Below are 560,362 nucleotides of genomic sequence, written 5' to 3'. Positions count from 1 at the left end.
CAGACCTCAAAAGGGGTTTTTTGTTCAGCAATCCTCCTCACTAAAGTAGGCAAAATTGTTTGGGCATTCTTCCCTAATGTCTTCCAAAGCAGTCCTGGTGAGAGCATTGTTGATTTTGACCAGCTTGTGTGAAATGTTATCATCCTACATCTAGAAGCCACACTTCACTGCAGGAATTCTCCTAATTTCAGGACTGATAAATTTTCTGTGTGGAAGAAATCCTCCACTGACTCCTTTATGGGCTTTTCTCATGTAAAAACATTACTGTGTGTTGGCAGTGAGCTTACCACAGCAATTAGATGTTTATTCAGCAATTGGAGGGGCCGGGGCTAGCTTGGTCATTTGATATTTCCAAAGTAATGTATAATAATGGTTATTTCGTGCTCTGTATGCAGCTCTATACAGAGAAGACAGTCTAGAGGTGAATGTACAGAAAGACTTCCTGAAAGCAGATGTGACTGAGTTAGTATCTCAGTTGTGTGCCCTTCTAAGTGACCTCTGTCAAAGCCAAATATGTTTTAATGGTGCCAGTGTAGTGTACTGTTTCAAACTAACTTACACCTTTACTCATCTGAGTTTGCATGTGTGTTACCATTTTCATTCAGATAAAAACTTTGCCTGAACAGAGCAAGAGTTCCTCTTGGAACTCGGGCAGAAAAGAAATAGTATGATCTCTGAAAATGAGGTCTGGCTTTGCAGGAAGGGAGAAAGCACGTAAGGCCAAAGGTCGGCTGGAGTTGAAACTGGCCAGTGTTGGTTCAGATAACAAAAAATTAGGTTTTTTGTATGTTTAGTAAGTTTGTTTAGTATGTTAATTACATAGCTGCCAAGGCACAGGGCTCTGGAGTGGACATTCATGCTGGGGAACCCCTTCCTGAAAGAAGGAAAACTGTGGCCAGACCCACAAAGGCATCCAGCAAGAAAGAGTTACCCCAGCACCCTCCTGTCCAGTGCAGGTGAAACGTGAGTTCCTACTGAGCTTTCACACTGTGCTGACTCATTAAGGGCAGAGTGAGGGGTGATGGGGCCAATCCCCCTGCCCTAAAAGAGCCACCCTTTGGGAGCACAGGGGCCAGGAAAGGGCAAACAGGGACATGGTTTATCAGAAGGGTGCAGCGAGGCAGTTTGCAAGGCAGGGCGAGCAGGAAGGGCACAGTCTGTCTCTATGCTCAGGAGGTAAGTGCAGTCGGTGAGAGGGAGCCCAGCCGTGGTGTCCATCTGGTGGGAGGCTGCGTCCTCTGCACCTACCAGAAGGGATGCGTCAGCTCAAACTGAACTCCCAGGAAAACAAGCAACCATCCAGGTCTCTGGCTGCAGGAAGTGCCCCCAGCTTGCACTGGAAACAAGAGGGCTGTGGAGGCAACAGAGAGGTGTGATCAGGTGGACTATCTCCTTAGCCTGGTGGCAGAGCTGAGAGAGTAAGTAGACAGGTTAAGGAGCATCAGAGTCTGAGCAAGAGAGAGACTGGTGGAACCACATACTGAGCTCTCTGAAATAGGAACATAGACAACCACTGGAAAAAAGCCCTTGATTAAAGGAATTCCGTATCCTCCTCCCACTAGGATGTAGGGAGGGACTTTTAGAGAAGTAGCAAGTAGAAGCAAGTCTACAAACAAGGCAGCAAGTGAACCCACTCCTTTCTCATACTTCCTTAGGTGCCTCTGCACGATAGATACAAGGTTCTAGCTGTGGAGGGCCAGTCAGTGAACACTGTGGATGCTAATTCATCTACATCAGAGGAGCGATCAAGTCCAGAATGACACCCCCCACCCCCCGCCCATATTACTACAACTGCCACAAGGAAGAAAGACGAGTCATAGTTGTAGGAGACTCGCTGCTGAGGGCAACAGAGATTCCAAAATGTCATGGAGACCCTAGTCACAGGGAAGTCCGCTGCCTCCCAGGAGCCCAGGTTAGAGATATCTCTAGGAAACTCCCCAGTCTGGTAAAGCCCTCAGATTACTGCCTGTTACTGCTGTTCCACATGGGAGGTGATGGAGCTGCAGTATTGTAGCCCAAGGGTGATCAAAAGAGACTTCATGACCTTGGGACAGCTAGTGAGGGAATCTGGGCCGCAGGTTATTTTTTTTATTCCTCCTTCCAGTTGCAGGCAGCAACACTGGAAGGAACAGACTGGCCTAGTGGGTTAATACATGGTTCCATGGTGAGTCTCACCACAACAGCCTTGGGGTTTTGGCAGTGGGATGGCATACGTGGCACCAGGCTTACAGGTATCAGATGGGAGCCACCTTTGCTCAGGAGATTTCAGGCCTCTTTGACAGGGCTTTAATCTGGAAGGGTGATAACATCAGGCTTACCTATGACAAGCTATGGGAGGACACACTACGGTTGAAGGGATGGGGTGCTGGTATGGGCCCTCCACCTGTTGCCATGGGTTATGGTGGGCATCTGCAGTATAGCTGAAGTCTCATGGAGATCGGAGTTGTGGAGGTCCTCCTGGTGTAGTAAGAGCCAGCAAGGAAACTTCTGTGGAACACCTTAGTGGAAATAAGGGGTGTTCCACTAAGAAGGTGACACGGTCAACAGCCCAGCTGAAGTGCCTCTACACAAACTCAAGCAGCTTAGGCAACAAACATGGTGACCTCGTATCAACAGACAAGGGGAGGCTGAGGTACTCAACTTCTTTGCCTCAGTCTTCACTGGCAATTCCTCTCCTCACCCTTCATGGGTCAATGGGAGCTGGAAAGCCACCATGCTGCTAGAAAGCTATGATCAGATTGCTGTTACTGAAACTTGGTATGAATCCTGTGGGTGGAGTGTGGCTGTGGATGGCTACAGGTTGTTCACAAGGGACAGACCAGGAAGGGAGGGGTGGAGGGGCCCTCTGTGTCAGGAAATTGATAGGATGTGAAGAACTGTCTCTGAAGAGAAGAAGAACTGTTCGACCACAAACAGGTCAAACACTTGTGGGTAAGAATAAAAGACCGAGGCAACAAAAGGAATCTTATGGCTGGTGTCCGCTACAGGCCACCTGATCAAGGGGAGCATACTCATGAAGCCTCCTTCCTCCAGCTACAAGAGGCTTCACGCTTACAACCTCTCATCGATTTCAACCACCCTGACATATGCTAGAAAAGTAGCACAGCAGGCTGTAGGCAGTCCAGGAGACTCCTAGAGTGCATTGAAAATAATTTCTTAATTCAGGTAATAGATACCCCTACCAGAGGGGATACAATACTGGACCTGATGGTCACTAGTGCAGGTGAGCTCATCAGAGACAGCTTGGGCTGCAGTGATCACACATTGGTAGAATTCAAGGTCCAGAGGGTTATGGGGCAGGTGACAGCTATAGTCAGGACTCCAAATTTTAGGAAAGCAGACTTCCAGCTTTTAAAGGAGTTGGTCAGTAGGACCCTTTGGGATATGGTCTTCAGGAACATGGGAGCAGAACAGAGCTGGCAAATATTTAAGGATGCTTTCCATAAAGCGCAAGAACACTCAGTCCCCAAATGCAGGAAACTGGGGAGGGAAGGGAAGAGGCCAGCATGGCTGACTGGAGACCTGCTGGTCAGACTGAAGAGCAAGAGTGAACTGCACAGGTAGTACAAACAGAGACAGGGAACCTGGAATGTGTATTGAGACACTGCCCGGTTGTGGGGGGATGGGGTCAGGAATGCCAAGGCACAGCTGAAGCTGAACTTGTTGCAAGGGAAGAGCAGACTAACAAGAAGGGCTTCTATGGGTATGTCAAACGGGAAAGGAAGGTTAAAGAAAGCATATCCTGACTGATGGATGAAAATGGTGACCTCGTATCAACAGACAAGGGGAGGCTGAGGTACTCAACTTTTTTGCCTCAGTCTTCACTGGCATTTCCTCTCCTCACCCTTCATGGGTCAATGGGCAACAAGACAGGGACAAGGGGAATATAACTTCTCCCTCTGTAGGGAACTGGAACTAGATGATCTTCAGGGTCCTTTCCAAACAAAACCATTCTATGATTCTATTCTAAGAGAGAGAGGAGATCTGATGAAAATATTGTACCAATATCTGGTAAAAAATAGTCACCTGACTAATAAGTATGAAGACAATGCAGAGGTGTTTAAAGGGGTTTTTTGCCTCAGTCTTTAAAAATACCAATAGAGTTTGGGCTGCTTAGTCCTTTGAATTGGAGGATGTGTAGGAACAGTGGCTTCCAGTTTGTGGAAACTAAGATTGTAAATGACTGTTCCTGTCAGCTGAATATTTTTAAGTCCATGGAGCCCAAGTGGTTTTATTCCAGAGTACTGAAGGAGCTAGCAGATGTTAAGCACGGGCCCTCTTGATCATATATCAAAGGTCTTGGGAGTCTGGAGAGGTCCCTGCCAACTGGAAGCTAGCCAGCATTATTGCCAATTTACTAGGGAGGGCATGAGGGAAAACCCAAGGAATTACAGAACTGTTAGTCTAATCTCAGTTCTTAGGAAAAATGATGGGAAAGGTCATGCTTGGTGCTATCAAAAGGCATTTGAAGGGCAACGCAGTCATCAGGCAGAGTCAGCACGAGTTCATAAGGGAAAATGCTGTCTAACTCCTCTGATACTGTTCTAAGATCAGATCACCTTCCTAGTGGAGGAAGGGAAAGTGGTGGATGTAGTTTTTTGAGAGTTTAGTGGGGCTTTTGATACTGTCCCTCACAGCATCCTTCCAGACAAGTTGTCCAGCTGTGAGATGAGCAGGTCCACGCCACACTGGGTGAAGAACTGGCAGGGCTCAAAGTTCTGTAGCGAATGGGGCTGTATTTGTCTGGCAACCAGTCACTAGTGATGTTCCTCAGGGCTCAATTCTGCAGCCAGTCCTATTCAATATATTTATCAATGGATGCAGTGTTGGATGCACCATTAGTAAGTTTGCTGGTGATTCTCTTAAGAGACAAGAAGCCTCGCAGAAGAATCTAGGTAGATTGGAGCCTGGGATAATGATTAATGGGATGAGATTTAACAGGTCCAAATGCCAGATTCTGCACCTGGGATGGAATAACACTGACACAGGTCTAAATTAGGAGAGGAGTGTCTAGGTAGCAGCCCATCAGAAAGGGATCTGGAGATGCTGGTTGAGATTAAGCTCAACGTGAGTCAGCAGCACAACCTGGTAGCCAAGATGGTAACCTGCATCCTGGGGTGCATCAAACAGCATAACCAGTTGGTCATAAGAGGGGATTATCCCAATGAATTTAGCATTGTACGGCCTTGACTTGAGTACTGTGTGCAGCTCTGCTTTAATAAGACAGGTCCTTGAATGTGTCCAGAGGAGGGCATCAAAGCTGGTGGAAGGGCCAGGAGGCATATCCTGTGAGGAGCGTGGGTTTGTCTAGGCTGGAGAAGAGGAGGCTGAGGGGAGACTTCATTGCTCTCAACAGCTTCCTGAGGCAGGAAAGTGGAGAGGGAGATGCTGATCTCTTCTTCGTGGGATCCAGTGACAGGGTGGACGGGAATGGCTCAAAGCTGCATTAAGTGAGATTCAGACTGTGCATTAAGAAATATTTCTTTGAGGCAGGTCCCTTCCTACTGGAACTATTCTATTCTAAATATTCCAGTGTAATCTACAACTGTATGTGTTCAGCCTGCAGGACTTGAAATAGAGCTGGTTTGTAGTAAGACCCTCTGAAAAGTAAATAGGCAATTGGCTCCTTATTGTGAATCCTTTCATTCTATAGTTCCCTTCCCACTGGGCTGCTCTACCTGCAAGTATGTACATAGCTTATGATGAAAAGACTATTCCTCCTGTTGTACGATAGAGCTGAAGAAATGAATATGCTCTTTATTTCTAGGTGATCTCTTTCAAAATAATATGTTGCTTTGTACACAATGACTTTCAGGGACTGAGGTGAGCAAGTTAATACCACATTTTAGATATGTGGAACACAGCAAAGGCAGCTAGTGGTGTAGATATTGGTAGAACAAGTCCTTGTGACTCCAGTATAGCTGTTCTGTGGGCATACAGAAGGAATAAACTTCTTTTTTTCTGTCATTAGCACTGACATGTAATTTATTTTCCACACAATATGTGCTTCATATGCATATTTATTAATTCATCTCACAGTACAAAAGCTGTACTATAACTAATGTTTTTGAAATATCAGATAAATGTAGTAGTCAGATACCTGTATGTTCCTTAAAGAGATTGTTTAACGACTTTCAATTATACATCACTTCTGTAGAGATATTTCTTCATCCTTGTCTACACATTATGTTGTTGCCTGTGTATACATAGATATGTAAGAACAATGCTTGGTTTGGTTCCAGTATCAGATGATCTAAATGGAGACACAAATCATCTATGATCTCTAGACTGACAGAAGTTTTGAACAAAAATTTAAGTTGACAGAGGTGGAAAGACTCAAGCAACTTTTTTAAGCACTCATTCAACTGCTCCTCTCCAAATCCTCAACAGGACAGGGAGAAAATAGGATGACAAAGCTCATGGGTCAAGATAAAGACAGGGAAATCATTACCATCTCAAAAATAGACTCAACTTGAGGAAGAGTAATTTATTGCTGATTAAAAATACGGTAGTATGGTAAGAAACAAAGACAAAACTAAAAATACCTTTTACCCCCCAACCCATCCCTTCTTTTGAGGCTCAACTTCACTCCTTCATTCATGACGCTTCTATCTCCTCCCTCCTCAAGTGGTGCTAGGTGGGTGGAGAATGGGAATTGCAGAGATCATACACCTTCATCTCTGCTGCTTTTTCCTCTTCACATTGTTTCTCTGCTCCAGCGTGGGGATCCTCCCACTGGGATACAGGCCTTCATGAACTTCTCCAACATAATTCATTTCCAGCAGTTGCAGCTCTTCAAGAGCTGGTCTAGCATAGATTCTTTCCATGTGGTACAGTCCATCTGAAAAAAGGCTGCCATATTGTGGGACCCTCATGGGCCACAGTTCCTGCCAAGAACGTCATGGAATCATAGAACTGCTTGGTTGGAAAAGACCTTTGAGATCAAGGCCAACCATACTTGTTCACTACTAAACCATATCCCTGAGCATCTCATCTACTCATCTTTTAAGTACCTCATGGGGTACTGACTCAATCATCTCCCTGGGCAGGCTCTTCCAGTGCCCAGTAGCCCTTTCGGTGAAGAAGTTTTTCTTGATGTCTAATCTGAACCTCCCCTCGTGCAACCTAAGGCTGTTTCTTCTCGTCCTATAACCTGTCATTTGGGAGGAGACACCAACACCCACCTGGCTAGAACTTCCTTTCAGGTAGCTGTAGACACTGATAAGGTCTCCCCTCAGCCTCCTATTCTCTGGGCTGAAAAAAACCCAGTTCCCTCAGCTCCTCCTTACAAGACTTGTTCTCCAGCCCATTCACCAGCTTCATTGCCCTTCTCCGGACATGCTCAAGGACCTCAATGTCCTTCTTGTAGTGAGGGTCACAAAACTGAACACAGTAGTCAAGTTGCAGCCTCGTCAATGCCAAGCACAGGTGCACAATCACTTCCCTGGTCCTACTGGCCACACTGTTTCTGATACAAGCCAAGATGCCACTGGCTTTCTCAACCACCTGGGCACACTGCTGGCTCATGTTCAACCGGCTGTCAACCAACAATCCCAGGTCCTTCTCTGCCAGGCAGCTTTCCAGCCACTCTTTCCCAAGTCTGTAGCACTGCGTGGGGTTGTTGTGCCCCAAGTGCAGGACCCGGCATTTGGCCTTGTTAAACCTCATCCCATTGGCCTCAGCTCATGGATCCAGCCTGTTCAGGTCCTTCTGCAGAGCCTCCCTACCCTCCAGCAGATCAACGCTTCCTCCCAGCTTAGCGTCATTCACGAACTTACTACGGGTACATTCAATCCCCTCATCCAGGTTATTGATAAAGACATTGAACAGGACTGGACCCCGCACTGAGCCCTGGGGAACCCCACTTGTGACCAGCCTCCAACTGGAGTTAACTCCATGCACCACCACTCTTTGAGCCTGGCTATCCCGCCAGTTTTTAACCCAGCAGAGGGTGCGCCTGTCCTGGCCAGTGGAAGTCAGTTTCTCAAGTAGGACACTGTGAGAAATGGTGTCAAAGACTTTACTAAAGTCCAGGTACACTATATGTACAGCCTTTCCATCATCCATTAAGTGGGTCACCTTGTCATAGAAGGTGATCAGGTTAGTTTGGCAGGACCTGCCTTTTGTAAGCACATGCTGACAGGGCCTGATCACCTGGTTGTCTTCCATGTGCTGTGTGATAGAACACAAGATGATCTGGTCCACGATCTTCCCTGGCACCGAGGCCAGAATGACAGGCCTGTAGTTTCCTGGATCTTCCCTCTAGCCCTTCTTGTAATAGGACGTAACATCTGCCAACCTCCAGTCCAATGGAACTTCTCCAGTCAGCTAGGACTGCTGGTAGGTGATGGAAAAGGGTTTGGCAAGCACTTCTGTGAGTTCCCTTAATACCCTCAGGTGGATTCCATCTGACCCCATAGACTTGTGAATGTCTAGTTGGCTGAGCAACTCTAACCATTTCTTCATGGTTTATTGGAGTTTTCTTCTGCTCTCCCTCCCTGTCTTCTGGATCTGGAGGCTGAGTCTGGAGGCTGAGTACCCAGGGAACATCTGACTTTACTGTTAAAGACTGAGGCAAAGAAGGTATTAAGTACCTTGGCTTTATTCTCATCCTTTGTCATTATTGTTCCCCCTGCATCCAATAAAGGGTAGAGATTCTCTTTGGCCCTCCTTTTATTGCTGATATATTTGTAAAAAGATTTTTTTATTACCTTTCACAGAATTGGGTAATCTAATTTCTAGCTGGGCTTTAGCCCTTCTGATTTTCTCTCTACATGATCTCACTTCATCCCTGTAGTCCTCTGAAAATGCCTAGCTCGTCTTCCAAAGCTCATATACTTTCCTCTTTTTCCGGATTTCCACCCAGAACCTCTGCTTAACCTTTCCTGCTTTCTTCTGCAGTGGTTCATTTTCCTCCACACAGTGATGGCCTGCTCCTGCACCTCCAGGAATTCCTTCTTAAAGAGCATCCAGTCTTCTTGGGCTTCTTTGATCTTAAGGACTGTCTCCCATGGAACTTTACCGACCAGCTTCTGAACAGCCCAAAGTCTGCCCTCCAGAAATCCCAGGTGGCCGTTCTACTGACCCCCTTCCTTTCTTCTTCTAGAACTGAAAATTCTATCATCTCAAGATCACTGTGCCCCAGGTGTCCTCCAACCGTCACATCTCCAACAAGGCCTTCTCTGTTCACAAACAGCAGGTCCAGCTGGGCACCTTCCCCAGTTGTTTCACTCACCAGTTGTGTCAGAAAGTTGTCTTCCACACACTCCAGGAGCCAGCTAGGCTGTTTCCTCTCTGCTGTGTTGTATTTTTAGCAGACATATGGTAAGTGGAAGTCTCCCACAAGGACAAGGGCTTGCAATCATGAGACTTCTCCTAGCTGCTTGTAGAGTATCTCGTCACCCTCCTCATCCTGTGTGGGTGATCTGTAGCAGACTCCCACCACAATACCTGCCTTATTGGTTACTCCGCTGATTTTCACTTATAGGCAGTCAACCCTATCATCACCATCCGGGCAATCAAAACACTCTCTAAAGTAGAGGGCTGCCCCACTGCTGCTTCTTCCTCACCAATCCCACCTGAAGAGTTTATAGCCAACCATGGCAGCACTCCAGTTATGGAAGTCATCCCACCACATTTACCTGATGGCAATTATATTTTCTTGCCATAAAATGACTTATAATATTACTTGCTTCTGTGTGGGTTCTCCATGGGCTGCAGCTTCCTTCAGAGCACACCCACGTGCTGCAGCATGGGGTCCTCTACAGACTGCTGTGTTGATATCTTGTCTGGCCATGTCCTTCATGAGCTGTAGGGGGACAACGAGCTCAACCAGGGTGTTCTCCATGGGCCACAGGGGATTCTGCTGCAGTGCCTGGAGTGCTGCCTCCTCTCCTTCCACACTGCATTTGTTACCTGCAGAGCTCTTTCTCTCACTTTTTCTTATTCCACTTCCATAGCTGCTGCATAGCGGTTTTTTACCTTTTCTTAAAGATGTTTGCACTGTGATGCCATAAGCTTTGTTGTTTGTTTTAGCATTATCACACAATGGCTGTTTTTCTGAGCTGCCTGGACCCAGTTACGTCTGACACTGAGGACGCCCCTGGCTTCTTCTCACAGAGGCCATCCTTGCAGCTTCCCCACTGCCAAAGCCTTGTCATGTAGGCCCAATACAATATCATATGCCGTGTTTCATCCTTCAGGGTCTGTTAACTTCAGGAAGTTTGAGGACAAACACATTAGGTTGAATTTCCAAGGGGAAAAATGTACATGTTTCACATTTAGAATGTTATACAGTTGTTTGATTTGAAGTGTGCTCGTTCTGACTCTCTTCTTCAAAACTACCATCCTATTCAGCTGTTCCGTGTGTTTCTTCATGTTGTTTAAACTTCTGTTTCCCTAATAAGTTCCAAAGTTTTGCCATGCTTTCAAAGAAACTTTTTAAAAATCCAGAGTTGACTCTATATATTGCATGCATGACCTTGTTGCTTATGGTTTCCAAATATTTCAGTGGTCACAACAGTCTCCAGGATTTGTCTGCCACATATATTATATGAATAAAAGTGGCAGTAGGTGACTTCTCAAAATAAATGAGTACATTGAGGTCAGCTTCATTCTTTCCTTACACACGCTCTTAGGATGCATGGTTTAGACAATCATACAAGCAAAAGCCTCTTCATATTGTGACAGTGTTCATCTTCCCTTAAATATTACCTTTCCTCCACTATTATTTTTCCTTCCTCCCTCAGTTTTCAGTCAAGCTTAAAAAAAAACAGCCTCACTTTTCTCCCCTACCTGTCTGAATCCAAATCTATGTGATAATCAGTATGGATGAAAATCAGAAAAAGTCCCTTCCAGCCTCTGAAGCAGTTATTTGTCTGTTTTGCCTGAACAGTCTACTGGGTTGCTGTCCGTGTTCTTCATTCACGGCCTTTGAAGAGACTATATTCTACTTGCATAGTCCTACAGAAGTATAAGGAGAAACACACTTGTGTAAAATGGCTAGAATTTTGCACAGGGCTTTCAATAGTCATTCATTTCTCTTTAAAGAACATATTCATACTTCTTTTGCGTATGTATCTGATGTTCAGCATGGAAGAAAATCATTGTGAGGAAAGAGATTCTTAATATCTGCGAGACACATGATTCTTAGGTTTTATTTCTGACCCTTCAATATCCCCTTGAATATATAGTAGATGAGTACCTGCTCACTTGCCTTTATGGTTCAGCTGCATCTTATAGAATCTTGTTCAGAGAAGTGAAGGTTGGGCCAGAATGTGAGGTATCATTTGTGAATGACTGGATCTAATCAGCATGTGAATCTCATAGGCTGCAAAGTTTCCAGATTCTGCTCTTTGAAAGATTTCAATTATAGTCAATTTAGCATTTATGTATGAGACACATACATGATGGCCATTATATAAAATAATGTTATAGATCAAATTGTTGCATTGTCCTTATGGAATATCTGTTGCTAATGAGGCAAGAGTTAATTCCAAAATGAGGGTTGTTACTGTGATTGTGGTTCAGAATTCTCAAATACCTGGTAGAAAAAGTACATTCATTTTTAAAACTCCTGCCATTTGAAGTAAAAAATTTCAAAACTAGCTAGTTATTTTGAGCTGCTCTGTTTCTAAGGTGCATTGAGGAGGCTTGTCTTTTCTGAAAATTCTACACAGGCAGATAATGTACATTTCCAAACAAATTATCAGCTTAGCTTCTTTTCTTTTTGATGTTGCCTCTCCCTAGGTGTGCATTCCTTTCGGAGATGAGGGTGTGGGTGATACAGCACATTCCTAAATCAAAACAAAAAATATTGTAAGAACAAGACAGTAGAGTCCAAAGTGTCTTCAATTCCTTTAGAAGGAACAGTATAAGCCTTTATGTGGCGACCTTACATGTTCCTTCCATGAACTAAGGAACACCACAAAGATGAGAGTCTTCGTACTAGTGTTAAAGCCAATGACAGAATGAAGACTTGGCTGTATTGCGGCCAAATCCAGTTCAAATTTTTCAAAAGTATTTTATTGAGTAGAAGAGATCTATTTACATGCAGGGTTTGGAGTAGGGAATTTTTTTGCCCTTTAGGGAAAGCAAACGGTGGCAATCTTAATTTAAATATAACTTCTCATACCCACTACAGGGAGTGAGTGAGGAGGGTTTGCTCAGAAAGAGAGTATGATCAAATCAGAAATGTTTTGGGGTTTTTTTTAATAATTGAACTTTGGTAAGTAGCTGTAAACCTAGGGTCATTGAAGGATTTTTTATTTTTTTTTTCTTTGTATTTTTATACCTCACACAGAGTGTCTTTTCCAAATTCAATTATTTGCATTTGAAAGACATTGGAAATCAAACCAGCTGGTGATGAACTTCCCTGCAGTGATCTGCAGGAGATGTGGGAGAGAGAGTTAGGGTTTTTGAAAGGAATTATGGTCAATTGATTTTCTGTTGCCATGGGTGTCCCAGTTGTGATGAGACCAAGCTTTCTTGAAGATGAGATACTTACCTATAAAGAGCACTAGTAGGTACATTTTCAGAACATAAGGGAAGTGGATTGAGATGGCGAATGGAAATGGTAACTTGATGGAGTATGTGCCAAAGGATTCAAAATAAGGCAGGGATACACAAATTGCAAATGCTGTAAAATAACATGGTAAATCATTAGTCAAAAGGTGGTTAAAAGCCATCAAAAAGCTTCACCTAAAAGTGAGTTATCTTTAAAGCTATCAGATAGCTATATTACATGCTGAATTTCACAGAATCACAGAATCGTTTGGGTTGGAATGGACCTTAAAGATCATCCAGTTCCAATCCCTCTGCCATGGACAGGGACACATCCCACTTGATCAGGCTGCCCAGGGTCACATCCAACCTGGCCCTGAACACCTCCAGGGATGGGGCATGCACAGCTTCCCTGAGCAACCTATGCCAGTGCCTCACCATCCTCATCGTGAAGAATTTCCTCATTATGTCTATTCTAAATCTGCCCCTCTCCAATTTAAAGCCATTTCCCCTCGTCCTATCACTCCATGCCTTTATAGAAAGCCCCTCCCCAGCTTTCTTGTAGCCCTTCAGGTGCTGGAAGGTCGCTATAAGGTCTCCTCAGAGCCTCCTCCACGTTATTCATATGCATATGCACATTATTTTCTGCTCCAGCTCAGTTTTATCTGTCCAAGGTGCTAATTGCTCCTAGTACTAGCATTAACAGGTATTCAGTAACAAGTTCTGTCATTCCTGTAGTTGCACGGCTTTCAATATGATCTCAACACATTTCCTCACATTTCCTTGATAAGTATGATAAGCCACTAAGTATGGCCTAAGCCAGTAAGGTAAGCCTAAGTGGGGAGGAGGGGGAGCTTTTGGACTTCTTGTCTAATGTGATCAGTCTGGAATTGGGGAATCCATTTGTCTTTTACGGTAGTATTTTCCAGAAAAATGAACATATTCCCACACTGTCAACCCTCTCTTCCCCCCCCAAAAAAAACAACAAAAAAAACCCAGACACATAAGCCCCAGAGAACCCCTATTAAGAAAAAAAGTACAGAAAAGAGGGATACGTGACATACAGACACACAGGTTAATATGAGAGTTCATAAATGTTCATGATTACTGCGATAACACAGAAAGAAACATATTAAACACAAGTTACAATTGAACTGATCAAATTTCATTGAAGGAGATTAAAGAAGCAAATCATTGGTACTGTTCCTATATCCTTACCTTTAGCCAGAACTGAAAGAGGATAGAGCAGGATGCACAGTGAGAAGTTGAGCCATGTCAATGGTAGGTAGTATATTCCCATCCTTGCTAACATGTTGTAAGTATATCTGCAGTGAGAGGAACAGTGGATGAACTCAGAGGGAACGATCATGTATTTAAAATAAAGATATATTACTGAAAAATCCAAGGGAATTGCAGAAGAGCTTGGAGCTACCTATCTTGAAAAAATTTCAAAACTGCAGCAGTTTTGTTCAGCTCCAATTGATGTATGAAAGTAGTTGGTTCATTGTTTTGGATGGGTTGTGATGCTACCTAGAGCAGGCAGACAGCAATACAGCCCTCCAGCCAAAGGGTCTATCAGAAATGAGCATGATTTCATATTGGTCCATCAGAAAATGGGTTTCAGATAAGGGGTGTTACAACTGAAAGGGGCAGGCAGAATATGACTGTTGCTTGGGACTGAATAAGTGCTGATTTATGACCGCTGACCTAGTTCAATCACTGCTGGAGAAGGCTAAACAGCAAGGTTATTGCAGGTACTTAATCTCCTGGGTCTCAGAAGGGGTAGTAGGTATAAAAAAAAAGCAGTTGCACTCCAATATACTTCAGCGTTCTATTCTTCTTTCAAGTTTGCCTTCTGTAACCTCAGGATTATCTCAATTTACTATTATTATTGCTTTTAAGTCATAATTTCAACTCAGTACAAAAAGGAAACAGCTACTCCCTTCCTAGACATCTTCTTGGGCTGTTTGGAAAACCTTGCTGAGTTTGCTCTCAGTATATCACTAGCCATAATGCGCAGGATATTTATGTCTCCGAGAAAATATGTGGAAGAACTTGCAAGACTAGTTGACTAAGGGATGGGACAGATTCCTGTATACTTTTTAGATATGACTGCTTCTATGCAATGCTAGGATATGGGACAGATACTATAAAATAAATAAGGTAAGACTTCTAAATCTGTGTGATTTGTTCTATGTATTATTCTTTGAATTGGTCATTTGCGGCTATAGACCACATTATCTTGTCAATTAAACAGTCACTGTTAATGCTCTGATGCTGGACTGTATTCTTTAGCAATGATAGAAAATAATGCATTTTTAGGACTGTTGTGCACTGACAGGACTTTACATCCCATATTGTTTACCCTTTTGGTCTCCCTTCAAATGCACAGAACGTTTGGAGCAATAATCCAAACAATTAATACAAGTAGTAGTTTATTAACACATAGTACAAGTCCTCTGAAGCTGACTTAGAATTTTCCGTATGTCTTCCCTGCTGTAATTCCACAAACTGAGGTTCATAGAGGCTTGAGTTACATTTGAGCAATGTTGCTGACTTCAGGTATTGATGCAATTCAATATTGTGGATTTTTCACCATTACACTTTTACAACACCTTCCACCATACAAAATTTTTTGAGATAAAAATCTGGAATTGTATTCCTATCCATTGTGCCTCATGCATATTGTTCCTGCAGTGTGATATGTGCCCTAGCACAGCAGATATCTCAGACTCTGCAGCAGGAGATTTTGGCTTTTTGAAAGGCACAGTGCAATTAACCCAGAATAATCTTTCCATCTTAGTAAGAAGTTCTGCCTGTGCTGTCTTACTGTGCTGTCAAGCTTGGATCCAAGTGATAGCATTGTAAATCAGTTTTGGGAATTGCTGTTCCCTGGGAGGTAGCAGTGATTTCCTTCTAAATTTTTATTGAAAAGGTGAAAGCCTTTGAACTACGAACAGTAATGCAGTGATTTATTTCTGTAAGTCACTCTGCCTCTCAGCTATGTGGATTTTTGTAAATATCAGTAAGTAGCTGATAGGTCCAAGCTTTTATTTAATATTGATAACATGGTTTTCTACCAGTTTCAAAATAGTGCAATGAGCCTGCAATACAGTGGGAATGGGGTTCTGCATGCAAGAATCACTCAGCTTCCCCCTGTGGTTTTGCCATTAACTTCTTACCTCACCACATCTAATAAATTCCAAAGGAAAAATAAAACACACACAACATATTTCCCTTGGACTTCTTCCTGGCTGTTGATCACAACAAATAAAACAATTACTCTTTCCGTGATCTGAAAAGGAAAAAAGAATTGTCAATTCAAGTAGCACCTTCTATGGCTCTCATTTCTGTGCCATTTTGGCAAAGTAGGAGGCCACAAGTGAATCCAGTTTGCTTTACAGAAATGCTCCAGTGAACATTTTGCTTCTTGCCCTGCTTTTGTTCGAGACCCCATTGGCCTCTACCTAGGGGAACTGGAAAATGTTGGCTGCAGCATCTAGATTTGCTGTGGTGAGGGTGGCGGTTTGCTTGCCAGCAGGGATGACTTGGGTTTGTAGGCCAGAAATCCTGTGGATCAGCTAGCTGAGGTCACAGGGGCAAGGACTTGTCCCACTGCACCCTTGTGCCTGGAGCACTTCCTTGCTTGTAAGCTGCATGGGAGGCCGTGGATTTCAGAAAGCCCGTGTGTGAGTAGTATGCCAGACAGTGCTAATCTCACAATCCCAGCTCTGCTTTCCATAGCTTGGAGATCTGTCTCTGAAGGGATCTCTTTCTCATTATATTTGCAGAAACGAGGAAGAAAAGCAAATTCCTAATCCTTCTTTCCTTCGTATTCCTAGCTAGGAGAAGTGGGTTTAAGCTTGTTATTTATGTGAATTATCGCCAGAATGTTTATGTCAGAACATTTTTTCTAGTGGTTGAACTTTATCTGGCCCACAAGGTATGCCTTTAAAAATGAAGAGTGATATAAGTGGATTAAACGGGAAGTATCTCCAGCTTAAAAAAATATTTTGGCAATATTAAAGCTCAAGAGTTCAAAACAAATTGTGTCTTTTTGCAGCTTTCTTGGACAAGTTTCCTACCAATATCCATGCTCTGCCCTGTAGAATAAATAAACCTGTAGTATTCAGTACTGCCAACAGTTGCTTCTGAAACTCTCCCAAAACAATACCAGTTCACTCTGATTTACAATCTGTTTGAAAGCGTTAAAGGAGCAAACATGCATCTATTCAGTTGGTATGAATGAGTATAGTTTCACTGGCTTTTTTTATACCCACTGACATCTCTTCCTTAAGGTACCTTAGATTTCATGATTTTATGGGTTAAGATGTCAAGTCAGTGAGAAGTCATGAAATGAAAACTGATTAACAAGGTGTTTTTTATAAGCACAGTCATTCTTCTCTAGTTTCCCCTCTCCCCTTATTCCTGCTTTAAAAGAAATAAGAACTTGGTCAATTAGCAAGTTCGTGCAGTAGTTTTGCTACATGTTTACGAGTGCCTGCGTGGAACATTTTGCCTACAGACTTTTTTTGCAAACCACATATGTCTTATACAAAACACATATGTCATATAGTCTTGCCAGACTAACCTGATCGCCTTCTATGACAAAGTGACTCGGCTACTGGATGAGGGAAAGGCTGTGGATGTGGTCTTCCTGGACTTCAGCAAAGCCTTTGACACAGTTTCTCACAGCATTCTGCTTGGGAAACTGTCAGCCTGTGGCCTGGACAGGCGCACACTCTCCTGGGTGGAAAACTGGTTGGATGGCCGGGCCCAGAGAGTGGTGGGAAATGGTGTGAAATCCAGCTGGAGGCCAGTGACAAGTGGGGTTCCCCAGGGCTCAGTGCTGGGTCCAGCCCTGTTCAATGTCTTCATCAATGATCTGGATGAAGGCATCGAGTGCACCCTTAGCAAGTTTGCGGACGACACTAAGCTGGGTGGAAGTGTGGATCTGCTGGAGGGTCGGGAGGCTCTGCAAAGGGATCTGAACAGGCTGGACCGCTGGGCAGAGTCCAATGGCATGAGGTTTAACAAGGCCAAATGCCGGGTCCTGCACTTGGGGCACAACAACCCTGTGCAGTGCTACAGACTAGGAGAAGTCTGTCTAGAAAGCTGCGTGGAGGAGAGGGACCTGGGTGTGTTGGTTGACAGCCGACTGAATATGAGCCAGCAGTGTGCCCAGGTGGCCAAGAAGGCCAATGGCATCTTGGCTTGTATCAGAAACGGTGTGACCAGCAGGTCCAGGGAGGTTATCCTCCCTCTGTACTCGGCACTGGTGAGACCGCTCCTCGAATACTGTGTTCAGTTCTGGGCCCCTCACCACAAGAAGGATGCTGAGGCTCTGGAGCGAGTCCAGAGAAGAGCAACAAAGCTGGTGAAAGGGCTGGAGAACAGGCCTTATGAGGAGCGGCTGAGAGAGCTGGGGTTGTTTAGCCTGGAGAAGAGGAGGCTGAGGGGTGACCTCATTGCTCTCTACAACTACCTGAAAGGACGTTGTAGAGAGGAGGGTTCTGGCCTCTTCTCCCAAGTGACAGGGGACAGGACAAGAGGGAATGGCCTCAAGCTCCGCCAGGGGAGGTTTAGGCTAGACGTTAGGAAAAAATTCTTTACAGAAAGGGTCATTGGGCACTGGAACAGGCTGCCCAGGGAGGTGGTTGAGTCACCTTCCCTGGAGGTGTTTAAGGCACGGGTGGACGAGGTGCTGAGGGATATGGTTTAGTGTTTGGTAGGAACGGTTGGACTCGGTGATCCGGTGGGTCTCTTCCAACCTGGTTATTCTGTGATTCTGTGATATGTCAGATACAGCAGCCGTCGCTTCACTATTCAGCAAAATTACGCGAGAGCAATTTTTCATACAGAAAGAAAGATGTCCATCCCCTGGGGATCTGGTTCCTCATTTTGAAAAAGCATGGAGGGACCACAAGAGGTAAAAATGGTTTTGCTGCCTCTAACTTTGCCCTGGCTGTGATCTTATGCTGCTGATCCCATTGGTCCCTGACTGAGGAATTGATTTGTAAGAAGTTCAGATCTTGGCAGACTTCTTTATAGATGGGCCAGGGAACAGAGAGGGAGAGGTAGTAAGTCTTGTGTTTGTAGTCTGGTGCTGAGGAACCAGGCAAGAAAATGAGGGAACTGGAAGTATTAATGCAGAATCTTACACCACGTGCAACAGGGGCAGAACAAATGTGGTGGGACAGCCATCACAAGAAGAAAATCAAAACAAAGTTGAAAACCATGTGAGCATTAAAAAGGATTGTGTACTGGAGAGAATAAATAAAACATAACCTTGAGTTAAAATCAGTTTGGTGAAGGGTAGTAAAGGAGTGCAGCATTAGTGGCATTGGCATTTTGGTAGCAATCCTATAATCAGACTGGGATGTGGAGAGAGAATCTGCAATATTGTTAGTATGAGAGATATTTGCCACATGGCATTATCTCACCTAGAGACCAAAGCATTATCATGGTAATGAAAAGGTAAACGTATTTTTAGGTGTGAGAACTGCAGATTTTCCAAATGGTCACTTGCTTTTAAGAGGTGGCTGGGTGGACAAGCAGTAGACAACAGCATGGGTCAAATGATCAGAAGCTGATCCCATTTGAGTGATACAAGGGAATAAGCAGTAGACAGATGCCAACCATCCTTAGTTTCAAAAAGATGAGTGCTGGCTAGGAAGATCAAATGTCTGTAGACACCCATAGTTCATCCTCATGATCTGGGATTGAAAGAAGCTGTGGATTTTCAAGAGGCAGTGAGAATCAACTAGCTGACTCTCAGCAGATTTCTGCCATGAGAGGAGTCATGTGTAGGAAAGGGAGCAGTGGAAGCACTCAGCCTCACTAGTTGCAGATGGTGGAAGTCAGTAATTAGACTGTGTAAAGTAGGTTAAGCACCTGCAGGAGAAGAGAACTGGACCTGACACAAAGAACATCCCCTGCAGGTCTGTTACACTGCAGTCTCAGTCTGCAAACAATGGGATGCTCAAAGTAGCCATCAGAGACTGAAAGTGAAAACTGCCAGTGGCCTTGCTCTGGAGCACAACTGTGGTGCAGGACACAGGCCTGGCTGCTCAGGGCAATTGTGATGTCCTCATGATGATAGTCAGTGGCATCCTACCTCTTTTCTGTGTCAACTGGGAGGTTTCCTGCCTGCTTGCCTTTATTCCCCTTCAAGATGTTGTGTTCTTTCACAACACTTGCACGTTTTGGTAACACAAACAAATGAAAGGTATTATAAATGCAGAGGTTAGTCAGAGGCTTCAGACCATTTCAGCAAGTGACAAGGGAGGGTGCTGCTTGAAGAAAAGGAGATTCCAGTAAATGCTTATATTGTTCCCCCATCCACACTCATCTGTATACATATATACATGGAACAATGTACATATAAAAATATACACACAATCATGTATGCATATGTATACCTCTATGTGTGTATATCTATAGATATATACATATAGAATATGCTGCTGCTCAACCACAGCTGATTTCTTCTATGGATCACTATGGGTCATCTGTCCTTCCATCAATAAAAATACAGTATTTTCTGTTGTTATTCTCTTACTTTAAAAAAAAAAAAAATAGTAAAGCTAAAGTCCTGTGTTTTCATGTTCATGAAAAGGAAGTATATGCTGACACTTCACAAAGCATAAATACAATGGTTTCATTTTTCATTCCTTCTTGCTCTTTGTTTTAAAATCAAACTGGAATTTCCTTCCTCTTCCAGCACTGGTCTCTCGTAGGATACAGCAAATTTTGTAGAATGGCATAAATTACTGCAAGACAGCCTGGGCATTTGAAGCAAGTAAGTGAAACTTACTTGTTTTTCTTTAAAAAAAAAAAATTAAGAAAATTGCTTCTAAATACTTAGATTAAGTTAAAAAGTAATGTTTTTATGACAAAGCTGTGGTACATTGTTTTTGACCTGGTAAATGCAATCCTGTGTGCACAGGATGAAGAACTCGCCTTTTGTTCACAAAACCACCAATCTTCTCTAATATCTTTCCTGCTCTTTCCCTTGCTAAAGTACCAGTTCCATCAGCCTTTACTCCCTGGCTAGACTACAATATTACATTATCCTCTGTTTTGGCAGTTGCAACTGGTATGTGACAGTGTTCTCATGTACTTCTCTCTATCACTCAAGCTGCAAGTACCCTGAGAGACATCACTTTGTGTCAACTTTGTAAGTCTCCTTTGTTCTCCCTTCTCAGGGGCCTGGTAGCCTGAGGCATTGTGCCTCAATGAGGCCCTCCTGTATGGTTTTTTTTTTCCATAAAATACCTCTGAGTTTGCTTCTTCATTATCTGTACTCTGTATCTCAAAGTGTTCTTCGTAAATTCTACTAAACCAGCTATATGTGATATTAGGCAGAAATCCTTCATTCAAACTCTGCTTAAATCTTGTCTCTACTGTTACACCTAGCAAACAACCAACTGCCACAGGGGTGCTTTCACATTTATTTTATTCGAAATAGCATTACCTCTACCCCTGTGCTTCCCTGACATTCCCAGAGCCACCTTTTCTCTCATTCTTGACAGTTTCACTGCAGATATGCATGTGTGTGCATGGCCTGGGAAATGCATCTAGGGATGTGTTTTAAGCTTAGGGTATGAATAGGTGGTGGGAGTGCAGAACAGGGCAGCTACTATCGAATTCTTGCAGTACCTGGACTATGTGCAGTCCAGTAAGCTGCAGTAAGGTAAGCATCTCTAACTGCCTTTCCCTAGTTCATTGTGGAAAATCTCTCTTTTTTTCCTAAGAGGAAGGGAGGAAAGCAAGGCAAGGCACGTGGGAGTACACGGCTGGCACACAACTGCTTAACCTGCATTTTCACAGCAAAAGCAGGGCACATCAAAGAGCCTGTACATCTTGCTTGGATAGCATGAAACTACTGCTAACATTTAAGCAAGAGAGTTGGTTTTGTGTTGACAAAACACTAAGGGAAAGAAGGATCTGAAACTATCTTTGTTGTGAGGCAATTGTTTGGATCAGTGTTGTATCATTCCCTGACCCACGTTGTCCATACTGCCTTGGAGAGCACTGCAGTAATTGCACTGCCCAAGAAAAGTCGCAGTATTCTTGCTCAGAATATCCATTTCAATTGCAGTGTCTTTTGAGGCAACGTACAGCAGTGCTTGTGCAGTCTTGTGCAATCCCTGCTTCTGTAGCACTGGGTAGGAAAGGAACAGACTATGTCAGGGTCGGGGAATGTGTAAACTCTGCCAGGACAATCTTTGCTTTAAAGAACAGGCTGCTCTTCTCCAAGAGATGACATGAGATTTGTTACAGGATACATTAGATAGAATACTAGTTTTTCTTTCCTAAATTAATGTAAAAGCATGTAGATTTAGGCAGGGAAAAACAGTTAATTGCTTTTCAACACATTTGCTGTCATACTTTGTGAGCAGCAGAAAGAACAGAGATCTGTATTAGTCAATCAATTTCTGATGGAGATTTAAAAAGAGGAACGTCTTCACCCATGCATGCTATATGTCATTCAACAAAAATGGACTATCCAGAAAACTAAAAACATAACTAATTTTTCTTAGTCTTCTACCTTCTCACTGATGAGAGCAGTACCAGTTTCACCATTATTCAAATACTAAGGATTAGGAAGGTTTAAAGGTAAACTCAATTCAACATTTTTACTTTTTCTAAAACATTAAGAAAAATACCAAAACCTGAGATTAACTCCCAACAGAAAACAAGAGTGTGGTAAGAATACTGTCAGAGAATAATCTTATTTTCTGCTACAGCACATGATCTTTGGGCTGATTTTCTGCCTACAACCGAACGTACACCCTGTAAACTCCTTAACAGCATCAGAACCTATGGCTGTTGGCACAATTGCCCTATATCTGATTTTGAGAGGGCAGGGACCCTTATAGCAGTAATATGACAACTCCCCTTTCTTTCCTCTCCTAGTATTAATTGTTCTTCAGTCCCTTAATATCACTTTCTTAATCGATTCTTTTCCTTCTACACTCCATGACCACCATCAAACCCTCCTGTTTCGGGAGGCTTGATGTGCCGATGGCTCTTTCACTGCCATCTCTTTGCTACCTCACAAAATCCTATGCTTGTCTACAAAATAAATATGCACTTGTCAATAAGGAAATGGCATGGAGAAGAATTAGCTACTGAAACTTAGGCTCTGAAATATTGTCTTTTGGCTGTAAACGGGTTGGCTGGGGAGGTAGTATCCTCAGCCATGTATAGTGCCCCAGAAATGTCTGTTCTGGAGATCTTCCAGGTCCCTACAGTTGTGGGTTGGACGTGGGGCACTCAGGATTCAGTTTCAGTTCAAAAAGAAAAAAAGTTGTGAGAAGAACAGTTTTCCAGTCCAGTTCTGAGGGCTTAATTCCTGCAGTCAGCAAACTGTTAGTAAGTCAAGCTCCCTGAGGGAGTGTGCAGGTGGATGGTTCAGGGCAGTTCAGCCTGGGGTTGTTTTCAGGGACAGCTGAAGTGTGTAGGTTGTGGAGGGAGGGTCTTGAGAAATGGACTTACCTGCAAACACCTGGGAAAGAGACGGCTTTTATCAATGCCAATGAGGATGTGTAGGATCTCCAATATAGATAACAACTGGCAAAGTCGCATTACAAGTCCTATGGAGTAAAATGTGTCAGCTATCGAATCTACAAAGTGAAGAGTAAAATCAGAGGGTGGTTATAGACTGAAAGTCTTGTCCTATTATCGCTGGAGATAACAATAAAAAAAAACTTCACACAGTATCAAACTTTTGGGTAGCCGAAGTAGAGCTTCAGGGTGGGGTGGGGGCGGTACACTGTGTGCATGTGGCTCTGACACAGAGGCTGGAAGCTGAGAAAAGAATGTGATCCCCTACACTTGATGCACTGGTAAACACTGTGCAGGATGTGCTGGTTTAGAGATACAGCTTTAGGATATTTCTAAATATGGGGAAATGTATAAGGAATGTCTGAACATGAGGAGTTGTTGAGAACCTGCTTGTATCTGTGCTGACAGCACTTCCTAAAACAAGTAGACCAGAAATTAGGTATTTTATGTGCCTACAACTGTCCATCATTGTAAAGAATTTTAAATTTCCAGTCACTGGATTTCTAATTTTGTACCTTAACCTCAGGCAATGGAATGAGAAGCATGTTTTAATGTTTTTGGAGATAGAGTCATGTGCAATAACCACAAAGATATCCCTTCAAGTAGCTTCAATAAGTTTAATATTTACCATAATGACTGGACCTAGTCACATTTATGCCTATGTCCAAGTCAAATGTTACTAGTATGGTACTAGCAGCAAAACAAGAGCTTCATTCCTGATGTGATACAAACAGGATACAGGTACCAGCAATTTGTTCATACCTTTCAATGTAAGAAACAATGTTTAATTCTAATGGAAATTACAACCCCTGGTGTTGCACATACACCTATTCAGAATCCTAACTTTATATCTAATTGATGTTTCTTTGTGTCACTGCCTCTTAAAATGTTTAAGAAAAAATAGAAGGAATCCTACCTTTTCCAAATGACATGAACCTGATGATCATATTTGTAAATATCCAGGAATGTCCACAGAATTGCATTAAGTCATACATAAAGAGATAGGTGTTCATGGTAAAGCTGTGGAGGTGAAAACAATAAAGCAAACTGTATGACTTACTTCAACATTCAAGCTTTTTGACCTGTAGAAATTGCATCCTCTTTGGACATGTTAGTAAATGAAAGGAAAACGGCTGAAGTGTAAATTGATCGTGAAAACTGTCTGTGTCTGTCATAGAACAGTACTCTTCCAAATGGATCAGAAGCTCCCTTTGTTGGTTTACTTCAGTTATGCCCAGAAAAGTTTTCTGAGTTTCCGTAAGTGATTAGGGTGCCATGTGGCCATACAGTGAAATTTCTGCCTCCGGAGGAAAAAACAACTAAATGAAGACACTCCATTGAGTGCTGGATTCAAGACTGAGCCCCTTGGCTTGGCTGTGCCTTGACAGTATGACCAGGCACAAAGGACTGCTGGAGTTGAACCCACCAGAGCCCTGCCAAGGGTTCTGGATTTCTGCAGTTGGGTGAGGTTTACCCTGTTCTTCCCAGAAGACATGCCACTAGCACACACTCAAGACAACTTAAAGTTGTAGCTATTACAAACTCATTTTCATACATGATCTGACTTTTTTGCAAAACTTCATGGGCTCTGGAGACCCCTAATTTTCCTTTCCCCTGAATGTATTTTGTTTTTACGTATTGCAGAGAGAGAGAGACGCTTGTCTGTTCTTCAGCCATGAAAAGGACTGTCTACCTTTTTGGGAAATTAATTTCATAATTTTGTACTAGAATTTATCTGCTGTATTTGACTAATTAATTTCCTGTCCCAACACAGAGTAAGATTTCCTTAAGTTGCCCCTTGATCCAGTGTTTTTGTGTGGTATGTCTCTGCCATCAAACTTTATTTCCATCTAGATCTATACTTTAACAAACACAGTGAATTTCTGTGTTTAGAAATACCTAAATAGGATAAACACATATACTTCATTCTCGGCCCCAGACCAGGACCATAAATAACAACATACACTTCTGTAAATTGATCTAGATAAACTAATTTTCTAAATTTTTAATTCAAGTATATCCTGAGGAGGTCAAAGAAAATGTCTTCCTCTTTTCCTGTTACACAAAATTGCTGCTATTCAAATCATCACTTCTATAAGCACAGAAAGATTTGTTGGCATAATTCACATCCCAAGAGACATCAATGCCCCTTGATACTATGAAAATAAGACACATGAAGACCTAGACAAAGGAATGTGTTCCATAAACACTCCTTTTGGGAAAAGTATGAAACAACTTAATTTGAACTGAAGTCCAGTGAGCTCTATAAATATTGATCCTAAATCCCATATTCTTTATAACTGAATGACATTTTGTTCTCTCTTGTGGTAAGAAAAAAGATGAGACATTGTACATTGCAAAAAGGCAAAAAATAAAGAACATTGTTCTGATTTAAGGAACAACCTTATTGCTGGGTGCATAGGAATTACTGTAATAGGTATGAAAGTTACAGAACAAGTTATAAAAATCCTGAGGCTTTCCAGTCAGCACATCTACCATTCTCTTTGGTCTGATATCGCCACGTGGGCTTTGTGTGGAACGCAAGCAGAGCATATGGTTTCTCTCTTCTTCTGAAGTTTAGTTTGCTACATCTGCCTCTCATCCTTAGAACTTGTCTTTCAAGGATTTGGACTTGTTTTCTGAACTCTTCTGCCATTGGCTGGCTGGAAAATTGTTGTTTTTACAGTTCTTAGGCTGCTTAATCTTGGTTAAACAGGGTGTAACCAAGAGGACATTTGTAAATACAGCCTCACACTAGTGTTCTGGCAACATGGGGGCTGTTGCATGTTAGAATCATCATCTTTACTATCTACTGGTGACTACTGAAATGTATGCACACTGTTGGCATTTATGGACGGCCCCGTGTTACCAGTGAAGTGATGTGCTGATGGGCAGTGTGCCGGTGTTACCTGGAGGACCAATCTTGGCCCCAAGGCTGTGAGCAGCACCACTCCCTCACTTGGTGATGCTCTTCACTGTGTGAAGGAACTGCTTTGATCTCAAAATGAGGTTTCATCCTACTGTGCTAATCCCCACACAAAAGGTATATCTAGTACCAAACAGAAGTCTTTGACAGAAGTGAAGTAATCTGTAGAGAATAAAAAGTCATTTCAGTGTAATCAAATTAAATGGAAATGTAACTGTCCCCTAAGGGCTTTCTCATCCAAAGGCCACCTCTATACCTAGAGAACCAGAAGCAGACTGAGGATAACCTATTTCAGTGTCCTGAAAGTTCTGTGTCACAAGACAAAATTCAACCATCTTCTTCTATTTGAAAGGTCACTGGCAGAAGGGACACCCTTTAATTAGAACTCTTGGTCCCCTTGGTTAACAGCAGGCGTCATTCCCCATTCACCTCACACAGCCTGCTTCTGTAGCACCCTTGCAGACAAAACATGGACTGGCAATCCACCAAGTAACTGTTCAGTTCCTGGAGCTGGCCCAGACTGGGTGGCCTTACAAACCTCACTTAGCCTCCTTGGTGCCTGGTTTGTAAAATGGACTTGATGCTGCATTTATTTCTTGTTCTGGGATGTGCTTTAGCACTTTCAAATTGTTTTCATTTGAAGGTGTTGGGGCAGCGCTGTGCTTTTCAGTATTCCACCTGCATTGCTGACATGGGTCTTGCAGTAGACAGACCCAGAAGGCTGGGCTTGTTGTCTGTTTCCGTTGCCAGTTCAACAGTAATTGCTGTGGCTGGTTTTACACCAAATACATTGAAACATTAGAGATGCATTTATCAGATTTACAACCAACCTTGCTCGGTGGAAAACTTCATCTACTTTCTCTCTGGGCTCAAAATCTAGGAAACTAAATGAAATGTAATACCATCCAGAACTAGTGCATACAGCAATGTGATCCTAAACATCCTCTTTTCCCTTTCATTCACTAGCAGAGATTTTACCAGTTATGCAGCTTTAGCTTGCAAAGTCTGACATATCTCCACATGCAGAAAAATCATATAATTGTTGCATTTTATTATTTTGAAAATGAAGGTCTTCAGTGAGTTTCTGTGGTAGCTGTCATCCAGGTGAAGTACTGAGGTGTGTGCACTCAGTGAGTGGTCAGGACTTTGTTCCGCTTGAGCTAAGGTGACACTACAGCAGCAGCACCCAGCTCAGGGCAGCCCTTTCCCTGGCTAGATGTCCCGTGCAAGGTGCCAAGCTGAAGGCCACACTCAGGTCTCCCCCCCAGCATGTCCCGCTCAGGGCTGCCTGGACTTCCCTTCCTTCAGAGCTATTGCACTCTGCTGCCTTCCCGTGCACCCATACTGGCTGGCAGCACATGAGGAAGAAACTGTCACGCTGAAACCAGAGAGCTATGTTCCCTTTTTTTTCTTTCTTTTTTTTTTTTTTTTTTTTTTTTGGCTGCTGGAAAGGTCTGCTAGGAAATCCCCTCAAGCCAACATGTCTTCCTTTTAAGTCATATTGGTTTGGACTTCACTCCTTCCCCCTCCCACCCATGACAAGCTGCAAGCACTATAGCTCAGGAAGAAGAAAGGCGCTGAGAACCAGTATAAAAGATGTATTTTCTCCCACAGACACATCCCACCCCACTTTTTTCCCCCTTCCTTTTCGCATTCAAGCAGGGTAGGTCACGTGTGCTCAAGAGATATTACCTGTTGCAGTCATCGGACTGCTGCTGCTGCTTCTGATCTTTCTCCTTTATTCTCTCTGCAGCTGCAACAGCTGTTTGTTAGGCAATCACCCCTCCTCTTTCCTCTTCCCCCACCCCACGACGTCACTGTATGTAGCGCTAAGCAGGAACAACACTGCACTTCCCGAGTTAGAAGTTTCTAGCCCCAAATGTCTCCACTCCACTTGTCCTGCTCCCTACCCAGTCTAGCCTAGCCTAGCACAGCCTAACCAAACCAAAAGGAGCCTAACCAAACCAAAAGGAACCTAACCTAACTTAAACTGGTTTCTTGCTGTTGTACTGGTATGCTAGTCTGTAAATCCCACTAACTTTGTCTCTTAACCCAGAAGAATATTTTGAAGGATTACTGGAGAGAAGAAACACAAAATTAAAAATCTGTTTTTCATCTCTGTTTAAATCATCAGCACTACAACCATGCTAACAACACTATCAAATGATAAGGAAGGCTGGGAGCATAGCATAAAAGGGGCACTTTAAATTTCTTCAACTAGAGAAAAGAATTTTCCACTTCTTGTCAAGAAAGGTCTACTTATTCATGCCCCTCTGAAATATGGGCACTGCTGGCAGGGGAAATATATGTGTGCATCCTAGCCTACTTCTGCCCTTAAATATCTGGGATATCTCAGCATAAATCAGATGAAGAAGAATGCCATAATGGGTTTGTAAACTCCTTCCTGCAAATAAATAAGCTTTCCCACTGGCATTCATGTTGAATCCACATCCATCCTCCAATGAGATCTGAAATTTTATGTTATTACTGAATAAGTTACCAAAAACATAATGAGCATAGGATATCATGTGTGAGTACAAAAAAATCTGGGAATAAAATGTGCCTTACTGGGTCTCATTCCTACTGCAAGTGGTGCCGAGCTCCTGGCAAGAACATCTTCACTGCCGCCTGGAGAGGTGTCAAGTGCAAACTAAGTATGTGATTTCCTGGCAAACAGTATTTTTTGTGGTTATCCCTCCCTTCTGGGACCTTAGCAGTGGGGTCATATTATTAGGCCTGGCTTTCCTATATATGTGGCAGTTCACTTACACCACTCAAGAATCATCATCTTTTTCCAAGCTAAAGAATCTATTTCTCAGAATAATAAGAGTTAAATAAAGGGTTAAACAATTAAAAATGGCTGTTGAAAGGCTCAGCCCTTATCTCTTGCAAAACAGCTCCCACACTTGGTGCCTCTGGGAAGACAAGCGGTATGAATAATACTGCCAGGAGTTGAGCTCATGATTGTAACAAGACCTTGCAGTAGTAAGATTAGTTCTTTTCAAATGCCAGGCAAATACAGCAGAAGCTCGCCCAGCTTTGTGATGTGCAAAATCCCTCCTGTGGGCAGCTGCCAAGTTAAAGCACCCACAGATGACAAAGACACATACAAGAACTGGTGAGCTGGATACCAGTTCCATTAGGTGGTGCTGGCCCAGCCTGGCCAGGGGCAGCAGGCTTGGCTTTGGCAGCCTGCTGTGCAGGGTGTTGGCCCTGCACGAGGGACCCTGCACTAGACAGTGCTGGTGCTTCAGGCGTGGCTTTAGAGCTAAGCAAGTGGTGCTGAGGAGGGTTTTCTAAGGGCTTTCCTTTCACAGCAGCTTGGCCCCTTGGGCTGCGTGCTTGCTGGAAAAAAAACCAAACCCTGATGTGACAGCATGTGAAAGAAGTGATGTTGTGCTCCAAAAGGAATGATGTTGGTGTACTCCAAGCCTGTCTTGTCATGAGGGATGAGGCGTTGCAAGGGGCAATGACTAGAAAATTTGTTTCAAAGGTGTATTTCTGAGCTGAACTATAATGCTCTTATAAAAACACACACTTGAGTGGCAATGTGCTGCAGCAGTGGCGCCAAGGTACAGTGCTCAGAAATCCACTGACACCTGGATATTCAAATTCTTCCTTGGAGAATGTAGAATACAGCCAGCGGGTTGTAGAATATATGGCCAAACAGACCTGATGACCTAGCCCTTAAGACATTTTTTTTTCACAATAAAAATCCTTCTGTGAAATGCAAGTTTTTTTCTGTTTACAAGTTGCTGTTCAAAATGCACATAAGGTCTCTTTAAACTGAGCAATTTGCATTGGTGTTTTTGTAGTTCACTTGCCTAAGAGTGTAAGAAAGGAAGATCAGTAGCAAGAGGTAACAACTTTTATTACACTAGAGGGAATAGGAAATGCTTTCATGCCCATAGGTTTTGGTGAAAGGCTTTTACATTTGAAACATTCAACAATTTTGTAACCTGCAAAGCTATTCAGATGAAAGCAAATATTATATGTCACTATTGGAACACATGTTAGATGGATATGGGAAGACTAGAATAAGTCCTGGGAAAAAATCTATATTGTGTTCTTGGAAAATAAACTTTCTTCTCTGCTCTCTTTCAGATAAACTTCTGTCTAGAAACTACTTAACCAGCATAAAAAAATTACTTGCATATGAGTTCTGGCATCTCTTAAAACAAGTTTCATGACTACTCAGCACATGTTTAGCCTGAGTCTTCTAGAATTCTCAAAATCTAAACAGATTGTAACAGTGTTTGGTTTCCCTGTGTCATGAAGTGGGAAAAACATTCTTTCCAGGCATATTACTTGTGTCAGGAGCAATTGCAATGGCGTTCCTTATGTGTAAATTCAATGGCAGACCTGAAATAGTTCATGGGATATGGAAAGACTCTCATTCTCTTCAAATAAGAAATATTACCAGGATAAAACATCTGCTCCTTTTATGCATAGCTTTTGTTTCCAAATCCTTACTATAAAAGTAACATGCACAGGTATTTTAAGAAAAGAAACCACGTGTCTTAAAACTAATTATCAATGTTCCTAACCATTAACTTCATGTCTCCTTTCCTGCATGATTACATATGTTGCCTACCTGAATTCAAGCCTATGTTTTGGCCAGTGGATTACACCACTTTAAGCATTGGTAAATCACAGCTTTTAAACCTGTGCTTTATTAAAAACACATATTCCAATACTATTGACTTTGGTTAAAATCATGGTCTGTCTAGGGGCCAGTGTGGTGCTCTGCTGGACACACATTTCTCACTGGCAGGCAGAGTATTTGTGCAGTGCTCCTTAACATTTATGTCATGTGACCAAGACTGCCAGTGAGAAAAGGAGGGCTGTCATCTCCACACTGCAAGCAACAGGGAAAACCATTAATGCTTTTGTCTATATTATTAAACTAGGCAAAAGAGGAAGCAGCGACCATACCAGCTTCGTGCCTCTCACACTCTGGTGATTTTGTAAATTCCACAGACACCCTGGCTTGCAAACATGTTCTGCTTCACCAGAATGAACTTGCTGGCATCATCTAACAGAGTAAGTCATACCAGACAAACTTCCTGGCTGCTTTAGGATGTGTAAAGGTATGATGGTGAACACGTGTTGTGCCACAAGTGTACACTAAACTGATACAGAGCTGGCAGGAGTTTTATGTTTACAATTTCTTCAGGTGAAAAATGGATGAAGTTTGGAAATATTTTTTGAGGAAAAAGAATGCCAGTCAATCTTATTGCCTTTTACCATGACTGATCTTTTGCATTTACAGTCTTCTAGGACAGTTCAGTTCCAACATAGGAAGGGGTATTTCAGAAGGAGCAAACTGGCGGTGTTTCCTTGTCACTGCCCTGCAGCTGGATCAAAACAAGAGGAAGGATGAGGGAAGCCAGACAAGACCCTCCTGCCAGCTCCTGTCCAGACCTCCTAAACTGTTGCTTTTGGGGAAATGTGACAACCTTACACACCTTAATTATCTTCTCCTGGAAGTCTTTGAGAGAGCGGGTCATCCAGCCTCTAGACTGACCTTTGTACTTGCAACCAGCTCTACAACTCTGTAGGAATGTGTTGGCTTGGGGGATTCATTATTTTCAAGCATTTTCCTCCTGGCTGCAAGATATTACCCTGATTCCCAGATGAAGGTAATCAACAGAAAACTACTAACTGTGCTCTCAGCAGAGAATAAAAATGCAAACTATTACATTCCTGTAATATGCCATAATCATGTTTTTCACAAAATTATTTCTACAGATTAACAGCTTATTTTTGTGATGCAAAGGATGACTTCTTTTTAGGCTGATCATTATAACCTGATTCTACTGTTTTTAAAGAATCTGAATCTGCATATTTGGGGACAATCTAATGTGTTGGGTTTGGGGTTACAATTTTTTTGCCGTTTAATTTTCTTACAGGAAGTACTGTCAATAGCTTCACACATTTTACATTTAAAAAAAAATATCCTTTATCCTGTGGTAGGAGTTCCTGTTCTTCCTTCTCATTTTCAACCAGCCTCTTTTCAGCAGAGTAGGAAATTCAATAGTTTTGCCAAGGAGGCAGTGAAAGGATTAACTAAAGATCAAAGAAATGAGTCATGCTTCTATGATTTCTGTGCCTGCACTCAGTTTCATTGCTGGATGAGACACATGGGCACATCAAATGTGACTTTACAATAAATAGGAGGAATCACTGCTTTAGTGCTTAACTCATAATAGATGAGTGTGACTTCTACTCTACAGGTGATTATTTTTAACCACTAAAAAATAATAATCACAAGAAAGCTTCTGTTACAGCCAAAGTAAGATTTTCTTAAAAAATGGAAACCAGAACTACCTCAAACCCAAAGAGACTTGAAGAGAAAATATATTAATTCCTTGAAGACTGAACAACTTTTCACAAAATATCTGACATCACTCAGGCTTTATTTCTTCTGCCGAAGAATAGCTTTCTTCTTTAGATAAATATATGTGTCAAGATATTTTCTTTCTGGGAAATTAACTGTAATGCACAATGCTCCAGCTAATTCCAGAGGAAGCTGTGTTGCTACTGGCCTAGCAAGATAAGAAACCTGAGGAATACAGCTAATAAGAGTTACAGTGAACAGAGACAAGTGTTACCCTGTGTGCATGGGGCAGATACACATTTGAAATCTCAGTACTTAATTTCCTTCATGTGGATTTTGACTTTGTAAATGCATTACTGTGTTTTAACATTTATTTTGTAGAGGGAAGTATTAAGTGTGTTTAATTCCACACTTTCAAGAGCAGATTATATTATTGGCTTAGAAGATTGAATTCTTCATTGCTGAAAGTAACATGGTTTTAGGAAAACAATTGTAAACACTTGAGCTCGAGAAAGTCGATTTTAGAAAATGAATAAATGCTGCAACTTCTTATAGAGAGAACTGAGGCATTACATGAATTTCTCTGTGCTCATATAATCACTTACCATTGCTTCATCCTCAGCCCCCTGAAATCAAAACAGAGGGCTACCAGTTCACATGAGCTGGGATTTCAGTTTCAGTGTTGTACAGACAGAAAAGGAATTATTCCAGGACATAACTAATGAAAAGCCTAAACTGTGTTTAGAAGCAAGATGGACTTGGTAGTGCGTTGCTGCAAATGGGGAGGTCCCACAGCAGGCCTGCAGCTGCCCTCCAGTTTGCAGAACAGACTGTGGTACTGACATGTATGCAGGCTGAGAAGAATGATTATCCTCAATTTCCCTGTCAGAGTTTGTTCCTATAGGAACTCTTAGTACTCAAAAAGTCCTTTCACCTTACCAGTATTTCTTGATGTCAGTAGAAGTGTGGGAAGTACTGATCTAAATGACTCATCCTCAACTATATCTGGATTGGTATGAAGCCCTAGCTACCTTACTGGGAAGTACCAAATGCAATCTTGCTTGCTTTGTTCACCATTTTTTTTTTGCATTGCATTTCTAAATCAAAGTAATTTTATTCTGCCAGTCGAAACTGAGGGCTGACACTCTCTTAAAATTTCTGCCTCTTTGGCACCTTGTTCTCCTCTTTGGTCACTCACTGGAAAGACACAGTGTTCCTCCACATCTGGGAGGGTGAAAACAGTTGAGGGCTGCCCCGATAAGGGGCAGGCTGGGTTGGAAGGGGAGAGGACTAGCAGGATACAGCAGTCCATGGGTGCTGCCTCCCTGTGAGCAGTTCCTGATCTCCTCTCCCACCCACACTGCTCAGTTGGTCTGTCCCACCACAGTCACCACTGCAGCTTCCGTGTGGCTGCTCTGAAGGAGTTAACAACTTTCCTTCCTAGAAAAAAGGACTAATCCTCGATGATTCCTTGGAAAATTATGTCCACAGGCTTCTGTCCTGTTTCGCTATGGGTTTTTTACTGTGCTTTGCATTTGCTTCCTTCCCCCCTCACTATCCTTCCAGTTTAAAAATGAAGTCAAACCAGAGCTGACAGAAAGGCAAAACCCATGGAAGAATTACTTTGGGCAGCTGTAGTTGACTGTGACTTCTGAATAATTTTTCCAGAGTAAACTCTGGAATAAATGTTCTTCAATTCTGCTGTAGCATTTCTGAAGTTTCATGTGGGATACAAGTCAGTTGACCCCAATCCCATAAATTCTCTCCAGAAAACAGACTGCATAGATGAAACCCTATCTCTTCTAATGCAGTTTCCCCTAAAGTGTAGTGCAGTGCATGTAAACAAGGTGCTGTGAGATCAGCTATAAGAACTGCCACAACTGCAACTGGGACCTGTGCTGCATAGCACTGGTGCATGAGTTTTGTAAGAAGTTGCATTAAATATTTTGGCCTTCAAGCAGCCCATCTTGGAAAGATTTTTTTTTCACCTATATTAAACTTTTGGCTGGAACTTGAGAGCTTTACATTCACTGTTTTATTCATTTCCATTTGGAAATAATAACAGTTTATTGATAGGCAGCATGCATGTAAAGATCTGAAAGACTTTCTTGCCAAAACACACATGCATTCTCCTACAATACTGGCATTTGTCTATAATCTCACTTTGCCCTCTAGTGCCCATTCCTTTTCTTCTTTTTTCCACACTGCAAGGTACCCTGTTAACTGAAATATGTCAAAACACCTTTTTATTTAGTGATATCTTAAGGATAGTTATGAACTAAAAAGAAAGCTTAATGGTATGAGAGTTTCTGAACAATTAGTGATCAATATTCCCACTGGAGGAAAAGTGAGGCAAAAAACCCTTTATGAGAGAGCAGTTGAAAATATTTCATGCTACTTCCAAGTTTCAGTAAAAAGGAGACCATTTCAAGAAAAGTTTACTGCATTTCAGAACCATCTAGGATATCAGAACCAGAAAGGTGAAGTAGGCTGAATGTCCTTTCATTGTACAGGCTTGAAGTGCCAAAACCAAACAAGCAGAAGAAAGAAAGATTTTAAATGGTCTTGCAGTGTGGACATTTAAAGTGCTGTTAGTTACAAAGCCCAGGAAACACATGTTTTGCTGTAACATTTGTGGCAGGGTGTCACCAGGCAGAAAAATGGTTTCGATAGTTTGTTCCGTTTCTTTAGTCTTTTCTGTTCTGGATTATGGTGAAGTTGTTAGCTAGTTTTATTTCTGCTGTTTCAGCTTCAGACCCAATAGCCATGTCTCTCGTTACCTCTTTAGCTTGCGTCCATGGGTGGCAGAGAGAAGACTACATACACCCTGCAAAAGAGACGTAGATACGGTACCTGAGATCTGGTGTACCATTGCTTTAGCTCTTCTCTGTCATAATTTTGTTTAGATGGTTTAGATGTTATTATCACACCTTTGAATGATACTCTTCTGAATGGCTGAATATCAGGGGAAGCTTTAAAGTGGTTCCTCATCTGATGCTTAAACCAACCTTTAGCAATTTCAGCCCTCTGGAGCTAACATAGAATCATAGAATGGTTTGGATTGGAAAGGACTTTAGAGATAATCTATTTCCAAACCCCTTGCCATGAGCAGGGGCACCTCCCACTAGATCAGGTTGCTCATAGGCTTATCCAATCTGACCTTGAACACTTCCAGGGATGGAGCATCCAGGTCTTCTCTGGGCAACATGTTTCAGTACCTCACTGCCCTCACAGTTAAAAATTTCTTCCTAATGTCTAATTTGAATCTCCCCTCTTTCAGCCTAAACCCGTTACCACTCCTCCTATCACTGCACTCCCTGATAAAGACCCCTTCCCCAGCTCACTTGTAGGCCTCCCATAAGTACTGGAAGGCTGCTATAAGGTCTCCTCAGAGACTTCTTTCTCCAGACTGAACAACTCCAACTCTCTCAGACTGCCCTCAAAGGGAAGGCTGTGGAAGCCACAGCCTGCTGTCTCTCCACTGCTTCTTTATGCCAGACCCAGAAACCTGTGCTGAACGTACATCAGCCTTGGCCACAGGAAGTAGTTGGGTTGGTTTTTTTTTTAAGTCTTCGGGTTTTGTTACTAAACTGTTGCCAATATTTATCAGGTAAGACAGCCTGGATAAAAGTCTGCTTTCTTCCTTTCTAACACACAGCAAGTGACAAGAGAAAATACAACCATTTGAAAAGGGGTCACCCAGGGGCAATTTCCCCAAGGGCAAAATCTAGGCTTGACCTCACAGAAATTAGTGGATTAGTGCAAGTTTCTTGCAAGTTGTTTTAAAGAATGTGATTATATTGCAAGTATTATTCAACGCTGAGGTTTGGAGGAGAAATTCGTTGGAATATCAATATGTTTCTGTGGGTCAATTTGTGAGCAAAGGGAAAGAGTCAGAAGATTTCATGCAGCAATAAAATACAGCACTGAATGATGTTGTTCGAGATTGCAGTAGTCAAGATGTATACGCCTATGAGCAAGTAAGATGCGCCACAGACAGGTGTGGCTTTAGAGTACTCCACTAAATGCAGAGAATTTATTTCAAATGAGCTTATGAAAGAAGGTAAGGTGAACTAGAAATAGAGCAACAAGGAAAAAAAGCCTTTTCCCCCATGTAGCTAGAGGAGGTAAAAATACATCAGTTAAAAGTAATGACGTCCAACTGAGAAGCCATAGCTACTGCAAACAATATCCTATGTAGACAAACCCTTCTAGAATTACTTTATCTCTCTGAACAAAGTTAATGTTAGATGGACTTAAATATAAAAAAAACCCCAAAAGCAAAAATAAAAGTCTTGGGAAAGAGCATACAAACTTTGAAAGAATAATGAATAATCTTAACCTAAGTCAGGACTACTTAAATATTGTTCTACTTTATTTTTTATGTGGTCTCAATCTGTACAAATCTAGAAATTCCTGCAAGGTGAGGAATGATTCTCTACATGTAGGTAAAATGGAGATGGAAAGTAGCAGCATATTTTATTAGCAGAAAACACCATAAGATGACACTATTTGTGGTAAGACCACAGTCACTTCCTATGGAGTAACCCTCATTGAGAAGTCATATAGATTAATTTATAGCTAGTGTAGACACCTTGCTTACCAAGGTCATTACTTACATTGAATAATGCACTACATTTTCAAAAATAAGTTTTAGCAACATAATTATTTAAATACAATCACAGCTAAATACAAGCATTGCCACAAGATAGATCACAGAACAAATAAAGTAAATAAATATTTTTAAAGCTAAGTTATGTCAGATCAAAATCTTTGTACCTTAGTTGTTAAGTTTGCTTATGACTTTTTCTATCAATTGAAGACATCTCCTCATTTCTGCACGGCTGATCTCCCAGGAGCACATGTTGTGTTGTCTGTCTTTAAGAAAACAGTCTATTTTCTGAAAGTACTTCTTCAGTTTCAGTCTGTTGATTTCTTTACTCGAAAAGTAGTGGGTCTGCTTCTTGATCACACATGCCTCCAACTGCTCAATTTGATGATAAAGTCCATTTTGGAATTGTTCTAGAGCAGTCCCATCCCAAGCTGCTAGAGTCAGATTTTTGCTAAAGATGTAGAAGATGTGTTGGTAGATATCTTCAATGGCTGCCTTGACAGCCTCTTTCTGTCTGGGCTTTAGAACCTGTTTAGGAAATCTGAAGTACATTTTCTCTCTTAGGCACTGTGGAGGAAACTTTTTGCCCATTTTGTCCAAAAGTTGCAGGCTGTTCTTGATCATTTTTCTTTGCTGTAAAGGAAGGTGACTACACTGAAGACTGGAAATGGTGGCGGTGCACAACAGTATGAGGCCAATTTGTATCAAGCCAAAAGCATTCATAATAAAGAAAAGCTCTAATGTTCTTTCTTTCCTGTGTATAAATGCTGAGAGATAGGCTGGGATGTTCTGAAGGTCATTCATAGGCTCCTGTTTCTTCAAATTCGTGACATGTAATTATTCTGTAAGAGAAGTTTTCATTCATCATTTTTTGGTTTATAAGGTTTTCCCCATGTTGTATGCTTTTGACAGTTACCACTTTCATTTTCTGCCTCATGACTTCATTGTCTCTTTTTTCTTTTCCATTTTCTTCTTATTTCATCTGGATATTAGAATGTTATATATATAAGTATTAGATTACCTGTTCCCTCTCCCTGAAGAACTCTACAGGAAGAATAATGACAGTTTTAAAGAAAAAGTGACAGAAATATCCTTAGTTTCTTAATATTTTAGCAGTGGAGGAATATGTTGACCTGCTGAGTACTGCTGCCATCATCAGCATGATTTATACTCCCAAAATTCAGTTTAGCTTTCTCTATCTACTTTCATTCTGGGAAAATATTTTTCTTTCTCCTCACCTTTATGTCTCTTGACCATTTAAACTCAAATGACAGATGTCATATCAATAAAATATGTGTGGCTGTATATATAGATATGCATTTTAAAATGTGTATATACTTTAATATAACTACATATATTTTAATGCATACACTCTGCTAATTATAGAAGGCATAGATCTCACTTAGAGACTGTAAGTGTCAGGTAAATACAAATACTCACATGGGAACAGGTTAGATACTTGGATGAAATAGTCTTTTCCCCCACCCCCCGTGTATATGTAACTGAACAATAATTAGTATCTGTGCCCTCAGAGCACAGATCTGAATTCTGACATTAAATGGGTAGCAAAAGTATAGAGAAGACAAAAAAATACTCTAAAATTCAGCTGTTTGCTTTCCCTAGCCATGTAATAGAGGAAGTTAGAACTAACACAGTACATTGGGAAATATAGCTCCTATCCTCGATTTTATGTTGGTGAAAACCAGTCTTAAACTATAACTTTGCTGTCTCCCCCATCTCCTGTGTGAACTTATATCATTGCAAAGGCAACTCTCTGCAAGTGATTATGTCTGGATGAAAAGATCAGATAAACTTATTTTTAGTCTTGAGACCTGGCTCTGCATTTTTATTCTGTTGTAGCACCCATTGCTATGTGGTTGGCTTTATTACCACTCTGGTAGTCACTCTGAGCAGATTTATGATACTATTTCATGGCTTTGTGTTCAGCACATAGGTATTTGGGAGGCTTTAGAAAGTCATAAATAAGCTGAGCACAATTATTCACATGAGCACACTCCTTGGATGTTGCTTAAGCCACATTGGATTGGCTGTACTGCCAGTGTGAGAAAAAAATGAATCCCCTAGCATCTGTGACAGCATGAAATCAAAAAAAGGAAGAACAATCAGAGCAGAAGATAAATGTATAACATGGAACCAAATCTTTTCACTCAGAGGGAATTTTTATTACTTTGCAGATCAGCATGCATCAGGGCTGTCTTTTCATCCTCACTGAGTCTCTCACATCCGTCAGTATGTGAACTGTGAAAACCACCAGGCACGGACAGGTTCTTAGAATGATTTGCTGGAAGTGTATGATTTATCAAACTGAATGGGCATTTAGTCTGGAAGAGCACTCGCACATTAAAATCTCGAATACACATAATTCATTTTTTAGTAAGTGCATTCCCAAAGAATTAACAGACTATTCTGAGTAGCAGCTGCTTTCATAAAATGAAGGATCTCTCACATTCACTTCATAATGAGAAAAAACACAGATGCCCAAGCTAAAAGTGCTTTTCAAACCCTTCTATTTTTAGCAAAAAGCCAGACACTTTTTAATATAGGTTTGCATGTGAATAGTGATTTTTTAAGAAATCTATACAGTATAAAGGCAGCCTTGGAGAATACCATGACAAACATCATAAAAAATACTTGAGCATATAAAATAAAAAAGGGGGGAAAAAAAGCATATAAATATACCATTGAAAATAAATATAAAATATGAGACAAATTAGGAAATAGGCAAATAGGAGGAGGGTGCTGGCCTCTTCTCCCAAGTGACAGGGGACAGGACAAGAGGGAATGGCCTCCAGCTCCACCAGGGGAGGTTTAGGCTGAATATTAGGAAAAAAATTCTCATGGAAAGGGTCATTGGGCACTGGAACAGACTGCCCAGGGAGATGGTGGTTGAGTCACCTTCCCTGGAGGTGTTTCAGGGATGGGTGGACAAGGTGCTGAGGGGCATGGTTTAGTGTTTGATAGGAATGGTTGGACTTGATGATCCGGTGGGTCTTTTCTAACCTGATGATTCTATGAGTCTATGATTCTATGAAATATGTGAAGTATTTGTAGCCTGACAATTACAGAGACAAGCAGCAGGAGCCATCTCAGGCTGTTTTGGCAGGTCAGGACAGGCAGTAGTTGGTAGCATGCGTTCAAAGGCTGGGGTTGGTTTCTCTCCTCTCTGGCATCAGAAGGATAATTGACACAAGACGGTGTCCTCAGAGGAAAAAGGTCCCAGGCAGCCAAGCAGGGTGGTCTGCTTCTGGAGGTGGAGTCCTGGGCTAGAGGAATATGAAGAGGCCAGTGCAGAGACAGGCTGCTGAGCACAAACAGCTGGGATGGGAAAGGGAAGGAGCTGCAGCCTCACAGCCATTTATAACGGGGCCATGTTCAGGAGACAAGGATGTGAGCTCCCTTTGCTGCCCCACTGCTCCAAGCTGTGCTCTAGCTGGCCTTCAGCAACTGACATGGCCAGGCAGGTATTGATCAGGTGGGTGAAAAGCTTCAGGCTGTCCTTTTGACTTTGCTCTGCTGGAAGCAGAGATAGAATTGTATCACAAGGCAGAAGTGGTGCAGAAGGGTGGGGCTGGAGCAAGGGGCCATGCTGCTGCCTCCAGAATTTGCAGGGTTGGGACAGGAAGGGTCAGGGCACCAGGAGGGGACCAATGGCACTGAGGATGCTCCTTCTGCCTACTCCAACAGTTTGATATAGGAACATCATCCGCTTCTGGTCTCTTCATCTTTGATGCTTTTCAGCGTGTGTGCAGCTCTGTCAGCTGTGAGTAGAAGGGATGTGGTTTTGCAAACTGGCTCTGGCTTTTGCTAGTATCCTCCTTCCCTTGACATAATCATCATGGGAAAATTGTGAGAGAAGAGTAGGAGAAGGAGAGTTTTCTTTCTACTAGGAGGTAGCAGGAGATTGTGTGCTAGTAGCAATGGGCACAAATGAGTGATGAAGGGTGAAAAGGGAGTGTGATGGCTCCTCTTCCTTTCTTAGGGTAAGTAAGTCTCACCTTGCAGTGAATAAAAGAAATGTAGGAACAAAGGGCCTTGTTAAAGTCTTCATGCCATTCTCATGTGGGTGATCTGATGAGAAGCTTGCTGTGAACCAGAAAATCTCTGCAGGACTGAGCACCAACAACTTCAGTGTGCAGGGGATTTTGTCCTGGGGCCCTGAGGCAACCCTAACCCCACTGTGCTACGGCATGGTGCTATAGGGCCCTTGGGACTTCTACCCCAAGAATCCACCAACTCTGGCTGCTTGAGGCCTGGTGGCCTGCAGCTAGGCACACAGGACTATGTGCAGTGGTGAGTGTAGATGGCTATGGAAATTTCCACACAAATCTTGCATATTCCTCCCACAGCTATCATAGAATCGTAGAATCATAGAATAGTTAGGATTGGAAGGGAAGTTAAAGATGATCTAGTCCTACCCCCTCCCTGCCATGGGCAGGGACATCCCACTAGATCAGGTTACCCAGGGCCTCATCCAACCTGGCCTTGAACACCTCCAGGTATGGGGCATGCACAACTTCCCTTGGCAGCCTGTGCCAGTGTCTCACCACTCTCATGGTGAAGAAATTCTTCCTGATGTCTAGTCTAAATCTGACCTTCTCCAGTTTATACCCATTCCCCCTCGTCCTATCACCACAAGCCTTTATGAACAGTCATTCTCCAGCTTTCTTGTAGCCTCCTTTCAGATACTGCAAGGTCGCTATAAGATCTCTGAGCCTTCTCTTCTCCAAGCTGAACAAGGCCAACCAGCAGCCTGTCCTCAAAGGGAAGGTGCTCCAGCCCTCTGATCATCTTTGTAGACCTCCTCTGGATCTGTTCCAAAAGGTCCATATCCTTCTTATGTTGAGGATTCCAGAACTAGACACAATACTCCAGCTGAGGTCTCACAAGACGGGAATAGAGGGGCAGAATCACTTCCCTCGACCTGCTGGCCACGCTTCTGTTGATGCAGCCCAGGATATAGTTAGCCTTCTGGGCTGTGAGCGCACATTGCCGGCTCACGTTGAGATTCTCATTGACCAGAATCCCCAAGTCGTTCTCTGCAGGGCAGCTCTCAATCACATCATCCCCCATCGTGTACTGAAAACAGGGGTTGCCCCAAACCATGTACAGGACCTTGCGCTTGGCCTTGTTGAACCTCATGAGATTCTCACAGGCCCACTTCCCCAGCATTTTCAGGTCCCTCTGGATGACATCCCGTCCTTCCAGTGTGGCAACTACACCACTCAACTTGGTGTCATCTGCAAACTCGCTGAGGGTGCACTCAATCTCACTGTCAGTATAATTGATAAAGATATTAAACAGCACCGGTCCAAGTATAGACCCCTGAGGGACACCACTAGTCATGGATCTCCATCTGGACTTTGAGCTGTTGACCACTACTCTCCGAACATGACCCTCCAACTAGTTTCTTATCCACTGTACCGTCCACCTATCAAATCTTTATCTCTCCAGTTTAGGGAGAAGGATGTTGTCAGGGACCATGTCAAAGGGTTTACTGAAGTCCAGATAGATCATATCCATCAGTTCACCTGTGTCCACTGCTGTGATCACCCCATCATAGAAAGCCTCTAGGTTGATCATACAAGATCTGCCCCTGGTGAAGCCGTGCTGGCTGCCATTAATCACCTCCATGTCCTCCATGTGCTTTAGCTTAGCTTCTAGGAGGATCTGTTCCATGATCTTCCCAGGCACAGAGGTGAGGCTGACAGGTCAGTAGTTCTCAGGGTTGTCTTTTCTACCCTTTTTAAAAATGGGCACAACATTACCCTTCTTCCAGTCACCAGGGACTTCTCCTAATTGCCATGACTTTTCAAATATCATGGAGAGTGTCATTTCCCTCAGGACTCTGGGATGCATCTCATCTGGTTCCATAGACTTATAAATGTTCAGGTTCCTCAGGTGGTCACAAACCTGATCCTCCTCTGCTGGAGGAGGGAAGGGGGTTATCCCCCGGTCATCATCTTGCTGCCCCATGACCCAGGAGGGGTGAGGAGAGCAGTTATCGGTGAAGACTGAGGAAAAAATGTTGTTAAGTACCTCGGCCTTCAATGTCTCTCTATCCTCATCCCTCTCTACATCTTCTCTGCCCATGAAGGTAATATGGTTAGTCAGTATTTGGGGCCATGACACAGTTCTGTATGCAAAGGGCAGGCTGGTCCAGGAAGACGCTCTTCTGACCATCCCCCTGCAGGCTCAAACTCTGACACTGACACAAGAAAGGGGTTTCCTAGGTTTTTACTCACATCCTTCTGCAAGCACAGGACGAAACACAGTGAACCCAGGGTAGTCTAACAGACTCCAGATCTTCCTGTGAGCTTAGGGTAGAGCTTTTTGTGCTAGCAGGAGATCATCCCAGCTCCAAGTAACTCTTGATAGAATGAGCAGTGCACTTTCTCCTGCGGGCAACTAGCAGTAACTTTGCCTGCAAGATCAGGATAGAAGTCTTTGGGAGCAGAAGAGATCCATCAAGCTCAGAAAACACAATGCCTCTGCTATTTTGGGCCATTACCACTCAGCCTGTCAGAGACCAGAAGCTGTCTCTCCAGTCATCACTCTCAGACAACAGCATCTCATCAGGGGCTCAAAAGGGCCTCAATAAACTCAAGAAGCTTCCTGACCAAGAGGCAACAGCAGAACCAGGCCCCAAAGTAGGGTGATGTTTTTACCATGGATGGAGGAAGGGTCAACACAAACTCATAGTCCCTTGTTTTCCCTTGGGGGTGGGGTGGGAGGGGCACTGTCTCAGGTGCCCACAGTCCAGTGTCTCAGGATATCAGCAAGAGTACAAGACAGTCCCCATTTTTGCATGGCCTAAATCTCCAGTGGGCACTAAGCATGCTGAATTGTGCCCACAGCATTCTACAGTACAGCCGCAATCATCCACACTATTTGTCACAGTGTCAAGGTGTTCTCTCTGGCCTGTAAGATACCCTTGTTTTCATGCTCCAAAGCCAGTGTTCACAATGTAGTGAACAGAGGATTCTAGGATAATGTGGATCTTTGGGAAGGCTTAAACAAACTCCAGCTACTGAATGTGTTACATACTCCCTCATTGATTGCTTCACCCCTTTTTCTCAGAGAGCTTTAAGATAAAACTAGACACTGGTCAGAAATTAAATAGCAGCTCCTTAGCTCTAATTAGCCTCTTCAAACATATAAATTGCAATTAAAGGTTCCTGGGCATATGGGGCAAAAATCAACAGTGCACGAGGAGCAGACAGAAAGGAAGAAAGCAAGAAAGGTTTCTAAAAGTTATGTTCTACATAAACAGCAAAAGAAAGACTATGGGAAAACACCTGTTTTGTATATTCTTTTATTGTTATTATAGTTATATTTTCTCTTCCTTTACCACTCTGTTAAACTGATTTTACCCCAACCCATGAGTTGTACCTTTTCTTAGTATTCCCCTCCTCATCCTGTCGGGGTGAGGAGCCATGAATGAGCAAACACCATGGTTATTTTGTTGACAACTCATGCCTAAAACTGCGTGGCCAGGTGGTTCTTTGTTACTGCCTCAGGGCTAAACCATGACAGTCCTTTTCGGTGCCCGTAATGGGAGACGAAGGATTGGGTAAAGACAGATCTGACCAGCATATGGTGAAACAAATCTGTTACAAGAATAATATAAGTTTAATAGTTGCAGTTTCTTATGTTTCTGTGTTTTGTTCTCCTCACATGGTCATGTTATAGAATCATAGAATAACCAGGTTGGAAGAGACCCACCGGATCATCGAGTCCAACCATTCCTATCAAACACTAAACCATGCCCCTTAGCACCTCGTCCACCCGTGCCTTAAACACCTCCAGGGAAGGTGACTCAACCACCTTGCTGGGCAGCCTCTTCCAGTGCCCAAAATGTAAATCTTTACATGCTCTGTGTATTCCCTGCATCATCACTGGGTGAAAGATCAGGATTATAATTTTCCTGCGCTGTGTAATATTGGCTTATGGTACGATACTATACCTGGACATGAGGGTTCGGCTGGTATTCGCACACAGCATTGCCATCAGGTGGTACCTCGGGCGCCATCTCTTGGAATTTGTTAGTTATCACTCTCAATCAACAGAGAAGATGGCACAGCTGAAGAACATTGGGACAGTCTGGATTGGTCCTGCATCAGACAAAGGCAAGCCCGTCCGTGGGATTGCCTTTGCTCAACCAGGGTGTACTTGGTGGGTGGTGTGAAAGGATGAAGTCCGATGTGTGCCTCAAGATTTGATTTTGGGTGACAATAGCCAATAATTTGAACTGTATGATGTTAATTGCCATATAATGCTGTAGGTCATCACTTAGATTGATGTGTGTCATATCAAAAGTATTACAGTGAAGATCACCCAGATTAATGAAGAATGAACTTTGATGAAAACTGAGTGAAGTGGTGATGGAACAAGAACTGGCTTCAGCTAATGGCATCCAGCAACATCCTCAAGCTCAACATACTCAACCCATTGACCATGGCCACAGGCTGTGTCAGACACATCAGCTGCAAGCTCCAGATGCAGCATTTAAGAACCCAACACCACACACCATCTCTCCTGCCCTGAAAGATTCTTACAACAGATGGAGCCAAAAGTCATAGGCTAAATGAACTCAAAGGAAAACTTGGAGGGATGGCCCATGGACTAAGGGAGTAGTATCTCTGTGTGTGTGTGTGTATATATATATGACAATATAGGAAAAGTGCTAGCGATCAATGGGAAAGCGTAAGAACTAGACAGGACATATATGGTATAGAATAACAGGTGTATAATGTCCTGGTTCCAGATGGAAAAGTGGTAATTTCCTGAGTTTGGCAGGGGAAGTTTTAATTTTCACAAGAAGCTGGACAGGAACACAGCCAGGGCAGCTGACCCAGACTAGCCAATGGGATATATTCGGTACCATGAAGTCACGCTAAGCATATACAAAGGGTGTTGGTGGTGTTCCTGGCTTGTCCGTCTCTGTGTGGCTCATGGCTTATCTCATGGATTCCAGATCAAGATCAAGCAGTAAGTGACTTTTCAGTGGGTATCATCCATTTTGTATATCTTTTATTATTATTCTTGTATTTTCTCTTTGCTGCTCAGTTAAACTAATTTTATCCTAAGCCATTCATTGTACCTTTTCTCTTCCTATTCATCTACTTACCACACCAGAACCAGGGCGACAAGCGAGCAAGCAGCCACCATGCTGTGCGTGTCATCTGTCTCAATGTCTTTGAAAGCATTCTCCTAGAGAAGCTGGTAGCTCATAACTTGGATGGGTGTGCTTTTTGCTGGGTGAAAAACTGTCTGGATGGCCAAGCCCAGAGATTTGTGGTGAATGAAGTTAAATCCAGTTGACAGCCAGTCACAAGTGGTGTTCTGCAGGGCTCAGTGTTGGGGTCAGTCTTGCTTAATATCTTTCTTACTGGTCTGGATGAGGGGATTCTGATTGTACTTAGTAAGTTTGCAGACAACACCAAATTGGATAGGAGTGTTGATGCACTCAAGGGCAGGAAGACTCTGCAGGGGGATCTAGACCAGCTGGATTGATGAACCGAGGTCAACTGCATGAGGCCTAACAAGGCCAAGTGCCAAGTCCTGCACTGGGCCTGCAACCAGCCCCTGCAATACTATAGGCTCAGGAAAGCGTGGCTGGAAAGCTGCCTGGAGCAAAAAAGACCTGGGGGTGTTGGTCAACAGCTGGCTAACATGAGCCAGCAGTGTGCCCAGGTGACCGAGAAGGCCAACAGCATCATGGCTTGTATCAACAATGGTGTGGCCAGCAGGGGTAGGGAAGTGATCGTGGCCTTCTACCTGCCACTGCTGAGGTTGCACCTCAAATCCTGTGTTCAGTTTTGGGCCACTCAGTACAAGAAGGACACTGAGGTGCTGGAGTGTGTCCAGAGAAGGACAACGAAGCTGATGAAGGGTCTAGAGCACAAGTATTACGAGGAGGGGCTGAGAAAACTGCAGTTGTTTAGTCTGGAGAAGGAAGACGTTATTGCCCTCTGCAACACCCTGAAAGGAGGGTGTAATGAAGTGAGTGTTGGTCTCTTCTTCGAAGTAACAAGTGATAGCACAAGAAGAAATGGCCTCTAGTCATGCCAGGGGAGGTTTCAACTGCATATTCGGACATGTTTCTTCACTGAAAGGGTTGTCAAGCATTGGAAACCAGGCTGCCCAGGAAAGCAGTTAAATGAACATCCTTGGATGTATTTAAAAGACATGTGATGCTTATGACATGGCTTAGGGGTGAACTTGTTAGTATTATGTTAAAGGTTGGACTTGATGATCTTAAGGGTCTTTTCCAACCTAAATGATTCCGGAATTCTAAACACTACGGTGAACAGCACAAGTTTCCTCATCTGAGATGCACCTACTCCTTTACGTGAAGAAAATCCTACCTCTTTTAAGACAGCATTAGAAAACATGTTTTCTATCACGTGAGAAAAAATAAATTTCTCTATGCCCTTTCAAGAATTCCCATTCTATATAGCAGAATTAAAGACAAGAGTAGAATGGGGAGGCAGAAGTTAGTACTCCAAAAGATCTGTCTCTTGCAGAATGTCCATAGTTCTGTGTCAGTTTTCTTTTCAATTGCAATACATTTTAAAACAATGCTCAGAACACTGGGAAGCAACACCAACAGTGTCATTTCCCAGTTACTTGAGCATCAGATTAGACTCTTAACACTGTACCACCGTAAATATACTCTTGAGACATTAGAAGACTAATAGCGTTCAAAAGAAAAATAAGATACACAAGTTTTGTCTAGAATACTTCCTTTATTATTTGCAGTCTGTAAATTTTAATACATGATTGAATTTCTACATCATTTTCTCTGTTTAAGCACATCCTGGTCTTTTCCAACAACCCAGTCGACTGCACCTTTATTATGTACAGTCAGTACTTATGAAATATTGCATATGCATCTGTGAACTTAGAAAAATAACATGCAGGGGAAATTGTTACCATGTAACTGATAAAAAAAAGATAGGTAAAACAGTCAATCCCCTTTTAGAGTGTTATGGCTTTGCACCAAGTATCAGACAAATAAACAATTTAAGATGCTTCTTGTTAAAGGCACTTACTGTTCTTCAAATACACTTTCAAATTTAGTTCTATTGCATTAAGAAATGTATCTTAGATCATACTGTCATAACACAGCAGAACAGTCCAAAAAGGCAGCATTAATAAAAAGGAAAAAAGGGGTTTTATGTTAAAATATTAAAAAGCAAGAATTAAAACAAACTTTCAGGATTTGGTCCTTATAAAACAGGCAACAGCATTCAGGCAATAGTGATTTCTTTCTTAGTTGCTAACAAAATAATATCCCCAAAAAAGACCTCTTCCAGTTCCAGCCTACAGATATGTTTATGTTGAGTAGTGTATTCTCTAACACCATCCCCAATAAAAATATAGGTTTTTAAGACTAACTATGGCTCCACTTTGGCTGTGAAGAAAGAAACCTCAAGAGAGCATTATACATGCACAAACTATCAAGCCTACAATTCTGTGTCTCTGTATCTGGATGGCTGTCCATAATACCCCTTCTTAGAGTGGTCTGAGAGCTGCCGACGGTACTCCTCTTCCTCTTCCACATCACTGCCGTAACTGCCACGGTTCTCAAGGTAAGGTCTAATAGGAGGTTTCTGGGGTTCTGGAGGTCTGGAGCTAATGCAGTAAGACAGAAACAGAGGGAAAGATAATGTTTACTCCCATTCTGAAAAGCTGAAAAATAATTATACTTAGTATTGGCTTTATGGCCACATGCAATGTAGCAAGGCAAATGGAGTGAATGAAATCCCTTGTAGCCTGCCCATAAATGACTGCATAGTCACAGGAGGCCTCATCTGGAGAGACATCTTATTTGCATCAAGCTGGAGCCTGATGTTCAGTTTTGATCTACTCAACCTACCTGGATGAGTGCCAGATTTAAAGTTACAGAACACAAACACACACACATCAAGAGCTTATTAGCACTTTATTCCCTGACCAGAGAGGTTTTCGGTCATTGCTGCTACCCCAACTGACATTTTCCTTAATTATGTTTGTATTAGTTGTTTTTCTGTTCCTGCTTCTTCTTGCTTTTCCTATTCCTACATCTTCCTGCTTCTTGGACGCGTCTCAAGGTCTAAGGCTCCTTATGTGACATTTCTTAAACTGATGATAGCATTCTCTCCTTGCTCAAGACTCTCATGAGGGCTCTCAACAGTGCGCAGAAACAACCCACACATGTACTTTTTATACACTCTGGTGCTACCCATTTAATGTGATGCTAAGCACATATATGTAGAAGTAAGATCTGCCAATGAAGGGTATTTCCTCAGTTCCCAAAGCCATTTTGCAATCCCACATTGTACAAAACAAAGATGTTATTCTCCCTTGTGTATTACCCTAGTGCTTAAATACTCCCTTCTAGTCCAATCCCTGACACTCCTGTAAAAAAGGCAACAGCACTGACTCTGTACATAAGCAAACACTCTGCATATGTGGTTAAAGATTATTTTTCACTATTTCTAAAGAGCTACCAAAGCTATATAAAAAAGCTATGCTTTTCTGAACACACCACGAAAACCTGAAAATAATCACTTCATGTTTCGCATTTTTGTATTTTAGATCATTTACTATGACATCAAAGGATTTGATTCACTAGAGAAAAGAAGTGCCATTTCTATTGGTTATTATTAAGAGGCAAGAAAAACCTTAAAACCGTGCAGAGCAGAAACCAAAATCCATCATACAGTGTGTTAGGGTCTTGAACAGGTGACTGCTCAAGTCACAGAAGTATGCAATTCAGAAGGCAGAGATGACACAATGGTCAACCATTCCAGAACTCATTGACTTGTGATGTGAAAGACTCCTATTTTCATGAGACTTCATGGATGACCTCTGGCAAGTTTCATCCTCACTCTCCCTACCCATACAATACATCTGTAACTGAAAAAGCATTTAAGTAACTAAATTTTAATAAGTTATTAAACCAGCAATTAACTGTCAGGGTAGACTAACAGTCATCAAGCATCTAGCACAGGAAGGATGGACATCAAAGGACACAAATGCAGAAAAGCTTCTGAGTAAAACTGACTAGGGCAAAAAAATGGCTCTGTAAATATTTCAGCAAACAATTTAATATTTTTTCCTAGGTAACTCAAATACTATGGATGAACTGAAAGAAAAAAAACATCTTGAAAAAGAAAATGGTTCACTGAAATCTAGCCCTACCTGTACAGTAACCTTTGAGGGACAAAACAGCAATATACCAAGCAAGATTATTTGTATGAATAAAAACTGGCGAGATCAGTATCCCTCTCACTGGTGAAGTAAGCACTCAAGACAAAATGCTTTAAACTGGATACACCTTACCTTATAGGCTGGGGCCAGTTCTGTTCAGACTTCTGTGTTTTGACAGGGACAGCATAAATATCTGGGTGCTTCTGGGCTATTTCAAGCTTTAAAAGAAAGAAGGAGAAAATAACAGTTCTTTTTAAGTCTATCCATCAGGGATCCTAGATCTAGCAGGTCAAAGCTACATCTGAAACAATTAAAGCATAAATTGATAACTGATCCTATTCGTAGTTCTACAATTGTATAAACTTTTGCTAGAGCAGTAATTCCAAGTGCATGTGAAAACAACAGAATGCCAAAAGCAGCGGGAATATTAGAAGATAGCTTTCTACAGTTACAACAGGAAGCCTTAAAATACATTCTCTTATTAAATCCAAATACACACAACAGTATGCCTGCACATGTGGTTCCACAAACTTCTCTGTCCAGAAGCCACACAATGCAAAGGAATAATTTTCATTTTCAGGATGCAGTCTGGGAAGCACAGTCAGGGGAGAATGCATGACTTCATACCCTGGCATTCTGGGCCTCTTGTAGTTCTTGCATTCTTTGCAATCTCGCCTTATGATCCATCTCCTCAAAGATTTTTACTTTCCTCAATACAGATTTTGGAGTATTTTCTTGCTCGCCTCCTTCCTCTTCCAACTTTGCCTCCTCCTCCTCCTCTGCAGGTGGGACTGTTGGCTGAGAGTTTCTCAGAATGGGACGCCCAAAGGCAGGTTTCACAGAAACAGGTGGTGGTGCTGCTTTAGCTGATACAGTTGAAATCTCACTACTGGCAGCAATGTTACTTGATTTGGAGTCATAGTTCTTGGGGAAGTCATATAGGTCCTCTTTGTTTTGTAACTTTCCCTGTAAGTATGATAGATAGAAACAAAGTTTACATCATCAACTTCACAATTTTAATTTCAAATGAAGGCTTTAATCTGAAATTAATCATTTTGCTTATGTGTTTAACAGTGTCACGCTTCACCCAAAGTAACACTTGAAAGGTATTTGAACTGCTGCAACATTTTGTCCGTACACTCATATACTACACACCAACCTATAGCAGACCAGCACATCAATACTTTTTGTTCCATTTGTTCAGGATTATCAAAATTACAACACGTGTTAGGGAACAGCACAGAGAAAACTGACTTCCCAAATGATTTGTCAGTACTACCTAATGCAGAGTATCACTACCAGGAGTTCAGAGCACACAGGACTCAAGCCTGTTTTCTATTCCATCTTTCTGTTCCATGTTCTACTCCGCACAGTCTGCACTGTCACGGTATACTCGAATGTATTTAGAATACATGCAGTATATGAGGGCACCCACCCTCATAGAGAAAAGGGCTTTGGGCTTAGGGGAAATCAGAAATTTGGCATCCAAACTTTGTATTTTTTTTACCCCTGCATCACTCCTGAGCAAGGTTTGAATAGACAGTTAACATCAATTTCTGTTGATGGAGACCGACTTCAGAGGAGGTAGATTACAGTTTTGAGCTCCTCAATAAAGGGCATCAGATATGCTTTTCCTGATGATTAGCCTACATTTGTTCCTGCCAAGCTAAAAAGTGCCTTTCAGATTGCTGGCAGACACGAAAAGGAGTCTCCTTTCTTATTCCATATAGAGATCACATGTACATACGAAGGGAACAGTCATGCCTAAAGTTTTCTCTCTATTTTAACCTGCAACAATTTCACTCATCACTCCTCTCTACACTTATAATGTTTTCTAGGCTCTGATCATTCCTATTGCTCTTCCTAATGCGCTATCCTGGAGAGTTCTCCAGAGAGAGGAATTTTGTACTCAGATTTGGTTTTACAATTTTACCTTAGGTGGTTCAGGCTTGAATGCTGGAGGTGGACTCGGTTCTCGAAGGATCTCCCTGCTACCAGCTTTTCTCAAATGAGCTCTCGGTTCTGAACTAAATTTTTTTAAACTCTGTGAAAGAAAATATGAGATAAAATCACTGCAGTATTCAGTAATTCAATCATTTTTTTTACTTTCTCAAGTTTAGTATTTCAGGAACAGTAACTAGGTTTCAAAAGATTGTCAGCAACCTGACCACAATCACTGCAGATATGATTGCAGAGTCCAAGGTAATGAGATATCATCAGGAAACCTATGTAATTAGGCAGAAAAGCAGAGCTATTACTATTTTTGTCCTACACAACATAGCTCTAAAGCACTGTCAGAGGTAAAACAAAACTGCAGTTTAAAAAGCTCTCATTTTGAAGTCATACATACTGGGCTTTCAGAAAGACCAAAGTAAAGTCTTGTTGAAAATCCATTCATCTCACCTCCTCAGGATGCACAGGTTCAGAGGACCGGCTAACAGATGAAACCCTTGGTTCTTCCAAGGGCTCATCAAGTTCATTGTCAGTGTATGCACCTCCTTCTCCATCTGTATCCTCCAAGTCACTGATCAGCCGACTGTCACAACTCAAATAGTCAGCACCCATTGCAGTAAGGTAAGACATACGATCATCTGCATCATCTTCCATGCTATCCAGCTAGAGAAAAGTCAGTAAGAATTAAGGAACAACTATTAAATATTTAAGAATTAGAGTCTAGTTAGGTCTCAGTATCATACAGTTCCTTAAGAATGACTTTGCAGAACTGAAAGAAACTCTAACACAGAATCAAAAAGGAAAGTCCTGTAAGAGTTTATCCCTTCCCACCATCCTCCTCGAGCCACGGTATTAGTGATGAAAGCTCCAAAGTATAACAGAAAGAACTATAATAAATAATTTTTTGTTAACAAGCAGGACATCAGCTGACTACTTGCCTAGCCTATCCAGCACAGGCAAATAAAATTTTGAATGACATTTACTGATAAGTGTTACCTTGAGACATCTGTACAGCTTAGTACAGTACAGACTGACTGCTTACCTTTCCTTCCGATACCCATACTGCTTCTCCTTGCTGTTGCTGAATTGTATCTTTCAGACTACCGTACCAGCTATCGTTGGCTGAATTCAAATTGATGGTAGCTGTGAAAAAGGAAGAGAGAAGTTTATATACACAGCAAATGCAACGTAATCCTTTATCAGTTTTTGCATTTAACACTTTATTACAGTTATGTGAGAATGTTAAACAGGTATTTCATTTAGATCACTGACAGAGCATGGTACTTTTATTTTATTGTCTGTCCATTCCCCAAGGTTATTAACTCACTTAGCTTTTTATGACAGTTTCTTTTGTATTAGAATTTGGCAGAACAAGGAACTTTGAATAAAGCCAAGTAATGGATTGCTCATGACCTTCACACCCTTTTAGTTCCAGCCTGCAATGGTTAATATGCAAAGTAGCAAGCGGACGTCTCGAGACTCACACAGTCACATCCACTACTCTCTTGGTAAGCAGGTTAGACAGACCTTACCTGTGAAGAGGTGGGAACAAGTTTTCTTCAGTTTGTTTGCTTGCTCATAAAGTTTCCTTGAGCTCTTGTTAGATGTGGAACATAGCCTTTGTCTCATGGTTTTCACACCCTGCTTACTATCCGGGTTAAAGAAGACCACAATTGGAAACCACTGGGTATAATTTAGCAGGTCCACTGCTTTAGGAGTCACATCCAACAGAGCATGTTTATCCTGTTAACAAGAAAGCCTAGTCAGCATGCTGCTTGTGCAGAACAATAGGTGGTGGCTAGAACATGGTATCCTAGGAAAACCAGGACACTTTTTGTCCAAATAAGACCAAAATTTTTTGGATTTTTTCCACCCAGTTATACCACATTCAGAAGCCACAGTAGACAGCCACTGTCTTCCAGCTCTATTTTTCTGAACAGCCTTTGCCTGAATGTCCTTATTCTTATGTCAACTAACTCTCCTGTAAAGTGAAATGCATATATTCCATTTTTTTCCTTTTTTTTAAACAGGTAATTATAGTTAACTAGCTCTTCTTTCTACCTGCCCCTACCACAGCTTCCAATGTCACAACTAGTCTTGGTGCTATCTGTGAGCTTTTTTCTTCACTTATTAGCTGAGAAATCTCACTTTTTTCATTTAATATATTCTTTCTTAGCTACTTCTGGCACGAAGATGAATAGGATTTTTAAACATGTGCTTCAGTGGGGCCTGAGCTCTTAGCTGACTTCTGTGTGACATCTTAATTTTTCTGGCATGGATTTTATTGGATACTGGACAACAAGCTGTGGGGTACATTCTTTTTTACTATATTTTTAAGATTTTTTTACTATATACTCAATCTCTAAACAGTATTATAAAAGGAGTCAATGCAGTCTCAGTAGAAGTCACTTAGCTATCACAGTCACTTTCTGCTCAGTTCAATTATAGCAACTCTTAAGAAATTACACCAGGAGCACATATAGAGCACTGCATGACATTAAACCTTCGTGGCAAATTCAGAAAGCATTTAGTACATCACAGATGTCCCTCTATTCAAATTTAGAATGGACTAAGGAAAGATGATTTGATTTCTAACATCAGGTTCACCCTCTGACTTGGAGCATAGTTATCAAATTTATAAAAATTGTTGTTGAAAATTTCAAAACAGCTCTATCATTAACCCAAGTCTGTTTATTGCAGAAACAGATGCAGTGAATATTTCAGGATTCGGGACGTTCTAGGAGCAAACAAATCCAGTGCATGCCTTTCTGTAAGCAACCTTCACAGAAATACTCTACCTGCTCAATGATCTGCCTCACAGTGTTCAAGCGCACTACCCCAGTTGACTTCTCTGAACCTGCGTCTCGGGGTTCTGTCTCTGCAAAGACAACATTTGAGTTTATCTAAAGTGGCCAGGCAGCTGTGATTATTAAGTTATCCATTCTCACAATTAAGGATGATAAGGAAACTAGGAGGACAACTTACTTGCTGTCTGATATAGGTGAGGCAAATCATTCGACAACTTCTCCATAGCAATATCCGCAATAGGGCCAAATATCACCACAGGTCTTTTAAAACCAGCTGAAAGAAAGATATTTGGAGAAAAGACAAGTCTTATAAGACTGCTTTTATATATAAAAGAAATGGCACAGACAGGATTCTCAATTACTAAGCAAGGTTATAAGTAAGCTGATGATACTAAAAAGCATGTTTTAAAAACTTGATTTGTCAAAACTTTTTGCAGCAGCATTAAGTCATATAAAAAGGTATTTTTATCAGCTGAGAAAGCAAAACAAACTATATTAACAGATTTCTCATTCCTTTTAATGAAAATGTATTGAGAGGACTCTGTGTTCTGAAAACAGACTGCATATCTTCAATAATCTTTCTGCCCAGCAAAAAACCATGAGCCCTGACTTAGTGGGTTTTGTGTGAATAAAGATACAAATGCTAAACCAGCTGCAGGGCAGCCTGAAAAAGCAAAGAAATGCAAAACTCTGTTACACTTACATCAAAATAAGTGCAAACACAGTCCACATAAGTTAATGTGGGAATGGTGTTCTATTGCTCAGTCTTCATCTTGATATCCACGAGCTCCATTAAAATACCTTTAAATGTTTGTTTGTTTCTCAATACTGCCATGTGCAAATATCCAGGAAACTATCTTGACTTGCTCAACATCACTAGCAACATAGCTACTTCAGAGTCACAGAGACGGACCACATCAACCTCAATTACATTTGGACAATCTGTTGAAAACATCTGGGTTTTATTTGCTCTCACTGTAAAGTCGAAGTGATACTTATGAACAAGCTAGATTCTGACTGACCTCAGGCATATGTTTTGTACTTCCAGAGCTAGCAAAGGGGAAACTGAGCAAACAGGAAGTTTCCTTCTTCCTTTCTTGTTTTAAGTCTCAAAATTGGCACATGTAATTTGGAGGCAAAGAACAGCAGCAGTTGGAAAACATAAAAAGCCATTTTCTTAAAGTAGTTCATAGTACCCAGAAATTTGCATTCTGAGAAAAATTTCACCCCTTCCTGTTACTCAAATTTAACAAGGAATCTAAGTTATTTGAAATCACTTAGCTGAACAAACATTGTGGGTTGGTTTGGTGTCCAAATAAATGGGCAACTTGTTCACTTACCCTCACGCAACTGAACTCGCTCATAAGCGGGGAATTTTGTGCTCACAGATACAATAGCTGTCAGATCTTCACGACTCTTCCTCAGATTCTTCTTTGCTCCAGATCGCTGGCCACGTGTTCTCCAGAAGTCTGCCCTGTCGCTTGAGCCATCTCTCTGGGCATTTTGAACACTGGCCATCTGCTCAGCTCTTGACAAATAAACCACAGAGTTAATTCATACAGAACTAGTCAAAGAGGCGAATGGCACTTTAGTTAAGAATGACAGATTTTATGTTTACAACACGTAATTTGCCAGAAAGAATAGAAGAGTCCAGAGTTGTTTTGCCTTGGAGTAAGCATGGTGTCAGACTGGTGCTCAGACACACCACTGCTACAAGACTGCTAGACAGGAATGAGTTCTCAGGTCTTAAACTCATAATTCACACAAGCATAAATCACAGAATGCAACTACAAAATGGTGGTGACAGAGTGCAACTCAGAAATGAAGGCCTATGAAATTACTGTCACTGTTCTCTTGTCTATTAGGTCTTCTAAGTTAAGTCACTACAGCACAGAAACAAAGGCTGGTTTGCCCAGATCCATTAAGAGAGAGGACAGAATGCACTAACCAGGAAAAGGGCAAGGGAGTCACATAAACAGTACATTTCAGGAACTTCTGTACAATGCAATTATGAACTTTTTTCACAATCATGCTCAAGAACTTAAAAGCTACAGTATAAAATATCCTGACTTATTCACTGATGCATTTTAATACTGGTACTCATTGTGCCTATTTGAACACTTATTATTACCTCATATTAATGTTGACTAGGAAAGCATATCTAAGAAAAACATTGCTGTGGTTCACTCAGTATTTCACAAAAAATAAAGACTATGGCTGCTAAGAAATATTAGCCTTGGGAATATTTGTGAAACAGTGTCCATAATATATACAAAACAAATTCAAGCACTAAAGTTATTTTAAAAGATTAATCATCAGAGTATTCTTGCACACACAATCATGAGCTCCCTACATGTAGGGGTTTTGTTGGGCTGAGGGATTTTTCTGTGTGTATGTGGGGGGGGGGGAGTTGTGCTTTCTATTTTGTTTGATTTTATTTGGTTGTGGATGGGGCAGGGGGGAAGGGAGTGGTGTGGAAAGAACAGGGAAAAAGCGCAAAAGAAGGCAAAAATAGGACCTTCCATGCATGTTCTAGAATAGGAAACAAAGCAACTAGTGGCCAAAGCTTAGTTTATTGCTGAGACAGGCTCTACAAACACCTGATCTGGCATGTAGATAACACCACACTCTCTCCTCTTCTCCTCACATAATGGTATGCTTCTAAAACATACAGTTTTTCAGGCACAATTGTTGTGAGAGGAAAGACAAAACAATGTATTCATTCTTGCAAGGGTGAGCAAAACTCATTTGGAAAAAAAAAAATCTTACTTCTAACAATAGGTAGGAAAGGATGCCACCTTACCTGCTCTTATTTGGAATGAGGCCCTTTTCCAGTTCATTTCCAATCCTCACAGCCAGCCAGTTTCCCAGTTTGCCATCATACAGTGTATCAACTACTCTGAAGATCTCCCCTCTGGTGAATGCCAAGCTTTGTGGTGACTCTTTCTCACACTCAAAATGGGTCCTAATAAAGAATGAATCTCCTCTGCCACAGGCCATAATATCTCTGTAAACTAAAACAGGAACCTTCTATAGTTATATTTTTTTACGCTTGAAAGAAATATTAATCTGTCATTCTAGAAAACAGTTTAAAAACTCTTTCCCTCTATGGAAAAAGATGTAAAAAAAGCAGCCTTCACATCCATTGCCCTAAGCACACATTATCAAGAGTATTCTATGCTTGTACACACACAACCCTTGCAGATATGAGGGAAGGAGGTATTTGCACTTTCCCAAAGCAAAAGGCAGCTATGGTACATCAATACTGTAGCAGGCTGTGTGTTCAACAGCAAAGCAAGAGTCTCATTATTAAACTGCTCATCAATAAAACTGTCCATTTGCTGCTATCTAACTGAATCCCTTATGACTGCTATGGACAAAAACGTGGAAGGAACAAGCACTATACTGCTAGTTTTCAGGATTAAGAAGAGATGCTATTTGATAATTATGAAAGAGATGGAGAAATGAGCTGAAAAACACATCATGCATGCACATCTCTATGACCCTCGCAGTATGGAACACAGCTATCTCCTAAACTGCTGAAAAGGAGGGTAACCAAAATGCTATGAAGAATAAGTACAAGACTAATTATTTGTGGTTTCACTGACAAAACACAGCTTAAAAGCTTCATCGATGTATGCACATTTTGTTCAAAGCACCTACCTTCATATTTACTTTGAGCCAAAATGGTCACTGTTTCACCTTTGGGAATTTCTAAGAGATATAACACAGCATCTTCCCGAACAATGCCTCTGAAGTCTTGAGTGTTTACCTATGTATATAGATATAAAAAAAAAAGTAGTAAGTATCAACATTTAATTATCAGCACCTGAAAAATCAACAATAAAAGGAATAACAAAGATTCTTGTTTAATCTAAAAAAATCTTAAATATTCTCCTCCCTTACTATTCTTTTTTTTTAAAGTCAATATGGATGCCTGCTGCTGTAACTTATATTTCATTCCAGCCATTAGCAGTAATCTTTCTGAAATAACAAGGTCCTGGATGTGCACTACTGGATTGTTTTTTCTACGTCAACTCAGTCTCCAAAAGGCCCCGAAAGATCAAGGCCATCACAAGAGAAAACAGGCAGAAGAAAAAATTACATTAGCCTCCAATTCGAATTTTTAGAAAAACAGGAGAATGTAAGAGGACAAAGTGGCATAAACAACATAATTCAAAAACTGGAAAAATAAATCACCATTAGCCAAGGAAACTGGAGAAGGATGAAAGAAGAAAAATTATACTGGCCTCAATTTTCCCCTGCCCCAGGACTAGGAAGAAGGACTGTACAGGAAATTTAGTTCTCCTATCTTCAGGTAGTTTTCCTCTTTCATATTTCTCCTACGTACCCCTTTTACAGAATCATAAACAAACTAAAGCTTGATATACAATTCTCCCTCAAAAACTCATGTCAGTAGGATTCCTCCACACATACGAAGTAATAACTTTACTTCCTAAGATCATAATTTCTTCCAGATTTCCACTAAGAAGGAAGTCAAAAGTACAAAAACCGATTAGCATTTTAGGGACACATATACTTGTACCTTAAGAATCTGATCTCCTTCCTGCAGTCCCTCCTCATCAGCTGAGGTGCCTTCTTGAATTCCAGCAATAAATATCCCTACATCATTTCCACCAGCCAGCCGTAGACCCACGCTGTCCCCTTTCTTGAATCTCACCATTTTTGTATTAGGACTACAAGATTTAAAGGCAGAAAAAGGAAGTAAGGCCAAATGTAGGCATTTGACAATAACCAAGAAAAAACCTGCAACCCTTAAAACAAGATAATATTAACAATATTCTTAGTGCCGTTTTTTTCACTATATAGGCCATATATCATAGAATCACAGAATCACTGGGTTGGAAAAGACCCCTTGGATCATTGAGTCCAACCATTCCTATCAAACCCTAAACCATGCCCCTCAGCACCACATCCACCTGTCCTTTAAACACCTCCAGGGAAGGTGACTCAACCACCTCCCTGGGCAGCCCGTTCCAGTGCCCAATGGCCCTTTTCATGAAAATTTTTTTCCTAATGTAAAGTTGGCCTTCTGGGCTGTGAGCACATGTTGCCAGCTCACATCAAGATTCTTATCAAGGAGCAACCCCAAGTCCTCTGCAGGGTTGCTCTCAATCACATCATCCCCCATTCTGTATCGAAACCACAGATTGCCCCAACCCATGTTTAAGACCTTGCACTTTGCCATGTTGAACCTCATAAGATTCATAAAGGCCCACTTCTCCAGCTCGTCCAGGTCCCTCTGGATGACATTCCATCCTTCTGGTGTGACAACTCCACCACTCGACTTGGTGTCATCTGTAAACTTGCTGAGGGTGCACTCAATCTCACTGGCTGTATCATACAGATGAAGATATTAAACAGCACTGGGGTCCCAGTATGGACCCCTGAGGGACATCACTTGCCACGAATCTCCATATGGACATTGAGCTGCTGACCACTACTCTCTGAATACAACCATCTAACCAATTCCCTATCCGCCAAACAGCCCACTCATCAAAGCATATCTCTCCAATTTATAGAAAAGGATACTGTCGGGGACCATGTCAAAGGCTTTACAGAACTCCAGACAGATTGCATCCATTGCCTTTACCAAGTCCAGTGACATAGTTACCTCATCACAAAGAGCCATTAGGTTGGTCATACAAGACTTGCCTTTGGTGAAGCCACACTGTCTGTCTTTAATCATCTGCCTGTCCTTCATGTGCTTTAGCATAGCTTCTAGGAGAATCTGCTCTAGGATCTTGCCAAGGACAGAGGTGATGCTGACAGGTTGGTGGTTCCCAGGGTTGTCTTTTCTGCCCTTTTTAAAAATGGGCACAATGTTATCCTTCTTCCAGTCACCAGGGACTTCTGATGGCCATGACTTTTGAAATATCATTTAAAGTGGCTTGGCCACCACATCAGCCAATCCCCTCAGGACTCTGGGATGCATCTCATCAAGTCCCATAGACTTATATATGCAGTCATGAATCTGATCCGCCCCCACACTGGGGGGGGCTATACCCCCTGGTCCCCTTCTTCTTGTCCACTGACCCAGGAGGGGTGAGGACAGCAGTTGTCAGTAAACTCAGTAAACTGAGGCAAAAAAAAAAACTGCTGAGTACTTCAGCCTCTTCCTCGTCTCTTGATATGAGGTCACCATTTTTATTCATCAGTGGGTGTAAGCTCTCTTTAACATTCCTTTTCTGATTGATGTACTTGTAGAAGCCCTTCTTGTTAGTCTGCTCTTCCCTTGCAACAAGTTCAGCTCCAGCTGTGCCTTGGCATTCCTGACCCCATCCCCCCCACAACTGGGCAGTGTCTCAACCCACTTCCCAGGTTCCCTGTCCCTGCTTGTACTGCCTGTGCAGTTCCCTCTTGCTCATCAGTTTGACCAGCAGGTCTCCACTGAGCCACAATGGTCTCTTCCCTTCCCTGACTGATTTCCTACCTCTGAGGGTTGAGCGCTTTTGCACTTCATGGAAAGCATCCTTAAATATTTGCTAGCTCTACTCTGCTCCCTTGTCCCTGAAGACCATACCCCAAGGGGTCCTACTAACCAACTCCTTCAAAAGCTGAAAGTTTATTTTCCTAAAATTTAGGGTCATAACTATACTCTTCGCCTGTCCCATGTCCCTCAGGACTTTGAACTCCACCAACGAGTGACCACTGCAGCCCAGAATGTCTCTGATCTTGATGTCACTGATGAGCTCACTCGCACTGGTGACCATCAGGGACAATATTACATCCCCTCGGGTAGAGGTGTCTATTACCTGGGTTAAGAAATTATCTTCAATGCTCTGAGTCTCCTGCACTGCCTAAAGCTTGCCATGCTACTTTTCCAGCATAAGTCAGGGTGGTTGAAGTTCCCCAACCCCAATATGAGGAAAGCTTGCAAGTGTGAAGCCTCCTGTAGCTGGAGGAAGAAGGCTTCATGAGTACGCTCCCCTTGATCAGGTGACATATAGTAGACACCAACCACAAGGTTCCTTTTGTTGCCTTGGTCTCTTATTCTTACCCACAAGTGTTCGACCTGTTTGTTGCTATTCTTCAGAGACAGCTCTTCATATTCTATCAATTTCCTGACACAGAGGGCCCCTCCACCCCTCTCTTCCTGGTCTGTCCCTTCTGAACAACCTGTAGCCATTGATAGCCACACTCCACCCACAGGATTCATCCCACCAAGTTTCAGTAACAGTCATCAGATCATAGCTTTCTAGCAGCATGGTGGCCTTCCAGCTCCACATGTTTGTTGCCCAAGCTGCATGAGTTTGTCTAGAGGCACTTCAGCTGGGCTGCTGGCCATGTCACCTTCTTAGTGGAACACCCCTTATTTCCGCTAAGGTGTCCCACAGAAGTTTCCTTGCTGGCTCTTACTACATCAGGAGCCTCCCCACCCATCTCCACAAGACTTCAGCTGTGTTACAGATCCCCAGCATATCCCAGGGCAACAGGTGGAGGGCCCATACTAACGCTCCATCCCTCTAACCACTGTGTATCCTCCCACAGCCTATCATAGGCAAGCCTGATGTTAACCCCCTCCCTCTTCACCTTTTTTCTTTGCAGTTTAATGTGTTTGTTAGACAGAAGTCTTCAAGTTTTCTTGTAATGAGAAATATTTCCAAGTAGACTCTACAGCTACATTAGCAATCAGTGCTTTCATATTGCAGTGGGAGAGGTGACTAGACTCAGTTCAGCTTTTTTGCTGTCAGAAAAACTGCATGCCTGAGTGACCTTCCAACATAGAGGACAGTACTTATCTGTCAGCCTTTCTCAGTAATACCCTAAGCCTGTATTATAAATTCCCCTTCACTGAAATAATCACTTGATTAATTTGCACACCAATGACAACATGTGCAGGGTCCAATCCAGAAAAGATCTGAGAAACGAATCTATTTGAGAAAACACTCCAAGCTATACAGTACCTTCAAAACCTTATCTTAGGCTTCACTTTATGTATTTGAAAACTCTCAATAGAAAATTCTTAAGTTGATATTCTATTAATACAATTTACAACTTTTAGTACCTTAATTGTTGAAGAATTAAAGGCACCAGGTTCCATTGGGCCACTTACAAAAATCATCCAAAACCCCCACAAAAATTAACTTTGGAATCAGCATCTACTAGTTCATTTCTAAGCACAGACTAGAAGAGCAGTATGGACTGCACAGGCCCAGATTTGAAGAAAAGACACAAGATTCTGTACAGAAGTTTCCAGCTTTTACAGAAATGTATACATGGTTAGTCTTGTCTTGCAACAAGCATTTTTACAAATTAAATAACAGAACATTCTCTTTGTATCTTAATACATTGGGGAAGGGGAGGGTTGTCTTCTATGCACATGTATTATAAATAACAGAAGACGGGTAACATACATTTCCACAGAACTGCACAGGTTAGAATAGCCCTCTGATCAAAACCCATTGTTTAGGGCCTTGGCCAGTTATGTTTTTGAGTAACTCTGCTGGAGGAGATAACACAACCTAAAGGGAGAAACGTCTTAGTGGTTAACCACCCTCAGAGTAAAAAAAAAGTCTTTATATTAAGTTAAAACTTCCTATGTTCCCTTGCTCTTTGTCCTCCTATTGTACGCCTCTGAGAAGAGTTTGGCTCTGTTTTCTCTACACACATCAACCATTAGGTTGTTCTAGATACTAACAAGATGAACCTTCAACTCCTCTCTTCTCTAGGCTTAGCGACCTGGTTTTCTTGGTCTTTTCTCACATGTCATACGCTGCAGGCACTGTTCCCTTAGATTCACTCCAGTGTGTTAATACCTTTCTTGTCCTGGGGAGCCTCAAAATGGGCACCGTACTGCAAATATTATACTGTCTCAAAGTTCCAAACAGATCAAAATAAAATAAACCATTGTGTATATTCCCACGCAGGCCCAAGAGCAAAAAGCATTCTGTAGCCTCTAGGCAGAAGTCAAGGCTACACCTTCCAGGCAGATACTTCTAAAATTGAGTTTAGCTCAATTATGATCAGTCAGAAGCTATGCCATCTCTTCTTGGCATTGAACTACAAAGGAAGTTCCACTCCAAGTGGGCAAAAAAACTTAAAGCCCATGCAACCAGGAACCACGTAGAGGTCACTGGAAGAACGCGGAATGCAGAAGAACAAAGCAAGTGTTGCCTTACCCATATATTGCTTCATCTTCAGGGCTGGGTTTAAGAATTGTTCTTGAAACTGCTTTTGGTTGAGATGCTAAAAGTTAAAACACAAACGGAATTTACCCAGTTATTAAAAAAAGGTATAAATGGCAGCATTTTTTATCTGTCAATAGATAATACACAGCAATCAAACCCTCCATGCCGAAGATACATACATACTTAAATATCAAGTACCTCTGACTAGAATTGATTTACTTCCCTTTTTTTAAATCTTGAAAGAAGAAAAAGGTCAAGTGAGGGGTACAAAACTTTTTCAGGCAAGCCAGCTTAGGCTTCAGGAATAGCTTTAATTGGCTGCTTAGGGCAAGAAGCTACACAAATGTTCAAGGAGAGTACTTGCTTTTGTAGTAGGTGGGAATTCCAATAAGCAAATGCCTTTAAATTATCTTAGGTGTTTCTTCTTTCTCTGCACTAAAAAGCAATGAGAGAACTCTTCTCTGTGTGTCAGGGATGGGGTTTACATGAAAAGTATACTAGACAAGGCAAGAAGATTGGGAGGGTAGACATTCCATGACCAGCGAGAAAAAAGAACAAAAACCTTCAAACTCTGACCTGCTGGGTCATCTTGGTGCTTCAGTTCTTTGTTTGTGTCTACAACTGTAACAGCAGGAGTAACATCGTCACCAGTTGATTTGAATGGTGTAGGCATTGCTCCCATTCTGGACATCCGACCGGATGGATCATCTTTTGCACTAGGAGAAAGAAAAAGAAAAAAAAAAAAAAGAAGTGTAGTGAAATCAAGGTAAGAATGCCATATATTTTAAGAATTCCTATGATGAGCTTTAGAGAAATACACTAGCAAAGACCATTTCTTACTTCGGTTTCTCTTTCAGCTTTTCATTGGATGAATGTGAATCTAGATCAGAATGATGTAATCTCTCATTTGGAGGGGAGAATGATCTGTTTGACTCTATTTCAGAAATATCTGTAAAGAGAGTAGCAAATAAAAAATGCAGTATTTGTTTAAATTGTCTGCACATCTGATCACAATGTTTATTTACAAGGCTTGCACATATAAAATACGTTGAAACTTTAAGAGCACTCCCATTCCAAGTTGAATTCGACTAAGGTTCAAAAAGTGCTGTATGCCTTTTAGTGCTTCGACCCTTCATCCCCTTGAAAATGTTACAAGAAGGTTTACAGAAACACATTGGCATCACACAACTACTTTGAGCATATTGTAGACTTATTAACTAACGTTAGTAGCCCTTTATGAGGTCTTACAAACACTCCCAAAGATCACCTTCACATTAACAGTCCTCTCATCATTGCTTTTCAGTGACAAAAGAAACAAGAGTAGCCCTAACACTCAGTCTTCACAGTAAAACCTACAAAAAAGTTGCATCCAGTACTCTGATATCAGAGAAGCAAATTCCTTACACTAAAGAATGTAACATCCTGCTCCCTCCAAAGATCTGAACTCTTCCCAAAGCAAGATTGTGTTGGGAGATATGGCTCATACACTGTCAGAGATCATTTGTGCAGAACAGATACCGGAAATAGAAACCAGTTGTTCAGGGGCACTTAATTTCCTCATCCTGACATGTTTTTCACTTCCATTGAATGCTGTCATGAATGTTAATGCCCTCAGAAGGTGAAACCAGTCCAAATGTACTTGGTTTTAAAACTAAAGTCTCTAAAAGCAACTGACTTGCTTGTTCTGAGAAGTGGGATTGATTCTGACAGACCAACATTGCTTCTTCTACCTCAGCCTCTGACAAAAATATAATTAAAAAATTACTACAAAATTCTTTCACCTAAAGGAAGTAGGCTTAATGCTTGATTGGCTATTACTTAGGTTTGTTTGTGTTTGCTTTTTAATGAATCTAGTACTACTCAACCACAGTAAAACACTGTAGCTCCATAAGGTCCCTGCAGAGAGTCCAGAACCTTTTATCCACATTAAATCTCACCGTCCATTTCAGAGTCACTGTCGTTCAATGAAGGAATGTTCAGCAGTGTCTGCTTTCTGTCCCTGAGGACAACGAGCTGGAGCTTTCCCCGTGACTTCTCAATCAATTTTCGGGCATCAGCTAAAGACATATTCTCTGTCACTGTACCATTGATCTGGACATAAAAAGGCAATAACAACACTAAAAGTAAATAAACAAGTCCATATTGTGCACAAGTTTAATACTGAACTTTTATTATAACACGACTTACTCCAAAATAACCACTACAAAAGTGCCTGCTAAACTGATAGCTGTAGCAGTAAAATTAGAACAAACCTTGAGAATTATATCCCCTTCATGAAGGTTGCCATCTTTGGTTGCTAGGCCAGTGTGGGTCATTTCTTTTATGAAGATCTGACTTCCAAGCCGGAGACCATATTCTGGAATTAGGGAAATAATCCACTGTAGTTTAGAAGAGGAGTGAGCATAGATTTTTTTTTGAACTACACAGTTTACATGCAGCACATCACATAACAACATGAGGAAAAAAAATGTGGACCTAGTAAATCCACTTAACCCTCAGCTAACATCCTATTTCTGTGTTGTCACCATAGCAAGAACAAACAGCAGTCCAAAACCAAATCACAAATGGATCATTAGTCTGCTCCTTCAATAGCAAAACAATGCCTTCATTCTGGAGGTGCTCATTAACATGCTGGACAAGACCCTCTCTCTGTATTATATTTTGCAGTGTGTAGAAAGGGAAGAGGGTCAAAAACCACTAAAAGAAGAGTTAGGTTTTTCACTAGTTGCTCCATGCTGGCTTTGTCCTATCTGTATCTCACCAAGTGTCTTGGTTGTTTCAGCCAAAGGATTTTTTTTTTTTTTTACTCCTCATCCCGCTTTTTTTCCGTTTATTCCATGTTACTTGGATTGGTATATTTGCTAATTAAAAAGAAAGGCAATACTCTTAAAACATGCACATCCTAGAACAGAAGAGGAAAGAAACTATTACCTCCTTTAAAAGATCACCACCTTTGAGCAAGTCTGCGGAGCATCCATATGAACAGCAGAAACTATTACAGAATACTGGCTAGATATAAAACTTCTCAAATACACTTCAAAAATCTTCTTATTTGTATACCTATCTGCATTATCTTTATGAGTGGAAACATTGTATGCAGGGGAGGAGGAAGGAGCATTCAGAACCAAACAAACCTTGGAACTAATTTAATTATACTGAAGAGTAGAAGTAATTGCACTACTAAAGGTAGAGTCTACACTTCACCCTTTGTAGCCAACCCTTTTGTAAATGTGCCAAGTGTAATCTGAATCACTATCAGATCCATCTTTCCCACCAGAACCAGAAAAACAGGGCAGAGAAAATAGAAAATCAAAGTACATAGTGGCTTGAAAAGAATTAAATAATGTCGGCCGATGGTTCTTTGTTCAACGATGAAATTCAAGGAAAAAGCACCTCAAACCAGCCAACAAGAGTGAAAGAACAACATAAGCAATCCTTTAGGAAATGCAACATCTAACCTTTAAGAGCACAAAATATTTAAGCTCCTCTCTCTCCCCAACAAAAACAACACATATTAAAAGTCAATTCCCTTCCTCCCTTACTATACCTACCTTCATTATGCCTGCCTTTTGTTAAGAGAACACTAATCGGTCCATTCTCATCCTGTGGTCCTAGGTACTCATGTTGATAGCGTATTTCAGGCGAAGGACTTCGGGAACAAAGCCTGTCCCGACTTTGACTCCTCATTTCCCTCCCATATCTGGGATTAGGTTGAGCTCCACAACTATAATTGGGTGAGCTGTAGTCTCCTCTGTAGTCTTGTTCATAGCCATAGCCACCATCTCTGTCAATGCTTCTTCCCCTGCTCCGATCTCTTCTATAGTCTCGATCCAAGCTTCTGTCAATGCTCCTGCCACGACTGCGATCATGGCTGTAGCTGCATTCCCGACCATGGTCTCTGCTTCGGTTACGCCCTCTGTCATCTTCATCTCTATAGCTCTGATCCAGGCTGTTTCCCCAGCTTTGGCTGCGCCCTCCATTACCAGCATGCCAGCTTCTGTCACTATAGCCACTTCGAGCACTTTTGCCATCAAACTCTGCATGGTCATCCATGACATCTAAAGCCCTGTCCTCATAATCAAGGGAAGGGCTTCTCCTCAGCGCAGCAGCCTGCACTTTCCTTGGTCTTTTTACTACCTGTTTGATGCAATACAAACCAAATAAACAAACCAACACTCCAATAGTCAGAATATGAAATTCAACAGATGCACAGTCTTCACACTTCAAATAGTGGTTTGGGGGGGAAATAAAAGAGCAATGTTCTAATTATGGAACAAGCAGTGAATTAAAATATTTAGATGAGCAGAAGAAATATTAGTAATCAGAAGGACAATGAACAGTAGGAGACTAAAAAAAAACCAAACAACAGATCAACAATCACATTCTTTCACCTCTGCAAGAGTGCAAGTAATGAATGAATTCCTCCTTTTTCTAGATGACTTCTAAAAAATGTGTCAAGACCCTGAAAGAGAATTGTAGATGCCTCTCTAAACTAATGAAAGCCAACCTGGACAGCAATTTTTTGGACAAGGTCTGTGTATGCAGGATGTCATTTGCCTCATATAACTTCAGTTTTTTCTGACTATTGCTCATTTTTCGGTAAAGACCAAGGACATACATATTCCCAGTTTTATTTTATTCCCAGTTTTTCAACAGGATAACTTTGTGATACTGCTGTTAAATTTCCATTTGTTTCACCTGTAGAAACTATGACTATGCTTTGTTTTATTCACTTTGTACACTCTCTTACGGAAAAGCTTGCTTTTCTTTATACATTTACAACACATTTCACAGAAGAAAACCAAAATCTTGACTGGTCATATGGGTACATACTGCTGCAGAGTGAATACATTTGTAATTTACTTACAATGGTGGCCACTTTTCCACTTTTCCTAAGCTGTTGGACTGCAAAAGAATGTGGAACATTTTCCATTGGGGTCCCATTAACTATGACCACTCGGTCGTTTTCTCTGGAAGCCGGGGGGGAGGGAAGAAAAAAAAATCATATTTAAGAGAAGTCTTCATGAAAAAAAACAGAACAAAATTTCGTTTGTTATTGTCAGGGGAAACCTATGGATTTCATTGATTTTAATAGGGAGTTTTGCTTAAAACCTGTGTTTGTTATACAAACATAACACTTGAATACTAGAAGAAGCTTTCAGGATGTTTAGAAGTTAGATTTTGGGTAGCAGTGTATATTTTTGTACATCCACTATGTCCAACCTAAGTACCTTGCTATAATGTCAAAGAAGACTTTGTTTTTTCAGAGAATATGTGATGACCATTAAAGCTTCTCTCTTTTTTTTTTTTAGAACACCTAGTCTTTCACATCTAGTGCAAGATATTTTTCACACCAATGTAACAGTTTCAAGAGAGCTTCAAAGTGCTGCAGCTACAGCAGTATCCAAACAAATCTTGACAAGTACCCTCTAGTACACTGTTCTAGGAGAATGGCATTCAGAATCCACCTACTCTGAAGAAAGATGACTGGGGGTGGGAGGAACCTAACCAAACTATAATGCTCAAAAAGCCCTGCCTGCCCTAAAATACAAGCCAAAAGAAATTACTAATCTATTTATTCAGACCTCCTGCATGTCAAACAGGCCATTAAGACTTAACTCAGTCACCTCCAGGAGACAGGACCATAACACATGATTAATTAAAAGACATACCTTCCAGTAAGGCACTCCTTTCAACATAAAAAGTGTAGGATACTAAAAAACAAACAAACAAACAAAACCTACACTCCTCATATTAGTTTACTCTTGTGACTACTCAGTTGGTAACCCTACAGTCAGAGCATTATCTCAACCAATGACTGGTTACCTTTCCATTTTCTCTAGATAAAAGAAATTTTCAGCACCTATTACTTTCTTCTCACAGTAATCAAGTCACATTACAATCTTCTTTTAAATAAGAAGATTACATACCCTAAGCTTCTCTTTGTAAGGCACTTTCTCTATCTCCTCACTGATTTTTGTGCCTCTTTTCATACCATTCCAATGCCTTTTAATGAATGAGTATGCCAGAAAAACACACTCTATTCCAGTATCGGTTTCATCTGGGCTTTATGTGAGCAATAAAACAGCTCTCTTCACAACCCAGACTTTCAAAGATGGTATCAAACTAAACGTTGTAACACTACATCAAGAGCTCCCATACATTTATGCTCAGTTTACCCTGAAAAAGATTGCATGATTATAATTCCCACACACATTGAAGATTAGGCCTATCCTCCTTGGTTTGTTGGAGGAACAGCTTTGCGTTCAGTTTTCTTCAGAACATGTTTTACCTGAATACACTCAAATTGCTTGGTTTTGCCTTGTTATCATCAATTTACCTACAATTTACATAATTTGTAGACATTATTTTATCCCCAAATGACAGATGATTATGGAACAGGGATCACTGCTATAAAACAAAGGCTTTGTATGTTTATGTTGAGAATGGTCTGTTACTTGCTTCACAATAATGCTTTTATCCAGTCTTTCAATAATTACTCACATGCCAGCCTTTTCATTACCTCACAAACAACTAACGTTTGCTAAAACTGCCAATATCTATTCCTTTGAACTACTATTACTGCAGAACTTCGGCATTCTTCCAAATTGTCTAGTCCTCATCAGGTACTTCAGGTCAAACAATGGAAAACTGGTCAGCAGTGGGCTAGAACCTATTCATCTCAGCCTGCAGAATTACTTGTCCATGACAGATGTTGCCTCACAAAGGATGATGTTACCAGGAGGATTTCAGAAACACTTTATTTCCACATTTTTTCCTTTAAAATATAAAATAAATACTTAGCAAACACTTTTGTTTCTCTTCTTTCCCCTATTATTGTTCCTGACACCTTAGAAGCGAAGACCCTTTTCTGTGCTGACTTAAGCCACTCTCTTGAAAACTAATGATTGATCACTAAATGCATTTCCTAGATGAAGAACAGGGGAGAATGTTTTAAAATGTTGAGTTTTTCTACTATTTCTTTAAAAGAAATGCAATCTTAAGAGAAACATATTTAACTACAAAAAAATTTCAACAACACTGAAATTTGATTTCTTACAAAATAGCAAATAAAGATATCTCCACATAGATTTCGTTGTTTGTTCTTAATTTCATACAAACACCTAGTTTTTCAAGAGGGCATCAAATCTTGAGTGATTTCTATTATTAGGATTTCAATCAATCCTGTCTAAGGTTTTCCATATTCTGCACCCATGCCCCTCAGAGTATGCCAAACACAGAAACAAGAAATTGCTTACTGAAGTAATCCATCTGCTGGACCACCTGGAAGAACATCTGAAATGACTATTGATGTTTCACCATTTTCAAAATGAGGGTTATCTCTTCCACCAGAAACTGCAATCCCAAATCCTCGTTTTGAATCCTTTACAACAAAAACAAATACAACAAAACTCAATTTAATCCATAGGCATTTTGACAGGTAGAAAGAAGAGCAACATGAAAGTTCTTGTGATGGCACTGTACCTAGATAATATTTAAAATATGATAGCTGCAAGCAGAGAGTTGCAGAAATGGGTTTATAAATCCATGTAACAAGATGACACATTCTGGTGTTCCAAAATCTCAGTCTACAGCCCTGTGATGGTCAGTAATTAAGCAAAGGACTCACCCACTTAGGCTGCAATTTGCTCCACTATCGCACTGATTAGTCATACCAAATTTACTGTTGGATAAATCTATTTTGTTAATAATGTTTAGGAAACTGCAAGAGGATCTCACCTTCATTGTAACTGTGATCTATTTGTAATAACTACTTACAAAAAAATTACAAAAAAGCAGAGAACTTGTGAACTCTCTAAAACTATCCTCTCTCACTATCAGCTAAATGAAATATATAATTTATGTCAAAACTGCCGTCCTCAAAATACCAGACCCAGAAAAGCCCCAAGACAGCCTTCATAAAATCAGGAAAATATTTAACAGGTCGTGAAGGACATTTGTCTACAACACTAGGCCTGAGAACTGTTAGTGTAACTGAACCGCAGATAAGACAATCTGTACAAAACCATACATCTTCTTAAAGACACAGGTTTAATTTTATCAGCTGGTTCACAGACAGACCTCCTATCACTGCAAAATATATATTTTGTCACATTGAAACAAAATGTTTTAACATAGTCTGAAAGTAACTCAACAAATTGAAATGGTGCTTTTGCCCCAACTCAGTGTGTGTAGTTCATCACATGCCAGGTCCTGTTCCACTAATACCTATATTAAGTGGCTATTTGAGGCGGAAAAAAAGGGTTTTTTTTAAACAGCACTTCACTCGCTGTGTCTTACTTTTACAGGAAACTGTTGGACGCTTCAAGCCAAAACAATGCAGAATTCAAAAATAATGGTAAAATCCATTGGTAGTGGCTGATGCAGAAAGACCAATAGCCCTTTGCCACTTCAGGAATACAAGGCTGTCTCTGAGGCAAAGAAGTAATGCTCACACACAAGACCTTCCTGTGACTTCCAGCATTTCAGTAACGTCTGCTTATGCAATTTTTCTCCTGTCTACCTGTGCCACCTGAAAAACAATCCTTTCTTAACATTTTAGCACATAAAACAGGCTGTGTAGGAAACTGCCCTATTTTACTTTGGGTCACCAAGTCGATTTAATTGCAGAAAACGTGAAAGAAATTTGAGCAGTGTAGTACAGGCTGCTCACTGAACCCAGATCATCAGAACAGCTGGGAAGACCACGACCACTGGCTAAGCACCCATTCTGTCCCGTGGTGTGGCAGCCCAGCCACTGGAGAACTCAGAAACAAGACGTCTCCTTTCTTCAACTCAAAAGGACTCTACATAATGAGATGCAGTACTTTCTCTTTTCTAGGAACAATTGTTACAAGTGACATCTACAGTCTGTGTATTTTAGAAGTTTTGATCACAGTGATTTTCCATGGGACTCTACATTGGAAGATTAAAGTGTATGTATATAAAAAGACAAAAAGAGTGGAATCATGTTCAGTGATTATTATAACGCTTGGAAATAAACCACAACTGCTTGATAGGACGGAACTGCTATGTTTTAAAGGTTATTCAATAATAAATTTAGTTATGTGGCTGGCATGTGGAGTATTATACTGTCATTACAAAGATCAAGTAGTAGCAAATACAGCACTTAAACTGTTAATTCACTCTTAACATTGAAAGAATCACGTTATTGTACAAGTAACACTTTAAAATGATAAACATATCTGATTTGGACAACGAATTAATCCTATTCTACACTCAAATATGCTAACATTTACCATACAACATATTTAGACTAAATCAGTGCTTCAATATTTGAAAACTAAAAATATAACTGGCATTCACTCACCTTTTGTAAGGTCACAGTGTACTGTTCCCATATCAGCTCTTCCATGCCTGGGGCCTGCTGCAAACAGAAACCAATTAGTAAAACACAGAGCATACTACTATCTAAATGTGAATTACCCCCATTAAAACACAGGTATAAAAATAATACGTGTATTCTAGTGATTTGGGAGAGTTAGTATGAAAAGTGTGTATTTCAACTAATAATGATTTTTCTTTAAATAAAGGCAAACAATATTTATAAGTCCTGGGTGGTAGAATTCCTTCATATTTCACCAATTTAACAGCTCATTCTGATTTTCTGGGAAAGTCTTGTTCAGCAAAAGCATTTAACTCTGATCACACTAGCACTATATAGCCCTGATTCAAATGACACACAAAATACTTAAGGAATGCCTCTCCATTCGAGTATACAATAAGATTAGCAGTTGAAACTGCAGTTTTCAAAACAAACCAGCCTTCAGATTGTTTGCTTCTTGTTCATGTGATTAAGAAAAACGTTTCATCCACTATGAATTACATAACTTAGGTTCCCCTCAAGAAATTAAATTTTACCAGAAAACACAGTGTATCACTATATATCACTGCTATATCAATTTCTATGTCACTTCTCAGAAACATTTTTTTTCCACATTTCCAGTTAAACCTGATCCTGAACTGATCAGTTTATCTTACATGATATAAACTGAAATCTTTCCAACATCACAGCTTAAAATATAATACAGAATAATCACCCAGCTGTGATGCATCATAGCATACCTAGCATACCTAGCCAGCCCCTTCAGTGCCTGTCCTGTAAAATAAGCCTCAATATTCGATGCACTGCAAACATTTCAAAATGCACAGCATCCATTTTACAAGAAAAATCCAGGCATTGCACGAGTACATGAGTGAACATACTCAACTGTAGTCCTAGTCAATTTTACTACTAGAAGTGATCTTATTTCTTGGCAAGCTAAGAGTTTGCTCAGCAAAAGTTCAGACAGAAGCTCTGTTTTGACTTAATGGTATTTCTAAAGGTGTTAAAGTGACTACTGGCAGCTAAACTCCAAAACAATAGACACAGAGGTAACATAGTAAGGGCATGCCTGTACTTTAAAGCACCCCCTATATTTCCAGAGTAAAAATCTGGCAGTAAACAACTGTTTAGCAAGATATGATGCTGTTTCTCAAATGCAAAGAACCCCATGATGTATTCTTCCAGCGGATTTTGAGCACGTCAAAGAGGAATTAGGTTTACATTTTCCATTCCACACTTGCTGTACTGAAAAACAAACTCAAAAATTAAGTCCTGCTCAGAGTTCCTGAGGGAATGCACAAAACATTCAGCATTCTTACCAGAATTGAACAGTGTTAAATTTGCACTGTTCTCCCAGTAAATGAAAAATACCCTCCAGTTTCCAGAACTTTTTGTATCCAATTAAAAAAATAATTTAAAATACCTAGAGGAGAAGATGGGTTATATTAAAAATAATACAAATAAGTACTTCTAAATTTCTACTTGTCTAGATTAGACAAGAATGAGTGGCATTTGTAACTGTTAGTATTAAAACATACATGTTCCTGACCAGTGAATTACACTTCTGAAGCACATGGTGAAATTATTTTACCTGTTACTCCCATTTAACCAGCTGACATGTCCAACCTTTCAACCAGCACACACTGAACTGTCACATTACATATATTCCCTTGCACAGAGTACATCCCTTAAGTAAAAAATTACTCCTTAACTAAGCATTTCTTCTGAGCTACTGTGATTCAGAGGTAAATAGAAGCAAATAGGCTTGCTTATCTGACACCTATGAAAATGTGTTAACGCTTTACTTACTACTGACCCTTGGCTACACCACCTCTGTTGCTCTTCTATATATTTTAAGCTCACTAGAAAACCAATCTGTGCTAAGGACAGGACTTGGTGTCATTTAAATTCCAGCTGACTTCACTGAAGAAAGTTTTTAGAAAGGAAGACAGAGTCAAATCATGAGTAAAATTTGAACAAGCAAGTTGGTTCAAATTTTGTAGAAGCAGGGGAGATGGAAATTATTTTCCATCCTTCTCACTGTTTAAAAGCCTCAACAGCTTACAAGTGTAACAAGAGCATCATTCAAATTCAGTTTGCACTGTATGCAGTTCTTTCTTACCAACACTACCTCCCAGTACCCAGAATACTGAGTCCATCTCTATACAGGCAAAATAGCAAGGCAAGTAGGCTGCAATTAATGAGAGCATACTACCCATGGGGTCAAAGAGCAGCACAGTTGCCTTACTCTTCCAGAAACTGTAAATACCAAGTCTTTCAATACACTGCTTGCTGGAAGAAGGCCCCGAATATGAATACTTATTCAGTAAAACACCACAGGAAAAGGACTAAATAAAGCACAGTACAGATATTTGGAACACATTTATGGGTATGACACTTGCAAGCTTACAGGAATTTCCTTCCAGAAAACTAGGCCTCCCATGAGCACTGGCATGAGTAAAATCTCATGCACAATTGAAGGGAGGCTTTGTGTAGCAGTAAATAAAAGCACCATCAACAGGGTTAAGTTTATTTCACTCTGACAAATAAGCCTCATGGTATCTGGTGACAAAAAAAAGTAATAAGAATGGAAGAGAAACTACTGCCTACAGACACTATAATTAAGATCTTGATACTGTAAGCTCAACATCTTGCATCTCATCTGTGCCTAGAAAAAGTGCCTCAGAGTATCAATGACTGTCTCAGGTCCTTTCTGTTTAAATATGAGGGGCTTTTCTTTAGCTTCAAACAGTTACTGAACATTAAGCAAAAGTTAATTAAATAATTAACTTTTAAATTCATAAGTATGTGTTAAAGTAGTACATTTCTAGAACCTGCTTCCTGCAAAACTGTCTCCCATACAGTGGATATGCTGTATTGGCAAAGAGAAGTACACTATGTACTTGCAAAGCTGATTTTGTGCAGTGTAATTACCAAGACAACAGGACTAGTTCTGCTATACTGATAAAGCTATGCAGGCCCTGTAACACAGTTCAGAGAACTGAATGGTCACCTTGGAAGCCCATAAGGCACAAAACACATCTGTACTCCCTTAAATCTCTAAGCAATAATCTCTTTAACATTAGAAAATGTACTGCTGGTTGCCACTGCCACGATGCTAACCCATACTGACAGATTAACGGAGAAGATAAGATTGAGATGGAGAAAGAGAATACAAATGTTATAAATCATGAGCTGAGGACCTGAACAAAACTAATATTGATGTCTCCACTACAGGCACAATATTCCTGTATGCCCCATCTAGTAATACGCCTGGCCTCTGAATGCATCAAGTGATGGGTTACAAAAAGCCTCCATCACCTTGCCAATTTCTTCATACTGCATCTGTAACGCAACACAAACAGATCCTGAGCAGTCTGTGCATCCTTTATAGGACTGCCATTTCACTGCAAGGTTGCACATCAGAACACGGGAGAAAGAAAGGCAGGCAAAATGACTAAGAACCCCACCTTCAGTAATTAACAGTAACTGTTTTGCAAGTCCGCCCAGGTTTCACAGATAGCAGGCTACTTGCAGTAAACGCAAATTACTGTAATTAGCTAGTCTAAATTCATTAGTGACTAAAGTCAGTCCATTTCTAATAAGAACACTGTCCTCAGGATTTGCTTAAATCTGCCTAATGCTCATATACCAAAATGACAGGTGCTTTCCACATACCCAAAATAGACTGCTTAACAGAATCTTTGGCAGGAAACTAGTCAAAGTGCTAAAATCATCTCTGTGCTACAAACAGGCAGCTGTTGCAACTCTCACTGACAGTCATCAGAGATTTATGCAATTACTTGCTACCGAGAGGTGACCGAATACAACTTCCTTCACACTGAAAGAAGAAAAGAACCAGAAGACCTGCCACAACAGTTATCTGGCTACAAAAGTGAGTTGGAGAGGGGAGGAATACACAGGGGAGGGAAAAAGGCAAACAAAAGACTTGAAGCAAGATGCAACAAAAAGCAACTCACGTGCCCTTTCAAAATCCCCAACTTTTTGACTGCATGTGACCACATTCTCTGCAGAGCTTGAGCTGTCTTCATTGTTGCAGGATATAATCTGTGAGGGGATGCGGTACATCCCCGTCTTTTCATCTGTTTCCACCACTCAACACGGTTATGTAATTCTAATACAATAGTGGCCTACATACTCAAACAAATCCGGCCGTCAGTTTCACACAGAAGCACATCAAAACCACAGCAGGGAATTCTACCAGGAGTTTTAATAACTCTCACTTTAAGAGACCCCAGGAAAAAGCAGTACAGGAATCTGTCTTATGGTATGACTTTTTTTAAAAAAAAAAAAACGTGTCAAAACCGGATTGATTTGTAGCAGTTCTTCTTCTTCCAGGCACATATGGGTTCACCCTATCAGGAACATACTCAAAACTTCACAGAAAGAAGGCTTAAGAAGCACAGTGCAGATTATTCGAAAACTCATATTCTGACTATAACATAGTATATATACACTATAAAATTACCACTTGACTCAATTGTCTTGAGTATTGATGTGGTATAGCATTTCTATCAAGTCTTAAAAATTTAACTGCTGAATCCAGGAAGTTTTTATGCAGAAATAACTGTATACATGTGAATAATCCATTCAACCGCACATGTAAAATTACACATAAACACTTGCAGAACTGTGCACTTTTCTCCAGCAAGCAAAAAGGGAAAGAGAAACAAAATTATAACAGCTGCAATTAACAAACACTCCCTCAACCCTCAAACATTTAGTAAGATATTCACAAGAACGATAAGCTAATCATACAGCCAAATAGATGACTTTATTGGAAAACAGGTCACACTATCAGTTTGATCTATGGTCAGTTTTGATCTCATGAATGCTGTGAAATTTAAGCCTTAGGTGAACTTTTCCCCTAGATTTATGCAAGTAAGTTTCACAAGCAATGAACAGATAGGAGCACACACTAAGTTCAGTACACAATGCTAACCAACATGGGGAAAAATGACTGAAGAGGCAAGACCTTCACCAGACTTTTTCTCTGCAGTAAGGAAGGATGCTCAAGCCACTTTGAAGTAAAAAGGCTACAACTGAAGTGTTTTCATGAGGTATCTGCATATAGCATAGTAGATCATGATCAGAATCTTAGAGGATTAGAAGAAACTATTTATCCATGGATCTTTTACAATACAGCCAACATCTCAAAAAAAGTGGTATCTAGTTTTCTAACAATAAACGCTGTAATTCAGAGAAGCATTTCCTGCTTTTTGTGTAGGATCCTGGCTCCAATACAGCAACCTTCACAAAAACAACAGACTGTCCTGAAGAAACAGGTTCCCAGAATGAAGAATGACTCAGATTAAAGGAAGAGAAGTAAAAAAAAAATGGTCTGTAAAAGATATCCACTAGGAGTTATAAAAAAATGCTCTTCCACAAAGCAGAAGCCCTTTTATTTTATTTTATTTTTAATTCCACTCTTAGGTTTATAAAAGAGAAACACACATGAAGGACAACTCCATGTTAAAAGATCAAGATGGCTGTTAACATCAAGATAGTTATATTATCAGGATGCAGGATGTTTACAAAAAAAAAAAAAAAGATTCATATACTGTAGAAGTAAACGTACCTCTGCACTGGAACAACAGCTTTTGAAGAGGAAAAAAGCTCACATAGAAATAAGCTGGGCAGATGATCCTTTCTTTCCCTTCCCTCCAACAGAGAACTATTAGTTATGGTTGGATGGCTGGGCTCAGAGAGTGGTGGTAAATGGAGTTAACTCCAGCTGGAGGCTGATCACAAGCAGGGTTCCCCTGTTCAATGTCTTTATCAACGACCTGGATGAAGGCATTGAGTGCACCCTTAGCAAGTTTGCAGATGATACTAAGCTGGGTGGAAGCGTGGATCTGATGGAGGGTAGGGAGGCTCTGCAAAGGGATCTGAACAGGCTGGACTGCTGGGCTGAGACCAATGGCATGAGGTTTAACAAGGCCAAATGCCGGGTCCTGCACTTGAGGCACAACAACCCTGTGCAGTGCTACAGACTGGGAGAAGTCTTTCTAGAAAGCTGCCTGGAGGAGAGGGACCTGGGGGTGTTGGTTGACAGCCGACTGAACATGAGCCAGCAGTGTGCCCAGGTGGCCAAGAAGGCCAATGGCATCTTGGCTTGGATCAGAAATGGCGTCACCTGCAGGTCCAGGGAGGTTATTCTCCCTCTGTACTCGGCACTGGTGAGACCGCTGCTCGAATACTGTGTTCAGTTCTGGGCCCCTCACCACAAGAAGGATGTTGAGGCTCTGGAGCGAGTCCAGAGAAGAGCAACAAAGCTGGTGAAGGGGCTGGAGAACAGGCCTTATGAGGAACGGCTGAGAGAGCTGGGGTTGTTTAGCCTGGAGAAGAGGAGGCTGAGGGGAGACCTCATTGCTCTCTACAACTACCTAAAAGGAAGTTGTGGAGAGGAGGGTTCTGGCCTCTTCTTCCAAGTGACAGGGGACAGGACAACAGGGAATGGCCTCAACCTCAGGGGAGGTTTAGGCTGGACATTAGGAAAAACTTTTTCATGGAAAGGGTCATTGGGCACTGGAACAGGCTGCCCAGGGAGGTGGTTGAGTCACCTTCCCTGGAGGTGTTAAAGGGACGGGTGGACGAGGCGCTGAGGGGCATGGTTTAGTATTTGATAGGAATGGTTGGGCTTGATGATCCGGTGGGTCTCTTCCAACCTGGTGATTCTATGATTCTATATAGCCTTTGCTTTCTCCAAAACTACCTGACAAGAACGAATACCTTGCTAATACATCAGAGGTATTGTGCTCGTAACAAGCGCATTCATCAGGTGCTATCAGATTTTGTGTGAAAAACATTTTTTCCAAAAGCCATAATCTCAAGAATTGAGTCATTTAAAAAGACATATTTAAAGAAAATATAAACTTAGCATAACATTTCTAGTTATTTGTTCTTCACAGATTTTCTAAGTTGAATGCCATTACACAGAAACATAAGCAGAACTGGCTTTAATGCAAAGGAAGTGATGTCAAAAATTTTCTTAATCATTTTACTTAAAAGTTAAACAATTCACTTACTATAATTTGTAAAATCTATCTACAACAGCACTAGCAGATGCTACATAACATGTCTATTCCAGGCATTTGAAGACCAATCTTTACTTCTTAAGTTGCATGAAAACCTCAGAAACCATCAAATAGGATGTTTACGAGACAACAAGTAAGTTTACTTCTTTCCAGAATGCTTAGAATCCAGCACAATAACAATACTAACAGTCATTACTCGATTCTCTGCTAAGCACTATTTCACTAAAAATTCTGTTTGCAGTTAAAAAACTACCCTTAAAAAACACCCAACAACAAAACTGACAGTCGCAGAGCCAGGAGCATAATTTAGGCTTCTTGACTTCAAGTCAAATAGCCTATCCACTTAAATGTGTTGTGCAAGGAAGCTAACACACAGATTTCCTACATTTATGTCAAACAGAAGTCTCACATCAAAATGGCCCCTGTAACAGGAAAATAGGGGTCAATCTTCTCCCATTGTGAGAGTTTTTAGCCAGCTAACAAACCAGGAAAAACTGCAGGGTGGCAGCACTTATATTCATTTATAACTCTTGTTGCACTACCACACTCCAAATGCCTTCCAGGCAGCAAATTGAACCAGAATCTAGTCCTATGCACAACTGAGGAGATGAAGGGCAACAGGACTGTTTACCTGACTACTGAAAATACTAATTGACAAATACACTTAAGCCTCATTTGCATTTCAGCCCTGCTAAAAACATTCACAGTATAATGATTTTCTACTGCACAAGACTTGTTTAAAAAATAAGCCAAAGGATATGGAAAAGATTGCATATATACAGAAGAGCTCTGCTGATCTTGAGCTTTGACAAGTTATGTGCTTTTTAGTTCAAAATATATAACTTAATCCAGCTCACGACATGTCAATGACAAATGACACTTCAATGTAATGAAGGGCACCACATAATCTGCCCATAACAGCAGTTCCTGTACTAGCATTCTTCTAATTATTCACAGTGATGAAAAAGCATTCCCCATTCAAAGAATTTTTGCAGGATTTTGCCCAAGTGCACAAAAATCACATCAAAATACAGGCATGGGATTGGGGTTTTGCAAACATTTAATTATTCTGTAACTTCAAAATATAGAGGGAATTACAAGTTACCTGGACACTGAAAAGATGACAGTAAAGAACGTGGCATGAGACATCCTTTTGCTGGATTATCGAGTAAAGCACAATCTCTAAGTAGTTTTATTTGTTTCAACTCTGTATTAAAGAAACATCTCAACAAACTGGGGAGGGTATGCATATCTGTATGCATATCTGAGTAACGCATACACTAGTCACTGTTTGAGAAGGTGAGAGGGAGGAATAGAACTAGGAGCACAGCTGTTTTCCAAGGAAGTTTTCATTTGTCCATGCTAGGAAGATACTGCCTAGGAAAACTGTGTTTCCTACATATTTAATGCCAAACATTTACTGATTATATTGAGGACTTTCAGGAGGGAGGACCAGCACTTTGAAAAGAAAGAGGAGAATCAGGATCCCAAACACATATCTAACTCATAGGCTGGGTACGTTTTCACAAGATTTGAACTAAACAAGAAGTTCCTTTTTACCATAACACTTTCTAACCCTCTCCTGCTCATTTGCAGTCAGCCCGTCAACCCAGTCCATGAATTCTTCTGTTTAGCTCTTCACTTAAGATCAACTAAGATCAATTCAGTCACCAGATGAAAGTTAACCTTCAAGGATGCACCAGGAAAGGAAACCTAGATTTCAATAAGGGCACAGATTAAATATATGATCATAGGGTTTAGGCTGGAGAAGACACTTACGATCATCATGTCCAACGATTCGTTTATTCCACCACTAAAACATGTCCCCAGGCATCAAATCTACACATGTTTGAAATACCTCCAGGGATGATCATTCAATCACTTCCACAGGCAGCCTATTTGAATGCTTGACAACACTTTCAGTGAATAAGTTTTTCCTAACATGCAGTCGAAATCTCCCCTCGTGCAGCTTGAGGCAGCTTCCTCTTGTCCTATTGCTTGTTACTTGGGAGAAGAGACACCTCACTACAACCTCCTTTCAGGTAGTTGTAGAGAGCAATAAGGTCTCCCCTCAGCTTCCTCTTTTCCAGACTAAACAACCCTAGTTCACTCATCTGCTCCTGATAAGACTTCTGCTCCAGACCCTTCATCAGCTTCACTGTTCTCCTCCAGACATGCTCCAGCACCTCAATGTCCTTCTTGTAGTGAGAGGCCCAAAACTGAACACAGGATTCAAGGTGCGTTCTCACAAGTGCCAAGCAGAGGAGCATGGTCACTTCCCTACCCCTGCTGGCCACACCATTGCTGATACAAACCAGAATACTGTTCATAGAATCATAGAATAACCAGGTTGGAAGAGACCCACCAGATCATTGAGTGCAACCATTCCTATCAAATACTAAACCATGCCCCTAAGCACCTCGTCCACCCGTGCCTTAAACACCTCCCGGGAAGGGGACTCAATCACCTCCCTGGGCAGCCTGTTCCAGTGCCCAATGACCCTTTCCATGAAAAAGTTTTTCCTAATGTCCAGCCTAAACCTCCCCTGGCGGAGCTTGAGGCCATTCCCTCTTGTCCTGTCCCCTGTCACTTGGGAGATGAGGCCAGAACCCTCCTCTCTACAACCTCCTTTTAGGTAGTTATAGAGAGCAATGAGGTCTCCCCTCAGCCTCCTCTTCTCCAGGCTAAACAACCCCAGCTCTCTCAGCCGCTCCTCATAAGGCCTGTTCTCCAGCCCCTTCACCACCTTTGTTGCTCTTCTCTGGACTCGCTCCAGAGCCTCAACATCCTTCTTGTGGTGAGGGGCCCAGAACTGAACACAGTATTCGAGGAGCGGTCTCACCAGTGCCGAGTACAGAGGGAGAATAACCTCCCTGGACCTGCAGGTGACGCCATTTCTGATACAAGCCAAGATGCCATTGGCCTTCTTGGCCACCTGGGCACACTGCTGGCTCATGTTCAGTCAGCTGTCAACCAACACCCCCAGGTCCCTCTCCTCCAGGCAGCTTTCTAGACAGACTTCTAGTCTGTAGCACTGCTTAGGGTTGTTGTGCCCCAAGTGCAGGACCCGGCACTTGGCCTTGTTAAACCTCATGCCTGTTGGCATTCTTGGCCACCTGCATACACTGCTCGCTCATATTCAGCCAGCTGTTGACAAACACCTCCACGTCTTCTTGCTCTAGGCAGCTTTCTAGCCACTCTTTGCTAAGCCTACAGTGTTGCATGGAGTTGTTGTGGCCCCACAGCAGGACCTGGCACTTGGCCTTGTTGAACCTCATAGAACTGACCTTGGTCCATCGATCCATCCTGTCCAGACCTCTCTCTAGAGCTTCCCTACCCTTAAGCAGATCAACACTCCCATACAACTTGGTCTCATCTGGAAATTTACTGAAGGAGCACTGAACCCAGATCACTGATAAATACGTTAAACAAAACCAGCCCCAACACAAAGCCAACACTTGTGACTGGACGCAACCTGGGTTTAACTCCATTCACCACAACTCCCTTGATCCAACCATCCTGCCAAGAACAGGGAATTAAGTGCAACATAGGAAAAACTTTTAAAGGAAAGGATAGCAGAAGGAAAGTTCCTGAGTGGCTGTAGGGGCACATAAGACCATGTGAAAATACTTTTGCTCATGCTTTTTAATCAGACTTTGATAAAACAGCAGATTACTCCCCAATGCATCTACTTTACCCTAGCATTTCCTGATAGTCATTAGCAAGTTATCTCATCTGTTTGCTTATATACTAGAAGAAACATTTATGAAGGCCTCACAGATATTAATGCAATACTAGCATATAGTCTAACATATAAATACGTTAAGTTATAGTAATAAACCAACATTTTTAATATATATTTACACACACTAAATACATCTGTCCCTGTAGCACAGATACATAGGAAGAAAGCCTGTCTTTTTCCCCTCCTCATGCTGCATATTAAAAAGGCATATAAGCACCAGGAACTGCATTTCCTTCCCCCACTGAATTTGCAAGACACTTGGAAATCTAGAGCAGACCAACAAAACAAGTAGAAAACCTCATATACCAGAAGAAACCTACCAAATTTTTCAAAAATTATTTTTGCACAAGACAGACAACCCATGCAAGCCAGAAAAATCTCAGAGCTGATGTTCAAGGTGCACAACTTACAGCTAACCCAGAGAGACACTAGGTGGTGCAGTGATTCTGCAAGTGAGGCACACACGACTTCCTTGCCCTATAAAAAGATGTTAAACATGGCATTACTTTCGAGTTTTAGAAATACAACTTCTATCTATTGTTCTGAAGATCTAGAGTCAATATTGCACAATACATTTATTAACTATTCCCAAACAGGTTGGCATTTAAGTAATTTTTTTTCATAAATATAATCTGTATAAGTCAAAAAATTCTAAGAAAGGCCTAACACCTTGTTAGGCCAAAATCCTATTTTAAAACAAAGATGACAGGAAATGTGACATTAAAACAAGGTGCTAGGTGTTTTTTTGTTTTGTTTCTTTAATCGCAAGCATATATCCTATCATCAGTCAGACCGTTTGTTTGTTTCTAATTCCAGCTTTATTAAATTTAAGTGCTTTTCCACCACAATTATGTCAAGAACTAACAGCACTGTTTATACAAAGGATATAAATAAGTAGTTTTATGTTCTGAAAAGAGAGAAACATTTGGTTCTCTGAAGATAAACCATGCATAATACTCATCAGTCACATCAAGACACCATGGAAATGGGTAGCTGAAAAATTCTAAATGAGATTTTGCACCAGTACAACATGACAGTTGCACCTACAGTTAGAAATGCAACATTTCAGCACTAACAATAAAATAGACAATTACAGTTACACTTTTGGAGTGAAGTTTTTTCTTCCAGGCTATCTTCGACCTGAACACAAGGAGTTTACACTTGCAAGAAGTATAAGGTACTCAAAGTCCTGATCCTGCTGACATAAGGACACAATTTCTCATTACACCGGGAAAGTCAAGCAAAACACACACACTGGAATCCCCTAAAATTCACTGCCTTTTAAAAACTACACTGCTTTTGAATCACTATCTTTTTAACAGTGGTCTGTTCCTTCTCATTTACCACTACCAATGGGGGGGGGGGGGGGCATTGGGGGTGGAGAAGTGATGGCAAAAAACAGGATTTACCCAGTAGAGTGTAACGAATTTGGAACATGAAACTCAATATCAGTTTGCAACTTTTGCAAGCTATACAAATTAAAAATGTACATGCAAAACTTCTAAACTTCTCTTGGATGGGTGGAAGACAGTTTACACTTGTTACAACTGAATTCTGTTGAGTGTATATGCATACATATGCATCATGATAAACCACTACAATATCCCATTACCAACTAAACAAAAGGCTGTTCAAGATGGGGGAGAGAAAAAACCCAAACTGATTATATTGAAAATCCAACTGCAAGACAGAAAGGTCTTACCTACTGAAAACCTAAAACTTACAAAAATATAGCTTAGATCTATTTCAGCAGCAAATTCCTTCCACTACCTTTTGCCCAGCAATAGTTCTGTCATTAAAGTGTTGAAATTACACTGCAGTTACGCTTCCCCGTACATGACTCAACCAATTGTTGAAAATTTGTGAGGGAGCAGGTTCAACTGAAATACAAAATTGCCATTTTGGAGAAGAAAACAGATCACATTTCCCTCCAAAGGAAAGAAACAAAAAGGGGGGGGGGGGTACACAAAAATGTTTAAATGTTTAAAAATATTTCATTTTTTAGAAAACATTTTCTGCCTTCCAAGAAGTAACATTTTTTTACATCACGCGTCACTTCACGCAAGAAAGCCAGAGGCTGTTTTCCTCAGGTGTTCTGGGATGTGCAGCACCAGTCCAGCAGAGGAGTCTTGGAAATGCTAATTTACTCTCCCATAGATGTTGAAGAGGTTGTGAAGGAAATAATAAACCTCACCTCTTATTTTCTGCTCCTTAAGATGCCCATGCAAACAAAGTCTGAGAATCAAAATGCTTGACCATTTTGAGCATGAACTAAGTTCAAGAGGATTACTTTTTGCTTGGCATTGTTAAAAAAATAAATAAATAAAATTTTCTCAGATGTACTTGCAGTATCAGGATTTGATGGGAAGGTAAACTAAACTCACTAGGTGTGCGTAATCTATTTCATTATGCTAGATAAACTAGTAAGAAAAACTGTGAAAAATTCCTTAAGTGTCTCATTTCAGAATTAATTATTCCCTGCAGTGAAAGCACAACTTTTACTCTTGTAGCATTTTAAAATAAAAATTTGAAAGAAAAAAAAAACCAGGCACCTTATACATCTCACGTGGTCCAAAACACTGATGACCATTTTATTTCCAGTGACACACCTTCTACTCCTACTGCTTTTGAATGCTTTGGCTTCCTGCCTCCATATCCAAAAGCAGCTGCAGTAGAAACGGCCAGATCTAGCATCAAGAAACTACTGGTGAGAAACTGCATTTCTGCCATTCCATGGACCTTACTGACTCTGTGATTGCATAAAATTTTGTTATTCACTAACTACAACTCCCAGATCTGATAAAAACAAGCTGGGTACCTGCCTATCCCTTCATGTAACTGGTTTTTAAAAGGCCATTTCATTGCTGGGATACAGTCCAATCAGGTCAGCATTTATATTTAACCACGGAGTCATAATGCAAGATAATTCAAACAGTGGTGCAACTGTTTGTTTCTGAGCTTAGTCCCAAACTAAACTAGATTTTTCTTTCCCTGTTAAGGTTTCTAGTATGCTTTGTTCTAATTCTATTCATAGAAAAATGATACGCTGTATTCTTTGAAGCATTTTGCTTTTGCTCAGACATTCCTGTGGCAGTAAGATAATACATTGTCACATTAGCTTGCTTCTCTCAGTTGATGAAAATAAACCTCAATACAGTTCTGCATAATGCATAAATGGTACTCTGACCACACCTAAGACTAAAACCTCATAAAATTCATGTAATACAGTGCATTTCATACCATTATGAATGTCATATCACAAACCACACATCCATATGTGTGTCAGATGCCAGGTCACTGATACACAAGACAGATGAATAAATGCTTGAAAAGTATTAAATTAATGCCCATGTGAGTAAGAACCTAATTGAAATTTCTGTTTAAAAAAAATTTTTAAAAATTGGCAATTCAGAAGATACCAAATCTCTATGATACAGATACGCACCACAACAAATAGCTTGATTCATTAGTCAGCTCTTACAGAGACACTAATTTCACTAGTTAGCATACTGAAACTACTGACTGCTCTGCTGTCCTTGCTTGAAAGTAGCAGGCATCAAAATGGAGTTTTTTCAGCTCTCTTCTACTCACACTAGTCATAATTCTCTGCCTTCTTTTCCTTCTGCCACCACACTCTGGCCCTCTAAGTCTTAGGCAACTTGTCTCTTCCTCTCAAGGTGTCTCAAGAGCCTACTCGGTCATGCCAGAAAGCACTGCTGAAGTTCGCCCCTGAACTTTAACTTATCTTGCATAGATCTAAAATGAGACCAGAATTGCAAAAGGTGAGTTCAGTAATATTCCTGTCATCTATACAGTGAGATGTATGGATCCAAACGTGAATCTGGGGATTGCATTTGAAGGGTTTGTGCCCATAAGTTTTACGCTGCTATCCCTCCCAGTACATTTGGAAGAGGAAGAAACAAGCAAACAAACAAACAAATAAACATAAAGTTGTGCTCCACTGAAACTCAACATGTGCCTGATGACACTGATAAAACAATTTGAGGTAAGAAACCAAAAGAAGACTAGATGACAGCAGTAAAATTCAAGTATTTTCCATTTCCCCTCAGTTATTTTGCAAGGTTGGATGCAAAGCTTTAGTATACCATACAGTTATACACCAGTGCATAACTTCGCTAACATCCAATCTTGTTATACAGAACATTTCAAACACACCCCAACTTCTGTAGAAATTATTACTTTCCTTTAGTATAAGATAGTAACTTTCACTTGGCTAATTCATTTCCAAAGCACTAACCCCAGTTTATCTGCAGCTGCTCTTGCTTCACTTGAAAGGATGCCAGCAGAACAATTTGAAACTAGAACGCTTGACACAATCTTTCTACCAAGTCAACACTGCACATGCATACAGTGCCAATGTAACAAACTTTAGGCTTTACTCCAACCATTAAATTAAACCAAACTGGCACATCCCTATGAAATCGTGCCATTTCCACTGAACTGCAACTGAAGTACACAAAGGCCAAGCTGACCAGAACAAGATCAGCCAGCGACACAACTATGGTGTTCCTCCTGCTGCAACTGTTAGTCACTTTCATAAGCTATTAGGCTTTGAAAAAACGGTGAGACAAAACCAAGAGAATCCTTTTGCATATGTGGCTAAAAGGAAACTAAACATCTCAGCATCATTAAGGTTTAGAAACGCGTTCATTAAGTTACCACCCTGAGCACAGCTCATTTTGGTAGCAAATGAAAGTTCACTCTCAAATGAGATTCAGAACAGAAAGTTTTCTTCTTGTGGTTTGAGCCACATCAAAGAGCATTATACACTTCCAAGGAACTTCTGACACACAAAGCAGAATCAAACCCTGATGAAATGTTGTGCTTTTTTTCCCATCTGAGAGGAAAAAAAGTTAAGAACCTCCCTACAGAAAAACAAACCTTACAAAAAGGTAAGAAAAATCTAATTCCTTTTTAAATCATTGTGATCTGAGAGTTATAGTCCGTCCTTACTCCTGTCAAAGGTATCAGCAGCATATCCACTGGCTTCTATAAGGTAAAAGAGGAAAACAAAGCTTGAAAAATAATGGAAAATTAAGTCAAATTATTACAACAGGCAGAGACATAAATGCAGTAAATGTAATTAATGAAATTCTATAATTTAACATCATAGCAACATTATTATGATGCCTTCTTAATTTTAATCTGCCAAACAAAAAGCCTCACAGAAAATGACAAAACAGACTTAAGGCATTCCCATATGTCAGACTAAATTATAAGTATTCCACATACAGCAAAGACTGATGTGCCAACAGCACTCTGGCACCAGGCTTTTCACATTTTACCAACAGCTTGACAAGCATGTTAGACACACGACTGAAGATCTCTCCACCCTCTTCCCCCATCTTAATATGCTCTTAAACTTTTAAGTTCACCAGATGTTCCACATAAATAGCTAGGGAAGCATAATTGCAAAAGAAGAAATAAACGCACAGCAACTATTGGAAATGCCGGTAGGCATCCATTTGCTATCAAGACTATATCTTTAGAAGTCTGACCCCAGGGTTTTTGCAACCTGACCTACTGTAAAACATCATACCAAGGCAAAGCATATAAAAATACTTGTCAGCTCTGTTAGCAACTGAAAAGGAGCTCCTCCTAAAATACTGGGTCAGGAACAACATCCTTACTTTGATGATAAACTGCAAGACTTTCAGGGAACTTTAAGTGCTGGAAAGTAAAAATTTACAGCCAAACTGTAACCATTATCGAGTCCACAGACAAAACACTGCAAGTATAATTCTACACAGAAACAGCAGTCCTGATGGCATCATCTAAAGAGCACGCACACATATGCTATCAATCAGCTATTCTACTGTCACTTCAATTGCTTTAAAAATATATTGACTTGACTCTATGAAGAGAACAACCAAAACCACTGACTACTTTTTATTTCTGGAATAAAAACTACTTAAGAAAACAAAGTAACGAAAAAAGTAAATTGGTTTTCATCCTGTTCTGCCACTCTTCAAGAAACCTCTGAAATACTAAACATAAGAATCCTCAGCTCTGGCCACTAGAAGAAACCCGTATTATCCAGATTTTTGCAGTAGTGGAACACAGAAACAAGAGCAATCAGTGCCAAGCACTGACCGTGGCAGCAAGCTGCTCAGCTCAGTCAAATGCCGACAATTTGCCTCTCACAGCTTTGTTTGTGGAGACTGGAATGACAGTCTAGCTGGACATAGTGCACTCTCTCTGAAAATTCATACTGACTAAGAATCATATGAGTATTCAAAATGCTCTCCCACCACAGAATACGCACACACATTCAAGAGAAAGATGTGGCAGGTGCCGTACATGCATTATTAATGAATAAATAAATAAATAATGGATAGGTGTATTATTTCTCGATGCCATGCAAGGAAGTTGTTAGACTACATCTGGTATTTTTGTGCAAGATTTTTCCTTTTTGATATTGTGGTTTTTAAACAAGAATCATTTGTGTGAAATTCAGTGCAAACCACTAACACAGTATTGTTTATCAGATCTAGGGACTGCAGCAGCAGAGTATGTAAAAAGATAGTGCTCTGTGACTATTTAATAAGGCACAACACATGGCACAAACACCTGGGAAGCTTCTGACAATCACCTGCCTGCTTAGTTAACTGCTACCACTGTAGGCCTTGGAGGACCATTTTCATCTTTATTGTATTTTTAAGCTACTACATAGAGATAACTGGAGGGTTCAGAAAGGCATCTCTCCTGCTGTTCAGTAAGTTAGATGATTTCTTCTTACATAGCATCAAGAGTAGCTGAATGTTTATATTAGTTTCCACTGCACATTCCAGCTAAGACATGTTCACAAACATAATTCTGCCTTAAGGCTGGTATGTGTAGTACATGTCTGTCTTATCAGTATGGATCATACAAAATTTTTGGCAAGTTCTTTGTTTTGATGGTAAGAAATACATTCCAAACATGGTTTTAAAATAGAAAGTCATTTAAAATTCATTTGCAAGTTTAACACAGTTAGTAATTCCACCATACTATCTGGTCCATAAACCACAGACAATTCAGGCAATTAAAAAAAATAGATATTTCTGAAGCAATTAATGACACCAGCTTCCTAAGAAATTACTGCAACTGACCACTTTCTGTTACACAAAGGACTCAAAAAATATTTCCACTGTCAGTTGAATACTCATTTGGTTTTTATCTCTAATAATCACAAGCTGTGAAAAACAGCGCTCCTAATACTATAGTAATACATTTAATATTGTTTGCACAGCTTCATTAAGAAAAATAAAGAGGAAACTAGAAATCACAGCTGCAGTATCTCTCCAGATTATTTTTCTGTTGTCTTCTACAAAATAATGAACAAACTCTTGTCTTCATAAAAGAAACAAAACTGTCATCTCTGGTAACTGTTATAGAAGGAAAAAAACCACTGCAGGAGCCACACTGGCAAATTCTCCCTACTTAAGTTCAGTACATGTAAGAAACATAAGCTTTCTCACAGTCTCAAACAATAGGCAGGAGAAAAGAGCAGCCAAAGATCCCTTTTTGCTGACAGAGAAGCTGCCACTGAATTCACAGCCAACACAGCCTACTTTCATTTTGCACGTACCCACAGCCATGACATTAAAAGAAGTACATCCAAACTACTTAGAAAAGCAGAGCCTAGGACTGTATGAAGAAACCTCATACACTCAATAGAGACCTGACAATGCCTACCTTTTTTTTTTTTAAACATTCCTTTTCTCTACAGAAAAGTCATTGTCTGTGGTATGAAGAAGGAAGTACAATAAAGGGCAAAATCCTGAATCAAATAAAGTCAACAGAAGCGTCATCAGGAACTTCAAAAGGGCAAGGTTTCACAGATACTGATAAAAGCAGGTTCAAAAAATGTTGCTGACAAATGAGAGGAGACTGACTGCATCAGTAACACCATTTGCTGAAATATACTGCAAGGTCTCTTCAGGAATCATTCCATAATCAAAATGAAATATTTAAGCAGCAATGTGCAGTGTACATCTAAAGTGTACATTGGTAAATACAAGCTCTGTAACTACTGTAGCTCATATGCACAAAGTCAGACTTTCCATCCGTCTCCAGTCAACACATTTAAATCTCATCCTTGGTTTGCCTTGGTTGCAAGGCATCACCAACACACTGTCATTGACATTTACATTTCTCCCACCAGAACAATTAGCAAATTATTACACTTACTGCATGTATTGCAGCAACGTAAGTGTCAAATACAATGGGATCTGTGTCAAAGAGCTTACAAGACTGATTCAGAAGAGATGAAAGAGACAAGTACAGGAGATTATGAAGACAACAAGAAGGGTGGAGTAAGAGTGGAACAGTTATTCAGATAAACTGCACCATCTCTGAGATTTGTTTAAGAAACAAAAAAAAATAAAGAAAAGAAATCCCACCAACCCCAAACCAGACACTGTAAAAATAAACACGTACAAGAAATTATTGACTGGTAGTTCACTGATGGCAAATAAATATCCATAATATGTGCAACACAGGATATGGGCTAACAAGCACAGTCACCATACACAAAAAGGATACTTACAGTATTAAATTATTCTACAAGCCACAAAACAAACTATGAGGCATAACCAACTTCTGCTTATGGCTTTCATCCACGTTTTAGCGGGGGTGGGGGAGATGACTAGAGATATCGTAAGTCCAGCTTCCTGCATGCTGGTACGCACACCATGCTGCATTCTCCTGTCCTGACAGGTGCTACTTCCAGGTGCGTCAGAGTTATATTGATTACTGCTGTTCAGCAACAGGTACAGGAAAACACATTTTCCCATAAAAGCAGAACACTCTTTTAAATAAAAACATTAAAAAAACCCTCCAATAACATAGCAGGGGCCAGGGAGAGGAAGCATTTTCTTCTTTGAACTTGGGAGTTTGTTTCTCCATGGAAACAAGGGTCTTTTCAGTGAAAGCCCTGACCTGCACCCTGACCGCAACCAGTATTTAAAATCTAAAACTGAGCTTTGTCTCCTGGTGTTGAGGGCACGCAGAACTGGCCAGTGTCAGGAGAGGGAAGCCCATGCACTGCGCACCCAAGAGCCAAACATCCTTCACTTCTGCCCACCAACCTGAAGCTCTCCGCTCCAACTTAACTGACAAAAAAAACAGGGCATTTCCACCACCCCTTGGTTCCAGCAGTGCCACGAGACAACCTGAGGCAGTGGGGATGAACAGACCAAACCTGAAGCCCGCACCTTCCTCATAGGAGCCAGAAGGGTGTTTGCCCAGAGGCGCATCAAGCAGGAGCATGTGTTAACACCTGCAAGCAAGGTTAACATCTCATGCCGCGCATGGTGGGAGGAGGCTACCGACCTGCTCCGCACCCACTGTGGGCTCCCGCGGATCGCCCCCAGCCGAGCCCTGCGTCGCACCCATAGTAACATCGCCGGACAGCTTCTCTCCCGCCTCTGCTCCACTGCCCGTGAAGGACCGCAGGGGAACCGGCCGAGCTGCTGCAATGGGGACAAAGGCAGCACTGAGTGCCCAACACAGAGCGACTTTGTACTGGCGGGTCCTGGCCGCCTGCTGCCGCCAGCGAATCCTGCCCACAAACGCCCCGCAGAGGCAAAGAAACGTTTTCATTCTCCCTGGGAAGAAAAGAATTGTTATTCCCCATTTACAAAAATATTTCTTGTGCTCCTGCCCTGAGCAGCAACTGATGCCTGTCACTAAGTCAGCGGGAGAGACAGCCAAGCTGGGGCAGCATATCTCTTACGCGAGCCTTTCAGACAGTATTTACAGCCCTGTCTTGTCAAACAGAAACACATTTGGTCATCTCTGCCTTTTCTGATTGCATGTTCTTAGGATGTGGATTCAAAAGCCTCCACGTCTGATGGCTTTCCCAAGTCTGCAGCTTCATCCAAGTCCCCTTCCCACCACCTAACAGCTCTTCTGTATCAGCCTCAAAGTCAACACTGCTGCTAGTAATGCAAAGGCTGAATTGCTTGGTTCTGAGGCCACAATTATGTATTTTAATAAAAAGTTTGTCCTTGAGGTAACACTATTCTTGGGATATTACAGAAATGACTGGTCACTGAAAACTCCAAGGAGGAAAAAACTGGCGGAAGTTCAGCCATGCTTGTGTTCAGAAATATCTTCCTTTCCCCAGTGTCACTGTCTTCCTGGAGTTACATTATTTTGGGCAGATGAGTCAATACTTGAATCCGCTCTTAGAAGGGAGAAACTAAGAATAAGGACTGTAAGGGAAGAGCTTTCTTAAGCCAATGCTTTAAAAAAACAAAAACCAAAAAACCACAAACAGTTTGGTTTTTTTGCACGGCCTACCCTGAAATTTGGAGACAAAAAGGCAGAAAAATGCCAAAGCATGAACTTTGCTCTTCTTTCATCTGGTCCTTCCTCTGTTTTACAAGTGAATGACACCATCCAACTTCTGTTGCATATCTAGCAGTCCAGTACATAAGAAAAGTCAAGACCACTTGGAAAAGTGAAGCACAGGAGGCCAGGATCCTCATGCACATGGAGTTCTGGGATAGCATATGGCATCAAGAATTCCTCCATAAGACATGGCAGGCAAGGCAAAACAGCTGCTGCTCTTGACTCTGCTTAGTGCTTCTGCACATCTCTGCAATCAGATGGCAACTTGCCAAAGACCTAGCACTACTGGCAACATCAGCATGGGATATTAAATCACTGCATCAGCAGAGAAAGCCCCTGTCCAATACTTACCGCCTTGAAATGACAAGACATAACGAAAACAACGTTACCTGGGTTTCACTCTTACAGGATATGGTCGAATTTTGCTGCAGATGACTACAGTTTCAGATGCAAGATCAATGCTTGGTTTTGGTCAGACAGCGATACACTTTTTCAAAGAGAGCAGTTGTCAGATACCAGGTGAGACAAGAGAAAGGAGAAGCGACTAGCTCCAGGTGACTGCAGTCACATCAAGTTCACACCAGCACAAAGTAGAGAACCTGCCTCTTGCAGCTGCCTCACTCTGCACAGGCTCTGGCAGAAGAAGAGCTGGCACTACTGACTCCCCTACTAGACCCAGACTGCAGGGAGCAGATGGCCTTTAAAGGTCCCTTCCAACTCAAATCATTCTACAATTCTATGAAAACAATCCATTTGGGCTTATCAAAATACTTCCCATGTTTGTCCATAAAATTTCTCTTTATTAGGAGTGCAGAGGACCCATATCTTTTCGCCATTTCTTACTTCTTTTCTCAAACCTAACAGCCACTCTGCCACAATGGGCTGACAAATCATCCCATACCAGCCTGAGAATGTAAGCAGTAAGTGACCTCTAGTGCTCATGCTCACACTAGAGCCTGGCCAAGTGCCCAGATGACCACGCTGATGGCATAATTATCAATATACTCACTATTTACAAGTCACTTATCCTTCAATTCAACCACAAAGAACAGACTTCCAGGACTTGCTGTTTACTTTCTGCCCTTGGATCAAGCTATCCTCCCAAGGTGGATACACAGATAGACCTTAGAAGACGTGGATGATGCTACCTAAACCAAAAATGGAAGGACATAAGATAGTAGTTTAATTAGAGACAAGAGCTGGAGAAATTGCTCTGGCCCCACAAGGTCCTGCCTCTTGCGGCAGAAAAAGGGAGAACAAAAAGCTCCCAATTCACCTAATAGCTATTCCACTGGAGGACAAACCAAACCCCGAAACGGCAGCTCAATGCAGCACATCTTTATGTGTATAATTAGATACAACTACTCCTCCTGACTCAGCTTCTCTTAAACACCACTACAGCCTGCATTGTGGATCATGAGTGACCATACAGAATACCTGCAACTAAAAATGATCTGGGGAAGCAGCACGAGCAGAAGAGAGGTAGGAGACTCAGCAAAACAGTCTGTTCCATCTATGCAGGTGTCTGCACACTTGAAGAGTGAATGAAGGCATGGCTGCACGCACTTTTCACTCATCGTCTCCCTTTTAAATGGAAAGTGCAGGCACTGTCCTGGAAGGGATACTGCACTGTGAAGAGTAAAGGCTGAGTACCAACACCGTGTCAAACTACAGAAACTGGGTTATAGATATGCAGCTCTGTCCTTTGTGGTGTTTGGGACCAGCTATTTTACTGGTTACTATGTTATTTTATAATAACTTTACAAAGCAGTATCATGTGAAGAGGATTTAACAAACTATTATGCAGGTGCGTAGACATTTTAAAATTAACTTCATGGAAAGATTGATTGGTATCAACTTTATGAGAAACATGCAAACAACTTCTAGTGACCACATTTCCCACTGAGCTTTTCAGTTTAAATAATCAAGGCAGACATTGTTTGCCCACAATCACACTGAATCTATAGTCCGTGTAGCACTAATTTAGAGAAATCGCTTGCTGTAGATTGAGTCACGCAAAACTAGGACATATTCCATAAATTACCTAATGGTCCTGTGAATGGTTCTGTGAAAGAAGCCGTTGTGCTGCTTCCAGCATCAGCAGAGGGAACACCCGTTTAACACTACACTACAGGATGCAAATTTAAAACAAGCAGCTGCCTCTCACAGCTACTCTTGCAACTCAGCAACTTGCCTGGAGCAACCAAGACTAGTTATCCCATTGAGATTCAGCTTCTCCCTGCCTCCTTCCCACCATCAAGCCTTTTAACTGGCTTCTCTGACAATCAGTTCTTTTTTTTTTTTTTTTTAAGTGTTAGAGTTCAACTGTGTTATAGTGCTGCTGGAATGGCAAAGAGGCAAACAACCTCCTTAAAAAAAAACCGGGAACTGCTTTCAGCAGGAGGTATTGGAATGTAGGCTGCTAGGCCAGTTTTGAACTGTCTGAACAGAGATGTCAGTTTTGCTTTTGTTTTTAAGCAAGTGTTTGTGATCCTCTGATGAAAGAGGCTGTAGAAGTTTCTAAAAATACCATGTTGCCAAACAGCCCTTCCCTATTCCCTTCCAGGCAATCCCTTTAGACTGCTGTTTATTATCAGCCTGCAAAAATCACACAAATCAGTCAGCCCAGTCCTACTTAAACGATTCATAAATCCAATTACATCTGCTTCCTTATATAGTAAGCTGGGCCCTAACAGATTCAACCTGCAGGATTAGAGGATGTGTAGGTAGCTGACCTCTGACCCTCAGATTGCTCAGAAGCTACGTGTGGTTCAAACACACAGCTCTACACTGGAGTTGTCACAGGTATGGCACAGTAATGTTAACCTCTGTCTTGAGGGGACTGAAAAAGAACAGGCATGAACGCTATCTTGGCATTTGTTACTATGCGTAGAAGTGGACCCAATGGAGAGCAACCAAGATGTCAGGGGCTGAAGCACTGGCTCTGCAAGAGGAGTTTGTGGCAGCTGGGCTCATTTAGCCTGGAGGAAGGATAGGTTTGGGACACCTAACAGCAGCTTATCGGTGCTGATGGGAGAAGACTGAGGAGATGCAGCCAGGTTCTTAGCAGCAGTGCATGGTAGGAATACAGACGATGCATGGAAGTTCAAATAGAAGAGGTTCAGATGGATAAAAGGAGAAAAATTTTCCCCAAGAGGGATGCCAAGCTATGGACCCAAGGAGCACAAAATTGTATTGTCTGTGACCTTGGAGGCTTTCAGACCCCAGCTGAGTAAAGCCCCAAGCAACCTGTTCTGATCTCACAGCTGACTCCACTTTGGTCAAAAGGTTGGGCTAGAAACCTCCTGAGGCCCCCCTTCCACCTGAATTAGCCTATCATTCCTGGGCTACTGCATGATTCAAATGCCAGCTTAGAGTAATATGTTCATTAACCTGACCCTTGTCTCTGCTTCCAAAGTACACCTTGTGATTATGGAGCATAACAATTTAGGCATGCACCTTGCAGGGTCACCATATCTGGTCTAGCACAGCTGTACAGACTTTCCATGTCTCAAAGCAGCTGTTATTTCAGAAAGCACAGATGTCCCTGGAAAAAACACAGTGCCTGCCCCACATAAAAAACACTGCACACTTCAAACATACTTTTTCGGGGGTAATCAACAGTACAAAATGCTCTGTGGCTCACCTGGCCACCTGTTTTCATGGTAAGGATATTTTTTACTTTTTCAACCTAGACATACAAATATACAAAGATGCTTCAAATCAACAAAACTTAAAATATATGGATGAAAATTTGGTGCAAAAAGTGGCACTGTTCTAAGCAACTATAAACTTAATAATTTCATAAAACCAAAAAAATTACTGTGACAGTTATATCCTGAACAGCTAGGAACAGCACTAGTGATATTAATAGTATGAAATAAAGTAATATAGTTCATTTTTCTCAACAGTTTTGAAATATTAGTCATCAATCCTACTGTATCTCACACTTCACAGGCTTATTCTGCTAAAAACAGCCCAGGACCTCTTGCTTTGTTTGATGCTACATCTTTGCAAAGAATATGCAAAGCAGAAAAGAGAGATGTATAACACATTTCACAGGATAGAGGAAAGGAAGCATGCGATTATGCAAATGTGTTTGAAAACAAAAATAATAGTGGGCAGAATGAAGAATTACAGTCTATTCTAAACATATTTTCATCTGTGCAATGTTTCAATCTACACTGCAGTGTCTTGTATGTACACTGGTAAGGCAAGCAAACATAGTGTGACCTATTGTTAGAGAGTGAAACGGTAGCTTAACTGACTCTACTCAAACACATATACATACCTATACAAATTAACTAAAAAAATTGAAGTAACTTTCTTTGCCATAAGCACTTTGAATAACAGTTAGTACTGTTATTCTAAAGAATTAAATAACAGGGTAGTTTAAACAGATCTAAAACTGCACAACCCTGTGCTGGTTTTCTCCTCAAATACTATCCAAAACTGTGTATCAATATTTGAAAGGATATCTCTTCTCCACACCCAATTTGTTCCTTTCAGACAGAATACACCACATTAAGCGCATTTTGTTTGAACATTCATTTTTACATCTCACTTCCTTCCTCTCTCCTCCAGGCTTCTTGACTGCTCTTTGCAAGGCTGTGAAACAATCCTCTGCTTTTAGCAGTTCATCTGCTTTCCCTCACTAGAAGACAAGCCCTACAACATCAAAAGCTTTACTATGGTAATCAACTCTGATGGCTTAAATTAATTAAGACATCACAGTAAAAAAAAACACACAAAGATCTTATTCTCATGGAAATCGTTATGCTTATTTAAGAACAAATAAAAGAATATGCAGAATGCACAAGGCTTGATATACACAAAACTTTCTCATTAATTTTTTCCTGATACAGAGGTTAACTTAAAAAACAAAGCTCCAGACAGCAATTCTTCAGCCAAGTTAGTCCTTTAGAGTACTAAAACCATGCTTCAAGGTTCTGCCTCTCCCCATCCTATTTATACTGGCAAGCCTCCGGCTGGCAAACTCATTAAGGAACAAAGCAGTTGTGCAGCCCTATTCAGTAACATCGAAATCCCAACTAGGACACTGTGCTTACTTTTGGGTGCGGCTCCTCGGGAAGGACTGAAATGAGGTGGTGAGAGTCCAAGGAACAATAGTAAGACTAATCATCAGCGAACACGCAGATGGACACAGCCACTCTAATCATTCACTTGCCAGTACAACATCTGGGAGCCCACAGGCAAGGTGGCTGGATGCAGCTTCTGAGACATCTTTCTCTAGTGGATACATGCTTCTAGAGCGTCTAAGAGTTGGGCTTGCAAGACTTAACATTCCCTGGTGTAAGGTTTGCATGCTATATTACATTATTGAAATATTTTATTTTGAGGAAAATGCTGGAGCCTGCTTGAGACCTCAGCTGGGATGTTCCTGCCTAGCTATATTTCTCTATTTTCCCTGACACAGGGCTTGGTTGTTGTTTTCTTGTTTTTTGGGGTTTTTTTTTTATATATAATGCCAACCGTTTTGTTTTTTTTTTCATTTTCTATCAAGTCTTTAGAGTCTTACTCACTAGCACCCTCTCCCCTCACACCCTGAACATTAAACTAACAGATTAGTAATTTCAATAGAAAGACAGGACAACCGATACCCACGCTTCCAAGTAACTGAAGCAGTAATAGCTATTCACCTTTCAAGACTAAAAGATAAGTCAACTATACTTTTGCAACACACCAGCATAAAAAAACCCTTTGCTGTACAAAACTGTCATCTGTTAATGACTTAGAAAAACAAGCCAAGCATCTTGGATCAACACATAAAACTAAGCACAGATTTTATATTCTCTCTGGAACCACCTGAGAAAAGGTTTCAAAAGGAAGGTTAAGATGCCAAAAAGATTACATTTACCTTCATGACATACTACAAGAAAATATGCATCAAAACAACTCTCTCTGTGTGTGGCTATTCTGACTTCCAGGACTCTAGTGAGTCACTAAGCGAGTGCCATTAATATTACCCTCCGTGCTTTAAAGTAATTTATTTATCCCCAAACCCATGCTAAATATTTATATTTGCTCAAGACATCACCATAGATTAAATCAACTCTTTACCGTTGTTTAGCTAAGAGATGAGCTAGTACACGCCTGCACATTTATTTGCATAACTTTAGCAGAATATTGAGTTCATTGCAGAAGTCCCTCTTCTTCTGAAAGCCTGCTGTACATCATCAAGCTTTCAGCAAACGTGCATGTGCTTCAGAGATCCAAAAGAACTAGTTCTGATTTCAATGTATTACTTTATTAAGAACAGCTTCTTAAAACCTTTTTAAAACATAGCTGAAAGAATGAACATTATAGCTACCACATTACAAGAGTCTGTAATTTTAAACTAATGGCCAGTTCTAGCTGTAGTAACTTGACCGGTACCTTGTGACGAATGACAGCTTTTGAGTGTCTCTGTCTACTTGCTGTGAGATGCTTTAGGCTTGATGCAGATCTGTGCTCCCAGTCCCACTCACAAGGAGATGGCAGTGCAGTAGTTTGCTCCCTGAAAAATATAGTTTCATTTAAGTCATGTGTAATCATAAAAGAGTGACAGCGAAGCCTGGGACACTAAAGTTCTAGAGATAAAGAGGATATAATGTATTTTTTCCCTGGTTACTTTGGCATGCTTTAACTTCACTAGCAATCAAGACAAAACAGTGCTTGAAAAAGGAGATACTCAGCAATACTTACACTTGCAGCAACACTGCAAATTTCAATTCAAGCACTGATGCTAGTCAGGCATCTATGCAAACCTGCACAGAAGGCAACAACGCATTTTTGGCAAATCAAATTGTGTGCAGGCAGGAAGTAAGATTATATTCCCTTTGTTGCAATGGTCCTCTCCACATGACAACTCCGCTTTTTGTTTTAATTTGGTCTTAGTCTGTTAGCTTAGCTTGCACAAGATTGTGCAAAGTTAATCTAGTAAGAGTGTTGTATCTTGAGCATAACCTCAGTAAGAACACATAAATCACTCTCTTCACTCGCTAACTTAACAATTCCAGTTGTCAAATGACAGAAAAGAAACGATTTCCAATGTAATTTTCTATTCCTTTCCCTGTTCAACAGGCTTCAGCTACTACTCATTAGCTACTACATTAGGAAAAAATTTTTCACAGAAAGGGTCATTGGGCACTGGAACAGGCTGCCCAGGGAGGTGGTTGAGTCACCTTCCCTGGAGGTGTTTAAGGCACGGGTGGACGAGGTGCTAAGGGGCATGGTTTAGTGTTTGATAGGAATGGTTGGACGAGGTGCTAAGGGGCATGGTTTAGTGTCTGATAGGAATGGTTGGACTCGATGATCTGGTGGGTCTCTTCCAACCTGGTTATTCTATGATTCTATGATACTCTTCTGCACAGTCTGATAGCTTCCATTCAGCATTCCACCACCCCCTGTCCTAGTCTTTGATTACCCTACACAGGAGAACAGAAAATCAATGGTCTCACTAAGATGAAGGAAGAACTTTTGACAGAAATTGAAACAGAAGCCAGTAGTTAAGGTTTGTTGGTTGAGTTTTGTTTTGGTTTTAGGAGATCTTGATCATCTTAATTCCACTCAAAGACCACCTTTCCAAAGTGTCCCATCTTCTAAAGAAAGATATAGCCAGACTTCCCTAGAAAACTCTCTCATCCATACTTGTAACAGGCTTGGGGTTTTTTCCCCTCTCTGATATTTACGGGGTTTTGAAAGTTCTGATTAATACTTCATTAGCAATTTCTAGAAAGCAGGAGAGCCATAACAGACACTTAAATAATTCTGCATAACTCGACCGATTATTTACCTGAAATTTTATTGATATGTTGCACCCACATTTTCCTGAGTGCAATCACAATGAGGTTCCAGGTTCAAAAAAACCCACAAAAATTCTAAGATATTTTTTAAATGCATTTGCTCTCAGATTAACTTCGCATAAACTTAAAAAATGCAAACACCTGTCACACACCATACTGTGACACCACAAGGTCATTTACAGTCTCTGCTGATTCTTCCAACATAAAAGCAGCTTTCTAAAAGTAATAAAACTACTAGTTTAGATCAAGACACGATTTCTGAAGTTGCAGAACAAAAGGTTAATACTAAGTTTCCATGACCACTAAAGAGCAGAAAAGAGCTACACAGTGCGTTATGAATAAACATCAGCCTTATTGTTCCAGGCTGTGCACAGAACACTTCTATGGAGGCTGCAGCAAAGTTACACAAGCAAACTAAACCTCAGCTACCTCTGTTGTCATAATTTTGCCTCTGTGAGAAGACTTCAGAAGTCATAATGATCAGTCTGTCACAGAAATCACATCACTATTCAAAGAAAAAAAATGAGGTACAAAAACATACTTTATAATGCCTTTGATATGGAAATATAAATATATACCTCAGCAAAATATTGTACTTGTGTTTCCCTCTTTCTTTTGTGCCTTAATCTTGGGGTTTAATAATGATTTTCAGAACTTCCAAGTGATGGCACTCAAGCTGGCATCATGCTGCAATGCTACTTTTTATTTTAGGAAATGATTAAGAGCAATAAAGAAATTATTTGAGTTAAGAACACATATGAATTTCTGCAGAGGAGATGACATATGAGGACCTCTATATTCTACATTCAGTATCAGGTTTTGTAAACTGTCTCATTATGTTTTTTTCCTCCCTACACACACAGACTTCTAAAACAACTTTTTTATGTGAACGTGACAGGAAGTCTAGAAGTTGAACGATAAGCTGATGTTAGCAAAGCGAGTAATTGATTTGCTTACTCCAGTTGTACAGAATAAACAGCCTACAGCTACAAAAAGAATAGTGCTTTTTTCTTCAATTCACAGTTCACTTTGCTGCAATTGCTGGTAACCAGCCTGAAGCTCCCTGAAAGTTTTAATGAAAACATATAAGGGATCCCTATTACTGTCCAACAACAACAACTTTTCTGCTTTTCTGAAGCTGTTGGAATGGCAAATCCAAATATAATCCAAATACATCTTAACCAGCTTGGAATTCCAAGGGCGTACAACAATTCCATCAAATAAACCTCTCCCTGAAATGAGATGCCCAATTAAGTATGCTGGAAATAAAAGCAAATATTAACGGAGTAGGTTTTTTGCACTTTGATACTGACTAACATTCTGTATTAGATGAAAGCCAAGCAGTCCCAGTTACAAACCAAAAAATAATGCATAAGTTTGTGAGGTTCATTTTTAGACAATTTGTTTCAGTCTGTGACTCTGGCCAAACCAACCTACTTGAAAACAAAGAGGAATTCTGAAAGAATGTACCACTACTTTCCAACACTGCTCTTCAAACTTTCAAGAGCAATCATGTATCATTTTATCAACATGTAAAGAGGGTTGCAAAATTCAAAGAGATTGGCATACAGATAACTTAAATTAAACAACCGAAGGAAGTCACTGTCCAGGACACTCCACTGTCCTGTGTCCAAGTACACTGTAGTAAGAATGCTTTTTAATGGGCAGATTTTTAATAAGAAGCTCTACAAGCACTCATTAACATGATACATGAAACTTAGGAACAACTTGAAGAATACTTGTGTTGATAAGAGGCTGGAGTCTGCTGGCATCGGCATGTTTTGTAGACTAGTTTTTGTGGTTTCAGTGATGCAATTAAAAAAAAAATCATACAGTGATCATACAATATTTTAATTGCTTTTACTGTTGCTACCACCATTAGAGGAAGTGTTCTTGTGGAAAAATTACATAATAAATTTGAGCTCAGTTCTGGCCAAACAGTCAGTTTTACTCCAAGCTTTTCTTTGAAGTCTTGCTTACACAAAACTACTCTGAACCAGCGCAAACATATTAATTGTTCTTGAATGAAAGCCTCTCATACTTTACACTCCCCTGCAATGTCTGAAACAAGGTGACAGCATTCTAATGCATAGAAAACAGAGGAGAGACTTAAAGACTCATACAAGGGGGAAGGTGGGAGAGAATGACAATCTGCCTTCACACACATCCCTTCAGTTTTTGAGGTAAACAGTTACAAACAGAAAGAAATCTCTGAAGCCTAATACTCAAGCTGTATGGTACAAGAAAGCACTCTGGACTGCTTCTGGCAAAACCAGAAAGCTTAGTACTTCACATTTTGAACATTAATAACCTTAATTGACTTACCTTCTAATAAACTAAAATTTTTCTTCAGGGAAATAGTATTCTTAAGTACGATGAACTCTTGCTTCTTAGCGGAGAAGCAAAGTTTCACACAGAGAAAAGCATTTCCACTTTTAGAAGCTGCTAGCTCTCCCATGGATAAAACTAAAATACATATACTTTTAAATAAAGGAGAAGGGGGAATGCAAACATACACACATTGTCTTAGTAGTAAGCAATTAACACAAAACAACCATTTAATTTTCTTTCAGATATGTATCCTTTTTGTTCTTCAGCAAAGTCCCAATTCAGAAGTAATGCCCTCTCCTACGTATTCTACTAGCCAAGGACATGAAGTACACAGAAACCTCAAATGAAGCCACAGTTTAACTACACCTACGGAAGATACAGCATTTGGAAGGTACAAAAAAAGATTACCTGTTTCATACATGACTCTCCTGCTTTCCATCAACAAGCTTTAAAACAGCGTGATTCAAGGTGAGCACAGGTTTCCCCATAGTTATTCTTTGCTTTTTAACACTTACCCTGGATGTTGCCATAGGTTTGCATGTCTACCCTCAGGAAGCAGCTCTCTCTTGTTAAGGGGAGTAATGCCTATTGCTGCTTCTAAAATAGTTATATACTTCTTGTACCGCATCCTGACTCTCTCAAGAGTTAAGTTATCATCCAGATGCTGCCACTGAAGTCATGCCTCTTCACTTAGCTGAGCTGCTGCTTTTCAAAACATGCTATAGTTTCAAGCACAAAAATAACGTTTTTTCCCCCTCTCCCAGGCTTGAAGAGTTAGCAGGAGAGAGAAACCAACGAAAAACTCCTACCGGATTCCCCTGAAACGTCACTGTTACATAATTCGATCTTTGAATAAGACACTAATGAAAATGATTGAAGAGACAATCACGGGCCTAAGCCTGGACGGATAATGCACACTCTCCAATTGACTAATCCTTTGCTAAATCTCTGCTGCCTATAATCTTTCAAGTACTAATGGAGCACTAGGTAACTTCTCTGTCAAATCCAGCCAGGGAATAAGAGAGATCTGCACAGAAAACTTGAGACTGTTTTAGACATAGTGACAGATAAAAATAGCTTTCCGTCAACTTTTCTTCTCAGCAGCAGAAAGCTCTGTACATCACAAGTGTTACAAGGGATTAATCTGATCTGTTCAGAAAAGGCATGAAGAAACACTTCCTTACGTGACTTGTACAGACTTAAGAAAGCTAGACTCCCATTACAATACCTACCAGTCATTCAAATGTGCCCCACACAATACCAGAAGCTACCTTCCATGTCAAAATTGTTCTAGCCATGAGGTAAGTAACTGTGCATGCCAAAGACCTCAGGTACTAAGAAGGTGGAGTCAGACATACATGTTGAAATCACAGTAACATTCTAGAAATGCTGTAACACTGTCAAACTGCAGTAATGATATACAACTGACTGCACAAAAACTAAGGAAATGCTGTCGTAATGCTACTTAAATACTAAGATAGTAAGAGCTGAATGTTTTATATATTATATTATATTATTATGCACTTATGTACATAGTATTAAGATGAATATGTAAATTACATACAATATAAAAATATATTCATATGTAAATAATATAAGATTAAAGTGTAAAAAGAACAGATAGGACAGGAATCCTGAAGACTTCAGCTACAACTCCAGCTATAAACTACATTTTAGTTATTCCCAACTATTACTAGACATATCTGTGTTTCTGTTGGAGTTACTTTGTATGGCATGCTACTTATTTAGAAATGCCAAGATGTAAGCCACAAGTTCTCACTAATACTGTAAAACATTCAGCTCTTAAGACAAAGATTTGTATACTCATTGCCAGGTCCTATGTTACTTACAGTCCTGTGCTACCTACATTTGGTGTTTAATATTCCGCCAGAATATTAGGTTATGTTAAGACACACTGAACTCTCTCAAGCTATTACTAAATAGTGGTCCATGGGACTGATCTTAGAAGAGTAAAAGAAAATAGAGCATTTTTTACATTCAGGGAGTACCACTGCAAACAACTGTCAAGAGGGAAAAATCTTGTTTTCATCTAACTAGTTGCATGCTGATATGTAAGGAATATGCCATCTGAAAATTGGTAATGTATTATGAAAATCAATTAATATATTAAAAACACAGAAATTAAATTAAGCACGGAATTACTTCTCCAGGTTTTAACTACAACTTCAAACATCTGTATACAAAGTATTAAGAAGCTTAGCAAAGAGAAGTACTACTTGAAGTCTCCAAGCACAGATAACGTCATTAAGCCCGCATGCATCCTGACTTCCAATAGCTTTTGCAGCTCTATTGCAGAGGCAGTACTGACTAGGAAAAACAAGATAACAGGCGGGCAGCCTTTCTGCTATTCCAGTTTTGAAGAACCTTCTGACTGCAGTAGTCCATGGCGATGTTAAATTGTACTTAAATGCAGAAACATTTTGATAAAATCCAGTCTTCCCTCAAAGCGAGTTTTGTTAGCAACACAATTTCTTCTAAGAAGGTTTAGGTACTCATCTCCTCCCCTCGACACTTTTTTTTAACCCTAAATTTTGCACCTATAGATCTAAGAAACAATTCTTACAAAAAATTCCTGAAAGTATTTTTCAAAGCCAGATTCCTATGCAAAGCCTAAAAAACACTTAGTGCAGCTCTGGTCCATCTATTGTACCTTCAGGCAAAGATAATTATTTCTGACTCCACAAGTCACAACTAGCCCCGTACAAAGAGAAGCCAAGCTCACACAATAGGCACAAATTACTCCCAAGTACTGCTTCTGGCTAAATGGCTCATGAAATCTTTGGATATATAAAGCAAATAAATGTGACTCATTGTTTATCAACTTCCTTCAACTTTATTTGAAAACAGAAATTCTGCTAGCAGATCCATTGTTAGTGATGGATGTCTTTTGCAGAGCAAACAAAAGGCCTAAAACATACCATCACCCATTGTTTCCTGTTGGGGAGTTTTACCATCCACTCCCCTTCTTTTGGCTTTGTATTTTTACAGGAGGAATGAATACTGAGTTTTACTGAAAAGAACACAGCGCAATTTTCCTAACTGGGAACACACAAGTGAACAAACATAATGTAATTAAGCTGTTAAGAAAAATATTTCTGTCAGCTTCAGGAACTCATGTTCTTCAGCCATATCCAAAAAAGATAACAGCAATAAACCGCCTCACAGTTCAGCTAGAAAGATTCTTGGCTTATTCACTATACTTGCATCCTCTGCTAACTTTCTCCCTATGCATCTCTCATATTAATTACTAATCAATTTACCAACAAAAAAAAAATCCAGTAACATGCATCCAAAGTCCACTACTCCTTTCTGTGCTTCCTTAGCTAAAGCAGAGGGGAAAAAGCTTCAGTCTTGGGGCAGTGATTGCAACCTGGCTGTAATTCTACAGATGACTTCTGCAAAAGCAGTTCTGAAGTTGGCTTATTTTCATTCACACATATAGGCTCAGCTGCAGTGGACGGTCTGTAAAATAAGACATATGCCAGGGAACAGGGAAAGAATGACAGAAGCTCTTTCCTGCATTAAAGAAACATTTATGAGATCAAAGCAAAAGCTTTCTTCTGCTCTAATCCTTGACAGATTAAAACAGAGTCATACTCCCTTAATTAGCTGTAGAGCACACTTCATGTAAAAACTGATGATAGAAGCAAGATGACATCTTCTGTCACTTCAGACCCAACTACAAAGGAGACAACCATCGCCGAACTTAGCCACAAATTACTTCCCATCTTTGGAAAGAGAAAAAACTCTTTTCTTTCTCATCTTTCAATAAAAATGTCTCTAACACCTACAGACCAAAGAATTCTCTCATGAAGGGTACGGGGAGGCAGATGAAGGAGAAGCGGGGTGGACAAAGATCGTTAGAGGTTATGGGGGGCATTGGGGAGGGATGGTTAAGATTTTGCACGTTGTTTCTAGTTGTTGTACGTTGTTCGTAGTTGTTGTACATTGTTCCTGCTCCTCAGCTCTCCTCTGCCCGAGCCAGCCACTCCCTCTATAAAGAGTCAGTTCTATTAAAGCAACGTTTATTCACTTCTTGTGTAGATTTGACATTATGTCAGAAAACAGATCATATTTATGCCTTGTAGGAACTTCAGCAAGTCAATACATTCAAAGCAAAGCATCTGGTGAACCAGAGTCTGTTCTGACAGTTGGAGGCAGCACCCATTCTACTTGTCTTAGAGAATCACAGATGCCTTAAAGATGGGAAAGCCCTCTAAGCTTATCCAATCCAACTATCAGCCCAGCACGACTGTGCCTGCTAAACCACATCCCCAACTGCCATGGTTTTTGAGCCTCTTCAAGGATGGAGATTCAACCACTACGCTGGGTGCTTCAACGCTCAAGCTGAGGCCTCGGTGACTGGCCTGGCAACACCAACACCAAGCACAAGAGAAGAGACTGAGGCACGGAAGCGGCAGTGACGTTGCAGTAGCCCCAGACACGTGTGCTGGGCCAAGCAACATGGGTGAGACAGCCCACAGCAACATCCCCAACGCAGGGGTTCTGTTGTCACCTAGCGACGGGTGGTCAACATCAGCCTTCGCTGCTTAGATACGGTAGTGAGTCCACTCGGTTGGACTGCAGCAGAGCAGCTTGCGAAGCTGGAGGCCCAGACTTGACCTCGTGTCTGACCTTGGTCCCAACAGAAGATTTCCCCAAACCCAACTATTGAAAGGCACCCAAAGCAGCCAGGAGACACACTTGCAGCAGCACAGGTGAGCTTTGTGGGGAAACATGGCCCCGAGGAGCTGGAAAGGTTTCCCTCCTGAGGGTCCTACACATTTCTTCCACTCCTGCCCAAGCCAGCCAGTTAGAGAGACCTCTCTTCCTTCTCTAGCCCAACACGTGCTGCCGTAGATGGAGGAGAGGTGGTTTGCACCCACCACCAGCTCCGCCAGCCCACTGCAGGCAGGATGCATGGCTGCGGAGGCAGCTGAGCGTTGTACCATCTGCCTAGACACCCGGGAGGCAGCTGCCTACGCGATGCCATGCCTCCACACCTTCTGTTTCAGCTGTATCCTGCAGTGGGCTCTCCAGAAGCCCGAATGCCCCCTCTGCAGAAGGCGGGTGGAATCCATCCTCCACTCTGTGCAGGCAGATGACCAATTCGAAGAACACGTCATCCAACCACCCAGGACACCACCAGCCGCTGTCCACCTGGCAGAGGGGGCTCAGGGGACCCCAGCCATCCCCAGACGCCATCGCCACCAAGCACCCCAGCCAGTAGCTAGTAACTTTTTGGCGCTCAGACCTCCTCAGCGCCACCTCCACCCGAGGATTTGGGCCTTCAGGTTCCGGCAGGACCCAGGTCTTCTCCGCCCCATACTGTCATGGCTCCAACAGGAATTGAGACAGATCCTTGGGGACGTCCACATGGAAACAAGGGAAGCCCAGAGCCTTGTGTTGTCCAGCCTGCGCTGCTTCGGCCCAGACGAGGAGGTCTTGAGCCACGTGCTGCATGATACTCTGCAACAACACACAAGAGACTTTGTGAACCGACTGATTCAAACAGTCAGGGTCCGGCTCCGCTGGGAGACTCAGCATTCTGAAAGAAGAGAAGCTGCCCATACTGCCCTGGAGCGGGAGGGCAGCCCCCCAGCTGCCCCCGGCCCCAGTGCCACCCGACTGCCTTCTCCTGCCCCTGCTCTAGCCACCTCCGGACCCAATGCCACCCGAGTAACTTCTCCTGCCCCTGCTCCAGCTCCCCCTGGCCCCAGTGCCACCCAAGCACCTTCTCCTGCCCCTGCTCTACCCGCCTCCGACCCCAGTGCCACCCAAGCACCTTCTCCTGCCCCTGCTCCAGCTGCCCCCAGCCCCAATGCCACCCGAGTGGCTTCTCCTGCCCCTGCTCCAGCTGCCCCCAGCCCCAGTGCCACCCGAGTGGCTTTTCCTGCCCCTGGTCCAGCTGCCTCCACCATCTCTAGCACCTCTGGGGCACGAGAGCCCCCCAGCTCCCCACCACCTGCCCTTTTTGGGGATTCCACCAGCTCTGCCCCCACTAACACCAATGGGGAGCAAGAGGAGATGCAGCAGCAACCGGAGGTGGCTGGGGCAGGGCCCTCCTTGGCCAGCACGGGCAGCCCACGCTCCACCACACAGCGTCGGCAAGCCCAGAAAAGAAGAGCCAGCAGCCCGGAGGCCACCGCACCACTGAATAAGAGACCACACAGTGAAGAGAAGTAGGAGAATGGCTAAGGAGCTGATGAACCCAGGACCCAGGGGGGCTGGCGGACGAAGGGTACTGGGATGTGGTCGAAGCCTACGGGGGTGTGGGGGGTGGTCGAAGCCTACAGGGGAGTGGGTGGACGAAGGGTACGGGGAGGCAGACAAAGATCGTTAGAGGTTCAGGGGGGCATTGGGGAGGGATGGTTAAGGTTTTGCATGTTGTTTCTAGTTCTTGTACACTGTTTGTAGTTCATGTACACTGTTCGTAGTTCTCGCACACTGTTCGTAGTTCTCGCACACTGTTCGTAGTTCTCGCACGTTGGTTTCTTGTTCTCGCACGTTGGTTTCTTGTTCTCGCAATAAAATTGTTAAAGGAAAGTTCCATTAAGTGGTGTCCAAGCAGCATTCCTTGAAGAGTAGCTCAAAGAACTTCTTTCCAAGCCTAAGGTCCCCTGATGTCATCACAGATCCCCCCTGCACCTCTTATTCCTAGAAACAGCTTCTAACCTGCTACAGCCCACTATATCCAACCTAAACCTCCCCTGGCATAACACGAGGCCAGGTCCTCCCATCCCTGTCACTTCACATGGGAGAAGAGCCCAGCACCTGCTTGGCTCCAACCTCCTCTCCAAGAGCTGCAGAGAGCAATGAGGTCTCCCCTCAGCACCCTCTTCTCCAGGCTAAACAACCCCAGGTCCCTCAGTCACTCCCACAACCCCTGGGCTCCAGACACTTCCCACCTCCATTCCCCTCCTCCAGACACACCCCAGCCCCTCAATGTCCTTCTTGGAGTGAGGGGCCCAAAACGGAACCCAGAAGCAGCCTGTCATAACAGTGGTAGCCTGGACCTCCAGCCAGGCTTTCGTGCACTCCTAAAAGTCCTGCAGGTGACGATTATCGTGCTGCTCTCTGAACTGCAAGGCTCCCTAGCAGCCCACGGTTCCTAGCTTTTGCTTAGTAAGCCTTTAGATGTGCATTTACAAGCTTGGTTATGCTTCATTTTCTTCATCACTCATCCTTCCAGGCTTTAAACAGAGTTTTGGGCTCAAATTCACTCAAAATGAAGACCAGTGTGTGCTGGAGAACCACGAGGCGCCGCAACCAGGAGTAACACCATCAAATCAAACTTTCTTCCAGTTTATCTTTCATTTATCAATACAGGTCAGTTAGCGGGTATAAATATTCACTATTAACAAAGCCCCAAAATAAGATGTAGTTAATCACAGAATGGTTTGGGTTGGAAGGGACATCTAAGCCCATCCAGTTCCAACCCTCTGCCATGGGCAAAGAAACAAAGGTCTCTTCCTACATGCTTTTTCTCACGTGAAGAGAGTAACTACAACAGTTGTTAACTTCCAGAACATACCTGCGTTTGGTTTAGGCCATAACGCTAAATAAAAAATCTTGAAAACCAATCAATGCATATGTAAAGCCTGATCTGTTGAAACAATCTTGAAGCAAAGGAGCATCAAGGATCAGATTGTGGCGGGAGTGGTCTCATGGGAAGAGAAAAGGAGGACCTGGAAACTTCCTTCATACAGCTTCAATGACTGCAGTTGATTTTGGCCCCTCCTTAAAGATCGTCCCTTGTCTGAACAGTCCATATGTTCCTGGAAATTCTCAGAATCAGCTTATACAAAGTTGTGCTAAGGATGCTAGAGACACCAGCAGTCAAATCTGCTGGCTATTAAGCAGAGCTAGATGATGAAGCAGATGTTAGAATAGAGAGTGCCAGACTACAGGCAGCCTTGCCTTTAACAGTGACATGCAGGACAGATTTATGGGTTTTCTCTAATATCTCTTAAAAAAAGAAAAAAAAAGTCTAGCGGAGCAAAGCAGTAAGAAATAACTTGAACAGATATATGAAACCTTGGTTTATATGAAGTTAAATATTGCTGAGTTCAGATTCAGTTTATCAGTACAATGCAGGCTGATGTTAAAGCATTAATTTTGTCTGACAAAGTAATGATAACAAATTGCTTTTAGGAGAGGTATTGAACCAATCTGAGGGAAAGATCCAAAGTGATCCACACTCTCTGAGCTCATGCCTAGCTTAATGAAAACACACCCACACCTAACTAGGCATCCAAACTTTGTAATTTCACATGTATATACACACACCATACCTGAAATAATCTGCATATTTTTAAGAAATAAACAGAAATTTCTCAAAAGCAATTCTGGATTCCTGGTGAAAGACAGAAGCAAAGCACAACTGCACTGAAAGACAGCAGGCATCAGGAAAAAGAAAAACAAAAGGAGATTTATATTTTTTCCTCGCACTCTTCAAATGAGCTACTACTGCATCACACGGTATTTTTATCTATAATTTTCGTGCTATACATTTGAAAATACAGCACTAAAGAGTTTAATTCTCTTCTGAGATTAGGAACCACGGTTATCCGAGTTTCCAGTACTCAGATACACAGTGGCAATGCCGACCTAAATTCAGGAAGACTTTGGTAGCTCAAGTTTCCTAAAAACAAAGCCTGCAGCTGATGAATACACACTAGGGTAGATGCTACACAAGATACCATACCAGAGCTCCCACGGCTCCTTCCATCATTACTAGGCTTGGATCATAAACATCCTAAGTATGTTTACTACTGCAAGGGTCAGGATAGGAAGGAGTTGCCACAGTCTACATTCTCATCGGAAGCAGAAATCTATGCTATTCCCTAGCAATACGCATTCTGAAGAAGCAGTTAATTGATTTAAAAGGGAAAAAAATCAACAATAACAAAACAACTGAAAAACAACCCAAACATTAATAGCTTAAGTTGTGAAAGGACCTGGAGCGGTCCTTGCTACTGCGTGAAGCTGTTTAATTCCCATACTGCAGTTAAAACTTGTATTAATGACATAGCATTTAAGTAAAAAACAACCTCAGCCCTCACCTGTTTAATGAAGGCTTTGTCTGGTGGTAGTAATAATAACAGCAGCAAGTTCTAAATCACAATTTAGCTGCTCAGAAAAAAAAATATATTACTTTCTGAAGTGGGACTAAAATAACCCTAGTACTGGTAAAAGACTATTAAAGGGCAACAGAAGGCTCCAAAGGCTCTGGGAACAAGAAGTAAGCACATTTTACAATGGAGCAGGCAAAGATCTAACACAGTGCTCCTCCTTAAGAAGAAGAAGACGGGTTCAGATAATCGAGAAAAGCATTCTTTGGCTGAACAGCTGTATTTTGACAAAAGCATCTGGAAGAGAAAACGGTGTAGAAATTAAACCTGAAGTACTTCCCTAACAACTTAGGGTACTTACTCACAGGATTGAAACCAATTTGAATTGAATTACCAACAGGATTGAAACTTCAACTGCGAAAGACAACAACACGCACCAGTGTGCATATGTCAGCACAACCACGCACAGCCAGTCACACCCACTTCAGTGCTGCAATTCTTTGTAGGTAACCCACCATTTGCAAACATTCTTCTCTATCGCAAGATTCATACCTTAGAAGACGGGCGTAAAAATTATGCCCTGCATGCTTATTGCCATAAATGTTTCTCGAACACATCAACTGTCTCATTTTTGAGAAGACTTACAACATTCACAGAAATTCACTGCAATTCAGGATTAATGTTGGTAGGCTTTGCACTGTTGATGTCGAGGATCAGTTGCCATTTAACAAATTCATTCTTCCCCAGCAATGAGCATTTTTGCACCCGCTTGAAAATAAACCAGATTTGAAAATCTCTAACCTCTAGAAAGTGTAGCTGTTACATTATGTCAGTACTTTCTTCCCCCTGTTATTATAACTACTGGTTCCAGGATTACCACAACAGGATGAAATCGATGCAGCCATGGCCTAGCAAAAGCTACACTCTCCTTGAGAACGTAAACACTCTTATTTCAGCAATTCAAGAGAACACCCTTGACCAGTAAGGACAGCTTTCCTTTACCCTACAAGGAAGTCTGGGAGACAGACAATGTTGATAACTGTTAAAACACACACACAAGTGTTACCATGCAAATTTACTCTAAGTTGAATGCAGCTTTAAAGCAGCCTCGGAATATTAGGCCATTCCCCGGTTGAGGATTACTATGATCCAGGAACTTTATGAGGCTTTTGGGCATCAAGGTTTTATAAAGGTAGAACACACCCCATTTTGTGAACCGTGTCACTGCCTAAACGATGTTTTAATCGCTCAGAAAGATTTCCTGGTTGCCCTTAGAAGACATTCAACCAGGAAAGGGGGGATTAAGCAATCCAAAAAGTATCAGGCACTTAATTACTTTGATGCTCTATTATGAAGAGCTCTCCTGAGATTACTGCTCATGCAAAGTATTGTGATCATCCTAACCCCACTGCACAGATTCCCGATACTCATCTTCAGTTTCACAAAACCCCAGCACAGTACCAGTCGCTGCTTTTGTGATGCAGGGCAACGCAGAACATAATTAGACATGGCTCCTCCAATCCACAGTGATTTCCTTTGCAAAGTCAGTACCGCCACGTAAATACAACGTTTAGACCGTAACAAGATGTTTGCACATAGCAGTCTGGAAGCAATTATAACAGTAAACTCACCTATAAGTCAAATACATGCAAAAAGCTTCCCCAGGGCCCGATGAAAGCCCTCATAAGCGCTACACTATACCAACTCTAAATCTTACTGGCACAAGCACACCACACGCAAAGTAGTTCAAAGTCTCTTCAAGCAGCCTGACAATATATAGATGAGCATCAATTTACGCAACCAAACTTCCCATGCTTTCCAGTACCTGATCCCCGCCATTCAGACCTCACGAATCCTGGCAAGGGTCATTGCTTGGACGAGCTGATAGAGGGATCCTTGGACTATGAACGCTTCAGAAACAAAAGAATCAGCTTTACCAGTCACAGCCCATGTTTGAGTTTTGGTTTGGTTTTTGGGTTGTTTTTTTTCTCTCAACCACAGCCGAATCACAATCCTAAACCTTCCAAACAAAACTCTGCAGAGCAGCAGAAGAAAAGGTAAGTAATTTTAACTCTCCTCAAACCATCCCACCTTCCTAGTTACATCTAAAGGTTAAAACTAAGCAGAGATTTGGTGGCCTCTGCTGGAGCACAGCTGCGGGGTTGGGAGCTTTCAAATACCGCTCCAGCCGTTGGATTTGCCATCAGTGCGCAAATCGAAACTAGAAAGCAGATTACTCCGAGGTGCCAGCTGTTCCAGGCGGCTGGGAACTAGAAAGCAACACTGGAGGGATAAAAGTTCTCAAGTCATAAACCCCAAAGGCTCTCCCAGGAGCATGTTCAGGCAGCACCTAACTTTTTCATCCTGGGAAAACACGCAGACAACAGAGGTTTCAAGCAGAGGGAAGGTAAGGCCAGAGCTGTCTAACAAAGCAAGCACACGCCACGGGGAGATCCACCAGACCCCGCACGCCACGAGTTCAATGTACCTGGGCTGAGCACAGCCAACAAGGCCGACCCCAAGGCACTTTAACGCGGCAATCGAGTTCCCGGCTCCCGCAACTGCGCGTTCCTTTGTTTCACGGTTCCCTGTTAACTCGAAACTTGCCCTGACCCCCTCAGCCGAAGCCCGCGGCGCGGCTGGAATCCACTCGGGACGCGCCAGCGTAAAGGCTCGAGGAATCCCGCGGGCAACAAAGGCAGCGCGAGCCCCGCGCCCGCCGGGAAACCGCCCTCCTACGGGAGAGACCCGGGTAAACAAAACCCCCGATTCACCGGGGACACCGCTCCCGCTCCCCACGCAGTATCGCGCTCTCCCGGGAAGTACTTAGCGCGGAAAAAGTCACCGAGAGCCGCTTAATCCCGTTAGGGCGAAGCCGATCGGCGACCCGCGCCCGGCTCCCCAGGGCCGGCGGAGCGGGAGGAAGGACCGAAGCGCCCGGCGGAGGGGGAGGGGGAAGTCGCGCACCTGCCCGGGCCGAGGGGCCGGGATCCTGGCCGGCGGGGGACGCGCCGCGCGGCAGCGGGAGCTCGAGCGCAGCCTCAGCCCTGCCCCGCCGCCCCGGAGCGGCTGCCGCGGCTGCGCCCAGGCCGGTGCCGGTGCGGGTCCGAGCGCCGCTCCCGCCGCAGGTGCCGGCCTCGCCCCGGGCTGGGGAGCGGTGAGGGCGGGGCCGGGGCCGCGGCGCGTCCCTCCGCGGGGGCGGCACCGCCTGCGGCCGCCGCTCCTGCCGCGCTCGGGGACGCGCCCGGAGACGCGGTTACTCGCGCACGCGAGGGCGCGGGCGCTGGCGGGGCCGCCCGCGGACGCGCGGTGCGGGGCGGACGCCCCCGCCCGCAGACACACAGACGGGGGCCCGCGGGCTCCCGCGCACGCGGACGCTCAGGGACCCGCCGGCACTTACGCACGCACGCGAGGGCACGGACGCGCTCCCACGCCCACACGGCCGGGCGGACACGCTCACACCCACGGACACAGGAGGGCACGGGCGGGGAACAGGAAATACCGGCTCCCCGCGCCGCTGAGTCACGGCGGCCGCCCCGGCCCCGGCCGCCCCGCGCGGCTCCCGGCGCTCCTTCCTTCTACACCGGCTCCTTGTTAGGGAGTCGGCACCGTCGCTCATCTAAACTACCTGGAAGGGCTTTGAAAACCAAGGCGGTGCGATCCACGCGTGCTGGATCTGCCTCCCGCCGCGGAGCTTCCCTCCGCCTGAGCGGGGCCGTTCGCATCACCACCCGGGGCTTTAAACACCCAAGATCAGCAGAAGGCAGAGCGGCTCCGTTTCCGCGCCAGAACAGCCGGTGTCGCTCCGGGAGCGGTACCGGTACTGTTCCCGAAACCCTAAAGCCACCCGAAGGGACCCGCGTTCCATGCTGGTGCTCGCAGGCATCGCCTTTACGGCATCGCGGACGTCCCGCAGCCAAAACGAGAGAGGCGAGGCTGAACAGCCCCGACAGGATTCTTCGGAGTCGTATTTCCTCTGCATTGTAAAGCGCTAAAAGTCCCCGAGGATTCCTTATCTGCGCTCCGGGGCGGTCAAACCAAAGGCGACCCTCCCCAAACCCAAATGGCGCGCTCCCCTGGCACCAGACCTGTGAGACAAAATCCACTTACGAGTTTTCTGGCTTATTGTCACGTTGCCGGTGAGAAAAGGCAGTTGATTTTCTAGTGGATGGTAAATATTCTAGGTGTCCCCAGCATTACTCATTTGGATGGGTTTCTTCCTCGTTAGGTGCACATGATGTTTGCGCAGTGTGCCTCATACAGCCATTAAGATAACGAAGGCCAGCAGTTTCCTCGGGAAGGCGCTGGACTTTGGAAGGAGATCCCGAAAGAGCCTGTTTTATTGACAGCAAACACGAAACTGCATTCGTTGTCTTGAAAAAGCCTGCTTGTAGCTATAGTTAATAATTAACTCGTGTGCATACAGTAGTTGTCAAGTGGCCCTCACAGTCTCAAAGACCAGAACAGCAAAACTGAGAAAGAAAAAAAAAATCATGTTTTCTGACAGCTACAGGCAGGCTCAGCGATCGCTACGTAACACAATATTGCATTCAGGCAGAATCAAGGCATGAGGAGTGGAAATTCAGTCTTACTTCCAGGTATGTGTCAGATTATTTGGTTTACACTGTGAGTGGTGTCTGTTTCCTTAATGAATGTTTTAAAACTCCGTCTGTTCTCTAGGTGTTTTACTTTATCTGAAGCTACTTTTGCAATAGTGGCCTTAAGATGCTTGGTAAAGTGTTCAAAAATGCAGTGGAGTAATACTACTTTAACATATTCCTATGGATTTTTATTTATTTTTTTTTTAAACAGCAGAGAACACTGATGAATCATAGAATCATAGGATAACCAGGTTGGAAGAGACCCACCGGATCATCGAGTCCAACCCTTCCTATCAAACACTAGCAGAATGAATAGCAGAAGAGCTTACATCTGGAAACTAACAATGATTACAGAATTAATAATTGATTAATCACTGATCATTTAGCATAATTACCATGACACAAACATTTTTTAAAACAATTCACCAAACTGGAGAGGGCAGAAACAATGTTATATGGCTTGCTTTAAACACCTATGGTTCCCTTATCTAAACTTGTCTGTCTTTACCTAACACAGACTCTAAAAAAAAGTTTATCGTTAGTAACAGCTTAAAAAACTTTGTTGGTACCTCTGTTTACACTGCCCCCAGCAAAAAAGCCTCCTCTGGCTATCTCCTCTGGTAGAGGTCATGAATCTTGTCCTTGTTATACGACTGCCAACAGTACAATTTACATAAAAGACTATTTGGGACAGTGGGACGTAACTCCACAGGAGTTTGGTTTTTTCTTAAAAAAATCTCAATAGCAAAATGGACTGGAACATGCCTGATCAGCTACAGTTGCAAATAGAGGTGCACAGTAAATAAATGCAGTCCCCTAAGGGGCCACAACATGATGCACCTTGACCCTAGTCTTTCATTGCCTTGCCCTGCCGCCAACATCAAGCCCTTGGGCAAAGTTAATCTCTTCCTGATCGCTTTTGCCGCTCCCAAGCTTCCTTTTCTGTTTTGGATGCTCCTCCAGGTATTTTGGCAAGCCTCTGCCTTCCTTCCCAGGACTCCCACATATTCCAGAGCTGGTTCACACAATCAGAGTTCAACCACTAGCCAAAAACTGAACATAATCAAACACAAACCTCCCCATGAATCCCCCATCCCTTACTCAGCTACCACCTATTAAGGGCAAGTCTGTATCCCACTTTCTGAAGCTGCTAAAAGACATGGGGAATTGTAAGGAAACAAAACTGGATGATTTTATCACACATAACAGTCTTGCAGGGAAGAGGTGATGTTTCTTAAGAATTACTACAAGTGGAAAGGAAAATGAACCAACAAGCAGCAGACAATCATTTAGGCGCAAAACTCCAGGCAAGCACAAGTAGTATTCTGTGAGCAATGCAGACTGCAAGCAGTTGCTATAAGCTTATCTTGACTACATGAATCAACTGAGACTTCCAAAGGACTCACTGGCACAGAGGAAACAATGAATTTTAGCATGGTTAGATAGACGTGCTAGAACTGTGGGCCAGAAGCAGAAAAATACACTCATCACCTGCAGAAAGAGTGATTGGCTATTTGTGAAAACTCTTGATATACTTAAAAATGGCAGCCCCCTCTGCCCTCCTCAATTCTCTGATGAGTCTGAGCAGCCAGTACAGCCACAAATGCCAATATTCATCTTTCAGAAGTACTCCGTTTGTTTTCCTTCACTGAAGATGGAACAATGGCCTCATGGGAAAAATTCTGCCAATAATGTGACGGCTCTTACTAACTGTCTGCAGTGCATATCAAAGGACGTTCCTTCAGCTATTTCTTTTGAGACAGGTGAAGCAAGAAACTATTGATGCAATCACAGGTGTGTAACAATAGAGCAATCTGCTTATTCAATGAAGTTACATCAGAAAAAAACCAACATGGAAGAGTTATTTGTCTTGGGACAATATGCAAGGCCTGACATCAGGATCACAGCTTGTCCTGTGCCTCCAGTGTACGAGCATGATTGCTGGCAGAATCCTTGCCCTTGCCTAGAGTTGATGTATTAGAGCAAAAAATTAGTCACGTCCCATGATTCATTTTATACACCAAGATAAAACTCATTCTAACTTTATGATGCTACTTTTCTTCACCAGCTAGATTAAATCCTTCTGTTACTCATCTACCTAAACCAGGAAATTGTTTGCAAAAATAGCAGTAGCATTATGGATGAAGGGCAAGGCATATCATATATGAAAGTAAATCCACCCCCAACTGGCCAGATGTTGAAGAGAATCTTTCCAGTGAGTGTTTTAAGAAACGCAAAGAATTCAAACTGCCCTCTTTAGCTTTATCATCATAGTCTGAATTCACATCCTTACATAATGAATTAATTACGTGCAACTTTGTAACACTTGCAGGAGACCTAAGGGAATGGAAAATTAATGTCCAAATATGTTGCGTGCAAATTACTTAAGAAAATATTTTTTGAGAAGTCAATCAGAAAAGTAATTGCACAAGCTGTATGTGATCAGGCAAAGGAAGAAGCTGAAGGAAGTATCCTTGATTCAAATATCAAGTCATTAACATATATACAAATGTGTTGACATAGCTATTTGAAGTACAAGGAGACTGAGTTAAATACTATCGTTTTCCACATGCTGTGAATTATTTTCACGGTTCTAAATTCAAAACAGAAAAAATGCTACATTTTTAGCTTTTCTTTGTTAAGAAAAAACATCTTTTACCCTTGTACTAACACACGTTAGTAGTCGTTTCCTCATACAATAGAGTTGAAATGCCAAGTAATTGATGTCTTTTTTGTTTTGGTTGAAAAACATGCAAACAGTGTGCACAATTAACCAACAGCTGCTTCCAGTGAAATGCTATTCTCTAATGATGGGAAACAGCAGGTAACAATGCGTATACTTTAAATGCAAATACTGGGCAACCGCACTATATAGATATTGGTTTTCAGAGACAAAATTCATCGCATCTGTAATAATTCTAGCTAGCCAGGGAATCATGCCAAACTAACCAGAAGCATCAGAGGAACCGAGAACAAAAACAGTTTGCACTGAATGTATTTTCATACACTGATAAACAGTCTATAACAGTATGGTATAACTGTTTCCTCAAGAATTAGTCAACAACTTGTGCTTCCATTTTATAGGCAATTAAAATGCATCAGTAGTAATATTATGACAGTGCAAGTGTTGAAGTGTTCTTCCAGTTCACAATTTCTTCTAAAGTATTTTTTGGTTTAAGATCCAGAGTATATAGTTATATTTCATTCCTGTTTTTTAACAGCCTGAAAAAGACAGCATCATCAGCCTAAGCACCATCGTCAATTCTAAGAAGCAAAAAGGCCAAAGTTCCTTTATCGGCACAGCACTAAGGGCAGCCATGTTGTATCATAGTGAAAAAAGACAATCTAAGCCCACTTACTTAAGAATAAACTTAGTGCAACGTTTTGCCACCATGAGATCTTAACTTTCCTCAACTGAAAAATATAAGGATCAGTAAATTATGGAACAAAAGGGAACAGAAAGAAATCCACAGTAACAGAATGAAGTATTTTCAGACATACTGCTGCACAGCTTAAGCATCACATACCAGCCTTTACAGTTCCGTATGATTATTTGTGGCCACACAGATCTCTATGTAGTTTAAAATTTAGGTCAAATAAGAAAGCCTAGCGTGAGAGAAACTAGAATCTAGAATCTGAAGAAAAAAGCAAGTTCTACGATACTGAGAGAAAACCTCTTACTACACATATTGTACAAAATGGAAACTTTCTACCTGCTACAGTAATTTTGTTTATGGCATGTACAATTTGACCGTGATGTGTTAATCACTCACAACAGCCAAAACTTTTAATGCGACGCATTCACAGTGCCATGACTTATGTCAATGCTATTCACAGGCATTTCTTTTTGGGTGAATATCTCAACAGAAGAAGTTTAGCTTTTGTGGGCTGGTCAGATGCCACCACGTGGGTCAGTCTTAAAATCTAAACAAGCCTACAGACCATTAAGAATTCATGACGTATGTCTGCAGTGAGAAAGTAAGAAATGCAATGACAGGAAAGGGACTTCAACCAAGCAGTGACACAGATACCCAAAGACTGAGCACTAGAGATAAATATGTTATTTTCATTTTTGTGGTGCAACATAGGGAGGTCATAAAAAACAACAACAGAATCAAGCTCAGGTTCTTCAGAAAACAAGGAAGGGCTTGGCTTGTGGTTTAAGTTTTTAAAGTTCCATGAGGTAAAATACCATCAAGTATCTTCTTTCCCAGAATACATTAAGCAGGACAAATCCAACTTAGTTTTTAACGCTGCAGAAAATTCTGTTGACAGTAGTTCATGAAGGGATACTCTGTCATGAGAATACACCCAATTCCGTCCAGTCCAGTCATAACGCTTTGGCCCACTAGAAAACAAAACACACACTTAGTAAGTATGGATTATTCATGGGGAGTGGCTGGAAACATGTATGTATAATGTACCCCGGACAGTGCCCAGGAAAAGGAAATAGGCAGTGAGAAGGACCAGTGAGCAGATCTGACAGGAACAGCTGAGCCATCCAACAGATACATCTGAAAGGTGACAAGATATGTCAGTCACTCTCAGAGGACACAAGCTCCTTCCCTTCTTGCTTCTGGCACTGATTTTCCCCGTTTCTTCCCTTACTCCATTCTTCCCTCATCCATACAACTTTTTTTGCACACAAATATTACAAGGGATATTTGTAAAATTAATGCTGTGTAATATTTGTGAATTAATGCTCTTGATTAGTTCTCGCACAAGTGACATGCAGATATTCTAAGCCTGGCAGAACATAGATCAACATTTTCACTTTCTTTTGCAACAAAAGAATTTACTACCTGAAAGCAAATACGCAGACATGTGGGGATTTTATACTTAAAACACTGTTTTCCTCTGTGCTATCATATAGTTGTTGGCTTGATTTTTCCGGCTCACAGTAAGTATTAAGAAAGAAACTGGAACACCTGGGTTCCATTCCAGACCTCTCTATCCATCCAGTTCTCCACATCTGAAACATGAGAATGAAGGAGAAAAGGTCCTCACTACTGTTAACTTCAGCTAGAAACAGTAAGAAAAGGGAAACAAACAAAACGGTCATCCAGAATAAGCACACAAAGCATCAGTCTTATCCTTGAACTTGGAGGACAAAATGCCTTGGAACTCAGACAATCCTCACACACCACCTTCTAGAAAACAGACTATCTTGTATATACATGAGAACTATCTGCAGGTTCTCTACAAACATGAACAGTAATGTGAACCTTGAATATCCTGAACTACTCACAATATTCAAATGAAGAACTCTTCAACCACTAAACAAACTATAAGAACTCAATAAATGCAAACACAAAACAAAGTCACTTTCTCACTTGCTGAGTATGAACTGGTAATTATTTGGAATTGAGATTATGTGCTCCAGTTACTTCAGTATGTATTGCTCACTACTCTGTCTTTGCATCACAAGCACACATTTACGTTGTTCTGCACCTACAGAATGACAAAATGGGATGCGGCCGTTTGTGAAAATCAGGCTAAGACAGGCCATTTAATCAACAACAAAGAAAAAAACCACGTATGTTATTTGAACCGTTTTAAAACGTTGCATAGTAAGTATAAGTTATACAGTCAGTATATGGTACACCTCCATAGTTCTCTGAATCTCCAAAGTGCTGTGCAAATGTAATTGTTTTCATTTATAGGAATAATTTTAAGCAAGGATTTTATGAATTCTATAAAATGCCTGCAAAGTTACAGACTAAATATATTTGCCATGGAAGGTCTGCATACATGTTTAAACAGTAAGTGAGACGAATTACAGCATCACATTAAGGTATAATTAAGAAATGCCGTGTAAAGCTGAGAAGTTTTATCCCCTTTTTTTAAATTGCCAACTAAGTACATTTACAAACACAAGCTGAAGTACACTTTGGTGTGCATAAATGCATGACAGCAAACAAAAGGTCAAAAAGTTCACAAAAATACCTCTCTAACATCTTAAGAATTTGTCGTCCTCTGGACATGTTGTTAAAGACTCAAGCTTCTATATTTACTGTACAGATTTCCCAAATATAACATTCAATGCCAAGCGGTCACTAGCAGTAACATTTGCTTCTTTCATTTCCTAGTATATTGCACTTAAGAAGTATGTCACTCCAGATTGTACAGTGTTAGCTGGAGCTGCTTTTCAGAAGTTAGGAAGTAAGTGAACACGTAGAATCATAATTCAGGAAATACCACTGTTTAACCATAATACTGGTTAAGGAAGTAAAAAACTTAATGTTTCTCAATGAATAATTATTCATCACAGATGATTAAAAATGCCATCAGAGAACTTTCAAGTTTATCTTTTCTCTTGCATATCACTACAAGAGCAATCAAAACCAATGAAAAGTTTAACATTTTTTCACAAATTTCATGTTCTGGAGCATCTATGCCTTACCTCAACTACAGTTTGCTCCAGACATATCGGAATTCTCTGAATTTTACTCTTCATAAATAGATGAGACCCTTGAGCAAGTGACACAAAAATATTCTTTTCATCATAAGCAGAATCAAGGTTCGGAAATTATTCTTGTTGTAAAATACATGGAATGAATAAATTCTGACACACAGACTGCACCTGTCTCAACGAAAAGGTTTGTTATCTTGCTATCACTTGCTGTGACCTAGCAAGTCAGGTACCCCTTAAGGAAATCATTTCATTAATAAAAAGATAGGATAAGAGAGGTGTTTATAGAGAAGAATTACTAACTTAGGATGCTGTGCACCAGCCAGTACAAATATTTACCTGAAAGCAAAGTTAGAATTTTCTTTAGGCAAATTTTATGTCTACTAAAATTGTTTCTCGTAAAATCCTAAATTCCTTTGTGCTTTCTCCCTTTCCCCCCCAGCCTCCACCCCCTCTGCTGGACACAAACCAAACTACAGAATTCTTCTACTGCAAAACCATTCCCGGTTTCACAACCTCTCTTAAAAAAAATAAAAATTCAAGAGGTATGCCTGCAGTTACTGGGAGTGCTCATACTTTCCAGCTATTTGGTTCCTTCACCACTAACGCTGATCAACTCCCTCACTTCTCTCTCCAGGACAGTGGCAGAAATTACAAGTTTTGGGGGGAGACAGCTGCAACATTTTCTCACATATCTGGCTGCCCTCCCTGCTGAAACCAAACAGAAAACCTGGAATGGATCAAAACGCAACATTAAAAAAAGGCCGATGGAACAGCTAACTAAAGCTCCCGTAAAGTACAGATCCTTGACAAACACAACCAGTGGGAGAGCACATAAACATATAAAGCAGGAAATCCCACATGCTTAAAGGGGAAGGAGCCACCCTGTTTAAATAAAAAGGGATGTTTAGACCATAACATCATCATCACTCTTTTCCCAACAGAAGCTTTGTTTGTTGGTTTTGTTTTGCTTTGTATTAATTCATGGTTGTTTGTTTTTTTCTATGAGTAGGCTACATTCCTGTAGAGAGTAGCTTTGGACTGTAACAGGGTATGAAAATTCCATATGACACATTTCCAGGATTAATTTAGTATGCCAATATACTGCAATGTACCTCAAACCTCTATAACAAATTATTATTGAGCATTTAGGTTCTACCAGGTTTGGAGGTTACTGAGGAAAAGGGTTACTTACAAAAAGGATATTACATAGTTCATGCTGTACTGTGATAAAAGGGGAAGTACATTTTCATCCGGACCGCAGACATTACATAACTAACTCACACATAACTTACCTAGTGGGTGAGGACAGCCAAATCTGCCGGTTTGGTGTTTGCTTATTGATTACATATGTTCCCATGTCTCCACCTAATTTAACTGTTAGAACTCCACTCTTAAAAAACCAAAGAAAATAAGTCAGAAGTTAAAACTTTGCATCCTGTTACTTGACAAGACTTACATCATTTGCAGCAGATAAATAATACTCTTGAGCTCTGACCTGTCACCTAGAAAGGAATGCTAGTTCATTTTGCAACGACTAAAACATCATCCAATAACAACTTTTTCTATTTATGAGCAATGCAGAACTGGTGTGGCTCAAAGTGAAGAAGCCTTATGTGCCTGTCATTGCTAGATTTCTGAGCCATGCAATTTTACCTAACTTTTCTTAAGTAACTCTTAACAGTTTCACAGTGAATAAACACAATTCTTTCTCCAATGATTCTGATGATGTGCTTAGATCCTGAATCATACCTCAAAAATGTTCCGCCTCTAAACTCTATGAGGTCTGGTTTGTTTTAGTTATGCCAGCTTTAGACCTAGTGAAAAGTTTATTTTCTCTTCCATCTTCACATTTCTCACTAATCTATATTTTCACAAGTGCATTTGAAAAGCAGTGCTGACTTTGACAAAAAGTACTTTCGTCCTAACTTTAAAAGAACAGTATTACTTGGATGATCTAAATTATGCTAATTGAAAAGATAATCTCCTCAGAACACAGTCTGATGGCTCAGGTACGTAGTTAGTCATATTTAACCTACAGTTTCCCAAATACATCTTTCCCTGCAGCATGACTAAGCTGTAAGAGCAGGCTAGGGGGATTAGGCCTGAATAGTGATACAAAGGTTTCACTACTCTTCTTCCTCCTCTTTAGTGACATATTAAATATTCAGCAAGATACTACAGAAACACTGTAAGTGAATAGGTTTATAAAGAGTTAACCAAAAATTTATATTATTGCTTACATTGTGTATCAGCTATTGGAAGTGTTGTTGCTCTCCCATGGCAAATTAAATAACAGTTAACTTCTAACACTGTGTTTAAAACATTTTCCCATATACTTTGCAATATTTTTGAAATAATGGAAAATACAACCTGAGTTTTTAAGAACATGAAATGCAAGATGGTTGTACCAAATTTTAAGGAGGTCTGCCGTATGTGTGTTGTACTACTGGATGAATATTTTTTAAATGCTGGTAACAAGAATATTCTTCAAAAGAGGCTTTTTTTTTTTCCCTGAACACAAAGATATAAATTGCGTGAAGAAAACAAGTTTGTAACAATTCACTGGCATAACAGACCTTTATCACGTTCGCCACCTTGTGGCTTGCTATAGCACAAGCCATGCTTGTTTGGAATGAACTCTGGTAAACTTGAACCATTTAACCCTTTTGCTCTTAATAGAAACGACAACATATTATTATGTCACCATACAGTCTATGCAAGAAAGGAGCACTGGTAAAAATTAAACAATGTGAAAATAATTCCTTTGGAGGCTCACGGTGAGTCAACATCAAACACAATCCGCTCTACAGCGGCTGCAGACAATTCTCACAGAAGATAGCTCACTGCCTTCACATAATGAAGTGTCTGGGACTGTTACATGTGAAGAGGTTTAGACTAGATATTAGGAAGAAATTTTTTACGCCAAGGGTGGTAAAACATGAACATGTCGCCTAGAGAGGTGGTAGATGCCCCAGCCCTGGAAACATTCAAGGTCAGGTTGGATGGAGCTCTGAGCAACCTGAGTGACTTGAAGATGTCCCAGCTCGCTGCAAGAGGGTTGGACTAGATGACCTTCAAGGTGCTTTTCAACCCAAACCATTCTGTGACTATGTAGACTTATTTAAAGCAACAAACAGTATTTGCTAAAGGCATAACAGAATCCTACTAAAAATACATTATTTTCTGTCCTAGATATAAGAAAAAAGAGTGACCATTACGATGACAAAGTTACACAGGAGTTAAGTTTGAGAACTCAGGTGTTTGAGTTGTTGCTTTTTTTTTTCTCCCACAGTGCAACCCAAACCATCTGCTTCAATGACCCTGAGCATAAGACCTTAACTATGCTAGTAGAAAGAATCCTCTTTGTGGCAAGATATGAAGAGGAAGCAGCAATTATGTGGCAATTAGCCACTACAGGCTAAATCATCAGTAAAGCCAGGACAAATGTACTGGGCAAGGCAAATGCTGCTTCTCAGTATTCAGGGCAATCACAGAACTGCTCTACCACTTACATGTGATGTTAGTGTACTTTGCCATGTACACCTGTCCTAATATTCACTGTAAGGGAAAAGACTGCTGATGCCAGAGACCTACGGGTGTTTACAAAAAATCTGTAGGCTACTGTGAAATTAGAAACCAGTTTCTGTCTCCTCTTGTGCTCATTTATTATTCTATATTAAGTCTTCCTCTATTACTATTCCTCTATTACTTCCTCTATTACATTTAAAATACTTACAGAACAGCATGTGTTACTTTTCACCAGAACATATACTGCTCCAGTCAGTATAAATAAGCATTTTATCTTAATGACAGAGCTGTAAAAACCAACTTAAGGTGACCAAATTGAAATTCTCCTTCATAGGGAAAAAAAAAAATCTACAATAATCACAGTGATAACAGAATGTTTAAAACATACCCCTAGAGAAACATCGTAATCTTCTGGGGTAAAAGGCTTATCTGTTAGGTCCTCAAAGAAATCTGCTAAGGAGTCCAGCGTTTCTTCAGCCAATTTCTCATAAGTGGTTTCATCTAAAGGGCTACAAAAACATACAAACCCATAATTAGGAGAAAAAACATACAAGATGGTATTTTCCCTAAAATAAAAACATACCAAGACCACGACGTTGTAGGAAACAGTTGCGTGAAATGGTCACATAAAACAAGTAGTCATTTTTCTTAGGGTAATGCAGGCAACAATCTCCCCCATAAATGGAAGTGAAATTTTCAAACGTTGGTAGTGAAGATCTCTACCTGAGGAACATACACTTCTTTCCTTGGATAGACTGACCCCTCTGTACTAGGACGACAGAGTTAGACTTCAAAATAAGGCATTTTCATAGAAGGACTTTACGCAAGAATTACTTAGTTTTAAACTCCACAAACAGACACAAGAACCTCCTGTTTAGAAGCACGTCATTTGACTCAGAAATGTGCTGTCACTATAAGCAGTTAGCAACATCAGTTACACATGCCACGTCTACATACAGCACCTGACTGGAATTCAACTGGAACTACCAATGCAGCCTAATAATTAGATATTATTTAAACTGTGCTTATGAACTAATACATATGATTACCTTTCTCAGAGAGTTCCAAAGCACCCTTGTAGCCATTACATAAGGCTTGCAGCACTTCACAGATTCATCACAGAATGATCTGGATTGGAAGGGACCTTAAAGATCACTTAATTCCAACCCACCTGCCATGGGCAGGGACACTTCCCATTAGATCAAATTGCTCAAAGCCTCATCCAATCTGGTCTTGAACACCTCCAGTGATGGCGTGTCCATGACCTCCTTGGGAAACCTGTTCCAATGTCTCACCACCCTCACAGGAAAAAAAATTCTTACTAATAACTAACCTAAATCTCCCCTCTTTCAGCTCAAAACCACTGCCCCTTGTCCGATCGCTACACTCCCTGATAAAGAGCCCCTCCCTATCTTTCCTGTAGGCCTCATTTAAGTATTGGAAGGCTGCTATAAGATCTCCCTGAGGCCTCTTCTCTAGGCTGAAACTCAGCCTGTGTGTTATCCTCTTCAAATGAGAAGGAAAAGCTAGTGGAAGCCAAGTCTAAATCGATTTGATTAATGAAATGCAATTAAATCACATTAAGTTTTTGCATCTATATCAGCGTCTATTTTTAACCAAGTGTGTATGTGGGTATCCCTAGCAACAGACAGTTCAGTGAAACCATTTCTGGTTTTGCTACTGAGTATGGCAATACAACAGTTACTAGGAACTGTGGTGACTCAGTAGCTCTCAGTTAAGTATATGGAACGTATTTACTGAAATACACTCTATGTCACTTATGCGAGCGATGCCAGAGAAAAACCTAGGGGCATGGAGAACAGAAGGCCCTGAGACTAGGCAGGACTCATGTCATGGTTTGGGGTGCTGTTCAGATACTTAACAGTAAAACCCACTTCAGACATCTGCACAATTCTTCACTGGGCCTCCAACTGCTGCATCAGAAAGGAACGGGTCTGTTACAGGCACTGGGTCACATCCTCTCAGTGCAAGGCAGAAATTTCATGTATCCGGACATGTGAAACCGTGCCAGACACCTATGTTTAGGTACACTAATTATTCCTAAGTGACTTCCCAAATTCCCCCAAAATGCTTTTCGCTTTTCCTTTACATCGTCATATCAACATTGCACTAGTTTGATAGTCTCACCACATCTAGAATTTTTTTCAATGCAGAGACTAATACTTTCACATGAATATCTCAAAATAAAATTTACCTGGTGTCACTCAGAGTTCTTGCATTTCTTAAATCCACGAAGTGAACAGTCTTGCTCTTTACCTCTGAAGCATATTGTGATTGCTGCTGAAAGTATGCCTAGGTAAAACGGAATTAAAAGTTATGAAATGGTGATTTGTAAATGGCGGGATGGAACATCAACTGGATCTTCGCAGGGACAGACAAGGACCATCAGATAAAAAGGTACACTTTAAAAGTATTTTTCCTTGGGTATGGGGCTTGGGTATGGTCCATTTGGCTTGGCTCCTCATAAGTCGTTACTGTATAATGTTGAGTTGAGCATATGCTGGACTGCTAGCGTTTTATAGGCATACACTGAAGTTGCAGAGGTCTTGGTTGTAACAGTATTTTTATTTTTTTTCAGGAGGCCTTGGTTGTATCAGGAGCATTAACTAATATCTGGTTTCTGGTTTTTGTTGGTGTGGTCAGGAGGTCTTGGTTGTAGAGTGACATTAACCAAGGAAACTGAAACTATATGGCACTATATGTTGCTCTGAAGTGAATGTGTGGTCTCTGTATGTCGTTTTGAAGTGTATAAGTTAATGTTGTTGTGTGTGTGTTATTTTTGTGGTGATGCTGTGAAAAGCCAATCCCAATTATCAAGACCAATTTGATTATTAAGCAGGAATGACTTTAATAAACAATGCCGGGGCACACATGGGTTAAGTCCACCTAATGTGTCCCACTAATGAGTCCGACCTGGCTGCATGACTTGTATACAGGTTAAACATACATGTTTGTGTGGGTTCCTGGAAATACTGGTTAAACAGTTACACGTTACATGTCTATTGTTTTTCGGAACTTATTAGCATACCCAATCTTGTAAGCATATCACAGTTTCTTTGTGTCTTCTGTTTGCCTCTGATGGTCTTTATCTCCCCCCCAACTCCTGTGTCTTCAGGCCTGTCCTTTGTCCCTGCTGTGGGACTGTCCTTGTTTCAATTAGTAAACAAGCTAAACTCTCTAATTCATTTCCTTAACATGATGTATTCCTTCCTTCGGTGAAATGGGATATTTGTACAAAATTGTATTTGTTTTGTTGTAGAAATAATGATGATTTTTGTCCAGATTGCATATGGATTACTGACGGGTGCTCACTGCATCCTGACGTAATGCACGTGGTGTAACAAGAAATTGTGTAACATATGGTTGGGATTTGAGTTGTCCTGAATGTAAGATCCAGGACAACAAGGAAAGATCCACCTATGCAGTGAAAGTGATTTGTGGCTGGGGAGCCAGAACACAGCACCCATAAGAGGGGAGGCTGGCAGAGTGGCTGCACTTTAAAGAAAAGCCAGCTGGGATATATTTTAGATCATTAAGATCTTAGATCATAAGGGGATCCGTGGTCCACCGCGTGGTGGACAAACAGATAAACCCTGATAAAAGCTTTTGATAATCATTGGTGGCTGGTGTATAAGCTTGATTACGGCAAAAAGTGGCCATAACACCTTGTTGCAATTGATGTTGTTCTTGAGGTGTGAGGAGAACTGGGTGAAATAATGTGTGCAGATGTATTTTTCAGTTTGCAAAATCACCTGGAGTGGCAAGAGAATGTGGCAAGAGAATGGGGTCTGGAATTAAGAAATAATCGATGTGCATACTGTAGAGGAATCAGAACCGGGTGTTGTAGCTGAGCTTGAATGACTGGGACATGGGGAAATTACCCTGGAGGATCCACTGGCTAAAATAAAGCTGGGGAATACGAGTGAAAACTGTGTAAACCAGCAACTGATTCCTGCAGATCAAAATAAAATACTGTGATTGTAATAGGAGCTACTGGCCAAACCAAAAAAGCATTCTTTATGCAGTCTGCTAAATATGAATTGGGAAACAAGCGGGTACGCATGCATTTGTTTGCTAGGAGCCCCTAGACCATTATTGAGAGGAGATTTATTAAAGCAGTTAGAGACAGAAATAATATTTGGAGCAGGAGGTACAAAATTTAAAGTGAGAGCTCATCAAGTAATCAAAGTATGGAGTTTGTCTTTAAAACAGGTGGAAAAGAAACACCGGTAACAGCAGAGATTTTGGAACAGGTTTATCCAGGCATGTTGGCTTCTGAGATATTTGGAAGGCCAGAAATGTGAAGAATGCAAAGGTAAAATTGGCCCCTGTGTCAGGCAAGACCCTCTGCAATTAAAAGATTGCAAGGGGATAAAAATGATTATTGACAATTTTTTACAATATGGGTTATTAAAAGAATGTAAAGCAGAATATAATACTCCAATATTTCCTGTAAAGAAACTAGATAAAAGCTACAGGTTAATGCAAGACTTAAGGGCCATAAAGAAAATTGTAAGAAGAACTACATCCAGTGGTGGCAAATCCCTGTACCTTGCCGACCAATTAAAAGATCAGTTGTGGTTTACTGTACTGGATTTAAAGGTTGCCTTCTTCTGCTTGATATTGGCTGAAGAAAGCAAAATGGTTATTTGCCTTTGAATGGGAAAACCCTGAAACTGCTAGTAAAACACAACTAACCTGAACAGTGTTGCCTCAAGGTACTAAGAACAGCTGAACTATTTTTGGGAAACAGCTGCCTCGAGACCTGGAAACATGGGACTGGAACCCTGCTGCAGTATGTGACGTCCTGATAGTTACGCAAACAGAGGAGAAGCGTGAGCAACGGACTGCAAGTCTGTTGAACTTTTGGACTGAGCGGGTATCAGGTCTTTCAGCAGAGGGCCCAGCCTATGCAGCAACAACTTACTTACCTTGGATTCGAGAATTCCAGAGGACACAGAGAGCTTGGGGCTCCTAAAGGAAGCTATTTGCTTGGGGCTTCCTAAAGGAAGCTATTTGCTGCACACTCATGCCAGGAATGGTAAAGGAGCTCAAAACCTTTCTGGCAATGACAGGTTGGTGTCATTTATATAACTATAGACTCTTAGTGAAACCGTTGTATGAAACATTGAAAGAATATCCAATGGGATCCTGAAAGTTGGCATGGATTGGGGAAGCACGAAAGGCATGTAAATAATTAAAGAAGGAATTGATGAAGGTCTTTAGGTCTCCCTGATGTTTCAAAGCCAAATGTTCTGGTTATTTTCACCACTAACATTGTCAATCCAGCATCTTTCCTTAGCTGAGTCACTTTGGAACCAGTAATACACGACTGACGGAAGACGATGGAGACAGTGTACTCCAGCGGTTCAGATCTAAAAGATCTGCTTATGGATGCATAAGATTCTTGGTACACTGACAGAAGCAGCTTTGTGAAACAAGAACGTCACAAGACTGGGTATGCTGTGACCACCACTGGGGAAGTGATCAGGCAAAACCATTACCCCCAGGAACATCAGCCCAGAAAGCAGCAATGATCACCCTAACTCAAGCATTGGAATGGACTCCTTACCACCCAAGGAAGACACGTTAGACATGCAGCAGAAATCTTAAGACTGCTGGAAGCTGTAAATCTTCCAGAAGAAGTGGCTATCACACACTACAAAGGTCACCAGAGAGGTAATACTGGCTGGAAAATCGGTAACAAATCGGCAGGAGATTTTGAGGCCAGGATGGCTGCAGAAAAAGACAGAAGCAATATCTGCTTTGATCCCAGAGGGTAAACATCAAATCCCTGATTCTGATCTAAAATTGGAGAAATATTCAAAGGAAGACAGAAACTTGATTATCAATATGACCGGAAGGGAAGTAGATAATGGGTGATTTTATGTTCCAGATGGACAAATAATAACGCCATCAGGAATACTATGGAAATTGGTCTTAGAGGAGTTACAAACAAAACAAACCCATTGGGGCACAGATATTCTGTATAAATAATAGGAATGCAAATAGATCTCTTTGAACTCCCAGTAAAAAAGCTGGGGGTGGGGGGAGGGCAGTGGTATTAATTAGCATTAACAGATACTTTCTCAGGTTAGCCAGAAGCTTTTCCTTGCAGGACAAATAAAGCAGAAGTTACAAAAGTATTGTTGAATGAAATTACATCTCGTTTTGGAGTGCCTGCAGTAATACTGTCAGGTAGAGGTACACATTTGTGCTAAAGTGGTAAAAAGGTTAGTGAAATTTTAAGAATTGATTGGCAGTTACATTCTCCATCCTGACCACAGGCTAGTGGCCAGGTGGAGAAAATGAATCATCAGATTGTTGCTGACAAAACAGCAACCAGCTAAAATTTGTTAAGAAGCCAATCTATATTGGCATCAAGCACTTCCTTTGGCCTTGCTTAGGTTTTGAAATAACGCAAGGTCCAAGGAAAGCATTAGCCTTGTATACCACTTGCAGTATACACGAGAAGATTTCAAAGAATTAGGTGAGAATTTCTCTAATCACCTAACATAACCAGCTGAACTTGCTTGAGAAACAAACAAAAAGCCAACAAAAAGCAAAACAACAAAAAAACCCATCCAAACAAACAACAAACAAAAGAAAAAAACAAGCTGCATGGCCTAGAGGTTTAAGATCAACCTGTACATCCTTTTACACCTGGGGATGAGTTTTCTGTTAAAAGATTTTACAGGAAAACCACTGGGAGAACAGTGGCATGGACCAAGTATTGTTAACAGCCTTCGCAGCAATCAAGATGAAAGAACTTGGATCAAGTGAAGAAATCACCTACCAGCCAGTGAACAACAGAACAATTAACACCTTTAAAAATTAAGGCTAACTAAAGTGAACTGTAAAGATGGAAAACTGTTAATATTACTGTTAATGTGTCCATTAGGAGAAGCCTTATTTTCCCATAAGTTGGATGCCTCTATCAACATTTGGGAAAAACTTGCTTGTATAATATACAACAGTATGGCCTTTTGTTTAAATGCCGTTTTTTCAGTACAACATATATTTATTCCATGTATTTTGGGAATCCCCGCAAGCGTTCAAAACTTTAGAAATTATACGTGGTTGTCAAAACTATCATATAAAGCTGAAACTATGCTGGCTTCCTTTTAACACCAGGAGTAGCCGTGTCGATGAATTGTAATACTTTAAAGAGATTTATTTGTAGGTATGCAAGGAACCTCAGTTATGCCCCGAACCTTGGAGGCCTCAAATCTTGAAACTAGACAACTTCAGCATCAGTTTTAGAAAACAAAGTGGCAATTGATTATCTGTTATTAAGACACCATAAAGGATGCTCTGATTTTGAGGGCATGAGTTGTTCCAATTCGACCAATCAATCTCAGACTGTAGAAACTTCCATAAAAAATTAGTATGGCCTTCTTAACTCCATTAAGTGCAAGTTTCTTTGTTTCGGTTAAAATCTGCAAATTATAGATTACATATTTATCACATAAACTAAAAAGATCCTTGAAGACCTCTCCACCCTCCCCATCTCTGGTAAAATATTCATATTCTGTATCACAGAGATAATATGCAAAGAATTATGCAGCTTCATTCCTTGGGTGAGGAAGGTAATCTACTCAACTGAAATAAACAGAATCCCTGAATCCTCCTCACTTACAGAAGAGCTATCATCACACTTCACATTCCAGATCTCTCCTCCGTAACACAAGCTGTTTCACTTCTCAGTTATCTTCGGTTTGTTGGTTTTGGTTTGTTTGTTTTTTTTAAAAAAAAAACTTTGTGAAGCAGATCAAAATTACAGAAAAACCGTATCAACTTACTGGCAATATAAGACAAGGGAGCAAAATGGGCAACCCCTTTGATGGGAAGTGATACATCAACATGAATAAGGTTGATCTCCTAGCCTCATGCACCAGCAGAAGCACTTACACAGTCCACCAAGAAAGCAAGCAAGCTTGCCATTTTCTTCTTAACCTGGGCTGTGAAGGTGTATATTTTTAGACGCATGACCAAGACAGCATTCTTAACCGTTTTTTGCCTACTTCCACGAGGTTTTGAAAACTAACAAGAATGAGCTGAAAAGCAAATGACATTTCAAAAGGAACTATGACAGCCCCTCTCCAAGCACACAAGAGAAAAACCTTCTCTCTCTGTGTGGTTTGACACCTGTCCTGAGGCATTACAGACCAACTGGTCTGTTAGTCCACAGCCGCGACACAGACATAAAGGACAGGGAAGAGCAAAGGCCTTGTACCATCCCAGTGATACAGGCTGGCAAAACACACATAGATGCCTACGTGTTTTCGATCGTACCGTGAGAAATACTTATTCACAGGTAAAATATTGAGAAGTCTTCAAAGCAAAGACAATAATATTTTTATTTTACAATTCAGCACTGAATCAGAGGCCCTTAGAAAAAAAGGCATCCCACATTACGAAAGCAGAGGGTATATGTACTAATTTTAGAGAAACAGACGTGTGAGCCCTCAAAGGACGTTTATTTTTTTAGGTTATCCAACCACATCTGGAGACTCCCTTCAGGTTACCTCCTGACCTAAACCAGCCCTATCTTACAGGACAACTAAGCACGTCAATAAATTCTGGCAACCTAAGACACGTCATCTCTTGACCTGAAACCGCTACATCTTACAAAACAACCAAACCGATCAATAAATTCTTGCAACTGTAAGAGACTGTTTATTCTTTCAGGTTATTTATGTATAAATAAATAACACCTGTAGATTGTCTGCATATGATCTCTCAATACGAGATAGATTTATATGACTAGATAATTAAACATATAAACCAGCTGCGGCAAAACTTATTAACTAATTCTCCCTTTGACACAAAGAAACTAATGCTTAGGAGTTTAACCATTAAGGGAGGTTTATGCGGTGCTAGAGAAGACCCGGGATGCGTCCTCGGGGAGCTTCTACCCAACAGTGATTTCAGAGAACTTTATACACACAGAAGCGTTTCTATATTCGTATTTTTCCACGAAGTGACAAATAGATCTCATTCCTGGAATCACTGCACAGCCGGGGAGAGGGGTGGGGGGGAAGAGATCCGTCCCACCCAGAGTCGTTACGGTGCAGCCACAATCTCAAGGAGACCCCGCCTGACAAGACGAGGGTGGCTGCCGTTCTCTTCGCGGCTCATCTCGCTTTCCGAGGCCCTCCAGCTCCAGCTCTCCCTTCACAAAGCACCGTTTCGCCTTCGCCATTTCCCTCAACGCGTCCCAAGCACCCCGACCCGCCGGGCCCCCGGTGTCCCCACGGCCGCTGAGCCCCTCCCGCCGCTCCCGCCCCCCCCCGGCCCCGCCTCTCACCGTGCGGCCGCGGCGCGCGGCGGCCCCCCCAGCTCCACGCGCGGCTCCGGCCCCCGGGCCCGCGCGCCGCCGCGCCACACGCGCCGCCGCCACCGCCGGGCGCCACATGACGGGGGCGGGAGGAGAGGAGCCCGCTCCGAGCGGCAGCGGCGAGCCACAGCGCCCCCCAGCGGCTCCGGGGCCCGGCGCACGCGCTCCCGGCCGCGCCCTCGCCCAGCAAGGGCCGCCGGGCCGCCGGGGGGCGGCCTTGCGCCCGGCCCCGGGGAGGACGCGGGGGCCCCGGGGCGCGGCTGGCGGCGCTGCGGCTGCCGGGCCTGGGAAAGCTCTTCGCGGGCAGGGACGTCGCTCGCCGGACCGGGCCGCCCAAGGGTCCAACCTGACCCTGAACACCTCCAGGGATGGGGCAGCCACAGCTTCCCGGGAAACCTGTGCCAGGGCCTCAGCACCCCCGCTGTGAAGAAATTCCTCCTTATGTCTAGTCTAAACCTGCCCCTCTCCGGGTTACGCCCATTGCCCCTGGTCCTGTCTCTACGAGCCTTTGTAAACAGCCCGGACACAGGGCTCCAGATGAGGTCTCACAAGAGAGGAGTCACTTCCCTCGACCTGCTGGCCACGCTTCTTTTGATGCAGCCCAGGATACAGTTGGCCTCCTGGGCTGCGAGCACGAATTGCTGGCTCATGTCAAGCTTCTCATCGACCAGCACCGCCAAGTCCTCTGCGGGGCTGCTCTCAATCACACCATCCCCCATTCTGTATTGAAATCGGAGATTGCCCAGACCCAGGTGCAGGACCTTGCGCTTGGCCTTGTCCAACCCCATGAGGTCCGCACAGGCCCACTTCTCCATAAAAATGATTTAAGTTGCTAACCTATTATCTATTTGAATACTATGTATAGTTTTGTGATTTTAGAACTAAAATATAGGAGTAGCTTGAATAATAATGTTTAGCTAGCCTGTGCCTGGATACTTATGCTTAAATAAGGAATTTTAACAAGGCTGCAGTTAGAAAGAATGGGAAAGAATGCGACTGTATCTAATTAAGCCAGATAACAAGGACTAGTGTAATGGTAACAGAAAGAACCAGCTAGGACCAGATGCAACCTTGAAGAGGTTCCCAAGGAGTCTAAGAGCATGAGCAAGAAAGAGATGTACATCTGTGTAAATAAATTCCAGGAACTGATTGTGATAGACACACCTGTTCCAGGAAAACTAATGAATACATATGCTTTGACTGCTTACAGCCTTTGTGAATTGCACTGGAAGCTGCAGGCGCATTAGGTGGAGGTACTCCCTGCATGGCTGATGTTGCATTGAAGAATAATTTATTTAAGTTGGCATTGAATAATTTATTTAAGTTGGCATTGATTACTGAGTCTGGCTTGTTGCGGCATCACTGGAGAAGCAGAAATTACATGAAACACTTGCTTTTTTTTTGGCAAGCATCAGGGCAAAGGAAAGTTGCTATTGATTTGTACCATCACGAGGACAAGACCCGTAGGACACGCTGGCAGTACGGAGAGGGAGCAATGGGACAAAGACCAGGGCTAGTATCTTGTGTTCAGACTTTGCTACAGGCCAGCTGGACACAAATTTGCACCCTAAAACTGGAATATCTGCAGCTCCCTCGAATAAGCTGTTGAGATTCCAAATCCTTTTAACTGCAGTTAATTAATTCTAGGCAACTGCACTGATGTGTGCTGCTAATATGGACCACTTGAGATGATGGTCACTTGTTTGCCCAGGAAGAATACTGAGCATGTGAATACCCAGATCCATGGAAACTTGATTCTATACATTATTACAGAACATAGCATTCACTCAGGAACCCATCCTACAACAGCATTTTCTCTGACAGCAAGTATTCTGATCTATTGCTTCCGGTAGATAAACTGTTATTCTGAGCCAGTAAAGGGGAAATAAAGTACATCATTTGTCACAGCTGAAATATGTTTGAAAAAACCTCTGATGGTACGCTTCAAAAAGCAGTGAAGAAAGAGGAGGTGATATATGTAGGTGACTGGCCAAGTACACACTGATTTATTTAAATGCTGGTGATATTGTATTTCTAATGGTATGCGAGGATGTCAAAAGTCTCAGCTGGACATCTTTTGTTGTTACTTAAACTGAAAAAATACATGTCAGGCTTACCAGGAAGATGAAAGATAAGAAATAATTCTGATAAAAAAGTTTCTTAAAATTTTTTTATGCGGGAACACATACAAATTTCATTTCAGATCCTTCCATAGGACAGGACTGCAAGATGCAAGAGTTGCAAGTAAAATAACAAATATGCAACACATACAAGTGTACGTAAACTCATTCAAGTAAGAAGCTGCCATTTTGCAGTGCTTTAGGGAATAAGTTGTCAAGTTTCTCACCAAGTTTTATATAATTTTTCTCTTTAAGCTGAAATTATTCTCTATCACATGAGAGGCTGCGGAGACATTTTACGGAGAAGAAGGCCTTGATGCTATGGGCCTAGTTGATACTGAGCAACTCTGAGAAGGTCTCCAAACAGAGAACTGAAAGAAAGACAAAAGCCAGCTCAGTGGCAAGAAGAGACAGCCTTCTGATTAACAAAGGCCAGCCAAAAGGAATACAAGAGCTAGTTCAGTGGGAACAAGTACCAACTGAAAGAAAAACAAAGGAAGAGACATATCAACATAGTTCATTTTAGTGTAACTTGTTTTTTTAGCATGTGCGGTAGTTTAGCCAGTAATATGTTAGTAATAGCTTTATGGACACCTACCTTTAGCCAATGATACACTGTACATACCCTCGTGGGCACCCAGTTATGTAACTAAAAGAAGAAACAGCTAACTCAATAAAATGTCTTCGATCCATCAGATTGAAGTCCGTGCTTTTAATCCCCTCAAGAGGCAAAAGCCCAGACAATTCAAATCAGTTGTGCAAATTTCCATTGAGACTTTGATGGCTGTTGTAGGCGAGGGTTCTCTGTACCAAACAGTATTATCTAGCTTAGTCAGCCTCTTGCCTCTTTCTAGCAGTGTCCCGTGTGCTTGTATCCTTGTAGGAGTCTGTGTTCTTGTTACCTTTGGTGAAGGAAGTTTTTATATATAAAAGCAAATACAAGATACTGCCTGGCTCCTTGAAGAACAGCCCACATTCTTATCACTTTTGGATACATCTAGTTATGGGGGTTTTTCAGCTGTAATGGTCTACGTACTGAGATAAGGCCTGTAGGGAGAAATAAATTTTATCAGACTGTAGAACACGTTACAAAGGCAAACAGGAGAGGAGAAAACAACTGGAAGAATGGAGGAATGCATGTTCTTTTATGTAGCATTTGAGCTAGTAAAAGATGGTGCTGGTTTACATACCTTGCCATTACTATAAAAAGAGTGTCAGAATATATTTTCTGGTATGATACAGGTATAATTCTATAGTGATTTTTCTGTAATCATCCAAGGTCATATGCAAATCTCAGTAGGAAATACTCATCTCTTGTTTCTAAGTTAATGACAAATCATCGAATTAGTGTAGATTAAATATTTTTTTTGGTATTAGCAATCTAACTTACCAAATCTTTTACGAAATTATCAACAACATTTAAGTTATTCAAGTTTACAGGTTTGGGTCGGAAGGGACCTTAAAGATCATCCAATCCCACCCCCCTGCAATGGGCAGGGACACCTTCTGCTAGATCAGATTTTGCATCCTACCAGTAAGGATCTTTCATACAACTTCAAAAAGGGCCTCACTTATGGATTAGCAGTTTTAACAATGACTTCTTCATGTTTTTTATCTTGATCCTTGTTCTTTACGTTAATCCTGTTCATACCACAGCACTCTGGTATCAATATCTCCTTAGTCTGGTGTAAAGTAACCGCGAAGCAGTTTCAGATGTAAAATAGCTGCAGGGTCAGCACCATGTCTTCAGTTTGGGAAGAGCAGATATCTTTCTTGTTGCAAGCAAATGCTTGCACCACTGGAAATGGCTCAGCTAGTAGCTTCAACAAAGTTTAGGTGGAGTGCACTACTGACTACTCCTTTTATCACTGCTTAGCATTCAAGGTTTGGGGAAATAGCATTGAGTTATATGAAACTAAATTGCCTGAAGGATAAGCAAAGGCAACAAGAAAACAGATCTTGGGAAAGGTGCGAATACTTTCACACCATTTAATTCTAACACAAAAAATGTTGTGTTCTTTTTATTTTTTTCCAATTGAGGACAACTATTACATACCACCATCAAAGGCAAAACTTGCCCTGTGAATGCCATATGATCAAGTCATTAGGTCAGATGTACAGATTTGGAGTTATTGTCTACCTTTCTCTAACCAGGCATCAAGCTATGCTTTTCCCTTCTGGGCAGCTCACATGGCTAGGGTATTCAGATACCACTGCACATGGATAGCCTGTCTGTGACCTTATTCTTCCAATTTTGCTCCCTGTGGTGAATTCCATCTCTTTAGACCTGGAGAAATAGACCAATACATTGCTTTAATACCCCAGGGAGTTGATTACACCTTCTGTACATACTTCATTTTTACCTGACATGCACTGCCTCGTCAGCTTTATTGATATGTTTAATAGTCATTACATTTTCATCAAAGTGCTACCAATCCGAAATACCATCAGAAGATGAAGAGAAATTAAATACTTAGGCATGAAGCATACACATCCTTACAAGCTCCTGTAGTCTTTGATGTTTGAAGCTCTGTACCATTTCATGTATTAGAGAAAGAAATGGGCTCCAAGTTGTTGATCATTAACATTGCTTAGCTGTAATCCCTCTTCTCTCTCAGTGGAACTGTGTATTCAAAAAAAAAAAACCACCCCAAAAAGGTGTAAGTGTACATGCTTTGGAGATTGTTTTCCTAGTAGGCCCCACAGTCAGTACAGGATTTCCTAGTCTATATATTAAAAAACTGTCTTCAGTTATAAATTACTGTGTTAAAGCAATTGTACACAAAGGATGGCTTAGTCTCTGAATCATTTAGTACAGACATTCTGTTTTGGACAGAATTTTTGCAGTTAAGTTGTGTCCTCTGGGGTCTTCCTAAGGACAAATGATTCAGACAGTACAATCTGCTAGGTAATTGGGAAAAAAGTGATACATGTGTGCTTTATAAAGATTAATCTCATGCTTAAACTATGAAATTTCATATTTTTCCCCCCAAAAAACTAATTAGAATTACCTGCTTGGATAGGTAAACATTCTAAGCATGCTATACACTCTGCAGGAAGGACCTTCACACAAGTGTACAAATGGTTTTGCTCACAGGGCATGCAGATTGGTGTCTTGCATTTCAAAGAGGAAGGCTGTAGAAGAGTTATTTTGCTGAGATTAAACAATCTCATTTTAAAACCTAGAAACAGGTAATCCTGAGTCACAGGCTCTAAATTAAGCTAGAGACTCCACATACTTAGAGATAAACAAAACAAAACGGCCTTTCCATTTGTGTATGTGGTGTGTAATTAGAGGAAAAATACTATTTTCCTTGTCAGGATTAGAGTATTACACCAAAGTAAAAAAAAAAAAAAACAAACCCCAAAAAACCCCCAACCTCCCCCACACTATACCTTTAAATAAAAAATGCTTCAAAGCACAAAGCATAATTTGAGGAATTAAAGTACCAAATTCTGGTTTGGCCAATCCAGTAGGCTTATTACACTTACTCATAGAAGAAATGTTATTACCAATAACTTCCACAAACTTTCAAAATGACATCTGTGTAGTTTTTAAATAAACTGCCACATCGAAGCATGAAACCCTGGATTAGTGGTCACTGGTGTTTGGGATTATCTCTCTGCTGCTAGGGACATTAAGGAAACCAGGCAGTTTCTACAGCTCTCTTAAAAAGAATGCCCACATGGAAAAGAATAAAATGATTTTATGAAACAATGCCTATTGTATATGTTCCTTTGCCTTTTCTGCTCTAATTCATCTTCATCATAGAGCTGGCAGAAAATAAAGACAGATGCCATGTTACAGAGTGATTGTCATGTATCTTGAGATGATTCTCAAGACCATCTAATGGAGGCAGACAAATACCAGAACAGTAAGTTCTGTACAGATCAAGAACAGATCAACAGCTGTAATAGTTTTGAGAACAAAATATTTTATCCATCAATAAAACTACAGTTTAATTTACTAAATAAATTATATTTCTTTCTTACAAGAAATAAACTAAAATAAAAAATATTTCAAAGACAATATACGTACACAACATAAGGCCTTGTTATAAATAACTTTTTTCTCCTTTTCATCAACAGTGAAAATATCTTTAGAGGCTTATTTTCATACAGTTATGTGCAGAGGTTTACCCTTGTATGACATCAATTCCAATTTCCACTAACATGGACCTAAGTGATTAAAACTGAAGGGTCAAAACAAATGAAATTAATTTTATTCACCACTCTGCTTATTTTTAAATGTAAAGCAGATAATAGATTTTGCTTGTGCATAATTACAGAAAGCATGCAAATGAATCCCCTACAAAGCTGATAAGAAAATACCACTTTCAAGTCCAAAAAAGGTGATTGGCAGTATAGTAAAAAGCAGCCTGAATATACAGTTCTTCACAGTTCACCAAGCAACAGCAGATGACAGCAGTGTGGAATGTTTCACATCATTTTTGTCAAGTCATTCAATCCTTTCTGTGGTTCAAAGATCCTGAAACTTCTCAGAATTAAGTTCAGTTGATTATTACTCCTTGTGTAGTAGGCTCAACAAATTCCTCCTTCTTAAATCAGGAGTGCAGAGAGCGATCTTCGTTAACCACAGTCACTTTTCTTCATGTATTCTTTGTTACTGGAAATACAGAAATGACAAGTCAAGACCTGTGTTTATTTGTTTTGGTACAAGATTTTAAACAGGTAAGATCTTTCTTCCTCCAAACAGGCTGCAGCACAATTTGGCAGAGATCTTTTTCTTACCTTGGCCCCTAATCAAAAGCACTGGGTCTCTTTTCTTGTACAGCAGCTAACCCCCATGGTTTTGCAGACGTTGTTGTAAACTTGTATTACATTAAACAAAAACACTTCTTGCTGCAAAAATGCTGAACACTGAACATCAGAGAAGAGAATCCAAACTAAGAGCATTCAGCAGCTGACAATAGATTTTGTTACCCTGCAGAACTGACTGGGGCCTTTATTACTTAAAATAGTTGTGGGACAAAACACAGCCTTGGTACATCATGTATAAAAGTCCTGCTAGCTTCCACATAATACCCTTCCTCAGCTGGAAAATCATATCTGCAAAAAAATTTCACACACAACTCATGTTCGAGTCAATGTCAGAACAATTATTCTATTTCACAAAAAACCCCCAAACAGTTAATGAATTACAGTAGCTTCTGCAGAAGCAGCAGTTACGTAATACAAATACAGTTGATCACTTCTTAGCATCTCTTCGGAGGTAGATCTGAACTGAAAAGAAAATGTAATTTGACAAATATCTTATTACTATACTCAAACTAATGATAAACTGACAGCTGAATAAAATATTGCAGTAAATTGAATGCATCTCAGCTAATGTATACAACATGGAGCAGGACATAAAAACCAAATCAATGATATTTTTAATGACCTTACTCTAAAATCTTATTAAAAAATGTCATGAAGGTATATGTTTCCATTTATTAAACAGATTCTTAAGGTCACCTTTAAATTGTACTTTTTGGTACAAACATTTAACTAATCTTTAAATAGTTCAACAACAATGTAATCTTGACTACGCACAACAACAAAAAAAATCTCCAAAGGCATTTTTAAAGCTTATCTAAGAAAAAGGTAACCACTAGATTTAAATCAATATTTTAATTATGACTTCTAGCACTAGACCGTGAACCTTGAAGAATGAAACTTCAATACTGTTCTGTGGCAACCTTTATACCTGTTCTTGTATTGTGCACCAGTGTTAGGGTGTTTGTAATCAGTGATGCTAACAAGCATATTGCTACTTTCTCAGAGGCTGTTCTCTCTCTCTTGATAGCTCTGGTCTGGCAATCAAAGTCTATCTGCTGCCATATTAGCATCTGAATGTGCTAAGGGAGTAACATAGTGCACAGGATGCAAAAGAATTTCATATGCAAAGTGAAACTGTTGGACAAATGAGTAAAATTAAACAAAGTAATATTTTTAAAACAGGATCACAATGCTAACAAAGATTTTTTAGTATTTTTAAAATTAGAATCAGTCTGGCAACAAAACCTGAAAAATGCTAGTACCAATATACGAAATAACTTTTTATGGCACCAAAACAAATTAATTAAAATTTTCAATAGCAACATCTAGTTTCTGGCTGAAAATTCAGATCTGAATAATTATACTTCCATTTTTGACAGATATAATGGTAACTCAATGCGTCAGACCCTCTGACCTCATCATTACTTCTCACTTGCTAAGAAGACTAGCAGTATCACTGATACTTTATGCTATTCCACTAATTATATAATGCAATTACAATTAGCTTATTCTTGTTCTCTTTTTCTGATCCTTCCAAAGCATTTCACAGGGAACAGCGATGGAAAAAATATGAGAAACATTTGCATAACAGAGTTGGAGAAAGACCTGACAGAGACTCATAGCAACTCTGTGAGTCAGTCACAGAAACTCTGTTTGCAGTACTAATGCTGTTTTAAGGAGGTGGGACTTTTAGATGTACAGCCCAGTTCTGTGCATATTATTCTGGAAAAATCTCCATCTATTTCAAGGCACAGGACATGAGCCTCCAAGTAACTCTGTTAGCACCGCACAACTTCTGGGGTCACTTTGATTACAGATACAAGATAAGCGATTGAGTTGGCCGTAGAAATTGAGTCTGAAATGATAAATAATGGACAAATGACACTACAGGATGCATTCCTGTAATCACTGTCTGCAATGTCTCGTACTAAGTATGTAATGGATTTACAGTGTTTGAGCCGTCTTGACGCTTTTTGTATTGGAACATTTTTGTGCTGCAGTTCTCTTTCCATGAATTTGTTTTTGAGCTGATTGATTTCCTCATATAGTGCATTAAAAACCTTGGGGCATGAGAATGTGTAGTTTAGTGACAAAACGTGCTGGCATTTTAGCATTTGGCTTACTTAGATAACGTATTACTTGCAATCTGAAATGGTGTCTTTTTAACAAAAAAAAGCACTTAATTGCCAAGTCTAATTTTCACGTAAGGGTGACTGAAATGCTGCTGTCAGGTTGCTTTCTACATAACATTGCTTCTGCAAGAACATCTCTGCCAAACTACACTGATGTGCTTGGCTGTTATTTCAACTCATAGCAAGTTTGAGTTCTGAGACACAGAGGTCTCTTCTTCCACTCTTCTAAGACCATGCATGGATGGATACAGAGATGATAGATATCAGAACAATCGAGCAGTTACCTTCAGTTTAATTAAAGAGGATTCTACAGTGAAGAAAGAGTGCTTGATTGGTATCAGTATGTTTATGTAACATTTTAAGAATTATTCTGCTCTCAGGGAAAGAAAGGATGTCTGTAAGTGAGGAGGCTGATTTCCCTTCTCATAGTCCTAGAATTAATGTCCAATCTACCATGTTTTTCCATAAGTATCTTCATAGGAAAGGGTGAGGCAGAGAAAGTGAAGCCTCCAGAAAGAGGCCAGTGTATGGAATTAGAGGTGTGCAGCACAGAATGACTATATACTTTTTCTCTTGTTTTCATATGTATCCTGCCTGGGAACTGCTTTAATTTCAGCCACAATTGTTATTACTCCACAACAGCACCCTGAAGAAAACTATTACATGATTAGAATTGAATCAAATGTTATGAAAGTCTGGGAAGTAAAATATTTCTGAGCGAAAAACAAACAAGGAGTTATCATAGAAGTACAATCCCCTAGACAAAGTTGTATCTGACTTGGATGCTTCATTTGATCAGAGCCAGGCGGGCATTTTTGAATCTTCTTTTTTTTTTAATCTTCTGCTCACACTGCCTGAACTGACACCAATAAATAGGGCTTCAGGAGAATTTAAAAAAGAGGCTGCATTTATTTCCAGGTGAAGAAGGAAGCACTGTTTTACTCCATTGTTTTGTGTATTTCTGCATCAGTGCCATATGGAAGAGTTTTAGTGGTCTGTGTGCATGACATCTTTATCTCAGGCATCTTCCGCTTCTAAGTATCTGATCTATCATTGTATTACATATGCGTTAAAGCAAGAACCTTTTAATGTCTTCATTCTTCGCAGGTTCTTGCCATTGTAAGGGGCTGGGAAGCATTCTGCTCTACTCTAGTAGGTGTGCTTATCCACCCTGTTGCTTATGAATATGCAAGTGTCACAGCTCTGGATCCTACCCCTCAAGTTCCTTAGTTTAAGCACAATTCACTAAGTCAGCAAAGCTAGGCTGCATGTAATTACTCTTCTGGCCATTCCCCATACCATTTCAGGATTTGCGAGTTCCCCTTTACAGATGATTCATGTCAACATCATATCAACAACAAGCCTGGTTATCGAAAGTCCTACAGCAGTAGGTTGAGTTTATGGGCTACTTGGGGTCACAGTTAACTAAGTCAATTCTACATCTAATTGGCCACTGGTACTTCCCATTGTCTTGTTTCACTGGAGGCAGGATAGACACTATTCACCTAAGTGTCCTGACCTATTAAATTAGCAGCTATTAAGTGGGTACTGCATATACTCAAGCATTGTTAGCTAAAAAGAAAAACGAAATCAGTGGTACAACCTACAGAGAAACACTGTGATGATCAGACAAAAACATGTAACAGAAACGCTTCATACTGACAGGAGATTAGACACAAACATCTCTCATCTTAACACAAGAAACATTTTTTCAGGATGAACAATCAATCACTGGAACATTCTCTCCAAGGATGTGGTAGAGGCCTCATTGCTGGAGGTTTTCAAGATATGATGGGACAGGGTGCTAAATAATTTCATCCAGGCTCCCTTTCTCAACTGAGAGGTTGAACAAGATAATCTTTCCAGGTCCCTTCCAACCTGGGATGTTCTTTGATTCTATGACATTCTATATCTCTTAGAACGAAAATCAGGGAAGTCTAGAGGCAAGAAAAATAAAGAATGTAGTAAACTTTCATCTAAAAAGGAAACAACCACGCTTAGGAAAACTTTCCTTTTTGACCCTTCTTCTCTAGTAACATTCTTGCCGCAAAAGTCACAGACATTTATTTATGAAAATAGAGGGAAACCATTACTAGGATAATATCCAAATTGTTTAATTTGTACTTCAGGAAAGCAAAACCTTTGAGGGAAAAAAGCTAAGCTTCACATACCTCCCTCTTATACTGAGATTTTTTAAATGGTCTAGAAGGGCTTGATGCAGTGCCTTCACTCGATTGGTAGTGAAGTTAGCTGCTTACTGCACAAAGTGAGCTGTAGATGCTAAAAGAATTTTTAAAAAAGAGATGATTTGAAGACAACTGAAAATGTACACTAGAGCTTATTTTTCAGCAGTCAGATAAACTGCTGTCTAGGAACTAAAACAGCAAAGAAGAGATACATTTTTAATTGTATTCCAGCCACCACAATTGGAAAATGCTTCAGAGCAGAAAGGGGAACCATAAGTACAGTTCATATTGAGCTGTACCTCACTGGCTTCAAAATTACTTATGTAAACAGAACTTTCCCTCCGAGAGAATTTGATTTCTGTATTGTGGAATATTCAACCTGAAGGACATTTATTTTTTTCAGCTTTGGGGTTTTTTTTCCTCCAATGAAAAACAAATAATAGGAAAAAGCCCCCTACTATTAGAGAAAAAAAATAAATGCATTTTGGCATGCCTCATTATTAATGCAGTTGTTAATAGGCACGTAGATTCTTGAAGTAGTTGCTTTGGCAAGGTACTTAAGCATATGTCTCATATAAGAAATACCTCAATAAACTGCTGGATCTTAGGGTTATGCATGTATTTTAGTCACTGAACCTGAGTCAAAGGAATTACAGGGGAGAAATCCCATCAGAAGAAGTTTGACAACTTACTAAGTAGACATCCAAAACTGAAGCATTATCATTTTCCATCTCCAGTGTACTCTGTTCTGAAGTCAAATAGATGGCACTGTCTTCTAAAGTGAATGTTGAACTCAAAGGCAACCCTTTGCTGCAAAGAGAAGGAAGACCACAGTCAACCAAAAATAGAAGTTACAAAGAGCTCAGCCATAGCTGAAAATTTTAAGATAGCTTTCTCTCAAATTCAAATACTTGAAAATACTTGAAAATTCAAATACTTTAAAAGACAGAGTGCAAATGGACAAATATAGATTTGTTGACAACAGGTAGATAGCTGTAAGCTGGTATTTGACTAATGTGCACAAACCACAGTTACTATTTTTGCATTAATTAAAATTTTATCAGGAGGCAATATTCTTCCTGAACACTAATATTTAATGAAACTGTGTCATGGTAAATGTGGGATAAATTCATTAATTTCAAAAGAAGTCTCTTCACATTACCATGGTGTAAATTTTGACAGCATTTCTTGATTGAAAATAGCAAAAAAGGATACAGTAATTAGGCACAGCAGCATTGTATTTTCTCATCCAGATAAGGGATCACTTGCAGCCAACAGTTCAGAAGGGAAAGTTGGAGAAGAACAAGAGTGTACTGCTATTAGTACAGCTCTGCAAGGAAGTATTATTCACAGAGTAAGCGCACTGTATTATTTCTTTCATCTATATGATTTTTTTTTGTTCCCTGCTAAGGAGAAAGAACGTAAAACTGCAAATGCATTCAAAACAAGAATGTTTTGTTTTGCAAACACACTTGGAACCACAAAGCTAAAACTCTCAAAGGTGCTTTAATGGAGTTAGGTGCCCATTATCACCTGATCTCACTAGCTGCCAGAAACTAAAAAACTACAAGCTGCTTGAAAACACAACTGTCAGTTTTGCAGAAACATATTTTAAAGTTGTTATCTATTTAAACACAAAGTAAAAAGTAAATAGTTGTTCATTGTAACTGGGTATGAAAACACGGTTACAGCCATCAGTCCAGAAATGACTAACTTCCCCCTCCCTTTGCAGTACTTTATAGTTTAAGATGTTTCACAGGGAACATAATTTCAGAAATGCCAAAGTTAGCATGCAAAGTAGAAAACATATTCAAATGCTTAACAAAATATTGAATCATCAGTCACCCTCATGTTGTGTTAGTATAAAGCGCACAGCATTACACTTGCCACATTACAATATTCCTTTCATTATACAGTGTATTAGGCATTTTTTCAATAGCAAGACAACTATTTTTTTTGTTCTGAGGGTGACCCAGCTCCCACTGACTTAGAAGCATTTTTCTTACGCTTGGTACTTGTGTTCTATTGGGCAACACTTCAGTCACATTGGTTTTCTGCCAATGCTTCATTTTGCTGAAGGGTAAAGGGCAGACAGGAAGGGAAAAAATGGGTTGCTGCCAAGTTAGACTGTGTTTTATCACCCCCGACAAAATAAGCTCTGGCATGAAAGATACTGCTCTTGGTAAAAGGGGGTGTGGGTAGAGAGTCACTTTTGCTTGCAGAATTTTGATCTCTGCTGCTGCACAGTTCAGGCCTCTAAGTGTGCAAAGGCCTATAAATGAATACCATGTGACATGAGATGAACGTGCAGTGAGCAGCTACTACTGCTATAAAAATATGCAAACCCAGAGGTCAACCATTCCTTCTGGACAACAGTGCTCTGCATTACTAACTGTAAAGCAGACTGGGCAGGCTGTGATGTATACCTGCCTTTTATTCTGTGTCAGGTTAGGTTTAAAAGCATAAAGAAACTGAAAGAGTTATTCCTTTCATACACATATCAGGTCACCTCACTGCCATGCTCACTGCTGTTATTTTTAACTTCTCTCACTTCCAAAACCCCTCTGTAACCTGTACTCAAGACAAGGTTCTGCAAGAATTCTGCAATTCGCACCACTGGCATTTTATTTCATGTCCTTCATGCCTCAGATGACTAAGATCTAATCCTCCTGTTATTTCAGTTTAATTCACTGGCTTACTGTGAGACTTACTTTTCTTACTTTTGACTCTACTTGACCCTTGGAAGGCATTGTGTTTTGTTTGTTCTTAGTTTGTTAAATTATAATCTGCACAGCCTGCTACAGGTAGCAAACAATAGCAATGTGTGTTCAGCACTCAGTCTTGGTACTTGTTAAACCACTGGTTTTACCTGTAACATAAGATAGAGACTATGCCATCTCCCCTTTGGAGTGTGTCTCTTTTTTTTTTTTTCTTTACCTATCCATTACAGAAATACACTACACAGTCAGGAAACAAATGAGGATTGAAACAAAACCAGCTTGTTCAAAGAAGTGAAAAAGAAGCTCCTGTAAATGTCACTATTTGTTTTTTTAAGAAACATATAACATATAAACTATATATTAACAAACAGAAAGAAAATGGAGGAAAGGGGCAGAAGAAAGCAGAAAGATGTATTAAACTTACATACAGAAAACTATCAATGACTAAAGTACCTTGAAAAAATTAGACATGAAAGAGAATGAAACAACACGTATGCCTGTCCACATTTTTCTTTATGATCTAAGACCCACAACTTATTTGTCAACAGCAATCTTCTCGCTGACATGGCTTTCATACTGAACAATTAAACTCTGCAGGTAAAGAGGACCATCCCCTGTATGAAGAATTGTTTATTAAAAGAAGTATAGGAAAACTGTTGCATGAGAGTATATTTTCATATACCTTCAATATCTCGAGGTTTTTTTTCTATTTAGAAGGACATATACAGTGCATTTTGCGAAGCTAATCCATAATGTGTATAAAGAGACAGTGGAAAGGTGAAGTCACTGCCATGTTAGTTTGCAGCCGAAGCCCATGCTGGCATCGATATGAAAGCAACTGCTTTTGCCAGAAGCTGAACTCTGCTGCAACTGCAGCGTAGAGCTTACGCGTAATAATGCAATGACACTCTATTAGTTACAGCTGCTTAGTTAGAAATCATTTTCATGGCAGAATATGACAATCATTTTGTTTGTTGTACTTGCCTTGCAATGACAACATGAAGAACATGCATCTCAACTGTCTAAGTGACTATGAACTACATGAAGATATGCATAAGAACAAGATCATCTATTTTCCTATAGAAAGTAGGAAGAGCAGGAAGTGCTGGGTTTTTCTAAGGTCTCATCCTTCGTGCTAATGTGGATCCTAGGATCCTATTTTAAGAAGCACTGAATATTTTGTCCTTATGCTGAAGTGAGGAGAAAATACATACTTTGATCTTCTAAACCAGCACACTTCAACACATTTAACCAAAGAACAGGTTCAAATTCTCTCCCTCTTGAGTAGAAAACAAAACAAACTGTCCATTTTCCAAAGTCCTTCTAAAATGCTCTCTAGGACATGAGATGCAAAAAAAATCCTCACCCAAATTAGCTCAAAAACTTAAAGATAGTTAGGGATTGCTACTTACTACTTGTTAATATGAAAAATGCGGCATTGGCCACAATCTTCAGGAGGATCAATTAAATTAGACTTTATTTTCTGCAGATTGGTAGAACAGTAAAATTTTACATATTTTAGTCTAAGGATTATATATGTAAGAGCCTATTAAATTTCTAAGGAATAAAGGGGAAAAAAACCCACTTTGTCAAGGAACTAGTGTAACTGGACAGGATTATATAAAATAATAATAGTAGTAAAATAGAATAGCAATGATAATTAAAAAATAATCAAAAGACTAGAGTCCTTCAAACTTTCCCAAATTTTAATTACTATTTTTATTCTTCATATTTTATTTACACTAAACTAAAGTGAGAGTTTTAGAAATAAAAGACCTCTGTTTTCATCATGGAAAAAAAAAAACTTTGCCTCATCATAATGTATCTACATGCAAGGCAGCCTGCAGGACAGATAGAATCACAGAATCACTAGGCTGGAAAAGACCCACTGGTCATTAAGTCCAACCATTCCTACCTCCTTTCCAAGTCACTGCAGAGCCTTAGAAGAATAGCAGAAACAGTGTCAGGTAGTAACAACTAACTGAGGCAGAAGTTTGAGATGCATTTTGGGTTTAGTTTTTTTTCTCCTGCAATGTGAACAGCAGAAAATCCAATGCTTATACTTATCCCTATAGTAACCACAGCCGTCCTTGAGCTGGCAAAAAAGGGCCACACCTGCAAGGTGGGGTGGCCAGGGCAGGTGACCCTAAACTGACAGAGTATTCCACCCTATATATATAATACTCGGTGTAAAATTGAGTGATCACGAGGGTCTTGTCCTCTTCTGTGATGGCCAACATCCAGTGAGGACCTTGTCTTTTTGTTACTCCTGATCCTGGATCTGTGCATTCCTGAACCCAGTTCCTGAGTCCAGCTCCCTCTTAGCCACAGACCTATTCCCTTGTGTCTGCTCTGCAGCATTTGTGGTGACATATAGTCATCGAGGAGTGGGGAGGGGGTGCGACCTCATATATTTGTATATGCTTTTTTACTTTCTAATTATTTTAATCATTATTATTATTATTTTATTAAAACTCTAGTTCTAGTTTTCAACCCTCAAGTCTTTTTCCTGTAATTTTCCTTTCCATGGGCATGGAGGGGGAAGTGAACTGGGAGTCCGACTTTGTGGTTTTAGCTGCTGAAATTAGCTGGGTCAGGGCTGAACTGTAACATAGTCATAAAAATGCCTTGAAGGATAAATGAGCAGTAAAACTATCATTCTAAGGTTTCCAGCTGTTGTGGAAAAACTACCTGCATACATATACACTTGAACAGGAACCAACAGGTATTTATGGATCTGTTGAACTAAATGCTTTAATTAGTCTAATGTTTACAATGTAAAAATATTACATCACCTCTAAAACCCAATCCATTTCATAAATTACATGTGTCTGAAAAAAAAAGTAGGTCAAACATGGTAAAACTCCCTTGTAGTAGTCCATTAACACTGTTGACAAGCATCAGAACTACAGAGCTATGAAAACAACAGATATGACTGATCATCTAAATGCTGCTTCAAGTAAAGGAGTCTGACAGTAAGTCCGAGCTACTACACTCACACTAACAGCAAACAATGACACATGAATCAGTGAACATCACAGTAAGCACAAATTTCACAACAGTCAACAAACCTATAAAACTTCACAGGTGCCAATTAAAATAACGAGACCTGTCATTTTTGTACCTGACATATGTATGTAGTTGAAAAGAGATGGTGTAAGCAATCAGAATTCAAGAACTCATTACTCAGTATTTTGTAATTTAGACTAAGATCCAAATTCACTGAGAAATACACAGAGTTTATCAACCCTTAGAGGGACCTACACATGAAATGTGTTCTGAGAAGTTCCTCTGGATCTTCCTTCACCAGGAGAAAATAAGGTAATGAAATTAGACTGCAAGGATGAGTACGGAAGAGGAAAAACAGCATACAGAGGGACATATTCAGTCAAGAAAACATTTGCTTAGGTATTAAATAGCTGCTGTTATCATTGGAGTTTCACGTGCATAACTGTGTATTTAACTGAACACTAACTTTAAAATTTCAAGTTAAAAAAAAGTATAGGCTTTCTTTTTACTTATCAACAACCAAGTTGTTTCCAGAAACACTGGCTAAAAAATTTACAAAACACTTTTTTTTTTTTTCCCCCTGTGAGGGAAAACATTTATGATCTCTCTAGGGCTCTATTAAAACAACTTACAGCAAAAAGTGCTGCAAACAGGGCTTCAACTGCTGAATAGGACTAGATCCAACTAATTTAGTAAGCACAGACAGAGGCATTCCTACTTCAGTACATATGCAGAGATCTTCACAAGAAATCTCACAGCAACCTAAGAGGCTGCTTTTAAAATGTATCAAAAAGGAAAAAAAAAAAAACACCTAGGAAACCAACACACTGTTCAGACTGCAATATCACATTATGTCATTCTGTTCACCCAGCGCAAGGAGTCAAGGGATCCCATCAAATTAGCAAACACAGAAGTGACAACTCACTCTATAAAGTGGAAGGTTATAATAATTCTGCAGACTGGTTTACAATATGGTAGTATTTCTCAAGCGAACACAGCACAGACAACCAAAATATGAAGCAACATTGTGTATTTCATGATACTGCAATTTGGTGCAAATTATGACAAGACTCACTGCTTTCAGATATATAATGCTAGTTTTACATTTACAGCAGTGAAATTAAAAAAAAAAACCCCAAAAAAAGTCACACATATATATTTTCTGATGAAGGACACATTCTTGAGCTAATATTTCTTTGAAACAACTACCAAAGTCTGTTCCCTAACAATTGCTAATCCTAATTACCCAATGGCAAAGTCGGACGACATCACGAATATCAGCAGAACCTCAGATCTACAATGGCCTGCTGCAAATAGAACATCAAATTTTCAGGAGGTTTTCATTCTTCTAAATGGACGGAGCCAACTTGTGAACATTTTACAAAAGAAGGTCTCTTCGTCTTGAAAACGACATAAACTTTTGAAAAGAGCCAAGTCTTCTCACTCTGCCTCAAGATTGCCTACCACTATAGCACTAGAATTGAAGAAAGACTCAAAAGCAGGGGGTGACATGTTGTTGTTCACCAGAACTTTTATTGGAAACTTTAAGATAGTACTTTTGAGCAAAAAATTAAACAGATATGATGCAAACAGTGTACTATATTTATTTACTACTCTCCTGTCTATTAATTATTATGTTTGCTTAATATCCTGTTGAGCTACATAGTGTTGCTACTCTTTCTAGAGCTGTTCTGAGAGGAAATATAGTCATCCATGAAATCACAGAGGCTACTTTCCTGGAAAAATGATGTAACTTTTACATACCAATATATACCCACAGATGTGGAGCAGGAACAGGTGGAATAAAAAGGTCACTACAGGCTGATTACAAACCACCACTCTGGCTCACTTGTTCAAAGCAGACTGAGAAACTTCTGTTGACAGTCCTTTCATCTTTGTCAGTCCTTCTACTGTCAGGGACACTGACTTTTGCCTTTCAGGACAGCACTGATCTGCTCTAGGGACAGAACCTCTGCTTTACAAAATACTTGCCTATCTTACAAACTTTCATTAAGGAGCTATTCCCACTGGGTATTCTAAAAAAACTTATCTTTGTTTCTGCTTTCTTGCCAACCTTCACAGCTAAATTATTAAAAATTATTCAGAATTTCTAATAAAGACAAATATGCTATAGCAAAATATTAAGTCTCTAGTTTTGCCACAGTTACTAGTAATTTCTATTTACAGTTTTTAGCCTTTATTTTATACAGAAGTCTCAGAACATAAGAAGGCAAACCAATACTCTACAACTGAGTATCAGCCAGCTCTCCTTGCTTTGCTGGAGTTACTGTCTATTCTGAATTCTTTTGCTATATGGTATTTAATACTGAATCTAAATACCTATGTGAAGAAAATACTTAATCTAATAAGAGTGGTTTCACATGCTTAAATAATACATCAGTAGAGCAGCACTATAACCACACCGACTACTTTAAACAAGATTTGTAACAAAACAACATTATTTTTTTCCAGACTCATTTATTATTAAAGATTCCCTAACATCTTTATGATTAAAAGATTTTGTGTAAATGGTTCAGAAAACTTTAAATGCAGAAAGAACTCCATTTCAGTTTTCAGGAAATCTAGATGCTTCCCTGATCCCTTGGTACTAACTACTTCATACTTAACACTAAGAAGTAATAATCCTTAACCATATACACTGAATTTCAGGATTACTCAGTATTTCTCTGGCTACAAAAGGGACTCAGATTACAACTTAGAATTCAGTGAAAAGCTAGCAGGAAAAGGAAATTTCAGTTAATCTTTCTTAAAACTACTCCACAAGATAGGGACGATCATACTAGGTATACATATGAAGTTTCACTTCAGTGAAACAGAGGTTTTCCACAATTTCAACAGTTTCAATTTTTAGATCAAAAAAGAAAGAAAAGCCAAGCAAAAAACATTTTTACTATTATCTTCTCCCATTCAGTAATGACAGCCACAAGGAGCATGTTCAACTGTGCTGTTGCTCTCCTATTACTAAAGCAGTCTATTTCATCTGGGTTTTTAATTAAACAGAAGAAAAAAAGAAGCAAAAGTAACTCCTCCGCAGAAGAGTTGGGAAAGCTGTTTTTTCCTTTAAGGCACAACTACACATTGCTTCAATCATAGTCAAATTTTCTTTCTTTCCCATGGGGCTTCCCCCAGTGTCTCAGTGTATCTGTTCCCAGACTTAGAGCATTCAAGTAGAGCTCATTTTCATGAAGCTTGCATGAATTTAGTCTTCTTTGAATCAGTCTAAGACAAATCTGTCTAAGCTTCAGAAGCTAAGGACGGTGAGTGAATGGAGAGACAGAACATTTAAACTTAAGTCAAAACTTTGTTTACACAGAAAACCAGACTGGCAAAAGGTATGGTTAAGTATCCTTACAACAATATTTCTAATACCTTCAAATCTCTTACACTGAAAAAACATCAAAATTTACTTTTATTTTCTAAGCTGTCTTTGAAAAGCTAGGATGTTTGATAGAATATCAAGACAGGGGACATTTCAATTCAAGATTTGGATATTTCAGGAAGTTTTGACCATGTAAGACAAAAAAACCAAACCAAAACCAAACAGTTCATCAAAGCCTTCAAATTTCATGTGGTCTGCACTGAAAAACAGCAATGCAAACAGAAAAACAGTAAGGCAAACGAACAGTTGAAAAATATACAGAAAAGCAGAAAGAAGAGAAAAGAGAAGGCAGAAATCCATACTACATACATACCTAACAGAAAAGAAGTACACAATACATAAGGAGAAGCAATAATTATGTTTCATATAGATTATTTTCCTAGGCTCAAACATAACAGAAGAATTCATCTTCCTTACATAACCCATGCTATTTTGGCATTGCCCTAATGACAGAGAAATGGAGTACTCCTTTATGCATCAAGGGATTTTGTTGGGTTTGTCACTTGAAGAGATTAGACCTGCCGTAAGACACACTGGAAAGAGACTTGAAATTCCTGTTTAAAACATTTCAAGAACCACCTGTAAAGGCATTAACCTCCTTCAGCACTTCACAAAAGCAATATAACTGAACAACAGTTAATGACATTCAGATTTGTCTTCTTTGATTTAATCAATCACTGTAAGTACTTTACCTGGAGGGGGGGAACCCTATTATCACTTCTGCTATAAAAATAATCCCTGTTATCACATTTAAGTATTGAATTTCCTAAGATAAGGCAATTAACCATTTCAAAGATGTGTATTTGGACTCAAAATTGAACATACAGAATCACAAGGTTGGAAAAGACCCCTTGGATCACTGAGTCCAATGATTCCTATCAACCACTAAACAACGCCCCTGAGCACCTCATCTAACCATTCCTTAAACACCTCCAGGGAAGGTGAATCAACCACTTCCCTGGGTAGCCTATTCCAGTGCCCAATGACCTTTTCTGTGAAAATTTTTCTGATGTCCAGCCTGAACCTACCCCGGTGGAGCTTGAGGCCATTTCCTCTTGTCCTGTTCCCTGCCACTTGAGAGAAGAGACCAGCTCCCTCCTCTCCACAACTTCCTTTCAGGTAGTTATAGACAGCAATAAGGTCTCTCCTCAGCCTCCTCCAGGCTAAACAACCCCAGTTCCCTCAGCCGCTCCTCGTAAGAGTTGTTCTCCAACCCCCTCACCACCTTCGTTGCTCTTCTCTGGATTCGCTCCAGAGCCTCAACATCCTTCTTGTGGTGAGGGGCCCAAACTGAACACGGTATTCAAGGAGCGGTCTCACCAGTGCCAAGTACAGAAGCAGAATAACCTCCCTGGACCTGCTGGCCATGCCATTTCTGATCCAAGCCAAGATGCCATTGGCCTTCTTGGCCACCTGGGCACACTGCTGGCTCATGTTCGGTTGACTGTCAACCAACGCCCCCAGGTCCCTCTCCTCCAGGCAGCTTTCTAGACAGACTTCTCCTAGTCTGTAGCGCTGCACAGGGTTGTTGTGCCCCAAGTGCAGGACCCGGCATTTGGCCTTGTTAAACCTCATGCCATTGGACTCTGCCCAGCGGTCCAGCCTGTTCAGATCCCTTTGCAGAGCCTCCCTACCCTCCAGCAGATCAACACTTCCACCCAGCTTAGCGTTGTCTGCAAACTTGCTAAGGGTGCACTCAATGCCTTCATCCAGATCATTGATAAAGACATTGAACAGGGCTGGACCCAGCACTGAGCCCTGGGGAACCCCACTTGTCACTGGACTCCAGCTGGATTTAACTCCATTTACCACCACTCTCTGGGCCCGGCCATCCAACCAGTTTTCCACCCAGGAGAGTGTGCACCTGTCCAGGCCAGAGGCTGACAGTTTCCGAAGCAGAGTGCTGTGAGAAACTGTGTCAAAGGCTTTGCTGAAGTCCAGGAAGACCACATCCACAGCCTTTCCCTCATCCAGCAGCCGAGTCACTTTGTCATAGAAGGCGATCAGGTTAGTTTGGCAAGACTTGCCTTTCATGAACCTGTGTTGACTGGAACTGATCACCTGATTCTCTTGCATGTGCTTCATGATAGCACTCAAGATCACCTGCTCCATGACTTTCCCTGGCACTGAGGTCAGACTGACAGGCCTGTAGTTCCCTGGGTCCTCCCTCCGACCCTTTATTCTGCAAGGGAATCTGAGGGTTTGTTGTCTGAATGGGGACAACATTCTACTGGAAAGCAGACCTTCTAGGTATTAAAATATCTCTGCACCAAATATAAATCCACTTGAGGATGAGTGGAAAAACTCTGAAAATTTGAATAGAAGCAATAAATTGTCAGTTCTGTTTTCTTAATAAAAGAATCCTTGGCATTGTTTATGACAGAGCCACCTGACTGAGAAACAGCTTGATAGAACAGAAACCAGCTGTCTTCTGACTAACAGGAAAACCTACATTTGCTAAGTAACATCATGTTTGTCCGTTTTTTCTTTTTACTTCCTTTTTTTTTAGATAGATTTCCTTTTGTGCTGAAAAATACAGCTGTTTTCCCTTCCCCACTACTCTCACCTGTTCCTCTTCATATTGCCTGGGTAACACCTCGAGTATCCTCTAACTCTTTACGGAGTAAAGAATAAATTGGTGAAAAATAATCATCTAGCAGTCTGGAAGAACACTCCTAATAAGCTCTATGTTTACAACTGCTGCTCAGGCTCTCTTTTTTGCTTTAATCACAAGTCCCTAAATGCTGCTCTGCGTAATCTATGCTAGTTCTAAACAGTACCAAGCCAGGTCTACATAAACCCTCCTCACATGAATACAGTCTCAGGAGCCAACTGGCTCAGCAAGTCACCACTGTCTGCTTCACGACACTGGCAGCAGTTCCTTGCCTCCCATCACAAGTGCTGAGTCATCTTATGGAAAGATGGTGCTGAGCTCCTTTCTCATATAGAATGCCATCTGACTCTCCTTGAAGAATGTTTACATTCACAGTGGATAGAAACTGAGAGTAATTCTGAAAAAACAGTTAAAAACACAGACCATGCTCCAAGGTATCCAGAAGTACGATGGCTCTCTTTTTAATGAGGCAAATAACTGCACCTGTCTTCTCACTGGTATGGGCATATTATTTGTTAACATTAATAGGAGTCAAGGAGCTGTACAGAAACAGTGTTACTACTATGCATGCAGGATTATTGCTCTTTATTACCCTAAACCAGAAATTTCTGACTGGTTACAAGGAAATTCACATAATCACTACTTTATGACAGGGCCCTCTGAAGAAGGAGGAAAAAGATGAAGAAGATACCAAATTTTAATTCTATTAAAAAAATGTGAAGCATAGTGTCATAGCCAATTACACATACAAAGACAAAGCAGGCTCACATTTGTAAACAAATATTTCATTCAGGCCTTGTTTCAAATACTGCTCCAGGTTTTCTGTTTGTTTATCACAGACAAATGGCAAAGTGATCAATTCTGCATCACAACATTTTGTAATACTCAAAAGCACAACTCCAGCAAGAAAAAACTAGAGACATCTACAACTCAATGCATCATTGTAGCACGGGTTTTCTGGTAGTTTTATTTCTCTGGCAGCTTTTCTCATGGGAGGACTCAAGTTCCTCCAACGTACCACAAAAAAACATAAATAAAACTTCAGCTGGATGTATTATTTACTGCCATGAAGACAGAAGGACCTCCCTGCACTGATGGAGAAAGCAGAGGTGGATACAAAAACACAAGTGCCCAGAATTATCTTGGGAAAATTAGTTTAATAATGATCATGCAGTTTCAATACAGGTTTGGGATGATGTGATTGAGAGTAGTCCCATGGAGAAGGACTTGGGATGCCGACTGATGAGAAGCTTGACATGAGCTGGCAATGCATGTTTGCAGTTCAGTACGCCAACTGTATCCTGGGCTGCAACAAAACAAGCGTGGCCAGCAGGCTGAGGGAGGTAATTCTGCCTCTCCACTCCACTCTCATGAGACCCCACCTGGAGTATTGTGTCCATTTCTGGAACCTCCAACCTAAGAAGGATATGGAGCTGTTGGAACGGGTCCAGAGGAGGGCTACAAAGATGATCAGAAGGTTGAAGCACCACCTTTATGAGGACAGGCTGAGAGAGTTTGGGTTGTTCAGCCTGGAGAAGAGAAGGCTCTGAGGAGACCTTATGGCAGCCTTCCAGTATCTGAAGGGAGACCTGCAAGAAAGCTGGGGAGGGACTTTTTACAAGGGCATGTAGTGATAGAACAAAGGGTAAAGAGCTTTCAATTGGAAGAGGGATGATTTAGATTAGACATTAGGAAGAAATTCTTCACAATGAGGGCAATGTGACACTGGAACAGGTTGCCCAGGGAAATCATGGCTGTTCCATCCCTGGAAGTGTTCAAGGCCAGGTTGGATGGGGCCTTGAGCATCCTGGTCTAGCAGGAAGTGTCCCTGCCCACGGCAGCGGGCTTGGAACTGGATGATCTTTAAGGTTCCTTCCAACCCAAACCATTCTGTGCTTAGCAGCTTCTGTTTAAATCCTAAAAGAAAGCTGCTAGCTATGACAAGGAAGTGAATCCTCATGAATTGTCCTAAGACTGCGACATGAACCAGCACCTGGTCAGGTGAAAAAATTGCCACCCAGTCCCAGCTGAAGAGGATACAGCTAGACCAGCAAGGATGTTACCTGGTCAGCCATCATGGCAGATCTCCTGCCTACGAGGCACGGCCTTTTGTTTTGACACAGCCATGGAGAGCATTATACATTCATGGACACCCATGCAAGGTCTGCTGTATTACAGAATGTGTCCTTTCAAACCTGGACTGCAGGCACTACGTTTCCAATCTGACTTTTTAAGATAAGGATGTGCAGGGTAATTGCATAGCTGACAAAGTGTACAACATTTTAGATTATTTCATTGTCTGAATCACAACTGGAGAGTAAACAAGTCTAAATATACAATCAAAGTGTAGATCTGCTGAAGTCTTTCTTATTTTAGAATTATTCTGGAATATCTTTACAAGAATATATAAAGCACTTACCCACAGAGTTTCTCTACAATCTATTTATGGAGAGTAAAGTGTTTTTTAAATATTTATTTGTGGTAAATCTGAATTCTTTCTCCAGACAACACTTCAGTTCTCTTTTGCTGACTAATGCTAAGACAAAGTAGTTCTGTAGTTTTATTGGATACTTAAAGCAAATTTAAAACCTCAGTACTCTATAACCTTATTTCTTTGTTAAAAGATCATGGAATATTGAAGTCCTACAGCTAACTTTGTCACAAACTGGGCAAGAATGACAGAAGTTGAATTGAAGTAGCTCTCTTTCAACTAATGTACATTCATTACTAATTTTATTTTCTAAAGCTCATGTAGATGCGTTTTGAGATTACTTGTGATGGCTCTGTAATTAAAATTTCATCTTTATTACACCCTGTACTTTAAATTTTTACAGCAAAACATCAGGCCTATGGGAGATGCCACATCAGTGAGATTTATTTCAACCTAATGAAAATGGAAGCTGCAAATATCACTTTGATCAAGTAACTATACAAGTAATTTTATTTTTTATGAAAATTCAGTTGTTCAAATTGTAATAGGAGGTAAAATCCTACTGCCTTGATATTGCTTTTAAAATAACCTGATCTTTTCAGACAACATGCAGTTTAAAGTAAAGAACTACATTTTGGCCCATGTGTAAGCTTATCAAATTTATACAGGCACCGCGTTGTCCAAGATTCCAAATTATTCCAAATGGAATCTGAGACAATTGAATTCACAGTGTTTACCCTTTTTGACAAAAACAGAAAAAGAAATGGCTATTCTGCAATATTACACAAAGTTAAAGAGATCAGCAAGCAGGCCAAGACCACACAACACAGCATGTGGAGTGTGTCCAGAGAAAAGCGACCAAAGCTGGTGAGGGGGCTGGAGAACAGGCCTTATGAGGAACGGCTGAGAGAGCTGGGGTTGTTTAACCTGGAGGAGAGGAGGCTGAGGGGAGACCTCATTGCTCTCTACAACTACCTGAAAGGAGGTTGTGGAGTGGAGGGTGCTGGCCTCTTCTCCCAAGTGACAGGGGACTGGACGAGAGGGAATGACCTCAAGCTCCTCCAGGGGAGATTTCGGCTAAGCATTAGGAAAAAAATTTTCACAGAAAGAGTCATTGGGCACTGGAACAGGCTACCCAGGGAGGTGGTTGAGTCACCTTCCCTGGAGGTGTGTAAGGCACAGGTGGACGAGGTGCTGAGGGACATGGTTTACTGTTTGATAGGAATGGTTGGATTCAATGATCCACTGGGTCTCTTCCAATCTGGTGATTATATGATTCTATGATAAATCAGATGTACAGGGCACAGTACAGCCACACACACAGATATCTCTCATTAATTACCGAACAACCACGGCTGAAGTACATTCAAACACAACTCAAATCGCATACAAGCTTGCTTATAAGCATTTGAACAACTTTTTTTTTGAGATTCTTCTTTTTTTAGCATTCTTGATTTAAAATCAGATAGACTCTAATCACACCCATGCGTGAAGTTTCATAGAAATTAACCTCAGAAAATAGTAATTTCAAAAGAACATAAAGCAGATCATTGTGCACTGTGCACTCAGAATAAAGATCAGCTTGTAAATGGGTCCATTTTCCTAGCACATCAAAGTTTTCTGAAGCTGTTTTAGACTACAGCCAGGTTACAGCAAGTATTTTTAACCCTGGTGTTAATGTAGCTTGGTTTATGGCACAGTTTGAAATGCCTAAAGCAAGTTTTTGATGTCCAGTTTAGTTTTGGAACATAACAAAAAATTCCAAGTATACTATAACATTTTTTCTGTGTTTATGCTTTCCATTTTGTGACCCCAAATGTAATACACATAATAACAAACAAATACATAATAAATCCTATGGGCTTACAGCACCTCTCCTTCACTGGAGAAGCTAAGAGTTAGTTACAGAGACACTTGACTGTTCTGCTTTTACTTTCACAGAGCTTCCTTCCATTGCACACATTGTCAGATTTTTAGCAAAATGATGGGTAATCCTCTGCTATGTATACAGCCTTTACCTGCTAGAATAAAACATAGGTTGATCACGTTGATAATGCTCATCTACATTCAGAGAAGAAGAAGAAGTTGTGGTTGCCAAGGAAGCTGCTTCAAACAGAGATGGAGTGCTTGGCACTAGATCTGGCCGGTGGCGTGAACCTAATACTGCATACACAAAATTAAAGAATGACATTAACAAAACTAATTTCAAATCAAATTCAAGAATCCTTCATGTAAATGTATGGAGTTACACAGTGCTCTGAACAGCTTCTTGAAGCTTCCTAATATGTTTGAATTGATGAGACTGTAATATTCATGTGCCCATATCCACATTCTTTTGCGTTACAGGGCGAATTTCAGCTGCTATCCAGTACACTCAACAGAACAGAGAGGAACCCTAAGTTCAAACATTAAACTGTGGTATGTATATCTGATTATTTCATCTAAGTTCTGGGACTGGTCTCACACTACAAGGACCCAGCTTTCAGATGGGATTAGGCAGCTGGTTGTCCTTCAAGCTTAGCTGCAGATGTGCTCTGGAAGGGGCAAAGACTATCTCTTCAGAAAGACTCTGGGAACACTGAACTGAGCTTCAAAACACTTCATGTGACATGTTTGTTTCAAAGTCAGTGAAAAGAGCAGCACTTGCTCTGGCTTTAATCTGGTAGTTGGGCTAGATAAATTTTTTTAGGATCCCCTGAAATCCACAAGATTAACATCATACTTTAAACTTGATTCTAACTTTCTCTTGCTCCTGAAGGTCCATTCTGCCAAATAAAGATAACACCTCTTGCCATGAGAATAACCTGACTGAAGTTTTGAAACATCAGCCAGACTGGAAGAGTTCTGCAGCTTATACTAAATTCCATTAAGAACACTGTTTAGGCTGTTGATTTGAAAGAAATTACCTTCTTCATCAAGGCTGGCGTAGCTTTGTCCTTCAGCAAGAATGTCATGCTTTTCATCCTTCCACTCCTGGCTAACCGCACACACTATTTCTTGTGATGCTGCTTTTAGGGCTGTGATGGAATTGCACCATTTCTTTGAAGGTGAAGACTTTATAGCTGCGTTACCAAGTGAACATAGGTATTGAATGTCATCTTATCTCCTTGCACATCACTAACAGCATATAGAAAAGCAAGCCATCTATAAAGCTAGATTTTCTAAAAAGAGACAAAGAATACATCCAGATACAAGCCAAATTATCAAGTATTATATTAAAACTAGAGCCAAAGGCATTGTTGTTTTATATAAGAGTGAAGTACTTCTATAGTTTTCTGGGGCTGCCTACTGCTCATTAGACAAAAAAAAAAAGAAATCTAGTCAGTTAACCAATTTATACATCACTTAGTCACAAATCGGTAGAGTATCAACCCATGCAAACAGAGACGGAGTGATACAGAAAAAAACACCCAGAAGATAGGAAATCTGAAAAGACATTTGGAGTATTCTAAAGGGTTATGATAATCTCCTTGATCTGTGAACTACTGCTGTATAATGATGCTTGTGCTATTGCAGAATATCCACTTCAGTGACATGCACCAAACATCATGTTTGGGTAAAACAAAAACTTCCAAATGTTGATGGCTTTTTTCTTCACTAAAGTGGATAAGAAGAAATCCATATTAAAGGGAAAAATGTGTATATTTTCAAACATACTAGAGGTGGTATGTAAACAATCTTTAGTTTTGCAAATTAAATAAATGAATGACAATGGGAGTAGTCCTGTGAATAACAGATGCAGGACAGGACACATCATTAGATCATGAAATTTATATCAACTTCTGGTTATGTATGTGCCATTTGATGTTGAATAAAGGATTTTTCTATTGCCAAGACAGGAGTGTTATAAGATAATGATAATAAAAATATCTAAAAGGGTAAAAGCAACAACTGTCTTACCTTGAACTTTCTTGAAAACTCTTGTACTCATAAACTTTAAAAATCTATCTGCATAAAAACTTGGTCGGTGAACTGAAACAGTGTCCTATAAGATTCAAAAAGGTTTCAGTCACATTTTCCATAAGTCACATTTTCCATAAGTAAATCACAAAGTGTCAGGAAAGAAGCTGTACATCTCAGGTAAACTATACATGTTAAGCATACTCAAAACAAGTGAACCCTAAAAAGCTTTTCCTTTTTAAAGGTTAATTCTTCAAGAACTATTCTTTAAGTATTTCATTTATGAAATTATGAGTTATGAATTATACAGCCATACCCTGCAAAATCTTCCCAGCATTTGAAATGCTTTTTTTTTACATCATGTACATTTCTGAGTTACTAGTTGGACACTCTTGCACATCAAGCTGATCATTTTAGATGCTTCTTGAAAGACCAACAAATAAAATCAGAACATGTATTGAGAAACAGACCTAAAAGATTTCAGTAACAGCACAAACTACATAGCAATGGTCGGCTACAAAAATAACAGTCCTAGCTTTTTCCAGGTAAATGCAAGTCAAAGTTCCGTTAGCTAACGTATCAGCAATTAAAAAAATACAAAAAAACCTACTTACCCCATCATAAACAAGAGCTTTCCAAGAATGTTCCAGCTTCTTCATTAACCTAAGCATACAAAACCAAATCACAACTACTTTATAAAATTACCATGTTTTAAAGTAGTTTCAGAAGAGCTTATTCACTAAAAATTTGAATTTAAACTTACCTGTAAGACTGGAGAATATCAATAATACCCATAAACAGCAGCAGTTTTTCTCCTTTATGGCTTTTAGCAGGAATACCTCCCATTCTAAGAGAAACAAGAACATAGTTAGATTTATCTTTAAAGATATCTCTAATCATCAGTTAGCAGGTGAACTGTACCCGCTTGCAAACCCAAAGAAAGATGCACATTAAAGCTAGATGCCACAGTGCAAAGTTCATCAAATATGGGTCACTGCATATAACTGATATTAAATGGCAAACCTAAAGTACCTGGGACGCAACAGTAAATACCACTATAAATTAGTATTTTAGGATAACTTTTAGATAGTATTGGAAAAGTTTAGACCATCTGAAAACCAGAAAAAAGTATACAGCAGTTTATAACTAAGGAATATGAATAATTTTGCCTAGCTAAAGGAGTATTTTGTCACTTTACTGATCACATGAAACAAAACAGTAGAGAGCCTGCACATTACTACTAGTCTAGAAAGGCTGTTTTGCATATTTTTCACTACAAATTAAGTATATCCTTTTCCAAAATTTCTTTACAGACAGATTAGGGACAGAAAAAGTAACAGCAGCAAGCTGCGAAGCACCAGCTGCCTGGTTGAGCCTTGGTTCAGAGTATTTACAGCCACGACCTTAAAGAACTGCTCATCCTAAGATCATCTCTTCCTACTCCACCACTTAGAAAAAATGGTCCATTGATTTTAGAACCAGAAACTGAAATCTAGCTTTCAGTTTGTCAGCTTCTGTTGACATTGATGGACCCACTACAAAATAAGAAGATAAAACGAGATTGAAGATGCAACATGCAATACCTTCATATCTTTTTTAACAGTTTGAGAAACAAGTAATACACACCTGAAATAGCTATTAAAACATAGTTGAGAGAGCATATTCCCCATTCTGCCACTAAAGCATGGTAGGTCCCTTCCTCTGACAAAACAGGGCTACTCAGTTTTGGGTTTTTTGGGGGCGGGGGAAGGGGGCATTTTTTATTATTCTAGACAAAAAGAAAACAATGTAAGAACACGCTTAAATTACTGTAAAACCCTGTTATAATAAAGTCCAGCTCAAATAAAAGGTCAGACATTCAGAAGTGTTCAGTGGTTTACAAAACTATATTCTGTAAGCTTTTCCTGGAAGTAAAATCAGCAGTTATTGCTGCTGGGTATCCATTCTCATCCTCAGGCTTGTACGGCCTTATAATGAACCACAGTGGAAAACTGACCTATGGGTCTTTTTTATAAGACCTAGGATTATTTTCACCCACCTCAGTGAGGTCTAACACACTATTAGTTATATCAGTATCAGAGAGGAGATGGGCCAAGGAAGGACTCAGCTGTGCCAGTAGGCTTTCAGTAGTGGTACCGCACAGCTCAGGATCTGGGCAGCAGTACATTAGCTCAAGCAATGCGGAAGCCCAGGGTGGGCTTCCATGTATAATAACCACAGGGACTTGGATAATCCATATCAGCTTTGACTTTTAGTTAAAAAACAAAATCAAAACTCAACACCCCCAAAGATATCAGTGCAACACCTCTGCCACCACACAAGTATTCACTATCTTATGTGTGAATGTAAAAAAAACCTGAGTGAAATTCACCTCTGTCTGATTTAATATTCTGGAGCTTTGAACACCTGGAAACTCTCTATAAATGCTAAATATCCTAATTATCCCATTTGTTTGCTGTAGGTTTAAGCACACGTTTCTGTAACATCAGTTGTATTTACCTAGGCAGTTCCCTTGAAAACCAGTAGAATAGTAAACAAATCCTTAATTTGAAATTAAATCCTCATTATAATGAAGGACTGATTATATGGAATGAGAATGATGCAGAGTATTGTCTATATACTTAAAATTTCTATTGCAGTTTTTGCTACATAGAAAATTAACAGGAAAGGAGTGGTTCTTAATCTCAGGAAATGAAGTTATACATATGGAGTACACTATTTTGAGATTAAAATAACCACTCTAAGAATATCCATCTCAATGCCAATAAATAGTTTATGCTTATGGCTCCTCAGGCTGCTGTCAGTTAAATTAGATTACACCTGGGACTCCTGTCATAGCTGTCTCATAACATCTCTTTTATAAATGAATGCACTTTTTCAAACATAAGTCACTCTGAACTCACCAAATTTGCTAATGATATAAAGATGATCGAACTACTAACTAATGTTTTAATTTCCTGCTCTGCAGTAAATCTTGATGGTGCAACTTTTTTTGGAAAATAGAAAAAAAAAAGGCTTAATCTTTCAGTTTTTGAAATGTCCTGTACTCTTGAATGTTTTGACTCTCAATACCAAGTGGCACAGACTGAAGAAACTCAATGTGCAAGTCTTAATAGTAACTTTAAAAGCAGATTACACCACTTACGTGTTTGTTGTCTCTGCAGTGATGGATTCCCCTGACTTCCCAGGGCCCTGTATAGACTCCATGGCTGTGGAATAGAGAACCTTCTGCCCTCCAGGACGTTTTGCATCTGATGTGCTCTGAGAACATTCTCCCTCTTTTTCCTTCATGTTACTGTTCAGTATGTGGATTCCCAGTAGTAGACTGTAATCCATGATCTTAAAACTTTCTAGAACCTATCAGCAAAGAAGAAAAGCTTGTACTGAAACAAAAAAACCCCTGCATACAACACAAATTAGTCAGCAGCATTTTGAAACCCTAAGTAAAAAAAGGCCTTCAAAGCACAAGTTTCTCTTGCACTTTAATTATAATTAAACAAAAATATTTTACTATTCCACATAACTCACTAACTAACCAATTAGCTCAATGCTCTTGTAACTAGGAGAAAAAGATGTATATCTGAAACATAACCTGATGTTACTTTTTAGTCAAGAAAGCTATGTCCAGTCAGAATCTTTTCTATTTAATAGTAAATAACCAATTGCCAGTTCTACCATACATTTATGAACTATAGACATTCTTTAAATCACCACTAAAGCACGTTCTAGACTTGCCTAGACCACTCTTTTTTTCACAAGGAGTCACATGGAAAAGACAAGTGGTAATGTATATACGTTGCTCCTGGAGAGATTCCAAATAGATTCCAGAAGAATATTTTTCACCATACAAACAGTTAGACATTGGAATAATCTCCCCAGGGAAGTCATGGATTCCTCTACACTGGACAGTTTTAAAGCTCAGCTTGACAGGGTGCTTGGCCATCTCACTTCAACAATAGATCACTTAGAAAGGTTGGATGAGATGATCTTTGAGGTCCCTTCCTAACTGGCATTCTATGAAAACCTGATTTTGTAGAGATGACAAAGAACATTAAGTCCAGGTATGTAATTTTGATGAAGACTGTCATAGTATAAATATATTTACACAAAATATGGAGATGGCTTGTGAACTCAAGGACATACTATGCAAATCCATAACTACATTTGTCAGAAAATGCAAGGAAATGTCTAGGGGTCCATCAAATTGAATTTACTATTTAACAGATCCCTAGAGATAATTTTAAGTCCAATCCCCAAGTATGTAGGCAAAGAAGTAGGAAAGCTTTGCTCCACTCCATCTGTACTAAGGCACTAATTATATTAAGTAGAAGTTAAAGGCACAATAAAATTGAATTCTTCTCAATCTCTGGCACTTATCTTACACAAGGAACATGGTGCCTTAATTTTAGCACTGTTGTAAGCACTTTAAGTGAAGAAGCAAGCATAACACACTGCAATCTAAGTGTAGAAAGGCATAGCCTCAGTCAGATTTCCAGACACAAAGTAGGAGTTTAGAAGAAATTGCAGGCTTGGTCTTGTTCAGAGTAATCCTGCACAGGGGTGGGTTAGTTCAAATGTAAGAAGAAAAAGGTGCTAACATAGCACCCTCAGCTCTTCACAGCATCCTGTGATGACAGAAGTCACACAGGGCTTCTGGACACAACTAAAAAGCATGTTCTAAATTACCCTGCAAAAAGATAATGAAATTTTATTGTGCATTGTGTGGGAATGTTGTGTCCAATTAATTCTTGGTTTACGATCACAAATTACAAAAACAATGCATCTAACAGGTACAAAGGCACAGACAGTGCCAAATAAGTTCTAGATTTTTTTATTTTATTGTGTGTTTATAGCTACCTTTACTCAGACTGTCTCAAAAAGAAATTACTATATAATATATCCATTAAAAATAGGTTATCAGTGAATGTTTGCCACCAAATACTGAAAGCAGATTTTGGGTAGTCTGAAAAAAGAAAATACAACTCATTCTCTGTAAAAATACTTGCCTTAGTAGTACAGTCAGCAACACTGTTCATGCAAAACCAGATTACAACAGCTAGTCAGGCTTGTAAAAAGCATTGTCATTTTTATTTTACAGTTATAAACATTCCTGCTGACAACTCCGCCTTCAACCTTCACTACCTTTATGAATTAGATTATATTAGATACATTACAACTTAACCAACACAACCTACATCTAGGATGGATGTAGACTTGTGGAAGGCTGTGGTATAGTGTTCCTCCTTTTTTTGCAGGCACCTCTTATATGATAAGATTCATCCTTCTGACTGCATCAGTTCACGACTGACAAACCCATACTACTTGCGCTATACAATGGACTAAACATATCTTTGCTCTTTATGACCATCATAAAAACAAGTAGCTATTTTGCTATTCCAATTCATTATGAAATGGAAACACTTGCACATCCAATGAATTAACTGCAGTACAAATTCTTACAAACAGCACATAACATACAAGCTCTAGCCCTTGTTTCCCAGGCATCCTATTCAAGGTCCTAATCAGTGGCAGGATTGTCTATCCTACAAAATGTCTGCAGGATATCATAACGTGATCTGCCCCCATGTCTGCCTACTGGTTTTATATATAGTTCTGATTACCTCCCTTAGAAATTTGATAACCAAATCAGCTACTCTTAATGCAAATACATATCTATTGACCAGATCTAAGCATCTTTTAGTCCCCTGCCTGTAAGGAAAATTCTGGTAGGAAAAAATTAACCAAAATAACAAGGAAGAATCTCAAGAATCAGCATTCAACAAATCTTACTTCATGTCAAACTCTTCAGTTTGTATTATGACAACAGTTTTACTCCCCTCAGTAGGATCTCCCAGTGAATGTATCTGAAGGGTTCTCACAAATGTATCACCATTAATATTTAAAATAAAAAATGATTATTTTTTAATGTGTAAATAATATTTTGTACATACAGTTGTACAAACTAATCACCGAGGAAAAGTTACAGAATGCAGCACATTGAGTTATTGCTGAACATGCAGCATATTGTGAGAACACAAGGAGGCATAAATCTTTTCCTGGGCTGAAGGTTATTTGCAAGTGGCTTTGATGATTTTAAATGGAGCTGTTTTTGAGAAGCAGCAGCAAGTTTTTGCTACAAAGGTATCAAAATGAAATTTAAAGCTAATGAAAACACACTCAAACAAATCATAGTATTAAAAGGCTACGTTCACAGCAAAAGGAGAAAGTCCTGTAAAACATCCGATATTGTCCACGTGAGATCACTAGAAATAAACATTAATTCCCAGAAATACAACCCTCAGGTAGTTAGAGAAACGCAAATTTGACACATTTATCAGCTCTGAAATGCATCTTGCTAGCACAGCAGCACTTGCAGATTTCAGCAGGAATATTCTCATTTGTTAGTACACAGCACAAGTAAGTGTTGTAATTGATAATGACAAGTAGAGATTCATTAAATCAAAACTAAGTTGTTCATATCATTGTACGTGTTACTTCACAAGCTACACTGATTCTGCCAACACAATGTTGTCACTTGGCCAGTAAGCACTGCTTGCAAGGCTGGCTTTGGCTGCTTTGACATCTTTAAGGTGGGAAGTGTCACTCATCCTCTTCTAGCCTTAAGCAATATTTTGTTTTCATACCACATTAAAACCTCAGGGAAATGGCATCACAAAATATGTTGTTTAGGAACATGGAAAAATAACTCCCTGAATCAGATTTTCTTTTCTCTGAGATAATCAGATCTTAAAGCATTCTGTGAATCACCTTAAACATGGTTACAACTATCTCAGCCAGTGAGTAATACAGCAAAATCATATTTCTGCCATAAATCTCACTTTTATTTTAGATGCAGCCCAAGCTGTGTACTGCCTGACAGAAACCTGCATTCACATCACAAACCATGCGAAACAACTCAATGTCAGCACATAATTTCCATAAAAGAATCAAGGAGAAAACTACTAAAAACATAGTTTCACAAGCTGATGAAATGCAAAGACTAAAAGGATAACCATGAAAACATTTCCACTCCTACAAGCATTTTGGAAATGGGACGCAGGAAATGACATAACATAAAGACAACTTATTTTCACTGAATCAGTGATAATTCTCCAATGTATAAAGGAGCTATATAAAAACCCCATTAAACAAAGGCCTATCTCTCACAAAATAAGCATTTCCTAGAAACAAATGTACAAATGTCAAATGCCTCATGATGGGCCTGGTTTAGAAACTATCTATCCCAAGAAAATAAATTGCCAGCCTCCCAAAAGCATAGGTGGAGTTACTTCTCTTTTCTACAGAATTCTTGAAATGCATTGTTAATTAGCACTTCTAAAAATTACCAGCTGGTTTCTGTTTTTCAAAGTAGAAATAAAGAAAAATTTGGTATTTCAATTGATACGACATGAGTGAAAATACATAATGATACAAGAGATCTGCAGTACATTCTACGTCTATTTTCCTCAAACTACCATTTCTGCCAAAGAGATCCTTCATCTAAGATTTGTACATTCTTCACCTCCATGCAATGCCATAAATTATTTGTGTGCTATGATGCAGTTAAATATTCCTTCAAGTTGTGCCACCATTAGTGTTTGTAAGGACATGCTGCAGAATGTGACACTGAAATTATTTGGGTTAAAGAACAATCTGTGTAGACCTTCTGAAGTAGAAAAAAGACAAGGAAACCAACAACACTCACCTACTACTAAGGGTTTTGAAAAATCCTGTGAATAAATTCCATCATGAAGCAACTCTTTCACAGTTGCTTCATCACAAAAGAGATATGCATTCACGCCACAAACCTTGAGACTTTTGCAGGAACTGGCTAAAACAGTGATGAAAGCAATACCTAGACCTGAAACTTATCACATACAATTCTCTTTGTCATTACCTTTGAATTTCCTCATCTTTAGAGGCTTCCCTGTTAGTCAGGCCATTAACAAGACTTTTAAAATGCGATTTCCTTAGAACAGTCCAGAGTGATAATACAAGAAAGGAAAAACACAGACTCTAAAAAGCCATTCAACTCTCGCTAGTAAAAACATTTTGAAACTATTTTGTTGTTCTTAAAACTGTATGGCCAGAAGTGCATTAATTGTCATTGCTTCCATAACATATATTTTGCAATATAGGTATCAATATGTTCATTGTCCTAATATTTAACTTAGGAATGAAAAATGGGTAACCACATACTTTTGCTTAGAACATTCCTCACCATTTCCATGAAATTCTTATAAATATAGAAAACACCCGTAATGAACAATGCCTTTTGCTTTTCCAGAAACAGGATTATTTCCAAACATTGATACAAACTGTCCAAAAAAGGCAAAAAATAAAACAGAAACCATAACAGTACTGCATCAACTTAAAAACAGTTCTGGTGAAGGGCAGCTTTGCAATAAATAGGCTTGATTTCTATTTTAAATTATCAGAACAGAAATCCTATAAAAGAAGCAGCTGAATTCTGCTGTTCGGCTTTAAATTCAAAATTTTGTTCCCATGGCTGGAACTCCTGCTTTGATCACTAGACAAAATACGTTGTTCAAACTTTAATCTTCCAGATGGAGTGGTAATGTTAGCTAAATAATCATGACAATACTCCCATAAGTCATCTAAACATCATCCTAATTTTCTAATGTAAAATTAATCAAGCTTTCTGCCACAGAGGAAAGTCACCAAGTTCATCCATCAGCAAAAGTTTTGGTCTCCTCATCTGCAGTAAGACATGCCTTAAGGAAAAAGCGAAGAAATAAACAGCAAAGATATTTAAAACACACTTCCTAGTATCAGCTGTATTCACAGAGAGAAAAAGAAACCCTCATGAATTTCAAAGAGCTATCCTCAGCAAGAAATCATAAAATATGTATACTACACATACTTTTAGGTCATCAGTACTTAAAACTGATAGCTCAAAAACCACTCTTCCTATCGAGACAGAAAATCTAATTACTTAGGGCGAAACAAAATTCCTTCATTTTAAGTGAGTTGCCTAGCCTGTGTAAAGCAACATTCGTTAATCTAGCTTTAAATGTGACAGGTATCATAGCATCTCTAAGGTCATCAAGTTAACTGAGAAGTTAAATAGTTTTGAGTTCATAGGCTGGCTCTTAAGTAAGCTTCATTAAGAAAAAAGTCATCCTTAAGTAACAAATTAATATCATTAGCGTTCTTGTAAACTCTGGCTGACTTCTTCCCCACTTTTTTAAATAGGAGGGGAAAAAATCTTAATTTCAGTTTTGTCAATACCTTGTCTTTGCAATTTTGCTGGGCAATTTTATCTCGGATTTCAGGATAAATAAATAGAGTTTGATTTCCATAGGCAGATTTCATCTCCAGTATTCATATACATGAAAAATTTTATCCAAGAGGAAGAAATACTGGGAATTGAGCACTGACTGAAAAAAAAGGGGGTTATCTGAGTGGATAAAGTTAACCACCTTACTAAGCCAACAGTAACAGCAAAGTAAAGAGAAAGGGGAGCAACACTTGGAAATTTTTTTTCCATTTGCCCTAACTACATTTACATACACTCCTCCTTTTAGCACTTTTCAATACCCATTCCTCTAGGATTCAGCTACAGGTGGGAAGGGGAAAACACAATCAGGTTATTTTTAGCAGAATCCCCAAATTCCTGCATATGACTAGTAGACATTCAAGAATTTACTGCATCTGTGTGAGCATGTGAAGCAAAGATTTACAAATACAGAATTCCTCTGATTATCTACTCTCCCAAAATTCATATTTCTTATTTAAAGTTATATCAACGTGTTTTGTTATGTAACAAGATGAGAAAAATTTGTAGAATAGTATCTCTGTATAACCACGACACTACCAGTTTTAGAAGGGACCGCCTTCCTTTCTTCTTTTAATAAAGAGCTACCACTTCTTCTGTACTTTAAGGTATTTAAGTTGTTAATTTAAGATTACACATTTAAAAAGCTTATGTTTAGTTCAGCGCTCAAATAACATAGACAGAATTTACCCATTACTTTCATAGAACCAGTAGGAGTCCCCTTTACATGTAACAGTTAAATGACTGATTCTTGTTTTTATTTTTCATTCCAATTCTCTCTTCTAGATTTTGTTTATTATTTTCTATACAATAGATCCCCCAGGCTTTGACTGGGTAAGTAACCTTTGACAGGTGGGGGAACACACAGAAGGGCACCCAGGTACCCAGATGGGACACACTGATGCATTCTGCATTATCACACATGGCAGGAGTTCAGAAAATGCTCACTGCATGAGCCTAAAGAAAGAACAATGCATAGTGTTAAACAAATGTCTCACACTGAATATGCAGCTGAACATTAGGTCACCCAGCTTTACAAACCAAGCATACCAAGGCATTGCAGACTTCTGTGATAACAAAACAAAAGGTACTATTCATGTGCAAAAAACAATGCTTTCCATTGCACCACAGGTGGCAGTGAACAACAAACTGATGTTCAGGATACCTCTTCTATGTGATGAGTGAGTTCAGTCTACTCATTCTGCTGTTTTATAATGAAACTTAGGATTCCTCCCAGACAAAGTCAATCTTTTCTTTTCACAACTCTTGTGAATCTTGCAAAACTGAGAGACCTGAAAAACTCTTTTTACTACTGCATATTGTCTTATCTTTGCTACGGAAAAAAATTCATTTTACAACAATTCTCCCCATCCATGAGAGGCACTAGCTCTGTTCACTTAAGTCCTCTCAAAGGTCAATGACAAATATCCTTCTCCTGCCTTGAAAATGTTACGTGGACATTAAGAGGTACCTTTGAGCTGAGAAAGAAATTACTTTGCTCCAGACTGCTGCCACTAGACACACCACCCCTACTCCTAGTTCTTGCTAACTTACAAAGAGGGAGACCTACTGAAGTACTACTAAGCTTGCATTTCTACATAAAGTAACAATGGTACCATAGGGCTATTTATTGTGCCTCAGAAAAAAAAAATCATTAAATCTCCAAATTAATGGACAGCAAGAACAACAATTGAAAAAAACCTGTATGGGAATACTTTTCTGTATTCATCCATATTCCCACAGAGGGAGCAGTGTAAGCCTGGATGTACAGACAAACAGGGGGATAGCCCTCAGAATGGGATTTGAGGGTTGTGCTGTATGGCAAGCTCAATTAGTCAGTAATGTGCCCTGGTGACCAAAATAGCCAACTGTATCCTAAGGTGTGTTAAGTACACAGCATAGCCAGTTGGCTGAAAGAAGCGACTGCTCCACTATACTCAGCACTGGTGCAACCTTACTCTAGTATTGTGTGAAGTTCTGGCCTCCACAATATAAGGAAGATAGAAAAATATGAGAATGTGTCCAAAGGAGGGCAATAAAGGGACCACATGGTATGCTTGTGAGGAGTGGATGAGGATATTAAGTTTGCTCAGCTCAGAGTAGAGGAGACAGAGGGGTAACCACATCGCTTCCTCATGATGGGGAGCAGAAAGGGTGCGGCTAATTTCCGGTGCCTGGTGACAGGAATGGCTTAAAGATGCATTGGGGAATTTCAGGTCGGATATCAGAAAAGAGTTCTTCAGTGAGACAGTGGTCAAGTACTGGAACAAGTTTCCCAGGGAAGCAGTTATGGCCCCACACCTGTTGGTATTTAAGTACTTGGACAGCACTCTTAGATTAATGGTTTAACTTTCAGATTGCCCAGTGAGGAGCCAAGTGCTGGACTCAACAACCCTCATGGATCCCTTTCAACTCAGGATATTCCATTCTATGATTCCATGATCTCAAATCCCAACAGCTTAACTGAAGTACAGATTTCATCAGTGCTTTGACATACACAGTTTTCCCTAATTAATTTGCATGGAAAAGGAACAGAGGTCAAACAACATAGAGCCATGTCGTGCTCTTGGTTTTGCTGAGGTAAATCTAGAATGGAAGTATATATAGAAGTCTTAATAGTAATTTTTACTCACTCGACAATCCCGCTGTAGTGTTTTCATTAGTGCATTGTGCATTTCAGAGTCAAAGCACAACCCTTCATGAATGTCTTGCAAGAAATCCAAGTCTTTGAATGTAGGGTTGGACTTCTCCCTCTCTTTTCTTGATGCTCTCCGTTTGTATGTAGAACCTTTCAAGTCATATGTGAAATGCATTTTCAAGGCTCGTGGCAAAACATTGTTCATTACAACAATTCTAATATTAATACCTCCTGACTGAACGCAGTACAGCCCATAAAATTTGGGTAGAAGAGTCCTTGGATTCTGGTTCAGATTCTAAAACAAAAGAGATATTGTTAAATGTGTCTTTTTACAATAAGCTTCCATGCTTAAGGAAGGGTTTTTTTAATACCAAAAGATATTAACAAACATCAAGAAAACTGTCATGTTTTCCTATTCAGTATAATTTCTTTGACCAGATTATTTTCTTTGTGGCTTTGTATTTCAGAAAGCCAGCACGGCATTGCCTTTTCACCAGGAGTTTATATAGGTCAAGAGCAAAGCAGTAACTGCATTGATTCCAATTTTCTCTTCCGTGCATCCCATGAAACAGCAGACTAGGCCAAACTTAAAAGCCTCCCAAAGATTTAATTTATTTATTCTGACCTGAACAACCTTTACATCCACCTGCTGGAAGGATTAAATGTAGTTCTCATTACTTTGACTTGGATTCTGAAAAACAGAATCCCTGTCTCCTTCAGGCTTTTCACATTGAGGATTAGTGCCAAAAGACCAGGTTGTCTCCACAGGAAGGTGAGGTCACAACATAATCATGACAGACCATTAGAACAGAAAAGTGCAAAATAATCAAATCCTGCAAAAGGCAAAAAATTAACTAGAACAGGATAAGCAAGGGGAGAGAAAAAAGAATTCTCCTTCTGAATATAAGTACTGTCACGTTTCAGCATGAAAAAGCAAGAAAGGGAAAAACTGCTTCAAGTCTTACATGATTTCTAAGTCATAACATACAACTACAGGAACAAAGTACTTCCATAGGAAATAATCACAATGATTGAAGTTTCACATTTTGGAAACTCTTACATAAGGCAGCAGTGAGAGTAAAGTTCCCAGAAAAAAAAAGTGGCTTTATATTTCATTGTAATAACTCAAATTTATGCTGACCTACCATGATTAAAAATAACAACAAAAAAGTACCTGTCATCATTGCTCTTTTTGATGCTGTCAGTGCATCTTTTGTTTTAAATAAACAGTGACTCCACGTTACTTTAGCACAATAATGACAATATTCCTCACTTTTAGTACAAGTGAAAGGGTAACTTTTCAAATGCTTACTTAAGAAAGCAAGACAAGAAAGTCATTCACAGGTCTAATACAATACTCTGAAGTTTGGCATACAAACCAGAAGACTCTCTGTCCATATGTATGGCTGTCTTTTGTTTAAAAAAAACCCCAAACAGCAGAATTAAGTCCTACTTAATTTGGATCAATAGTTTCCTTTTCTGACGACTGACACACACAAAACAATACAATTGACATAGCATTAGCCCTCAAAAAGCTTCATTTAAAAATTGTTTTGAATAAATGATATGCATAAAAATACTTTTTTACATAATTCTATATATGAGAAATGGAAATTAGAAGTAGTCTAGAAACAAAAGTGAAACTGACCAGTCTAGTTTCTTTGTCCACCTACGTGAAATGCAGAGGGTAGATAAACACAAAAAGTGAAAAAAAAAAGTTTATTAGAAATGTAGTAACCTTTTTTTTTTGTTACTAGCTTACTAGAAGTAAAGTTTAGTATCAGATGATGACATTCAGCTTCATCTTGAATGCTAAAACCCAGTAATTATTGTCTTAAATACATTCTCGATTTACACCTAATCTTTCTGATGAGTGTGCAGACCACAAAGTTGAAAGACAGGTAAAAACCATCAAAAATATTACAAAAAATATCATTAAAGCAAATGAAAGATTTAAAGACAAAAAGGAAACAATCTTCAGAAATATGTCATGAAACAAGTAAAATACATGTAAAATATAGTCTTCAATTACTTACCATATAATAACCTGGCAAGAGCTTCTGAAGAAAGTCAGCCTCTTTGTGCTGAACTGTTTTGATTATGAATGCGTCATCACTAGTTACAAAAAATAAGGACCCACTGGCACCTGGGTTGGATAATTCAATTAAAGGCTCACTGCAGATGGAGTACTGGAAGAAACAAAAATTGTTTTTCACTGCCAACGCATGTATTACTCAATCATAAGTTCAAAACAGAGAACTGCAGGTTCAAATAGGCTCAGAGGAATGACAGAGCTTATTCTTCAGGCGTCAACTGCAGAAACTTTACGACTATATGGCAAGCTAAGTCATAGTAATTTGGGTGAGATTTGGCAGGGCAACTGTTACACTCCACTCTGCCTAGAACATGCTGCACAACCATGGAAAAGCAGTTGGCAGCTAAACATACAGTCCGTTTTCACGTCCAGCTGCACCAGTTGAGCTTTCGCTGGAGTGCAGCAAATGCTTGAGGTGGACAGAGTCTATCCCCACACTATCAGCACTGCAATTTCGTGAGTCAGAAGCCTTAAGATGACATTTTCACTGCAGCTGTTCACTTTTCATTGCCATTTTTGAAAGGGGTACAGGAAGGTGTTAGACACAATTGGAGTGGAGGTTCCTCATCACAGGCAAATAAGCAAGTCTTCTTTCAGGAAATTGGGATACAAAACATCACAATTCTAATCCCAGCAGAGCCGCTAAGGTAGTTTTCTCACTGAAAACTACTTGAAACACAAAAAACTAAACACCAGTAAGTAAGAAAAATTGAGGTTTCAGTTCTTAGACAGGCTTTCTCTTCCGCAGGGAGATAGTAATAATCACAATCACACAAAGGTGGAAAAGGAGTTTTCTTCATTACTAGAACCAGATCTCACACAGAGGCTAATGCACATTTACTAAACCTCCATCCTTTATGCTTCTTTAAAATTAAATGAAGACATTAAGCTCAAAAATGTAGAAAAGTCCATTTGTATCAAACTCGAGATCTTGTTTAAAACATAATATTATTAAACTTCTGTTACACACCATTTTCATTTGTTATATATCATCAATTTTACACAATGAGATTTACTGTATAATTCAACATTTTAAGGCTTCGGTCTTTGAAAGAAACAAAATTACACAAGATGCCAATTGTGAGTAGTGTAAGCACTAGGGATTTATTCTTAGCAGTGCAGTATGTTGTCTGGTCTTCTCAGAACAAAAAGAATAATTGTTTCAGTAAAAAATATCTGGTTTAGTGGTTGACTGCCTAACATGAGTAGAGCAATTCCACAAGAAAAAAGTTTTGTTTGTTGAAAACAGCTTTTATTAAATTTAACTGCACGCTTGCCATTGATTTTAGTGGGTTGTGATTGCAAAGAAATGTGATACAAAAACATTTAATAAATATGTTCTTCTGTGAACGCTTGAGCTACAGAGTCATTCTCCCTATGGACTCAAACCACTGCCTTAATATATTTTCTTATCCTGGCTCCCGATGAGGCCTTTCCCATTCTTATGATTTTTAATAGACTTTTGCATGCAATAAAAATGTTTCCTGTTTCTCTTGCTGCTTCTCCAGTCCACTCAGTTCAAGTTAATACAAGGCCTTTCTTATTACTCCTATAGCTGCAACTGTCTACAGATAGAACAGCAATACTTGTCTGTAACACAACAGACCTTCAGAGTGAATCAGCAGCTGTATTGCAACTCCTGCATTTTTCTTGTAAAAATATATAAAGCTACACAAGTGACTGTCATTGTGGTAAGCATTTAAAAACAGTTACCCTAAATATTAAAGCTCAGCAAACACTATAGCCTAAGCAGGAGTTGATAGCCTACGTTGCATGTTGGCCATTTTACAGTTGAGTCCATTCCTGCAAAATAAATTCTACCCACCTAGTGCTGCTACACAAAGGACCCAGGTAATTTTTCCTGGACACTTATGAAAGACAAATCAAACTGAAAAGTAAGAAAACCTCCATGTCCCTGACAATTAAGTGCTTTGTGATCAAAAAGTTTCCCTGCAAAATGCTAGTACTCCATGAGGCTTCTAGTGATAATTTAATTCTACCAGCTGGTCACATGTATTTACCCTTGTTACTCCTACAGTGCATTAACTGCTCAACCTCCTTGGAAAAGATGAAACTGTAAATCTTTGGGTCACTGCAAATTAATAGCATAAATTTGCACATGCTGTACTTTCAGCCTCCTTCATCCACAGTTGGACAATACTGTTATATTAAAGGATTTGGTCACCAAAATTGAATTACGGTCACCACATTACAGACTGAGATTTCACAGAAACAAAAGGGAAACCTGAACACATGCTACTGGAACTCTTAACCAGGCGTTTCAGTCATAAGCAACTGGGAAAAGGGTCTCAAACGAAAAATAGTTTTATGATCATAGTGCCTCTCTCTTCACAACTGCACTTGGAGCACAAGGGACTGCAACTGCTCTGATTGCAAAGTAATGTCCATTTAGAATCAGAAACAACAGAAATGGATTCTAACATGCCTGCAGAGCAAGCATAACTTTATGAGAGGTGTGCATTAATCACCAAAATGTCCGTATTTCACAAAAAATATCTGATTGTTGAAAGAAATATGCTTTTGCAGTTTCAAGAAAAAAAGGGTGCACTTAATCTTGAAACTAGCTTTTCCAGTTGCCTCTTTTCCATGGAAACACAGAACTAATGTCTTTTGTTACGCCAAGAAGAAAAAGAATCTGCAACAAGTTGCTATCACAGGGAATTTCCCTCAGTGATTAGTCATTCTGTAGCTACGGTGAGTGTCACAAATCTCTTACCAACTGCAAGCAAGTCTTTTTAAGTGTTTAATTTATGCCACTGCAAATGCCTCCTTAGATGAAACAGAAGTTGCAGGTGGCCATAGTTTTGCTCTAAGAAGTACACTCTTTCTAGCAGCTGGCAACACAGTACTAAACCTTAGTCTTTCACCAAGTCCATGAAAGGATATAGATAAACAGCATATTACATAACGACATGTTTATAAAACTCCAACCCAACTGCACTTCCCTGCTACAAACATCTACAATTCAAAGGTATGATCTGTTTGTATAAATAACTATTGCCATGAGGGCTAGTAATACAAAATCCATGCATAGTACTGAAAAATTCAAATCAGACATCCATATTCAACCTAAATAAAAGCAAAACCAGCTAAGTTTTGCTTTTACATTCATTTTCCAAGAATGAAAAATATCCTTATAACACACTGGAACACAAAAGAACTCAGTGAAGTAATATGTTAAGTAATGCTTCAGTACCATTTAATAGTATTATTTCTTTTTTTTTAATTCATTCAAGCCATTTCGAATTATCTTTGTTTTAAGGAAACAGTTATAAATAATGGAATATAAACTCTAAAATCTCACTCAAAACAAGTTAACAATAAAGCTGACTGAACTCTGATTTGTGCGGTAGGCCTGCATGAGACAAACTGGACATGAGGCAAACATCTAGAAAACAATCCAGCTCTTTGGTTTCATATTACCCACAAAAGCAGAGCTAGAAGAGAAGTAAAATAGCAGATCCACAGATCCACACCCCTGGCAGTGTACAATGTATATCTAACACAGTAAAGCCTGCTTTTATGGTGGCAGCAAATGCATCACTTTCTTCTCATGTAAACAGCTGAATACTGAGAAGGAGTAAGTCTTCAAACTATAAAATACAGAGAACAAAGGAGATACTCTAAAATGCTTGTCTTTTGCCCCGCTACCCACTTTTCTCAAAGCTAGATGGGAACACTCGCAGACAAACGCTTCTTTAAGAAAGTGAATAACTAATGCAAATAACACAAGAGCACTTTATTCAAACTGAATTGGTAGAAGTCACACAAGTACTGATTATAACTTCTCTAGATACAATGACCTGAATGAGCAGTAATACTCAAGTTACTCTAGACAGTGAACAAGGTAGGTTTTTACAGGAATCATCTCAAAGATACAGAATTAAAATTTTCATAAAACACTGAAAATATTCATTAGTTATAAACCACTCCACACACAAAATTTACCAACCATTTGGGCACCATAGAAGCATCCTTTTCTGCCACTATGGAATTAATATATATTATAATAATTTTTAATTCAAAGGAAAATTGCAAGCTCTTACCAAGTAATCATCAGGCTTGATACCAAAAAGTTCTCTGAAATAGCGGAAGGCAAGAGGTGCATACGTCTTAAATCTGAAGTCAGGGTAATGATGAGCAGGAGTAAGATTGCTCCCTTCACTGAAAGCAAAAAAAAAAGGAAACCACACCCAGTTATTACTGAGCAATTTTAGTGATCTCTTTCTTGCAGTTAGTTTTACTGTAAAGCTGCCTAACTCAACTGTTGGCCTTCTGAGACAAGAGTGAAAAGCAGATAAACCTCCCCATCACCATTAATAAGTGTAACAGAAATGTCTGTGAGACACAGAATACTGCCAGCAAACGTCTTTCTCCCACTTCAAATGAAAATGCGATTTTCACCACCCATATCTATTTACATAAAAATTGAGTTTAAAGTAATGCTATGACTTCTGATACCCCTCCAAAGTAAGACAGTCTAATAGCTTACTGACACAGGAAAGGTAATCCTCCCTCAGGTATGCTATTGCAATAAGTTTGGAGGTCAGTACAGCAAAACAAATTCACACTAAAAAAACAACTCTGGCTTGGGACCTGAATTGGTTTGCAGGAAAATCAGACATACTAAGGACAGCACAACACAGAGGGCAGCAGGTAGAGACTATCTGGTTATTTTACTGCCAGCAAACACTGATTGGCTCAGCACTATTTAAAAAATGGCATCCTCAGTCTTCTGCAGGCTAACCGCAATTATGGTATCCATTTCTTTCTTGCTAGTACAGTCCTGAATTGGGAAGCCACTCTGGCTTTGCTGACCTTAAGAGTGGGTTTCTATTTGTTTGCCGGTCACATCACATATTTTAATTCCACCAAACCAGCACTAGCTTACACGCTTACTTGGTTAAGTAGGAACGCAAGGTACAGACCCTTTGGGGAATTCCGGAAAATGTTATGCGGTTACACGCAAAATACAGATTCAAAGTAAGAAGCATAAAAAATGACTACTAGAGTGACCAACCTGGAAGACATTATTTCTTAAAGAAGAGAGAAAAAACAAATCATTGTAACCTCTTTAGCTCTTTCCTTTGTTTTTTTTATCACTTCACTGTATTTTTAGACTGCAGTTGTATGAGTCTTGGAATGAATATTCATAGAATCATAGAATCATCAGGTTGGAAGAGACCCACCGGATCATCGATTAAGGTACCACCGGATCATCGATTAAGGTAAAACAAAAGATCAAAAGATCAGTAGCAAAATTCTGCCAGGATTAAAAAGCAGATATAAAAGGCCTGTGGATTTGCTTATAATGGAAACTAAAAGAATGCTTTCAGGTAGAAGAGTAACATTCTACACTGATTTCAACACAAACAAGAACAGTTTAAGACTAAATTGAGTACAGTATCCAAAACTTGACACAGTGGCTGAAGTCAGCCCTTGCAGCACTACTTTACACATTAACTCGAACTAAATTGTTTGGAGATGCAGGTTGTACCTCTAAGTATGGCACTAAGAATATCCAAAGTACACAAAAAAAAGAGAAAAAGCTAGGAATTCACAAAAATATGAGAAAGAACAAACCCTAAGCAACATTCCTGCAAAGGATAAATTAAATAACATTAAAATATTTGAAAACTTTGATTCTCTACAATTAATGCTCACTATATGGACTTAACACCTTCCACTAATAACAAGTTGATGACAGAAGTCTACTCAACCCACTTAGCTGCCTCTGCATGCACAGCACCAATAACATACAGAACAGAACTGCTCCTAATTAAACAGTGTTAGCTGGAGACTAAACTTGACAGGGTCCAGAAATGCATAAACTTTTAGACCCTAGAATAGGAGGCAAAGGGAGGGAAAAAAATAACCTGATTTCTGCCTAAAAAATCACAAATAAAAGGGTTGATTGTAGATGATCAAGGATACATGCATAGACATTAGAACGCTGATTCTTGGAGTGCTAAACCATACAGTTAACAGCAAGTGAAGGCTGCCTAGTCCTTATAAACTCATCCAATCAATTTATTGTCTATAGGATCATACCTCCAATGTATTAAAGTCAAAACCACATGTATTTTATTGCTCCTTTATATAGTAAAAATTTGAAGGTAGTTTTTCTTTACAGTTAAGATTGGTTAATGCTTTTTCTTATAAGGTTTTTCAGCTGCTCAGAAGACTACTAGTCTTGTCTGACATTAAGTTTTATATAGTTGGATACATCTCATTGAATTTTTGTGCAACATGAGGAGCATGTGCAACATATAGCTACATATATTTTTGTGCAACATATAGCTACACTGGGAACTGAGGGCACATTTGTAAATGCATGTAATTGTTGTAAAATGCAGACAAATAGTGTGTTCTATACTGAATCATCACAACATTGTAAGGGAAGATTAACCACCTAAACTTTACAAAAGCCCCCATCTTTCAGTATAAAAAAACCTGAGAAATAAATAAAAATAAATACAATAAAAATAAATAAATCTGCTCCCTCCAGCCATAACTCAAAAGTTTATTTTATGAAAACATAGTAAGAAATAGATTACATATCCTTGCTATACCAGAACGCGTGTTGTTGGAAATTCACCAGGTTGAAATGGAGGCAGGAGGTTGGCTACAGTAATACCATAGGTCTAAGCCATTTCATAAGTGCATACAGAGTAAAATTACCAATACTCAGTCTGCAGATGGAGACTTATTCCAGAATAATTGCAAATATAGCAATTCTTTTCAAACAACTTCTATACAGAGGGCAGTTCCATGCCCATACAGAACACAAGCTTCCTTTATTGCAGATATAATAGTCAATTTCATAATATAGGCTTTGGAAGGATAAGGAAGCAACTGTAACTTATAAGGTATTTTAATAACCTGAACTGTAAGACCACACAAAAGCAAAAGATTAGTGGGTAGAATAAGAAAAGAGATCAACCTTGCTACGCAAGTTTGCTTTAATACTTAGATTTTAGGGTTTTTTTTGAAATCAGGCACTAGAAATGACAGTAGGTGCATCTTAATCTGACCCCTAGAAAGTGCTGAGGGTTGACTCAAAGTGTAGGTGGTGCAATATCAAACTAAAAATGAATTATAACTAATTATATTTTTAATGGCTAACCCTGTGGCTTGCAAAAATTTGCTAAACAAGACAGAGACATATTTCTTGGTGGCATTTACTTTCTATGTTCTTCACCTTGGCAGGCCATAATCAGGTGGTAGTATCTCCTGATACTTGCTGAAAGGACAGAGAAGGCTAGCTGCATCTTTTGGTAGCAAGCCTTCATTGCAGAACAGTGTTAACAGGCTGTCAACAAAAGAAATAGTCACACTGGGTCCCTGTATACCCTTCTCTATGTATTGAAAAGAGTGAAGAGTGCTGTCATGTCAAAGCAACTCTTTTTTAAATCTTATCATCAAAATAAAACATGTACAGTTAAAAACTAAGTATTCAACCACTGGTTTACTGTTCTTGGCCAAGGCTACAATACATCGAAATGCGTTTAAACTCTACAAACTGTATTCAATAAATACATACTGACAAATTAAGTGTATTCAGTTTGATGCATTCGTTTCCTATATATCATTTCAGGAAAGCCATGGTTTCTCACACGATGAAAATAGGTACCTGTACAAACTAGTGTGTGCTTGTTTTTTTTCATACTGTGGGATAGAGTCCAGTGGTAATATCCTTGCTTCTCCTATGTGTTCTCCTGTACTTTTGGTTACTATATGCTATCCTAACCAGTCCCCTGCAAGACAGCTTTAAAATATAAATGTGAATTTAAATATCTTCAAAACAAGCCAAGTCAATCATATCTACGTAACAGCTGAATACCTATTTTCTTACAATGATGACACAACTTGTACAACCAACTGGAGATGCAATTAAATCCAGAGATCTCAGAATACCTTAAAAATAGTTTGTCTACATAACAACACAAGCATTCAAGTTATGACAGGCTGACTAAGAATTTGACACTAACAGAAGCAGCAAAGACCAGTAATTCAAAATGAACATGTTTTTCCTTTTGCTGCCACAGTATCCCCATTTTGAATACTACTTGTTTTGCGAACAGAAACAAATTCCTCCTGTCTCTGCTATCACTCTACACTCAGACCAGAAAAAGTGTGTCAGAACTTGGGTAATTCTGCACATCTCTGCAAGAGGAGCACCAAAGAAGAGCAGCAGCACTTTTATCAAAGGCTTCAGGCCACTTTCTTATCTGTGTTGCCCAAATGGAAATATACATAGTGCCACAAGTTACAACTAAGTGTTGGTGTGAACATTTGAGTACTATTCACGTGGAATCTGCAGAGCGTTCTATACTTCTTTATTACAAAGACACCACTTAGCCCACCAGGTAACCTATGATACAGTTTGGTACAAATACATTTCCAAGGGCAAGTGTCAGTTTTCCTCCTTTTTCTAAATCACTCCTCAGAAACATATCAGAAAACAGCGTGCTTCAGTTTAATATGCAGGGCAAAACACAGACTGGTAAAAATCTGTCCAAGGTTTTACCTATCTTAATACTTTTGACTACTTACTTGGGTTGCGATCCAAACGCTATCATAATACAATATTAAGCTTTTGACATTAAGTAGCAGAAAGCACCGACATTAACATCACAAGAAAGCAATTTGTAATTGAGCCAGTTCACTGTGCAGATAACTGTAGCTGCAAGGTGCATACAAGTCAACAGCAGATAACAGACTTACTAGTTAAATCACAAACTATAGTAAGTGTTCTCAATATGCAGGGTCTAGACCCTGAAAGCATATCAGCAAGAGAAGCACACAAGACTGATTAACACCTTGCTGCAAAATGCCAGACTCTCGGCTGTGCCTAGCAGCAGCCTCCATCTAAGAAAACAGAGAGATGGAGCCTGAAATATACTGCCTTGCTCCAAATGCTCTGCATTTCTGAAGCTGCATACAACTGGCTAGCCAAAGTTAGCTGGCAGAATGGAGCAGCTTCTGTTTGGCTTGTCAAGCATCATCATAGAAAATGTGCCTACTCAGTACATGCCTGCTGGAAATGCCTAGCAAGCTGCCCACATTGCCAACTCACAGGCAGCTGCATGGACCCATAGCCTTGTGACCAGCTTGAGCCACTGCTGTCAGACACAGCCAAGCTTACTAGCTCAGCAACAAGCCTTTCTAACTATGGCCATGTTACTTGGAGACAGCTCCACATTTGAATCAAACAGCTGTCAGAACACTGCTCTAGCCACGTTGTACAAATGACTGATCCAAAGTCAAATGTGCCATCAAGAAATGAACTAGTTCCAATCAAGGAAGTCACAGGCACCGAGCACAACACAAGAAGGGGGAAAGTAAGTCTCACACAGCTGAGTCATAGGACTGAGTGTAGAGAGCACAGGCAGGACACAGCCTTCCTGCTGAACCTTGCAGTCACTGCTGCAGCAATACCAGCACCAGATAAGAAATTCTACTGCTGGATTTCCAAAGCACTGTTTAAAAGCCATAAGAGAAGAACAAACACAGTAGTTCCTCCTGTAGTTTCACCCTATTTGGGGAGCTTGGTAAAGATTTCAGACACTACCTTCCAAATCAACTGAGTCACTGTGGACTGCTTTTGCTTCTCAGTCCAAGGAGCACATTTGCACTGTGTCATTTAAACTCAGTCTGGATGGATGTTGGTTTTCAACGACCTCCTTTACAAGAGACATTAATACCACCTCACTTAGTTCTCAAAAGCAACATGTTATAAACTTCCAAACAGCCCGAAGAAAAAGGGACAAAAAGGATGTCATGATGTGAAGCAGAAAGCCACAAAGACAGTTTTCCATCCCTTCCACCACTACAATATACAAATAAAAGCAAACACCTTTGCAATTCCAACCCAGTCACTGTAGAGATGTCTGTTTACTTCACTCAAAGTCACTTCACCTAAATGAATCTGGGCTAAACTCTTACCTATTTAATCCAGTTACAAAGTAACTCTTGACTAGCTATAACCTGCAATTCACAGTTATTCCTGATTTACAACAGTATCTGCCACACGCAGGGCAGTTATGTTCTGATCTGAACTAACCACTTTTTTTCCCTGGCATTTTTCTCCCTCCTTCATGAATCCTAAACAGTGCTGAAAATGTTCTCCTATGGTTACCAAAGTTGAGGTACAGGAAAGTGCCACAGTTTACTTCAGGGGCTGAGAGATACACAGAGGCTATATACCTTCTACAACTGATAACATGAATTAACAACTATTGGCTATTTTACCCACCAGTAAAAGCGCAGAGATAACATTATTTTGCTCTCTGGTGCATAGACTGCCATTTCACTGCTTTTCTTCTAGCGCAGGTCTATTTTATCACTGCCACAACCGCAGCATTCCTGTTGCTGTCAAAGCAACAGCTGTCTTCTCACCTCACTGCCAGATCTGGATGAAGTGAGGTAGATGCAAGAAAAACCTGAGAGGAAAGTGAAGCAGGATAGCTTGAGAAGCACCAAGCTGCTGTGAACTGGCCACAATGACGGGAAAGTTCAGCTGGTAGCCTGCTTGGAGTTGCAACTGAAGCGAGTGCTAAAATGATGTTCTTTGCTTGGCAAGAACCTGCTTTCAGTGCCACACTTGGTGCACTGCCAGGTTCTCCTGAGGCTGCAGACACCTGGCAAAAACCTTACTTAACCTTAGCTTGCTCCATTATGTTTCCAGGTAAAGGTCAGCCCACTGCACCTGTCCGTGCAACTTACTTCAACTAATTGCTTTCAACCCAGAGCAATCCAAAGTGGCATAGCAGGGGGGGATTCATTAAAGTAATGACTTTAAACAATACTGCCTTCACGTGCATTAGCATAAGAAATCAAGTGTCATGGTTTGATTTTTGATTGCAATGGATAGCTAGTTTTCAGTTTCACACATAATGCCATCAGCAAGTGCTCTTTATATAGACTATACATATACTCCTGCTTACTAGCTAGTCATGTGGGAACAACAAACAAACCCACTATGCTGCTCTGGCCATTATATAATTTGTCTAATTACGCTTGCACGATTTATTTATTCATAGGATACTGTCCAGAAAGACACTAGTAAACCTTTTAAAATAAATTTTATGTTACTGCAAACAGGCTATTCCTTCTGCCATTATTCTTAAGTCAGAAAGGATCTCTCTCAGGACTCTATTTAAACCAACAGGAAACCAACAGGGTAATATAATTCCTGAGTGTACATACATTAAGTCTCACATGAGAGAAGACACACTCAATATTATGGACTGCAACCCATTTTATTTTACTTGTTCCTTTACAACTGTGTTAAGAAAGCCAGAGATTAGACTTTTTTTCCCAAAACTGTGCTGTGTAAGTTTAATTTAATTTCTATGAACAACAAAGTTGGTATCACTGCCAAACAAACTATAGAGGTCTGCATCGCTGTTGAAGTCACACATTTCACAAATGATGGCTCACTCACTCTCACTTGTCAGACCAATAAAAACTTTGCTACATAATACACAAATTTCTCAGATGTAATTCGGATTTTTTTAAACAAACAAAAATTTTTAATATAGTGTATAAAAAAGCATATGCATGGTTAACTTCTCTATATTTACCTTACCTACAAGAGAAAGAGTACAGAACTGCACAAACCTTACAGTTAACACCATAACAAGGATATGAACACCCTCAATTACTAAGAACTAAGCAATGTAATGTAAAAGCTACATTTCAAATAAATAAATTTTCTTCTCCTTAAAGAATATCATGATTCAGAGGAAAAGAGCAGTTGAATGAAACAAATTTACATGAGGAAAGATTAACATTAAAGTATCTACAATTATTTTGTACATTGTCAATTTAGCTTTGTTTTAGAGACATTTGTAATTTTTAAGGACCGCAAATTGGAAACAGTTTATGAAGTAGTGTTCAAACTTGAGCAAAACACTGAAAAACTCACAGATAGCATTCCCGAATTTAGGGAATACTGCACACATATCATGTGATTATGGAAAAGATGGACACTTCTGGTACTTAGCACTTCAAAGAACCCAGACAACATAGAACAGAGCAAGTCATCCTGGTTATGAAATATAATTTTCCTAAACCTACTTCATCCATTCCTTGCATACATAACTTGGAAAAGTTACACAGCACTTTGAGGACCCCAAAAGAGTATGACCTCTCATCAGCATAACTGTATTATTACAAATTCTATATCATCAGCTTGGCAGTGATATAAGCTGAGGCAGCCAAATGCAAGGCAGTAATACTGCACAACTTGTAGTCAGCTAGCAAGAGCTGAGCCTCATCACAGGCTGAAGCTCTGGCTAAAATTTTACAGTGTAGTGTAAACTCTTGTATTGCTTGTAACATTGCAGTACCTGAACTTTTCTAAATTTTGAAAACACCTCAACAAAATGGCAGGCTTTATTTTCAGTCCTTAAAAACTAAACTATGCCCGTGAATGCTGGACATAACCGTTCATTGCATATAGATCCACAAACCACTTTGAATTTAATTAACAGCTCCTTTAACTCAAAATGTCACAATCACTTTCCTTCTCCAGAAATGACAAGTCCCAAATCTTCAGTTGATGTGTGAGCTTCCCTGTTTTCTCGCTTTCTTCATTTTCAGTGACAATATGCAGACAGGAAAATTTTCAAGTTCTCATACATTAAACTCTATTCCCATTTTGTTAGAATTGGAAAAAAAATTGTATTTGAAATATCTAGTTAAGCATTCCATTGAAAATAAATCGAATAGGCTTGTGCTTACCTTGGCAGGAAGACACTTTCCACTACATAGAAGTCTTGCATAAGAACATCTCTGTCTGGTTTCGATGTAAGGTTTCCTACTGTGTATCCTATTCCCAGCTGGATAGCACCTTTAATAGCCGAGGATGCAGTCTGCATAGGAAGTAACAATTCAAGCATGAGTTTGCTAAAAATAGATTTTATTAATTACATTATATGCTAAACACTTAATCAGTTCTCTAATAACAATGCTGTGTCACCTTTACCTCCTAGACCTCAGAGAGATGACTGCTTTTCAATGAAAAGATTTAAAAGAAACACTACGTTGTAGCAAAAGCTACAGAAGTCAATTCTCTGGTTGTACAGATTGATATTTTTCAAATTGCCCAAATAATTTAGACATTGGATTCTAACTGAAGACATATCCAATGTAACTGAACATTCAGACTACTTCAGGTATTCAGAACAGCATGCATTATATTCTGGAGAAACAGTCACAAATTCTGGGCAATTGTACATGCATGCCAAGGCATCACAATGTAGGCAGATGGTTTAAATGCAGATTCTGCATACAAATGTACTTATTAAGTTCTGCTTAAGCGTCAGTGCAAATGGTGCATTAACTGGGGGGGAATTCAGATAGAAATGAAAGTGATGAGGAAGAAAAGTCTCCGTATGCATAGAGTGAAAGGTCTTGAACTTAGTGAAAAGGGCTTGCAGGGGAGAGAAGAGTTCAAAAGAATAGTGCCATATTGTGATAGATACTGTATATACATACACTGAGACTCTCTCTGAAACTTTCTCATACTGACTAGACAAACCTGCTGGATGGATAAAAAAATGGCAGAATTGAGTAAAAATAAGAAATTGGTCAAGAAAGGAATTTTTAAGAAAAGATGGAAGGGGATAATCAAACCATTTGTAAGGGAAAGAAGGTTCTCAGGAAAGGAATATCTTTCCCTTGGCATGGCTTATTTTCACCAGTATAAAGACAACATTTTTGTGCCCATTTTCAGGTATTACCTCCCATTAAACAAACAAAAGACTATCAGTGGAAGCAAAGAACAATAGAATTTTCATGGTCAGAACTGCTTCAGAACTTGAACGAAAAGATTTCAGGAGTGGGAATTACATAAGGAAGGGTGCAAGTACACAAAACTACTGTTGTTAGAGTTCTCGGAACAACATATGCTAGAGTGACTGCTTATTTTTAGAAAAGACAGAGATGTGTACCTTCTAAATAATTTAGACTGCACGCCATCAGAACTTGCAGTTGCATAACAGTTCAGAGCAGGCAATTTGCTGGGAACAAACAACACCACCATTCTTAGACTGCTTCTTTGACTATGAAAAAGATTTGGCTTTGTCTTAAGGAGATTCACATTTTTCTTTCCTTGAAAAGCCGCTATTCATGAATGATTAATGCCCAACAAAAGCAGTAATTATGTAACTTTGATCAAACCAATACACATACAAGTACTTTCTGCTTCATAGCTGGATGCCTATCATGTCTACTGCTGCAGCAAGGGACTACGTCTGAAGAAGCAGCAGACAGCAGAGTACTGTAACACTGTAATGAGAGAGAAGTCATTAAAAAAAGGAAAAAAGGCCAGTAATCTTGCAATGTGAATTCAAGAGGACAATTACGGATCACAGTTTCACAGTCCAAGTTCATAAACTATATCTGTAGGATTTCTCTTAATTCCAAAGAAGATCTACAGTTTCTGGAGGGCAGAACATAAAGTCTTCTACTAGTATGGTGTAGACCTTATTTATAACGTTACCTTCCTATTAATTTCCACTCCTATTCAAGAGTGCCATTAGTACTACCTATAACTCCTGCACCAACTGGCAATGGGTTTATGAGAAAAGCAATGTTATGAAATCAGAGTATTTTTAACAACAGTTTGAGAAATAGCTGATAGCAGTTACAGCACGCTGAAGGGAACTGCTGGCCCAAAGACAACTTGTTCATGAACCACTGTTATAAGTTAACCCAAACAAAAGCTAGTCACCTGCTATCTCCTTAACAAATCCCCTCTCCCCTCACCCAGACAGCAAAGCCCCAGATCCCCCTGGCGAACAAGTACCAGGTGCTGCAGGTGGAATCCAGCCCTGAGGATGAGGATGGTGGCTCCCACAGCCTAGAATCCTTCCCTAGGCTGCACCATTCTCAGAAAAAGATAAAAACATCCTCCATCAAGAAGAAGAGGAGGGTGATTGTTGTAGGGGACTCCCTCCTAAAAGGAACGGAGGGACCCATTTGCAGACCGGACCCACTCCACAGAGAGGTCTGCTGCTTACCGGGTGCATCAGGGAAGGAGGTAGCTAGAAAACTTCCTTCCCTGGTCCACGAGACAGACTACTATCCTCTGACAGTAGTCCAAACTGGTAATGACGACCTACCAAACAAAAAGGCCAAAGCCATCAAGAATGGCTTCAGGGCAATTGGGAGAATGATGGAGGGCTCTGGGGCACAAGTAGTATTCTGCTCCATCCCAATGCTAAATAGAGAGGAGGGGGAAGCCAGGATGAAGAATTCGATTAATACCTGGCTCCGAGCCTGGTGCGAGGAGAGGGGCTTTGGCTTTTTTGATCATGGGGTGGCTCACGCACCCCCAGGCTTTCTCGCTAAGGGCGGGAAACATGGGTCTCCTAGGGAGGCTAAAGCCCTTGCCAAAAACCTAGCCAAGCTCATAAATCGAGCTTTAAACTAGATGTGAAGGGGGACGGGGTTGAGCCCAGGCTAGACAGGAACGAGCCTGGATGTGGGGAACTGGTGATTGGGAGAGGGTGCGCGGGCGAGGACCACCAGTACCTCACCGCACAAAAAGTGGGGGAGAACACACCTCGGGGTGCTAAGGGAGATGTAGGCACTCTGGTGTTAAGTACTCCAGTTACCAGGCAGTTGGGAACGAACCCTGTTCCCTCTAGGAGGGCTGAAGGCTCAGCAGCTCAGCTGAAGTGCATTTACACCAATGCACGCAGCATGGGGAATAAGAAGGAAGAACTGGAAGCTGTCGTAGGGCAAGGGGCCTATGATGTCGTTGCCATCACGGAAACGTGGTGGGACGACTCATATAACTGGAGTACGGCTATGGTGGGGTATAAGCTTTTCAGGCGGGACAGGAAGGGTAGGAGAGGAGGTAGGGTAGCCCTCTTTGTAAGGGAGGACTTGGACATCACTGAGATGGATTGTGGCGATCAGGAGGTTGAGTGCCTGTGGGTCAAAATCAGAGGAGCCCACCAGAAGGTAGATTTTGTGATGGGAGTCTGTTACAGACCACCCAACCAAGGAGAACAAGCTGATGAGCTCTTCTATAAACAGCTGCGGTCAATCTCTAGATCAATGCCTCTTGTTCTGGTGGGAGACTTCAATCTGCCTGATATCTGCTGGGTGTACAACACAGCAGAAAGGAAGCAGTCTAGGAGGTTCCTGGAGTGCGTGGGAGACAACTTCCTTGCACAGTTGGTGAATGAACCAACCAGGGAAGGTGCCCTCCTGGACCTCCTGTTGGTGAACAGAGAAGGCCTTGTAGGGGATGTGGCGGTAGGTGGACGCCTAGGACTAAGCGACCATGAGATTATAAAATTTTCTGTTCTAGGTGAAGTGAAGAGGGTGGTTAGCAAGACGGTAACATTAAATTTCCAGAGGGCAGACTTTGATCTCTTCAGCAGGCTGGTTGGTGAAGTCTCATGGGAGACAGTACTCAAGGGCAAGGGAGCCCAGGAGGGCTGGGAGCTCTTCAAAAGGGTGGTCCTAGCAGCTCAGGAGAAAGCCATCCCCATGGTCCGGAAAAAAAGCCGGCAGGGGAGAAAGCCAGCTTGGTTGAATAGAGAGATCTTGAGGGATATCAAGAAGAAGAGAAATGTTTATGGCCTCTGGAAGAAGGGACAGGCCTCTTGGGTGGACTACAGGAGGGAAGTGAGATTGTGTAGGGAAAAAATCAGAAGGGCTAAGGCTCAGCTAGAAATTGGATTGGCCAAGTCAGTGAAAGATAACAAAAAATCTTTCTACAAATATATAAATAATAAAAGGCGGACTAGGGAGACCATACAGTCCCTATTGGACACAGAAGGAACAACAGTAACAGGGGATGAGGAAAAGGCTGAGGTACTTAATGCCTTCTTTGCCTCAGTCTTTAGTCGTAAGGAGGGTCGTTCCGTCTGTGTACAAACCCAGGAGCTAGAGGAGCATAATGAGGCTCCCATGATCCAAGAGGAGGTGGTCAGTGCCTTGCTAGCCAGACTGGACAGCCACAAGTCTATGGGGCCGGACGGGATTCACCCTAGGGTACTGAAGGAGCTGGCGGATATGCTGGCCAAACCCCTTTCCATCATCTTCCAACAGTCCGGGAAGACTGGGGAAGTCCCACTGGACTGGAGGCTGGCTGATGTTGTGCCCATCTACAAAAAGGGCCGCAGGGAGGACCCAGGAAACTACAGGCCTGTCAGTCTGACCTCAGTGCCAGGGAAAGTCATGGAGCAGGTGATCTTGAGTGCTATCATGAAGCACATGCAAGAGAACTGGGTGATCAGGCCCAGTCAACATGGGTTCACAAAAGGCAGGTCTTGCCAGACTAACCTGATCGCCTTCTATGACAAAGTGACTCGGCTACTGGATGAGGGAAAGGCTGTGGATGTGGTCTTCCTGGACTTCAGCAAAGCCTTTGACACAGTTTCTCACAGTGTTCTGCTTGAGAAACTGTCAGCCTCTGGCCTGGACAGGTGCACACTCTCCTGGGTGGAAAACTGGTTGGATGGCTGGGCCCAGAGAGTGGTGGTAAATGGTGTGAAATCCAGCTGGAGGCCAGTGACAAGTGGGGTTCCCCAGGGCTCAGTGCTGGGTCCAGCCCTGTTCAATGTCTTCATCAATGATCTGGATGAAGGCATCGAGTGCACCCTGAGCAAGTTTGCGGACGACACTAAGCTGGGTGGAAGTGTCGATCTGCTGGAGGGTCGGGAGGCTCTGCAAAGGGATCTGAACAGGCTGGACCACTGGGCAGAGTCCAATGGCATGAGGTTTAACAAGGCCAAATGCCGGGTCCTGCACTTGGGGCACAACAACCCTATGCAGTGCTACAGACTAGGAGAAGTCTGTCTAGAAAGCTGCCTGGAGGAGAGGGACCTGGGGGTGTTGGTTGACAGCCGACTGAATATGAGCCAGCAGTGTGCCCAGGTGGCCGAGAAGGCCAATGGCATCTTGGCTTGTATCAGAAACGGTGTGACCAGCAGGTCCAGGGAGGTTATCCTCCCTCTGTACTCGGCACTGGTGAGACCGCTCCTCGAATATTGTGTTCAGTTCTGGGCCCCTCACCACAAGAAGGATGTTGAGGCTCTGGAGAGAGTCCAGAGAAGAGCAACAAAGCTGGTGAAGGGGCTGGAGAACAGGCCTTATGAGGAGCGGCTGAGAGAGCTGGGGTTGTTTAGCCTGGAGAAGAGGAGGCTGAGGGGTGACCTCATTGCTCTCTACAACTACCTGAAAGGACGTTGTGGAGAGGAGGGAGCTGGCCTCTTCTCCCAAGTGACAGGGGACAGGACAAGAGGGAATGGCCTCATGCTCCGCCAGGGGAGGTTTAGGCTAGACGTCAGGAAAAAATTCTTTACAGAAAGGGTCATTGGGCACTGGCAGAGGCTGCCCAGGGAGGTGGTTGAGTCACCTTCCCTGGAGGTGTTTAAGGCACGGGTGGACGAGGTGCTGAGGGATATGGTTTAGTGTTTGATAGGAACGGTTGGACTCGATGATCCGGCGGGTCTCTTCCAACCTGGTTATTCTGTGATTCTGTGATTCTGTGAAATGACAAGTTTTTGTTTTCACAAGCCTTAGAATGACAGCAAAATAAACCCTGGATTTTGTCTCAATATAAAAACTTGTTTTGGTCTAACTTCTTTATTACAATTATTTGCAATTGAGAACAGAACCCCAGGAAGAAAAACAAAGCTGCTTCTCAAGCCTGAGGGTAAATGTTTTGGTTCAACCATTTTAATACTTCAAAAACACATATATTGGACTCTACAAATGCAAATGGAAAAATTCTCTCTCATGTATTTTTTTTTACTCAAGCAACTCCTTTAATGCCCATGAAGGCAGTAAAAACTAGTTTCAAACCTAAGCTCCTTATTTCTTTCAACTCCTCTTTAATACTCTCTCACTGCAGAGCAAGAAATAAAATTCAGCAACCTTCTGTGCCATGAGTTCTCTCTTTTGGAGACTGAAGTAAATTTTGCTTCCTATTAGCCTCATGCAGAGGTTCAGAAAGTTGTCCCAAGTCTATATATCTGCTGTAACTTTACAGCTGACAGGGTACAGGAACTGTACAGTGACTCTTGGATCATTTAACTTATTATGAACATCTGAAGCTCTAAGAAATGAAAGGATGAGAATAATCAGCAGGATAAACAACTGCAGCTGATAAATTGTAGAATATGAAACTAAATGGTTTTGTAGCAAATGGGCCATATTGTGACAATTGTCTTTGCTAAATAAAGAGGCACACTAAAGCAAAAGTTTTAAGTTTTATCATCCTTCTGCTGATGAGGGTATTTCTATCTACTGCATAGGTGCTTTTGTGGTTTTTGTACTGACAATGAAAACAGAAACTCATAAAAATATTGCCAGCTTAAGATTAAACTATCTTTTATTGGTTCTGATTCTATGGGTCCTAATGTCCCTGGCCAGGATCTGTACTCTTTGGCAACACATAGCAGTATAAACTTACACGAGTGTATGCACACAACCTCATCTCTCTCAGATCAGCCAAAGACTCACTAACTTACACTATTCTTCACTTTTGGTGCTGCTGTTGAAAAGGACAGACCTGCTGTTTCCTCTCCAGCCCTCAAAATCTATGCATTGGTACTCCTCGGCTAGCAACAGCTTCTCTGTGTCCAGCCAACCAGTTACAAAAGACCTGATACAACTACAGGTTTCTAGCAGGATCAGTCCCTTGATTCACAAAAGCACTAATGTCAGCCAGCTGAATAAAAAAAAAAGACAAGTCACACTCTCCCAGCATAAAACAAGCTTAGGTTTCTCTTTCTACTGGCTGCAGGAGGACAAGTGAAGTCTGAATTAGCAAAAAGCTACCTCCTGAAAATTAATGTGCTATCATCTCCTGAAGACATCTCAATGGACACTGAATTTATTCCACCTCAGTGCTTTGCCCTGTATGCCCAGTATACTCTTATCTTGGTAGTGGGACCTCTGGATTTCTCTCCAGTCCACAAACAGTATCAGGTAGTTTCTTGACACTCAAGGTTTTCAACAAACATTACTTCAGGAAAGAAAAGCAAGATTTCCACACAAAATTGAGTTAAACTGTACCTTATGCAGATACTGAGAAGGAAAGCATGAAAGTATATGATTAAATATAATGTAATCTACAATTCCTGCTGCCCTGCAAACTGAGAAATTGCCCATTCCCTGTACTACTTCTCCAGAGTGCCAGTATTTCAACAAGGCATTCCTTTCCCACCTACCAACAGATGCCTGTTAAATAGGAACAGATAAGCAATAGGAAAAGAGCTGCATTTCAGGCAGATACGTCTGAACATTTTATCCCAAAGTGCTCCAGGAGAAGTCCCACAATTTCTAAACTGTTGAGACAAAAAGCCTCCCAGACAGACTCCGATAGACTCGGCTTTACATAGAACATGAACGGGATCATACCATTCTCCCTCTTTAGTTTGCTCTATATACAAGTAATAGATTAGCAAATAATAGAGTTTTGTTGTAATGACTTTGTAATTTTCACCTCAAGCTACAAAATTGCTTTATTGTATTTCATAATGCTTATGTAATTCCACCCTTAATAGTCCCACATTGTCTATTTTAGTCAGCCTGCCTTGCTGTCCACAAAATCATAGAACCATTCAGGTTAGAAAAGATCCTTAAGATTACTGAGTCCAATTGTAAACCTAACACTAACAAGTCTACTGCTAAACCATATCCCTAAGCATCATACCTACATGTTTTTTAAATACCTCCAGGGACAGGGACTAAACCACGTCCTGGGGCAGTCTGTTCCGGTGCTTCACAACCGTTTTGGTGAATAAATTTTTCCTAATATCCAGTCCAAATCTTGCTTGGCACAACTTGAGGCCATAAAGCAAACCAACAGGCTACAGGATGAAAACAGAATATAATACAGACAGTTAGGTATGTGGAATATATGCACCATCAATAAATATTCTAGCACCAGATATGCTATCCCATAAATTCCCGTTCTCTACAGACGGCTCTTCCACTTGCTCTGCATCACTCCAAGTTGAAATCCTTTTTCAGAATAGCAAAATAAATGATAACTTAAGTCCTTTCAAATCAGGTTTAAGCTTGTGCAAGATCCCATGAATACATTAAGTATTATTTTAACACTGTTTTTATTACAGATCATTGCTTTCAAGCTAGTTCTGCAAAATTTAGATTTGTTATTTTCATAAAAGAAAAGCGCTAATCAGACATACATAATGTCTGTAAAAGAAGTTTACATTCAGACAACAAGGAGTCAAGTGAACTGAAGCTATTTAACAACTGCAATTTAGAGACAAGTCCTCTATAATACATGAAAAAAACCCAAAACCAAACACAGATGACAAACATATAGGTACTATAGTTACCAGGAAGCATATTACACATTGCTTAATAATTACTTCCATTAGAGTGTGAAGGCTGTAAATGGCCAGCAAACCTAACTGCCAATGTGATGGTAAAGGATTGGCTCTGGGTACATAGTGTCCAAAGACCTCTGATAAGATAAGTAGGTTCATTCTTCTAAACAATTTTTTTTTATTTTCTCCATATTTGTATGGGACTACTAATGACAGAAAACAAATTATTTAACAAATCATCATCAGAGAGAAATGTGGTGTATTACAGGCTTCATTTAATTTGATAGAAGTTCCCCTCTCCTCTCACTCACAAAATTATTGTCCCATTTTTCTTTTGGCTTTCAACTGTTCTTTGCTAAGTCTTTACGCGTTCCCCACAAGCAGCTCCTAAAAAATGTAACAACCTTGCCTTTTTTAAAAGTAGACATTCTAGGGATCCTTCAGGATTGCATGGATGTAAACTTTGTTCATGTTTATCTGTTGTCCCCTTTTTATAACTCATTTTATTGTAGCTGAAGTTTGGCCTATGAACCGGGGCAAAGATGGTGACTCTTCCAGAAGACAGCTGCCTTATTGCAGGTGCTATAAAACAATGACAAAAAATGAACTCTGCCTCGGCAACTCCACCTCACTATCACTCTGTAGGCAAAAAAAATATTTGCTTTCTTCCACCTCCTGAACTACTGCTATTCAAACAGGTTTTATAATCTCCCTAATAAAATGGCACAGATACCTGGTTACCACAGTTCCGCATAAGAGATGGAGAGAAAAAAGCATCTGAACAGAAGGTGCCACTAATGAATACTACTCTGTAGCCATGCTTCCCATAATGTAGCTGCCATTAGTTCAGATCTTTCAACTATTGTCTGTGGAGAAATCTGCTCTCATCTCCCTCACCAGTCCACTCTGCTGCTTGCTAGGACTTAAGTGGACTGGTGTAGAATAGCTAAATACAGATGCCTTCCTGCGGGCAGCATTCTCAGTGAAGCTAGAAAAACAGTAAATAAAATCCACAGAGTCTCACTTGGCCAACATGATTCAAGCCACATGGGTTAGGCTAGATGTGAATTTTCTACAAGTAAGCATTTGTTTTTTAGTTATACTGGTTGCTCCAAGTACCAGGAATCCACACACACTATCACTCCCATGCAAACACAGTTTATCTTTCTTAGACTCCTGTAAAGATACTAAACCTCAATAAATTGTGTAGACCCTTAAGTCAAACCACCTGAGGAGAGGTCCTGTTGAAAAACAGTATGTCCTCTTCAAGCAACATTCAAGCAGAGCAATGCAGGCTTAATTTCTCTTTGAACATTAGGAAGCTGCAATTAGACCAAAGGTATATGTGCCCCATTGCTTCTGCACTAGTGCTCTCTCAAAAGTGACTACTGTGTTGTTTCAGTGGGACTGCAAGCACTTCTTGCAGCTGCTTCTGCTGAAGCTTCTGGAGATGGCTTCCCCACGTAAGTAGGCTCTCTACAGCTGCCACATTTCAGCTATCAATTTCCTGTTATTTTAAATCACAAACAGGTGCACAAAAAGAGAATTACGAGAATAATCTCACTGACTGAACTAGTTTTACTGTTTCCCCACAACTTCTAACCATGGGTTGCTATAGCTACTAGTTCTCCTTCATGCTTCCTTCAGTTCACACTAGTTTTCTCTCTATTAACTGCTTCCCCCACTTCTGTCACGCTCCCCTCTTGCAGCTGGGGCTGGGTGAGAGGCCTGGGGGCATGAATGTTTATTGCTAAGTAGTTCTCTCTTCTGGCACACTATGCTGAATGCTAGCTTAAATTCTAGATCATAAACAAGCGCAACTGATAGTATTGCATCTTCCTCTCCACCTTTATACAATTACTGTTCAAAGTTAGTGAAAGTAGGTTTCTTGTTGTTCTTTGAATAATTTTAACAGCTTTGTTGGTATGTCCTTGCAGAAAACAGTTAAGAAATCCACACATTAGATTCTTCCAGTTCAACTGCTATCAGAATGACTTTCTGACCCAAGCTGAATCTCATCTCTCTTCACTTTCCAAAACTGGATTCAGGTGACTCCATGGCTTTCAATTAATTTTTCCTCCATTTCAGATTTATGCTAAAGTTACAGAAGCAGCCATGCATCCAAGTGTTGTGGTTCTTCTGCCTCTCCAAGAAAAAGAATTTGAGACCTGCAAGTTTGGCAATAGCCACTGCTCCAAAGTCACTAAAGACAGTCAGTTCAGTATCTCTGTGGATGTGCAAAGTGCTTAAAAGCCTGCTGCTTAAAACATAGGCCCCAGTACAGCAAAAACTCCAGTAGTGAAGTTTCAACCTCCACTGTAAAGCCTACATGCAGACATATACCAATGCCAGAAGTAATGCAGCAATATTACTTGGGTACGTTTGCAAGCCCTAGCAACAGGTAGTGGGTTTCCTTTATTGAGGCAATTTCCTTTTGCTCCTGGGCAAAGTGACTCACATTTACGATACGCAGTTTTGAAAAGGTTACATAAAGTGCTTGCATTATGCCAGGCAGAACAGCCACAAGATATGTAAAAATGAGGAACAAAGTAATTGTGTGCGTGTCTGGCAGCCTTACGATTACAAGTAGAGATTTTGGTAATCTAGTAGGTGTTTTCCACAGCAAGCACACTGTATAAACCTGTTTCTTTTACTTGTGAAATTTTCTTCTACGCACTTAATGTGCTTTGACAGACTTGTTTGTGCCTCATTCTTGTTGCCTGCCTAGTATTAAGCATCAGGGTAATACCGAACTCTGTTTTGTTGAAAAGCAGATTTAGGGACATTTGATGACAACACAATCCAAAAGCTGCATAAGTGTCAACAAAAAAATCTGCAAAGTAACAGGAGGAAATGAAAAAAAAGTGGATACTGAATACTCCAGATTTCAGTGACAAGACTGTGATGGATATCCAAGACAAGTTACATTCCGGTGACTGCACTATGTTGCCAGGCTCCATTGCTACTTTGCTTAAGATCTTCAGACAGGAAACAGAGTAAAAAGAACACACAGTTTTTTTCCCCGTTTCTTTTCTAAGAACAAACAAACAAACCAACCCACATGCAAACCAACTAACCAAAAAACTCTCACCCTCAAAATGCTCACCACCGTTTACATAATTAAAAAGCTCTTTGGTCTCAAAGTTATGTGAATCATAGAATGGTTTGGGTTGGAAGGAACCTTAAAGATCATCTGGTTCCAATTTCCCATGCCATTGTTGCTCATAGCCTCATCTAATCTGGTCTTGAACAACACCACGGATGAGGCATCCACGATTTCTCTAGAAAACTTATTCCAGTGCCTCACTACCCTCACAGTAAAAAATTTCTTCCTAATAGTTAATCTAAATCTCCCCTCTTTCAGCTTAAAACCATTATCCCTCATCCTGTCACTGCACTTCCTGATACAGAGCCCTTCCTCATCTTTCATGCAGGTTCCCTTTAAGTACTGGAAGGCTCATTAAGGTCTCCAAGGAACCTTTTCTTCTCTAGGTTAAACAACCTCAACTCTCCCAGCCTGTCCTCACAGAGAAGGTTCTCCAGCTCTCTGATCATCTTCGTGGCCTACCTCTGGACTCTTAACAGATATGTCCTTGCTGCACTGAGGACTCTAGAATTGAATGCAGTACTCCAAGGGGCTCTCACAAGACCAGAGTAGCAGCAGAAGAATCACAGCCTCAACTTGCTGGTTACGCTTCTTTTGATGAAGTTCACGATATGGTTGGCTTCCTAAGATGCAAGCACACATTGCAGGGTCATGTTGAGCTTCTCATCCAGAAGATCTCCATGATCTTCTCTTCCAGGCTACTCTCAATCCATTCTCCACCTAGCCCGTAAGTGTGCTTAGGATTGTCCTGATCCAGATGCAGGACCTGGCACTTGGCCTTGTTGAACTTCCTGAGGTTTGCACATGCCCACCTCCCATGCCTGTCAAGGTCCCCCTGGATGGCATCCCTTCCCTCCACTGAGTCAACTGTGCCACACAGCTTGGTGTTGTCTGCAACCTTGCTGCAGGTGCACTCCATCCCACTGTCCATGTCTGTAACAAAGATGTGAAAGAAACACTGACCCCTGAGGAATGCCAATCACTACCAGTCTCCACTTGGACACCGAGCCGTTGACCACAACTCTTTGACTGTGATCATCCAGCCAATTCCTTACCCACTGAGTGGTCCATCTCTTAAATCCATATCTCTCCAATTTAGAGCTACAACCTAATTGATGACAGATAACCACTCCTCAAAGCTGAGGTGCATCAGACAAAAACATCTTTTAGCAGTCCACACCCTGACAGTATGAACAGTGTGCAAAAGGCAGAATTACAGAATGAAGACAGAACAACATAAGAGGGCGTAGAATAAAGAGTCTTCAGTTCCCACTCATTTTGAACCTGCTGCAGCAACTGAGTCCCACATCACCATGTGCAGCTACATGTCCTTTCCACATGAGCCAGTCTAGTCCAGCTGCTTATCAAAGCAATATCAACATTATCTCCTCTGGAGTCTTCACAATTAAGAGGGAGTGAACCACAATGAAATGAATGTGCGGGTTTTTACATGAATGAGCAGAAAATTGTTTTTCTTCAAACAGTTGTTAGAAACAATTTGTTTTCTGATGGAAATGGGTTTTAGTAAGCTGTCATTCAACTCTGTATCAATAGGAGACACTGTATTGACTAAGATAAGCATTATCATTTACATTAAATAAAAACTACCTTCTATTTCCAAGACAAAACCCCTATTTTTTTCACACTTGCACGAAACAGATTGATTAAAGGAAAAGAAGTATTTGCAATTATTTTCTCTAAATTTCCCCCAGCTTTCTCTTATGAGAGAATTCACAGTTCCTAAAGAACAAGGATATAAATGTAAAAGATATTTACATTTACAGATGAAGCAACTAAAACATTGTCAAATATATATTGATTAGTTAGGCTTATTTCTCATTGCATCTGACATAGAGAAAATACCTCCAAAGCCAAGACAGAATCACAGAATCACAGAATAACCAGGTTGGAAGAGACCCATCGGATCATCGAGTCCAACCGTTCCCATCAAACACTAAACCCTATCCCTCAGCACCTCATCCACCCGTGCCTTAAACACCTCCAGGGAAGGGGACTCAACCACCTCCCTGGGCAGCCTCTGCCAGTGCCCAATGACCCTTTCTGTAAAGAATTTTTTCCTGACGTCTAGCCTAAACCTCCCCTGGCGGAGCTTGAGGCCATTCCCCCTTGTCCTGTCCCCTGTCACTTGGGAGAAGAGGCCAGCACCCTCCTCTCCACAACGTCCTTTCAGGTAGTTGTAGAGAGCAATGAGGTCACCCCTCAGCCTCCTCTTCTCCAGGCTAAACAACCCCAGCTCTCTCAGCCGCTCCTCATAAGGCCTGTTCTCCACCCCTTTCACCAGCTTTGTTGCTCTTCTCTGGACTCTCTCCAGAGCCTCAACATCCTTCTTGTGGTGAGGGGCCCAGAACTGAACACAATATTCGAGCAGCGGTCTCACCAGTGCCGAGTACAGAGGGAGGATAACCTCCCTGGACCTGCTGGTCACACCGTTTCTGATACAAGCCAAGATGCCATTGGCCTTCTCGGCCACCTGGGCACACTGCTGGCTCATATTCAGTCGGCTGTCAACCAACACCCCCAGGTCCCTCTCCTCCAGGCAGCTTTCTAGACAGACTTCTCCTAGTCTGTAGCACTGCATAGGGTTGTTGTGCCCCAAGTGCAGGACCCGGCATTTGGCCTTGTTAAACCTCATGCCATTGGACTCCGCCCAGCGGTCCAGCCTGTTCAGATCCCTTTGCAGAGCCTCCCTACCCTCCAGCAGATCGACACTTCCACCCAGCTTAGTGTCGTCCGCAAACTTGCTCAGGGTGCACTCGATGCCTTCATCCAGATCATTGATGAAGACATTGAACAGGGCTGGACCCAGCACTGAGCCCTGGGGAACCCCACTTGTCACTGGCCTCCAGCTGGATTTCACACCATTTACCACCACTCTCTGGGCCCGGCCATCCAACCAGTTTTCCACCCAGGAGAGCGTGCGCCTGTCCAGGCCAGAGGCTGACAGTTTCTCAAGCAGAACGCTGTGAGAAACTGTGTCAAAGGCTTTGCTGAAGTCCAGGAAGACCACATCCACAGCCTTTCCCTCATCCAGCATTTATTTAGTTTTCTCATATGGGTTACTGGATTTTACACCACAAAGCAGATATTTTCCATGCATTCCTTTTCCCATTTCTATGTACTTTATATATATATGTGTATATATATGTGTATATATCTCCAAAGCTGCACTTAGTCTTTGCCCCCTGTTATTAAAGATGAATGGACACAGAATATAATTAAGCAAAATGCAAAATTGTTCAAAATAAAAGGCCTTTTTGCTTTTAGATCAGATTGACTATTGGTCTCCCTCACCCACCACTCCATGTAAAGAAAGCTTAACCTTCCAACAAGGCAGCATCAATGCATCCCTTACCGCCAGTGATTTCGTTTTATTTTGGGCATTATGGACATTCCAGCATGCATCTGAGTATTATGTACATTTTGCCACAAAGTGACTGCAGACCCTAAATAACCAAGTCCCTCTGCAACTTGCTGGGGAAGGACAAAGAGGCACATTGGAATTTTGCTCTGTGAGAGGATAAAGAACATAAGGAAGCTTTAAAGTTAAGACCAAATCACACAGCACATGACAAGAATTACTGTTACCAGCTCCTCATGTGGAACCAGTGAGTCCCACAACAACAGATGATGGCAGGATGACATTAACTCTGTGCTTTGCTGCAAGAGAGACCTTTTACCTGGGGTGCGGTTGAAACTGAAACTGTCATCACATTTCAAGATGATAATACTAAGAGGTAAACCCTCTAATCACCTACATGAAACTTGATATTACAGAACTTTTCCAATGTCTGTGTTTCTGAACTAAAGGCTAGTTACTCATTCCAGCTACGCTATTGCTCCACTGAAACCCTCTATGCCCACATCTCATCAACCAGCTTCTTTGACTACCAGATTTTTTCAGGGAAGTACATCATTGGTAAGAATATTCCAGGTCAATGATACCAGAAGTCCTTCACAAACTTACTTACTTAACAGCAGCCCTATACATTAGAGGTCAAAGCACAGCAGAATAAAAACCAGAATTGCCATGATTCAAGCCAAGACACTGTCCTTTGCTTTTCTAAACTGAACAGCACAAGCTTCTTCACCTTTATTATGTATGTTTGTTGTAATAGTGTAAGTGAAGCATCTGAGCAATGAGTGTAGGTTAGCAAGCACAGTCAAGCCTTAGAACTACAAGAATATCTCTCCTAAGTGTTTCCACTGCAATCCAGGGCAGCAGTAGATGGGCACAGGAACTGCCCAGGCAGCTGAAGAAGCACCGGCTGAGAAAACAACCTCTTTTTCAGCTCAGATTTCTGGAGGAAGTGGCACAGCAAATCACAGGACAGAACTGCAAGTATTTTCCAGCCAAGCAAACCAAATGCAACAACACATGGCGAGAGAACTGTAACTGCAATACCTGTATAAAAGAGTGATGAGAAGTGACGTGGGCAATAAAAGACAGGGAGGTCTTAACTGTAAGGGGGACTTCAACAAGGCAAGATTGTCTTGTGAAAGTTACATAAGAATATGGAATTACATGGAAAATGGCACAAAATGTATCTGCCAAGCACAGGTCCTGCCAGGCTCACCCTGTAAACAACTTTATAGACATACGCAGTTGATATCATAAAAACAATAAATATGAAAATATGGAAGAAAACAGGAATACATGGAATATGTGAAGAACATCAGAATTAACAGGAAGTGCAAGGTTTGCAATGAAAATGGCTTAAGATAAGAGATACACTGTTAAAAGTGAAAGCATCAAGCAAAAACATGCTACCAGTAAGCATGGTGTGGACAAACTGGGGTTAAAAAATACTTTTTTTTAATTAGGATTATCACAAAAAGCAGGAGCATAGTGGTAATATTTGGTGATAACACTAACCTATGGGACATATGCAACACAGGATCCTGAATACAGAACAACTGAGGTTGTAAGTATGAGAAAAGGAATTAAACTGGCATAAGATACAGGTACAGACAACTAGTAGTTCAGGGGAAAGGGCAGAATTTGGAGATGATAGTCACTGTGATCTCCCAATGTGATGTAGCTCTGAATCCTAGGTTTTGTCAGAGCTGTATCTCCAGTAAATACACAGAAGAATTTGTGCCATGATAAGTCTTCACAAGTCTTCCCCTGGAATACTGCAAGTTTAGAGTTGAACAGGAACAGTGAATGGAAACTCACCTGTGGTGGGACAACCAGGATTTGTCTCGTCTAGTCTAGCAACATAAAACTGCAAAGGTATCCACCTCAGGCACTGAACTTTTTTTCCTTTCTCACACTAAATGTTGAGAACTATTTAGAGCTCAATATTTTAAAGTCATAAGCCAAGAGACTGAACTTAACCTACACCTAAAAAGAAAAACAGCATTTCCTCAGACATTATTTCCTTTCATTTCTGAGAAAACTCTCTGGAATGTTAAGTCCACTCATACTGAATATATTGCTGCCAATAAAAGACGTGGGAAAAGAAATAGTAGACTACTATTCTCCTTGACTTCACCAGCAATGCTGTGGGCAACACTCAAATTAAAAACCATAGCATATGATACACACTATAGGAGTAGGTGGATCTCTATGCTAGACTACATAAATTAAGTAAAAAAAAAATCACCTCTTCTTTGAGGTACTCTGTCAAGTAAATGATCAAATTCAGCAGCTAACGATTTGGTTGTGTAAATATGTATAGAAAAACACATAGTGCGTGTATAACTTCCCTTAGCTACTAAGAGTGCTACGTCAACCTAAATGATGCTGCTCTCAGCCATCAGTGACAGAAAACCAAACCCAGTATTAGCTACTGTTACAACATCAAAATACCTCAATGCAGCTATCGTTAATGCGTGCTCCTACATTAAATATGCCCTCTCTTAAACAGAATTTCTTTTTTTAAAAAACAAATCAAACAGTTCACTATTTGGCAAAGCATTGAGGAAGTGGTATGGTAGGCTTGTAGTCCAGACACATTGCCTAAACATTCCAAGCATTTGGGAATTCACTACACTAAATTTCTGACAACTGTGTTCATGCCCAGAGGTGTATCTGTTGCTAAAAGCAAAGCATTTCCATCAATCTAGCAATAACGTATACTATAAAGCTGTAGTGAACAGCCTTTCAAATAGTCAGCTCTGCAGTGGATAGAGATGTTCTAAAATTTCACAGAAGGAATAAGGCACTTCCAAAAAATCCACGGAACATATTTTGTTCTTAGTCAGTTATGAAATAGATTTCACTTAGAGCAGGTTTGAATTACTCACATGAAGGGAAAAACATGCAATGAAAACATCTTACTTACCTTTTTATATGTTTTCTCTTCATTTGGCTTTCCAGCAGCAACACCTCCATTTTCAGTAACAGATGACATCTAACAATAGAAGCTTCAGTTATAAACAAAGCAGTTTCTTTAGGAAAGTAAATGTTTAGAAACTTCATACAATTTCTTGCCCATTTTTTGCTAAATTAAAACCTTAAGAGGACAGCCGATCACCAAAATAGTGAAATTTCATAAACATTTTCCTCCACTGAAGTTATCTTAAGTTTTCCTCTCTTTTTGGTCATTTGCTTAAAACTATGTCCAGAGGGCCAGTAGGTGAACATTTTGTTTAAAATCACCTCTTTCCCTCTTCACAGGGACAGTTCAAAATGCATGGTATGTCCAATTTTCCTACTGCAACCAAAATTCACTCTTCATTTAAATTACTGAACTCATCTTTTTAGAATCCATGTTACACGTTTTTCACTTTGAATAAGTAACATGCTTATAAGCATACAAACATACCACCTATATTCATTTCCCCATTTGCTCCTGATTAGTTCTTATTCTATTCCCTTTATAAACATCTCTAAAACAGCTCAGCTCCAGGGGTCCCAGATTTAATCAGACAGGTGCTGCCATCAGCAGCAGCACAAAGTATCAGCTGTGTGCAGGCCACAAACACACTGAGAAAGAGCCACATCTTCTAGCTTCCTCATCTCTTTACCAAAAAAGAATGAATTCCATATCTGTGAAGGCAGTGTAGTCTTCCAAATTATTAAACCAGTATTCACTACCAAAGTATCAGTAATAACATTAAAAGCTACAGGTCACACTATCATTTTTCACCACCTTTTTTCTATGGTTACTTCATCAACTTTCACATATCAACAGTGGCAGACATAGTTCACATCACCTTTTAATGAACTTTTATTAGTTTCTAAATTATTTGACCTATACACTCCTTAAGGGAGGGCAACGGCTATTTTTCAGATGCTGTATAGTGACAAACAAAACCAGGATCTTCTAGGCACACTGCAGTACAAAAGGATAAGGTTGGTAGATGGACTAGATGCAACTACTTTAGTGGAACTCAATGAAGCTTTATTTTCTGTGTTCTTTTTCAGTTTTAAGTTACGTCAGTTAATGCAAACCTCTTTCAAAGCAAACATGCACTCTCCTTTTGTTTCACATGGTTTGGTCAATTTACAGTTTCAATAAAAATCAATCACACTCATTGAGTCTTTGAAATTCTTATTTTCCAAGACAGTATTCTGCAAATCCCTCTTCAAAAATCAAATACGTAAGAGCGGCAAATTGTTCTCTCTTCTGAGTCACTGTGTAAGCAACTTATGTGTCTGCAGTGCAAAATCATTATTCAACAGGATCCCTTTGGGAAGGATTTCCTAGGCAGACTAAAAGGACAGCACTGCCCCAGGCATGTGACTCTGATTCTACAGGACACTTTTAATGCACACCACAATGTAGGTCTGGAGGAAGACACAGCAGTGAAATCTTGTTTCCCAGCAGATTGCATGAGATGACCTTGAAAGCCACAATGATGGGCAAAATTATGAGGCTTGTGAGCCAGATATTCAGTGACCTGTCTCAGAGGTCCAACGCTTTTGACTGCATTGACACACTGTATCTCCTCAAAGGAGCAAGGCGATTATCTGACATTGCAACTTATGGTGGCTGTAAAGGAACACTAGGTGAGAAATAAACCACTAAGTTAGAGATCACTTGGGTCAGACACTAAGTGTGATTGTCAAAGTGAATTAAAAAAAAAGCTACAAAAATGTGTTTTAAAATCATTCTAGAATTTTGCCAATACTTTCATGATGGAAGTATACACACCCTTATGAACAGCAGGAGGAGTCATCTGGAGCTGACAGCAAAGATCAAGCCATTCATTGGTTGTTAATGTTTTCCAGGACCTATTAAAAGGAAAATTTTGTTATTTGTATTAAATTTAGATCTCACTGAATAGCTTTGTTTCCTTTTTCTACTACTCTTCTGCGCAAGGAAGAATACAAGTGATGCTGTTGAAGAATCGTGTCAAATAAATTGGTTACTGACGGGTTACCTAATGTACTTAGAAACTAGCAATATTACACAGCATAAAACCAGTGCAGTTTAGTTTCCCTATGCCCTAGATATTTCACTACTGTAGCAACAACAACCCTACAATAAAACATTTATACATGCTCTGGAGTGTGGTCTAATTACATGCTCTCTTCCATGAGGACTTTAAAAATTCAACAAATCTTATAATCTCCACACACTTGGGACAGTCCATATTTTAATCCCACAAAAGCCAAAAAGATAAGCAATAGGAATGACTATTTGGAAGACCACACACTGAACAGTCGTAGATAACAAATAAATTTGTTTTGGAAGTTTTCCATAACGGCAGCAAATATCAGCTTAATTTGTGCAAGTAAGTAGTCTTGTTGGTGAGCTATTTCATAGTTAAAATGTTTTGATTAAGCATACAGGAAAACATTACATAATCAGATACTATTTGATATCTCTTTGCCGCTAGCTCTCCCACTCTTCCACATCTGTTCTAAGCTATATCAGTAAAGCTATTCTTCAACTAAATTTTTCAGCCATACCAGATAAAAAAAAAAAAAATCTCATTTGTCTTTAATCAATACTAATAGCATCTTGTATATAACGAAAATATGATTTTTAAAAAAAATATCCCCAAGCCTCTTTCACTGAATTTAATTTTCCAGTAATCTTAAAAGCACACAAAATACCACTAAAACCTTTTCATAAAAGGCTTCAAAACAGTATTTTCTTTCCCTTCAGAGAAGCAGCCTATTATTTGCACCTGATACCAAAAACAGGACAACAGATAGAAACTTGGATTTTCTGAGAACAAAACAATGCGTCCTTAGACTTCATATACCGATATTTTCCTACTGCAGCTAGCTACATTCTCCATTGTAGCCTTCATGCAATTTATGTATCTTAATAATTGCTTTACTTGGATGTGTATCACCAACATCCTACACATCAAACTCCCACTTAAAGGCAACAACTCCTTTTTGATAGGTTTTAAAACTGAGTATAGTTTATCTAGTTTACCTATACTTGGACATTAACTAAAACTGATTCATGCTTGTAACTCTATCAGTACACTAATACAAACATCAAGAACAACTGTTAAAACAGCTTTTGTAGGAAAAGTCTGTCATTTTAATCACTAGTAGGAAGACTGCGTATTAAACTGATCTCTAGGTAAAACCACCAAAACCCCTCAAATTGTTCTCCAAGGGCTATAAATATAATAAGATGTTATACTATTCCTAAAACTTACTAAGACATGATTACACATACTCAGCAAAAGCCGAACAGGAATGCCACACTGGAACTCTCTTTCAGAAAGATGTTAGCTGAAGAAAAGACTCATGCCAGACATGGAGGGAAAGCCTGTTTGTTCCCAGCAAAGTCAGACAAATTATTCAAGAAAACTTCCTCATGTGAAAATGCACCATGAAGAAGGTAATTTTTTCATATCTATGCCAATTTATTTCATTCCTAGAGGCATCCAGAATAGAACTATTTCTCTTCCTAATCTTTTGAGAAATAGAGCACACAGCTCTAACTTACCTGAGGTTGTGTTAAACAGATCTTCCAAGATCTTTACTGTGATAACTATCTCCTATTCCACGCTAATAATTTTTTGCAAAGTAAGTGCGTATTTCCTCCCTGCGCTGCAGCTACCAAAGTCGTACAGGATGCCTTCATGTGTGCTTTATATTGTGCATAGTAAAAGCTACCGTCTCAGTTTTGCTGTTTAACAGTGCAAAGACAGGTCACAACTTACAGCTTTGGACTATTTCTTCATTCATTTATTTATTATAGTAGCAGGCAACTGCCAGAACCAAAGCACTGGATTTCTGCATGCCTCTGACAAGGGGCAGGCTCCCAATAAAGTAATACTGGGGGCAGGAATCATAGAATCACAGAATCAGGAGGTTGGAAAAGGCCTCAGACAACTGGAGGTGGGTAACAGCGGAAGAAAACTTTTAATCTCAACAATGATGGTAGGTATTCAGTGAAAGACAGGGCTAGAAAGTTCTTCTGTTTAGCTTCTTAGATACCACACATCCTACTTTATGACAGAGGCATTCACTGCCACATTTCATCATTATACAGTGATGTGCAAAGGAGAAAAACCTTCTGAACCAAAAATGTACCAGGGCGGAATAAATCTATCAACACATACCCATTAATGAAAAACTACTCTCTGAGAAGTTGTTCTCTTGTGATGTTCCCCCACCCCAAGTGCCCTAGAACAGTTCACAGTATACTTGGAGCAACAGAAGAGTAGCCTCATGATCAAAAAGCACTAATAAAGCTAACTCCTCTTCTTTCTTGGGATGACCAAGACTGGATCTCACACCTTAGGCACTGAATAAACTTAGCTCACAGATGACAGTTATAAAGTCTCCTTCCTATCTGGATTCTCTGCCATCTAAGGTGAGACATATGTCAGCACTGGTTTTCCCAATTAGATATCATCTCATAATTTCCTTTTTCCATGAAACTTGATGTTACTCTGGACCACTGCCTAATTTAGTTTACAAATTTCAGTCAACCAAAACTGACAATAGCTTTCCCCTTCCCTATCCAGAAGAATTTGAACAGTAGATTATTTGCAAAGGAAGGGGCTCAGAACACTCAAAACATCCTCTAGCAAACATACAAATTGCATACATACATCTTGTTTCCATAGGAAATCAAGCTCAAAGTATCTGCATACCTCCAGGTGCCCCTGGGAAGAGAAACTGAACAGGGACCTCAGAGGTTTTTTCACATAAAACTATTTTCAGAACAATCAGGAGGTAGCTGAATTGATAACATCAGGTGAAGAGTGTGTGCTAAATTGTTAAAATTTTACTTTTAGTACATTTTTAGCTTCTCTACAGAGCTTTAAAACAACGCTGACTATATTTGCCATGATTTAATGGTGTTCACTCTGAGGTGACCAAACACTGTGAAGTGGTGCTTAAGAACCTGCAAACATTGCTAGGAATGTGCCACTAAGCAGATGTATAGTGAAAGGTGCAGAGCACAGAGTGAAAAAAAAGAGGCAATACAAGAAACATCTTACAGCTTTCTTAACAGACATCATACATGTTAATCCCCTCCTCAAAATCCTCATGTCTTTTAATGTCATTGAACATTCTTTGTACATCAAGTGTCTGGATAGTTACATATTCCTCAAGTAAAAATTTAGGAATAGGTGGCTACTCACAAGAAAATACACATACAATTCAGTTCAACTATGGGGTTCCCCCAGCTTCCTTTTTTAATTTTTTTTTTAAGTAATATCCCAGACACTAGGGTGTGTAACAGATCAATTTCTTTATGGCAGAAGTTCTGTAGCCATCAAAGACCACAAATACCTGTATGTTCCCATATCTAAAGCACTCAGGGAGAAGTATATATTTTTTTAAACCAATATATCCTGAGAATCAAGACAATGTTTACATATTGTAATGCAACAGAAAGTCATTAAAAATTCTGAAAAAGATTCAAATCTAAAAAACTTTTTCCCTCCATGAGTTTGCAAATACAGAACATCATTCTGGAATTCTTTATATCTACCTGATTTCTGTAATGTCCGTTAGCCTGTTTAACCTCTACTGCCAACTGCTGTGACGTCTGCTCTTTCCAGAAGCAACGAACGATCCCCTTCTTCTCTCCAGACACCAACTGTGAAAGCAGAGCAAACTTCTTACTGTATCATAGATACTACTGATTTATCTTGTTAAAAAAAAAAAAATCTATTTTCTGCCTACCTGACAGGAAAAAAAAAAAATTGCATGGATTGTAAAGAAAACAGGGGAAGGAGTGAAGAAAAAAAACGGTTTGGTCTATTACCTTGAAGGAAAGGGGAATCACAAATAGTAAGCATAGTAATAAAATTCACATCTAAAGTAAAATGGAAAAAAAATATAATTTTCCCCTTCTTAGAGTCTTTACGAAAACATCAGGGCAGCACAAAGGCTACAAAGAAAGCTGCAAGCAAAAAGTGTCACAAAGCTGCCATTTAAGACTGTCCACCTAGTCTAAATAATCTCAGCTGTTCATACCACCTTTATTTACCTAGCTTAATAACTCACATGAGATTCGGTGCCCATTCATATCTTTTAGGCTTTACGTTTCTAAGATTCCAGTACTGTTTGATTTCTACAATGTGTCCCTATTTCCAGGAGTATGGTACGGTATTTTTTTAAAAAGTGGTAATAGGAGTGCCAACTTTTTATAGTTTTCAGGCTGAATTTGAAAAGTAATTGGCCAGTATTATTTACATTATAATCCATATATGGTTTGCAACCATCCACTGCAGCACTACAGTTGTGCAAATCATCCCACCACGTTTCCATGATGGGAACTATATCATAGTTATTGTGCTGTACGATGGCATACAGCTCCTCCTGTTTATTGTCCATGCTTTGTGCATTGGTGTAGAGGTACTTCAGCTGGGCTGTCAGCCATGTCACCTTCTTAGAGGAGCACCACTGAATTCCTTTGAGGTGTTTCACTGGTGTCTCAGTGAAAGCTCACTCTCAGCTCCTGTTGCCTCAAGAGCCCCTGGCTCCATACAACTTCAACTGTGCTTCAGCGTACCCAGCACATCTCAGAGACACAGGCTGAGGGTCCTTGCTAACACCTCATGCCTTTAACCTTGGAGTGTCATCCTTTAGCTTGTCTGGGGGAAGCATGATGTTATCCCTCTCCCCCTTCAAGTCTAGTTTAAAGCTCTGTCAATGAGCCCTGCAAGCTTGTGGCAAAGACCTTCTGCTCCTTTGAGAAAGGTGAATACCATCAGACACCAGCAAGCCTGCTGTTGTGTAGGCCATCCCATTATCAAAAAAAAGCTGAATAGTGGAACAGAATATCATGGAGGATGTGAAAGGTAATACTGTACATTTTTAGACATATTAGACAATTGTAGTTGTGGTACTGTCATGAAGCAAGGTAAAGTTTTGGATACCCTGCCATGATTCCCCCTGGTTTCCACAGTATCACCACATAGCATTCAGACTGTATATTTGCAATAATTTCAGCTGATCCAAGCTGTTGCTGCTATGGTTCTGCCTTCTAAGCACACATTCATGAGCTTCCTTATTATGGTGCCAGTACTCCTCAGACACCAGAAGAACTCACAGGCAATTAAACTAACAAAAAAGAAACCTACCAAAGGAAAATAATCAAAATGCGACTCCTTACAATGGCAAGCACAACTTTTACAGAGACTGTCAGACCTTTGGCCCATGCTGAATGAAAGATCACTTGTCTCATTTGTTTCAATAACTCACATACTTCCACCTAAGCTCAGAGCTGCAAGTCCACTTGTGATGATACCAGGAACAAGACACAAAGACAGATGGAAAAAAGCGTTAGCAGCAGTGTCCAATGGGACAGGCAACAACACTAGAACCAAGCTAAAATTAGCTTGGAGGACAGCTAAGATTAGATACCCAAATGTATATTTAAACAGCAACTTGTTTTTCACGTGCCTAGTTTTTATGAAAAATAAGGTCACTCAAGAATGGCTATAGCAGGCTAATGTAAGCACAAAATTTGAAAGATATGCCTAAATTCAGATGAGAGACAATTTAAGCTGTTTCACTGAATAATAAAATCCGTTGTGACTAAAAAAGACCCACATGACTTAACTTCAGGAAAGTTAAAACGGCCATTAGTAGAAGTATTTCTTGGACCCATCCAACTTAATCTTAGCTGGAATTTAACAGAAAGCTCACTTTATTCTTGAGAATTATTTTCAAAAACCCTCTTGTACCATTCTCAGCATAGAACAACTCCTCCATCACCAAAATTCTTTTAATCAGATTAAGAGCTCTCAGTTTCCCATACAAAAGTATATTCAAAAGCAGAAGTTCATCATAGACCTTTCCCAAATCACTTGCAAAGCCACGGAATGGGACACAATCATCTCATTTTATTAAACATCCTATAAAGCACAAAAGATGAAGTCTTTTTGGTTTAAACAAGCTTTCTAACATGCTTCTTTTTGAACTACAGAGAAGGGCTTAAGGGAGAAAAACATAAATTCAGAAGCTGCATCAGACAAGAGTAGTTTAGACCTCAAGAGTGATACAATAGAATAAAATTCTTAAACCAATTAAGGAACGAACTGCTCAGCCTGTAAGGAAATAGCTGCTATTTGTCATAGCTGCTGTGCAGCTGCCAAACAGAGACAGCAGTTTTATAGACACTAATGAATGGCGCCACTAAGTACACCAAAAGAACTGCTATTATTTTTTTAAAATTTTGCCGTTCTCTGACCACGTGGCTGTTTAAATGTAAAGGTAACTACTGTCTTTGTAAAGAACTGTACACTTTTATTCTCCACGTCAGTTTTCAACGGGCAGACCAGAATGAGTAACCAACTACTTCTTTGCCTGACAGCATGCTGAATTTGGCATTTATCTGAAATGAATATATTTGCAGTGTATTTCAATAAACAAAACCACATTAGTGTACATATGTGTGTACACATTAGTGTACATACATATTACTGACAGTAAAGAACATGAGGAATATTTTGGGAAGTAATATTTACAGCTGCTTAAAGGTATGAAACCTAGCCACAGAATTTTTAAATGGTGAAATAGATGTTTTCAAACAAATGTTTTTTAGTAGTTATTTACAGCCAAATGATAAGTGAAGACTTTCACCTGCCAAATCAAATTGAACTGCCCCTGAATATTTTTGGCAGCAAGAGAGTAAAATGAAGGCATCACCAAATACTTTTGCCAGTTCTGAAACACTACATTCATTTTAGATGTGGTTTATACTCTATGTTAATTGCACCGATATGAATATTCCTGTATTAAGTTCATAACAATATGCAAGTTTAAGCACAGTCTTCCTCCCTAGGAATTTCTCTGCAAAAGGCTGGTGTTTGGGATTTTTTTTGTTTGGTTGGGGTTCTTTTTTTCACTGTTGTTTGTGTGGGTTTTTTAAACATCTAGCTGGAAATACAAGAAAACTAAAAAACTTAAGCTAGCACTATAAGCAAAGCTAATTTATCCTATGGAGACAGTTCTTCACCAGCAATAAGAGCAAGCAGTGGGCAACTACTTCGTAACAGAACCATACACAGCCTTACACCACTGAATTTTAACAAGGACAGATTAGAACCTGTCAGATCTTCCAAGGAAAGGGATAATGAGTTTTCTCACAAATGAAGGAGGTCTCTCACTTCTTGAGAGGCCCGAATGAGGATCTCCTTCCTTCACAGAGAAGCCCTCTGAAACACTATCTACATCTCTCAATGCATCATTATAACTAGGTTAGGAGCATATTATGGCGAGGTTAGAAAAGGCATACAGTATTATCTGTAAGTCAGTCAGCTGATGGCCCGTGCCACAGTTTTCAAAAGGTAAAAATACAGCTTTTAGCATTTAGAAAGAAAAAAAAATTAATCACACTTTTTTTGCCTAATGCATAATGGTTTATGAATCATTAACTAAAACGAGAACAAAATTCCAGTGAGACATAATATAGTCACTGGCTATGACCACTACACAGTTTTCATAAACTAAAGTGAAAAAAAAAATCAATTAAATCAACAGGAACAGAATGTCCTTATGATTTAAAGTATACAATGTAATACTCCACTTTCTGATATGCCTTACCTGGCATTAATCAGCTGAAATGACTGATTAAATAAATGAAATACTTTTTTCAACCTATGATTTACCAGTTACTGGGGTTTTTTTTTACTTTGTGGTGACATAAATCAGTATGCCAAATAGCACAAACATTTAGATGTATTTATAGAAGATTGCCTTTCAATAGCTGCTGTAAGCACTGTGCACACACTATCCCCTGAACATCTCAGTTTTGTGTCTTGTTCCCAAGAAAAAGCAGCCTGACAATTAGCTAGGTAAGATAAAAAGGATATTCAAGATTTTGGACTAATTACCTACACTTTTACTTCACAGCAAATAAAGAGACTGATCTTCAGTTTTGCCTGCACTATGATACCATTACAAGAGGCACTATACTGCAGCCCTGCACTAGTGATCAAGAACCAACAAATAAAGGGCAAGAAAAAGTAAGACAGATACGATCCAGACAGACTACCCTTTGTGTTGACCATTCCTCATTTTTCCAGCAGCAAGTGTGGCCACAGGACATACACAGCCTTAATCCAGCACTTAGGAGTTTCTCCAAATCATGGAAGTAATAATGAGATTTTCTAATTAAATAACTGATTACTTGCTCTACCAAACAGTTTGCCTGTGTTGGTACATCTGCTTCTGAATAACCTCTTGCAGCAAGGGGCCCGGCAAGTCTCAGACTCAATAAGTGTGGTCTCTGCACAGGTTTGGAAGGATCTCCTTTCATACCACCAAGTTTAAGGTAGAACAGCCATGTGTAAAAAATACAGCTTCCAAGAGCTGACACACATCAGGGTGGGCAGATAGAAGAGGAATCTATAGGGGTATTTCACACCTGTATGACATATATCTCAGAGATTGTATACTCTTCTTTGCCCAGAGAGCTGCTGAGGCTATAGAAACTCTGTCTATCTGGGTTAGGCGTCATGATGCTCTTTTCCTTTGCAGGATTTGTGTCCTCACAGCCAAAAGAAAATTAAAATTAGCTGAAAATCTTAACTTCTTTCATTTTGAATAGAACAGATGGGATGAATGCAAGAGAACGCAGCAAGCAATTTGGTATGGGGAACAAAGAGAAAAACAGACAAGAAGGTGAGTGAGAGACTTAGCAAGAAACTGCACAGTAGAACTGGGAGGAAAGGAGGAATGGGAAGCAGTAGTGGATAAGGAGAAAAGGAGTCAAAGTAGAAGGGAAATACTTGTTAATAAGAAATGCATGGATAGGAAAGGCTTTCTGCTTTGTTCTATTAACAGCAGGCACTAGTGCCATTAACTCTGAATACAAAGAACTCTGGTATAAGGAATTCAGAACAAAAGGACATAACATTTTAGTTCTGTAGCTTAAAAAACAGATGAAATCTTTACAAAAGCAAACAAATACACTGAAGAATTCAGCAAGATACAAAACACTACTTCTATTTTTTGCAGTACATGCTGTCAATATGGGGAACATCCTCCTGCATGGTTGTTTCAAATATATTGATCTTTAGTAGGAGATGCTAGTAAAGCAGTATTCGAAAACCTTCCCAAGCAACTAAGGCTGCATTACTGTCCACATTTTTGATGACTCTTCGAACAGTGCATTGCCATGCGCACAGACAGGATTGGAAGTCTAGGTGCACGGTATTCTGCAGCAGAAAGAAACAATTGCACTCAGAAAAGCATTTTTGCTTGTACGTTCTCTGTGTGGGGTAAGTTGATGGTTACAAAAGGTACCTTGGAGCTAAAGAAAGCAGACAAAGGAGCAATGAGTGAACCTGTATTTATTTTGCAGAAGTCCTGTGTTACAGTCTTCTTGCAAACTAAACAAAGACACATGCTTCAGCTCCCTTCTAACATGTTACCAGAGGCCAAAATTACCTTCACAGGGATGAGAAGCACAATCACAATTAACCAGAAAAGGCTCACGAGTGAAGTTGCTTCTGCAACATGCTTTTGACAACAAAGAGCCTTTCCCACGGATATCTAGGCCTCCCTCATCCCTTATTTTACTCAACAAGCAGCATTCACGTGTGAATTCTAGTATGGCAGTTTATAACCACAGAAGCAGTCCATATCTTGTATTTTTGCGCAGACCTTAGTCACACACTTTCTTGCAAGGCCTGAAAATGAAGGACTGCACTCAACATGCAGCACTTGAGATTTCTTTTACTCGTCGCACAGAAGAGGGGACACCATGCAGAAGCCTGAATTTTTCTCACAATGCCTCATCCTGGATGCAATGACATAATTCCTCATTACAAATACATAATTCATCAGGCTTATTCCTTCATGTGCTCATTGAAATTGTTAAAGGGAGATTTTTCAGAATGCTATTTCCTATTCAATATGTGGACCACCTTGTAATTTCAACTGACCCATACTCCTGCTAGATAATTTCTGGCTTAATCTCCAAGTTCCACCACTAAACTATACGAATACGCTCAGAATAATTTGAAACGCACTTGTTTATCCTATTTTGCAGGTCATTGTAATATAATTCTTAGCAGGAAAACAGGTATTAGATAATAAGGAAAAAAAATACAGCATGATTTTCTCCCTCACTCCCAAAACTATGCAAAATGAAATTCATTAATATTCTAGAACATAAAGATAACCCATAAGTACATTTTGAGTAGGCTTTTCGCAGAATGTGCCATCTCCTGTGTTAAATCTGAGATATGAGTCCAAGAACTACCTTTAGAGCTCATTCAATCAATGTCATTTTGACTGTATTCCACAGTTACGTGAAATCCTGCATGTACAAGCAACACCACTACAGTCTTGCACAGTAATGCCTTTGACACAGTCTCTCACAGCATCCTGCTTAGGAAACTGGCTGCCTCCGGCACGGACAGGCAAACACTCTCCTGGGTGGAAAACTGGTTGAATGGCCGGGCCCAAAGAGTTGTGGCATCTTGGCCTGTTCAGAAATGGCGTGACCAGCAGGTCCAGAGAGGTTATTCTGCCCCTGTACTCGGCACTGGTGAGACCGCACCTCAAATATTGTGTTCAGTTCTGGGCCCCTCACCACAAGAAGGATGTTGAGGCTCTGGAGCGAGTCCAGAGAAGAGTGATGAAGCTGGTGACGGGGCCAGAGAACAAGTCTTACAAGGAGTGGCTGAGGGAACTGGGGTTGTTTAGCCTTGAGAAGAACAGGCTGAGGGGAGACCTTATTGCTCTCTATAACTACCTGAAAGGAAGTTGTGGAGAGGAGGGTGCTGGCCTCTTCTCCCAAGCGACAGGTGATAGGACAAGGGGGAATGGCCTCAAGCTCCGCCAGGGGAGGTTCAGACTGGATAGCAGGAAAAAAAATTTCACAGGAGGGGTCATTGGGCACTGGAATAGGTTGCCCACAGAAGTGGTTGAGCCATCATCTCTGAAGGTGTTTAAAAGACAGATAGACAAGGTGCTGAGGGACATAGTTTTGTGGCAGATAGGAATGGTTGGACTCAATGATCCAAGAGGTCTTTTCCAACCTGGTGATTCTACGATTCTATATTACACAAATCCCCAGAAACTAAGGAATACATGAATTAAAAACGCTAGACAGCAGAGATATTTTTGTTACTTCATTTGATCACCTTGCTAGATAAAGAACAAGTAGAAGACTTAGGGATGCATCCTGCTACAGTGCAGAGGAGCCAGACATAAAATCTGTGGACCTGGAAGAGACTAGAAAATGGAATCTCTTTTAGGTTATTTAAGTCCTTGTTTGTCCAAGGTTGCTGTTGATTACTGGCATCCTTATACCATATTGCTGCACTAAAAAAAAAAAAAAAAAAAAAAAATTCCTTGCCAATAGAAGGTAGACAAGCTTAGTTCCAATTATGTTTTACAGACTATATCTAAATCAATCAAATTCTGGCTGAGCACAAATGGGAATGTCTCTTCTCAGTGAAGCCCAAACATCTAATGATACAGTTTGCCCTGTACTCAGATTTTTAGAGACTGTAGTAATCATCTTTGGTGCTAACTCAGCAGAACGCAACATAGCGGAGATAGAACAATTTTGCATAGACCATTCCCAGGCTACCTAGAGCAATATTCCCTGCAAGCTGGCTTTTGTTACTATTGTCATCCACCTTTGTTATCTGCGGTCAGCATGACAAAGTTAAAACTGAAACAAATGGTATTATTTTTCTCCCTCTGCATTTAATTGCACGCATCTGAAATGATGGTTCACAGTCTAAGGGTTTAGTTCACCAAAATATTTCCTTTAGCTGCAAAGAACCCTATTCTCTTGAAGAAAATGTAAACGAACAGATTGAAGGATCAGGAGTGACCTTACAACTTTACAGCATCACTGCTGTCTTTGCTAATTATTCAGTGAATGCCAGATCTGATTCTCAATTACATGCATACAGTGCCATGAGTCCACAGAATAAGTATGGCAGAGTATAATGTATTCCAGTACTTTACAGGCACAAATAAAAAGTCACCTAATAGAACGTATGGCATGAAATACATTATTAAGGTCCACGAAATACCACAGATGTTTCACAGTGTCAAATCTGACTGTGTGCTGAGTAGTTTGTTGGAGACCTTAGAGCATACACAGGCTCACAGCCTGCATTTGCTTACTATATTTACAGAGAGGTAACAGGTAGAGAACGTACTCCACTGTGATGTAGTGACAAATGAGAGGAAACACACAGGGTGGACAGCAGCCCTCACTGTAAGAGGTAACACTTTCCTATACTCAGTAAACTATGTTCTTTTTTCAGTTCTTAGAACTTTTTCATTTAGTCCTTAAGAGTCTTTCACATAAAGGGCTGAACCTCTGCATCCCTCACTTCTGCCTGAAGAAACTGCAGGGACTCCATAGCTGCCACAGGGGTGAGCATTGACTTTTTCCTCATGTCCTAGGTTTTAAGTGACAACTTATTGCAGAGTACCGAGTTAAACATGACAATCTAAGCGCAGGACTTTAATAAGTAAAAACTTATTTAGCCTAGGCCTTATATATTTAACTTCATGAAATGTTTTTACCTTCAGTGCCTTGCTCAGCAAATCTACGCAACTAGAACTGAGGTTACAAGAGCCAGCTTCAGCTTCCTGAACTGCTCATTTCCACATACCAGTCAGCTTGAGTTCTTTGATAAAATGAAAAGTTGAATCAGATGTGCTCCATAAAATTTGTTTCTAACTTTACATTTAATTGGAATGGTGAAGACTCAGTATCCAGAAAACCTCATAGATGTTACAAGAAAACCAAAGAATTCTATTTCCCCCCCCAACCCCATTCCAAGTTTGGGGCTGCTCCTGCCAATCCCACCCTCTAGTCTATTACCGACATACTACCATTCTCACTTTGTAGAAACATACTATAAAGTATTTCTCAGAGCTTGCAAAGTACTTTCTAAATATTGTATCGAGATGATATTTAGAAAGCTGCAAATTCACAGAATCAGTGTTTATACTGAATATCTCTGAGGTCCCACAGAAAGACTGACACTTCACCTCCCCATGTCAACAGCTGCTTCTTGTTTCAATTAGCAGTACAACCAAAGTACAACCAAAGTACAACCAAAACACATAAGTCAATAATTGTTTGCTCCCAACCTTTTCAGCCTCAGCTTTGCTGCCTTGAAATGTAACAATACCCACTGCTTCAAATGTATTCTGCATAAAAACATAAGATAAGCAATACTCAACAAGCACTGCAAGCAAACAAAGTATTTAATATGGTGGCTTCTGCAACAAAGTTTTAACCCAATCAGTTTTCAAATTCTAGTCAGAGGTTCATCAATAGTATCTCTAGGTATTATTGCAAACTATGGCTCATTTTTCACTCTGCATACTTATTTACCTCAAACTACTTGATAAAAACTTATATATTTCTAGCAGTTTTCATATAATTTATGATGCTGTAGCACAATATTAGTGTCAAAAACATTGAGAAGAATTTTTACATTTCAATTAAAAAGTTAAAAACCTGAAAGAAACTTACTGCCCCTGTAATTACATCTGAAGTTTCAAGCTAAATTTTCTCTCCTTTCAAGTTCTATGTAAAAATCAAGGCATCGATCAACAGCAGCCAACAAAAATATCTTACATCATCTTTTAATTCAACTTCTAAGAGTTATACTTCTTATGATGCACTTCATCACCTGCAAGTACAGCAAACCAAAACTAAATTCTTCTAGTAATGTTAAGGTGTGATCAAAAAAAAGGCAAGCCCAAGCAAACAATTCATAAATCACTTCCGATTACACACTAGCTTCAGCTGAAGGCAGCTGAAATTGCCACTGCCATTTCAACCTCCAGTTTAACCATTCCAAATAGACAATGTACTCGTGTAATTTCACATTTGCTATAGCTAATGATGCTATCCCAATATTACACATTAAATCAGACATATACTGAACATCAAAAAGACAGATCAGGTTTGCACAGACAAGTAAACTAGAAATTACAGATCATAATTGCTTAACTGCACAAATTCAACTGAAAGTTCTATAACACCTGTATGAAAAACATACGAATAGACCAGGTATTTCCAGATTAAAAGAAACTGAATGTGATGGTTTTAGATTTAAACTCTTCTTTGAATTCCTTCCAGCCAAGGGGAAATCCCCTTGAGTTTTCCAAAGGGCTATGATCTGCTTGACACTACTGTCTCCCACTGACTTCTAAGTCCTCTCTGATCAGAAAATCAGCCTGGCATAGTAATGTAGTCATAAATATGTAACATTCAGCCCAAGTAAGAGCCATGATAATGCCATACATGGAAATGATTTTGAAGAGATTTTATCGTAATTGCTGTGGTGTATGTTTCCAAAAAACCACTCCAGCATTTTGGCACCCTGCCTAAAGGTAAGAAAAAAAAAAAAAGAATCAGTGTACGGTTCTCCCTTTTAATAGACAAATGTACAATCAAAATTAGATTATGACCAGGCAATATATGTTATTATTTAAAATAATGAAGTGAAGTTGCTTAGTTTCCAATACACATCAGAACAGATGCTCTTTTTTATTACTACAATAATTCCCTTAACTTATTATTACAATAATTCCCTTAACTTAACAAAAAGATACATATTCACAAGCCATTTCTTTTCCAAACAGAACTTTTAATTTCACATATGCAATCTGATGCAAGAAGAATGAAACATGCAAAGCTATACCTTTTTGGTATAATACCACATCATGACCAAAGAGATCAGGCAGTTCTTCAAACACAGGTAACCTTCACAATTCATTTATAAGGTAAACATAGAGCCAAACCAGCCAATGATTATGTACACACATTAGTTCTTTATGTAATACATTACATGCACTCCAGATGCACATTTCCTCACTATCAGTCACCTGCATTAATACCGCACTGATGTCTCCCCTCTGCCAGCTGTGTTCTGGGTCACATCTGCCCAGACCATTATACCACAAGGGTGATTTAGGGCATTGGCAAGGCTGCCATTGGGATGACTACTAGTAAGGGCCAGAGGAGTCTCTGTCCACATAAAAGAAAGTACAGAAAAAGCTGTGGCCAGGTAGAAGCCCCATTTCAATCTTCGCATAAGGGTACACATCTACTCCTAGTGAGGGCTTCCCTTGCTCACCCAATGAACACTCAGACTCAGATCTCACTACTTCAGCTCCTGCATGTTTCAGGGGAGAGGCTCGGGATGAGAAGTCTGTACACAAAACTAACAAGAGGAACATGAACAGCAGAAACACACAAAAGGGTCTCAATAGGAATTCAACGTTATGTGGTTGCAGATCACTCATTCATACCAAAGTTAGAACAATGATTCAAGTGGTGAGATGCAAAGAAGAATTCTGAATGACACATAGTCTCTGCAACATGTACGTACAAACTGGGAAGACCCAAGGTGAGTGCTAAAAGGAACTGCACTCAGTAACTGTGCAGATGGTCACGGCTGTTAACTGGTTAATGATTGATCTCCACATAAGGTCAAACAGCTGTTAAAAAATTATCATTCGTACATCATCAAGTAAGTAAATTCAAACACCAAAAATATGAGCTAGGACACTTCACGACACACAACCGGTCTTGGGCTATACCTCAGTCACAGTTTGATTACAAATGCCCTTAAACTACAGTGATCTTTCTTGATCAGGGTCAAAGACAAGTTCTGTGGCCCACAACTACTGTAGGGATTCTTACATAACTTTTCCTCTGGAGAAACTAAGGTGAAGAGGGTACTGCTTTCTGACAGCCAGCTTGAAGTGTCAATCTTCAGATGCATTTTCCAACCCATAGTGTTTCTGTCACCTCTGTGACATAAATCACACTAAGCAGAAAGAAGCTGGGTAGGTTCAAATATTGAAAAGACCTGTCAAAATAAACTCAGAGGTCAGTAAAATGCAAGTCATGTGCAAGTCAGGCTTTAGTACAATGCAGTTCAGATTCCAAAGAAATCCAGCTAATTCTGGAAACTGGAGCCCCCAGAGACAGGACAGAACATCGCTCTTTTTTTTTTTCTCCTGTCTAAACAACAGTTCTGACTACTCATACAGTAAGAAAATACTAGTAATGTACGTTGGTGAAACAGAGATAACAATTTCCTTTCTTGGTGCTGCAAGGTACATTCATCTTACAATACAATCAGCCTCCCCACAGAAAGCACAGTATCTTTTAAAATGAAAAGTGAGACAAGCGCATTACAGTTACACCTTTACAACCAAGCTTGCAAGAAAAGGAGTACTAATTAGCAGTGGAATAATTAGTTTAATGACTTACTGGATTGCTATTAGAAAGTGGAAGCTAATTGATCAGTACAGCTGCTAACAGAAAGCAATAATCCCAAACTGAGAACCACTCTGAAGAGTGGTTTGAAATGTGCTTATTTTACACTGAAGCTTTGTATGCTTACTCTTGGCTAATTACAGTGCAACAGGAAGACCTGTGCTCACATGATAATAACATAGTCTGCTGAGGTATGGAGACATAAATGAGGGAAAGTACTGCCTTTGTTGCAGGCTACATAGGCTGTAGGTGACTCAAGATATTGATTCACTGCTCAAAACCTCTGATTTTGCTGCTCTGCTACAAACAGCTAGTCAAATCACAGAGGCAGCCCTGGGTGCGGTCTGCCTGTCTGCAGTAACACTTCAGACTCCAACTTAAGAGTATGCAAAGCACATGACAAAAGTCACATCTAGGTATACACCAACACACAACACTGGTATGTTCTGTAGCATGATGATGACTTAAAGAAAGAGAAGCAACCTTGTAAACCCTAAACAAAGCCATTAGACAGGCTTACAAACATCCAGTCTGGCTAGGCACCAGTATGTTTCTTGGCTATTTTGCATAAGAATACTAGTTTATTGAATCTGCTGTTTAACATACGCAGAAAATTAACATAATTCCCCACAGACAGGTCAAAATTAATTTCCCATGTTCTACGTAATTTCAGACAGACAGCTTTGGTCTGAGCAGAGATGACAGTTTACAGTACTCCAAGATTTCATAAAACTTTTGAAAGCTAACTAGTAGAATGCGCCTCCTCCTGCTGGAGTTTATTTTTTCAAATACTGAAGCCTAAGACTTTGAAGGAAACATATTTAATAGTAAATTTCAGATGCGAAGAGGTACATGAACCATCTTATCCTAAATATTTATAGTTATAAGCTACTCGTTCTTTTAGTCTCTGCTCAGAAAAATGTATTTTAAAAAACAAACAAGTGAAATATTAACTTAACAGTGAGCATTTTATTAGGTATTCCTACATAAATGAAGCAAAAGCAATTTGTTGCTCATACTGCCGTTTAAGAGGTCCTTTCAAATTACTATGGACTACTCAGTTGAAAAAGTCTGAAACTGTTCCTTCTCAGAATCAGTACCAATAAAACCTCTCCTAAATTAATTGTTTAATCTAGTTACAACAGAATTTGAAAGGGTATCTTAAAATTACACAGCCATTTCTCTTTTCATTTTAGGTACTTTTAATATTTCATATTTAAATTCCATTATTTGCACACCAAGGATTAATATGCCATGCGTGCCTTTCTGCCTAGAAATCAGATTGTCAAAGAGGCAGTTTGACAATGTCATCTATACTTTCTGCATATGATAAGAATCACCATGTCAATATGATCGACAATTAAAGTAGTCCCAGCAGCACCACATCTCTGATGGTAGCACCTCCGCACAATAGTCACAACCAGAGAAAAAGCAATCATGAAAGACTATGATCCTCACTCACCTACATCTCCAAGAGTTTCAAACTATTAACTAGTGTAAAGACCAGCAAACCCCCAAAGCAAAATAAGGTTCCAATTCAGACTTCCATGGCTACTCAGAAATAAATAACATTCTTTCTAATTTGCAATAGTTTAGTGTTCTGCTATAGTGACCTGTGAATAGCTGGCAAAAGATTTACAGTGTAAAGAAAATCCAGTAACATGAAATGTTCAACTACCATTACTTAATGAGATGACTTGTTACATCATCATGTTTGTATTAAAAACAAAACCAGAAGCTGGGGACTCCCATGAAAAGGTTTTCTGTCTCCTAGCCAAAAATCTCTTCATAATATTTCCTTTGTTTCTGTGCTGAACAAAGTGACTGAACTTGGTGGAACTTCTCTTCCCCACCCCCATACCCCACCCCCCCCACCCCCCCACCCCACGACTTTCCACTACCATCCTGATGTGAAAGGTTCTTTTCCTTGAAGTGCAAGGCTGAGTGGAGAATAGAGGACTAAAGTATCAGTACCTCAAAGACATCTGCATGCCTGCTTTCATGCACTGTGATATACCTTATGCGATTGTCCATGCTGACTTCTGCATCACTCAAAATCAAGAAAGGACACCAGTTTTGGCAGGATCGGGGCAAGACACACGTGTCTTTTTCTTTCCAGACTACTTATCCAAAGCTCTGAGAGGTCCTACACAAGATCCCTCAGGGCCACAGAAACACCACTTTATCTCTCTGCAGCCTGGTGAACAGGAGCTGAGCGGGCAATCTCCATATCACATAAGTCAGGACCACCCCATTCAGCTCTCCGAACAGACTCGCATAAAACATCTCACAAAGAAAAACAGGAGATTCTAATCAGTACCTGCAGGTGGGCATCTGTTGATTACGCTTTGCACCATGAAAATGGTAAAGGTGCAGTAATCTTTACCTTGACTCATAAGCCAAAAGACTACGCTGCATGGCAACCTCTCCATCAGCCAAGAGGGTAAATTTTCACCTCTCCCTCCTCAGATAAAACTCTCCCAACACAGCCAGCACACATACTGGAGAAAAAAAGGCTGAACAAGATCATTTATTGCCTTAGCAATTTTATTTTTGTAATTATGCATATTAAAAAAATGTATATTAAAAGAAATGAGTATACAAGCCCTCTCAAATTTGTAAGACATTAGAACAAGAGAAGCGTGCAACACATAAAGGATCAAGGTCCTTGGATAAAGGTCCAACACGTCTGTCACATCCCTTACTGGGGTTCTGAAAGTCAGGCATGGCACTGAAGTAACTTTAAGTAATAAGGTGATTCACAAAAATTAACTCAGATAGCACCAATGAAAATGAAGTCCAGTGTTCTTAGCTGAGACTTTTTTTTTCTTTTCCAGGGACTTAGAAAAAAACCCCAAAACCCAAACCACTGTCCTACTGTTATCAATTATTGGCAGACAAGCCAACCACATAACACTGCACAGGAACACCCTCCTACCGAGAAGGAAGCACCAAAAAGCCAGGTAGTGCTAACTGCCACACTGTAAGCCTGGGCATAGTTACATACATACATTACGCTACTCTCTGGCAAAAAGACTCAGCTTGTGACACTAAAACAGAGACTGTAATTAGCTACAATGGGAAAGAACATCTGCAAAATCTTTCAAGGCAGAAAATTATCTTAGCAGTATCCAGGGAACCACAGAATCTTTCCATTTAGTTCAAACATTCTCTGAAAATTTTCATATATATACAGCTGTAACAGGGAGACCATGAATTTCTAAACTCTTTTTAAAATAATCCTACAACGTTACAGCTTGGGTTAGGGAAGTTATGTAACCATGAAGACTGCCATCTGACCCGAAAGAAATATTTTCATTAATCTTCCAATTGGAGATAGGCAGCAGTGGTGGCTGCAATGGGTTTTTACATTACCCAAATGAAAACTTGGCTGCTCCCTGTTTCTCTGGGTCTTGAGTGCTTAGGATGATTTACCAACAACTAAGTTTGCTGGGGAAAAAAAATGCAAGCAAACACATTTCCCAAATCCTGTAAGCCATCAGATTTTCTTCAAATTTCCTTCAAATCAGACACCAGCAGAAACCTTTAGAAAGCTAAAAAAATAAAGACCCTTTGACACACAACCTCTGACCCTACTGTTGCCTCAATAACCATCAGTAATAAGCAAACCACAGTTTAAGTCAAGCTATCCCAAACACTAAACTTCTTCATGAACTGAGAAAGTGAACCTTAAATCTGAGGAAGAAAAACAGTTTGCAACAAATCCAAGAGAGAACACTTACTGGCTCTCATGGCCTTGTGGCTAGTGGCAGGAGAGTTTACAAGAGTTTATGCAGGTAAATGGCAGTGCCATTCCAGCACCAGAAATGTTTGTTTCTACTGGGAAACATGACACCTGTCAGCAAGGGGTACAAAGTAACATTGGACAGAGCTCAGCACAGGCTACCAGCTGCAGTACAGACCTGAGGCTCCCATCACTCTGCCATCCTTGGTACCCCCTCGTTCTTCCAGCAGCTGCTACTGGGGCTAGTTATGCTGAAACCTTGAGAGTGGCAGGCACACCCCTGCTACAATTAAGCTATCATTTAGCTGCATTTGTGTATCTTCCAGCATTTAGCTGACTCATATTGGTACCAAGGCCAAGAACTTTTCATGAAAACAAACCCAGCAGGAGAAAAAAAAAATAGTTTCCCTGATAGAGAGGGATGAGAAGTTCTGTGTACAGAACAGCCCAAGAAGAACTCGCCAACTCACTCTCTTTGCAGGCACAGGTTTGCCTATAGGCTTTGTTATGCTTTAGCCTGAGGCAACAAGAGAAAAAGCCCTAATGGGCATAGAAAGTGAGATTTAGGCAGCAATGCAGACTGGGGACATAGGGAGGGGGAAACAACTGTTGCTACCAAGCATCAAGTTTCTCTCTTGACTAGATTACAGGAACACTGAAAGCTATCTCACATACTATCTTCTCAAGTGCAAAAAAGCCAACAGGTCTCCACTAATTCCGCTTCTCTCCTGCCTCTCTGCTGCTGTTCACGTACCTTCGCAGCACAAGCCCACAAATGGTCATGCCAGTAAATCACACCAGTTAACAAGTCAGTTGAAAAACAGCTGCCCTCCGTGCCAATTTCTTCTGTTCTTGTAAGGTTATTTTTAACAATTTTTCCTTTTTAAAAAAATTTTTTTAATCAGTTCAGTGATCCGATATTATCACAAAGCCTCACTGACAGTTGTGCAACTATACTTAAAAGAAATGGCAAACGGCCATAAGAGGTGTATTTTTAAGTCAGCTTTGGTGCTGAAGGCAACATCCCATTAAAATGCCCTGTTCATCAAGCTATATACCTAAATGCTAGCAGTTCCATCAGTCCCAATGGAACAGCTATGTTTCTGGAGTTGTGAACAAGATTTAACAAGTGCATATGCAAATTACAGAAACATTTCTACTACTGAACAGTATTCAGTTTTTAAGTATCTGTGTAACCAAACTATGGTTGTATTTGTGTCCCTTATACTTAATATAATTCTGATTATAAACTAGCCCTAGCCAAAGGACACCAAGACAGGCTTCCCAATTTGGATCTTCACATGCCAGAAAACTGTAACTCAGTAAGTTTGTACAAAGGCAAAAATGAGCCACACAGAGTCCAATTCCAGATCCCTGGCAATTTTTTCATAGGATGAGTTTTATTTATGATTCACAGCAAACTGGTCTCCACTAAGAAAGCATAAAAACCATCTTACTAACATATGGGCCATGACCTGCAGACAGGCACTTCTCACACATAACTGGATGAATCTTTCAGCCTCAGTGTCTCAGCTCCAAGTTGTGTCTCTCCAATGTGAGACATTTTTAAAGGTATACAACCACCTATAGAATTTGAAGTACTGCAGTAACAAGGATCACAAAGAACAAAGGGCATCAAACACAGGGGGCTGGCTGGGTGGTATACAGTCACACAAGACAAGAATCTCAAGCTAAAAGAGCTGCCAATAAAAATAAGCACAGTTAATAAAATTGCCATTATCCAGGACCTGCTTACCAGACAGAAGCATCCTGTGACTATGCATGTACACAGCTGAACAGAGAATTTGACGACTAACTTACTTCTTGGATATGATGCAGACCATAGGCATGACACACTCAAGAAACTAATGCCAGTTTACTATTACTTTTGATTTTTAAAAATCTCGTATTTCAAAATACAAACCACAAGCATATAAGGACAACTGTGAAAATACACAAGGCACTTGCAACATCTACAACTTCCCCTACTTTCCTGATCACAAATAAAACAGCTAGTTTTGCAGTAAGGAGAAAATACCAGTAAAATGGTAGATATTGTACTTTGCAACAGGCTGATATGATTTTCTAGTTCATGAGTGGAGAATGAAGGAGGAAGATAAAAGATGGGATTTCCAGCTCACTGAGGGAGGACTTGAAGTTTCTTCCTCACACAGAAGGAGAAAAAGCTCTTTCTGGACAGTACAAATGTGAAGAATAAGACAAGATGCATGACCTCACAACCACAGCAGGAATCTGCAATGGCAAATCAGACACTTGATCTACTTAAGGAAAATAAAATTCAGAACATCAGTGGTGTAGGCCCACAATAAGCAGGTACAGTATAAAATGGATTCAAACACAAATTATACCTGTAAGATGAAGAACAGTCTGAGCTGTACCTAACACTGGACGGCATGGAAGGCATGAGGACCTTCTTCCCAGTGCCTGCCTAGCACTCTCATTAAGGCTTATTTTAGAAAAGCATTTAATTGCATCTAAGATGCGCAGGGTTTGCTATTCAGTTCCAAGCATTATGGGGTTTGGACATTACAACACATACCAAACTGCTCATCTATATGCTTCTGAGTGCACATTTTATTTCACCCGATTAGTAAAGTTTGCTTTTTAGCCTCCACAATATACAAATTTCACCTACAGCACCATGTAATTACCAGCAGTAAGCAAAATAACTGCATTGCAACAGCAACATGTATACATTCGGGAATCACTGTGTAAGACAAATGCTTAGGCAGCTTCTCAGCAACTGTTAGCACGGCACCATATCCTGTAGGGTGCTGAAAACTGCACAGAAGCTGTGCCAGCTCTTATCTCCCCTTAAAACCAAATGGGAACTGGGGGGAGAAGGGGAGGAGGCAGAGCCTTAAGCATAGCTGCCCAGGTTCTAACAAAATGCTGTTGCCAACTGCTATCCTAAAGCAGCCAAGAACTTCAACACACTTAACGTGCCTTCGTTATACAGGCCAAGAACACAAATTGTAGACACTGCACACATGGTGCTGCACTTTTTCAATTCTATATGGAACACATTATGTGAGCCACAGAGCACATTTACAGTTTCTAGCCCCTTCTGCTGGTGTCAAAGTAAAACAAGAAATCCCTCAGCTACTTAGAGGCTAGATAAGAAATACAACTGGAAAGAAAATATCAACACCATTCCACAATCATACACTATTACAGCAACCCGTGTAAGTATATGGTTATTTTTAGGCATGTGTTTCAATTCTCCTGATATCAAGAAGACCTAAATATATAACTAAAGATTATGAACGGCCCTGAAGTAGTATCAACTGAACTCAATGAAAGAAATCATTCCTGTTTTTAATCAATATTAATCAATTCCTAAACTTGCAATGTCATTTTCCACTCTCTATTTTATCTAACAGGCGGAAAGGAGGAATCCAGTAAAATAAAAAGAGTGGAGAGGAACATTTTTACAACAATTTTTTAGTTTTTCTTCAATATTTTAATTACCAGAAACTGACCTTTAAAAACATAACAGATTCAAATATTTGTGCTCAATTTTTGGTTTTGTGAATCAATCTTGAGATGGCTACAAGACAAAAAAAAAGCACGTTAAGGATGGGAGAAAGCATGTGGATTGAGGAAGAGATGACTAAGAATTAACATTATCAAGAATTAAGAATTATTTATGGTTTTTAGGTTCTGGAAGAGTCAGAGTAGCAACTACAACATGCATTCCCCAGACTAAGTATACTTTGCTTTGAAGATCAAAGAATTCTGAGAGATCATTTAACTAATTTTATTAAAAAACAGCTCTACCACAACAAACCATTGGATAAGCATCCTATAAATTGATGTTGAGAAACAGAAAACTCAGCAGGTGCTGCAGTACGCATTCACTAAGTCCCGAAGTGCCGAGGGTCCTTACGTTAGGTTCATTTGAAGAGAAGTTTCTGTGGTTTTAATTTTGATCTGAGCCCTCCTCCAGCTCACATTATCCAAATGACAGCTCAAAATATTTACATAAATACATAACTCCCTAACAAAACAGAGTTCCTTCTCCATAAGCAACACCCTTTCAGAAGAAACATGAAACGAGTGTATTTACATTTCCTCCGGGAGAGCCAACACAACATCCGCAGAAAGTTTTCCTAAAGCAAAGGCACGTAGCCTTATCTCCGTTTGAACGCAGCAGCGTTAAGGAGAAAAGGAGGGACACCCCCTCCGCCCACCGCACCCCACACTCTGATCACCTGGGCGGTGCAGCGCAAACACCCCTCCTTTAGGAAAGCCACCTCACAGCACCAAGAAGCGAGGTTACAGTTTACGGAGCATCCCGGGGCCGGGCGCTACCCGGCAAAGCCAACAACTCCTGGAGGGCAGCGCCCGGGGCTGCGGGACCCGCTCCCGCCTCGGGCGCGCAGGAACCCACCCCTCACGGATCCCTCACGCGTTGCTCCCTTGTTTTGATCGCAAAACTCTACCACCCCACAATTAGCAGACTTAGAAGTCCATGGGAACTGCAAGAACCGTCCCCCCAAACACACACACACACACACAAACAAATAAACAAACCAAGCAAAACTGCCCAGAAACGAGAACCGCTCCCCCTCAGCCCTTCAGGCGGCAGCCGGCGCGGCCCCGGGCGCGGGCGGCGCTCCCCGCCGGGGCACATCAGCGACAAGGACCGGGGGCTCCGCGCCTCGTCCCAGCCCCGCCCGGGGCGCCCGGGAAGGTGACGCGGCTGAGCGGCCCCTCAACAACCCCCGGGAAACCCACGCGGCGCCGCCCCCGCCCCGCCCCCACACCGCGGGGAACGCGCGGCGACACCGACGCGCGCGGGCGCCCCCCCCCCACCCCGAGCCCTCCACCCCGCGTTCCCCGGCGGCGGCGGCGGCACCGCGCGCCCCTCACCTCCAGCGCCCAGCGCGGCCGCCGCGGCCCCGCCCCCGCCCGCCCCGCCGGGGCCCCAGCGCCGGCCAATGGGCTCGCCGAGGCGGCGGCCGGAGCCGTGCGGAGCGAGCATCCCGCGTCAGGCCGGGGCGGTGCGAGGAGCGGTCCCTCCATCCGTCGGTCCGTCCCGTGCGGCGGCGCGTTTCCCGCTTACGCGCCTCTGCGTGAGGTTTCCCAGGAACCTGACGCGTATCCCGTGACTTTCCGACTTGGGAACTTCACAACGGTCGAAACTCCTGCTGATCGGGAGCTTCGGAGCCAGCGCTGCCCGAGCCTGCGCTGGAGCCGGGGAGAAGCTGCGATCGGAGGGAGCTGCGGGGGGGAGGGAGGTCTCGGCGCGGGTTGCGCTTGGCACAAGGCGTTGTCATCTCCAGAGAACGAACCGTGCCTGCAAATACACTGCCCCAAAAAAACCCCAAACCCAAACCACACTGTCAAAGGGATATTCTCTCTAACTTATAAGAAATGCAGTTACTTAGATGAAACTTTACCCTACTTTAGCATAAACCAAAAATATTCCACTTTTTGTAATAGTAACGACTTCTGGTACCAGGTCGCCTTCCACCCCATGGGCCTGAGGCCCAGGTGTTTGCCACCTCTTGCCCTGTCCTCATGAGTTCAGGCATGCATCCCCAAGCGTACATGTCTCCTGGTACTTCTTCTCACATAAAACTACTTTTGAGCTGGCTACCAGGAGACACGTATGCCTGGGGACGGACCATGGAAGAACCGTCACTGCAGTGCCCACCCGGGCACCCCCGTCTGCACTGAGAAGGCTAAAACCGCAAGTTGTTAGTTCCCTCAATGTTGTGTACTTTTCCATGTTTAAGTTTGCAGGCCTCAGGAAGGCATGGAGGAGAAGGAGAGGTTACAAATCATTGTAGGTGAATGAATGTGGAAAGGAGGCTGGGAGAATGAATACGCGAAGATTTTCTGCTGAAGAAAATGGGAGTTTGGGAAGACCTCATGCACAACATTGCTGCTTTCAAGAGAATGTTTCTTCTATAAGGGCCTAAGCTCTTCTCAGGTAGCAGATAGTTTTGGCTATAAGCCCGCTAGGCAAAAGGCTGCACAGATAGTCTTGTGTGCTTTTTTCTCAGAAACGGTTACAAACCCTGGGTGTCTGCTCAGGAGTTTTTTATTCTTGGTAGAGTAAAACACTCCTAAGCTACACAAGACGTAATAGCTGTGCATTTATAGCTGTAATTGCTGATATTCGATACTCTGACTCATGCATGTTGAATTCCAAGTGCAGAAAGAACTACTGTATATATGTGCATGTTAAAAAAAAAAACAACAACAACCACATATAATTTCAATGTGCTACTTCAATTTCATTCAAGGTCCTTAATTCACTCTGGTTTTCATAGAATCATAGAATTATAGAATAGTTAGTGTTGTAAGGGACCTTAAAGATCATCTGCTTCCAACCCCCCTCCCATGGGCAGGGACACCTCCCACTAGATCAGGCTGCCCAAGGCCCCATCCAGCCTGGCCTTGAACACCTCCAGGGATGGGGCATCCAAAACTTCCCTGGGTAATCATCTGCCATGGTATTTATTATAAATAATAGCAGAACAATTACATCGTATGTTTACTCAAATTGATGTGCGATAGTCAACCCCCTTAAGTCATGATGGCTTCCCTAGGTCAGAGAAGCAAGAGACATGTCTGGTATACAGCTTCTGGTCTCATCCCCCGATGCTTTAATTTCTGCTTTTCACACCACTAATAGTACCGTGGCTCATATGCACCACAGTCAGATGTGCCATCTGGCTGAGCTCTGAATCTTTATAGTGGATGACACTTTCTTAATGTATTCAAAATCTGCAGCATTAACTAGCTCATGGTGATATGAGTATTTGGAAGCTAATGGAGAACAATCTAATACTATCAGGGCTTCTCAAAATTTCCTTTCAATTCCTTAAGATGGACTGCTCCACATTTCATTTCACCTCAGCCTTCAAGACTGAACTGTCTTGCAGAACTCTTGCAAAAGGAAGTTTTTAGAACTGCGGATAACAGTGAGACTGGTTATACGAAGCCAGCAGGCCCAAGAGAAAGAGCAGACAGAACCCCTGATTTTTCTTCCTGCAAAACAGCATCTTCAAGTAGGAGAGTTTCTTCCTTCTTTCTTCATTGTACTGAATCAAATAGGTGCCTGAATGTTTTTTTCACACTTGTGTGTGCAATCAGTAACAGTCCTATATGATGTAAGAAAACTGTCCAGAAATGACAACTTACAAATATCAATGACTGTGTTCTTACTCTGCTAGGGTGGTAGCTAAGTGCCCTGGATCTGACAGCAGCACTTGCACAGATATACGAAAACTACTCTGATGAGAGCTGCTACTACCTATGGTAGTAGATTGCTTCTTACAATATAATTTTCTGCAATTATTATTTCAGTATATTTCCTTGCACTGATCCATGCTAATTCCTTATGCTGCCTACATCATATGAGCTAGCAATGCATCTGCAGAAAATCTGGAACCTCAAGTGGTAGTCCAACCCTTTTTTAAATTAATCTAATTATTCTTTTATGGGATTGATAGTACGGCTTATGCAGAGGACAGTTAAGTTCATGAGTATTGAAACATCTCACAGCCTGTATATTCCTTCCACAAAATATCTGAGATAAAGTTAATGCTATTGCTTATTTTTAAAAATAGGTAACTGAAGACATGTATTGACAATATACTAAAATCAGTTTTGAAACCCTGTTCCAAGTGAAAAACGCTGTGGCAGAGCAGTGGTCTGGTATAAACTCACTTTGCTTGTTCAGACTCCTTCAGATAGTTTATATGAACTAGCTTTTTACTAATGAGTTTTTTACATTTCCTCCCTCAACAGCTTACTTCACTGTGAGGGAGAAGTGTAACTGTGTGCTGTGCCTAAGCCAGAACAAGTTTATAGAGCTGGGAGAGCCAGTGGTGCACAGGTCCAGGAAGAATTTGCTGAAGCATCAGTAGTTGCAGCTGGATCACTTTTCCAATGCAGAACACTTAATGTTTTTATTGCATTTCCACATTGTCAAAAGTATTTGTGTAAGGATGGCAGTATGGAGGGTGTTCACTGCAGGAAACTTACATGAGTTCCAGCTGTCTCTAGCAGAGGAGTGAGGTCAGATGATCAAAGTAATTTTTTTTTTTTGTCGTGAAATCCATGAGCCAGTGCTACTCTGAGCTGCCAGTTGAGTAAGTTCAGCATACAGACTCCAGCATCATGGACAGAATTTCAGGCCCACATTAGTAATTTCCTTTGGGTTTACATATCCAGTAACCATGGACAATTTTTTGAAGGAAAGTTGCATACTGGAAGATATAATTTCATCAGCATGAAAATGCAGTAAGGGGCAACTTAGAGCTTTCTGAGAAGTAATGGGTAACAAGACCTTTTTCATCAAAAGCTTTCCTCTAGATCATGACATTCACAGGAATTAAAACTTAGCATTCTGTTTCAAGACTGACTTCTGTGATATGATAATTTGGAGATGTATTTTTTTTATAGAAATGCATAGAACTACAAAGAGTTCTATTTATTCTCTTAGTTAAAATAAGCCATTTTCTACCCTTTCCTATGGTCCCTTCCCACCATGTCTTTGAAGAATATGCAAGGTTATATTAAAAAAAACCAAAACAAACAGTTTTCCAGTGCTACTGATTTGATAAGCTTATGAAAATAGTAAAAAAAGACATATATTAAAATAATACGAAGCAAGCTTATTAAGGATACACTTTACAGGAAATTAAAATTTATTGGTGCCTTATATATATATATATAAGTATTTATGTCTAAATATTCAAGGGCAGTTTCTCCTTTCTGTTAAATAATAGCAGATATCAAACTCTTATACTCTTACATACTATCAAGGAGATGTGAGCTATGACAAATCAGTGTGTCAATGCTATGCCTGAATTTTGTTTTCTAAAAACAAAGGCAGAAAAGACAAACTCATAAAAGGATCTTGAATGCTTTTAAGAAAGTAGGCCTTTTCCGATAGGGATTACCTGGATTTTTGATAAGTGCTATCAGAAGAGGAGAAGTATTTGGTATCTGCCAACTGGTTGCTTGTGTTCGCATCCCACCCCTTCTTATTATGCTCCACGGTGGAGATGACTGAGTTGCTGTGCTATGGTCTAGAAATCAGAGAGCTCTTCATACAGGTATATTAGCCATAGTAATTCGGACAATTGTCTACAAGTTGGCAAATCAGTTATCTTTATCCCTTCCTTAGAAAGCAGCTGCAGTCTTTGTACCATCGATATTATTATTCTAAACAGAAGAGGTACATGTTCCTCGAACCAATGAAATATGGGAAACTGTCTCCTCCCTGAATCACTTTCTGCAGTCCAGCTGTGTGTGTAAGTAAATTCAGTCTTTTTGGATTCCTCATTAATGAGTGCGTCCTCTGGGCCACTCACATAACCTTGCATTTGTCCTAGATAGTGAACAGTGCTGCAGTAAGCTGGGTCTCTAGTTGTTCTTGTAACTCTGAGGCTGCAGACTGTGTGTATATGATGCTGACAACAGGTAGACAGGAATTCCAGTCTGAGCGATGCTATTATTTCCTGGTTTTTTTGGAGATAATTACATAATCTAAGACAGGTCCACAGAGAAAATTGCATGTAAGAGAAAAGGGATTTTAAAAACTTTTCTAAAAGTGAAAGAGAGAGTAGCATCTGGATGAGTTAAATTGCCAGCACTGCCAATCAGAAAGCATGCAAAGTTCTGGCAGTTAATTAATTAAATTAAGTTTTGCCACCCATTCATTTGAAAACTGAGCAGTGTTGAGCTCTCCTAGCTGTCAAAAACTAGATCACATTGGTTCTGTTTCCCGGTTTAGGACATGTATCTGAAGTGATCTAATCCCTAAGAAGAACAGTCATGGAGAAATTCTAAAATAGTATTTCACTTCCTGTAGATTTTACTGCTTAGAGGATATAGCTGCAAACTAGTGCAAAATCTTCAGAGGAGGGCAAGATATTAGTAAAATGTTAGAGTAAATATTGTCCGCACATTTTTATTTAATAGTCTTCTAGTTTCATGCTTCTTAAAATAACATTGCAAGGACTGTAGAAATGTCATTTTAGATAAGAGCATGATTTGAACTCACCCTTTTAAAGAACCATTGGATGTAAAGTGAGATTACATGTGTAAAGATTTTACATCTTTGCTAATGATGCAGTCATTAATGTGCAATAGGTGTGTTATTTGAGTGTGTGAATTCTGCTTCATCTCTGAAGCAACTTGGGAAGTGAAAATTCCATTTGAACACAAACTAATATAAATGTTTGCATCCTTAAATTTTACAAACCCAATAATTATACCAGAACCGCCCAAAATGCTGGTGCTATCCCGTAGCATTCACCCTGCAGACTTATGGCTTTTGTGTCTTTCTCCTTTTCAAAGCTATGCCTTCTCTTTGAGATAGTGAGTTAAAGTACACTCTGATCTGAGTGCATGCCTCACATTTCTCTGACAACAGAGTATAAAACCGCCAGTTCTTTGTCTGGTAGAGCAAGATTGTCTATCAGGGAAGACTAATGCCAGTGCAACATCTTACATCTAGAGAGAGGCCTTCTCCTGTGCTTGGGATTCTGCCCCCTCTGATAAGGAACCATTTGTTCTTAAGTCTTTCAGTGCTGTTTTGTGTTTTTCATTTTAAATAGTATCATGTCTTTAAAGAAAAATGTACTCAGTGTTCATGTCAGGGAATTTGACCCTGAAATGCAGTGCATTTTCAATGAGGTTTTGGGCCATTTTACTGATGAAATCCCGCTCTTGAGGTGCTGTGCATACTGGTGTGTAGTTGTGCTCACATCCGTCACTGGGCAGGAGAAAATTTGGTTTCTAGGAGTATTCAGAAGTGCAAAAGTCACACATCAGTGTGGTATCTTAATGTGTCAAACAAACAAAATGCATCTGGCTTTTGCACGTGCAGACAGTTACATGCCACTTTTATTGCACTCGTTTTAGAAATGTGGTCATGAAATAGTAACAGATCAATAAAACACGGTTTTATCCTCTAGCTAAAGAGGAGCTCTAAACCCTGAAAAACCTCCGCTGTTGAATGGAGGTAGAGACCAAGCTCACATTTTTTTTTCCAGACTCATTCCTTTATAACTGCACGAGAACAGAGTTCCAGTGTATTTCTACTTCTGTTATAGTATCACATCATCATATGGAAAAGCAAATGCTGGTACATACTGTTCTTGTGCTAAGGCTAGCTCCTATGACCCGTCCATACAGCACAGTTCAGTTGCAGTGGTATGCAAATATACTTAAAGGAACTCTGGTACCAGGTACTACACAATAGAGTTGCATTAGCAACTTACTATAATTAGCCCAGACAAAAGGCAATACTAACATAGTTACACAACTAGGGCTCCAAAAGTAATGTCTTTCAGTACTGTCTCTAAATGGTGATAATTAGGCAGATTGTGACTTTCTAGCACTGCATGGATGCTGCGCTAGGCTGTGAGCTATCAAGCAAATGTTCTGTAGGTAACAAGCTGCTTCTTCTACATCTGACCTGAGTAAGCATGCGCTACTGTAAATTTACTGTTAGTAGAAAAAGGTAAAAAGAAGTTTTAATAACTGCTTCCAGTCACAAAAGAAAGAACAAACTAATAACAGAGAACAAACAAAAGCAGGAGCATACAAAAAAAGAATCTTATAAGATGTTCAGAATTCCTTCTGCACTGTTCAAATGCAACATATTCAGAAGAACCTGATGTGGTGTTCGTTCAGATGGGACAATGAATCCCATCTAATAATTTTACCTTTTGGAATGTAATTTACATTATGGTAGGTTCTTCAGCATTGTTGATTGTGTTCCCAAAGCTGTAGAGGAATTCTGACCTGCACAATGTTGAAATAATTAAAAACATACTGCAAGGTTGTTAACATGCTTAACAGTAGATGTTTTCCTGTTGTAGATATCTAAACAATAAATTGTATACCTAAGCGATCCTTGTGATAGTCGCAGGCAACTGATTATTTTAAATCCATTCTTTAAATCTATCAATGAAAATCAGTGTGATGGTTGAAAGATGCTTACCAGGCAATGAAAAGCAGTGTGTGGAGTTGTGGTTTTTTTCTGAAGTTGTAAGTTAGTTTACTTCTTTTAGGTTAGTGTTCCCATAGACTGAAATTTCCCATTTATGTACCCTTACCTTACTAATCGTTTAAGATCAAGTCTTATCTTTTCAGGGAAGGGGTGAATTATTTTACTCTCAGTTCTGTAGTGACAAAGGCAACAGGAGTTTAGTCTTAGTTGTTTTCTACAAATTTACTACAGTGTGTTTCAGAGCATTAATTTAATTTAACATATTTTCAGACTATTCCAAATTATAGTTTCAATTTATGTTTCTTAAGGTAGCACTGCCCCTTTTGCTATGATGGTTTCATGTCTGGCAGTCAAGAAGACAATACATATTACCATGACAAATGAAAAGGTCAAAAAGAAGTTATGTAAAATCTATTTGTTTTCATGGTGTACCTGCAGTTCTTCCCACGGAGAACCTAGGTAGTAGATATTTAATCTGCTAGTATCCTCCCAGAAAACATGCTTTGGAAGTTTATTTGATTAAAAATTGTCATTCCTAAAGTATTTTTATGATAGTCTCTTAGCACAGGAAATCAATGAAATCTTACATTAAACATTCAAATGAAAGTAGAAAAAGATATGCAAAGTCTAACTAATATAATAAATTTTTGTTTGTAAGCATTTTGTGTTGTATAAGCAATTGCTGAAGTAAGCAGTGGCTTCAGTGCTTTGGATTGTTTCTTTGCCCTTGTTATTATTTTACTTCTGCAGTGATTGTGAAATTACTACTATAATTTGTAAACAACTCTTCTTAACTGTGCTTGAATTGCATCTCCACATTAAATAAAAATTGTACTTTATCATATCCCTGCTGCAATTTGGCACATTTTGAGCCAGCGGTTTGTTTGATGGATAGAATGGTTTTGTTGACAGTTCACATCTTGCTCTCTGACAAACTCTTGGAGAGTCTGGTTCAACAAAAATCAGTGTCTTCTATGATTTTCAGCAAATGTCTAAGGGAGTGGGACTGGAGCAATGCTATGTGCCACAGCATTTATTGTAAAGCAGAAAAAATGTATTTTTTTTTAAAAAAAGAAAGCAAGATTTGGGAGGATTGAAAACTGTTATTCTCCTAGTGGACTTTTTCAGACCACTAAGGATTTGTTCCTGCTGCTGTTGAAATTGATACAAAAATCCTCGACTAGTTTGGTAGGATCAAACCCAAAAGCAAATGGAGCTCTGTGAAGCTCATAATATAAGTATATTAAATATGAGCTATGGTCAATTTGATCTAATGTTTGGGTTTGGGGTTTGTTTTGTTTTTTTTTTTTTGTTACTGGCTGAGCGCCTTGTACAAGTATTTTTTGTGTCTTTAATACCAGCCATAGACTTAAATGCAAAATCCAGCAATAGACTTCTGACAGAATTTTTTGCAGTTGAAAGTCTTGAATACAGAAATAAGAACACTGATTACTATAATCTATAAATGCATTATCCTGCATTCCCCAATTCTCTTCTGTGAGAGATATTAGTCATCAAATAAGTCTTTGAAGGCTAAATTTACAAGATTGCAATTTAAGCATTCAATAAGGTTCCATTTCATACAATTTCAGAAAAATAGTGGACCAAGATTGTTGTTATTTGATGTTTAGAACTGAATGTACCTGCTGACTTTACTCAAACAGTTAGAAATAAAACTCTTCTATTTATTCAGACAAAAATGATGTGTTAAAGAGAGCACTGTATGCCAGTATGCTTCTGCCTTGGTAGTATCACTCTGGAGGATTTAGGTATTGTGTGTAATAAATTAATCATTTAAACTGAACAAAGGACCAGGACTTTGTCATATAACATCTTTACAGGAAGAAACAGAGTAAGTTTAAATAGCTTCAATTCACAAAATAATCAAAAGCTATTATTTAATTAGGAAGGGATTTGAACTAGTAAGCTAGAAAGAAATTTTATCTTATTACTAAACCCATGACCTCATTAATTCCAAGATTTCTGATCATTAGAATTAAGAGGAAAGAGGTCAAGAGAGTTCCACATGAGAGCAGATGTGTGTATATTGAGGAAAGACTTCTTACAGTTAGGTTAAGAAAAGACACAAATGTGGTATGGCACAGATGTATGGATTTAGCATTGGGAAAGCCTTACAAAATTGTGTAAACAGTGCTATGATCCTTAGTTTTGGGCAAAATACTTTTTAATTAAATCATAACTATTAAGTCTTAGGCAGCATAAATGAAGAAGTGGAATAATGCTTGCAATTATGCATTTATTCAGTAGTAGGCAAGTTTTCAAGAAGCAGCCTTCATGTAAACACTCAGAGTACACAAATGTTTTATCGGTATAATTAGAAAGGTCAGAAACAGCATCATCCCCATATTGTTTCCATCAGAATGCAGAAGAGCAGAGCACACTTGACAGGCAGGACACACATGAAGAACTTACTAGCTACAGCAGATCTTTCTTGCAGAAATTCACTTTCTCTTCAGGCTAAATGCATTGTCACTTTATAAAGAAAATATGGAGGAACAAGTCAGCACTTCTGCAGTGCTGATTTGCACATGCAGTGTTCCAACCAATTAATGGTTTAACTTAATCAACAGTCTCCTTTCTAACAAGCTTAGTTTTGCTAAGTCATCATCTGCACAAATTGTATAAATAATCTTTTGGGAAGGTAGATGGGCGACTTGCAGAAAGTGTCTGACTTAAGGTAACTGTTCAAGTCTTCTAACCCTTTGAATTTCCTCAAGAATTAAGCTCAGGCCACCCTTCCGCTCCATAAGAAGCCCAGTTCTCTGTCACATACTCTCATCACTTATCTGCTAGTCATAAGTGAAAGAGTCAAGGAAATCTGGCCTAGGACCACCTTAAAAGCTCACTCAGCGTACAACAAGTCTTTTGTCAAGCAACTCCTCTAGGCAACTTTTAAAATTTTAACACATTTTATCTTTTTTTGCTGCTTTATCTTCTTATAGGAATAATGTGAAAATTGAAGAGTTTATCATGAGTTTTTATTTAATATAGAATGAAGGTACACATTTATCTGGATGTCAGTTTTATCCTATTGCATTATAAACCCACATTCTTTAGCACTGGCCAAAAATATTAGACAGAACTGTGTTATAAACGAGCTGGAAATTGACAGAGAAGGTTAGGCAAATATGTAAGAGAAAAATTAGTATCAGGGAAAGTGGAAATGGGATTAAAAGAAGAGACTGGGAGACTGAAAATGAAGTATAGTAAACTTGATAGGGAAAAACAGAAGCAGAAGCAGTGTATTTTGTCCTTGCTGTCTCTGGCACAGTGTATCTTTCCCACAATGCCTTAACTGCAGAGAGGATAGGATTATTTTAGCCTATTGTTTCATACCTCCACCACTTGGCAGATATTATTAAGTTCAAATTAACATGTCAAAGGAAAATATCTTTGTTTCTGAATACCTAGGCCTCACATAGGATGAATACAATAGCTAGGCAGATAAATTAAGAAATGGAAAAGGAACTAGAGAGACTGGAAGGATTTCTCCCAGTGATCTGATTAAAGGCTTGAACCCACTCGTCTTGTACATGTGTGCTTGTACCTTGGGTTAGTATGAGACTTGTCTGCATTTAAGAGCTCTATGATTTTATAATTAGCCAGAATCTTAATGATACTGATTCTATATCCTCCCTAGTACAGAGAGAGTTTCATTCCAGCTGCATTTTGACAGCAAGGATGCTCTCCCAGAAGAATCCTCAACTCAGACCTTGCATGCAAACAGCTTTTCTCTTCAAAACCTGGACAAAGTTCAAATCAAATTTTAAAAACAATTTATCTGCTAAACTGATTCAAGGATGTGGGAAGTGTTTCTCCATACTTTCATGGCAGTTTTCTGTCAGATACATATATCATTGCTATTAGGTGCGTGTTGGTGCATATTGGGAGAAGAGGCCAGGAGGGTGCTGGCCTCTTCTCCCATGTGACGGGACAGGACAAGAGGGAATGGCCTCAAGCTCCGCCAGGGGAGGTTCAGGCCGGACATTAGGAAAAAAATTCTTCACAGAAATGGTCATTGGGCACTGGAACAGGCTGCCCAGGGAGGTAGTTGAGTCACCTTCCCTGGAGGTGTTTAAGGCACGGGTGGACGAGGTGCTAAGGGGCATGGTTTAGTGTTTGATAGGAATGGTTGGACTTGATGATCCGGTGGGTCTCTTCCAACCTGGTTATTCTATGATTCTATGTGCTCCTTATGATATGTATGTGCAATCCAAGTCCAGTTTCCAAATGTGTAAAACACCATCGTTTTACCACATCATGCAGACATTCCAGAGGATGACATGTATACAAGGCAGAACAAAGAATCTTGAGATTGATTTAACAGAAAAGCAAAGGATAGATTTTTCTGTTTGATATATTCATGGCAGTCCGAATGAAGGAGAGGGAAGTTACGTGTTCTGTCAGAGGACAGAACGTAAAAAACTATAAACAAAATGAATTAATTTCAAAATAACGTCCTTTTAATCAGAGTGGCTTTTCACTGCTACACATTGATATAAACGCTTAATCTGTGGTTTGTAACTTTGAGGAACATGTGAAAGAGGAGAAAAGAGGCTAAAATAATCACACCCCAGGAAGCAGCTCTGGGCTGTAACTTGTGTCTCAATTTCTTCTCTTTTGCTTCTTGTGGGTTCATTAGCTTCATGCAAAATGACTATGAGGTGTACATGTTTGAATGAGTTGGCCTTCTATGCACAGGTGCCTGGCAGTACTTAGAAGGCAATCTAGCCTGTCAAAAGAGATTTACCTACACTGGAAAAACAGGAAATATTTGTGAAAAATAAAGGCAGCTTTGGGATAATCAGAATTTGTATTTGTTCCCTTCTCCAGCCTTGGAACAAAATTTCAGAAGCTTCCAATGCCGTATTACATTTCCAAATGCTCAGCAAATGTGATTGGCATAGAGTAAGTTTACTTATTGATGCAGAATGTAGTGTTCCTGAAATATTTTGTCTAATGCATTTTCCAATAAATCTTGGAACTGTCAAATATTAATAAGCAGGGTACTGAATGCCACAAAGGAGAGCGGCAGCTTTGCTGGCAGAGCAAAACTTTGGCAGAGAGGAGAGCATAATTTTCCTAACACAGAAAGTGAATATATCTAGGAAATGAGCAGAGGAAAAATCCACTTTTACTCTCAATATAAACATAATTTTGTGTCCTCTGGAAAGGTGATGGATTATTATCGCAGTCATCAAGTGCAATTGATCAGCAGAGGCTGCACTACTGGTAGAGTTATGTAGTTTTAGATTATTTGAAAGTATTAATCTGTTTGGAGACAACATTTCTGGAATAGTACTCATGTAGTCTGGTTACTTGAACACAAAGGAACTTCTTATGAGGCAATCAAGTTAACTTCTGTATCATCAGGTGTGAACCTCTGTATTTCTAAATGTGCTCCATAAAAATCCAGTTAAAAGTTAAAACACAGTGCAACTAGCTACCGTGGTCCCTGAAACAACAGCTGGGTTATGAAGGTGTTTTATCTAGTTTTATCTAGTGCAGTGACTCCTGAAGAGTGAGACCATTACACGAGCAGTTGTGAACACCATAGTCCTGCACACGTGCTCCCAGATGCTGCTGGTCCTTCTGGTCCTTCTGGTCCCCTGCAGAGTCCTGGTGTGGCTGCCGCTTTCTCTGCCCCACCTCCTGTCTCTATAAGAGGTGGCAGATTTCCAGCTTACTTAGCACTGCTCTTGTGGGGAGCTCTACCTTTAACTACTGAAACTGCCCGTTGTGTTACTGTGAGTGAATCTTTTAGTCGTGTTGGCGGTGCAGCTGTTTATGAGGCAGTAAGATGGAAATTTTCAAAGCAGTGATTAATTTATTTTTGCAGTACTTGGATGCATATAGTGAGATTTCTTCTACCCTCCGCCACAGATTCCCGAGTGTGTAAGAATGAGATTCTTGCACAATAAATTGTAGGAATACACTGCATAGGAAATTCTGCACAGTATTCAGTGAAGCAGAACAAGCAGGTGTACCCCAGGGATGGTACCTTATGCAAAATCCCCGCAGCACTTTTATCTGTGGCACTGTACAAAGAGGTAGGGGAGAAGTGTGCAGGAGAAACAAGGTGTGGGAGAAATTAGAATGCCACACATTGTGCATGCTTAGAAGATTGTTCTTGCTGAGATGAAGAAGGCTGACAAGGATGCAGGTGAAGCTGTGACTATATGCACTCAGTACTTCTAAAGCAGCACCTACCTGCTGAGGAACACAGGTTGTAGCCTGGGCTAGAAGCTGTGAGTGGGGCTGCTTGATAGCCCAAACCCCAGTTCTAATGGGCAACACTCTGGCAGGGTTTAAAAGGGGCAGATCAGCATGATGCTGAGCCCAAGCTGTTACTGCTTCTGATGACGTGATGTTTTAATGGTTAAAAAGATAGTCGTAGAAAGTTTATGCCTGCAAGCAGCACAAGAAGCACAAAGCTTGCATCTTCCCCAGACAAGCCTTGACGAGTACGGAAGAGGCTTTGTACCGTTGTAGTACCGTGTTTCCCAAGCAGTACTGCTATACTATCAGGAACTGTGTAATCACCAAAAGCATCAGCAGCATGATAGAAATGGATGGAACATGTTAATATTTATAAAGATCACCTAGTTGGCTTGCAAGTCTAAAGCAGTTACAACCCTTCCATTTTACAACACATCCCAAGAACATAATGTGACACTACCCCTTTCTCTTGCAGAGGAAGTATCTTGTCTGAAACCTACAGTCATCATCCATCCAAAGGCTAAATAGCTTGTTGGAAGTCACCAAGTACTATTCTTAGCAGGTTTGTGCAACAATGAGTGAGTGTTACAGGTTCCTTAGTTGCTGTCAACAGAGAGGTGTCTTGCTACTGCAAGGTGTTTTGCAATGATGTTGAATTGTCTACAGTGTCACTCTGTAACTAAGGATTGAATGTAGTTATCACAAAGTGAAAATATTTGCCTTTTCTGATGGGAAATCTGATTAGATGACTGGAGTGGTACATCCGATCTGTCCCACAAACAGCTGTGCTCTTTGTCCAATTCCATAAATGGAATAGAAGCTTTGATGTCCCACAGGAATCCTCCACACTTTGATGTAGTATTTTTCCATCTTTTAAAATGTCACATTTAATAAACTTAAGATGTTTAACATATTTAAAAACATTGTATATTTTCTCCGCTAAAAGTCTCCCATCTGAGAGTGGCTGTTCCTTTTCCTATGCGCCCCCCCTCGCAAAAAGTAAAAGAAGGAACTTTGTTTCATTAAATGATGCCATGATCAAATCTATAACAAAAACACTGGAAAATTATACAGATTTTGATACCAAATCCTACAGATGCCCAATAAATTGCCAAGTTACAAAGTAAAAGGCTTGACATTTTCCCGTCACATTGCTGAAAATAATTCTGATGTACAAAAAATGTGCAGGTCTGAGGAGAAACAGCTGAATGCCTATTACTAATGCATTTGTTTCAAAGTCCTAACTTGCATTCCACAGGCTTTGTCTTCCCCCATTAAAACCAGCAAGATGTTTTCTTTTACTCCAGAAAGCACAGGACTTAGTCCCTTGTGACTTTTTCCCCTGTTTTCTAATTACTAGCATGCTACCTCACATGTAGAGCAAAGCAGTGTGCTTACACCATTACCCTGCCCAAGTAAGCTGTGGGGATAAAAGAAACAGGAACTGCTGAGTAAGAAAGTGCCAATTCAACTGCTACTGCTTTCTGTTACAGAAAAATTCAAAAAGTGATCTCAGATACTATCGTTACTAGCACTGGCAGCATGGCTGCTGTTCACCACTGTCACTATAGGAGCATGATCATTGTGATCTGGTTGCTGGAAACTCACTTTACAAGAAGCACGGTGGTGCAGGCTGATTTGTAGTTTTATAGCCTGTTGCTATCTTCTCTCTGACACAGAACATGACAGTGCTAGTGGTGCTGTTAGTGTTAACTCCTTAGAGGAGGTTGAGGGGAGACCTTATTGCTCTCTACAACTACCTGAAGGGAGGTTGTAGAGAGGAGGGAGCTGGCCTCTTCTCCCAAGTGACAGGGGACAGGACAAGAGGGAATGGCCTCAAGCTCCGCCAGGGGAGGTTCAGGCTCGACATAAGGAAATAATTCTTCACTGAAAGAGTCATTAGGCAATGGAATGGTCTGCCCAGGGAGGTGGTTGACTCGCCTTCCCTGGAGGTGTTTGAGTTGTGGGTGGACAAGGTGCTGAGGGGCATGGTTTAGAGATTGGTGGGAATGGTTAGACTCAATGATCCGGTGGGTCTCTTCCAACCTGGTTATTCTATGATTCTATGATTCTATGATTCTATGAACACAGCCATCTCCAATAAAGTAAGCATACGAAGTGGTTAGCAGACCTACTGCCCAAAGAACTTCCAATCTAAGGCACACAAGCAAATAAAGCACAAGCCAGGGAGACATCTGTTTAGAGATCGAGTTCTTCCCAGAACAGAGGGGTTTTCGGGACCATTTCAAGGAAGGAAAATAAATTGGCATAAGGGTTTTTTTTTCAGTTTCTCATTAATTGGTATATCTAGTAATTTTCTCAAAAGAGTTAAAGTGCAAAGTAGGAACTGGATAACTTTTATTAATCTCTGACAAACCTGTGGATATAGAAAAAGATTAATAAAATAAATATGCAGATGTATGGTGGCAAGTTTCCAGCTTTCAGTGATATGTAAATCACTTCCATGTAAATATCAGCTTCCATGTAAATATGGTTAAACTTCAGCACTGGCTCCAGCTCCCAGGCTTGCCTGTTTATTTAGCAGTATCCTAGATTGCTCTCAAGTTATGAAATTGATGGGAAAGCCAAACTATTTCACTGGCTTTCAAAGGAAAAAAACCCAAACTGTTTTGCCTTCCTGTAGAATTGCTTCCCTAACTATCACCAGTTGAGGTTCTAGGTGCTTCTAACCACCAGTGGGTCAGGCAAGGCTGTTACCTTCCCCTTTCATCCTCCTGGTCAGAGGAACAGTGAATCTTTTCCAGATTTGTGAGAAAGACACTTTCATCTCTAGTCACAATGAGAAAATAATTTCTCAGATAAAAAAGGGAGTCAGTGCGGTTCACGGCTAATGAAGCATTTAGCTAGGATGGATGGGCAGAGGTACCAGAGGAACACTGAAGATGCAGGCCCCCATAAGGGCCATGACATGGGTGTGCTTGTGGCATGGGTGTTTTAGGAGAAATGGTCCATGCCCTTCTTTCTTTTGGCATTGTGGAAATTTCAGGAAATAGTTCATCTGCTGCCTGCATGGTCTTCTGCTTCATCACAGCTTGATGTCTTTAAGCAAAGAGCACAATATGTGGTTTAGGAAGTGTACTAAGTATTTCTATTACTCTCTTTCTTAGGTGTTACACCTAAGATATCACTAACGTGAAGCAAGCACAACATATCACTAGTATCTATGAAAATGCTACAAAGAATAACTCTATATTTTATAATTTAAAGTAATTTCAATTATTATTATTTACAATTACAGTAATTATACTTTATAGCACTTTCCTGATATGTTACTTATGTGGGTACGCTTTTTACCTGTGGAAAGAAGGAGTTCTCTGGGAAACAACTCCCTGCTCAATTCCCTGCTCTATGTGGTGTTGCTTCTGTATTTAACCTGTATTTAACCATTTACTTTATACATGGGGAGGGAAGGAAAGAGAGAAGGTGTGGGCAAAGGGGAAAGATTTTTTTTTCTGTTTAGTTTGTAGAGGATTTAGCATTGACTTTTTGAAAAGGACAACTGTTCATCACAAATATGAATTATTTTAAAAAGCTGTGACTGAAGATCTCAGCCATTTTCTCAAAATCCAATGTATCTAAACAAATTTGTGCTGCTACCGAGCTTTACAGAAACAGCAACCAGTGCTAACTGGTTAATCAGAGTGGAACTTTGTATGTGGACCTGAATAAAGTTTTTCCACATTTCCTACCGAGACCTTATCTCATAGCTTATCGCACAGACCAAATAAAAATGGAATTTAATTGACGTCACTTCACACTAGAATATTAATGGATCCAGAAAACATCTGACTAAGGATCTTGCTGATCTTAATGACTTCTGTGATGTCTTATCTAGGGAAGAATTTTATACTTGCTCACATCATAATCTTAACAAGTCAAGTAAAGAAAAATAAAAAAAAAATCTTAGGTCATAAGTTCCAATTAAAATTTTCCCTCTTGAAAACTGTGTGCATAGAGTAAGGAAAAAGAGTTGCTTTTTCCTAAACAAATCTGTACATGAAAAAATGATCATCCCACTTCCTGCTTATTGATTAAATCCCCTTGTCTGTCACTATTTATATGACTCATGTCACCCTCAGAAATCTACACATGATGCCATCTGTTTCATTGTTTTTCTCAGGGAAAGCACTGTGTCTTTATGGCTCAGGCAGTTCAGAACTGGGAAGAAAAGGCTGCTTTGATTAAGACACAAACCCATACAAATTTGCAGCATGGCATTATTTTGGACTGCATTGATGTGCTAAAATTTCACTTTATTTTTGTTCTGACTTTTTATTATCAGTCATGTCACTGTACTTTCTTATTTTAGCTGAGAAGCAAAAGTACTGTCAGAGCCTGAGAAAAGTACTTTTTGCCATTCCAGACTGGGCAGGAAGCACAGTCCCCTGAGAAATTACAGTCCTATTTTGGTCCTGTAACCAAAACCATTAAAAAAGGTTGGGAAGAGATTCAAATCTATGCAGTGTATTTCAAAGAAACAGACAATCACAGACTGGTTAATGCTGGAAGGTATGTCTTGAAGTCTTCTGATCTATCCTCTCTGCCCAAGCAGGGCCACCTAGAGGAGGTTGCTCAGGACCATATCCGTACGGAGTTTTAATACCTCCAAGGGTGGAGACTCCATAGCCTCCCTGGGCAACATATGTCAGTGCTCAGTCACCATAACAGTGAAAAAGTGTTTCCTGATGTTCAGAGAGACCCTTCTGTGTTTCAATTAGTCATTGTCTCTTGGTCAGTCACTGGGCATCACTGAAAAGAGCCTGGCTCTATCTATCTTCTTTGCACCCTCCCTTCAGGAATTTATATACATTAATAAGATTCTCCCTCAGATTTCTCTTCTTCACTCTTCAACTTCTCCCAGTTGCCATGATCAGTCAAAAATTGTTGACAGTATCCTCACAAAACTTGCCAGCTCTCTCAGCACTCATGATTGTATCCTATGAGGGCATGTGGACTTAAGTAAGTCCAGTTTGCTAACTGGCCAGCCTTCACAGTAAAGACTGAGGCAAAGAGGACATTCAGTACTGCAGCCTTTTCCATGTCCTGCATATCCAGGTCCTTGGTCTCACTGAGCAATGGGCCCATATTTTCCTTGATCTTCTTTCTGTCACCTGTGTACTTACAGAAGCCCTTCTTGTTGTCTTTGACATCCTGGGCTTTAGGTTTCCTAACTTCCTCCCTGGATGTTTGGACAGTGTGTCTGTATTCCTTCAAGGTTGCCTGCCCTTGCTTCCACCTTCTGTATGCTTCCTTTATGTGTCTGAGTTTGGCCAGAGGCTCCCTGTTCATCCGTGTAGGTCTCCTGGCATTTTTGCCCAACTTCTTATTCGATGGGATTGGCTGCTCTTGAGTTTGCATCTGGTGATCCTTGAATATTGACTGGCTTTCTTGAGCCTCACTTTCCTCCAGGGCCTCAACACTTGAAACTCTTCCAAGAAAGCCTTTGAAAAGGCCAAAGTCTGATTTCCTGATACCTGGGGTTGTGATCTTGCTTTCTACCCTCCTTGCTGTCCCCCAGAGCTAGAAATCCAACATTTTATGGTCACTGTAGCCAAGGCTTCTTTGATCCTCACAAGCCTGATAAGTCCGTCATTGTTGGAGAATATGAGGTCCAGCAGACCACCCGTCCTTGTTGTCTGAACTGATTTCAGTTGAGTTGTGTTCAAACTGGGTTTTTAAATATTTAAGTTCCAGACATGTCCTAATGACCTAGACTAAGTCTAATTGAAAAATGTCATGTTAGTTGGTTATTGTCATTGTTGAGGCAAATCATATCATTGGTGGATGATGAGGGAAGCAATGCCTAATATGGGAGAACTCACTAGTGGTACGCCTTGTAACAAGCTAATGCAGCCAGTCTGCAGCTGACTGTAAGCACCTTGCTTCTACAGAAACTTAGTTATTAGGACCTACTGGACTTACAGGCATCTTTTCAAAAAGCTGTTTCTTAAAGCACTAATACAGTGAGTCCTCAACAAAAGATAGCAAAAAACCAAAACCAAAAAAACCAAAACCCCCAAAAAACAACAAATGAAGCTAATAAAAAGGGGGGAAGAGTGTCATCAACCTAACACAGGAATGCATTATGACTACAGAATGGAAGAATTATGTATGTGAATAAAAGCTGAAAGTGCTTTTTGCTACCAGAATGATTAGCTTTGCAAGTCTGAGCCTCCTTCAGTGCATTTAGGTCTGCTTCCTTGAGAGAGTTAACTAGTGACCAGCAAGGTTTTATTAAAAATAATACACCACTGTTGATCGGGAGACAAAACCATAGTATTTTACAGTACTGCTAAGCTTGCCAGGCATTAACTACTCCAGCTGTGCAGGTGCAAAGCAAGCACAGTGGGTGAGCAGGGCTTTACTTCTCTGAAAGCATAGCTATACCTGGTGCCAAAATCACATCTATCAAGATACACAGTTGAGGGCTTTTTTTCCCACCAGGCCTTCAAAAGGTTACTTCTACAGGGCAAAAATTTCCAAGAAAGCATGGTGTTTGCATAATGAACATTAGGAGTTTGTATTACTTACTTTTCCAGTGTTTATTTGTTTTCAAATAAATTCCATGCTAAGGCAAGAAATATATTTACATACAGATATTGCTAGAAAAGACCTTTCCCTTCCCCATTCTCAGAGTTACATTCATTCATAATTTCACATCTGGCAAAACTGGTCTATTACACACTACCAAAAGGGTTATAATCATTGAACTCAGGAGGAAAATGTATTTTGTGCTTGCAACAAAAATATTTTATAATCTAAGTAAAAAAGAAATAGCTGACTGTTGAGTGAATATAGGAATTGGGAAATGCTAATATTGTGTCTGCAAATCAGACTGGATTAAATGAAACCCTGAATGTCCTAGAAGCCCTAAGTATAGCTCAGATAAAGAAAACTTCAGATCAGAGGATTTATACGACAACTTAGCTATTCTTTTTAAGATAAAGTGAGGTACAAATACAAAATTATATATTTCCTATATTACTTTATTTGCCAAAATCTATATTACCTGAGAAAAAAGACATTTTCAATATAGTATCTGAATAATGGGACTTTATGGTGTAGCCTTGAATTATAATTAATTTTTTTGAACAAATACCAAAAATGAAACAGTTTGTCAGTGTGAAAAAAAATCTAGGGCCACAAGAAAGAACTTGCAGTCTTAAAGCTTCTATGGTTAGCATAAATGAAATTATCTATATTAGTTTTAAACTGAATAGTTGTGTGTGCAGCTGCACATTGAATTAATGTGAGAAAAAAAAAAATAAAAGCACAAGAGAATCCTCATTCTGCCTGCTTTTCTGTGTTAATACGATCTGTCCTTTGGGTGGTGCTCTTAGAATTCTCATGCGCACCAAAGCGGCTCCCCAGGCAGGGTGTGCAGTCCTATTGTGCAGTGCTGCACTGCAAGATCTCTCTTCTGTATGTGCTATCAAACAAATCTTCATTGTTAGCTTCCTTCTCAGGTACCTAGATGGTCCTTCATAAAGGCATCTGCTAGTCCTCTCTTGTTACCAGCTTGCTGCTGTGATCAGTGGTTAGTTGGTGAGGGATGTATTTTTATTGCTGCAGTACTGACTTGTTTAATAATCAGAATTTTGAAGTTTATCTGCTTTTTGCCCTTTCACCTTTTTAGCATAAAAATTCTCATGAATTTTGCAGTAAAGTGAAGAGACAACTTTTCTTGCAGTTTTCTCAATACTTCCTCATACTGCCGTTGCATTGCAAAAGCAGGAAATGTCACATGTGTACAAAGGGTGTAAAAATACAAACACAGTTCTCTAAATACTCTTGAGTTTGTGAGAACAACGGCATTTCTCAAGACTGACTGTTTTGTGTATACACAATGCTTTCTCTCTCTGCTAAATAGTTATGAGAAGAATGACAATGAACTGTTTGTTTGTTAGCTGAGTGTATTTTCTGCTGGCTACAATCTGCAAAAAATAGGTGCTTGCACAGTCAGTTTTTACATGTCAGAGCAGAACTCTAGCTGAAGTCACTAGAAACACGTTCCTGCCCACACCTGTAAGAGGAATAGCAACTCTATGGCATGGGGTGTCTCTGTAGTCCTGTCGGTGTCAGCTGTTGTTTAAACGCTGTGTTAGTTAAACGATGTTTAATTCTCCATCAGGAGAGGGCTTCATTCTATGTAAGTGTGGAAACAGACCTAATGCTTTGCCCTTTTCTGTGTAATTTTCAAGTCTGTCGAATTGTTTGCATGTGCTAATCACTCTCTTTAAGACAAACAAGATTCTTCCTTTCTTAGAGTTTTTCAATGTTTTCTTTCTGCCTTCCTTTATTTCTCTCTCTTCCCAGGCATTTAAGGTAGTTAAGGTGCATCTGCTCACACTGATTTAAACTGAATGGGGTTGTTGTTTGTCTTTCCTGACTGTTTTTTTTCTAACAACTCGGATATGACATACAGGGGCATGCAACATTTTCCAGTGTGTCATATTTGCCTCCTCTGAGAGAAAGGACTGAGGAGGAATACTAATTGAGCACTCTTGGGAACTTCTTCCTCTGCTCTGGAACGCAGTGCCTTCAAAATATTTCTTGTTTCTTTTCTATTTCTGAACAACCCACAGCTCTCAGCTTATTTGTAGGTACCTTTCTAATAGAACTGTACAATCAAGACAACATGATTTAAATATATATATATTTTAATATTGTACAGCTCTTCTCCATAGGTCCTGAGAGCTTCAATTTGCAGGTGGGACCAGGTCCTGCCTCTGCCTCTTCTTGGTTACATCAAGAGCCACCATTCCTGCTGGAGAGTGCAGGTAGCACCTCATGGGACAGCTTGACCAGAACAGTTCTGGCCCCCTTGCAAAGCCTGGCATGGCCCATAGTAATTTTACCTTTCCCCTGTTGCAGATTAACTAAGAAAGAACTCAGGCTCTTTCCTGCTTCAGCTTTCATGCTTTCATCAAATGTTTTGTCATAAAAATCAACCGTCTTTTAAAGTGGGAGTAGACAAACATCTCCAATGATTGACGGTAGTAGTTTAACCCCTATGAAAGAGAGACTCTGGCCTTGCTATAGCTGCCTAATTTCTGACTCAGCATTTTATCACCTACTCTAGTGTCCAAGTGGTTGCTTTTTTACCTTAGGAACAAATTGCTAAACCCTTCTGTTTCCCACGTGCTGAATTCTTTGTTCCAGAAAACCACAACAGAAGAAGCACAATGCTGCATTCTGTGTCCTCTGGGCTTGTACGGGCAATGTCTTGGCAATGTGGGTGCATGGTGGCCTCATTGGGCAGACCAGCCTCCAAGTCAAGAGAGACCCGTGAAAGCTCCAGCTACACAAATTAGTTTAGCTCAGGGGATCAGGTTTTCACTTTCATTCTAGGCAAGTCCTTTTGAGGCCTTGTTGTGCCCATCCTGGACTGTCTTTCGTAGCTATTTTTTCATTACTTTACTGACTTCCTAAAAGGGCTTGAGAAACTATTTTTCTCCAAAGATATTTTCTGCTTCTTCAAGAAAGTCTATATTTCAACATTTTCTCATGAAGAGTCACACTACTTATGTGGAGGACATACTTTGCAAGACCAGTTTAAATACTTCTACCAGTAATTACTGCTGTACCTCAAGTTATAAAAGATCATCTTTTGTATGAGAAGGTCTATGCACCGGACCTTGCTCCTGGTCCTTTCTTACCCATAGCGGAACCTGTCTTGTATAAATGAAAAAGAAAACTATACAGAAGAACAGTAAAATGATCCACTTAGCTACGCCCTTTCCAAACTACAGGCATGTAATATTCCTGTATTTCATTCTACCATTAAATGTATCACAATGTCTTTCACCTGTCAATCATTATAATGAATTCAGCCACTTTTGCTAAAGGCTGAAAAATATTTCAATAGTGCAGGTGTTTTCTATCCGTCATGTTTCATCCTTCTAGTCCATCGCATGCATCACAAACCCCATCACCTCATACAGCTCTATAGAAGTCACAAGTGAGATCCCTGGAAGTGCGCTGGGAGCTGTTTCTTGTCAGGCTGAGCCATGCTGGGAGGCCATGGAGATATGAAGTGGCTACAAAAAACAAAAAGAGCTGGCTTTTTTCCTATCATGCACAAATTAAAGACTGCTGTGAGCATCAGTGTTTAATCAGTTTTTGATGACTCAGAGAAATGTATGTAGAGTTGAACTAACAAGTTTGTGAGCTCTTGATCACGAGCAGTCCTGTGCTGAGTAGCACAAACCTTACTGTTTCATCTTCTTGATGATTTTTTTCAGCATAAGTGAGGTCCTGAGAAGGACACTGCTCACTCTTCTGGGTGGAAAACTGATTGGATGGCCGGGCCCAGAGAGTGATGCTAAATGGCGTTAAATCCATCTGGAGGCCAGTGACAAGTGGTGTCCCCCAGGGCTCAGTGCTGGGTCCAGCCCTGCTCAATGTCTTTATCAATGACCTGGATGAAGGCATTGAGGGCACCCTTAGCAAGTTTGCAGACGATACTAAGCTGGGTGGAAGCGTGGATCTGCTGGAGGGCAGGGAGACTCTGCAAAGGGATCTGAACACGCTGGACCGGTGGGCTGAGACCAATAGCATGAGGTTTAACAAGGCCAAATGCCGGGTCCTGCACTTGGCGCACAACAACCCTGTGCAGTGCTACAGACTAGGAGAAGTTTGGCTTGAAAGCTGCCTGGAGGAGAGGGACCTGGGGGTGTTGGTTGACAGCTGACAGAACATGAGCCAGCAGTGTGCCCGGGTGGCCAAGAAGGCCAATGGCATCTTGGCTTGTATCAGAAACGGCGTGACCAGCAGGTCCAGGGAAGTTATTCTCCCTCCGTACTCAGCACTGGTGAGACCGCTCCTTGAATACTGTGTTCAGTTCTGGGCCCCTCACCACAAGAAGGATGTTGAGGCTCTGGAGCGAGTCCAGAGAAGAGAAACGAAGCTGGTGAAGGGGCTGGGGAACAGGCCTTATGAGGAACGGCTGAGAGAGCTGGGGTTGTTTAGCCTGGAGAAGAGGAGGCTGAGGGGAGACCTCATTGCTCTCTACAACTACCTAAAAGGAAGTTGCGGAGAGGAGGGTTCTGGCCTCTTCTCCCAAGTGACAGGGGACAGGACGAGAGGGAATGGCCTTAAGCTCCGCCAGGGGAGGTTCAGGCTGGACATTAGGAAAAAATTTTTCATGGGAAGTGTCATTGGGCACTGGAATAGGCTTTCCAGGGAGGTGGTTGATTCACCTTCCCTGGAGGTGTTTAAGGCACGGGTGGATGAGGTGCTGAGGGGCATGGATTAGTATTTGATAAGAATGGTTGGACTCAATGATCCAGTGGGTCTTTTCCAACCTGGTGATTCTATGATTCACCTGAGAAAGCTTCTCAGTGATTTATTGATGGGTTTATTGCCCAAAAAGAATTTTAATTGTCAAGTTTTTAATATGCTGAACTCCATTACTTGAAACAAAACCTTGAGTTGTTTACCTTTTCAGATTAGGTTATGTAACTCTCCAGTCCCTAATTAGGAAAGTACTCAGACTTCTAGGAAGTGCTGAGGAAGCACATTCCTCCTATTTATCTGAAAAGACAAATTCCTTTTCATTTCTGCTTTACTACACATCAACCAAAGTAATGGGATGATTTTTGTTATTATCAGTGAACTTCAGACCAGGGCTATTGCCTCAAGGGTAGAACTGCTTGTCTGATCTGAAGCTTGAAAAAACAAAGAGTTTCTGTGTACCTATGGTTTTATCTTACTATCTAACAGTAACAAACCCTTCCTCTTTTATTTTTCCAGACCCTTCCCTGCTGACATTGATGACTTAGATCTTTACAAGATTGAAAACACAGGCTCTTTGAATAGATTGGTAAACCACGATATCACTCTGACTTTCAAAGATCTGAGGGCATTGGAAAGAGCACGCATTCAAAATAATGGTCTGGGTAGCATTTAAAGTCATTAAAACTTTATTTGGAAAATAAATTTAAGTCTATTTTTGAACAGTGGGCATGATGTCTAAGGACAGAGACAAATATAAGGGACAGAGGTTAACACTTTTTATTAGCCCAGAGTGAAATACAAACTAAGAAAATTACCCAAGGTTTAAGCAAATATCTACAAACTGATTATCTTTTAAGAAAATGCACCTGGTATGTGTGAGGTAGAGGGACCATTAATTTGAAGTGAAGCAGAAATGAGAAGGAATTTGCCTTTTCAGAGAAAGAGAAGGAATGTTTCCTAGCTTGTTTAAATCACTAGCATAGATGAAAGCAGGTCTTGCAGTTATTTGTTTTCAGTTTGTGGTTAGAAGGAAGTTCCATCTCTGCCCTATTATCTAACTCTTTCCTTGAGTTGTGCTCCTTTTGAACAAGAATCTCATTATATCAGTCTTAAAAGAAGCACTGAGCAAAGTGAGGGGGCAGCAACTTGTGTCATAGAGCTAGCTAATGACAATGAATTCACAAGCATGCAGCTGGAGCCTGCACAGGCTTTGAGGACAGGACTGAACAATTCTCACACAACTTGCTCAGAAGATACTGTGAAACTCTGGGAAGAAGCAACAGAAATGGCCAAGGCTGACCTCAGTAATGAAGGAAATGCTTTGCAAAACGGTCTGTTTGCATGTGAAGCCATTGTGGGACACAGCACTTAATGGGGACAGAGGTTCAGCTAGTACAATCATCCCACCTATCCTGGAGCTGGGAGCTGCACTGTGGAGAACTACCAGGGAACACAAGCACTAAACTCTAGTGTCCAGAGTGATGACTATGCAGGCTTTCTTTTTCCCCATGCACTTCTAGATTGGAACACTTCCTTACATACTAGTGTGCAGAGTGATTTTTACTGATCCTGTTTCTCTCTGAGTACAAGATGAGAGAGAGAAACTTGTGTTTTACATGGCAGCGCGGATATGTTATACATGCTCCAGCCTGAGTGCTACATGGGACTATGCTAAATGTTAAAACTTACTTACTTTGTGCTCTGTGGCACTCTACTGCAGGCAGGGCAGATTTTCCTCTTTCTGAGAAAACCACTTTCTTTTACAACAACATACTCTTTCCATATTTCACACGTTCAAGAAGCTTTGCGAGAGTTTGCAAAATGTAAGGACACAAGAAAAAACACATACAAGAGATTCAATTCTTGTTTGTACTGCAGTCACTCAATGCTTGTTAGCAGTAGGCAGGAGCTTTAAAAGATAGCTTACACTAATCTTAAGGTAGTTTTAGGCTGCCAGATTGATGCAAATGCTACTCATTCAGTGCATATTTGTCCTGCATAGTACCCATGGCTTAGTTGTGCAGACACTGAACAGAAAAGGCTTGCACTGCGCTTCTGCCCATCTAGAGACATTGTGCCAGAATTCAGTCTGCAGAGCTTGTCCTTCTTACCCAGAAAGAGGCATGACTTGTTTCACAACAATAATATACAGATGTAAGCATGATGCTGTAGCAGGTGGCTGTCCATTTGGATGTGTATCACTGCAGTCTGCACTAGGTGGCCTGTTCTACAGCAAAGGAAGGTTCAGAACAGGGAAACTGCATAAAGATGAGATGATCCATGAAGAAAACCACACCAAATATGTACTGAACACTTTTATGGGAGACAAAGCAAGCTTCCCTCAAATAATTTGCCTTGGATGAAACTACCACACACCAAGCAAAAGTATTGCTGTCAGTGCTTTCTGAAGAGAAGAGCAGTGTGCTGAGAGGGCCTATGCCATCCCCTGATGACTATAGAGATATGTTTTCAGAACATGCACTACAGGGAAAAGATTTATCACTGACAATCCAGTGTGGAGATAAGATGTAGCCAACCTCAGAGACTGCTTACTTGATAGAAACACAGGGAATGCCCTTACAGAATCTTTACTGTACTGATTTTTACTGTACTAAGACTTACTGCTGTACCACACATTTTAACCATGCTTTAAGAAGCTGAGGACTTACTATTTTGGCAGAAGACACCACCACGTGCTGAAGCATCGGCACTGCACGTGGACTTTCCTGAAGGAGAAGTTGTTACAAAACATACTATCCTACACAAGTTTTTGGCCATGCTATAAAGTATTTTTTTTCTGCAGTGCCAAAACAAACTGAAGGCCTTTGACATTTTTAAAACATGGATATACTTGAAAACCCTTCAAAAATGGTTTTAGGGTTTTATAAAACAGAATTGCAAAAATAGAAGAAAACTGAAACGAGGCGTCAGGGAAGAAAGTACTCAAAATTAATTCTAATTTTTTAAGTGACTGTGTTTCATACTGAAGATGCTCCTGATGATGATAATGCACAACATAATAGTGATGCATCTCTACAGCTTCCAGCTAAGAAATCAGTTTGTTTCATTCAGGGTCCCCTACAGCATACTATATATTCTGCAGGCATGAGACCTGTATGTGTACTAGTGTGACTTAGAGGATGACCCAGTTTTTTGTTTTATTTATAGGAAAAAAAAATATTGCAATAAAATCCTTGGGATCAGAGTTTTTCACAGCAACATGGATTTTAAAGGAATGAGGAATTGAAATATCTTTAAATAGTTAAAAGATTAAATATTAAAAACCCTGGGCTTTACTTGGCACCCTGACTCATCTGCTCCCACGGACTATATGATGAGACCCATTTTCCTAGGCTGGCACCTACCTGAGGAGAAGACAGGAGAGGCCACCCCATGATTACCTTGCAGGCCCGGGGTGGTTGGGGGCCGCAGTCCTGGAACAGAAGTCCTAGCATTGCTGGAAGGTGCTTTCTGAAAGGCTTGTACATTCCTCTCTGACCTGAAAAGCCTGAAAGCAGATGAAGGGAGGGAGATTTTGCTGTAGTGTCTCCTGTAAGCTGCCAAATGGAAGAAGCTAGTTTTGAGTCTGCTGTATACAAGAGGCTAATTGCCAGGATTACATCCACTTTTGATGTGAGTGTTTACTGGATGCAAATTGCATATAAAATCCTAATAGAATTACAAATTATTACTCTTTAAAATAAAATAAATAATACCTGACTGTAAGGCAAATCACAGCCCAAGCTTTGCTGCCCCCTGGTTTTATCCGTGTGTTGAAGAGATCAGTATATGCTCATTAATTTAGGCAGAATTCACTGTTTTCCAATAGAAAACTGCCCTGCTCAGATCATTTACCAACACCTGCATTTGCTCCTTACATAAATCAGTACTGATATCTGGGTCAACTTTTCTTACAAATCTCTTACCTCTACTGAAACTCAGCAGTGCTATGAGAAATATGCAGCAATATCTACAGTTTCAGAAATGTATGCAGTCAAATATTCATTGACATGAGATTCCTGATCTAGCTCAGCATTTAAAACACCATAACTCATAGCACTTTCCTTCTTGTTAACTGCACTTTACTGTTTTTTACTTGCCTCCCATTACCTAGTCTCTGTGTTGTGTTGTGAAATTTCATGTGTATTGAAACAGTTCCTTGAAAACCTGCAGGAGCCCACTTCTGTGACTGGGTTTGACCTGGCTGAGACTTTTGGCTAAAGCTGCAGTGAAGCCAAGCCACCATGATTCAGGGTTAGAAAAAATTGGCATTTCAATCTTCTCTCTCCTATTCTGTTCCTCTTCTTTGGCCCCTGATATCTGGCAAGCCCTGAGAAACTCACTTCATGCTCTTCTCCAGCAGTCTGCTCAGGGAGGCATGATGAGATGTAGGGGTGAGGAGAAGGTAAAGAAGAGCTCCATGCTGTTAACAGACTAGTGCAAGAATGCATGACACAGACTGGAAGCTGTGCGCTCTGGCATTGTCAAAGAGTGCAAGAACAGGTGGTGGAAACAATCTGTGTCCTTCTGAGGCACAGTTGCAGAGATGTTGCCTGTGTGATCCCAGCAGAAATGTCCAAAGCCTTATCTGAAGATCTTGGCATTACAGGACTTTCTCTGAAACATTCTCTCCAAATTCCTGTCAGCTAGTGTCTATAAGGACTGGGTGTGTGCTTTGGGGAAGTGGAGCAGCAAGAAAGATCAGAAGAACTGGGAGAGTAAAGTTTTCAACTAGCCCTACTGCTATGGACCAGCTGGGGCCCCTGTGTCTGAGGATGGCAGCTCAGCCAGCCTGGTACTACGAATCATCACTGTGTTTTTTTGATGGGTGAAGAATGGAGGCAGAGGGGAAAGGTGTGAACTCCATGCTGCTCTCCACTGGTTTTGTATTGCTTCTGAGATGGGCTGCTCTCAGCACTTAGCAGTAGTAAAAATGGTTAAAGTTTGCTAATTATTTTATCTACATTAACTATCTGTATACCTAATGTATTGTACAGCCAACACTACTCTGCCTTTCTCTGAAAGTGCCTATGCCCTTGTGTGAAACAAAACCCAAGACTGTCTGCAGTCACATGTGTGTAATAAAAGGCTTTAAACTCCCTTCGTCTAAGCTTCCTTAGCAGCAGATTAGGACAGTCATACTAAATGAAATGATGAGAGAAAGATAATTCCCAAGCTGCAAAGAATATCTACAGTGTTTGAGAAATCCCACTGACCTCCCTTCAGTTTGCTGCTCCTCCTTCATCCTCTGTGGCTAACACCTCCTCATTTGCGTAGGCAAAATACCTTGGAAGATATTTTTAATGCATGTGAATATAGAATCTAATGGGTGGATTTTTTTTTGCCTCTGAGCGAAAGCACTGCAGTTGAAGGAAGCTATGTTCTTCCTCCCTCCTTCTCCTGTGTGAACAACAGTTCAGGAATTGCCTGTGGTGCTTCTTTTTTGTACTCTGTTGTGGCCTATGGTCTCTATCAAGCCCTTTCATCCTCACTGTTGGTCTTGAAGCAGACTTACTAAGAATGCACCCAGCAGGTGCTCTTCAACTGCTTTTCAGAAGCAGAAAATACTTTGGACAACTGATGGTGCCAGTGTTTCCTGTTGCCAAGGGAATCATGCTTTGTGCCTCTAGTCCCCTAGATAGCTGTTCTTCCCGGCTGAAGGACCCACTCCAGCTGTGGTAGGAAAGCAGGGGGAAGAGCCAAACACCACAATCCAGATGGGCCACTTTTGAGTCACTGCTGCCCATTTAAGTATCTCCTTTGACTCTGGCTAGGCAAGGGAGAGGGATTGCCTTTCATTGTGTGCTGCTTCAAGAGGGTTTAAGAGGTCAACAATAAATAACATCAACTTCAATTGACACTTTTTTTGCCATGCATTTTCACGGCATCTCTTTGTGTTTCAGCCTTGGTGCAAATGAAGCTGAAAATAGGTCCAATGCATCTAGATGGATGCTGGCCATCAGAAGCCAGAAGCTCCAGAAGATGCTGAGGAGCCTGGGCTGCAGCAGTGACCTCCAGGCACTCAGACGGGCAAAAGGTGCTGCTCAACTTCCTGCCCAGAAAGGAGGAACTAACTCCACAGTCTGTCAGGAGCAGTTTTCTCCTCCCATCTGTCTTCAATTGGAAGAGCCTGATCAATTAATCTGGGGACTGAGAAAGAGGCTTTGAAGCAGAGCAGCAGACTTACTGTGTTTGAGTGCTCAGTTGCAGAGATAAGCATGACTCATAGCAAGAGTTAATAAGGGAAGGTTACATTTGCTTTTTTTGTATGAATAAGTATTTGTAATATGCATCAGAAATAGTTTTTTATTTCACCCACTGTGAGTTTACACAAATTGTCATATTTTGATAAGCAATTTTTTTTTTTCAGGCGAACTTAGAATCAGTTTAACATGGACATACCATGTCAGATCAAGGCCAGCTTGGGACAAGTTTCTTCCAGGAGACTGGTTAGCAGTTAGCTCCAATTATGGTATCAAAAATAGAAATCGACTGCAGCCTTGAGTTGCTAAAATTAACTACAAAACATGTAACTGGATAAATTAAGGAACTCCCTTAGTGCCTCTAGATGACTTCTTGCTACTATTATCCAGTTAAAAAATATAACTTGCTGATTGTGCTGTCAAAGTGAGAAGCAGGCCTAGCATTAGTACAACTGCCTGGGAAAAGGATTACTCTTTCTCCTGCTGGCTGCTCTGGTAGGGGTAAGAAAAGATTATTCTGGTAAAGCCAGAAAAAGCTTGTATTTTAATAACAGGAAACCTAAAACATGAGGACAATCAGTCAAGCTCTTCCTGAGATGGTAAACTTAGAAACTAACAATTTATACTAACTGAAACTATTCAAAATTATCCAAGTTTTATTTACCAACAGTCCCAATTATCCTAGAATGTATCCTTCCCCAAACTAAAAACAAATGAATGACTGTGTTATATATCTAACTATTAAAATAAAAAAGTGGGGGGAAAAAAGGATACGTATGTATGTGTGCATTCATAAGGAATTTTGAGTTAATGTCTGAGCTGGCTTCCTTCCTTGGATTTCATTAATTTCTGAGCTCGATATCACAATTGCTTTGAGGTGATCTAATTGAAGGCTCCTTCTGAAAGACTGCTGTCTTCACCTCTGCAATGCTCTGCTCAAGCCTTTCTTCTGATTTTCCACAGTCTATTACAATTTCACAGCTCTTTTTCTTTTTATTTAAATTCCAGTCTCCTTTCCCCTTCTTCCTTTTGTTGAAGATGTTTTATTATTTAGTTGCTATAGTAGAGAGAAACAATTTCACAATAAACTGTTTTATGTCCTCTTGTGTTTGTGTTTTTGCAGATAAATATAAATTTCCTTTCCATTAGGAATGGTTAAACCAATGCGATTCTGTACAATGGGAGCAGCATCTTTGATTTAGCTGTACTACATATATTTTCACAATGTCAGTGTTTTACCGTCAGTCACCGCACAAGCAGGTACTCTGGCTCTTAGCATTACCTTATCTGCATTTTGATGAAGCTGCAGACTTCAGGGTTGTTGGCACAGGGTATCTAGCTAAAATGATTTCATTCTGAAACAGCGTGACCAGCAGTTAGTTCCAGGGAGGTTATTTTCCCTCTGTACTCAGCGCTGGTGAGACCGCTCCTCGAATACTGTGTTCAGTTCTGGGCCCCTCACCACAAGAAGGATGTTGAGGCTCTGCAATGAGTCCAGAGAAGAGCAACAAAGCTGGTGAGGGGGCTGGAGAGCAGGTCTTACAAGGAGCGGCTGAGAGAGCTGGGGTTGTTTAGCCTGGAGAAGAGGAGGCTGAGGGGAGACCTCATTGCTCTCTACAACTACCTGAAAGGAGGTTGTAGAGAGGAGGGTGCTGGCCTCTTCTCCCAAGTGACAGGGGACAGGACGAGAGGGAATGGCCTCAAGCTCCGCCAGGGGAGGTTTAGGCTGAACATTAGGAAAAAATTCCTCACAGAAAGGGTCAATGGGCACTGGAATAGGCTGCCCAGGGAGGTGGTTGAGTCCCCTTCCCTGGAGGTGTTTAAGGGACAGGTGGGCAAGGTGCTAAGGGGCATGGTTTAGTGTTTGATAGGAATGGTTGGACTCGATGATCCGGTGGGTCTCTTCCAACCTGGTTATTCTATGATACTATGATTCTATATTGCTTCTTTTAGAAAGATGGAAAACCAGAATCCAGTATTGTGTAAGCGAAGTCCCACAGGCTTCTGCAGGCCTCCCTATTTAAGATGCATTTGCAGCTAATGGTTGCATTATTATTTCTGTCATAACACCACCAATGCACAGTGCAGGACAGCATGGTCACTCCCACAGGTTTCCTTATAGCATCTATTCATGTGAACACATGGGTCTTAACTACAAGGCCCAATAGATGTGACTTGCTCAAAATCACAAAATCCTCCATGTCTTCTGCAAGGTTCCCAATACTGTTGTATAAACAGATGAAGGAACTGTAACAAGGGCAAGTATGTCCTACGTGTGCCTGGGAGACAGCTCCACATATTGGTGATGGCAGGAGTATTATAAATTTCTGGTTCCTTTCAATAGTGCGAGTATATTCACCAGAATCTTTCCTGTTTGCTCAGTCATTTTTTAGTGTGGGAGCAAGGCTGTAATGGCAACCTCTGTTGCTCACGGTCACCTTGTCATGTGGAGACACAGCCCAGAAAAGGTAGGATGAGAATGAGGTTAACAAATAATAATGACCAATCAGGAAAAACCATTGCAGCCATTTCCTTTGCTACCTCCTCCCTGCAATGTGAGTCACTACATCCACCATTTTCATCTCCTCTTTCTGATGCTGTTGCATAGATAGAAAACCTCTCTCCCTTGAAGCTTGAAAATTAACAAGGTCTTTTCAGTTTTCTGTAGAGTACAGAGGTGAGGGCTGATGCAGGGTATTCCTGAGCAAAAGAAAGCCTACATGGATGATGAACAAGACCTGCTCCCTTTTCTTTAGGTTTGTATGACTGTTATGTACAGCAGAAGAAATACTTATAGACTTTTGACTAACAGCAATAGCTGTAAAAAATGTAGCATCAGCATAGAGCACAAATTCTTTTCCTGCTGTGTGATACAGTGCCTGAGTTTTCTAACCACAGGTGTGAGCAACCAAGGTGCTTTTCTTGGCATACATGTTTGTGACTAAAATTCAACCATTCAAGAAACCTACTACATTTGAATACAGGTAACTGAATTCTACTTCTGTAGCTGAACTAAGTACAATTTATTACAAGAGAACGTGTCCAGTATCAAGGATGAATATTTTTTACCATTTATCACAACCTATAGGAATGGCTGGACTCGATGATCCAAGAAGCCTTTTCCAACTTGGTGATTCTATGATTCTATAATTCTATCACAACTGAGAAAAAGGATTAACATTTATTTGACAGAATGAGATATAAGACATTAGTGAGATTTCTGTCTTCTGCCTGCTTACTGTGTTGTTCTTAAGCAAATATTTATCTGACTTGTTGTTTCTCAGGAACTGTTCTGCTCTCAAGATAAGGCTGTAAATCATGTGCCCAAAACTCATGCCCAAACCTACAGATACTGAAGAAGAGATTGCATGCCATCTGGTGGATGCCACAAGAATATAAAAAAGTATTATGGAAAGACGTATTCATTAAAAAAAAGGGGATGGAAGTACGCAAGTATACATCCACTTGCAAGTTCTGTATTTGGGACCACTACTGTTTAATATCTTCATAAATTACATAGACACTGGGATCAAAAACATCCTCAGCAGGTTTGCACATGGCACCAAACCGAGTGGCATAGAAGAATCTTCTTAGCAGGGCCTGTTGTGAGAGGACAAGGGGTGATGATTTTAAGCTGAAAGGGTGTAGATATACACTAGATGTAAGGAAGAAATATGTTACAGTGAGGGTGGTGAAACACTGGAACAGATTGCCTACAGAGATGATAGATTCTATCAGGGTTCTAGTTCACAATGTTTTAACTTGCAGCCAGTCTCATGGGGTATTTGGGAAAAGGCCTTGAACAAGTCAAGGAGTCCTTGTAGCTGTCTAGGACTTTGGCCAAAACCCAGTTATGCAAATGAATTGCTTGTCAGTCCTGTTGATGGCAAAGAAGGAAGGGCTATACACTTCTTGAGGGATTCCTATAACCACCGTTATTAGGCTAAGCAGCATTGCGACCTGTGTTGCAAAGATTGTTTCTAAATATAACTCTCCAAGGAGACTGACAGTTTTGTCCTAGCAATTGCCTGGACATTTTCAGCACACTTTGGTCTTTCTAGCAGGAAAATATTAAAAGAAACTGAACTTACCTGCTGACAGAAATACTCGCTTTTTAGGAAACAAAACAAAACTACAAAACTTAAAACTCCAAAACACTTAATGGACTTCTACTATCTGCATGTTGGAAATCTACACAACAATTTTCTTCGAAGTGAGTTGTTTTCTTCTCCACTTTAAAACTGAGGGATTGTGGGACAATTTTTTTCAAGTTGTTTTTTCCAGTGTAGGGAGGCTTTCTTGGCTATATAACACTTTCAAGTTCTTGTTTTATATTGTACTTTTCTGGAAGAAGAAATAATAGCAGTGTAAATCAATGTAATATATTTTAAAGAATATATTTAAAGAACAAATCTTTATTGATCGTGGTATAATGCCTAAGCTCATAGCTGCCTTTTAAAATTACTTATCTCAACTAATGTCATGTGTCTGTTGCAGAAATCATAGTGCATCAAGCTGATTGTCTAAGCAAAATTATTCTGTAAATGCTAATGAATGCTATTACCCAAAATTAATTTCACCATTTGATTTTAAACCCATTATGCTTGAGAATAGAGAACAGTTGTAAAAGGAAAACTTGACAGCCTTAGTTTGCTCACAACTCTTGTCTGAAGTGCAAAGCATGTGTACAGTCAAGTAACAAACTGCTGTTTGCGTGTTTGCCTTCTGTTTAGGGGAAGTGTATTTACATTCATTTGGCTGAGTGAACCTATACATGTGCACTATTTAATATCAAATATTGGCTATTTATTTTTCAGTTCAATATGTGAATGCTAGCATGGTGTAAGCTGAAGGGCTATTTTTTTGTATTATGTGCAAACAACTATTTCTATTTTTGTTGTGACACTGTGGCACTAATTAAAGAATGTAACTGAGAAAGTAGTGATGCTGTTTATCACAGATTTTCTGATTGATTGTATCAATGTGATGGAGATAATTTGTGTGTACTCCTTAGCATAAATGAAAGAGGTGCTGCAGAATGATGGTGCTTAAACTTATTTTAGTTTTGGGGAGGGAGAATTGTTCTTGCTTACAGACATGGTGCTACATTATTTACATTCCAGATGTTTGCAGTTTTTTATTTGTAAGGCAGTGTGTGAACACCTAATGAGGCATAGAGGTTGTTGAAGTTGTTGGAGTTCAAGCAATATAAATATTCCCATGGTTTCAAATAATTTTTAAATAAACCTTGTGGTGCATTTTAATTGTCTGTGTCCTTCTGAAGTCTATTACTGTTCTGAAACAGAGTTCATTGACAATGTGTGAATAATAGTATGAAATTTTTTTCAAATGCATATAGGTGATAATAGCGGTTTTTTGAATAGCTGTGGCATTAAATTATCTGATAGTCTAACAGCCTAAAGAACCTGTGCTTAGCAGATGTTAAAATGCAACACTTCTTCATGTTTAGAAAATATAAAGGTCCGATGTGCACAAATAGTCTGCAGTAGTTATTCATATAAGCTTCTTGTACGTCTAGCTAAAGAAGAGGTTCTCTATGAATACAACATAACATTCTTGAAATCTACCTGCAAATGAAATCTAGCTTGCTAATACTTGAGAATTAATGAAAAAAATACTTATTAAAAATATACTTACATAACTATAAAATTAGGATAGTTACCATGTTAAAACTGTTACTGATGTGAATATATACTGATGATCCAGTGGGTCTTTTCCAACCTGGTGGTGATTCTATGATTCTATGATTCTATATTTTCATATCTTTTCAATAACTGTTACATATTGTGGATATGGAGACTGTCGAACAGTTTTCCAAATAAATACAGTGAACTACAATGCTGGAAAGAAAAGTATCATTAGTAGCATTCCTACTGAAGAGTGGCACTACTGTGAAGTAGATCTAGTTTAGTGGAAACTCCATGGATGGATGAGAATAATAGAGGTGCAAGAGGAAGGAAGGAAAAAAAAAAGACCTTGAGACAGGAAACAGCTTGAGAAGCTAGAAAGTGAGAGAAATTTGCCAAAGATAACAAGTGTGAAGTCTTGTTTACTGACATTTTTGCAGCCTCATTTGCCACATCTGCATTGAGTGCTTGTACTGAGCCAAAGGAGCTGAAAGTTCTTAATTCCTTTGACTACTTGCAAATGTGTATCTGATATGTGTGGCTAAATAGAATAGGCACAAATCTGCAGTAGGTGAACTTTCAAAATTTGCTTCAAAAGAGTTCATACTATTTTGATGCCTTGATTTTGTTTTTATAGCTTTGGTATTCTTTTTAATTCTTACTCTGCCTTAGACTTCTAGCAATTCTTGGAAAGAGTTTATTCAGTTTCTTATGTGGGAGAATGACTGCTATGTTATACAGTAGTGAGGATTATTGCCAGTATTGCTGACCAGTAAGTCCTATGTCTAAGGAGGCTTCTAAAAATTGCTTAGTTTCTGGGCTGCTTTCCTTTGCTATGTCTAATACAGGAATCTCAGTCTTATGCAAAGCTTTGTAAGGGTGGTTGCCGATAAACTAAACCAGTAAAAAGGCATTCAGACATTGTTTAAACCAGCTAAAGTTAAAATGTGTCTGAAAACTAGTCCTGCTTGGAATTTTTACCCTTTATTTAGGACAGAGGGAAGCTATGGCCTCAGAATTCTATAACCTGAAAATAGGCTTGTCTACACTCTTTCTTTCAAAATTTAAAATTGCTTGGTTCTTTTAGAAGTCAGGTGGAAAGAGTTGCATTCTATTCTGGTTCAAAACATTCTTCTAGGTCAGGGCAAAGGTCTGTCTGCTACAGCTGAAAATTATTCAAACCTTTATCTTGAAGCACGTTAATTTGTCTCAGGCCCCTCAGGGGGATGTTTCTCTCATACTTTCATACTGTTTGTATGTAGACCTTTCTATAACCTCTATGTGGCATCTCTAAAGTTGCATCAGGAAAGAACATAATATAATGCTGTTTTGGGTATGTTGTGGACTCTTTGGCATACTTCAGTTATTTGCCATGGATCATGCTGCTGTTCTTACAGCACGGTGTTAACACTGGAAGCATGGATTTAAAAGTTGAATCCTTAATCACTTATGTTTTTCGGGTTTCTGTTTAACAAGCAGTACAAATTCCAAAGATTCAGATGTTTTAGTCATTTTCATTGTGGAACTGCAATGAGATTTAAAAAAAAAGAAATTGCCTTCAAATGTATTTTGTAATGAGTATTATCTATATAGGGCCATATTTTTTTATCATAGAAACAATAGAAAATGCACTAAATCTAATTAATCAAATTTTAGTTCTAGAACAGTTCTTACTGAAAGTCTAAAGGAATTCTGAGATTGAAGGAATCTTGACAAATAACAGTGTTGTCAAGACATTTTTGTGCAAAGAGTTTATTCTTTCACAACAAAGGTCCATAAACAGTATCCTTTTCTTTAATATGATAAACTATATTTCTGTAATAATAATAAAATCACATTGCTGTCTAATTTATGCTACAAAGTGAGTGCTAATTATTCTCTGCCATTGTTTGAACATCCTGAACCACTTACAACAGAAATGGAAAAGCTGCTTGAATAATAGTTTTGTGTTTAAATCACTGAGAAGGTAGTAAAAAATGCAAAAGGAGTCTTTTTTTATGGGCTTGCTTATAGACTGTATTTCCCTTTATGGTAAACCCAGAAGTTTGTATCTACAATGAAAGATTATTTGACAAACACCACAGTAAATATTAATCACAGGTTGATATATATAATATTCAAGTTATGTTTCATACAAACTGTGAATAAAATATAGTTACCTGTAGTAGAGTCGCAATCAGAAAACTTAAACATTATGTCGCAGATGCACTATTTAACTGGGAAGTATGCTATAGGATTGTAAGGAGGAATGTGTTGGCTACAAAGAACACAGATGCACCAGGTGATACGAATGAAGAAAATCTGGGTGAAACCAGTAAACTTGCTTATTCTGTTGCAAACTGCTGAGTAACTATAGTCACAAAATAGCAAGCTACTGGCACTGTATCCCCTATCTACCTATCATCAGGTAGATAAATACACCCATCTTGTTTAGATCTGCACTTTTCTAGTTGTGATTGGCAAGATTCTCAATAAGTGTGTATGTGGTTTGAAGCAGTGTTTGTGTCAGTTACAATGCACACAAAGACATATTTGGAAAGGATTTACCCTCTGCACAAGTGCACAGAAACATAATCTCTTACCCAGCCCGCATACAAAGTGCTACTTAAAAACCTAGCAAGGATTTATGTAAAGCTTCAAGAAATACTGGTTTTAGAAACAATTCTGCTCTCACAATAACTGTTAGCCAAAATCTTGAACTCAGCATGCTTAGAAGTAACTAGACATACTTAAATAAACTGCTGTAATTTAACAGGAGAAGCAACTGAACAGGAAATTAATAAATTAGTAGAGTTATCTAAATGAATAACTTTCATCATCATATTCAAGCTCATCTTCCTCATCATCCTCCAAAAGCCCGTATTTAAATTTGCGATAGAGTGTGCCATCCTGGCCCATATATACAATGTCATCTTCTTCATCATCTTCTTCATTTTCTCGATCTCTGTACTCAACCACTTGATCTTCCAGGTAACTGGGACTCTCGTGGTAGTTGCTCACATGGGAAGGAAAGGTTTTGGAGAGATTTGTCAGCTTCTCATACCCATGTTTAGTGACAGACTGGATTTTGGCTCGTGATTTTCTCCAGATGAATACAATGGCTCCAATGACCAGGAGAAGTAAAGTGCAAGTAATAATGAAGAAAGTAGTTTTGCTTTTGCTCTTGGATAGTACAGTGGTCTGTAATACACAATCATCTACAAAAGCAGTTGAAAAAAAAAGATTAAATGATATTGTATATGTGTGTGGCGGGGAGGTATTTTATTTATATAAAAAATCCCCAGTGCAAGATTTAGGTCTGCTTACATTTTTAAATGCATTCCTTTACTTTACTCTTCCTATATTACAACTGTATTCCTGTAGCTATGATGGTATAAAGACATAAGCAAGGTTGCTGGAGTAGCTGTACTTCTTTACTAGATTAGAAATAATCAGAAAGAAGCAGGAAAGCTAACAGGCACAAAACCACATTTTGACGTTGTGAGCTTAAAATGCAGTGATTCATTGCTATACCTTGAAGCAAGCACTTTCCAGTCACCAGGTTTATGAAGTGCCTGTCTGCTTAACACAACAGCTGTGAGTGAAAGAGGGCGTTGCCTTCCGCATCAGCCATGATTGCTGTTTTTTCTGTAAAGCCCTTCCTATTCTGGTGATGGAGCAATAGAAACACATTGAATGTCTGTGTACAACATTTTCGGACTATTCCTTTATCAATTTTTAAATGTCACCCTACTCGGTAATAAAGCCCTTCAGCACCATTACTGCTCTTCAGCATGGTCCTACCTTGTGTTTCCCTGCAGTCACAGCACTCTTGGGTGCCTGCTGGCTCAGAGTCACTGCAGCAGGGCAGGCAGCGGCTTTCCTCCAGGTAGATCTGCATGCTGGCTGGACAGACTGTGCAGTTGAGAGGTCCAGGTCCCTTGCACTCAGTGCATGAGCTATCACATTTCTTGCACTTGGGCTCATCCTCCTTCAGACACAAAAGACAAACAAAGTACCTTTCATTCTGGATTCTATCCTGTCATTCACTGTCTTGATAGTCAATTCTAGGTTCCATGGGTGCCAATGGCAAAATAAAGTAGGGGGTAGGAAACTAAATTTGAGTTATATTTCCTGGGTTCTCAGTGGTCTGCCTGTAGGGAGAGGGGAGAAACAGTTGTAGGAACCTAGAGATCTCACATAGCTAGACAGCAAGCTAAAATTAATTCAGACTGTAAGTTCTTTGGCTGGAAAGTGTGATCTCATTTTGTTAGTCCCATGCTAGCATGTGGTCCTTTCTTTGACAGTAATGATAGTAAACTAGCCTTCAAGAAGTTCACTCGAGTATTATTAAAAGAAACCTACATGGCAGCAAGAACGTGAAATATTCCGGGGAAAAAAGGGAAACTGAGAGAATGAATTTCTTTTCTAACTTGGAAAGGAGCAGAAATAATGAATAAGCAGTCTGGAAATTTTCTACTAGCCCCAAGGTTTATTAGGTCATGTTGGTTCTGTTTTACAGAAACAACTGAGATTCAAGTACACTTCTCAAATTCCAGATAGGCTCCTGAGAGCCTCTGTGTACTATGACTGCCAGAGATCATTGTTGTCACATCTAACTTGCAGGTACCTGAGCTCAGGTATTTCAGGGCTTCTATTCATAGTTCCTGTCCTACTGGGAAAAAAATGCTGTTTTCCTGTTGTGGGACTAGGACCCCATATCCACTGTGACAACCTGGAAACTCAAATAACCTTTCATCAAACTTGCTATCAGACCTGTAAGGCTGCTTTTCCATGATTGAAAAACCTGGGTAAGATGGGAAGGTCATAGCACGAGGTCCAGTTCCTTAGAATCAAAGCTCTTGCAAAGAACTGTGAACCTCTGTGGTCCCCAGCTCTTAGGCTTTTTTTCTCAGGCTCACAGATACGGAGCAGCACTGTTAAGGGGATATTCCAGGCCAGAGACTCCAGGGTATGTGACATCTCAGGCCAGCTGGCTTGCCTTGCTGCTATATTCTTGAATAAACATCTTTGGAAGGCAGTTGGTGTAGAAATCTGGAAGCTGGAGTGCCCAGACATGTGGCGTAGATCCAAACCTAATTGTGGTCCTGTTCTACTAAACATACAGCTCTGTTAATTTCAGCCTGTCCCTCCACTAGAGGTTTCTGCCAGCAGAGCTGTCAATCAGGAGTGCAGTGTGATTTCTTACAGATAAAGAAGCAGAAATCTGTGGGGAAATCTCAATTATACTGGAAGAAAAAACCCATATAACTAGTATAACTGATTTTCTTCACATGGCTTTGATGTCACTGTTGACAAAGTTCTGCCTTTATATTTGCTGGTAGAGAATTACTGTGTAATAGGCAATTCCAGAAAGAGAAACAACAGCTTCTTCTGCCAAGAGAAGAAAAAAAGTAAGCATATTTAAATATAAGCAGCCTTCAAAACTTAGAGAAGAGCATTCTGTGTGGTTTGTTTTGTGTTCAGCAGTTAAAGTTCAGCTTACACATCACAGTAGAAAATGCCCACAAATAGGTACCTCATGTCTTGGTGTCTCCTGGACTTTGTATTCACCTACAAAACAGTCTGAGTTGCACATTCCACCTAATAAGCTGTAGCTCCATACACAAGATGTGCAGCCAAATGCTCCCTTCTCTAGAAAGGCAAATAAAATAACAATATTACAACTGGGAAATCTGTTATCTAACTTTTTTAAAAAATCATATCATGCACTACCACCGAGGAAAAGGGTATTTATAAACAGCAGTGAGGAGTTCAGCATGAGGAGGCTGGTGTTAAAAAGAACTTGGGCCTAATTGTGAGGTCTTATGTTCCCACAAGGTGTATTTCTTATGTGTTTTGATATCCATGAGAAACTGGAATGGGAATCAGCTCCTACACATTCAGAAAAATTAATTAGGTCTGTGCATTGAAGTAAAATAGCGAGGAACTTCGGCCAAATGCACTCCTTCATAAAATAAATACTTACTAGGCCTGCTAGCTAACTGTTTTCAAACCACAGTGAATTAAGGTATGTTTATATTTGAACAGCAAAATAAATTGTTTAGTTACATAGCAAAAAAACTATTCACCAGGTCTAAACAGATCATCCTTTGTGTGTTGGGGACTCCTTTTGAAGACAGGTGCTGTATGCAATATTTCTGTGAAATGTTGGAGTGTAGGGTTTGTGCTACATGCTAAGATGCACCTGTCCATTTCCCTGCAATCAGGCATTTTCTGCCATGTCTCAAAGGAATGGAATTGGAAGTAGCTCATGTTAGCAGCAATTAAATAGCTGAAGTTAGCAACCTTCTATGGCCCAGTGAATTTACTATGGGATTTGCCTTCCTGTACTTGACAAACAGTAGATATACCACAACACCTCTTTTCTCTTACATCAGTAATACATCTGCATCTCAGAATACCTATGTGTCTGCTGTTTAGGACTGGCTTGTGTTTCATCTTAGTGTGTTTGTAATTACAACAGAAAACTGTCCTGTAGTATTTATCCCAAATAAAGTAAAAATCAACAGAAGTAAGTTAAAATGGCTATCTTTTTGCCCCAAATCCAGGCCAAAATACTTCTTTTCCTTGTTACAATGTTGTTATACAATAAAATTTCAACAGTTCCTTAAGGCGGCTTCACTCTAAGAGGTTATTTCTGCAATTTTAAATATTGTTATGCTGTAATTAGCCATCTATGCTATCCAGTGTACCCACTACCCAACACAGATTTTATATGTTACGATATGGTGTAGTCTAAAATGCAGAACGTTGCTTGTTAGCTATCATATGATGCCATTCAGACACAAAAGGACACCAAATGCATCCAAGGGAACTAATGCTGCCTGTTTCAGAGTTGGATGAGTTAGGAAAAAGAAACAGATTGTCTCCCAAGGTTAACTTAGAGAAGAACTTACTTAACTATATCAAAAGCAGCAGACATCACTGTCTCTTTTTTTAGCTTTTGGGTTATTTTTCTTACTGTAAACATGTTTTATGCCTGTTTCTGTTCTTCCCATTACAAACTGTAAAGATTTGTGGTCAAATTTAGGTTCTTTGGCTTTCATAGAGTCACACAGAGAAGGACGGAGAGTGACATATTATTTGGTTATTATTCATATGAGAAATGAGGTCCAGCTCTGTAACAAACAGAGCCTTTTTCTTTGGAAGCTGCTGAACATCTCTCTGGGAGGCTTGGCTGCGTCATCTGTTTTTTCCCTCTCACTGACTTGGCACCAGGAATCGCTCCCAGCCCTCCCTGAGAGTGGCTGCCTTTACACTTGTGCTCTGCAGCTGGAGGCAGCTCTGCAGGGAGCTTGGAGGGACCTCATATCCTTTTTCTGGTCTCAGTCAATCAGTATTCTGAAAATAAAATGGCAGCATGGACCAGCCATGTCACCCAGGGCCAGGGAGCACCCAGAAGCCCCAGGAGAGGTCTGCATCACCCACTGCAGCTACTTCAGTCATGAGCAGGTTAGAAGTGCTGTACATTGCGTGTCTCTTTCTGAAGTGTTTCCAAATCTTGGAGCAGAGAGGAAAAGAATAAAAAGGAGGGGGGATGGCAGTATTTTGATAATCCTTGGCAGGTGTTTTGATAACCCCTTGATTTGGTCAAAGTGGACAGTATGCTTTTACCTTCACAAGTTCGGCAGGAAGGATGGCATCTTTCACAGATATTGTTCTCCTTGTCTTCATAGTAATACTCAGGACAAGAGCTAACACATTCATTCTTGAAGCGCAACAGGTAGAAATACGTATCACAGAAAAGACAGTTTGTGGGTGCAGGCCCCGTACACTCCTTACAACCCTTGTGGCATCTTTCACATGATCCAGTGGAGTTTTGTACAAAATACCTGAAAGAGATCATAGCTTTGCATACAGTCCAGCAGTGAAAGGAAAATGAAAACACGCCTCATCCTTAGCTTTTACTATGGTTACATCAATGTACGCTAGTGATATTGATGTGATCACAGTAGACAATTGCAGTCTCAGTGTAAATAGCATAAATATCCATTAATACCTCTTGGCCACTGGGATTCAACTATAAAATGACTTTGAAAATTGAGGGTGTATAAAGCAAGGCTTCCTAATATCTAGGGTGAATTCAGACACAAATTAGGTATACAAACAGGCAGGTCTCAGAAAACCTCAACTATCTTTTGGCTATGCTGGAGGTATCCTTGAGATATTGGGTAAGTACTGAATTCCTTACTGCTCCTGATGATGTACTGTCTGATGGAAATTCAGGAATGTCATATTTCCTTTCAGTGCACAAACAGGCCTAGCCAAAGGGTGCCAGCAGAGGAATGGTGTTCACATCAATTGTACTGTCAGGGAAAAAGCATAATCGCTGCACTGTGGTTTTGTTGACATGTGGTCATTACAGACTTCCAATTTACTGGGATATCAGCCAGTGTGATCATACAGTACTAGAAAAGGAAATAGATCTGAACCAGTAATCACAGGTCTGCTCCACAGATTTGAAGTTCTGAGACATATTCACAAGAACACACTGAATTCTCCTTTTGAAATTAAACGGACTCATATTAATGAAGTTGCTGTCTAGAATTCTGGATCCTCAGCTGAAAGGTTTTTTTTAGTGGCTGGTGTTATTATGGTCCATCATAAGTTCTCCTCAAAAAAACAAAAGTAACCTCATAAGAACTTCAGGTTAAGTGGAGGTTGCAAGGGTGCTTAAAGGAAGTTTCCCTGCTTCCTTTGCTCAAGCGTACCAACAGGTAACCTAGCTTGCCTAAGATCATCACAGCATGTTGTGGTCCAAGTTTGGGCACAATTTTACAGTTTTTGAGTGTGAAGGGAGGTTTTCCACCACCTCTGTGCTAGAATGACGTAAGACTTTTTCATCAATATAGAGAATTCAGTTCTATTTCACACCAAAATAGATTAGGGCAGAGTGATCTAATTTCTAAAAGCTCCCTCTGTGATGTAGCTGTTAGCTAAAGATCTTGGACCTTACCCTTCTGGACACTGGTTTATGCATCCTTTTCCATGTCTGTACCAGCCTGGTTTGCAGGAAAGGCACTGTGAACTGCGTTTACCAGTGCAAGTTACACAGGCGCTGTGACACGGGGAACATTGTCCCTCATCACTGTCCAGATAATACCCATCTGGGCATGTTTCAGTACAAGTTGTATCTGCAGAGACAACAATGCAAAATAACACAACATATTTGTCGTTTTCTGGTATAAGATATCTCTCAGAGCTGTGCTAGAGGAAACTAACAGGAGAAGCTGTTAGGGTGTGTACCAGTACAAGAAAAGAGAATGTTGACATATAGTAATTATCTTTTGTTTTTTCCAAGTCTTGTCAGTTCATTAGTCCTCATTTCTGCATGTTATGTATGTTAGCAGGCTCTTCAGAACTAAAAATTTTTTATCTTTGGGAAATATAAATGCATAATACATAATAATGAATAGCAGATGTGATTGCTTTCAGAATACAGGAAAGAAGAAATAGTAATTAGGAAACATCCTACATACATTACCATTGTTCTTAGATTTCACTCTAAGCATCAGTCTCGTTGCATTCTGTGTACAGGATTAATCTGATGGTAAATTTGAGTTTTAATGACTTTTGTTCATTGGTCTTTATCCCTGTCTGTAGCTGCTGCATTATGTTATGGGAATAAATGCCTGTAATGCTGTCAAATGTACCAGGTATATCTCCCTTTCACTGAGACCTCAGAGGGTCATTAGAATAGGAATCATGAATGAGAAGTTAGAACTGATGCAACTAACTCCAAGTGCATCAAGCTAAGAGAACAGTGGTTACTCATTAGCAACTTGTACTCATTATCTACCTCGTCTTTATAGTTTTGCTACTTAGGTTGCAACTGGGCAAAGGAAGATACTTCCCCTTATTTTATTTACATACGTCCATCAACTTTATCAGTTGTAATGGTACAAAGCAGCAGAAAGTGACAGATGTCAGAAATTTAAGAATGCAAAATCTGCAACAGGGTTAGACTCAAAAAGCTCAGGTTCAATTTTAATTCAAACTCTCTTTAGAGATTTCCTGCATGAAACATCACTTTAATTTTTTTTTTTTGCTTTCTAAAGAATATGAAAAGAAGTAAGGTTTAAGTTCTGAGATTTTATACTTTTTACCAATTTGTATCTGAGACAATACAGTATTTTCTCCAAGGTCAGAAAAGTAGTTTTGCGCCTCAGCCGTCCATCTACTAAATATAGACCTAGTGATCCATGAACAACTTTTAAACAGCACTACTTAAGCATTTTTTTGCTTACCAGATCTCTGCAGGGATTAAACAAGTCAAATGTGAGCTCTTTGTGTGTACATTAAAAAAAAAATGCTAAGGGTATACCTCTTGGTTTTTTAAGCTACTTATAGAAAACAACAGGAACAGCACATACCAAGTAAATGAAGCACATATATTCTGTTTAGCCATGGAGTTTGCAAGCCCAGTCCCACAGTTTTCAGGTAGCCCCGCAGAAGTACTTATCTCTATACAAATTGTCTACTGGTCATGTCAAATATGCAATATTTAGGTTGGCTGAAGCAGCCCTAGATGTTTTATAAATGTGACAGAAACATGCTTACTTCATGCTTTCAGTGTAAAATAAAATCTAGAGGCAGGAGCAAGACACTTACTGAGAAGATAGTGGTTACTCGCACAGCTAAGACACTGGTGTTCAGTGGGTCCTGAGCAGTGGAAGCATTTCTTATGACAAGGCTTACAAGTCTGAGTTTTCTCAACATAGTACTCAGTGCGAGAGCAGTACCCAGGTGCCACACAGTGCCCATCATGGTTCAGCATCAGGCCATCTCTGCAAGTAAGGCAGGCAGTGGAAGAAGAGCAAGTCTGGCACGTCCTGTTGCATGCTGAAAAGAACAAACAGTAGGATGTCACCATTTCTTGATGCATTTCAGATTGTTTTTCCAGCATTAATTTTGCAAGAAGCAGCCATCATCTCTGGATCAGAGGTTCAAGGAAAGGAAACAGAATGGTAGTTCTGCTTCTGCATAGTCAAATATCTTACTATTTTTAATCTTATGCAGGCAGTTCCTTAGGTTTCCATCAGAACTGGCATTGCTTTTCTGAACAATGGTGTTCAACATACTGTCTCCAGCAATACTCAGTACTTACCAGGTTGGTTGCCCATGTGAGAATTAATTGATAAATTTTTCTGCGGCTGGTTTGTATGCTTAATTATTTTGTGATATAAGTCTGTCTCATATCAAGAGATAATATGCAGACAATCTCCAGACATTGTTGAATAACCTAAATAAATATTCTTCGAGGACTTACACTGTTCTTTGTCTAAAACTAGTATATATACTGAAAACAAATCATGGCCAGCTTGCAGTAACAAAGGATGTGATTGTAACAGGACATTAGCTTGTTTAATACTTGAAACAAGGACAGTTCCCCAGCAGGAACAAAGAGCAGACCTAAGCTCACCAAGAGGCGACAATGAGGAAGGAGGTAAGATAAAGAGCATCACAGGATTCTGAAGGCACAAAGGAACTGTGCTGTACATTTGAGAGTGAGTGATACGAGTTATGTATGTTTAACCAATATTCCTTGAATATGTAACCAATGTTTCTTGGAATATGTATGAATATGTATGTTTAACCAGTATAAAACTCCTGGAACCAGCCTTTGCATTATGGCTTTTTAGAAGGGCATCCAATTCAGCACTGAATTGTAAAATAAAAATATTATTGCCTTTGCTTTGAAGACTTTGTCCTTTTTAATATTTTACCAGTGAAGGAGTTTCTCACACTCGTAATATTAAATATACCTAGCTTTGCTACCTCCCTCTCAGCTTTCTCCAGTTTTGCTAAATTAAGATATGACTTGTTATTTTTCTGCATTAGCTGCCTCTTCCATTTCCAGGACACTGATAGCAACACCAGCTGGCACATGCAAGACCTTGTGGGATAGTCTTTAACCAGACCCACTTGCATCTCAATACTGTTCTGGAGGAAACAACAGCGGCCAACCTTGACAGTCTTCTGTGGCTTGTTCGTAGTAAGTCCCTTCAGGGCACTCTTCAAAACACATGCCATTGTAAAGAACAAAGGATTCCATGATGCACCCAATGCAGTCGTCGGAATCTGGCCCATCACAATCCTTGCAGGCTGCATGGCAGGGAAAGCAGTGCTTGTCTTCAGCATAGAAGTGAGAAGGGCATTCCTGCACGCACTTCCCCTCATGCAGGAAGAACTCATCCATGCAGTCTATAGAGGAAAATACACAACAAGTAAGCAAAAGGGCAGCTAATTGTGACTTCTGTAAATGAGGGAGTGAAGAAATGCTAGGAAACCATAAATCCTGCAGTGGGTGTCATAACAGCAGGTAAAGGGACAGTTTGGGAAGGTAGTGCTCTCTTTATCAACTTTAATCTCCAAGCTTCCCATAATGGCCTGACCTTCACATGGCATTTTCCGTGTTACATCAAGAGGCTGAAAAGCCCATTCAGCTGTTCAGCTTTGCTAATATTAACTAAACCATGCTGCTGCTGAGTATAGGTGGACTTCTGCTGAGATGTTACGTCTGCATTATGAACTTCCTCCAAAATCAGGGGTATTCACATCTGAAGTTTTCTTTGGTTTGTGATTAAAATATGAGTCTGTCTGCAATACAACCAATCTGAATACTTGTCTTTGCATTGAGCTGGAATTCATCTTCTGATTTAATTATGAATACTAGTTTTAGTAGCTTTGTTTATAATAGTTTTTTCCCTGTTTCATCCACGTTTATGTTTCCAGAACATCTCGGTCAATATTAATGAACCTGGAAATTCATGTGGGGGCATTCTGACTCACTGGGATATCCAAGGCTTTCCTCACGTTTCATTGCAGAGATTCCATTCTCTGCCAGGAGGAGTTATTCACAAAAATGATGAAGAAAGATGAAGTTCAACCAAACTAAGAAGGAAACATTCTGTAATTCACGTTGTTGAAAATGTATATGCAAGTGTTTAGTAATGAACACCCTAGATCAGAAATAGAATCAAACCAGTAGGAATTTCTGGAAGACAATAGCAACAGGCAAAACGATGAGAAATCTTCTCAGATTGATATTCTTGACTGAGTCTCATTGTAAAACTCAGATTGTTTAGAGATTAGCAATGACATATACCTATCTCTTTAAATTTTTGCTCATTACAGAATATCATTCTTAGATCTGTGTTTCTGTCAGTCTGTCTCTAGACAGATCCAGATGGATTTTAGCCAAGTCAAGATCACTTCTTTATAATACCTTTGCACGTTTCATTGTGAATGCATTCCTGACACATTTCGGGGCAGTGTTTGCAGATTCCTTCAGAGGCAAAATGCCTCTCTGAACAGGTAGGTTTACAGTTCCACTGCTCCAGAAGCAAAGGACTTTTACAGGACAGGCATTTGGTTGCACTTCCTGTGCATGCCTTACAGGATCCACTGCATTCCTTGCAAGTCTCAGAATCGTTAAAATATCCCCTGTTGAATAAGAACAAACACAAAGCAAACTGCTGGTCAGTGTATAGTTTTCAAACAGTTTGGGCTATAAGAATTATCAGGCTTCCCCAGCACACACATTTCACTGGATCAGATTTCTCACACACTTTGTTGCCCATCTTTCACTTACATTCCCTCTGTCTGTGAGCAGAAAATGTACATCATGAGTGCTATGATGGGAGTTTGGACTTCATTTGTTCTTGTACATAGTCTCTAAGGAGTGTTAGAATGTATATCTTGCTAATTTCTTAATTTCTCCATAATTTAATGTAGGAATATCTATACTGTTAGGGGAAAGAAAGATACAATCTCTGGTCTTGCACAGCTGACCCTCAAGAGTGATATTCAGGAAAGACAAAGAAATATAACCTCAGTGGCCCTAGAGGAGAGAAAGAAGAAAAAACCCTGGAAGTATGAAGGTTGGGAAGAATAAAGAGAGCCAGGATTAAAAAAAACAAAAAACCAAGAAAATGAGGATGCTTAAGCTATGCCTGTGTTTAGTTACAGCAAGCTAGAGACAGTGAAGAGGGCATAAGTTTCCCTGGTATCTGTTGTTTGACTGTAGACCACCATGGTTGGGACTATTAGCCATAAAGAAAATATAGGGAAAATAATCTCCTATATTTCAGGAGAAGAGGGATAAAAGGAGAGGTTGACTGCCATCAAATTTGATTACAATCTCAAAACCAAAATGTCAGAATCTTAAAATACAAGCAAGTCCACATTTTGAGATGATTGCTAAACCATATGTATACAGCCAGTGATGAAAAATGAGGAAGGAGTTTACACAGAAAACAGTCCCAGAAGCTTGTTCTTCCCTGTAGAGGGGTACTTCTCCTTTCCTTCTTGGAGATATCTTTTCAAAGAAAGGGTGAGGAGATGCATTAGGAGCAAGGTTAGAGAAAAGATGGGAAGAGCTGTGCTTGCCATCTATCCATCTATTCTCATCTTTTTTTTTTTTTCTCCTAATCTTTGCCATCAGCCTGTACCTGTTTCTCACAATCCTGTTTTCTTCTCTTGTTACAATCTTGAGCACTCAGCTAGCACAGTCTTTCAAATTCTTCTGTCAGAAATCATCACTGCAGCAAGTCAACCCTTTCCATCCCCTACAGCATAACCCAAAAGTCCCCAACCCCCTAAAAAGTATCTTGTATAATCCTCTGTTCCTGTGGAGAGTACTTATAACTCAAGAACTTTGCCTCAGGGGCTGAAACCAGAGTTTAACTCTAGCAGACTTTGCTGAATGATGCCCAGGAATCCATTATTTGTAGCCTGGAATTTGGATAAAAGGGAGATGAGAACAGTTGCGAGGAGTATTGGTATGTAAAAGGGTTTGATTTTGTTATATTGACCCTGTGTGGGAACTGGGAAATAAGTACTGAGAACAAAAATGTTCATACCAAAACATTATCTTTGCTTGTACGCCACAATTTCTGATACCAAATGTTGTTTCTGGACTAGAGTAGGCTTTACTGCAATTACTTTGTATTTGCTTTGAGGACCAGAATCCAATCCGTTGGCTCTTATTGACTTATTAGACAAAGTTAGTAGGAAAGTATCGCCAGAAAATTAATTTGTTTTGAGCATGAGAAATACAGGAACTGCACATTTTTCTAAAGGAAAAGGTTAACCAACCAAGATATTGATACTGCATAGCACAGATATTATGTGTTTATGTAGGTCTGACGAACCTGATCTATTCAAGTGCCTGATCTTATATCCATTGCAGTCAAATAGGAATCTTTCTTTTTTAATTACATTTATTACAAGAAAAGGTAAAGAATGTAAGTCAAAGAGAGAAACACATCAGTAAGCACCATATTTCCTTATCAGGACTCTTGGTAAGTACACTTCCAGTGTTGGTACTACTGCTCTGTACTACTTGAGGAAGGAACAAGTTAGGACAATGATTAGATGCTTATTTTCAGTCACCATAAGGAACCATCCTCAAGTACTATGGTCCTACTGAAGTCAACAGGAGCTGTACCAGCTGTCATAGGATTTCGTATCTAGTTTAACTTTTGATTTTTCACTTTTTCTCCAAGCAAGAGAAAACATTGTTTATTCAGGCCAGCTGAGAATGACTTTTACCTTGTAAAGTTTAGTAATAGTAGGCAGTTTCTGGTAGATTAGTTTACATTAAAGTCTCTTTTGCAAGGGTTGTAATGGGTCTAGACTTTAAAGAGAAGGAGCACGGAGAGAAAATAAGCAACAGTCATCCAATAGCAGTTACTTACTCAGGGCATTCCTGTAAACATCTGTCTTTGTGGAGGAAAAGTAGCTGGGCTTGTTCAGCCTGACACTTCTGACAGTGCCAGTAGTCGGAGCACACCTCACAGCCGTCCATGCACCTTTCGCACTTTCCACTTGCAACATTGCCAAAAGTTTTTGGGGGGCACACAGAAACACAAGTGTCATGGATAAGAAATTTTCCTGGCAAAAGAGCAACCCAGGCAGGGAAAGGCACTAATTAAAAATATATGCAACCGATTCCTACCTTGAATGGCTATAAAAAAAAAGTTTCAATTTCTTTGACATTCAACTTTTGATGTTTAAAAACATGAATAAAACAATCTTTAAGCCATTTCCCAAAGTAGTTTGCCCAAGCTTCACTGAAATTTAAGGATAAAAGGGTATCATCAGGATTATCTAGCACATCTTTATGAATAAATCCCTATTCAGTAATTCCTGCATCATATCTACAACTTGTGATTGAAAAGAAAGAAAAGAAACAACATCTACTTAATATTTCTTTTTTACTTATCTTACCATTTTCCTTCATTCCTAGCTGATGCCTGACTTTAGCTGGTGATTATCTGCCTATGTTTTCAGCTGTCAAAGAAGTTTCTAGTGACCACTGACAAAAATATTCCCTGAAAGTGTGTAGGATTCAGATTATTTTACCCTCTTGCAAAATTTACACGAAGGAGCTGGTCTCTTACCTTCTGGACATGAAGTGCATATGTCAGCAGATTTCTCACAGGTCCTACATGAAGGGTCACAGGACTGCAATTTTTTTTTTGCATCTGGGATGAAATTAAAAAGAATTCCATTTTTTACTTTGTGACAGGCTGGTTTTGGTCATTTCCTTTCCCTTTAGGAAAGCCATTTCCTATGGCTTTTTCTAAGTTGTTTTCAAAATATACCTGTGTGGATTCTGGAATTCACACAGCTGAAGGATTTGATGATTGCGTTCAACTCTCCTGCCTTAAACGGGAAGTTAAGAGTTGTTGTAATGGAAACTATAAACATTATCCTGAGATTCACTAAGACACAGTTCTGGTCTTCTCATCACAAATAAGGACAACAATCTTGCCTAATAATATTAGTTTCAATGTAGTTTTCCAGAAGCAAATCCAGACCTGTAATCCTTATAGATTACAAAGAGGAAGAGCTAGAAAGTATGTAAATTTGAGATACTTGGTGTAGTGAGGTATTTTCATGGAGATTTGCCTAGCTGGTTGCAGAACACCATCACCCTGTAACTAAGGGAGAAAACTGGTAGGAAAGAGAGGCAAATGGGTGTTTGGAAAGCTCATTAAACAGTTCTCCCCAAAGCTGTTGTCTGCTCTTTCTCTCAAAAAGGAAGAGTCTGATGTGTGTCATACATGTCTTTTGAATGGAGAAAACTAAGACTTTGGTTAAGCTTTGCATAAACTTTATTTAATGTAATAATATGAATACTACTTGGATGGGATTGTGAAAGCCTGTGTTTTGCATGTTTGCAAATCTTGCTCAGAACTGGTGCAATATAAAGCAGCTCTACATACAGCAGGAGACAGGGGAGTTTTCCTTATCACCACCCTTCTGACTACAGCATCTCTTCCCTCTCTAAACAAAGATGTAAGAGTGTTTGCACGGTCCAGATCACAGGATCCACAAGATAATGTATGTAACGGAAGAAAGCTGCACTGTCAGGGTGAATGTAAGCTGTGACTGTCCCAACTGGAGACTGTGTCTGTCCAGTTTGAGGCCAGCAGAAACAGTATTAGACCCGTGTGTATACCCTGCAAGACAGCAGATAGCTTTAGTGTTGGACAGAAGTGTTGGTGGTCATGGTGAGTCAAGGACCTAGCAATGACTAAGACAGGTAGGGCTAGGACAGTATTTCAGTAAGTACCACCACCTGAAGGCAATTTTCAACACTGAAGGTACAGAGGTCTCCGAGGGACAGAAAAAGTGTGAAACTGAATTATGAGATGTGTAGCCTCAAGCACTGCTAAACAGCTGATACAAAAACCCTGTGTCTGAATACACAGAAAGGCTGTGCCACCTTTACAACTTCATATTGACTACAGCTGAATCTAGAGATAATTATGAGGTAATTATTAGTGTGCATAAAAGAAAACCTCTGGAAAAGATCTTTGAAAAGACAAGACCAAATGAGGAGAGTACAGACACCCTGCCTTGTGGAAGAAGAAAATGTGGGAGACAGGCATAAGCATCAGTGGATAAAGAGATGGAGGGGGTGGGATTTACTATTAAGTAATCTCTGGAATTGCAGGAGCAGGAGGATAACACGGAGGACTGGATGGTACTGATGAAGGACTGGAGACACCCAAGGAGACCTCTGTGTGAAGTGAGTTCAGCCCTATCTGAAGCAGCCATGAAGGGCCCCATCTTTTGGTATCAACAGTGTAGCTGAGGCCTTGGTGTTGGGACTCTTTGCCATGATGTTTCAGCTGCTGGGAGACAGTTGCTGGATTCAGTGAATGTTTAGGGTGAAAGGAGATTTCTTGAAAAATTCTAATCTGGCTGTGTACTTTGTAGTATCTATTTATAACATATCTTTGCATATAGATTTATAGCTGCATAGTTTAGGGAGTGAAAAGCTAGAGTTACAAAGTAATTTTAAAGTACTTGGTTTTGTTGTTTGTGAGTTTCATCCTTTTTTAGGAGAACAAGTGCCTTGTTCTGCTTTTCTTAGTCCTTTTAAATTTGCGTATGTGGATATCTTGTAAAACTTTCTGCACCAGCAGGTCCTCTGAGTTTAGATCCTTTCAGTCTCTTGCTGACATTTGTCTTTTTTTGGCTGCTGAAGACCCATTTTCTAAATTTCAGGTTACAACATGCTGTTCCAAGATGATTCTAGTTCACATAAGTGTTTGTGAGTGTAGAGGGCAGTTCAAGCCTCTAAATGTACTTAACCATACAGCACATGAGCATTTTCAGTTTCCTCATCCAAATAATCCTCAAAGTGACTTGATGGTGACCACTGCTATTTCTTGTGAGATGCTGAAATTTACAGTCACAATATTTTCTTGGAGAAACTACTCCCTAGTTTTATGCTTTTCTCCTGACTTCTCTTGATTGTCCTTAAGGACAGTCCTTTTTGATGTCATCTGTAAGAATATAAGGAATACTCTGGAAAAGCTATTTGTTTGGTATGGATAGATTTTCTATTCCTCTGTCCTAACTGTTGTGATTTGAGCTAAATCAGAGTTAGTTTTCTGACTCTAACTAAATCTTGTGTAAGTAACTTCATTTTCTCCATGTTTTTCAAACAGTTCCTCTCCAGAAATGATAACTCAGTGTATTGGTATGAAGAAAGGACAGTGCTTACGCTTACTCCTATAGAAACCAAGGCCATCCTTGAGCTAATGCAGGGAAGGGCAGACAGGACACTTGACCGCAAACTGACCTGCAGAGTATTCCATCCCATATATGTCATTCTCAGTATAAAAATAAGAGATTATGAGGGTCTCATTCTCTTCTGTGATGGTTGACAGCCAGTGAGAACCTTGTATATCTGATTGCTCCTCATTCTGGATCTGTGCATTCCTGAATCCAGTTCCTGAGTCCAGCTCCCTCCCAGGCATGGATCCATTTCCTTTGTGTCTGCTCTACTGTATTTGTGGTGACAGAGTCATCTAGGGTGTGCTCTCATATATCTGTAGATATTTTATTATTTTCAATTATATTCTTCATTATTATTATTATTATTACTACTACTACTACAATCATCATCATCATTATTATTACGACTTCATTAAAGCTATAGTTTCCAACCTGCAAGTCTTCTCTTTTCATTTTCCTTTCCCCTTTCCCTGGGAGTAGGGAGGAATTTGAGAGTCTAGCTGCTCAATTTTAGCTGCCAAAATTGTCTGGGCAAAGGCTAAATCATGACAGTTAGATATGCAGATCTTGTCTCTTTGTCTGCTCTTGAGAAAAGGTCTCCACTGGCCTGCAGATCCTAAGAGTTTTCCCTTTTAGGGACCAATCATTTGGTACTCTCTGGAAAAGAACATTGAATAATTGATGATACATTGCACAGCAATGTAATTAATTGCACAGCAATTTATTTAATGTTTTTCACTTAGCCTCTAGAACCTTGGCTGAAAGAAAGACCATATGTTCCTGATAACTGCCCGTAGTTGCACATCCTCCTTTCCTCCATCTGTTGCTTCAGAGTTTGTCCAGGCAGAGTTCTGATTTTCCAACTGAAAAGGTCAGTGACCTTTTTCTAAAGATGCAATAAAATGATACAAAATTTAATTCCCCTTTTCAGCAGCTTTGCACCTAGCTACCTTACCCTCGCTTATATCTTTTTTTTGTTTTTTAAATTTTTTTAAATCTCTACTGGGTAGTGCTTCAACTTATTGCCAGTTATGTACATGAAGAAGCAAGCCAGAAATATTACTGAAGTATCTGTTGCAATGGGGAAAAGTACCTTGACCCTGGCAAGAGAGTTGGTGTAATATAAAAAATAAATAGCAGAAAGTATGGTTAAGGGGAGAAGCTGTTAACCGCTGCTGAAGAATGTTTAAACAAGCTCATTGTTTGAAAAACACTTCAAGCCATACAATTTAAATACAGACTTTTTTAATAAAGTACTTTGTATTTCAACTTAATCCTTTTTTTATTAGCATTTGTTGTTTTCTGTTATATTTCCTAATCACCACCAGAGGGGAATGTACACAAGCAATTGGGCTTCTGGTAGTTGGCACGTGACACGACCTTTAGTTATCCAGTCAAACCTAAGTGCTTAAATGCCACAACATTGATACTGACAGGAGAAATGTTAAAAAACAATTTAAAAAAAAAGTCTTGACAGTTAAAATGCGTTTTTCCTGTGATAAAGCTCTTACTGAAAGGAAATAGGCTTTCAATGAATAAAAAAAATCCCTCAATACACATTTAGAATAATGTGAGTTTTTAAAATGTAATTTTCTTGGATATCAAAGAATTCTCCATATGGACAAATTTGATGCAAGAATTTTTTTCATGGAAACTTGTGCACTCTATTCTCAATTACGTAACCAGAGGTTTCAGAAAAATTGCCTTACAAAGCTCAAAAATGGTCAAGCAAATTCTATTTCATTTGCCATCGGACTGGTGATAAATGGAAGACTTGGAATGATTTGGTTTTGGTGTTGGGTTGTATGTTGCTTTCCCTGAAGCATGCCATTCTATACTTGTGGATCCAACTAGCTTTCCTTCAAAATTTGGATCTGTGGCTCTTATGGCTATGGCTGCAAGTGCAACTTCTGAACGGAGAAGCTATAAATCTGTGATGTAGAGTTGTAAAGCACCGATATTCTAAAAGTGGGACACTGACTCTGAAAAAACCCACTGAATTATATTATTATACTGCTCTAGTCTATGACCTTATCAGACTTCCTGAGCTGGTTTTATCCTTATGCTTATATTCTTCCTTTTTTTATATATATATATATTTTTTTTCCCCCAAAATGAAAATACCTTTTATTTTACTGCTATTTAGGCCAGAATCTGACTGTCACATTGATTCTCATGTCTTTGTCAGAATGAGTAACAACTTTGACATACACCTAGCTCTATCTCTCCTATCCTTTTCTAGAAACTGAGAAACTGAATCACACTGTGCCATTTCATGAACTAAGACTTACTGGAGCTCTGAAGCTACCATAATGCTCTTGTCCATTGTCTTTTCAAGGGATTATGAAACTGGAAGGATGAAGAAGACTGAAAAATACATTTTTTTCCTATTTTCTTTTCTCATTTGGGCATGAATGAGAGACTATGGTAGTGTTTCTTTAAAACTGGTGCTGTTAGACTTTAACCAAGATACCAAACTGAATTAAGGAAAAAATTTTACACTATGTAAGAAATTGTTACTCTGTTTAATACAATATCCCCATATTTCCTTTCTTTTTGCCCAGCAGATGTTACTTTGAGCTCCCAGAACTTTTTAATCTAATTTTAGAAAAAGATTAGTAAGTCTTCAGATATAGTCAAGATGAAAAACATAGGTCCATGTGAAAAGAAGTATGGCTCTCTTAATATGCTCACCTCTTGTTCTGGAAAAGAAAAACAGAATGGAAACCTCTACAAAACCTGATGATCTTGAGCAGAGATATGGCCACATCTAAAGAGACTAGCCTTTAAATATAATAGCATCTGAAGTACCTTATGGTGCCTTCTTAATTTCATTTAAACCCACAACTGCATTACAGGAGTTCTTCCTATTATATACCCGTCTTCTATGTGCTGTCCTGTCCATCTTGTTCTCTCCAACCACTTCTTATGGACAACAGATCTTTATGCAAGGTAGTACAAGCAGTAAGTGTTCAGAATGTTAAAAGATGGTTTGTTTTCTTCATTTAAAGTTTTATTTATTTATGTTCTTCTATGAGTAAAATGGGGACTTAGAAACTTATATTTTTAAGTTGTTATCAAAGTAGCTCCCTGTTTACAATTGTAATACCCTTAGCTTCTAGACACTGACTTCTACAGGGAGAGTGGTTTTATGGTGCATCTTGTTGGACCATGGTACGACTGATGCAGAGAAGAATGCAGAAGCAAACAAAATGCAATGGCTATTTGCAACTGCAAGCATAGTCCTTTTAGAAGGTGACATGTCTAGCTTTTACACTGTGTAGAGATGTGGTTTGAATATGACACAGCTGAGCTGTTACTTAGTTTGTTAGTTTTCATTCTGTGCATGGTATTGACCTTGCAGAACTGTCATGAATAAAACAACAAAAATGGGTTACGTATCTCCATGAGGTAATTACCATTACATAGACACAGTAAAAAATAATGAAAACAATATACATGTGTAGTAAAATACTAGACCTATCCCATTTTGAAGACTTATGTGAAATGTAAGTGTAAGGAAACTATAGAACTGGCGAGAAGGAAATCACAATCCCCGATAACCATTTATTACCCATCTAGTTATCTTGTAACTACCATAGTAGAACTTTACAAACAAATAGCTAGAATATGAAATAGGCATGCCTAAGAACATATGGGATAATGAATCATTTTGCTTGCCTCTAGCAACCTGTATTTTTACATATGGGTGATGCTTAAAAAGGTCTCCTAACTCTTCCCATGATGCTCCAATTCTGCACTCTAAATGTCATAACATTTTCACATTTGGAAGGCTATGACCCATTCTCTCCTGATGCTGCTTTCTCTTCTGTCTTCTGCCCACCCCATTCCTTTCTTCCCCCATTCCAACAACCTTTATATACACAGCTGTAGTAAGGTCCTTTTAAATAATCCTTTTAAAGCCTGAAGTTTTCTATTCTCTCAACAAGTAAATTTTTACTGTTTTTATTTTACTTCGTATTTAGGAAAAGGAAAATATGCAAGATGAATGCATTTGGTCAATGGCTGCTTGTGGGATGTTGCTCTTATTATTGGGGTGGTATTTCACAGTAAACAGAACCAGCTGCTATTTTAGTGTATAATTTGCTACAGCATCTATTATCTGCGTGTAAAGAAGCACATTTTCTGTTTTGAGTTTCCATCAGAGACAGACCTCATTCCATAACTGGGTTTTTCTTTTGTATTTTTCAGAAGAAGTTTCTAGAAGACTAAACTGTGTAATCGAAGCAAAAGAATTTTTAAGGTGCGGTATTTACAGCGTAGAGGCAAAATGAATACCTGACCATAACCTGCAAAACATCTAATCCCATTGGAAGGGTGTATGTATTAACTTGGTGAATCAAGCTTACACTAGTGTGTCTCCTGGCTTCCAAAGTAATTTCATCATCTGGTACATGAGATAAAATACAGATGTTTCATACTAGATACACAGGGCCTGATTTTTAAAAAAAATTTTTTTAGCTCTCATGGCTTACCCTGTCTTTTTAAAAGCTTGGATAAGAGACATGGTCTGTTTCATTATTTCAGACTTGGATATAACTTACTAATGATTCCCAATATGCATTGAACTTTTTGCTCAGTAGAGTACACCCCCAAAATAAATATCATTTTAGAGGGTTGTTTTTTTAATAGAATGTTTTTGTTGTTGGAGTGTGTGTTCATAAAGATTCATAAGATTGCTCGATCATTTATCCTTGCATAAGAAATAGAAGTGAAAGCTTAAACATGGGGGAAGAATGTACTGTATATTAATAAAGGTTTTAATCCTTTCATGGATGAACTAATCTCTCACATTGCAGAGAAATTCAGATTCTTGTGTTGGTTTATCTGTGGAAGGCTCTGATGTGCTGCCCTTTTATTTATGTTTGCCTTGGAACCAAGCAAAACAACAGTGTTTGTTTCCTAAAACTTGCTTAGCCTCATATGGTACATCAAAATAATCACTAAACTCACAGTGGAACACACTGAATTCATGTGCTTAGATGACCCCAAGAGAGACGGCTTCATTATTTGTAAATACAGTTCAAGATCTAACACCTCAGGTCTCTGTTAGCAACATTTCTGAAGAAAAAGAGTAAATAGAACACTAAAGAAGATGGTAGAAACTGATGTAAACTATTGGATTTGGAAATTTTGGCTGTCTTCCTAGTTGCATATTCTCCCTGCATTGTCTAGAGCAGACCATGTGCTGAGGATGAGCTTGGTGCGATCTCATCTTCATTCCCGTGACAGGGGCGAGGTTGTTTACTTCATACTTGGCCCCCACACCCAGCTCAATCCCCCAAAGTGGGAGGATTAATAATTTCCTGGCCTGTATTCTTTATTTACATGCTTTACTTCAGGCCACTGAAGCTCAGAGGTATCTTTGTCATAGTGCTGCACCTATGTAAGTGTGTTGAGGATATTAAGCACCCAGTGGAAGAAGTGTACGTTAATAAACATTAGAGAGGATGAAATCCAAAAGCCAAATCTCAGCCACAGGCTTGCCCACGCTGGGCTGGTGAGCAAACATGGAAGTGTTCTCATATCCCTATTCTAACATGCAGAATGGACAAATTTCTTGCACCATGCTGGTGCTGCAAGTCAGGCTGCCTGTAGAAACTGAGTTTGACAACAGATGAGATGGAGGATCCTTACATGTTGCTAAGAATAATCCTAGAGAAAATAGAAGTAGCCATAAAACAAGCTCAAGAACAAAGACATTAAAAAGGAATAAAATATTTGGAGTTCTGTCCACAGGAAGTAGTGAAAAACTTGGAAAGATGCCATGACTTTGCATCCATGTATGAAAGGAAAAGTACTTTCTCTGTCCCAGGGAAAAGAAAAGGCCCTACAGAACTGCTTAAGAAGATCTGGAGAGGGATCATTGTTTCAGACTCTGAGAGTTTTTCTGTACAGTTATGCCAACCAGAAACTTTTCTGACAGCAAGTTTCAACGAGCACAGATAGATTTTCATTTTGTACAGTCTTGTACTGATGCTAGAGCACTGTTGAACAAAACAATAAGACAGTGGCTGCCTCTCCTAAAGTTTATTTTGTTTCAAAAAGCTTTTGACAATGAAGAATATAATTGTAAAAGATAGTGAAACTGTGTTTCTTTCTCATTTTTTCTTTTAAAATTATCCACATATTTCAAAACATTATCAGGGTGTGAAATGTATTGCAGTCTCAAAATAGAAACAACCTTTTTTTTGTGTCATGTACTGCTAGAGACAAATGTGGTTTGGTCCTGTCTGAATCCTTTATTTTTTGTTAAGGCTCCTCAATGTGGTATGAGAATTTCAAATATAGATGGCACAGTCAGAAATCTGGACTCAGCTGTTATCTGCCTCTTGAATGCAACATCAAAAGAAATCTTCTAGGACAGCCGCTGCCAGACTGTGGGAATACCAGCAGGTCTATCAGAGAGAAGGTGAAGAGCCTCCAGCCCAGTTCCCTAGCTCCCATCACCAGCTGCTGCAGGAATTCTGTGACTTTGGAGCAGTCATTAATGTTCAAGTCAGTACAGCTCTAGGGAGAGATGTATGTTACAGTTTTAAATGCCCCTAATTAAGATGTATTTTAACTACTGGAAGAGAAATTGCGTGCAAGATGGGGAGAAAAAAGTTTCACAGCTCAGCAATGCTGATGTATAAAGAATTGTGTCTGCTGCCTGCTCAAAAGAAGGAAGCTGACCGTGAGTCACCTTGCTCGACAGCACAAGAAACAGAAAACCAGTAGATAGACCAAACTACAAATGTGCTCTTTCCATGTCACTGATGTATACAGTCTCAAATTGAAGAAATACTTACATTTGTGGATGAAACACACAGAAATGCATGGAGAAGACCAAATTTCTATTAAGATTTCTTCTTTTATGGTCTTTCTAACCTTTTTTCTGAAGTGAAGAATTGTAATTACTTTTCATACAATGTTTCTCCATAGCAATGAATAGAAATGGTCAGTATTTTTTCTGAAAATATTTGTTGGTATATTTTACTTTTTAATGCAAGGTCACATAGATCTAATGATATTAATTCTTTGACCTGTTTGAGTCAAATAAAGACACAGAAGAATATTTGTATTTGCTGGAAAAATAAAGCTGGAAGGGACTGTAAGAAATCTATTCTCTTGCTCCACTCAATAAACATCCTTGTCAGAATTTTTTTGTGTGTTCTTTAAGACTCCTAGTGATGGAGATCCCCAAATTCTCCTCAAAGGTTCCACTGTTACTCTATTATTCCATTTGAAAGTCTCTTTTTTCTTTCCCATTCCAAATCTAAACTTCTTTTTCTGCATTTGAAGTCCTGTTTACAGCACTTACAGAGACAAAATTTATTCCATTATTTCTGTGATTGTGTACCTCTTATCTTTCTCGTTTAGACCTAAACCCCTTGTTTATGTCAACCTTTCATTGTAAGTATTTTTTTCCTAGACTTTTGGTAATCCGTGCTATTTCGTCTCCAATTGGCCCACTTCTTTCTTCAAACACTGTGCCCAAAACTGGATATGTTACACCAGATGATGCTTTACAACTATGAAGAGAGTAAAAGGATTACATAACACTGACTTTTCTCTCTTTTTTTTTACAGTAATCAGCAATGCAGCTATTGAAACTCTAGAGGAAATTTTACTGTTTGTTGGAGTGTATGGTGTACGTATAATAAAAAGAGTTCCACTTGCAATCCTAATTATTGAGATTTCACTAAAAAAGAATTAATGTTTATGGAAAATGGGTTTTAATTTGTGTGCTGAGTGAGGAATTCATCATTAGCACTGCCTCATTTGGTAACATAGACTATTCAATTATACTTTGTATAACTGACATACTTTGAAGAACAAATATTCTATTATGCATTTCTAATACATTTTAAACGGAAATTTGTGACAGTACTGGAATGCATTTGAAGACACTTATGAAGGAAAAAAACCAAAAAATACAGATCGTTCCCCTCAACAGCTTTAAATTTTAAAATAACTTTCCTTCCAAATCCTTTATTTTTAAACTGGGATGCGAAAAGAAAAGAAGGTAGCTTGTTTTTAAGCACACACTATACACACAGAGGGGCACATATTTGAATATTTTCTGTTTCCCTCAACTTACATTGACTTTTATATAGGGCAGCAACAGCCATAAAGATGGCCTAAGCATAGCTTATAAGACTGCCAGTGCTTGAGATAAGGAAGTCCCAGTACCTTAATCTATTACCTATCTTTTTTCTTTTTAGTACTTTTAATAATTTCTTTAGATTTATTTATATTTTGTTTATGTAGGTAAGAAACTCCCAGACAAGAAACACATAAGTTGTATTAACATGTAGTGTTGCAGGAAAATTAAGCCAACGGTGTTTGTCATTATGCTTTTTAAAAGGACAATGACACTGACAAAAGTGTAGTTTCACTCAGGTTGTAAGATTTTGGTATTCTCTTTCTAAAACTTCTCATAGCCTTCAGAGAAACAGAAAAGGTTAAATGATCTGTTGCAGCTTACCACTCCAGAACTTCCCATTTGGAGAATTTCTTGGATTCAGACACTGCCCATGAGACAGCTGGAAAGTGTTTTTGCACCCTGTACAATTCTCATAACTGTACCCAACACACGTTGCACAGCTTCTGTGACAAGGTTCACATTCTCTAGAGATTTCATCAGCGAAGAAGCCATCTCCACACTCACTTACACATGTGCCACCTGCAACAGAAACAAAGCCTGACATCGTGGTGCCTACTGACCCCTGTTAATCCTGACAATGAGGTTTGTATTTATCTCTCCAGCAAGAAGTTTAAGATAAAAAAAAGTATATAAGAACTCATGAAACTTTTGTAGCTATATGAACTCTGATTTTTTAGCATGAATCCAAAATTCAGCTCAGTTGATTATGCAATCTTCACAAACTTCAAAATAACCTGCACTTAGATTTCTATCAAGAAGGGGTTTTATCCATATTCTAAACTTTGGCACATGAAAAGCCCAAATCTGGATAAAAATTTTATAGTTGAGTCCCAGTGATTATCCTGGCCCAGTGAAATATCTAAGTCCAGAATTTCTTGAGATTGTTAGATACATGCAAAGTTTGGTAATTGGATGAATCTCCAGTTTCTGGTGAGTATACAGCTAAACTCAGGTAAATATGATTTAATTTAAGGGTTGGCATACTGCAGCAAACCCCTTAGAACTTTTTTACTCTGATAGTTTTTCTAACTTCCTTCAATTTCAGTTATAAAAAAATGTAGACAAGTGGATCACCTCAGGTTGTGACCACAGTTTTCCATGAACGTGATACATCTGTATTCCACTGCTATGCACCTTCAGCAAGCAATGCACAAGAATACTGTAACCTCAGGATTTCCTGGGATTCATATTTGGCACCATGTCTGAACCCGACCTACCCGATTTATGGCTTCAGAACAAAGCTAATAGATTCCTAGTCTTGTGTGAAACTGGTGTGGAATTTAGTGGTTTTAACTGAGATTCTTTCAGTATTTAAGGCTCATATTATGGACCTGAAAGTCAAAGTAAAACTACACTTGCAAATAATAAGGAAATGTTTCTTTCCAGAAATGACTGTCTTTAAATTAAAATCCCCTCTTTTCATGAAATATGAATAAAATTCAATATTTTTTGCATTTGCCCAAGAGTGGAAATGCACTAAACCCAAAACTATTTTAAAAAAGTGTGGATAGATGTGGTCAAATATATGGAACCTTTGAACCAAACAGTACCATTGACTAACAACCCCCTTACATTACTGCTAAGGACTTGGTCTTGCAGAGTGCAAATGCCCCTCAGTCTCCACTGTCTGCCATAGAAGAGATTTATGAATTTGAGAAGTTGGCTCTGGACTCTTCCTCTAAATAAAAAGTCTAAAATAAAAATATAAAAAATATATATGCCACACTTTGCACTTTGCTTACCTGAGAGATAAAAGCCTTCCTTACATGAGTCACACTCATCCTTGCCACAGTTATCACAGTTGCTAGGACACTCTCTACAGAGCAGACCACTTTCATCTCTATAGGTATTTTCTGGACAGTGTTTATAACAGTTCTGCTTATACCTGTAAAGTGAAGTAAAACATCATTACCAGATTTCTTTTGAAGTCATTAGGTTTGTTTGTTTTCTGTGTGTTTCTGGGTTTGGTAATGGTAAAGCTCTATTCTTGTCCTAATGCTAATGAACAGGATTTATTTCTCTAATGAAGAATTTGAAGCTTATTTGTGGCTGTGTTACGTATTCAGAGAATGATAGAATGGTTTGTGTTGGAAGGGATCTTAAAGATTGTTGAGTTCCAACCTCCCTGTCATGGGCAAGGACACCTTCCACTACATCACTTTGCTCATAGCCTCATCCAACCTAGTCCTGAACACCTCCAGGCATGGAGCACCCCTGACTTCTCTGGGCACCCTGTTCCAATGCCTCAACACTCTCACAGTAAAAAATTGCTTCCCAGTATCTCACCTAAATGTCCCTTCTTTCAGATTAAAAACATTACCCCTCACCTTATCACTACATTCCCTAATAACAGAGTCCCTCCCCAGCTTTCCTGTAAGTCCCCAAGGCTGCTACAAGGTCTCTTTGGAGTATTCTGTTCTCTGAGCTGAACAACCCCGGCTCTCTCAGCCTGTCCTTGTATGGAAGGTGCTCCAGCCTTCTGATCATCTTCGTGGTGCTCCTCTGGGCTCACTCAAACAGACCCTTGCCCTTAAATTAATTCAACTGGCAAATATTAACAAGCCATGTTTTTTAATCTCAGAGTTCTTAAGTATAAATAATTTGATTTTCTTTTTCATATTTAGGCACAAAAATGAATGTGTGCTTCATTAGAAATTACTATGTTGTGACTGTAAAGAGCAGGCAGCTTGTAGAATGTTATAATCCAAAGACATTATTTATAGCTGGATTGAATAGCCTTTTAATCAACATTTTGTTCCGTCGTGGTAATTTTTACAGAGATCTCTTAGCTGTCTCTTTGAAAAGCACCCTCCTTACATTTTTAAGTGTGCCTGCTGAATCGCAAATGCCAGAACCTGACATGATATTCTAGGAGAACAATAGTTCCCATTCCAGATCCAGTTTAACTTATAGACCATTTCTGTTCCATATCTTTCTCTTCATACGCAAAGTTCACACCAGTTTATAAGTTTTAAAAGGCCTTGATAGTGAACAACTGTCTAGTTTTTCAGCATTTCCCAAGCCTTTTGCAGATGTTACTATACTCAAATAGGCAATACTTGAAAGGAATAGGATAATATACACAGCACAGATCTATGTAGTGAAGCATGAATTTTTGCTGTAGAAAAAATGGATAGATATGAAGATTTATACTTACATATAGTAGTTCTGAATGCATGTTATACAGATTCTTGGGTCATCTGAAATTAAAATGTGGAATTATGTAAATAATATGTTCAGAGTTAAAACCAGAATGTTAAAAAGAGTTGTTGCTAAAATATTTTCATGTTAATATTTCTTATGCTAAAATCACCACAGCCATAACTAGAACATCATTATTTCCAAATCTCTGTTTTCACATTTTGCAGAGAAACTCTTCCAAAATTGGATCCTGGCCTGTCATTTTTCAGTGAGTTCTAATTTTTGAGTTTTCAGCGTAAGGTATCTAGAAGGTACTGTGTGTTTAGGAAGTACTATTCTGAAAAGCAAAGCCTCCCTAGGAACTCCAATTGAGTAAAATGAACTCTTAAAAGGAGAATCTAAGTTATCAAAATCTGTAGTTTCATTCTAATTATTTATCTGTTGCTGAAAGAATTTAAAAGCATTTGGCACTTCTAAAAGCAAACTTTTCAAAAAGAGGTTTCATCTTAAAAATACTAAGCTAGACGAACACCTTTCTGTATTGTGCAAGGAGATGAGGTAAAGGATTTTTTGTAAGCTTTCTCATTAGAAAATAGTTTCATTCAAAAATTTTGTTGAATGAATAGAAAAAGGTGTTATACAGCTTATTAAACCTGTGGCAATGATGGATATGGCTTTATACTCACAAGATGTGAAGAGTATTTTCTATAAATTTTCATTGGTTTCAATTAGCTTTTCAATTCTTTTACCTGATTGAAATATCCCAAAGGGAACACAACGGAAGGAAACAGAACAACGTGGGTGTATGTATTTATAAACTGTTCTGCTATGAAATGCCTATAAATTATCTTTGATATTAATAGTACTCATAAGGCAAAATTTTCATTGAGTCTGTTTGAACTCTGCATACAATAAATCACACTTTACACAGGAAAAATTATTAGGCAACATGCACTTAGTTTTGCAAGTAGCTCTAGCAATTTATTTATGAGGTGTGAAGTTTTACCCAGAAATGTTGCAGATCTGTGAAAATATTCTTTTTACCAATTAGAGCACAAAGAGAAATAGCAATTACCGACTTAGTGTTCTTTGCATTACATTTTATGATGACAGGAAATACTTTAAAAAATGAAAATATTTTCAAAGAAGTCTTCCTTTACTTCTAGATGGAAGGCTTGTTTCTGAACCAGGAAAATTCATGAGATATTTTTTTCCTCAATTAATTTTTGTGTGGTTTTGGTTTTTATTTCTCGGAGCATTTATTGAGCATTGTTAGTGACCAGGCTGATAATAAGATAAGTAAGTGTACTTAAACCTTCTGAAAATTATTGTGGTATGAGCACATACAGTTCTTTTGCTTTTTTGATGGAAAGAATAGAGTATGCACCAAACAGACATTGTTAAAATTGCTGGGATTGTTTCCGCCTTTAATAACTAACTCTCCATGTACTTTCTGGCTTTTATGAAGGAAGGACTTTTTCGCGTTTTGCATATGGGAAGTTCTGAGGACATCTTTCTTTCAGATTTGCCTGTATGAATGACTATCTATATAGCTCAATTTGAGACAGATCTTAGCTGTAATTGCAAACAAAGACAAAATGCCTGGTTGTCCTCTGGAAAGAGTTTAGAAAAAATAAGTGTTAAGTAAGTGACCGTTAAGTAAAGACCACATATTTTGAGTTTGTTTAGGATCTAAGAAAAAGTACCTAGGAAAAAATGGGTAAAAATAGTTTATTTAGATTGTGGATTTGAACACATATTATGAAGTAGGAAAAAAAAGGTTCCAGAAATGGCACTTGCATTCTGCTATTTTTCACAAATTTAAGACAGAAGCGGTGGTAGTAAATACATTATTAGAAGGCCACAAATTTCATAGATATGCTGTATTTCACTAGAGAATGCACTGAGTCTTTCTTCACAAAGACTTTGGAAGCAGGCGGAGAATTTCTTGACAATTTTGCAAAATGAAAACATACAGTCATTGGGATACTTTGGCCTAAGTTTGTTTGTTTGTCAACTCTTACTGAGTCATTGTTCTTTCTTTTAAAAATATATACTCTAAAGAGAAAATCTGCCACTTTCTATACTTACTCATACTTTCGGAATTTAAACTGTTGATGAATAATGAACATTCTTTGGAAAGAAATGAGAAGAGGGCAACAGTGTGACAGCAGACAGAGAGAAGACTAAATATGCAACTATTTCTGCAACAGAAAATTTCGTATCATTATCACAGATGTTTTATGTCCATAATCTTGGAAATTAATTTTAAGAATGAACAAAATCTAGGGAATTGTGTGTGTATGTGTGTATATATATATACACACACAGAGTTCTTCAACAGTGACCACTTTAAAATCTGGCACAATCAGTTCTTAGACTAGCAGTAGCAAACATCCTATATTCACAGAGATCTTCACTTGCCCATAAAATAACAAGATCTCTTGTTATGCTCCAAAATAATTCTTTTCATGAGAAATGCTAATATTTTATCTCTATCACTATCCATTTTTTTCCATGATTTCCATGATGCTGAACCTGTGGCAGTCTTTGGAATACAGAAACAAAAGTGATCTTGATAACACTGGAAACTAGTTCAACTAGTTTTGAAATAAAACGCCTCAGACACAAACAAGTCCTCTGCGACTTTCTGCTTTTATTGCAGTTTTCTTAGATAAGTAGAGATCATCTAGAGTTCATATTAAAAATAATTTTTTTCTTTCCTTGCTTGTAATAAAGTGATATTCCTCTTTCCTCCTCCACTCCCCATCCTTCTTAAGTACAATATATTTGGAGTGCAGCTATGTTATAATACAGAAAATGTAATGTGCGAAGCTTAAATATTGGTGAAAGGCCAAACATTTGTGCATTATGTTGGAACTCTCTGATTTGAAATGAAGTAGTGTTTCTTAATACTCTGAGAGGGAAGTATGGGCATAAGCATTAGAAGCATAACACTGTTGTACTGGAAAGGTCCCATTCTTCAAATATATAGAGAAACATTAAGTTATTTTTTGTAGTATTACTACAAAGGCTTAACGATTTATATACAAGTTTGTCCATACAAAAAATGAGCTCCAGAGGATTTTGAAAATCCTTGTCACTGTTTCATTATGTTTGAGTGTTCACGGTCTTCAGACAGATCCTAGTTCTGGAAACTGAACATGGGTAGACCACAGCCCTTTTGATTAGCACTTATTCAAAGTATCCCATCTAATTAGACCCAGATCTTGAAATGACGACTCATACACATGCTTGAGTTTTATCTACTGTGTACAATAAAGCTGAAAGCTAACATTAAGTGCAAGGGTACATTTAGCAGGATCAGTATATAGACTGTAACTTCTATTTTAGCTTCCTGTTTTGTTTATGAACTTCTAAAAAAATTAAATTTCTTGAACTATTTATTGGCTTAGCCATGAGAATGTGCTGAATGTGCTGAATACATCTGGTTTTTTTTCTTTCAGGAGAAGTTCTGGATATTCACTGCCTGGGACTTAATCCCTGGTTTACATTTCTTTTCCAGTTTAATTAAATGTAAGGACTGAAAATTATTTTACATTACATTGCAGTTTTCCTTTAAGTGCTAGCCTGCAGGAATTGTTTCATTTCAACAGTTGCTACTAGATTTTATTTGCCTTTTACATTCCCCTGAACAATAATTTACAATAACCTAAAAAAAAAGTACCATAAATTGTAGAATAACACCACAAGAATAATTATCTATTTAAACTACCTTAGATCATTTATCTTCAGTTTTTATGGCATCTGAATTAAAATAAAGGTAACACATAATTCAAACATACGAATTTTGACTAGACATGGGCCCGACTGAAACTTCAGCATTCAGTAAGCCTTAAGCATGAAGACTTCTGCTGTGAAACCAAGGACTCTTGTTTAGATTTTCCAGTTTTTTTGTCTGTATAATTTTTGTTGATTTGTGAGCTCTTTTTGCTGTCGTTACTGTTGGGTTTTGTCTGTGTTTGTATTTGGTTAGTAAATAAGATTTGTCTCCTTTCTTCTCATTTCTGACATTATAATTGATTCATTATTATATTACCAGAAAGTGGAGAAAGGAGGGATTGTGAATTTTAACCAAAGAAAAAGCTGGATTCTGTTGTCAGTCAGATTTATGTGGGGAAAAAAAGATACCAGTATTTGTTTTGGCCAAAACCTGTAACTTTGATTCAGCCAAGGTATTCAATGAACTAAAAATACACATATTTTTAGGTCATAAAAGAAAAAAATACATTGAATAGACTTAATCTCTTCCGAAAATATACTTCTACTGAAATTACATCTGTTTAGTTTAGTTTTGGGTTTTTTTAAAATTAAAGCTACACTTAATTAGGATTAAAATGAGGCAAAATAAAACAAAAAAAGTTGTGTGTGTTATTCTTGTTCTAAAGCTGGTTAACTGAAAAAATCACACAGCTCTAATCTCAATTACCTTACTCTGAAGGAGGAATAATGACACTTGTAATTTTATTTCATTGACATAATAAAGGGAATGAGTCATATTTTCCCATTCAAATGAGGATTTTAATATGTTGTAATTAGAAGTAGAGATGAAGTTTAGATAAGATGAGATGAAGCCAAAGATTAACATTACAATATGCATTACCTGAACTAGTTCCACGGTTTGCCTGGATGAGGGGGAAACCTGATAAATACATAAATTCTTGTATGTCTGTTGATAAATGCCTCAAATTTTGGAAGAGTTTTGCTGAGGGAAAGTGATGACATCAGGAAACAAAAAGGAATAGAAAAATTTGAAAACTGACTGCAAAAGTCAGAATAGTATAGTCTCTCATTAGATGTAGTTGACCAGTGCTGTAGTAAGAATTAACACCACATATGAAGCTCCAAAATGCAATATAAACCAGAATAGTTATTGCTTACAGGGCTACAAAGAAGAACTAGTGGTTCATTCTTACTCCTAGTAAAACAGAAGATAACAGTACATCAACAGAAATTAAACCAGGACATTGGCAGTACTATCTAACACATAAGATAGGTTATTCCATTCATAGATTTTATTCTATTGCTCAGATGTTATGTTATCTTTTGTTCTTACTGTACTGGCCATTGTTTACACTTGTCAAAATCTTAATGAGATGATTTAAAGAGTCATGAAAGCTGCCTATTAATAAAATCAAACTTTATGCATGTTGAAGTGCATTTTCAGAACACACTTATCATGCTGAGATTGTCCATTATATTTGAATAGTTTCTTGCTACGCAGGTAGTTCCTCTGCGTGAATAGCATTACTCAAAGAGTGCTTTCCTACAAGCAAGAATGAACACTGGGGGCCAGAGGTCTGAAGTCTACACCACAGACATCAATGCAGGTTTCACAACTGATTTCAACAGCTGGATTCCATTGCTCCTTGATTAACAAAACGTATTTATGCAAGCGGGGCTCTCATGGGAAACATCATCTCTAGATGGGGAGAAATGAAAATTTTCACTGCTAGGGTCAGTAAATAGCTCCATAATACAATTCTTTATTTGAAAGCTCAAGACCCTGAATTTAGTCTAATATAAAATCAAAGAATTGAAACAAGTGCATATTGAGGTACAGTGAAGAGCATAACATAGAATAGCATAGCATAGAATAGAATAGAATAGAGTAGAATAGACTAGACTAGACTAGGCTAGACTAGGCTAGACTAGAATAGAATAATTATGGTTGGAAGGGACCTACAATGATCATCTAGTCCAACTGCCTGACCACTTCAGGGCTGACCAAAAGATAAAGCATGTTATCAAAGGCATTGACCAAACGCCTCAAATGTTCAGGCACAGGATATTGACCACCTTTCTAGGAAGCCTGTTCCAGTGTTTGACCAGCCTCTCGGTAATAAGATGCTTCCTAATATCCAGTCTAAACCTCCCTGACACAGCTTTGACCCATTCCCACGCATCTTGTCCCTGGCTCCCTGGGAGAAGAGATCCGAACCTCCCTCTCCACTTCCCCTCCTCAAGAAGCTGTAGAGAGCAATGAGTTTACCCTTCAGTCTATTTTTCTCTAACATGACTTCTGGCCCTTCCACCAGCTTTGTTGCCCTCCTCTGGACACATTCAAGGACCTGGACATTGTTCTGAAACTGTGAAGCCCAGAACTGCACAATGCTAAATTGTGGGGTAATCACCTCTTTTTATCAGCTAGTTATGCTGTGTTTGATGCACACCAGCATGCAGTTTGCTTTCTTGGTTGCTAGAGCTCACTGCTGACTTGCATTGAGCTTGCAGCCAACCAGCACCTTCAAGATCCCTTTCTGCAGGACTGCTCACCAGCCATTCATTCCCTACGTTATACATGTTTCCAGAATTACTCCATCCCAGGTACATAATTCAGCATTTGTTGGTGCTTTAAAAAAAAAATGTTCTGTTAGAGGTACTGGTCTTGGAGCCAGGTGTTGATGTCCTGGTTTTGCCTATTTTTTCCAGTGTTTCCCTCCGTTACTGGGAGGATTGACAAAAACACTCTTTGTGTTCCTGAATTCTTCAGCACTTTTCCCAGGGTCCTGAAATGTCTTTTGATTGACATTGGTCTTTTTGAGACATCACTTGTACCCACATGAAAGAGCAGGAGTAGGTAAAAATTTGAAGCCTGTAATAACCTCACTAGCTTTCTGGTGACATCACTGATCTGAGTCCTAAGGAGAGAGAAATCTTCTCTGAAAAGAGCATCTATTCTACAGAAGATTTATATTTGTTTTAATATATTTGTCCTTTAGTAATTCCAGTGGAATGATTCAGCAACTAACACTTCTTTACCGTTTGATTCCAGAAGCTCCTGAACTACAAATTGTTGAAGGAGTAGCAACTGATGCTTTGATTGACTTTGTAATTTTAGGAGTGTGTTCATTCTTCAGTCAGTGGCTACAGAGCTAGATGAACTCTTGAACTGATCCAGTATTTTTCTTCTGTGCTCTTATTTCTACCAAAACCACTAAACTAAAATCTGGAGTATTCTGTCCTTGCAGAACTCGCAGTTCAATCTCATATTTTAAATTTTTCCAATGGCTTGCCCCAAACCTGGATTTTAGTCAGGAATTAATTTTCTTTCTCAGAGAAAGAAAAATTTCTAAGCTAAAAATGTTTTCTCTAATGCATGCATTGTGTATCTTCTACATAGAAGAAAATTATCTTTTGTTTATATTCTAGGAAAACCAACATCTTCTAGTGTAATGCTCTGCCTAAACTAAAATCTGAGTCCTGAAAATCAGTGAAGAGCAGTTCCAAATACTGTTGTGCATTATTTTTACACAGATTGCATATTCTTACTCCAGAACCCTGCAGAAAGCAATCGTATTATCTGCAAATCTAAAACCCATTCCACAAGATTAACGTTTTGAGGAAGATTTACTCTGAGACTGAAAAAACGGATCCTGATATTTTGAAATACAAATCTGTTCACCATTAGGGAACATGTGAAGAAATCAAGTTTTCCTTTGTGTTCCTTAGGGTGCTGTGGGAACCAGATCACTTTTCACTCATTAATCATGAGCACAATTGCCAGAATCTCAATCTGTACCTGTGAGCTTAAGTCTGTTCACAGGTCTGCCCTTTTACCTATCTCACAGGTTCCTTGTATTTTCTCCAAATATGTTTTCTCTCCCTCCAACTCCCTCACAGACTACGTTTTCAGTCTGCATAGTTGATCTTGTGGAGAAGGTGCATGTTATTTAGTCACTTTCTGTCTCTCTAGCTTTGTTTTTGTACATAGACCTTTCAACTCAGACCAAATGAAATAGATTATGGATGACCTTTTATTTTCAGAGACAATGCTCTTTGGGGTTTCTTGGTATTTGTCTCTTTAGTACAGCATTTTTGAGAAAGGAAAGTGTGATGGCTATTCTCAGTATTCTTCACTCCATGTTGTCACTGAGAAGCCCTTTATTCCCAGTGTTAGCCTTTGAAAATGTCCTAGTATAGATCTTAGAAAAGCCATACTGTGCTGCTCTCTGCAGAAACCTGGATGGGTCAAAAGGCAATATACATGGTACTTTCCTATATGGAGATGAGGTAATATCTATGAAGCTGCCATAAGTATTCATATCATAACATGCCATATTTTTGTAAGTTGGTGAGGTAAGTGACAGTGAATGAGCAAGTAGGTGAGTAAAAAGCGCATCAAGAATGCATTCCTTCATGGGAAGACAATGACAGAAGGCAAACAAATTGAGAAAATGCCTGAATCACACAATCCATTCTAAGAGGAAGATCTGTTCTTCTGTTGATTCCTATGAATTTATCAGTTATCCACTTGAGCTGCACGTGCTGCAAATATTTAGCTCATCAATGAACTAGGTGCTCATATTTACCATTATTGTTTAATGGTGTGGTAGTTTCTGCTTCTGACGTGTGCATATGCAAGTCAGTAGATACTGCATATCAGAGAAGTTTGTCACTATGACCTTTGTAAGTACTCATATTTCATTCTGCAGGTGCAAAATGGCAAACATAACTTGTATTATTAGAGAGAGAGCAAGAGCCAAAAAGTGTTTGAGAAAACACTGTAGTGCATGTGTTATATTTTAGACACATCAAATAACAATCAGGACGGTTATGTTCTTGCACTGCAATGATTCTGAAATTATTTTAGAATAATTACTTCAAGTGGCTTAAATTCTGCAGTTATTGGCTTATAGCTGATTGCTTTCTAAAAAGTTAAATCTGATTCTGAAGAAAGTTTCTGAAACTCAAGACAGTTTTAAGGTTATGGAGGTATAAAAGGTATTCTGAAGTGATCTAAATCTGTGTGTAAGTGGATGTACATTGAGAGGTGGAATGCCCCATCCCTGGAGGTGTTCAAAGACAGGTTGGATGGGGCCCTGGGCAACCTGATCTACTGGGAGGTGCCCTGCCTGCAGCAGGAGGGGTGGAACTAGATGATCCCTTCCAATGCTACCTATTCTATGATTCTATGATTCTATGTGGTTGATGAAATTCACAAAGAAATTCCTCCTCCTTAATACCATTGCTTCAGCAGAACTCTTGTCTTTAAAAAGTTGCCTTTGTTAAGGAAACAGGACTTAATTTTGTAGACTTCATTGTAGACTATGGTAGTGTCTGCCAAAGACAAGTCATCAAAAATTAATAATGACCTGATTGTCAGAAGTGACGAAGACCTGAAGTTCTTATGGATCTGTCTGAGTTGGAGGAATCAATAGCTCATTGACACTCTGGAAAGTAGGTCCAGAAAGTCCAAAAGTGGGTTATCAGACCTAAGATAGCAAAGTCACAAAGATAATCTTGGAATGCATGAGAACTTTTAAGAGAGAACTTGAAATTTATTCAGCACTCTTTCTAGATACTTTGTTTGTCCAATTTTGTGTTTGCCTTTACTTGCATAGCAGTAGGAATGTATTTGAAGCTTGTAAGTATTTAGGTTTAAACACATATATTGAAGTCACCCTTAAGACTTGACTTGTGTTTGGCTCTGACTTCAAATTTCAATTCCTGTGCAGGAGTCCACCTTTCAGATCTCATGGGATGGCGTGCATATGAGCATGTCAATTGAGGTAGTACAGCAGCAAGCAGACACAGATGCATTTGAGAACATGTGGGTAGAAGGTAGGGAGGTGAAACCTGCTGTGCATAGCTGTTGTTTTGGCACTGGGTACACAAAGCCATAGATCTTTTTGGGATTAGTGCTGTCTAAGGCAATTTTCCTATTACATATCCCAGTACTTGACAGTGCCTGCAGGCAGAATCGTGTCTGTGAGCATTAAAGATCCTTTATCTCTTTAAAATACGAGCAGCCTCTGAATTAATGAAGTTAATCAGAAAGAAAAGTATTGCCTGAATTCAACAGAGGGTGTCATCTGTATTTAAACTACAGAGGCTTACCTGTCCTTGATTAAGTCTCTCTGACAGTTCCTATTTTTGCTCTTTGTCCTTCAACGTAGATACAGCAAAAATACATTGCTGTACTGGAGCCCTAAAACAAACCTGGGTTCGAAATCGGAGGAAAACCAGATTTTACTTCATTCTCTGAGGATCCCAGAAAGTATTACAAACTCTACCAATCTCCCATTTCAGTATCCTCGTGCCTGCTAAAAAATAACCTGCAGTGTTACTTATTGGGTGAGTTTTACATTCTCTTCTGAAACGTCTGATGTGGGATATAAAGTATCAAACCGGTATAAAACTACGGTACCTGTGTCTTAATCTGTCTGTAGGGTCACTACTGGTCAAGAGGAGACATTTCCCACACAGTCTGCCTCCATTACTTGCTCTATTCTGCTAGACTCATGCCAGGAGACAGTAAATCTTATTCGTTTTCTTTCCTTCACAAAGCAGGGCAACATTGCCCAAGACTGCAGGAGGCAGTTTAATTTATTCTTCAGTGCCCTTTGAAAAAAATTTTGGCCCAAAATTACCATCCTTCAGGCTAGTAGGAAAACAGGAAGTTCAGCTTTGTGTCTCCCAAGAAAAAGAATAAATTATCAGTTTACCTTCGTGATTTGTAGGCAGTAAGAGAATCACTTGCATTTCCTTGCTCCCAGTTTGCAACATAATGTCACTGCTGTCTGATACTCCTTTTAAAATTCATACAGCTTCTATAAGTGACCCTGCACTCAGTATAAACTGAAGCAATTAATTATTTTTATCTCTTACAACTTTTATTAAAGGATCTCAAAGCAGTTCAGAAAGAGCAGGTGCCTGATAATTTTTTTCAGATCTGTAAGTGTGCGTGAAATGTATTTGCATTTGTATATGAACATTTACCTTTCAGTATATAAGTTGTATAATTTAGATCCCAATTGCTTTGATTACTACATTTTGCTTTCTCTCTTATTTTTAGAAAAGTTGAAATAGCTTTGGATTGCTTCTCCTACTCCTGCTCTACAGGTCTTACTCAGATTAAATTCCTCAGTGGTGTTTAAAGGAAGATAAGACAAAGAGAGACTGCAAAATCATGCAGTGCCTAATTTTAAAAAGAGTCCGTAGAAAGACCATAAAGATGTAAAACTAAAAGTATCACATACCATATTCTTTACTTTGAAGTTTTACTATTTTAAGTTATTTTTATGGCAGTGTAATTTCTTCACAGATTTCAAAATAATCCATTTCTTCTAAGAGATGGGCAATTTGGCTGTGTTTTTTTTACAGGTGTCTCTAAATGTATCAATTTTCTAATAAGACATAAGAAACCTATTATTATGCTCATTTTATTTATGAATTAAGTTATTGATATGCCAGAAAACTGACAGACTATTAAGAGCAGAAACACAAATAAACTCTACCTTGTTCTTTTTAATTGTGAAGTTTATAGGTCAGGCTTTGTTTAAAAACACATGGTAAATTGCAAAAGCTTCTTGGGATCTTGCTTTTGGCCCACTGCTGTGCTTCTGTTTCAAATAGAGATAATATTTAATCTCTTTGACACTCAATAATATATTCAATGTAAACACCAGAAAGTTTCCTTAATAGTATGCCTCTTATCAAAGTCACTCTTTTTAATACTTCTAACTTTACTCAGCAGCGAAAGTTGATTCAACATTTGTTATATCTGCATCCATTCTGTTATCTCTGAAGCTTCTGAAAAGCCTGTTTTAAATCAGAACTTTGAGTCCAATAACCTGATTGTAAATATGGAGTAAATGTTATGGATTATTAATATTTAGGAGATGAGTGATCTCTGAGGACAAAGGTAAATGAGTACAGTCCATATTCTTTATGCCAGCTGCCCATGAACAATCTGTTGTCTTCTTATACAGGCTTATATGGATCATATATAGTGAAAAACAGTCTCCGAGTTACTTGTAATGACTATTTTTAAGAGAAGCTGCTATTCATAGTGCATTTCTCCCTGACTCAAATCAAGGATTGGCACTAAACCATTGCAGAAGAGATACAAAGAATTTCAATTCACAAGCGTTGTGAAAAGCACTGAAAATATGACCATAGGAAAGTAACATCAGACAGAAGCAATAACGATTGTTATTTAAACGAATTCTGTCTCTTAACTTCTTTTCTTCCCTATTCTGTGTATAACCAAGCAGACAGCTGACATGAATCTAGTTACCATGCCATACAGAAGACCATAGTGTAGTTGCAATCATGTAAAACTCGGTCCATTTGGTCCACCCAGCTCTTTATTTGGCAGTATTGAAAGCTACACGTGTAGCCACAGAGGAAATGTGTCAGGCTTGATTGCATTCATGCAGAATGGCCAGTCACCAGAGTCATAGTGAGTTTTATGGTATGACTTATTAGATTGGGTGACTGATAGAAAGTAGTATGTGATGAAAATCCTTATATAAGTTTGATATACATGAGTATTCATGACAATCTGTTTTCCCAGGGAAAAACATTGACAAAACCCAGAAAGAATATCAAAACAATTGTGTCTAGTGGTGGGAAGTATTTATGGTTTAGTGGGTTTTTTGCTTGTTTGTTTATTTGTTATTTTTCTTATGGGTTGCTTTTAGAGTTGTCTTTCCTGATATTCACTCTCCTCAGCAACATTCAGTCTTCTGGTACCAATGCTTGTGGCTGTTAAGTCAGTCCCCAAAATACATTAGGGACCACGCGGGAGAAAACAGAGGGACCCTCCACCTGTGGAAATCAATCTGAATTCAGGGAGGAGATGGATAGTCCTGGTAGTCTTTAAGTTTAGTGCTTTCAAAAATAGTCCTTGGAAATACAACAAGCCAAATTTGTTCCTTTCTTTTTACAAGTAGTAATTCCGGATAACTCTTTGCAGATCAGTGGCTTGCTCTAGATCTGCACCAGAAGAAGGAATGGTTAGGTCTACTTTTTATTCTGTATAATCTTTAAAGAACATTTTAGTCAAGTCTTACTTTTTGTGTTCTGGATGGTCTTATCGAAGCATCTTGGCATATCAGTACTCATTTGGGCACTATTTTGTCTAAATTCTGTGCTTTCTTAAGAAGACACTTGTCTAATAGGGCACAAGTGAAGATTGCCTTTCTGATGGGTCACTCTATTGCTTCACAGTCTTGAGTTACTTATCAGTTGTAGCCCTGTCCATTCAGCCACAGAAAATAAAATTTTCTTAACATAAGCAGAGTGGAGGCAATTAAGTGTGGTGTCTTTTGAACATTTTCAAACCTCTGTGAAGGTGAGCTATTAAGATACAGATTCACTCAGGTTCAGTAAATTAAATGGCATTTGTCTGAAGACAACACCATATAATATTTTTTATTCCAGCATGAAAATCATATATTTTGGTACTTTTTTGGGGGAAGTCGTATTGCTATTGCAGCAAATTTTTCTTGAATTAAATTAAAGGTCTCTCTACTACCTTAAAGAAAAAACACAGGCTAATGATCTGTTTTCAGGTCTAGAAAATTTTAGCATATATTACACAGTTATGTGCCTGATAATAGCATCAGAAAGTCACTAAATCTCTCAGCCTGATTGTGACATTAAAGCAGGGGCTAAAAAAGACTGTTACAAAGATTAATAGCTAAATTAATATATATAATTTATTCTTATTTATGCTGGAGAGATCATAAATGTGTTAAAAAATAGAACCACTGGGAGAAATACATTTTACTTGGTGAGACAATGCAGCAGTGACTGTATTCAACAGCATGCATGCAGGCTTGTGACAAGAGAGCAAGGAGGAATAATTTTTCCTTACCTTAAGAATAAATATTCATAAAGGGAATATTTACCTAGTTTGCAGTTTTGACATCCATCTGAACACAGTATGCACTCTCCAGAGTCAGGGTCTTCCACTTCACCTGTGTTTTGCAAATCACCAATATTGTGTTAATTCTAGACAATGGAAGGTCAACATTTGGAACTATACAGCAAAGTTTCTGGAAATCATAGAACCATAGAATCACCAGGTTGGAAGAGACCCACCGGATCATCGAGTCCAACCATTCCTGCCTATCTCTAGACCATGCCCCCCAAAACCTCATCCACCCGCACCTTAAACACCTCCAGGGAAGGCGAGTCAACCACCTCCCTGGGCAGACCTTTCCATTGCCTAATGACCCTTTCAGTGAAGAATTTTTTCCTTATGTTGAGCCTGAACCTCCCCTGGCGGAGATGGAGGCCATTCCCTCTTGTCCTGTCCCCTGTCACTTGGGAGAAGAGGCCAGCTCCCTCCTCTCCACAACCTCCTTTCAGGTAGTTGTAGAGAGCAATAAGGTCTTCCCTCAGCCTCCTCTTCTCCAGGCTAAACAACCCCAGCTCTCTCAGTCATAAGACTCGTTCTCCTCATAAGACTTGTTCTCCAGCCCCTTCACCAGCTTTGTCTCTCTCCTCTGGACACGCTCCAGAGCCTCAACGTCCTTCTTGTGGTGAGGGACCCAGAACTAAACACAGTATTCGAGGAGCGGTCTCACCAGTGCAGAGTACAGAGGGAGAATAACCTCCCTGGACCTGCTGGTCACACCGTTTCTGATACAAGCCAAGATGCCATTGGCCTTCTTGGCCACCTGGGCACACTGCTGGCTCATGTTCAGTCGCTGTCAACCAACACCCCCAGGTCCCTCTCCTCCAGGCAGCTTTCCAGCCAGTCTTCTCCCATTCTGTAGCACTGCACAGGGTTGTTGTGCCCCAAGTGCAGGATCCTGCATTTGGCTTTGTTAAACCTCATGCCATTGGACTCTGCCCAGCAGTCCAGCCTGTTCAGATCCCTTTGCAGAGCCTCCCTGCCCTCCAGCAGATCGACACTTCCACCCAGCTTAGTATCGTCCGCAAACTTGCTAAGGGTGCACTCAATGCCTTCATCCAGGTCATTGATAAAGACATTGAGCAGGGCTGGACCCAGCACAGAGCCCTGGGGAACCCCACTTGTCACTGGCCTCCAGCTGGATTTAACACCATTTCCCACCACTCTCTGGGCCCGGCCATCCAACCAGTTTTCCACCCAGGAGAGTGTGCGCCTGTCCAGGCCAGAGGCTGACAGTTTCCGAAGCAAAATGCTGTGAGAAACTGTGTCAAAGGCTTCACTGAAGCCCAAGAAGACCACATCCACAGCCTTTCCCACATCCAAGAGTCTAGTCACTTTGTAATAGAAGGAGCTCAGGTTAGTTTGGCAAGACCTGCCTTTCGTGAACCCATGTTGACTGGGCCTGATCACCTCATTCTCTTGCAAGTGCTTCATGATAGCACTCAAGATCACCTGCTCCATGACTCCCTGGCACTGAGGTCAGACTGACAGGCCTGTAGTTCCTCAGATCCGCCTTGTGCCCCTTCTTATAGATGGGCACGACATCAGCCAGCCTCCAGTCCAGTGGTACCTCCCCAGTAATCCAGGACTGCTGGAAGATGATGTAAAGGGGTTTGGCAATAAATTTTATCCAAATCTTAAAAGGAGAAAGCAATTTATTTTCTTATATGGTTTTGTGTAATCCAGTCAATTTGAGGAAAAATGTTCTTATTTTATATTAACACAATACTAGAAGATAATCAAAGGTAGAGTTTGAGGACCTCAGAATAAGGTATGATTGTGTATTTGACAACAGGAACCAAGATCCTAAACCAGATTTCTATAACAAATTGAAAACAACGTTTGTTTAACTCCTGCTGAAGGATCATAGAATCATAGAGTGGTTTAGATTCGAAGTTCTCCTCCCTGCCATGGGCAAGGACATCTTCCACTAGTCCAGGCTGCCCAAGGCTCCATCCAACCTGGCCTTGAACACCTCCAGTGATGGGGCAGCCACAGCTTCCCTGGGCAACCTCACCACCCTCATAGTGAAGGATGCTTACCTTGTCTACAATTATGCTTCTGACATGTGTTTTGAGTAAGGTAGTAGCCTCTGAAACATCTTTTGCAGTGGCTGGAGTTCAGGCACACATCACAGTGGTCAGAACAAGCCACGCAGGTATTCTCTGAATGGTAGTGACCTGGAGGACAACTCTCTCTGCACTCCCCATGATACAGGAAACGTTCTATCCTTCTTTGATCTGCGTGGCAAAAAAACAGGAAAGAGATATCAGCCACAGAGGCTGTTTAGGCATAAGAAGCAGCTTTGTGAAGCACATCTGATGAGAATTAATACTGTTCACTGATTGATAGATTTTTACAGTTTTACCCCAGATGAGCTAAAATTTATAAAAGTTTCAGGACCTCAAACCTCCCACAGTCCTGGAGATCTATGACATACAAATAAGTGATGCTAGTGGTAATTACAGTTTACATCCATCAATCTAATAAAATAAGGATCAGGATATTTCCATCACTGAATTCTCTTGCAGTGAACATATGAGTAGTTGCACTGTATTGTACATGTTGATGTAGAATTGCCATTTGGAAAGCAAAGCTGCCCTCTTCACTTTTGGAAAGGATCAGTCTGTATCCACAAAAGATTAAACCATAATCCTCATCCTAGTCACAGCTAGACTCCGGAATCATTTAGAATTTAATCTGAGTGATCTTTTCAGCCGCCTTAGGGTATGACTCTCCTCAGTCTTTTCATTTCTTGATGTACAGAAATATAGAAATTTATATTGCTGTCCACCATTCAGAGAGAATCGGGGAACAGTTATATGAACTTTTTCACACAGGACCTCAAGTACAATTTAAAAACTTCATCTATACATTTCCAGGAGTGAGAAAGTCAATCTCATCACCAATGTGACAAATCAATGTCAGGCATATTAGTCTTTACTTGTAATCTCGACACTTATTACTGAATAGAGCCTAGGCCATTAATGACCAGGAGCGAAATAGAAGTAGCAGCGGAAAAGAAAAAGGCTGTGAATCCATTGTGAATCCTCAGAGAGGCTCACCAAAATTTCCTCCTTTTTAAGTGAATTGAAAGTTAAATACTCATTTCCAAGGGTAGTTCAGACTAGTATGTAAAACTCGCTTATTATAGCCATAAGTTCTTCACTCATCAGGTGCTAGAGGTAAGAGGGAATAACTTCTAAAATGGAGCTTCAAAAGGAGAAGAATGGTTTCATGGAATGGCTGCAAATTTAACAATATTATCCTCTCTCTCAAACTATGATCGATAATAATATGTCAAAAATACAGGTTTCTATGTGTTTAAGTGCTACAGTGTACAGCTGTAAGGACACAGCAGCCTGTGGTGGAACCCACCATGATTGTTTCCTAGCTTTCCCCACATAGATGTTTAGGAAAGCACCCTGGCTTGCTGCCTGCTTGTGCAGGTTTGCTCCATTTCGGTGTAGCACATACTGTGTAGAAAGCTCAGGGAGGCATATATTGAACTTTCTTTTCCAGATACAGACTATGTAGGATTTCTACCTTTTTTTTTTCCAGTGCCACTCTTTCTGCTTCCATTAGCATAGGTCCTGTTCAAAATTCCAAGGTAAATGCATAAAGATGCAAGGACAATGAAGAGCTGGGGTTTTCTGGACTTAAAAAAAAATTCTTTAAGTTCCAGTTACCTTGAGGGTTAAAAGAAGATTATGATGCAGGAGCAAAACCCCTACTTATTTTATTGGCTCTGACAATAAAATAAGAGAGCAGAGGGAAAGGGAACTTGGAGGCCAACGAAGGGGAAAAAGCTACAAGATGAAATGTTTTTTACCGGTTCCACAAGTGATGCATTTGTTGGGTTCACTTCCGCTGCAGTCCAGACACGTATGATGGCACAAATTACATTGTCCTCTGAATTCAAATTTTCCTCTGGGGCATTGTATAACACAGTGACCATCATCAAAGACTCTTTTGTGGCAAAGAGAGGCATAATTATAAGTTCAGCAACAATTTGTGCTTTAAATTTAAATGAAAATAACAAGAAACAAGAGGTATTGTTCCCTCAATCTATTTACAATACTCTTTGCATTTTACTCCTTAATTTTCCTAATTTTATTCATATTTACTAAATGGAAAGTCAACCATATTTTGAACCTAGGTCTTAGATGGCAGAGATAGGGTTTTTTTCTTATATTTTTCTGAGACAATCACCTTTTGATTTTGCACCTAGATGTCCTACGACACTCCCTGCAGTGGTCACTGACATCTGTTAGAAGCAAAACAAGACTTCATCTTTCTTTGTGAAGGAGTGATCTGTCTGTTGAAGTTTCCTATTAGTTTTACTTCAAAGGCATCCTGTGAACAGTATTATGACTTCAGTAAAATGACTTTGTGCATGAAGTCAAACATCTATCTGAATCTTGGCCTTCAGGAGCTATATTTTGAGACTTGAATATGTGCAGACACTTAGGAATTTTGCAGCTAAATGTTCTTTTCCTGTGTAGCAAAATATTTGCTACGGAATCCTTCTATGTGATGAAAATTAAGTAGACTTAATGTCTACTGGTTTTAACCTGTTTGGGAGGAAAGCATAAAAGCATCAATGCAATCCAGTGCAACAGAACCAGAGCTTTTGGTGTGAGAATAAAACTATCAGTAGGACATGAGTTTAAAACCAGTAAACTTCTGGATTAGGTGTGAGATGACCTAAACACAAACTCCTCATCTTCAATGTTTTGTGGAAAAGCTTCTTTCTAGTTCTCCTCAGTCCTCATGGCAGGTTAGAAAAATCAGGCTAATTTAAACCACCTCAGTTAGGGGACAATGTTAAGGTGCTGGGAATATCTCCTGACTTATTAGTAACCTCAATATCCATGTTCATGTCTTGTGTCAAAACTCATAGCTGTGTACAACTACAGATGACTTAGACTCTTATTGTTAAATTTGTCACTGTTGTGATTCTAGCAATCATGATTCTGAAAGGATGACAATGAAGGAAAGATTATTTCAGTTATTAAAAGAAATTTTTCTATATCTGTGGGAATCTGGCTAAACATCATCTGCCTGTGTAGTTAACTGTCTTGTTCACATAATGCTTGTTCTGCCCCTTGTTTTTGTTTGGCCTAGTCTTTGCTTGTGTCTTCAGGTGATTCTGCAAGCTAGTGCTACAGACTGTGCAGCCACTTCTCCAGATGACAATGTGAGATGTTTGTGCTGCACTGCATTAGAAGACAGTTACCTTGTGAGTGGGCAGCTGATGCAGCTGTCCGGATTAGGTCCGATGCATTTCTGACAGGATGCTGCACACAATTGACACTCTTGAGAATCATCAAGATATTCCCCTGGTAGAAAAAGAAAATCTGTTTATTTCATCTCAACATCTCAAGTTAAAAAAAAACTTGCATTAAGCCAGGTTGGAAAATATAATGAGTAAAAGGAATTAGATCTGTTTTGAGTTACTGAAATAACAATATTTCCCTGTCATATGAGAATAACAGCTACTGGGTCCCTGGAGTACCAGAAATCTCGGATTTAGTAGCTTCTAGTGATTATTGATTGATTGATTGATTTACTTACTTATTTTTACTTGTTGTGTTAATCTGACAGTGATTCTTGTTGTTTGGATTAATATTATTTCTTTCACATCCGATGAAGTAATAAGACTCCTTAAGGTTCACCATAGAGAGTTACATCAAAATCAGTGCTATCTAGTATTCATTACCTAATGTCCTTTGGTGCAGGTACAACATGCTCACGATTGCAAGTCGAAGCATAAAGAGTGTACTGTCATGTGTGTGGTATGTGCTATGTGAGGAGAAGCTTCCATCAGTCAGGAACATACTGGTGCTTCCCAAACCTCTACCTATAGTATCTTTTACCTCCTTCTCAAGCTGCCACTGGAAGAATCCAGACCTAAAAGTCCTAGGCTTTCATTTAAGCTGAATGAAAATTTGATTCACAAGTGCCACTTTGATCTTGAAAAAAAAAAGTATGGCATTAATTGTTGCCTTAAAGCTGAGATAAAGTTATGAACACTTCCAGATGATAAATATGCTAGTACTACTATGGCACTGAAGTGCAACGTTTGCCTCCTTATTTACAGAACATTAATTAAAATATTTGTACAAACTGCTAATGTGTACACTTCATAACTCTTAGAGCAGAGATACTAATCTGGTAAGTAGTGTGAATACTCCATCCATGTGCAGCATCATGTAGGGGCAGTGAATAGTATTATCAAGCAGTCTCACAAAGCTCAAGATAGAGTCTTTTATTTCAGTTTGTTATGGGGAAATTTGTTCTAACTGAGTCTATATATTTGAGGGAATTGGCTGTTCCTTCACTCTTGAGTAATGGAAGAGTTTGGGCAGAGAGTCTTATATAATACATAATACCTGCAGTTTCTATGGTTACTTCAATATGGAGCAATTTTCCACTTGCACTGCTGCTGAGAAATTCAGATTTGGCAAATGTAGTGAACTTTAGGAGTCAAAATACAAATGTGGAACGACTTGGTTTTGGCTCTCAGTTGCAATGATTTCCTTACATTGAAGAGCGAATAAGTTGTATTAGCAAATATTGCTGTAAGTATAAGCTATAAGTATAAAACAATGTAGGAAAGAAATGTCTTCTAAAATATTGCAAATTATGTTTTCTGTCCCTTGTGCTTTCTACTCTATACTAACCTGCATTAAGAAATTTTGTAACAGTTAAAATCTCCAGTACTATATATAAGCTAGGATAGTACTCACTATGCTAATCTTAAGGGGATGGGAACAGCATAGTTACAAGGATGTACAAACTGGAGTTTCCAGCCAACTGTGGGTGAAAGTTGAGGTGCCCAAAATGTGGGTAAAGATACAATTTTCATTTTGTAGAGGTTAGTGTGATTCCTTAAGATAGGAAAATGGTAAAACAAGCCAAAATCTAGTGACAGAGCCACATAAAACACATGGACAGTGCTCCTCAGAGGCTGGTCTATGATCAATATTAACTGGGAAGACGTTTAGAATTGGGAACAAATGAACTTGATGAGCTCAGGAAGACAGAAATCTGTATGTGCATACATATTAACACATTTTTACAGTTCTTCTTCTCCAAAGAGCATTTTGTGTGTGTGTATATGCATATATGTATATTTACATGCATCTACATAACCCCTCACATACCCATATAGGCCAAACATTGAATCATGTAAATTGTTGTTTTTCCACAGAACTGGTGTAGCTTTTCTGAACTGCAACACTGAATCTTATATGATAAATTACTTTGTAAAGGACTAATGTTAAAAGGTTATAAGAAGTACAGCAGTTTGACACAGATTTCAGCAGTATTCTGAATTTGTCTAGATATTGCAACCCTCAGTTGCAATACAGACTAGGGGATGATAACATTGAGAGCAGCCTTGCAGAGAAGACCTGGGAGTCCTGATGAATAAGAGGCAAAACATGAGCACGAAACGAGCACTTGCAGCCCAGAAGGCCAGCTGCATCCTGGGCAGCATCAAAAGAAGCATGAGCAGCATCAAAAGGAGCATGGCCAGCATGTTGAGGGAGGTGAGACAACATTTGGAACACTGCATCTATCTCTGGAGCCCTCAGCACAGGAGGACATGGAGCTGTTGGAGCAGGTCCAGAAGAGGGCTACAGAAATGATCAAAGGCCTGCAACACCTACCCCCTGAAAAGAGTCTGAGTGAGTTGGAGTAGTTCAGCTTGGAGAAGATCAGACTCTGAAAAGACCTTGTTGCAGTTTTTCAATACTTACAGAGGTCTTATAAGAAAGATGCAGAAAATCTTTTTAGCAAGGCCTGTAGCAACTGGACAAGGGGTAATATTTTTAAACTGAAAGAGGAGATGTTTGGACTAGACAGTAGGAAAAAAGTTTTTACGCTGAGGGTAGTGAAATACTGGAATAGATTGCTCAGAGAGTTTGGAGATGCACCATCCCTGGAAACAGTCAGCATCAAGTTAGAGACTCTGAGCAACCTCATCTTGTCAAAGATGTCTCTGCTCACTGCAGGGCAGGGGTGGACCAGATGACTTTCTTGGTCCCTTCCAACCCAAACTATTGTATGGTTCTATAATTACTTAGACAAAACATTGCATTGATGAACAACTATCACAATACCTAGGATTTCTAGTTCTCACTTTCTATTAAAGAAGACTGTTGCCTGCTGTCAAGTGGATCATCAGACCATTGAAGGTTTTGCTTAATGCAGGCCTCTTGAGTCTTTCTGATATGTATTTAGAGGGTATAATATGGAATCTCAGAGCCTCAAATGCTTTATGAGATTGTAAAATATATTTGAATCATATGTATACACACACAGATATTTGGGCAATTTACAACCATGAAAAAATGTAGTATCTGGAAAGTCTTCTTGTTACAGATCTAGTGGCTCAGTTCTTTATACTACCAGCTTTACATCACTGGGAAATCTCTCAGGGCAACATTGTTAAATAATTTGTTTTCTGATGTTTTGTGATACGTGTTGGAAAATCTTTTTGTTTCTCCAGTCCTTCACTTTATTTGCCCACACTGCCTGTATGCTTATTCACTAGACCTGACCTACTAATTCATACACCTTGGCTATGCCTATTCAAATCCTTCCCACATGGTAGAAGCCCTTAGTTTTAAAAGGGTTTTGTTATTTCTTTGTTATGCCTTTCATTGGAGTGCTGTAATTCATTTCAGCTGTGCTGGAATAATGCCAGGGAGACCAGTTCTTTACTTTATCCTCTGAGGTGAAGCATTTCAAAGCATACTATTATAAGAATGTGCACCAGAAAATACTTACATATTCGGCCCTGTGAGTTGCAAGTCACAATTATAACAGTAGATCTGCCACTAAATGTTAATGAAATATTTTTTAGTGTATATTCAAAGAATTAACACGGAAATGCAACTTTAAAGAAGACTTCAAAACTATTCCACAGGACAGTTTAACTGTTAGTCAGAGTTCTTTGTGGGTGATATATTTCTTTACAAACCTCACTAGATAAATACTAGTTACCAAATCCTCAAGTCTCTATCTTTTTTTTTTCTTTCTTCTGTATTAAAATCCTTTATCTGCCCACGATTTGTAATAGTGGAACATTGTCAACAACGTGTCTGAGCTGTGCCTTCAGTCAGGCAATGCTTTTCGAATACTTTGGATCATTCCATATTTAACCTTCATTTATTTCTGCCTTTTATTATCTTGCCACCTGTTTAAAAACATTTTTAGTCCAGTTTAAAAATACAGGGAGAGAGGCATTATAGGAATAAGGCTATGTTAACAGGCATAATGCTTTGAATGTATAATTTGAATGTAAGATTTGAATGTATAATTTTTGGTGTCCTCAGTTAGAAATGTTTAATTCCACACTTGGGCCACATCAGGTTGCAGGCTGTGCCTTTAGATGTATACAAGAGCCCTATACTTATGCTGAGTTCCTGTCAGTTGATATGATGCATTTTAAAATGAGATAAGGACTAGTATCTCCCATTAAGGAAGCAGAAAAACTGAGTGGCCATTAAGATCATCAAGTTAGGGTGTAATAGCAGACTAGAACCTGTCTCTCCTAAGTCCCAGATGAGATCACTGTCATGGTTGCCAGGTTGTTGCTATGCCTTCACATAAGCAGTATCAAGTGTACAGCCCACGTCAGTATTTCTTTCCTTCTTTTGAAAGCTGCGTTTCGGGAGACCGGTTAGATGAGGGTGTGAAGATCCTTGCAAGGTGTGCTTGGAGATATGCAGTTCTGTGTGCTGGCAGTCGTAAACAGTTCTTCCCTTCGGAGCCCTGCCATGAAACTTGGTCATTGCAAGTCACACGTTACTTCCCTATTTTTCTTAATCAAATAAAATAATTTTACCTAATTTAAAATTCTTCATTTGTTATCTTCTATAGCATTGCCCTAGTGGCTTTTCTTTATAATCAGTGAAAAAAAAATGACCTTATTTCCTCAATTTTTTTCATGTTTAATTTCATGAGAACCCGGGCTTTTACATGTATGGCTTACAAAGATTTCACATAGCAGGTAAATAAACATTGATCAGAGTTGTTTCATCAATCGGTGATGAGAACCAATAGGATTCAGTCTTAAGGAGATTTCTGCTTTTTCCATGTTTGGCCTTGATACTTTTTAATTTAACTGACTTGTGGGAGCAGCTCCTTGAGTTTTGCTGAAGGAATTTTTATACATAAAGCTTAAGTAGACTGACCTGTGTATAACAAGCCATTAATATTTACCCTGAGGATTTGTCTTAAAGTTATCTCTCTGACAGAAATCCCATCCTCATCTTAAAAATGTTAGGACATGGGGACTACAACATTTGTTCCCCCCCCAAATTTTGGGCAGTCATACAAAATTGGAGGCTGGTTTCCAGTTATTTATCTACCTTTGGCTTTCAGTCTTCTGCTACATATTCTTCTTCCCTCACGCATTTTCCACAATGATAAAATTTCTATTTCCCTATTTGGATGTGCAGAAGGGACAAAGAAGACACCCTTCGTAGGCAAAGCTTTGAGGTACTGTGATTTGAGGTGGTGAGAGGGACTCCATATTGCAGTTATCTTTTCAAAAGTGCTCTAGGCTGTGGAATTAGAATGTTGGTTCCCAAGTTACTGAAGCTCCTCCTTGTGAGGGAAAGCAGAACCTTGAAAAGGACTGAACAACTCTTCCCTGAACAGTGGTGTGTGGAGCTGAGTGTGATATAATGATTTTAGAATGAAAGGCCCTTTTGTTGGAGGATTAGCTAGGATCACACAGAGCCTGAGGTTAGCTTTAATTGTGACAGGCAAGAGAGAAGTAACTGCCTTTATCAACTGCACTATCTTACACAGCCCTTTATTCTTTTCCCTGCAGAATAAAAATATTTACATTAGCCAAAGCTGCCTTATTTTCAGACACAAAGGGATTTTCTCCCCTTCTTTATTCTGTGTCTTTCTTTCCTCATTTCTATGCAGTATTTATACAATTGTTGTTAGAAATCCATCAAGGAGCCAGGGCCCGAGGGGGTACCGAGGGGGCATAAACAGACATCTTTTAGCATTTTAAGATCCAGCTTTAAACTTCCACTTGTACTTTTTTTTTTTTTAGCATTTAAAAAATCAGCCTTAAACCTCTGTTTATACTAGTAACATTGATGCCTGCAAGTAAAAGCTGTCTGGGATCAGCGTTTGTCCCTTGCCTCAGCAAGTGCAAAGGTCAGAGCTTGGTAAAGTTTCCTGCTTCTCACCTGAGAGCCTGAAAGTTTCATGGGGCCTGAAAGTTGACAGCCCCATGACACAATAAGAAGGGAAATGGAACAATCCTTATGTGTATTGCTAATGATTTGGTTTGTGCCTTCTCATTTCTTGAAGGAAGGGGAAATATTTTGGCATTCTTAAAATTTTAGATGGACAATGGTAAAAATCTGTTTAGCCCCTCCATTTCTGCAGCTTCCCAACAGGAAGTTTCCCTGTCTGATCTTGTCAAGCTTCCTATTTTTTGTAAAGATCAGTAGCCAGGAATTTCCTAAAAGAAGGAGGAATGGAGACACCTGAATCTCACTGAACATTATCTCATCATGCTGATAGTACTGCTTTGGAAATCTAGGTATTTTACTGTCAAATATGCAAAAGAAAGGTGGAAGATAACTGTATACACATGTAAAGTTGATATTACTTGTACCTGGAGTACAATAAAGACAGGATCTTTCAGTGCTGGAGGAAAATACTTGTCATGTTCCAGAGGCAGCCATGGTAGCATGATGTCTCTCTCTTACGTTATATAGCAAGGAATATGTAATTGGTATACACAGAGTCTTCCCTGTCCACAAGATTTCTGCAGTCTGACTTGGGTAGGTATAAACCTGAAATGGGAAGGGCTGGACATCTCATGGTAGTGTTTCGGTAATGTCATCTGTCTTAAACAGAGACCACTGCACAGTGTTTGCACTGGCGATCTCCAGCTTACTTAACTAGGATGTGAACACAGGTCTGCTGATAACTGGGCAGTTTTCAATAGGCAAACTATTGCCCTGACAAGATATAGCAACACAGAATCGTACTGCTAATCAAACGCAATATCTATTTAATTTGCAGAGATGAATACATAGAACCATAAAGGTTGGAAAACATCTCAAAGATGAACAAGTCCAGCTGTCAGCCCAACAACACCATGCCTGTTAAAAAGTGTCCCCAAGTATCACATTTATGCATTTTTTAAACACCTCCAGGGATGGTGACTCTACAACTTCCCTGGACAGCCTGTTCGAATTTTTCACCACTTCATCAGTAAGGAAGTTTTTCCTAATATCCAATCTAAACCTCCCATGGCACAACTTGAGGCCATTTCTTATTGTCCTATCACCTGTCATTTGGGAAAACTTCACTGCCTTTCTCCGGACACACTCCAGCACCTCAAGGTCTTTCTTGTACTGAGTGGCCCAAAACTGAACACTTGAATTGAGGCACAGTACCAATCACAATCATTTCACTAATCCTGTTGGCCATACTATTTCTGATACAAGGCAGGATGCTGGTGGTGTTCTTGGCCACAGCACACTGCTGGCTCACGTTCAGTCAGCTGTCAACCAGCACCCTCAGGTCCTTTTCTGCCAGGAAGCTTTCCTGCCACTCTTCCCTAACCCTGTAGTGCTGCACGAGGTTGTTGTGGCCCCAGTGCAGGACCCAGCACTTGGCCTTGTCAAACCTCATATAAATGACCTTGCTCCATTGATCCAGCTTTTCCAGGTCCCTCCACAGAGACTTCATTCAAGCAGATCAACACTTCTGCCCTATTTGGTGTCATCTGCAGACTCGCTGAGGGAGCCCTCAATCCCCTCACCCAGATCACTGATAAAGATATTAAACAGACCTGGTACCAAAATTGAGCCCTCGGGAACACTGCTTGTGACTGGCCATCGAATGGATTTAATTCCTTTTACCACAAATCTCTGGGTTCTGCCATGCAGCCATTTTTTTGCCCAGTGAAGAACACACCTGTTTAAGCCCTGAGCAGCTTAAAATTCTCCAGGAGAATTTTTTAGGAAATGGTGTTTAAAGCTTTACTAAAGAAGAGGTAAATAATGTCCACAGGCTTTCCCTCTCCCACTAGGTTGGTCATCTGGTCTTAGAAGGAGACCAGGTTGGTCAAGCAGGACCTGCCTTTCATAAACCCATGCTGGCTGGGCCCGGTCCCTTGGTTGTCCTGCATATAGTTGGTGAGCTCATGCAGGATGAACATCTCCATAATCTTCCCTGGTACTGAGGTCAGGCTGGCAGGCCTGTCATTCCCCAGATCCTCTTTTCTGTCCTTCTTGTAGATGAGTGTTGCATTGGCAAGACTGCAATCTCCTGGGACCTTCCATGTTAACCAGGATTGCTGATAAATGATGGAGAGTATCTTGGTAAGCTCCTAAACCAGCTCTCCCAGTACTCTTCGGTGGATCCCAGATGGCTCCATAGACCTGTGAATGGTAAGGTGGCACAGCAGGTTGTTGGCTGCTTCCACCTATATTATGGGGGGCTTATTCTGCTCTCCACCCCTGTCTTCCACATCAGAGGGCTGAATGCCCTGGGGGTAACTGGTATGACTATTAAAGACTGAGGCAAAGAAGACACTAAGTACCTCAGTCTTTTGTTCCACCCATTCCCATCCCCCTTGCCGCTTCTAACAAAGGATGGAAATTCAACTTGGTTCTCTTTTTGTTGCAAATGCATTAGTAAAAATATTTTTAGTTATGTCTTATAACAGCAGCCAGATTGAGTCTCTGTATGACCTAACAAGATCCCCTTACTCTTCTTGAGTTGTATGCCCCCTCTTCCAAAAGTGGTAAGCATATTAAAGCCTGAAAGAGATGTGACAAAGATACTTTTACATCCTTGGAAGTAAGGAGGACACCAAATTAAGTCTTTTGATGAGAAGTACAAAACAATAAATTTTATTCCTAGCTGTAACTCTTCAGCCAATTTAACACCCTTAAAATCTCCCCTTGCTTAAAATTTCCTCTGATTCCTTCTCTCCACTACAAGCATTTCAGCAATAGCCAAGGTAATAGTTTTTGATGATTACCCTGGAAAGCATAGTAAAGAGTGTTCCCTTTAATGATCATGTATTCCATGCTGAGGGTGGAGAAACAGGTAAATTATGCAGCCATCCTATTTCAGATACAGCTGGAGAGAGGCTTTGTAGGTACCAAGTGCCTATGGGAGCTCTTTGACCTCTCCTTTCAGTCTTGGGATTGAAAGTGTTCAGGGAGGCTGTGCTAGAGGCAGACCCAGCCAGCAGCATTTATATACCTTCAGTTTAGTATGGCCTGGCTCGTGGAGTAAGAAGAGGGCTACTTTATTTGGGAATGAATATTTGAGTTATTTCTGCCTTTTAATCCAGTCGCACAGAACAGCACACTAGCATGGTCACAAGCAATGCAATTCATGGGACTGGCAAACAGGTGCTAGATTTTCCTTCTAACACGCTTCTCAGAGAACATTTGTAGCATCAGAAGGAGAGCTGTGTTCAGGCCAAGGACAAATGTAAAATGAAAAGATATGCAGTATTATCTGAACTGTAACTAAATCATAGTAGCCATGCTCCAGTGAACATTCAGTACCATTATTGAGTTTGCATGATGGAACCATTAATTCTCCTTGGGTAAATAAATATTCAGAGCCTGTCAATGTACTAGTTTCTCTTCCCAGTCTGACTGGAAAAATGGGTATTTAATCAGCTTATTGTGCAGCACCGTAAAGCAAAGGTGTCTACTGTGTTTTGCAATGGGACAGTATTTTTTGCTTTGAAAAGCTATGTTGTTTTCCCAGAAGACCTTCAACAAATCTATCCCTGAAATAGTGAGAAACACCGATAAATAATGATTGAATAAGGTGCATTCGCCTAAGCTGTGCCTTGCCCATCTTTGGCAGCAAAAAGACATAAAAACCCCCAGCCTTTGGTGTTGCACTAAGACGCTGCATTTGTTGCTCAGTGGAATTATTTTTTTAAATGCTCAGAGCTTTCCTATCACAATCCACTTTCCTTTGACTATATCTCCCATGATACAAGTGAAAATTGGCTCAATTTTTATGCAAGAAACATTGCTTTTTAATCCAGAAAGAAAATCCTTCCAGGAGAGTTTCAATCACAGTGTGGCTATTAAAATATGTCTGTGGTGGTGTCTGCTACCCTTGCACAGCAGGTGAACATTACTGCAAACTCTGTGGCTTTATCCTGAGGATTTCAGAACAGTTTCCCTAATGAGACCCAAAGTTACTGTGCTCTAAGGCTTCACAAAAATGTCCCAGGACTTCATTAGGTCTGGATCCAGTTTGCTTATCAGTGTCAAACCAACAGTGGAAATGCATATGTTGGTTGCACTTCCACTGGCTGGATACAATCCTAAGGTTCAGAGCCTTAGATTGCTCACAAGGTCCCTGTTTTCTACCCACAATTCTTGAGCCCTTGCTAATGAGGAGGATTTAAGCCCCAATACATTCTCACTACAAGTAGTAGTAAATAATCAGATGATCTATTTAATCAAAAATTAAATCTCCCGAGATACCTTAAGAGAAGTAAATAAAAATTATGCCAAATAAAAATCAGTTTGCCTCTGATAAGCAAAATGTTCATCAAAAATACATTTTCAACCATTTTTTTTTTCATGTATCAAAACTGCATATGCTGAACAAACTCATGCTAGTTGCTGGTGGTGTCAGCTTCTTTTTGATGAAAACTTGACTAGGATTTTTCTTTGTATAATTAAATCTTTTTTAATGTTTGCTTAAAATATTTTGCACAAACATCTAATGGCAGTACTGGTGGTTTTAATTTATTCTGCACCAATGACATGACAATGTCATATCCAATATAAACATAAGGCATAGTAACGGATCACAGAAGTGTTATTGTTCCATGAGTTGCACTGCAAACTGAAAGCTTTGACTCATATAAGCAGTCACTTAAATATTTTTACAGGAATCTTGAATTCATAATAGGCCTTCTTACAGTCACTCAGTTCATTAAATAATTTCATTAAAAAGTAGCAGATAGATAGTCACCTAAAGTGGCCACTGATACAGATGCTTACTCTGATTGTAATGTGTCTGTGAAGAGGATTGACTTGGTCATCACCAGTTGCACCTTGTATTTAGTAATGGATGAAACTGCTGTAGTCAGCACTACTAACCCTGTGTGTAGGCTTACTCATGTTCAAGCCTCATATTGTCATACCTCTTATAATTACCTGTCAATATGGAAGAAGCAGCAGCCCTGCTGCTATATTCACTAGCAGGGGATTGCTCAGAATTTCACAGGAGACTTGGAAGTTGCAGTCCCAATAGAAACTATAGTAGTCTCTAAGGTCTCATAGGGAAATCTTTATTAGAAAACTGTGGTCTCCACAAAGGAGGTTTGCAAAGCCTCTTCAGAAAGAGGCAGAATGTGCCAGTGAAAACTGGTGTGTGGGTAGGCAGGGTCTAAGCCAAACACCACAGGAGCTACTGGTCAGAAGCATAAGGATTCCATCAACATATCCTGGCAGGTATCAGGTTTGGTAAACCCACAACACTGGTTTGTGTGGCTGAGGTGGAGAGATGCAGCTAGAAAGGGAATGAGACTGTAACCCCATTGTAGAAAAGGAAAAATTTCTTGTATTACAAAATGATGCCCTCACGTATCAGGTTTATGTAGGTAGGATGTTCTGCTGGTCTAGGGCCAGCTAAATTATTTTCTGATTAAAAATACTGTGTTACTGTGTTTGAGTCTTTTAGTAAAGAAGAGGTCTAGTTGGGTGCCGAATTTGCATTTAAATCAAACATTGTGTAAGGATTCTCTTAAACAGACATGAACTGGTAAACACTTTATCATGGAAGTGACATATCTTAACAAGAAGAGCATCTTCAATTTGTCATTGCTTTTTGACTCGTGATTTGAATAAGGCAGAAATCAATGAACAGATTTGGACTGGTGCCATCCACAAACATGGAGAACAGTCTCATATTGTTTATGCTTAGTAGGTTCTGATCTTGCTGTAATTCTCCGCATCTGTTCTGCATGCCAACAACAGTGTCAAATACTGAACACTCAAACTACTCACCATTGAACGAGAGCAGGAACATCAATCACCAAAGAAAACTGCAGCTGGGAACAAACTAGCTTCCTTCAATTGCAATCCTGTGGCTGCAGCAATCCTCTTGTACAAGGTCTAACTATAGTGCTACTTCCAAATTCTGCTGGCATCTGGCTACTGATACTAAGGTATCACAAATAAAACTGACATCAGAAAGTACTGGTTTTCAGCCTTAAAGTCAGTTATCTTCTTATTTGTCTGTGAGACTTCATAGTTCGGCATTTACTGATACACCCTCTAGAGCAGACTTCTTTGGCCAGAGCTATAACAAGTTTATTGCCATCCTTTGTACATTTCCTACCCAAAGAAGATGAAACTTTGACAATAAAAAACACCATGATTGATTGACTTTCTCATGACAGTTGGACAATGAAGGTGGGGTCAGAGCTAGAAGATGAAGCTCCTCATACAGTATTGGTGTGAGTGTTAGGACGAACTTTTTTCCAGGCCTTACCAAACTACTGCTAAGAATGTGCCATCCCACATATACTTACTCCCAGGACTCACAGGGAAACTGTGAGAATGATGACCTAACTACTTGGTTTGGAAACCAAGTTGGCAACAACGAGATGTTTAAAGCAGAAAAGTGGGGGCTTTTTTTTAGGATGTTCTTTACACAGCCCCAGTGAACATCCTTAAGGTGTCATTCAGTTTCCACTAAGGTTGTAGGACTAAGTGGGAAATGAATGAGAGCATCAGCTAATGTAGATGGAGGATCTCACCCTTCAAAGTCACAGATGAGTCTGCACAGAGTCCCCTTTTAAACTGCTGGCAAGAACAGAGAGCCTGCTCTTCTCAAATGGCAGTCTGAGGTTGTGATTTGAGACCTACTGGATATGAGTACTGGCACAAGAATAGACATCAGCATCACACTGTGGAAACAGCCATGAGTGACTGCAAATAGCAAACTTTCCGCATAAACTGCCTGAGCCAATAGGCAGTTACGCATTTCACTTTTTAATCCTAGGCACGCAAGAGATTAGATTCCTTACAAATTTTAACAGATCAGGAGAAGCCAACATTGTTACCCAGTGGGGTTCAGACATGGCTGTACTGCTACTGCAGAAAAGGTGTCTTCCATGGAAGTCGGTTATTTCTGCAATCATGAATTCCAAAACTTAAACAAAACACAAATCCACATTAAAATTAAAGGCCCTTACCCTCTCAATTTATTTCAATGAGTGGTGTGTGGTATCTAAGTGCTCTATATCATAAAGCTACCTGTGCCCTTCAACAAAGGGGCATATATAGATTCACATATAGATTATCAACATGTTTTTTTCTAGACCAAAAGAACAGGAACTTAGGTTAATTTAATAGAAAAAATAAAATACGGAATAACATGGGTTTTGGCCAATATCAATTACAACAGAACTACCCTATTTTACAAATAACAGCTGAACATTTTACACATGTACAGTATTTTTTTCAGTAAAAATGAATTTGGATATAACAAAGTGTCAGTTTCTTAAAAGAAAACAAAGATATTAATTTCTTCTCTATAATAGTGTTAGAGACATTTGTAAGTATCCAAACAAATTCTTTACAATCCATTACACAATTAAATCTCAATTATGAATATATATTTATATATAATATATATATTAACTTAAAATTTGAAAGCATTATGTTCTAGTTAAACATGTTATACTGAGAAACGAGGCAGTAACAGACTAGTAGTTAAACTAGCACAAATTTAATTATTTTAAATGTGAATGTTTATCAGGAAATTTGTAATGAGCACCAAAAGAGCTTGACTGGCCCTCTATAATATCGAATCAGGTTGTAATAGTTTATCTGCTCTTTACTAAAGGTGGCACATTGCATCTACAGGTTTGTACTCATTCATTTGAAAAACTTCCACAATCATTTTTGATCCTCTTTATTTTCTAATGTTTACATGCTTGAACACCTGCACTCCGTTTTCTATTTGTGTGTCCTGGAAAGATAACTGAGAAAGACACTTTGCACATTGCATATCCCCTTAAAACAATATATTTGAAGTTCAATTTTCTGTTTTCTACAAAACATCTTTCTTTTGAACAGTATGCTAAGCGAAGTTGATGAAAATACTTTAAACGAAAACATATACTGGCAGCCATGTGCCTGGGTAAAGGCAGGAGATTCTTCTCTCACCACTGAGGATGGTTTTTCAGTGAGGTAACTCCGCTAGCCTCAGCAGGACTATTCCTGACGAAATTTATATTGTGAGCAGTTAAAAACAGATTCAGGCCCCTCATGACACCGTTTCATTACACCAATTTGTCACGTTACACCAATTAGTTGATAACAAATCTCATTTGATACACCAATGAGAACAATTGATTTATTGCCCTATATGTAATTATTCCTGGAGATGTATTTGGCACAATCATAAATCCAGTCCTGTAAACACATCCTGTCGCATATAGTCACACTGGCATTTACATATGGGCACTATGAAATAGCTCCACATATCTGTATGATAATATCCCCTTTTTTGTGAACATTACAAGACAACAATAATTTACATGTTAGCAATGTTTTCTAACTTCTAGCGTATACATTACTCTGGCTTATGCAAACCAAAAGAAGTAGTATCTTTTGAATTTGTTCACTACAGGAACAATTTTTTTTTTAAAGTTTATTTGAAATAGCTTTGACAATTTAAAAAAATAAAATAAAAATCCTAGCATATCTGTTAATAAGCTAGCTGTCTAAAAAATGAAATCTATGTGACCAAAACCACTTTTTGGGCAAACATATATACAAACTGCATGTGATACAAAAAACAGCACACAGCAGAGGAAGTAAGAAAGAAATGTGTGCAGAAATGTTCTCTTTTCTTTTTTTAAATACTGTTACAAAAGGGGCAGAACTTAGTCCTGCAGCTAATGATGTTTTTGATCCCCTCAGGAACTCAAGTTCCCCCTGTCTATACACATATCACAAAAAAGACTAATGCAAACATTTTTGTATTGTTTAGTTTTAATCCATGTAAACTTGTGCTGTATTCTTGAAACACTCTTTAAAGATCTTGAAGGGGAAAGAAGTAGGAAGAAAAGGGGAGTAAAAGGACCTTCAAAAAACAGGAATAATCCTAAGGTTGACAGGAAATCAAATAATGATTTAAATGTTAATTTTGGCATCAAATGCTTTGGTCACACAATACTGACTCTGTGATCCTGGATGCTCAGCTCTAGACATCCAGTTATGAAAGGTAGGTGTGTTGTAGTTTTTCCACTAAAGTTCCAACAAACAGTTCACCATCTCCCCACACAAAGAAAGGGGAGAGAGAGAGGTTGCTTTTTTTTTTCCTTTTTCAATATTACGGATTAATCTATAAGTCTACAGGAGGAGGAGGACGCTGGGAGGTGTTAGTTCACCCCTTATGTGTACATGTTCTGCAACACAATTGCTGAAGCACTTTCCGCTGGCAGAGATTGTTCTTTTTCACCAGCATACAGAATCCTCCCTCAGCCCAGGACTCTTCCGTGGCTTCCAGAGGGCAGCAGCAAGAGAAGGTTGGTCGAAGAAGGGAGAAGTTGAAGGTTTGGAGAGCATGGCGTGTACAATGGAGGAAGGTTTAATTGGTCAGACAGGCAGATTTGGTTGAAGAGACCATTCAGGAGCAGGTAGCAAGTAGGAAATATGGTCCATCAAAAGGAATTTCAGTCAACAGCATTTTTTTCAGGAAGAGATATTGTGTGGTCCAACAGTGAATGATTGGTATCCATTTGTGAAAAGGAAAAAAAGATTAGAATGAGAATCATTAGAAAACAGTGATATTTACAGCAAAGAAATTTGTTCTCAAATTTTATGAATCAAAAGAATAAAACAGTCAAACCACAGAAAAAGAATAAAATGTTCTCAACAGAAATGCATATCCTACCGAGTGAGCTAGGCTAGTAACCACTGCTTGATTGTCAAGCAATGAAATGAGACTCTTTTTGCTTCGTAAATTAACAGGAAAAAAAATCCCTTTTGGATTTCTCTTGGCTATCCTAGGTCGCTGAGGACATGTGCTGTGTGGTGGGATCCAGCATGGTGCATTGCAATTGCCATAAGGCCCACACACTGCAGTCCTCTCATGGCAGCTGCGCTTGGAAGAACAGGAGAGACAGTACTGGTAGGGGGTGTCTCCAGTCTTGTGCAACTACACATGTGTCTGATTGAAGTTGCATGTGTACAGATTAAGAAGGATTTATGTAACCATACTGAAGACCAAAATGGTATGTCAAAAGTTTGCACTGCAGAATTCAACCGCAATACCATACTGAGACTGTGGTTACTCAAAACTCTCTGCATTACACTTCATCTTCATTTGTCCATCTATATCTGACTTTCTCTAGAACGTCATTTCTCCAACGATAGCTGGACTTTGTCTAGATTACAATGACACATTTAATGTCCTGATGTGAAAAGGTCTCATGACTGGTTTACCAGTACCTGTAATGTAACTTAAAGATGGACATGATACTTTTCAAAGTTTGAAGGCTTAAATTCCAATAGGAGCTCTAGAGGTCTATAGAAACAAGACTCAACCCTGCACCTTGTATTTGTTCTTATTTTTTAAGCCTATAGTAAAACTCTTACTAAATCCAGAGGAAATTAGTTGGACCCAAGAGCCACTGCTAGCTTTTTGTATATCTGATGTCAAGTATCTTCACATGGCTTTACTCTGCACATTGTTCCAGTATGATTATCCTGTTGGACTGCACTTGGTGGATTGTATCTACAAGTAATTCACGTAGTAATATTTTTAAGGAGTCACAACGTTATTTAAGTGTCTCTGTAATTGTGACATTTGAAAGGAACGACAACGAGTGAATAATTAAGCCAACCACATGCAATAAGAATGGTATCTTAGTTGTCACAGAGAACTTGGAGGAAGTTTAAATTTCCACCACAAACTGGCTCCTTAGTTCAGAATTCTTATGTTCTCATTACCCTTTCACATAATACAAGCAACAGTATAGGCACTTAAAATCCCTTTTACTCACCAGCATTTTCACAGCTCAAAGAGGCAAAACAAATAAATGTGATTCTATTGACAGTACACTAGGATCTTCGTATAAAAATCTTTCGAAAGCAATGGCCTTTGAAAAACAGGTAAGGAAGGAAAAGTAGGTTGTTGGCAGCAGGAGAAACTGTTTTAGGAAAAATCAGGTAAAGTGGATGTGACTAATTTTGTTAATAGATGCAAATACAGTTTTCTCCTTTTCATAAACCTGAAAAAATTAAGAAGTAATGCAGACCTTAAATCAAGACTGTAATAAAAGAAACAGACGAAACCAATCCAATAGATTTAAAAGAAGCAGCTGGCAGTGTTAAAACAGATCTTTTCAAAGAACTGGACTCACCATCCTTGCAGACTGTTCCCACTACACAGACACCAGTGTCTAGATTATAGCCACTTGGACAACTTGTACAATTTCTGTCTCCTTGGCCACTGCAATCCAAACAACTGGCATCACATCTGAAAGACGATGGCAGGAATTGGTCATATGCCCTCACCAAATGCAAGAGTTCCTAGTAGCCCTCTTCTGTATTGCAAAGGGCTTGTTTGCTGTTTATAGAGGAGGCAGCTGCTCTGGTAGCAATAATAATTAAAAATAATTAACTCCCTCTGTAATCCAGTCCTGCATTTTCCCCCCAACCATTTTCTATTCACACTATTTTACTAAACAGTTGCATTATTCCAGAGTTTTGGAACTATGCAGAAAAAAAGTCAACAGACTTATTAAGCTGACTTGGTGTACCTGTGCCAGGAAGGCATGAGCTAAATGCACAGGATGGAAAAGACCAACCTGCAGCCCAGTCCTTTCATCACCCTTCTGAATCCATTGTATTTTTGTTCTGTATCAATTTCTTCTTTGTGTGGAAAACTGTAACGCATGGTGATCCCCTTCCTCCCCTGAACTCAAAAGGAGTTGATAATAAATGATTCCAAATGGCAAGAAATGGCATTTATTTAACAAAGAATGGAGTAGATAAAAATATCCTTTCCTTGGACCGCCTTGTTCAAGATTAATCCACCCATTTGTACACTGAGTTAGGTGAGCTGTTCTGGGCAGCAGTCTGGTAATACACTTGTGCCATGCTTGAGAATATGCAGATGAAGAACGGAAAAGGTCCTTATGAATTGTAATTAACTTGCAATTTAATAAACCTAATTTGACTACTTTCATTTGTTACTGGGAAATGCAAATCCCCTGCTAGATTCGTACATTTTCCATTTCTATGCATATCTGCTTACATTCTCACTACAGCCTTTTTCAAAGTGAAGGAGACATATACGTACAAGAAAAAACACTTTTAGAATACCCGCATAACTATAATTCAGATGAAAATAAAAAAATGCTTAGCATGCAATAAGTTTTTTCTGTTTTTTAAGTCAGCAGTGGTTTATGTTCAGTGGTTTATAAGTACTATCTTGTTTAACACAGAAATAGCTACTACTCCGCAAAACATCATATGTACATATTAGCCAGCGATCATACCTTTTGCAGCTTTTGTATCCACTTTCAGTAGAGTGATCAAGGTAATAACCACTACTACAGGACTGCACACATCTTCCATCTTCCATAAAATAACCCTGTGTGCAGTTTATACAGGCATCTACTCCAGCACCTTAAACCAGAGAAAAAAGATACTGTGCTACTGGCTAGCTTCTCTTATTGCTAAACAGACATCACCTCTAACTGTTGCAAAGTCTTATAATTTTAGATACCATGATTTAACTCCCTTACTTTCTTTCAAATAGTAATATCAAGCAACAAAGGTACATGGATAGAATAAACAACATTATCTAATTTAAATTTTTGTTTTCTGAAATAAATGGCTGTTGGTAGATCCAAAGCTCCCAGAAAATCTGTCAGTCATTATTCCATCCCAGAAATAAAATGGAGGGCATTACTGGAAATCAGAATGACATAGGAAAGAAAAGAAGAAAGAAACAAAAGAAAAAAGAAAAGAAAAAAGAAAAGTCTGTATGCACACTTTCTATTAGAAAACTTAAGATTTTCATATTAGCTGAAAGAAGTCTGTTGTATTTAAAATATATTAAAGTACTATGATGAGAAGTTTTACATGTAAACAATCACGTTAAACTGTAACAGTGACACAGTACAATTAAATCAGAGCTAAATACAGAGAGGAAAGGAAATTATGGAGATAAATGCAAGTAGAGTACCTGCACATGTCGCACAGGAACGGTGACACGGTTCACATTCTCTACCATTATGGTATTTTCCTTCTTCACAGCGGATAGCACATTTAGTGCCATGCAAACTATTGTAAAAAGGAAAAAAGCACAGTGTCTGGGCAGATAACACAAACAGAGGCCAATAAGGACATGCACAAACCAGTTTTTAATAACAACCCATGTGTTATGATTCACCAGCTGCCTTCTTTGGTCATATTTTATAAATATAGAGACAACAGTCACTTCAAGAAGGAACAAAATACAGTTTCATCCGTGGTGAAATACAGAAGGCGTTCACAAACTCATTGTAAGTACTACCAAGTAGTAGGGGATAAAAAATATCCGAAACACTGCCAAAGACTACTAAAAATTTAGGTGTGTAAAATGCAATTACCCATGAGGAGTTTGGCACAGGGTCAGCACCACTGTTCTATGCTAAGGGACTTGATAGCAAGGTCTCAAGAAGACCAGCACCATCTCCTGATACTTTGCTAGAGGACAACTTAAGAGCAGATTTATAGCGAAGGCAATCACCACCTCTTTCTGCAACAGCTTTGAAAAGTCCTAGCTGAGTGCCATCTTTAAGTGGCTGGAGAGATTTGTCAAGATTACAATTGGAGGTATTCTGCCTGCAGGCACTTTTGAGAGAGAGCACAAAAGAATGACTAACAGAGGAAAAAGAAATAACATAGTTAACACTTCCATGGTTCCCTCTAAGTAGCTGTTTGTGCTTTCATGTTATAAGATGCCTACAGCAGGTTTTTGTGTTTTGTTGGGTTTTTTTAAGCTATGACTTCTCTGCCATGTTTGCCATCTTCTGTGGAACTTCAGCTTTCACCCAATTCAACTCTTTGTGTAAAAATGCCCTTCAGCAGGAAGGATTACCATGCTGATTGAGTGCCATCCTTGTTTTACAGACAGAATGCAGCAGAAGTCACCTGTGCTCAAAATCTTTGGTCTTCTAACATATTTGTCTGTTGCAGGAACTTCTGAACCTCTAGTTTATCAATCTGATTGTGCAGAAACACAGAGGGTCATGCTAAGTCTGTTAAAATTCTCCAAAATCTTAACATGGACTGCAAGTTTGGTAACATTTTAAAAGGGAAGCTTATATTCTTATTTCAGAAAGTGTAAATAAAGCAATGTTCTGATCTGATCCCATGCTTTCCTTCCCATTAGATCACACTTCCTTTTCAAAGGGTCATTTTAAAAGAAATAGAGAAATTTGTAATAAAAGTTGTGCAGGCACTGGAAAAACTAGATGCAAAATAAATACACAGAAAGGAGAATTCCTTTACAAAATGTAAAGGAATCCAGCTATTAATGTGCTAGAAGCAAATAAAACTCAGCTTTTATTAAGAGATGAAAATCCATTTTGATGGAAGGTAAAACCTCAGCGTTAAAACATTTGCAAACCACTTGTATTCTGTAAGAAGAACCCTACAGATACTTAATACCGACTTCATATTTTTTGTGGCATAAAGCCAACACACTTTCTGTCATGAATTTTATAAGACTTTTGACCTTTGCTACTTGGATCAAAAGGTCATTAATTCATAAAGGAGCTTGAAATGTTTCCTGCTACTCTGCAGGTTTTACCTATCAGTTTCAAGAAGTCCCTTTATGAAGACAAAATATGCACTGCTGTTTAAAATATGTGCATGCTATGTCATAATAGAATTGAGCCTGAGGCACTTGAGATAAGTGAATGACTGGATATATGAAGAAATACAATAAAGATAAGAAAACAGTTTCTAACTATCACTGGAATGAATCAGAAAGATTAATATGATTAATCAGATCTACCTCTAAAATAATCCTTGACTGCCACACTGTAGGTCAAAAAAATTGAAGAAGTCAGCTTTCCACATGACTGTGGCTTTTATTTTCCCTGAAATGAAAATTGTTCTAAAAATCTGTTGTTAGCCTAAATGGCACAAGACAACACTATATTACAATGTAAATAATGATGGGCCACATGAAATGAAGGCCGCTGAAGGCTGAATAGCTATCTGATGTTCACTGTGTATGTACAGCTTTGTAAGCCTTTTCAGGTATTGTGTTTAGCAACATTCATAATTTCCTTACCTTAGGCCATGTTTGCATTCAGTGCAGATTTGGAATTCAACACATGTCTTACAGTTTTCACTACATTTTCGGCAAACAATCTTATCTACAAAGGAAGAAAAGAAAACCCAGAAAACCCTGGTCAGTTTTGTTTAATAAAACTATATCGATATATTATTACATGACTTACTGCTTTTTAGCTTGATATCAGGAAGGGAAGCATCAAGCTAGACTAAAATAGCTAAATTCTGCCTATCATTAGCTTTTTCCATCAAACAACAAATAGTTTAATCAATTTCTAGACATTTGAAGTTATAGTTGTACTCTGAAAAAAATATGCTTTGAGGTCTTTGAAAAATATTCATAAACATTTAAATTTATATTAACTATTTATAGTATGGACTTAAATACTCTTTTCATATAGCATTAATATGCAGTAACGATTGCCATGTGTTCCAGAGACTGTCCTGCAATTTACCTCTTACACTTTCCACCCAAGCAGCCCGCAAAAAAAAGACACACCGGCAGGAACAGGTCTGATCTTAACAAAGCCAAGACATAAATTACTTAACACCTGCCTTTTCATCTCAAGAGTTTCCTTCTGTAAGAGATGCCTCTCACTGTCTTCAAGATCTACTGTCTTTTGAGATGCAATGCCATGTACCTTTCTCAGAAAAAAATCCTGATGTTTCCACTTAACCTTGAATTTTCATTTATCCATCTTAATTGGGCAGAAAGAAATTCCCTTTAAATTAGTTGTCACACAGTGAAAAATGGAAGAATTAAATTAGTACCTGTTTTTACTAATTCTCAAAAATGAACACACAGCTTCATGCTGCAGAAAGCAAAAGGTTATGTACCTGGATGAACAAAGCTCCAGAGCACATATTTATCTTCTAAGAAAGCGTCTAAAGATAACAGATGTCACTGCAGTTTTAAGCAAATATTTGAATATATGTCGAAGTATTTTTGCTAACCAATGCTTGAAATTAAATATGTGCAGCCTACTTGGCAATCACAGGAAGAAACTGAACGCAGGTGCCTCTCATGCCAGAGAACTACTGCCCTTGTGTCTTCACATCTGTGTAGGTACTTTGGTCTGTCAGAAACATTCATTGTAGCCATGCTTTATGTTTGAGGAGCCTATTTTTCTTAGAGTATCAGTTCTTTTGCCACAGTTGATTCCTCAGCTCTTTTGTCTATCTGGTGCCATATAATTTGAATCTGGGGGAATGGGGAAATGCCTTATCTTCAGAATGTGGGTACTGTCTGTCCCTTTCTGAAGTAGTGATAACCTGCTGTGTCCTGCAGCTGACCTGCTCTTGAACCACCCTCATTCTTCTGTTACTACCAACCACAAACAGAAAAGACATCCTGCCACTAAGTACGTTTTTTAAAATAAAGGAAGATTTCTGAGGACATTCTTGATCACACTTGACCATGACTTAGTAAAAAGAATAGGATAAGAGAGAGATGCATCGACATACACTTTTGCTGCTTGTAAGTATTCCAGCAACCTCCCCAGATCAAATTCTGTAGCCCACAACAAAGAAACAACAAGAAATACTAACTCTTATCCAGGTAAAACCCATCAGGGCAGTTGGTAATACAGCTATTGGTTACTTCATTCAGGTAGTAGCCAGATTTACAGGTCATGCACTGGTCACTATGGCCTCCAACACAGGTTTCACAATTGGGTGAGCATTTTTTACAGCGTTTCTTGTCTGCATTGTAGTGACCAGGTGGGCAGGTCGAAACACAGATCCTGCAGACAGCAGGGAAAAGAAGGCAGAGTCGTTAATGAAATAACCTGCCATCACATTCCTGGACCATGACTGCAAAGCAGAATTATTTCTCAGCATTGCTGCTTTTCTAATGATCATGTGTTTACTAATATTCAACCCTCCAAAGCATTGCATCAAGTTGCCTCTCTCTTGTGTTTAATTCCCTACAGCTTATGCTGTCTCACAGGCAAGTGCCCTGTCAGACTGTCATAAAGTATTATTTTTGATCATCTACATTTCTTCCTATATTGTCAAAACTCAATCACAGAACCTGTAGCAGTTATCACTGTTTTATATATATATACATATATATATATAAACACACGCAAATTTATGAAAAAATAATCAGGAGACAGGGAAAAAACAGAGAAGGGTGTTTGAAAGCTGTACTTTAAATTCTGATTAGCTTGCAGTTTTTTGGGTTTTTTTCAGCTCCTAAGAAAATTTGTCAGATTTAGTGGAAAATGTATTATCCATGACTGCAGCAAAGAGAGAGGAAAATAAGTTAATATATACACTAAGAAATCTATGAAGTAAAGGGTTTTTCTCTTAGTCTTACCGTGTGTTGTTCTTTGACTTGTAGTAGTAGTGCAGACAGTCGGTACAATGATCTGGTCCTGGCCCATCACACCCTACTTTACTACATTCTGCATTGCAGGGACCTGTAATAAAACCAGAATACAGAGAGGAAACGATTAAAACTTCTTATTTACTACTTAGCACCCCTTAAAACATGGTATTTTAATGCACAATGCAATTACTCTGTTTCCCTGATTGATTTGAATTCCAAACAGTAATTTGGCTCCTCCAAGAAGAAAGGGTTTTTTAGCACTTAATGACTTCGCAAATTCTGTCCTCAGTATTAATTCACAGTGATAATTTTTAGCAAGTGTGACATCAGATCCTTTCTTAATGAGTTACAAATCATTCCGAATTTTATTCAGAAATGCAGACTTATGTAATACATTGTTAGCAAAGTCACTTGTAACAAGCAGGTCCACATAAATGCCGAATAACATGAGCAGTGCCTACTCTGGTTGCCATGTGGGTAACAAGTGGTACAAGTGGCTACCACAACCTGACTGAACCAGCCACAAGGGCCCCAATATGCTTCACTTAATACTGCTGCATGCTGCAAAAGCCTCGACTAACACCTGCTGCTTCGCAAGTGTTCCATCTCAGTGGCACTCATGCTGCACTCGATGACCATTCCAACTTGAGTTATTTTATGATTCTATATTTAGAGTTTTCAAATAGGTTCCTCTGCTGTGGGAGGAGAAAACCATCAACTCTTGCCTCTATGAAGGCAAACAAAGCCCGTGACTGAATTTATAACTTTCAGAACCAATGCTCTATTGTGAATGAAATGTGTTGAGTTTCCTTGCCACCTTGAAATTTGTCTCGACATCAGGTAAACCAGAATTGAGTTTGCTTCATGCTTAGGAAGTAATAACTTTGGCAGCAGAGATGGTAGTGTCTCAACATGTAAAAAAAAAAAATCCAGCACTTTCAATCTACAGTAAGGACTGCAGGTCTGACATGCTGTGGCAGGACACTGTAGTAACAGAAACTTCTAAATTGAACTCTGTCTTGCTCTTTGATTGCTGGAGCTATACTTACAATTCATCAGGCATGACCATCCATACAATGTTCTCAATGTTGAATTACATGTAGGGAACTGCCAACTTGACTTATTTTGTAGTGCTGAAAATCTAACCATTTTAAAATCTAACCATAAGGATGAAAATCTTCCATAGGAATCAGTCAGAAACAACACAGATGTAGAAAATAATATTCTTTATATAAACGTGTAAATGTACGCATATGTATTTTTATACACGTACACAAAAAGCAGTGTGTTCTTCAAAGTACGTTAAGTTAGTTTAAAAATATGTAACTCTATGCTTACAAATTCATACAGATTAAATGAAAATAACTTTAAATTATGAAACAAATAGATCTGATCTTAAATCAAGAATGCACTTCACTGAACATTTTACATATACGGTTGGACTCGATGATCCAGTGGGTCTCTTCCAACCTGGTTATTCTGTGATTCTGTGATACAGAGTCTTAGGTCACTCCTTTATCCTATTACATGTTCAGTAAATGCACAAAGAGAGTTAATGAATGTACGCACCTGAATAGTCATCTGTTCCATAATCTTCTGTAGGGTCTTCAGCTGGACTAGAGCGCACTCTTTCCATTTTTGGAAAATCATTTCTTGGTAAGTAAGGCTGGATGGATGTTCCATACAGTACTAAGGACCACTCTTTCAATTTGCCTAGAAGTCAAGTTTTTAAAATCTAGTTTTAGAAAATTATTTTCTGTATCTTACAAAAACATATCACTTGTAAACATGACTTTATGAGTAGGTATGGAAGATGTTACTTTTCCATTAAGTGTATTCTGTTTAACATCGATTGTGCAATCGCTGCTTCAGTATAAACTGCAAAAGCATAGTTTCTTCAATCAGATTTTTGCACAGTATTTTCATTGCACTCCAGCCTCTTGTAGGTCTAGTAAAAAGTTTGCACCATGCATTGAATTCAATATAAATAATAAACAACAAAAACTTTGGCCATACAATTATTTAGAAAATGTATATGTTATTTAATAAGGAGTTTTTTGCTTTGGATTTGGTTTTCCCTCAGAATATCCATTATTTAGTAATTATAATTTGAGATCTTTTAGCTAACTAGTATTCAGTATTCTGACTTACAAAAGAAGTTATATTTTGTTTATTACTTTTCATTGCCTTACAGGACATATCTTGATGAACAGGAAACAATTTATTTTAAAATATTCACGGTAGAACTTCAATGTCCCCTCCCAAACCAGCAGAATTTTTTTTTATTTGCTCTCATTATTTGGCAGATCCATCACTGCATTGTCTGTGTTCATTACTCATATTTTATCCTTTCAGCACTTGAATGAAGAAAGAAAAAAGTTGTTTGCCTGTCTGAAGCATTATCAGACTTTTTGGCAAGTTTTTTTTTTTGTGAAGGAATAAAAAGATAAATCTACATCAGGTCATCAGTTCTGTCTGTCAGGACACAAAGTGTGAACTTCCAGTGCCCAATTTTCTGTTTTTACTACCTCCTGAACTAAGTCTGTGAAAGAGTAAAAGGACTGAGGCATGATATAATGCCTAAAATAATGATGGATAAAAAACACATCCTTGTTTGAAATGATGGAATATAAGTTTGGTCTTATCCAATTCTCCTAATTGTATTTATCTATGTTGGAGTAGCTACTTGAAAGTGTCAAATTCTCATCAGAACAGGAAGGAAACGAAGGAGCAGTGAGCATTTCTCATCTGAATTTGAAAGATTCTGTTTTGGAGGCTCTTATCCGGTTAAAATACTCTTCCCTTTGAACTATTATTTAAAAACTACTGTAATCCAGGAATGCTTCTTCTGAAGAAAATCACTCACTATACTTAATGTAAATTAAATTCAAGAAGTCTACCTTTTCTTTCATTTTAATGATACTCAATAATTTAAGCTTTCATATTGTTCACTTGGACTTTTTCAACTTGCGCAAGCAAATTACTTCGACTTTTACAAGGGATTTCCTTTATTTTTTCCAATGTCATACGGTATTCTTCATTGACATGACCAAGACAACCCATTATCTATCTGCTTTTACATTTATCCTTCAAGCAGTAAGCAGCAATAAGCAAAACCACTACCTGACAGATCACAGAATGATAGAATGGCTTGGGTCGGAAGGGACCGTGAAGGTCATGTAGTCCAACCCCCAATATATATGATGATGGCCCAGTTCTTTGAAATGGTTTTTACTGGGGTTAAAGATGGAAAACAGTCTCTTTGCCTCTTGCTAACCCAACTTAATCTTTCTGGGGCAGCAATCTCTACATTTTACATGAAAACTTCTCTGCTTTACACTTATTTTTTGAGAAGAAACTCTAGGTAAGAAAGTACACCACATGATAGTTATTTCACACAGTAGCTTCCATTTTTTCAAAGTTAAAGCACAAAATTACTTTTTTAAAAGAGACACTCAATACTAATTTAAAAAATTAACTGATGAAGAGTCTGCCACATCTGCTGTGAAACAACTGCCTAATTACCTTGGCTGTAGAACTGCATGCACTTTCTTTTCAGTTCATCTTTTCCTACCTTTAGCTCACAGCCATGTTGCACTTCAGTCCCCAGTAGGTTAAAGAGACCCACATTATATATTTTATTCCTGTGCAGACATGTGGTGATCAAGTGACCTCTTAAGGCTTTTTAAGAGTGATTCAGCTGGGTCATTATAGGCACTTTTCTTTTTGGGAAAGAAGTCACACAGGGAGCTAATTTTTAATCAGATATACAGTCATGTCTACAGCCTTTTAAAAGCTACAGCTTATCTATGTACAGTCTCTGTCTTTTTTTTGTGTTTTAACCCACTCCTACAGCATATGCACCATAATATATTGGATGCAACAAAAAAAAGTGTTATGCTAATTTATTCAGAGTATTTTATCCATGTCATTACTGTGCTCCAAAGATCACTCAACTTTCCAAGGGCTGATTTTATTCTTCTTTCATAACTCTGGTAAAAATACTGAATACTAGAAAAAAGTATTTACAAGGTCCCACTAAGAGTAACCACAGCTAAAGATGTTCCTCAGGCACAGTGTATTGTGCCTGGACACACATGGAAGGGCTTGCACTAACATTACAGCAGGAAGGATTGGTGATTTGAAAGTATATCAGATGCAAAAGGGTGGCAAGGGGAACAATTCAGCATCTCTCAGGAGATTAGTTGCCTTTTAAGAATGGTTCAGTAATTAAAGAGGGGAAAAATTCATGTGACTTGCCAGCAAATAAATGAAGTCTACCTCAAGGCAGGTTTAATTTGCACAATGAAAATATTTCAATAACTACGTATATATACATACACATGCACATTTATAATGAATAAATAAAGTGTAAATGATTAAGCCAAAATCCTCCTTTCCTCATTTTTGACTGATTCCATCATTTCTTTGGGCTAGAATAACCCTTTACCCTGTTTGTATTTAGCATGTGACAGAGGTCCCATTTAGTATGTATAGCAGAAAGGGTGTATCACAGTGCTTCACAGCAAGCACATGTACACCTCCTAAACTCTGCAGAATTAAATGCGGAAATCACATGCAGTACTTTTATGAACTAGACCCTGCATTTCTTTACGGGTGACAGATGTGGCATTACACTGCCAATGCAAGGATATGATGACATGTTGGCTCTTTGTTCTCAATTTGATCACAGGAAAACTTAAGCTTTTAATTACAAGACCTCTCAACAGCTGAACAAATGCATGCAAACAACAGAAACAAGAAACAGGCATAATGGTGATACCAGTGTGCTAAACTGCAGGCTATGGTGATAAATCAGAGAGGAAGTATAAATTGTGCTTAAGCACCTTTTGTTTATTTCTGGTCAGTACAGAGACTAACACAAATATGTCCAAACACCTGAGTTTTTTCACCAGTAACATACAGTACACACTTTCATATCTTTCCTGGACATCAGAAAAAAAAAAATTCATGGAAAGAGTCATTGGGCACTGGAACAGGTTGCCCAGGGAGGTGGTTGAGTCACCTTCCCTGGAGTTGTTTAGAAAATGGGTGGATGAGGTGCTAAGGGGCATGGTTTAGTGGTTGATAGGAATGGTTGGACTCGATGATCTGGTGGGTCTTTTCCAACCTAGTGGTTTCGTGATTCTGTGATTCTGTGGACACAAGTGTTACTGGACAGCTTCCATCACAGGGCAACCACTGCCTGCAGAGCTGGGGGACGTGTTACTAGACAGCACACAATGAGCACACAATGTATCTTGTGAAATCCAAACATGCGTGAAAACCTACTAGTCTCAAATACTGTTTCACATTGTGGTTAAAAGAAAGCGAAGAGTAAGCTCTCCAGTATGATTCCTTCAGTCTACCAGCTTCCTCTACAACCTTTAGCTGGGCAGTTCTATTTTCTGAACATCCCTTGGCCTCACTGCCCCTTTTCTTTCGGAGTTGGGTCTTTAGCCTCTAATCCTCATAAGCAAAAGAAATCAGTCCCATGAGATTAGCCACTGTAGCTCTAAGAAAAGCATACATGAAGTATCAAAATCAGTAAGATCTATGTAACTACCTATGTAAAACAGGAGTGTGCAGGAACAAGCTTTAAGGTGTAAAGCTGGAAATACAATTGGCCACTCTTAGACTGTTCTAGTGACATAAAAGGGCTGTGAGAGATGTCTGGAGAACAGCCTGGATGAATAGGTTGCAAAATGGCTCTATGTTACCTCTTTCCTAGGCTTTAGTACAAGGAGTGTGCCAGAGAAGAGAGAAGAAGGGAAGAGCTGAAATAAGTTGCACTGTGGCTCTCCTTCATGCCTGTAGGATGAACCACAGGGCTGTGGTACACACAATGATGAAGGGATTCCCTAACTTGTCCTTCAAGTCAGACATTCCTGGCTGAGTCAGGAATAAAAACTGTGAGCTGGAGTTGAAAATCATTGATTTTTGTCTCTTTTCAGTAATCTGATTAAAATTAAATTACTTAGTTATCATTTAATACCTCCCCTTTATCAAATTGTAGAGCACTGAAAATTAAATATAAACCCAAACACTAAACAACCTCCTGAGTCCCTGAACAATTCTGCTTGTAGTCTATGGCTGCTTTTTCAGTAAATGTAATGAATACCCCCTTTTAGTGTACTGGAAACTTTGCCCTGTATTTACTGGCCTCAAGGAAAGGCACATTTACCTTGAAGAGGTGAAGAGCACATAGACTTCATTCCAACCTGAATAACTTAACAAACCAAATTTGAACGAAGATGAAGACAAAGTACTTCATCTGCATATCTCGTAGCAGAAACACTAATGGGCCCTTCTTGTAATAAAAAGTAAAGAAAAACAACATGAAAATAAATCCCTGGGCTTTAGCTAGCTAACACAGACAACATAAATATGGGCCGTATATCAGTCAAGAAAGTCACAGGCAATACGAGTAGAGCAAAGTAACTCTGGGCTGCTCTGGCTTTTGTTGAAGGCCTGTCTAATAAATGTATGTTCAATACTTAAGAAAACAGATGCCTACATATGGATATTCTATAACATGGCACATGCAGTTGCAAGCAGTTTCGTATCTTCTTCCTTGAAAACTGTGCCTAGTAATGGTTTGGCTTTAAAGCACTGACTCTTGGTAACCTGTCACATGATACAGCAGTCTGCTTCTGCTTGAAGAATTCAAGTCTGGTGCAACATAGGCGTAAACAGCCAAAGTCACTTTCTATACTTTTAGGCACTGCCTGTGACTGCAAGAAAGAAGGCAGTTTACCCCTGAGAAGATAAAATTCTCCACAGTAATCAGAAGTAAATTCAGAATGTACGAGAACCATGTGTCTTGAAAGACAGATAACGGCAATGTAAAAATGAAGAGTCCATTGCTAACTGAAATTAAGAATAATGCTCTTCACAGTTTTGCCTTTACACTAGAACTGTTAAGATGTTTCAGTTTCAAATAAAAGGTGGAAAACAGTCAAAGCAGTGTTAGTAATTGCAAGCATTTTTCTGAATTCATTGAGCCCAAACAAAGGTTAGAGCCATACCTGGAGTCTTGAAATTTCTTAGCTGAGATGGAGTGTCACAGATTTCCAAGATCCAGTCACCTGCTGCTTTTTCACCCCAGCAGTGAGTAGTCATAAACTCCCAGTTTTTGAATCCTTCCATGGAATGATCAAATAGTCTAGAATAAATTATGACATTATTTTGAGCAAATCACTTTATTTGAGAAGCTACGCTTTCAAGTCTGAAAGCTCTTGAATGATATTCTAATCAGGCAGTTCATTCATCTGCGCCTTCACATAACATTACTCATCATGGTTTCCCCACATCTATTTCAAGTATATTGAACAGTTTCTTCTTGTTTTGATGGAAGAGAGTCTTTACATGCCATCATTTGTCATACCATGAAAGAAAATGGAAAGAGAATTCACTGAAAAAAAAAAAGAAAAAATTGCTAATACTGTTTTTAATGGCATTCATGTGTCCTGGAAAAAGTGCATACAGTACAGCATATCCATTGCTTTTAATACTATGACATAAAGACAAACAACTCACATGCTGGAAAGTTCCTGTCACATTTTCTTTTGGCTTTGGACAGGAATACTTAAAATGGGTTTAAAAAGAAGAGAAAGTATTATGTGTCTGAGACAATATTACCAATTCAGCATACGTGATTTCTTGCAAGAAAATAAAATGTAACCAAGACATTAGTCTCAGCCCTCGGATGACCAAGGTATCATTCTCTTTAGACATTTGACAGAATTGAGTTTTGGTAAAACTGAGACACTAACAGCATTTGATGGTTTCATCTAACTAACAACAAGACCGTAATTTAATTACCTAGGTCATGGGTGAAAAGGTTGGAGCTTAGGCCTGGATTATGATAATTTCTAGCATGGGGACCCAGTTTAGAGCCTGCAATGTGATGCTGATCCCATGGGGGAAGGGAAGGCCTGACCAGAGGTTCTGTTACCTAAAACTGGTATCTATTAATGAGATTTTGTAAAGACACAAAGAGAATTTTTACTATTATTCAGTGCTAACACCATGTTGCCTGAAGGTATCGATGAGAGGTAATTGATGGTAATCAAAACTCTTACCTCCAATAAAATGGTACAGCTCAGCTTTAAAAATAATGTATATACATACAGCCATATATATGTATGTATATGTATTTTTTTAATAATTATTCATATATATGCACATCCATGTGTGTATGTTTATATATTTCTAACTATTTTGATTTGGTCTTTATGTGTGAATATTCCACTAGTGATACCTATGCTTAAATATTTCTCATAAAACAAGATCTCTACAGTAGAAAACCAAATAGAATTGAAACATTTTTTCATAAAAGAGAGAAAAATCTAGTATTAGACTACAAAAATATTATATTTTGCATTCACTTCATTTCTCACTATTATTTTCTGAGCAACACTGGGAAAGCAGGATACTTTTGTAGCAAGGTGTGTACGTGTCAACTTCCAGTAAAAATTGCCACACAGGATGTGAATAAAATGCCACACTTCTTGCTAAAAACTTTGATCAGCCAGAGACATGGGGTGAGGTACTGCACATTCATACTTAGCTGCAATAGTACCTACATACCTGGTACACTATACAGGACTCAGCCCAAAGGTGATTTTCATGCTCTCATTTGTGCAGCTCTATTCCATTTTAAATGAATATAATCACACTCTTTTTAATGAGCATTGATAAAATCAAATTAAAATATAGATATATATTAAGAATTGGGCTTCATTTAACTGAGAACGGAGATTTTCTTATGATGCAGTTCTGTGCCTCTGTGTGTGTGCATCTATATGTGTACATAAATATACTGCCAGCAGAATAGGCCTTCTTCATGTAATTGTTACATCAGTTGTTTGAATACAGCAAATTGCACAAGTAGATGTCCCACATAATTTCCTGGAAGGGCAGAAATTATTACACAGTTATTATCCAGTGTTTGCATGTGGGTATGTTCAATTTAAGTCATTATGTAGATTATTTCCAACTGTTAGCCAAATCAACATACCGTGTTTCACTGATAACTAATGCATTACTTTCTAAACACCCTGTCAATCCATCAAGGGAGCAATATTCATCTTTGCCACTGTGGCAACTGAATTATATAGTATTATGCAAGTATGGTGCCTGTCTGAAGAGGCTGGACTGCTGAGCTGAGACCAATGGCATGAGGTTTAACAAGGCCAAATGTCGGGTCCTGCACTTGGGGCACAACAACCCTGTGCAGTGCTACAGACTAGGACAAGTCTGGCTGGAAAGCTGCCTGGAGGAGAGGGACCTGGGGGTGTTGGTTGACAGTGACTGAACATGAGCCAGCAGTGTGCCCAGGTGGCCAAGAAGGCCAATGGCATCTTGGCTTGTATCAGAAACGGTGTGACCAGCAGGTCCAGGGAGGTTATTTTCCCTCTGTACTCCGCACTGGTGAGATTGTTCCTTGAATACCGTGTTCAGTTCTGGGCCCCTCACCACAAGAAGGATGTTGAGGCTCTGGAGTGAGTCCAGAGAAAAGCAATGAAGCTGGTGAGGGGGCTGGAGAACAGGCCTTATGAGGAACGGCTGAGAGAGCTGGGGTTGTTTAGCCTGGAGAAGAGGAGGCTGAGGGGAGACCTCATTGCTCTCTACAACTACCTGAAAGGAGGTTGTAGAGAGGAGGGTGCTGGCCTCTTCTCCCAAGTGACAGGGGACAGGACAAGAGGGAATGGCCTCAAGCTCCGCCAGGGGAGATTTAGGCCGAACACTAGGGAAAAATTTTTCCCTGAAAGGGTCATTGGGCACTGGAACAGGCTGCCCAGGGAGGTGGTTGATTCACCCTGCCTGGAGGTGTTTAAGGGACAGGTGGGCAAGGCGCTGAGGGGCATGGTTTAGTGTTTGATAGGAATGGTTGGACTTGGTGATCTGGTGGGTCTTTTCCAACTTGGTGATTCTGTGATTCTATATTGTAAATTCAGTATTCACTGGGCTTCTATCACAGACAGAGAAACACAAATTGCTGTTTATTTTTACTGCAATTGGTCTAGTATTTCCCAAAATATTTTTTTTTGTTTAAGGGTTTTTATTTGTCATGTTATGGAATTTTAAATTGTTGCTAGATTTCTACTTTAATATTGCATCATTCTTTTAAGTTATTTTGGGTGGAAGAGACAAAAATCCCTTATGATTTTATTGTGGGTATACTAAACCACCTTCACCTAAAACATGCTGTGGCTGAAACGGTAAACTTTCATATCTCTATCCACTGAAATGGGGAAAATCCAGTAATATTTTTCATAGAAAACTGCTAGTTTTTGGAACGAATACTTCTTTGGAAAAGATTTGGATTTTGAAAAGTAATGTTTAAATTGGAATGTTTTACTGTATGTACTGTGTTTCTAAAGTTTCTACAAACAAGTAATAAAGCTACAGACAAATCAAAAGAACAGTTAAGAAAAGTAAGAAGACTAACTCTAAGGCTATGTGTATGTTATAGATCACTCACTAAATGGTTCAGGTATTTTTGTGTTGCTCTGCTTATGTAGTAAACTGTCAAATCAAAGAACTTGTGAGTAAATGGTTCCCTTCCAGTGGTGTTAAATGAATGAATGAAGTGATCAAGTGTTTTCCAGTTTTCAGAGAGAAATTCATATCAAGGACACACTTACACACAGCTTATCATGGACTAGTAAATTATTATTATATGGTCTGATGGATGGTGAGTTGACAGGTTATTATAGTTTAAAATAGTTAAACAAGATTATTAGAATAATCTGATAATTATTATGACCATGGTCATATTACATCTGCAACACGATAAAACTATTTGGAGCAGAGTAGCAAGAACAGTAGGGTACAGTGCCTGCCAGCCTGATGTAGTGGATAGTACACCAACCCCCATCTTTATATGCAGAGAGCTTGTTCCTAGGGGCTACACATATCTGCACAGAATATTACATCACGACCTATGGATACGTCAGGATGCTGAGCTCCACACACAAGCATTCAGCCAGCTGTGTGGCTGATACTTAGAGCCACCTTAAATGCTGTTATGTGCTTTCCCTTTGAATTTGCAGTAAACCTTTAGGAGCCTCAGTTGGAACAGGCAGAAATCCTAATGCAAGAGCATGAATGAACCTGGTGCCATATACACAGACCTTCCTTACCCTGTCCTGGATTTGAAAAGGCACATCTGATTAGGTTAAGGGCAGTAAGGGACATTGTCCATCACAAAATCGAGTTAATGCAGGAAATGTTATGGTAAGATTGAGGCCAGGATAGTTTTTATACGTCAGGGAAAAGATTAATTCATTCTCTCTACATTAGGTGGGGCAAGCCTATCTTCTGAAAGTAGAAATCCTAGACATTCATCCTCAGCTTGTCTTAAATTGCTGTTCTCTTTTGTCTTTGGTTCAATACAAGCCTCAGAAGCTGAGACATTTAGCTGTATCCTAAAAATGTCCTCAGTCACTTGTCTTTGCTCCAACTTTGGCTATGGAAAATTAAGTCAAACTTTTAATGATGAGTCCTAATCTTCCACTAAAACTGAACTTGAGGTATTACATTCTAAAACCCAATTCATGTCTACCCTGCAGATCCTTGATTAATGCTTTAATAGTCCTAGTCACAAAATAAAGGCATGTATCATTAAATCTCAGATACATTGCACTTCTATGTTTTCCACATTTTCTCTTGAGCAAGTTCCAGGATTTATTTTAGAGTTACAGGGAGGATAGTGCCACTTACATGCATTCATTTACTCTTTTGCGATAAAGACTTGCTAGACTTTTCTGCAGAGCTAAGCAAACCAACAGTATTCCCCCCACCTCCCCACTTAATAAAAAAAAATTTACTTAAAAAAAAAATTAGTAGCACATCCATAGTATCATCGGAGCCCTCCACTCTATCTACTGCTAATATTGCCAGGGTATTGGAATTGCAATTGCCATTCAAAGAGTTGTTGGTAGATGGGTAGCAGGATGTCTATTCATGTCAAAAATGGAAAAAGGAAAAAAAAACATACAGACAATCCGAATGAAATAAAACATAGCAAGTGCAAGTCAGGTGAAACAGTTTTCCAAGAACTCCTTAAGCCTATAGACACAGAACAAGCAGAAGACTGCTGTTTGCTCGTCCTGAATTTCATAATATTATCAGAGTCCCTTTCAGTTGCTGTAACAGTGAGATCCAGCATGATGGTTGTGGCTACCCTTTTAATCATATTTGGATACATAAAATATTGTTTTTATTATTAAAGCATAATATAATATCAGAGTATAAGCTACAATAAAGATGTAAAAGAAACTGGTCTAGAAATGAAAACGTGCTTCTGTAATGAAAAGGTTTCCTCTGCTTCTGATCACCAAGATGTTTTTTGAAGCAAACCAGCAAGTAAGAATAGATGAAAATGCCTCTTTTCTTTGATCTCAGGTTTTCCTGTAGAGGAAGGTATTATTAAAATTTATTGATTATCTAAGGTTTCAGGATAGGAAAAAGATGGTAATGAAAATACTTCCTTTTGTTACTGAACAGAGGTATTATTAATGTCAGTACCATATAAGCATAGGAAGTTAGTGGCCTGGAAATTTGCCACTATGTGGCTGAAAAATTTCAGTTACACAGTTTCAATGCAACAGCTGCTTTAAATTTAAAGGGCAAGAATTAAACAAACCATGACTTCAGTGGGAGACAAATGAGCCCTAAGATTGCTTCTTCTGTCCTCTTTGTATTTAGCTTCTCCTTCCTAGCTCTGTTGTACTTTATGTTAGAATTAACCTTGGTACATCTCAAAAACACTCAGAAACCCATGCTGGCAAATCCAATGGCCAATTGTTTTTGAAAAGGGGATACTGTTCCCTTTTGGACTTAACTGTAGCCTCATACTCACACCAGCCAGCACTTTCCAAGCCTGTATTTTCCTCTGCTGCAGTATGTCCAACGCAATCATGTTTAGTACTTTCCAAACAACAAAGCAGATGTTCCCTGTAATGCAGTTCTTTAAGAATGCACAGGAGGCCCAAGCCAGTGACAGTGTAATCCACCAAATGCATGCAAAGGAATCCACATTGCCTCTAACTAACAAGTTTTCTTACTGAAGTCATTTTAGGGGATGCCAACATTAAGGATAAAATATGCAGAAAAAAGGCCAGATATTGTCTTGAGGGACCTGCTCGTCAATGCACCAAAAACTACACAATGACTCTTCTTCCAGAATTGGTGGAGAAGTGCACATGTGAAAAATATACCTTTTGCACTTCAAGACATTTTACCAGCAAACTGTTTCAAATTAAACCCAGATGAATAATGGTAAAGCAATGAGGTTTTCCCTGGTTCAGTAAAACCAGCTGGTATTGCTGCTGTTAATCATGTATGTGTGCATTAAAAGGTCTTGCATGTCTGAGAAAGCCATCTCAGTCAGGTAGCAGCGATATACAACCTCTGGGACCTTTGCCTATAGAAAAAAAACCCAAAAACAAACAAGAAAGCTTGCTGGCACTGCATCCTTGTATGCTTCTTGTACTTGAATGCATTTATTCTGATGCTTTCACCAATAATACTTTAAAAATCAAATGTCTTAGAACTAAATTCTCATGTTAGTGAATAACAACAATCCTACTCCAAGTTTTACTTTTGTGACATGATGCTAAAACAAACACACCCAACAACTATGCTAGTATGCTACTAATTGCAATACCGCTAAGCTGTAAGACTTCTTCGAGAAAGCTGAAATAAAACAAGCCTTGAAATAGCACTTTGAAAATTACTGTGCCTATATCCATTACTCTACTCTAAGAAAGGGCTTGCGATGCCTCTAGGTATTTCAGACCTGCAGTTCACAAGATACATTTATTCCTTAATATTAGCAGCCCAGAGTTTTTTCAGCCAAATGTGACTGACAAGTCAGTATATCCCTGAAGCTTGCATGGAAAGGGAATTCCTAGTCAACTGTATAAGTATTTGGTCTGTCATTACTAATTTGTGTTTTTGGAAAGTGGCAAACATTAAATGGTCTTTCAGGTTTCTTTGTTTTCTTTCAAGCCTTCTGGCAGTAAGGATAAGAAAAAGCAGAGCACCACCTTCTTCTAATACACATATCTGTGTTTTCTCTCTGTATCACAGGTACAGAAAATAATTACTTTCTAAAGCAGAGGGGTTACAAATAGACTGACTGAATTAAACTTTGTACCTACTCCACATACCAGTCATCACCAGAGTTGAACTGTGAATACTGGAATGTCTTTATCTCCCACTTGCTGTGAGTCAGCTGCAAGACATGAAAGCCTAGAGCCAAAAGTCATCTGTGTTAAGACCACTGGGTTTACACGAGATTGTTTTGTTTGGATACCTAGTTGGAGGACTTATAATTTTTTTCATTTTGAAGCAATAGTAGAACTGCTGCATGAAAATGGAATAGGAAACTAGGGAGGGATTTCTTAAAACAGAAAAACAAAAGCCTGTTTCATAACTACTTAGAGGGCAGAAGTCTGCCTCTGAACTCATTAGCAGAGGACAAATGCTTTGTTCTGTCTAGCAGGGAGATACATAGATCTGCATGCCCATGTCCTTTACAAGCAAAGCACTAGCAACACTGATAATGATAAATGGGAGATATTCTAGAAGGCCTCAAACCTCCAAGACAACTTCCTCTCCATTTAATGAATTAAAGTCTACAGTTTGAAGAGTATTTTCACTACACTTTTCATTTTAAATTAACCTAATCTCTAGTCAGACACTTTAAGCAGAACCACGTCCATTTGAGCTTCCTTTAAAGAGGAAAGATCAATACTTCTACCACTGAGTAAGACATGCAAGTCTCCAGGCTAGATAGTCATATATCAGCAAATCTGGCTGGGGAATGTGGGTAACAAGTCAGTCTGGGAAGCACCACTCCCAGCTCATTAAAAACCCTGAAGCGTAGGACAGGGGATACAAAATTTTGTGCAGATTTGAGCTTGATGGCAGAAGAGTTCTCAAAACATAGGTCTGACATGTGACAGTTTTTGCTCATTCTGAGATTCAGAACATTAGAGAACATTAGCTAACATAATCTTTTCAGTGACAGACATGCTCCCTGTCCAGCAGCATGGCAGTCACCTAAGTCTGCTTGTCATCAAGGAAAACAATTTCCCTATCATACTATGGTCCCATCAGGAAGAAGATTTTCTAGTTTGTTGGAAGAGTATGGAAGCATCTCCTACTGTAACTTATTTGCATATTTGGAAACGGGGTAGAGTATGAGAAGTCTTCTGTGGTTTGTTAGTGTTTTAACCATCTTTGGCAGGAGGCAGTGCTCTTGACCACTAATTTAGTTAAGATTTATCTGGGAAGAACTACCAGTATTTTCTTCCAGGAAGATTTTTTCTAGTAGACCAGAGAGACAGAAATATCACTAAGAAGTCTTTCATCTTGCTGAGGACAAATACTAATGATTCATTTCACCTCCAGAGACAAATAGCACTAATGTTGGAAACACTGCATTGTGTAAAGAGAAAATTATTTGAGTTCTGTCTGGAGAGAAAGGGACAATTGGAGGTAGTTCTCATCTTCTCCAAGAACATAACACAAAAGCAACAGGATGAGAAAAAAAACTGATCTAAGTGGTTGTTATTAGAGTGGTCAGACATTCAAAACGAAGTATCCATCACAGATATGTGGAATAAAGGAAATGGCTAACCTCTAAAATTTTTAATAGACTGTTTACAAATGAACCCGTTAATTTCAAAGCACTAGTTCAACTCCACAGCATAGTCCTAATAGGAGCCTTTCATGGGTTAAGCATACTACTTCAATATGCAAGGGGAAAAAAAGGATATTGAAATCAGTAATATCAGGAGCCATAACTATATTCACAATGCTTATAGAAAACAGTAGTAGAGAACTACTGTTATGTCTGATTTTTATTACTAGTGAATAAAGAATGAGGAAAGAGAAAAATGAAAAATATGTGCCGACAATATGTAGGAACAGAGTTCCATTCAGCTTCCTTCTGTAACACTGAGCCTACTACTATTTTCTTCACATTTAACAGCCATGTAATAATTGATGAGCCGCAGACGACTATCAGAATTTACTAACCACTGTTTTGGAGGCCATGTCCTTAAACAGCTTTACAGCCTACCCCTCTGCTGATAAAGACAGAGATCGCTCTTTTTGAGCTCATTTGCACTTCACTCTCACCATCTCTTTCAGAAAATATAATTAGCCTGTGTCTGTCTGTGAACTTACTGTAATGACTTGACTGTTCTTTCCTTGTGCTGTAATCTCAGTGCAGGCTCTTCATGTTGCCTGAACTGTGTAGTTGTGTTGTCATACTATACCTGTTGGCCAAGAGCTGTGACCTAGTTCCAGAAGGAGAGGTTAGATAAACTGCCAAGTCTCCACGTCGAGGGTGAGTAATAGTGACGCGAACAATGACATGCTCTAAGTAGATCACGTGGTGGTTAGGATTATCTGAACAGCCAGTGGCTTTGTAAATTGAACGGACAACGCTGTCAGGTCGTATTGTTCTATAATATAAGCATATAAAAAAAATTAACATTTCTTGCTTTTTTTCTGTAAAATAAGACAAATACATCTTTTTTGCTTAGTGAACAACAGTCTTGGACAATTGTTTCTGAGAAGTCAGAAGCCTATAACTACTAGACAATGGCAACTACCTGGTTTGCTGTTAAGCGTGTACGCATGCTAAAAGAGGCCAGTGAAAAACCCATAATAGGAATAAGCCTTTGGGACAGAGCATTTTTGCGGATTAGTGGCCAGCTGAGAATTGTTGGGACTGTCACGGGATCACAGCTGGTTGTTAAGCTCCAGGAAATGCCTGGCATAGCCATAGTCCTTGCTTACGTAATAGCAAGTATTACATGTTAACTGTACCAAACATTATCCTGACTCAGATGGTTTAAATTGACACAACATCCTTGCAGACTACACTAGTTAAGGATCAAGCCAGTCAAGCATATTTATTGAACAATAATATTAATGCTTTGAAATTATGCTTTATGAATATTGCTCTTAAGCCTGGTTCTACAGACACCCTATCTTAGCAAGTGGGAAGCAGTTTCTTCTAAGCTTCTGAGCTAGAGAATATCCCGAGACTGTTTGCGTGACGCACTACCATTCAGTATTTTAATGAAAAGAATATTTGCTTGTTAGATACTGGACTGATAAGTCTGTACTCATGTTACAAAGGTGACTGCAGTGCACTCAACCAAGTATATTTCTTTTGTGCAACATCTATACCAGAACCAATCATTATCTAGCCTGGCTTGTTTTACAGCTTCAGCTCCTGGGGTGTTCTTTAAACTAGGATCTTTCCCCACATGCTACAGGGAATGTTTACAGGCAAATGGCCTGATATCTGTGAAGGTGACAGAGATTCCTAGTATAGCTTTCAAAACAATACACTATACGCTATGCAAGGGAGGGGTAAATTATACCCAATTTCTTTCCATAAGTTTATGCCAGCAAGAGTTTTGGCAGCGGATATTACTTGATTTGCCGATCCGTGTTCTCCACACACACATGCTGTGGAGGGACTGTTGTCCACTTTTCTGCTTCTATCACCATTGCTTCAGCATCCATCAGTCCAAATCCATAGAGGTGGCTCACTGCAAGGTACAAACAGAATGGTTGAAATTACACCACAGATTAGTGTTCATCATAGCATTCCAGGGATTCACATCTTAACAGAAGATGCTTCTTTTCTGCTTCTTCCATGTTTTCCCACAAAGCTCAAAAATCTCTTTAACAGAAACAATGACTATATCTAATTTGTTCACTGAATCTGTTCACTTTTTTGCTATAGAAGCAGCAACTGATCATCATGAATAACACCACCTTACCATGAGAAACATGGACCAGAACTGCAGAAAATCAGGGAGTACAATTGTCTCTGATTATCCTTTTTCCATGTGTCTTAACTCAGCCCAGTCCTCTTTTATGACATAACATTAAAAGGTGTAACAAACCAGAGGAGGGTTATTTCTGTTACTCAAATACCAAATACTTGTGCATAAATATTGAAGGTAATTGAGACAATATATTTAAGAAGTAAGATTGTCTTTTGTGACTGCTGTATGGTTTTAATTTTCTTGAGTTTAAGCAGCAAGTGGATGCTCTTCTACTCCTGTACACACTATTGCTGCCACTGGCCAGCCAATGAGCTAGATTCAGTATCTCCCTGAAGCTTTCTGCATGACAGGGCTGAAAAACAATGGTATTTGAAACCCAGGGCCCTAGCAATAATCTTGTTTTCATGCAGGGCCTGTGTCATAAAGGCTCCTTCCTCTACCTCCTTTGTAGATATGCAGATGAAGGACAGAACTGCAAATCAAGTTAGTGCTGGAGACAGCTAACATTGCTGTTGACTTCCAATACTACCTACTACACACACTGCACTTGTTGTGACACTAAGCATTCATGCCTGGAGTTTAGCACTCTGTTAATATTCATTCCTGGATGGTTCATCCTCACCTCTACTTGCTTTTCATGACACTGGAGAGCCAACAATGTTCCCCTTGCAAAAAACACAGTGCCTAGTAATTTAACTTTAATGCCTGAATGCCTTCAGCTCAAAGAAGCAGAAGGCTTTAAGGCATCACCTTTCTTAGTATACAAAGCCCAGAACTTTCAAATGCTAAACATGTAGACAAGATGAAGCAGTTCCAACAGTCTTGTGCCAATTCTGTACCTTTCACTTTTTTTGTAATTATGAGTACTTAAATTTATGTAACTATTTCAAGAGCTCCAGCAGTTCACAAAGGCTAAAATTTCACTTACTGAATTAGCTGTGTGGGTTTTGTTGCTGTTCTGATCAAAACAGAAGCTTGCAAATGGATTTGGATCAATTAGAAATGCTGCTAGCCAGGTTATTTTATTGTGACATACTGGTGCTTTTGGTAACTTTCTGACAGGAGAAGGTGAAAGAAAAAAATCTCTCAGGAGGAGGAGTTTAAATCACAAATATTAATAAATCAGGTTTGCTTGCTGCGACAAGCAAGTGCTACCAGAAAAACCTCAGAAAAACAGACTAGCTATTTTAATCAGTAATGCGACAAGGCATGGTGTAAGTCTTTCCAAGCGCACTTTGCAGAGAGTTTGTGAAAGCAGCCTCTATTAATTGCCAGACCAGAATTCAAAGGACTCATCCAAAAAAACCCCCAACCTTGTTAAATGAATAACAGTTCAAAGCATAAAAATAATCAGCTTAAGGATCCCATCTTCAACATTTGGCATTATCTAATACTGCCTGAGAAACTGCCAACTTAAGAGAGTTCCTCAATGGAAAATACTGCAAGGCTTACACACTGTGTAACGAACTCATTTTCTTCCCATTTCCTTCTCCTTAAGCCCCAAACTGAAGCACACATAGCATGGTAATGTTCATTTGGAGAGAACTAAATGCAGCTCTTCTGCCAAACGAGGCAGATACCATTTTCAGAAATGAAACACGGCAACTAAAATACACAAATATAATTAAATTCAGTCCTCCTTCAGCCTTGTGAATTCTCTTCAATGCATTCCACAAACAAATGGACAAGGAAAGAGATATCCTAGTTTTACAGGTGGATGGAGGCAGCCAGAAAAGGTAAGGAACACTTAGAGGGAGAAACCTCTTCATACTGTGAAGATGGTTCCTGTGATGGCAACCTCCTTGGTCATAGATGGAATCTTGCAAAGACTGCATCTCCTGATGAGACCAGATTTACCTGTGAGGTAATTCAACTGTTATGACATTGCATGCATTGCTCTGGTTTTTAAAATTTTAATTACTGATGCGGTGGGTTAACCCTGCCTAGATACCAGGTGTCCACCAAATCCACTCTCCCTCCTCAGTGGGTGAGAAGAGAAAAAAATGTAACTAAAAGTTTGTGGGTCAAGATGAGGACAGGGAAAGATCATTCAGCAATTACTGTCACAGGCAAAACAGAGTTGACTTGAGGAAATTAGTTTAAGTATTTTAGGATAGTGAGAAATAAAATAAAACCTTAAAACACCTTCCCTAAATCCTTCCTTTCCTTCTGGGTTTAACTTTACTCCCGAGTTCTCGACCACCTCCCCCACAGCAGCACAGGGGGATGGAGAATGGGAGAGGTGGTCAATTCATCACATGCTGTTTCTGTCTCTCCTTCCTCCTCAGAGGGAGGACTTCTCTCACTCTTCCCCTGCTCCAGTGTGGCATCCTTCCCACAGGAGACAGTCCTCCATGAACTTCTCCAAAGTGAGTCCTTCCTACAGGCTACAGATCTTCATGAACTGCTCCAGTTTGGGTCCCTTTCACAGGGTGCAGCCCTTCAGGAACTAACTGCTCCAGCGTGGGTCCCCCACAGTGTCATGGCCTCCTTTTGGCACATCCACCTGCTTCAATGTGGGGTCTTCTACAGGCTGCAGGTGGATATCTGCTCCATCATTAACCTCCATGGGCTGCAGGGGGACAGCCTGCCTCACCACGGTCTGCACCACAGGCTGCAGGGGAGTCTCTGCTCTGGTGCCTGGAGCACCTCTTTCTCCTTTTCCACTGACATTAGTGTCTGCATAGTTGTTTCTCTATATATTCTCTCTTCTCTCTTTAGTTGCAGTTGCTGTTGCTGTTGCACAGAAACTTTTTCCTTCTCTTCCTTAAATATGTTATCCCAGAGGCAGTACCATTGTCATTGGTGGGCTGGTTTGCACATGCTCTGTTGGACTTGGGGAAAATTTTCTAGCAGCTTCTGACAGAAGCCACCCTGTGGCCCCTCAGTACCAAAACTTTGCCACATGAATCCAATACAATATTTATTCTGTCTACCTTGAAGAACATTAGGAGAAAGAAGAACATTATCCCACATGGTCTGTAACACTACACTGTTATTCTGTATAGTACTGCATTTAAACAGTGAGTCATCATTTTCATGAATGCAACAAACTTTTGAGCTAACCCCTGGAAAATGCATTTTTAATTCCTGACAAGTAGCATCTTGCACTGGGTTAGCACTCAATGCCTAGTTTTAAGATGTTGTGTGTTCAACCCACCTACTGAGTTCAAAGAACAGCCAAATTTCTCCTCAACTCACCTTCTCCCACCCAGAAATGAGGGCAGAAGAGCACCTAATGCAACCAACACCAAGAAGTGATCTTCTGATGCAAACTTAACTGGTATTTAAGCTATGTCACCCTCGATTTTTTCTCCCTAATATGCATATTAAAAATACAATAAAATCTAGAGAGTGAACTTCATTTCTTTTCTGCCCTAAAAATTAATTGGAAGATTGAATTGCTTTCATTTTTCATCCAGAAGAAAAAAATTTTGTGTTAATTGTCCACCATTCAATGCTTAAGAGCAGAGGTGGGAGAAGTTCTGAACCTGCTGGCTTTACTTTCCACCACTGAAATGAAAGTATATTTTTTCCTTGAAAGATATTCCCATTGAAATAAAAACTCCCTGACAGTCATGTACTCTCCTAAATCCATTCAAGTGGGAAGCTTCCAGGCAGCAGACATCTCACTGTCTGCAACATTTGCATTTCAAAGCCGCTGATACAGTGGGTTGGTTAGCAGCTGCAGGTAGCAACAGAGGCCCACAATTTTCAAGGCTAAATAACAGCAGTTTAGGAAAGAAACACAGAATTAACAAAAGCAGTTGATCCCCCATGTCTAACAGAGAAAAGGAAAAAAGCAGTTTTTGCTTCCTACTGCTTCAAATTGCACCCCTTCATGTCTGTATATGCTAGTACTGCTGTGAACTCAATGCCCAGGTGCCTCTCCCAGAGTTTAAAAATCACCTCAAGGGTTCACATGAGGCCACAAATTTCTTCTGGGAAACATCTGGAACTGTCACTAATTTGTATATGAATGATATTGAGCCCACTTCTGCTAACTCAGATAGAAAAGAAATGCTTGAAAGGTATTGATGATTCCATAGTGAGATAAGCCGCTTGCAAGTGCAAAATGCCCCAGGACCTGGCACATACCCACTTATGTGCTCTACATCATCACTGCTGTAAATTGCTGCTAGGCTTGGTTGTTGCTAGGAGTCACTGACTCTGTCTTCTGCTTTGTAAGAAGACACCTGCCTTTCAAAGACAGAATAGGAACATGAGGTTGGTGCAATGTAAGCTGGCGACTGAGGAGCACACTTGTTGAGCTGAAGGGTTGAAAACTGGGTCCAAGGGCACAATGGTCCTTGAATCCTCTCTCTACTCAAGTAGCAATGCAAACTGATCCATTTTGCAAAATCACAGGCATACACAGAGCTTTACAGATAGAGGACAAGTTTCAGAGAAAAACTTGCCTCCTGCAACTTGAAGCAAATATTGAGTTTTAGCTGATCTCCTTACTTTTCTTATCACCAAAGAAAATAACATTTCTTGGGGTACAGAACATTTATTTAGCTTTGGAGCAACTGGGCTGCTAGAGCATCATGAAATCAAGGCCTGCTTAACTATCTGATAGACTTCCCCAGCTTTTTCATAATCCTTTTGGTTTTGTCTGAAATGCTATTGAAAATCCAGTAACATTCTCATTTACACACAAAGAGTATGTAAAGCTACCCCCAAATCTAAAGGCTGCATGTAGGTGCCACTTGACTAAGAGAAAGTGTTAATAAATCATAACACAAAATGATGCAGACTCCAGGAAAACTAGACCCAGACAATGAAAACACAGCATTTCTAGTTCCTTAGTGCAGTTTCATTGTTTGTCACCAAGATGTCTCATCAGTCACTTAGATTCTAAGCCTCCCTTGCTATTCTACTCACTTGACAAAAAGCATTGAAGAATATTTTCTCCTTACTAAATTTTTGTCCTTTAATTTTATGCAGTGTTAAAGCAGCATTGGAAGTATGAATATTTTGTGTACACATATCTTAAATGTTGCTTAAGAAGACTAGATGAAGTGACTCTTAAGTTTCTCTCATTTTATATATACTTCAAACTGACCAACCTCAATATTCTTTTACATTTTACTTTTTATTTGCAAATATAAAGCTCTCATTCTGTATTACTTTAAGTTTCTGTTGTTTGCTTAGCATATCAAAATGCTTTGACCAGGAAAGACAATTGTCTGAAGAAAATTAAGGGACAAAAAGGGAGAAATGTTACTAAGAAACAAGGCTTAAACTACTTTAACTTTGTTTTGACAAGGCCTAACTAAGAGAACATTGATCTTGAATGGGAGTTCATCTGGTTTCAGCCATATTCCCATTTCGTGTTAACCTATGTGATAAATGCTGTGATTTCTGAAACACATAGCTGCTTTACAAGCCAATAACACAACCCTGCAAGAACATTCTTTTTTTTTTCTTGCTTGTAAAACCAAATCCCTCATGCTTTTTGGATTAAGCATGTTATTTTAATTTTTATATTTTCCACAGAACCAACCCCTCAATTTTTCTACGTAAAGACAAAACAAACAGCAAATTAAGTCCTTCCTCCCACAGAAGTCCCTTAAATCCAGGTATTTTTAAAGACCTAGTAGGGATGGTAGAGGATAAGAATTTTCACTCTCATCGCACCAGAAAAGGATTTGAAGGACAGAAAGTTGCCCAACAGATATGTCTTAAAAGTGGCAGCTATAAAATGCACAATGAGAAACTGAAGGGCCTCTACATCATAGAATCACAGAAGGCAAACCTAGCAACCAGTGTACCTTTGTGAATAGTTTCTGTAAGCAACTCTGACACCACATTGCCTGCTACAAGACTTTGCAGCCACTTAAAAGGTAGCTCTAAACCACACCGTCTCAAAACATTAAGGAATTAAATCCAGGATCACATTCACTTTCACATCCTGGCAGTATTTATCTTCTTCAAGAATTTAAAACACATATGGTTATACTAATTGTAGACATTGGCTGACAAAAGAGGACCAAGAGCAAAATACATTTTTAGGGCACCAGAGTCAGACTCCACTAGGAGTGGCAGCAAGTACCACCCAAATACTTCCCCTTCTCAAGCATGTTAACAGCCTCTGGGAAGAAGTCATTAGTCTTGGGATTCAGCCACCCCATGGTCCACTGTCAGATGTGAGTGCCCAGCTGTACTCAGCATGGCCATGCCATGTTCTCCCCTGTCTGCAGCAAGACCTGAATCAGTTCCTGATTTACTTCTTAGAGCTTGTTTAGGCATGAGTAAACGAGGTTAATGCAGTCCTCAGAGCACATGGTACCTATGTTCTGCATATGGGGACTCTCCCCAGAGTCAGAGAAAATACCAGTGAGCCTTGCTGAAATCCTCAGAAGAATGAGCTGGAAGACTCCTCTGCTTCTGAAGGAGCAAAGCTGTGATAGAAACAGAAAACTTGACTACTGCTGCCTGGTGCTCGCAAAGACAGACAAACTGCTACTTCTCCATACCAGCATTTGGCTGTAGATTGTAAAGCCTCTATTGAAGACATTCATTTATATTACTTGAAATGAGCCAGCTTAAGTGAATGGAATAAATCTGAATATTATGTGCATTTAGAAGGGAGAAAAAAGTTTGCTGAAATGAAGTTGGCTAAGGAGCATCTAAAGTAACAGAAACTATAATTTTTAAACTAGTGAGTCTTTTTATGTTGGATCTTTTTCCCCAAAATGCCCAAAGATCTGTTGAAAAACATGGCAGCTTGCACGTTTCCTTCAAACAAAAAAAGTCATTTTGTGACTGCACCACAGAACACCTTTTAAGAAAATGTACTGATTTCCTTTATTATAAGCAAATTCACCCTCAGTGGTACATTCAGGAGTCCCTGATAACTCAAAAGCAGTTAAGTGTCATTTCACCCAATCAAACAATATAAACACCTCTTGATGAGAGACTCTGTGCTAGGCTTCATGTCAGGAGAGATGACAACAGATGAGCCAAAGGTGCTGTAAGTGTAATCACTAGCAGGAAACACAAAGATAACATTTTTGTGCTGTCAGGTGCACCAGTCTCGTGTTCCATCTCACACAGTGCTGGATCCAGAGGGATATTTACTAATTCCTGAGTAAGCATAGGGTTATAGCAGATTTCAGCAGAGGAAGGATATACACAAATATGCAGAAAGTCATAACAAAGTGCTTTGCAAATTATTTAATAATAATTAGGGTAATTTTTTCAACTAAAACTATACCAAACTCACCCTAAAGCAGAGAAATTATTTATTAAGTAAGCTGACTTCATACTATCCCCATACAGCTATGTATATGTATACAGCTCTGATTAGTCATCTGAAGCAAAAGGAGGTTAACAAAGTCTGTGCAGATAGCTGGACATGTAATGCTGGTAATGCATGTAATGGATTAATTTCTGCATCTTCTGACTTAAAAGTGACCCCCCAGTAGCTGATTTTTCTGGAGAGAAGAAGTGATGTAATCATAGACAACTTCAGGAACTGAACTGACCTGAGTTGTCCTATGTATGCCTTTAATTTTCCTATTATTAATAGATGTTCTACATCCTGACAGGATGCTTTAAGTGCTTAAAATACTATACAGTAGATGGTGTGATCTGCTTCCCAACTGGCCTGAATCCCAGTTCCACTAAAGTGGACACATATTGATAATAAAGCAACTGCTGGATTTCTAATTACTGAAATGCAACAGCAATGACGAGCTTTGTTTTTCTTAAAGACATTTGCTTGTTGTTTTTTAAAAAAGACAGAACTACTCCACACACGAGGTGTTCATGGATGTATACAAGTGTGGCTAGATATTTTCCTTGAACATTCTCACAAGTGTACTGCTTCAAATATTAGTTCATAAAGCATATAAATTCTAAGGACTTCATTGTTGATAATTAAAGCATTCTGCTTTGGAGAACTGTATTGGTGTACCATTCAGTTTTTAAATTTGTGGATTTTGGGTCTGCACTGGAAATCTATACTGTATGTTGAGTGGCAGACTTTTAGGTTTTGAGTCCATAGAAGAATTCTATCCCTCCCCTTCCTCCTTGCCTCCCAGTTCTTTGCAGAGTTTTGTTAAAGGTCTGAGGGGGCTTGTTAAAGGAAAATAATATCAAAGGTTATCATTCCCATGGTGTGCATTCTGTTAGTGCTGTCAGTCCACTTGCAATGTTTGGAATACAAGAAGCTACAGAGCACAGCAGTTATGCATACTTATATATCTAAGACAGACAGACAACAAGTCTTTTAGTTGTTGAGCAAAAGCACTATCTTTTTAAAATCCTTGTTGCTATGCTGATTATGGTTTGGTGACAATTCTGAGTACTATTACAATAGGTAATTAAAGCCTAATTTTGCCTTTTACCTGCCATTACTCCTGCTTTAGAGCCATTTGATATACATTTTAAGTTTGACTCACAATATATAACTCCAGGAAAGCAATGAACTGTAACACAAAATCCCCACCTACTTTTCTTTACGTATCCTAGCACAGGCCTGACGTTTCTGCTTAGATTCTGTTTTACATTCACAGCTCCATCCCTTGCTTTTCAGAGCCAGCAGAAAATAGAGTACAGAAGCGCTGATGAATAATGAGAAGCTGATAATGAAGAGTTTTAGACTGGGAGGTGTAATGACGACACCCTAGCTTCTCTGATAAATTCCCTTTCCTCCCTTGTACATTTCCATCTCTCGAACTATACTGATACATTTCCTATTTTACATGCCTTTCAACTAGAAGCAACACTGTGTGAAACATAGTTTGTGCTATCAAAAAAAAAAGAAATCCAATAACAATGATCTAGGCTGCAAAACTCAATATATTTTCTAGCTACCTTCCACAAATATCAAGGACATTTTTCAGGTCTTGCTCAAGGCTAGCAGAGTTCAGATCCCTGGCAATTTGTCTGGGTTTAACATATGAAATACTGAAAAATTCCTAATGCAATTTTAATATTACATTTAAGAAAACTTTATTTATAGCTGTGAGCTGGATTGTTACAAGTGGGAAAGAAACAAGAGCCATCTGGAAAGGCTGTAGTGACCATACAATAAAAAGACAATCACTATAAACTTGCTGCTAAAAATCACATGGTTTTACTCCACTTTTCCTCAACTACCTTTCCAAATCCCACCTCTGATATTTCCTCTAACTTTCTGTACAAAGCAATGATCAAGGTTATGGTATTGACTCTGTGATTCTTATGATATTTAAATGTGGTTTGAAATTCCTGAGCATGCAGACCTTTTCCTGTTATACATGTTCTGCCATTGTTGGGGGAGACCCTTCCACTCACTGTCAGACAAGCTATTGATTGCAGCTGGTTTGCCTCTCTCCTTTCCTAGAACTAAACTAAACGCAGTACTGACTTAAAACAACTTCCAAGCAGGGGCTACAAGGCAAAAAGTGTTCAGATTAATATAATCTGTTCGACTAATGTAAGACAAATATCCACCCATGTGACAGAGTGCAAGCACCTCTCTTGGACTTTCCATCCACCAATCTATTGAAGACTTGATCATGTATGTATGGCTAGACTGTCTTTTTCAAAAATACATTTGCTTTTCCAGAACTGTTGCTGTCAGCTGCCTACTTAGAATCATAGAATCATTTAGGTTGGAAAAGACTTTTAGGATCATCAAGTCCAACCAGAAACCTTACACTGACACACCAATAAACCATGTCCCTAAACACCACATCTACCCACCTTTTAAACACCTTCAGAGATGGTGACTCAATCACTTCCCTGGACAGCCTGTTCCAACGACTGACAACCCTTTCAGTGAATAAGTTTTTCTTAATATCCAATCTAAACCTCCCTTGCTGCAACAGGTGGCCATTTCCTCTCATCCTGTCACTAGTTACCTGGGAAAAGAGATCAACACCTGCATCACTACAACCTCCTTTCAGGTAGTTGTAGAGAGTAATAAGGTTTTTCCTTAGCTTCCTTTTCTCCAGGCTAAACAATCCCAGTTCCCTACCCATTCTCCATAAGACTTGTGCTCTAGACTCTTCACCAGCTTTGTTGTTCTTCTTTGGATGTGCTCCAGCACCTCAATGTCTTTCTTGTAGTGAGGGGACCAAAACCAAATACAAGATTTAATGTGCAGTCTCACCAATGCTGATTACAGGGGAATAATCACTTCCTTACTCCTGTTGGCTATATCACTTCTCATAGAGGCCAGTATGGTATTGGCCTTCTTGATCACCAGGGCACCCTGCTGGCTCATATTCAGCTGACTTTTTGCCAGGCAGCTTTCCAGGCACTCTTCCCTGAGCCTATAGCATTGCATTGGGTTGTTATGACCCAAGTGCAGGACCCAACACTTGGTCTTGTTGAATCTCATACAACTGGCTTCAACCTATTGATCCAGTCTGTCCAGATCCCTCTGTAAAGCCTTCCTAATCTGAAGCAGATCAACATCCATGCTCAGTTTGGTGTCATTTGCAAACTTACTGAGGATGCACTTGATTCCCTCATCCAGATAAATGATAAAGATATTAAACAGAACTCATCCCAGTACTGAGCCCTTGTGAATACCACTTGTGTCTGGGCACCAACAAGATTCAACTCCACTCACCACAACTCCTTGGGTCCAGTCATCCATCCAGTTTTTACTCAGTGAAGTGTACACCTGTCAACGTCATGAGCAGCCAGTTTCTACAGGGGAATGCTGTGGAGACAGTGTTAAAGGCCTCACTAAGGTCTAGGTAAAAAACATCCACAGTCTTTCATTCTGCCACTAAGTGGATGTCATAGAAGGAGATCTCCTTGTCTTAGAAGATCAGGTTAGTCAAGTAGGACGTGGCTTTCCTAAACTCATGCTGACTGGGTCTGATCCTCTGATTGTCCTGCATATGCCTGGTGAGCACACTCAAGATGATCTGCTCCATAATCTTTCAAGGAACCAAGGTCTGCCTGACAGGCCTATAGTTTCCCGGATCCCCTTTTTGACCCTTTCTGTAGATAGGCATCACATTTTCTAACCTCCAGCCAAGTGAGACCTTCCCTGCTAACCAAAACAGCTGATAACCAAGACTCCTTCCTTGCTTATCCCACCCATTGCAACACTCCAGTTGTATGAGTCATCCCACCATGTTTCCACGTTTGCAACTATATCATAGTTTTCCAGCTGCAAAATAGCTTCCAATTCCTCCTGTTTGTTGCCCACCCTGTGTGCATTGTTTTAACGGCACTTCAGTTAGGCTATTTACCCTGTCAGCTTTTGTGGGGAGAAGCACTAATTCCTATGTGACGGTTCTCAGGTGCTTCTGTGGTTTCTAACACATCAACAACCACTGTGTCTTTGCTGTCATGTGGAGCTCTATCTGCTGCCTCCACTGAGATGGCTAAGGTGCTGCATACATTAGTACATGGACATTTCAAATGGGCTCCAGTGTTCTCAGCACACTGTGGAGGAGACTGGATGACAATACTAGCACACCATACCTCAAACACTGGCATGTCACCCCCAAGCTTATCTCTAGCAAACCTGGTTTTATTCCTTTCACACTTCAAATTTTGTTTAAAGCTTTTTCAATGAGTCCTGCTAACTCCTGTGCAAAGATACTTTCCTCTTTTAAGACAGGTATACCTTGTCTATTGTCAGCAGGACTGGTCTTGTGTAGACAGACCTATGATCAAAAAAGCCAAAATTTTACAAGTGACAACAGTCTTGGAGCCAGTTATCACTCTGCTGGGTTTTCCTGTTTCTCCCCTTATCAACCCCTGAGGCCAGAAGGAGAGAGGAGAACATTGCTTGTGCTCCTGATCCCCTATAACCAGTCATCCCAAGACCCAGAAGTCTCCTTTGACTGCCCTTGGACTTCTTGCAATTTCATCACAGCCTACATGAAAAACCTTACTTAACAGGGTTCTGGTTTGTGTGGCTCATATTTGGAAATGGCATGACCTATGCTTGTTTCTTGATAAATATAATCCCCACAACATTAAAACTGTGTAGCTTAATGTCTGATAAATAAGGCTTCAGGTACCAGATTCTTCTGATGATGTTATCACTACACCAGTGTTTCAGAGAGAGTGACATTACTGAGCTGGAGCCTTTTTCAAGGACTAATGCATTTGGATACAAAATCTGGGTTAAGGGAATTCCATGGGTGGTGTAGGGTGCAGAACTTGCTCTGTGTCATGCCTTGGCAATGAAGCCACAAGCCTTCCAGACAACATGGCACTAGGGATATTCCTGGTGAGGAAACACTGCTTCATGCCAACAGAGCCCTGGGAGTGGAAGATAAAAACGTTACTTATAAGATTGCTTTCATGAGCCCCTGTTTGCCAACTAGTTGGACAAGTATATTAGCAACAGCATTCTAAATTATCTACCTGAAAACATTAGCTTAACCTTTCAAGTGCAGGAAATCTTTAATGTAGTCTTGCATAGGATATGGTCTTCTTCACTCCTAAAAAGATTAATGTAAATTCATGTAGCTGACATCAGATTAGCAGCTACACAAAACTGGGATATTACAACACCCAAATGCAAAGCTTGTGTTTCACTTGCTACAAGCACCATGTGTATGAGTATTACAGGTGAATTGGAGGTGATATCAGCAGCTGTGAAAATATCAGCTGGTATCTTTAAGACTAGGATGTCTTTTGATGGATGAACAGCTTTGATTGGTTGACATAACTGTTCAGAAGCACTTGATATTTTTAAAAAGTCTTATGCCAGCCTCCAACTATGATTTAAAAATATGACTTTGAAGTTACTGAAAATACACAGTAGTATGTTTATGAATAGTTTATTTTGTCTTCTGCAAAACGCTTGCATTGTTGTGAAGACTTTTTTGCTGATCTCTGAATTTATGCCTGGTTACTTGTCACCCTACAGAGATTTAAATCTGTCCAATATAGGTCCCCTATCCTGAAACATAAATAGGCTTGTCTCTTTCTCATTCCCAGACCAGCAACACTCTGCTCATAACAAGAATAATCACTAGCTTTATTAAATATTGTAAATAAGCTATTATATTAAAAGGCCATAAAACATTAAGGACCAATTCTCTCCAGTAGTCACCCTCCAGTGGAAGCAGCAGACACTCTGGCTAACCTAAACGGACACAACATAATTCTGGTAGCCTGTTACTGCCTGGCAAATGAAACAATTCTTGACTTTTTGTTGGAAGAATACCTTCAGCGGGCCTAGGGATGGCCTGAAAATGGAAAAATGTTGCTAGAGTTTTTATTTAGTTTTATCTTTTATCAACAGTTTATTTCACCATACTTAAGTATTATTTTGTCCACTTTAGAGCCAGGAAAAGTGAAGGATGCTCTTTACAAATGTGCGTGCAAATCAACAGTATTCTTTCACTGCAAATGGTCTGTTTCCCCAGAGACAGTATTTGACAGTATTTGGAGCTTCCCTTACAGAAAAGGAATTGTTCAAATGATCTGATCATTGTTTTTAAAACTACAGTGTTTCATTCTATATCTTCCAATGCAGAAACAAGTCAGCACTATTGCAGTATTGCCTTTTAATGAATGCAGTTGCATTGGTTGTTGACCAAACAACTGACAGAACAAGAAACCTTTGCACACCAATCTGCCACAGTAAAACCAGATCAACAGTTTTGATAACTTCACACAAACAGCTATTCCCTAGTATTTTTCCACATAATCAGTAAATTAACTGCTTCAATTATTAAAAAACCCCTCTGATTTTGAAGTAAAATTTTGCGTAACGTAGCTCTTTATCTAGTGACAGGTTATATTTTAGAGACTACCAGGTAATAAGTTCCTGAGGAAAGAACCATGCTGGTTGACAACAAAAGAACAATAAAAAAATTATCAAGAAAAATTCTTGCCCATTCCTGAGTTAATTCTATTGACATGCATTTAACAAATGTTTGATTGCCAGAAAATTAAACAAGTAACAGGCACTGCTTTAGCAAATCACTAGCTGGCTCAAGTATTTTTCATAAACTAATGTTTTTTTTATTAATCTAAAACAGAAAAAAAAGAAGATCTTGCAATCAGTAATGACATCGTGAGATCCTTCTGTATATTCTACAACAGCAAAACACTGCCAGGGTCTACAGTAAAGGACAAGGTTGCCATGCAGTCCAGCAAAACTGGATCTTCTGAGAAAAGAATGTGAAATACAAGAACCATCAAATCTTTATCCTGATTTCACTTTAAAACTGAAGCCTACCTTTAATCTATTTCAGATCAATGCACTGCTACCATAGAGCATCTTTAGTATATGATTTCAAACTACAACATTCCAAGCTGCCTCTGAAAAGGCACGCTGACCCACTTTCAACTACCAGTTCTTGCTGACCCTTTGTTGAGTGAGAGGTTCTTCCAACATTTTGTTGTTTTCACCCTTTCAGTTCTCATTTCTAAAGAAGCAAGCCTGTCTCTCTCCTTCGGATTTTCTTCTTACTCTCCCACTATGCATACAAGAAAGGCAGATAGTCTCTTGTGACAGGCCTTTGCTTTAGTGAATTTAACAAAAAAAAATATCTTCCACCCTTCCCTTGTCAAGAACATGCTGTGGAAGAAATATGGATCTTGCCATCAACAAAATTATGACACAATTCCTTAAGGATCTCAGTCTGATCAGAGTAATTCATCTATGAAAAACCATACTTTAATTGTTAATCTTAGCAACAGTGAAGGATAATAGTGTAACATTATACTAAATATTGCCACGTGCAATAGTAAAAAAACCTGCTTCAGTCTTGCCAGCAGCAGTGTGCAAACCCCCTTTTGAATTCAGGTTTGGATGTTGAGATCTAATCTAAATCTTTTGCTTCTCCTTCTTCCAAAACCAACATAGGTTTAAAGAGAGCTCCATTTATAGTGGAACCATTTGCTCAGCCTAAGTTGCCAAAATAATTTAGTTAAATCTGGTGCTTTTGTTTGGGTTAAGATTGATTCTTGAGCTCCACAGAGGTTGAGGCATTTAGTTCATCTTCCTCATTTCCAGTTCCACCATGGAGTCTATAGTCAAGCTCTGCCAGCTCAAGTTGTATTTCCTGAATCCCAGCCCTCTAGCTGAGTTTATCTATGTTTGTGACTTTACATAAGTGTAGGAGAAACCTTTCTTCAGCCCTTTTCCTCACTGTTTATCTGCTACAACGAACAAAAAAATGAGTGGCTCCAAGGATTCGGAATACGTAAGCTTCAGTGGTGCGATAGTGCAAGTCCTGCTGCCAGTGCTGATACTGCTGGTGTGTTAGTGTGACCTCTCTTTTGATAATGACTGACAACTGCTGTGAAGTGCTTCACAGGGTGTTTGCCTCTCTTGGGCAACATGTGGAAAACAAAAAAGGACCCAAAACAACCCAGAATTTTGGAAATGAGTTACAGAAAAAAAGTGCTTCTTGAAAAGCATTCTTTGACCTTCATAAAGATTCAACAAAATAATAATACAGTCACAGTCTCCTGCCAAAACCTTTTATGTCCTGGAAAATGCTTCACAATAACAAATACTGTAATGTTATTGCAATTAAGGTAATATTTATTTCCCACTATGTATGTATTTTGTGCGTGGGCATGCACTTTTTTTTTTCGTTTGGTTTCTATTCCATTACAGCAGAAATGTCATAGCTTGGAACGACATATTAAAGATGCTCTACGGTAGCAGTGCCTTGATCTGAAATAGATTAAAGCTAAACTTCAGTTTTAAAGTGAAATCAGCACACAGATTTGATGGTTCTTGCATTTCATATACTTTTCTTAGAAGATCGTAGCACAAACCAATCCAAATCTTCAAAGAAGAATTGCAGTCTTGGGTAGAAACCTCGTGAGAAGAGAATCAGGCATAAGGCATTCTGGGTGTTTTTTAGATACAATCCAAACTGAAAGTAGTAACAATTTAGTGAATGGGAATCATAAGCCAATCTGTGTTAAAATGCAGCATTGTAGGGATTCAAGGTCCAGTCTTAACCCACCTGAAAGTACCTTATTTAATGGTAAACAAATGTATACCCCTGCTTGTATTACAAAAGAGAAAAAAAAGTTAAAAAGGTGTAGCTTTAATACAAAAATCACAAGACACAACAAAATGTTAAAAACCTACTGACTGCTGACTAAACAGTATGATTTCTGTCCCATTAAAAGTCCTGATAGCTCAAGATTTGATTTTATCCTAAATCTGACAGAAACCTTAAATACAAATAATGTAGGTTAAATTATATAAAGCAGAATTTTGAAAATACTGTTTTGTTATTTTTAATGGAAATTGTCAACAATTATGAATGAGAACACGGTCTCATTCCAGAAATTGCTGTATCTTCAACTCTATACTATTTTATCAGAATACTGGCTACACAAGTAAAGTCAAACCCCACCAATTTACTTAGTTTTCTGTCAGCAGTACATGCAATAGGACTGAAAGGGACCCAGAACACCTGGCCAATGCATTTTATAGCTGCTGATTTGGGGTTTAGTCATTCTTACAGGTTTTTCTTACGAAAGAGAAGATATACCCCTTCTATTTGAGCCTCAAAACTATATATAACATAGGGTCAAACAAAGTACTTGAGATTATTTCTTCTTCAAAAATATTAAATAAGATGTTGCTTCTGATGACAAAGAAGAAAGGAAACTCTCACCCTTATAACCAGCCGCATTGGTTTTCCAGTCGTTAGCATTCAGATGTCCTGCACGTGAAGTCCTGACAATAATATGCTGTATGTCTCTCCAGGTCAGAAATGGACTATGAAAAATAGGAAAGGCAAAGTCACAGATCAGATATGTTTTACCAGGGAAACAAAGCCATGTAAGCTAAAAGGTATCCAAAATAAAACAACCCTCATTTCTCTTCTGTGCTTGCATTTGCTCCATTCAAAAGAATGTGTCCTAACTTTACAGAATAACTATATGAAATTATTTATACAGCTAGAGGTTTGCATTAAGCAGACTGTAAAGATATATAATAATATTCTATTATATGAAACTTAATGGAAGATGAAGTAGTACATTTAACACGAGGCAATTTGTATAACTACCAGCCAATGTTATCTACCTTAATTAAGACAAAGTGAAAAAAAAAAACCTCAAAATATTGGCTTGCTGAAAATCTCTACTAAATCTTACTAACGACATACGCAATCTGGCAATTCCTTTAGACTTTCAGCTACTATTGAAGCTGTTCAAAGTGCCTCTGTTGCTACTTATTTGTCTGTTACCCTGGTCTCAGAGTTTAGTGAAGGTCTACATTTCTTCTTCAAGAAGATGAAGTAGGCAACATGAAACATGAATAATTATAGAACTGATGCCTGATTGCATAGATGTGTATTGCTTTAAAGGGATCCCTAATAACCTGTGCACTGGGAAGGTGGAAGAAGATGCTGTTGTTTCTTACTATGACATTAATACTCATTTGCCTCGTAGGACTACAGCAAATCTTTAGCGATCATAGTTTTCTTGTTTCTCTTAGATCTCACCCAAGGAGAATTTCTTTTGTTAGAAGTCAATCTAAATGGACATCATTGGAGTTTTTCTGTCATCTCTAAGTTTTTATGTTTTCTGTAAGAAGATGAATAATATTGCATTTTAAAATAAAGTTTAGTAGAGGGAATGATAAACCGAGCCAGTAAATAATGAAGAGGAAAAAAACATTGCAGTGCAGAACACCTGTCACTAAGTATCATTTTCAGAGTATCATTATCTGCCTCTATTGCACACACCGGCACAACTCCACTCAGCCGTAATGATCAAGTTACACCAGAATGAAGTTTATCACACCCAGCATAGGCTGCTACACTGTCCACGACTAGGCAGTCACTGAAAACCTCAGAAATCTTTGTCCTGTTCTTAACATGTGCTCTTGTGTTTCTCAGACCACAAAGTCACTTGGGTCAGCAGGCAAGCGACTAATTCTTGGTACTTATCTTTAAGGTACGATACTTGGGGTCTGCTTCCACTTGCAGGCAGAAACTACACCAAGGCAACAGCCACAAGTGGATGGGGAAGGTCAACCAAAGGCTGATTGTGAGTGGTCACTTTCTGGGGTGAGTGGGAAATTGTCATTACATGAAGTGACTCTACACTCTTAAACCAATACAGTCAATTAGAAATTTCAAGGAGAAATTTCCTTGGGAAGCAGACATTGAGTAACAACAAACATGCAGAAATATCTTGTTCTTCTCTAAATCCCCCTGACAGCAAAACAGACAGAAAAATCTCACGCATCTCTCTGTTGGATGTATACAAATAAATGTTGTGTGGATTGGCATCCCATACACATTATTTTCACATCTTCCAGAACTTATTATGTCAAAATAATTTCCTTTTGGAAATACTTGAGTATTCAGTGCTTTAAGGTGCTTAAATATGTAAAGTAGAATCCTGCTTATCACGTGACCTGAAAACACGCTATTGAGAAGTGATAAGTGAACACATGTAAGAAGCTATTAAAAATGAGCACACAGAGCCTGAGTTTAAGACAATGACAGTCTACCAAATACCTCTTTCAGGAAAAGTGCTAGCTGCTGGGAGTGCGTCACCTCAGAGTCCTGGAGCGTCAACTCAAGGTGGAAATAGCCCTAAAGGGGACACAGGGCCTGGATCCCCAAGAGCTGCACAGGAAAGCTTGGAGAAGGTCAAGGAAAAAGAAAATCTAAAGAAAACACGTGACAGAAGTGTGCAAGCAGGCAGCTAGAACTGGCGATGGCTTTCCTTTGTAAAATTCACCCAAAGAAAGGGAAATTCCTAGCAGTTAAAGCACAGGACACGGGCCTGCCAGTGGGAAATCCAGCCATTCTTACCATCATTACAGCTTTCAAAAACAGGGAGACCATGACTTTTGAAGGTAAAGAGCTCTTCCCTGAAGAACTGTGCATCCTTACTGATGCTGGCCCAGTGTTCATTGTGCTGGAGTTTCCTCACGAGGGCTTTGTGAATGCTACCAGGGAAAAGAATACTTTCCAAAGGTACCAGGAAGGAATAACCAAGGTGGCCTAGGTTATTCACAAGACTGCAGAGACAGTGCTTCAAGACAGCCACTACAAGCAATGGATGTAAAGATTTGGAATTCAGTACTTGGTGCTCAATGAGAACTCTGCAGTGCACAACCCATGCAGTTACATGATCCAAGTTTAAGCGAGTCTTTTATTAATTATAGCCAGATTTTTTTTTTTTTTGTAATTTCTCCCAAGCTCTATCAATTCATAAGTATTCAATTTCTCTCTGATTCCGGCTACAACATATATGGTTATTCCCATATTTAAATTATGTTGTTATTTTTAGGGAGATGTGATGCCTTCTGTCCCTGAGCACTTATTAAAGCATTAATATACTCATAGATACATTTTTTTTCTTAAAGTGGAATTTTTCACGCTACACTGCTGGACTAGAATAACAGTAATTGTTTATCCAGCTGACCTGGTAAAAATGACTGAAAAAAAAAAAAGTCATGGAATGTAAGGAGCATTAACGGTTTGTAAGATAGGGTATTCTTGGCCAGTCATGTAACATCCTGAAAGAAAAAAAAAATCTATATGATTTTATACCAGTTCAGGAATTTCGCTGGGAGCCTGCGTAAAGTCTTAGAAAAACATGTTTCAAGCCTTCAGGAAGATCTCCAGGAATCCCAAGAGCTGAATTCTTTGTAATCTGGAATCTAAACAATCTGTTATTCTATTACGCAAGCTGTCCATGCTACTTGAGAAAAACAGGGCACTAAAATACTACTCTCAACTTCTAAAGGAGAGATTGAAGATAGGGCACACTCAACTGATTATTTACAAAGGAGTGATGGATCTAATGGTGGATCTAACTATGCTTACACAAAGTATTTAAAGATAAAGCTGTCTTTGTATGATAGCACTAATTTCTCATAAAATGGACTTATTTGCTTAGTTAGCAAATAAGATTATGTCTCAGAATCACAATTTACTTCTGAAACCAAAAATCATGGCAGATCTTGAAAACTGAGACATTCACTGTTGTGTCTACCATCCTTATCTAATAATAAAAAATAATGGAAAAATTTCTGGGGCAGAAAACCTTGATCAAAGGTCTGATTTCCACCTCATATTGTATACAGTTAAACCAATCTGTTTCTTATGCAATCTCAAATCTGCTTATTTACTGTATAATTAATAAGATTTTTAGGTTTCCTTCTGAAGTAATGGCACTTTGGGCGTATTTACATCTAAAAGACTTAACAGTGTAAGAACAATATTCAAACCAATGTCTGTACCGTGCTGTAGGACCTTCACTACTATGAACTGAGCTATTGCCAAATTGAAATTGTCTTTCTCCAGTAAGACACTTCACTTGAAACAAAATACGTCTGCAATTGTTCACCCCTATTTTTTTTCAGAAACTTAAAGTAAAAAAAAGAGCCACGTGGGCCTCAGATCCAGACAAGGTATCACTGATGTTAATTCATTAATCTCACAAGAATTAATGGCTAAAAAAGAACAAATGCTTTAACAAGAACAGTTCTAACTCAGCTTGATAATGGATTGATTTAAAAAAAATGGACAATTTCCTTCCAGGAAAACTTTTTTTTCAATGTCTCATCTGAAATTGCCTTGGGATTACACATACCAGACAATAATCAAAATCAAACCAGAATTAGTATAAGTGAGAACAATTACATAAATAGTGTTTACACAGCAGCCAAAAAATTATGAATATTGTGTCCTTAACCAACAGTTATACTTCTAAGTTACAGTCTTCTTTTAAGCTTCTCAAAATGTTTATGAAAAAAGGTATATGAGAAATAAAGAGAACAAATATATTAAATAATATGACAGTAATATTCATTTGAGATTTAACTGTATATGTAAGTAGGCTGCTTAGAAATTGTAGATCATAACTTTTTCCCAAATCTTATTCCTTCATTCCACAGGTACTCTCCCTAGTGACAATTGGACTAATCCTGGAAACACTAAAGAGTTCAGGTTGTATCATTTTGCATAATGATACTGTGCCAAAGATTACTGTTCAGGTTAAGGGAGACAATTAGCAAAAATATCACTCAATGCAACAAATAGAGTTAAATGATCTGGTTAGCAACCATTTGATTGCTACATTATTTTCCTAACCAGCAATTTGAATGTGACAAAAGCAGTCTATCTGAAAAGAACATTACTTGCCAAGAAAACAGAGTTTGATGAGAATTCCTGGAAGAATACAATAAACTTTCCTCTGAAGAATCAAGGAAAAACACATCATCACAGGGTGGATTAATAAGACAATCACTACTCAAGTTGAAGAAATCTTGTAGAGGAGTAGAAGATATTTTTTATCACTAATTTCTGCCTAATGCCACCCTTAGGGCTTTATGATAAATTTGAAAATAAAACGTAAGAAATAGCTGCCTGGCTTAATCACACATTCCTATTTCTTATGAATCAGCTGAATTGTCCCATGAGATCTACCGCCCTACTACCTGTCCTAATGACTTCAATATACAGCCCCACAGACAGGGATATTAGCTGGCATCATGATAATGGGAGATACACTTCTTTCCTAAATCACTTAAAGAAACAAGGTGAAGATGCCTGTTGCAGCACAGAATTTTAAGAGCAATGAGATCTGAAGACAACTTCCAATTGTTGTGCTTACGTGTCCAAATGGTCTACACCATAACATTTCATTCTTGAAAATAAGAAAATACTTAAATGGACCCCAGTGATTAACAATCCAGTCATGGTTATGCATGGTCATACAAAATACGTGGTTTTGACACATCTGACACCCTCTAATTGTCATATACTCTGCAAATAATCCAGTTAACTTACTGGCAGAAGAGTAAAGACTATCGTGCTTGCTGATCACCATATAATGCTTTCCCTGTCAATGTAATTTATGTTTCTGCTATAGCAGTCTTTTCCTTTCCTGACCTGGAAAATTACTCTTCATTCAAATAGTATATCAAACAAAACAATTGGGTTACTTCAAAGTTAGCTCTCAGTTCCTTCTTTGGTCACACTTCTTTTCTGAGTTCCAGATTACTTATCAGAAATTTGCCATTTCTCCTGCTAAGTTCTAATTTGCATTCAATTTCACCAAATCAAACCCCTTTGAAAGAAACCTGAGCATGGCTGAAGATGACAATTTCTTAAAAATTTAATGGTAACTGAAAATACTGTAAGTCAAAAGTCAGTTATTACTAGTGTTAATGGCATATGCAATAGACCTTTTTCTAAAGAGATGTGCAATTAGTAAAATTTCGGGGAAATATCTTTCTAGGATCAAAATTGCTGTCAGTAGCCTTTTATACTAATTATTATATTCCATCTCTTTTTCCATTAATAGGTTAACTAAGGTAGTGGACAAAGAAGAGCAGTGATATACATCTCAAAACAAATTTCTGTTTACTGCTCATTAAGAACACATAATTTAAACCAAATGTATTCTGAAGTGCCCTGATCTTTGCCAGGTTTCATTGTGAAAGGCACAGTGGCTCCATCCATTTCAAGACTCACTAAGTAGTTTCAGTACATCACTCATCTCTTAAATATATTACTCTTAAACATTTCAAGATCACAAATTCTACAACATCAGAATTTTCCATTGAAAGCTATAACTTTTGAACATCTTTTCAAGCACACTTTTAAATATCTTCTCAAGCATTTGTCTGTACAACATCATCTTTATCAGTTTATGTCTGGCTATACTTTGCCATTAAGTTCATATTCATGTAGCACCTCTGTAGTTTCTGCAATGCATGAACAAGTCAGTGTTAGTTCTACTGTCTACAAACATCTCTTGGATTATGTTCATATTTTTTTTTAGGATAAATACAGACAAGTTGTGATATGACGTGACATATATTCTTTATATGAACAGCAAGATAAGCAGCCATACATCTACCAGCAATGGTGCTTTTGTGCAAAATCAAATCTGTAGTGCACACAGTGGATTCCAGATTCCAGAGCGTACAGAGTGTTTCTCCCAGAAACAGAAAAATACTAAGTGCCAAAAAGAAAACAACCAATAGCCCAGCTGCAGGTTGATAACGATGACTTTCTGAAGGAGAAATCCCTTGAGAGAGAGGTACTTGAATCTCATCCCTTATTGTGTCTTCTCGAAATGGGACTGCCCAAAGGACAGTGTGCACAGGCTGCTGAGGAACAACAGTGTGGAAGCCAGAGCAGCAAAAATCTTGGGTCTTTTGTCAGCTTTAGAAACAGCTATCACTGTGCATGTGGGGATGCCTTACATTATCTCAGGTTAATGCAGACAGTTATGATTAGCATGGTACCCAGGCTATTGATTTGACCTGTCTGTCAAGTCCAATGATATTGATCACTTTAATACAGTTGAGCTATGACACTGTATTGTAAGGGATTGCAAAAGACTGCTGGGATACTGCAACCCAGTGAACGTGCTCCTTTTCCACCTTCCTCATTTTCCTCTTGCTGCAAGAACACAAGAACACTCACAGGCAAAAGCAGGTGGCATCCCTGCTCTCAAGCTTAACAGCCAGCAGCACCCCTAAAAGCAACTTTGGAGGCAATCCTAAGCAGCCTCTAAAATCTGAGCCTGGGGAACACTCAGAGAACCAAGAAACTAGAGGGGGTAGAGCTGCCAAATTCTTAAAAACATCAAGACTCTCAACTGAGCACCTGCCAACTGAGATTCTTGAAAAACTTACATAAATAAAAGGTGTTCCCCTGGCACCAGAACAATGGCACTTATTCTACTTCTGGCTGTTGCTCCAAAGCACAGACACAGTAAACTCAATAAAAAAAGACAAAAATTATCGCAGTCTAACTTTTTTTTTAACCTAGACCGAGCTTAAGGACCAGCATTTTCTTAAAACCCTCTAAAAGCAATACATGGAAAATTTCAGACCAAATGATTATTCCTTGTCAAGATTACATGTAACTGGAAACAGGACTTTAAAATAGGAAACACCGGGCAACCTGGATTCAGGGAGGTACTTCCATGTCAATTTCAATACAATAACTGAAATTGCTTAAATGGTGCAGGCAGTTAAAACACAAGAGAAACACAATTTCTAAATTAAGCATTTATTTATGTTTATATTTTTCAAACACTTCACCATTAAGAGCATTATTTTAAAACTGCACCAAAAATGCAAAAATTCAGAAAATTATTTCCTACTCACATGCTTTAGAATTCCCTTTAATGACAGACACTCAATCAAGGGAGCAAAGACCTACCTAAAGCTGATGGACTTAAATGATTATCTCTCCTCTAATACTGAAAGCCTGCATACAGAGGTCGCTTGACTGCACCTACACAGTTCACCTCAGCCTCTGACTATATTTATGAACAAGCAAACCTCTCATAACTTTGATAATACAGAAATACATTCTCTATATCCAAAACTGCCTGTTGCCAGACAGTACACTGTCAATACAGGAAGTGTTGCCAGGTATCTGATCAGTTTTCAGATATCCAAAATATCTGACACACTTGTCCCTTTGCAATGGAACTTCATTTTCCTTTCATCTTGGTGATTATACTTGGTTGTACAGCCTTTAGAAGAATGTGGTGCATTGTCACTTTTCTGAATGGATTGTCAGTATCAGAATTCACTGGAATTCTTTCTCTCTTCCACGCACTACCTTCTTCTAGCCTTGGTTTCAAGTAAACATACACAAATGAAGTATAAGAAAATAATCATGGAAGAAAAAAAACTCTGTCCAAAGCTGTATCACCAAGTATACCACACAGTTGAAACCTAGCAGATTAAAACTTCAATTTCAGGTGCCACTCCTTAGTCATTATAGTTTATACATCATGTGTTGGAAAAATGCATTGGCTTATAAATACTGGAGCATGCAGTTCACTTGGGAATGTATAATATACTCTTCTGTCAGCAATGTGAGAACTTTTTTTTTAATTCGGCTTCTCCAAAGGAACGTGGCAGAATGCTCACTGGAACAAATGTTGCCATACTATCTCTCCCAACTCTGATTCACCCCAATCCCAAATTCAAACCATTCATCAATAAGAAAGGATATTTCTGGTATCAGCAAAAGATGAAATGCAAATAGTTGTTTGGTTTTTTTTAGTAAGAACATTGCTGCCTCTGCTGAATAAATCAATTATACTTTATATATCTATCTACTGCTTTACAATTAGCAAAATGTTACATTATGTAATGACTAAGAAGTGCAATACACAAGGAAGCATTTAATCTTAGAGCCTGAACAGGACACTATATACATTGGGAACCATCAGACAAAAACCTAACTACCTGAATACCAAAAGAAAACCACAGAATATGAAGATACATTTTCTTTGTGTGATAGTTTAGCATTATGCCCTCAAGGATTCCAAACAGGCAGTCTGAAAGTCAGTTAACACTTGTTTGGTTACTGAAGGAAACACGCCACTTGATATTCAAATACTGGACTGAAAGTAAAAGATGTGTTCACATTATTTGAAATTGGGGTAGTAAGCAGACGACCATCCTCAAACAATTTGCTGCCATGATTGCAGGAGCAGATCCCAGTTGGAAAAGCCAACCAAGTGGAAGATTCAAATCAGCAGGCAGGTAAGAGGTCCTCCATCAGCTATCTGCCAGTCCTACCACATGGGGCTTATCAAAGAAAGTGGCAGATTGGAGTGTAAATTTCCTGTGCTCATTTTCTATTGATTTAACATACCTTTGCATGGGACTTGCAGCAACCTCTTGGCTGTTCTAACTCATACACAGGCCAGACTAGTACTCTGTTCACCTCCTTACGTCTCACAGGAACAGCACCTGGCTACTGGGGCAAACCAACCTCATAGGCTCAAAACCCTGTCACAGTATAATTTGTTGTATTTTCCAGCACAAAGTGGAAGGAAACTATAGTTTATTACAGGCATATTAAAGCAATTTTCAGAGGTAAGTACTCCAATTTTATAAGCAGTTTGCTGGATGAAGAGCATAATAATCTTGCAAAACCCCTTTCTAATTAGTCTTTTTTAAAAAAATCTTATATAAACCCTAGTGCTACTAGCACAGGCACTAATACGGAATCTAAGGAAAAATCTATGTAAATGCAAACTCTGAATGCTAACTAGTTCCAGCAAGCCCTTATGCTAAGCCCCAGTACCATGTGTCCTTTATATGTATATAAAAAAGTGGCTAGTATTTTTAGTCATTGACACATTTTTTCTCCATCACTGCATGTGAAGCTTTAATACAATCTTGTCTTTATTCCTATCATAACTATTGATTTGGAAAAAAATACTAGACTATAGGTATTAACATGGATTTTGCATTGGTATAGTCATCAAAGTTCACAGAGAAAAAAGGTTATGTAAAGTATAATCTTTGCAGTAGGTTTTTAGATGTCACAAGCAGCAATAGCTCAGTTGTGGTTATTGTGTGCTGTAACTCTGAAACTTTCAATTACAACAACAAATTGTTAGAAAATGCACACGAAGTATTGTATAAAATACAAAAAATAAATTACATGCAATCTCCATTAATTTAGAAATAATTAGAAAAACTTGAAGCGAATTAAATTTATGCACATGCAATTTTATCTTCATGTGCAGATTGTTGACAATGAACTGAAGGATTTTACAACTGATAAGAGATCTAAGAGATTTGTTTTTTAAACAACAGCATTATATTAACTTATTAAAATAACTTTGTTCCTAATGACTGCATAAGAAAATCTAATTATAATGCTAACAGCACTGCACAATTTAAGATTATATCAGCTCTCCTATTACTCATTCTCAAACCTATAACTCAATGGCAAAAAGTATTCTGTGTTGAATATTAGTCCATTGTTTCATAAAACCCCCAACATTAAATATGGAAACATAATTTTGATGTTATGAATAATGTAAAATTTGAAATTACTGTTGTGTGAAAGTTTTTTACTTCCTTAAAAGGAATGCGCTGTCTCCATAGAAAATGATTTTTTAAACAGAATTTAAAAAAATCAAACTCTTAGCACTAAGAAACATTTGATTTCAAGCACAATTTGGGGTGGAGCATTCCACCTTAGACCTGCAAATATTATCAAACAGTGCAAAGTAATGCACAAAGTTTAGAGATACAGATTTACCTCATAAATTTCCAGTATTTCTGCTGCTTCATGAAGCACACTAAAGATTACACTAGACATAAAGAACAAAATCCTGCAGTTGAGAAACCACTTGTAAGATGGAAACTTTTCTGTGCTAAGGGTAAAAGGAATACGGAGCTACATAATCCATGTTTTTCACAGCTGAGGAATTTATCGTGTTAAAAAAAACCAACAACAGAACACCAGACTTGTGTCAGCATACAGAAGCTGAGAATTTTTATTTTTCATACTATATTAATATCTGTTCACAACAGCCTATTACTGTCCCAGAACTTTCTTTAATATTCAAGAATGGACACTGATAAAAAGAGCCTGATGAACACAAAAGTTGACCTACAGCAGCCCACAGAGTACAGATGTAGACAGGATTGTGAGGGTACTGTGAGGCATTGTGAGGATGCCTTACATCATTTAGCAGAACGTACCTGTGCTCAACACCAGTTCAAGCTATTTCAACACTGAGTACTCTGTTGTCATTTCCACCCTGTCAGCTTTCCTGCAAGTGAAATGAACAGATCTTTCCTGCCCTCAGAAGGGTACTGTGAATTACTACCACAAAGTTTGCAAAGCACTTTGAGATCCCCAGATAAAGGTGCTGGGTGAGTGAGAAAGACCTTTCTGTATGCTTAATTTTTTTTCAGCGTAGAACTCGGATCTTACTTTGCTTCCAGTGCCAGTGCAATGATGCCTGCAGCCATAGGTGCAGAGGCTGAGGTCCCAGTATGGCTGTCTGTGCAACGCTGCCTCAGGTCTGTGGTGATCTGGAAGAAATTGAATGTGTGAAATTTAGAACACAGCTTCAGAAATAAGCACAGGTTTCATTTGCCCAAATGAGTCACATGTATGTGGAGGGTGTGTCCTTCCTTCATTGCATGGAAAGTAAAAGATGTCTGAATACATGATGTTAGGTGTTCCGAGCCTGAAGTCATTTGAACTTGGAAAAGTGTTCTCTGTATTGAACTGAAAATTTAAGTTAGTCTCCGTTTTTCCATGGCATGAACAACAAAAGACTTGTAAACTAGAATAACACGCAGAGAGTTTTAAAACTGCAGTTAGAAACCTGTCCTTTTATTTGCATTTTTAGTGCACTTTCCACCCAAGAGTCTCAAAGTGCTTTACAAACAAGAATGAACTAAATCTCACAGTGCTTCCTACATGCAGACTGGTTATGCCTATTTTAGAGACTAGAAAAGAGATATAGAGGGGTTAATTAGGTTGCCTGAAGTCACGTTGGAAGTATGTGACAGAATAGAACACAGTTGAGGTCATACTACATACTGTGTTTAATCTTTCCTTCGTGACTTATGCAACAGTTCACATGAAATTAAGCAACAGTTCACTGGAAAATCCACATGTAATCACAAATACGGCATAGATGTCACAAGCCAATTAGCTATTTACAGCTTTAAATTGTTATGTATTGCTTAATTATATGCCGCCACATCTTTTTCTATGTAATTTAAGTGGATGTATAACCATGAAGGTGGCAGAGTGGTCAGAGTGATTGACCTGTGATGCCAAATCTTATTCTCAGAATTTCAACTGATCCCTGAGATTCAGTCATTATGAGACATAGTCTGTCTCTCTTAGGGGAACAGAAGTTGCTTACACAGCTTCTTACCTAAGTATACAGATTTATTGTGTCTCCATTTCCTCTAGCTCACTAGTATTATATTTCATTTGCAACAGAGATATGCACAAAGATGGGAGGAGAGCATTAGAGGATCAAAAAAATCACAAAAAAAGCAGCACAGTGCGTGTAAAAATGCCTGTCTAGCTTTGAAACTGGAAGGTACATAAAATCAGATACAAAAAATCAGCCACATGCCGTTAGGGTAGAATTTAAGCAATTGCATGCAGGAGGTGTACATTTCACATGTTTGAGTTAGCCATACTCATAGAATTCATAGTAATATATGTATTACAGGATTCGGATGAGGCTGCTGAAAGTTCTCATGACATGTAAGCATATGCAAACTAACACAAAAGACTTCTATTAAGGAATGATCTAATTTCCTGGACAGCACTCAGGAAATGATTGTTGAAAGCTAGTAGAAAGTAAGTGAAACAACATGGAAGCTTCAAGGAGTTGAAAAAGATAGATTAAAACATTTGTAATGTCATATCCTTAAATTAATGAACTTACCGAAGGCCAGATTTCTTGAATAATGAAGTCTAGAAAGAACTTTTTAAAAATTTTAATATCCTTCACAAAGGCACACCTTATTAAACAATTTTTTATCCATCATCACCTAAAAGTTGAACTACATAAGAAAAGTTTTCATATAATTTCTTTATCTCTTTCTTTCTCTACTATTAACAGTGTATTAATTTAGACCACGAAAATAAATAGTGTTTAAAAAATCTTTATGTATGCATGCTGCATAAATGCCCTGACAATATTAAGAGATGAAACTGCCATGGGAATAGCCCTAACACTACATTGCCTATATGTGCAAATGCAAGTTGTGAATTTGCACGTATTAATATGTCTGAGGATGAGAGGATGACAGGGACCCGAACAGAGACATTCAAGATCCAGGTATACAATCTGGAAAAACTCATCAGTGCTGTGGTAAGGACTGGAAAGAAGGCCAGGGAAAAAAAGAGAGGGTAGAAAAAGGGACCAGTACATGCCTCTTTTGTAGCCTGGTACCTTGTTTTCTGCGAGAAAGCGGTGCAAGCAGGCATTTCCCTCAGAGGACCAAGGCACAGTAAAGCCTACTATAGCTCAGGCATGGAAAAGTGCCCTCATAGTAGCTTTTCCTTAAGAGAAAAACTTTCTCAATACAGCGAAAAGCTCACTGCATTGTGCCATCAGTGTTTCTCAAACTGTGGAAAAACACTCTTCAAGAGTGTTTTAATTATCCTGTAGCTACAGGTATCAAGCACAGTAAAGCACACCACCTCTTTATTTGGCAATGTTGTCTGTCATGTTTTAAGCAGATGTTGTGGCAACTGTTTGAGGTACAGACCCTTATCTGTCTCTTTCACTCAGCAAATATTTCAGCAGGAAATGTGTATGGAAAGCTTTCTAAGTGGAAATCCCGTTTGAGCTGTTTCAAAGGAAAGCTACTGGCAGGAGTTGAGATGATTAGGCGTAAATTACCTCCAAGATCTGAGGCATGTTTTTTTGCACTATGGATTCACTGTCAGAGAAGTGTCATGTCTACCCTGAACAAAAAACAGTTTAGGACCACCAACCGGAAAGCAAGTTTAAAGAATAAAAATGGTAGCCCAAATTCCTGAACCACACAAGGGCAACATCATTAATCACAAAAAAAAAAGATGTGGTATTTGACCTCACTGCGAAGCTGTCATTAGTGTATATTAGCTGTCACTCTGATCAATAGGGTGGGGAGAAAGAGAAATTTTTGAAACTTTTCTTTAGTACAGCACACTTGTATTCTTCAAATACCTTTGTAACAACTGCTGATCTATGAAAATGCTGATCAGATTGCCCAAGAGAAGTCCATGCAATGTTTCTATCCATTTGCAAACCTTTGGAATCAACTAGATTCTACTGAAGATAATGACAGTGTTTCTGGTACTGCCCTTGTTTAATCAACACGAAATTAGCAACCTAGGACAAGACATCCTGATGAAAGGTAGACAATAACAATACGAATCATTGCAATGCACTGTAATACCTGACATATGCAGAAGTCCAATAGTTTTCAGAAAATCCACAAGTTTATTAAAGAAAAATCTCTAGCCACACTGTAATATTTTATCGAAGCAACAAGCCCTGAAAAATTAAGGCATTGCCATTTCTGTACAGTCGTTTTTAAGGCTGCATCATCAATCTTTCTATAGTTTCACCAAATTACAGGCTAATGACTAAGGTCAAAAATGGGATTGCCGTTAACAGAGAACATAGTCACTCTTGCTTTCCCATGCCTCTGCATTCTTTGCTATTTCATATTTCATGACATAAGCTTTCTGAACTGACTGAACTATTTTTTACCTTCTGCTACAGTCTTTCAATATATGTTGATTTCTATGAAGCTGTGTCCCTAGATGTGACAAGAGTTTAACAAATACCTAGTTCCTTCTCACATCCTTTGTTTATCTGTACCTACTGAAATCTGAATGTGCCATGTAGTATGTATCTTGATACTCTGAAGAAGTTTCTGAACAAGAGCAGGTTTTCATTTGCATTTTAGGAAAGAACTGGCAGGAGAAGCCTTTTTTTTGTAGTGTTTTTTTTGATTGATTGTTTTTTTGGTTTAAGTTCTGCTTAGAGCAGAAGTTAGTCAGCAACACAGAAGTATATCTAAGAAGAGAAACTCGGCAGAGCAATATGTATTTTTTAGAAAACAAAAAAATAGGTCTAACAGTAATAAGAAAGGTTATTTTCTAATGGTAAGTCATGTAGTAGGTTTACAAATTATATTGTGAGAGACTTTAATGTGTAAGTTCCTTAGTGTTCTAAGAAATAATTTGTGCAACATATCCACTAAATGAAAGGCCAGTATAGAAAACGATCTTAGGTGGTGTTTAACCTATTCTAATTACATGGTCTGGAGTGAGGAAGCTATCTTCCAGCATTATGCAATAGTATTCAACATAGCAGAGAAGAGAACAATAGGAAAAAAAAACCATTGACAGCTGTATATTATTAGCCAATACTTCTGCACTCACTCTGTTATGAAAGATAACCTCTATAAAGAAGTATTTTTTTATGGCCTTTATGTACTGTTTATTTGCCTTTGCCCCAGAGTGTGTTTCTTTGTCTAGACTATGCTGGTACTTTGTAGCTGCTCTTGGAAACACCTCAAAGTAATACTGGTGCTTTTCTCCAAGAGTCTGTGTAGAAGGCATACATCCAGTTGCATCTGTGAAATGTCTGTATGGTTTGGGCACGTTAATACATCCAAAGGTCGGAAATTTGGTCCATAGTGTTACAGTACTGGGTCCACAGTTACTGCAGTAGAGCGTGTTTGGCATACCTTCCCTGTGCAACAAGGAACTCATGCAAGAACATAACATAAGCGTGTGTCTGATTGTCACTGTTAGCTGAAATTATTTCAGGCCAGAATTTGCTTTCATTTACTTCAGTTCAAAGTCAGTAAAAAACATTCCATATGGAAAACAGAGTTATGTAGATGAAATTATGCTTTTGACCTATCATTATATGAGAATGAAAAAACCCTCCAGACTAGAAAACCTTCTAAAATCATGTTACAACTTGTATTTGAAACAAGCAATTATAAAAACACATAGTAATGAACAGAGAAGAAGTATTTTGTGTAGTAATGAAAATGTGGCTGCTTCTATTAGTCCATCTTGAAACCAAAACATTTTTATAAGAATTTTTAGCCCACAAAACGAGTCCCTAACATTTAGTTACTGTTTTTCCTTCTACCTTATAACAGATTTTGCACATATTGTATTGAAAACCAGAAAGCATTTAAAAAAATATTAAACTGAAGAACTGCAAGGAAAAATATGACCAAACTGTAGAACATGACACTATAAAGCTGTAACGTGGATACGTACTTCTGTAGTACATCGCAAAATCTCACATGATATTGGAGCTTGTGCAGTTACACGACAGAAAATAACATTTTTTGTTAACTTGATTTTGACTGTAAAACCCACACAGATCACTTTTTCCTGATTTAGTGCAGCAGCATTTTTGTTTCCTATTTGGAATATGGGAGGCTCACTTCAACAAACAAAATCACCAAATACCTTGATCAACTACTGTTATTCTTTTCATGTTATCGCATGAAATCGAGACTTTCATAGTTAACTTGTGTACTGCAAATAAATTTATATGTATAATAGAATCTGGAGAATTTAAACTTAATATATCTTTCTCTTCTTCTATTGTTATTTTTCCTTTTAAACTTACTGCAAGCTTTTTGTGGAAAGATATGAAGACAAACTGACTGAAAAGGAGCAATATTTGAAACAAAAAGTGTAAGATATGATACAGTGAAGAGGATATGTGGTATGACAATGAAAACAAGTTCACATCATCTTTATTCTAGACTCTTCTGGAACTTTATAGCAGTTGAAAACTTTGTCCTCAAAATTTCCAGTTTTAGTTCAGTTCTTGTTCCAAACAAGACTTCTTTGCAAGATAAATGAGGTTTGATAAGTCTTTAGGAGGACTGGATGTTAGCAAGCAAGTTGGAGAAGAGAATAGTGATACAACCATTACTGCTCTCAAAATCAGGCTGTGAACAAGACAGTCACACAGGTGAGAGCAATGTCCTGGCCTCCGTGTTTTTACATGTTGAAAGGACTGCTTAACACTCAGTTTGAAAAGCTGGCTTCACAATTTCATGTAATTTCTCACAGGGCTGTAGCGTAACAGAAGCATGAACTTGTTATCCCTTGTGGGAATAACTGGCTTATGCACAACACAAACAGAAAGCTCTTGACTGCAGCTACTGCTAGGTGTTCTGCTTTTCACTGAAAGTGTCTGGAGGCAGGGAACAGGGTTGCCTGGCATTAAATACCAAGTACCAGTCGTAAAACACCTTCAGGTGTCTTGTGTGTTTCAGAAGTCAGTTGATAATACAGTACATGAAAAAGGGTCTTGGAGGGAATATTTATTGTGTGATATTGAAGTATGTGAGATCAGTGAATCATAGAGCATGCACAACATCAAAGTTAATTTGCAAAAGAGTGGTCAAGGATAAATTAAGCTCAGGTAAATAAAAGTAAACAGACTTGACTTAATTCTTACAGCTTCTCAGTACACTTCTGCTTCTAACATTCGCTGTGCAAAATGATGCACTCTGTAGGAATAATCTAAAACTGGCATATGCAATTGGATTCCTCCCGAAAGAGCCATGGATCTGATCAGTAAAAGCAATCAGTGCTTACAGAATTGGTGGATTTCAATTAAAAGTTATTTTTACTTATCACAGAATCATAGGATAGTTAGGGTTGGAAGGGACCCCAAAGATCATCTACTTTCAACCCCCCTGCCATGGGCAGGGACATCTCACTAGATCAGGCTGCCCAAGGCCCTATGCAACCTGACCTTGAACACCACCAGGGATGGGGCATCCACAGCTTCCCTTGGCAACCTATTCTAGTTGTGTTCTAGTGGTGTTCTAGTCTCACCACTCTCATGGTGAAGAAATTCTTCCTAATGTATAGTCTAAATCTGCCCTCCTCCAGTTTATTCCCATTCCCGTTCCCCACTCTCCTACCACCACAAGCCTTTATGAATAGTCCCTCTCCAGCTTTCCTGTAGCCCCTTTCAGGTACTGGAAGGTCGCTATAAGGACTCCTTGAAGACTTCTCTTCTCCAGGCTGAATAAGTCAAACTCTCTTAGCCTGTCCTTGTATGGGAAGTGCTCCAGCCCTCTGATAATCTTTGTAGCCCTCCTCTGGACCCGCTCCAACAGCTCCATATCCTTCTCACGTGAGGGTTCCAGATCTCAGGATATCTCTGATATCCTGGGAGAACTCCAATGGAGACTCCACATTAGAAACATTTTTAAAGAGGCATATCTTTAATTCTTTCAAATAATATTTATGCAAAACATCTTCATTGTTTCCATAGTTATGGGCTACTGTATGCTCATTCTAGACATAATAAATAATCTCTCCTTTTTAAAGTACACCTTTGAAAAATCTTATAATAAAATATAAACCTTCAAGTATTAGCACAGTGCATCAATTCTAGAAGTGATGGATACTTCAGTAAACTAAAAACTTATCTATTCTAGTTGTTCTTAAAGAAGTCTTTAAAGGTGAGATCATTGCCAGGTGTTTTTGATGGTAGCATAAGTCATAAAGGAGTCACATGTCAGAAATAAACAATGGTCTCCTATTAGAATAGTAATTTTGTAAAAGCAGAAATTCCATGATAGTTGAAAAGAACGGAAGACAGTCATCAGCAAACTACAGCTATTAAAAAATCAGACAAATGCATGAAGATCAAATCAGCTAAGTAGAAAACTAAAAATAAGGACTGAGAGAAATACAGGTATTCTACTACATTTAAAAAAATAAGCAAGGATATACTGGTCAACAAATCATATTGACAGGTGCAAGAAATAATATAAATAAATATAAGTGAATAAAAGATTAAGTGCATAGCAATGAAAAAAATTAGAAAACAGGAGATGCATACAGGTGGTAAGGAAAGGCAAAGGTCTGATGGTGAAGCCTAAAATAATACAATAAATTATAAGGATGTTTTATTCTCAAATACATTAGAAGAAAAAGAACTCTCAAATCAATATTGTTTTAATTGTCCAGAAATAATAGAATAGTTAAGAGCAGTGCATAGTAAATGGCTATTTCACTGAACATTCCTTTTTTGGAAAAAAATCTAAATTATTTTTTCAGAGCATACAGGAATGATAAATAATCTTCCTATTTACAGCTACTTTAAACAGTAAGTTTAAATCAGAAAATTTGGAAGCACCAAGGACTTTTACAAGAGCTGGAAAGGGAACATGTTGGACTGCACTGTTGATTCTAGCAGGTCTTTGAGCGCTGGAGAAGTTTCAGAAGATAAAAAAAATCCCACACAGTGTCAAAATTTGGTAGGGTAAACAGTATTGTCCTAATAATTTCATGATTTGCCAAGTTTTTATCCAGTACAAACCAGATGATTTAGGATTTAAAATAATGATTAATAAACTAATTTACAAAGAGTATATTTAATTATGGATTACATAAGCTACTGATAAAGAGAGCCTGTCAAATTGCTGCAGTACTTTTTGTTTCAGCCACCAGTTGGGTGTGAATTAGTATAGTCAGGATTCTACAAGACTCATAATGTGATACTTCACATTAGAAAAAATTAAAACTTATTTAAAAGATTAAGAATATACATGACATAAGACAATACACAGATTTAAAAAGGGATGATCACAAGGTCTTAGAATGCAAGCACATCTAGGAAATTGGATATATATTTACAAGCACAGAAATTATATATATGCTTATAGCACATATAAGAAATGTGTCTTGTTTCTAATCAGGCCTTCTACAATTTGGTTCTTGTCCTTAGTATTACCTAAAGCTTTTATCAAAGACCTGGAATAAAAAAACCCAGCACCTTCTGATAAATGTTGCACTAGGAGAAAGTGGTGACGAGGGATGGTCTGGATTGCCTACTGAACCAGTACAGCTAGTGGTAAATGGTGCAATAAAGAGACAAAAAGTACCCTCATATCTGTCCTTGGAACAGTAACTCTGAAAAAGAGTAGCAGCAGCTCTGAAAGTGAGTTGACAGTCACACAATGAACACATTAGATGACAGGAAGTTAACAAGTCTCAGTCAGGCTTAATATACTGAGCTGACTGCCACAGATACACATTTGCCTGTGCATTTGGTACTGAAACAGCTGCTATCTGAGTGATGTGTCCATTTTGGATGCTTAAAGCTCATAAAGTGAGAGAGGGTTTATAAGAACACAGTCCTTATGCAGAATGATGCAAGAAGCTTACCTTCATTTATCAAAAGTTATTAACAGAAGGAAAGATATTGGACAACTAGAGTGCTCATCACAGTAGCAATAAAATCTGTGACACAATCAAATGATAGAAATCAAAGGTAGAAAGCCCAGATGGCAAACAAGAAGTTTTTAATGGCAATGGATAATTAAAACCAATTGCTCTAAATTTAAATGGGTTTTCTCTCATTGGAAACTCTGAAAGCAAAATTGATGGTAGTTGTAAAAATTGTTGTCCAGTTGACAGCAACTGTTGGATTTGGAGGACTCAGGGAAGTCCCACAGACTTGGCTAAGCAAGATGTCAGGCTGGGAACTGCAATCACCTCTGCTCACCTCGTGTTGTATTAGTCTCACTTAAACATGAAGAAGTTAGTGATGGTCTTTTAAAGGACAGTACAAGGAATTTATTCACAGAAATCAGGACTGCTATGAGATGCAGTAATTTCTTTTCTTTATTATTATTTATCAGGGATTACAAAAACATGCCAGGAAAAGAGATAAGGTTTCAGTGGAGAGAAGCAAGTTAAGTACAGAAAAATCACTGGAACAGAGAAGTACCTCAGAACAAATTTTAAACAAAAATTAGATCATCTGAAAATAAAGGAGGATCCAAAATGGGATGGCCGGTATCCCAGAATCCTGAAAGACAAGGCAGACACTATTAAAAATCAATAGCTTCAAGAATTTTTAACTCCTCACTGAGATCGAGAGGTATCTGCTAAGAACCAGAAAGAATGTAATGTTAGATAGGTGCTTAAGATAACACCTAGGAGGAGAGAAAAAAACCCAAACAAATCCCTAAATTTTCTGATCAGGATGAAATTACTATCTGTAAATCATACACTAGTATAAATAAACTGGGAAGGATTAAATGGGATTAATCCTAATATAATGGTTTAAAAGTTTAAAAGTAATAGTATACTGAATACTGAAAAGTATATTGAATGTAATCAATTTGAAGAAGCAGATATAGCATGGAAATACTAATGGAATTAATAGATTATCAAACAGAATTAAAATAATTTGTTGTTTTCCAGCCAAGATGAGAACATGATAGAAAATGGATGATTACTGAGATGAGAGTAACAACAATGTAGGAAAGATGAGCACTGAACCAAATTTGTCTTACAATATATCAGCTAGCCAAATGTTGTGTGAGTAATAACTGACCATTACTGAATTTAGAGGAGTAAGGATGCTGGATAGAAATAAAACTGAGAAAATAGAGGTATGTAGAAAAATATCATGCATGTAACATATGAAAACTATTGGTAACTGGAATAAAACCAAATGAGAATATGTTCTCAGACCTACTAATGGGCTACAAGATACTGGTAATGAAAGAAATCTATTTCAGTAGCAGTGGTAATAGATCTCTGAAGAGATGGCAACCAGATGAGCAGAAACCCCTGCTATAAACTGTGTATACCTCCACTGCATTGGGCTGCAATATGCAGATACCCATCCTGGTTTCAAAAAGTGGTATGGTGACTCGAACCAGGTAGCACACTGAGGGGGCTAAATGAATTTGCTCACATACGACTTTTTAATAATGCAGCCAATTAATTAGTATAAATGATCTTTCTCTCCCTCCCTCTCAAAAAAATATTAAAAACCCATACTATTTTCCTGTCGTAGGATTCCCCGCTGCTGTACGTTGTAGCTAGTGTGGATGCACATTCTTCCAGATACCATGGCTTCTTCCCACTTTCAGCTGTGCTGCTTATGGAGATAGTGTAGATACTATTGGTGTAGCCATCACAGGAACAGTGATCTCGACTTCTTCCACCATTTCCAGATGCCCAGACAAAGACAGAACCTAAGCCTCTTCGTCCCTGTTTGAAAACAGCATTAAAGATTTGATTAATAATTCTTCTTTTCCCCATCACCTGCTTAACAAACAGGTCTTTTCACCCCAAAAGATATCTGAGGAAAGACAATTAAAAACCCCAGCTCACTGAGAAGAATCTGAAATGAAAACAGGATTTAGCAGAGTTCAGAGTCAGGCATCAGAAAAATTCAGAAAATGAGTGGTATGAAGACAGCTTTAGAAACAACTCTTGTACAGTGTCTGTTTGTGGCTCTGCATCTATGCTGTCCAGCTGCACCAAGAAATGTGCTGTAGACTCAGAGGCAGTGTTAAAACATCATACTGGGTTGGAAAAGCAAAATAAATAAACAGCACACTTGAAACTAAACCCCTTTGCAATACATGTTATTTTTCATTATCAGGACACTCTCTACTGTTTCTTCCTAGGTTGCCTGGTGGCACTACGTATTTTTTGGGTAGCATTATATACCGTGAATCAGACCATCATTGTTCCACAGACACTATGAATAACAGAATCACAGAATACCTAAGGTGGGAAGGGACGTCAGGTCATCTAGTCCCAACTCATCTAGTCCACTATGAACACTAAATTCACAACACAAATATGAACAAAAATGGATGAAAATAAAAGATTCTTATAGATCTATTTTAATGAAATGCTAAAGCATTAGTTCAGTATAATATCTCAAATATATGACAAGTTACGCAAGTTATTTAGATATACTCATATTTTCAAAAGGGACTTAAAAATAGGTAACCTCACCTTGACATTTTCTTAATACACCAAACTTACATAGTGTTCAAGTGAACCAAAACATTTTTAGTGGTGCTAGTAATGTTATATAGGCACTGAAGACAATCAGTAATCTGTATTGCTAATACACGGGCCATGAGAATTACCGATATGTGAGTAATCAGGGTTTTCCCTGTTTTATACTTCCATATGTAATGCCAGCGAATGAAATTCAGATTCATGCAGCTGTATGTTCTGTATTAATTATCTGCACTCGCTATCTGGAATCACTTTATCATTCAGATAGAAAGGTTCACCAAAGGACTAAACTTGTCTTTGATTAAGCTCAGTTGTGTCACCTTTTCTTACACAGTGTTTTCTCAAAGCATGGGACAACCCACTCAGTTATAATTATGCTAACATTCTCATTCATACTTCATTTGCTTGCAACTCATCATGTAATACCTACTTGTTTTTTGGTCAGGCCTACTGTTGCATATGAGAAATTAATATTATAAGGAATAAAGCACCACTTTATGTGCATAAATTAATTTCTGGGTCATGGATGGATTTTGCTTGTTTGGATTTTTTTTGTCCCTAAAGAGTGCAATTATGTACCATAAACAACATAAAGATAGCTGCTGGACATCTACTAAGTCAACCTTAAACAATCAGGAATTCAAAGATTCATTTAATCCAGATGCTCAGAGGGGTTTCACCAGGAGTTTTTGTGCTGAGCATAATCGAAACTAAATCAATACAATATAAAAACCCCTCACAGTTCACAATCCAGGCTTGAGTTCTCAAATGCTGTCGAATTTCATTTTGCAAGTTTAATAAAAGTATAGTACCTGGAGGGACTCTTCTCTCCAGTAAAATAAGGTAAATATCAAGTTCTCCTGGTTGGTGTTTACATAAGGTTATGTCTCTAAAATGCAGCTTCCCATTAAAAAAAACATTTCAAGCAGAGAAAAAAATCCCAGGGAGCCAAGTTAAATGTATTATGAAATCCACATTTCCCAGACAAGATCAGTCTGACCAGCTGGGCAGTGTAACTAATTCAACTTCTTTACTTCCTTTAGCTACTACACTTAACAAAAAGATGCAAAATAGTGACATTTTTTTGTTGCTTTAGGACAAGCATTATGAAGTGTTGCAGATCTTTCCTGTGTTGGGAAGTCCTGCCAAATCAAACCCCGTTTTCTGTTTGGGGTTCTCGTTCACTGCTTTTCGCAGCCAGTGCTGTCTGATACAGGGCCTCTGAAATCCAGTGGGATGTTTTGCAACTTCATGGGACTGGAACTGGATTGTGAACCACTTCTCTTTCATTCACTATCTAGCCATGTCCTTTTGAATACAATTACATCTTACCGTGCCATTCTGAAAATAGCTAATGGAAAAACAAAAGAAAGGGTAAGTGGAAAGATTATTTCATTCCTATTCACTAATTTATTATCCAAACAGCTCAGGAAGCCAGAAATTGGGGTCCTCTGCTTGTTTGAAGGCAAAGGGATGGAGGATTATGTGAAAGATATGTCGGTTCTCTACTTTTTAATGCACTACTGCTTGATTTCTACTGGTTTTGTTTTGGTTTAATCCCATCACCTCTTGCAATTAGATCATGCTTCCCAGCAGTATGCTATTATTTACTTTCACCTTTCATTTCCTCAGCATTTTTGGCTTGTCTGTCAATTCAGACATCTGTTTCAGAGTCGTGTACAGATTCCTGTCTGGTCCTACACTACCCTTAAAAAATAACTTCTCTCTCCTTACATACACATGTACACCAATAATGTTAATATATGTGCAGGCAGGTAGAATACATGAAAAAACCGTATCATACAGACACACTTCTGCTTCCAGAACATCTCAAAATATTCCATCAAAATATTTTTTGATGAATTTTCTAAAGTATCTACTATCTGAAGAATTCTACATTTCTCTTCTTCTTCACATATGTTTTTCAAAAGAACAGTATTATTTAACTACATTTGGCCAAATTGATATCCTATGGAAAATTCAGAATAACTCACCAATACAACCAAGAGAGAAGAAATAAGAATTCAGGTTCAAGAATAAGAAAAATGGAATCTGACTATTTTAATATTTTGTCTAGAAGTCTATATTCAACTTTTAAAAATATTTTTTGTAAAAAAAATTCTCAAAAAACATACATGCAGAAAAATGTCCTATCAGTAAAAGTTCACCTGCCACTTTTCTGTGGTCATTATCAGCAGGGTTCGTCTGGAAATAGCAGTATAACACATTCTGTCCCACTCATGCAATGAAAACCTTTCTACAGCAGGGTAGGGCTGCATTTTATGTAAATTTTTCAGGAGCAACCCTTGAATCATTAGCTTCTATGCACAGAGAATGTGCCTATATTCTCTAGATGCATACTTATTTCACTATACTAATAATGAAAAATGAGCTGCACTAACAGATATGTGAATACACTTTTAGGCACAAAATGTAGTCCTGATGAAAACAAGCCAATGGATGTCAGAAACACTGTAATACTGGGTTTAAAAATTATAAACATTAATTTAGATTTTAATAGTAATGACATGTCTTTAAAAATAACAGCCATTTGCACCCAAATTTACCTTTCCATACCAAGCTTTTTTTAAACAAATAATAACAAATATTCCTTCAAAACTAATGTTTCCTGCAAATACATAACGTATTGACATCTCTGTTACTGCAATGAAAATCTAAGTACCAGGCACACTGACTAATGGAAAAGAGTATTTTCTAGTACACACAAAGGAAGAATGCCCATTCCTCTAACACTTAGCAATATTGCACATACAAAACCTAAGAATTTCACAGAAAACAACAGTGTTAACTTTGGTTTAGAAAGCATGTCAGAGCTCTTATTCCTAGAAGCTACTTGGCAAAGCAAATGGCAATCTTCAAACATTTCTTTTCTAAAAGCAAGCCTCCAAACTAAATTTAACCTGACTAAAATAATGTCTCAAGTAAATAAATTCTGGTTTACAATTACAGTCTATTGTTAAACAACCATTCGGTTTCCTCTTTCTCCCTGATTCCAAACACCCTGCTTTAATTCAATAGACCCAGTCAGGCTCAGGAAATTATAAACTTGCTAGTAACTATAGCAAACAAATAATTACAGCAACAGCATCAGCTGTCCTACTGTATGTGAATGCCATTCCCAATTGGTCTCCTTTAAATACATTAAGTTAAAAAACATTTGGACCATGTTACAAAGTTAAGATAAATGCACATGTGTGGCACTCTGTAGCTTTTACTGTTTGTCTAAATCTATCATCTGTCACCTGCCAAATGCTCAAGGGTGTCAAGATGAAAAGTCAAGCCTTGAACTGCCAAAGAAGTCATGTGTCATTTTTACTCAAAACCAAAGGTACATTAACAAACCATATAGGGACTAAGAGTTAAACTAAGAGTTAGTGAACTATAGCTGAGGAGTAGTCCAAGGTGGAATAGGTGCGCAAAAAAAGTATGCTCAGTGCTTTTCCCATGATGCTAAAACCACACAACTTCTCCCTCTAAGAAGTGTTGTCTCTGCTCCTCAATTTGCAATGATAGCTACTGACTCTCTCTTACAAATGTTGCAAGGTGTCCATACATGCACTTCTTGTAGTCAGTGCACATATCAGCCCACCGTGAAATATTCTCCTTTTGTTTTGTTTACTTTCTTAAGTTGCATAAAATGTGAGATAATTAAAAGAAAATAATTAAACATTCCATTATGGGAAGGTCTTTCACTGACAACTATAACTTGCTATTGACCTAGTCACAGTCCAATTTTCTAGCACATTTCCTATGCAAAGCCAGTACACCCAACACATAGCTGGACTTGAATGAAACAGACTTGGGTCATTAAAAAAGAAAGGCCCCAAGTCAGAAATTGCACCTGTAAAAGCATGGCACAAGAATCTTGGGGCATTCGCACTTCTTTTCTGCGAGTGCCTCCTCTTCCTTGGTCAGCAAGCTGCAAACAGGGTAAGTGATATGAAAGCTCTTTTTTTCCAGTTGAATAGCACAGAAGGTTAGTCTGCCAAGAAACAGAGCCAGTATGAACATATTCATAATGACATCTGCAGAAATTCCTAACACTATTAAAAAAACATCCCCTGCTCCAAGTGTGTGCATTTGTGTCTGTGAGTGTGTGTATACATATAAACCACATCCTCATGACTGAATGCCTTAGTGGTACTGATAGGAACCATTATAAGGTAGAGATCGTCACACACTTGTCTAAGGGCAACCAGCAGCCCCACATACTTTCAAGTTGCTTCCAGCACACTTCCATCTAATAAAAACAGTTTCCATCTATGAGGTGTAGTTTGAGCCAGTGGAGCAAGATTTATTCACGCTATTTTACAAAGTTTAGACTGTACATTCATTCACTGCTTTACAAGTCAAGCTGCCTCCTTAAACTAGCCAGTGAATCCTGATGTTTTCCTGCCCAGGAATCAAATGCCCCAATAACCCTCCCTGCATAGAGGTGAGTCACTCTCTCTATGGAAGTGATCAAATTTGCTAATGGATAGGGAAGAAAATGTGAAGGAGCCAGAAAGGCAGAGGAGAGAATCACTGACCTGGAATAATTACAGGTAAAGGGACTACAGCCAGGGAGAGGTGGCTTGGCACCAATATGCTAGAAATCCCATGCCCATGAGCAGAAAACAAAAAATCATGAAAATAGAAAATGAAGAGAGGACACTCCATCCACACCTAGAGCCTAAACATTTAATTTCCTCTATTCTCCCTTATACTGTTCTAAAATTACTTAATGCTTCCAAGAAAAAATCTACTGCTGAGAAGTTAAATTGATCCCAATGTCGAAGGTGGAAAAAATAACCCATTGTATGACCTCTTCACTAAAAAATAATTCCTAAAGAGGAAATGTTCATAACTGAATGTGAAGGACAGAGGTCAGAACTCTGGAGACCCAAAAAATCTGCTACGTAGGCGTGACTTTGAGTGCAGTACAGTCCTACAGTCACTGTAGGAATAGGCACCAAGGATCATAGCATCCTGAGAGATGCACCTGTGAGAGGTAGCATCTCCTTGCTTCCAGCTTTCACTGATTTCTGTGCTTCCTGGAAGATGGATACCACTTCCCTGCGGAGACGCACAGCACTGTCAATCTGCTGATTGGCAGTGTTCTGCTTTTGAGAAGCAGCATCTTCCAGCTCCTGCTGAGTTTCTACCAGTTCCACTCTAATCTAGCATGAAAAATATTCTGGCACACTACCCTTAGAAGACTTGTCTGTAGACTTCACAACACTCTAATTTGAATGTAAGTATCTCTCCAAGACAGCTAACAGTAAGCAGAGAGCCCAAAGCAGCAATTCTGAAGTGCTATCAGAAGTCAGCAACCACATCATTTTTTATTAAAGCAGTCTCCTTGAATATTTAAAAAAAAAAAAATCATAAACAAATGAACACATTTCTGGGCATTAATTCTACTGAGGCATCATGCTCTCACAAAAATTTATATTAGTGCTTCATTTCATTAAAAATCAGCACTTATGATATCTATGAAGAGATAAGTAATAAGTCTAACAGGTGTATGTAAATAAAGATGCATGTTTGAGGGAATGTCTACAAATTAAGCCCTGTGTTTTCAGGTTAGCAGTCATGTTTTTACTTTCAGGAAAAGTAGGAAGTCAAGAAAATATTTCCTAGTGCTACAATACGCATACGCACAATACATACACAACACAAAAATCCATCTCTGCTTATAAAAAGCAACAATTACGTTATACTATTGAAAAGGCAAGTAGTTGCTAATAATTTTAAACTTTTTGGCTATTTCTGAACCAGCTTCTTGATTAAGAAAAGGAAAGACAAAATAATTAATCACAACAAAAAGCAGGAAAAATGGATTTTACATAATATGATACCTTTAAAATACTGAAGTGTGAAGATATTTTAATGTTGGTATAAAAATCCCTATATTGAATAACCACAAGCATCCATGTATCAGAACAATAATTATTGAGATATATCAGTGGAACATTTCAACACGCATCTTTGCATGTGGTGTATTTTTTATTTTACTCTTCACTAGAACAACAGTTTAAATTGCTCCAAGATATTCCCCACAGAGCTATAATTAGTGCTTGAAGTGCAACCAAAAGAAGTGTTGGCTGAAACCTGAAATCTGAACCTGTGGAATGCTGGAATGAATTTCTTGTTTTCCTAAACAAAATAGAGCCAGCTACAGGGCTACATGAATTGCAGTTCTAGTTGAGGCTCTCTCTCCATATTATCTTTACAATTGTTGTTTTTGATATTGTTACTGGGGTAAAGCAAACTGTATATTGTAGACACCTCAAGAGCTGGGGTTTCAAAAATTTCTGTTGCACAAAGAGTCTCTAGTTAATGGTACATGAAATTGTCTCTGTGTGCAAAGCCAAAGTAACTAGCACTGTAAAAGAGGTATATCTGAGTCGGGATATACAATGGACTTTACACACAAACATCCATTTTATGGAGTAGGTTCAGGAAGTTCTCATCACCTTTGTACTACCATCTGATTAAATACTCTAGAGAAGAGTTTACCACAGCAGACTAAAGACAGCAGCAATTGTTCTGTGCAGCTTGTCTCCCACAGCATTAATTTAAGAGGGAACAATGCACTGGGGCTGCATGCAAAATCATTGCCCTCATGGCTTTGCACCTTATGTTATATTCTATGTACAGAAAAATATTGATGCAAACTTCCAGTAATTAGCATTTCAGAACTCTATTTCTGTCCCGAAAGACATGCAGAAATACACAGTTTGCTGTTGTTCAAGTATATGAGTAAAGCCGATAGGTGATTTGTTCATGCAAAGTAACCAGCTTGGTGTATCAAAAATGCACTCTGAAACATATATACCTAAGTGTATAGAAAGAAACCCATTTGCGAAAGCTGCTTTTCAGTATTGGCTTTCCAAATCAAGATCTACCCCACAACAAAAATGTGTGGGTTTTTATGTTCAAATGCACCACCTGCTTCAGGCTAGGCACCCAAAACCAGAGGCCACTTTTGACAAGTCCAAAAGCAGTAATATTATTCTGGCTTGTTGCAACAGTTTCCACATATGTGTGAGATGGGATGAGGTAACTAAACACTTCTGGTTTCCAGTACACTTTGTGACATTGTAAGGAAACTGGACATTTTGAGGTACGTTTTCCTGCAACTTTTATTTCTTGCCTTTTAGGATTTGTATATTCCATTGAGTGCAATGTAAAAACATTTCTGGTATATTATTTCTTTTGCTGCATTTTTCACTTTTTTGTACTACATGTTGACTGTGGAAAAGCTCACTTTTCTCAGAAAGCAAAGGAGAGAAATTTTAAGGTTGGCTTTTTTTACATATTTCCAAAAGAAAATAAAGTGCCTAGCATCAATGTTTACCTAGGTATCACTGAGCCTAAACTCTATTTTATTTACTAGTAGGCATATCCCTAACTTTACTTAGGCTGAATGCTGACAGTCACTAACTATGTGCAAATGGTAGAGCAAAGAATTATTATTAGCTTAATGATGTGTTAAGGTTGCTGGCTAACCTGAATTTTGCTGGGCAGCCGCAGTCTGGAGAAAACTAAACCATATCAAGTATAAATCACAATTGTAAAGCCATTAAGACATCCTGAGATATGTAAATCAGCCAAATGCAAGGTAGTAAGACCTAGAAATGAGGCTTGTTGGTAACACATACAGGTGGATGGGCAAACTCTTGGAAAGCAGTGACTCTGAAAGGAAATTTAGGGTCATGGCAGATAACCATCTGCCAATGAGCTGCCCTAAAACTTAGTTTGCTTCTTGGACCAGTAAGATGGGTGAATGCCAATATGCGCAGGTAGCAAGGAAACAGTAGGGGAAGGCTACAACTTCCATGGCCCACTCTGGTATCCATGATTGAAAAAAAATAATGCTGGGAAACAGAAAAATGCTTAGAAAGAACTACAGGAATGAACTGTGGTTTGGAAATTCTAACTAACACATGGAAACTGAATATACAAAATATTACTGTCAAGGCTGTGGAACAGAATTTGAAGGACAGCAACAAACACCAGCATTAATGGAAACAGGTTAAACTGCAACACACACTTTAGAATTCCAGATAAATCCGCTATGTTTTACTCTGATGATTATTTTATGGAGAGAAATGTATTAGGACCAGTCTGTCCAGTTTCTGCAAGACTTGTGATGTGTCTTACAAGAAATTGGCAATAAAACTAACAAAAAAGAAAGTTAATGTAATGACCAAGGTGGAGTTGGAAGTGGTTGCACTGGAGATGATCTGGGCCATGCTGGAGAACCATGGAGGTTAAGGAAGTTATGAGTGAAGTATTTCAAGGATGACCCAGGGAAACAAGGTTCTTAGGTGATTTTAATATAAAAAGAAAGAACACATTACTGAATCTAGTAATTACAATCACCTGCACTCAAGAGAAGAACTCAGGTTGGAACATGTGGAGAGAAGAACCACTCTGATGAGTAAGGGGGTAAAAAGCTTAGTTTTTAAGCAATTAACGTGGCCTGTGTACCACGTCAAAATAGAGGGGACTGAGATACCCTGAGAGGGGACTGTGGTCTATAAGTATGTCAGAAAGAAAAATGGAACAGAAAAAGGTATTTAAGCTGAAGCACAATTTTGGCCCTGAAACAAATGGGCAAAAAACTGCACAAGATTAAACCTGGCTGTAACTTACAAGAAAGTCTCTAACCAGTAAATAACCAATGGCTATGAAATGGTCTCCCAAGAGAAATAGAGGGGAAAAGGTTTCTAATTAATTTTAGAAGAGAAATTGTTGAATGTATTTATATTACACGATGCCTGTGAGAGAACCATACTGGATACCTGAGTGGTCATTTCCTGTCTAATGTCCTTATGTTCCAGTTTAATTTATCCAAGAGATCTCTTGGCCATGGACTATAATTACTTACATGTGGAGATTCCTAACACCATTAACATGCACCATAAATACAGTAGAAGAGGCATTTTACACTGCAAAGGAAACTAAGAACTTCAGATGACTAACAAGCTTTATATTTTTAATCGTGAAGGTTGTTAGTGACTCGGATGGCCATGAACATAATACGTTTCAGTCAAGATTGGTTCTTCCCAAAAGATGTAACAGAAAGAAATAGATCAATCCAGAGAACAGGGATATTGCTGCAGTAAAAAATAGATTAAATTTCACTGATCTGGCTTAGAACAAAAGCCATGAATAGATGATAATTGCTGTTTCTGATGTTAGAACTATGAACCCTACTACAAGCTAATGAATCTATGTCTCGTGATGTCAGAAGAAAGTATTACAATCTGAAAATGCCATATGACTTTTCCAGTTCTGGTACATAGTCAGCACCTACCTGCAGCACAAACTTTAACTCAGTATGTTGAAGTAACTGTAACATCACATGTTCAAACTTTACATCACAGACGTAATAGAGACACACAGTATATATGCAAATCATATGGCAGATAAATGCCAGGATCTAATATTAAGTTACGTCAGCATACAGGAAATCATGTCTTCTGAGACAAGCACAGAAATAAGTCTCCTGATTGATCTTCAAAAATTAGTTTTGGGCCAACTAATTAGAAATCTGCAAGAGGTCTTGTGCATGCAAAATCTGTATATGATATGAGAGATGCATATACACAGTTATGCATTACTCAGTCTTAAATGGAAACTGTACAAGGTGAATAAAAACAATTACACAGATCAAAAAATCTGGTCTTCACCTCTGTGCATCACAATATTTTGGTGTATAAAATAATAGCCATTTTGGAAGATATTTTGCACATTTGACTGGAAGTCCTATGGTAACTTCTGTCTTTGATTTTGATAGTGCAGTTCTCTAGTAAAGCAGAGTAAAATAACTACTCTTTGTGAAAGCAACACATCCTACTCAGAATGATGCAGAGAAATGATTACAGGAAAAATGATTTAAGGAAAATATCCGCGAACAACAATGGCAGCAAACTTTTGCCTGGACACATACAAATTATGAACAATCTCTTCCACTTCTGGAAAAGAAGCACACAGCAATACTAACACTCATAATCATAATAATAATATGTGAAATAGTTTCTTTTCCTCTTTCCCTTTTCTTCTCTTTTCCTTTTCTTCCTTTCCCTTCCCTTGCCTTTCTCTCTCTTGTACGTGGGTAGGAGACTTTTTTAGTGATTGCAAAAAAATCATCTGCTCCACGCAAATATTTTGAACGCACTCTCTGTAGCCAAATCTGGTGAAGTGAGAGAGATGAGAAGGGTCAGTGATGATGGGAGGGAAGGCACCAAGCCGAGTTCTCACAAGAGGTTCAGCCACGTAACATCTGATCATTAATGTCCATCAAACATTTCGGCTTGTGTCCAGCTTGCTAAACAGAATGGTGTCATAGCAATAAGATGAGGGCGCCTGCACCAATGTAGGCAGAAAGCCAACATTTTCAGTGCAGATTTCCTATTCTCTTAGGTTGTATTAAGGATGACCTGCCCCGTCGCTGACTTGGACTACCTTATGGGTATTACAAACAACATAAAAGCATGCCATTGGTAAGACATTTGAAGAAGTGAGATAACCAGCCCTTTGAAACCCTGCAACGTCAAGTATCAATGCGGGTCATATAGTCAGAAACTTGACTATAAAGTCTTTGCCAAACAGCAGTGAAAGAACAAGTCAGAATATCTGAAAAGCATTACTCTCCAAATGACGTTGAAACTGATCTCAAAAACAACAGGCTTATTTGTATGAATAGAAATTAATTTGTCTGAATGCTGGAGCAGAGCGCCATGAATGTATCAGTGAGCCCAAGTCTCCCAGGTGCTTATAGCGTTGTGCTCATAGACTGTAAGATATAGTCATCTTAAAATCAAATGGTACTTGGGTTTTATTTATCTGAATCAAGAAAAGCCCTTTGTGCTCTCTCTTTTGTCCCAGATTCAGCTCAGTCTTACTACATGATTTGGCCGCAATCGTGTTTCACAATGCTAAGTCTGTTCTTGAACACAGGGTGAAATGCAACATTGCATACCTAACCTCTTCTTAAATATGTTATTCTGGGACATATTGCCTTTAATTTGATTTTTTTAGGAAAGTTCTGTATGATTACAATGAAGTTATTTTTCAGACTATTAGGTCTACAACTTCTAATACATTTGTACATAAAAGATACAAGCCTCTAGAATTTTCCACCCTTATGACTACACTATTTCTAAGAAAACAATCTTGCTAACTGGAAGCGTGACATAAAGGAAGCTTTTATATTTGCATAGAAATTGTTTGATAGCAAAGTATCCAAGGTTTCTCTTTCAACTTGAGTATGCAAATTTAATAGAATTAAACAAAATACCCTAAAGATGACAGAAAATCAGGGTGCTTGAGACAAGTTTAAATATTGGTTTCCTCTTCCTTTACCGTTGATCCTGGGCAGAATTTTTAAAGCATATTTAACTTGTGAGTTGGGTTGTCATTTCAAAAACTTAGTTACTACTCTCTTTAAATAGATTTTTCTATTTCAGTTCATGGCATGTGCTGTCTCTTTGGAACTGTACAGAAAAGCTGCAGTGTCATTTATCTTCATGATTTTCTGCAGGACTTGTAAGGAGTAATCATATTAGTTCAGCAGGCTCTGAAATAATAATAGTTCTAAAACACCCTGCATAAGCTGTTAATTGGAATAATACACCCTGAAGATAAACCAGGCATTTTTTTCTTGGTTCCCAATCTATCAGCAAACTGAAACCTGGGAATTGCATAGGGATGCTGCCTGATTGTGTAGCGATAAGGTCAGGAAGGTCAAGGTGCATCCAGGGCTGAACTTGGCAAGTGAAGTGGAGACTAACAAGAAGGGCTTCTAGAGGTACATCAGTCAGAAGAGGAAGGTTAAAGAGAATGTATCCCCATTGATGTTTGAAAACGGTGACCTCGTATCAACAGATGAGGAGAAGGCTGAGGTACTTAACGACTTTTTGCCTCAGTCTTCACTGACAACCACTCTCCACACCCCTCCTGGACCATGGGACAACAAGATAGGGACCACCGGGGTAAACCAGTGTAAAGGAGGATCAGGTTTGTGATCACCTGAGGAACCTGAACATATATAAGTCTACGGGACCTGATGAGATGCATCCCAGAATCCTAAGGGAACTGGCTGATGTGGTTGCCAAGCCAATCTCCACTCTCCGTCATATTTGAAAAATCATGGCAGCCAGGAGAAGTCCCTGGTGACTTGAAGAAGGGTAATGTTACACCCATTTTTAAAAAGGGTAGAAAAGTTGACCCTGGGAGCTACCAACCTGTCAGCCTCACCTCTGTGCCTGGGAAGATCATGGAACAGATCATCCTAGAAGCTGTGCTAAAGCACATGGAGAAGAGGGAGGTGATTAATGGCAGCCAGCATGGCTTCACCAAGGGCAAGTCCTGTATGACCAACCTAGTGGCTTTCTATGATGTCCACAGCAGTGGACACAGGAAAATCAAAGGATGTGATCTATCTGAACTTCTGTAAAACCTTTGACATGGTCACACGTCTCACAACATCCTTCTCCGTAAATTGGAGAGATATGGATTTGATGGGTAGAATGTTCGGTGGATAAAAAACTGGTTGGATGGTCATATTCAGAGAGTAGGGGTCAATGGCTCAATGTCCAGATGGAGACCAGTGACAAGTGGTGTCCCTCAGGGTTCCGTACTGGGACCAGTGCTGTTTAATATCTTCATCAATGATACTGACAGCGAGATCAAGTGCACCCTCAGCAAGTTTGCAGATGACACCAAGCTGAGTGGTGCAGTTGCCACATCAGAAGGATGGGATGTCATCCAGAGGGACCTGGACATGCTGGAGAAGTGGGTCTGTGTGAACCTTATGAGGTTCAACAAGGCCAAATGCAAGGTCCTACACCTGGGTTGGGGATTTCAGTACAGGATAGGGGATGATGTGATTGAGAGCAGCCCTGCAGAGGAGGACTTGGGGGTGCTGATCGATGAGAAGCTCAACATGAGCCAGCAAGTGTGCTCACAGCCCAGAAGACCAACCTTACCCTGGGCTGCATCAAAAGAAGCGTGGCCAGCAGATTGAGGGAGCGGATTCTGCCCCTCTATTCCTCTCTTGTGAGATCTCATCTGGAATATTGTGTCCAGTTCTGGACTCCTCAACGTAAGAAGGATATGGAAGTGTTGGAACAGGTCCAGAGGAGGGCTACAAAGATGATCAGAAGACTAGAGCACCTCTTGTACAATTACAGGCTAGGAGTGTTGGGCTTGTTCAGCCTGGAGAAAAGAAGGTTCCAAGGATATCTTATAACAGCCTTTCAGTACCTGCAGGGGGCCTACAAGATAGCTGGGGAGGGACTGTTCACAAAGGCTTGTAGTGATAGGACTAGGGGCAATGGGTATAAACTGGTCAGGGGCAGATGTAGACTAGACATTAGGAAGAATCTCTTCACTATGAGGGTGGTGAGGCACTTGAACAGGTTGCCCAGGGAAGCTGTGGCTGCCCCATCCCTGGAAGTGTTCAAGGCCAGGTTGGATGTGGCCTTGAGCAGCCTGATGAAGTGGGAGGTGCCCCTGCCCATGGCAGGGATGCTGGAACTAGATGACCTTTAAGGTCCCTTCCAAGCCAAACTATTCTACAATTCTATGAATAAGAAACCGCAACTCTTGCATCCATTTAATTTTTACTTCATGCATATAAAAAACCCTAATAATTAAGTTTAATTATAATCTAATCAGATATAGTTATAATTATAATCTAATCTAATTATATAGAAATTATAATCTAATCTAATTCAATACCATCTTTGATTTTCCCTATGAAAGAAGTTGAGCATAATTTCCTTTCCAGGTACTTATAAAATATCTTGGCATTTGCCTATGCTTTCCCATTTTAAAATAAATAATATTCAGTCATTTGTGCATATTCACTATAAATTAAGAATATCAGTCTTCAGTCTTTGTGTAGATCTGAAACAAGGTCTTGCCTAATTTCCCTGTGTGAATGTTACTTTAACTTACATCATAGATGTGATACTAGACGGAAAATTGTTGTTGTTCAGCTCAATATTTCTAGAAAAGTAAGGTCAAGATTTGCACACAATGCAATAAGCATTTTTGTCTGCCTGTTATTATTTCCACAATTACTGTGATTGCTTGGAGAACTCTACATTTGGCTGAATGTCTAGTTATTGCCTTGGACAATGATCTGGTTTTAGGAATATTTTGGCACAGAGATAATTTGTCTGTTTTCCTTGCATTTGACTTATGTTTTAAAATGACACATCTTATGATAACGTAAGGAAACACAGGAAAAGTACCTTTATGTGAACATGGAAAGACACAGTTTAGTGAAAAGCACAAGAACAGGTTAATCTTTAAGTAATTTTTCATCTGGAAACTAAGCCTATTAAGGAAAATGGTAATTGAGACATACATTTACAGTTTTTCTGTCTATGCTACATTTTAAAGAATAAAAACTAGAGATTGACCTTAAACATTTTGTATTTTTATTAAATACATTTCAGTATGCAATGATTTTATATAAGTTTCACAGAGAACTTCTATTTCCTTAGTAGAGCTTTCGTAGTCACAGCCATATATTTCCAAATATATGGCAATATTTAGATCTATTCAACTCAGCTTGGGCAACTTTGGACAGAACAAAAAATGTTGATAAAATTAAATAAAATCTAAATAGTAAAAATAATAATTTGACTGGCATAAAATATGACCTGTACTATTTCTCAAACAAATACATTTTTCTGCATTGTTGTCAGGAAAAAATCACCCCAGAATTTTAAAATTAAATGCTATACTTCCCCTATATACTGGTACTTACTAAAAATACAGAACAATGTACTGGTTAAATGAAATCTGGGTTTTGTAGGGTATCTTCTCATATTACAGCTCTAATAACAACAATGGAACAATAACACTTGTAGGCAAGATCCATGCTCTTGGCAAATTATTCCACATTCTTGATTTATCCTGAATTTATCCCCAGTTTGAGATTTCAATGAGGAAATTGCTAAGTTCTTCTGGCACAGGAATTTGGGCTGAACTTTTCACGATTGTGTTACCCACATGAAATATAACATTTAAATTGAAACATATATGTTTAAACATAAAACTTATTTAGTGCAACTTCCTCTGCATCCTGCAGTTCCATTACAGTCCTCTTCATCACTTTATTACTTTTCTTCTCTGTGGTCACTGTCAAACAGTAGTAAACTCCAGCTGGGTGACAGTTGGTTAGGAAGCAGTAATAAGATGCATTTGGCCTTCTACATGCTTGTTATATTGTTCTAAGTGTTCTAAGAATCTATCCGTGTCCTTAAATGTGTCTAACTACTATGCCTCTGGTACTTCTTGCAGAGTAAAGTAGGTGCTTGATTATTTTGTTATGCTAGGCATCACTTATTAAATAATGTACAACAAGTTAAAAAATAAATTTCAGCTCCATACTGAATGGTCATCGTATGACCAAGTGCAAGGAAGGCTGCAGTCCCTGGCTACATGGTTAGTAAAGCTTTCACAGAACTGAGTTTGAGAAGTGTCTTTAACATCATGTAGCACATACAGTCCCTGTCATTAATTTAGTATTTCAGTTATTGCTTTTCAAAACTTACCTGCTAGGACGCTAAGCATGTATTTTTATCCACATTTGGGGAAGGCAGGATAGCAAGAAATTTATGCAATTTTGTTGAGGAAAGCCAGGGATGAAGGTGTGATTAGATATGAATTAACACCTCCTAGGATTTCAATGCAATACAGTGTTTATGGTGATACTGGGTATTGATTTTATGATGTACTTATTTACAATTTACAGTCAAGTATACTGTAAATCACCTGAAATGCTGTACTGTGCACGCAGACTGTTAGCTTGACCTGGTGCTCCTGTAACTTGGTCTACTACCACTGCACGTGTTGTCCCTGTTTGCTGTTATGACTGCTTTTTATGTTATATCTTAAATTAATACAGTCTCTCAATGGCATACGCTCTCTCTTACACGTGGCACAGATCTTCCAGGCTGAATGTTAGCTATAGTTTGCTAAAATCAGTCTTGGCATACCTGATTAAAACACTTACTGAGTTCAATAATAGCTGTACTTTCCGATCTTGTTGCACAATGTTACTATGTTCCAGTAAATATGTTCCAGTTGCACTGTAGTCCAACAGTTTCAGTCAATTTAAACAAATAGTAATCCCTTCTTTTCTGATCCTAGAGCACTTATCACTGAACTAGCAAATCTCATGCTGCAATAAAAATAATGCTTACACCTTGAAGTGCAAAGCTTTAAAATCCTTTCCGCCAGTCCCGTATAGTGGAAAGAGGTGCAAGTGCTGGAAGATGAGGAATTCCCTGATCTATCAGGCAGAAGAGTACAATGAAGAACATTAAACTGGCCTCTGGCATCAAAAGTTCCTCTAACTATTCAATTCCTTCTGTGGCCTTATTTGTTTGACAGTAAATTATTAAAGAAAACTGAAAAGGTCTTAGATTTTTTCATGGAGGGGCATCTGGGTTTTAGTGTGTTGCATCAATGAAGATCACTACGCTATATAACAGGGAAAATGTAATAGCACAGACTTACAGAGAAATGTATGTATAAGTTATAGATAGTGTGTCAGTTCTCTGAGATCAGACATAAAAAGTAAATGTTACTTGAGCGTAGACTTTTTTTAGCCCTCAAATCCCTTTCAAAATCATCAGACTTCCATTAAGAAATCAAGAAAAACAGACCAACAAAAAAGGAAGGCAGAAGGAAAAACACCCAAGGCTTTTGCTTTAAAGTTTCATTACAATTCAGATTTTCTGCTTGGCACTGCTGTGCAACGTAGTATTTTTGGTCCTATTTTTTCTTGCAGAATCACATCATTATCTCAGAGCACTGAGGATGACATAATTCCAGTTGAAAATGAACAGAGCTGATACTTCAGGAAGGACCGATCATCAGGTAAATGTAGAACAAAAATGCATTTTTAGTTTTATGCAAAGGTGGTTTTCCTTCTTTCCTTCAGAATGCTTTACTTTTCCTACGTTTTGTGCTTGCTTGTGCTGGGTGCTTGTACCCTTACACTTGAATATCAGAGCAGATCTAGGTGATGCGCTTTGATGCCAACCTACCATTCTGATGCCGTTCTCAAAGGCCTGACGTGCTAGTGAAGCAGGTCCATCCACAGTCTTACCATCGTCATCAGGTCCCCAGCTGGCACTGTAGATGTGGATGTGCTGGGGGTTAAGGCTCAGCGACTTTGCTTCTACCATGTCTGTCACGTCTCCATCCAGCATCCGTACACCTTTGGAATGAAAGATACAATGAACCGGACCAATAAATTTGAAGTGCTTTCTTTTCATCTTTCTACCCTTGTAAGAAAATTGTTCTGTAGGATATAGAATTGAATGATCATACAGATCTTTACTGTTGTTTAAAAAACGAAAACAAAAACCCAAACCCTTGTTTGGGTATGTGTTTTTCCAAAGGGAAAATGTCACTAGATTAAAAAATACAAAAAGGAAGGGGTATTTTTTGTCTTTCTTCAAGGTTTAAAAAATATCTATAAGCCATTTATCTACTACGAAACCTTTGAACTTCAACAACAAACTTTCACGTTAAAGAAAACCTAGAAAAAGACTTGAACTTTGCAAAGTTTTTATGTCTCATTTGAAGATAATATATGATTATCTTCAAGTGAAAAACTTCTGTGTGTAAACTGATTACCATACACAGTAGCAAGGCAATTAAAGGAAGTTATTAAGGTACACACTCTATAAAATATTATTCAGCCTGAAACTACAATATTGTGAACATCTTCCTCTGTGTAGAAGAAGCATTTGTAAGGTATAATTAAAATTCTTGTATTAAAAGAATCTATTCATGTGGGTTTGCACAAGTCAATGTGCTAGCCCTTCTAAAGTGAATGGCATCATGATGTTTTAAGGATCACTAGACAGAATAAGGCAGGCTTGAATCTGGAAACTGAGAAAATCTTGAAGTTATTCTTTTGACTAACTGTAAGACTTTAACAGAAGTTAATTCTGACTGAGAAAACCTCCAAAGAGAGTTTTAACCTAAACAAGAAAAAGGACCTACATACAGCTAGTGTGACAGCTGATTAAAGGGTTGTTAAATATTAAATAATAATTAGCATGTAACTGTACCATAGTACAGAGTACTGATTACTTCCAGAATTAACAATTCTGACACTCATTCCCCTTTAAAAGGCCACTGCCATTTATAAGCCAAATTTGCATATTTTAATTACACACACATTTCATTTTGCTCATGAGCAGAAACTGAAGTAACTTGAGTGTTTACTGAGATCTTAACTCCCAATTAACAAAAGGCATAGGGGGTGCTTTGTTGATAGAGCGCCTTTTTTTCCCTTATTCTAATTGACTCAAAAATTAAGTGTGATCATATTTCTAAGTTCACACAAAAGCTGCATATGTTTTGTGAGATAATAAACTTTTATAAACAGTGATCTCACTATGAACTTTACTTTATAAAAAAAGTCATTAAACCAACTCTGGGATTCTCAGGTTTTATTTTTCTTCCTCAGCATAATCTCAGAAAATTAATGATGGGTGGAAGTAGTTCTCAATTTCTTCCAAGCACACTAAAACATATTTTGTTCTAAATAAAGACAATAAAAGGCACACTGTTTTTGAAAGAAGGGAAATAAAGCTTCTCTTCACATCTCCATTACTACATTGCAAGACTAAATAATATTATATGTAATCAGTGAACAATAACTCCAAACTCTGCCACTGGCACCTTAAGTAATTCACATCAGGTCTTGTTTGCTAATCATGAAGTGGTAAAACCTAAAGCAACATGGACAAGGCCATGACTCAGGTGTTGCTCCCTCTAGCCAAAAAGTGACAGACATGCTCTAACGTGTCTGAACATGTTCTTTGAACAACAGATGTCTCATTAGCTATTTAAAACAAAACCAATTCCCTTCTCTCGCTCTCTCTCTCTCTTTCCTTTCTCTTTCCTTCCTTATGTTTGTTCTGTCATTTGTTGTTTCATTTTCTTTCTTTCTTTCTTTCTTTCTTTCTTTCTTTCTTTCTTTCTTTCTTTCTTTCTTTCTTTCTTTCTTTCTTTCTTTCTTTCTTTCTTTCTTTCTTTCTTTCTTTCTTTCTTTCCTTCTTTCCTTCTTTCCTTCTTTCCTTCTTTCCTTCCTTCTTTCTTTCCTTCTTTCTTTCCTTCTTTCTTTCCTTCTTTCCTTCTCCCAATGTCTGCAATACTTAACCCTGCCAATCAGAAAATCTCCAAACCACATTTGGCATGTGGTGACAGTGCAACAAAAGCTGTCCAGAAGGCAACTAACAGACTGTATTTACAGACTTTTCAACCTAAGACTTTAGAGCTCTGAAAACTTTTTCCTATATTTGCAGTAATTGCCAAAATGTAAGTGGTATCTTAGTCAGAACAAACTTTGAATTAATCACAGGAAACATGCAAAACTGAGCTGAAAGCAAGTTTTCTTTAAAAATGTTTGGTTTTAATCAGCATCTGACTTAAACTTAAAGAAACAGCTGAACTAACTCCTCGTCAGTGAGAATTACATTGTGATGGAAAGTCGTTAACAAGGTATCCAGAGTAATGCTCACTTTCTTTACATGTGTTTGCATCCCTTGTTCCATTTCATACATTAAGAACTTCTCCCCACAAAGATGAATAAGAAAATAAAATAAGACCCTTAGAAAGTCTGAACCTTCTCTCATAACAGGTGAGTAGGATTGTAATAAGTAAGAGAGTAAGGATGCAGATAAGAAAATTTGAGTAGAAGTTTCAGTCTGGACCGGGCCATTGCTTGTACAATTTGTGCAACTTAGGAAAATATATGCAATTGCAAGCATACTGCATATATTTTCCTAAGTTGCACAAATTGTAAAAGAATGGAAGGTCCAGACTGAAATTTTACTCAAATTTTCTTATCTGCATCCTTACTTTTACTTATTACATCCCTACTCACCCTGTTATGAGAGAAGGTTCAGACTTTCTAAGGGTCTTATTTTTTACTTCTTTGTGGGGAGAAGTTCTTAAATGTATGGAAATGGAACAAGGGATGCAAACACATGTAAAAGAAAAGTGAGCATTACTATTGGATACCTTGTTAACGACTTTCCATCACAAAGTTAATTAATGAGATTTGTTCAGCTGTCAGTATTTGAAGGCATATCGATACAAAGGATTTCTTTTCCCCTTTGCTTTATCTCCTTATTATACCTTACATTTCCAGAGAGACTTTTTGGTTTGAAATGGAGAATACTTAAGTTGGTGGAGCAAGTTCAACATCACTGTTTGCAGATGCTTCTCTGTGTAATGAGAACGTGATTGCTTTACCTCTACTGTAGTTTATTCTCCGAGCAGGCCTAAGGAGGGACTTAAAATCCCCGGGAAACAAGCAAGTTGAACACTAGTTCAGCATAATATGATTCAACATGTTTACACTACATCTGGCCTGTGAAGAAGGAACACAACTACTGCATAGTTATATGTGTAGATTTCTGAGGGAAGGAAGGGAGGTGGCATGCCGGATAGAGGTCAGCAGCAGCGAAACCCTTAAATACATACATTTAGTGTAATAGGAAGCTTAACCTTCTTTCCTGATACTCTAGAATTCCCTCTTGCCTGTAACTTTATGCAGATTATCTGCTGAGCCTCCTGAAGTCTTATTTTCAACTGTCAATACTTTTAAAAAGTGGTACATTACCTCAAGTGAGGTTCACACATCATCAACTTCTTTTTTTCCAGCTTTTTTTAAAGAACAGTGTTAGTGATTGCTCCACAGAATCATAGTGACAAATGGAGTGGATAACATTTTTATTTCACTTAGACCAGTGAAATTTTTTGAAAGATGTTGTATTCTTCGTACAAAGCAAATGAATGAATGAATTAATTATGAAAAGGCACACATAGCCAGTCTTTACTGCTAATGTTAACTGCATTCACACATGTTTAGTAAAGCTAATGTCGCTGGAGGGTTTCTAAAACATTACTGCACATTCCTAATGTTTAATAAATAATAACTAATTAAGAAGCCACTGTTACTAAAGGAGAACTTTTCGAGGACATGCCTAAGCTATTGTGTGTGAGTATCCAACTCATAAATCAAACTCCAGAGACCATCTTTTTTTTCTGTATCAGTGCACTAACTCTCCTCTGACTCTGGTTTGACAACGAAATAAATCTGTTTTCATAGCTGCTGGTACATGACCAAAGACAACGTCCACATAAGACAATATGTTCTTCTGTCATAAACATAGTCTTTTGGCCAATTCAGATTTTCTAAACCATTCTGATAGGGTAACTTTGTGCAGGCAGGCCTTTCACCTGAAGGAAAATTGTTTTTCTCATCACTCTGACCTTATGATGGATCAGGTATTGTCTATCCTCTTGAAGCCAGCATAAAAACAGAAAGCTGACATCAGGACGATGTTGTGTGCTTTGGCCAATTTCAAATGCAGCTGTGCTCACATTTTATTTGGATCACACTTGTACTGATCTAGTAGAGAACAGACACAACACTATTAATTGTTGAAACATGGCCTTAACTCTGCCTGATCATGTGTTTAACTGTCTTCTGGTGTATACATAGGTAAACATATTTCTGTTTTCACAGATGGGCTTTATTTTGGGACAGAATATCAACAATTAATGATTTTGAGCTAAGGTCTGTCTACTGAAAGCTAATACACCAATCCCATGATTTCAATGAAAGTAAAAGGGTAAAATTTCCCTTGAAGCATTAAGATATGCACAGGCAGGCTACATCCTAGAAAACACATAGATTACATCTTGGTAGTCATCTCCACAAATTAGGCCAAAGGTCTCAATTCAACACCCATTTACTAAGAATTCATAGGAACCACTTGGAACCTCTTGGCTGAATGAGCAAGAGTTCAATAAAAACTCATATTTCAGGCAATAATCAGATCACACAGAGCAATCAAACCATAACCAAACAACACAAAATGTTTTGTGTTTTGACAGTGATTTGTTTGGGATCAATCAGCAAGGCAATATTCCTCATGTGTATATTTACTTCTGGGTTGTCAATGTTCATAACTTAGAACTCTGAATCTGTGGGAAAACCCAAATGTCCTAATTCTGGGTTCTGTTTTCATCAGAGGTCTTATATTCTATTTTTCTGTGTGTACTGAGAGGTAGTGCTCTACAGGGCACTGGGGAATTGTTACTGCAGACAAACTCCTTCAGTACTGATTTTTAGACTACTATACAACTGAGATTTTATCACAGCTAGATTTGTTTTTCATATAAATCTTCTCTTGTTGAGAAGTCTGAATGTACTATTTAGCACAAATGGCTCCTTGGTTACTTTTTTTTTGTAGTAAATTGATTCACATACCTCCAATCTTGGCATTAAAGGCGATTCCTACTGTGCAATGTGAGTTGTTTGCCGTGGCTGCCACTTCTCCAGCACAACGGGTTCCATGCCTGCAGTCAGACAAACATTTTTCCAAGTAAGCACAGACTGTTGGGATGAAAGGCTTTGACTTTGCTCATCCTCAGGTGCTAGAAACAGCTATCCACAGTGTCTTGCACTGCTTAATCCCTTGCATTAATTTGTACCTACGTTACAATATTCCAACATTTTAACATCATTATTCCAATTGTAATTAACTCTTTCTAGTAGGCTTTCTAGCTACTGGAAACATGTGCAGTTTGATACAAAGACATACAATGAGTATACACAATCAATTGCAAAAGAAAGAAGTCTTCAATACCAGTTCTTAATTTTTAACCAAATCTTACATTACAGACAGAATTTTTGTCCTGCATTCTCCAGTGACCACTCATTGCTTGTATGTAGATCTCCATACATTCTCCAGCAGGCACAGCTTTTAACACACTTTTCCATGAGGAACATGAGATTGCACTAACGCCCACACTGCTTTTTAGGGGCAAGTCTAAGACTGGTTATATTCCAGGTACGTTCAAAGCTTCTGTATAGGCGTGTTCCAGTCAAGCCTTGTCCCAACTTTGCACGCCTGTTTTTCTGCCTTTCCAGGAGCAGTAAAACAGCAGACATACCCTCTACGTGAGAGGTATATCCTGTGCCTGGAAGCAGAGCTGGGCTGCAAGGTAATAATCTTAAGAAACTGCTGAAGGAAAATACAAAACCTCCAGTGGCTGTTCAGTCCCTTCCTTACTGTGCAAAGTCACGGTGAGATGCCTTGGATATCCTCGATCCATGCTCTCTACAAGGTAACAGTGGTCATCCATATGGACACCAATGCAGGAAAACTGTCCCAGTTTTACTTGGGTTTGCCTGTGATGTAGCTTTCACAGTGTGTTTTCTACCAATAAGTTTTGCCCTTGTCCTTGCGCAGCTAAATGAAATGTGACACTAGCACCAAAGGCAGGTGGGGAATTTTAGAGAGCTACTGTGGAGAGGTGATACTGAGTTTCAGACCAGACATTAAAAGAGATGGGCAGCTGATGAGGCAGTGATGGAAAGATAATGTAAGGCTCAGGTAGCCAAAAAGAAAGAAGTTTAAAGAGTCAAGGCAAGAAATGGATAACAACATGATAAGCACTTCAGAGGAGTCTAAATGAGGTCAATTGTATACACAGGTACTCTTCTGCTGGTGGTGTTTAACAGACTGCTTACAAAGACATCTGGAGAACATAAGTGATTTTGAATTGACACTGATACTCATATTACAGACAAGAATCACAGTTGCTTTATCTTGGTACAGCTTTTTTTTTTTTTTTTTTGTGTAGAGTCACTCATTCTTAGTGCAACTTTTTTCCATTTAACCATTTGAGAAACTTAGATAAGAAACACTAAGAGAAGTTGTATGGAATGGATTCATGTAAAACCAGAACAACAACAAATAGGACTATAAAAAAAGAAACTAAAGAAAAATAGCTATATAAGTGATCAATGCTGACCTGTTAGAATTTCAAAGGAGATAATTCAGTTTACCAGGTAAGTAACATATATCTAATCTATGAGAACAGTGTAATTCAAAGTAACAAGTCAGATGCTGATAAATTCTAAAGCTGGATCAAGTTTTCACAATGATATGTACATCTCAACTCATTTCCTATTTATCTGTTTGCCATTTATTATGTGGTTGCAAATTTAATCACCGAAATTTTTAAGACTGAATTTGAAGTTTAGTTTTCATATGGAGCCTGATTTTCAAGACAAATTTTGTTCATTTGAAGAAAGCCTATCTACCTCTAAATCAATGTCTTATCCTATTACAGAATTACTTTGAAAAACCTGAAGTAAATACTTGAGAAATCACAGATCGAAACAAGCTCTAAAAAGATCCTCCTTGATTCTCAAGTATTTTCAAAAATTATTCTAGCTCTGTGCTTGCTTGAAGCTGAGTCTTTTAACAATCACAGAATCATGGAATGGTTTAGGTTGGAAGGGACCTTAAATATCATTTATTTCCAACATCCCTGCCATGGGCAGGGGCACCTCCCACTTCATCAGGCTGCCTAAGGCCCCACCCAGCCTGGTTTTGTACACTCCCAGGGATGGGGCATCCACAACTTCCCTGGGGAACCTGTCCCAGTGCCTTAACAACCTCACAGCAAAGAACTTCTTCCTAATGTCTAGTCTAAATCTTTCCCACTCCAATGTAAAGCCATTCCCTCATACTAGCACTACATGCCCGTGTAAAAAAGTCCCTCCCCAGCTATCTTGTAGGCCCCCTGCAGGTACTGAAAGGCTGCTATAAGATCTCCTCGGAGCCCTGTTTTCTCCACGGTGAAAAAGCCCAACTCTTTCAGCCTGTACTCAGATGATAGGTGGTCCAATTCTCTGATCATCTTCATAGACCTTCTCTGGACCCATTACAATAGTTCTATATCCTTCTTACGTTGAGGAGTCCAGAACTGGACACAATATTCCAGATGAGATCTCACAAGAGAGGAATAGAGGGGCAGAATCCGCTCCCTCAATCTGCTGGCCACGCTTCTTTTGATGCAGCCCAGGGTAAGGTTGGTCTTCTGGGCTGTGAGCACACTTGCTGGCTCATGTTGAGCTTCTCATCGATCAGCACCCCCAAGTCCTCCTCTGCAGGGCTGCTCTCAATCACATCATCCCCTATCCTGTACTGAAATCCCCAACCCAGGTGTAGGACCTTGCATTTGGCCTTGTTGAACCTCATAAGGTTCACACAGACCCACTTCTCCAGCATGTCCAGGTCCCTCTGGATGACATCCCATCCTTCTGATGTGGCAACTGCACCACTCAGCTTGGTGTCATCTGCAAACTTGCTGAGGGTGCACTTGATCTCGCTGTCAGTATCATTGATGAAGATATTAAACAGCACTGGTCCCAGTACGGAACCCTGAGGGACACCACTTGTCACTGGTCTCCATCTGGACATTGAGCCGTTGACCCCTACTCTCTGAATATGACCATCCAACCAGTTTTTTTATCCACCGAACTTTCCACCCATCAAATCCATATCTCTCCAATTTACGGAGAAGGATGTTGTGAGGGACCATGTCAAAGGTTTTACAGAAGTTCAGATAGATCACGTCCTTTGATTTTCCTGTGTCCACTGCTGTGGACATCATAGAAAGCCACTAGGTTGGTCATACAGGACTTGCCCTTGGTGAAGCCATGCTGGTTGCCATTGACCACCTCCCTCTCCTCCACGTACTTTAGCATGGCTTCTAGGAGGCTGACAGCTCAGTAGCTCCCAGGGTCACCCTTTCTACTCTTTTTAAAAATGCGCACAAAATTGCCCTTCATCTCATCACCAGGGACTTCTCCTGGCTGCCATGATTTTTCAAATATGACGGAGAGTGGAGATTGGCTTGGCAACCACATCAGCCAGTTCCCTTAGGATTCTGGGATGCATCTCATCAGGTCGCGTAGACTTATATATGTTCAGGTTCCTCAGGTGTCCACAAACCTGATCCTCCTCTACAGTGGGAGGGGGTTTACCCCTGTGGTCCCCATCTTGTTGTCCCGTGACCCAGGAGAGGTGAGAAGAGCAAGTGTCAGTGAAGACTTAGGCAAAAAAGTTGTCCTAATATTTTAATATTAATATTTAAAGGAAAATCCCTGTCTTAGTAACTACTTACAAGTCATGATTCCCAAAGTTCCTTTCCTGCCATGATGATTTTTTTTAGATGCCACATATAAGTTTAGAGGCATTACCACTCACACATCCAAACATGGATGACAATACTATAGAAAAGAAGGTGCAAGTTACCTGCACACTACCTCAGTGCATTTAATTTATTAATAAATCACGCCTGCCTGTGAAATGCACATGGCTGACCTGCAGTTTCCCAGAGGCAGACTGCATTGGCAAGAAGGTTCTCCAGGGCTTCGAATTTGGGAAGCATTGATGAGAGGAAGGTTTTTCACTGGAAAAAGGGTACAGCTAGAAACCACACCTGGAGAAGGGAGGCTGCATGAAGAATGATGAAAGAAACACCTAAAGTTTCTCCATGCTTCCCAGCAGAGTATATGGACATCTGTTATTTCCTTAGCTATATCCACTGTGCACCATCAAAAATGTTAGACTTGCACCAGGCCACCAAACTTACCCTGAGCACCCCATGGCCACATAATGTTTGTAGAGCAGAAACAAAAGGGACATGTGGAGGGCTTGGGGGGGCTGTCATAGTGTGACTGCACGTCCTAACAGCAACCCACAGTAACACAGGATTAATAGCAACATGAAACTGTGTCCTAAATTTCAGCAGAAATGGAACTAGCTGCAGTGGTAGATGTAACTTTAGTAAGACGTAGCTGAGGATTTGAAAGGCTGGTATTGAAGTATCATGCGGCATATTTATTGAATTAAAGCACAGTAAGAAATTTTGTGTAAATTTCTCATAGAATAAAGCATATCCCAGAGTGAACTAGATCTTCAGACAGTTTTAAAACATGTGAGTTAAATTAACTTCTCAGTTAGACCTCAAGTATTGGAAAATCCTTTTTATCATATGTTAAGTGCAGTAATGGTACAAATTTATCTTGTAACCAGATTTTTATGGTGGGACTTTGCTTCTCTGCTGGGATTATTGCTAATTGCATTCTACATCTATAATGGAAATGACAAAATTAAAAGTTGTTTTATTCATTTCAAGGTCATACATATCAAATTACACTTCTTACAATAATTTTCCCATTATGTGAATTAATCATACATGCAACTCAAGTTGTTTTAATATGTTATCTTCTATGGGACCTTTAAATAATATTTCAACTATGGAGCAAAAAGGAAAACTTTCTAAAAAAAAGGGTATATGAAAAATTATGTTCTTTCCACACTGCCTTTAATTTTCTCTGTCCTAGATTTTTGCTTGGAGTCTACAATTTGGAACAGATTCTGAATTCTGCAGTTAAAATTAGAAAAAAAATTCTGACTAATTATTACAATAATTTCTGAACTACTTGATAAACAAATATGATGAAACCGATTCTTGAAATTGATTAAAAGCTTTAAAGTTATGAAAACTTCTACTGAGCGTGAAATCCTGAAAACATCAAACTACAGTTTATGGAGGCAGCATAATGAGTAACAAGAGGTGAAACAAGAGTCACTTCTAAGTTAGCAATTTTTTTTAAATATATATCAAAACACAACAATCTCCCGCATGTGTGGGATGCCTGCATAATATACAACTTTTTCAAAAAGTTGATGCAGTCCTAGAACAAAGCATGACTGCCCTCCTACAAAGGCCTATCTTGATAATCTTTAAGGGTCAATGCTTCATTTCACAAGATCCTTTGCCAGCTTATGTTGAAGGGAAATAAGTTCCTAGGCTATTAAATGGCACTTAAAAGAGACACTCAGCTAAAAGGTTTTGTACTTGTCCTTTGTATTAAAGTCAGTGTGATGTAGTATCACAGAAAAGAACATGAAAGAAAGCTTGGTTATGAGACATTCTGCCCATCTACAAACACCTCCTACCTGGAGTCTAAGAAAGGAAAGGAATGGAAAGAAAAAAAAGCTTTTTTGTAGTTGTTTGTTTGTCTCCTAAGGAGAGACATAAAAAAATCACTGTTCACAGACCAATTTAGGCTCAAAAAGCCACCAGGTAAGAGAATAAAAATGTCACAGTCATTATCTCCCAAAATGTTATACTTACACATTTATAAAGTTGGCCAGCAATTTCCACCATAAAACCATCTTTTATGATTCTACCTAGCTTTAATTGCTTTATCTATTTTTTCCATTCCAGGCAAATAATTAAACTTTTTCAGAAACATATTTATTTTTATTTTTGTATATCAGAGAGATAGAATGAAAAGAACAAAGGAAATATACAGACAATTGAGGTCAATTTTCTTCTCTTTTTATAAGGAGGAAATTTGCCAGTCTGCCATTAACAACAAGTCAGTAAGGCATCAAAGTTCAGCTCAGGAAGACCTTAGCAAAGACAATGTTTTTGCCTTCTGATGCCCTATTATATGGAGAATTTGAAACAAACTGCAGAGGAAATACACTTCTATGAAAAGATGTATGTTACTTTTTCCTGCTGCATGCATGAACAGTGCTTGAGAACCTGGATGTTAAAAAGTGCAGTCTTTTGAGACTCTGAAAGGATAAGATAAGGGAAATTTAAGAGCTACACACTAATCTGGTACACAAAGTAATTTTTTTCAGTAACACTTTTTTATCTAAGACAGAAAAGGCTCAGTATTTCAGGCAATAATGAAAAGTGAAAAGGCGCACGTTCTAACTCCCCATCCCACTGACTCAATATAAACATAAGAAATGTATCTTTCAATAATCACTCCTAGTTTGCCTTTCAGAAGAGGAACAAGGTATAAGGCACCAGGAACATCTTTTATCTTAAAGTTAAATAACCTTGCCTCTGAATATTTGGAGTAAGGAAATACTCAGTGTTAGTGAAGACGCTGCTGGTAACTTGAAAAGCCCCTGCCATGTAAATTGGCCCTGCATTTCAGAGCCTCCATCTCCAACAGCTCTTCTTTGAATTCCACAAACAGCCTGACCGTGCTTTTCTTTGCTGTATTTTATTCTTCTGGAGCTCATCAAGTATTTCAGAACACAAAAAGCTCAGAGAACATGAGGATTTAAAGCCCTCCAGCTTTTCATGACACTAACATTATAGTCCAACCTACTTCAGCCTGTCACCAATGAGTCTTTTCAGAATGGGAACTTAAGGAGAAAAGACCTTCTGAGTATTTCAATGCAAGCCCTTCTCTGGGCATACCAGTAATTTACTGAGGTTTTCCAAGAGATACTCAGCACATGAATTAGTTTGTAAACATATGAAGAAAACAACAGGGGGCACAGGGGTGGGGATTGTCAGAGTTTTTTTAATACAGAGAAATGTCTACAGAAAAGAAGAAAGCTTCACATCCTTTGTCAATTCTATGCTGTGTATTTTGTAAGAATGGCTATTAAATAATGGTAGAAAAGTTAGAATAGATGGTCTGAAAGTTTACACAAGATCATACACATTTTAACAGGCTGTGCTTGAACAGCCTATACTTGATAAGTGTTAACTTCTTTTCTCTGCATAATTATGTAATAAACATATTCCCTCTGCATAAAAACAATGCACTAAGAAAAAATATCACTTAATCTTTATTAAAAATTAGAATAGAATCCCAGGGATGAAATCTGTAACATGGACTAAACTATGTAGTCAGTGGATGTTGAAAATTACAGGACTAGAGGGACTTTACATAATAAAATAATTTTCAAAGAAAGGAAGAATGGATGATTAGGTAGCCATTCTTATCTGTAGGAAAACATCTGACTTGGCACTTATTTTGTGTAAAACTCCGCTTTAGTTATATTTTCAAATGTTTTCAAAATCTCTCTTGTGCTGGAATATATTTGTAAACAGGAAAATGCAATATCTGAGTAACCATAATGTAATTGCTGGAAAAAAACATATATTTAAACAGCAATCACTAGAAATGCATTTTAAAAGAAATGCATTTCACTGCATCCCAAAGTAATACCTTAGGTAATGCAGAAGAAATATTTTTTTAGACATCTTCATATATATAAATGGGCTCTAATAATATGGAGGATGAAAAATAATTTTTAAACTGGCCCTGGGTTGTTCTAGGAACATATGAAAAAGGAGGTACAAAGGAACTGTCGGAAGTTAAAAGCACGGGCAAGGTAAACCTCAGCCTTCAGCCTTTAAAAAACAATCTACTATAGCTAAAAAATAGTAAGGCTATCTCCCACAGGAGAGATATTTGGATATTAATGGTGGAGAAAGAGATGACAGTAAATGTGAAAAAAGAGTTAGATGAATCTTCAATTTGAGATATCAGGAAAAATGCCAAAGACTTAGGTCTCATATCACAGGCAGAACCCTGAGCATCAAACACAGAGTTGTAATGTGCCTACAGCACAGTACTGGAATCTGTCTTGAACCAAGGTCCCCAAGACTAATGACTTTCTGCATGATTATGAGAATATACTTAAAAAAGACTTGAAAATGAATAGTCTGTTTCTAAATAAAATCAAAGGTGACAACATTAAAACAAACACATGGAACACTTCACATTTTAGACATGCACATCTTAAAATTAACAGCATGGGTTACAGCAATGCTGCTTTGGCACTCCCTAAATTTGTTAGCTGCTAGCAGTAAGCAGCTAATTTGTCCTAAGTGTGAAGTCCTGATACAAGCCCAGCAAAGGACTGTGCTCCTACAGTACTAATTATCATTTTACAGTTTTGTTTCCATGTGCTAATGAATCTGAATGTGTACAACATCTGACACAAAAATGAGACTGTGACTACCTGTAGAGTAATCTTCTTAAGGCAGGTAATCCAGCTCTTGCTCTCATTCATTAAAGCAAATCAGAAGAAAATCCAGCACAGCTTAGCTTCTGTACACTGGAATTAAACCTATTCAGCAGCAACATTAAGTCCAATATTACCTTGGAGCACTCTACCTAGACAATACACAGTCAAAAGAACTATTACATTTGCTTTTGAAACTGAAGAATATGAGGCTGCTTAGCCTTCAAGGCTACCCTCCCAAAATAGCAAAAAAGATCTTTTCTTAACCTATTTCGAGCTGGCTAAGAGGCTGTAGAATGGATGGAATGTAATACAACAAGAAGGGTGTGCTGCAAGCCGCTCTGGTGATCTGTCTATGCACATGAGGGTGGATGATCCTTTTTTGTGTGCACTGTGAAGAATAGAGAAGCATACACACTTGGGAAGAACTTAATACTTGTATATACTTTTTTCATTTTAATCTGTGAGACTAGACAGTTTCATCAGTTCATTTGTGACAAACAGAAAACCAGAAACGAAAGTCCAATTTCAATTCATTTTTTTTAATGTGGTTAAAAAAATGCTTCAAAGGAACTATTACATTATACTACTTAATGAAGGAAGAAGATGGACAAAATCAGGTGTGCATTTTTACACAAGAAAATTCCTGTAACCACTCTATAAAAATTATTAATTCAGCTAATTTTTTACACTTGGAATTACTGGTTCAACATAATAACTAAATTGTCTCTTCCCAGTTTACAGCACATATCCCAAACATGGAGGCTGCAGAGGAAATAATGTCCCTGAAAGTTCATATTCCTAAATTGCAGTCAATGCACTATCCTTAAAGTCTTAATAGTGCTACATTCAAGTTTAAACCTGCAAAATGTTGCTGCCCCACATAAAGAAATTCCGTCTGGATACTTATAGGTCCCAGCTGACTAGAAAATAACCTCAGCAGGTACATCAGAGGCACCTTCTCCTTCTCTCTCTTGTCACGCCCATGCAGGAGATCTTTAGATCCTTACAAAAAGAAATCAGTTGTAATGCTCAGTTGTAATGCAAAGGACATCTTCTGATTTTCATACTCAATGTACTACACAGATTTCTAATTAAGAATATAAAACCCCCAAAGCAAACAAACATCTAAGCCTGAAAACACACATCTTCATAAAAGAGACTAAAGAAATATGTAAGTTAACAGGAAACCTCACAAAATCACTAGATATGTTTCTAGATGTCATCAGCAGATGTGCTGTTTCATCAACAACTATTTTACTTGCAAATCCACTGATTTAACTGGATAGATGTAAAGGAAATTTTATCTAAACAAACAAGCAGAAATCTTCACAGACAACCTCTTGTGCCATTTTAACAATGTTTTATACCACTTTGATATATCCTTGTTAATTACAAGATAAAAGTATTTTAATCTGACATAAGCGTGAGATCACATAAAAACCCTGAGACTCTGCCTGTAACTGTATTCAACAAATTTAAAAAAGCAGCTATAATCACCTTCAAAATGGTTCCCTTCTGAGCTGACATACATCTGCATACGATGCTGCCAATGTTCAAAGCAATCCCACAGATCATTTGCTGAAAGGCTGTTGAGGATTTCTGTCATTTTGGCTTTCACTTCTTCTACCGAAAAAAAAATGGATTCCTTTGAGTACTGACTTGATCTTTGGGAGTTCTTCACTGTAATCCTTAGTCAATAACCGAAAAGTTTCCATCGTGGATTTCTTCAGTTTCACAAGAAACATGATGTTAACGTACTATTCACTCTTGCACACTATATTTTCTGACTGAGGGTAAGAAAATGTCTTTGCCTCCCCCCTCCTACTCTTGGTTCCTGAACTATAGGGTTACTTTGGGGTTTTTTTTAGTAGGACCTCATATATTTAAGATGATCCTTGGAAAATGCATCTTTACACTAACTCTTCTCATGTATGCATATGGATAATGAAAATATTTTAAGGTTTTGTTAATGTTTTTGGAGTTCAAAATTAATAATAATTTGGGAACAAGGCCTCAGATTGTAAAGAAAGTTAGCGTCACTCCCAATACTACTTTACACAAATCAGAAACTCTTGGTAAGCTTTATGGATGCTTCCTATTAACCCACCTCAACTTAACTTAACTTAGCTTACCTTAGCTTAACTTAACATAACTTAAGCTGTACATTTTTTCACTAAGGAACTGTTAGCAGTGTTTCTGAATACATGGCTATGAAAAGTTCATGATATATTATAATTTTCACTGTTTTAAAAAGCTTTTATGTAAGAACTGGAATACCGACAAAATAAGTATTTTTGGCAAGGCCGTGGATTTGCTATTCCTAGGAAAATCCACCCATAATTATCTAAGATAGAGCCTTAGAAAACATAGACTTGGACTCTGTAAGTAAAGCTTGCTAGAAATTTTCTGTTGAAACTTGCTAATGTACCATCTGCAATGAACGTGCTTGTACTTGAGAAAGCTCACAGTGTACTGGGCGCACCGTGTCATCTATACAGTAGGCATAAGCTTGGGATTAGATGGATACAGGTGAAGTAGTCTGTCATCTGTTTTGTGAAGAAAGGGAAAAATGTGATTAACTAAAACCTGCAAATTTGCTTCTACACCACCTTTTACTAAAAATCTATAATCTTAAAAAGAAAATATAACTATCCTTATTCTACTAAAGAGGTAAAGAGGTACAAAGAGGTTAAATTGCAAGTCTGAGACTAGAAGGAACATCTCTACTAGAAAAGTCACAGCTTAATAATGGTAAATTTCAGAATAGATATGCAAATTCTACACTATTTATTTATTTTTTTTTGCTCTGTAAACAAATCATCATATTGCATCTGTAAACAAAGCCAAGAATAAAATTTCACAGTGCAATTTCTCAGCATTGCTGCATAAGCTAGCAAATCGCATGTAAGGCAGTGAAAGGCAGGAAAGTTTTTTTCCCACATTATTGCTGGCGTGTGGTAGCGATCTGCCCTGTGAATTGAAAGACTTTATACTGAAAACTAATCATACATGAAGGAACCAAGGGATGGAATTTATTTGGCTAATGTTTTTTATCTACTGGACCTTATAGCTGGCAAGCTGACTTCCAGATTTTTCAAGGGAACTCCACCTGCTTTGGTAATAAGTTTCTTACACACTTAAAGTGTCGTATGTATCTCACATCTGTAGATACCTCTGGCAAGTGTATTTGCTATTGCTACTTACAATACCTGAAATTACATGAGTTGGTGGAAGTGAAGAAGTAAAGATGTTTTTCTGCTTTTTTCAACTGTTTTCTACATGCATTAGCCACACTTCATCCAGTCACTTCCCCTGCTATGGATATCAGTTATGTGTGCTTTTCAGGGACCATGGACCAGCACAGCAACTGTGGGATCAGCAGCTCCACAGAAGCTCCACACAAGTCCCTTTTACCAGAAAATGCCTACGTATGTAGAGAGTAACTTATCTCAGAGAATCACAGAATGTTCGGGGCTGGAAGAGACCTCCAGAGAGGCTCCACTGAAGCAGGTTTACCTAGATCAGGTTGCACAGGAAAGTGAATATGTCCGGAGAAGGAGACTATACAACCTCCTTGGGCAGCCTGTTCCAGTGCTCTGTCACTCTCACAGCAAAGAATCTTTCCCTCATGCTTTCCTCATGTGTTTTTCTCATATCATCACAGATTTTGTGGTCAACTTCACCATGAAATTGGGCTCACAGGGATAATGCTTTGGATATCTGTTACCCTAAAGAACACTTCAAAATTCTAATAATTACTCCTGCGAATCAGAACATTATTAAAAGGTTGGAGTATTGAACCCAGCAGGCAGCTAACAGTCACCTAGTCACTTGCTTTGCCCATCTCACTGGGATGAGGGAGAGAACTGCGGGAAAAACTTGTCAGCTGAGATAAAACCAGCTTAATAATAAAAGGGATAAAACCCATCGCAACCAAGTGATACATAGGCAACTACTCATCATAACCCATCTGCAGACCAACACCCAGCCACTCTTCAAGCAACAGCAACTTTGGAGAAACTTCCTCCCCCAACTTTAGCATGATGTTATATGGCACGGGATATCTATTTGGTCAGATGGGATCAGCTGCACCAGCTTGTGTCTCCTTCCAGCCTCCTGTCCACCATCAACCTCCTGGCGTGAGGAGGCAGTGTGAGTAAAAAAAGAAGGCCTTGATGGAGTGCAAGAACAGTTCAGTAACAGCTAAAGTACTGGTTAGCAGTTTTGGTCACAAATCTAAAACATAGCACCAAATGGGCAGCTCTTGAGAAAATCAACACTGCCCTAATCAGATCCAGTCCAAGCTGGTATAACTATGAAAAATAAACCATGAAAAATTCTTAATCAGGACTACCCATGTTCCTAGACTACCATGACTAAAACCAAGAAACACTAATGCCTTTGGCTTTTATCACCCTAAATTCATGCCCATGAGCCTGTTCTGTTACAGATACATTCTGTACTTAGATACTTTTATCTTCCATTCCGCACCTTTGTTTCACAAGTCTTTGTATGGCAGTACATTATCAGCAACTGTTTATTCTGACTCATGTTTTTCATCCAGACTGACACCAATGCATGTGTCAGCTGGAGAGATTTCAGGTGATTGATCAAACTCCTTTTACTTAGAAATCTACACACAAAAAAGAAATATTTTGTATCTGTTCTATTGAAATCACACCCAAACAGAAATGAAAATTATCTTACGAATACAAGAATGCAGATGTGGACTTTCATGTTCAGACAATGTGGCAAGAAAAGTAGTCTACTGAATCACCTACAAACAGTCTGGGGAAAAACTTTTAAGTGAAAAAATTTATGCTTTCTTGAAAAGAATATTGACAGATGCAAGGATCCTAAGGTCAGAAGGCAAAAAAGAGGAACAAGACAGTGATGTGCAGATAGATAACAGGTCTTTACCCAATCTGCATATTCCATTTTGAATAGTAGATGACTGCTGTAACAACATATTAAAGAAATGACTATTTTATAACTCTGCATCTCAACCATATTCCAACTCAGAGACATATTTCCTACCTGTTTTGAATTCTGAGTACAATTTCAATTGCACTGTGCAAGATATGTACTACGCTTAATCCTAAATTTTATTTTATGCTGTTCTGCATTAAACTGACTTCACATTTCTCTTTAGAGCTGTATTTCAATGAATGAAGGAACTGTTGAAAGAAGTTCAAGTTCTACTCTTATCTGTGCTGATAATTGCTTTTTATGAAGCTTCTACCATTGGTTCAGCAAGTGCAAGGTTTGCTCCTAATTGGAAAAGGGGTTTCACTGTAAGAATTCTAATTCTTACACACTCACTAACTGCAGAACAAGTTAGTAGCTTGTTAGTTCTTCTGATGTTTACGGAGTGTTAAGAAGAGTAGTGCAGTGATGAAAGCCTAGCCTGAAAGGCAAAGTAAGACATGCCTTCTCATTACACTCTCTTTAGCGCTCTTTGACATCTCTAGCCACCACCCTCACCATACCATGAGTTAGAGAAGTGAACAAGCCAAAGCCTCTACTTCAGTTTGCTGAAGTCAGAGATTTTATGATTGCTTTGGGACTCTATGGCAATACAAATAAATTTCAAAGCAGGTTAAACTTTTGTAGCATAGACCACAGATGGAGAAAGTACATCTGCGATAGATATGCATTGGTTTACTTCTGCATCTGAATTTCCCCACTTTGATTGCTTTCCTCCAAGAAAGAAAAGTAACTTGCCTTCAAGAGAGCAATATGACTTTTCTTAAAATGTCAAATGTAATAATTTGACCATGTATCTTTTATAAAATTACACAGTAAAGTAGGCCAGAAAAAATAAGCCTACATACAGTAATGAACCTACACAGATGTGTATTTTTTAATTTACAAGAAAAAAAATCTGAGAGTTTTACCCTGAAAATGCCTTACAGAAACTTATGCTAATTCCATTAAGACATTTGTTTACAGCCTCAGTTTGCAGAGTTCAGCTGTTAATTGCATGATATTTAAAAGAATGCTTCAATTAAAAAGCTTTTGAAACTATTCACAATCACTTCATCAAACTTCTAATTAAAGGTCTGTTTTTCATGCCACACCCAATAGTAAAGGGGGAATCAATACTATGTGCATGTATGGGTTTTCTGAAAAGTCTCAATGAACCACATTTCGCATGGCCATTGGCTGAGCAGCTGACTACTGTGAAATCAGCTGGGAAAGCCAATTAACCACACACACACAGTGTGGATTCACTCTTTAACTTTGTCAAACACCTACAATATTTGAAAAGAGGACAAAAAATAGAAATACATTTGTTCTTTCAAATGCTCAGCTATGGACCTGTATGTATAAATGTATGCAACTTGAAACTGGTCTACCATTTTACCAAATCAAAATTTGCCTGCTATAGTTGTAGACTCCTCCTAAGTCCAAAAACTCAAAATACAGATGCATACTTAGAGGAAATATCAGCTCCAACAAAAAGATCATCTGAAAAAAACCTTTCATTTATAACTCTCAATAAAAAAAAAGATTTCAGGAAAGTGAATGCCACAAATACTGTAACTATCAAAGTCTATATCTCTCCTATTGTTGATTTGAATTGGAAGGCAAGATCTGACTCATCATTATCAATTATTTACATAAAAGAACTAGAAGCTGTTGCACAACACTTCATAACGTCATTTTGTTTGTGAGCTCGTTGTCTGGTACTTCAGTAATTAGAAACAGGAAGAAGGCTTTCCTGTAGTGTTGTGGTTAAATGTTTGGAGAATATGAGAGTCTTATCCATTACAAAAAGGAAGAGTCCTGCTCCTCAAACAGTTAGGTGGTGAGAAACACCGCTCAGCAATTGACACCAAGGTAGTGTAAAAGGGCTTTTCATCTTAGAGCAACTGAATTTTGGCTGATCTTAGTTTTTATTCATTCCTCTGTTTGACTTCTGCTGCTTTGAATGACTACTCAAAGAAATGTATTTTCTTTGGCTTTCAAAAAATTATAAGTCATACCACTTGTGGACTTTGGAGGGGGTTATGTAATACAGTGTGATAATACAATGAGCAGACTGGAAGAGTTTACCAAAATGACAATTTTTGGCAGTTTGACAAAACTTTGATTAGGGTATTTTCCACTACTGAAGTTGTAATCTGGATCAAAAGTCTACTGAGTCAAGCCCTGTAGTCCAATGAAATTTTCATTTTTCATTTTCTCATCAATATGAAATGCTCTTATAAGGGACTGGCCATAGAGACCAAGGATGAGGGTGCTTTTTGTGGGTGAGTGAATCAGCTTGAAAATGACTGTATCTTCTCTAGCCTAGATAATTTTCCTTAGCTATTAGCAATTCTGGGTTCTCATTTACTGTCAGAAAGCTTCAAATGAAAACAGGTTTAATTTTGAAGCAGGAAAACATGAGATTTTCAAAACACCCAACACAAACATGAGATTTTCAAAACATCCAACACTTAGCCTGTTTCATGTTTTTATATTTTTTAATGCAGATCTTATCACTCCCCATAGGTTAAAAAATTGTTTTAGATTAAAAGAAAAAACATTATCAAATGCATGATGTGGTGGGGATTCAAGAGCCATGTTCCAACAACATTTTATTTTTCAAGGAAAGAAAGATCTCCTCTAAAAATTTTTACACAAATACATGAAGTCCTTCAGTCCTTTCTTGAGAGAAATAAAGGATGTAAGATGATTAACCCTGGAAATACAGCCACCTGAAGCACAAACATGTTCACTGGGTAACAGTACACAAGGCCAGTTAACAACTGAGAGATAAAGTGAAGAATATTATACTCCAAATGAATCTTTAAAATTATCCTACTTCAGCTCAGAACAGTTCTGCAAGCTGCAATGTTTATCTCCTTTACTTTCATAATTTTACATGAGGACTACAGGAACTGGCAAGCAACACAGGTCTAATACCTCATGATCACCGTGCTGTATCTTGTCCCTAGGCATTTGATCGTGTCACTAGATTGTAATTAACTTGGAGGCAAGGATGAATCACTAACACTGTTCCCTGTAAAATGTGGCAGTCTTACTGTAAGGTGACTGAACTGTACTTCATTATTAAAATCTGCTAAAATCACAGTGCAACAGGATATGGCCATAAGGGTGAAGAATTTTAAATCTGAATAGAACTAAACTACAATAAATCAGGATTGCAGTCTCTGACTTCAGCTTCTACACTGACAACCTCTGGCTGTTTTGTTCAGACCCTGAGTTTCATAAATGCACACCAGTTAATAGGGAACAATCTAAAATCTGCAGCTTCCTAACAATAGTAACCAAACTTCATTAAATTTGCCGTGACACGGAGATACAGTGACATTCATTCATTGGTATCTGTAATTAATAATACCACACTCAGAGTAAGCATTTGATCTATTGATCTGAAATACATACACATACTAAGCTAGTTTTCTACTTTAAATTACCTTCTTATTAAGAAAGATTTATCTGCTACCAGAGATGCTTCGCTGCCATTAGACAGACCTCTCTCTGCCAGACAACACCACCAGTGAATCCTTCAAATTTTAATCCTCCAGAGGCTAAAGAAAGTCAAGATGAAAAGTTAGAAAAAGAGCAGACAAAACGAAGATTTGCTCCAAAAAAAGCGTCTTCCTGAGAGCTGATATCTTGCTCCAGCTTATCTCCAGCCTCCTTCCAGAGCTTAATCACTCACTTTCCCAGGTCCTCCCTGCAGCTCTGAGTCTTAACATCTGCAGTTCAGTCCTGTTTGAAAGTCTTGGCCAGGCACATGCAAAAAACATAGCAACTAGTCTAAAAATATTGCCAAGGTCTTTTTTCTATTGTTTGCCAGGGTCTTTTTTCTATTGTTGTGACTAGCCATCTGACAATAGAACTGTTTTTTACATAAAAGATGAAGCACAAGATGGTGCAGCAGTGCTTTTCAGTACAGCTTATCTTCCCTCCAGTTTGGTCTGCAGCACATGATACAGCTAATTTCAAAACAATAGCAACAGGTGCATAGTGGCAATCAAAATGCACAAACTATAGATAACTTTAGTTGTCATTACTCCTTCCTATCACTTTGCTTCAGTGGGAACCTTTTTGAGACGGTCTTTCAAGCCACCAATGAGACTTCAGGTTCCCTGTGTTTGACTGTGGTCAGCCCTTCAGATATCTGTTCTGAATAGTGTCACAGCAGTCAAGGAAGCTTTTCATTTTTACAATATTGAACATCCAGCAAGCAAGAGAAGCCAATCTGCCTGTCAAATACCTAGTGTCTATTCTGAATCAATGACTCAGAACATACTACAAGTCTTTGACATAAGCAGACAGTATAAACTAGCAGTTTGTCAGTCTTGGAAGAAAATCAAGGCTTCGGCATTCTATTGAGAATCTACGTTAATGTAACTGACAAAAGTAATAATGAATTGGAATAGATGCCACAGAGAAAAATGTCAATATATTGGATCAAGTAGGACTGAAACTCCTTAACTCATTAACATTTTCACTGCTATGATAAAAGATGCAAAGTTGTCCAGATATTGCGAAGCTTAGATATAAGTAGCTTGTGCTTCTTAGGATTTTAGAACAGTAAAAATTATTCTTTTCCCAAAATATTACACTCATTAAAAATAATTTAGAAGGTTATTCAAATAAGTGATTTATGTAGTGGGATGCATCACCGAAAAATGTTGAAGAGGCATCCAAAAAGTGACTCAATATCTACAAAACAGAAAAGACAGTTAACTTTAACTTTTTCTTACATAAAATCAGTAAGAACTGCATTAAAGCCAATCGGTACTATTTAAAGGAGTTTTTTTAAAAGGTCCTTTTGTTTTATATAAGCACCAGTCAGCAGAACAAGGCCTAAGCTTTAAACTACCATCCCCAAGAAATTCCTGATGAAAATAAAACACTCTTCTCTTTTTGGTTGCGCTAGCAAAATGTTTTAATATTATGAACATTTCTGTTTTATTCTTGATGCTATACAATGAGTAGAGTACCATTCAGTGATCTCACCTGCATTCTGTCAAAGGACTTGTGGCTGATAATGCCTAGCTGTTTCAACATAGATGTTTACAGGTCATGGTGGAATAAAAGAAAAGGAATAAAGCAGCCGTAGCCCACAGTAAATCAAACCAAGATGCTTTGCATAGCAGGAATGACTTCATCCACAGCTGACTGTTGTCTTTAGCTTCTGAGCAAAAGGAAGCTCTAGCATAGGCCTGTACCGTTTACAAGCTTCATGATTTGTTGCCAATTTGTAGAAACCAAACTAAGTTTCTGGCAGAATTCCTACATACCATAGTAGTTAAAGAAACTATCGTCCCACCCTGATTTTGACTACAAGCCTTGAAAGATTAGCCTAATGTTTCTTTCTATGCTCCTATTCTCCTTAGCTAATAGAAGATTCAATGTAAAAGTTAAAAAACATAATTCTAGAAAACGCCACTCTGGTTATCTACTGTTGCTTTCACAAATCTCCAGTTAATTTTTTCTCATTCCTTTTTCCTCATAAATAAGCCTCAGCAACAGAAAGACTTTATTACTAATTAAAAGAGAAAAACTAACAAACAGATCCAGTACCCTGATGTCTAACAGCTGCATGCACAGTTGCCCAGAGACACCTGCTTATTTTTACAGCAATTCTTTTTACTCTTTATCATTCCACTCCTTAAGGTTGGTTTATAAAATGAGGCAGAATGAACTAGATCATTTGTGAAACAATTGCGCATTTGTACATTCCGCCTTTACTTGAAGACACAAATCACCATTACACAATGTTGTCTAGTTGCTGTAGCAGGATGCAGGAATCAACCAAATCGATTTTGCACATTATGAAGTTTTAGAAAAATATGGCTTTCAGAATGTTCCGTGATTGCAGTTACCTCAACTTCCAGGCACAACTTGAGTATTCAGTGCCAAATGATCACATATGCTGGATAATAAGAATTCCTGCCCCAATTTCTGAAGATATTTTGCAACATAAAAATATAAACAGGCTACTAGTAGTCCTTTTTAGTACCTATATAGTTATTTAAATCTGTTGAGACCAGCGGGAACTAGCGAATGAAGGGCTCCACCCCAGAAGCTGAAAGTGCTGTGGTGCTGCTAACCAGGATCAGTCTATCAGCTAGCTGAAAATACTGAGCCTCTAAATGGAGGCTAGGCTTCCAAGTAACCTTACACTGAAAGCATGCCTCGTGTATCCTCTGTATCCAAAAGCTGACTGTACACTGATGCTGTACCTTCCAATAACATGGACAAAGATCAGTAGAGGAGAGCAACTGCCCTCCCATAACCACATCTCACTGCAGGACCTTAGGGGCTGGGCAGTGAGACTATTCAACAGAGGCAGGGTACAAAATCTCAGATCCCCTAGACCGAGGGGAGCAATTAGTCATCCAGTTTTGTATCCCATATAAAACTCTAACAGAAAGCAGCTTCCCTTCTCTGGACATGCTTTATAAGAAAATGATGACTTAAAAAAAGAAAGGACTCAGATATGATTCACAGCTGGAGGTATATGGCTCCTTGCAGCACCTACGAGAGTTTATCCCTGAAGGTGCACCTAAACTGTGAAGCCTCCAAGCATGCCCTTCCATGCCTCAACATCAATTACAGCAGCATCTTCATGATGTATCCCCAAAATGTGTGTGGGGATGGGGGCAGGAGCAGCAGGACAGAGAGTTGTACTGTGATGCAAACTGGCAGCTTAGCTGAGGATTATTTGCAGAGAGCCAGTCTGACTGTCACATCTTGTCTTGAAACTCCATGGAGGACACTATTGGCAACTGCCTGACCATCACACTCAGTTCTGTATACAATAGTTGTATGCACCTGGAGCACTGTCATACAGACACCTTAGTTCATTGAAATTGGCATTGCCAGTGAGACATTCAGGCTGTGTTTCATCTTCCCCACTTGTGCCTGTCTCACCTTCCTCTAACCTCAGGTTAAGCTGAATAACGTATCTACCTGACCTGGCTGAAAATGGCTTTTGTGGCTGTTGCTGTTACTGCATTTCTCCATGTGATTCAGTCTGAAGAGCTGCACAACAGCTGGGTAAAGGACGAAAAAGCAAACATGAGGTAAGGAGTGTGGGTACCTACCTTTTTGTAGTGACCAGGTACCCACAGTTTTCTTCTTCAGCACTTTGTAGGTGGCTATAATATACACACCTAACTCAAAGCCAGGGCTGATGCTGAAGTGATCAGTTGTAGAATCATAGAATCATGGAATCATGGAATGGTTTGAGTTGGAAGGGACCTTAAAGATCATCTAGTTCCACACCCCCTGCCACGGGCAGGGACACCTCCCACTAGATCAGCCTGCCCAAGACCCCATCCAACCTGGCCTTGAAAACTTCCAGGGATGGGGCAGCCAAAGCTTCCCTGGGCAACCTGTGCCAGTGCCTCACCACCTTCATTGTGAAGAAATTTCTCTTTATGTTTAGTCTATATCTGATCCTCTCCAGTTCACAGCCACTCCCCCTAGTCCTATCACTACATGCCTTTGTAAAAAGTCTCTCCCCAGCCGAGGATACTGTTAGCGTTCTGGGATGCAAGAGTGCATTGCTTGCTCATGTTGAGCTTGCTATCAATCAGCACACTCAAGCCATTATCTGCAGGGATGCTCTCAATCTCATTATCCCCCATCCTGTATTGAAACTGCAGATTGCCCTGACTCAGATGTATGACCTTGCACTTGGCTTCTTGAACCTCATGAGGTTCACACAGGCCCACTTCTCCATATTGTCCAGGTCCCTCTGGATGACATCCCATCCTTCCGGTGTGACAAGTGCACCACTCAGCTTGGTGTCATCTGCAAACTTGCTGAGGGCGCATTCAATCTCACTGTCAGTATCATTGATGAAGACATTAAACAGCACTGGTCCCAGTACGGAACCCCGAGGGATTCTACTTGTCATGGATCTCCATCTAGACACTGAGCTGTTGACCTCTACTCTCTGAACGCGGCATCAAACAGTCGACCCATCAAATCCAGATATCTCCCATTTAGAAAGAAGGATGTTGTGGGGGACCACGTCAAAGGCTTTACGGAAGTCCAGATAGATTATATCCATACCATGTCCACTGAGGTGGTCACACCATTACAGAAAGCCACTAGGATAGTGACACAGGACTTGACTGCCGTGAGTTTTCAAATATCATCAAGAGTGCCTTGCAACCACATCAGCCAGTTCCCTCAGGACTCTGGGATGCATCTCATCAGGTCCCATAGACTTAGATATGTTCAGGTTCCTCAGGTGGTCACGAACCTGATCCTCCTCTACAGTGGGAAAGACTTTAACCCCTGGTCCCCATCTTGTTGTCCATTGACCAAGGAGGGGTGAGGTTAGTGGTTATCAGTGAAAAGTGAAGCAAAAAGCTTGTTAAGTACCTCAGCCTTCTCCTCATCTGTTGATATGAGTTCACCATTTTCATTCATCAGTGGAGGGATGCTCTCTTTAACCTTCCTTATCTGATTGACTCACCTGTAGAAGCCTTTCTTGTTAGTCTTCACCTCCCTTGCCAAGTGCAGCTCTAGCAGCACCTTAGCCTTCCTGACCCCATCCCTACACAACCAAGCAGCGTCCCTAGACTCTTCCCAGGTTCCCTGACCCTGCTTGCACAGCCTATGTAGTTCCCTCTTGCTCTTCAGTTTAACCAGCAGGCCTCAATTCAGCCACGCTGGTCTCTTCCCTGCTCTGCCTGATTTCCTACATCTGGGGGCTGAGCACTCTCGCACTTTATGGAAAGCATCCTTTAATATTTGCCACCTCTTTTCTGTTCCCTCATCCCTCAGGACTGTTTCCCAGGGTGTCCTACTGACCAGCTCCTTGAAGAGCTGAAAGTCTGCATTCCTGAAATTTCCTGATGACACTCCTCTCTTGCCCCATGTCCCTTGGGCCCTTGAACTTCACCAGTGCATGATCACTGCAGTCCAAGCTGCCTCTGAGCTTGACATCACTGATGAGTTCACTTGTATTAGTGACCATCAAGTCCAGTATTGCATCCTCTCAGGTAGGGGCCTCTATTACTTGTGTTAAGAAATCATATTCAGTGCACTCTAGAAGGCTCCTGGATTGCATACAGCTTGCCGTGCTACTTTTCCAGCGTATGTCAGCATGGTTGAAGTCATAAAAATTAATTGTTGCAGCATGGTAAGTGGCAATGCCTACAAACTCTGGGCTGTAAAGGACTTATTTTCCTACATTGCTACTCCTGTTTTCAGGTAACTAGCATGTTTATAAACCTTACCTCTAGCCCTGAGATCTCTCATAAGCCAAACTAAGGATTTCTTTTGTTAGCCATCAAACATTTATTGCACATTTGCTGATTCTGACCTTTCTACACCAGTGACAAGATACCTCTAAACCAATGGCACATTATTTCCTCAATGGTAAGAAAAATACAAGGCTTTGGAATGAGCAAGAATTGATAAGCTTCTTTATTCATTCTTCTGTTTTGGTGAATGTGTCTCTTGAGGATATCTCTTGACAACTTCAGTGCAGTATTAGCATTTTCTATTCAAGCATCTAGTTCCGAAATCCTCTCCTTGCCACTAACTTAACTGAGCACTGCAGCAAGTGGGTCTATAACATTTGTTCTTTTTTCTTAATCTAAACTACTCTGCATGTGCAGAATGTTTGCCTCTGTATAAAAACAGGATGAGAACATATGCCTAATCACTATCCCTGGAGGTACTTAAAAAATGGGTAGGCGAGGTGCTTATGGACATGGCTTAGTGGCAGATAGGAATGGTTGGACTCAATGATCCAAGAGGTCTTTTCCAACCAGGTGATTCTATGATTCTCTGATTCTAATGGGCAAAAAGGAAAGAAATGGGTCTTGCATATACTCATTCCTAGACAAAAATATTTGACATCATTTAAGAAGCATCAAATAAGAACAACTGAATGAGAACACAGGCCAAGACTGCAGTCCCAAATAAATAAACTACTATTATTACTTAAATTAATACCTACATATGAAGTTTCTATGTTCAACAGTATTTCTAGTCATCACAACTAAGACATGTATGTGTATGTACAGTTATTTGTACAGCTTCTGTGAGTTAAATTCTTACTTATTTCTTTCTTGGTCTACCAGGCAGGATCAGATTGACTGAGCACATCTCAGCTTTTACAGTTATTTCACCCTGTTGCTGAAAGTAGCTACGGCAGCTCATTGAGATTCACCGTAAAACAAGTAGATCTATATGCAGCAGGCAGCTATGCACAACAAGGCCCTTGTTCTTCAACATGTCCATGTTGTCTATTGTTCCCTGCTGTTTCAAAGAAGGTGTTGACCAGAAGAGGATTCTCCCATCGAAGTGTGATCCAAAATTGCTCCAATTGTTTTCTCCTGTCAAACCAACCTTCAGTTTTGCTGCTGACTCCCAGCTCACACTTTCTACACTCTTCAGGAAAAAGTACATGGGATTGTAGAGAAGAGACACCACCAGCCCAAAACCACTTAAGCTATGCAAAGGATGAATTTTCATCTTTTGTGCAGGCAAACAATACTACATACTTTCCACATTTAATTAAAAAAACAACCAAACCTCAAGATAACAAAATGCAAAGCCAGCACATTGACAGCTAGAAGGATTGTCCTTCTTCTAATTCATGCAATTCCACACAAATGTATTTATTTCTGCCAAGTACCTCGTTAGAAGAATGTTACCAACCAATAACTGCCCTGAAATATGGAGGGGGAAAAGTGGCCTGCTTCCAGAGGTGAGGTGTCCCAGTGTCTCCCCCAGCCTTCACGACAGTACATCCAAAGAGCAAAGTTGGAATGACAAATATTGGGAAGCTGAGCTTCGAAGGAGAAATACATTATTCAATCAATCATGTCACACATATATTATAATCCAACAGAACAGTCACCTCTGCGTTTATACATATATGCACATGTAAAATCTCCATCACTTTAAGAGACTATTAGACAAATAAAACCAAAACCAAACCAAAAAGCCCTCAATTAGCTATTTCTTCAATACACAAAGTCTATAAATCTCAAGAGAGTCAGAAACCAAGCCAGTTGTCACACATAATAATCCCTAAAACTCAATGACATAATATCTGAGAAAAGTAAGAGTCACCCCTTATATCCTGCATCCCAAAGGGATTGAAAATGATTCATTTCACATGCCCAGAGCTCTCAAACTAATTTTTATGTTTTTGGATGGCTCCAAATGCTTTCAAAGAATAAGCATCATAAAGTGTGCATTGAAGACACATAAATACATATTGTAGAAAGATTTAAATATAAATCCCACTGCTTTATGAGGATTCAAGTTTCCTATACTTCCATAAAAGAACTGGTATTCTTCTCCTTGATGAACTGAATTGAAAATGTCATCAATGTCACAGTGCCTTACTTGTTCTCGTTGCTGGCATCATATCGAGGCATAGGGTCAAAATCATTTCCATTGACATCAAAACTGGCCTGTGAATCCTGTAACCAACAGGAGAAAGGAAACCAATTTCTCGTTAATTAACCTTTGGCTCAAGTGGCCTATGCATTTTTCAGCAGTTACTACAAGAGGGTAATTACATTAACTAACATTGCTCCGCTTTTATGATGACTGCATGTTTTAGAAAAGGATTATATATCCAATATTTATGGGATTTACATATTTTATTTTATTTTTGGAAAAGGATAACAAATGCTCTGAAAAAGTATAGTTCCAGCATCAGAGGGGAAATAGAAAGCGGTATTTCGTTAAATCAGAAGACTACATTTCTTTTAGGAAACTTTTGGAAGTTAATGAAGTTCATTCTCAAAATTGGGATTTTGCTAAATGTTTCAAGATTGAAGAAATCTTCTGCAAAATGATGACTGAAATGTCAGTCATAGTTTTAAAGAATAAGAATGATATCATTTTTTAAGAATATTGTTATGAAAACACAGCTTGAAATGCAACATAAAATGCATTCCCATTTCCCAAGGAGTGTAACTCTTTCAAATATTTGCAAGATATCTCCATGTTTTTGTTTCATATTTCACATTTACCAGGTTTCTTACAGTGAAAATAGTTTATAGAGTAAATAGCTGCTGGTTTGTATGGCTCCCATTAATCGATGTGGTAGCATGTGGTGTGTTGACATAGCAAGCAGCTTTTTTTAATCTCTTCTTTGTTCAAAACCAGTTACCACATCAACCTCAAATATTCCTGTTTGCAGCCACACCAGCAATAATCTGACATATAGAAGGCATTTGTCATCTAACAAGCAATGTGTACTGCTTTTTGGGAATTCCTTGTTGGTGTAAGGAAAGGGAGAGAGGAGGTGGTAACGGAATAAATAGCTGCTTTAAATTCAGTGGAAGGACAGTACTGGGATGAGGTGGCATATGATAGAATCCTGGTCATTCATTGAGGAGGTAAAATTATATTCAGTTTGTTTAAATAACTTAAAAGATTAAAATGAAAGATGTGGCATGCATTAGGCTCAATCATACATTGACAGATAGGGCAATTGCCTGCCACTTGTGTTTGTGCAGTCCTCCTCATGTATTTCAAAGCTAAGTTCCATGTGCAGCATGGGGAAGGATACATCTGTAAGCATGGTTAATTAAAAACAATCAGCTTTAAACTGTGGACATAACTGTAGTTTTGATGGGTTATTAAAGATGTTCTTGTCACCTTAATCTTTTCAGTGTTCTGTCAAGATGGTATGGTTGCTGGCAATAAGCCTGTGTTCAGGGCTCTTTTACAAGATCTATGTCTGTAATAAGTCTGAAGGAATATGTATGGTCAGCTTTACCAGTCCAGCTCAATTCAAATTTTTTTGTTTTCTTACCTCATGTGAACGTACATATTGCACACTTTATTTTAGAAAAATAGTAAGATCCTCAAGGTCATGTGCCTTCAAGTACTGCCTCCTCCCAAAGCACAGGACTAATCACCCCAGCAAAATGTGGCCCTGATTCTCTGAATGGCTTCAAATTCTGACACTAACACAAGAAGTGAGAGTCTAGAGGAGTGGCTTCTCCTCATGTTATACAATCTTTTCAAGGTATATTAAACCAATAATTTAATTATGATGAACCACAAGCAAACAGAAACCTCCTGAGGTGATATGAAACATGGTGCAGAAAAAAATGCTGTAACAAATTGTGAAGGGACCCACTGGAGTGAAGAGAAATTTACTAGAAAGACCCCAAAATATTCTACACCTGTTTTTAACTGAGTGAATCATAACAAGCCATGTTGTTTTCCTTTAATATTATTTCTAGCAGTAAGATAAATAACTTTGTAAGTAAATACACAGAAGCCTATGCCTAAAATTAGTCTTTGAGAAAACCTACTGTCTTGCTAGATAAATGCAGTAGCCAAAACCAGACTTTAGCCACACACATTAACTGAAAAGCAGTGTATTCCATCTCTAATTTCTGACAGTGTAAGGATATTAAGTAAAATAATTACAGAAAAGAGAAAAAAACATTTGATGATTAGTTCCAGTAGTTCAGAAATTCAGGACTCGGCTACAAGAGGCATCCAGATATTAAATATATTCACAGTGAAAATAGTCTTAATGAAAAGAATAGAAATTGCCAAAAGCTATCTTCTTCTCTCCCATTGGTATAAACATTCGAGGAAACCCTTATACTATTCTTCCTCCTTCCCTCCTTCCTCCCTCCACCTCTCCAGTAGCTGTAAATTTTTTCATATTCACAAATCTGAACTTCTGTGGATACTCACATAATTCTGCATTAAGTCTGGATGGTTTCTTTCGATGCCATCATCTAGGATGGTGACCACAACATTCTTTCCAGTGTAGCCTCTCTTCCAAGCACCTACTATATTCATATCTGACTGGCAATGGTGGGTGTTATCACTGCAGTGCTAGGGAGAGAAGAGGAGATAAAGAGGATAGATGTTGCATAGTAATGAGCACTGTGGGGTTGGAATACTATCCTACTTACATCAACATTACCATTTAAATTACCATAAGCATATTGATTTGCATAGCAAGTGTACAAAATCAACACCTTCATTTAGATAGGAAATAGTTTAAAAAGAAATGTCAAATTAAATGAAAACTGCTAGACTTCCTTATTTCACTTTCCGATTACTCTTCATGCTAAGCAATAGAAAAGAGAAGTGTCCAGCCATATTGAACCACTAGAAGCCATGTGTAAAACAAAGCAACTATTCCTGGCTGTTAAGCACATGCATTTGCAATGTACATTTGAATTATTTGAATTTTTTCAGAAAAGCAAACCATATGTGGATAAAAGTAGACAAATGCCTGTACAGAACTGGTCATGGAAACAAAACTTGCTTTTTGGAGCTTATATGTGCTGCGTAATTTTTTGACAGAATGTCTGGAAACTAATCCAGATTCATTTCTATCTACAAAAGAAGGCTTTTGGCAGGTTTTGTGCAATATCAGCAGGACATGAGCCACAGTTAAGAACCTGTAACCAAAACAACCCTCTGAAAAACTTGCAACTTAAGGTATCCAATGAATTGTAGATAGTTATATTGAGAACAGCCCAGAGTACAGCTTTCAGAGCAACTAAATACAGTGTGGTAGAGAAAGAAAGTTTGGAGTACACTAAAACTGAAAGCCTCTTCTTTGATATGAATGCATCCAGCTCATGTGGAGAAATCTGGCTTGCCATGGCAATGAGACATGACCCTCAGGTATTCATATGCCCCATTAGCGACCCTCAAACTTATACTCAGAACCACCTCACACATAAAAAGAGAATTGAATGACCCTCTTATTGGCAGCCTTTTTCCTCCACATTCTCCAGACTCAGACAGAGTAACAGGCAAAAAAAGTAAAATCAGAAGGGGTACAGGGGAGAGGAAAAGCAAAGAGTGGAAGGAAGCAAAAAGAAATTTAAAAAGAAATATTTATCATAGCAATAGTGTCCACAGGAGCATACTCCACCTCCCTCCCTTCCCTATTGCCTCGTGTTCCCATTTCAGACTCATGTTTTGGCACTCTACAAATTGTAAGGAGTATAAATATATTCAGAAGGATTCACTCTGCCTTGACTTAGTTCATCCCTCTCCTGCTGAACATGAGCACATTGAAGAACTGTTAGCCATGCTGGGTGCAAACTGGCTTCAGATTACTATTAAACCATAATTTTCCTCCTCCTTTTTCTCCACTTTACTGCCCTCTGCAAACTACAGAATTTAAGAGTAGTCATTTGCTGTTACTAAAGGGATTGAATCATTAGGCACTACAATATGAAGTCCCTCTCATGGCCTTTCCTTTGTGTCTGCAAGTATCTGTCTCTCTCTCTCTCTCTGAGTTCAGGGACATCTTCCAAGGTATGTATGAGGCAGGGTTAATGCTTTTGTTCTGTGTATTGCGTGTAAATGCTCACACTGCTGGTTCTAGGAAATTAATTACAGTCTAAACTTGCCATCTGTACACTGAGTAATGTACAACACATGAGGCATTCTAATGTACAAAGAAGGCGGGTAAAAATGTGTAATGTTTCCAAGTGTCTTTGCATTTTTCGGAAGTGTTACTCAATTAAGTTACAGAAAACACCTGCAAAAGCTATGAATATCATATCATATCATATCATATCATATCATATCATATCATATCATATCATATCATATCATATCATATCATACCACACCACACCACACCACACCACACCACACCACACCACACCACACCACACCACATCACATCACATCACATCACATCACATCACAATCATTCACATTTTGCTGATGTGAAGACAAGAAAACAAAAAAAACGTGGAAGCACCAGCCTACAGTCACAGAGTAAGCCCATGAGAGAGCTGCAATGGGCAGTCAGGATTCCTGACTCTGACCTCCAAATTTACTGGGCCATTACACTGCCCCTTCATTGCCTTCTCTGAAATACCAAAGGACTCTATGGCTGCTTTGCTTCCTGTCTCATCCTCTCTGCCTAGGGGATGAGCTTGTTGTTTTGCTTCCATGCCAGTGAAACCACTCAGGCTGAGCAAGCATATGGGTTTTTAATCCCTGACAAGCTCTTTGACTCTCCGCCAGAAGACCACTGCCTTTTCCCTTAATGATGCTGGCACAGCAACTTGCCCTCATTTACCGTACCTGAACTTCTGCTTTTGTGGTGGTGGCTGAAGTGGGCTAATTCATCAGCTGCTTGGCCACATGCAGGTATACAAACACAAGAGACATCTCTTGCTTTATTGCATGCTCTAATGATTCTCTCAAGAGATGTGCCAGATCAAATTGATATTCAAATTATCTCGCTGTGCTCCAAGACTGGACAGAAAGCTAGTCTAAACAATCTTTTGGTATAAAAGAAATTTGTGCCCATTCATAACTTCAGATCACAGCATATTTAACATATGGATACAGAACACAGAGGAGTATCCTAATCTGAGTTGTTCAACAGCAGTTGAAGGGTTCAGTTCTTCTGGTTAAAATATATAATATATTCTCAAATCCTATTAAAACCAGTATCTTAACTTTCTTTTCACCTCTGTTCCTTACTGTTCTTCTTCCTCTCAATTCTTTTTCAATCAATATTCTTCTCCCCCTGCTCCTAGTCTTGTTACTCTATTTCACTACTATCTTTTACCACTTAAGTCCCAGTTTTGCTTGGTTCAACATCTTACCTCAGATCCCTGTATTTTATAGAATCATAGAATCATCAAGTTGGAAAAGACCCACCAGATCACCAAGTCCAACCATTCCTATCAAACACTAAACCATGCCCCTCAGCGCCTTGTCCACCTGTCTGTTAAATACCTCCAGGGAAGGTGACTCAACCACCTCCCTGGGCAGCCTGTTCCAGTGCCCAATGACCCTTTCTGTAAAAAATCTTTTCCTAATGCTTAGCCTAAAACCTCCCCTGGCGGAGCTTGAGGCCATTCTCTCTTTGTCCTGTCCCCTGTCACTTGGGAGCAGAGGCCAGCTCCCTCCTCTCCACAAACTCCTTTCAGGTAGTTGTAGAGAGCAGTAAGGTCTCCCCTCAGCCTCCTCTTCTCCAGGCTAAACAACCCCAGCTCTCTCAGCCGCTCCTCATAAGGCCTGTTCTCCAGCCCCTTCACCAGCTTCGTTGCTCTTCTCTGGACTCACTCCAGAGCCTCAACATCCTTCTTGTGGTGAGGGGCCCAGAACTGAACACAGTATTCGAGGAGCGGTCTCACCAGTGCCAAGTACAGAGGGAGAATAACCTCCCTGGACCTGCTGGTCACACTGTTTCTGATACAAGCCAAGATGCCATTGGCCTTCTTGGCCACCTGGGCACACTGCTGGCTCATGTTCAGTCAGTTTAGTGTTCGATAGGAATGGTTGGACTCGATGATCCGGTGGGTCTCTTCCAACCTGGTTATTCTACGATTCTATGATTCTATCTTCTTAGCAGAGGGCTGTTATTTAATGAATTCGGAAGCACTGTTTCAATTTACAGTGTTTTCCAGAGAATAATAAAACATCTGTCATGATAATAAAAATTATGTAATCCTGAGTGACTGAATTTTATATCAATGAATAAGTACAGAATTTTATAGTTAATTTTTGATTCAATTTTCCTGTTCTCTCTTTTTAGACTAAAATCAGACTTTGCCATGGAAAACAAACTGTCTGCTTGCATTTTTTTATGAGATCTGTTAGTCTTTGAACTGTTATTTTTTTTTAATTTTAAAGGGAATACTTAAAAATGGGTTCATCTAATTCTCCCCCTCTCCAAGCAGATAAAGTAATTCTTAAATTCATAAATTTTCTGCATTGGTACCATGACTAGACAACTGCAGTAAACCAGCACTATTTCAATGTATACTGTTTTCATCTATTGCCTGGAGGATACCATCAAATGGTATAAGCAACCCTTTGCTCAGATACATAGAATTATGTTATTGATATTTTTAAAAGACATTCAAAGGATGAGGTTTTACTTCGGACTGGTTAACTTGAAAACTTTAATGATATCACCATTAGTATTTAAGGGAAAAAATCTGCAGCAAAGTTGAGACTCTTGAAATACATGGAGTAATGAAAAGGATTATAGTAAGACATATTTCAGATACTGAATTTTTCTCATACTTGAAATTCAAAGCTTATGAACATAAAACAACGAAAGAATCACTTAGACATCCTTGGATAGACAATTTGGAAGCTTGCCTTTGTGCAGTTAGCAAGCAGGCATAACATTAGAAAGGTTTTCTGTTTTGATATTTGTATGATGCTTTCAGTATCAGACATGGACCTGGATTCTCTTAGCTAATTCATGGAATTCTCATTATCTTAATGTTTCTTGTGTGCAGCACTAATTTTTGTGTTTGGAGCCTAGGTGTATCCATTTAGGGATCAATAATAAAATTGGACAATTAAACTCAGAAGTCAAGAATAATACCAATGGTCAAAATCTTTCAGAATTCCAGAGCTCAAAATCAAATTAAAAGAACAATGACCACAAAATTTTGCTCTGTCTTTTGCAATGACCGTTAGCCTATAAAACCAGAGTAAGAACAGAAGGTTATAATCCTGTTGCATGCACGCTATCAGAAATAGCATTCTGTGCCCTCTGAAAGTCTTCATGAGATACCTTGCATTAGTTTTCTCTAGGTTTTGAGTTACAAAGATATCTTTGAAAAGATCTTGCCAATATCTAGAGGATATAGAGAAACACAAGATGATAAGAAGAATGACATAACTGTCAAGACCAATTGTGAGCTGGCAGGTCCTGGATCTCATTTAGTGGAACATTACATATGCTTCTTGATCAAGGAAAGTTCTGAAATAGTAGTTCCCAGTCAGAGATTAGAAAACATAGACTCTTTCAGTACTGAAAGAAGGAGAAGGAGAAGGAGAAGGAGAAGGAGAAGGAGAAGGAGAAGGAGAAGGAGAAGGAGAAGGAGAAGGAGAAGGAGAAGGAGAAAATGAAGACAGTCTGCCTAGTTTAGCTAGAGTAGTAATTAAATGGTCTTTGGCACAAAGAAGAATAAGCAGCATACAGCCACATCTCTGCACTGGGGGTTTTGCCAACTACTCACCTGGGAGCATGGAGAAGACAGGAGAAGTTGCACAATATCACATATAGAGGGAGAAGGACAATCAAGGGTCTATGCATTGACCTTGATCAGGACAAGCAGGGAGAAGGGGGACACATGGGGCCAAGGAACAGATCCTAGCATTTTGTGGAACCATCTACCTATTCTGTGAAGGAAATGTTATGTGGGGCATTTGGTACTCTCAGCTGGCCCAGGCAAATGCACAGGTAGCAAAGGTTATCAGCTTTTAACTTTAGTAGAGGAGACATCCTGATGCTACACTCAGCTTTCTGAGGTAGTGTATCATGCAGTGTTCTAAGTTAAAACTTGCCAATTGTTCTCTTTTTTCCTGCAAAAAAAGAGAAATAATCCCTTCTCTTTATGCTCTTGATGTGATCCCATTTTAAATTGGAATGAAAGAAGTGAGCAGGAGGGTAATCAAGAGAGCAGCAAAGGTAGGCTCCTTATTCAAGTGGCTTGTGTAATGTAACAGAAATCCTGACAACATGCTTTGAAAGCATCATAACCTGTAAAGCTAATGAGACCTACTGAAATAAATCTTGAGGTTCTCTAGAGCAAGCACTTGGAAGCTACATTTTCTAAGGAGACTATTACAACAATGTTTCTTTCTAAAGCATTTCTCACATTTTTACTCTTTCCTTACAATAAACAGAAGGTGAAAGAATTTTTAGACAGAAAGTCTCCTTGCTGATTTTTTTTCTTAGACATAACATGGTATTTAGGGCAGGATACACAGCAATTGCTAACTCCGTAGGAAATTATTTTCTTCTGAGTTTCTGATAATTGCAGCATACAATATTTGTAAGCTATTAGCATGAGCAGGCAGACAATATAAAGTCTGATTCATCTCAAATACAAGACTTTTTTGCATTAAATACTACCTGACTTCTGGAGACATGCGTCACAGGCTTTTTAAAAACCTGTGTCTGTATCAGGCGAAATATCTCAAGAGTATGATATTAAATATTTAACAACAATTTATTGCTTGTGCAAATTCAGAAGGTTTAGTTAATGTACTTCAGGGATGAACTTGGTATTTGAGCTTCATTGATTCTTGAAGTTAACAAACAAAAATACACTTAGAGACCAATAATAGCAACCACAAACATATATTATTTTATGCCTGTTTAACCAATGAAGGACAACAGGAAATCAATATAAAAGAGCTTTTTCTGTACACAGGAGTACCCAATGGCTATAGTGAGACAAGAATAATTTAAAAGACTATATATATGGGGGTATGCAGTGAAAAATAAGGACCTCACAAATCTTACACTTTGGCTGTGATTACATTGTTATTCTTTCCAAGAATAGACTAATTCATAATGTGTTAAATTTGTATTCAAGACAATTCCATCACTCTTCCACAACTGGCACTTTTTAAAAGTCAGCACTAGTTGTTTTTCTGTTACCTGTGTGCTGGCTTAAGCATGAGTTAATTAAGGGAAGCCCTGTATGTCCATGTTCCACAGCGTGACAACAGCACAGACTTTTTAGGAGTGGGAAAGTCCTTGCTTCTAGACCTGCAGACAGCAGTGTTTCACTCCCAGTTGCAAGTTCTCAAACCTGAAAAGGCACAGAAATAATCTGCCTGTAATATCACATCTTCTTTCCACATGGAGCATGAGCTGTTTCTCCATTAGGATGCCTGCCTCTAGTACTGTTTTTCGCATGTGGCAGCAGCACAAGAGACTCCTTCAAGGCAAAAGAGAGAAATGTAACTAAAATGCCTTCTGGTTTTTTTGCGTGTTCTACCACCTTGTCTAAGAAGCAATTCAGAAAAGCAGCATTCACAAAAGCTACAGAAAGTCCACTGTGTCATTCCAAAGAGCAAAACCATGCGTATGTACAGAAAGAAATGAAAGATGATGAAGAAGACAACGAAGATGAAGACAAAGATAAGGAAGCGGAGGAGGAGGAGGAGGAGGAGGAGGAGGAGGAGGAGGAGGAGGAGGAGGAGGAGGAGGAGGAGGAGGAGGAGGAGGAGGAGGAGGAGGAAGCAGCAGCAGCTCGGTGCACCATGAAGGATGTGACAATGCATGGACAGATGTCTCCCTGTGAAGTGTTGGGAGAAATACAATAACTTGATGCAGAATATCTTGAGGAGTCAGTAAACAGCACAGAGGGGAGAAAAAAAGAGATTTCCACAGCCTGTGGCTACAGCTCAGCTGTTCACCATCAATCCTGGGACTACAGTATTCATGAAGGATGAATAATTCCTCAGAGAAACAATTCTTTCCATTCTGCCATTTTTGGTGGCCTTTGCCTCATATTTTTATTTGGCCTTCCCTAAGTCCCAAAACAGAAAGAAAAACAGGGCAATTTTATATAAAGTCCCAAGATGTTGGGGTTTTTTTAATACCTCAGTTCATGGAGTCACAGTTATTTCCCAAGACCAAGTTTCTCCCTCTCTCTTTCTCTCTCAAGATAGACTTTTTTTATTATTATTTCCAACAATTAAACAGAGAGACTGTAAATTCTTGCTTTAAAATAGTTTTCACAGACTTCTAAGGATTCTTTCAATACTATCAATGACAGGCTCTTCATATTACTTCGTAGGTTGTTTTCAAACCAAAGACCATTAATTCTATCTCTATGTGTTAAGAAGCATGGGAGAGGAAAGTGGGTTTATTTAGACTTTGTGTGAGCATATGTGACAGAATTGAACTCACCACATGAAGCAGATGGCTTCAATTAATCATTGACCTTCCCAGAGACTGACGACAGTGGGAAGAGCCCAGGTCTTACACAAACCCACTTCCATCCCCTTCCTCTCTCTATTACACAGAGAAAAGAGAAAAGTGATGCTTCAGAAGGATATGCTGTTATGGGCGTGTTATGTGTGGGGGCAATCAGGGACCTGATTTTGGAAGGACCAGGAAACTTATTTTTTATGACTGTTATGAGCTTGTAGGAATAAAAAGACTCATGAAGAAACAGATGAAGAGGTGCTGGCTCTGAATGCTCATACCCAAATTTTAAGGACTGTTGCACTACTGCAGCCCTTTTTTCTCTATTTTATGTTGTGGTCAGGTCCCTCTAATACATGAGGCAATAGGCTGGTGACATCTGTTGTTAATTGTGGTATGTCCTGGGTCAGATGGAGGGAGAGAGGGACAATGAGAGGGAGGGATGTGAGAAAACAGGATGTGTTCAGGAGGCTGAAGGAAAATATACATGTCCCTACTCTTTCTCAGTGGAAGGAAAAGGTTGGGAAAAGAAGGGCACCTGTAGGTCAGAATATGATGACAGCCCCATATTCCATTTTTAGTAATGGAGGAGGAGTTTTTCTCCATTTTGTTGTAGGCATATGGAGCTCCTGAGGCTGGAACCATTTCACAATGCTTTTAATTCAGCAATAAACATCTACACTACTTGATACCTAGAAGCCTTTTCCTTAAGAACCATAAAAAGCCATCAGGATATTGTACATTTGATCCCTTTATTTGCTTATTTGGTATGTCAGAGGAGATTATAACTTGCCAAAGGACAAACTTCAAGCTCATGAAACTATTCCCTTGAGACACAAGGATAAAAATCACTTCATACCCTACAGAAATGTTTAATCTAACACTGAATGCATGCTGTGAGAATTCATTAACAGTACAGGATCAGACTAAGATGAATGGCTGCTATTTTAGTTTGCCATAGGGAAGTGAGTGCCCCAGGCACCAATAGGCTTTTCACCATTAGAACGTGCTATGGTTGATGAATGCAAGACCTACAATGTATTATAAGAGAAACCTGGGAAGATAAGGCCAAACCACTAGAGGGAGTGGCTAGTTATATTTTGCAGATGAGATCATCTGGCAGAAATAACAGAACTAGCCCAGAGAAATCTAGGAAGGCCTGGGAAAGAAAAGGAAAGGCAATTCAAGAACAAAATAAAAGATTTGGATAAGGCAAAAATGTACCACAGAGTTAGTTGTGTTACTGTCTCAGGGAATATGATGAAACTAATTAAACGTTACTTCTGCAATGCTGAAGAAGGTTAGTCCAGAGAAAAATGACACATCTGTGCACGAAAGACTGTGCAATAGGCAACAAACGTAAGAATGTTGTGAAAATTACTAAGAGTCAGTGGAGTATAAAGATTCAATCTCTCTCTGAAAATACAGATGTGGCAGAAAGGTTCTGGAGAAGCCAAATATATTTGCAAACACTTTTTTTTATGGAGAACTGGACACAGACCAATGCCTTTGGAGCTTTCTAGTAACAGGACCTTATGGGAATTGGAGAGCTGCTGCTAAACTAAACCCTTGACTTTATCACTGAAGACACATTGATTGTGTTGACTGCAGCAGTACTATGAATGAACTTCCCCAATTGCAAATAAAGTAATCGAACACATGGAACAGATCTAAGAATATTATTTTAAACTCATAACTAGAGGAATGTATTCCTGTAGACAGGCAGAATACACAACCTCTGTATAAACACCTTTTATGCACATCAAAGACTTGAAAATGTTACTTGTCTAATTGGGACTAGGAGGAAAATCACATTCATGACTGTCAGGCTTATATAGAGTCTATATGTAGGGAAGTCTCAGCTTTGAAATGATACCTGTTAATGGTAGCTGTCTTAGCATCTGTAGGCATCTTAAAAAAACAGGAAATCAGCAGATGAGACACTCAGAGAAAGTACTAAAGAAAACTATGATCAGAGCACGGTCAGAAGGGAAAATTATACACAATCAAAAATAAACTAAAGGTATGAGTTCTTAATGTGAAGACTGTTGACAATTCCCCTGTGTTCACCATTTTTTCTTTTACTACAGCTACAAAGCACTCTTTGTGGCTCCTCTTCTCTGCAGTCTGCATTCTTCCTTGTCATTCCTATCATTTCCATCTCTTCTGTGAGAATACATACATAAATGTATGCCTAAAATACATGCAAAGCTAAAAAGGGGTCTAAAAAGTAAAAGAGGGATTTCTCAAGGAACTGAAACTTCAGCAAACTATTTGTTTTTTTCAGCTATTACATTCTACCATGGAAGTGCATGAGGCAGTTAAAAAAACCCCATTTTTATTAACTTAAAAAATGTAATGAGATCTTTGGAATCATTAAAGACGTAATATGAATCTATAAAGCACTTAATAACATAGCTACTCATAAGGAAGTTAGAAGGCGATTTGACATGTCAGTTTGTACTTTGAAGCCATCATGATGGCTTAACAGATACGGTTATACTCATATTTTTTAAAGAAACACTACTGAGAATGTGCAGCTATTAAGTCTCAAATGCTACAGTGCTTCCTCATCATTCAGGAAAGCTGAAAATACATTCCCCTATAGCACATTCTCAAATTTGATGACACAGATATTAGTGGAGCAGGAAGTAACAATGGCAATAAAGACAGAATTATCTGGATCACTTATGAAGGTGAACCTACTCAAGTCATGTGTTTTCAGTATAATTTTATATAAAATCATACATAAAATGAAACACATAGGACTAAAGAGTGCAAGACGTAAAATGAAAGTGACCAGAAAGACATTAATGGTGAAAAGGATTTAAGATGTAAGGTAGACAGTCACCTATAACTTCAAGAAGATGTTATGTACTATTCTTGGATAGTTAAGCAGTGGGATAGCAAGAAAAGTGAGTTTACACACACTTTTTTAAATTAAAAAAATGATACTATTATGTGCATGTGCTAGTACTCGTATTTTGAAAAGGATGCTCTTGGAAAAGGAGTGATGAGTCTTTGCTGCTTGTTTTCTGAAACAGGTGCTGGAAACACATTTTACAGAGATTCTTAGTAAGCTTAAAAAAATTATTTTATCTAAGAGAGGGTGAAGACATGACTAAATTGCAGCATGCAAGTAACTCCATACGGATGAGATTTCTGAAAGGGGAACATTCCTTTAATCTAGTAGAGAGTGGCCTAATAATATAAGTAGAGAGCAAGATAAACACACAACTAGATGGTGTAAGATTTTTAATAGTTAATCATTAAGACAACATTCTTATAGATGTGACTCTTTCACAAATGCTAACTTTTACCTAATACATATAAGTCTTACTGAAAACATACTGCAGCTTAAGTAGAAATTCTAGGCTTTTGATGGCAGATTACCGTAAAGTTGCACTGCTTGTTGGTCAAATGAAATGATCACACTGCCCTCTGCTACCTCTGTGAAATGAATCAACTTAAGAAGTCTAGATCCTGATGCTGGCTTCTGGAGATCAAAGCAGCTCTGTGTCAGGAACTCCACACAAATCTCAGTAGTAAGTATGACCTGGGAGAAATAAACTTTCTTTGGCTATTAAACTGTCTTCAAATACTTTGAGAGGGAGTTTTCATGCCTGCAGTTAGTTGTTGCTCTAAATAAAAGTGTATCTGAACAACTCCATTCTAAATATGCATAGAAATAGTAATTACTACGAATAAAACTCAATTAAATATCCAGGGCAATAATGTCAAAAGAGGATTGACACAAAAAATCCAAATGAGGTGATGTTCTGAGTTTTTCTCCCTTTGACCTTTACATTTAGGAGCAAGTGACAAAAATTTTTGTAAAAATATTTTTTTTATTATTTCTGGAGCAAAATCTAAGTGTTTTAATTGATTAGCATCTATGTGCACAGGTATGGATTTTTTTTAAACAGAAAAATACAAGCATATGTGGTTGCTCTACTATTTGTATGAAAAAATAAAGACCTTTCAAGGAAAAAAGATTTCTAAAAGCAAGAAGAAAGTTGGTCTTGTTTTTACAACCATGGCACTGTAAAAAATCAATAATGCTTTTGTATTCTTTCAACTGAAGATCTATTTCAGCGTCTTGATACAGACACCACTGTCAATGCCTGTATAGATCTAGGGCTTGACACGAAACAAACCACAAAACCAACTTAATAGTAATCACAATGCAATAACAGGCTTTTTTAAACACAAAGTTTGGGCCAGTTAGCAATTAATTACTGTTATTTCGAGGGATACTGAAATAAATCAACAATTTTTGTAAGTACACACTTCAATTTAGGAATCTGCTTAAATCTATCCTTCATCTGTAAGGCACTCAGGTGGATGTCTAATTCCAGTGAGGTGCATGAGACCTTATCATGTGTCTGTGTACATTGTTGCACAGTATCTCACTGACAGCATCAATGCAAGTAGCCAGTTTAGTATTAAAGATTCCTTTTTCCTTCTTATGAACAGCCAGAAGAGCTTTTTTGTTTTAACACTGTTCCATCATTTTCTCTCAATTACAATATCATCCTTTCACTTATGGATACCAGGATTTAATATGGATACAAAGGGCAAAATAAGAATCTAGGTGAGAACTTTTCAATTAACAATAAATGTTTTATTTGATGGCTCTGTATTATCCTCTTTGGCTTTCCCCCCAAACCAACACATGAATTAAGTGTACAACTTGATGCAGTGTGACTACAACCACAGGGCTGCTACAGGAAGGAGAAATGTGGGAAACCTGCTCAGTGTTGTCATTGCATGTCTTACTTTTTATTTGAATTTTCCTATTTGAAACTATCTCCTAGCAGTGACCCTATTAACAACTGCCTAGAAGAAAATCGGTGATAGCTTAGATTTTTTTTTTTATCTAAACACATACACAAGTTGTTCCTTTCCTTCACCATACAAGATAACTGCATTAGATCTCTGCTGCTTAGTGCCTGTCTGGTGGCAACATTGGTCCTAACTCCTGTTTCATTCAGTCACACACATACATGCATTCTACCTGTTAAGCAGCAAAAAGATATGAATGGGCCAGGCTTAGGCTTATTTTTCTATTAGATTGTGGGATAAATCTTGTGCATGAGGCTTTCAAATGTTGAGATAATCTAAGACTTTTTCTAGGGCTTGGCAAAGTAGCAAACCAAGCTTATAAAGCAGTTTTGGGGCCCCTTGCAGATTCATTCATTAAAAATATCAAGTGAATAGTCCTCAGAATGTTTCAGTGATAACAGGTCACAAAACATATAATATGATCTTAGGACATCAGCACATTTCAAGTCCCAAACAAAATCAAAGCTGCTTCACATAGTGTGGTCAGTCCTTGGAAATTCTGAATATTGGAGAAGCAGCAGCAGCCAGATACAGCGAGAGCAGAGCGCCTGCCTGATGACAGTGGGCTTAAAAGACTGGAACCTTTCAGGTTTTTTTCTATCTCGCTGCTAAGTATCATGCAACTCACTTCTTAAGCAAAAGTGGATCAATGTCATAACAGTGTCTTCGGGCAAACATTTTCAAGGGACAGGCATAAAAAAGAAGAATTATTTCATTTTCACAATACTTTTATCCTCTAATGTAGTAGTTCACCAACAATCTGGAGTGGGAGGAGATGAAAACTGCAGGAGACAATGTTTTAAAAAGGAAAAGCATATAAGGGTTGCAAATACACCTAATAATGAAATCAAAACCTAAAGAGCAGACACTCCATATTGAGTGTCAAGATCCTCAAGTAAGCTGAACCTATCTGACGTCTCAGTGTTGTCAGAAAACTTATTTCTTCTTCCTCGTCCTTTATTTTTTCAGTCTCTGCTGTTCAGGTAGTTGTAAGAGATGGCACAAGGGATTGGGACAGGATTGAAAAGCTGTGGGCAAAGATACAATAAGACATAGGGTGTGACACACAGAGCGTAAAGCTCATCTTTGGTGTCTTGGGAAACTTCATCATCAGACAAGGGTTCTGAGGAAGAATGGAGATACAAAATCAGTGGGCTACAAGAATTCACAGATTTTTTCCAGAATCATGTTTTCTCTAAACATACCAACTCCTTACCAAGATTTAAGGGCTGTAATACATTCCAAATAGGCTTAATTTCTCTATACATGTTTCAATTCATGTATATGGGGACTTAGTTAATTAAGGTTATATGGATTTCAGTGTTTCATCAGCTGGTATCACATAAAGTCCATTCAAACACTGTATCTGAAAGCTTACACTTAGCAAACTTTTCTCAATAGCTTACTTGCAGCCAGACCAGGAGACTTAGAAGGAAAAAAGACTTGTCCTGGTTCAACATTAAATCTGGCTGTGAAACAGTACATGGAAGTTGAACAAAGGAGAAGTTATTCAACTTTTTCTTAAATTCAGAAATCTATTTTCTTTGCTTAACTTGTCCTTATTTATTCTTAAATGGGTTTTCTGGCTCCCAAATGTAATCTTGTAACCAGGAGCTAATATTCATAAAAACCAAAACACTATCTCCCAAGCAGTAGTTTACTGTTTATTAATAATAACTGTTCTATCTGAAAGACACAGAAAAGGAAAACATCACTTATGTATATTTATGTATATATATGTGTGTGTATATATATATAATGTATATTTATGTATATATACACTCTCATGTATATTTATATCTGCCTCTTCTTAGGCTTCTGTGCTTATACTACTTGGGTTAATAGAGTTGTGAAATGTTTTCAAAACTGAAAATACCTTGCTTTGTTCTGTTAGGAATTGACATAAAAATAGATAAAGACAGGGCCATTATAAGCTTAAATGCTGTGCTACTCATGGATTAGTGGACTCCAATGCAACAGGAAGTGTAAGACGAAAGTGGTATCAATGCTGTAAAAGATTCATACTTCCATCTCTTGGGGCTGTCTGAGGTTCTTCCCTCCTGCACACATCTTTCTGCTGACCACCATGCATTTCTGCTGTTTGTTTCAGATGAGCAAATGAATTTATTTTGAAACAGCTAGTTTTTAAGTTTTTGCAGAATTTATAACTACCACAGCAAAAGAGCAAGCACAGATGTTGCCTGTACTTCTCCACTCTTTAAAACTGGCATATTTTCCAAAAAACCCTACTGCCTCTCTTTGAGGAGACTTGGAGTGTTGTGCTGACAGGATCTCCTTTATTTAATGACTGAGTTCGAAACAAATTACTTACTTTATTTCAGTTAACTTTCACCACAACTGTACTTAGAAGTCATGCTTATGTACAAACTTTTGGTGGATTTCTCTCCAATGGCACTGATAGAGTTATCTATACTTTTAGCCTCCTCTGCTGTCTGTTACCTGCTTGGCTAGAAAATCTCATGCCAGACTTTATGACATTAGAAGCAGCCACAAACAACATCAAAGATGACCTGCATCTAATGAAGTGTTGCAGAGCATACTTTATTGAAGTCTCCATTGTCACTGTGTTTGCTTCTTCTGTTTTGTTGTTGTTGCTATTCATTCATGGGGGTTTTTGTTGTTTAAACATGACTGAAAAAGGAGTGAGAATTAAGGGTAAAAAAGGGTCAATGAGAACTAAGGTTCTCTGCATAATTGTAATTTTAGTCACAATGTTGGCTCATGCGATATACTGGAAGATGTGTTTTAGCATGGATGCAGAAACCAGGAAAGCTCAAGTTTTGATGTCCACATTCACATGGTATCCTGTGTCATATGGCATCTATCTTCAGTAAAGAATGGGATAACTGACAAGACTTAACATCGTAGACCTTGGACTGGTTCTCCAGTTTCTCCCTTACAAGGGACACTATAAAGATCAGGCGCTCCTCTATACAAAATGGTTAAGAAATTGCCTCATAGAGGCACAACCCTAATTTTTGCTCCCTGACTGGGAAGTAATATAGCTCCTGTTTGTGTCAGATTTATATAAGCCTCATAGCTTATGAATTTGCTTCTGATGAGGGCAAACTGAACATGTCATATCAGTTCATTCTTTAGCAATGAGACTACAAGAGAAGCAAGTTTCAGAATAAATTCTTCTGTACTGTGCACTTTTGGTCATTTTAGGATGCCTGACGTTTATAGAGTATTCTTTTGGGGAAAAAAAAAAAAGCTATGAAATATTAATTAAATAGATAGAATATTTAGTAATCCCTTTCCTGAATTTTACCTGCAATTTTAGTAGGCAAACAATAGCAAAAAAATACATAAAGTGAGTGATTGAAACACTTCTTTAAAATTAACTAAATTGCCTTCCTTTTTTCAGTAACATGAACAGAGTATGCTGTTGCATAACAAAATAAATTGTTTTGCTATTTGATATTATTTGATTTTTATTCTTTAAAAATAAAAGATGGGTAGCCAGCTAACCAGTTGTTCTTGGAAAACTGCTCTTAGAAAGTAATGATGGGCAAATTCCTCCTCCTCTGAAAACATTAGAAGGTAACAGAACTTCTAGGTAAGTATATACCTCTGCATATACATGAATATTTTCCCTACTGAAGTGAGATTATAAACCAAATTGTGCCCTAGTACAGCACACTTTACAGCTGCAAATGTTAGCAATTTTCTATCCATTTTTATTCCACATAATTTATTGTTAACTGTTTAATTTGATCTAAAGCTAAAGGCAGATATTCATTACAACTTACTAGGAATTCAGCAGGTTTTGTGGCACTATGATTTCCTTACTAATTGCAGAAACTAGTCAGAAAAGGGCAGTTGAGGAAAATACAGTGTTATACACAAATGATATTTCACAAACAACATTATATAGAAAAGTACCTGCTGTGCCTTTATGTGACTCAGTTGTTGATCAGAAAAATAATCAATTTTAAATAAGTTCTTGAAAGATAAAATGAAAGTGGATACTTTCCCTGTCAAGATAAAATCACTGTAGTAAAAAGGAAGAGGAATGTGTACTATTGCTGTATGATTTATCACAAAATCTTTGAAACTCAGGAAAATCTCTCACAGAGCAGGTATGGAAACTATTTCAGTATTGCTGAGTTTTGCTCAGTGAAAATTCTAGCATACTCCCTTAACAGTGCTGACTTCCATTTTTTGTGCTTCCTAGGTGCTTCCACGGCTGCTTATCTGGAAGTCAGAACTGAATGTCCCAGAGGAACAGATCAAGTAGCCTATCTGGTCATTCTGTCTTTAAACTATTGGCTAATCTGCTAAACTAGTTACACCAACAATCTCTTTTCAGTAGACAAAGATAAAACCACTTCTACAGGGTTTTGATTAATTAATGTGTACTACCTGACCTTATCTTACTACGCCTACCTTGTTAACAGAGAACAAGAGGTATGTTTCCACATACAAGTTTACAAAGTAACGTTTAGACAGTTTGATGCTTTCTAGCATAATTTCCACTGAAGTTAAGTCATAGATCATCTTAACTTAACTTTCCAAAACACCTAAAGCATGATGTTCTCATGTAATAAAAACTGCAAATACAAAAAGTGCATGCAAAACCAAAACCAAGTTACAAACTACACAAAACACTTTGCCATGGCATCTCAGAAATAATAATTATTTGGCTTCCACTGCACAGACAGAAAGAGAGAGAACAATTCTTGGAAGGGAAATAAAAAGAAAGCGAGGTTTTTCCTTAGCTGCCAATGACTAGTATAGGTAGGTTGGAAATAAATCTTTAGGAAGTCATTAAGGAGGGTGACACATATTCATTTGCTGTGGCATTAGCATGTGGCAGATGAAATTTATTCCCAAGTTCTGACTCCCCTGTACCTAAGCTTGCACTTGGTTCCAGTGTGACCTTTCCTCCTCCCTTTGCCTCTCTCCAGCCCATCCCATCAGAAGCCTGTCACGCCTTCCTCTGTCCCCACTGTCTCCTTCTACAGCTCCACTTGCCTTAGGTGACCTCATTAAGGGCTCCAACCAGAGATATAAAATCCTTTTGCGCTGCTCTGCCACTCGCACTTGGCATTGGAAGATAGGCAAAAGATAAGCCAACTCCCCATATATCTCAGAAGTAGCAGAGGGGAGGCAATTGGCCTCCCTAACTCTTTGCCTCCACCTTATTTCAAGACTACAGGACCTTAGGAGTCTCACATTAGTCACTGCTGATAAAGGCTTATTAGCCCCGTTCTGGCTGCCTTTCAGAGTAAACTATGTCATGTCAGAGCAGGAGTGTCTGTCCCTCCCTGTGAATGTTGGTAGAGCTCATCTGGGAGCTCACAAACATAACTGGAGAGTACCATGTAGCATACTGTATTTTTCCAAAGAAACAAAATAAGCTGGGTTCACAAGACCCTTTGCCAAAGCTCAAAGCAATGTTGACTTCACCATCCCCACTGAAAGAGAAAAGTAAGTGACTTTTCTAGGTGTTGGTTTCAGCAGCAAAGCTCAATGCGGCCAGACCTAGGTGCAACTAATTAATACTTCATCAGTCTGAATAATGATGAATAAATGTGAAGAGAAAATAACAAAGTTTGAGAAAAGGAAAGAGATTCCGAAAAGGGAAATGAAATTTCAAAAGAGGAAACACTTATTTTGTAGATATCAACAACAAAAACAGGCCTTAAAATGATTTAAGACAAAAGGTGAGCTGACATCCCTGTGGACCTGAGACACATGTAAAGCAAAAAGAAAGGTTTACTTTGGTGAGGCTTTGAATTATACTTCATGCTGATGTGGGATGGGCTTAGCAAAGACAATTAAAAGGTAATGATTTCTTTGGTTTAAATATGTAATAGGTAGTGTCCCTCTTTCTCAACTCCAAGCAACTCATGAATGTGACTATCTATCTTGCTCATTTTCTGCCTATGAAGCTGTGAGGCAAGTTCCTATGTTCCACATTTTGCTGTGCATTACAACTTTAATGGTACAGTCAGCTAATTCCCTACATTCTTAGCCAAGTTTTACCTCTTTAAAAAATTTCAATATAACCCCAATTACACACTTTATATACACTGGCTAGCTTCCTCTCTAACACTGTTCTTAAGGTTACAATATTTCTGTGGGTAGCTCAGGTATTTTATGCTGTGGTTTCTTAGAAGAATACCATCTCTACCCAATGATTCACTGCAATGGAAGATCTAGCTTTCTTCTGTTTCTTTCTGACAATGCCACACCTTCTCCAGCTCTAAGGAGTAACCTCTGGATACACATTTCCTCTTTCTCTGATGAACTGGCATACCACGACAAGAAAACACTTGGCTTATACTCTTTAACTATCACATTTATTCTTAGGTGCTCTAGAAGAACAACTCCTGCCCCTCCAGCCTCACATCTCAAAACATCATATTCCAGCAAATTCTCAGTTCCACAGAAATATCTTATCGTATGTTCAATTCCTGCCTTGCAGTAACTTGGGTTTGAAGAGTGGGAGGAAACTGGTAGGAAGTGGAAACTTCTCCAAATTAGAGAATCCTGTCAGCACTAGCAATAATTAGTAACAATAGAAGGAATGAAAACAGTATGGGAAAGGACTATCCTTGATCAGTGTTGAAAGACTTGAGCCTGTCTGAACTGGCTGCAAAGACTCAGCATCTGTGTAGTCTAGCAATGGTTTTTAAAAATAAACAACGGTGAATTTCTTGCAGTTACATTGTATTAAAATAAAAAAAAAATATACTATGGAGCCCAGCATCGCAGCAGAGCTAGATTACAGGTGCAGAAAGCTGTGCTTGTATGACTGTATTATTCCAGTTCCAGCTGACCACTACGAAGTTCTTGGGAAGTGGGGAGAAAAAAGAAATAGTCAGCAAGTAAAGTCTTGTGACTGAAGACTATTAAAGTCCAAGTTAGTTATATTAACCACATTTTTATATATATATATTTACCTTCTCTAGTTTTTATGCAGGCAAGATGAGGAAACTCATTAAACCAGCTAGCAGGTACAGTGAAATTCGTTAGGCACAAAGTCCCCTTAGTCATTCCAAAAGACACTATTTGTTGTTAGTACAAGTTAAGTAAAACAGTTTCAGATAGCAACAGGGCTTCAGGGCTGACTTTGACCTCTTCCAGTTATGCAACTGATTGTGTAGAGTTTACCCACTTATTGACAAACAAGCTATTTTGTCAACATCGATTAAAGAGAAGAAATATACTCAACGTAACATGATGATACAAAGACCGGTGAACTCTGGGGATGGCATATGGGACTTATGTCTCTCCTAACTCAGAATCTGGAAAGGGATGTGAACTAGGGAACTACTCTCCTTTTGATTTTATTTATTTGATATCAGTTCATTCTGAGTAAGCTGGACCAAATTCTGTGGTTGAAAAGATGATGTTGCATGTGTTATTTAATCTATAAAAATATTCCATTTTACCCTTAGGGACATGTGCCTCGGGATTCAGAGGTCATGATAAAGCAATTGGTTTTTATCCAACTTTCCTTACTTTTAAGGAGGGAAGGCAGAAAAAAATTGCCTTTTCCTCTTCATTAGAAAGCATAAGAAGCTGCGATATCTCAATAGATAATCCCCTGATAATGAAAAGTCCAAGTATACTTGTTCAGGTGATGAGTGGCTTCAGAAGCTCTGTGTGCTTTGGCTTCGACAGAACCAAAAGGTGGCAAATAACTATATTCCTAATCTCTCTGCTCTTTCTAGGAATGTGTTTAGAGTAAATAGAGAAAATAGAGTGATAAAAAAGACTTTTTAACTCATTCACAGAATAGTCCTTGAGAGATATTTTTAGACTTTGTGATGGCCCAAACAAGAAACAAGGCCTGAATCCTCTTTGTAACTTCTTGCCATGGATATCACGCCAAATAGAATATAGTAATTCTAGCAGAGAAAATTAAAATTACAAGGGGTGGCACTTATGAAGAAATAGCTGGGGGAGGAAAAACATCAATCAGATGTTGTTTGACAAAGTCTTCAAATAAAAGGGCTTGCATCAACAAATCTGAACTAAATTTACAGCCCTGTTAGAGATTATGCCAGTTCAACGGCCAAAGGTATCAGTCTTAACCCACAACAAAGTTACTTATTAATCAAAACACCAACCTGTACATGATAACATTTCACTACTTTCTCAATAACACATTTGCAGTTAGCAACCAGAAAACCTCTTTCTGACACAGCAATGACTATTAACTAACCTCAAAATCGTCTTTCCTTTTCAATTTAAAAAGGTAAATAAAAGTTACAAAAGTAGCTACGGTTACAGTCACAAATACAGTCATATGAGGATGTCTGGTTAAGTTAGACCTAAGGTCAACCCATTCATATATTTTTAGCTATTCTCTCCATTATAATAGTGTACCCACTAATACTTTACTGATCACTCCCAACAAAATGTCATCAAACCACCACTAGGTATTGCAAATACAGAGAGTTATTCAGTGGAGGTAAATGCAATCAGTCAGGAACAGTCCCTTCTCAGAGGGTCTGCAAGTGAGGACTTTATTCTGCAGGTATAGAAATGACAATATTCCAAAAGTTGTACAAGATAAACGGTAAAGTCTGCTTCCTGTTCTAAAGTGCTTTCTGTATTAGACAGGCAATTGCAGGCAGCTATGAAGTCATGTGGCTAGGAAACACAATGGATTTATAAATATGAGACTACCTTCCCAAACAAAATTAGAGGCAACTGATATAAGCATCTGCTGTCAGCTAAAAAGCACCCCACCACAAAGCTACAGTGGTACTAAAAGCCTGATATATAAATCTAGGAGCACAAAGGAAAAACTATAAAAACTGTCTAACACCATATATATATTAAGCTTTTCCTTGACTACTGCTATTCTCCCGGAATTTAGCCTCCCTCATTTTAGTCTAACACAGAGCTCAAAGTCTGTAACAAGACCAGCAAGCTACCTAAAGGTAAATCACTTAGTTTCCAGTTTCAATTAAAGTGCTGAAATAAAATTTAAAAAAAATGAGAACTGACAGGACACAATGTCATGAACTACTGCCTTTTATTGGAAACTGTCTTTCACTTTAAGCACATATTATTAGGATAGGCAGAGAGAATAAACATATGTATTAGAGGAGATATATAAATATAGACATTTTAATACACTAGGAAAAAGACCTGCCATGATCCCATCACCCAAAATAATACAGCTTTCATAAACAACTGAAAAGAACTAAGTTTTGGATAAAAACTGTTTTCAAGCTGGACAATGAACTGCTAAAACACCCATTAGCTACATCAACCTGGTACTGCAGTAAAACTTAAATAAAAGAATTTTCTGCTGTACAAGGAAAGCTACCTCCTGCAAAGTGTAGATCTCTAATAGCTCAGAAAAAATAATATGGAACAACTTTTCCACCAGAAGAGTTAGTAATACTGATTTTTAATAAAACAAAGAGAAATTTTGGAAATTAAGTTATTACTTCTCTTCTCACTAGAATATAAGAATTTGGGAAACTGAATAGCAAAACCACTAGACTTTCTAACCGATTACATGCTCATATGATACATACCTAAAGATAAGGACTTCTGACTTAATTTATTTACAGCAACTGTTTGCTGTTACTTACAATAGTTATGACAGTTTTTGTTTCTCAAAGTACACAACAATTAATTACAAGATAGAATTAAATTAAAAAAAAATTTTTAATTTTCTCTTAGGATAGTCTTGTTCATTCACCTCAAATACAGAATTAATGTTTTGAAAGTACCAAAATACCTGAAACACTGTATCTGCTTACAGGAAAATTATCCTATGTATTGTTGCTAGAAAGGCATATTCTCCTACCTGTCTGAAGCAATTCAATCCGTCAAGTCATAAAACCTTCTAAGTGTCTTACTTTCAGCAACATAGTTGATGTAGTGAGAAAATAAGATGCAATACATCAACAGGACACCAGAGAAAGAGAGCAAGTCTTTTATCAGCCAAAATGGAGTGTCAGCTGGAGTCAACTGCCCACTAAATACAAGCTTTCAGTTGACCATCCTAGGCAAAATAAGGACATTTTAAAAAATACCATGAATACAGAAGTTTGACTCCAGGCTTTAACAGGATGGGAAAAAAACTATTGGGGAAAAAAACAAAAACAAAACCAAAATAAACAAAAACCAAACCAAAACAAAAAAAAAATGCTTCTCAGAAAATATGCCACTCATGTCAGACAGGAAACAGCACCAACAGTTCATTCATGTCAACAATGCAATTGTTCATATTAAAAAGAGTGTTATTATAACGCTGATCAGTCAGTGTTCATGACTATGTTCTGTTTCAGGATCCAGGACATTTATACCACATTGATGTTGGAGACAGTGAATTAAGCACACTGAAAAATGATTTCACTGCTCTCACAGATTGCGGCTAAGACCCCCTCATTGCTGAATGTTTACCCTCTAATAAATAATTCCCAAGACTTCCTTGCAATAGGAAGCATTCATGAATGAATGCATTTATATATGTTTCCTATTGCATGGCCCATTGGGAATTCTTTATAATACTTGTAAGGAGTTTACAGACCTTCATTAATTACCTTAAAAAAAACCCCAGAAATTGCTTTTTCTGTTCATATTATTCTGCCCTTTTCAAAATATCACAGCAGATAACTAAACTCTAGCATGAAATGGAGCTAATGTACTCACCATGTACCACATGCTCGGCCACTTGGGATCATTGAAATAAGTGGATTGGGTACCACCAGGTTTATAGTCCCTCTTTATCCTTCTTTTAACCACCTGCTGTTGTATCCACTCCACCTGCCAACCAGGAAAACATACGGTAAGTGTTAGGGTTCCACAGAGATGAGCAAGAAATGTGTGAAGATTCCCATTACCATAGTCCAAGACAAATTTCACGTTCAAGATTTCATTTTGGCTGTGAGAATGCACAGCTCACCTTGGCATACTGTTCACTAAGTAGTACATCCAATATAGTTAGTACTACAAATCTCCATGAAAAACTATGTAAATCGTGTGCTAGGACTTCATTGGCTATTGTCTTTTGAATGCCATTACTTTACTATTTTTCATTATTAGACTAGTGCTTCTTTCAAATTTATAAGCCCAGTTACTTTTACAAGAGTCTACTACAATGACAAGTTTATTTTCTGAGAGGGTAGGACTTTCTTGGTTTGGTTTCTTTTTTAATTTTTATTTGGGTCTTTTTCATTGGTTTCTTTTCTTAATTTTCCTTTAAGTCTGTTCCTGAAAGCAAAAAAAAATCAGAAAAAACCATTCAAATATTTCGCTTAACCAATACTAAATCACCTTCACCACTTGGAGTGGAAAAACAAAATTAAACTATATTTCTAGCAAAGTGACTCTTTGTCCAGATTCCTTCAGCCAGGCACCCTGGAACTTTATTTTATACTAAGTTCTCCCCAGGGCAAAACTGCTGGGTACCGAGCAAGAGGTCAAGTTACAACAACAACAAAAAGAACTTGAAGCCAGAAAATAAATTCAGGAGTTAAAAATCTAATTCTTAAAGTGATATTCTTGTCTGTCTGACACCTTTTCAAAGATTATGAGACATCCAGGAAGGGTAACACCAAAAGTAGCATCAACCTTAGAACAGACAGGACTCTAGAGTAATTTCTGCATTAGACATTCCAAATGGGGGCTAGTTTCTATAAATGTAAATAATATAAACTATCCACAGAGAAACTCAAGTTGTATTTACACACATGTAGCTTCCTAACAGCTGATGTTTCATGGGATATAACTATAAAAATACAATTCCTCTCTCCCCAGGCAAAACAGCCATTTCCTACTGGTGGCCAAACTCTGCACCTTTTATTTGTGCTCTTCGTGAATTTCTGTGTACACAAAAAAAGCATACAAATATGAAAGAGAAGTTTGCTTTCAGCTCACATACTTCTTTGTAACTTGTATGTATGGTATTAATACTTTCCTTAGTATGCTAATTTCTCTACTGTGCATCCACAACTCAGTTTCAAATCCTTAGACAGACATACATCCATTGTTACTAACAGAAATTTTGCTTAAGATCCATACCACACCTACCTCTGCTACATCCACCATATGACTCGACTCTCACTCCTAGTTCTTGGTCAGATGAAAATATAGGAAGACATCCCTGAATTTGGTGTGAGAGGATCGCTAGGACATTCCTTATAGAGGCCAGTAATGTTTTATCATTTTCTTTATTAAGAAAACTCAATTTTTTTCCCTTTTCAAGAATTAACTTCAAAGCAAAGAATATTCTTCTAGAGGAGAGACTATATAGTTTAAGCATATGGACTATCACGTGAGGTTCACACTGAAATCCATTTCACAACAAACAAGCGTAAGCAGAACTTCAACAAACTAATACCTTTTTTATATGGATAGTTGAAATGGCCTTTCCTGGCAAGACAAATTGCAAAACTCTTTACTATTCACTATGAAAATATGTTGTCACCATTTATCCACTGCCTATTGAGCTGCAAATATATCCTGATCATCAAAAAGACTGAAACATAAAGGCAACATAGTACTTTTCAACACTGATACGTGCAAGCACTGATAGCTCAAAAAAGTCCAATTAATTTCTTTTTTTGGTTCCTTTATCCCAGACAACATTATAAAAAATATTTATCAGACAGTTCTTTAGTCCAAGCAATCATAAACATTGTCTTACTGCACAGTTACAGTTTATTGGAACAATAATTTAGCACATAAAGAATTTTGTTTATATGCCTGTATTTATGTATGTGCATACAAGATGCTATGAGAGCTTGTATCAACTGAATTCATCTGCATGCCTGTAGTATAGTAGGTGGTTAGGTTTTAGTGAGGTATGGATAAACATGTTTCTGTATCTTACTCACCACCTTTTTACAAAAAAACAAGCAAACAAACAAACAAACCCCCGTACTGCAGATTATGTCTCTACTACAGGGGCTTTCCCTATTACATGATGGGTGTTATTTCAGTTGGAAGGGACCTACAAGGATCACCTACTCCAACTACCTGACCACTTCAGGACTCCCTACAAGTTAAAGCATGTTAAGAGTAAGAGCACTGATCAAATGTGTCTTAAATGCTAGCAGACTTGGGGCTTTGACGGACTCTCTAGGAAGCCTGTTCCAGTGCCTGACCACCTTCTCAGTAAAGAAATGCTTCCTAATCTTATGTTCAAACCTCCCCTGGCACAGTTTTGAATGATTCCCAGACAACCCATTACTGGAACCCAGGGAGAAGAGATCAGCACCTTCCTCCCCACTTCCCCTCCTAGGGGAGCTGCAGACAGCTATGAGGTCACACTTCAGCCTCCTTTCCTCCAAAATAGACAGACAAACCTGGTGTAAGACATTAGTACTCACTTTGAGTACATCACATCAATGAAAGAGGGGAGACAAAAAGTCCATTCCCAGCCAGCTACTGCACACTGCTATGAGGGAGATTGTGTAGAGTGCTAGACAGAGTAATCTAAAACATCACAACGTGCCCGATTACAGCCTTGTCTGGAAGACTTTTAGCAAACACCTTATGCTGAGATCTTACTAATAGATGTAGTGATACAAGCATCTAGAATACAATTAAAAAAATAACAGGAAGATAATTTTCTCATCTGAGAAGTCAGTGCATAAAGTTTAGTTTACAGAAAATATCATTGCTAAATAAATAGACTACCTTACTCCATTGAACCATAGGGTTTAGAGGTTTTCTCTAAGAAGTGAATAGAAAAACTTGCCAGTAGTCTTCAGGTTAAGTTAAATTGTACAATCACTGAGTTATACTAATAAACACAAAGTCAAGACTTAGCAGTTATTTTAGTACTCTGATATATATTTCCTTTGAGTATTTTGTTTGATTCTGTGTGAAAAAAAAAGAAAAAAAGAAAGAAAGAAAAGCATCCTCTCTTTCTGACACAAAAGCCTTGAAGGAAAATCTTTAGAGTAATTGATTATACAGATCCCTGTTTCTTACTAAAAGGAGACTCTATGCAAACAACAAGCTGCATTTTAAATTTCCATAAAGTCACATTTACTGAGGGGGAGCAGTGCACATTTTCCCAACGACTTCAGCTTTGAAAGTTCCATTTCCTGAATGTCTAGAAATCAAAGCCAAGCCAGATTGGAGACCAAACTATTTTTAAAAAGTCATCATTTCCAGTCTCCTCATTTCAGCACTCACAGGGTTGTTCCATGCATGATGCAGCTGCTCTTCACAGACCTGCATGGAACAATGCTATGGCATAAAAGCTGTCTGAGCTAATTCAAGCATACCACTCTTTTATTCTCTTTAAGTGCTAAAAATTATAATGAAATGTTAACTCTGTGTGAAGCAAAACTGCCTTCTACCATTTTCACTCTCATTAGCTCAATAGAATTTTTGGGAATGGAGCCCCATGTATGTATGCTATGGTAAGAACTCCTCCAGTGCAATAAACTGTGAAAAATAAAGTTTGAAAAATGAAAAAAAAAAGAATTTGGTGAAAAAGTAATCTACCAGTTTATCAAAACAGTATGATTTTTAACATACAAACACTAGACATTCTTGAGAAAGCATACTTTATCAAGTATATCATGACAGAATCTCCTTGAATACATATTTTCAAGTTGATTAAAAACGTCTGAAGTTCAGTATTTGAAAATGCAATTCTGATAAATTAGAAGTTACAGGCAAACCGAAGGTGTAATCCTCTCCACTTTTAGGAAAGCATGCATGGGGGAAAAAAACACCCTAGCTCTGAAGTGGGTTAAACATTCCATACCAGAATCTACGATTTTTATGTTGCAGAATTAAACATGAAGGTGTGGGTCTTCAGTCTGTGATGAAGAGATGCTGAAGGTACCACTCCCCAATGTAATCATGGCTTTATCCCCTGTACTGCCATCATTCACCTCAATCTGTCCTACGCCTGCAAGAAGAAATTAGAAATTTCTGCTCAGATAACAAGAAAGCAGGTGCCACAGGAAGACTATAGATTAAAGAGAAAAAGAGAGAGAAAATTCAGATAGGGGATGCAGAATGTATTGCCAAGCAAGCAGTGAATCTGTATGGAGCCAGGGCAGATGAGCAAAATGAGAAACACTTATCATGTGGAAAGCTGGCACTGGACAGCATAGCAGCACTTTTACTTGGAGTTTGTCTGCAGCAGAATAGCTCTGGATGAGTATCCTCCCTCCTTGTGAGGATGGTCTTGTGCTACAACTTTAATCTTCATTCTTCGCGTACCTAAAAACCCTCAATGCTCACATGGACATGAATTCTGATAGATCTAGCTGTAAAAGGACAGGAGATAGGCTGGTGCCCTAAATTGACAGAAAAATGGACTGTGCTTGGCCGAAAATAACTTGAAGAGAAAATTTCTTCTTACAGTTTCTACTCTAGGGGAACGGATGCCATCCAGAGGGACCTTGACAGGCTAGAGAAGCAGGCCCATGAGAACCTCATGTAGTTCAGTAAGGCCAAGTGCAATATCCTGCACCTGGGTTGGGGCAGTTCGGAACAGGGATACAGGCTGGATAATGAGTGGATTGAGAGCAGCCCTAAACAGAAGGACTTGGATGTGTTGGTGAACTAAAACCGAAATGTGAGCCAGCAATGTATACTCACAGCCCAGAAAGCCAACCATATCCTTGGCAGCATGAAAAGAAGCATGGCCAGCAGGTCAAAGGAGGAAATTCTGCCCCTCTACTCTATTCTTGTAAAACCCCACCTGGAATATTGCTTCCATTCCTGGGGCCCACATCATAAGAAAGACAGAAACTGCTTGAGCAGGTCCAGAGGAGGGTGACAAAGATGATCACAGGGCTGGAGTACCTCCCACACAAGGGTAGGCTGGGAGAATTGGGATTGTTCAGCCTGGAGAAGAGAAGACTTCAGGGAGACCCTATAGCAGCCTTCCAGTACTCAAAGGAGGCCTATGGGAAAGATGGGAGAGGCTCTGTATCAGGGAGTGCAGGGACAGGGCAAAGGGTAATGGTTTTAAACTGGAAGAGGGTAAATTCAGATTAGATATTAGGATAAAATTCTTAACTGTGTGGGTGTGAGATGCTGGAACAGGTTTCCCAGAGAAGTCGTGGATGCCCCATCCCTGGAGGCGTTCAAGGCCAGGCTGGAGGAAGCTCTGAGCAACCTGACGTAGTAGAAGGTGCCCCTGCCCTTGGAACTAGATGATCTTTAAGGTCCCTTCCAAACAAAATAATTCTATGACTTTATGATTCTAACAAAAACGGTAAGTACAATAGTTGCCCTGTAATGGAATTTTCTGTGACACAAACTCTAACTAAGCATATCATTTGACAACACTCTTTTTTTTAATTTTACATTTTAATGAAAACAAAATGTCAATTAACTTAGGATTGAAGTGCATAGGAGCATATACTAATATCGAAGGGCCATATTCTACTTACTGAACAACTAAGACTCAAGCCATTACTGAGGAATACTGGAGGGGTAACTGTAACTGTTGGCATACCTCCTGTTGTCTATTTGCAGATTCACAAATGTAAGACCCCAAAAGTTGGACTATTCAGCTTAAGAAGAATTCTGTGAGATTTTTAAAATTATAATTGAACACCAGTCTATTTCCATTAGCTATCAGTATTCACTGACTCACAACAGCAGCAGCCAGTTTGCACCATAAAAACAGATGATGACAGTTCAGTAAAGTAGCTGTTGACATAGGTCAAGAGCATGGAAAACTATTGCTGATACCATTGCACAAACTGTAGGGGTCTAAAGTTAGATAACAAGACAACGAATCCAGCAGCACTGAGTGATGCCTTCTTTCTGGTAGACAAAGTGCTTCTTCAGCACGGGTCAATGACAATCCACAATCAAAGCAGTTGTCATAATTATGCTACATATTCTGAAAAAAAAAGCATAATAAAAAAAAGAAACAGATGTTGGGACAGGCTGGGTAGAGTAAATAAAAGCAGAGGAGGAAAGAAGGCAGCAGAGAATGCTTGAAATGGCCACTTAAGCCCAAAGAAACACACTTTGCATGACAGCATGGCAAACTACCGCAGTCGCATCCTGGGACAAAGCTGAAATTCCATGCACATTTTTCCACTTCATAGTCACAAAAAAGCCAATCAGTCCTGATATGAACTAAGTAGTTCCCACCTACATGCAAGTAAACCATTGCAGAACTACAGCCATACTTTCACATCCATGAGGTACAGCGATCCACAGCTGTGCATTTTAACATATCTGAAGAACCATTTGCCTTTGCTTTGTACCCTTCCCACCCTCAGAGCTTGTATCTCTTCACAAATGTCAATGTATGAGCCTACAACTTCGTGTAACTAGCAAAGTCTTCTTCCTGCTTTTAGAAGCAAGACTTTAGATGAACAATAAAGGAAGAGAAAAAGGCACAGCCCAGCCAGTGGTGGGGATACACATTCTCTGTCCCAAGGCAGTCTAATAGCAGCCAGAGCTGCTAGGAGGGACAAGCATCAGATAGATTCTGGAGGTCAGTGCATCTGCTGTTTGCCAGGTCTCATGTTCCACTGGAAAAGCAGGTAATAAGGAAGGGCAACAAAACCCACATTTTCACTCCCTGGGAAAGTCCTGGTAGCTTTTCTATTCATAGTTGTGACTGTAGCAGCTGCTGAGTGAATGTGGTCACAGCCTCGGCCCAATCTCCCCTCTTGCATGCTGTACCACAGCAGACCACAGAGCAGTTCAAAATTACAGGAAAAAAAATCACACAACAGCTTTGTGGCAGAGCTGAGAACAAGTTTCAGGGAGCCTGGGCTCCTGCCTGGTGGCTTCCAGAACACCAGCCCCAGCTGTCATTGACAAAGCATGTGTCAATCAGTTGAAGATTTATCTCTTCCTCAGATCTGAAGTGCCCTAACCAGCTCAGAAGCTCTGGTTCAGTTTCTAAAATAACTCAGCCTTGGAAAAGTGAGGAAAAATCTTTGCTGCACCAGTTTAAAACTCTTAGGTTTCTACAAGGTACTTCATCATTTATAGCCACAGGTCATATAACTCACCTCATAACTACTTAAGAGCTACAAGGCAAAACAATTTAAAGAAAAGACCTCTAATTGATAGGTCTGCTTGGTACAGTACCTAAAGCTCTGCTTACACCATTACATACAGCACTAGTATATCTAGTCTTGGGACAGGATAATCACCTAGAATTCAATATGCCATCAGTATTCATATAAATACTATTCCAAACACAAATTGATATGTCATAACTCTAACTAAGTCAGACCTAAAATCACAATTTCTTTAAAAACTGAAGGGCTGTATTCATTATGGATAAAACTTTACACTCTCAAAACTTAGTTAGCTTTAGAGTTTAACACCAGATGGATGAAATTTCTTGGGGTTTATGTTTATATTACTGCAGCAATGACGACATATAAAAAAATGTGTAGAATTTTCTGATGGATTTTTTTTCTTTCCTTAGGCTAGTCCTACAACTCTTGTCCTAAATCATTTAAGTCCTTAAGATATCTGCAAGTGCTAATTAAAGATGCCCTTAAATAATTTACTAAATCACTTCTTACGAAGACAAATCTCTCTCATGGGGTCAAATTCAAATGTCAAAACTACTAGTGTAAATCCAAAAATGTTGATTCATTCAAGGGTTTGCCATGGCTTCTACTGCCATAGACTTCCACAGCAATTCTGCAAATCCACTGAGAACATTTGAGACAGTAAAAGTATTCCATAATTGATATATAATATCCAACAGTGGTATACTGGTGCTTGCCAGAGCAAATACTTCTCCCGAGTAGTCTCTTCACTGACCAAAAGCTCCTTGAAATTGTCCTCGTACAATATTGTCACTCTCTACAAAGGATGAAACTATCACCTACTATTCAGTTTGTTTCCAGCACTTTTGCTTAATGATGCTTCCAATAAGCAAACCTTTGACACAAACCCACTGTGGAAAAAAATCAGTCACAATGCATATACTAAATACCAAATCAAGTAGATTTCTGATCAGAGTACTTTAAACAACAGGAAAAGTTGATCCCACTTGGGTATTTTTGGATTGCATCTCAATTCATAACATACCTAATCATAAGAAAAGGATGGATATTTTTTTCAAACTTATCCTATTTCTAGCATATACTTAGAAGGAGGTATGCAAAATTCAGAGTTGAGCCAAAAGTGCCTATACCAAGCTTCAGTTTTAGAGTTGTGAAATATCAAAAATAATTGGGTTTTGCTCTTTATGGAAGTATCAGAGGCATGATCTACATCACCCCATTCCACTAGTTCTTTAGCCTTTCAGCTGCCTTTGTAGCACAACTGTATAAATACTGCTACTTCTTTCATGGCTAGCATGTTTGTCCTTGATCTATCACTTCCAGTTGATGAAGAGAATAACTAGAATTGCCTCCTTGGGCATAAGCTGTACTGAAAAAGAAGAAACAAAACAAAACAGAAACAGAAAAGGGAAATGTCTTGTGTCCTTTTAAGTCAGTGATGGCTTCATCTCTGTTCTCCTAAGCATATGACCCATGCTCCAGCACACCTCCTGCTGCCCTGAATTTCAGTCTTGCAGCTGTCAGTGAAATTTGCTGCTATCGAAATATTGACTGCTGCACCTATTAAACACCATCATCATCACCACCATCTGAAATAATCTGCAAAGAGCTACCTGTAAAAGACATATACAGCCACCCTAAGGAAACACTTCAGTCCAACCCTCCAGGCAAATGGAAAATGACTGAAGTTTCTTTTCCTACATTCAGCAGGGTGAAGAAAAGCACTTGTTTGTTCAAGTGAAGTACCATTCCCACACTTCACAAACTGCTGACAGTGCTTCCAGTGAGGCAGTATCTCTCAATTTATGCACATTAAACCACATAAAAGCTAGAGAGATGCTTGAATAATGAACCTGCTGGTTACTGCTTTTATTTATTTTAAAGCCCTAGCTGAAACAAGGGCAATATAGAATCATAGAATCATAGAATAACCGGGTTGGAAGAGACCCACCGGATCATCGAGTCCAACCATTCCTATCAAACACTAAACCATGCCCCTTCTAAGCTTTGCAACTCCTAGACGTCCCTGTGCACATTCTGACATTAAAAATGTGCCAAAACCAGTTACCTAGTAATGGATGCATCTCTCTGTGCTCATAATTCACCACACTCATCATATTATAAAGAGAGAAAAAGAAAATAAAAAGCATTATTTCCATGGCTATCATTTATGACTTTTCAATTGCATATACTAAAGCTTTTCAGTCTCCAATCAGAGCATTTATATGAGGCTGTAGTGCGATCTCTACAGTCTTGCCAAAATTTGTTATCTATATTTGCGTCATTTGATAGTGATCTTTATGAGCTATTTCTACTTTGTCTTCTGTTGGGATAAAAAGATTGCAAAATGGGGTAATATAAATATGATTCTTAATATGATTACAGGCTATGAATACTCATCTGTCAAGTTCTTTTACTTGCTGATATGAGACTGAAAGACAAAACTGGACCATGTATTAACAACATAGGTATTACCATCAGATAACAGCTTAAACCACCTGACTGCATTTCCACTATTTGCCCAGACAGTGAAAAGTCGAAAGAGATGGTAAGAAATCTGTCAAGCACAGAAGTGACAGTATTAAATTACCTAAGTGCTTTCTTCAGATTACCTCATCGAAGTGTATTTGGGCTTATAAAATGAGTAGCAAGTTTACTGTACATCTGCACTAAGTAGGATTGCAAATCTCATTGCTAGCTCCTTGCATGTTGACACAGCAAGGACCTAGGGAAGAAGCCCAAAAATTATGAAGAGAAAAACAGCTTCACCAGGAAGTGGTTTTAAGTGTCCCTAGCTGAGGAATGGGAAGTTTATGGGCATTTAGGTCACAGTGTCCAAACACATTTGCAGGTCATCAAACTGCTATAGAGGAGTACTCTTCAAACCCACAGTCAGTTAAGGCAATGTGAACCGGCTAGAAGCTAAAGCCAGATAACCTCAGATAAAGCAAGAATAGATTATCTTAAAAACTTCTGGAAACTCTCCATTGCTGGCAGTGTTTGAATTAGAATCAGAGAACTTCTGAAATCTATGCTCTGCTTCAAACAGAAATTATTTCTGGTGAGCCATATAGTATCTGGCCAAAGCTGGTTTGACTGAATGACACCAATGTTTCCTTTTGGTCTCACTGACCAGGAGCCTATAGGTGGCTGAATTTTTGAGAAACATTTTCTTACAATCACCCCAGAAACTGTTTAGAATTCAGAAACTATAGTTTTATTATACAAGCACAGAACTACTAATGAAACAGTGGATTCACTCTGAGTTTGATAAACATACTTAAAAAGATTTTTTTTATTTTAATCCTTTACAAAAGAAAAGTTAAATCAATATTCTGGCCATTATATTTATTTAGAATTTCAGCATCAATGGGAGTGACAGCATTTACTTCTTCTCAAAAAGGGGGAAAAAAATATGTCAAATAATCTAGGTTAAACACAGCTTATGTAAGCAACAGTTAACACATCAATGGATATGACTGCTTTCAGTGGATTATATGAAAAGGATTTAGTATGAGTGTTTTATTTTACTAAAATGCCATTTGTTTTCATAAAATGCTCTGTGCAACACCAAGAAAAATACACTTCCAAAAAATAAAATACATGTGACTTGCTGTCTGTTTGCTATTTGCAGTTTTGACTGAACTGTCAGCATTGTCCTCATTTTACAGGTAAGGAGGCAGAAACATGAAGGAGTAATATCATATGATGAAGGCCAAACACATGCAAGCAGCACAGCTGTGAATAGGACAAAGCTGCTTGTCTCCTCCTCTGAGCTACAGAAACTTGTATCTTGCAGGATAGTGAGGATTTGCTGGAGTGAAACACATCAGCCAAGGAAACTGAGTCACTTTCCAAGGACACTGTTTTTAAAATGATATTAAAAGAATGGAGGTTACATACAAAAAGCTAGGCAGGGTAGAGGTTCTTTTTTTTTTTTTTTTGCTTTGGGGCAGGATATCTTTCCAGCTCCCTGCCTCTAATTACCTCTTAATAATGCTAGATATAACAAAGCATCTATATGTATAATGATTTCTTGCTGTTCAGTGTCTACAATAGCTGGCTGAGATAACACCCATTAGAATTAAACATTACTGTCCCGCCTGTCAGAAGCAGGCAGATAGAAGCATAAAAATGTTGATGTATTATATCAGAACCACACATTCCTGCCAGAAAGTGTTCCAAACACAAGAGATGGGGGGGCGGGGGGTGTACACCAGACCTTTAATCCATTTTTCTGTGCATGTCCTGCACTATACTCAATATCATCAGTACCAGATAAAGCTACATCCCCTCAGGAAATGGTGTGTGGAAGGTGTTCTGTCACATTGATAGACAGTCTGTTCTGAGATGTTACTTTCCAAAATGTGTTTTCCTTCAATATCTCTCTTTCTCTCTCCCCCCACTATATTCTGGCATTTGCCCTGCAGGATCAGCTTCTAGCATGCTGCATCTTTCCCCTTCTCCACTTCCTCCTTTTCTGACTTCTGATATCCAGCAATTTTACAGCCAAGCAGCCAAAACAGCAATTTGCTGTCTCTCTGTCACTAGGAATTAAAACTGACTCTAATGACAGCAGAAGAACACATAGTGTAACACAAGACCGTTGCAGCTGACAGACCTACTGTCTTCCCTGGCAAGCTCTTAGAACACAGATTATCAACGAAAGGACTAATTGTACTTAAACATTTTGTTGCCCTATTGTTTTTCACCTATAAATTCACTTTGTTGCTAAAAGCCATAGGAACACGTAGTACTATACTGGAACTGTAAAGAAACTCAAATATTATTAATGCCTACTAGCATGACTAAATTAAAGATTGCCCAGCAATTTCCCTTATAAAATCTCTGGTCTTACATGCTTACAACTGCTATGATTAAATAGTCATCTCACAGGTTTAAATTTCCCAGACACAGATTTACCTAGAGTGCTTTTGTCATCATTAAGGCTGAGCAAAATTGTTCAGCAGTTCCTGAATTGTGAAAGGAATTTAACACCCTTTTCCTTTTTAGTCTGCAAATGGATTTTCCTTTTCTTTTTTAATATATCACATTTGCACTTAAAAAATAAATCTGCACAAGCCTGTGTGATCTGGCTGAATATTCATCATTATGTCCTTCATTAACAATCTGACTTAGGCAGATGTGCCATTAAGCAAGAAAGCAACAGCCACACGTTTAGAAATTCTGACAAAGGTGCTGCAAAAATCTTAACCCAGAATGGAGAAATTTTAGAAAGCGTTTAGATAACTTGAAATACATAAGATGAACCTAATAATGCCTAATTAAGTTTGCAATGGAGCATGCTGCATATACCTTTTACATTCTCAGCAAAAGTGCCTGGGACCTCTACTACTCCCTGCTCAAATCAACTGCCAGCTGAAGACTCTCAGACAGTGCTGCATAATACTGGAGTGCATGCTGCTCAAATAATTCCTCCAATCTTTACCTCCATTCTTGTGATGCTGAAATGTCTTCTGATGAAGCAATGGATTGACAGAGGCTTTTTCCTCCTTGCTTTTTGTTATTTCATAAATGTACAGTCAGCTTTGCAATTACGATACCTTGAAATGTTCTAACACCTAAACAATATAAGGTAGGAACCAAAATAAGTATTCAGAACTAATTATCTATACCCTAAGTATTTTTATTTTCTAAAGTAAGATGACAAATGATAAAGCCATTGTTAAATTTGCAGACATTTTTCTGCATTTATCCATTGCTGGGATTATCATTGCAGTGCCAGTAAAAATCTACCTTCACAAGAAAACCGTGAACACTATCACATATGAACAGGTTAGATTTAGGCCTTAAGATACCTAAATGTAGTTTTTTGTTGAGCCTTCAGTAGTGACAGTAAAGCAGAAACAGGTAACAGAACACTTCTCCTTAATGTATCCTCAAGTTCAAGAATTTTAAGAGGTAGGATATGTTTTAAATATTAAATCTTAAGTTGTGAATGTAGCACAGAATCACATTAACTTTCAAATATATTTGTTCCTTATACAGCAAAAGTATCCCCTGAAGGGATTTCTCCTCTCCATCACTTCCAGAGAACACTTTATCTCTTTTTGAAAGTTCCTAAACAAATTCCTGTAACAAGATCTAGACTACAGTCACATATATTGCCACTGATCCTAACCTCTGTTTGACATGTTTACTGGAAAGAGAACAGATTTCAACAGCTGAACACACACTATGAAGGCAAAAGCCAAGGAGTCCCGTTGGCACAAGCCCCAGATTCACCAAGTGCAGAGAGGTCAAAGAACACAATTTCTCAAAAGACAAATCCCCTGTGTTTCTAAACAGCTCTAAACTAAAATCCAGCTACAATCCAGCTACAATCCAGCTAATTTTTCAAAGTCTTTAAGACCCATTATGTTCAAGACACATGTTGCTCAAGGGTTACCTCTTTTTTTTTATCCCCTCTTGACAGAGTGAGTCCCTTGCAAAGCCCCCATGCTGTTGCATACATGCAGGGTCTTTTACTTTTGCCTCTCCAAAACCAGAAGGCTGCAGATACATCAAACTCAAGAAAATGATGCAATCTGCCTCATCTTAAATATTCTTTTCTCAGATTATTTTAGCTACTTCTGTGAGAGATGGCTGAGTCCTTGTCTTTCTTTCTTGCCAACACCTTTCTCACTGACCATGAAGTCTGGAGACCATAACAGCAGCTCTGCTGCAAACCCTATAAACTGCTGAGTGCTGGAATGGGTATTTTACCACTGGTCTGACACTGGGCTCCTGTGATGTTGCAATAACTAGATAAAAAGGCTGGGACACTTAAGTTTTTCACAGCATACTACTGGTCAAAATCTTGACACAACTCCTTGCCATCCTGTGGACCTTCAGTTCCCCTGCCCATCTCATTACCAGCTTAAGAAAGTAACAATATGAAAATAGCAAGAGAATGCAACCCTGCTGAATAATGTCTCTTTCATTCCTCAAACCATTTGCTACACTAATTAGGAAGCAAGCCAATTAAAACCTCTTGACTAATCTCCAATTCTTGCCCAAAAGTTAGAAGTGAGATTACCACTGCCAAGGAGTTCTGTAAGGTGTATTGGCAACCAGAAAATTGGAATGTTCTGATATCTAATGTTGCTTTTTAATGCACATGCAATTAGCGATACTGAGGGTACAAAACCCCTTTGAGGCAGGTCCAAGCAAGCGGGATAACCATGATGAAATGGAAATATATATGTAGGTAATCAAAACCAACAACTTGCTTCATGAAACACTTCCATGTTCCCCAACAGTGGACATTTTTGTTTCTATAATTATATTAGAAAGAATTCCTACTGGTCATTTTTCTGCTTTTAGTATAAAACATCAAAACATTAATTCCAATAGGAAGCTTCAGTGATTTTTTCTGAGGCTTTCTTTAAGTACTAATAGAAAAATTGGCTACCTTATGAATATAGAAATAGAATTAGACATTAATAAAGGTTTATTTTTGACAAACTATTTTCATCCCCACTAGTGTTAAAATTAACTTCATAAAATATTTCTACCTGTTGTAGACAAACTAAGAGAAATCACCATTGTATGACAAAATGTGCTGACTGAAGAACCACTATCTCCTGTTACAGCAGGACTGGATTTTGCCACTACAGTACGTGGGGAAGCCCACGTATAGTCACATGATACTATACTGTCTGGACATGCTCTGGATTAAGCCTTTCATGGTCGCACAAGGTTCAGCTTTGAGCTGGTTTTGTCTGATTCACAGATCAAACACTGTCCCATGTGTCAAAAAGGACACCAAATTTTAGGTCGCTATTCCTCATAGCGATTAAACATTTCACCATACCTTCTCAAGTGTTTCAGGTATCGAGTTGGTGCAGGAAAGGCAGAAGCCTACTACAAAACACAGCTGCAGGTCCACTCTAGGAACTAGAGTTTTCCTCTAGGTCTAGGTATATTGTGAACTGCAGTCTAGTTCATACTGGGCCAAAAATGAAAGCAAGTATGATGCAGCCTCAGCATGGCAAAATTTTTCTTAATTCCTGCTGAAGCAACATGGACTTCCCAGGGATTCTTGCTGCTGAAGAATGTGGTTTAAACTAAGAGTAACATACCAGGCACCCCTATAAGTACATATTTCAATCACTATTAAGCAAACAAAAACCTAACCACCTTCAGCAACAGCATGTGGTTAGAACAACACTAATTACAGCAGTATCTAACACAATTCTTTGTCAGGGAACAACAATTTCATACCTCAAAAAGCCCTGAAAAAAGATTGAAGTTGTAGGTCAATTTGCTCATGTTTACATGAAGCTTTTTAATACTCTGGAAGCAGGTGCTAAAAGGAGATGTTGCCATGCCCTCTCACACATTATGATTCTGTTCATGTTCTAATTCACCCAGCAAGAGGCTCCTTGGAAATAGCAAGTCTGATGCTTGATTTTAACTAAGCTAAAGACAGAAGGATTGCTAATGTAAAAGTTTTTTTGGGACAATTAAATGAAGGGCTCACTGTAATAAATATTGCATTAATTAATAACTAACTTAAACCTCCAATCAATCTCTGAAGACCATGACAGTTCCTATTATTTTGCAACCAAGTAGAGTAGTATTGACTCTCGGTCCTCTTAGTGCTTCTACAGATTACGGTTACCCAGACAGACGTAACTCACCTGTTCCCGGTATTTAACTGTTGTGCTGTTCTCTTTAGCTAACAAAATCTTATTTGCTAATGAGGTTTAACAGCTTAACACACAGCATTGCCAATATGAATCACAACCTTACCAATAACAACATTCTCGTCTGAATTCCTCTATGTTCTACATCTGGCTTTTAAGAGACTGGAGTTTTAGCACTGTAATAACATTCTTCATTCCTGTTGAATTTTGTGTCCCCTACATTAAATCCAAAATGTTCAAAACTTTATTTTCTCCTTACTCAACCCTGTACTGCAATCCTGGAACATTTAGATTAATAAATAATTGGAAAACACAACTTGGCAGTGATCACAGCAATGAATATTTTAACTCTCCTCTCAATTTGCTATGAACAGTCTGATCCAAAGTGATTGAATGAATGTTTCCTAAAGGCATGCTGCACAAGTAGTGACATACTCCTTGCCAAAGCAAAACAATCACCTTGCAGTGAAATCCATTATTTCCACCATGTGTTAGATGGCTATCTCTCATACCAATCGGGGGGATCATTTAGCAATATGACCTGGTGTAACTACATAGCAACATGATGAAACATTTTACTGTGGAAGTTCTGTTCTTTGCCGTTTCATGAACAATGTCCTACCAGTAACAAGGACGGGACTCTGGGATTACACTCCTATCTATCCTCTGAAGACAGACAAGATCATTTTGTGTTGTCTCAACAAATACAGGCTTGCCAGCATTCTACATGTTGCTACCACCAATTCTGTTCATCTTGTTATGGCGAATGTCTCCCCACCCTGGTACTAACATTCTACCACCAGGTCATACAGATCTGCTCTGTGTGTGGTCAGGTGAGACTGGATAAAATGTAATCGTCTGGACAAATGTTTCCCAAGATACTCTGACACTGCAGTAGAAGCGACAAAAGCTTGACACTTCTGCAAAATCCTGGTCAAAGAAGTTATCTGGCTGAAATCAGGTAGGTTTACTTCTTACTCTGGTGGAAGCAAAACTGGAAATCTCTCCGTTTGTAAAACACGCGTAGATATGACCCACTGACCAGGAGTTCTAACTCCAAACAAACGCACCTGAAATTCATGAAAATTTTAAAAAGATGAAATGCCGCCTTAGTTGAGATTGATGCACAAACACTAATGCTGTAAAATGTTTCCTCCGTTAGTAAATGTGACACTTTACATGAACTGAATTACACGGGTGGACGAGGTGCTAAGGGGCATGGTTTAGTGTTTGATAGGAATGGTTGGACTTGATGATCCAGTGGGTCTCTTCCAACATGGTTATTCTATGATTCTATGACTCTAAATGTTGAAATCTTTTCAATGATAGAAAAGCTCCATTTGATTTTCCTGATACTTCGCATTGATGTGAAGCCTGACTTACAGACTGAGGTTACCATCATTCTTTACCAGTTTTTCCACTTCATGACTCTTCATTTCGCCACTGCAGCAAACCCAGAGGTGTACCACAGCTCTTTATTCCCACTCATGGAAGTGCTGTAATAGTCTAATTTCACCAGAAGGACTGCCAGCAACAAAATCAACCATTCAGCAGTTGCATTAGAGCTTCATGGTACCTTTCAGCTATGGAGTGATTCTGTCCTTTTCCCCACTTCATTTTTGCCCCTGCTTCCATTGTTTTATACATTGTAGTGTCATGAAAATGACTTTGCTGAGGGACATCTAGGGAGGTAAAACAGGCTCCCAATTCGTAGTGTGGTGCTTTCATGGCCAACCATCAGCTAGAGAGACCAGAAAGCTCTGCAATAGATTTCATTCAGTGCTCGGCTTTTATGCATAATACTAACCTCTGCTTTGAATCCACAAACTTCTCTCACTTCCTTGTTTTTCTATCAACAGGTAGGAAACACAATGTAACACAAGCCTAGAAAAGATGATGTGGATAAACCTATGTTTCAAATTTTCTACATGACAATCTACGTTAGGGTCATTAAAATCTCATTGAGGCATCTCTTCCTGAAACTACTTAATCTATTTAATCCCTAAATAGCAACATGCAGCATTGCTAGGCAAGGAGTTGGATGACAAAATCTTGTTACATTGCATATCCTTTATCTTTCCATCTAAATACAGAGTAATGTTTGTTTAGTGCTGAGGAAATTGTCAAAATGTGTAATCCATGTGTCTTCAGTTTACGTTCCCTTTTGGATTTATTCATACGGTTTTTATAAGAGTGTCAAGAGGCTTTTCCAGAAGAAAAAATCAAGCCAAAGATCTTCAAAGCAATTCATTAATTGAAATACACAAAATATAAAGATTTTATATTACCCATAGATAGTTTCCTTTGAATTCACACAGTGAAATAAAACACTATCCACACAAGTAGTTTAGAAATACTAGATTTCATGATGGTTCTTCCATTATATGCAGTTTATTTACATAATGAATTACTATTCAATAAAAAATCCATAATTTAAAACTTCATAAGGGAGCAAATTAGTGATCCACATCTGAAGCTAGCACAGATCAAGCTAATTGTGTTTGCATGTTACACAGAGAGGATTTTAAACATTAAGTAAATTACCATTAAGTGATTTGGAAAGTAAACTGTTCCTTTGTTCACAAATACACGTCATCTAATCTGCTGGAAATACTGGCATTAGAAACAGTCACATTCGTAAATATAACGACACATAGTACTAGTCCTTTAAAATTCTCACAGTTGTTTTTATAAGATCTAGCTTCTATAATACAACTGAATTTCCAGTCCACCTTAACAATGATTAGATGTTATACACACAGAGGACAAACTAGTCTTTATTCTACAAAAGCATGTCTGTATTCTGACATATCTGCAGGCACACAAGAATTCCTAAGCCCAGGTTCAGTGGAGCAGTCACAAAGTCAATCACAAATATTTTTGCCAGATGGAGGTATTAGACCATTTGCTTCTCTTTGGTTACAGGATCATTAGCAACGCTGAGTGCCTTGCACAACCCTCACTAGAAATTCTCAATATTCAAGTGATATATAACAATGATTCAGAAATTCTATACCAGCAACAGCACAAACTGGGGACAAGGCCTAAATACAGCATGAAAAATGCTGGAAAATAAATGACAATTCTGATTGTCTGTTGTGCTCTGCTTTAGAGTCTCTCACGATTCTGGCCACAGTAGTCTGGGCTGGCTGCTAGAGGTGCAGAAGGGCTATCTGGAAGATAGGGATAAAGTTTATGGTGGCATGTACACGTGAACTTGTGCATTTGTGTGTAAATCACTCCAACTTTGTGAATACATGCAAGAGTGTGGACTGACACAGGTGTGGGCACTTTCTCATCCTTTGCAGTATCACCTGTTCTAAGTGCAGTGCTTGTTTGAATGGTGGTCTCAGCACCCGTGGGAACAGAGAGTCGGGGTCTGATCATTTTCACACTAATCCCAAAAATATGCTGCTCAGCAGAGCTGCTGGTACTCTTGAAAGGTTAAGCAGTTGAGGCCTGTAAACATAGGGGTGAACATGTCTTGTGTGCACTTCCCTAGCTTTGCCTCATCCTCAAGAGGAACTTCAGCCTTAAACGTGGCTTTACATACTCCAGCAGTATTCCTGTATGATGCTCAACTTGTACACTGTATGTCTACAGCATCTAAACTGTCACTTACTGGTAACTTTTAATTATCATAAATTCTTTGCCAAGTAAAACCCAACAAAACTTTCCAAACAGTCATCATCCAAGGACTTAAAAAAACCTTGACTCTGTTATCAACACTGAAAAACATCAGGTACTTGGGGGTTGGCTGAGGAGAGTTGGTTGCATGAACAGCATAAAAATGTTAATATTATTTCCTCCAAATTTCCTTTCTAAAAGAAAACCATAGAAAATTTAATACTACAGTCAGTGATTAAGCTACTAAACACTGGAATTAAAGATTTGAAACAAAATGTCTTGGCTATAGATACAAGACAATATCATACTTAAATATAAATAAGTAATTAAATTTTGTTGATCATTACCTATTATTGTATATACTCTGAAGACATAATACCATTTTTCAAACAGATCTTAAAACTGACACCAACAGGAACTGTCAAAACTACCACAGAAAAGAGCATTCTTATTTTAATCCTTCATTCACCAAGTCCAGAAAAAGAGGATAAGAAACAAGAGAACCTTTCCTCTGAATGTTGTACCATCCCATACTGCTCATCATCATTCTGAAACCTGGTTGATTCACAGAAGATCTGCAGACATGAGTGTTACACGTGTGGTTTTACAGAGAAACACAGTACAGCGATTACTGCATCAACAAAATTCCTGTAGTCCTTCATATATAATGTTGCATGTTCTGTTCCAAGAATAGCACATACTTAATAGTATGGTATTGTCTTCGCTTTGTTTTAATGGGAAGCAGAACCTGAGCAAACAGATAGTGTGTCAGTTCTTGTAATGCTATACTCCATTCAGGTGAAAGTCCTCTGGTATGATATTTCATATAAAAAATGCAAAAGCTTTTGTTTCAGACCCATAGGTAGATTTTCTTACCTTTGGTTCCATTGAAATGAAGCTGTGGGTACCTCTACTTGAGAGAACTGACCTTTTAATTGTTTTACTATGGTAGAAGTGGTAGTAATCCTTTAGTGTTCCAATCTGTAAGGGGAGAGAAGAAAAAAAAAAAGAGGGAGATTTAATTTATGAAAACCAGTTTTCTGTTTTTAATTTCTAAAGGTCTATAAATTATGCAATTTCCTGCATGCTGAAATGTTACTTGAACCCACTGATCAGCTTTCAAAAGAAGGACATATGATATGAAATGTATGGAGTGTCCTTGAGGCAGTAACTGCATAACCAAAGATTATAATTGAGCTGCTTAGTCTGGCTGTATCTACCTTTTTAATGTTTAATTTATATGCAGTACTTTAAGTAATTCTATATCAATCTATATCCAAACTTTCTTCAAATAGCAAATATAAAAATCTTCAAATGGCTATAGGGTTATTAAAAAGCATTCCATCTAGTTTGCTTAAGGAAATAGAAGGTAAAATGCACTAGACTTGGTTATTTATATAATTCAATTATAAAAAGGACATTCACAACATCAGACTATACAACAGGAACAGGCTTTTCTTTCTGACAAATGTGGGCAAGAAAGAAGTAGAAGAAAGGACGATGGAAATGTCAATTTCATAGGATAATGACTAGCTCAAAGTACAAAATAAATTCATGCAAAATTGTAAATTTCATAATGGTATAATAAAAATATTTCTTATTCATCCCATCAGTACAGAGTAGCAATGTAAATACTAAACTAAGACAGCCTTCACAATTTGATAAAAAATGTTCCTTTCCAGAGTCATTAATATCTAAACATTTATAACTAGAAATTTTAGTTTTATGCACCTAAAAGCAAACATACTGCCTCCTTGTCTCCATGTAAAATATCACTCAAACTCATTTGGAATTTGACAGCCTACTGTACTGTAAATCTTGTAAGATACTTAATAATTCAGTTTAAAATTCCTTAATGATGAGCAAAAGAGGGTCAGTAAAGCTTACTGTCATTTCAAGTTGAAACTCACAGTGACCGCAAAAAACAGGCTTGGTTTTGCAAATAAATCTGAAAAGAATTACTAAAGAAGATAGAGCAACTTTCAAAAATTCTAGCCTATAAAAACCCCAGTATTCAGAATTTGCATCTGTAAGAATGCACATGTAGGAAACTTGAGAGTTCAACAGTAAAGGTTCAAAGAGAAATTGAAATAAGCCACTGAAAAACTTCAAGAATATGCTTTTAAAGCTTTAGGAAATGAAAATCTTGAAAAAATATCAAAGCAGACTAAGAGGAAATATTGATAGAAAAATATTATTCTCAAGGAGCTTGAATATCTTATCTTAAAATTTAAAGATATACACACCATAGGAGATTGAGAGAATCTTTCTGGGAAAAAAAAACCAAACCAATCTAAATGGATTCACCTAACGGGAAAAACTGCACCAAGGTCAAAGATACTAATCCCAAAGATACTAGGAATGGTTTGACTAAGCCTAATTAAAGTATATTAGCTCTGTGATAGTAATTTTCATGCTGCCTTCTCTCTGAAAGGCAACTCCAGGTGAAGTGATGCAACTCTGTAGCATGCATGAGCCCATTCTTGCAACTCCACATGCATGCCCACAAATAAGCTCTCCCTAAGCATATATGGTAAAGTTTTCTTGTGGACACCTCAAAGAACTGCAGGATCCTGGGCTACCCCCGCACATGGACCAATGTGTGCTGAAATCTGTTGCCACAACAGATGCCAAAGTACATTCTGGTTCTTTATCCATCGATCAGCATAGTCCTTTTTGTCACATGGTATGTCAGTATAAAAAGCAGATTCCGTGCTTGATTTTACAGCTCAAAGGGAAACAAACAATATTATTACAGTCATGATACTGTATCACTTTTGACTACATCAACTAGAGTATACTCTGAGTTTAACAGCTTGTAGCACATGGAATGTCTCTTGGTATCAGACTATTGTTGCACCCTTTTTTAATTTCTCACATAGTCCATTGAACTTAAGTGTCAGGGTTAGCACCAGTGCAAGGTGAAGGTATGGTTCCCTGAGACAGAGGGGTCTGATCAATCACTTTCTGGATTTTTCCTAGACTCAAACAGGGCTGAAGTGCTAACTACTGGAAAATGATGCTACTCTTGCTCCCAAAGTCCTCAGAGACCAGTAAAGTGCATATTCACCACAGCAGAGTACAAAGGCTGTAGCCCTTTCATGGACCTTGCTGTCTTCAGAGTGAATTATAAACCTACTATTCTCTGTGTGCATGTGTGTCTACACAAGCACACACATTACTGAAAAGATACAGCTCAAGCAAGTAACTGTATTTTTACCACTGCCCAGAACTTCATAAATAGAAAGGTCATATTTTAGCAGAAAGGACAACACAAATCTCAATATCAGTCAGCTCTCTGTGTCTTGTCTTGCACTAATTTAAGGATTTGTATTTATTTACTTAATAAAGAACACCAGCTGACCCATCTGAGGACATCCAAACCGGTAAACTCAGGAGATGACCTAATTGCAGTCCTAGAGGTCTTGCATTTTAACAGCAGTAGCCACCCATACAAGATACTGGAGCGATCTCCATGCTCTACTTTCCAGCCAAAGGGGGAGAGCCTGAGGCTTTGTAATTCTTGACAGATGAACTTTCTCTGAAACTGCGGGCTCAGGAGACAAATTAAGACCTTAAAATTAAGGGTGGCAATTGTAACGCTATATCCTCCATGCACCATTGGTTTTCAAATTATAACAATTATTAATAAGAATAATTCATTAAAATGGTGAGATATGCAGCTTTCACTCATAACTGCCAATGAAATAAAAGGATCCCAAATCTTTTAAATGGAATTTAATTCATATTCACTAGCTGCCAGTGACTCTCACAGTAAGGTAACACCAGTGTTATTAAAAATTTTATTGCTCCTTTTTCCCTCAATGGGAATTTACTTAGACCTTCCAAAATCCTTGGACCACTTGGAGAACAGTTAAACCATAGAAATATAGCACAATAAAACTTATAATTATGGATGTTCTTGTTAAATGGCTTTTTTATGCTTTTAACTACCAGGACTTAGAGGCACTCTCAGAGGAAAAGCAATGCAAAGACAGAAACACCAGACTGCAGAGCTAACTACCTTAGAGACTGATGGCAATTTAACTATTTTATCCTTGGGAAATCTTTGTAATCTCCTTTTTGACCTGGAGGACCTGATTTCTTTAAAAAGAAATAGAGAAACATTCCTGAGGAATTGCCTGGCCAAAAGCAAGGAGAACAGATGTTGGGGTCAGGGGAGACTTCTCTCTTTAGAAGCAGTCTTAATCTCTGCACATTTTAAATACATATATATACATTTTAATAGTACTATACTACATTTATTCAAGGACGAAATAATATCTGGAAGTAAGAAACCCACAGTAGCACTGTAGAATCCCAGAAAACCAAAGAAAATGCATATTTACATTAATTTTATACTTACTAAGTTTTAATTTCTATTAGAAGTTGAGAAAAGATGTGAATTTTAAAGATAATATAAGACAAGAGCCAAACTTTCTAGGCTTGTCCCTGGAAAATATTTCTTCCATATGTAGTTTTATAGTCTAAGGCAATATTAAAATAATGAATGAATGAATGAATGAATGAGTTCATCTACATCTGCATGTGAGTGTCCTCATAAACTCTATCAGAAAATACATATGCTAAAGCTGCCTGATAATATGTATTAAATATATAAACATGATCATCAAACTGACATATCCAACTAAGCACTGAAACTACAACTGACACTTACATGTAGCCGAACATGAACAGGAAAGTTGTTCAAGCTATTGGGAAGGAATGCAAGAGATGTCTTCCCCACAGTTTCTTGCCTAGTGAATAAACTTTTCTTAAGAGAAGAATCATCTAGACATCTGCCTGCAAAGCACTCATCTTCCAGTGGGCTGAGCAGAAAACTATATGCTGTTGAGCCGGTGAACTGATGGAACAGGCTAAGAGTCCCTGTTTCTCCAGTCTTTACTGACTTTGGCCCTAAATGGATAGGGAAAGGCAGGCAGATAAGCTCCAAATCTGGTTCTGAACTCCATAAAGTAATAGGAGAGACAAATAAGCACATATCTGCTACCCTTGTGCAGACCTGGAATGTAAACCATTATAAATGGGTACAGCAATGTATTTCATGCAGAGTTGAAGATCTGACCCTCCACTTCTTTCAGAATTGCAACAAATTTCCAAAGTGACAGAAGAGAGTCCTTGAGAGAAGGAAATACCATGAACAGAGAGATTAATAAAGTTTATCAGGTTTACTATTGTCATTTCAACAAAATCAATTCAACTATAGTCCATATTTTAAGATGCATAAATGTTGTCACGTTATACAAAGTACACTGGAAATCATATTTCAGAGCAATAATGACAATGTCTCAGTCTGAAGAGTCAGAATGTTTTAGTATTACTGGAACCTTCTTCCCTGCATTAAATGCCAGTGAAGGCTATCTACTATCACAAGTATTTTGACAAAACCTAATGTTTATGCAAGTTACAACATGGCTCATGTGCCTTCAACGCATGCCACTCTAACAAACATGAAGGAGCTGAGCCCATAGTCTCTAATTCTGATTCCCATTTTCTGTCCTCCCAGTTCTCCACAGGTGGACAGGTTCATTGATACTACAGAAAACTGCTGCTCCCTCTTCTTCCTGTGTCCCTCCAGACACAGGAAGTACTAAACATCCTAAAAGCAGAGTTCTGATCACAGCATTTAGAAGAAATAAAGCCATACAAAAGCTATGAGTTGTTCATGGACTTGCTCAAATTAATCCACCCATATCTGGAAAGGGCATGTCCACCTAAGAACTGGAACCAGAACCTGATTTGTACTCAAACAGCAAAACAGTGTACTGGAGTTTTTTAGGAGTTGGGCTGGATTTTTTTTCCCATGAGACACTGCAATAGTGACCACATTTTCCTAACCTTCCACTCTCTTGCCCAAAACCCCACTGCTGGGTCAGCACTGACAGACCTCCATCACGCATGAGGAGAAGTCTCAAAATTGCTAGCTCTTGTACTTATAGGAGACTTCAATCTACCAGATGTCTGCTGGAAGTACAACACAGCAGAGAGGAAGCAGTCTAGGAGGTTCCTGGAGTGCATTGAAGACAACTTTCTCACACAACTGGTGAGTGACCTGACAAGGGAAGGTGCCCTCCTGGACCTGCTGTTTGTGAACAGAGAAGGCCTTGTGGGGGATGTGACAGTTAAAGGACATCTGGGAAAAAGTGATCACGAGATGATAGAATTTTCAGTTCCACATGAGGTGAGAAGGGGGATTAGCAGAACAGCCACATTAAACTTCCAGAGGGCAGGCTTTGGACTGTTCAGAAGGGTGGTTGATAAAGTCCCATGGGAGACAGTCCTTAAGGGCAAAGGAGCCCACGAGGCCTGGGCGCTCTTCAAAAAGGAAATCCTAGCAGCTCAGGAGCAAGCCGTCGCCACGTGCTGGAAAAAAGAGCTGGCGGGGTAATAACCAGCTTGGTTGAGCAGGGAGATCTGGAGGGACATCAAAAAAAAAGAGGAATGTCTGAGCTTTGGAAGAAGAGACAGGTGTCTTAGGTAGACTACAGGGAGGAAGTAAGATTGTGCAGAGTTAAAATCAGGAGGGTTCTACAGGCTGGAAAACAGGCTGGATGGCCGGGCCCAGAGAGTGGTGCTAAATGGTGTTAACTCCAGCTGGAGACCAGTTACAAGTGGGGTTCCCCAGGGCTCAGTGCTGGGTCCAGCCCCGTTCAATGTCTTTATCAATGACCCAGATGACGGGATTGAGTGCACCCTTAGCAAGTTTGCAGACGACGCTGAGCTGGGTGGAAGTGTTGATCTGCTGGAGGGTAGGGAGGCTCTGCAAAGGGATCTGAACAGGCTGGACGACTGGGCTGAGACCAATGGCATGAGGTTTAACAAGGCCAAATGCTGGATCCTGCACTTGGGGCACAAGAACCCTATGCAGTGCTACAGACTAGAAGAAGCCTGGCTGGAAAGCTGCCTGGAGGAGAGGGACCTGGGGGTGTTGGTTGACAGCGACTGAACATGAGCCAGCAGTGTGCCCAGGTGGCCAAGAAGGCCAATGGCATCTTGGCTTGTATCAGAAATGGTGTGACCAGCAGGTCCAGGAGGTTATTCTCCCTCTGTACTCAGCACTGGTGAGACTGCTCCTTGAATACTGTGTTCGGTTCTGGGTCCCTCACCATGAGGAGGATGTTGAGGCTCTGGAGTGAGTCCAGAGAAGAGCAACCAAGCTGGTGAAGGGGCTGGAGAACAGGCCTTATGAGGAACGGCTGAGAGAGCTGGGGTTGTTTAGCCTGGAGAAGAGGAGGCTGAGGGGAGACCTCACTGCTCTCTATAACTACCTGAAAGGAGGTTGTGGAGAGGAGGGAACTGGCCTCTTCTCCCAAGTGACAGGAGACAGGAGAAGGGTGAATGGCTTCAAGCTCCACCAGGGGAGGGTCAGGCTGGATATCAGAAAAAAAATTTTTACAGAAAGGGTCATTGGGCATAGGAACAGACTAACCAGGGAAGTAGTTGAGTCACCATCCCTGGAGGTATTTAAGAGACGGGTGGATGAGGTGCTGAGGGCCATGGTTTAGTGGTTGACAGGAATGGTTGGAGTTGATGATCCTGGGGGTCTTTTCCAACCTAGTGATTCTGTGATATCTCATCCTGAGGACAGCTGCTTCCCCATCTGGCCAACAGACTGAGATGGGGGCTCCTTCTCCCACAAAATGTAGCCTCTAAACAAAAGCTTTATTATTGGAGGGGTGTGGTGTCATCAGAATTGGGAATTTCACCTACTGCATGTCATTCACAAGAAATTACAGCAAAGTTTGCCCAAATACAGCACACTGCAGTGCAGTGAAAGACTAGGCCACTTCCATTTTGGACAACTTATGTCTCTCATAAAAGTCAGTCTATGAAATATTTATAGTCAGCCCAAACCCTAAAATTCCACTTGTTAAGAAGCCTTTTCTTGGAGACAGGATGGGGTTGGGGAGGAGGAGGGGGATAGGGAGTGGGAGAGGGAGAGGAGATTAAGACATTATTAGAGCAGAAACATTAAAATTCCCGTAGAACTAAATCGGGTTGTATCTGTTCACGTGGTAGTAACATGCAAATGCTCTGCCACTTTACCATTGACATCCCCTCTCCCTTCTGTTGAAATGAGGAGAAACAGTATTACCTTACTGAATTAACATGAGCAACTCTGGACTGTTTTTGTATTTTTCCTTTGTGTTTCAGCTATTTGAAAGGAGAAATTTCGTCTGGGCATTCACCTTGAGCTAGGAAGGTACAGTTCAGCTTTTTAAACAGTTCATGTCAAAAAAGAATAACAGAGCCATTAAAATAAAGTAGCTCTGCATTATATTCTTTCAGATAATGTCAGTTCAGTTGCTTACATGCTGCCGCATTTTGGTTTAAAGTAGCACATTAATTCTTTCACTGGACAAATAAACATAAGCTGTCTATTCTTTTAACTTTTCATGTGCCTTTGGTAGTTGGATAAAATATTAACAATACCCTGACATAAATTATAATTCTTCACATCATTCTAATTCAGTATCAAGGCTCGGATTTTTCCAAAGACGGTTTGTAAATTTTAATATGAATTTCAATTTTTATGTATTTGTTAAGAAGCTTTAAAATTCTAAGAAAATACTACGGTTGCTAAAGTAAGTAAAAATACAAATTAAAAAGAACATAAAAATAATATTTCAATTTGAAGTGGAAACTTTTTACATGAGTTGGTAGGTTTAATTTTGGATAACCTCTCTAAAAATACTTTTTCTAACAGGTTTTCTTTTCAAGGCTTCCTACTGTGTTCCAGATTATAATCTAAACCTATTTAGAGTCTCAATTTTAAACTGTAATTAAAATTTAATTAAAATTAAAATCTAAATTTAAATGTACTTCTAAATTCCCAGTGAATTCTTCTAAAATATTTTTTGAATTCCAAAATTCTATTTCTCTACATAGAGACATGCTCTATTCTAAATATATTATAAAATCTACTTAGCAATATAAAACAATTCAAGTTTTCTCTGAGACTGATAACTGGCTTGTAATTTTTATAAACTTCAGGTAAATTGAATTAAATTGAAATACAAGTTACTTTGTAAAGCTGTATTTTAAAACAAACAGTCCCAAATGAAATTCTGTTTTTTGAGATTCTAGCACTTGGTAAACTTATATAACATGTGGGAAAAAAAACTAACAACCAAATAGCAAAATAAAATATTTTGCTCTATCAGAAACAAAATACATGTTTTATACAACTATCTTTGTAGGAATGGGAAAGCATTACATCATAGAAGAGATCATAGGTCTCAGGAAGTAATACGAACTTATAAAATAAGTTCAGATATTAGAAACACATAAATTAGAACTGTATCATAGCTTTGTTCTATTACATGCCAAATCACACCAAGATTTATTAATTTAATCCACCCTACTTTACAGGACGAACAATCCTTCCGAAGAGGATTGTGGAATCCTTTTTGGATTATATATTCATAGAAAAACCTGTGGATGTTGCAATGAAAATCCTTCTGCCTTACTGAGTTGCGAAAGGAGAAAAAGGATAGCTGAGTTTCCTGAAAATAAAAATACACTTTGATCGCATTTAATTAGTGCAGTAAAAAAAGAATAATACTCCAGGTAAATCATAAAAAGGGAAATCTTGAAGACACACATCAGGTAAATAAAGACAAAAAAAGCTGCCTTAAAAAAGATCAGATGAAAATGATGTTTGAGTCTTGCATGCATGAGTAGTGAAGAAAATTGTGTCTTATATGCCACGGGTCATACGAGACCACAGTAGATACATATTCCTTACAAAAGTTATGTCAGAAGCAGAACTTTAGTCTGGCCCCCACCTTTCTCTGTTGTAGCTCTGAGAACACAACATGCATCAATCTTTACAGGAGGACAAGAATTGGCAGCCCTCCTTGAATCTGAACTGTGCTGTGTATTGGTACCCATTTGCTATGTGATACCACTTCCACAGAGATAAGGGCATAAAAATATGCCCTCAGTGAAGTTAAGAATCAATAAAATCTGAGAAAGCGAAGATACCTGGACACTGTGGTGGATTGTTCAAACAATTAATTGAAAGAAGACTGACTACAGTACTTGAAACCTTCCTTGTAATGTCAGTAAGGAAGAGTTTCATCCACCTCCTCTCTAGGACCAATAAACAGTTTGTGACTATTAAAGCAATGTTTTTAGAAGTAAATAAAAATTAATGAACACAGGGTCCTTAATTACTGTGGAGTTGGGCATGGAAGGTTTTTGTACAATGTGCACGTTTGGCCTTCCAGTAGATATATTAGCCTGAAAGAGTTGGTGGGTGATGGTGAAGGAAGCTATTTCCACACCTTTCATGTGTAATGTTACCATTCGAGTACAAAGACAAGCATTAATAATTGCAAACCCAGTGTCACTGTTAGCTTCACCTAAGAAGGCATCACATCAACTAACAAGTTCATGTCTCTATCAAAAAAAAAAATGCAAAGCTGCTCAGCAACCTGTGACCATGGGCTTGCAGTTTCAGGGCAACATTACACATTTCACTGAAATTCTCAAAAGGAGCTCAATTACTGCCTTAATTCTCATTAATCTTGTCTATCATTTCTTTTCAATACAGAAAGCAGTGCAATGTAAACTGGTAGTTCATGTCCCTTTTTGTGAAGGGGCCAAGAGTCACCACCTTATTTCTGCAAGTAAAAGTGAGGGAAACAATGTTGCAAAATGGAAATGCAAATGCATTTACAAAGAATATATGATTTTATCCAATTCATTGCTACTACTTTAGGTGATTAGCTTTTCCCCATTTCAGGGTTTTGCTGTTATATATTTAACACCAATATATTAAACAAATAAACCGTAGAAGCATTACTCCTTTATCAAAGAAAATCTGCTTTCAGATACACAGCTAAGCATTCACTCAGCCTTCAGGTTCTAAGATTCTGCCACCAAGGAGTACTCTTCAAATGTGTGAGATGGACAGTGCATAAAAGTTGTGACCTGTTTTTCACTGGTTGCAGTGAATTCAGGCATTTCATCATGAATTGGGTATCAGTTCTGCTTGACTTTTATCTGGAATATGAACCTAGACATCAGGATGGTAACTTAATCTGAAATGTAGGTCTCGCTGAGGTCTGGATTAAAAAAAAATAAATAAATTTCTTCATTAAGTTATTATTGCAGCTCCCATTAAATACAGTGGAAGGTCCCATTGGTTCCAGTGAAAGCTGAAATGAACATTGATCAATCTTCTGGCACGATGGTAGTTGGTACAACAGGAGAGATCTGTGTATATCTGAATTAATACCTCACATTTTGTTGTTGTGATTACAAAGAGCTACTTTAAGTAGAATATTACATGACTATGCTAGAACTTGGACTCCCTTGGTATGTTGTGATTTTTTTTTTAAATCCTCGCTAAACATTAGTTATGATGATGTTGATGTTTCCCTTCTTACCGTGCTTGAAAGCTACACAATGCTGTCACATTTGGAGGATTATTTTTTCATCTTGTTTGCTTATTTACTTACTTTTTCTTTATTTGTATCTTTAGATCCTGTCAAAGACAGACTTTTTTAGTTTTCTTACTGTTAAACTTGGGAAACTGTAAGATCCTTTCCAGAAACTGTTACTCCTATGAATATTTGGTACTCAAGTCATCCTATCACTATCAATGAGATTACAGGTAAGTGTGGAAGGAATATGGATGAAACAGCTGAATAAAACCACTCAAATTAACAGAAAGCAATAAGAACAACCGCAAGAAATCTCTTGATTAAAAAGTAGTTTTCATATTTCAGGACACCTGGGTGACAAATGTGATGTCAATTTTGGATTTGCAAGTCACTAGTAGACAAATGATTAGAAACTAAGAAATAAGAGGATTAATGGACACTTCAATAAAAACAACCAATTTGAAAATAGTTAAACACAGGAAAATTCTGCCTTACAAAATGATTAGTGTTCTTTGAAGCAGTCAAGTATGTAGTCAAAGATGAGTAGACAGACAGTTTGGTTGAATTTCCAATAGGCTTTTTACAATGTCCTTCACCAACAGGTTTTAAGAATTTCAGAAGCTATGGCCTAAGGTCTTTGCAGAAGCAAGCAGTTAAAAGACAGAAAATAAAGCTTAGGAATAATTAGTTATTTTTTTATTAAAAAGCAATTAGCTTGTCACAACAGGTGGAGGTCCCTGCTGGAGTTCTGCTGGGATCTGTCTTAGAACCTCTTCTGGGACCTAGGCTATTTCATAAAAAAATTTGCATGGAAAAGGGAGCGAGCCATGAGATGTAGATGTCAGCTATTGCTAACAACCACAGAGGTAGAGACTGTGGCTGACCTTGCAAAACTAAGTGATGGCAATAAAATGGCCAATTAAATCAAACATAGACAAACATAGACAAACTGATGTACAAACCTAATCTCACACTAAAATGTTCTGAGCTGCCCAGTACCACTGAGGAGTGATGACCTCAGGGTTATGGCAGGGTAATCCACAGAAATTCATCTTGGTACAAGTCCCAACAGCAAAGGACATCCTAGACATTTCCAATACAAGTATGGAGAATAAATCAGAGAACATAGCACTGTAAGCATAATCCAGAGTTTTGACACACTGGAAGTACTACATGCAGTTCTAGTACCCTCTATTCAAGAAGACATAGTAGAGCTGGAGAAGCTTCCAGGTACAAGAAGAATGGAGAAGGACAGAGTACACTCTTTGTATGGGGAATAGCTAAGTAAGCTAAAACTCTTCAGTTTAGGTATGACACAATTTAGATGAAAATATTAGAAATCTAAAAAATCATGTATGGAATAAGAAGAATGGACAGAGACTGATTTTCAACACCTCCTTCAGTAGCCATCAAGTGAAGCTAGTAAGTAACAAGCATAGGAAAAGTGGTTCTTAATGCAGTGAAGTAGCAAACATTTTAAATCCTTGCCATAGCATACTGTGGATGCTGAAAGTTTGCTTTTTTTGAAAGACTGGACAAATGTCTGGACAAAAAAAAAAACCAAACCACCAAACCAAAAAACCAAGAGTTTCTACGTATACAGAAACCACATCCAGTTCAGGCAGTCTCCAAAGCTGAAAACAGATGAAGGGAGTGCTAGGGGAAAGCACTGGATGCTTGTTTTGTTCACTCCCTCCCACAGACAGTAACTTAACACCACTGCCATAGGCAGACAGGCCAGACAGATCTTGTAACTGATCCAGAATGGCCTTGCATCCTCATGGGTCTATCTGAATAAAGGCTGTTTACATGAACAAAAATATTACGGTAACTACTTCTCTACCTTACAGATAGCACACTACTGGCTTAGAGGTCCGACGCAGTGTACATTTTCTTTCCTGTTCGTTTTTAAGACATCAGGTTACTGTGTTAATATGTTCTACAAAGAAAAGCTCAACAAAAGGCAATAAATGTTCTCTAGATTTATCCAGAGGGCAGGCTACATGCTATCATTGATTAAGCTAAATATTTTAAAAAGGAGAACGTTATCCAATCTAGGCTTGAATTTTAGCCACAGAGCACTACCTAGTAGCACTTTCACTGCCCAGTAAGCACTCTTGTACAAAATCTGGTGGTTTTATTCCAGTTTGAACAAAAATGAACAAAAGAATGTAATAAAGGTTTTAATGGTGACTTGTACTATTTCTGTAATTTCAGTTTGACCTTGGAAAACCAACATAAAGGAGGCCTGTTCCCTGCTGGCACATAAACATCTCTAAAAAGGGAAAAAATAGGGGGGGGTGGGGGAGAAATGTAACTTGACCAAAAACGACCCTTTGTTGACGGCTACCCCCCATTTAGAAGTATGTTGTCTTTCTAGGAGCAGATTCCTTCTCAATGGAAGAGTCTGTGCTGAGAATTCTTTTCTTTCCTAATTTGTTTAGAACTGTAAAATCCATAATCATGTCTGGCTAACATGCCTTTTACAATCTCAACTCCAACATACACCATCATATAATCCACAAGAATTTCCACAAGCTATTCTGGCAGGATTTCATGGTGTAGCTCTGATACTCTTCTGGACTTGCCAATGTTTCATTCCAAAGAGGTTTTCATTCTGCAAATATCAAACAAATTGGTCCAGCATGTTGCCAAATAATCACTTACTGTCTTAAGCTATGTATCTCTGGCAAGCAGGATTCCATTTGATCATATTTTTCCCTGTGTTTGGCAGGTGACAGAGACCCATAGTTCCTCACTAGCAACCACATGGTTTATTCAAATCTAAGACTGACATATGTATCTCCCTTCTCTGTGATTTTACAATTTAACATTGGGAAAGGAAGAGAAAGATATACTGGTCAATCACAGAACACAGATGCAAAACATGCAGATATAGTACTAGAAATACCTGGCCTGACAAAGCCTAGGGAATTATTTACGACATTGTAAAAAGCAGTGGGGAAGTTGTGCATAAGCTGGCCATCTTTTCTGGTCAGGGCAACAGACATTAATGAAAACACAGCAATTGGGATGACCATGGGAGTGGGAAGTCTTACCTGCAAATAGGAAATCAGAAGCTACAGAAGCAAAAATGAAGGCTGATTCCCCTGCAAATGTGCTGGAGAAACAGAAGACTCACTTAAACAAAAGAACAGATAGATATAGATATAGATATAGATATAGATATAGATATAGATATAGATATAGATATAGATATAGATATAGATATAGATATAGATATAGATATAGATATAGATATAGATATAGATATAGATACTTACTGGCCATGATTAAAGTCAGTCTGTAAGTTAGAAGATAGTGCAAAAAAAAACCCCGAACCTTTCCAGACTGAGGACAAGTAACAAAACCACTTTTAAAACTGGTTAGACTTAGACTTGCTTAAAACTGGGATTAAAAAAACATTTAAGAACACCTTGAGGTTTATAATATCAGTGACTTACGATCCAGTCCAATCCAATAACCTGGAATTTTTATATTTATTTTCAGGCAATACTTCATTAATTAAAAACTGTATCCATCTTCAAGTACCATTTTTGCAACAGCCCCTTTCAAATTCCTGAAGCAGGACACAAAATTAATCTATGGAATAGCAAGTCAAAACTACGTCAGTAACATTGATAGTATTTATTACAGCACAGCAGCAAAAAAGTACCTGCCAGTATTCCTCTAGAAACTGTTTTGGTCAATATTTCAACTAGTGACATTCATAGAAAAGATTATATTAAACACAATATATGTGAAGAAGCAGAGAGGATCTGCAAGCTTATTGAGTAGCAAGAACAGAATTACAACCAAACAGAAACTGTAATACGAGGTCTGGAAAAACAGGGCAAGACTAAGCAAAGGTATATGCAAAGTACTTCATCTAATCAATAATAACCTACTGGACAAATGCAGGCTGGAGAACAATGGCAGAATCAATCTGTGAACCATACCAGATCACAAGCTGAGCAATTTCAGCAATTCCATACAGCTGCAGGACAGACAAAATACCATAATGGGCTACTTAAAAAGAAGTGCTCTCCTGAAGACAGCTGAAGGAATCCTTATGCTGTGCTCAGCTGGTACATTCCAGCAGGTCCTTGCTCAAGAAGATGAGAATCAATTAGAGAGACCAGTGTTGAACAGCAAGACAGATCAGTGAAAGCCTGACCTATGTGAAACATGGGGAAGGACTGGGCTTGGATGGAAAAACATAGAAGTGGGTGGCAGAAAGAGTGGAACACTAAAACTATTCTGATGTTGCTACTCTTTATATTCACAGACGAACAAGAAATGCAGGCTTCTGAAAGGCAGGAAGACAGACAGAGTTGAAACTTCACAGGGGCAAAGAGGATAATGAACCACTAGAATCAACCATATCCTGGAACTGAGAGCTTTCTTACTGAAGACAGCTGAAAATTAGTTAAATATCTGCCAGGAAAGATGTGGGCATAGCTGATCCTTCTCAAGGGCATCACGATGGATAAGCTGACCTGTAAAGACTTCCCTCCTGCCCTTCACTTCTACAATTATCTACTATTGTCAGCCAGAGATCACATCATACCAGACATGACCACTGTCATAACTCAGGTATGACACAGCACTGACTTACTTCAATATGCTTTATAGATTTCTTCTGCTTCTTCCATTTAATCTAGCCCGGTCCAATTTTTTGTGCATTTTGTTTGAGAGGAGCAGTTCCCACAAACATCATTTGTAAGCTCAGATTGCAACTAATTGTTATATAACCTAGTCTGTGTTTGCCTGAAGGCTTTAAACAAAGAATCACCACAGAATTTGATTCTGGTGGTTATTCTCAACCAGTCCCTAAATGTACTTTTTTCTGCCATAAATAAGATAAAATTCAAATTTCCTTGGTGTATCTGTGTAACCTGACTACTTCAGCATGTGCACACAGTTTACAGTACACTTAGCTTCCATTCTTTTAATACTGTAGTTCCGGTATTTGCATCTTGCCTCTCTAGTACAAGGAAACTGAGTTGCTGAGCATGCTCAGAGAAGGTCAACAAAGCTTATGAGGAGCAGTAGATTGTTTAATCTGGAGAAAGGAAGGCTCAAGGGAGACCTTATCACCCTCCACAACTAACTGAAAGGAGGCAGTAGTGAGGTCTGTGTTGGTCTCTTCTCCCAAGCAACTAACGATAAGGACAACAGGATTGGATATTAGAAAGAAATCATTTACTGAAAGAGTGGTGAAGCATTGTAACAGGCTGTCCAGGAAAGTAGTGGAGTCATCATCCCTGGAGGTGTACAAAAAAACACGTAGACATGGCGCTTTGGGACATAGTTTGTTAGGCACGATGGTGTTGGGCTGATGGTTGGACTTGATGACCTTAGAAGTCTTTTCCTATGACTCTACGAACCTTAATACTCAGGCCTTAATTGATATCCCAGCTATCAAATTTTAGTAAAAGTGCACTTAAGTTTCAGTGCTGTGACCACACGGCTCTTAATGGACATGTTTCTTCTATTAACTGTATTATTATTCCTCTCAGGTAGCTCAACAGAGGCCTAATATCCTGCTTTTTTTGAGTCACCCATTTAAGATGGCAGTGAATTCCTTCCTTTGCTGAAGACGGCAACCTTACTTAAAGCTCTTCATCTCAAAATATGGTCCCTTTTCTCTTAACTGGATACTTTTTTTCTAGCCTTTCAATTTCAGCTACTCAGTTTGCAAAATTTCCTTTTGTTTCCCATCAGAAATAGATTTGGAAAATGGGAAACAGACATTTCTCCCATTCTTTCTGATCAACTGATCTCCTTACATAACATCCTCTCTGTGCCATCACTGGAATCTCAGGTTTGAAATTAACTCCTTGCGTGATTTGCTGCGTTTAAATCTATAAACACCCAATAAAAGCACTCCACCTTTTTGCAAATCACATCAGCATTTACATTATGAAAACCCTCACATCTATACACTTAATGGTGACTTCTGGGCCACACTTCAAGCCTAACACACTTAAGTGCCTTTTGGCAAACACTGTGTATTCCTTGCAGGAAGAAAATAGGAGGGAAAGGGTGATCTGTCACTTGCCAAGAGTGCGGAGTAGACCACTAGACCCTAGAAGAGATCAGAAAAGAAAAATTACTTGAAGAATACAATTTGGAGAGGAAAGATACGATATGGAAAAGATTTGACCCATCTTCAGCCCCTACCCAGAATTAAGGAAGAAAAAGTAATAGAAGGATCTAAAATTTACGCCTATACTAATTAATGCAGCAGTTCTCTCCCTTGTTGGAGCCACAGATATGATACCTTTACCTCTTCAATTCTTCCATCACCTTTCTGACATCAGATGTTTTTTCTTATGCTTTCCTGGAGTATCAAGGAAAGTCCCCTACTTCCATGATTCCCTGGCACCTGACGACAGCAATCTGAAACGGAGGTGATACCACTTTCTAGAACTGCACAACCCTAGAAAACATTCCATGTTTTGAAGCCCACACACACTTCAATTTAAAAAAAACTCACGTACCCAGAATCAGTTACTGAAGCTCCTCCTCCTTCATCCATATAAATGTCATGTTTTAGCCCCCTCCAGCTTGGTTGGCAGCTTAACAAAGGCAGTTGTGATTCAATTCACCCACCACCCAGGGAAGGGGAAAGGGAAATGTGAGAGAGGGAAATGTGAGAGAGGGAAATGTGAGAGAGGGAAATGTGAGAGAGGGACTTGTGGGTTTTAACTAAAACTAAACCAGCTTTAATGAAACAATAATAAAAAGGAAAACAGTAATGTTAAAACAATTACACACACATACATATACACTAATACACAAAATTGGACCCCTACTCAATGACAATACATCACCACTGATGCTGCACAGCAGGCATTGGGAAAGGCTGGATTCAGTAACAGATGGGACCTGAATTCAGGAATGCGTGGATCAGGAACAGGGACAGAAGGAAAGACTAGGTCCTCACTGAACATTGGCCACTGAAGAAGAGAGCTTGACCTTCATGACCCATCAAGTGTTATATTGACTATGACGTGTATATGGAATGGAATACTCTGTTGGTCGATTTTGTGTCACCTGTCCTGGCTGCTCCTCCCTGCAGGTGCAACCCTTTCTCTCCCTATTCACTTATGGCATTCCACCAGCTCAATGTTGGCCTTGGTTTCTACAGGAATAAGTTCAAGCAATGGCCTTTCTGTATAACAGTGCCCCATGGCATTGGCGGTAACTAAAAATATTAAGCATTATCACTTCTGAAGACAGACATGTCTCAAAAACATGTTCCTGACTTTCAGAAAATGAAGTTACTTTGAAGAGGCTTAGCTGAAAAGTTAGAAGATTGGTTCTGCTTAAGCTCAAACCAGAACAATACATGAAGGGAGGAGAAAAAGCTTAAGTCAATAGCTCAAAAGCACAAAAGCCTTCAATGCTGGAGCCCTGAGAAGCATTCCCAGATTCTCAGATGTTTCACAAGTCATCCCCTTATAAGATGGTGTTTCTTTCTCCAGTCTCTTGAGAATATTTTAACACCAAAACACAAATATATATCCAGTGAGAAACTGCATTTACGAGAAATAAGGAATTTCATGGGAATCAAGATGACATATGAGTATACCTTAACTTTTCATGGCTGTGTTGAGAAGAAAGCTTCCTTCTTTCACTGTATAGTAAGGAGCCCCCATGCTATCAACACAGTCATAATATTTATGCCAATTGTTCAAAGTGACACGCAGACTATATGTTTTACACTCAGCAGCTGCCAACAGTGAAAGAAAATTTCCCCAAAACCAGTGACAGATACTTTGTTCTAAGAGAAAAGTCTCTTTAGTGCAGGCCCTGCAGGACAGAAGGGTAAAACATGTCAGTAAGGAGCTGCTGGGGGCCCAGTTCACTCCAAATTACTCCCTCCAGCATGTAACTTAGAATAACTCTTTGGCTGCTTTGCATTACACTACCTTATCACAGTGCCAGAGGGCTTGCTAGTCCAGATCACTTTCTTAGAAGATGCATGCAAACAGAACAGAGACACTGTTTTCACATGAGGCATGAATTTGCTTGCTAGAAACCACCAATTGCACTTCAAGGGCAGGCAAGAAATGCCTCCAATAGATGGCAAAATGAAAAAAAAAAAAAAAAATTCAAATCTATGCATTTAAGCCCTGCTGTTACATGTTTGTTCTATTTTAAAGCCCAATGAAACACAGGAGACTTTGCACTGATTCTTTTGTAGCTTATACTGATGCTTCACTGTGTTCACTCCACCATCTCTAATGCAGTTGTGGTTATGTCATAGAAATGACATTACCAGTAACTGAGTATTCAAGCCTAAAGTTATGGGACACACCTGTAATAAGACTTAAATAAAGGCCTGTTAATTTGAGTGTCAGCTCAAGTGGGCCTTACTGTCCAAATCAGAAGCTCCAAACTGGTGGCACTAACTGCAGCGACTAAAATCACTGACTTTCCAAAGGATATCCTGCCCCTTTGTGTCTGTCAGTAAGGGGTTCTCTGTTTTAGTGATACATAACCTTTGTTCAGCCCTGTGGAGAAAAGAGTTTTCCAACAGAAACTGAATAACAGTTGTTACAATGACAGGTCTAAGTTGCTGCTCCATGCTTTTCCAAGCCATAGATGAAGGAAAACAATGACAGTCTCACCAGATTCACTGTACGAATTCAGCTATCTTTGAAGAACAAACTTCTATGTATATTGTCAACTCCACATCAGTAATGGTAAGGGAAAATGAGCAATACGTTGAAGCAATTTGTAGGTAACAAGAACCAGAATACGTAGCCCAGAAAAACACAAAGAGGATTCCTTCTCTGCTGCTCTCCATCCCCTAAAAATTACTGGAAAACTCATCTTTTCAATAAGCAGAGAAGCTAAAGTTTCAATTTGCTTTTGCAAGTGATGGAGACCACAGAATAAGTTTGGTAGCAACAGGAGTTTACCAGAAGCTGCGAGTTGCTCGAATTCTCAATTGCTCACCAGCAGGTGATCTCAAGGCCTCTTTTAACATCCTTTTCTGCCATCTATTTCTAACTGACTCATCCATTCATTCAGGTAGGCTTTGTAGTTTTCCTGTCATCACCATGGCAATGAAAACAGAATTAAGAGGTATTTCAAGCCTCAACTGGATAGTCTCCAAATCACACAAGCAACAAAGAAAGGGAAAACTAAATTCTGCCTGTTACCAGGATTGCATCAGATAATGAAAACTGGGAGAAGGGATGTTGTCTGGCATTTACGATTCACAGCCTTCCTCGGACTACTGTCTCGTGTCCACACATCAACTTCACGTGCCTTTCAATGCCATTTTCCTACAAACAGAGCTTGAATGCTGCCTACTCTTAACCCTTTTACTCATAACCTACCTCAATCTCTCCCTCTCCCATAGCACCTTCTGTCTCCATCAATGCAAAATTGTAACAGAGTAACAGAGTCTTCAGAATCCCCCTGTTTTCCACTATTACCGTCAGCTGTAACCATGCAATTAACTTACCAGAATACGCCTGGTTTGCAACTTTGCAACTCCAGGTACTTGACTTTGGTTTTTTATACACAGTTTTAATAATCATGAACATTTTACTTCCATTCTTTTTTCTGGGTCATTTGTACCGATTCGGTTCTTTGGGCCAGCCATAGTGGGATTTTTATTTAGCTTTAGGCACTTTCTTCTAAAAGAAGAGCTCACAAATTCAGTTTAACAAAAAATACTATGCTTAATGAATTACACCATTTTTTTAAAAAGTATTAAAATTATTTTTGGATGTGTATTTTTATAGATTTGCAATTACCTTCTTCAAGCAGAAGTGAACAGCTTAGCTTTTATGACACTTTCAGCTTTAATATTATTTTAGCTTACCTAGAAGAGATTATCTGCAAAACCAAAGTTTAATTGCCTGATTATAGCTGCTACAATATACAGACATTAAGCATTCATAGTCCTGCCTCTAAGAGAAAATTATGCTTACTGGTTACGTCTTTCAGTGTTTTCAGTGTATTCAACTAAGAGAATGTCTCTCAACTTCTCACATAGAATACAGACTTTTAAATTGCTTGCAATTGTCTCGCAGTAACAAACAGTAGATTCCTGCCCCGTTCTCATATCCTTTTGCACTTCCTCCTGTATCAAATATCTTCCTGCTTTTCCAATCCTATGCAAAAAAAAGCTGGTTATGAGAAAATATAACTAATCAATCCAGACCATTACTGACTTTCTTGCTTTAAAAATTAATAGCTTACTCCCTTTACCCATCTTTATCAAGTGATAAACTTTACATAAAGTGAATGATTAGCTCCACAGAAAACTACGTACATTTTTTTTTTATTCCTAGGAAATACAATTATAGAACTATTGTACATAGGCTTTGAACTGTATATTTACATGTAAAACTACATATGGTCAGATCACAGCCATCTGGATTATTTTATGAACTCTGAATTCTCAGATTCTAAATTCTACCTAGTGACCAGGTCAGTCTGATGAATTAGCATTAGCTGGGAATAAAAGAACAGACACTGGACTGACCACAAACATACTAACAACAAACACGCTCTCACAGGAATACCATTTGGAGATAATCGTGCAAGAAATTATCAGAAACTTAATACTGGTCATTGTAAAAAGATAATCATGAAAAGAAACTCTACATAAGCCTTCATGCATATGCGCAACACTTCTTAGGGCATGTAACTGTAACTTGGCACAGCACTCAGTTACTCCAATCCAAAATACATACAGGAAGCTCTATGGAACTTCTTCACACATGCCTACCGTCTGCTTCTTGTTTTTAAAGGCTGATTACAGCCAGAAGATCAGGAATCAATGATCAGTCCAATTCACATAATCACTGAAGTTTCCTTTCGCAAGGAACCATCATTTAATGTCCTTATATTCCTCTTCTACTTGTACTCTCCGTACCTGCATAACTAGGTTAACGGTAGTAACTCCCTTCACATATGCTCTCTCATCTGCATACGCAGTAATGTATTTTCCAGTTATTCATTATTTATAGTCTCTATTTTCTCTCATTCCCATCTGTATACCTGATCAGTAATGTATCCATTATTAATATCTCATAGGTGTATACATGGCACTTTCACTGACACATAAGAAGCAATAGTGGCCTCCTACATTCTTTACTCAGTTCAACATGAGGTTCGGATGTGCAACGTATAAAAAGAGCAGGCTCCGGGTTAGCCAGCTGCCCTGACAAAAGACAAAAGTGCACCCTCCAACAGATTAACTGTTGCTTATTACAGGACTATAAAGGCCCAAACAGGAATAGAGAGAAACAGTTTTGAGCAAAAGATGTGTGGGGGAGAAAAGAAGAAAAACATGAATCCAAATAGTTCTGCACTTGGCTAAGCGGCAGTTTCAGGGTGGGGATTCAATTTTGACAATGTAAGCTTCCTACTACAATTTTTTGCTTCCAAGTAGAAATGACATTGCTTACATGTCCAAGTGCTCCAAGAGGGAAGTTGGTTAGCAGATTTTTGAAGTAGCTGGATCTTTACATACCATGTTTTGAGTCACTTCATAGCTTTTGTTATGCAAATTATTTCTCTTAATAGACTGCACAGCTGTCTTATTCAGGCTCACAATCATTAGGAATGTGTGAGATGCTGCTTCAAACTTTTGAGTCAATGACGGACACTCTACAGATAAAAATTGGGTCCCACTTCGATCCAGTTGATATAAAAAGCCTGCAGTGAAAATGCAGCTGTGTTTTTGTGAATCTCATGTAAAAGATGGAAGCCTTCTGCACGTCTAAATGCTCATTTCTAAATTTTCAATTCAGGCAGTATAAACTGCTCTCCAGAAAGACTGTGCTTGTATGTTCACAGCCAAGTGTGCAACAGAATTGTTTATTTTTAAGTCACTCATCTTGCTGAGCCCTACATAAGGAATACGTACTTTAATTGTTAGGAAAGCCTAGGACATTGTGCACAAACTGTGCCAGAAGAAGTGATCTCAGGACATTTTAAACAGCAACTGTGCCTCGCTTTAGCAGCGGGGCATGTTTCAGTGTGATGGGATCCAGCGAGAGCCAGCTGTTTCCTCACTTGCTGTTCCTGGACCTGGCTGGATCCACGAATTTTCTCACGGGATGATTTCTGGATCTTACCAGCCCAGGTGTTTTCTAGCGAAACATCTGCGGGCTCGGCAAAGCCCCAGCTGCCGCCCAGCCGGGGAAGCTCTCCCCACCGCGCCGGCACCCGAGAACCGAGCTCTTCTCTCCCCTCGTTCCGCATCACCCCCGGCTGGAGGCGGCGCGGGGCGGCAGGACGGCTCTCGCCCCACACCCCCTCCACCCCGGCAGCCCCGAGCCCCTCGGGCGCGCTCCCCTCTCCCCGCGGGATCCCGGCGGCCGCCGCACGCCCGGCAGCCGTCCCGGGGCCAACCCCGTCACCTTTTCTTTCCGCTCGCCCCGCCAGAAGGGAGGTGGGGACGCCCCCCGCGGCCGCCCGCCGGGTCGCAGCTGCCACGTCCCGGCTGCCGCGGAGCCCGGCGCTCGCTGCACGGAGAGTCCCTCCCGCATCGGCGTTTCCCACCCACGCCCGGCGAGGGGGGCGGGAGGGTCCCCGGCAAAGTTCGGCGGCGGGGGAGCCGGGAGCGGGAGGGGGGTCGGAGCGGCGGCGCCCCCCGTGCTCGTCCCCGCACCTGGGGTCAGCCGCGGCTCCCACCCCTCCGGCGGGTCCCCCCGGTTTAACTCCGCCGTCCCGCGGGGGGGTCGTGCGGCGGGGCCGCGGAGCCTCCCGCCCCTCGCCCCCTGCCCCGGCATCGCGGGGCGGCGGGGACCCCGCCCGCCCGCTCGGGAGAAGTTGTAAGGGAGGTTACCTGTCCTATATTGATGTATCCGTACTTGCTAGCTATCCTGTTGGCCTCCGGGAGCCCCCCGGCTATCCGCACAGCCCAGTGGTTGGTGTAGAGGCGCGTCCTGCAGGCGGGCAGCAGGAACCCCAGCACCAGGGTGAGCCGGCAGAGAAGGTCCCCGCCGCCTCCGCCTCCCCAGCAGCAGCGGCGCTTCCAGCCCATCATCTCCTCCTGCGCGCACGACCCTCGCGAAAACTTCTCCTTCCTTTTTCCGAGGCTCCGCTCCTCACCTCCGGGCGGCACCGGCGGCGCGTCCTCCCAAGTTACCCCGAGGAGGACCCTAGGAAGCGCTTGGAGCAGTGCATTGAACCGCCCGGGGGTTAAACGATGAGGGGTCGGGAATAGTGGTTATGATCGGCGACCGCTGCCGTCCCCTCCTCCCGCCGCTCTTCGGGGATTAAGTAACTCGCTTGGAAAGCTTCCCTCGCAGTTCCCGAGTGCCAGCTTCCCCCGCTGTCCCCGGCTACATGGGAAGTCGTCTCTCCGCGGGAAGGAGGGCTCCTTCTCCCTCTCTCCGCGCTTCCCTCCTCTCTGACTTCCTTTCCCCCGCCGCAATCTTCTGCCTCCTCTCCCGCGTCCGGCTCCCGCTCGCCTTCCCTCTCTCGCCTGAAGTCCAGGAGCGGCGCGGCAGCGGCGGCAGGCGGTGTGTGAGTGTTGGCAGCTGAGCGCCTCAGTTCACTCCAGCTCGGCCACCTCCCTCTTCCCTCTCTCCTCCTCCTCCTCCGCCCGCCCTCGCTCCCGCCCGCCCGGGGAAATGGAAGGAGCCGCGCCGCCCCCCTCCCCCCGCCCCGCCGCGCTGGGAGCCGCCCACGTGCCCGCGGGGCCGCGCGAGACCCGGCGAGGTGCGAGGCCGCCGCCCCCCGGCCGCGCGCCGGGACCCCGCGGGGCGCCGGCAGCCCCCGGCTGCCTGGGGGGGCGGGGCCGCCCTCTTTGGACGTCGAACTCTCTGCCCGAGTCCGTGTGCGGGCACCGCGAAAGCGGGTGGCCGCCGCCTCAGGAGAGGAGCGGTGGGCCCGGCGAGGAGCGCGGCCTCCCTGGCTCTCCCCGACCCGTGCGATGTGGCCGCAGGTCTTGCCGCCTTGCTTGGCAGCGGAGCGTGTGCGGGCCTGGAGGAGATGCGGCTGGTCGCGCTGACAGCAGCTGGCAGTGCCTGGCGGGGCTGGAAGAAAGCGCAAGTCCACCCAGGCTTAAGTAGTCACTCACTGAACTAAAGCTTAGAGCCACCACGATGGTTTTGGACAACCTACAGATCTTCTCTGTTTTACCTGGAAGTTAGAAAATGTGTGTCTAACATTCAGTCCAGCAGACCCACTGTGAAGACCCATTACAGGTTGTGAAGGAAATGTAACACAAGGACTGTTGTAAATACTAATGGAAGTGTTGATGGCTTTTTCCTCTGAGGAACCCAAGGTGTCCTACTAAGTCAGGCAGCTATCTTTCTTTTAAAGGGAATGTGACATACCAGAAGTTTAATGCATTAGAGAAAGTCATAGAGTAACATGAGTTCCTTTTTGCCTGCTCCAAAACCTGTGTTTCTACCTTTAAGAACACTGTTTTCCTTACAAAGTAGAAATGCAGTAGAAACACAGACAGCCAAAACCACATGTTCCACTTTAAACCATACTCTGCCTTAAATTAATTCATTTCCCCCCCTAAACATCGGTGTTCTATTAATAGCTAACACCTTCCCACATTCTCTGATTGTTTTCAAAGGGAAAAAAATGGGGGAAATCCATTCTCTACTTACATGTTTTTTCTGTGTCTCCAAAAACTGATTTGCCAGTAATGAGCTTTTCCCTGATAATGTTTTTTCCCGTAGTCTGCATTATCATGTGCTCAGGCTATTACAACATACTGCTTTCACTCATCTGTAGACTGGAGACCTTCTCTTGGATTTCACAGGTGATGGCTCACTGTTTAGCAAATAATTTTTCTCCTGAAACTGCCATCAACACTCATCTGATTCATCAGGACCAGTGTTAGGCCCAGACAGTTACATCCCACTGCCAGTAGCCATAAATACGCACTCATTGAATATGACTTCGAATCTCCTCTAGCAGTTAGCCCTCCTTATTTATTGGTTCAAAGATAATTACACAAGTTGTCTCTCTTCCTGTATCTGGAGTGCTTAAAGTACAATTAATCATGAATGGCCACCTTACTGAAGTACATAGCTATCAGTGGGTCACAAAAACTGAATATTGTGCTGTCTCTGTTTTTCTGAAGAAGATAAATTAAAAATCTATTTTCTGATATTTTCTCAAAGAATTTTATTGTTGTTTTGACTCTTTATTTCCTGCTATAGATGGTGCAGGGGTTTTTTTGTGGCACAAACTACAAGCAAAACATAAAGTAATGCTGTAATGTATCTAATTCCAACTTGGCTTATATTGCAGAGCATTTTATACACAGGCTAAAGCCAATAGGAATCGGTGGAATTGATAAATATATTGTACCCAAGTATCTTTTCCTAATGTTGCATTGCATTATGTAACATAGAAAAATGTGAAATTTACCTAAAAACAGACTCTGAAAAAGGAGGGACAGTCTTCAGAGGCGTTTTTATTATGATTGTAGTGTCCTCTTTGCTGAGCCCACTGAGGCAGATGGCAATTGTAGCTAGGATGGGAGCATTTGGATCTTGGTCATAAGGTGCGTCATTTGAATCCACTTAAATGTGAACCCCAAACTCCAAAGTTTTGCTGAGTACCTCATGACAGCCACATCCCTAGAGGCGACCACCACCCTCCCCACCAAAATAAATGTGAGAACTCCTGCATTCCTAACCTACAGAATATTCTAGTTTAAGCTATTTCTTTCCAACACAGCTAGGAGGCAAGTTTTCTGGGCACCGCATGAGTGGAGGGACCAAGGATAGAACTTCAGTAGTGGTGTAGTTTTATTCAGCATATCTGCTATATGTGGACTGCAGGTAGCTGATAGCTGAGCTTGCATCTGTACTCTGTTGGAGGCTGGTTAGCTTGTCTGTACACACCACACTCCAGTGAAAGCTTTTTCTCCTCTAAGCTTGGGCATGCAATTGGTCTGTTTCATCACTTTTGTCACAACCCATGCCTTTTATCTCTTTTTCACCCTGCATTCTTACCCCTTTACTATGATTAATATCTGACTGATTGCTCAAAATGCAAGTTTCTATGCATCTCTGTCTTGTCCTTTACTTATTGATACTAAACCCTGAATCTCTCCTCTATTGTTTGTTCCAAATGATTGTGGTCCAGGATCTGACCTCAGTCTCAGTTCTTACTTTGCTTCTATTCAATCTAATTGTCTCTCTTCTCGCTGTTTTGCCTACCTAGTCCTGAAATTATTTTTTCCTTTCTAGTCCTTTTCCAGCCTGAAATTCCCTCTGGCATGCTGGCTCTGGCTGCCTCTCTGCTGTGCTGTGCTTCAACTTTCCAGCACTTTTCTGCATGAATTTTGTGTATCAGTGCTCCAGAGGTGTGTTAAGTACCCTGGGGTCATAATTCAGGAGTAAACCACAGAGGGCATATGTATTCAAAGGAAGTCGCAGTCCAGAGTCCTCCAGGAAAAAGTCCTGCAGGCAGCTGTACTGGCCTCTGAAGACCTTTGGGAACAGAGAACTTTCTCAGAAGGAACTTGCGGTACACATTCATTGGCTTTTGGAGTGGGAGAGTCTGGAGTATAGTGGATGAAAGAATACTTTTGGGAAAGAGAAGAGAAATCTTCAAAGAATAGAGGTAGTGTGAGGGAGTCATTTAAAGGTTGCCTTAGAAGGATGGATAGTTTTGGAATCCAAACGAGTATTTAGATTTCCTTAATTTTAGCCATAACTGTTTTTTATAAACTGTGCAGCTGTCATTTGATACTAGCCACCATAGGATCCAATTTGCTGGTACACAGTTCTTTGATCTGCCATTTTCCATGCTTTGGGATTGCCTCTGATTTTATTTACTTTCAACTTCAACTGCTTTTGAAAAGTATAAATTTGAGTGGTTTTTTTCCTAATAAAATACTAGTTTTGCATATTTTTAGCAGGTTTTTTCCTGAACAAATATCTGCCTCCTTATGCTTTGAAACAGGATGTGATCCCTGTTTCGAGTACGTCACTGTTCTCATGAAAAGCCATCTATGTATGTACAAATTTTTAGTGACCATTTTCAACTATACATTGGACACTTCTTTTGTTCAGCAGCCAATACCTTGATATTGCTCATGCTTGCTGGCCACACTTCTCACTGCTCCTACTGTTTAGAGTTACAGGGTCTGTACCCCTAGCCCTGTGTGCCATCCAGGCAAAACATGACTTCTATGCAGCAATTGCTTTTCCAACTTCTTGTCAGTCACTGTGGGATTGAGCATGGTAATTGACAGCAGTCTTTCATGAACCTTCTGGCAATGCAGAGGAGGAAAGCCTTTTGCCCTGAGTGTAGAGAAGACCAGAAACAGAGCGGGTGAAGCAGTCAATTAGATTAAAGAGTCTGGAGTGGGAGAAAGGAAAAGAAAGAAAGTGGGATGAGTATTTGGCAGAGCAGTCCTCTAGCTAGGGTGTGCTCTAGCCCAAGCCTTGCATTTCCCTTGAGCAGTTTAATGGCAGAAGTTCAGTGTTTCACACAAGAAAATAAAGGACAAGATCCTTTATTTCCTGTCTATTGGTAGTGAAGAAAGAGAATTTTGAGTTTGGACCTTGGAAGAGGTATGTGTGTGTCTGGGCTTTTCCTGATCACTGACAATTGGGCTGATACTGCTTTGTTCAGTTACCATGTGGATTTCATTTTGTTTTTATGAACAAGGCTGTACAGCATTTTTTTTCCATTCTGTTCACCCTGTGCTTTCTCTTACTTTTCCTTCTTTTACTATTTTTATTGTCTTTTTGAAGGATTGGATTCCACCTCATTATAGTTCTGACCATACTGGAAGACGTAATTTGAAAAGATGCTAGCATTAGTTACAAACCTATCTGAAGAAACTCCCACTGCTTGTACCTACACCTGTGCCAGCTTGCTTTTTTGCCATCTTCCCATTTATGCAGATGCATCTCTTTGATTGGATTGAAACCGTCATTAAAATAACGGTAACATACATGTCTTTATTTTGCCCTTTTTTTTTTTTTCCCTACTTTGGTGACCTGGTTAACAGTGCAAACAGCTACACTAGCTTTACTCACAATCCACAGTGCATTGCTATGATGAATGGCTAAGGCATGGAGAGAAAAGAAGGGTGGTGGAAACAGGAATCTTTCAGCTGACTTCAGTGCCTGACCCAGCATCCTGTAACAGTAAATCCTGGGTTCTTCTCAGAAGAACAACTGCATGTTTTTCCTCTCCAACTTCTCATTGGATTGTAAAGTTTTAGTTATCAAATCTCAAATACATGTGGAAAGTAAGCATCAAAATGACATTTCTAGTGTTTGGCTTTGGATTTTAGCTAGGGAAGTTATCTTGGGCCCCTTTAGTATGGTGGTAGAAGGATCATTTATCTGAAATGACTCATCTGAGTGAATTCATCCATGTGGAAGAGTTAGGCTTTTTTTTACCCCAGTTCACTTGAGTTAACATTCCAGCTAACTTGTTTCTCAATCATCCCCTAAGTCAGAATTATTATAGCTACCCTTTTCTGTAAAACTGACTCAGCTATATTGGAAGGAACTATGGGATTTTCCTTTACTGTTATAGTATCATAGCAAAAAATCAAATGCAAAAGCACTATTTATTCACTGTTCTTTTCTTAGGCCAATATGTTGTTCTTAGCATATGGCTGAGATAATATTCTTGCTAAAAAGATCGGTCCAGTGTTAAGTAAGAATCCAACCCAATTTTCAAACTATAAACCTCATTAAGAAATAGTAGCTAAATGTCCTCATCTTAAGAGAAAAATAATGTTTCTGCATCTTCCAGCATGGCCCACCCTCATTTCCTGAACTCTTGTTGGGTTCTGTTTGCACTCAAATTTCTCTGAGGCTATTGCAGACCATTCAGTGAGAGAGCTATTATTCAGCTGCTTCGCAGCAACATTCAGTACCTTCTTTAGATGTGGGATTGTCTTCTCAGTACTTGTTCCCTTATCTTTGTTCAGATAATTCCATGAGAATTACTTTGTCATGATATTCATATATTATAGATGCCTAAGAAATCAACTTCATGAAGTTAGGGTGATTCTGTTTAATCATGTTCGCCCTTCTTGTTTTATGAGAAAGAAGCAGTCATGTATTTAATTTGTAAGAGAACCCAAGCACCTTTTTCACTGAAAATTGTGTAGAAATGATAGTTTTAGAACATGCCTTTTAACTTGCGGCTCTCCACTGGCCCCAGCACAATTCCAGTGAATTACATGCCTGCCATTTCTTTTGCATGAAACTTGTTCAGTGCAGTTTGTTGGGCCTTGAAATGAAGAAGTGCTTCTTCACTACAACCTGTGTCTTACAGAAGATATGACCTGGAAATTATGGTGGAGGAGACTGAGAGAACATCAACCTATTGCTTAGCAAGTATGGCAAGTTTTTGAACACTGTGTTCCCCACAAGGAAGAAGTTGGGAATGAGTATAATAGGTAGGACTATATATAATATATGACATACAACTGCTATTTGTTTGTGGTTGAATTTATAATTCTGTAATAATTATCTCTTCAAGGAGATCAAGGTCACAGCTTGAACAAGATAAGGAAACATAATGTTCTTCTAAGATATCATTCTCAAATTTCCTTGCTCCTGAATAGTGAAGAAGTCAAAGGATTTACCAAATGGAAGGGTAGCGTGGCTGCTGGTGGAACTGTGAATGCTGGTGGCTGTTGTATGAGTAATTAAACCAATGCCAAGAATGCAAAAATAGAAGTTTCCATTCAAGCTTCTATTAGTTTTAAACAAAAAAAAGTGGGAAAAGATTCAACTATGTCTGATATGTCCCGGCAGGTTTTAAGTCTGAAAGGAGATGGAGGACAGAAACACAGACGCCCGGTAAGAGTGGCCCAGCTACAAAGAAAGACATCAGGAGACATTATAGCCAAAAGTTTTCATGAATGATAACGGCCATGATGAAGTGTACATTGTATAGCATTGCTGAGAGATCCTCACTAAGGTTTCGTATCTTCATGATAGATAGCAGCCTAGTGTTCTGTAATTGGTAATCTATATTCAAACAGTAGTGACGCATATTCAGTGATCCATATTCCCAACAGTAGTGACTAATGGTAACTCTGAATCTGAAGTTACAGCACTGGTGAATCTTCAGTACAGTGATGTGTAAACCAGCACTGAAGGAAGTAACCTGTAAGGGAAGAAGAGAGATCTGGCTGTGTTTAGCTGCTGACTGATTCAGGAAACTCATTTCTCCCAGAAAGTTCTGGGAGTGTTGCAGTTTATGTAAAATTCCTATGTGTCCAGTTGTGCTCACCTGTGCATATATTGTCTGGAGTGTAGTGTATGGGGAATGACAATAACTAACAAGTGAAATTAGTTAATCTATAGCCACAAAGGATCACCCGAGTCTTACTTTTAGCTACATTCAGAGCTGCTTATTTACAGATCAGTTTTAGACGGACTTTTGATTCTGTTGTGTTATACAACAAGAGCAAGGGAGGAGGGCGCAAGGGAGAGAAAAGGTAAGAATGAAGTGAAATAAGGAATTAATAAAAAACCACAATTAATTATCAAAATTAGGCTAGAAAATTTAAGTCCCTGGTCAGTTATTGCTGAAATAGACTTTTTTTTTAAGAACTGATAAGAATATGGTGCAACTTCACTATGTGGGTAATATATGATTTAGGATCTCCTTAAGTATTCATTTCCTTGATGTTATACGCCTCAGCTTTGTAAATGATGTGATACTGACAATAAAGTACATTTTCTAGGGGGCTTAGCTGTTTTTTAAAATGAAAGTGATTTTGGTTTGGATTTACATTGTGAGTGATGCAAAAGACAGTTTTTGCCACCTTTCTCTGCTCTTAGGAAATTAAACTCCCACTGTTCATGAGGGAATTAGATTGCTCCCGGAAAAGTTTCACTCATTCTGAAAGAAATATAAACCACTGGTTCTGAATTACATCAAGTTATGTACTCATAAGCGCTCCCCACTCCTTTTCCCCTTTTGTGTTAGCCTGCCCTCCCCTTTGTATTCTGTGTTGATTCCTCAGTTGAATAATACAGAGCCAAATATCTGTATTTTTAAATTTTTGATTCAGCAGCTGAGCATTTACAGAGCAAATAAAGCAAATGAGAACATTTGACAGTATATCCATTAAAAGCCTGACACTTCTCTGTAGCCCTTTGCATTTATACTGGTTTTCTTCATGCTATAAAATGCAGACTATTCCATGAAATAAATACGATGTATTTATTATTAAGGAACCTCCTTAATACATAGAATGTGTATTCATGATCATTAGCAACTCCAAAAAAAAACACCCTACTGCTAAAACCATCACTAAAAAGGAAGAAGCATCTATGGAGAGTCACCACAAAAGTGATTTTATTTGCATGTTGAAAACCTTTAACCATCATGTATTCTGAAGAATTGTTTCCTCAGTGAGAGGTATGCACATTAACATGTAACTATTTGCTGAAATGCAAGAAAGGATTTGTTTTTGTCAGTTCTGCATGTCATAGCCCTAAACTTGAATGTTCATGGTCAGAGAAGTATGTCTGTAGTACATAGATTGCCACTGCCAGCTTATTAAGGTGCCTCAGCCTTTCATGAGAGTCTCCTAAATGCAACAAAATCGTGCTCACGAATATACATAGGACCTTTAACAGTTCTATCTTGAAGCTCTACCCAGCAAACAAATCTTATAACTTTTTTTTCTGGGAACGGTGTCTTGGACAAGGTTTGTGTGACCCTGAGAGGCAGCAGCTTAAAATGTTCAGGCCATGTTAGTTCTCCCTGAGAGGTTAAAAAGACTGGGCTTTCTCAGGACCTTCTTCTGACCAGAAGAGCCACATTTGTGCCATTGGAGAGAGAAGCGATACCCTCTGATTTGCATGCTTGGTTAGAACTTGCCAAGACAAATGGATTTTGGTATATCCCCTGTCACTTAGTTCACGTTTTACTTCAACTGTCCATCCACAGAGTAAACAAAACCAGAGAATATATACTTGCTCCTGGCACTAAAATAATTAGTAAGAAATGACAGGTTTTCTTAGGCATTCAATAAAAAGGAACTGAATCCTCAGTCTTGTTACTGCCAATGTGGCAGAGGAATACAGTAACATGCAACAGTCTCTCAAGGACTGTGTCCTGTGCTTGCTTAGTCCTTTGTGTTCTGAGGTTTTTTTGACAGCTCTAGTTCTGGCCATTTATTGACCAACTGTGCAGCTGTGTATGATTTTCAGCTGGCATTAGGAGAAATACTCCAGCTTTATGTTAGTGTCACAGTGAACAGCATCCGGCTTACTCCATTGAAGTGATGTGTTTCCAGCATATTTGGTGGAGTGCAACAATCTGGATCATGTAACTGTACAGTGCTAGCTGACTGTCTCTGAAGTGAGTCCAAATATGTATTTATTCCTGATTTGGATTCTCTAGATGCCTAGACAAATACTGTTAACTTAGCTATGAGATAGTCTCAAGACAACAATGATGATGCAACAGTGTCTGAATAATATTGTTACTGTTGCTTCAGCTACAGGAAATTATGCTTGAATGCTGTTGCATGCATTAGAAGAACAAGAATTCCCCCTCCAACAGAACATGCTTTGTTCAGTACCAGTACTACCACAGGTGAGGACCAAACGGAAAACCTTTCAACGTAAACAGAGAAAACAATATAACACAACTGACAAGCTTTTAATCTCTAGTGTCACAGGGAAACGCAATCAGGATGAGGAGTTAACACATGGAAGCCAGCTGTAGCAACTAAATGTCTCAAGGAAACTTCTTCTTAGATAATGAAATCCATTCACAAAGAGTATCACAGAAAGTTGGAGTGACCTGATAAAACTCAGAAGAGATTACCAGATTTATTCTTGGAAAGGCAAGAAAGTGAAGCTCAAAGCCTGATAGACTCTAAAAATGATGAAAATGTGACTATTAATTCAAAAAATTTATCTCCAGATGTTCAAAGAAGATTTTTTTTAGAGATAGCATGTTGCATAATATGGAAAGCACCTCTAAGTATATGTAAAACAAAATAAGACAAAACCAAAAAACCAGTTACATTTAGAAATATGACTGGACATTCCATGAAGAAATGCTAAAGTTATTTGATCAGGTTTCTGGCTTTACCATGAACTTATTATTGGGAAGACTAGGCTGCTGTGCTACCCCTGGAGCAGACAAGGAAATGATGACTTAAAGGAAGAGGTTACTAGGTTACTATTCTAGGTTTATACCAAGTGGAGCATATAGTGCCACAATGCAACAACACAGCTAAATACGAGATGTATTTGATGTGTGCTGTGACATTGCTCCTTGCTCCTTCCCTCCTGTGTGGAATAGGAGAAGACCATGGAAATGACAAGGGGCAACTTGAGGTCATCTCATAACCATGTATTTATTAGACGAGCAGCCTCTCATTCTTGCCTGTGTGGAACTGTATATTGCAAGCATAACTAAGATTTTCATGTTGCTGCAAACCCTCCAGTTGTTACAACAAATTGGAAGGTCTAGGTAACATTATTTGTTTTGTTTATCTGAGCAGGTAGAAGCTAAAAGTAGTTGAAGTATTTCTTATTCTTAAGATGTGACCAGTTAAGGGCTTATGCTACCTTTTTAAAATGTTTACTGTAAACTGATGTCCTTAATTGGCTGTCAAAGTAGCATAAATGTTTAAATCCTTTGAAGTCTTTAATAAAGCATAATTAAATTTAAAATCATTGTTCTATGCATTTCACATGCGCTTTTGCTATGTATCAAGTAAAATCAAGATTTTGAACTCAAACTTTTAGGAAGTTCTTAATAAAATAAGTCTCATTAGCGTCAAACTTCTTGATTAGGGACCTGATTAAAAGTCATTTGACATTAATGAGAGTCATTTTGTTAAGGGCTTTTAAAATCAGTCCCATATAGAGATGTGGGTCGAGTTAAGAATGTCTAAATATGTATGTGTAGTGCATTTTTCTATGAACCCTGTCCTATTTGTGGAATTGGTCTGCATAGCTCATGGAATAGGAAGTCAGGGAGCCATACAGAAGGCAGCTTACAGCTCACCTTAAAACTTCGTTGATTCTGCCGCAAACCTCTTTAAAGTCTTTCCCCTACTTTGTCTTACGCAAGTTGCTAATGCTCTCAAAAGAGACATGCAGGTCCCCAAGTTGTTAAAAAGTAACACTGTCTATATTACACATTTCTTAGAACAGTCTAACAAGGAAAATGAGTGGTGAAATTTGAACCTTCTTGGATCTGTTTCCTCCAACAAGACATCACAAAAGGGCAGTGCTGTGCTGGAGGTTTTAACAATGTGAGCACAGCAGCTCATTGTCAGACTTTCATAAGAATATTCTTTTCACATTTGGACATAGATGCATCCCTCTGTCTGCAAGCTTCGAGGGAAAGGGAATAAAAGGATGCATAACACACACATACACACAAGTAGGAAATATATTTTTGCATCCTAGAAATAACAAATAATAAAACCAATTGTATTAAACCTCATAAATATCTTCATCTTCCCTTATTTCTTCAGGCAAATATCCACATATCCAAAAGGCAAATTTTCAAAGTTTTGGTCTTATTATATAAAACTGTTGTCTAAAATGTTTTGCAAACTCATGTGTAATGTTTGCTGCTAATTGAACTTCCACAAAGCCAAGTGATCCACATGGAAGACAAAATATCTGTGCAGTCAGGTCTGCTTTAGGAATATGTTTGGTTCATTTCAAAAGTTTGTCTCATTTCAAAAGTTTGGCTGGAATTAAAAAATACAATTGATATAGCAGTGGTTCTTTGTCATGTTACTGTGTGATCTTTGTCAGGGGTGGTCAATTGTCTGACTCCATTTTGTTCATTTGTTTGAAAGATGTCATACAGCAACACTTGTTTGTAAAGTTATATATCATACAATTATATATTATATACAATATATATATAAAATTACATATAACATAGTATAGTTTTGAAGCCTGGACATGATAATTCTGTTTGCTTCACAGGCAATTCGAGATATTTTCTTGACAGCAAATTTGAAAAAGAAGGATGAGAAGCGATTGTTGACAAAGCAATAAATCACATTATAGATGACGGTCGGTCTCCTTAATTTTCCTTTCACTTAAGTGAGCAATACTCAGATTTTAAGGCTTTTAAGTGTCTTTAGGTCTGGATGACCAGAATTATGCTCGTAACTATGTCTTGTAGGAACAGCTGTTTCTTACTTTGTTCACACTGTTCTTTGAAGTTCAGAATCTCAAACACACAGAGGTGTGTGTGACTGAGGATAGTTTCGAAAGATGCTCTGTAAGCCCATGGATATTACTGAAGTTGGTGTACTCTTTCAGCAAGGAAGAAATATATTGTGCTGTCTGTCTCAATTAGTGACCTGTTTTTCTTTGTGAGGCAGAAGCTAGATAAACAGGTGCCCAAGAGTAAGATCTTTTTCCTTCTACAACTGTTACAATGCAGGCTAGTCTTTATTTCCTATTCTATGTGTTGGTTCACCCCTCATCTGTAGTTTGATTCAGTTATCCACTCTGAAGCACTTTGCAGAGAGCAGAGGTATATCAGTGTTTTCAGAGTGTGCCATTCCCTTCCTGCCTGGGAAGCAGGAACAGAGCATGGGGTGCTGTTGTGATGATGACCTTTGGCAAACTGAGATGCAAAGCACCCAGCAGGAATTTCCTCTGCCACAAAGGTATTTAACAAATTCTTAAATTCCATGGTGGGACCTAGTCAGTTGGTGGTCCACTTGCCTGTCTGTCTTTCCTTATCCTCCTATTTGGCTTTGAGAAGCTGTAAGAATTAATAAAAAAAAAAAAAGAAAAAAAAGGAAAAAAAAGAGAAGAAAAAGAAAAACAAAACAATAAAAAACCCCAGCTATTAAACTGGCAAGACATGTGGTCTGCATAATTGCTCTAATTGCATCTAGTTCTGCAATGAATAATCCTGCTGTCAAATTCAACGACGACTTAGGGGAAAAAAAATATCTCTAAGTCCTTTACTATAACATGAAAGACATGACGAAACTCTTATGATCATTGCCATTTAGTTTAAAGAACTAGTAACTAATTAAGGGGGAAGGAAAACAGTGCCATTGTTGAATTATTAAAGAAAGGATTAAATTGGCAAGCATAAATAAACAAAATTAAACTATGCGCCTCTCCGGCTTTTTTGAGTTGCACAAATTGGTATATCAGTCATGCATAACAGAAGTGGTGGTTCATCATCAGTAGGGACTGTTAACATTATTGCAGTGAATGTTGTATTGATCATAGACTACTTCAAATGTTCTACTATCTCAGTATTCCCAAAGAAACAAAGAAAAAATATGGACTATTGGCAGAAGCAGAATGTTATTGACAGACCTGAAGGCAGATTTTAGAGAAAGGAAAGCCAGCCATCACTGACACTAACCCTCTGTGGCCTTGCACAGATCACTCCTTGTCACTTGATTTCCTAATCTTTCAAATGGGGTGATAAAACATACCTACTTCTCTCATTCTTGTGTGGTGAAACATAGTGTCTGGACAGTGCATTTGTTGTAGAGGAACAAAAGATTTATAGGCCTCTTTAAAAAATTGTTCTTGAGACATGAGCAGTAATAAAACTTCAGTTCATATTTAGGAAGCCCAGTTTTACAGAGTAGAAACCTAATCAGGCTGTCCAAATCTAGTGCTAGTAATAAAGAAGTCGTACCTGCAACAAATGTTTGTTTTGTGGCCTTGGAGCATGGCCCCTGAACATATCCTGTTTTTTTCCTATTTAATTAATACTTCAATTCGATAAAATTGGGACAGATTGAATGTTATTTACATTTCTTCTCTTTAAAAATTCATATGCTTTCCTCTTTCTGGTGAGTTGATCCTGGCCAGCAATTAAGCACACACCAGCTGCTCAATCACTCTCCCCTCACCAGGACAGGGGAAAGGATTGTGAGAGCAAATGTTGGAAAAACCTCATGGATCGAGATGAAGACGATTTAATAAGTGAACAGGGGAAATAAAGAAGAAAATAAACCCAAAACCAAGTGATGCAAAACCACTCACTCACTGCCTCCCGCAAGCAGGCTAATGCCCGACCAGTTTCTGAGCAACAGCTACTTTGGAAATATTCTCCCCTACAAATCCTTACTGCTAAGAATGACATTATATGCATGATGTGGGACATCCCTTTGGTCTGTTGTGACCAGCTGTCTCAGCTGTGTCCTCTGCTAGACTCCTGCCCATCCCTAGCCTAATGACATGTAGAGGGAAGCATGAGAAGTAGAGAAGGTGTCAATGGTATGCAAGCGCTGCTCGGCAGTAGCTAAAACACAGTCGAGTTGTATGCACTGTTTTGGTTAAAAATCCAAAGCACAGCACCATACCAGCTGCTGTGAAGAAATTTAACTCCATCTCAGCCAGACCCATTGTTGCATCTTCTTATAAGTGGTTTTTCCCCTTGATTTTGGGCTCATTCTAAAATTCTAAAGTCTCCTCCTTATTCTGTATGCGTGCATTGTATTGAGATGTCTCTAAGCTTAGTTCCAGGCACCTCAGACTTTGAAATACAAGTAAGATTCAGAACAGAGATTGTTTCTACCCAACCTGAACCAAATCCTTAGATTCAGACATACGCGAAGTTACGAAGTTACCATTTGCCTGCAATTTGTATATAAGCTTTAAGCTTTGGGACCGTTTAGTGAAGATGAGTACAGTAAAGTAAAACAAAATTAATTGAGTTCAAAGTCATACCCAAGATGCAGTGGGAATAGCTCTCTTGAAAAGGTTGAAAACACTTTGCTAGTTATTTTTAATCTCTATTTTTGTGCATTTTTGTACTTCCTTGTTCTTTCCATGGTAGAAAGCTAAAGATCCTGTTCTGGTGAAATATCTGGCCTACTTGGAAGTGGGAAGTCCTGTAAACAGCATAAGAAAACTTGTACTTATGACATTTCCTGCCCGATTTTGCTGATTATATATTAGAACACAACACAATCATGTTTGAAATAGCAATTGATTTTGCCTTGTCTGTCTATAGGGTACATCTTGGTGTCTGTGTAGTGCCTTCTTGCAGAAACAGTATTCATTGGAAAGGTTATCTTCTCTTTTTTTTGTGGTCAGGAGAGAATTATTGAAGAGGATGTTTTTTGATAGAGGATACTGATACAGAGTCATGTATAAGACTGAATGTGAAACATGCTAGGTATTATTAGATATTGTTTCCCTTTGTTAATATCTTATGCTGTGTGATATCTATTAGCCTTCCTTCCCCATTGTTCGTACTAACCAGTGCCAGTCTGACCTGTGAGGCTTAGAAGCATATAGAGTTTGCCACACTCTCCTTACTTACGGCATCTTTCCTCAGTTTTGCAAAATAAATGAGCAGCTGAGGAAGACAGCAGATACCAACTTCAAGAATGAGGTTGCAGCTGTTTCATGCGCTTGCAGCCTCTATATGGATACTCCATAAACCACAGTCTTTAAAGGCTGAAGCAGGGTAAAGCTCAATCCTATCCTGCATTCCAGGTCCTGTTGATGACATTTGCTATCCTTCTCCTTTGTTGGATGTGGTTGCTTCTGTCTGTCCCCACTCCATCTTCATTTGGCATTTTAAGTTGAATCTGGGCACCACATAAAACAGATGTTCTGCTGCCTCTGATGAAAACAAAACCTGAGTGTTTTACTAAGAAAACAAATATGGGAAATGAGCTGAGTGGAAGGAAGAGATTTTAGGAGCCGATCACACCTTAAATTCTCTGTGATTTGAGGTGATAGCCAAAGAAGATTTAAGATGTACCTCATTCTATTTAATTTTTATTACATTGCAACTAAAGGGAGCAGCAAAGAAGTAATAAGTTCCCTTTATCTCTGGCAAAGGATAGGTGTAATAATTCTAAGTTTAATCATCTCTTCAGGCAGAACAGAATATTGAGGAATCTTAGTTCTGTCTGAAGAATGTTACACTCCATGAGAAGCTGAAAAATATATGAAAGGCATGATTATCAAACAGGAGATAAAATAACAGAAGAGTTCACAATTTCTCCTCATAAGGCAGACTCAAAACTAACTTATTTCTAAATCCCATGTTCTGAGTCCCTGAGAAGGCCAGATTTCAAACACTCCAGTCTGCTGGGAACACTTTAGGAAGACACCTGAAATTTGTAAAAAAAGATATTTCCCCATATCCTGATTAAGTTTTATGGAATGTAACTAATATTCCAGGAAAGTGAAGAATAGAGAAAATGTTACAGAAAAAAAAGCATTTAAAGATACTCAGAAGAATTCAAATACTACAGATTTAGAGTCTAGCAGAGCAGCATGGGGCTCTATGAGCTGTGAATCGGCAGGCATTTGCATTAACACTGGAGTGTGTGCATATGGAGCACACCACAGATACAGAGCACAACAATAGCACCATTAATTGAGAGGATTTTCTCCAGGAGTGTTGGGCAATACGGGAAATGATTGGACTATTAATTTGAAAGAAATTAGAGTATTTATTGGATGTTGTTTCTGGCAACAAATTACACAAAAAGCAGTTTTGTTTACACTGAAGAAAAGCTAGTACCTCTGGACGTAAACAATTAAAACTGTAGATTTTGACGGTTAAGCCTCTCCGCACTGCAGGCACAGGAGAATAAAATGTTTAGATAGGCAGGAATTTGCTGCAGCATTCTGTGCTGAGCCCTGGAGCTCATCAGTATACTCAAGACCCCAGGAAAACAGAGGAAGGAGTTGAGGACCTCTTACAAAACACCCTACTCTGAAGAGAAAAAGGAAAAAACAAATCACGTTGTGTGATTCATGCTACTAGAAAGCCCTGAAACTTTAGGTGAAGGGTTAAGGGAGAGTTTAGTTAGTTTTATCATGCTGGGATTATGGTTCTGTGTTCAGGAATACCAGAGCTGTACACCAGCAGAAAACTTCCTATTACAGGTTTGGTCTGGATCAGGTCTGAGTGTATGACTATGTTTCTGTCAAATTAGCTGGAACACATGGTACGCTATTTATTCTGGCTGCATTCTGACTGCAGTAAGACAGGTGATATGTGATTTAGCAGAAAATCTGCCAGGACAAAGTTACCCTTTAAATACTTTTTTTTGAACAAATTTGGATCCATGGCGTGAGTTTGTACTAGCTGAACTATTTTTATTTCTGAGTCTACAGCATTTTGGATCCAGCATACCCTGATCCACTCATTTTCTCATGAAGGCGTGGCTGAGGAGGCACAGGGCCAAGAGGGGTGGGTGAGAGGAAGGGTGGAGGTCCTTCACCTATAGAACTCATTCACCAAGAAATAAAAAAGTAGGAAATGTAATGTAATACTTTACCAGCAGGAAGGTAGGTGCCTTTCTTCCCTTTTGGAAAAGGAAAGAGTTTGTCTAGGCAGGCAATACATGTGACAGGATGAAGATGTCAGGGCTTTGCAACCTGATATGTGCTCCCAAAAGTATTGTTAGCATTTTAGGGAAGCTGCATGGCTCCTATCTGTATTTCAGGAACTGAAGTCAGTGAATGGATGGGTTTTTAAGTTCACTTAGCAGGTTGAATAATTGTGTACATGCTTTCTTCATGTTCTATGCTGGTTATACTCCAGAAAACAAAACAGAACGAATAATAACTGTGGGCTTGTTTTATAATGATTTAACCAGAAGTGAACCTTGCCTGGAGAACCTGGGTCCACTAGGAGTCCCAGACTCTGATAACCAGTGTACTTGAGACAAGACCTTCCCTCAAATCTTGTCTGATTAATATGAGTAAGTGGGGGAAAAGTGGTTTTGAGTAAGACACTCCTCTGTTGCCTCTGTGGACTTCAAGTGCAATTTCACTGCATCCTTAATCAGATATAACTGCAAGCTGATGCTGGGTGCCCTTTCTCTGACTCTGGACCACCTTCACTTTCCTCCCATTCTTTCACCAGCTTTGACACTGCATGTTTACAGAGTGCAAACTAGGGAGAAAATGGAAGCACTAAAGATGACCTGTCATATGCCACAGCCAAACAGTCGTGAGATCCAGCAGGAGACAAGAGAGAATCATACTTGAATAATACAAGGCTACTCGATTTGGTGGAATTCCACAGTCAGGTCAGATTAAATATGACATGAAACAGACATTGATGTCTTAATTTCGCAAGTAAGGTAAACCATCATGAATTGGCATTGTTGAAAAAAAAAATCGTGTATTCCCTTTCCACCAGGCCTAATTGGTTCTTCCCCTCTTCCTCCTCCTAAAGGCGTTAAAGCTGTACTTTCTTTCTTCTTTCTCTCTCTCTCTTTTTGGTGTTAAGTAAGTGCCTACACCACACTGTAAACACAAATGACTACAATGTGCAACTATAAACTCTTTGTGTGCCTACATGTAAAGAATAGTTTATATGTTTATGATGTTTATGTAAATCTGTCTGCTTCTTGTGTATATTTCTAAATGTTACTCTCTTAGCTTCAAGAAAACCCTGTATTAGTGGGGACTATAGCTTTAAGGGCCGAGGTTCCCAGGCAGAGATTGTGAGAAGGGGATTGTGAAGCCCTTTTTGTTATTATGAACAGCCTGTTAAAACAAAATAGAAAATAGAGCTGATCCTTTGCAAGAACATTAAGCCCTTGAATGATCACCACGGGTGTCATCCATAATTTTCTGAAGAACTTGTACTCTTAAGAGAAGGCAGAAGATGCTGGAAGGGGACAGAGGGTTTATCAAAATAAGACCAAGCTGTGATACAAGACACGTTAGAAAGAGCAGAAACATTTTCTAAATTGCTTGAGCTCTACTCTGTCCTCTGTAGACTGAATTTGTTGCAGGAACTTCCCTTTCCTCAGCATGCCTGTCTGGAGTTGGCTTTGTAGTGGTGGCAGTGACAAGCAGCTGCAGTGAGAGGAGTGATGTATAGCTCCTTGGCCCACCTCTTTGCTTGACAACCTACTTCTGTTTTGTTTCTCCTTTTGTTTTCTTTGAGGAGATAGATGCTGCATGTGTGCAATTATGCTGGGTGCTCCATGGATATTTCAGTGGACATGAATAGCTACATATGGCCTCCTTAAAAATAGTGTGTTGTTGGGAAATTTTTTCATTCTATTTGGTAGGAAAGTTTATTTATGCAGACTTTGATGAGGAAAAATGGGAGAATTAAGAGCAAACCCATTAGCTTAGCTGAAAAGATGGAGGACAAATTAATATTGCCTCACTATCTTCTTAAAATCAGATGAGAAATCAGTGGACTGAAATTACAATCTGAAGTCAAGTATTTTCTCCCTAGGCATCCATGTGTGGCTATCAGTAAAGACAGGATGAGTAGGCTAGAAAAACCTTTTATCTAACCTAATATGCTGATTCTATGTTCCCTGTGCCTGATGATATGACAATTTGGAGTGCGAACCCTGAAGAACTCAATGGTGGCTTGTTGAGCAAATGTAGTACCTGGAGGGACAGAGACCTGCTAGAGTTAGTACAAGTGCACTAGCATACCTGGGAGTGAGAGGGTTCTGTGACAGTAACCCTTTCCCCATCAGCATGTGTGGCCTTTTATGTCCCATGGGCTGCTGCTCTTTGTACCACACCTATGCTAAACTCTGTATGCTCTGCACTTCTTGCAGTTATGTTGGGGTACTGACTGATACAGTTAATTATCCAAAATACCTGCCCTCAGAGCCTATAAGATTAACCACAAATCAACAATGTCTATGATAAGAAATATTAGTTTACCCTACATGGTCCCACTATTTCCTGTTCCAAATTGTCTTTAAGAAATTGAGCACAAAAGAAATAAAGGGTATGTTCTTTGTTTTATTGTTCATTCTCTTCCAGAAACTATATAAATTTCAAGATTGTTAGATGGATTTTTTTCTGTCTGTTTAGTTTCATTAAGAAATATGAAAAGCTTTATCAGAGTGCAGAATACTAATATTTTTCTTCTATTGTGCACAAAAATTTGGTAGCATTCTGCCTGTGGATTGAAAAGGGTGAGTGTGTAACTCACTAGGAGAAAGATTACTGCAAATTCACTTGTTGAATCTGCAAACCAGGATGTTGCAAGAAGATAGGACCTAGAATAATGAATCTCTTATCCTATTTCTGTCTGACAAGATGTTACATGCATAAATATATGTAGAGGTAAAAAGTGAATCTTTTAATAGTGAAACAATATCAGTTCTTAGTTTAGTAGCAGCAAGAGTTGTGACTTAGCCATTGTTTCAGTTCTTTCAGTCAGTTAAGGGATGCAAATACATCTGGAGGTGCCAGTAGAAGAAAAGATGGAAATCACATTCACTCTTACTTAACACACACATGCACACTCACAAACACACTCTCATGCACACTATGTCCATCAGTTAAAAGTTTGTGCTTGCCTAGCTGTATCAGATTAGACATGCTGATGTTTCGGCTGTTGTGCCTTCATCAGGATATGTCTTGAACCAACCCTTCACAGCAGTTTAGAACAGATTTTCATATGCCAAGTTAGTCAGAAATGCTTTGGCAGTCATGTCATGTTTCCTGTTACAACAGCTTTTTGTTGAGCTTTTTTTTGGTAGCTCTCTGCTGTCTAACTAACATCTGTTATCTTAGGAACAGGAACTTTATTGGTTGTTTCCTTGTTGTCTCTCTAGCTTAAATACTTTTACAGGCATTTGTCTGTTAATTACTTTATTATTCAAATATAAAAAAAATGTTTATGAGAAATGAAAAAAGGGAATGGTGTGTGTGAATGCCACATGACAGTCTAAATGAACAGATCATAGTACTGAGTGAATTTTACCTCTGTGTAGAAATCCAAAACTGCAGTAAAATGCCTTTCCAATAAGTAGCTCTGAGAGATGGGCAGAATCACTGAGAATTTCTGTAACTTCAGCTATATCTGAGACTGGGGGAGAGTCTGAGCCCAGGACTGAACATTACCAAAATTACAATACTCTAGCTCCGGCTAGGGATTTAATTTTTCAAAATATTTGTCCCAGGAAACATAGATCACAGAATACAAATCAACTTAACTCTGACAGTAACAATAGCACAGCTGTCTGCCAAAGGCCATCACATTTTGAAGAAGTATTCAAAGTGCTTGAAATGTAAATCTTGTCCCTGAGCTAGATTTTTTTATGGTGTAGCTATTGCCTCTGAAGAACCAAGTATTTCTTCATTCTTTACTGCGGGAAAACTCTTACTGAGTTATTTCAGTTTGTCTTTTCCAAAAGTTCAATAGGTCTGAGGAAGGAGATAAAGGATCAGTTCCCTTCCCCAAAGAACTGCTTTTAGCCTTTATAAATGACCCAGAGAGTTCTTTAAGTTAACAGTATGACTGTATGGTGCTCAATACCAACAGCTCTCTCAGAATTCCCTGAGAAGCATAGACATTCCATAGTTTGTGGGATGGAACTACAATCTAATAAGGAAAAGCTCAAATAATACAGAAATATATGTTCAAAATTTCTTCAGGAATGACCTTCACATCTGTTCTAGATGCCTTTTTTCTCTCTCTTCAGAAGCCTCTCAGAAAGTGAGTTTGTGTTTTCCTTTGGTAACTATTGTTTATATACTAACACCAAGAAGACTGGGGCTTTTTGATGCTTGCGCCCACCCACCAATCAGCCAGCAGCCTTGTACAAAATGAGAATTAAAACTAGTAGCAAGGATGCAAGCCTCCACCCAGAACTGCAGTGCCTCCCTGGAGTTTTGCAAGGTAATTCACAGTACTGAGCAGAAGTAAGATGGGTCAAAGGTATGTTAGAGCCTCTCCAGCTTATTTTCCTGGTTTCTTCCATGGAGGAATTTTCCAGTGAAGCCACATCACAGTTACATAAGCAAAAATGGTATTCTTTCTTGGAGAAAAAAACTCAACAACTAACTGCTTTGAAAAGCAGCTCTGCTCAAGGATCACAAAGTTTTCCCTCTAATATTTTTCTCAGAAATTCTGAAAGGAACAAGTGGCTAATGCTTACTAAATGCTGTCCCTCCACGTGGGAATAATCATCTTCTACTTTGGGTGTGTTTCACTGCACAGAGAAGGCAACTGGAGCTGGAGTTGTGATATGGAGAGTTACTGCTGGCCACTTGTGACAGAGCATCAACTTGCTACTTGTGTCCTTTGTATCTGCCCGAGAATAAAGGAGGGAATATATTGTACCTCTCATAGGACAGTTGGTGCATCTCTTTATGCAAAATGTATGACAACCCAGCTGAATTCTTAATATGCCCCCAAAATTCTCTATTTATTTAAAAAAGTTGTGTTCTGATTGTATGCTAGTTGCTTCCTGAGCCACAAAAGAAAGAGATGTAATAATTAAACACATGCCATGCATTTGTGATATTCCATTGGATAGTCTTAAAAATCTGAATAGTATATTTCTATTATCTGTCATAGTAATGAAAATTCGTATTTTATTTATGAACTGCAAGATATTTCTTTTAGCCTTGTTCTGAAAAACTGCTTCAGAATTTTCTCCTTTTCTAAGATGTGATGTGTAGCATCAAATCTCTTGCAACAACCGTCACTTTCAATTACCATACAATTCCTTTTCAGTGTGTGCTTGATGTATATATACAGTCTGACAAACAAAGGTGATAAATGTCTCACAGGTTTTGTTTTATCAGATATTTTCATATCTTCCCAAAAGCAGTGTTTTAAACAAAATAAATCATCCTTATAATGTGTGTATGTGAATGTGTGCTATTTTATAGAATTACTTTGTTTAGTCCATAAATGTTTAAAGCCATAAACAAGTATAATTCCAGATAATGTTTCCATTCGAATCTGAAATGTGGTTTTAGTTTATAGCCAGAACAGACTTTGATTACTGGAATTTTTTCCAATGTTTTTGGACATTTTTTAGGAGGAACAGGTAGCCCCAAATATAGCATCTTTTTTTTCCTAACATTTCACAATACTACCGCAAGTTGTCTGAGCAGTAACATAACATACCAATGCAGATGGGATCTGTCATATCTGATTCTTCCTTACTCTGCCCTTATCTATCTCCATTGCTTTCATTTGTCATTCTTTTGATTCTCCTTTCCATTTCTTCAGTGATCCTGGCTCTCCTTCTCTCCTCAGTTCTCCAGTCAGGCTGGAGGAACTATGGCTTCCTTCAGCCTGAAGGAGTAAAGGGCCTTATCACTTCTTAGTGTCCTACCTACTCTCCCTTGCAATGTTTTAGGGTCATTGCCTGTACAGACCCATTTCATACAGGCACTGTGATTTTTGCCTACTACAGCCTTTCACTGAATAACTTTCTTTGACACACTTAACGTTTTCTCATTTGTTTTGTTATCCTTTCTTTGCTGTCCTGCCTGATGTTTTCCCCTTCAGTGATCTTTTCTCCTTTTGCTTCCTTGTAGTCCTTTTGAAAAGTATCATTCTTTGCATTTTTTTTTACTATTTCATCTTTCATTGATTTTGCCCTACTTTAGTGTCACTATACTTTGCTGAAGAGGTACTGTGAGTTTTCAATTCTACGAAAGAGTTTCCCTTTTCTTATCTGTTTCTCTGTCCCTTGACCAAAATCTTTATTTTTCTTTTCTCTTAAACTAGAATGACCTTTGTCCCTTCAATTCTTTTTTATTTCTGAGTACTCTCTAAAACCTCTGTGCCATTCCTGTCTCCTCTGCCAAGCATTCTCTACCAAATAAATTGTCACACTTTTTAAAGATAGAAACAAAAGACATTGCTTTCACTCAGGAACCTTTCTTTCCTATTCACCTGGTAGTTTCTCCTCTTTTTTTTTAAAGAAAGTGGTTCCAGCTTCCTGTTTTGCTTATTTTGCATCTTGATTTAGCTTTCTAGCATTCAACTCTGGTTATACCTTACTTTTCTCTTTTATTTTGGAGCAATGCAAAGCTGTGAGCTGTAATCATTTAGTTCCAAGTCAGTTATAAAGTCCTACCAGTCAAGGGAAAAGACTACTTTTCTAATTGAAAGTAAAAGCATGTGTGTGATATTATTTCTATGCAGAAAAGATGTTTTGAAAGTCAAAGTATACAGCATTGGGACAGTTTACTGCCTGTGTTAGATGGCAGATGCAGAGATGGACTTGATCCAAGGTCTCAGTTTTATAAATGTATGGGTTTTAGAGATGGGGAAATGTAAATTCTTTCAATGTAAATGTAAATGTAAATTCTTTTTAGCTGTTCCTGAGCTTAATTTTGCTCAGGATCTGTTGTAAGTGCACAAAGAACAGTGGATAGGCAATGGGTCAAGAAACTTTTAGGAAATGCAGTCAAGTAAATTTTTATTTGGAATTAGTATTGAAAAGAGTTAACAGAAATAGTTACATCCACCAAAAGTAGTACCTGTAGGCCTGGCGCATGGGCAATAAGCAGGAAGAGGTGGAAGTTATTGTAGGGCAAGGAGGCTATGACATAGTTGCTATCACAGAAACGTGGTGGGACAACTTGTATAACTGGAGTGTAGCTATGGTGAGGTATAAACTGTTCAGGCAGGACAGGAAGGGTATGAGAGGTGGTGGGGCAGCCCTCTATGTCAGAGAGTGTTTTGATACCCTTGAGCTTGATTGTGGTGATGACGGGATCGATTGCCTGTGGGTTAAAATCAGAGGAACCCACAAGAAGGCAAATATTGTGATGGGAGTCTCTTATAGACCACCCAGCCAAGATGGAAAAGCTGATGAGCTCTTCTATAAACAGCTGGGAGTAGTCTCAAGACCACTAGCTCTTGTCCTTGTGGGAGACTTTAATCTTCCAGATGTCTGCTGGAAGTACAATACAGCGGAGAGGAAGCAGTCTAGGAGGTTCCTGGAGTGCGTGGAAGACAACTCCCTCACACAACTGGTGAGTGAGCCGACAAGGGAAGGCACCCTCCTGGACCTGCTGTTTGTGAACTGGGAAGGCCTTGTGGGGGATGTGATGCTTGGAGGACGCCTGGGACAAAGCGATCATGAGATGGTAGGATTTTCAGTTTTAGATGAGGTGAAGAGAGGGATTAGCAGAACAGTCACATTAAACTTCCGGAGGGCAGACTTTGGACTGTTCAGAAGGCTGGTTGATGAAGTCCCATGGGGCAAGGGAGCAAAGTCCTTAAGGGCAAGGGAGCCCACGAGGGCTGGGCGCTCCTCAAAAAGAAAATCCTAGCAGCTCAGGAACAAGCTGTCCCCATGTTCCAGAAAAGGAGCCAACGGGGGAAAAGAACAGCTTGGTTGAGCAGGGAGATCTGGAGGGACATCAAAAAGAAGAGGAATGTCTATGAGCCTTGGAAGAAGGGACAGGCGTCTTGGGTGGACTACAGGGAGGAAGTAAGATTGTGCAGATTAAAAATCAGGAGGGCTAAGGCCCAACTAGAGCTCAGACTGGCTAAAACGTGTCCTGCACTTGGGGCGCAACAACCCTATGCAGTGCTACAGACTAGGAGAAGTCTGGCTGGAGAGCTGCCCAAAGGAGAAGGACCTAGGGGTGTTGGTTGACAGCTGATGAACATGAGCCAGCAGTGTGCCTGAGTGGCCAAGAAAGTCAATGGCATCTTGGCTTGTATCAGAAACTGCATGACCAACAGGTCCAGGGAGGTTATTCTCCCTCTGTACTTGGCACTGGTGAGACCCCACCTCGAATACTGTGTTCAGTTCTGGGCCCCTCACCACAAGAAGGATGTTGAGGCTCTGGAGCGAGTCCAGAGAAGAACAACGAAGCTGGTGAAGGGGCTAGAGAACAAGTCTCATGAGGAGCAGCTGAGAGAGCTGGGGTTGTTTAGCCTTGAGGAGAGGAGGCTGAGGGGAGACCTTATTTCTCTCTACAACTACCTGAAAGGTGTTTGTGGAGAGGAGGGAGCTGGCCTCTTCTCCCAAGTGACAGGGGACAGGACAAGAGGGAATGACCTCAAGTTCTGCCAGGGGAGGTTCAGGCTGGGTATCAGAAAAAAAAATTTCATGAAAAGGGTCATTGGGCACTGGAACAGGCTACCCAGGGAAGTGGTTGAGTCACCTTTCCTGGAGGTGTTTAAGAGATGGGTGGATGAGGTGCTGAGGGACATGGTGTAGTGATTCATAGGAATGGTTGGACTCGATGATTCGGTGGGCCTTTTCCAACCTAGTGATTCTGTGATTCTCCATAAATAATACCAGTTTCATTCAGAACCAACTGCTGCAAACTATACCACAAGCTGTTAACAGAAAAGCAAACAAAAGAACAACCTGTACCCACTTAGGTGGCTTGCAGCCTAAATTCAGGTCATGTCCTCTGAGTTACACAGAAGCAGAAAACTTGGGAGAGCCCAGTGCTGTCTGGAACATGAAATGGTGGTATGGCTACTCCCTTCTCCCCAGTGGGCCTCTGAGCAGGCTGGCATGTCAGAACGAGTCCAGCTAAGCATTTGGGAGGTGGCGGGGAACACTGAATCCCATCAGACAGCAGTTTTGAGTTTTCATGGGCACTTTCTTCTGTGCTTGCTATTTCATCCCCATGTCTCTTAATTTTTCACTGTTTCTCACAAAACTTTCTTTTTTGATCCCTCAGGTTTCTTTATGTCCTTTGATCTTTTCCTGGTTCTTTTCTGTCACTCCTTCTTCTTCCTTTTTTCCCTTGTTTCTGATTCCTTTACATGTAGTCCACATTTATTTTGTTCCATGCTGCTTTCCTCTGCAAAAAAAAACAAGTAAAACAAATATTTTAAGATACAGGCTGGTCTCTCTGCATATACCTCTACAAGGTAAAAAAGATGCTTTGCTTTCTGACAACACAAATTAACGTTTAATGCCATTTATTTTTCTACATCTATACCCGTTCATCAAGTGATCCTGATCCATTTTGTGTGTTTTCATCTGGATGTCACCAATTCATCTATTGTCTGGGTTTGCGGTTCGGTTACTACCTCCTCTCCAGAGCTGAAAATTTTTTTTCAGGTGATAATCATCTTCTTGTCAAAGGCTGTTTCATTTAAACTAACTTGGATTTTTGTGATTTCAAGCAGTTATATAAACAGTTCCCAATACAATTGGAGTTAAAGACTCTCTTTAAGGAAGAGTCCCACACATCTGGTTACAGCATGTTTTCTAATCTTCTGAATGGATTCAGATTGAGATCTGTGTCAGCCCTTGACTTCCACTTGTCTCCACCCATTATCCACTTCTGTCCCCTCATCTTTTGACAGGATTTACACCCACAAAACACTTCTCAGTCGTATAGATTTATGTTATTCACTATTTCAGTCTGTTTTAATGAACAGGTGTTTTGCAGCATTTGTAAAGCAGCTTGTGGAATAAGACAAGTGCCAGTGAAGCACAGCAAGGAGAAGGTAGCGTGAGGAAGAAGGACAAGGCAAGAAATAGTCTAGTGAGTTCAGGCTTCTTGCCTAACTTCAGTAGCCCCAATTACATGCTACTGCAACCTGGATCACAATAAGTCCAGAACCCTTAACTGTAATAAATATGAATAATAATGATTTCAATTTGTAAGTAATCTGATTCAGGTGCAGCCAGTGACAGGCTGTGCTACCTGAACTGCAGAACGTAGCTGTGCTAAGGGATGCTGATCCACAAGCAGAGAGGGACAATTTGTCACTGCTGTACACAAACTACTCATAGGTACCACCTTTCCATTTGCATACTTCTAATTCCATAGTTCTGCTTTTTTGAGGAGTGGTTCTGTGTCTTATCCAGCTTTTCCTGTAGTCCTCCTGCATATAGCTTCAGGGGACTCTATTTAAGTGCTTGTAGAATTACAAGTATCTCTCCCTGATTGTGCTGAAGAATTCTTCCACTTAGAGCTAGAGTGTAGAGAATTAGCTAGAGTAGAGAATTAGCATGGAGTTGGTCTGGTTTGGTCCTACATCTGTTTGAAGGCAAAACAAGTCTCCATTGCTTATCAAAGCTAAGAATTCACCACATTTAAGCACAGCTTGAACATACAAGTAAGAGATAAGACTAAAAACCAGCCTTTCCAAGCAGGGAGGCTTAACTTGTCACGTACACAACAAAAGATGGAAGATTCTGCCTAATCAATCACTTACTACATGGGGCCATACCAAATGCACAATTAGTGCCTTGTGTATTGTTTATTGCGGACATCATGCCCGTCTCAGAATAAAAAAACTGTGAAGACGTGAGCCTGTAAGTGCAAAGCTATGCCCAAGTATAACAGAGAAGGCAAGCAAAATGCAAAGCAGCAGGACTGTAATTCTGAGTTCTCAAATGCCTTGCAAGAAACTTATCAGAGACGTTAATTGCACCATTTGTGTTAAAGGGAGGTAAATAATTCCAATTCGTGTGCTAACAGTAACTGTTTTTTCTCTAACTAGTTTAACAGGTGAGTAACTATAGTCACAATAACACCAGAGAAGCTGCTAGTGATCCCTAACACCTCCTACGACAAAAGATCACTGGGACCTTTCTAAAGTTGTGTTGACTCCACTGTTTGCAGCTGATGTTTGAAAGGTGGCAAGAGAAGCATCCTAGGGTTTAAGAAATTTCTTTGCTTTCTCTCATGGGATCAAGTTGAATAGCAACTTGAGAACTAAAACACTAGGGGCAGTTTCATATGACGTTAGTTTTCTGTTATATTAAAGACCAAAGAAGTGAACTGCTAGAGTTACATTACTGCTTTCATGTCCAATACAGAAAAAGAAATTGACTTCTTTAATCTTTCTGTGTTTTTCACAGATCTTTGCTTTGTTGCTATGGAGTGTCCCAGCACATAGAGGTATATGACACTTACACTGTGCAGAATTTCTCATGGTCTTCCTTTCTGCATCATTTAGCTGCAAACCCTCTCCAGTGGACTTCCTTTTACCTTCAACATGAACTAGTGAGATAAGAGCAAGCTAATAAGCTGCAATAAACAACTGTGAGTACTGAGGACACTATGTGCAGTTTGTGAAATCTGTGTGAATTGTGAAAGTTTTTTATTTCTTTTGTACAAGGATGGTTTCACAACAACTGAAATCAACTTTAAAGGTGGTAATGGTCAGGGAAAGGACTTGATTTTCCACCAGCTAAATATGGAGTGGTTCTGTTTCATAGCAACATGCAAAATTAGTTGGGCTCCTTAACCTTCCCAAAGGAGGCATGCGGCAATTAAAACAGAATAAAGAGTCCTGATGAGCCAGCTGAGGGAATGCTATCAGTGTTAGTCTCAGCTGTTAGACTTTTTTATTTTGATGAAGTATGCATCTTTATTAAGTTCCAATTAATAAATAAAAGAACTGGCTATATTTAAAAAGAAAAGAACAGAAAAAAAAGAAGCAAGATAGAAGAACAGAAGTTGTCTTCAGGAGCCAGACACTGGCACAGGTGTCTCATCAGTAATCATTACTGTCATCTATGGCCTGATCATTAGTTGCACCTGAGAGACTTTGCCTGCCCTTCAGGATGTGCAGTCTGAGCAGAGATATTGCAGTTAACTTTGATCGATGTCAGTCTTTCAGCATGTCTGTCAGCAAACTCCTTCATTGTTCAGTACCAGCATGATTCTCAGTACTAAAAGAATTCTCGGGATTATCATGTAATGTCTTTACAGAATGTAAGCATGAGATTTCTGCTTTCAGGCCTCTACTTGAAAGGTGTAACTCTTTCCCTTCATTTATCTTGTGATCTTAATTTATTATCATTTCCATCCCCCTTGTATTTTCAAACATTTTTGTGAATTAGGCATGAAAGCTAAAGGCTAAAAACACTTTTTGCAGGTAGGCATGATAAAGCAGACAGGCGCTGTGTTACCTCTGCATGTCATTTTATTGATAAAACCCCAGGAAAGATCCATGCTTCATATAGAAGCAGTACAATACTGGACTTCTGTAAGAAGAGTTTACCTGGCATGTGACAGAAAGAACTGGAATTCTGAGGGACTCATACTGTATTACTCCTCCTGTGTACTATATTTCAAATGCTAAGATTTCTCAGTCACACTTCGGAAGTGTATTCCAGGTGGGCAGTAAAAATAGTTTGTTTTCATATGAACTGCTATTAAGTGCATATGAACAATAACTCATAAAACTAGTTAGATATCGAAGTCCCTTCCATGTCACCAAGAATTTGGCACTTGGATTAGATTGTATTCATCAGCCTAAGTTCTGTGCATTTATGCTCCATCAGTTGCACAAATACGAAAAATATTATTCTCTGGATAGTGTAATTTTAATTGACATTATCTACAAGAATATTTTGTGTTTATGTATTTTTAATTTGATGACAATCTAAGCTTATATCAAAACTCATTTACAGTGAACATGTTCCTGGATGAAAAGAAACCAAATTAATATTGGAGTTCAGCTGAGGAAAAACAACTTTCCTGCATTAAATATGTTTTAGTGACAATATTAATGCTTTATTTTCACCCCAAAGGGTAATTCTCTGTGAATAAAAGATATTGTAGTTGAATTTCTTTTTATGCAGCCTTACAAATCGTACATTTTAGCAAATGTCTGTAAGTCAGGGACAAGATAAGTGAGCAACATTTGTATAACTTAATTCAGAACTTGGAGGCTGTGCATCACAGAGAATAACAGGTACAATCTACACAATGAGTTCTTTCGGACTGGAGAGAGGAAGAACACATCTTTCACCTGCTTTACTTTTCCCCTATTGGCAATTTACCATTGTAACTATGATCTGTTTTAAATACTGGTACCCTCTAGCGTTCGCTCACAGTAAAACTAGTAAAGTACATTTGTGGGAGCTGATCCTGTGCTTTTAAATATTTTTATCTGCAATGCATGTCTACATTGGAATATTCTTTCATAAGATACAAGATTTTTCTTCATCTCTGTCAAAGACTTGCCACCAAGTCTCTGCACTTGTATACTGGGCTATTGCAACATGGACATAAGGAGTTACAGCGTAGAGACAGCTGGTCCACTACAGTGGGAGTTACTGTGATTCAAAGGCAATTCATTGCTCAGAATGTTTCCTCCTTCTTCTTGTCGGTGATTGTTAGTAGGACTCTGCATTACACGGAAAGGAGTGAAGGTCATTTTACAGACCTGGTTTAGATCATCACTCCAGGGCCATGGTGTATCTGTCCCAAGAAAACTCACATTTGTTCAATAATGACAGGTCAAAGAAATTACTGATTTTTTTTTCATTTTATTTTTTTTCTGATCACGGGAAATATTTCAGCGGCATACCTTGACTCTCTTATTTTCTTAAATAGCCCGCTATTAACTTGAGGTTTTACAGGCGTAATCAACATGCATTCCTAGAGATTAAATTCTTAATGTCATCTTAAATCACAGATAAATGGCACCTGAAATTAATTGTCTAATAAAATCACAGTAGGAAACATAGAAGTTTGTTGTTCTGTGCTGTGTGGGTACTTTTTAAGGGTTAGTTGCTTGGGGTTGGGTTTTTTTTTCTTGACAGGAAGCTATGGGAAGGAATAAATCTCTCACTTATTCACTGATGACATCCAGTTACTGTGAGTAGAAAGATTAATTTGCAACAGTGTTGATGATGTGAATGATGACACCTTTGTAAGATGAAATAGAAGTGTAGAGACTAAACAGCCGTAATGTAAATATCCATGTGGAAAAAGTAAGGAAGTGGTATGAGTAAGTGAATTTTAAAAATTAAAATAAAGTTAATGCAAGCCATTAAAATGTATTTCTTTGTGATGATTTGAAATGTATGAAGAGCTTCTCAGTAAGGATCTGCCACTTATAATAGGAAATTTTGGCCAGCTGTGGACTTCTCCCTGTTTGTCAGCGTGAGTTCTCTCTGTAGTGGACATCTAAAGTAGATGTTCAATAAGCCTGAAATTGCCAGCTACAGAAAAGATGCCAATCTACTGCTTAAATACTGGTTTAGTGTTGCTGCCAGAATTTTAAACATTACCTCTGCTGCAAACAGTGACTTCCTTTCTGCAAAAGGAAACTCTTACTTTACACAAGGCTGTTGCAGTATTGCATTCGTCTAAGGCAGGGCAGGTGCTGTGGGCTAGGGTTCCTTGAGTTGTCTTTTGTGGCTTCAGGTTGCTTCAGGAATTTGTGTTTTGTATGGGCGTTCATATAACCTGATTTTACACTAGTAGCTTTCAGGTGCCTTGATTAGAGCAAGAGGAGCATTGTTTGGTCAATTGAACAACTGCAATAGACTATGCAATGCCTAAGTAAGGTGCTAGCCTTGTACATTTAACATGTAGAGAGACAAAAGCTACACAAGGAGAAAGAACTTAGGACTGGAGGGCTGCAAATGCCACACATTGAGTTAAATTGCATTCCCCTCATGATCTGAGCTTAAGATTTTGATAGTTCCAATATGCTTTCAAGAGATCTTGAGACTAGTTTTCCTTCTGTCTTTCAAATGATTCTGAAGGATTTAGTGAGTACTCATAAAAAAAATTAGAAATAATAAAGCAAAGCAAAAACCTTTAGTTACCTGTCTTTGCTTTTCTGGCTGAATTTATGTTTGATTCAGCAAATGTTCCATTTATTATTTATTATTTATTGTTTATTGTTTATTGTTTATTATTTATTATTTATTATTTATTATTTATTATTTATTATTTATTATTTATTATTTATTATTTATTAGTAGTATTGTTGAGTGCTTCTGATTTGGAGTAAGTAAAAACTTGCAGAGATATTCCTCCTTTTATAGGCAGGGAGCTGAGGCACAGAGAGATTAAGTGGTTTAATCAATGGAATGCAATAAGATGGGAAATGAATTTACATCTCCTGTGCCCAAAGATATAACATAGAGATAATTTATCCCTCTTTAGTGATCCTCCACCAAAGCCTGTGAGAATCTTTAAAATTTATATGTACTTATAAATGTTATACTCTACAAATCATGCATATTAATTAATGGATTCTCCTTCTTCCTTTGTTGGTAGGTGAAGTGATATTATTTTAGAACAAAATATTACAGTATAAATAGGAGCAGTGAACTGATGATTGAATAAATACTACTGGTCCAGCTCCATTTGTAGCACAATCTATGTGGAAAATATACACTCATTTCTAGCACTTATGAAATTCTTTGTTGTGCCAGTATATTACAATTCTATCCTGAGAATCTACTTAGTATTATAAAATATTTTATTGATATTTTAAAATACTGGGATGTTTAAATATTTTGTGTTTGAATTTGTCAAAAGTTTCCCTGCAAAAGCAATATTGTTTTTTTATTTGTTTCTTTGATGGGAGGGATAAAATTCAACATTTGTATGAAGACCAATCACTAGATGTCTGCTTGGCATATAATAAACTCTATAGCTTGTTTGCATCATGAGTGTTGTGTTAGAAACACTCTATATAATAATACTGAACCTGCAAAATGGAATAATCCCCTGCTGACCCTGGGGATTTGTTCCTTTGCCTTACATGAAGATTATTTCAGCAGACTGGGGTTGGGATCAGCACTGTAGATAGGTACAATAAGCAATAGTTCATTGGTTCACACGCTGCAGCAAGAAATCCCCCTCTGATGCATTGCTGTGCTTTATGTGCACTGTCTCAATGGTTTTGTACATAATCCCTTCCTTGCTTGGATTTTGAAAACAAAACCTGGATGCAAGCCTACTTGAAATCAATGAGGAAGCAACATTATTTCTCTTAAATAATAACACAGACCCTGGGGAAAAGCAACTAGCAGGAGAGGTCGGTCTGCCTTTCCTGAGCTTTTATAAGAGAATTATGGCAGTATGATATTTTGTAAAGCTCTGGGCAAAGAGGGCTGCCATTTTATGAAAAGTTCGCATAGTAATGGAAGTGGACAAGAGAAAGGACTTTAGGGAACGTGTCAAGAATAGTGACTGATTTGAGGTTTTGGCCTGGTTTAAGCACAAACTGCATCTCTGTAAAATACCACAGTATGCTGCAGAAACATTTGTCCATCCTCTGGATAGAAGTGGTGTTAGCCTACTGAAGTGTTTGTAGGTCTGTGTTTGTAACTTATTCTGGAGAAGTTCTTAGAGAAAAAGTTACTATGCCATCATACATCAATTCTTGTATCTCTGTGGAAGACCTTCTTTTGTAGTAAAACACTGTTTTTTTTCCATAGCGTGGTAACCCCACAATTAACTTCCTGTGGGTTTGAAATCCACTGATCCACTGCTACCTGGGTGTTATGGTTATGGGCAGCCTTACTGCACTGGATTTTGCTCACACTTAGATATTTTAAATAAGAACATCAAAACAGTTGGTAGGGAAATGATTATGCCAATATTTGTTTGAGGAGACATGGATTTTTTTGCTGAATTTGGGCAGCACATCATAGTCTTTGTGTCAGAAGGGTATACTGGTTTTTATTGCTCAGTATATGCCAAGAGGACACATTGACCCAGAGCAGGGACTGCAACTGTAATGTTTTGCTGCATAGATATACAAAGGTTGAGACTGCACACCAGTGAAGATGTGCATGCAAAGAAGAGTTTTTCGACAGTAAGTCTGATTTGTCTGGTCTGTTCCAGCATCTGAACTGACAGACCAAAGTGTCTGCCAAACTTGAAAATGTCATTGCAGATCTCCTACCCCGCAGAAGATGTTTTGCTGCTGCTGTCTTCCTCTGGAGTCTCACCTACTAGTGCTGCCTTTCTGAATGGCACTCGGCTCTGCACCCAAGAAAGGCAACAAAAACAGGTTTCATTTTTCTGACTGTGTGGTGAAAAGTGGGAAATACAAGGTTGTTTCCTTTAATTTTCTGAATCACAGCAAAGGAAAAGATGCAATTTTTGCCTCCTTGATCTTCTTTCTTCTCTGTCTCTGCTTTGCTCAATGGGTACCATTACAGAGGAGTTGCTTTATGTTTCAAAGTATTTATAAAAATCCTTTTTAGAGCAGTTCCGTGTATCTAATGGATGTAGCTGTGAAAGTACAAGAGCATCAGGGATGGCTTTCATGTTGGAAGATTGGAAACTACATGAAAATCTAGACTGAAAGGGCAGAGGAGGAGTTATCTGAGTCTAATTCTGGCTGAAACTGCTCACATGGGGCATGGAGATGTTTCATCCTCAGCTCAATGACGGGCAGATTACTGGCCAGATGAGGTAAGTGAGCCAAAAGGAGCAGCATGTGGAAGTCTGCCTGGAGAGGTGGGAGATCATTTGAACTTTCTATTGCATAAGAAATTTTGCAATATCCCTGGTGGACTGAGATTGAAGCTATTAAAATGGCATGCTTCAATTACAATACAGCAGCATAAAGTCCTGCCATCTTTATTTGTACAAACACAGTATCACAGCGTCCTTATAGCGGGGGTAGCTCAATACCAGATGTTCATTTCTTTTGGCTTTAAAGTCTCAGGTTGTAATATTTCTGTGGACAGGGCAGTGCATTTATTCTCACAGATGTAAACCCCATGAAAAGTGACAATGTTCTGGTTACTGCTCAAGCGTTACTGTCTAGTTCTAGGTCTGGATGACTTACACTGAAGCATGAGTAATCTGTAGTCTGTTAAGTGGCCTGAGGAAAGCAAGTAAAACTCTTCCAGCACAAGACTGAGTAGCAAGAAATTAAATTACCACCTCCATTTCCATGCATTGTGCAGAAGATTAGAACTGCTGCCTGAAGCTGATAGGAGCGCAAGAAATTCAGTTTCATTACAGGAGAGTGAAAGGGTGGTCTGACAGAAAGACCTGCAGGAGCTTACTGAAAAGACAGACCACTTCAAAATTGCCATGTCCTCTGAGATGGAATAAAAGGCTGACACAATACCGAGGTTAAATGACAGGGATACTGATCCTCTTACTCTGCTTATTGCTGCTGTAGGAGACAGGCCAATGGGTGAGCTCTGTATTGTTTTTTGCATAATACCGAGCTGTTCTTATATTTTAATAAGCTTCACCACCCAGCTAGGATCAACCTTGTCAAGACTATATAAGGTAGTTGACTGTAAGAGGAAGGGGAACAAAGGAATTGTGAATCTTCATATTTTGATTGCTACAGATGGTGGAACTGGTTATAAAACCTGCAGCCTGACAAGCAATGCTTGCTACAGTTATAAAGATTAGCGTTAGCCTGACAGTGCTGTTACATGTTAAGCCTGTGCTAGTTTTCCTATTTTGTTCTCTCATTTCTGTCCAATCAATTTATCAATACCTTTAGTGGGAAAAAGCTGGTTATGGAAACTCTGATTCCTCTTTCTCCACAGATATTTTCCTTGCCACCTCTTTTTTTGTATGTATGCAAACTAGTAGGATAGATTTGCCACACCTGGATATGTTTGCCAGTGTCCAAATTAAATGAATAAAAACTTCTGTACTTTCAGGCTTATCTAATTATAATCTGCTGCAATATGCAGCACTCCTAGAAAATATTTGTTTGAGGCACTAATGCCACTTGTGAAAAAACTTTTACTCTACAGAATTAGCTTTTGCAAAATCTTGAAGGATGATGTAGAACTTTTCCCGTTATCTGTAACTTTCTCGCTTTGTTAGTTCTTGTAGAGTCTTGGTTGCCACAGCAAATATAATATCCATATTACCGTTTTCAGGGACTTCTGCCTTGGGTTTTCTGTGTAGTGCACTTTGTGTTCACTACATAAGCGAATCTGAGACTAGACAGGGTGACTGCTTTTGATGTAGAAGGTAATTTGTTCCAGGTCTTTACTTGGTCTTGCTGTGATGGCTTTGTCCAATACGCAGGTCATCATGACCACCACATAGTGTCTAATCGAGGACTTGGTTAACACCCTGAGATTTCAGGAACAGTTTACAATCGTTAGTTGAATCATAAACTCTTTGCTTATTCTCCCTTTACATGCTTTCAAAGGCATATTTAGTCTTTCTTGTGTGAAATATGTCCCTTGCATTTCTTGTCTCCTCTAAATGTCTCTATTCTCCTTTAATAACTAAAATTCTTGAAAATGCTAAATGATTCAGAACTAGTTCTTGTCAGAAATAAGATTCCCTTCTACTTTACTTAATGTTCTGCCACTGATGATTGCAGATACAAAATTAAAGGAAAACTGTAAGTTTTCTCTAACTATCATCTTTAATGTTTGCAGAATCTCAGCTCTGATGAAGCTTTGAAAAAATCTGTGGTTTTTTTTTTCTTTCTAGGACTATTTTCTTGATTTATATTTTTACTGGTGCCATGTCCTACATACCAACATAGGTCCATTGTATGACACTTTTCCTAGTGGAAAAGTTTTTGTCATAGGCAGCTCCTCATAGTGTAATGACCTGATCCAGCAGACTGGGCAGATACAGCTGCCATGATAAGGCTCCAGAAGAAACATATTGTCTCTGAAATCAACAATGTTGCATTTGTGTTATGAAAAAGAAAATCTGGACACTTTATTCTAAAAAGAATCTTGAGATTTGGGCAGGAGGAAAAGGGGAAGGAGGGTAGGGGCATAAAAATTCACCAAGCAAATCTTTCACATTAGAAGCGGATATTTTCCTTTCTTTAATGTATGTTGTGCTTTTGACCAGGTATACCTGTTAGCCTGTAGTGCAACTTGTAGAGGACTCTGGGTTTATTATGTTAAGTGTGGAAGTTTCTGACTCATTCTGGGGATGATCTACAGAAGAAGCAAAACTAGGCATTTATCCAGGAAAACTTATTTAAGTAGAAACTGGGTTTCCATTTTGTTGGTAATTCTTCTTCAGCTATCACATTTTTGCTGTTCCTCTATGCAGGTCTCTGATACCCCTCATGTAGGATCACAAATGAGGTACACCTTACCACCACATTTGCCGATTATCACTATTCACAAATAGCCTAGGAAATATACCTCTAGACTTATTGTAGTACTCCTGAAGCTGTAAGTATAGTATCTACTAGTCAAGCTTTTAATTTCCCAGTGGCAAAAAAAAAAATTACTTGCATCTTTCTATGTAAAGCCTGTTCTGTTCTATGCAATGCACATACTGACATCAGTGTAAACAGGAACTTGCAGTTTCTTTTGGCATGGTTACTATTATTACTTCACTTGGTCAGTTCATATTATGAAATGTCTCAAGAGAACAATACGCTGAGACTTTTTCCTACAGTAATGAAAATAATTCTCTTGGAAGAAGGTGATATATTATTACATGGAGGAATTACACAAAAAAAAAGGACATTCTTTCTGCACTGATGTTCAATGGCAAGTAAGGGGCAGAGAGGTATGATAGGTCAGGCAGTAGGAGTTGTTTCAAAGTATATTATCTGCCTAGTTAGGCATTCAGAGAGATAGGAAGGACAGGGTATGGGTGACACAGACACATCATGCATATCCAGATTTATGGAATGTGTAAATCCCAGATGCTACTACCTCGTTCAGGATGAGTTCTGTAGTACTGCTTTCTTCAGCATGGTTGTTGAACTTTCTGTAAAACATGCAACAAATTGCCATGTCTTAGTTTCCTAATGCAATTAACTTACTACAATATTGCAAAAATTAGAACTTATGAAAGTATTTGGGTGGCTAGTGTACACATTTTTGATGATACATGTTCATTTCTCTGATTTTTTTCAATACTTCCAGCTTGAATGCATCTCCTAAATGTTCCTGCAGACTCTTAGCTATTGACATACAGAATGATTAAGTATTGAATTACTACAATAAGAACAATTATTTAGCAGCTGGGGTGTATGACAAACTACTGAATGTTTGTGTTTGTACGACACATTATCACTTACTGCACCACAGAATGCAGTTGGGCAGAGTGAAGCGCTGTAAATCTTAGCTCAGAAAACATGCTCTGGCTCTGTTTGCCATACACACATAAAATAGCAGTAAAAGGTGATAGGTGACACCTGATTTGGGAAAGTAAAAGAACTGAAGCCAACTGTTCTGGAGTGGCTGACAACACTGCCGCCCAACACTGTCTGCTGTGCTT

General features: G+C 39.3%; 6 protein-coding genes across 13 annotated transcripts; all 6 read right to left on the bottom strand.

Annotated features, from left to right (window-relative positions):
• Positions 1-11,100: 11,100 nt before the first annotated feature.
• On the bottom strand, positions 11,101-27,783 carry HACD4 (3-hydroxyacyl-CoA dehydratase 4). 2 transcript variants are annotated; one of them, XM_069879911.1, is made up of 7 exons: positions 27,692-27,783; positions 23,990-24,093; positions 23,005-23,132; positions 15,684-15,796; positions 13,720-13,826; positions 12,506-12,637; positions 11,101-11,795 (listed from the first exon to the last, which is right to left on the bottom strand). In XM_069879911.1, the coding sequence occupies exons 2-7, from the start codon at positions 24,084-24,086 to the stop codon at positions 11,713-11,715; spliced, it is 660 nt and encodes a 219-aa protein (XP_069736012.1). In that variant the 5' UTR covers positions 24,087-24,093; positions 27,692-27,783; the 3' UTR covers positions 11,101-11,712. The 2 variants fall into 2 exon arrangements, with proteins under 2 accessions (XP_069736012.1, XP_069736011.1); XM_069879910.1 differs by lacking the exon at positions 27,692-27,783 and adding an exon at positions 25,983-26,166.
• A 7,340-nt stretch (positions 27,784-35,123) lies between these two features.
• LOC138733447 (interferon alpha-13-like) lies at positions 35,124-37,751 on the bottom strand. Its single transcript, XM_069880640.1, is given in 3 exon segments — positions 35,124-35,166; positions 37,124-37,707; positions 37,710-37,751. Coding segments are annotated over 3 exon segments (669 nt in total).
• A 9,949-nt stretch (positions 37,752-47,700) lies between these two features.
• On the bottom strand, positions 47,701-118,057 carry TJP2 (tight junction protein 2). Of its 5 annotated transcripts, none has more exons than XM_069881198.1 (24): positions 117,931-118,057; positions 100,986-101,106; positions 73,413-73,469; positions 71,341-71,465; positions 68,949-69,051; positions 67,633-68,218; positions 66,334-66,437; positions 66,019-66,172; positions 64,922-65,030; positions 64,658-64,797; positions 64,073-64,139; positions 59,476-59,626; positions 58,593-58,701; positions 57,733-57,943; positions 56,270-56,457; positions 55,108-55,203; positions 54,921-55,000; positions 53,655-53,865; positions 53,165-53,265; positions 52,573-52,785; positions 52,103-52,213; positions 50,797-51,135; positions 50,302-50,387; positions 47,701-48,609 (listed from the first exon to the last, which is right to left on the bottom strand). In XM_069881198.1, exons 3-24 carry the CDS (start codon positions 73,455-73,457, stop codon positions 48,441-48,443), a joined length of 3,498 nt encoding a protein of 1,165 aa, XP_069737299.1. In that variant the 5' UTR covers positions 73,458-73,469; positions 100,986-101,106; positions 117,931-118,057; the 3' UTR covers positions 47,701-48,440. The 5 variants fall into 5 exon arrangements, with proteins under 5 accessions (XP_069737299.1, XP_069737294.1, XP_069737295.1 ...); XM_069881193.1 differs by lacking the exon at positions 117,931-118,057 and adding an exon at positions 105,241-105,261; XM_069881194.1 differs by lacking the exon at positions 117,931-118,057 and adding an exon at positions 105,241-105,260 and having other exon boundaries at positions 73,413-73,466.
• A 3,068-nt stretch (positions 118,058-121,125) lies between these two features.
• On the bottom strand, positions 121,126-137,803 carry FXN (frataxin). The gene is made up of 5 exons (XM_069881164.1): positions 137,696-137,803; positions 130,580-130,677; positions 128,753-128,873; positions 126,129-126,226; positions 121,126-122,769 (listed from the first exon to the last, which is right to left on the bottom strand). Exons 1-5 carry the CDS (start codon positions 137,801-137,803, stop codon positions 122,616-122,618), a joined length of 579 nt encoding a protein of 192 aa, XP_069737265.1. The 3' UTR covers positions 121,126-122,615.
• Positions 137,804-148,561: 10,758 nt separating this feature from the next.
• On the bottom strand, positions 148,562-237,732 carry PIP5K1B (phosphatidylinositol-4-phosphate 5-kinase type 1 beta). 2 transcript variants are annotated; one of them, XM_069881206.1, is made up of 16 exons: positions 237,399-237,732; positions 217,404-217,511; positions 213,636-213,715; positions 211,821-211,889; positions 193,822-193,952; positions 185,118-185,235; positions 180,992-181,144; positions 178,951-179,250; positions 170,165-170,376; positions 167,783-167,866; positions 167,634-167,682; positions 167,020-167,104; positions 166,026-166,181; positions 165,138-165,282; positions 149,638-149,755; positions 148,562-148,696 (listed from the first exon to the last, which is right to left on the bottom strand). In XM_069881206.1, the coding sequence occupies exons 4-16, from the start codon at positions 211,887-211,889 to the stop codon at positions 148,592-148,594; spliced, it is 1,725 nt and encodes a 574-aa protein (XP_069737307.1). In that variant the 5' UTR covers positions 213,636-213,715; positions 217,404-217,511; positions 237,399-237,732; the 3' UTR covers positions 148,562-148,591. The 2 variants fall into 2 exon arrangements, with proteins under 2 accessions (XP_069737307.1, XP_069737308.1); XM_069881207.1 differs by lacking the exon at positions 237,399-237,732 and having other exon boundaries at positions 217,404-217,529.
• A 39,518-nt stretch (positions 237,733-277,250) lies between these two features.
• On the bottom strand, positions 277,251-522,323 carry PCSK5 (proprotein convertase subtilisin/kexin type 5). 2 transcript variants are annotated; one of them, XM_069881190.1, is made up of 37 exons: positions 521,593-522,323; positions 498,226-498,330; positions 477,747-477,860; positions 454,259-454,402; positions 451,934-452,010; positions 427,186-427,274; positions 421,931-422,103; positions 403,863-404,075; positions 393,462-393,562; positions 382,386-382,489; positions 365,454-365,571; positions 364,282-364,470; positions 355,009-355,145; positions 349,550-349,693; positions 347,969-348,071; positions 347,197-347,390; positions 345,647-345,731; positions 343,547-343,644; positions 342,855-342,984; positions 341,715-341,830; positions 324,519-324,621; positions 323,112-323,248; positions 321,322-321,519; positions 319,269-319,337; positions 305,624-305,666; positions 304,209-304,351; positions 302,788-302,985; positions 291,662-291,745; positions 290,957-291,152; positions 288,484-288,701; positions 287,223-287,459; positions 285,867-286,097; positions 284,212-284,389; positions 282,870-283,087; positions 280,771-280,886; positions 279,036-279,219; positions 277,251-278,449 (listed from the first exon to the last, which is right to left on the bottom strand). In XM_069881190.1, the coding sequence occupies exons 1-37, from the start codon at positions 521,791-521,793 to the stop codon at positions 278,046-278,048; spliced, it is 5,592 nt and encodes a 1,863-aa protein (XP_069737291.1). In that variant the 5' UTR covers positions 521,794-522,323; the 3' UTR covers positions 277,251-278,045. The 2 variants fall into 2 exon arrangements, with proteins under 2 accessions (XP_069737291.1, XP_069737292.1); XM_069881191.1 differs by lacking the exons at positions 277,251-278,449; positions 279,036-279,219; positions 280,771-280,886; ... (12 more) ...; positions 323,112-323,248; positions 324,519-324,621 and adding an exon at positions 338,009-339,849 and having other exon boundaries at positions 521,593-522,321.
• Positions 522,324-560,362: the final 38,039 nt, after the last annotated feature.

This window comes from Phaenicophaeus curvirostris, chromosome Z, assembly GCF_032191515.1.
Source record: "Phaenicophaeus curvirostris isolate KB17595 chromosome Z, BPBGC_Pcur_1.0, whole genome shotgun sequence".
NCBI classification, from domain to species: Eukaryota; Metazoa; Chordata; class Aves; order Cuculiformes; family Cuculidae; genus Phaenicophaeus; species Phaenicophaeus curvirostris.
Note: the sequence above shows the minus strand (reverse complement) of the source record. Positions and strands in the feature narration are given on the sequence as shown.

Excerpts from the sequence above, each read along its gene's own strand:
- HACD4 (XM_069879910.1), bottom strand. The coding sequence starts at position 26,089 with ATGAAACCTCATTTTGAGATCAAAGCAGTTCCTTCACACAGTGAAGAG. Across the intron at positions 23,133-23,989 it reads GTTCATGTCATTTGGAAAAG|ATTCGATAGCTGACACATTT; the intron begins GTAGGATTCCTT and ends TTCACTTTGTAG. Across the intron at positions 12,638-13,719 it reads TCTTTCAGTTCTGGCTAAAG|CATTTGCAATTTGTGTATCC; the intron begins GTAAGGATATAG and ends GTTATTTTACAG.
- TJP2 (XM_069881196.1), bottom strand. The coding sequence starts at position 77,479 with ATGAAGACAGCTCAAGCTCTGCAGAGAATGTGGTCACATGCAGTCAAA. Across the intron at positions 57,944-58,592 it reads GGCTCAAAGTAAATATGAAG|TTTACAGAGATATTATGGCC; the intron begins GTAGGTGCTTTG and ends TTCCTGTTTTAG. Across the intron at positions 50,388-50,796 it reads AAGAGGCCCAGAATGCCAGG|CTTGAAATAGCCCAGAAGCA; the intron begins GTATGAAGTCAT and ends TTTCTTTTAAAG.
- FXN (XM_069881164.1), bottom strand. The coding sequence starts at position 137,803 with ATGTGGCGCCCGGCGGTGGCGGCGGCGCGTGTGGCGCGGCGGCGCGCG. Across the intron at positions 128,874-130,579 it reads AGAACTCTGAGTGACACCAG|CCCTTTAGATGAAACCACTT; the intron begins GTAAATTTTATT and ends ATGTTTTTGTAG. Across the intron at positions 122,770-126,128 it reads TGGCTGTCCTCACCCACTAG|TGGGCCAAAGCGTTATGACT; the intron begins GTAAGTTATGTG and ends TTTGTTTTCTAG.
- PIP5K1B (XM_069881206.1), bottom strand. The coding sequence starts at position 211,889 with ATGTCATCTGTTACTGAAAATGGAGGTGTTGCTGCTGGAAAGCCAAAT. Across the intron at positions 185,236-193,821 it reads GAAAGTGTCTTCCTGCCAAG|TGAAGGGAGCAATCTTACTC; the intron begins GTAAGCACAAGC and ends TTTTGCTTTCAG. Across the intron at positions 179,251-180,991 it reads TCTTGCCAGGTTATTATATG|AATCTGAACCAGAATCCAAG; the intron begins GTAAGTAATTGA and ends CTTTTGTTTTAG.
- PCSK5 (XM_069881190.1), bottom strand. The coding sequence starts at position 521,793 with ATGATGGGCTGGAAGCGCCGCTGCTGCTGGGGAGGCGGAGGCGGCGGG. Across the intron at positions 454,403-477,746 it reads GGCCGAGCATGTGGTACATG|CACTGCAGTGATAACACCCA; the intron begins GTGAGTACATTA and ends TTCTCTCCCTAG. Across the intron at positions 324,622-341,714 it reads GGGAACAGTCTGCAAGGATG|GGGAATATCTTGATGATTCT; the intron begins GTGAGTCCAGTT and ends TTTTTCTACCAG.